This window comes from Schistocerca nitens, chromosome 5, assembly GCF_023898315.1.
Source record: "Schistocerca nitens isolate TAMUIC-IGC-003100 chromosome 5, iqSchNite1.1, whole genome shotgun sequence".
NCBI lineage: Eukaryota > Metazoa > Arthropoda > Insecta > Orthoptera > Acrididae > Schistocerca > Schistocerca nitens.
The window spans coordinates 466059825-466602065 of NC_064618.1; the positions used below are offsets into that span (position 1 = coordinate 466059825).

The 542241-nt window shown below is 41.1% G+C and overlaps 1 protein-coding gene across 4 annotated transcripts; it reads left to right on the forward strand.

Annotated features, from left to right (window-relative positions):
* Positions 1-60633: 60633 nt before the first annotated feature.
* LOC126259802 (CREB-regulated transcription coactivator 1-like) lies at positions 60634-442702 on the forward strand. 4 transcript variants are annotated; one of them, XM_049956826.1, is made up of 13 exons: positions 60634-60847; positions 65773-65883; positions 196996-197251; positions 208938-209064; positions 216363-216513; positions 218709-218921; positions 243209-243262; positions 264643-264903; positions 283375-283458; positions 300204-300389; positions 388152-388223; positions 410729-410945; positions 439863-442702. In XM_049956826.1, exons 1-13 carry the CDS (start codon positions 60734-60736, stop codon positions 440093-440095), a joined length of 2079 nt encoding a protein of 692 aa, XP_049812783.1. In that variant the 5' UTR covers positions 60634-60733; the 3' UTR covers positions 440096-442702. The 4 variants fall into 4 exon arrangements, with proteins under 4 accessions (XP_049812783.1, XP_049812786.1, XP_049812784.1 ...); XM_049956829.1 differs by lacking the exon at positions 283375-283458; XM_049956827.1 differs by lacking the exon at positions 243209-243262.
* The last annotated feature ends 99539 nt before the right edge of the window (positions 442703-542241 follow it).

Genomic DNA, 542241 nt, shown 5'->3' on the forward strand with positions numbered 1-542241 from the left:
TAGTCTTTGTTTTTTGTTCACGTACTTTTGCAAAGAAGTGAACTGTACATGTGTATTTTACTATTTAGACTAGTGCTTAGAAAATTAATCCTAGTTTTTGTTTTTGCGTAAGTCTTGTGAATATCTTTGTGTAGGGCGGCTTTATAGTGTAAATTTTCCCGTCGCCAGAAAATCCGTCACGCCCTAAGTTTTAATTTTGTGCAAGTAGACCACACAGTTTAGATCATTGCGTTCTAGTTGAATTTATCTCGTGCAGTAACTTTTCGGCAAACAGGATATATAATAACGGGTATCTGTAAATACGTCAACTTCAGTGCCACTCTGCCGCTGGAATCCCCCGATGACCCGGACGTCGCTGCTTCTTCTGATAAACAACATCTGACTGGTCCATTCTCACTCCAGGGTGGGTGGCAGACAGTGGTGGGTTCGCGTGTCACTGAGCGGAAGGCGAAAGAGGGAGCAGGCCGTGCGGTTTTGCAACGTGTACGAGGTGCTACCCAGTGTTGATAACTCTGGGCCAGCACGAAATACCTCTCCTGTTGGGGCCTGCGGTTGATTTTCCTGCCCAGTCCGGTGAAGTACAGAGGGTAGGTATGCTAGTCATTGGGAGCTCTAATGTTAGGCGGGTGATGGAGCCCCTCAGGGAGATACCAGCGGCGGGAAAGAATTCCAGTGTGCATTCAGTATGTTTGCCAGGAGGTCTCATTCGTGATGTGGAGGAGGCCCTGCCGGCGGCTATCGAGCGCACTGGGTGCAACCGGCTGGGACATGTCGGCACGAATGACGCCAGCTGCTTGGATTCTGAGGCCATCCTCGGCTCATGTCGGCGGCTGGCAAATAGTAACGCACGCGGGGTGCAGGCTAAGCTGTCTATTTTGTAGCATCGTACCCAGGGCTGATGGCGGTCCTCTGGTTTGGAACAGAGTGGAAGGTCTAAACCGGAGGCTCTGCGATGGTATCGGTTGCGAATTTCTCGATCTCCCCTATCAGGTGCAGAATTGTACGGCTCCCCTTCATAGGTCAGGTGTGCACTACACGCAGGAAGCGGCTACTAGGGTAGCGGAGTATGTGCGGCGTGCACATGGGGCTTTTTTAGGTTAGAGAACCCGTCCTTTGGGATCAAAGACGATTTGCCTGTTAAATCAGCTACAGTGACCTCAGGGAATCTTGGTCCTCGTAGATCAGAGATAGAAAAGATTAATATGACAATAGTAAACTGCAGGAGTATCCAACGAAAGGTTACAATGCACAGATAGTATTGTGAACAAAAAGCTGGTTGAAACCACATATCAATGACAAACGAAATCCTAAGTTCAGATTGGAATGTTTATCGTAAGGATAGTTGGCTATGTGGTGGCGGCGCGTTTATTGCAGAAAAAAATTCGATAAAATCTAGCGAGGTTATCGCGGATTCCGAAAGTGAATTAACCTGGGGGAAATTAAGTATCAAAGAAAGGTCAAAAATGATGATTGATTCTTTTATAGACCACCTGGATCAGGGTCTGTAGTTGTAGAGTGCCTCAGACAGAACTTGCAAAATATCATTAGTAATTTTCCTGATCATGTCGTTGTAATAGGAGGTAACTTCAACTTGCCAGGTATAGAGTGGGAGTGTTATACCATCAAAACTGGTGCTAGAGACAGGGAATCGTTTGGCATTGTTCTGGATATCTTGTCCGAAAATTACCTTGAGCAGATAGTTAGAGAACCAGTTCGTGACGGTAACGTCTTAGATCTCCTGGCAACAAACAGCCCTGAACTTATGGAATCAGTTAACGTAGAAGAAGGTATCAGTCATCACAAGGCTCTGACAGCATCTACACTATGTGATCAAAAGTATCTGGACACCTGGTTGAAAATGACTTACAAGTTCGTGGCGCTCTCCATCGGTAGTGCTGGAATTCAGTATGGCGTTGGCCCGCCCTTAGCCTTGATGACAGCTGCCACTCTCGCAGGAATAAGTTCAGTCAGGTGCTGGAAGGTTTCTTGGGGAATGGCAGCCCATTCTTCATGGAGTGCTGCACTGAGGAGAGGTATCGATGTCGGTTGGTCAGGTCCGGCACGAAGTCGACGTTCCAAAAACATCCCAAAGGTGTTCTATAGGATTCAGGTCAGGACTCTGTGCAGGTCAGTCCATTACAGGGATGTTATTGTCCTGTAACCACTCCGCCACAGGTCGTGCATTATGAACAGGTGCTCGATCGTGTTGAAAGATGCAATCACCATCCCCGAATTGCTCTTCAACAGTGGGAAGCAAGAAGGTGCTTAAGACATCAATGTAGGCTTGTGCTGTGATAGTGCCACGCAAAACAACAAGGGGTGCAAACCCCCTTCATGAAAAACACGACCACACCATAACACCACAGCCTCCGAATTTTACTGTTGGCACTACATAGCTGGCAGATGACGTTCAGCGGGCATTCGCCATGCCCGCACCCTGCCATCGGATCGCCATATTGTACACCGTGATTCGTCACGCCACACAACGTTTTTCCACTGTTCAGCCGTCCAATGTTTATGCTCCTTATACCAAGCGAGGCGTCGTTTGGCACTTACCGGCGTGATGTGTGGCTTATGAGCAGCCGTTCGATCATGAAATCCAAGTTTTCTCACCTCCCGCCTAACTATCATACTACTTGCAGTGAATCCTGATGGAGTTTGGAATCCTCTTCAAATGTCGGCAGTCTCTTTCAGTCAACAGACTAGGTCGGTCTGTACGCTTTTGTGCTGTACACGTCCCTTCACGTTTCCACTTCGCTACCACATCGAAAAAAGTGGACCTAGGGATGTTTAGGAGTATGGAAATCTCGCGTACAGACATATGACACAAGTAACACCCAATCACCTGACCACGTTCGAAGTCCGTGAGTTCCATGGAGCGCCCCATTCTGTTCTCTCACGATGTATAATGACTACTGAGGTTGCTGATATGGAGTACCTGGCAGTAGGTGGCAGCACAATACACCTAATATGAAAAACGTACGTTTTTGGTGGTGTCCGGATACTTTTGATCACGTAGTGTATGACGACAGGACCTACAAGGAATGTTAAGAAAGTTGGAAAGATATATTTTCTCAGCAAGGGTGACAGGCTACAAGTTTCAGAAAATCTCAGCAGTCAGCGTCAAATATTCGGTGATGAGGACGAAGATGTGGAGAACAAATGGAAAATATTCAAAGCCATCGTTCAATATCCCCTAGACAAGTATGTTCCGAGTAAGGTTTTAAGGGATGGGAAAGACCCACCATGGTTTAATAGCCGTGTTAGAAAAGCGCTACGTAAACAAAGAGCACTTAGTCTCAGATTCAAGAGATGTAAAACGTAGCTGACAAACAAATGCTAAACGAAGCGAAAACGAGCGTAATGAGAGCAATGAGAGAAACGCTCAATGATTCTGAAAGTAAGACGTTGTCAACCGACCTGAGTAAAAATCCTAAGAGCGACTACACCGGCTCCGAAACGGAAGATAACAGCGAAAAGGCCGAAATACTGAATTCGGTCTCCATAAGTTGTTTCACCACGGAGGATCGTAATACTTTCCCTCCTTTCAATCGTCGTACGGACCTCTAAATGGCAGATATTGAGATAACCTATCACGGAATTGAAAAGTAGCTACAATCGCTTAGTAGCGGAACGGTTTCAGGATCAGATGATATACTTATAAAATTGTATAAAGATTATGCGAAAGAACTTGCTCTCCTTATAGCAGTAATTTATCGTAGATCGCTTCAGCAACGAAAGGTACCTAACGACTGGAAAAAAAGCGCAGGTCATTCCCGTTTTTAAGAAAGGCCGTAAGACAGATCCACACAATTATAGATCTATATCGTTGACGTCAATCTGTTGTAGGATTATGGAACATGTTTTATGCTCAAGAATTATGAAGTTTTAGGAAACGAACATCTCCTCTATAAAAATCAACATGGATTCCGCAAACAGAGATCCTGCGAAACTCAGCTCGCTCTGTTCCACGATGAGACCCACAGCGCAGTGGACAACGGCGCTCAGGTTGATACCGTGTTCCTTGATATCAGTAAGGCATTTGAGATCGCCCCTCATTGTCATTTAATGAAAAAAATACGAGCTTATGGAGTATCGGAGCAGACCTGCGATTGGATTCAAGACTTTCTTGCAGGTAGAACTCAACACGTAGCTCGTAACGGAACTAAATCGGCAGCTGTAAAGCTAATATCCGGAGTACCGCAAGGAAGTGTCATGGGACCGTTGCTGTTTACAATATATATAAATGATCTAGTAGATAGCGTCGGATGCTCTTTAAGGCTATTCGCAGATGATGCAGTTGTCCATATCAAAGTAGCAACGCCAGAAGGTAGTAGGAATTTGCCGAACGACCTGCGGAGAATCGACGAATGGTGCAGGCTTTGTCAGTTGACCCTGAACGTAAATAAATGTGACATAATGCGCGTACATAGAAAAAGAAATCTACTACTGTACAGCTACACTATTGATGGCAAACAGCTGGAGTAGCGTCTGCCGTAAAATATCTAGGCGTGACTATCCAGAGCGACCTTAAGTGGAATGACCATATAAAACAGATAGTGGGAAAAAAAGACACCAGCCTCAGATTCATCAGAAGAATCTTAGGGATATGTAACTCATCCACGAAAGAAGTGGCTTATAAGGCGCTTGTTCGCCCGATTCTTGAGTATTGGACATCTATCTGGGATCCCTATCAGGTAGGACTGATAGAGGAGATAGAGAAGATCCAACGAAGAGCGGTGCGTTTCGTCACGTGGTCGTTTAGCTGGCGAGAGAGCGTTACGGAGATGCTACACAAACTCCACTGGCAGACGTTACAAGAGATGCGTTCTGCATCACGGAGAGATTTACTATCGAAATTTAGGGATAGCATTTTTCAGGGGGAGTCGGTCAACATATTACTTCCTCCCCCCTCCCCAAATAAATACATCTCGCGTATTGACCACGGGGAGAAAATTCGAGAAATTAGAGCCAATACAGAGGCTTACTGACAATCATTTTTCCCACGCACTATTCGCGAGGAGAAGAGGTTTAGAGGGATCAGATAGTGATACCGACAGTACCCTCCACCACGCGCCATTGGGTGGCTTGCGGAGTATGATGTACGTGTAGATGTAGATGAAGCTTGAACGTGGTAGGGAAGGTAGAAAATCTGAAAAGTGAAATGCAAAGGCTCAATCCAGATATAGTAGGGTCAGTGAAGTGAAATGGAAAGAGGACAAGGATTTCTGGTCAGATGAGTATAGGACAATATCAACAGTAGCGTAAATGGTAAAATGGGAGTAGGATTCGTTATGAATTGGAAGGTAGGACAGAGAATGTGATACTGTAGACAGTTCAGTGATAGGGTTGTTATTATCAGAATCGACAACAAACCAGAACCGACAACGATAGTTCAGGTATACATGCTGACGTCGCAACTGAAGAATAAGAGCTAGAGGAAGTATATGAGAATATAGATATGGTAATACTGTGCGTAAAGGGAGATGCAAATCTAGTAGTCATGGGGAACTGGACTAGTTGTAGGGAAAGGAGTAGAAGCAACGATTAGAGGACAATATGAGCTTGGAACAAGGAATGAGAGAGGAGGAAGAATAATTGAATTCTCTAATAAATTTCAGCTAGTAGTAGCGAATACCCTGTTCAAGAATCACGAGAGGAGGAGCTCCATTTGAAAAAGGCTAGGTGACATGGGAAGATTTCAGTTGGATTATATCATAGTCAGAGAGAGATTCCGAAATCACATGCAGGATTGTAAGGCGTACCCAGCAGCAAATATAGATTCAGATCACAATTTAGTAGTGATGAAGAGTAGGCTGAAATTTAAGAGATTAGTCAGGAAGAATCGATGCGCAAAGAAGTGGGATATAGAAGTACTAACGAATGACGAGATACGCTTGAAGTTCTCTAAGGCTATAGATACTGCAATAATGAATACCCCAGGAGGCAGTACAGTTGAAGAGAAATGGGAATCTCTAGAAAAGGGGAATGACAGAAGTTGGGAAGAAAAACATAGGTACATTGAAGGTAACTGCAAATCAATAATGAGGAACAGAGGAAATACTTCAGTTGATCGATGAAAGAAGGAAGTACAAAAATGTTCAGGGAAATTCAGGAATACAGAAATACAAGTCGCTGATAAATGAAATCAGTAGGAAATACAGGGAAGCTAAGACGAAATGGTTGCTTGAAAAATGTGAAGAAATCGAAAAAGAAATGTATGTCGGAAGCACTGACTCGCCATATAGGAAAATCATAACAACCTTTGGTAACATTAAGAGCGAACGAGAATTCCTCTGTTAAATGTAGAGGAGAGAGCGGATAGGTGGAAAGAGTACATTGAAGGACTGTATAAGGGGGGAGATTTGTCTGATGTGATAGAAGAAGAAACAGGAGTCGATTCAGAAGAGATAGGGGATCCAGTATTAGAATCGGAATTTAAGAGAGCTTTAGAGGACTTAAGATCAAATAAGGTAGAAGGGATCGATAACATTCCAACATTCGAAATTCATTGGCGAAGTTGGTGTATAGTATGTATGAGTCTGGCAAAAAGCCATCTGACTTACGGAAAATATCATTCAAACAATTCCGAAGACTGCAAGAGCTTACAAGTGCGAGAATTATCGCACAATCAGCTTAACAGCTCACGCATCCGCGATGCTTGCAAGAATAATTTACAGAAGAATGAAAAAGAAAATTGAGGACAAGTTAGATGACGATCAGTTTGGCTTTAGGTACCAGAGAGGCAGTTCTGACGTTGATGTTGATAATAGAAGCAAAACTAAAGAAAAATCAAGGACAATTAGATGACGAGCAGTTTGGCTTTAGGCACCAGAGAGGCAGTTCTGACGTTGAGGTTGATAATAGAAGCAAAACTTAAGAACAATCAAGAGATGTTCATAGGATTTGTCGACCTGGAAAAAGCGTTCGACAATTTAAAATGGTGCAAGACGTTCCAAATTCTGAGAAAAATAGGGGTAAGCTAGAGAGAGAGACGAGTAATATTAAATACACACAAGAGCCAAGACGGAATAATAAGAGTGGACTAGCAAGTACAAAGTGCTCGGACAAATAGAGATGTAAAACAGGGATGTGGTCTTTCGTTCCTACTGATCAGTCTGCACATCGGAGAAGCAATAATGGAAATAAAATAAAGGTCCAGAGGTGGAATTAAAATTGAAGGTGAAAGGATATCAATGACAGGATTCGCTGATGTCATTGAAAGTGAAGAAGAATTACTTAATCTCCTGAATGGAATGAAAAGTGTGATGATACAGAATATGGTCTGAAAGGAAATCGATGAAAGACGAAGTTAATGAGAAGTGGCAGAAATGAGAACAGCGAGAAACTTAACATCAGTATTGATGGTGAAGAAGTAGATGAAGTTAAGGAATTCTGCTACCTAGGCAGCAAAATAACCAATGAAGGACGGAGCAATGAGGACATCAAAAGTAGACTAGCACTGGCAGAAAGGGCATGCCTAGCCAAGAGCAGTCTACTGGTATCAAACATAGGCCTTCATTTGAGGAAGAAATTTCTGAGAATGTATGTATGGAGCACCGCATTGTATGGTTGTGAATCATGGACTGTGGGAAAACGGGAAAAGAAGACAATCGAAGCATTTGAGATGTGGTGCTACAGACGAATGTTGAAAATTATGTGGACTGATAAGGTAAGAAATGAGGAGGTGCTGCGCAGAATCGGAGAGGTAAGGAATGTATGGAAAACACTGACAAGGAGAAGAGTCATGATACAGATGACAGGTCATCTGCTAAGGCATCAATGAATAACTTCCATGGTACTAGAGGGAGCTGTAGAGGGCAAAAACTGTAGAGGAAGACAGAGATTGGAATGCATCCAGCAAATAATTGAGGAAATAGGCTGCAAGTGCTACTCTGAGATGAAGAGGAATTCGTGGCGGGCCGCATCAAATCAGTCAGAAGACTGATGACTCAAAAACAAAAAAAAAAAAAAAAGATAGCAGACTGTAATTGCCTAAGCAGCTATCTGCAGAATTAATGTATTTACTGCAAGAATTACTTCTTTGTCTGCTTTGTACTGATGAGATAAATATTTTGTATATTAGATTGAATAGATTGACGGGTGTTTCCCTACAAACGTTAAAGGGCTCCGGAAAGGCTCAAAATCATGAAAAGTTCAATTTTTACTTTTTTGCGTTTTCTGAATCTGCAGACTATTACCTTTTAATAGATATATAATTTATTCAATTCCGAAGACTACAACCATTTTTAATTTTTTTTGAAATGTGTTCTACATGGGCGTGACCCACTGTGGCGCTGTTAAACTGCTGTCAAATGGTGTTATTATTAACGTCCGTGTTCATCAGGTACATTTTAGTGATGTGAGATAAAGTATGTGTTGTGGCTAACCTGTGATGGTTCAATATATATCGCTGGTGTGATTGTCGATTGTTTCATGTTTATTTACTCCGTCGTTATCTCGAAAATATTCGTAATTAATTCTGTTTCTTGAGTCTCTGTTTTGATGAAGTATAATAATGAGTAAAAGTAAAGTTATTAGAAATCCTCTGAAGGCTTTTAAGAAAAGGAGAAATGTTGGAAAGCCAAAGGTATGTGTTATTACTGTAAACAATAAAGACGATGAAAATCCCCAACATAGCTTGTGTCCCAAAGAAGTAGACAGTTGGTGTAAATATAACAAAGGATTGCTAACTGGTGAAGTGTACACTCATAAGCATAGTCTGCCTCATGCAATAATGGAGGTGATAAAACCTATTTTCAGAGACTTAGCAGCACCTGAACTGTTGAAAAAGTGTACTCACGGAAAAACTCAAAACCCCAATGAAAGTGTAAATAGTGTTATATGGTCGAGAATCCCCAAGACTGTATTTGTTGGAATAGAAACACTTCACTTTGGTGTGTATGATGCTGTTGCGACTTTCAATGATGGCAACATTGTAAGGTGCAAGGTATTTAGAAATATGGGAATGAAGATAGGTTCTAACATGGTACGAGCGATGCTTGCTTTAGACAAGGAACGCCTTCGGGCTGCAGACAGGGCTGTAAAGAGTCTAGAAATACAAGCAAGAGTAAACAGGAGGAGGCACAAGAGGAAGCTGGAGGAGGAGTTTGCAGAGGATGAAGATAATCCATCCTATGGACCTGGAATGCACTAAAAAGTTAATCCAATCTTTGTCGCTCGATTCCCAAAACTTTTATTTTCTCATACTAATTACGTTTTCTAAGGATCTTCCAAACATATTTGTTTCAAACTTTCAGTAAATGTTACACAGTACCTTCTGCATAATTTAACACAGCCTTTTTCCAAAAAAACTGTATATTTTTGAATATATAAATAAAAAATTGCAAAAAAATGTGAATTTTCATTACAATTGAAAAAAAATCATCTTTAATAACTGAACTAAAATTTTGTAAAATCCCTGTGTTAAGTTGTAGCCCATATTCCAATAAATAATCTGTAAAAAGTTCAACTTCCTACCTCAAATACTTTGTGAGGAAAGATGTAATTTATAAGCGTTATTTTAACATTGCAAGTATAGGGCGTTCCGGAGCCCCTTAAGGGTTTTTGTTCCATTCTGTGCGTGTTTGACGGAAACTTGAGGTTGTATAGTAGAGATAGTGTTCGTAGTCACACAGCAATGCATAGCTTGTGGAGCAGGATGATACAGGCAGAGCCGGCCGAAGTGGCCGTGCGGTTAAAGGCGCTGCAGTCTGGAACCGCAAGACCGCTACGGTCGCAGGTTCGAATCCTGCCTCGGGCATGGATGTTTGTGATGTCCTTAGGTTAGTTAGGTTTAACTAGTTCTAAGTTCTAGGGGACTAATGACCTCAGCAGTTGAGTCCCATAGTGCTCAGAGCCATTTGAACCATACAGGCAGAGCCTCAAAAGAGCTGCTTCTTGTAAGAAGGAAGGATAATACCATACTATCTTTATTTAAGTAGTCTGTTCTAGGTTAAGTGTACCATCTCTAATGTCATACAAGGTCGGTGGACGGTATGATACCGCCTCATTCTCTAGCACCTGCACCGTTCTGATGGTACAGTCGTCACTATCATCTATTAGTGGTGGTTACAATATAACTGCTACTGATGCTTTGACAAGAAACGTGAAAATTGCAATATAGATGAGAATTTACATTTTCAGTATACCTCGATTCTTGAGTTTGATCTTAATAAATTCCCGATAGTTTCACACAGACGGGCCCTTTTGGCTATCAAATTATTCGTACGGGAATTATGTAAATGTTATGGCTGGGACACTCGACCACTATCAGTATTACTCCATTTTAGGATGAATATGACTCGGAAAACGAAGTTAATCTGATTTTCAGTCCCTGTACTGTCGACTTACTGAATGTTGTCTGAATGATCTGACAACTGTGTTGCCTCATGCGTGAATTCTGTAACTGTTGTGGCAACTGTGAGTCGGTGCTGAATGTACATATACACAGAGATGTTCACTGCAGTAAGGGGTTGGGGGGTACTTTACACCCATGTATGTTCCCATACCATAAGGAGTAAGGTAACTCAAGGTTCATTCACCAGAAAAAATCAATGTCCGCAGATCCACAAATCAGAATTTGTGAGCGGTAGTTATGCATAAAAGAAAATAGACTCCTTGATTTTATAATGTATCCGATCGGTACTACAATTACAATCTGGTATTGTATTCTGCTGCACAACCCCAAAAAGTGTCTCACGTCATACTGAGACAAGTTCTTTGAGAAGGAAATGAATTATATGCTTCTCAGACAATCTATTAACTTATGTACTATATCGAGTGCAGAAAAGCTCTTAAATTCCTTTTGTGTGAGTTGCTTAAATTTTGAAGTCACATCAACTTACTTTACGAGTAAGTTCTCTTCCTATTGGAGTAAGAAGAGAGTCGTCAATCACTGATTAATATTCTCCTGACTGATGAAATGATACTGGTACCACGTGCTTCATTGGATCTGGGAATAGTGTTTCACTTTGGCTACTCGAAGACTGTGCAGATAGTGATCTCGGCACACTGCGTTCAGAGCCAAGACGATGTCTTGCAGTTTGTATCTTAGCGTGTGCTGGAGTGTCAGTCGGGCAAACAACATGAACGCATTGCGCACTGTTTGTCACTGCCCTTGTCACGAGTCACTATGTCCATAGTCCGCCGTCGTTGCTGAATATACACACGGCAAAAAAAGTTTTGCATCACCCCAGTTCCCAGAACTCCTGAAGATAGACGTTGACTGTGGATATTGTTCAGAGATGTCACTAAACCCGCTCAAAGATGTTAACAACCATGCATGAGCAACGCCTATTAGACGGAGGGGTCTGACAGCCGATCAGTTCTAGTCATTCTATCAGGAAGGAGGTACGATCGCGTCCGCATTGTTACTTTGTGCCAGGTAGGGCTCTTAACAAGGGAAGTGTCCAGGCGTCTCGGAGTGAACCAAAGCGATGTTGTTCGGACATGGAGGATATACAGAGAGACAGGAACTGTCGATAACATGCCTCGCTCAGGCCACCCAAGGGCTACTACTGCAGTGGATGACCGCTACCTACAGATTAAGGGGCGAAGGAACCCTGACAGCAACGCCACCATCTTGAATAACGCTTTTCGTGCAGCCACAGGACGTCGTGTTAAGACTCAAACTGTGCGCAATAGGCTGCATGATGCGCAACTTCACTCCCGACGTTCATGGCGAGGTCCATCTTTGCAACCACGACACCATGCAGTGCAGTACAGATGGGCCCAACAACATGGCAAATGGACCTCTCAGGGCTTGAATCACGTTCTCTTCACCGATGAGTGTCGCATATGCCTTCAACCAGACAGTTGTATAGCTGGCCGCTGTGAACGAGCAGTTCTAGGCGCTTCAGTCCGGAATCACGCGCCTGCTACGGTCGCAGGTTCGTATCCTGCCTCGGGTATGGATGTGTGTGATGTCCTTAGGTTAGTTGGGATTAAATAGTTCTAAGTCTGGGGGACTGATGACCTCAGATATTGTCCCATAGTGCTTAGAGCCATCAATTAGACAATCGTCGGAGACGTGTTTGGAGGCAACCCGGTCAGGCTGAACGCCTTGGACACACTGTCCAGCTAGTGCAGCAAGGTGGAGGTTTCCTGATGTTTTGGAATGGCATTCTGTGGGGCCGACGTACGCCGCTGGTGGTCATGGAAGGCGCCCTAACGGCTGTACGATACGTGAATGCCATCCTCCGACCTATAGTGCAACCATATCGGCAGCATATTGGCGAGGCATTCGTCTGCATGGACGACAATTCACACCCCCATCGTGCACATCTTGGTAATGACTTCCATCAGGATAACGACATCGCTTGACTAGAGTGGTCAGCATGTTCTCGAGACAGGAACCCCATCAAACATGCCTGGGATAGATTGAAAAGGGATGTTTATGAACGACGTGACCAACCAACCGCTCTGAGGGATCTACGCCGAATCGCCGTTGAGGAGTGGGACAATCTGGACCAACAGTGCCTTGATGAACTTGTGGACTCGTTCGTCCTCTGTTAGAATATTGCTGCACGGTGTGGGATCCTTACCAGGTGGGACTGACGGAGGACATCGAAAGGGTGCAAAAAAGGGCAGCTCGTTTTGTATTATCACGTAATAGGGGAGAGAGTGTGGCAGATATGCTACTCGAGTTGGGATGGAAGTCATTAAAGCAAATACGTTTTTCGTCGCGGCTAGATCTATTTACGAAATTTCAGTCACCAACTTTCTCTTCCGAATGCGAAAATGTGAATTGCAGGGTAGTCATGTAGATGTAGATGTAGATGGACAACATGCCACGACGAATACAGACATGCGTCAATGCAAGAGGACTTGCTACTGGGTATTAGAGGTACCGGTGTGTACAGTGATCTGGACTACCACCTCTGTAGGTCTCGCTGTATGGTGGTACAACATGCAATGTGGGTTTTCATGAGCAATAAAAAGGGCGGAAATGTTTATGTTGATCTTTATTCCAATTTTCTGTACAGGTTTTTTGATGTGTGTATTACAGTCATAATGGCCCGCCTGGTTAGCCGAGCGGTCTGACGCACGGCTTTCCGAGTGGGAAGGAGCGCCTGGTCTCCGGCACGAATCCGCCCGGTGGTCTTGTGTCGAGGTCCCGTGAGCCGGCCAGTCTGTGGATGGTTTTAATGGTTTTAAGGCGATTTTCCATCTGCCTCGGCGAATGCGGGCTGGTTCCCCTTATACCGCCTCAGCTACATTATGACGGCGATTGCTGCGCAAACAAGTTCTCTACGTACGCGTACACCACCATCACTCTACCACGCAAACATAGGGGTTACACTCGTCTGGTATGAGACGTTCCCTGGGGGGGGGGGGGGGGGGGGGAGGCGGTCCACCGGGGCCGAACCGCACAATAACCCTGGGTTCGGTGTGGGGCGGCGTCGTTTCTAGGTCCCCGGTTAACATACAATACGATACAATACTGTCATAATATATTTCCTACGAATTGAACTAACGTAAGGTGCAGGACATGGGTTGGGTAAATATTAATTTTGTAACTTTCCGACGCTTTAAAACATTACACGATGATATTAAATGCGATTTTTATTGTTACTCGTCTTTTAATCACAGAGAGAGAGAGAGAGAGAGAGAGCCTTTGTGTACAGTGAGAGAGATGCCCAATGTCTGCTCGATAACATACTTGCCATTTTATCACTCAGTTGCCGTCAGATTTCTCAGTTTCCTGGCAGTGCATGAACTATATGAAGGAGGTTAAACGATAATGGACTTCTATGACGAAGAGCTGTGTGGCTTTTAGGGAACAGTGTACTTCTAGTAGCCAATTCACACAAAATCATTGCGTAGGATTTCTCCAAGGCATCTAGGAACTGATTCTACTAACTGCCTTGACAGTGTTTCGTTATGGTTTATTTCCCACCACGTGTTTTCTACGTTATCCCTAAGGTCGCTTCCATTTATAGACACAATTTGCAGTGACCTCAACTCCTCCGCCCACATACTCTCAATAGGTTTGAGGTCCAGTGACTGTGGAACAAACCCTACTAGTTTTGTTCTGTCTTGGGCGTGAAACCATTCCCCTGAACGACTCTGCTTTGGTAGATGGGGCTGTTGTCCTGGAAATAAATATTTACCTATTTATTTCTTCTGTTTATATTTGAAGAACATATTTGTAATTTACGCACTGTATTGATGTTTTTAGAGTGTCCAAGAATTCAGGTCCAGTCATAGCTGAGAGTCCTATTGTAGTTAAATTCCGATTACGAGCGTATTTTACAATGTCCATTATGTGGTGGGAATCTTAGCCTGAAAGCCAGATTGAGAAAGACTGGCTGTATCAGATCAAACGATGTGGTACCGGACTGACAAGGAGACCATCGGACCTGTTAATGAGAGTGGAGGAACATGTCCCGAATTTCTGGCTAGTGGCGTTTCATCTAACTACTTATAGTTGAAGTAGTTTGGGAACCGTCTACGCTAGTAACGTGATCTCTGTGTTGAGCAACACAGAGAAGGACAGCGGCTACAGTTCGAGGTTATCATGAGGACTGTACAGGTTCAAATCCTGCCCGTGTACTTTTCTTCCAATTTAATCGTACAGAATATCATTAAATAGCATATGTCATGCAAAATTATTCAAAAATAGTCATTTAAGACGTGGTAATGTCATTAATAAAACAATCATTAAAGGAAACTTTCTTCAGATGTGTAGTCCGTTTGTTATGGAACGGATTACGGGATCTTCTTCCTCATTGTTGCTTTCTGTACTAGAACAGAATTACTGATGGTATTTGTCATAGAGGCGGCAGAAACACAAATTCGTTGAGTACCACGAACATTTAATGAAAGATATTGCCTTCCAGCGACACGGCTTTTTCATAAGTGATACTGGGGAACATAGTTCATTTAAATTCCAAAAATTCTTATTTCTGCGATTAACTTCGATGTGAGCTATGTATATCTGATCACTGCTGTGAAAGCAGGCGCACTAAACTCATTCAGAATTGAAGGACGTATTCTTATGAGAGCTTCCCACGAAACAATTCCTCCGTTCGTCTTTAGCAAGTTGGTTGCATTTTGGATATTTTTCTTCGTGAATCTTTTAGTCTGCCTGCAAAAATAAATATCACATGTTTGGCAAAGTGGAGTACATGTTCGAGGGACAATTTTTAGAGTGCAAGCACCTGCTTTTGACTTGTCTCCAAAGATTTGATCGGAAAGTGCCTGTTAAGTCTGCGCTCTCCGGGAATCAATCGAACATTATCGAAATCTTTCGAATTGTAAATGCGGGCCACAAATAGAATAGACGTTTGAAAAACTTTTCCGGTACAGATATTTTTATTAATGAAATTACTACGGCGGGCGTGACATAATATTTAATGATATTCTGTACGAAGACACTGAAGAGAGAAGTACACAGACAGGCTTTGAAACCGTACAGTCTGTATCATAAACGTGAACTATAGCCACTGCACCTCTATTCTCACTACCTTGGAACAAAGCTAACGTTACTGGTATAGGAGGTACGCAAAAACTTCAAAGTCTTCGTATTTCCTCGGAAACTAGGATCCGTTAGAAGAAAAGCCGATAGCCACGCGTTCAGAACAGGTCCCTCTATAACATACCTGAGACTTATCGAAATTTCTAATTTACAGGTCTAATGGTCTCCTTGTGAGGTATAGAAACAATTGGATAGTCTGAACTTCTGCGTTTGCAACAATGTTGCGCAGATGAATCCTATCGATGAGTAACAGGCAGCAACTGCACAATGGAAGCTGAGGAAAATCACTAATGCCGGCAATCTCATACGTTATGTTTATGTGCTGCTAATACTAGAATGAACATTAAATACCTGTTTTAGTGGTCCAAATATACACCATAGCAGCTTTTGCGAATGACATAATCACAACAATAATAATCATAGTCATAACAGAGGGATTACTAGAAAAAGGTGAGTGCAATACAAATGACAGATGATTGGAACATGAGCGGTAATGAGGAGATCTACAAAAATATAGAGGCAATGTTTGACATAATGGCTAAGCGAGGACTAACCTCTGTTGGACGTATTTACCTAATGAATGACAACAGGCTAAAGAAACAAATACTCCTTTGCTTCTGTAAGAATAAATCAACACTAGCATGAGTTCAGAAGGATGCAGAGAACTAGAAAACAACAAATTAAAAGAATCGAAACTAACGGCAGTAAACCTTTTTAAGAATAAAATATTGTATTTCGAAGCATTTCATAGCAGAAGAAATAAGAAATTGGAAACAACGTGGACAGATGAAGAAAAAGAGAACATGAGAAAAACTGACAGGATTCTTGAAAAAAAAAAGAAGAAAAAAACAGGAAAGAACAACAAGGAAGGAAGAAGAATTGACGTTGTTATGTGATCCTAGTTGGTAAATACGATAATAATAATAATAAATCAGCATTTGAAAACTATGAAAACACTTTTAAGTTATTTGCTGTCCATACTTGCAGGAAACAGACGTCGCCTTGAGGATACAGCATCTCAACGCTTGGCTTCATTAAATTCTCCAGAATATTGAGGCAGACTTCTGCGTTGAGAACGCCCTCAATTTGTCAAGGGGCCCTGCTCCCCGAGCCGAGATATAACCCCAAACCGCAAAAGAATAGCGTCCCCTTCTTCCGCTGTCCACGAGATACCCCAGACGTGAAGCGCTCTCCTCGCGGATCGTAACCTTGTAATGTGAATATTTGATGTTCATATTTGTGGAGCTATTTGGGGAGCAAAATAACTGATGATGGTCGAATAGGATTGGGGAGAAGAGAAGTTTGTGGCACAACTTGACTAGAAGAAGGAATCGGTTGGTAGGACATGTTCTGAGGCATCAAGGGATCACCAATTTAGTGTTGGAGGGAAGCGTAGAGGGTAAAAGTCGTAGAGGGAGACCAAGAGATGAATACACTAAGCAGATTTAGAAGGATGTAGGTTGCAGTAAGTACTGGGAGATGAAGAAGCTTGCACAGGATAGTGTAGCGTGGAGAGCTGCATCAAATCAGTCTCAGGACTGAAGACAACAACAACACCCAATGGCGACATATTGTCTCCACCAACGCCTCGCTGTAACTTTTGGGAGGCCGCATCTCTCACCCTCCTCGGACGGGCGGCAACTCCCGCCCTCGATCAGTGCGACGACTCAAACACCTGTCTCGTGATTCAAGTGAGCTGACATGATAACGCGAAACCTGTGTGGTGTAATGCACTCATTATACAGTGTGCGTTTAGAGCGTTATCAGAACCCTTACTTAAACAAAAGACCTTTCACTGCTGATACGAGGAACACAAATTTATTCGATAAAAACTAAAGGTTTATAGGGTATTTAGTGAGAATGAAAACAAGTTTGGTACAATATTGCATAAATAAATATGATTGTGAGGTCAAATAAATGACAAAATACAAATCACAGTAAATATCAGTGTCAAGTACTTCACTGTGAAGGTAAGCTACAAAATTAACATTTACCCAACCAGTGCCTTGCACGTTATGTTAATTAAATTCGTGAGAAATGTATTATGACAGTGCACTCTCGACATCGTGACTCGCGTCACGTGCAGTGATAAACAATACCCAATGTGTTCATTTTGACAAATTGCAAGACATTGTCTTGGCTCTGAACGCAGTGTGCCGACATCACTATCTGCACAGTCTTCGTGTAGCCAAAATGAAACTCTGTTCCCAGATCAGATGAAGCATGTGGAACCCAGTATCACGTCATTAGTCAGCAGAATATTAACCAGTCATTGACCACTCTCTCCAGCCGCTGTGGCCGAGCGGTTCTAGGCGTTTCAGTCCGGAGCCGCGCGCCTGCTGCGGTCGCAGGTTCGAATCCTGCCTCGGGCATGGATGTGTGTGATGTCCTTAGGTTAGTTAGGTTTAAGTAGTTCTAAGTCTAGGGGACTGATGACCTCAGATGTTAAGTTCTATAGTGCATAGAGCCATTTGACCACTCTCTTCTTACCCCAATAGGAAGAGAACTTACTCGCAAAGTAAGACGAGGTGACATCAAAATTTATACAACACACACAAAAGGAACTAACGAGCTTTTCTGTTTTCGATAGTACAACACAAGTAAACAGCTTTTGTGAGGAGCATACAATCCATTTCCTTCTCTCGTATCACAGCACTTGCTTCAGTATAAAGTGAGAAAATAAACATTTTAGGGTTGTGGAGCATAATATGTTATCAGATTCTAATTGCAGTCCCGATTGGAAAAAGCAGTATATTGCTCCCTCCTACGTATATCTCGCGAAGAGACCATGAGGATAAAATCAGAGAGATTAGAGCCCACACAGAGGCATACCGACAATATTTCTTTCCACGAACAATATGAGACTGGAATAGAGGGGAGAACCGATAGAGGTACTCAAAGTACCCTCCGCCACACACTGTCAGGTGGCTTGCGGAGTATGGATGTAGATGTAGATGTAGATAATAAAACCGCTCAAGAATTCTTATCTGTGGATTTGCGGACATCGAGTTTTTCTTGTGAATGAATATTGTGTTACCTTACACATTATGGTATGGTAGCATGTAACGATGGCGAGTACCAATGCCCCCCTCCCCTTACTTCAGTGAACACCTCTGCGCATGTGGGCATTCAGCACTGACTCTCAGTTGCCACAACAGTTTACAGAATTCATGCATGATGCAACACAGTTGTCAGATCATTCAGACAGCATTCACTAAGTCGACAAGAGATGGATTGAAAATCAAATTAACTTTACTTTCCGAGTCATATTCGTACCAAAATGGAGTATCACTAAAAGCAGCCTTTACACTTAGGTAACTCCCATACGAATAATCTGACAGCCAAAAGGGTCCGTTAGTGTGAAACTATCGGGAATTTATTAAGATCAAACTCAAGAATCGAGGCAAACTGAAAATGTAAATTCTCATCTATTCTTGTCAAAGCATCAGTAGCAGTTGTATTGTAATGACCACTAATGGATGACAGTGACACCTGTATAATCACAGTGGTACAGATGTCCAGAGAATGAGACGGCGTCATTTTGTCCACCGGCTTTGCATGACATTAGTGTTGGTGCACTTCATCTAACGCTGACTACTTAAATAAAGGTAGCATGGTATTGTCTTCCCTTCTTATAACCAGCAGCTCTTATGAGGCTCTGCCTGTATCATCCCGCTCCACAAGCTATTCACTGCTGTGTGACTATGAACACTGTATAACCTTACGTATGCATCAAAAATAAGTAGAGAATGGAAGAAAACCCTTAATGTTTGCAGGGAAACACCCGTCAATCTGCTCAATCCAATATACGAAGCACCTACCATATTAGTACAAAACAGACACAGAATTAATTCTTATGGTAAACACATTAATCCTGCAGATAACTGCTTAGGTAAACTACAGTCTGCTACGCGAATGAACTAACAATAATTACGCAGGTTCTATTGTTACAGTTAGTTAAGTAATCACTTTTCTGCAGTATTGCTTCCACTGTTAGTTTTTGGAATCAATAGATGTTTCACTTCGAATCACAAGTTTCTGACATCAGCATCATAAGACAATGGGTAACGAAAGGATGTCGTTGAACTCCCATTACATGTATTGTCTGAAAAACAGTTCTATATAAAATGCAGTCTGAGAAGTGTTTGGCAAACCACTGACACTCGACGGACTTTCAAGACTGTAGCTGAATTACCGTAGTTCACTAGAAATTTGTTTAGAATTTTGATGATTGCGTGATTCGTGCAGAATAACCAACAGAGCCTTGGAAAATTAACGTTTCCACCTAGCCTACAAGGTTGTCATTTTACAAGTAAATAACAACGTCTCTCGTAACTTACTGAATAGAAAATCTCCTTTTGTCTCAATTCATTTTTGCCCTGTTAGCTAAGTTTAACGACCACGACAGTATGGAATAATTATGTTCAAATCAGTGTCAGATTAAGCAGTGCAGTAGTGTAACGTCACAAGCCATTCATCCAAAGTGCCATGGATGCAGATGAAGCGTGGGATGCCAAAAATGTAAGTGAGCAACTGACTTATAAAAAGTATATCAGACAATATCGCACCACAACAACTGAAGAAACATTATCTAAAAACCGTACAGGCCGTGATTTCAATCACGACAAACGATGAAACGATCAGACACAGCTCCATGCCAGCAGAAGTCATACCTGGCAATCGATTTCTGGCTACTCACTGGCACAGCTTCCCCTCAAATACTCCAATAGCCATTCCAGAGGCGAACAGTGAACAGAACAGTTCTATGCTAAGAATATTTAACCATAAGTAAGCATCTTCAGGACGAATAAACACCTGATGATGAGTAAAACATGCTTCAAATGAGTTGCAATATGTTAAATATAGAATAAACAATTATAACAACTAATTTCTGCCTTAGCCTGTACTAAAGCAACGAGAGAATGTTCACATTCTCGACGATATTTCACAAGCTGTGTACTGTCATACATTCAGGTCCAACTATAAACGTATGTTTGAAGCCAGATGTTTATTCTTTTCCTCTATTTTAATTGAAAACGACCGCAACGAAATAATAAAAGGAATGCTATGAAACACTTGAGCGTCAGAAGACTGATGGAAGTTCGCCACAATGCGCTTACTGTTATAATGTTGTTTATCAGTCATAATCGGATTTACGTGGCTCATTTTCACTTTATTTTCAATGGTGGAGCTCCAAGAATAGAGATACTGGATGATCACCACAGTAAAATATTAGTATTTGCTCCACGTATTCATCTTCAGAGTAACAGCAGAATTGTTGTTGTTGTTGTGGTCTTCAGTCCTGAGACTGGTTTGATGCAGCTCTCAGAATAGCCACTCAAAAAAGCTGACAACAAGAAGCCGATATGGTAGGCATGAAACTGTATCCAGTGTCATATTTTAGAAAACACCCATGGTTGTTGTTGTGGTTGAGCGGGGAGGCAGTGGGTATGAATTATGGTATGGTAGACTGTAAAAATTCTTTATCGCTTCCAAAACGAGGTGACAGTTTACCGCAAAAGATGAAAAAAGAAAAAAAGAAAAAGATGTTGCGAGAAAAACGCGAGCATATGGCATTTCACTGCAATTAACGGACATATCATGGGTCTGTGTGTGGTACCAGAGTGTGGGTGCTATTTACCCGCTGCTGAGAAACACTTTCACAAGCAGAAAATAAGTCTTAGCTACAATCCGACATAGTGGTAGATAAGCGTCATGAGTCGGCAGCATAAAGAGAGCCTCTGTAAAGATTAGAACTTTCTGCCCCCTGTGCCGTCGTATTACACCCTGCTGGTTCTCATCTGAGTACTGCGACAGGATAGAGACGTCGCTAATTAGCTGTAACACCGTGCACCGACTTTGAAGCACAGGATATAAAATTAACACAACACTCAGCATGGTCAATGCATTGCTATTTCGATATCTGTCTTATGCATAATGAGAGCTGCAAGATCATCAACAAAGTTGCCCTTCGCTTTTACCGACAAAACATCCACAGTAGTTACACTTTAATCACTATGAGTAGATACTTGACATTGTTTCAGTATTTACAGGCTTAATGACAGTTCTGCTTAAGGATGACTTATTCCAGACATTACTGTCTGGGTTTTTCGTTCCTTATTTCGTGTCCTGATGACATCTGTTTCTCCTTTCACGTTAGCAGCAGCTCGAATCGAACTAACACTGTGCGTATTCGCCGGTGTCAATTTTTACACAGTTTTTTGAGCACTCTTTTCAGCTAATTCTTGCTTTGGAACGTAACGTTATTCGGAGCTAACGAAGCCTCACCTTTGATGTTCACGTTCTGCAATGAAAGCTGAGCTGTCCTTTCATTTGTGTTCTTGTGTTTCGGGGACGGTGCCAATGACAGAATTCTTAAGAAAAATATTTTCAAAGTCTGTAACGATCAAAAGACGCGTTACTTTCCCATAATGAATGCAGTATAACCACTCGATACACTGCAGACATGTGGATCGCCTTCGGCGAATTAGCTTTACAGTTGTCAATGTGCATACGAGAGAGAAACAGAAATAATTGTAACAGTTACAGATTTATGACGTTTTATTTGTAGTTGCAGCATCTGAGTATTGTTAGTAACTACGCTGTAGTTCAGAACCACGAATAAAATCCATTGGCATATACTTCTGGTATTCAGGCCCTCTTTCACCGTGTCTTTCAGACACAAGAGGTGCTCTCTTCCGCTTCACATTGTCTGGTGAAACGAATTCTTCGTGCTTGTGGTGTAACTGAAAATTGGCAGCAACGTAGAATATGCGTCGCAACGGTGTGACAACCTAGTTACTTCGTGCATGACATATAAATATGATGACAAATCCCCTTGATATTCCCGTGTCAGTTTGATTGAAAAATCTGAGTTATTTTCTTTAAAGGTGTGACATTGGCGTATCACTTTATCCTTTTTTGTCTAGGGAGGTCATTTCACGTGGAAATTGCAACGAATTTTGTCTTTTACGCTGCAGTTTATCAGTTCTAGCCACCACTGGAACAATAAGGAAGAGACGCTCACAGCAGTGCTTCAGCGACACTGAGGTAATGTGTTTGGTTCTGAAGTCGTGGCTGCTTTGGGTCACGGTTCCTGTTTCGCTGAAGGCCAAATTTTTTAGCTGTTTCGTGACAGAGCTACAGGCAGTCAGATCCAAAATCAATAAATAAATTATAACTATGAAATGCCATATTTGCATACCGTTCTAGTTTGACTTACAACAGTAAATAAACACATACCGTTTCGAAGTCCAGAATGAGTAGTATCTTATTCACTCGTGCTGTTATACACATGCTCATGTCGCAGTACTTTGTTTAATTAAAATAGACTTTCGTCCTAAGATTACCATGTTAAGCTGAATTACAGTTCTTAGTTACTGGCAACAAACACCAGCTGCAATAGACAAGACCTTGGTGAGCGTTTCGTAGAGCACAGTACTTTATTGAGCCACCAATTGCAGCCGGCCGGTGTGGCCGTGCAGTTCTAGGCGCTTCAGTCTGGAACCGCGTGACCGCTACGGTCGCAGGTTCGAATCCTGCTTCGGGCATGGATGTGTGTTATGTCCTTAGGTTAGATAGGTTTAAGTAGTTCTAAGTTCTAGACTACAGATGTTAAGTTCCATAGTGCTTAGAGCCATTTGAACCATTTTTTTGAGCCACCACTTGCAAAATATTATGCTCACACTTACTTTCGCTCTAGTAGGTGCCTTGACCATCAGTTTCCTCTTAAGAAGTTAACATAAACACATATTAATGAGACACCAGTAGTAGTGCTGCATAGAAATTCTCAATGACCAAAGTGATGATGTTCAAACTAAAATGCAGTAGTAGTCAGCCCTTTGATTTTTGTTTTTGTTCTCCTTCAGCCGACTTCTGAAGCTTATCTATTGAATGTAAATGGCGTACTACGGTTAATTGGCGGCACTTCATCACATATATCAGTTATCGAGACTCCCTGAATGTAGAAAATGACTCGTGACAAAACGAAAGACTATTCTTGAAACAGTAATATCCTTTGGTAACGTGTTTTACCCAAACGCACTTGCCCCACACACAGTGCAAGCGTTCTTGGCTGCCTTCACACCTCTGTTAAAACCAGAGCAAGAAATATGTTGCAAATGATAGACTTTTTTTCACTTGCAACTCTGTTTTGCAACTCCTGAACAATGTTCATAAGTTTCGGGCATGCAAAATCCAATATGTAACTGCAAGGTAAAATAACTTCAGATTAGAAAATGACAGTCGATAAACACAATCGTGGCGCCACGTCCACCTGGTCGTACGACGACGCCTGGCGATGTCGAGTGGCGTGAGGCTGGTAGTCAGCTGCCAGGGGCCGCTGTAGGGCGAGGAAACGACCGAGCGTAAACTTGGACTTGACACAGCGGAACTGTTGTGCAGATTTCTGGTATTACATGTTGGTTATGAAGTGAAGGGAATTATTTATGAGCTCTGCCAGACTGACTACTTTAGCAAAAACCGAAATGCGATTAGAAAAAAAAAATGGAATGGAGTGGATTCAGTCTCGCGATTCATGGCTACATTACACGACGTTTATCACTGGACCACGAGCAGCGTGGCAGCCTCTCGAGGAAATGACAACACTCTCTCCAGACACTTAGAATTCTGAGGGGCAATCATCTTTATTGGCCACCTAAAGTGGACGACTCGGTCTTAGCCTCAGCTGCGGCCTGCCGATGATCAATTTTTTGTTTGTTTGTCTAAGGCTGTGCGCACTTATCTATACTCGCCTTTTTGGTCTTCGTTGAAAAATATGTGAACTGGCCAATAACCCAAGCATAGCTGTTGTTCTCTGTTTCAGGAAAAAATTGCCAGTGTGGGTGACATACATCTTTAAGTGATATCATTGTCTCTGCAGTCCTAGTAATTGCCATTAGATTTTTGCAGCATGAGTTCTATGTTTGGAATTGGCCTGTGCAGATTATGGCGCGTTCCAGTGTGTTGACAGTAGAGCAGTGACTGCCACCTATGCTCTGCTTTGATTTAATTTGGTGCAGGTTTTCTCCTTTGGGGACCTTTCAATTTACAGTGTCATACTATGTTGATAGTGTTTTTAATTGGAGTATGGGGTTGACAATAATTTTCTAATTTATCGTTCAGTGTTTCTACCCAACATTGCCTGGCCTGAGTCTCCTTGTGAGATGATTATAAATCGTGCTGATTTTAATTTCCTGTGAAATTTATGGACTATAATTTATTTCCATGATGTAAGTTAAAATGTGTTTGAGTTGAGTGGTATCGACTGGAGCCAGCTTGTCTGGGAAAGGAGGAGTGGGGGGTCGGAGAGTAAGCTGTTGAATAGATTTTTGTAACTGTCTTTTGTGGTGACTACAATATTTTATGATACAGTTCACTTATATTGTAGTGCATTAAAGCTGAACATCTTTGATACTCGGACCTCAACCAGGTGTGGTAGTACTATAATTACCAAGTTCACCTTAAATATATTTCCTGTCAACCATGAGCCAATACACTGTAATGATAATCATGTGCACTGTATCTCTGGTGACTGTTAGCACTGTTGTGATGCGATACACATGCATCAAAAAAAGTTTTGCATCACCCCAGTTCCCAGAACTCCTGAGGATAGACGTTGCCTGTGGATATTGTATCACAGACACAGTCTCTTTGACTGTTCAGAGATGTCACTAAACCGGCCCAAACATGTAAACAACCATGCATGACCAACTCCAGTTAGATGGAGTGGGTCCGACAGCCGATCAGTTCCAGGCATTGCACCAGGAAGGAGGTACACGGCTCGTGTTGACTGTAGGCCAACCTTGCCTAAACGGTCAGTACCGCAGTTCGATCGAGTCTGCATTGTTACTTTGTGCCTGGAAGGGCTCTCAACGAGGGAAGTGTTCAGGCGTCTCAGAGTGAACCTAAACGATGTTGTTCAGACATGGAGGATATACAGAGGGACAGGAACTGTCGATGACATACCTCGCTCAGGACGCCAAGGGCTACTACTGCAGTGGATGACCGCTACCTACGGACTATGGCGCGAAGGAACCCCGACAGTAACGCCACTATGTTGAATAATGCTTTTTGTGCAGCCACTGGACGTCGTGTTACGACTCAAACTGTGCGCAATAGGCTGCATGATGCGCAACTTCACGCCCGACGTCCATGACGAGGTCCATCTTTGCAACCACGACACTATGCAGCGCGGTACAGATGGGCCCAACAACATGCCGAACGGACCGCTCAGGATTGGCATCGCGTTCTCTTCACCGCGAGTGTCGCATATGCCTTCAACCAGACAATCGTCAGAGACACGTTTGATCTGATGATCGCCTTAGACACACTGTCCAGCGAGTGCAGCAAGGTGGAGGTTTCCTGATGTTTTGGGGTGGCATTATGTGGGGCAGACGTTCGCCGCTGGTGGTCATGGATGGCGCCGTAACGGCGTGAATGCCATCCTCCGACCGATAATGCAACCATATCGGCAACATATTGGCGAGGTATTCGTCTTCATGGACGACAATTCGCGCACTCATCGTGCACATCTTGTGAACGACCTCCTTCAGGATAACGACATCGCTCGACTAGAGTGGCCAGCATGTTCTCCAGAGACGAGCCCTATCGAACATGACTGGGATAGATTGAAAAGGGCTGTTCATGAACGACGTGACCCACCAACCGCTCTGAGGGATCTACGTCGAATAGCCGTTGAGGAGTGGGACAATCTGGACTAACAGTGCCTTAGTGAACTTGTGGATAGTATGCCAAGACGAATACAGGTACACATCAATGCAAGATGGCTTTCCACTGGGTATTACATGTACCGGTGTGTACAGAAATCTGAACCACCACCTCTGAAGTTCTCGCTGTATGGTGGTACGACATGCAATGTGTGGTTTTCATGCGCAATGAAAAGGGCGGAAATGATGTTTATGTTGATCTCTATTCGAATTTTCTGTACAGGCTCCGGAACTCTCGGAACCGAGGTGATGCAATACATTTTTTGATGTGTATATTTTGGTAAGTGCATAACTGTTAATCAATAGAGATCTCTGTAACCGGTTTAACGTTCTAATATTTTGCTCGTGGAGTGTACCTCTGAATATATTATGTTGTGATACCTCAGATTGTCTTGGCGGTGGTTTAACATTGCTTATTTCTGCTCACAGAGTTTAGCTCTGAATATATTAAGTTGTGATATCTCAGATTCTCTTGGCGTGACTGATTAATAGCATGCTTTCTGGTGTACTGCCAAGTTGTTGTTCCCATTGTATCCACAATATTTCGACAACCGATCGAAATATCTTCTTCAGGTGCAGCATGTTCTACTGTTACGGTATGTATACACACTGCATAGACTCCAACCATTCTGATAGTGATTAAAATTCTTCTGGGTATTATGCCGCGTCATTGCTAAAAAGCTACAACACACGTTTCGTGCCAACGACTATGATGACAACATAATAAGAAAGATAGCTAAAATCACAGGAAGCAGAACAGGAGAAGAAGGCAAAGAAGAGAAGCTCCCACTGGTACACTTACCATATGTAAAAGGCGTCAGTGAACGGCTAGGCAACGTCCTCCACCGACGAGGTTTCAAACAGATTTTTCGAAGTAGTCACAGGATCCACGAAATGATAGGTTCCACCAAGGATGTAGTCAACAATCTTAACGCTGCAGGTGTTTACGAACTACGGTGTGAGTACGGAGCTGCCTACATAGGAGAAACAGGGAGACCTATCAGCTTACGAGTAGCAGAACACGAACGCTATGTACGATTACAACAACATAATAAATCGGCGATAGCGAAACACCACCATGACTGTGGACAACCTATCAGGTTCCAGGAAGCCCGAGTACTGGCGAAAGAATCGTGGATGCGATAGCGCAAAATACGGGAGGCGATCGAAATTATTTAGCAACCTGACAACATCAACGGAGAAGATGGCTACAAACTCCCAGCGTCCTGGCTGCCGGCCATCCCAATACAAAGGGACACGGGCGTATCTGCACAAACAGCTGTAGAGCAACTGTCAGTCCACTTCCGCGCACACCAGGAGGAAAACTTGCCGACCAGAAGCCGAACGGTGATTAGCGGACAGCTACCAATCGTTGACGACGTGGACATCCACGAATAGCCACTTTCCTTCCATCTTCCCTTACGTCATGACTAGCCAATCGTATTAGAGGGCCAATTAAAAGTTTTACAACAGTGATCTCAGACATCGATAATATGTAATAAATAGAAGCACCCATCCCCATGCAAAACCATTCGTGCCCTGAGGAAGGCCGTTGCAAATCGGCCGAAACGTCGGTTTTAGTTTATTATTGTTGTCAGTTTTTAGCAATAACGCGGCATAATACCCAGAAGAATTTTAGTCACTATGACACCGGCCGCGGAAGCCTACGTTCTTATATCCAACCATTCTGTCAACTACTATTGCCAGTAGGGGGACAACCTATGTGTCACCCCACTCTCCACTGTTGTCAAATTTATTCAAGATGGCGCCGATGACGTCATCCTAGATGGCGGCATGTAGACTTGGCAACAGCGAATTACGTCATCCAAGATGGCGGATTTTGGCGGGAGAATAGTCCATTTGTGCTATGTCCACTAACCTAACCTCAAGAACAAATGGCGGGAAGTTTGAATTTTGGTGGGAAAATAGTCCAATTGTGCTACGTCCACTAACCTAAGCGTCCAGAAGAAAAAATGGCAGGAAGTTTGAATTCCAACAGGATAATGCATGCAAAGACTGTACTTGTCTTTATTATTATTACTGATTATCATTCACTAACATTCATTATCATTTATTATCATTTATTATTATTTATTATCATTTATTATTATTTATTATTATTGACCTGCCTCCACTAGAAATTCCCTCCAAATTCAAATTTCTACACGATAATGGCTGCAAAACCTTTGTTTATTCTTATTCATTATCATTTATTATCATTCATTGTCATTTATTATCATTCATTATCATTTATTATTATAGGTCTACCTCCACTAGAAAATTGCGCCAAATTGAAATTCCAACACGATGTCCTCTCGAAAACTGTACTTCTTTGTATTATTATCATCTATTATTTATTCAAGATGTCCGATTTTCTCGGTGAGAAAGCCATTCTCCTTATATCCATAACAAAAATCTATCACAAGTTCAAATCCCCAACACCATAATTGATCACATGTACGAGCTTTCTCCGTCACTTATCTTTTTTTTCACTGGTAGCCTATCATAATCATGTCAACTAATAAACTGCACTTATAGTATCGTAATTCACTTCCTTTGATTTTGCAGGGTGGAAGGGACTTTATTTCAAGCAGTACGGTCATACTTGTTCTCCAACACAGTCAGCACACACATCTTTGATATCGCAGTGCAGTCACCACGACGTCCGCGCTCCAACTGAATTAATTCAAATTCTCGCCATCCCCACGCCAGCGCGCGGAGACACTGCCTACGCCTGTCACGTGAGGCGGCCGGCCACTAGCGCGGGGGGCGAGCCCAGCGATCGCTCCCACGTCGTAAACATATTTTCGCTGGACACGCTGGAACTTGTCGAGTTTGACGTCACAGCGGCCCCTTGTCCGCTCACCATGTGCATTCGTCGCCTCCACACGTTTACCGCCAAAATTGTCTCCCTCGGAGCTAAATCACACATCGGTCCGCCGTTTCCCTGCAACATTTCCAGCACCACATTCAAACCTGTCGATGCCGACCTCACACAGCCGTTCGCCACGTGTCCCTGTGCGAGCGAGAATGTAGTGCTACACATTTGGCGGCAAAGTTTGCTCGACAGTGGAATCCACCATGACTATATAACAGCACCTTTGGACCGCACTAGATGGCCCGCTAATTGACTCGCTCTCACGCTCGCATAATAACTGTACAATCGCTGCGCCGCTGCCCCGCTTACGTCACACACCCTCCATACACGCGACAGACATAGCGTTCTGTAAATACCTGGAAAACGACTCTTTATTTCAGACATTACGGTCATGCAGGTGTGTCCCAACTGACTTCTCCATGCTCACACAGCGAAACTCCAGAGCACAGCTGACGTACACGCGGCCGGCTGAACCCTGTCCCTGGCCCGCTGACGTCAAGCACACCCCCACGGCCAGCGTGACAGGTAGGCAGCGGCGACTGAGGGTCCCGCTACAAACGGTCGGTCGCGCCTGCGAGCACTTAACACCGGACAAGATGTTTCCTGCCGACCGCGTGCTGTACAAAGGATACGTTTGGCGCCAGAGTTTGACCGACAGTGTAATCCACCATGACCATATAACAGCGCATTTGCTCGTCGCGAGAACGCTCGCTAAGTCACTCTCACCACCCCGCTATATTAAATAATTCCATTTACTATTTCATATACATATTCAAACGTGTTCAACTCCCTTATATCAACTACTTTTCGAGAACCAGAACGCCACCTCCTCCTCCTAGGAACCAGCGCCAAGTTTGAAATCTGCCAGTAAACAAAGCTCACATGCGCTTCCGCCACCAACCTAAGAAAATTGTTTCAAACTAAGCCACCAGCACTCAGCCTCTTCCTACACGTTTCTGGTAAACGGACTCACCCTGCACTACGTCCACGAATTTACTTTATTTAGGAATGGAGTACATGTATCACGCCGACATGTCCCACATCATACAGACTTGCAAAACACTCCTACATAACTCATTTATAATGTTCTACACACACGCTTGCTAATTGTAAACAGTTAAAAACAGCTCATAGCACAGCCTACAGACATGCGAACCGCTCGGAAGTAATGCAAAACATTTACCACCAAATAGCCAGACAACTGCTAATTTTCGCAAATAATTTCAGTGCATAGACCGATGGAAGGAAAATGAGTGTACTTTATTTATTTGCTACATATCTTTTTCAAACTTTTACTTCTCATAGCTTTCGATGTGTAAGGCTGACATAAGGCAGTTTCTGAACTCCAGTAGTGCACTACACTTGGCAACACAACCACACCCATCAAGATATTCCTTCCATTCCAGACCTATAACTCCTCTACAGATAAATTTGTCCAGTTATTTGTCTACTCACTCACATTCTGACCAGCTTACTGTTATTGCGCAAAAACACCTCAGACTGCGCTGTGCTGCTCGGGAAAGTAAGGAATTGCTGCACTCTATTTATTTGCAGCCCTTTTATTTAGTCGTGGAGTATATTTGTCACAAAACACCCGCACTGATCCGACTGTGGTCATCTGACTTTGATTTACGCCTCCCCCACCCTGTCGCATGCTTGGTGTGAAATCGAGACTTCAGCGTCATAACTAAGTTAGCTGTGGGTATTTGTGAGGATCTGTAATCATTGTGTACACACTTACCCGGCAGAAGGGTGTTTACAGAGTCAGTGACGGGATGACTTTTAATTTTCACATGTTGGACGCTGCTGTTATACATATCTGTTTGCTTGTAGGATGTACCGGCTGCTAATAACTATCTTTTTTTATATAGACCTGATGGGTTAATAGTATTATTTCTGACTCGTGATCTGGTGTGATCATTGGGCACTAGACATGTCCGCAGGGCTATATTGGGCTCGTATCATAGAGAGGAAAAGTTTTACGATTGGGGTAGAGATAGCTCAGCGTAAGGTGACCGGGGAGAAGGATGTATGTCTGACAGGACGGAAAAGTAAGCAATCTAAGGTTATTGCCCGTTTTTAAGTGCTGAAAGTTCTAGTCTTAGGAGTGTGTGTGTGTTTATGTTTTCTCTCTCTCTCTCTCTCTCTCTCTCTCTCTCTCTCCTGCCGGAACCTTCGCTGCACCGATCATGGACTCTAGAACAATACTTTACACATGATAGATTGGCTGATTTGCTTAAAAATCTATCGAACTATGTTGTGTATAAATATCGCTCCGTTCTTGTTCTTCTTAACTGTATGCTATTAAATTAAGGCACTTTGAGATCTGTTACTATAGATCGATATGGTGTGCTAAGCTCCAATACTTGGTTACATTTCGAGAAATATGGTGCACTTGGATGGATTAGGACTAGGAAAGCTCTATTCAGTCAAGAGAGATGGAGTGTAGCTGTATTCGTCTGCTCGGTTGAGGCATAATTGGGTAGCGATGTTGCGGGGTAGGTAGGTCAAAGCCGAAGTGAGGATGGTCTTTTAACGTAAGACGACTAGTTAGCTCTGTGACCACAATACGCAGAAAGATTGATAGAGTACTATGTGCGAGGTCTTAGAAATATGTATAGCATTGTCTGGTATAATTTGATCGTCTTTATGTGTTCGAGAATTAAGTGTGAATGGACGTGTTGAGCAGTCATCTATGAATGATCGCAATGATACTTGCAAAGTAGAGGATGTATGGTTTAGCTATGATACTGAAATTAAGAAAACAAGCTGTCACATAATTGGCCAGTGTTGGACTTACTGTAAAATTTTTCGCGATATCAGCTGTGATGGATAATATTACAGTAGATCGGTGGTGTCTTATCTATCGCATCTGTGCATTGGGTACGACATAATGATTGACTGACAGTGCTTGCTTGAGTTGGGGGAGAAATTTTGGTTGATGGACAGCAACTTCCAAGGTTGCTATCACTGAAAACAGTGATACTGTACTTGTGTGCAAAAATGACCAATCACTAGAAATTGAATGCAGAGTTATAAACCATTCGGTCACTGCGACATATGAGTTTAAATTTAGAGGTGGTCAATCGCTTCTGAGGGAAGTGGCTATAACGCCAGCAGACTCTTCTATTTTCCTTGTGTTGTGGGTGTCCTTTATTTATAATCATTCAATGTTATGCTATCGACTGTAAGAATATGATTTATAAGGTGTAAGGTATAGTTTCCTGTGAGAGGCCGTACATCAGTCCGTGTTAATGTCTGTTTAGAAGCAGACAATGACTTCGAAGTTGCGGCAGAAAGACGAAATGCTCGGCAGTGTGCAAAAGCGTGTTATAAAACACTGTTTGAGCAAGGGCCAGAGGCAGGTTCTCATTCGCTTAGAGTATGGGGGATAAAACTTTAAAAGGTTCTCTGCAGTGTGTGTGTATATTTAATATGATCTTGTTCATATAAGCATTTGTAGTGTGAGGTGTTGGATTTGGTGAGCTGGTAGGAATTCTTGGATGGTTGCACTCTGAGTTATTCGGGGGGAGTATTGTGAATTCCGTTTGTCCGCGCTGGAAGTGGATCACATTGGTGCCGTCGTGACTTTTTCACTGTTTGTTGGTAGAGGATAAAGATGATAGGGTGTTGAGGATCTGTTGTACTTGTACCTAGTTTGAGGCGTACAACATTGCGCGCATTTCCGGCGTATGGTCAAAACAAGGTCCTGTTGTAGTAACTGAGATCGTTCTGTTTATAGACAGGTTGCAGAAGGTAATAGATATGTCTTTCTCCGACTTAAATTGCAGAGATCAAGGACCAGGCTTTGAATATTGTCATATGTGCTTGATCTTTAATTGGGTTTGGTATTTCTGGGTGTGTGTAAAATTAATTTTACTGTTGAAAGTGCGAGAAAGATGAGTTGATTGGTGTTTAGATAGAGGCTACGTTTGTAATTCGAAAATAGGGGATGAGAATGGTAAATTGATTGATGGGCATGGTTTGTGGGGTGATATATGAGTGCCAAGATAGGGTTGAGGATGTTGATCGTGGGACGGGTGTGAGGTTAGGTGTGGAGGGAGGCGTAAATTAGATCCTACTTTTTTAAAAAAAAGTTGTAAATTAGGAATAATATTGAGAAGGTTTTTAGATGGCTGGTCACGCAACCAGGCGAGAGCAGGGATGTGTAGTTATGTTTAGTTAAAGGGCTGTGTAATGTCTTGTAATGGGCAATGTGCAGTGTGCTACAGTGTTATAGGAAGTAAAGACATGTGCTGCTATGATGTGTCTAGCGTATGGAGGCTGCACTTTGGAATTATGCTACATTGATATAAAGTTGACTTTCACCCGTGTTAGGTGGTCGCGGCTCGGGATCGCGGTCCTGGACGGACGTATGTGTGTGCTTTGACCGCTGACGAGCGCGTTGACCACGCCAACTCACGCTTGCGGAAGCTGAGCAGGGGCTGTGCGAGGTCTGAAATCAGACGGATGACTGACTTCATGATCCAGTGGGCAGGGTGCAGAGTGGGGGTACCTGTGCACGTCTGCTGAGTTATTTTGCGATCGGATCTGCAGGCTCTGCTATGCGTTATTAGGATAGTTTACGAGTACTGAGCGTATCTACACATTAGTGTGATGTATTATTTAGTAGCAGTTTGCTATAGTGTGTACTGAAATTATGATTGGGTGTGTGTCTGTGGGCTGTGCAACATGGTCCAGGGCACATCTGGGATTGGTGTTTTGTGATAGCGTGATAGATACACTGTATGGTTAAATAGGTTGTTCGAAAAAAATAAATAGTGTTCTCAATGATTACACGAGCCTGCAGCGCAGATCAGAGTGATTTGGTTTTTCCGTCACCATCTCGGTTGCATGCGAGTAGTAAATTTTTCGCGGCCGCGTTAATCGAGTGTGTCAACGAGCTATGAGCTATTCTGAGAATAGACGTGAAGGCAGGTCCAGACCTGAGACGATAGCAGTATACATGAGAAGAACAATGCAGCTTTCACATGTGTCGGCTGTCACGACCGCTCGGAGGATGAACTTGGCTGAAGATTCTGGAATCCCCTTCCCCACCGGCCTGCCTTGGAGCATACAATAAGGAGCATAGGCGATATCAATATCTCCGGTGATAGGTGCGAATGCGACTGTGTTGAGGACATGTTTGGGGGAGGCCGAGCAGAGACTTTTGGTCGGTTTGGCAGCTGGTGGTGTTTGGGCGCGTCTGTTTCACTATTTTGCGAGCATGTCTGTGCACTGTGCGGTGCTTTATTTGGAGAGTTTAAGAGTACAGAGGTCGTCTGCTGATATTGTGTACTGCATTATTTAAGAGCTGTTTGCTATTGTGTGGTGAAATTACGAGTTGTTTACGTGTTTGTGGCCTGTGTCAAATGACCACAGTCGGATCAGTGCGGGTGTTTTGTGACAAATATACTCCACGACTAAATAAAAGGGCTGCAAATAAATAGAGTGCAGCAATTCCTTACTTTCCCGAGCAGCACAGCGCAGTCTGAGGTGTTTTTGCGCAATAACAGCAAGCTGGTCAGAATGTGAGTGAGTAGACAAATAACTGGACAAATTTATCTGTAGAGGAGTTATAGGTCTGGAATGGAAGGAATATCTTGATGGGTGTGGTTGTGTTGCCAAGTGTAGTGCACTACTGGAGTTCAGAAACTGCCTTATGTCAGCCTTACACATCGAAAGCTATGAGAAGTAAAAGTTTGAAAAAGATATGTAGCAAATAAATAAAGTACACCCATTTTCCTTCCATCGGTCTATGCACTGAAATTATTTGCGAAAATTAGCAGTTGTCTGGCTATTTGGTGGTAAATGTTTTGCATTACTTCCGAGCGGTTCGCATGTCTGTAGGCTGTGCTATGAGCTGTTTTTAACTGTTTACAATTAGCAAGCTTGTGTGTAGAACATTATAAATGAGTTATGCAGGAGTGTTTTGCAGGTCTGTATGATGTGGGACATGTCGGCGTGATACATGTACTCAATTCCTAAATAAAGTAAATTCGTGGACGTAGTGCAGGGTGAGTCCGTTTACCAGAAACGTGTAGGAAGAGGCTGAGTACTGGTGGCTTAGTTTGAAACAATTTTCTTAGGTTGGTGGCGGAAGCGCATGTGAGCTTTGTTTACTGGCAGATTTCAAACTTGGCGCTGGTTCCTAGGAGGAGGAGGTGGCGTTCTGGTTCTCGAAAAGTAGTTGATATAAGGGAGTTGAACACGTTTGAATATGTATATGAAATAGTAAATGGAATTATTTAATATAGCGGGGTGGTGAGAGTGACTTAGCGAGCGTTCTCGCGACGAGCAAATGCGCTGTTATATGGTCATGGTGGATTACACTGTCGGTCAAACTCTGGCGCCAAACGTATCCTTTGTACAGCACGCGGTCGGCAGGAAACATCTTGTCCGGTGTTAAGTGCTCGCAGGCGCGACCGACCGTTTGTAGCGGGACCCTCAGTCGCCGCTGCCTACCTGTCACGCTGGCCGTGGGGGTGTGCTTGACGTCAGCGGGCCAGGGACAGGGTTCAGCCGGCCGCGTGTACGTCAGCTGTGCTCTGGAGTTTCGCTGTGTGAGCATGGAGAAGTCAGTTGGGACACACCTGCATGACCGTAATGTCTGAAATAAAGAGTCGTTTTCCAGGTATTTACAGAACGCTATGTCTGTCGCGTGTATGGAGGGTGTGTGACGTAAGCGGGGCAGCGGCGCAGCGATTGTACAGTTATTATGCGAGCGTGAGAGCGAGTCAATTAGCGGGCCATCTAGTGCGGTCCAAAGGTGCTGTTATATAGTCATGGCGGATTCCACTGTCGAGCAAACTTTGCCGCCAAATGTGTAGCACTACATTCTCGCTCGCAAAGGGACACGTGGCGAGCGGCTGTGTGAGGTCGGCATCGACAGGTTTGAACATGGTGCCAGAAGTGTTGCAGGGAAACGGAGGACCGTTGTGTGATTTAGCTCTGAGGGAGACAATTTTGGCAGGAGGCATCTGGAGGCGACGAATGCACGTGGTGAGCGGACAAGGGGCTGCTGTGACGTCAAACTCGACAAGTTCCAGCGTGTCCAGCGAAAATATGTTTACGACGTGGGAGGGATCGCTGGGCTCGCCCCCCGCGCTAGTGGCTGGCCGCCTCACGTGACAGGCGTAGGCAGTGTCTCCACACACTGGCCAGGGGGTGGTGAGGATTTGAACTAATTCAGTTGGAGCACGGACGTCGTGGTGACTGCACTGCGATATCAAAGATGTGTGTGCTGACAGTGTTGGAGAACAAGTGATGACCGTACTGCTTGAAATAAAGTCTTCAGTCTCTTCCACCCTGCAAAATCAAAGGACGTGAATTACGTTACTATAAGTGCAGTTTATTATTTGACACGATTATGATAGGCTACCAGTGAAAAAAAAAAAGATAAGTGATGGAGAAAGCTCGTACTTGTTATCAATTATGGTGTTGGCGATTTGAACTTGTGATAGATTTTTGTTATGGATGTAAGGAGAATGGCTTTCTCACCGAGAAAATCGGACATCTTGAATAAATAATAAATGATAATAATACATAGAGGTACAGTTTTCGAGAGAATATCGTGTTGGAATTTGAATTTGGCGCAATTTTCTAGTGGAGGCAGGTGTATAATAATAAATGATAATGAATGATAATAAATGATAATAAATGACATTGAATGATAATAAATGATAATGAATAATAATAAACAAAAGTTAGGTTTTGCACCATTATTGTGTAGGAATTTGAATTTGGAGGGAATTTCTAGTGGAGGCAGGTCAATAATAATAAATAATAATAAATAATAATAAATGATAATAAATAATAATAAATGATAATAAATAATAATAAATGATAATAAATGATAATGAATGTTAATGAATGATAATCAATAATAATAATAAAGACAAGTATGGTCTTTGCATGCATTATCCTGTTGGAATTCAAACTTCCCGCCATTTTTTCTCAAGATTAGGTTAGTGGACGTAGCACAATTGGACTATTTTACCGCCAAAATTAAAACTTCCCGCCATTTTTTCTTGAGGTTAGGTTAGTGGACGTAGCACAATTGGACTATTCTCCCGCCAATATCCGCCATCTTGGATGACGTCATGCGCTGTTGCCAAGTCTACATGTTGCCATCTTGGTTGACGTCATCGGCGCCATCTTGAATAAATTTGGCAACAATGGAGAGTGGGGTTACACATAGGTTGTCCCTCTACTATTTCCTTGTGCCGATATTTATAACTGTTTGCGATCCATGAGCCCACTATTCCGTTTGATGTTCTTTTGTTTTTCAGAGCCCATATTGATGTTCTGTGAAACACAAAATCTCTCAGCGTTTTCCAACTGTGGTGGTTGTGGTGACTGGCAAGATCTTATTAAATTGAGTGCCAGTCCCCAAATGTTTTTTAGTTGAAATTTCCATCGATGTTAATTAGGTTCTCTCCGGCACCCCTTCACGAGGCATGTCATATGATGCATTTTTTTATCTGTGTTTCTGTAAACTGTAGTCATCGTGTTACATGTGTTATGTATCTGGACGGTGACTGAAGGCATAGTTGCCACGTATGTTTGATCTCGTACTGCAACTCTTTATCCTACAAACGTGATATGTTTAATAGCTATACTCACCTTCACATGGATGTTCTTTGCTTAGCATGCTGCATGATTAAATAGTGATGAAATGCGTAGTGATCGAAGACGTTAATGGGCCACATTTCATTGTCAATTACTTTACATGTAAAGCCATTTGTTCCACATTTCCTGTTTAATCTGCTTGCTAAACTACTATATGTATATGTGTACCCTCGAGTGTCTGGGCAGATGTGGCACGAAGTATCTATTAAATGTAACCCATTAATTAACAAAAACAGCTTTTTGGAAAGGTTAAAATCGGAAACTCATCTTCTGAAGGTAATATGCAGTTAAAATCATCACCTAAAATTGTATTCAAACGAGCATCCAGCATTAACTTGACAATTTCATCACAGTATTGGTTGCTTTTCTGACATTTCCCACTACATCAGATAGGAATATAGACATTTACAAGAAGCAGGTCATATATTTCTGTTATTGTTCCTCACTTGGATTCAAGCATAGCATGTGCTTTGTATGGTATTCTTTCTCTGAAAAATATTGTCGTCCTGCATTCATTTTCTAAATTCAAGATTGCCTCATATCTGAACACATTTATTATTTTAGTCGTAACTGCCTGTTACATCATTGCTACACCAGCAGCATGCAAATAGTCCCTTAAACATTGTAACTTCTCGTCATAAACAGTGCTGTTTACACTCAGAATGGCAATTCTATATGCCTGCATGATTCCGTGGTACAACTAAACACACACAGCATATACAGATCGTGCAGTTCCCTTGTCAGGTGCTTGTGGGTCCACATTTTCCACTGGTTCGTCGACTGCAGAAGGTAGTTGTGTATCTACGTTCATGTGTACATATTCATTTTGGTTTTGAATGTCACTATGTACAATCTCTATCAAATCAGGGTTTTAATTTTGATCTTTTTTGGTGATCTTCTTGGTATGTGAGAGTTTCCTCTCTGTAGTCTGATTAAAATTACTTGATAGTTCACACTTCACAGGCTGGGGCTGGTTTTCTCCCATCAGGGCGCTCAACGTCACGCCGGAACTAATCACCGTGACAAACTACTGCAACAGCTGGTCAGATCACCTTGTCCAGCTTTCTTTGTGTGCTTGGAACCTGTATCCTGGAGCTGGCCATTTAATTTCGTATTTCACGACACATGATAACCATAAAGCAACTCACACACACACACACACACACACACACACACACACACACACACACAACACAGACACAACGATGTCAATGATATACTTGGATTTCATACACAGGACTAACCAAACACTACTAGATCCTTCTGCATGAGATGCGATTCAGTGTCATAATTCAATGGTAGGCAATGAAAACTTCGTAGCTGCATTTTCCATGTGAAGCAAAAATACTTTCTTAAAAAAGAATATAAAGTGATACAGAAAGTTGCTACATGTGTAACTTTTATTGGCGGGTTAGAGAAATCCATGCACTCTTAAATATGACTTTGATTATGGAGTTACTGGTTATTGGTATTACGAATTTTCACAGACAGTTGGATTTACAAGACTTTTACTGAATACCATCGATATACAGTTATTATTATCACAGAGATTGGCTTACATTAAAAAAGTTTCATGCGTTATTACGTGAGGCCAAATTTTTGACGGCTGCTATTCATCATTATGAGTAAAATATTAAACAAATTTAAGCATGGTAATATTGTAGCGCAGTACTTAGCGCAGTAACTTCTGTAGAAAGTAGTAGATTCGAAACTCGCGATGGGCAGCGAGATTTTTATTGCTAAATCTAATAAAAACACTTTCATTAGTATTTTTATTTTTATTCCGTTAATTACTTAAATGTAGTTTTTTTAATTTCATATACTTTATTGTGTCATTTTCATGATCGTACTGGCTATTTTTATTTGCTCTTACTTTTCCTTTTTATCATTATTTTTTCATTAAGAATCTGCCTGTATCGTCTATAATCTTCGACCAAATGCCAAACAGCATTGCTCATTGGTTGGTGAAGTGGCATTTCGTGTAGCCAGGGTAAGGCTAGTTTCAGCTAACCAGTAAATGAGAACGAGAAATTACAGTTAATTTTTCAGCGCTGAAACTGATATTTTTGTCTTGAATTTACTTGTAGAGCTTATTTTTAATCGCTGTGAACAAATCAATTTTGATGTTAGTTCTGCTGCAGATTGTTGACCGCCATTCTGTTGGATACATTACACATCAAGAGGTTATGTTAGGTTATGACTAGAGTTTAAATTCAGGGCTACAATACGCATCACCTGCCGCAGTTCAATCATTGGTCGCTTAAAATCACCTGTCGATAGAGCATCTCAAATTTCCATCATACCTCTCGGCGACTGCTTTCAACATTGCTCCATGTTACACATTAACAGCATTTGTGAAGTGACTAGCCATGTTTCTGTGTCACCCAAAACCTAGCGGTATCTGGCAGCCACCGTGCCAACGCCGTAGTGGCAAGTTACAGACAGCAGTTATCAAGTAATTTTAATCAGAGAATAGTTCTCGAATTTCTTCTGGAGTCTATGTGTTTGCCATTCAGGCTAATGCCTGAGGCTATCTTACTCAGTATTCTGCAGATCTCCTAATAGTTTGATACTCTCACCTGAATTTACATTTTTGCTTTCACTGGAGTTATCTTTCAGCAAAGGTGTCAGTTCCTTTATAGGTTAATCGTTTACTGTTGGTTATTACACACTGTCCATCTCATCATCAGATGAATGGATTTTTCCTTGTAATCTTTCAAGATGTGTTGTGCTGAAACAGTGATAGCTATCACTATTTCATTAGATTCAGATGGCCTCAGTTCTGTTGAATTGGATTTTTTTTGTCATCAGTCTTCTGATTGGTATGATGTGACCCACCATGAACTCCTCTCCTGTGTCAACCTCTTCACCTCAGAGCAGCTCTTGCAATCTACATCCTCAATTATTTGCTGCATGTATTCCAATCTCTGTCTTCCTCTACAATTTTTACCCTCTACAGCTGTCTCTAGTACCACGGAAGTGAATCATATCATTGACATGCTTTCACCTTGAATTTTAATTCCACTCCTGAACCTTTCTTTTATTTTCACCATTGCTTCTTCCATATATAGATTGAACAATAGGGGTGAAAGACTACATTCCTGTCTTATACTCTTTTTAATCTCAGCTCTTCGTTCTTGGTCTTCCACTCTTATTCCCTCTTGGCTCTTGTACTGTTGTATATTACTCATCTCTCCCTATAATTTACCCCTATTTTTCTCAGAATTTCGAACATCATGCACCATTTTACATTGTCAAACACTTTTTAAAGGTAAAAAAATCCTATGAACATGTCTTGATTTTTCGTTAGTGTTGCTTCCATTATCAACTGTAACATCAGAATTGCCTCTCTGGTGCCTTTACTTTTCCTAAAGCCAAACTGATCGTCATCTGAAACATCCTCATTTTTTTCCATTCTCCTTTGTGTTATTTTTGTCAGCAACTTGGATGCGTGAACTGCTTTGCTAATTGTGAGAGAGGTCTTGCACTTGTCAGTTCTTGCAGTCTTCGGAATTGTGTGGATAATATTTTTTCGAAAATCAGATGATATACACTCCTGGAAATGGAAAAAAGAACACATTGACACCGGTGTGTCAGACCCACCATACTTGCTCCGGACACTGCGAGAGGGCTGTACAAGCAATGATCACACGCACGGCACAGTGGACACACCAGGAACCGCGGTGTTGGCCGTCGAATGGCGCTAGCTGCGCAGCATTTGTGCACCGCCGCCGTCAGTGTCAGCCAGTTTGCCGTGGCATACGGAGCTCCATCGCAGTCTTTAACACTGGTAGCATGCCGCGACAGCGTGGACGTGAACCGTATGTGCAGTTGACGGACTTTGAGCGAGGGCGTATAGTGGGCATGCGGGAGGCCGGGTGGACGTACCGCCGAATTGCTCAACACGTGGGGCGTGAGGTCTCCACAGTACATCGATGTTGTCGCCAGTGGTCGGCGGAAGGTGCACGTGCCCGTCGACCTGGGACCGGACCGCAGCGACGCACGGATGCACGCCAAGACCGTAGGATCCTACGCAGTGCCGTAGGGGACCGCACCGCCACTTCCCAGCAAATTAGGGACACTGTTGCTCCTGGGGTATCGGCGAGGACCATTCGCAACCGTCTCCATGAAGCTGGGCTACGGTCTCGCACACCGTTAGGCCGTCTTCCGCTCACGCCCCAACATCGTGCAGCCCGCCTCCAGTGGTGTCGCGACAGGCGTGAATGGAGGGACGAATGGAGACGTGTCGTCTTCAGCGATGAGAGTCGCTTCTGCCTTGGTGCCAATGATGGTCGTATGCGTGTTTGGCGCCGTGCAGGTGAGCGCCACAATCAGGACTGCATACGACCGAGGCACACAGGGCCAACACCCGGCATCATGGTGTGGGGAGCGATCTCCTACACTGGCCGTACACCACTGGTGATCGTCGAGGGGACACTGAATAGTGCACGGTACATCCAAACCGTCATCGAACCCATCGTTCTACCATTCCTAGACCGGCAAGGGAACTTGCTGTTCCAACAGGACAATGCACGTCCACATGTATCCCGTGCCACCCAACGTGCTCTAGAAGGTGTAAGTCAACTACCCTGGCCAGCAAGATCTCCGGATCTGTCCCCCATTGAGCATGTTTGGGACTGGATGAAGCGTCGTCTCACGCGGTCTGCACGTCCAGCACGAACGCTGGTCCAACTGAGGCGCCAGGTGGAAATGGCATGGCAAGCCGTTCCACAGGACTACATCCAGCATCTCTACGATCGTCTCCATGGGAGAATAGCAGCCTACATTGCTGCGAAAGGTGGATATACACTGTACTAGTGCCGACATTGTGCATGCTCTGTTGCCTGTGTCTATGTGCCTGTGGTTCTGTCAGTGTGATCATGTGATGTATCTGACCCCAGGAATGTGTCAATAAAGTTTCCCCTTCCTGGGACAATGAATTCACGGTGTTCTTATTTCAATTTCCAGGAGTGTATGTTCAAATGTGTGTGAATTCCTAAGGGACCAAACTGCTGAGGTCATCAGTCCCTATAGTAACACACCACTTAAGCTAACTTACACTAAGAACAACACACACACCCATGCCCAAGGGAGGACTCGAACCTCCGGCAGGAGGGGCTAAGCAACCTGTGACACGGTACCAAACTGCGCAGCCAGTCCGCGCAGCTCAGATGGTATATCCCCAGGCTCATATATTAACTGCAATGTTAACATGATAGTCGTTTTGTTCCCATTTCCCCCCAATGATTTTAGAAATTCTGATGGAATTTTGTCTGTCTGTTCTGCCTTATTTGATCCTAAGTCTTCCGAAGCTCTTTTAAATTATGATTCTGATACTAGATACCCTTTCTCCTATAAATCGAGTCCTATTTCTTCTACCACATCAGACAAATCTCCCCCTCATAGAGCCCTTCAATGTACTCTTTTCACATACCTGCTCTCTCCTCTGCATTTAACAGTGGAATTCCCATTGCACTCTTAATGGTACCATCCTTGCTTTTAATTTCAACAAAGGTTGTGTTGATTTCCCTGTATTCTCAATCAGTTCTTCTGACAATCATTTCTTTTTAGATTTCATCACATTTTTCATGCAGCCATTTCGTCTTAGCTTTCCTGAATTTCGTACTTATGTGCTGAAATCTTTCTTCTCTTACCCATGGTTTCCTCGCAGTTGCCTTCTTTGTACTTATGTTTTTCTTTCCAACTTCTGTGGTTGCCCTTTTCAGAGCTGTCCCTTCCTCCTCAACTGTACTGCCTACTGAGCTATTCCTTATTGCAGTATATGTAGCTTTAGAGAACTTCAAGTGCATCTCTTCATTCTTTAGTTCTTCCATATCTCATTTCTTTGCATATTGAGTCTTCCTGACCAGTCTTTTAAGCTTCAGTCTATTCTTCATCACAATTAGATTGTGATCTGGGTCTGTATCTGCTCCTGGGTACACCTTGCGATCCAGTATCTGATTTCAGAATCCATCTGACCATAATGTAATCCAATTGAAATCTTCCCACATCTCCTGGCCTTTTCAAGTATACCTCCTCCTCTTGTGATTCTTGAACAGAGTATGAGCTATTACTAGCTGAAATTTATCACAGAACTCAATTAGACCTTCTACTCTCTCAGTCCTAATACCAAACCCATATACTCCTGTAACCCTGTCTTCTACTCATTTCCCTACAACCGCATTCCAGTCTCCAGTGTGCGAATGCAACATAAAGATCGATTCAAACTTGGAAATGGAAATGCCGTGTGGCTACGGCCTCCCGTTGGGTAGATTGTTCACCTGGTGCAAATCTTCAGCGACTTGCGTGTCGATGGGGATGAAACGATGATGATAAGGACAACGCAACACCCAGTCCCTGAGTGTAGAAAATATACGACCCAGCTGGGAATCGATCCAGGCCGCTATGTAGATTCACACTTGACAGAGTGGAATGGGGTGGAATGGAACATCAAAACATTCCATGACCAAAGCATTCCACTACTGCTGGATCATGTATTGGAGGTAGCCACATGGATTTGTTCATGGTTCATGTGGTTGTTGGTATTCTTGTTTGGGTTTTGGATTGAGACTTGTATCCAGTGTGCAAATGCTACATAAAGATCGATTTACATTTGATAGACTGGAATGGGGTGGAATAGAACATCAAAACATTCCATGATCAAAGCATTCCATGATGCAGTTCAAATTGCAGCATTCACACAGTTTGTCAATGAAATGGAATGGGATGAGGTGGGATGCCAAGGTCAGAGTTTTCTGATGAGAAAATTTTGACATTAGTGGCGTGAAAGATGTCATATGCCAAGATTGGAAGTTAATCTACTTTCGCCACACTAACTCATGTGATATTTGCTAATTTTGTGTTTTGGCGTCTTATTACTCTTTATTTTATGATTTTTCCTTGGTTTTAGAACTCATTACAAATATTCCAAGAGTAGTTGGAAGCTTTTACATTGAGTGTTGTTCATAACAGGTTCCAGATACCTTAAGCAGAAAATGATTTAGTTTTTACAGTAACTGAGCTGATTTGTAACCAGCATTGTGTAAAAATAGGAGTACTGATAACCTTCCATATGGTGCTATCATTGCATTTATCTGTTCTGCTGTTACTTTGATTGGCATTTAGAATATCCTGAACTTTCATATTCCAAATCTTGCATTAGCACAAACTGTAACTTCACCTACATTTCTTTCACAATGTTTAAAGTTCTTAACTCCCCTACAAAACTTTTACATAAGCCAGGAATCTTCAATCTGACAAAAAACAACACTTTTGACTATCGAAAGCTGAATTCCAATAATGTCCTTGAATTCATATTTTACTTCTTTATAGTGAGGTAACACAGTATTGTTTGGAGTTACATATCACTTTGAAAAATATTGTTTTTGCCAATGTGGACTTACCTGTGCTGCCAGTCGTAAAAGGCGATCAAAAGATCAAACCACTAATAGGGCTAACCCCCCTTTTAGTGTGATTAGTTGGTTCAGGACAGAACTAATGAAGCCTCAGACAAGAACTGTCATGGTCGGGGACGACGCTTGAACCCTATGCCCGTCCACAATGGTAACGACACTGTTAGCCACGCAGAAAATGATTTAAATCCAAATAGAGGTGTTTCACACGATATGCTTCCTGCAACCACTCTAGAAGGAAAACAAAGACAGAGGATGAGATGGTCAGATGAAGTTAACCTACACCTCATGTTCTGTTATTACCAAGCAACAAACTTAGGAACCAACAGAACTGGATATACATCACAAGTATACACAACATTTATTACCGGATACCCAGAATTAAAATTTTTAACAGAACAACGACTAGCTGATCAGATCCGTGTAATAATAAAAAATAGCAGGATACCCCAGTCAGAATTAGAAAACATCAAACAACAAGTACAACAAATACTGGAACAAAATAATGTGCAATCAGAAGAAGTAGAAAATACACTAATTGATTCAAACATCCCAGAGCAAACAAACAAAGAACAACATGCAACAATTATACAATCAGAGGAAAACGAAATCTTAACACAGCCACCAGAACAAGCACAAATAGTACATGAAGTGACACACATGTTAGATATGGAAGAAAAATTTCAGCTGACATATATAGAAATCAAAGACACAAATACAGACATTAGACCATTCTTGCATAGAGCCCCAAATAACCCACAAGTCGAAACAACAATAACAACTATCAACACAACCATACACAACAAAATAAATGAAAATACGACTATAGAAGAGTTACAGCTACTGGTTTATATAGGAGCACTCACTACACTAGATATACACACTAGGCAGAGATCAGAACCAACCAACACACAGAATAAACCCACAAAACCAGCGTGGCAACACAGGCTACAGATCAGAATAGAAAAACTGAGAAAAGACATCGGACAGCTAACACAATTTATAAGAAATGAAATATCAGACAAAAAACGAAAAAGTTTAGGTAAAATCTCACAACAAGAAGCGATAGAGCAATTAGATGAAAAGGCGCAGAAGTTACAAGCATTGGCCAAACGACTTAGAAGATACAAAAAAAGTGAAAATAGAGGGATACAAAACCAAACATTCAACACAAACCAAAAGAAATTTTATCAGACAATATATAACACACACATTAAAATAGACAATCCACCAAACATAACTGACATGGAACACTTCTGGAGCAACATATGGTCAAACCCGGTACAACATAACAGACATGCACAGTGGATACAAGCAGAAACAGGCCCATACAAGATGGTACCACAAATGCCTGAAGTGATAATTTTGCGACATGAAGTCACCCGAGCAATTAATGCTATGCACAATTGGAAAGCCCCTGGAAAAGATAAAATAGCAAATTGCTGGCTAAAGAAGTTCACCTCAACACATTCACATGTAATTAAATGATTTAACAGTTACATTGCAGACCCATACACACTCCATGATACACTTACACAAGGAATAACTTATCTGAAACCTAAAGATCAAGCAGACACAGCAAACACAGCTAAATATCGCCCCATAACATGCCTACCAACAATATACAAAATATTAACTTCAGTCATTGCAAGATGCAGAGGTGACATATCAAGCTAAAACTAAACAAAGGTCGCTGCACTACACACACAATGATTACCAAAAAGCTTTTGATACTGTACCCCACTCACGGTTGCTACAAATATTGGAAATATACCAAGTAGATCCTAAATTGATACAGTTCCTAAACATAGTAATGAAAATTTGGAAAACCACACTTAATACCCAAACAAATTCAAATAGTATCACATCACAGCCAATACAGATTAAGCATGGAATATACCACAGAGACTCATAAAGTCCTTTCTGGTTCTGCCTTGCTCTGAACCCACTATCCAACATGCTAAATAATACAAATTATTGATATAATATTACTGGCACATACCAACACAAAATCACACATTTGCTATACATGGATGATCTAAAATTACTGGCAGCAACAAATCAACAACTCAACCAATTACTAAAGATAACAGAAGTATTCAGCAATGATATAAATATGGCTTTTGGAACAGACAAATGTAAGAAAAATAACATAGTCAAGGGAAAACACACTAAACAAGAAGATTACGTATTGGATAACCACAGCGACTGCATAGAAGCGATGGAAAAAACAGATGCCTATAAATATCTAGGATACAGACAAAAAATAGGAATAGATAATACAAATATTAAAGAAGAACTAAAAGAGAAATATAGACAAAGACTAACAAAAACACTGAAAACAGAATTGACAGCAAGAAACGAGACAAAAGCTATAAATACTTATGCTATACCAATATTGACCTACTCATTTGGAGTAGTGAAATGGAGTAACACAGACCTAGAAGCACTCAGTCCACTTACACGATCACAATGCCACAAATATAGAATACATCACATACATTCAGCAACAGAAAGATTCACATTAAGCAGAAAGGAAGGAGGAAGGGGATTTATCGACATAAAAAACCTACATTATGGACAAGTAGACAATTTAAGAAAATTATTTATAGAACGAGCAGAAACTAGCAAAATACACAAAGCAATAACTCATATAAATACATCGGCTACACCATTGCAATTTCATAACCACTTCTACAACCCTTTAGGTCACATAACATCAACAGATACGAAGAAAGTAAATTGGAAAAAGAAAACACTACATGGCAAGCACCCGTATCATCCAACACAGCCACACATCGATCAAGACGCATCCGACACATGGCTAAGAAAAGGCAATATATACAGTGAGATGGAAGGATTTATGATTGCAATAGAGGATCAAACAATAAACACCAGATATTACAGCAAGTATATTATTAAAGATCCCAATACCACAACAGATAAATGCAGACTTTGGAAACAACAAACAGAAACAGTAGACCACATCACAAGCGGATGTACAATACAATAGTTCAATTCTTTTATCTTGGCGGTTCACGCGTGCCCGCCCAGACGCGGGAGATTGCTGCGTTGCCAGTTGTACGCGCCAAGAGAAGCAGTGCCATAGTATAGTTCGCAAACTTACGTTTAGGGGGGAGCGCGCAGCTCTCATATTAGCAGCCTGGATGTCTCCAAACAATTTCCACGAAATAGAGTTTTCTGTACCCAACATTTGTGGGTTTGCTTTTTCTTCATCAACGTCTGTATAAGCCCTTTGGCCAAAATCTGTACAACCATATTAACCATCATATGAATAAGGACACTTGTCACCATCTTAAAAGTCGCTTAAGTGTCGTTTCCAGCTTTGGAGTGTGGAAATGCCAACTTGGCTGTAAGTTAGTGGTCGGCAGATGCATGTGGAAACCTGGCTTAATGAACTGCGCCATCAATTCATCTGCTAGAATGCTACCGCACGTTAGGGTATCGAACAATCACAGAAGTCGATACAAGGCTGTTGCCTTCGACGCAGTATGAACATTTAATAAGTTACATTATGTTTGCCCCACTATGAAATGAGAACTGCACGTATAGAATCACAAAACCCTGATATTCCTGAACACTTATCGGTCCATACTTAACGACGAGGATGCCGTTCTTGAGACAAAATGGACGTTTGTAGATCAGCAGATCTGATGTTGGTCTATTTGGAAGAGCAGGCAAAGATGGATGCACCTTTGGAATGTGATCTATGATGCTTGCAACGCAGAATGCAGAAAGCAATGCCCAGCATCCACTAAAGGGACTTTGCCCACCTTAAGCTGGAGGGGGAGGGAGGGATTTATCCATAAACTCCATAATGTGTACTGCAATGTAGATACCAGTGCATGCTGTATGTTGTGGTTGGAGTCTAAGAGGCTGACTTGAAAACCAGAGACGTTCCCATGATGTCATCTTTTTAGTTGGATGTAAAGCTGCACACTTTATGTTGGAAGCAGAACTGTATAGAGAAGCGCTGTTTGTAGAAGAAGGTGGTGACTAATGAGAAAGCCTGCATTAGGGTTAAACATCTACATCTACATCTACACTCCGAAAGCCACCCAACGGTGTGTGGCGGAGGGCACTTTACGTGCCACTGTCATTACCTCTCTTTCCTGTTCCAGTCGCGTATGGTTCGCGGGAAGAACGACTGCCGGAAAGCCTCTGCGCGCTCTAAGCTCTCTAATTTTACATTCGTGATCTCCTCGGGAGGTATAAGTAGGGGGAAGCAATATATTCGATACCTCATCCAGAAACGCACCCTCTCGAAACCTGGCGAGCAAGCTACACCGCGATGCAGAGCGCCTCTCTTGCGGAGTCTGCCACTTGAGTTTATTAAACATCTCCGTAACGCTATCACGGTTACCAAATATCCCTGTGACGAAACGCGCCGCTCTTCTTTGGATCTTCTCTATCTCCTCCGTCAACCCGATCTGGTACGGATCCCACACTGATGAGCAATACTCAAGTATAGGTCGAACGAGTGTTTTGTAAGCCACCTCCTTTGTTGCTGGACTACATTTTCTAAGCACTCTCCCAATGAATCTCAACCTGGTACCCGCCTTACCAACAATTAATTTTATATGATCATTCCACTTCAAATCGTTCCGCACGCATACTCCCAGATATTTTACAGAAGTAACTGCTACCAGTGTTTGTTCCGCTATCATATAATCATACAATAAAGGATCCTTCTTTCTATGTATTCGCAATACATTACATTTGTCTATGTTAAGGGACAGTTGCCACTCCCTGCACCAAGTGCCTATCCGCTGCAGATCTTCCTGCATTTCGCTACAATTTTCTAATGCTGCAACTTCTCTGTATACTACAGCATCATCCGCGAAGAGCCGCATGGAACTTCCGACACTATCTACTAGGTCATTTATATATATTGTGAAAAGCAATGGTCCCATAACACTCCCCTGTGGCACGCCAGAGGTTACTTTAACGTCTGTAGACGTCTCTCCATTGATAACAACATGCTGTGTTCTGTTTGCTAAAAACTCTTCAATCCAGCCACACAGCTGGTCTGATATTCCGTAGGCTCTTACTTTGTTTATCAGGCGACAGTGCAGAACTGTATCGAACGCCTTCCGGAAGTCAAGAAAAATAGCATCTACCTGGGAGCCTGTATCTAATATTTTCTGGGTCTCATGAACAAATAAAGCGAGTTGGGTCTCACAGGATCGCTGTTTCCGGAATCCATGTTGATTCCTACATAGTAGATTCTGGGTTTACAAAAACGACATGATACTCGAGCAAAAAACATGTTCTAAAATTCTACAACAGATCGACGCCAGAGATATAGGTCTATAGTTTTGCGCATCTGCTCGACGACCCTTCTTGAAGACTGGGACTACCTGTGCTCTTTTCCAATCATTTGGAACCCTCCGTTCCTCTAGAGACTTGCGGTACACGGCTATTAGAAGGGGGGCAAGTTCTTTCGCGTACTCTGTGTAGAATCGAATTGGTATCCCGTCAGGTCCAGTGGACTTTCCTCTGTTGAGTGATTCCAGTTGCTTTTCTATTCCTTGGACACTTATTTCGATGTCAGCCATTTTTTCGTTTGTGTGAGGATTTAGAGAAGGAACTGCAGTGCGGTCTTCCTCTGTGAAACAGCTTTGGAAAAAGGTGTTTAGTATTTCAGCTTTACGCGTGTCATCCTCTGTTTCAATGCCATCATCATCCCGGAGTGTCTGGATATGCTGTTTCGAGCCACTTACTGATTTAACGTAAGACCAGAACTTCCTAGGATTTTCTGTCAAGTCTGTACATAGAATTTTACTTTCGAATTCACTGAACGCTTCTCGCATAGCCCTCCTTACGCTAACTTTGACATCGCTTAGCTTCTGTTTGTCTGAGAGGTTTTGGCTGCGTTTAAACTTGGAGTGAAGCTCTCTTTGCTTTCGCAGTAGTTTCCTAACTTTGTTGTTGTACCACGGTGGGTTTTTCCCGTCCCTCACAGTTTTACTCGGCACGTACCTGTCCAGAACGCATTTTACGATTGCCTTGAACTTTTTCCATAAACACTCAACATTGTCAGTGTCGGAACAGAAATTTTCGTTTTGATCTGTTAGGTAGTCTGAAATCTGCCTTCTATTACTCTTGCTAAACAGATAAACCTTCCTCCCTTTTTTTATATTCCTGTTAACTTCCATATTCAGGGATGCTGCAACGGCCTTATGATCACTGACTCCCTGTTCTGCACATACAGAGTCGAAAAGTTCGGGTCTGTTTGTTATCAGTAGGTCCAAGATGTTATCTCCACGAGTCAGTTCTCTGTTTAATTGCTCGAGGTAATTTTCGGATAGTGCACTCAGTATGGTGTCACTCGATGCTCTGTCCCTGCCACCCGTCCTAAACATCTGAGTGTCCCAGTCTATATCTGGTAAATTGAAATCTCCACCTAAGACTATAACATGCTGAGAAAATTTATATGAAATGTATTCCAAATTTTCTCTCAGTTGTTCTGCCACTAATGCTGCTGAGTCGGGAGGTCGGTAAAAGGAGCAAATTATTAACCTAGCTCGGTTGTTGAGTGTAACCTCCACCCATAATAATTCACAGGAACTATCCACTTCTACTTCACTACAGGATGAACTACTACTAACAGCGATGAACACTCCACCACCGGTTGCATGCAATGTATCCTTTCTAAACACCGTCTGTACCTTTGTAAAAACTTCGGCAGAATTTATCTCTGGTTTCAGCCAGCTTTCTGTACCTATAACGATTTCAGCTTCGGTGCTTTCTATCAGCGCTTGAAATTCCGGTACTTTACCAATGCAGCTTCGACAGTTGACAATTACAATACCGATTGCTGCTTGGTCCCCGCATGTCCTGACTTTGCCCCGCACCCGTTGAGGCTGTTGCCCTTTCCGTATTTGCCCAAGGCCATCTAACCTAAAAAACCGCCCAGCCCACGCCACACAACCCCTGCTACCCGTGTAGCCGCTTGTTGCGTGTAGTGGACTCCTGACCTATCCAGCGGAACCTGAAACCCCACCACCCTATGGCGCAAGTCGAGGAATCTGCAGCCCACATGGTCGCAGAACCGTCTTAGCCTCTGATTCAGACCCTCCACTCGGCTCTGTACCAAAGGTCCGCAGTCAGTCCTGTCGACGATGCTGCAGATGGTGAGCTCTGCTTTCATCCCGCTAGCGAGACTGGCAGTCTTCACCAAATCAGATAGCCGCCGGAAGCCAGAGAGGATTTCCTCCGATCCATAGCGACACACATCATTGGTGCCGACATGAGCGACCACCTGCAGATGGGTGCACCCTGTACCCTTCATGGCATCCGGAAGGACCCTTTACACATCTGGAATGACTCCCCCCGGTATGCACACGGAGTGCACATTGGTTTTCTTCCCCTCTCTTGCTGCCATTTCCCTAAGGGGCCCCATTACGTGCCTGACGTTGGAGCTCCCAACTACCAGTAAGCCCACCCTCTGCGACCGCCCGGATCTTGCAGACTGAGGGGCAACCTCTGGAACAGGACAAGCAGCCATGTCAGGCCGAAGATCAGTATCAGCCTGAGACAGAGCCTGAAACTGGTTCGTCAGACAAACTGGAGAGGCCTTCTGTTCAGCCCTCCAGAATGTCTTTCGCCCCCTGCCACACCTTGAGATGACTTCCCACTCTACCACAGGTGAGGGACCAGCCTCAATGCGGGCAGTATCCCGGGCAACCACAGTCGTAGTCCGATCGGGGGATGCGTGGGACGAGCTGGCCGTCCCCGACAAACCCCCATCCGGACCCCCACAGTGATGCCCCTTTGGCAACAGCCTCAAGCTGTGTGACCGAAGCCAACACTGGCTGAAGCTGGGAGAGAAGGGATGCCAACTCAGCCTGCATCCGAACACAGCAGTTGCAGTCCCTATCCATGCTAAAAACTGTTGTGCAAAGAACGTCTGAACTAATCTACAGAGAGAGCAAACAAATCGACAAAATTTAAACGGTTATTAAAATACAAGATTGCCTAGTAAATGCAGTAATGCTGCTACTTGCGCACTGCTGACACACTGCTCGGCGGCGGAAGGAGACTACGCGATTTTACACTATTGAGGTACTAAAACGCGATGCTACAACTCTCACATACTATAATACGCCCGAAATTTATGAATTAAACAATTCAAGTACCAAAAACACGCAAAGAAATTAAGAATTAAACTATGTAACAAATGAGTGAGCTAGGAGTATACGACATTGCTGCTGCAGCTGCTTATCCAACGGCGGCAGGGAGCACACTGACTGTGACCAACCGACACTGGCCGTTCAAAACAAAAACAGAAGACAAACGACTACGCGAATTTACACTATTCAGGTACTAAAACGCGATGCTACAACTCTCAAATACTATAATACGCCCGAAATTTATGAATTAAACAATACAAGTACCAAAAACACGCAAAGAAATTAAGAATTAAACTATGTAACAAATGAGTGAGCTAGGAGTATACGACTTGCTGCTGCAGCTGCTTATCCAACGACGGCAGGGGGATCGATATTGGCCATGCCCTTGAAAAGGAACTGTACCAATATTTGTCTTAAGCAATTTAAAGAAATTATAGAAAACCTAAATCTGGATGCCTGGAAGGCACTTGAACTGAATACAAGTTCTCTGCCTATCCTCTGAACCAACTCATTCAATTTAAGTTTTTAAATCAGAAGCTAGTGATCATCAGTGGTAGACAAAGTTTTTCTGCTAGTATAGAAAACTTAGAAGAATTCTAAAATGCTTTCCTGTGTGCAACTGTGGAATTGTGATAAATCGTTTTCGATATTTTGGCTAGAGTTGTGGCTTACTGATTGTGCATGTGATCAATAACCACCAGCCTCACACCAGATCTTGGGGCCATTAGCTAGTTGGATGTGATAATTAATGAAACATACTGACTTTACAAGATCTAACTGAATTCAAAAAGTGGATTTGTTTCTATCCAAACTCGAGGTGGTTAGATTGTTTTGTGGCTTTTGCCCTATGTAGCTACGAACTGCTGTTCTGTGTTTGCATTGTGAGCATTTGTGTAGAAGTTGCAAGGAATTATCTGAAGTAGGTTTACTGTTTGTTGGCACAGTATATTTTCCAATACAGTGGTTGGGTCTTAGAATATTTCTCGAGGCCATTAGATGCTTACATGGCATGGCATTTATATTTGCTTATGGAACAGTGACAGTCTTAGCACTGTCTCAAAGGCCAAAGTGAAACTGAGAACCTTCATTATGGCTATATTGTATAGGTATGATCCTTGTCTGCTGATAAACGTTTCCTTGTTAATCAGCTGAGTAATAGGTCTCATAATTTTCCTTGTGTGCTGTGTATCGCTAAGAGTGTGTGAATTCCACCCATGGGTGAGACTTCATGGGACTCCATGGCTTTGCCAAGGATGAGAAAAAGTAATATTACAGATTCAGAATCCAGATAAGTAATGAAAGAAATATAATGCTAAAAGCAAAATCTTTTGAAGTCATATTCGAGGAAGTTTTGGACGAGTAAACTTTGGCAATACAAAAGGTCTGTTTGCAGTAATGTCTATTTAAAATTCTAAATGAGCCTGGTGGTCTGTGAAAGAAACATACTGCTATGGAAATGTCTTTAATTAACTTATCATCGATGGAACGATATATCCTCTCCTTCCTTTTTCCTGCCATTGTTTTTATTTTTGCTTAATAAAACATGTAACAAATAATGGCTAGTTCATTACCACATAGAAAATGAGCTACCTCTATTAAAACATATTTAACCGGTGAAGGGTAACATCGTTAATCTATCATTTAGTCTCATCTTGTGAAAAATGTCACACTAACATTAGAACCGTTTATGGAACAAGCATGTACTTCATTATAGTATAGAATTAGCAAACAGTAGTACTATTGTGGCAAATTTGTGATTCCAATTCTGTTATTTGCATGAGGGTGTCAGGCATGAAGCAGTATGCATTAAAGGAATTCTGAAAACATAATCTGACTCGATTTATAAATTGAGTCATAAGATGTGGATCACGTACATTTTAATGTAAATTAGAAAATGCATAGGTACCAGCATTTAGTAAAGTCGAAACAAGAAATAAACAAATAGCCTCTTTAGGGTCTGGGACATATTTTATTAGATTCTCCAGATCAATAACAACAAAATAAATGGAAATCATTCTTTAATTTAACCTCGTACAGTTTTGCAATGGCTTCATATTAGCAAAGTTGCTATATTTCAGGTAAAACCTTTTGTTAGCCGTAACTCCATAATTAAACATTTGCAGACCTATGTTTATATGAACTTTTTTCTTTCGCTTTACTTGTAGAATAACAGATTAAAATATCTGCATATCTTTGTGAATTAACATGTATAAAAAAAATCATCTATTGAGTAGAAGGAGGTGTCATTCAGACATTATTTCAATTTGTTTTTAAGTGCTGGTTTGCTCTCTGTCAGACGTTTGTGGCAGCATAATTTACCCATTTCTGAGCCAAATTTAGATTTAAACGAGAATAATGAAGGTCAGCCTCTCTCCTAGTGTTGTACTGATGCACGTAGCTACTGCTTTTGAACTGAGATGGGTTATTAATAACAAATAAGCTACTTTACTGATGTATTTACCACTAATATTTGCAATAACTCTAATACCATAAGTAGCTGAACTCAAACATTTCAATAGTTCATCACTGTTTTTCTTCCAAATGTAAATAGGGTCGATTTGCAGAGAACAAATTAATAATTTTCTGGAAGACATTGTTTACAATTTCCTCACCTAATTCTTGTTTGTTGGGTGCAATTACTACATTCATATCACCACTAAAAGGAACTAGCTTTGCATCTTCATAAGTAAAGAGTGTCAAGTCATTAATATGTATTAAGAACAATAAGAGACTCAAGACTGAACTATATGTGATCCCATTCATGATACCTGCTCAGTTTGACGAATCTGCTGATTTTGCTACATTGTGTGAACTGTTTATTTCGAACTTCTAAATACGAATTAAACCATTTGTGCACCATTGCACTCATAGCATAGTACTTTAGTTAATCTTCAAGACTTTCATGATTTACCAATGAGCTTGTCATCAACTGGCTACTAGATCTTATGTAGATGGATGTTAAGGAAAATAATGTTTGATAGTTTCGTGTTTCATGAATAATTTGCACACCAAATTGTAATGATCTGTTATTTTATACTCACACCATAAGTTGTTTTGTTAAAATGCCTACGTACTAATCATTTGCAAGTGGTAGATATACAGATGTGGATTTGTCAAGAGGAACTTTTTTCAGTGTAATTTCAGATTTTGCCTTCCTATCAATAACTCATTTTATAACATTAGGTAAGTGATGAAGTATTTTGGTTGCAGCATTGTCCTAAAGACAACATTAATGTGGTGTAATTAACATCATTTTTTCTTCTGGTATTGCATTTCTCTACAACATTGTTCCTGTTGACCTGCAATGAATTATGTATGAGAAATGTCACAAGGGTATAAATATACTGTGAAGCAGGAAACGAAATACCTAACTCTTAATCAGCTTCCTAAAAGATCACCATGGTTGTGCACCACATATTGTTATTACAGCACGTTTTTGACCAATGAAGACTTTCTATCTTAAAGATGAGTCATCCAAGAACATTGTTTCATATGACATTATTGAATAAAAATATGCAAAATATGTCAACTTTTTGATTTGCAAGATTTGTAATAATTCTAAGTGCAAATATGGCTGAACTACGTTGTTTTAGGTGTTCTAAAATGTACTTTTTCCAGTTTCAATTCTCATAAGTATGGACAACTGAGAATTTTGAAATTTTCAAACCATTTATAATTTTCTCACCATGTTTTATGCTTATCATCGATTCAGTACGACTAGTTGTACAGAACTGAATATGTGGTCTTTTCAAAGTTGAGGGTGAGACCATACATAGAAAACCAATCAATGATACTTTTAAGAACTTTGTTTACCATTCCTCATGTTCATGAATTGATTACAGACAAGTGTCTTCACAAAAGAACTAATCCTGCTTTTTGTGTATTACTTGGAAGATCGTTTACAGATGTGAAGAACAAAAGTGGACCTAACATTGAGCCTTGGGAGACCCCATACATGACTTATCCCTGTTCAGCATAATTTCTCTAGGGTACATTGATTAAATTAGGAAGTACAACTTTGTGCATTCTTTTGGCTACATATGACATGATCCATTAGCTGGCTATACCATAAGTGCCAGAGAACCTAATTTTATCCAGGAGAATGTTGTCATTCATTCTATCAAATATCTCAGATAGGCCATAGAAAATACCAGCCAGTGCTGTTTTGTTATTTAACGCTTGTAAAATTTGGTGTGTTGGTATGTAAATATCATTTTCGGTAGGCCAACTCTCCTGAAATACAAACTGATTTGCTGAAGATATTGTAGTTGCTCAGATAAGATAATGTTCTATAGTACATAAAGTTCTCAAAAATTGTGGAAAATGATGTCAGTAGTTATTTAGATGTCTCCTGTCCCCTATCTTATAGGGTGGTTTGACAATGGCATACTTCAGTCTTTCTGGAAAACTGTCTTTAGTTAGTCATGCTTACATATTTGACATACGATAGGGCTTATTAGATGGGAACAAGTATTAATATTCTATTGAAAACAGCATCAAATCCAGATGAATTTTTGTTTTGAGAGACTGTATAGTTTCATTAATTTCAGAAAGAGATGTTGGTGATACATTCAAATGATTCAGTTTTATGAAGTTATTTTTTCAAGATACTGGTGTGTTTTTTGCCTAGAAGGCTCAAAAGAAAAAAATTAGAATAATTTAAAAAAAAAGACATTACACTGCCAGCAATGTTGTCATTAGTTGTAAGAAACATTTTTCTTATTAACTCAAAAATTTGCTGATCACCTTCTGCCTCCTTTTTTTTATATCCAGAGTTCCTGTTTTTCAAAATATTCTTCACAGTTTGGTCTTTGCGTAAGTTAGTGCTTCGTGTTCCAACTTGTGTCTAGGGACAGCAAATGGCTCTGAGCACTATGCGACTTAACGTCTGAGGTCAACAGTCGCCTAGGGACAGCAAATCTTGGTGCCGATCAGCTGAGCCGATCGCTTGCGCGCGGCTGGCCTATGGTCTGCAGCACGTAATGCGTCCGGGAGACAGGCAGAGAGAGCTTATACGTTCGCAAAGGACAAAGAGCTGCTCAATTCATTCTGCACAAATACAAAACTGTATGTTAACTGCGTAGATCGCTAATGAAGTTTTTAGGACCTAGTTTACGATAACAAAGGACTTTACAAAAAAGAGTCTTCAGAACTACATCTCATGACTAAAAACTACTCCCCAACCTACAAGTAACTTTTCACAAGAAAATGCTCCAGTTCTTATTATCTTAAAGGACTAATGCTATATGTTTCTGCTCACAGAGGGCTGTGTGGATAGATTGGTCCGAATCCCTTGTCTATCGCCGATGGCTGCCTATATGTCATTGACACTGGTTCCCTTCATTACACTGAAGCGGAATTTTATTCTTAAATAGCGGAACTTTATATAGTTCTCTCGAGAAGTCCATATTTGACGAAAGCAGTTTCCGAGTAGCTTTGTATTTTCATGTAACATTCCTTTCAGTGTATTGAATCTGCCAATAACATAAAGACTGTTGTGATTATGTTTCACAATCATGGAGGTGCAGAAGTATTTATTCATGTATTACTCTTAAGTGGAGAATCAGAAACAGTTGACTGGCACTGTGATGTAAACTAGCTAGCTTCATGATTCTATTATTAGATCAAGATGTATAATATACCAGTCTTTATGTATTTTTGTCTGTGTGTGAAATATTTTGAAAATTGGGCAAACTGTTTTATGGTGTGTAGTCTCAGTAGTAGTGACATAGAAAATTTTCTTGGTAAAGACGTTTTGAATGAAAAATTGCCAGTAAAGTGTGAACTGTGTTGCAGGAATTCAGGATTATTTTTTATTAACACTACTTTAGCACCGTACAACAGTGAGATTTTAGAATAAAAACTGTGTTTGCTATCTGATTGCCATTAGAGTTTTTACTGATAAGCAAATGAAAATTGTGACTGCTAATGACAGTTAATTAAAAATGTAAAGGAAATTGTCAAAGCACAATTTTTTATGGTGATAAGCATAGCAAAGTAAGAAGTAGTTTCTTTCTTTGATACGACATATAAACTTATATAGCGTATGTCTCTTAAAATAAGACATTAGATTGTTCAAAGAAATAAATTTAATATTTCATCAGTTTCGATTATGACGAAATTTGATATAAATTCCATATATGAGAAACCTAATATTTGGTATGTGAGTAGAAGAACGTTTTTCCCATAAATTTATGGGATAGAAAGGTTTGAGGCGTTCGAGATTAAAAGTCATGCAGAATGATGTTGAAATTAATCTGCAATAAGGATTTACATGTTAAATAGAAAGCTGTATTCCTTAGCTCCTCAGCTGATTTTCACTCTCCTGAAATAAAGTTTCTCATATACAACACGTAGCTAAAAGGAACTGTTTTTCCCCTTATAAATCAAATTCATCTGGTTTACATGCTTTACATAACACATATTATCACTGTTTCCTCTCCAAACAAATTCAAGCTGTGTGTGCCATTGTAGGAAGGTTAATTTTTACGGAAATTTTAATTATCATTGCTGTATCCTGGAAAATATGGCGATGTAACCTTTTGTTACTGCACATATTGGGAGCACAAATTGCAAGTCCATTTTTACATTTTTCAAATGAGAGCTCTATTAACATAAACAATCATATTATAACCAAAACACGCGGACAGCACATAGCAGAATGCCATAAGCTCGTGACTACAACCAGAAGGCGCTGCGATCTGGAGACCCGAGGCCAGCCCAGAGCACCCAATCGGCACCAAGATCTGCTGTCCTTAGATTCCATGTTCCATGGATCATTTTACACGATAAATCGTAATGTTAGGGAACAAGTCATTGGTAGCTGACGGATCACACGAGACACAAAATAGGATTTATTGTATGGCTTTGGTGATTGTGATTTTATTGTCTCCTGATTTAATGTATTTTGTAATAACTAAACGATACACTTTTTATCCTTGTTTTACAAAGTTTATTATTCTGTACGACCTAGGTTTCCGGTTATAAGTCCATTTTCTAGTACGTAACGTATAATATTCCACTATACTTCTATTAGTCAATTCGTAAATACGTTATTACTGTAATACGTTATTACGGTCTGCTATAATTCTTTCACGTCCTATGTGTAAGAACTTAATGTTTCACTGTAGTATGTGATGGGATTAGTGAACTGTGTTGTTTGTTGCTCTAGAGGCTGCTGTTCATCGTGCTGAATACTTCTTGATATCACTGATGTAACTGAATTACAATTATGATTCGATTATTGTGGTCCTGTTGACACTTGCCTACTTTTTTTCGAGATTCGTGTGTTTTGCGAGAGCAAACCATATACATGTAATGATATAGAAGGCGCTGTGATATCACAGATGCAATGCTTTTACCTACCAACAGATGCCACAATATTCACTGTCAATAGTTTTTCATTGGTTATTTTCCTTGTCTTGAAAGTCAAAACTAAAGTGGCCATCATGGCGAATCCAAGAAAGTTTAGTGAGAAGATCGCTTTACACAATCAAAAACAAGCAGAAGAAACGGCCGCTTTCGAGCAGATAATGAAAGAAGTTTCAGATGCGACCAGTAAGGTAGGTAGTACCAGTGGTTGTTGTTGCCTTTATGCATAGCGTCGTTCATAACACCGTCATAATATAAACAACCTGCTGTGTAGACGTACATTACAATTGAATTCTCGGCACTTGTCGTATGAACTCAGTAATAAAAGACGATCGTTGTTATATTATTAATAAATACAACACGAAAACCTTTCCGTGTAGCGAATATCTTATGTGACGTGCCTCAGCCAGAATTGAGACAGTCTTGGTATCACAGCAAGTGACACCTGTGTGATGTGCCTGCGTTAAGAAGCAGTTGATTGTTATAGAAATAAATCTTATTTATTTTTTAACAGAATATTGAAAATTACTGTTTGTTTATTGTTACACACGGGAACATAAATATTTTGCAAGACAGTCGTTAAGGTTCGTGTAAGTTCGTGACATTGAAGGCCCTGATTATGGATTTGAAAAAAGGAAACAGTTCGCGTACAGTTTCGAAATACTCCTATCCGTGACCGTCTGTACGATTTACAGCATGCTATGTCTAAAGTGAACAAAATGCCCGGGAAAATGATGTGGTGTACAAACAAATGATTCGCAGGTCAGATTTATATCTGTAATTTTCATCCATGTTATTAGAAACAACCGCAGTTTGTCAGTTTTGAGTCGTGGGTTGTGTAACTTCGCTGCAGAACGTTCTATTTTCCGCCAGTCATAAGAAATGTTTTCGAGCATTTAAATGTTTGTTTTGATTGTGGCAGGTTCTTATATAGCCAGACTTAGTTTGTAGACGTGCTATTTTGTAAGTTATATTGTTTCAATTGTACTTGCATTTATGAAAGTGATAAGAGATCTAGGTCTGATCTAGAAACGAATTCTCCTAACGTGAAACTATAGTTGACTAATGGTGTTGTAAACAGTTGTCGATTGCAACACAGCTGGGCCATATTTCACAGGTTTAACGCAATTTATTAAACATTAGAATGCATTTTCTTGATGGAAAATATTGGCATTGGAAATTAGAAATACACAGCATATTATGTTCATTGTCAGAAAAAGGCAGCATAGGCCTACATCAATAATCTTCAAATATATATTTTGTGTACACTATTTTGTAGACAGTTTGTGTTATTGGTGCATTCCACTGGTGATTGGGAAAGCATGGAATCGACAATACCTTGGTGCAATCCATATCGTCCTATTGTGTTCTTGGTACTTTGTAGTCTGAAACCAGCTGATGTCATAGTTGTTTGGGTGAAAAGTACTGGAGCACCCTCATCCCCCTCCCCCCTTGCATTTTTCTATATGGTGCAGATGTAAAGATTTGGCTGCGCTGCAAGGCAGTGTTACCACATCCTTTCTTTAGCTTTCACATTCATAGTCTTCACCAACCCACAAACAAACAGTCATGTTTCAACATAATCTAGACCTCTTGTTGTGCTACAGATCAGTCTGTCACCACAGACATCTCACATAATTATTATTCTTACTTACAAAAAATGGAGCATTGTTGCATTGGCTTGATAATTAATTCTTTTTCCAAGTTTACCTAGATTGGTAACTTGGTGTGATGGGCAGGCACAAATAAAGAAATTGTGTGGCATAAATTTTTTGACCTCTTAAGTATTTCTTAAGAAGCTTAAACATGTATGCTACTGTTAGTTTGGTTAATGTTGAATGTTACATTTTCTGATGCATTACAATGTTATGGCAAGAGTTAGAGCCCTCTTTCTTCATAAAACTCGGTAAGACATTGGTGCTAGAAAAATGAGCAGTGTGGTCCAACAGTGAGAACCATTGTGAGAGTACTAAGTTGCCAGTCCGTTTTCTGTTGCAATTTTGAATGGCTGCATGCAAATTATGGCTTTAATGAGATGTAGGCTCAGTTGTGTATCGGAATGTGTGTGGTCTTGGAAAGTCAAAGGCAGTGCAGCACACACAATTGATATGTTATGCAAGTAACCTACACATTTGGAGCCATGTACATACCACTAGTTTAAGTACTATTTAGTGTGTAATAGAGTTGAACATAATGTAATGATGAAACTAATGAAATAGTTTAAGATGTGCATTTGAGCATTTTGCTTAATGTTTGATGACACACCAGGTGTCAGGGTAAGAGCAACATAGTGGCTGCTTCAAATTTTTTCAGGCCTGTGAATTTATTAATTTATAATTGTGTAGATATTTTTGAGGAAATGTGCACTAAATATGGAATGAATGTGTGCTATGACTTGATTTGTGCTGATGTGGAGGAACCAATCAGGAGTCATATATGAAAAGGATGAATATTAAATATGAAGCGAATGTTGCCAAAGATTAATATAGACCTGTGGCTATTCAGCCTATTATTATACAACCTTTCCTTTATATTCACATTATTAGCCACCGCGCAATCAGAATGTCGTCTTCCAACCCATTAGAGACCTCAGGCAATGCTACAGATCGGTTCTGTTACTGCAACCAAGATTCGTGGGGAAAGTGATGGTGAAGAGTGGCACTGCCTTACTTTAATAAGATGTCAGTATTGAGGTCTTGTTGAGATTTTAAATTTTAAGTAAAATTGTGTTAAGTTCATTTTGGCTTTCAAAAATAAGTGCCGTGAGATGTGAGAAGCGTATGACTGAAACAATTAAGTTTAATATAGTGTGATACTTCGCAGATTTGTCTTCATGGTATGTTGTATTTCTTGTTGATGCAAAGAGGTTTCACTCCATAGATTTTCAGTTTCCTCATTAGTGATATAGTTTATTGATAAAGTGAAGAACAAACGCTAGAGTCCCCACTCTGTCTCCTCAACTATGTCACAAGGAGCTCCTACAGGTGGTTTTCCAATGTTACACTGTTCCTTTTGCACCGCATCTTTCAAATGAGAGGCAGTGCATTTCTCAGGGCACACCTGGGATTGTTTATTTTCCAGTAAATGAGTCAATATGGAATACAAAAGTAACTAATTAGTGCAAGGAACACACGTCAATAGAATCTGCGTAAAACACCACATGCTGCATTACACTGCTAGACGGGAAACTAATTCATGATTATTTGTATGACAGGAAAGCCCATTTCCCCAGCGCGCGCACACACACACACTGCTCACTATTCACTTTACCTACAGACCTAGCTGTAGAGTTGGATTTTAGGCCCTTTTCTGCCTGTTTTACTATTTTGTTGAGAGCTACTTAACGATTCAGTGTGGAATATATCTTATATGTAGCAGACATGTATGATGCCTGTGTTTGGCTAGTGTGTGGTACTGGAACGCCTTCCCTCCCGCCCCCCGCTTTCCTGAAATTTGGGCTGTGGTGGCAGACTGATCTGTTGTGTAGCTCAAGGCCTAGGTTAGGTTAAAAGTCAATTATGTGATTAAGAGTTGGCAAAGACAATGAATGAGAAAGCCAAATAAAGGTTATGGTTAGAGGGAGACCAGTAATGTACCCTAATGTTTATATTCATGTCATATTTAAAAGCGTTTTGACATATTTAAACACTGTTCATCATAAAAACTAAAACGGAGAGGTAAATTCAGAAAATGTGTATTAGATAATGGACAAGTCTCCGGTGAGTATGTTGATGCATATTATGTATACGTATCATTCATAAAGTATGAAAAATGCAAGGGGGTTCCAGTGACCATTATGAGAGTTGTTTAGGAACACTAGATTTCAGATGTTTTGAAGTAGGCTGCTGAAGATGTACAATATATTTTTGGTAACATTATCTGCTACTGAAGTTAGCTGATCATTTTTATGTTCTCATACTGACTAGACAAACTAGTGACAAATTGTCCAACTGCTCCCTGAATTTTCTTTAACGACAGTTATACTAGTTTGGTGAAGTTCTCAGATTGATGCAGTGGTCAAACAGAGGTTTAGTAGATGGATTTACTTAGATCACCAGTAGTTAGTAAATTGATTTTGGAGCTTTTCATCTGACGAGTCCTCTGTGCATTAAATTTATTTATATTGAATGTCATATTCTAGTACTTGACCAAATAATAATTTTCTGACAGTTTGACTTTGTTTAATACAAATGTGTCATTTACACATAACACAGATTACAGACTTAATCTAAAATGTCATCCACATAAATCATGAACAGTAATGGTCCTATTCCACTCTTTGAGATACACGGAGTTCTAATTTTGCTTCTGATCTTCCAGTTAAGAATGACAAACTGGATATTGTTTGCTAGGAGGTCTTCAATCCAGTTGTTATATTAACTTAAGTATGTTGTTAAATTAACCTAATTATGTCATGTATTGGAAAATTCGACTCGTTCCACATCATTACGAAATATCGTATTCATGATCCATGGAACTAGTATTAATCTAATCTAATCTAATCTAATCTAATCTACACATTTTCAGATATTCTCCAAGCATATACTTTGTTTACTATATGACGCCGCTATAGTATTCTTAATTGTTTTACAATAAAGATTAGAGATTCTGACATTCTAAATGGCTTTGGTACATGTCTTTGCCCTCCTCAGCAATTTATTCAGTAGGCCCTATATTTTCCCATCAAGTTTGGAGCGATCACCAAGCTCCAAATCTACAGATTTAAATACAATATCCACAAAAGAGATTTCTATTATTGAGATACTTAACTTACTGTGCAACTTGATCTGTGCATTCATAGGCAACATTTTGTTGTTGTCTCTTTCAGAAAACGCCTCTCATTTTAATACATGGATCCACTTCCTACGTAGTAATTGTAAAGGTCAGTGTACAAAATGCCATTGCCAGTGACATACTTTGTATTAAGTTCCTGCCTTCCATGGGACTTAAATACACAACAATGACCACAGTTTTTCATTTCCAGTAATTTAACAGTAATAAGCTATTTACATAAATTCTGTATCTGCAATATGTGTGTGGAGAGCATACTGTGCCAGATGGTTACCAGAGTTACAGTAATCATGACTGGTAGCTGTATCATATTCTTATGTTCTAGGTGAATGCTCTTCCTAAGCAGCATCTTCTCATTAATCAATCTCGAGAATGCTTCCTTGGGGGCTCTTTGCCCAATGTCAACCACATAGGAAGTGATTCAGTAGATTTGAAGGTAGGGGTTAGAAGTATGCTGTTGCTTCATTGTAGTTTTTGTGTTCTCCCATTTGGGAATAGTTCCTTTGCAACATTTTGTGGCTTCCACATTAACAGTTATTCTCCTGGCACTAATGTAAAATATAGCTGAATTCCTTATGCTTGCTTTATGTTAGTGTAGATGAGAATAAAAATAGTCTAAATCAATTTGAGTAGGAGTCCCTTCTTCCTGCAAGTTTTCTTTGCATTTCATCCTGACTTTAACAGCTGCTTTCTTTGGTCATTGAAAATAATGTTTGGAGTGCCTTAGTTAATTTCTTCAAATCAGTACTTATTGGTGCTGTGTGTGTAATGCTTATAGCAGCAGTAATGTTTCATTTTATACCACAGACACATTTTGACGTAAATAAAAATTGACAAAAGAATATAATTCTGTGCATGACTAAAGTGATTGGATTGTTTGACAGACCAGTTAATAACTCTGTTCAGCATATTTCAAGCCTTTGGAATGTAGCTAATTTTTGTTTCCTCTGATAGTCAAGAAAAAAAGGAGATTTAAATACAAATTTGACATCAACCGTGGAACTTCATGTACATTGATGAATGTGAGTAATAATATCACTAGGTTTGTCATTTATCATTAAATTGGAAAATGTGGTGAGGAGGCAGAGAACAGAGGCAACTACATCAGAGTCTAATGGTTATTACGGGGGGGGGGGGGGGGGGACAGAGAGAGACCAATCAGTATTGTAATAATGCAAGCAATCAAAGGAAACAGGAAGAGCAAGCTAAGCACAAAGAAACATTTGCAAAACTTTACACAATATTTTCTGACAAAATTATATACAAAGACAGAGGATTTAAAAGTCAGTAGAAAGATGAAGGAGATGGTTGACTGAAGATGGATAGAACAGGTGATAAAACATTTTTGGACATTCAACGCAGAATGCCAGTGCTGCATTTGAGAGAGGAAGAAAAGTGGTGCCAGAATGTAAAGAGGATAAATTAATACTCTGACTGTGTGAATCTTAAAGTACATTTGTTTTTCTAACTTCATAATTTTCTGGATTCAATGTGTTCATCTCTGTCTTCGTCTTTAGCAGTTATCTCTCTGCCGTGCCAGAAAAACAAACTGTAGAAAGTAAAATTCATTTGGAAACAAATTAAATTGAGACTTGTAATCATTTTTGACTGGCAGTAACAGACAATTTACTCCATGTTAATGCTAGTCTACTATATATCTCTAGTAATCGGATGGGTGTTCTTGTGCCAGATGCCGTAAATTTGTTATTGGGGGCTAGTTTGAGTGTTACTGTGAAAGTTTTTTTGAAAGTACTGCAGCTGCTCTTATCCAGTCTCTCAAATTACTTAGTGAGTGTTCCACAGTATGTTTTATTGAGAAGATTTCTCTACAATAACATTGTAGGAATAGAGCTTAAAGGCATGGAGCCTGCACTTCAGTGATTGTAACTAAAATATTTTAAGCGTCTGGAAATATTAGACCACTTTAAGAACTGCTTGTATTTGGGTAGCCATGTAGCAGGCATGATGTAATGATGGATCTAGATCCCAAGCACACGCACCATTTACTCCCGTTTGTTGAATTTTTTTTGTTTTAATGATATGTCCACTAACAGCAAATGAGTGCCTACTATTCTTTTGTGAAAGTTCCTGCTACCTTCCCTGCATAAGCACCTCTTGGAAAGATGCAGGTACAGTTCTTTGATTTTGTTGCTTAATGAAAGACGTACAGTCACGTTTAATCATAAACTGATTTTGAATTGCTGGAATTAAACATATTAAACAGCCTTTCACAGAAATAGAAATGCTGTAGTGCATAAGTGTTAGTGAAGTGGTGCAGTGGTTAAGAAGCTGGTTTATTTTTAGAAGGAATGGAATTCAAATCTCTTCCAAAATTATTCTTGCAACTGGCTACGGATGCTTCCTTCTGTTCTTCCTATCTCCATTCTCTTTCATCGGAAGAAGCACTCCATCTCCAACATTGGCACTGATGAGACACCACAATTAGACACTGGGATCATACGGAAGAGGCTTCAGTACAGGCTCCCATGAGATGTCTTGATTGTTTCTTGGTTTTCTTGGGTAATATTGAATGCTGGCATGATTCATAAATAAAGCGATATCTGAGAGAGATGCTTTCTTTGGCTACTTTGTGTTATGATCAACTTCTTTTCAGATATTTTTTGATTTCTTACTTCATCACTCCAGCATAAAAGTAGAACTGTGGAAGTGGAAGATTTCCCATACACAGTCGCATGAGATAACAAATCAAATGCATACACTTTGAAATCCTAAAACAGCACTTGAGGCCTTGTACTACCTGTAACCGCCACTATTACTGAAATGTGGTAGCTGTTGATTAAACTGTGTGGTGCTGTTAGGTTTCTGCCGTGGAGGTGTTTTTATTGACTAGGCCCAATAATTATTAAAACTTAGTGTGATCCTCACACATAGAGCAGCAGCACATAAAATACAAGAAATATCCTGAAGTGCCAAAGAAACTGGTATAGGCATACATATTCAAATACAGGGATATGTAAATAGGCAGAATACTGCATTGCAGTCGGCAACACCTATATAAGACAAGTGTCTGGCACAGTTGTTAGGATTGGTTACTGCTGCTGCAATGCCAGGTTATCAAGATCTGTGTGAGTTTGATTGTGGTGTTATAGTCGGCAATTCGGTGATAGGACACAGCCTCTTTGAGGTAGTGAGGAAGTGGAGATTTTCCCCTACGACCATTTCACAAGTGTCCCATGAATATCAGGAATCCGGTAAAACATCAAATCTCCGACATCGCTGCAGCCGAAAAAAGATCCTGCAAGAACGGGACCAACGATGACTGAAGAGAATCTTTCAGTGTGACAGAAGTGTGCAACCCTCCTGCAAACTGCTGCAGATTTTAATGCTGGGCCATCAACAAATGTCAGCATGTGAACCATTCAATGGAACATTGTTGATATGGGCTTTCGTGTACCCTTGATGACTACATTACACAAAGCTTTACACCTCGCCTGGGCCCATCAATATCTACATTGGTCTGTTGATGATTGGAACCATGTTGCCTGGTTGGATGGATCTCATTTCAAATTGTATTTAGTGGATGGACGTATACGGTTATGGAGACAACCTCATGAATCCATGGATCCTGCATGTCAGCAGGGGACTGTTCAAGCTGGTGGATGCTCTGTAATGGTATGCAGTGTGTAGAGTTTGTGAGATACGGGACCCCTGATATGATAAGACTCTGACAGGTGACGTAGACATAAGCATCCAGTCTGATCACCTGCATCCATTCATGTACATTGTGCATTCTGATGGACTTCAGCAATTCCAGCAGGACTGTGTGACACCCCACACGTCCAGAATTGCTACAGAGTGGCTCCAGGAACACTCTTCTGAGTTTAAACACTTCTGCTGGTCACCAAAATCCCCAGACATGAACATTGTTGATCATATCTGGGATGCCTTGCAATGTGCTGTTCAGAAGAGATCTCTACCCCCTTGTACTCTTACACAGCATGCAGAATGCATGGTGTCAGTTCCCTCTAGCATTACTGACATTAGTTGAGTCCATGCAACGTTGTGTTGCGGCACTTCCACTTGCTCGCGGGGCTCTACATGATATTAGGCAGGTGTACCAGTTTCTTTGGCTCTTCATTATATAAATACACACAATTTTCTTTTGTTAATAGCTCAGTAGCTGCAAAATGCCTCTGTCTTGTGGGTGTAATTGCCTTAACGGCTTTTTTTCACTTTGTTCCTTTCTTTCGAACTACACTACAGTTACTAAAGGACTTTCGTTTCCTAGATATTCATAGAGTATCACAAGGCCATTTAAAATTTTTCATTTGTTGTTTGTTATATCAATCAGATTAAATTCACCTTTGGTTTTAGGCATTGAAGAGAACATTATTTTTCTGAGAGTTTAGATCTGTGGCTTAGTGGCATACCTACCAGAGTGCCACCTGTGTCTACCATTTAGTAAGGAATGCTCACAGCCAGAAGCCTCAGTGTCGGGCACACATGTGAAGCAAGCAGGGAACCATGCCATGGAGAGGCACTCGTCCTTCCTACAGGCAACTGAATGAGTTTAAAAGGGGTGAAATTGTGGCCTTCTGAGTGGCGGGATAGTTGTTTCGGAGAAATGCCACGCGAGTTGGATGTGCTGTATCAGTTGAGCAACAGTGCTAGTATCAGTGGGCCATGTGAACATTTTCACCTGTAGATGATGATCTGGACATCCATGCAACACAGATGCCCGCCAGGATCACTGTATTGTAAGGGCAGGAGTGGCAGATCGTACAGTTACCAGGCATGTCAATACAGACTGATGTCAACAGTTCATAGGCACTGGGAATGTGGGCATGCACACATCTAACCCATCTTCTACTTGTGCCTCAGCATCGACATGCACGGCTTAACTGGTGCCGTCAGAGGACCACTTGGAATATGGAATGACACACAGTGTCCTTCAGCAATGAAAGCAGATTCTGCCTACATCGAAGTGATTGTTGTTTGTGTGTACAACATAGACGTGGTAGTGCTCTCTTGTATTCATCCAAGACACTGGCCCCATTCCTGGCCTTATGGCCTCGGGTGCATTGAGCTAAAACTGTCGTTCACCTTTGATGTTTCTGGAGGGAACACAAACCAGCATGCAGTACACGCAGAATGTTGTTAGACCCATCCCTTTAGTGTTCTTATGACAGGAAGATGATGTATTGTATCAACAGGATAGCGTTTGCCCACACACTGAGCATGCAACTCAATGTGTTGTGCAAGATATGCAACAACTTCCCTTGCCAGCATGATCTTTGGACTTGTCTCCACTTTAGCACGTGTGGGATACAAAGGGCTCGGATGTGACTCGTGAGACTAGTCAGGGAATTCCTCTTACAGAACTATGTGAATAGGTCAAGAAGGTGTGGCGTAATGTGTCCCAAGACATTATTTGCCATCTTAGTGATCAAGTGGATGCCGGAGTCAGCACCTTGATTACTGCCATAGAAGTTACACCACGTATTAATGTGGGCGTTTCAGAATGAGTGGGTTTTTGTGACAGTTGCAATGAAAAGGTATAGGCTCCGCACTAGGAAGAACCATGCGTTTCCGTTTATATGAAAGATAAAAGTTTTTGCAACAAACCGTAGCTTGTATTAGCTCTGTTTTGTGTATGGCTAGTTGCTTCTCCTAATCATTTGTGGCATGCAATTGAAATTAGTACAGTCTCTGTCATGTAGTCCATTTTATTTTGTTGCTGGTCAGGTAATCTATGTTACCTATGTTCTGACTGGGCTGTAGTAAATGCTCTCCCTCTTCTATATATACATACACAGAAAACACTATTTGCCATATGTGCTGTAGGGGTTGCGTGTTGTGTGATTCCAATTTTCAGTGTTCACATTGAAGGTGACATTTTTTACCATTTTTTTATACCTCAGTTGATTTTTTTGTCTTCTTCCTTTTTGTGATTTGTCAGCTTGTTAAACTTCATCTTCCCTGTATTAGATATCTATCTAATCATCAAGATTTTGGATCCTTTAGTTTTGCCACTGAAGATATGGTTCCTCTGAACAACCTGTGGGTGATTTCCTTCCCCATTCTGGTTCAGTCAGAGCTCCATTTGTAATGTCTTCAATACCAATGAGATATTAAACTCTAATGTTTCTTCCCATTCTGAACAGCAGCTAAGGAAATGTTCAGCTATTCTCTTAGCTGCTCCAATCTACTATGTACAACGTTCCCGTTACTGAGAGAACAGTTTTAAGCAGTTAAACATTAACACTTGACTTAATTAATTTTACTTTTTATCCAAATATCTTTTGCTGCTGGTGGAATTGTTGATCTAATCTTTTACGTTATAATTCCAGTATCAAGAGGAACTTTTTGCATGAAATGTATTGATTATGCAGTTATAGATGTTGTCAAGGTTGCTTGGTTACTACTATATATTTGCCTTAGGTTAAGACAACAGTACACTCAGGGGGCTCACGGTTCTTCCGTGAATTCGTGCGTGGCGCACGCAGGGTTCCGAGCTGTTGCAGCCCATTCTTCCTTTCTGGGCTGCATTTCCTTCCTTCACCTCTTCCTTCTCTGCCCTAGCCCCACTAGGTCACCAGCACATGTAGCCAGTCCTTATGGTGGGGCTGTCATGTACCCATGTGGCTGAGCCCCCTGACAACACAGGGATACCTGAACTGTTGCCTCCCTATGTATGACAAGGAGTGGTTGCTTTTCATCCTAGAGCATTGGAAATTCCAGGAAAAGCCGCCGTGTCAGATTGCTCTTGCTGTGGCTGGATGGTGCCCATGGTGATAGCCCCTGATTGGTGTGGGTGGTATCAGGGCTGGTGCTTGACGTGGGAAGCATATAAAGTTGCAAAAATTTGGCCGTTTTCACGCGGCCATCTCTCTGAATGGTACCGTACCATTGAATGATGCTTCGTATGACCCTGCAGCCTGCCCTTCGCTGGCTACATCATGGGAGGAGGGCCAGGCTCGTCGTCTTGGGGTGAAACACATTCCCCGCTAGCTGGTCTGTATTAGGACAAATGGGAACACATTCACTGCCACAAAGCCAATGTTTTTTTGTGGAGAATATCAAGGACAAGTTTGTCAAAGTGGAGTCCATCAGTAAGATACGGTTGGGCTCCCCATTGACCAAAGCTGCTTCTGCAGCTCTGTGTGCTTGTGATTTTCTTGGCAATGTTCCATTGTCTATTAACTCTCAAGAGTGTGTGAATATGGTCCAGGGAGTAATTTTTCATAGAGACATCATCCTTTGAACTGACGAGGAACTCTTGACGAATCTGGGGCCAAGCGGCATTCATTTTGTTAGACACATATAGAAGGGCCATAAAGACAACTGCTGCAATACTGGTGCCTTTATTGTGGCTTTCTAGGGTGATATCCTCCCAGAGAATGTGTAACCAAAGTGATGTGAAGCCATACCTCACGTTACCCATGAGGTGCTTTTGGTGCTTCTGTTTTGGGCATATGTCTCCTTGTTATAAGGTGGACATTCTGTATGGTGACTATGGGGACCCACTGTGTGAGGGAAACCCCTGTGTTCTGTCATCTTTGTGTGTAAATTGTTATGACCACCCTCTCCAGATTGTCCATCTTTCAAAAAGAAGAGACGACCCAAGAGTAGAAGTCTCTGGATCGCCTATCTAATATTGAGATTCATCAAAAATATGACTGACTCCACCCATTGTTGATGTCTTCTACTTTTGCCACTGCTATATCCTTTCCCCCCTCCACCTTTTCCTTACCCCGGTCCCATATCCCTTTCCTCTCGCCCTCCCCTGTGGTTCCTGCTTGCCTTTTTCCCAAACCGGCAGCTCCCATCCATTCCCTTCGAGGAACTCGTCGTCGACCTCCTACTCCTCCTCCTTGGGCAGAGAAGAAATCCTGTGTCCAATCTGGACATTGCTGCCACCTGTTTTCTTACTGATAACACCTCCTCCCTCCCTGTGAGGGAGAAGCAGGTCAATTCTAAAGAGAAGGCATCCCCGGGCTTCACCCCCTCCTTCTCACAACTCACCTCAACTTCTTTATACCTAACTTGGGCTCTTGCCACACAATAATCCAGTGAAATTGCAATGGATGTTACCGTTACATACCGGAAATTCAACAACTTATTCGGCATTCTGCCCCTTCAAGAAATGCCCTTCCTTGATTGACCCCTCTCAAAAGTTTTGTGGTAATTAGGCATTCTGTCGAAACCTTGCCTGCCCTGAAGTAGTATCTGGAGGGGTCTTTAATTCGAACCAATGTCATCAGTGACTGGATCCCACTTCATACCAACATGGAAGAAACAGCAGTACGATTGCAGACGACCCCAGCAATCACCATTTAGAATGTCTACCTCTCCCGGTAGGCCAATTCCTTATGTTGTACTGACCACCTTAACAGCAACTCCCACCCCCATATCTCCTCCTTGGGGACTTTAATGCATGCCACTTCAATGAGTAGGGGTCTTCTAATTGACCAACTTATTACAGACTGATGGGTGTCTCCTCATTGATGGTTCCCCTACCCTCTTCAGTGCTGCTCATGGCACCTTTTCTGCTGTTGATTTCATGATCTCCCCTGCTCTTGTTAGTTTCACTACACTGGTCACCTTTGTGACAGTGACAACTTTTTGGCGATTCTATTGTTCCTTTGCCGCCACCCGGCATATAGGCCCCTTATTAAGGATCATATTAAGCAGAGTAAAAAGAAATGCTGGGAGTGCTATGTTCCCTTCCTGGGGACTTATGCCTCTTCATCCCAGGTTTGGTCCAAGCTCTGTAGCCTTCTGGGGTGCCAGCAACAATTAGCTGTCGAGGGTCTTATTCTGCAGGGTGCTCTACCTACTGATCCACTCGTCCTTGCAGCACACCTCATGACACTTTGCAACAGCATTGTTATCCGCTCCCTACCCTGCTACCTTTATCTGGCAGAAATGATGATTTGAGGAAACCCCCCCCTCTGTTTCAACCCTTGCCAAGCTTAAGCCTATAATGAACACTGAATGGGAATTCTTTCAGTCTCTTACCTCTTCACATGACTTGACCCCAGGCATGGATTCCATCTACAACCAGATGATCCAACACTTGGACGTTACCTAGAGGCAACATGTACTCAGGGTCTTTAACTGCATTTGGCTCGCAATGGCGAGACAGAATAGTTATCCCTGTACTTAAGCCATGGAAGAACCCAGCGTCTCTCAAAAGCTACCACACAATTATCCCGATGAATATACTTCGTAAACTGCTTGGGAGGGTGGTTAGCTTCAGATTATGTTGGGTACTCGAATCTCGGGACCTTTTGTCCTGATGTCAGTGTAGCTGCTGGGAAGAACGATCTACAACTGACTATTTACTCAGGTGGGAAACAGCAATCAGACAGGATTTTACTAAACGCTGATACCTTGTTGTGGTCTTCTTTGAACTACGTAAGGCATATGACACAGTTTGGCACGGTAACAGTTACCCCATTGACTGGAGCTTTTGCGCACCCCCCCCCCCCCCTCCCGTCCTCTCCCCGCCCCCTTCAAATTTTTATCCGCCAGTTTTTATCACACCGGTGCTTCCAAGTTAGAGTTGGCATTTCACTCAGCATCCCTTGGATCCAGGAGAAAGGTATCTCATGGGGTTCTGTGTTAAGTGTCACACTGTTCCTCGTCGCCACCAGTGAGCTTGTACCCTCTGTTGGGCCTCTGGTTAACCTGTCATTTTATGTCGACAATTTTGCATCTGGTGCAGCTTTCACCCGGTAGCATATGCTGAATGCAGCTCAAATGTTCCATCTGACAGTCCACTGCCTGGGCCCTTACCCATGGCTTCCAGTTTTCTCCCTCCAAAATGCGAGTTATTCATTTTTGCTGTTGACCCACAGTACACCCCGGTTCATTTAGGCAACCAGCACGTAGAGGCTGTAGCACAGGCCCGTTTCTTGGGCCTTATTTTTGATAAAAAGCTGGCAATGCTACCCCATATTTGCTACATGAAGACTACCTGCATGCGGAAGCTTAATGCTCTCCGCCTCCTGACCCACACATCATGGGATTCAGACTGTGCTACTCTTGTCCATTTGTCCATCTTTACCATGTTCTGGTGTCAAGACTAGATTATGGTTGTCACTCTCACGACTCAGCGGCTCCTTCCACTCTGAAACTACTTAACTTATTTATCATTATGGAGTGCGTCTGGCTATCAGTGCCTTTCGCTCTAGTCTCATCGACAGTCTCCCCAAAGAACTGGGTATTCCCCCTCCACAAATATGACAGAGCCAACTCCTGGTTTCTTACACAGTTGCCATTCGGCAATTCCTTGACCATCCTGTATACCCCATCCTCTTCGCAAATGAGGGATGTCTTCCTCCTGGCACCCGCCCTTGGGTGGGATTGCTGGTTGGAAGGTCTCTCACTTCCCTTGTCAGGATCTTCATCTCCACTACTGGAATGTGCCCCTTGTATTTCCTCTGCATCCTCCGCAGATTGTGCCCACACCGTGGATTATAACTGACCTATTCCAGGGTCTTAAGGTCTCTGTTGCCCCTATGATATAACAGTGTCTTGTACATTCCACCCTTGAAGAGTTCCAGGGTGCTACCATCTTCTACACTGATGATGGTTCTAAAATAATAGATAAGACGGGATATCTGTTTACATCTCCTACTGGCATGGGGCACCATTTACTGCCAGAATCATGTTGTGTGTTCACAGCAGAGATGCTAGCCATTAACAGTGCCTTCCACTTTGTTACTCAGATGTCCTTCCACAGTTTTTTCATATGTATTGACTCAATGAGTAGTCTGCAGGCTATATACCAATGCTACTCTCGTCACCCTTTGGTCTCTTCTATCCCTGACCTCATCTCTGCCCTTGGCTGTGCAACGTGCTCTGTTGTCTTTCTCTGGGTCCGAAGTAGTGTTAGCATCCCAGGGATTGAACTGGCTGATTGTTTGGCTAGCGAAGCAGATACTTAACCCTATTCCCTTTCATGATTCCAGGTGCCGATATGTGGATACACATCAAATCGCTCTTTATCAAAAAGTGGAATGACATCAGGTGCACTACTGCTCTCAGTAATAGTCTCCTTACAATCAATGAGACTACCACAGTTTGGTGTTCTTCTTTCCTCTCCTCTCGGATGGAGTCCACTATTTTATGCCATCTGTGTATTGGTCATGCTAGGCTCACCCATTGTTTTCTCTTGTGTAATGAGCCATCCCTGCAATGTGGCTGTGGAGCCAGATTGACAGTATCCCATATATTGGTGGAATGTCCCCTTCTTTTGGTCCTTATACAAGGTATAGCTTTCTAGATCCCTTATCTTTAAGATTAGCAGACGATTCATGGGTGGTTGAACTGGTCCTCAGTTTCCTCTGTTAAAGTAGTTTTTATTTCCATTATAAGGTTTTACTTTACTCGTGGAGCAGAGATAGGGTGGTTGTGGTTTGGGCCTCAGTTCGCGTTTCCGTATAATGCATCAAGAACATCAAAATAGTCTTTGGATGTATGCAGACTGAAGCAATTAATGAAAATCTGTGCCAAGGCTGAGATTCGAACCCATATCGCATATACACTAGGCAGATGCGCTAACCACTGTGCCGAGCTGGCACAGTGGATTTGCACAACTGCATGGACTTTCCTAGCATGCCTCCCTCCTCAGTCCATGCAGTTGTGCAAAGCCTCTGTGACAGGGTGGCATAGTGGTTAGTGCATCTGCCATGTTAGCTGGAGACCGGTCTTCAAATCCCAAACTCGGTATAAATTTTTATTTGTCATTTCCGTCTGTGTGTATACATGATCGAAGTCTAAGACTTGAAAATATGTCTGGAATCATATATTTTCATTTCATTAAAATATTATTGATCCGAATGTCTCATTATGAAAGTGATGATAGATAAATGAACATTTAACTCTCTGACCTACAAGAGTGATGCCAGCCAATATTGCAGATATATTTGGTAACTTATAAAGCCTATGCATCACTCAGATTACGATTTTTCAATGTGGAGCTGTTGCTGTGCATTTTTAAACATTGTCATACACGAAGTATAGAAAATAATTCAAACTTTGCACACTTTTAGCAACAGCTATTGGTCAGCTAACATCAAGAGACATGGTGTTAAAAGAAAGGAAGAGGGATACAGCATTGCAATAAAAGTTTTTTCAGTACATGGCTCATCCAGTTTTTTGCTGTCAAAAATGTCCCACCTACTATGAATATAGATTAGAAACAAAAGATAATAAACTGTGTGTGCATATTGATGAAAACCTAACAAACCAAGCAGTATGGTGATACATGTCGGCAAACAGCAACCAATTGTAACTCAGTGTTGTAGAAGATGGCTTGTAACTTTGTATCTGTTCCTGCAACCAGAAAAGATTTGTTTTGACAGTCACATCTTCTTCAAATTTGCACAATAGGGTGGTTGAATATGAGGTACCTTACAGCATTCGTGAGTCTATTGGAGCTGGAAGTTAGGATTGAGCACCAGGTTTATTTTGGCATAATCTTTGCCTTTGTATTTGGTGGTATCTTGCTACCTGCATACCACTACTCTGAGTGTTGATTTAAAAATGTTTGAAAGATATGTAGCTGTTAATTCCAGGTGTCCCCTTACTCCATCATACACTGCTGGTTGTCTGCTGTTTCATTTTCAGGTATGCCACAGTGTTTTTACCCAGCATGGTAATTTCCTGATACTATTTGTGATCTGTCTCATCAGATTCATGATGTCATATGCTGTTGGATGGTTGGATCTTCTTCTGTGCAGATGTCTTAGTAGTTCCACCACTGATTTGGAATGAAAAAGGACAATAGAACTCAGAATCCAAGTGCTGCCCACTGTATTGAAGGGCTTGAAAAATAGCCTAAAGCTCAGTTGTCATAATTGTGAGTTCCCTAGGGAGCTTGAATTTCATTCCAGTGTGACAGCTGGTATCCCATTAAGCACAACCACATCCATCATTATTCTTTGAAACATTGGTGTAGATGAATCTGATATTGTTGTCTGGAGAGGCTCTCCATCAAAATGCAATTACGAGTGTTACCACAACTAATCCTCACTTTGTCAAAGAGTTTTCATTCCACAAATGAAAGTAATTAGAATTACATGTGGAGTTCACACATGAATACCTTCAAGGTGTCTATTTAAATTTTTAGGTATATTAATGACAGCCTTGCAGTGCATTTATTCTCATGAAATTAATTATTGACAATACATTCCTGTTTGAGAGTAATAGAGATATTCACCAACACAAGAATAGAGTAAAAACTGCACTTTCCTCTAATGAATCTAACTTTGACGTAGAAAAGAGGGCAATACTGTTGATAATCTGCATATTCAAATAAAATGCCTGACTATAGCCAAAAATGTTTTACTGACTGTGGAACTAAGTAAAATATTATGATGAAAGAGTGCTTCAAGGAGACATATCCTGCACTCCACCTGAATGAGATGAGCAGTGAGAGTCCACAGCTCGTGGTCTCGCAGTCACATTCTCACTTCCTGAGCATGGGGTCCTGGGTTCGATTCCCAGCGGGGTCAGGGATTTTCATCTGCCTCGAGATGACTAGGTGTTTGTGTGGCGAGATTGGACTGAGCAAAGGTTGGGAATTTGTGCGGGCGCTGGTAACCATGCAGTTGAGCACCCCACAAACCAATCATCAGCATCAGAGAAGTGGTAAGACATAGTACTGAAGGATGAGGGCTTAGATCCCCATAGAGTCTTCCTGAGTTATGTTTTTCTTGATTCTTTAAATTGCTTGAGGCAGTGGTTGGAATGGCTTAAAAAAAGGGGGGGGGGGTAATGGCAGTTTTCTACCCCAACCCCAGTTTGTGTTAAACCTCATTGCAGTTAGTGTTACACCCTAATCTACCTTACTACCATGAAATTTAAGGAAGGACAATTTAAATTTGGTGCCATAAAAGCAATAAAATTTGTTTAGAAAATTACTTTGTTGGGACTCCAGTCCAAATCCATATCCAAAACAATAGTACTTGAATGTAACAAAAGTTATTTTCGAGATATTTAAGATGGAATTATTCTCATCCCCAGTATCATATCCTTGATTTTTATTTTATTTATTTATATTTTTTAAGTTTGTTGTTCACAATTGAAATATTATTAAGTTGTGCTGAAGTATCACACTTGTAAGCACATGTATGTTGAAAATAGAAATTCTCATCGGCAAATTACCCATGCTTATGTGATACAGTGGTGCATAGCACTTGGTATCGATCACATAAAGGAGAGATATTGGTAGGCGGAATGTACCTAGAAATTTCAAGTGTTTGTGGAAGTGATAAGTCACTTATAAATATCATAAGATGTCAGGACACACAGTAATAAAATTAGGCTAAATCTTCTAGCATCCATGTTTTCTCTACTTTGCTACAATCAGTTATGGTAAATTCTGGAATTGTTGCTTTAAAGAGTACACAGTTGATATCCCTTCTTTCCCACACCAGAGCTTGTCTGTCTCTTATTGACCTTTTCATTGAAGGAACATGAAATCCTGATCTGCCTTCTGTCTGTCCAACCTTATTTCCGCTGTTGGAAATTTTTATTCCTGTGGTGACTTGTCTTCACTCTTTTATTTTGCTATCCCCATTTTATTGCTCTTTTTGCATGTCTAGGGCTACCACCTTTTTCCGGTGACTCAATTTTTCATTAAATTTGCCTGCTATGTAGTAGTTGGTGCACAATGATCAAAAAATGGTTCAAATGGCTCTGAGCACTATGGGACTTAACATCTATGGTCATCAGTCCCCTAGAACTTAGAACTACTTAAACCTAACTAACCTAAGGACATCACACAACACCCAGTCATCACGAGGTAGAGAAAATCCCTGACCCCGCCGGGAATCGAACCTGGGCGCGGGAAGCGAGAACGCTACCGCACGACCACGAGCTGCGGACAGTTATCAGGCTAGCCTTCAACAGTAAAAACATTTGGTCTTCTCATCTATACTTTATTTTTTACTCTTTTAATTCACTTTATGTGAACCCTTCACATACTATTGTACATCTTTTTCTGCCTTACGCTGTATAAATACAATCTCGTTAATGCTTACATCTAAGAGTGTGCATTAAATTATCCTGTGGCTGTCACTGCCATGGATGTCAACTTTCAATTCTCTAGTGTTTGCTAAACTTGTGTAGGTGTTTGTGATTCCTACGTATCATTATTAGTCTATCATTTGCCTATTGTGTGCAGAATTGATAAATGGTAATGTTATAGTGTGTATTGGTTGTGCATGCACCCAGACTTATTCGTACTGCCACTTGCCCAAGTATTTTATAGAAACAGAGGAATGGTTTCCCATTCTGCCATGAATACTGACTATTATAATTATTCAACAGTTCTTTGCATAAAGACTGTAATTGGCCCTTCCAAACTGGCCAAGAAACTTTCATGGAAATTTCTATAACTTTTTATTGATCAGACTTATAGGTTCCAACATCAGAGGCACCTTAAGGGAGTGGTAACTACCTAATCCAACAATTCTTCCCTTGGGGTCTTCTTAGAGATTTGAATGTTCACACCACCTCTTGTGGGGAAAAATACCTCTTTATCTGGTCGTGGCCTTCAGATTGATAAACTTCTTTCCGATCTTGATCTGTCTCTCCTCAGTGATGTCCCCCTCCCCCCCCCCCCTCCCCCAAGGGTTCTCAAATCCCTTTTTTTGAGTATATGCTTGGCCACCACAGGACTCCAACCCTTGCAGTGCTACTGCCCTTTTTGGTGCTGCAAGTCTATCCTTCTGCTATTCTTCTTTCCTCTCTCTCTTTCCATTGGATGGCTTTCTTAGTGCCAATTGTGCTTGGATCTGGTTTGTGATTGTGGGCATTTGTTGTTGTCCTTTCTAGCATTCTACAACTTTTCATTCTTAACTATATGGTTGACTTGTTGGGCTCGACTTGCTATTTCTTGTCCAAATTTTACAGAACTGCAGATCATGCGGGGAAGGTCGCCCAGTGCGGCATACATTCCACACTTTGTGCCTTTCTTGCAAATGTACTACACCCAGAACTCAGCACAGTAGCCATTCTGTGTGTGTGTGTGTGTGTGTGTGTGTGTGTGTGAGAGAGAGAGAGAGAGAGAGAGAGAGAGAGAGAGAGAGAGAGATTGGGGGGGGGGGGCTCTTAAAGTACCTGCATGGTGCTAGCTTCTATACCATGCAGAGATCACACTGTTGGCACCTGAGTTGGAAACTCCCCACGCAAGCCAAGGTGTATGTGCCTGTCATGGCTGAGGCATGGGGACTCCGGGCAATGGTTTAATGACTAGGTAACTATTGCCGTGGCTGGGTGGTGCCTGTGGGGAGAGGCTCCATTTGGAGTGGGTGGTGCCATGGCAGAAGTTTCGCTCATGAAGTGAATTATACTTTTTTTCTGCTGGTGGCCATAAGGCCCAAACAATCTTTTCAGATGGAAAGATTATTAGAATGCAGAGAGACACAACCCCATGACATTTCCTTCCCTGGCTACACCATGGGAAGAGAGATAAGTGAAACACTTCATCCATCACTTGGATATATACTTAGATTGATGGGATACTCTTACATTATTTTTTGTCGAAAACATTGAAGACAAATTTGGGGAAGTTGAGTCTCTGGGAAAAATGTGAAAATGTTTGTTATTGATTAAAACTTCCTCTGCTGCCCAATTTACAGCTCTTCGGGCATGTGACTGTCTAGATGACATACTTGTGACCATTGTCCCAAACAAAACTTGGAACATAGTCCAAGGAATTATCTTCCACAGAGATCTTACACTCCAAACAGATGAAGAGCTATGGACTACTCTCCAGTGGTGTTGCATACATTTTGTCAGATGTGTACAGAAAGGGTCCAAGGATAATTTTACTAACACTGACATCTTTATCTGAGCAGTTGAAGGAAATGGTCTCCTGTCCCTTCATGCCTAACCTTATTTCTCCACTGGTAAGTGCTTCATGGTTATTGAGCATTGTGTTGGAACTGTGCTGGCCTTGAGAGGGCATCTGGAGGGGGCTGTACTTTGGTTCGTATGGACATCATCAGTGAATGGATTCCCTTTTGTACCTCGTTGGAGGGAATAACAGTGCGGGTGGAAACAACCTCAGTGATTACCATATGCAGCATTTACCCACCTCCAGGCAGGCCACTTGCGTTGAGTTGACCACATTTGTCCAACATCATCTCCCCCCCCCCCCTTTTTCTCCTGCTTGGGGACTTCAGTGCACAACAGCACCCCCGGGGGGAAGTACCACTTCATCTTGTAGGGGCCTTCTAATTGCCCAGCTTCTCACAGACCATGATCTGTGCCTTCTCAGTGATGGTCTGCCCATGGCAGCTATCCCTCTCCCGCTCTCCCCCCAATCTTGTGGCTTTGCTACATTAGTCACTATACTACGACCTTCATGACAGTGACCACTTTGCGGTGATCTTGTTGTTTCATAGCCACCGCCAGACAGACCGACAACCCTGATGGGCACTTCGCAGGGCCAGCTGGCCTTTCTACACCTCTGCTGTGACATTTGCCATCTCTCTGTCAGATTGCATTGATGACGTTGTACAAGGTGTCTCAGATGTGATTGTCCATGTTGCTGTAACTGCTGTTACCCTTTCTATAGCCGCCCCCCCCCCCACCCCAACCACACCCCTAACCACCCACCACCACCATTTGCTGGTGCCATAATGGACCAAAGACATTGCAATAGTTATCCATTATCGATTACAAGCAGTGCAATGATTCAAAGGACGTCATTCACAAACCAACCATATCACTTGTAAATGACTTCGTGCTAAGGTTCATTGCCTAATTGAATGCAGTAAGAAGGAATCTGGAAGCACTACGCCTCCTCCTTGGGGGCGAAAGTCTTTCTCAGTCATGGTCTTATGGACTGCCAGCGTTCACCAAATTTTCCAAGTCATGTCCTTCAGAGCGGTTTCACAACAAGTCATTGCTTCTTACAGAATGCCGTGCGACCAACTTTGCGATGGTATCAGCATCTTCTTTCTGTTTGACTACCTTTCCATTCACAAGATGAAGACAACCTCTTAGGTTTTACTCCACTGCAGGCTGAATCCTATACTGAACCCTACTGTGACTGGGAACTAATTCAGGCTCTTTCCTCATGCCCCCCAGGGGGTCCACAACTCTTTTGTGGATACGTGCGTGGCGAGCACGGGGCCCCGAGCCATTGCAGCCTTCTTTCTCTCCCGGGCTGCATTTCCTTTCCCTTCCCCTCCTTTCCCCTCCATACTCCTTTCCCCTCGCCCTCTCCTCTCTCTCTATTGGTGTCCTTGCTTATGTTGGCCCCGCTATCCTCCTGGTTCTGTTGGTTTTACTCTCCGGCTTTGTTGCGTACTTATCTCCTCTTTTGGCATTCCTTGGTCCCCCTCTGGGGTTTGACCTCCATTCCAATATTTCTCTTCCGTAGTGTGAGCCATTTGGGGAAGAGCACCTTACCTAGTGTCTCCGACGTGCGCCCTCCTAGTACATTCCACCTTTTCTTTCACGTCGTGGTCTGATGCTAGGGTGCATAGCCAGCACGGTAGCCAGCCCGTGTGGTGGGGTCGCTATGTACCCTTTTGGTTGAGCCCCCTGAACACACAGGGATCACACTTCTGATACCTGAGCTGTGACCTCCTCATGCATGCCTTGGAGTGGTTGCTCGTCATCCTGGAGCATCGGAACTCCCGGCAATGGCCGCCGTGCCAGACGGCCCTTGCTGTGGCTGGGTGGCGCCCGTGAGGAGAGCCCCTGATCGGAGTGGGTGGTATCAGGGCGGACGCTATGCAGATGAAACGCATACGGGTCCAAAACTCTGGCCGTTCTGCGGCCGTCTCTCTGCGTGGTACTGATTCCTCAAGTGCTGCTTCTCTTGCCCCTTCGGCCTTCCCTTCCATGGCTACCCCCTGGGAAGAGGGTCAGGCCCGTCGTCTAGGGGCAAAACCTTTCCCCCGTTACCTAGTTTGCACCAGGACTGATGGAGATACTTTCACCAGTGTCAAGCCTTTATTCTTTGTGGAACACATTGAAGACAAGTTTGGCGAAGTGGACTCCCTGAGCAAGATGCGGTCGGGTTCGTTGCTGATTAAAACTACTTCAGCTGCCCAATCTGCGGCCCTTCGTGCCTGTACCCATCTTGGCACAATTCCTGTGTCTATTACCCCTCACCAGTCTCTAAATATGGTACAAGGTGTGATTTTCCACAGGGACCTCATCCTTCAAACTGATGAGGAACTTCGGGACAATCTCGCACGGCGGGGTGTTCACTTTGTTCGGCGTGTTCAGAAGGGTCCTAAAGATAACCGTATTGATACTGGTGCCTTTATCCTGGCCTTTGAAGGGGATACCCTTCCTGAGAAAGTTAAGATTATGGTCTATCGCTGTGATGTGAAGCCGTACATCCCACCTCCTATGCGGTGTTTTAAGTGCTTGCGTTTTGGCCACATGTCTTCTCGCTGTTCCCAGGACCCTCTCTGTGGTGACTGTGGACGTCCACTCCATGAGGGGAGTCCCTGTGTTCCCCCTCCTGTATGTGTAAATTGTCGTGGTAGTCATTCTCCACATTCACCAGATTGCCCAGTATATAAGAAAGAAAAAAAGATACAAGAGTATAAGTCCCTCGATCGTTTAAGCTACACAGAGGCCCGTAAGAAATATGCACGACTGCACCCTGTGTCCATGACATCAAGTTACGCCTTGGTTACATCTTCCCCCCTTCCCGCCCCTTCCTTACCCCCATCCCGGACCCCACTCCTCCCCCCCTCCCCTGCGGCTCCCACACCTTCTCCTCTGGGTGCTGCTCCCCCTCCCCAGCCGGAGAAGTGTCCCACTCCTTCGGCGTCTGCCGGTCAAGGGCGCCTCTCCCGGGATGCCCCTTCCCGGCACCTTCCAGGTCAAAGGTCTGCTGCCGCGCGGCGACCGCGAGAGCCGCGGTCTGTCGGCCCCCAGGTCGCCCGGTCTCTTTCTGTTCCTGATCTTGCTGTAGCTGGCTCCTTTATGCCACACAGCCCTCCTCGATCTCAGCCTGAAAAGAAGAAGAAACATAAGTCCCGGGACAAAGAGCCTCTGGTGTCACCGGAGGTCCCTTCCCCGACTTCACAACTGGATTCTGACCTGTCGTTTATGGATGTCGCCCCCTCCTTGTCTGTGACGGGTGGGGACCCGGCAGTATGACTGGATTTAGCGTGTTCAGCCCTCATTTAAACCATCGTTCTGTGGTTCTCCAATGGAATTGTAATGGCTACTATCGACACCTTCCGGAATTGAAATCCCTTCTTTCGTCCTACTCTGCAGCTTGTGTGGTTCTCCAGGAATCTCATTTTACTGATGCTCACTCACCGACCCTCCGTGGGTTCCGTGTTTTCTGTCGAAATCGGGTCGGACCCTTGCGGGCTTCTGGTGGCGTTTGTACGTTGGTCCGTACCGACATTGCTTGCACGTGGATTCCTCTCCAAACTACATTGGAAGCGGTTGCTGTTAGGGTCCACTTAGACTCTGCAGTCACCGTTTGCAATCTTTATCTCCCTCCTGACAGGGCTCTTACACCTGCTGCCTTAACCACCCTTCTTCAGCAACTTCCTCCTCCCTTCCTCCTCCTTGGGGATTTTAATGCTCATCATCCTTTGTGGGGCAGTGCCTTTCCATCTAGACGAGGTCTTCTTATAGACCAATTCATTGCAGACCACGACCTGTGCCTTCTTAATGATGGCTCCGCTACTCATTTCAGTGCCGGTCATGGTACCTTTTCTGCCATTGATCTTTCTCTTTCTTCTCCCTCTCTCCTCCCTTCATTACACTGGTCGCCACACGACGACCTTTGTGATAGTGACCATTTCCCGTTGATTATCACGCTCCCTTCGCGCTCCCCGATGGACAGGTTACCTCGTTGGTCTTTCCACCGCGCCGATTGGCCTCTATACACTGCACAGGTCGAGTTTTCTCCCTCTTTGTCGGGTTGTATTGATGACGTCCTACGTGACGTGTCTGACGCGATTGTTCGCGCTGCTAACGTTGCTGTCCCGCGCTCATCTGGACTATTTCGTCACCGGCAAGTCCCGTGGTTGAGTCCGGCCATTGCCATTGCCATCCGTGATCGCCGTCGAGCTTTGCAACACTTCAAGAGGCACCCATCCGTAGCCAGCCTTACTACTTTTAAACGCCTTCGCGCTAAAGCCCGTTATTTAATCAAACGGAGCAAGCGGATATGTTGGGAACGATTCGTTTCTTCCCTTGGTTCCACTGTCCCTCTGTCACGGGTATGGGCTACACTTCGTTCTCTCCAAGGTTGCCATCGGCAGTCCACCCTACCAGGCCTTCACCTCCCAGATGGCATTTGTACGGACCCATTAGTTATCGCCGAACATCTTGCGACCCATTTTGCAGTGGCATCGGCGTCAGCCTCCTATCCCGCTGCTTTCCTTCATCAAAAACAGCAGGCTGAAGCTCTCACCTTATGTTTCACCACTTGTGAGTCAGAATCTTATAACGAACCTTTTACTGAATGGGAATTTCTTTCTGCTCTATCTTCTTCTCATGATACGGCCCCTGGCCCAGATTCCATTCATAACCAACTGCTTCAACATCTCAGTGCTCCACAACGGCAACATCTTCTTCGGGTGTTTAACCGTATCTGGCTCCAGGGTGACTTCCCTTCTCAGTGGAGGGATAGCATTGTGGTTCCTGTCCTTAAGCCTGGTAAGAACCCCCTATCTGTTGACAGCTATCGGCCAATTAGTTTGACCAATGTTGTTTGTAAGTTACTTGAACGGATGGTAGCCCGTCGGCTCACTTGGGTCCTCGAATCTCGGGATCTATTGTCCCCTTACCAGTGTGGCTTTCGAGAGGGACGATCTCCAATCGATCATTTACTTCGCTTGGAATCCGCAGTTCGGCAGGCTTTTTCCCAGCGCCGCCATTTGGTTGCAGTGTTTTTTGACCTTCGCAAGGCCTATGACACGGCCTGGCGCTATCACATCTTACTAACCCTTCATCAGTGGGGTCTTCGGGGCCCACTCCCGACTTTTATCCGCCAGTTCCTGATCCATCGGTCATTCAGAGTTCGAGTTGGTACTGCTTTTAGTTCTCCACGGACCCAGGAGACGGGCATCCCACAGGGTTCTGTCTTGAGTGTCCTTCTTTTCCTCATTGCTATCAATGGACTTGTGGCCTCTGTCGGTCCCTTGGTCGCCCCTGCCCTGTATGTGGATGATTTCTGCATTTGGGTTAGTTCCTCCTCGATGGCATCTGCAGAACGGCAGCTCCAGGTGGCTATACGGCGTGCCTCTGCATGGACCCTCTCACACGGGTTTCAATTCTCTCCTTTAAAATCGCGGGTGGTCCACTTCTGTCGCCGTACTACGGTCCACCCTGATCCAGAGCTCTATCTCGCTGCACAACGATTGCCTGTGGTTTCACAGTTTCGTTTCCTGGGTCTTCTTTTCGACAACAAGCTCACTTGGTTGCCCCATATCAGACTCCTGAAGGTAGGATGTTTCCGTAAACTCAATGTCCTTCGCTTCCTTGCCCACTCCTCTTGGGGTGCGGACCGTTCCCTCCTCCTCCGTCTTTATCGTGCTCTAGTTCTGTCTCGTTTGGACTATGGTTGTCAAGTTTATGGTTCAGCTGCTCCTTCCACACTGCACGTGCTGGATCCAGTCCACCATCGTGGTATCCGTTTGGCCACCGGTGCCTTCCCTACTAGCCCTGTTGATAGTCTCCTGGTTGAAGCTGGGATCCCACCCCTTTCTGTTCGGCGGTCCCAGCTTCTGGTGTCTTATGCCCTCACTATCCGTTCTTCTCCCACTCACCCCTCCTATTCTATCCTGTTCCCAGACCATGGACGTCGCCCACCCGACTCCCGCCCTCGGGCGGGTTTATCGGTTGGGCTGCGCCTTGCGTCTCTTTACCGTGATTTTCAGCTTCCTTCTTTGTCCTGTCTTCCTCGCTCCCTCCCCTCCACCCCTCCTTGGTTAGTTCCTCGGCCTCGAATTCGGATGGATCTCCGCCGCGGTCCGAAAGATTCCATCCCCCCGGTGGTGTTCCGTTCCTTTTTCCGCCAAATTTTATGGGAGTTTCGGGATGCTGTTGTTTTTTACACTGATGGCTCTAAATCTGCTGATCGTGTTGGGTATGCCTTCACGTCCTCTGTTGGAACGGAAAATCATCTGCTGCCACCTACATGTGGGGTGTTTACTGCGGAATTGATGGCAATTTCCCGGGCCCTTATCTTTATTAAACAATCCCAACACAACCGCGTTTTGTTATGTACGGACTCGATGAGTGGCCTTATTGCTATTGACCGGTGTTTTTCGCGCCATCCCTTGGTCTCTGCCATCCATGACCATCTCGCTGATATTCACCGTGCTGCTTGTTCCATTGACTTCCTATGGGTCCCTGGCCATGTGGGTATCCCGGGAAATGAGCTCGCTGATCGTTTGGCTGGGGGAGCAGTTACTTACCCCCCGTTTTCTGTAACCCCTCCTGCAGCGGATTTACGGCTTCACATCAAATCCCACTTCGCACAGTCATGGGCCAATTCTTGGGAGGCTACTCCACTGTCTAATAAACTTCGTGCAATTAAGGTGACACCAGGCCCATGGCGTTCTTCCTTTCGCCTCTCCAGAAAGGACTCGACCACACTGTGTCGTCTCCGCATTGGCCATACCAGACTGACCCATGGTTTTCTTTTGCGTGATGAGCCACCCCCGCTATGTGGTTGTGGAGCCTTCCAGTCAGTGGCCCACATTTTGGTTGAATGCCCCCTTCTTTTGGCTCTGCGTGCTAAGTACAGTCTCCCCCACACTTTACCTTTGATGTTGGCTGACGATTCCCGGATGGTCTCTCTGGTTCTCGGTTTCCTCCGGGAGAGTGGTTTTTATTCTCAGTTTTAAGGTTTTTACTCTCTGGTAAATCGTTTCAGGCAAATGCCGGGATGGTTCCTTTGAAAGGGCACGGCCGATTTCCTTCCCAATCCTTCCCTAACCCGAGCTTGCGCTCCGTCTCTAATGACCTCGTTGTCGACGGGACGTTAAACACTAACCACCACCACTCTCTCTGGTGTTGGGGCAGGGCGGTGAGTGTTTGGGTGTCTCCCACTGTAGGCAGTGTTCAGAGATTCCCGATTCACCTCCCTGACCGGAATCCTCTTTTCTTCCCCTTTTACTATGTTATTACCCTTTTTTTAAGGCTTGGTTAGTCTTTCTATTCCCATACGTATTTTCTGCATTATAGCAGTTGTACCTTTTAAGTCACCGGTGGTCTTGCCTATGCTGCTTCAGCATAGTGTTGGGTTCGTTCTCTTGCCGACTTCCCTCATTTGTTTTTACCAATGACAACGTGACTGTCCTTTTACGTTTTTCCCTGTTTTCCGTTTTATTGTTCAGACTTTTCTGAGATGTCCCGTTAGCAGAATGGTGTATATTTGAAACAAGGGACTGATGACCTCGATGTTTGGTCCCTTAAACCTCAAACAACCAACCAACCATCTTTCCTCATGCCACAACACACCCCAGACCCTGAGTCAATTCGCAGTCGGACGATCCAACGCCTAAATGTTCCTCTAAGTCAACATCATCTCAGGGTCTCCAACTGTCTTTGGCTCCAAGGTGCCTTTCCCTCGCAGTATTGAGGTAGCATAATTGTCCCAAGCCTTAAACCAGACAAGAACGCAACGTTTCTAGACAGATACTAGCCAGTTAGCCTGATCAACATATCCTATAAGCTGCTTGTAAGAATGGTTACCCACAGATTACACTGGGTTCTCGAATCTTGGGGCCTGTTGTCTCCCTATCAGTGTGGTTTTTGGAAGGGATGATCCACAACAGACCATCTGCTTAGTTTGAAAACACAACCCAACAGGATTTTTCTAAATGGCAATATCTTGTTGCAGTCGTTTTTTGACCTGCATAAGTCGTACCATACCGCTTGGTGTCATTACACACTCCACAAGATGGGGCCTCTGAGGCCTCCTCTATTGATTTTTATTTGTTGTTATCGCACCAGTCGTTCTGGGTAGTCAGCACTTCTCAGCTCCCCTTAGGTCCAAGAGAATGACATCTCAAAGGGCTCTGTGTTGAGTGACACTGTCTTCCTCATTGACTTTAATGGGTTAGTGGCCTGTGCTGGGCTGCTGGTCACCCCTGTATTATATGGCCACGATTTTTGGCTCTCTGTAGCCTCTGCCGAATGCCAGCCCTAACGTGCCATCCAGTGGGCCCCTGCATGAGCACTTTCACATGGTTACCAGTTTTCTCCTACAAAAAGTGCCTCATGCATTTCCACCATATCATGGTCCATCGTATTCCGGAACTCTTCTTAGGTACCCAGCAGTGGTGCATAGTAGCACAACCTGTTGCTTAGGCCTCCATTTTAATGTAAAGCTGACTTGGCTGCCCCATATTCATCACCTGAACATTAGCTGCATGCGGAAAGTTAACGCTCTCTGCTTCCGTGCCCACAAATCTTAGGGTGTCGATTGTGCTACACTTATCTGTAGTTACTGGACCCTGGATTCTTCCCAAATTGATGATGGTTGTTGGGTTTGTGGTTTGGCGGCTTCTTCAGCTTTGAGACTGTTAGACCCAGTCCACCATTGTGGTGAGTGTCTGGCCACTGGTGGCTTTCTTGTAGACCTATATACAATCTCCTTGCCAAAGTGGGGATCTTCCCTCTTCAGATGTGATGTTACCAAGTTTTGATCTCCTATGCAATAGCCTGTTGACAATTCCCTGACCATTCCACGTATCCTATTCTCTTTACATACGAGAAGTGTGGTCATCCTGATTCTCACCCTTAAGTGGAATTACCAATTGGAATGCACCTTGCTTGCCTCTGCCAAGATCTCCGTCTCCCCTCCACGGACTATGCTCCCCATGTTTTCTCGCCCTCACCCCCTCTGATGATGCCCAGGCCATGGATTAGGACTCTGTTAGTCCAGGTAAAGAGTTCCAGGGGTGCTACCGTATTTTACACAAACGGCTCTAAAACTGTGGATCAGTCTGAATAAGCTTTTACGTCTCGTGTCAGTATGGAATACTATTGGATGCTGGGAATATGTAGTACGTTTACAGCAGAGTTGACAGCTGTTAGCAGAGCCCTCCAGTTTATTTGATGGGCCTTGCTTGACCGTGTTTGAGTATAGACGGACTTAGTGAGCAGTCCATAAGCTATTTATTGATGCTATTCTTGTCACGCTTTGGTCTGCACTGTTCGTGACCTTCATCATGTTGCCTGCTCAGTTGTCTTTCTCTGGGTCCCAAGTGATGTGGGTATCCTGGGAAATGAACTGGCCGACCGTTTGGTTAGTGGAGCATTTCCTTGTACCAAGTTCACTTTACCAACCCCAGGTGCGGAGTTTTGGCTGCACGGAAGACCTGTGCTCGCTCGGAAGGGGAATGACAGCTACTGGGCTACTGTCCATCTTATAAACGTCATACAATCAAGGAGACCACTGCAGCATGGTGGTCTTATGTCCGCTTCTCCTGGAAGGAATGCACAGTCCTGTGTCATCTCTGCATTGGTCATATCAGGTTAACCCATAGCTTTCTTTTGTGTAACAAGCACCCCCACATTGTGGTTTTGGAGCGTCAGACAGTAGCTCATATTTTGGTGGAATGCCCTTTCTTTAGGATGTCCTTGCTAAGTCTGTACTTGTGGACTCATTGCCTCTAATATTGGCGGACTATTCACGGATAGTTGAACAGGTTCGTCGTGAATGTGGTTTTTATTTTCAGTTATAAGATTTTAATGTACTTCTGGAAGAAGGGCAGGGTGGTCGAGGATGGGGCGAGACCTGCTGTGTGCTAGACTGGGGAATCTGTGACGCTATCTTCTTGAGCATGCTACTCTTTCGCCGAAAGTGGTAAGTTTAATAAAATTCTTAAGGTCCTAAATGTGGAATTTTTGTAAGAAAAGCGACCTCGTTCTCATAGACCCTCCCTAAGTAATTTAGAGCATGTATTCGAGGAAGTCTTTGCCACAGTTGTGCTGCCACCGTTTCATATTTTCCTGTGGATTTCGGAGAATAAATGTGTGTAAATTGAGTAGAATACGGAGAATTTTATTTTTGGAGTTATCTTTCGACTATACTCCAATATTCCTTTCGGCTTATAGTCCAGTATTCACGAACGGAACGACGGCGGTTCGCTTTGGTCGAGGCACCTTTCCGGCTTATGTTGCTGACGGTTCCAAGCGACAGTTTAGCTAGAGCACACACGTACTTTGCGCTTCATGTAAGCGCGTATCCTGCAAATTAAGATTCTCACTTGCTTGTGTAGAATTTTTCACTTACCGGCATCATCAGCCATGACAACTTGCAACAACTGGAATAAAAATTCACTAAATAACTCGTTACGATCAAGCTTAATGTTCGCATTGGGTACGAAATTTACAGCAGAGCGTTCAGAATGCTGTTGGAGAATGCGTGATGTAGGTGCGCAGAACGAACATAAACTCGACGCCATCGTTTGTGATTTCAACTATAGACTTTCACATATCACCGTATCAAGAGTGTGCCGTCAGCTCATAGATTCAGGAAAAAAAAAAAACAGCCGCCACCGCCAAAAACAACTGCCATGGGCAACAACGTATTGACGATTGAGGTAGTTATCAGCAATCGAAGATTGTGACAGCGGATAGACCAGCTACAGTAAAGTGAAACACATGCCATTTCCGTTCTGGACACCAACTGTTGAGCAGCCATCATTCTGATCCATCTCCAGGAACAGGCACTACTCGTTCCGTTCCCCTTGTTCCTGACATTGCAGGACACAGAGGTTAGCAGCAAGGGTGCAGTAACATGCCGTCGCACGCTCGAAGCATGAATGTCACCTGGAATCGAAGTACTGCTTATAGCACCCACCAGGCAAGGCGAAATATCATGTCATACACAAACGTGTCAGAATCGTTTGAGGAATACTGCACGGAAATGAGTGCTCGGGTGCCTTTCCAGGTCAGCTGGCAATCTGTTTGTGCTCAAACGAGACGCCATGAAGTGCGCGCTAGACCCAACTCCGAAAAAAGTCCGTGCGCTGCGGCAGCGATTCAGCGGTCGTGGATCGGTGTCTGGAGGTGTCTGTGACGAGAAACGTCGCCTGTGTCACCAGGGCGAACACGGGTGCCGACGGTAATGTGTCCCTGATTCAGCTGCTCCTGCAACTTTTTGAGGACGAGGGCAAGTATTGAACGAGTTAACCTTTCCATCGTTTCAGCGTGAACTTATAATAAGTATAACGACAGCAGTAATAGTGAATGAGTTGGTTACCCGATTAAATAGAACAAAACCTCTAACATTACTTCTTCGAATTTCTGTAGAGGTACTATGTGAACAACGATTTCACTGACAAACGATCATTTCTGGTATTAATCGCATTGCGTGTACGCGTTTTCTTTTTTTTCCGTCGTTAAAATGCTTATTTTTCTGCGAAACATAAAGCCGACATTGGAGTCGCATACAAAAAGCCCTGTTTCATTTGCGAATGGCTCACGGGAAGAATGTATGTTGGTAAGGCTCTCTACATCTAGGCACTAATTTCTCGGCTTGATGATTTTGCGAGACGTTTGGGTAGAAGTAATATGTTATAGATTCGTTTTGGAACGGACGCACTCGAAATTTCAGCAGTAAACATCTCCGTTACGCATACCTCATGTAGCGTCTGCCGCTGGAGTTTGTTGAGCATCTCCGTAACGCACTCGCGCTGGTAAAAGATCCCGTGACGAAAACTGCGGTGCTCTTCGTTGGATATTTTCTGTATCTTCTATTCATACTACTTTATAAGGATCCCAGACTGATGAACAATACTCAAAAAAGGTCGGACGAGTGTTTTGTAAGCCAGTTATGTTCGGGAATAAGCTTTATTACCGTAAGATTTTTCCCAATAAATCTCAGCCTGGCATCTGCTTTTCTTACTATTTGCATCTTTATTGTGAATTCGTGAGCGATATGAAGCTTTGTCATATCGTTTGATAAACACTCATGACTCATCCAAAGGTTTAGTTCAGTGCTTAATTGTCGTTACCAGTCTCCAACTGTCTCTACCACCTTTTCGATCTGGGAATCGCTGAAGTGGCGTTGCAACAATCAAGTTTCAAAACCACCCGTCGAGTGTTGTCGCATACAGCTGATTGAGTTCCAGCTGTTGTGATTTACAAAACAAAATTACAGTAAGAACAACTAACAACTCGCCATGTGAAGACAATTGTTAAAAGTCAGTCTAATTGGCCAGGAGGTACTCACATCCAAAAAAGTCCTTAGATCTTATTCTGTACTTCTGGGCTAGTTCTTAGCAAGCTCTCAACGCCAAAGTTCTGGACTCAGATTTGGGAAGAATTGGACCCATATCCTACCACTATCAACGTAGTACAGGTCTGCTCCGCTAAATTATATGCGCGTGATTGTGTAGTCTTGTTGTTAGTCAGAAAAAAAAATGGTTCCCGTTTTCCGACAAGTTCGGAGCTAATTGGGAATGACATGGTAGGAGTCGTCATGGACGTTACCGTTATCTTACACCTACGGCTACACCCTGCGAATCGCCCTGAAATGCATGCCAGATGGTAGAGCTTTTTTTTTTTTTTTTTTTTTTTTACCACACTTGTTACTTTTTGTTTCACTCACGGATGTAGTTTCAGAAGAATGACCGTATGCCTCGGGCTGGCTAACTATATAAGTGTATCCACACTATCTCTACAACATTTAGGTTTAGAACCTAGATGACTGAAGAACGTTCGTCGCCGAAAGAAGGTTCTCGAAGTTCCCTAAGCATATTATCGCAAAATACACACTCTTTGATTAATAATATCCGAACACCATATTAGTAGACATTATTATGGGATGGGTGGTCCCTGCCTTCTTCTTTGACAGCTTGAACTATGCTGGGAATGTATGGGTATCTGTGGAGGAATGAAAGCCCATTCTTCCTCAAGATAGGAAACCAGAGAACGTAGTGACGTCGGACGTTGGTGTCCAGAGCGAAATCAATGTCGTAACTCATCGGTGTACTGTAGACATACGAGGTGCATTCAAGTTCTAAGGCCTCCGATTTTTTTTCTCCAGACTGGAAAGAGATAGAAACATGCACATTGTTTTAAAATGAGGCCGCGTTCATTGTCAATACGTCCCAGAGATGGCAGCACCGTACGGCAGATGGAATTTTACCGCCAGCGGCGAGAATGAGAACTGTTTTAAATACTTAAAATGGCGACGTTTTCCTTACTTTAACAGCGTGCAATCATTCGTTTTCTGAATTTGCGTGGTGTGAAACCAATTGAAATTCATCGACAGTTGAAGGAGACATGTGGTGATGGAGTTATGGATGTGTCGAAAGTACGTTCGTGGGTGCGACAGTTTAATGAAGGCAGAACATCGTGTGACAACAAACCGAAACAACCTCGGGCTCGCACAAGCCGGTCTGATGACATGATCGAGAAAGTGGGGTGAATTGTTTTGGGGGATCGCCGATTGACTGTTGAACAGATCGCCTCCAGAGTTGACATTTCTGTGGGTTCTGTGCACACAATCCTGCATGACGACCTGAAAATGCGAAAAGTGTCATCCAGGTGGGTGCCACGAATGCTGACGGACGACCACATGGTTGCCCGTGTGGCATTTCGCCAAGCAATGTTGACGCGCAACGACAGCATGAATGGGACTTTCTTTTCGTCAGTTGTGACAATGGATGAGACGTGGATGCCATTTTTCAATCCAGAAATAAAGCACCAGTCAGCTCAATGGAAGCACACAGATTCACCTCCACCAAAAAAATTTCGGGTAACCGCCAGTGCTGAAAAAATGGTGTCCATGTTCTGGGACAGTGAGGGCGTAATCCTTACCCATTGCGTTCCAAAGGGCACTACGGTAACAGGTGCATCCTACGAAAATGTTTTGAAGAACAAATTCCTTCCTGCACTGCAACAAAAACGTCTGGGAAGGGCTGTGCATGTGCTGTTTCACCAAGACAATGCACCCGCACATCGAGCTAACGTTACACAACAGTTTCTCTGTGATACAACTTTGAAGTGATTCCTCATGCTCCCTACTCACCTGACCTGGCTCCTAGTGACTTTTGGCTTTTTCCAACAATGAAAGACACTCTCCGTGGCCGCACATTCACCAGCCGTGCTGCTATTGCCTCAGCGATTTTCCAGTGGTCAAAACAGACTCCTAAAGAAGCCTTCGCCGCTGCCATGGAATCATGGCGTCAGCATTGTGAAAAATGTGTACGTCTGCAGGGCGATTATGTCGAGAAGTAATGCCAGTTTCATCGATTTCGGGTGAGTAGTTAATTAAAAAAAATCGGAGGTCTTAGAACTTGAATGCACCTCGTAATGTCGGTTCTCTGGGCAGGCCGATTCTTTTGAGGAATGGTTTTTTCCACAAACCATCGCCTCACTTGATCGCAAGGTGTATAACCATGCTGATAGAATCAATCATCTCTGCACTTTTTCCGTTACTACACACAGAACACAATGCTGTAAAATGTGTTCATATCCATCCTCATTTGGAGTTTTTTTTTTAAAGCACTGTAAGACGACCACACTCTAACAACAAAAAGCACCTCCATGCCATAACACCATCTCCTCCGTACGTCGTTGTTGGCTCTGTACATGATGGCAGGTAACGTGTTCCAGGAATTCGCCTAAGCAACTGTTCCATCTGACTGCCACAGGGTATAGCGCGATTCATCTCTCCAAATCACTCGTTTCCAGTCATCCACTGTCGAGTGGCTCGCCCTTCACACCACTTAAAGCGTCGCTCATAGACTACAGAAATGTGTAGCTTATGAGTAGTTGCTCGACCATTGTATGCCATCCCTATTCAAAGTCAGTGTGCTAGGTAGACAGCTAGTAGCACTTTGGAACTCAAGAGTGATTCCTTTCGCTGACTCTGCGATTTTTTACAACCATCCTCCGCAGTGCTCGATGATCCCTCTCCGTCAGTACATGAGGTCTGCCTGGTCTTCTTAGGTTGAACGTCCCTGATGGATTTGTTAGTTAGATGGCATCCAATGACTAGCCCACGATCGAAGCCACTGATCCATACTTCCGTTTCTGCTTGACAACACAATACTCCCCGCCTCCTTTTATACTGGTGGGTCCACTGTTCGGGACATTTAGTGGGCTGTTCCGCATTGTATAGTGATGCCGGGATACACTTTATCAGGTAATATGTCCTTTTTTGGTTTCTTACAGTTAAGATTTTCCAACTTTCTTCTTACGTTCTCTTGTCAGTCCAATTTCCGACCGTTCCCACCGTCTTCGTTTGTACATTGAAGGCTCTAACTCGACTTGACATGGGCCCTATACACTGTAGCAGCAACAAAGACTAGGCCGGTAAGGCAGTTGGTATGCAGTCTCTTTTGTAGACAAATTGAAGTTTTCCATGTCTTAGAAATAATCATTAATGTATAAAATCAGCATCAGTCCTCTTATGGGGCGTACCAAATATTACTTCAGTGTCTGTTAACTGACTCCTCATGCAGGAGAACGTGCTGCTTCGTAATTCCTTTCGAATGCGGCGATGCCTTACTGAAAACCTGGTGCCGTGTCCATAGCATCGATCAAATTGTGTGAGGTGGGATTCACAGGATTGAGGTTTTCCGAAACTATGCTGATTTCCACGTAGAAAGTATTTTCTTCCACGTAGGTCCTATGTTTGAAATCAGAGTATATTCAAGGCTTTTGCTAGAGGTGGATGTGAGTACAGTAGTGCTGTCGATCAAAGTATTTACGAAATGCAAGATTTCCAGTTTATTACAACATTTCTGGCAACTGTCAACCTAATTCTGTGTTCTGTATCATAGTCTATTCTCATAAAGAGGATATCAGGTGGAGAAACACCATCGAAATTTATAGATGCCAAAGTTACCAGTCTTTTCTCCTTCGGCCAGCTTCTCTGACGGAAAAAAAACCAGAAACATCACGGAGTTTTGAGACATAAAAGAAAGATGGTAGGCGCATTTCTACATGTGAAAGATACCTGTTCCAATTTCGCGCCAGTGGCATGAGAGTGGCGCTATCGCCACTCTTTGGATGCAGATCAGATTTGCTTTAAATACACGCTGTTACCTTTGATATTGGACGTGGTGAGTTGATGTTAGTCAAGAATGCCTTTAACGCAACGAAGACCATTCTCAACACCTCACTTAATTTGAACGAGGTCGTGTAATAGAGCTACAAGGAGCTGTATGTTCCTTCTGAGATAATGCAGAGAGACTTACTAGGAACCACTGTACATGACTACTGGCAGCAGTGGCCTCGAGAATGTGCGGTCGCTAGAAGATCGGGCTCTTGAGAGGTGGCGCTACCGAGAGGAAAGACCATTGTGTTCGGCGTATGGGTCTGCCGCATCGTACTGCATCTGCAGCGGCAATTTGAACAGCAGTTGGCATCACAGTAACACAACGAACTGTTAAAAATAGGTTATTCCGAGGACAGCCCCGAGCTAGACGCCCTATAGCGTGCATTCCACCGAACCCAAATCACCGCCATTTGGGACTTCAGTGGTCTTCACCGAGAGCTCATTGGAGGGCAGGGTGGAGGTCTGTTGTGTTTTCTGATGAAAGTTGGTTCTGCCTCGGTGCCAGTGAACACTGTGTGTTGGTTAGGAGGAGGCAAACTGATGGCTTGCAACTAATCTGTCTGCGTATCAGACACGCTGGACCTACACCTGAAGTTATGGTCTGGGATGCGATATCGTATGACAGCAGGAGCACTCTCGTGGTTATCCCACGTACCGTGACTGCGAATCAATAGGTCAATCTGGTGATTATGTTGTGTCTAGCAAACCTGCTTCTCCGAACGCTGACAACAATTCGAGCGAGTCGCGTTAAAGAGTTTTATTACGAAATGAATTAATGACAATACTTCGAGAGACACGTAGATGGGTCGCAAGCAAAGGGCGACATGCAATATAATCAATGTCCTTCAGTACAACGATCCCCATACAAGTGAGGTAATACAGTGGATGCTTCTATAGGTCGCTGGTCTCTTCTCCTAGAGGCATCTGCTGACGCGTTGTCGTCCTAGAGGGGTCGGTCAGCGTGCTATTGGCTGACGTCTTCTTCACAGCCCTCTCCATTCTGTCGTTTCCGACTGGCATGCCGGTGCTTGACTTTACGCCGGAACAGATTCGACTTGTCATGCTGCCATTCATGAACAGCATTCAGGGGGTGTTTTCCAACAGAATAACGCTTGCCAACATGCTGCTGGTGTAACCCAACATGCTCTACAGTGTATAGACATGTTGTCTTGGCCTGCTCGATTACCAGATCTGTCTCCAATTGAGTTCATATCGGACATCACATCTGATAACAATTCTAGTGCCATTCACAACCAGCATTAACCATTCCTGTATTGACCAACCAAGTGCAACAGACATGGAACCCCATCCACAAACTGACGTGCGGCACCTATACAACACAATGCATACACGTTTGCATGCTTGCATTCAACATTTTGGCGACTACACTGGTTGTTAATGTACCAGCATTTTACAATGGCACTATATTAACCTGCGATCTTGCAATATTAATCACTTAAATATAGTTCCTAGACAAATGTATTCCCGAAATTTCATTACTCTGTATTATTTTTTGTTGTTGCGATTTTTTCCCGTCAGTAACCCTTTGTCATCTTTCTATGTGATAATCTTTTTCCATTAATGGCGTACTGTTCGTTCAGAGGGCATGTCTGCAGTTGTCGACGTTTGCAGGAATGTTGATAATTTGACTGATGATTCCACAGCCGGGCTCTCGCTATCTTCTAATCTACATTGTGGTAGCCGCAAGGAAATCATTAAAACATGTATGCTCTCTCTCTCTCTCTCTCTCTCTCTCTCTCTCTCTCTCTCTCTCTCTCTCTCACACACACACACACACCGCCGGCCGAAGTGGCCGTGCGGTTAAAGGCGCTGCAGTCTGGAACCGCAAGACCGCTACGGTCGCAGGTTCGAATCCTGCCTCGGGCATGGATGTTTGTGATGTCCTTAGGTTAGTTAGGTTTAACTAGTTCTAAGTTCTAGGGGACTAATGACCTCAGCAGTTGAGTCCCATAGTGCTCAGAGCCATTTTTTTCACACACACACACACACACACACACACACACACACACAGTCATTGTGAAGTACTTTTCAGCGCCTTCGTCTGAACGAAATTTTGCAGACACTGGAGCAATTGTGAGGGTAAATTCTTAATTTGGACTAGAATCTAACTTCATTTTACGTTCGAACTCCTAATATGCTACTCGCTTCACCAAATGTTGGATGGCGTTTGTGTTGCCCGCCATTATGCGCTCTTGACGCACTGGACTGAGCGATGTGGGTGGAACTGGTTTCTGGACGGCGGCGGTTCAAATCGCCCACCGGCTATGTTGATTTAGATTTAGGTTTTCCGTTCTTCCCCTAAAGGCAATGTTGTGACTTTTGCTTTGAAGACACGGCCGAGTTTCATCCCCATCTTTCCCCATTTCGAGTTTGTGCTCTATGATCTCGCCTCAAATGACTTTGTCGCAGACGGCGCATTAAACACCAATCTTCTTCTTCTTCCCCCCCCCCCCCCCCCCCCCCCCCCCCGCGACCGTAGCTGGTTGTGAGTAGTAGTACTACTGTCTTCATAAGCCGTCGTGGTAATTTTTAGATGTTTCAATTTTATTGGTACATTCTCCTTTTGAGTTTCTAATGTACATTGTTCTAGTGCTTTACTAGGCATGGCGTTTGAGGTGACTTGTGTTCTCCGACCAACGCTACAACTCGGCATTTTTCACATTGTTAAAAATTGCCAGAGGTGATAGAATTGAAAGATCACAGATAAAATCCTAGTACTAACGAGGGGTCGAATCACATTTGAATCCACAATCAGGCCCTTTCCCACTCATACAATGAGCTACGCATTTTTAAAGTGACAGTTCACTCTCGAAAATCTGTTAAGTCACTTGCTACGATTTTCCCGAAGTCTGGTGGCGAAAAAGTCTAATATTGAAGTCATTTAGACGGACCTTGACTCGATTTTTTTTGTTTGAAATTGCGCCTTACATTTACAAATCAGTATATGCCTTATTTTCATAAGTTGTAAGGTGTTAGAGGTGTAGCATATGCAATTTTACCTGTCAACGTCGATGCTTCTGTTAGAGCAGGCAGATCAAAATAGAATGTCTACGTTGGAATCAGTAGTCATTTTATTTGTTTGTCATGCACAGCGCGAACCTTTGGAAAACGGAATTAATGACTGTATCATTACACAGTTTCTATTGGTGATGCTGCGCCGTAGTCTGTTGCATGCTCTCATTGCAGCTTTCCGAATCATAGTTTAATACTAACACTTTTAAATCTTTTAACTATTACAAATAAAGTATCGATGCATTTTGATTTTACGTTAAATAAGATATATTCCTTACTTTGAATTAAAAACAGTGAAAAAGTTAACATAAGGTGTACTTCGCGCACGGTTCACCGTATTTATTTTGTGAAATACCCACTAAATGACCAGTCATGACCCCTTTATCACAGGCGGTAATTATTCGATTCAAATGTTATCTAGAACTTATAAGAAACTGGACAAGTGAGTTAGAAAGGTGCAGTTTGACATTCAGGGTTTCCTGTGGATTAGTTTAGGATATACAATCGGTAAGTTTTATTTGCGTCTCTGGCTACTTAACATAGGTAGACAAAACGTCAGTTAGTCATCTAAAGATGTGAATCTCGAACGTCATTTGGTCGTAGGATTTTTCTGGCACTCACCGCAACTTCCACCTCCGGCAAAGCGCCAACACACAGCCGTCTGTGTGTTTAACACACACAAGTAGTAGACTGTCAGGCGTAAAAGATTGTTTGGGCGTCCGCCATACGTAAACCAACCCGTTGTTGCAACTATGTTGGTGGATTACTCACGGCCCAAATTATGCTCTTCCAGTCATCGCATTTTCTGTTTATTGTTACTGATTGGAATGTTTTCACATTTCCTCCACCCTACTGCGGGTGTTAAGTTTCCACTGCTGGCGTCGAAGAAAAAAAAAAGCGTTAGAGATGTTGAAGTGCTGCCGTCTCTTGTATTGTCTTCTATATACCACGAAATTACAGTAATTCCATCCAGTAATCAGAATTACATCACGCCGTGAACTGATTTCCTATCGCTGTTAATGCGTAGATTAAATCCATGGCTCAGCTCACGGGGAGGGGGGTTAGCTAGCCTAAAACAATTACTGGGCGAAACTCCAAAACCACGCGATGCTTATCTGTTAGGCTCTTCGCAAAAGAGTACCGAGTCTCGGTCCGGCACACAGTTTTAATCTACCAGGAAGTTTCATATCAGCGCAAACTCCGCTGCAGAGTGAAAATTTCATTCTAGTATTCCACTACCTCCATCTCAACAAGGTCGGACGTGTCACAAACAAGTTACTCCATTATCCGCTCCAGTAGATAAGAATAGGTTAATACATATGCAGCGACTGATCTGCTTATCGTTTAGCTTGCCTAAGGAGTAAAGCACATCCACCAGCCAGGGAAGAGCGCTGACAGGAACCTGTCTAATGCTATTGTACATTAGGGGGACTGGGCTGGGGAGAGGGAGATGATTGTGTCAGGTAACTTAATCCTAAGAGTGTTGTACACTGTGGCCCTCGCTTCTCAAGCAAAAGTCACTGGTGGGATGTGGTGTGCGGATTAATGACAGCCTCAATCTATGGAACTATTTTAAAATTGTGTTGATTCTTTAATTAAAGATTGCTCTGTCATATTCATGTCATTAACTAGCCCTAGGTGATTTGAAAGGCTGTTTAAATTGTACCGGTAAGAGTATTTATATTCTACAGGTAAGAGTATTTTCTGAAGTTCGGGGATGCATGGGCCAAATAGCCGAAGTCACATGGAATCTTGTGCCTAGTTGCCAAAAGTTAACTTGAGCAGTTCCATGCATTGAAGAAATGCACGTTGTGTTGTAGAAACTGTTATAAAAATAAATGTAGCACTACTATAAAATTTTTCAGTGTCGTTTGAAGTAAGCTGAAATTTGGCGAGGTGCATCATGTTACATACTTAACATGTTGTTATTGATTGTAATCTAGACATGAATCTATGAAGAAATACTAAAAAGAAGAAAGGAAGGTTATGGTTTAACGTCCCGTCGACAATGAGAGAGAGACGTTTCACTAGTTGCACGCACAACTTCTGGTATTTGTAATTTGGGGAGCAGAGTTTCCCAAAAATAGTCGGGTTTGTACAAGATGAATTTATTAGTCATGTCATTGTAGGAAAATTTGAAGAACCTGCATCAAGCCAACCATGAAATTCCTTGACATGTGAACGGCTGCTTGGTCTACCTCTCTGTTTATAGGATATGCAGTATATACCAAATCGTCTGCAGTGCTTCAAGTGACAATAATTGGGCTTTGCGTGGTTCCTCTTTAAAAACCAACTGTTCAGAGATACACACACACACACACACACACACACACACACACACACACACATTAGAACAGGTACTGACCAGTTTGTAAAGAAGAAAGCAGATCGAAGAAATACTCATTAATTGCGTACGACGGGCAGAGGGTAAAAGATATGTCATTTACGTAACCACTGTTCCTTACTACCCCCTACGTCTGTGTAGATTTAGTTTCTCTATGGATAGTCACATTGCAGGCTCAGAGACAACAGTTGTATCGAATATTACCTGTTCATAAACATGCAAATGTCAAACGGCCCTTTCCAATAGTGTCTGTCAGTAACCTTGTATCCATTCTCAGACCATCACACACAATAAAAATACAAAGCCAAGTAATGACATGCGAATCTGAAACTACTGTGTTTAGTTCTCCATCAGCCACAATTAAACGACAACTCGTCAGGGAAAAGGTAGAAGGAAGCATAAACTAGAGAAATGACATAAAGCCATCAGACTGTAATGCTTTTAGTGTTGGCTGAAGAGTCTGATAAAGACTCAGCCTTAGAATATATGCAGTATGAAGAAGAATGGAGAGAATGTTCTAGCCTCGTAACAAAGCCTTAATCAGCTGTGATTTCCCAATCTCAGCGGAACGCGAATACTTTCGGGGCTCGTGTAAAGTTAGAAAGACTCGTGCTACAGGGGAGGCCTCTTTGCTTGTGTTTTGCGAGACTCATTATAAAGAGGCTGAGACCCAGTTCTAAAAGGTTTTTGTTTCCAGGGGAAAGACCATACCAGTGACAAAATTGAGTAGGCGTACTTGGCAGGGGGAATACCGCTATACTGCTCTCTACTATAATTGCACTTGTAATACAAGAGCCAAATTTTTCTTACTTCTACCTCATAACGAAGTGTCACATGAGAAGGTTCTTAAGATAGCCCATCTCCTCTGCCCAGTCTGCCCATCATTCCTTTGTCCAAACATGTAACGTACTATGGACCACCACCTCTTAAGAGGGAGGCATAGTTCACGCTGCAGCACTGCAGCAGGCACATTCTTCGTCACTGATATCTCTGTGTGCTCGCCTCTACTCCCAGACATTGCTCAACGGGAGATAGTCGAAGATTTGTATTCCAGTGTCCACTTCCGATCTGGATTCGTCGTATAGGTAAGGGAGCACGCGGAAACCGACCGCTGAAATGGAACCTTAGCGCCTACTCTAATTGTACAGCCAACTGGCTGTTTTTGAACACTGAGGCTACGTCCAGGACTTGGTCGACCACATTACAAACACGATCCACGAAACTCGGTATAGGACTATACCAAAGGATTCAGGATTCCCAAAAATGATGCTCTTTCTTTTCAAGAGTGCCCTGCAGCAATCAGCTGTAAGTGTGAAACTTTGCTACATATCATACACCGACCAATTGCACCGAATCTCAGTATCTTTCAGACGGCGATGGGTAGATACTACAAAGTTATAAAGAAGAATAAGAAGACAGAGAGGCGTGTATTGTCTAATGTTGTCAGTTGTTGTACGATGTCCACTTTAGTGTGAGATAACATAAGAATTTGTTGGAGAGGTGGGAAGTGCATACTTAAATGCGTAATAAGCGAGGCAAGTCTCCAGACCAGTATAGGCGATATAGCCCAGACAATGGCGAAACATTTAACAGAAGTGACAGACACTGTCAGCCATAGTGAAACAATCCCTTATGACAGAATTGGAGCGGAGGTGGGCTGTTATAACTTTGGTTCCAACAATGTCTGTGGCACCTTGTCGCCATAATATGCCTTAAGCTGTGTTACTGTATTTAGAAAAGAATTTAAAAAATTCTTCGTCCTGGTCAACCGCGTCTGGCCAAGGGAATCTCTTCCAGAATAATAATAATAATAATAATGGCGTGTAGATCAGTGGCCAGGTGCAAGTCTTCCAATTGGATGCCACTTGGGCAACTTGCGTGTTCGTAATGTACCCCAGTTGCCCTACAGGAGAAAGGGAATTTATGGTTTTACATGGAATGTGAACCACTTGTCATTACTGGTGAGTCCTCACATGTTCGAGAGGTCAAAGTTAGGCAGCTTCAAAATTTGTTTGATCTGACCGGGATTCGATCCCGCAACCTTTCGGTTTCCAGGCACGCGCTGTACTGCTAGACCACCAAGCGTGACTTTTCTTATGTAGAGAACTAGTTAATGTGAAGACACCAGCATTAAGCAATATGGTGGTAGTGTTAATACAAGCTAAAGTTTAAGTTTCTGTGACTTGTTTGTCTTTCGTTAATATATGCCCTCACTCGATACACATCCGTGAAGGTTTGTTTTGTTGATGTAATCTGCAGAACATGATGGAATTAATGATTGTCATCACGATAGGTACTAAGCCTGGTATGGATTTTAGAATCCAGACATCTTCTTTGTCTCTTTGTGCGGATTCAAGAGTTTTCATTGGACCAATACTCCCAGTTATTATGCACTGCAGCGCTGGTGTATGAGTATGCAGTGTGGACGGGCTTTAAATTTTCTTTGTATTAGTTTCCATAGTCCAACGCGCATTTACCTTCAGCAAAAACCTTTTATAGCTACCACGTGTGGCAACTGAAAACCATATGCACTTAGGCACTAAACATTTCAAAATATCTCGGTCACAGGTCATGATACTGTCAATTATCCTTTCATGTTATACTCAAAAATGGTTCAAATGGCTCTGAGCACTATGCGACTCAACTTTTGAGGTCATCACCTAACTAACCTAAGGACATCACACACATCCATGCCCGAGGCAGGATTCGAACCTGCGACCGTACCGGTCGCTCGGTTCCAGACTGTAGCGCCTAGAACCGCACGGCCACTCCGGCCGGCCCATGTTATACTCGCTGGTTTCTGATTGCCAAGTATACGAGCCACCATGGACAATACTTAGGAAGGTATTTAGCACAATCCACTGTGAGAGGATTTGGTTGACCACAGGTGCTTACAGAATCGGCACCCATGGCCAAATCTTGCCGATAATTGTGAGCTGCACTAACCAGTCCGGCAACCGTTCCGCGTGGTGCGACAGGCACATTTGTTCCACAGTTTAGCTTTATCAGTTATTTTCATTTAGTGGGAGTAAGCGACTAGGATTCAAATTGAAATTGATCTAATGTATCTATTTAAAGTTCACAAATTTTTAAAAACATCCGTGTGACAATTTCAGCTAGAGCACTGAACTGTTCAGCGCTCCAAATTTAGAACCGAGGGAATCCTATATAGACCATTGAAAGACAATCATGGACGTCATGTTGTCTAGTGCAGCGTGTCAGTTACCTACCTCAACTCTCGATGTCGCTGTTCACGGTCATAAAGTACACGTTGTCAGCTTGTAACATTCTCCCGACACAAGATAAATTAAAAACTAAATTTTTTGCATGTTTATTTTTTCTTTTGCTGTTTTATTAAATCTTTAATGTTTTTCACTTCCGGGTCATCGCAGCATTGAGCATTAGTGGCAGTGCCAATAGGACAAGTGTTTTAAAGGAAGACTTTGTATTACTTACCCATCAGCTTTCTTGTGTGCTTCAGAGCATATCACTACATTCCTGCTTAAGGCAGTCCACATTTCCAGCATAAGCATTCCAGGTTTTCACTGTAATCCGGAGGGTTCTGATCAAACATGGCATGCATCCTCTCCTGTAAGATTTTGGATATCAGATCTATTCAAATCGCTGAAATACGTTTTAAAGTCTAGTGTATTTTATGTATAATGCAATAACAAAGCTAGAAGTCATAGTTACACATTATTCGCAGTTGTTTATAGTAGATGGAGGCATTAATATATGAAGTTACCGATGTATATGACTATTTGGAATTAAACAGTTTTCTACTGTCAGCCTTACATCACACGCGCGCGCGCGCGCGCACACACACACACACACACACACACACACACACACACACACACACACACACACACACACACACACACAGAGGCTAGAATCATTGTAGTGCTGTCGTACCGTGTTAAGGAGGCTCAATCAGTATGTCTGTCTTATCACAAGTCAGTGTTTCGTCCCTCGTTGCGTCGCTCATGTCGGCAGAGACGAGCAGCAAGCAGTGCCCGCCTTGGTGTCGCACTGGTAGCGGCAAGGGTACCGTGGCCGATGGACATTGATCAGTTTTCGTCCAAAACGCTGGGCTAGTTCATTTGTTTGTTCGGAAGCGGAGGCCGAAACTGTCCGTCATCTTTCGACCGCTTGGCGACGACAGAATTGGGGCGCACGCCCTGCAATCCGCCGGCCGCTGTGGCCGAGTGGATCTAGACGCTTCAGTCCAGAACCGCGCTGCTGCTACGGTCGCAGGTTCGAATCCTGCTTCGGGCATGAATGTACGTGATATCCTTAGGTTCGGTAGGTTTAAGTAGTTCTAAGTCTAGGGGACTGATGGCCTCAGATGTTAAGTCTCATAGTGCTTAGAGCCAGCTCTAAGTACATTTGAACCAAGAGCCCTGCAATTTTTCTCAAACGATTTTACAGACACTGCTAGCAAAAACAAAAAAATTCATTTTTGCGTTACTTAAAGCTATACGTCAGGTTCATTATAATATGCCCATCATTTCTTTTATCGTCGTAGTTATTGTGGTACTTACGTGGAAGTAAGATACTGCGCGAAATTCAAAAAAGTTTGCAATGAAAAATAGGATCGCTATGATTTTGCGTTTGGTGCATATTACATAGTATGTTACTGTGCATGAAATTTAGTTAACATATCGAATTTTTCTTTAGACTTGGGCGAAGATCTCTGTCACCAATCTCGAGACAACTGACCTGATGTAGCACACTCATTTGCGATCATGCCGCGCCAGCGATAAAGCTACAGTGAAATGTCTACAACATTGCTCATATTTCGTAGAGTTAATGAAATTTGGGCAAATGATAGCACACAAAGAGGAGAGTATTTTGCCATATGGTTATTATGCACTTAATTATCTACCGTATTATTCCAACACAGACTTTTTCGATGGCAGAATGTAATTTTTAAGGGCTGTCGACAACTGGTGAAACGAGAAATGCTATGGGTTTTGGTACAGCGTAAGTGAAGACTTTACACATTTATTTGTACCGGGGATATGCTTCTTCACAGGATACCGGCATTTATTTTTCTCAGTTCCTCACTTAACAAACTTAATAAACTTATTCAGAATTCTCTCACAATTGCATCTGCACAACATGTTAGTCAGGTGACATTGTTTAAAGTCGGCTGTGTGTTGGCAAAAGAAGCAAATTTTATTATGGCAACAATAGAAATGTGTAGGTTGTACTCAAAAATCGCCACACTTGACACTCCTCCGGAAATCTACCTGCCACGGTATCCCGCGCGGACTCTTGTCTACAGATGGACGACGTGTGTGGCGTAACGGTAATACATTGTACACAAACTTTTCTCGCGGATCACTCTGCTTATTAGTGAAAACCATATGAATATGGCTACAGTAGTTCTGACAGTAGTCTTCACTTAAATAGAATGCAGCAAGTGACTTTAATCGATAATATGTGAAGAAAAGAAGAAGAAGAAGAAGAGTACATAAACAGGATGTCGCAGGAGGAATGTCCAATATCTAGGGATAAGACAGGAGTGCTCATTTGAAGAAAAGATGCTAGCTAGTAAATGTGGGTTGTAAAATGCACAGCTTAAGAGCTATGATGTGTTTAACAGTAGTGTAGGTGGAAAAAGGGCTCATAGCTCCAAAGATATGCGCATTAGAGGTCATGTTTACTGGACTTTTCTTCTTGCTTTAGTCCATACTATCACCTTGAAAAATATGGAAAACAAAGAGGGTACACGAAATCAGGAAGGTAAAAACACGCCACGTAACATCTGGTCATAGCAGTTTACATTCAATGAATCGATCACAAAATTCGCTTAAGTAAAATTATACTGTGAAAATACACCCATACTGCCAATACACCATCACAGTGTCTTAGCTGCAAGTTGAGCCCATGGCACCACTGGTGTTGAGCCACACGAGAAACCATATCAGCTCATACAACTAAAATCTGTATTTATTTAACCAAGTTATGTTTTACAAATAGCCTAGACTATAATAAATGCGCTAACATGCCCAAGAGAACAATTGCTGCGATGTTGAGCTCCTGAGATAATAAGAATCAGCTCGCAAGTATCTTGTGAGAGAAAATGTTTGGCATCTAATGTTGTACATATTTTGATTTGTGAACCTTTCTTTCCACGAAATTGTTCTAAATTGAAGTCTCCATCCAAACTACAGGTGTAACTAATCGTTTCACCAAAAGATTCTCAGCTAGTATGTGAATATTGTGATTCACTTCAGGTAAATGACCGTGGTTATTAACCTGTCATGTAGTTATTGCTTCGCATAGTGAGACAGCATAAAAGAAATGTAGCATGAGGAAAAAATGCTAGTACCTAACATTTCATAGTACTTGCAAAAAATAGTGATTTGGTTATTGAAGTAATTGAAATTGGAACAAACACGATTTAGAGTTCATTATAGCACATGTAGCATTTTGAATAGTAGCAATTCACTAGATCATGAATGGACTACGTCAACGTGACAAAGCTGGAAGCTCCAGAAACTGTTATTAATTTATAACAGCATGAAATTATGCGTCAGTATAACGCAAACAACTGATTTCACAGCTATACATGAAAACAACAAAGAAAAGGAGCTACTAGGAAAAGAATTGAAATATGTGAACAGAAAAGTAAATCAGTACATAGAAAAGATCATAATAAAAGAAAACTGATTAAAATACATAAGATTATAACAGAGATGAAGAAACAAAATGAGAAAAAGAATAAAACCACAGAATCCATAACACTCAAAAACCTCAGAAACAAGCTGCAAACACTTGTCCTTATGGTCGAACGACAGTACACTGACAAAATACAGAATTCATTTCACAAAGTATTATGGAAAAATTAAAATCAGATCCAACAAACAGATTTCACGCTAAAGTGAAAGAGTCTTTAAAATATTGACTACGCACAAGACGAGAGAAGAAGGATAATGAAATGAGACTAATCCTGTTGCATCCACCCTCCGATGCTATCCAAAAATTCATAAACCAAATATCCCAGTAAGACCCATTGTAAACTTCAAGAGAGCTCCCACTTACAAACTTGCAGGATACATGTTGAAATTATCGTCTGAAAATTATGAAATATGTCAGTACTGTAAGGAATACCTCACAATTACTAAACGCATAAGATTTATAAATCCCAGATAATAGCTACACACCTATCTTGATATACAAAATATATACTCTTAATACCAGTAGCAGAAACAATAAACGTCATGAACAAAACGTGAAGGGTAACAGCCAACAAGAAGATGGGCTGCAAATGGGATCCCCCAGTGTCATGCGAGATAGCAAACATTTTCGTAAACTATATAGAAAACCTAATTTTTAAAAATGTTTGCACAAAGAATTGCAACATACGAGGGTGGTTCCATAAGTACCCGAACCAACAAAGAAAACACAATTTTGGAAAAAAGTATTTATTTTTCAACACAATGCTTTCAGCACTATGCAGTTTTCCTAGCGGTGTTCAATAAGTTAGATACCCTTTTTATAATGAGAACTGTCTAGCTCCTCAAAATAGCCATTAACCGCCGACATCACGTCTTCATTTGTTGAAAATCTTCCACTGTGCCATTTTTTCAAGTTTGGAAACAGAAAATAATCCGAGGGGGCTAAATCTGGCGAATAGGGTGCATGAGGTATCAGTTCAAACTTTAATTCGTTAATATTGGCTGCGCTGAGGCGTCTTCAAACTTGAAACATATGCTTCATAGAGCGTATATTTTCTAACCCAGAGATATTTTTCAACGACTGCCATCTCTCGGTCAGGCTGGGTTCTCATGGTATCAGATACATGGAGAATATGCTTTGTTTAATTGATGAGCCGCCAGCAAAAATTGTCCAGTATACAGAAAGATTTACAATAGAAAAAGAACGTGCCAACCAAATAAATTTCTGAGAAAAAAAATCAGCATATCATTGAAATTTACCATATATCGAAAATTACTGACAGTCATACATCAGACTTCACGTCACCCATACTCATAAAAACAGACTCAACCCTGTACCATTCCACGTAGGAAACCACAAGAAGGAACTAGATGTCATCACTCAAATAGCAGCACGTCATCACTCAAATAGCAGCAAACAATGGATACGACAGTAATCAAATCATATAATTAAAAAACTAATACAGTCAATAAACACAGTACCTCCTAGCTGAAAACGCACCACAAAACCCTCACAAACAAGCACACAAGTGACAGAACAACACAAAGAATACCTGAAAACAAGGAAGAAGATTCAAGATGGTAGACAATCACATAAAAGCACAAACTCACACATAAAATAACAAACATTGTTAAAAGATAAAGCTTAAACCTAGCATTCAGTATTCACAGTTCACTCCAAAGAGACATTATAAAAGTAACAAAAGACAAAGCTATCTATCAGAAAGGAGGAATACACTAACTGCAATGAAACACATGTGATGGAAGGTACGTACTACAGGCCAGCGGAACATATCAGAGTATGGAAATATGGGACAAGCCACTCAACTTTTGCAGAGGGAATAATAACAAACCTACTACAAGAGAGAAAGACACGAAAATAGAATAAATAATGCGACACCTCCAAACCTTACAAGAAAATTATCACTGAATGAGGTCAGTCTTTTGCTACGGTTAATCTGTTTATTAATCAGAAAGGTGTTGATGCAGCTGCAGGCCGCATGATATCCTGCACTCATTTACGTAATGGGACATGGCTTTTGTAGACCAACTGTGATTTTAAAGCACAACTGCTTACAGCTTTGCTCCTATATGGTTACCCTGTTCGTGCCGAGGCCCATCGAACACTGAATTCTTCGCATGATGTTATTTACACTCTGCTGCTTGATGGTCTGACCGAGGGAAAAATCCAAACTTACCTCACTGATCAGCGCGTCCCTGCAGTCCATTGGGTAATGAAAAAGGTTGATGCAACGTTATTGCCTACACATATTCGTTTTATCATGTTTGATCGTGTGGTGCTTCCATCGAAGATTAAGACAGGCTAGGAAGTCGTCATGGTCAGATTGTACATTCCAAACCCAGATCATTGCTACCAGTGTCGACATTACAGCCACACTCACATGTCTTGTCAAAACACACCCAAATGTGTTACTTGAGGTAAGGATGCTTACAAGGCCGATTGCTCGCCACCTCCTCCCTCCTGTAGCAGTTGTAATGCCGACCATCAGCCTCATCCCAAGAATGTCTTGTGTATCTCGATGAGTGGACAGTCCAGGCGACCTGGATGAAGGAGAATGTACCTTACCCTGTCGCTCACAAGTTGTTGATTAGTCGAAAGCCCTGCATTTTGCCATCCAGCACTTACAGTACCATTTTTGTTATGCCTCGCTCAACAAAGGACATGACCAGGCAGACTTTCTACCTCCAATTCAGCAGCGCAGGTGTAAAATCGTCCACTATCACAGTAGCATCCCCGTCTCATTCTCCTCCAGCTGCACATCAAGCTATCAAGTCTTCGCTCCCCTGGCGGCGAAATCACCTGCTACACAACCGGCAGGCCGGAAAGGACAAATGTAATACACCCATGGAGACTTTCTCGTTCCCCATACATCGGAGTCTTCATCTGCCAACCGCAAAGGCTCTAAGAAATCAAAAGACAAATGGTCTTCTCCTTCCCGACTCGGAGATCCCCTTCAGCGGTGTCGCCACATAATACCCAAACCAGCCGACCTCCGTTCCGTTGGTGCGCTGCACCTACCATTTTTCCGCCCTGGAATCCGCAGGTTGGCGCCTGACTAGATCTCATGGGACAGAATCTTCCAGCGCCTGCGCCCTGAGAATCTGAGAGTCTTCAAAGGCTGGCACGCAGTACAGCCAGTGTGACTACCTTCATTTGTTCCCTCCTTCTCATACCCCATTATGACTCTTCTCCAGTGGAACTTTTGCAGCATTAGATCCAACAAGGAGGAATTTGGCTGCTTTTGGAATCGCAGCATCCGCTTTTTTTCTGCCTCCAAGAAACAAAATTGCATCCTTGTGACCACTTTGACCTCTCACATTTCCTCCCGGTCTGCTGTGACCTTCTCCCTTAGGACAGCATTCCATCTCGTGGGGGAGCCATGCTGCTCATCCATGATGACATTCTTATCCAAACCATTCAACTGAACACTCAGCTGCAAGCTGTTGCAGTCCGCATTATCCTTCCTCACTTCATCTTTTCTCTTTGCAACATCTGCATCCCTCTGTCATAAAGTGTAACCAGGGGAGACCTCCAGTTTATTGGCCAACCCCTTCACCCTTTTTGCAGCTCGGTGACATTAATGCAAACAGTCCCCTTCGGGGTTCTTCGAGAACCTGTCAGAGAGGTTCCTTCTTGAGTGACCTTCTCAGTCAAATCGATCTCATCTGTCTTAACAGTGGAGCACCCACGTTCCTTTCAGGCTCCAAGCATACTGACTTACATTTGGATCTCTCGTATCTCTCGTTCTGCACTACCCAGTTTGGCCATCATCTCGAGTGGTCCAATTTCTCTTACATGTACTCGAGTGACCATTTCCCATGTGCTAACCACTGCTGACCCCTCACCCACCTAAGGATAAACCCAATTGGCAACTTTCTTCTAGGGCTGACTGGAGGCTTTACTCCTCCCTGGTGACCTTCGACGAACGACATTTCCTTAGTTGTGAAGACCAGGTAGTGTACGAACGTTATCCATACTGCCGCAGAATGGTCCATACCTCGCACGTCAACTTCACCGAGCTGTGTTTTGGTTCCTTGATGGAATGAGATGTGCTACGACATGATTCGCGCCCAGAGACGTGCTTTGTGCGTTTTTAACCTTCATTCCAAGATGGTGAACTGTTGCGTGCATTCTTCGCGACAGCAAAAAAGATAGGTGGATTTAATTTACTCATTCTTTTAACAGTTTCACTTCCTCTTTCGACGTGTAGGACAATCTCTATCAGCTCTCTGGGACCAAGTTCCATTTCGCAATTTCCGGCGTGACTGTATCAGATGATTTCACAGTGGACCCTATTGTTATCTCTCAACACCTTATGCCGCTAGTTTGTGGAGATTCCGAGCTCCACCCATTATCACCCCACCTTCCTCCATCGGAAATGGGCGGAGGAGGCTTAGATGAACTCTTCTCCTCTCAGATTCGTGAATGCTACAATGCCGCCTTTAGTATGACGGAGCTAGATCGTGCTCTTACTTCATCCTGATCTTCTGCCACAGCGCCGTATGATGTTCACATTCAGATGTTGCAGCACCTTTCTCTTGTGGGCGAGCACTTTCTTCTTCATACGTACAATCGCATTTGGATGGATGGCACCCCAGACATTGGCGTGAAGCCACTATCATACGAAAACCTAAGTCCGGTACGATTCATGACCAGTTGGTATATTGGCTTGTATTTCACTATCCACTAACCACTGTACAGTGTGGATTTTGTCTGCAGCGTTCTGCAGTTGACCATCTCGTCACTTTGTCAACTACATAATGAACTGTTTTATGCGGAAATACCAGACTGGTCGGGTTTTTTGATTTGGAGAAAGCCTTTGATACCTGATGGAGGACTTTTATCCTCCATACACACGGGGCTTCTGAGGCAGCCTGCCCTATTTCCTTCCGGGATTTTTGAAAGGTAGAGTTGTCAAGGTACATGTGGGTGGGTTCGGCCTTATCAGGCACCTTTATCCAAGAAAACGGGATGTCTCAAAGCTCCGTCCTGAGTGTCATCCTCTTTGCTATAGCCATTTACTCTATTATGGCCTCTTTCCCGCCAGGCATCTCCGGCACCCTTTTCGTCGACGACTGTGCGATCTATTGCAGTTCTCCACGAATTTGTCTGCTCGAGCGGCGGCTTCAGCGGTGTCTCAATCGTCTTTCGCTTTTCCACTGACGAAACTGTTTGTATGAATTTATTCCGGTGCAATAGGTTTCTTCCACAGTCTTTACATCATGAGCCTGTTGCTCTTCCTTTTACTGAAACTACAAAATCTATGGGGGTTCTGACTTCATAGAAAACTTTTTTGGTCGTCCCGTCTTACCTGGCCGCACACTTTATCTGGTCCTTCAATGTCCTTACGTGTCCTAAGCGGCACTTCCTGGGGAGCTGATCAGACCACTCTCCTCCATTTGTATCTATCCCTTGTCCGTTAGAAACTGTGTGTGTTTCGTTTAATCATGTGCTCGTCTGTCCAACTTTCGCCATCTTAATACAATCCACCATCGTGGAATCCGTTTTGCCGCTGAAGCCTTTTACACTAGCCCTGTTGAGTGTCTCAATGCAGAAGCTGCCGAACTACTGCTGTCATACTGGCGTGATGTTCTCCTCAGTGGATGCACGTGCCGTTTGTGTGCCATGTCCGGCCACATATCCCTTTTCAATGACTCCCTGGACTGCCAGTATGGGGCAAATCCTTCTTCTCTGTTATCTCCTGGAGTTTACTTTCGGCTACTGCTGTGGCAGCTTAACTTTAAGCTCCCTGCCATATTCCCGATGCGTGTGAACCCCTCAGCACCTTGGCTTTGTGTGGTGGCCTATGTTCATCGTGGACTTCATTCGCTTCCTAAGGAAACTACTCCAGATTCGACCTATCACTGTAAGTTTCTCGACCTTCGCACACAATGTAGCGATAGCACCCTCGTGTACATTAATGGATGTAAGACTGACTGTTGTGTCGCATGTGCCTTCGTCATTGACACTGACCATTTTCGGTATCGGCTTCCAGAACACTTCTCAATATTTATAGCAGAGCTCTTCGCCTCTATTAGGCCACGCAGTATATCCAGGGACACATGCTTTTTAGTTGTGTCATATGCTCCTATTCTCTGCGCCCTTCAGAACCTCTTTGCGCTGTACACAGTCCATCCAATAGTACCACGGATCCAATAAAGCTTCCACTTGCTCGCTCTTGAGTGAGCCACTGTGGTGTTTATGTGGGTTTCTGGTCACGTCGGTCTGACGGGAAATAAGGCTGCTGACGTCGCTGCCAAGGTTGCAGTCGTCCTACCACGGTCTATTAGCTCTTGCAGCCCTTCGGATGATCTCCGTGTTGCCGGTTGTCAGCCGGTGGGGTCAATGGCATCATCACTACTCTTCTCCTCATGGGAACAAGCTCAGGGGAACTTAAAACTCTCCCAGCGGCTTGGCCGACCTCTTCTTGGCCCTGAGATCATTTTAGCTAGGTTGCGTTTGACCACTGTCCTCTTTGTTCGGTGGTTATCCCCCCCCCCCCCCTCTTTGTGCTCATTGTCGCCATTGCCTGACTTTTTTTTTTTTTTTTTTTTTTTTTTCTTAGCGAACGACACGCGGGCTGTCGAGCGCGTTTTTCTTTTTATCCGTCGTAGCAATATGGTGAAGAACATTTAACCTTCAGTTCGGTACCTCCGCTAATTTTACGGCAGTTCTTGTGGACCTTTCTCCAAGAGGAAGCCATTGTTCCTAGCTGTCTTTCCTTCCGTCGATTGGTTTTAATTTATAGTCGCTTTTAACTTCTTTTTCGTTCTTTACTGTTCTAAGGTTGTGACATGGGCGCTTATGAACTCAGATATTTCTGCGCTCTAAAACAAAAAAAAGTGTCCTCACTGATAATAAATCTGTAAAATCTTTGTTTATTTTTCTTGTCTTTGAACGCGCTGATCTCCAAAACTAGTAGACTAATTTTCATGGGGTTTACGCAAGTAACTTCAGCTTAGTTTGGGGCATCCTGTAGACTTTAGTTTATCAAAATTGGATCGCGAAAAAAAGATACCATGATTTAAAGTCTGTGAACACGCAAGTCTTCAGAACTACTTGACGGATTTTTATGAGGTTTTCACTGGTAATATGAGCGAGCTAAGGTCTCCGTATAAGTTATATTTCTTCAAAATCGGACCAGTGAAAAGAATATATTCATACACATTATAAAAATACGGTTGTATTTATGTTCATCATCTCCTCTGAAATCACTGGACCGGTTTCAAAAACGTTGGGTACACATATTACTTACAGTCTAGAGAGAACCACTGTGGGGATAGAACTACACTCCTGGAAATTGAAATAAGAACACCGTGAATTCATTGTCCCAGGAAGGGGAAACTTCATTGACAAATTCCTGGGGTCAGATACATCACATGATCACACTGACAGAACCACAGGCACATAGACACAGGCAACAGAGCATGCACAATGTCGGCACTAGTACAGTGTATATCCGCCTTTCGCAGCAATGCAGGCTGCTATTCTCGCATGGAGACGATCGTAGAGATGCTGGATGTAGTCCTGTGGAACGGCTTGCCATGCCATTTCCACCTGGCGCCTCAGTTGGACCAGCGTTCGTGCTGGACGTGCAGACCGCGTGAGACGACGCTTCATCCAGTCCCAAACATGCTCAATGGGGGACAGATCCGGAGATCTTGCTGGCCAGGGTAGTTGACTTACACCTTCTAGAGCACGTTGGGTGGCACGGGATACATGCGGACGTGCATTGTCCTGTTGGAACAGCAAGTTCCCTTGCCGGTCTAGGAATGGTAGAACGGTGGGTTCGATGACGGTTTGGCTGTACCGTGCACTATTCAGTGTCCCCTCGACGATCACCAGTGGTGTACGGCCAGTGTAGGAGATCGCTCCCCACACCATGATGCCGGGTGTTGGCCCTGTGTGCCTCGGTCGTATGCAGTCCTGATTGTGGCGCTCACCTGCACGGCGCCAGACACGCATACGACCATCATTGGCACCAAGGCAGAAGCGACTCTCATCGCTGAAGACGACACGTCTCCATTCGTCCCTCCATTCACGCCTGTCGCGACACCACTGGAGGCGGGCTGCACGATGTTGGGGCGTGAGCGGAAGACGGCCTAACGGTGTGCGGGACCGTAGCCCAGCTTCATGGAGACGGTTGCGAATGGTCCTCGCCGATACCCCAGGAGCAACAGTGTCCCTAATTTGCTGGGAAGTGGCGGTGCGGTCCCCTACGGCACTGCGTAGGATCCTACGGTCTTGGCGTGCATCCGTGCGTCGCTGCGGTCCGGTCCCAGGTCGACGGGCACGTGCACCTTCCGCCGACCACTGGCGACAACATCGATGTACTGTGGAGACCTCACGCCCCACGTGTTGAGCAATTCGGCGGTACGTCCACCCGGCCTCCCGCATGCCCACTATATGCCCTCGCTCAAAGTCCGTCAACTGCACATACGGTTCACGTCCACGCTGTCGCGGCATGCTACCAATGTTAAAGACTGCGATGGAGCTCCGTATGCCACGGCAAACTGGCTGACACTGACGGCGGCGGTGCACAAATGCTGCGCAGCTAGCGCCATTCGACGGCCAACACCGCGGTTCCTGGTGTGTCCGCTGTGCCGTGCGTGTGATCATTGCTTGTACAGCCCTCTCGCAGTGTCCGGAGCAAGTATGGTGGGTCTGACACACCGGTGTCAATGTGTTCTTTTTTCCATTTCCAGGAGTGTATTTACCTATCAAAGGGGTGGTGGTGGTGGGGGTGGAAAAGAGCTGTAGGACACAACTCGCAAATACCCAGACTATTCATCCAGTATTTGAGAACGAGAGCACTTAGTGACTTGTAACAGACTTTATACATAATTACAAACCTTTACGGAACTTTTTCTCACTGATAACCTCCCCCCCCCCCCACACACACACACACAATGACAAAAGGAAAAAAAAAATATCGCTTACTGCATTTTCGCTGTTCATGCAGTAAAACTGTCGCATTAGGCATGACATCAGGACATTTTAATTTATTTCTTTTTTGCTACTAACTCTATTCTCAACATATTTGACAGACAGTATTCACATACCCTCTGAATGTACCTGCAAAATTATACCATTGTAAGAAGCACAGGTCTGGCGATATGAGGGAAGAGATGGTCAGGGAAGAGAAGGAACTGGATGGAGAGGGGGGGGGGCGAGAAGAGGAGATGGACCTAGAAAAGAAAGAGGAGGCGTTGGAGAAGATACGGGGAAGAGAGTAGAAGATGGACAGAGAGAGGCAGGAGGGGATAGACAGTGTGTGGGGGAAGGACATGGATGATAAAAGTGAAACAAATAAGTACCAGGGAATCGCTAGTTTTTCAGCTAGTTTTAAAATAATTTTTATTCCTTTTTGGCGGTTCGATGTTGGGGTACATCCCTTGTTTAGGACCTTCGGACGTATATTTCTTTTTTGTTTTGGTGTAAAAAATTGCCGAACGTATGTAAAAATTTTTTGATACACCACGTAAAAAATTGAATTGTAATGCACTCCAAAACATGTTCATCAGTCATGCTAGGAAAGCACAGAAATCCGACACTTACCTCATTATTTAAAGTGCTGGTTAATGTCAGGCAGAAGACTTCCTTGAGAGGTGGGCGTTCATGACAACTTCCTTAAAAGAATTTCTCCATTAACGCTTTAATGTTGTTCTGCACTTCATGATAACTACTGTGGTGTGGACACACATTGTTGTATAAAAACAATTATCCCTCCAGAAGATACATCATGTTTATCTGTGCTTTATTGCTATCAGCAGATATCGTCGAGCCCCACATTTCCGTATTCTGTGAATTCATCGGCAGAATTACTCAGGGTGATGTACAGGTTGAAAAGTGCGCGTAACTCATGATTGTGTGTTCAGCAAACATTAATAACGTTTGTTCTTTGTAGAAAGTGTACTAGGGAAGTTTTGCAATACAGTTTTATTTACTTAATTTTTTCGAAGTAATTTCCGCCGCATTGAATATATCTCTCCATCCTCTAAAACCAATCCGTAAACTAGTTCAACGCTTCTGTATGGAGAGAGACACAGCCGTTGTCCGAAGCCCTCAGGAGGTCCTCATCTATTGAAAACTGCATTCCTTTCAGCTTCATTTTCACATGCAGTAACAGTGCAAAGTCACAAGGAGCAAGGGCTGGACTGTAAGGAGGGTTCTCAAGAAGTTTCAGTCCTGTACCCCGCAAGTATTTGGTACAAGCTTTGGCGCGGTGAGCTGGAGCGCTGTAGTGATGGAGAAACCGAGTGTCCATTCGTGACTTCGGTCGCAGGCTCTTGAAAGATTGGATGACTTTGAGCAAGCACTGCTCAAGGTATGAATGTCTTCTGACAGCTACGGGTGTGTCGTCAGTTTCAAGGACCCAAACTTCGTTTTGAATCTTAGTTGGCACGTCAGTACAGCCAAGTCTTGTCGTCTGTCACGATGTTATTCACATACAGAGATAGCCCCCCCCCCCCTCCTCCCCCGCCAAGAAAACTTCTGTAACATTTCCCAGCACCAAGTCATGCGTCGTGTCATCTGCTCCTCTGTCAGTATATGCGGCAGCCAGAGACAACAAAGATTCTTCGCTTGCAAATGATCATGCAGAATCGAACGAATTGCTAGTACATTTAGCCCTAAGGTATCCTTACACGTTTATAGGTCACTCGTCTGTCTTTGTGTAGCATTTTCCTCACAGCATCAATGTTTTCTTCCGTAGTAATGATTGTGGCCTCCCCATCATCTCAGCGTCCTCCAGAGTGAAATTTTTTCTTTGGAAGTCTCTGTACCACCTGAATATAGTTGTACGATGTGGACACACATCACCGAGTGCAAGACTCATTTCTTCAAAGCACTGGTCCATGTATAAACGAGGCGCGAAGTTGTACCGCAAAACTGCCCGAATCTCACTTCGTGACAAGGATGCCCTATTATCATTTTCGTAAATGAAATTTCGTAGACCTCGGATACGTCTGTACCAGTTTATGGTGCAGAGATTCCGTTCGATCTCGTTTGTGTCTGGGATCCGGTAGGCAGCTCGTACGAGACCCCGCGTCGATGTTTGGTTCATAGTGGTGGCATTGGTTTATTGGCGACAGCACTGAGTTAGAGAATCGAATTTCCTTCCTCGTTGCATTGCTGTCTCGTCGTTGCTGATGTCTAATTTACAGTGCCAGTACTTAACAAACACGTAATGCCAACTAGCAGTATATTCCGTCGAGGTTATTCATGGCGGTGTGCCGACCGCGGTGGCCAAGCGTTTCTAGGCGCTGTAGTCCGGAACCGCGAGACTGCTACGGTCGCAGGTTCGAATCCTGCCTCGGGCATGGATGTGTGTGATGTCCTTAGGTTAGTTAGGTTTAATTAGTTCTAAGTTCTAGGGGACTGATGACCTCAGATGTTAAGTCCCATAGTGCTCAGAGCCATTTGAACCATTTGAACCATTCATGGCGGTGTGCACATTATACAGTACTGGAAAATCAATTGTCTGAAATCAGCGCACAAGTGTTCACAACTATCTGCTACTGTGATTTAATCCGAGTTGTGGTCTGCCTGCAGCTGAGGTTTCACCTTAATGCATACAGTCGCTTTTACAGTGACAGACTACTTCCGAACGGCGAACAACATAGTACTCATATGATGGGATATATGAAATGACGATGAACGATGCTGTACCTCTTTTTGATTTTCATTGAGAGCGGACGGGTGTTTAACGAGTTTCAGCTCAACTCTACAAGCAACAGTGCATCGCCACAAGATAAACTAGCAGCATCACAGCATACCGGCGCTGTGTCGTACGACTGGACGAAATCATTATTAATATGTTGAGCTACTCCATTTTGTATTAACAGAAAAGTAATTGTGTTAGAAAACGGACGAATAACTATGTCATTCACTGTTTTGTAATGTTCCACCGTCTGTGTCGCATAAATAAATCACCGAGCAACATAAGACAAGACATTCTTCGATATACGTACACTTACACGGCATCCTTGTTTTCGGACCCCGTGTGACCTTCCCCTGCGCCTCTTAACTAACCTGGATACATTTGCTATACTTGAGCAGTGAAAGAGATTCGATAATGTGACTGTGCTAGTGGTTAAACATGCCTTCATGGAGCACACAGAAAATAAGTAAAAGAAATTAGATCGCTTTCTTGACTGTTTGCTTTCAGTTCCTCCGGTGTGTTAGATCAATCACAGCCGTCCTGTAGGGAAAATTCTCAGACGAAATGAGCGTCACTCGATGCCATTTAGTTCATTCTTCTGTTCCATGGAAATTAAAAGCCTCTGTTTTTTGAGCTGTGTCCGGAAGCATGCAGAAAAAGCACAAAAAGTAAAAATAGAATTCTACTAACATACGTGATTATTTGCTTTCATGGTGAATAGTAGCTTTGTCGGGGGCTTTGAAAGACTTTTGTATTCTGGTTTTGACGAAGAAATTTGGCAACTTTATTTTAATTTATGATGTTGACTGAATGAACGAGAGGAATGTTTGGATTGACATCGTTTGTTTGGAAAGAAGTAATATTTCTGCACAGCTGTACGGCATATTCTAGGCAGAATATCCGATCTGAGTATGAGTCAGTCTGACGAGCGTAGGAAACCGACATAAAAAACCACGGCAGTTCCGTATCCTGTCCCCACTTAGCTGCCGATTCGGATCTAGCAACTCATGCGCTGACGCGTAAGGCTAAGTGTTGTAAGTAGCCTTCGGGATCTCTGTGTCGGAGAAAGAGCAACAGGTGAACGTGTCGCCAAAGCCGCATTGAGTTTGTTTCGTGGCGACGCCAGTGTTTTACACGAGTAATAGGTTTGCGGTTATCAGGATGATGGATCCGGGAACGGGATACGTAGTGTTACTCTTGTCACGTGTGTTGCAACCTTGCCCGACGATGGCTGTGTGCATGCGATCTGTGGCACAGCTGAGTACCCTTTGGCCTGATAAGTAGTAGAAAAGTCTGAGAAGCGCTAAAGTTGAGAAAACAGCCTGAGATTGCAGTAATGCTCTACCGCAACGCTGTTCTATTCGAACTCCGGTTGTAATCAGTTTCGCAGACGATAGCTTGATTTTTATAGAAATGATATAATGCAAGGAACTCAAACGTGAGCATAGAACTGTCAATCATAAAACCAAATTCGCCTTTGCGCGAAGAAAATTAAACTGCTGCCAATGGACAAACGCAGAAAATACTCGTGTTCTTCCTTCTCTCCCAGATTTTCCATTCCTCCGTTAGTTTTCTACCCTTCCCCGCCAGAGCTGTGCTGAATAAGGGCAGTATAATTGATCGATGCAGTGTTCTGGCAACATCTAACACTAACCGTCATTCACTGAATAAGGAATTGTCAATGTAAAAAAAGACTAAACGTCCGTAGTTTGTGAAGCTGCAACAGAATTTCGTGAGCAAATGTCACCTGGCTATGGTGGACAAATTTGACCACAGTATATGATCTTAGACGTTAATTACACAACTAAAAATTAAATTAGAGGACTGTGTCTATGGGAAATTACAGAGCCTCTTTTTTCTTACGTAAACTGAGATTTTACTGATGTCGTACGTCACAAGTTCATCCTCACACTATAGCTGGCGTTTTACAAGCAGTTGAAGAAGAAAATATGAACTGCCTTGTTCGGATGACTGTAAACTGGCATCAGGGCTACGTTTCCAAAAAAATGAATAGACAGTTTTACGCCAAGGGGGAGAGGGAGGGCAGTACAAATACATTCAATGACTTTGTTTTTTATAGCCTCGCCTGGTATCACTGCACGGAGGAGAGAAAGAGTAGCACAGTGTATATTCCGCCCCTGATCTAGTTCTGGGGAGTCTTTTTCCCGTGCACTTCGCCCTTGACCGTACTCTATCTATAGTATACTCAAAAATTATTTATTGACACCTTCATACGAGAATAAGGGGACTAACAATGACGCTGTGGAATCGCTTGAAAATCCATGTCGTCATTACAAATAAAATTGTGGGTGATCTTGTTTTCATTTCAGTTAGAAAGTAGGCAACTGAGCAGTGCAGTAACTAATGATGACTAAAAGATATGAAATGCAAATTAGCTATAACAAGAAAACATTGTTAAAAGAAAAAAGTTAACATAGAATAGAAATTTAAGTGTTAGTTTACGAATCTTTTTCTGAAAGTATCTGTTTGTCTTGTATGGAAGTGAAACGTGGACGATAAACGGTAAAGACGAGAGGAGAAGAGAAGCTTTAGAAATACGGCGCTGCAAAAGAGTGCTTAATATTACGTGGACATATCGTATAAGTGATGAAGTATTGCATTGAGTTGGGGAGAAAAGGAATTTGTGGCACAACCTGCTAAAAGAAGAGATTGATAGGATGTATCGTGAGGCATCAATAGTCAGTTTAGCAACGGAGGGAACTGTTCGGGAAAAATTGTGGAACGAAACAAAGGCTTAGAGATGAAGAAACTCGTACAGGATCCACTCACGTGGAGGTGCCCCGAAGTCCGCTGACGCAGCTGTATTCGGTAGGCCGTTTCTCAGAATGACTCCCCGTTAGTCTCTCCCACCATACGAAATCTGTTCAGAAAATTCGAGAACATCGTAATTTCGCACCAGTAATGTGTTGGAGCGAAATGTGGTTGGCATCCGTGCACAAGCCTGTGTTTAATGTGTAACTGCCCGAAATTTCATTGTTGTATGCCTGTTAGTTATTGTTCAATGCTGTATTGTGTAGAACGTTGTGTCGCACAGTTGTGAATTTCGAGATGTCACAGTTAGAGGAGCAACGCGTCTGCATTAAATTTTTAGTGGAACTCAAGAAAACCTTTACAGGGACTTACCAGAAGATGCAGGAAACAACGATGATGAGTATTTTAGCCGTACTCTGTGTTCAGAATGGTTCATGCGGTTTAAAACTGGCCGGACGGAAGTTAAGAGGACCCTTGTTCAGGACGCCCATCGACGTTTACCGACGATGCTGGTGCCAGGAGCGTCAACCAAATTGTGCATGTCGATCCGTGAGATTGCAGAAAAATCTAACATTTCATTTGGGTCATGTCGAATCCATGGTGTTACCGCCAAGTTCGTCCCACGACTCACAAGTCAAGACCAGGAAGACATTCGCCACGCAATCTGTGAAGAGCTTTTGGATTGTGCGAATGAGAACGAGATGTTCCTCAAGGGAATAACTGCTTATGAGACTCGGGTCTACGGTTATGATTTTGAGACCCGGGGTCAATCTCCACAGTGGGTCGGGAAAGGTTCTCAAAGACCAGAAAAAGCACGTCAGGTCAGGTCGAATGTCAAAGCCATGCTGATAGTTTTCTTTGGCTTTGAAGGATTTGTTCGTCATGAATCGTGCCACAGAGACAAACTGTTAATCGACGTACTGTCTGGACGCGTTGCGACGCCTGCGAGAAAATGTAAGAAGGAAACGACCTGAAATGTGGTGAGACAATTCGTGGCTTTTGTATCATTATAACGCGCACGCACATTCATCCCTGTTGGTGCGGGACTGTTGCACAAAAAACGAAATAATGCCCCCCTGCGTACTTTTTTTTGTTTCCAAAGTAGAAAACCCACTTGAACGGACGAAGATTTGCAACGAGAGATGAGACAAAAGAAAATTCGCAGACGGCACTTCGCACGATCCAGCAAGAGGCGTACCAAAACTGTTTCCGGAAGAGGAAACTGCGTTGGGAACGGTGTATCAATTGTGGAGGAGAGTATTTCGAAGGATACCATGTACAGTAAGAAAAAGGTAAGCGTAGAAAAATTTTCTGGACAAAATTCCTGAATTTTTGGAACAGGCCTCGTATTGTAGGAGCACGATGATGCAAGGCAGTTTCATCAACGCAAAGCATTGTATCCACTTGCATATATGAAGCACATTTTATGATCGAATGAAATAGTTTCCATGTCCCAAAGTCAGACTCTGGTTTTTTGTATCTTCAACCAGATGCTACTATGCTACTATTTACGCTGTTGACTCTCCACAGTGGTGGAAAGTGCATTGGCTGTGAGTTAATTTGAAGTCACAGAGGCAAGTCTCCGTTAACACCAAAGGGCTGACAATACAGTTGTCAGTAAGACGGGACTAGACAGTTGTCAGTAAGACGGGACTGGAAATCATATCGCAGTGCAAGAACCATATTATGTATTTCGGTTAGACTTTTGATCGTAGCTTTATACAGAAGTGCAATATCAACACGCTGCGACGTATCTTTCGGCCAGTCTCTTGTTGGTTACGGTAATACTGGCATAATTATAAATATCCGTTGCCGTAGTTCTGTCGCGCCAAGGAATGCGTTGCGTAGTCCTGTATTTCGTTACTAGTGCTTTTATGACTGAATTAGTCTTGCGATTGAGGACTACTTCCAAAGTTAATTTGATACGACCTGGACGGTGCACAGGTCTATGGCGGAACAGCCGAGTAAATGAGACATGTTGTATTACAGTTAAACTGTGAAAACTTAGAGAACGTGACTGGAGCTAACGTCTGTTAGAGGCAATGTGCTCTGTGTGGTGTTATTAAGGTGAAAGGACTATGAATTAACAGATAACTCATTAGAAAGAACATTTTTTTCCTGACGCTCTAAAGAAGAGATGGACGACATTTTGAACAACAGAAAACCAAATAACCTTTACGACGGAAAAACTGGAGTGATAATATAGAACGAAATCGTCATTTTATTTAAAATAATTAAACTCCTTAATTGTTCCCGAATATTTGTTGCCGAAAACAATTTTAAAAAATGTGGACCAGTAGAAAATTAGCACATACGGAGTACATGTTCCTTATTTCGATTTCAACTTGAATTTGCACTGCTCTGTCGAGAAGCAGGAACAAGTACTTAGCAATTAAGCCGACCAACTCAGCTCTTGTAATAAAAGCTGGATGTCTGTATACAACGCATTGTCGTCTACATGTGAAGCCGTTGTGATTGTGAAAGCGTGTCGGTTCTGACTGGCTAATAATACCATCTCACGATGTCTCGACGACCAATCTGTGTTTGTATGCGCTCCGTAACAACATGCGTTTCTGTTTACAGTGTTAAATAGACCGGGCAGATGTGTTTACTAAGGAAAATAGCCAGAATATTGCATAAATGTGTAATGTAAATACACAGTGCTTTGAGAAATATCAAGGAATAATGTAGTTAGACACTGGAAGTTTCTATGCTTATTACATCTTGAATATTGTATCATCTCGTGCAGGTTCGTCGGTCGACGTATCACATAATGGTAATGTACACTGATTAGCCAGAACATTATGACAACCGACCTATTGGTATAAACCCGTCCTGGCGACGAATGACTGCTAGTCAGACACACACACACACACACACACACACACACACACACACACACACACACGGTGCATGTCATATCAGTGAGCGTGCGCTCTCTCTCTCTCTCTCTCTCTCTCTCTCTCTCTGTGTGTGTGTGTGTGTGTGTGTGTGTGTGTGTGTGTGTGTGTGGCATGGGGAAGGCGCGCGGTCTATCTTCGGAATTCGGCCGAAGGCAGATTATGATGGCTCGGGACGAGTGTTTCGGAAACTGCACGACTTGTCGGGTGTTCGAAGAGTGCTGTGGTGAGTGTCTTCAACACGTGGCAAAACCAAGGTGAAACCACGTTCAGGGGGCGTGCGATTGGGCGACCAGCCCTCATTACAGATGTCGGACGTCGTACGCTGGGCAGACTGGTAAAACATGACAGGCGGCGAACTGCGGGGTAACTAACATCAGACTTCAATGCTGGACTGAGTAAAAGTGTGTCAAAAATGGCTCTGAGCACTATGGGACTTAACATCTATGGTCATCAGTCCCCTAGAACTTAGAACTACTTAAACCTAACTAACCTAAGGACAGCACACAACACCCAGCCATCACGAGGCAGAGAAAATCCCTGACCCCGCCGGGAATCGAACCCGGGAACCCGGGCGTGGGAAGCGAGAACGCTACCGCACGACCACGAGATGCGGGCTAAAGTGTGTCCGAACACACAGTGCACCGAACATTCCTAACGACGGGCTTCCACAGCCGACGACCCATGCATGTGCCAGTATTAACACCACGACATCGGTAACTACGACTGAAATGGGCACGTGACCATCGACGTAGTGACAGAGCGTTGTGTGGTCTGATGAATCCCGATATCTACTCCAGTATCTCGATGGGAAGGCGCGAATTCGTCGTCGACGACAAGCTGGCGGGACATTCATGTTGGCATCCATGAGTCCAGTGGAGCTCGTACAAGGCACCATGACGGCCAAGGAGTACACTGGTTGCAGACAACGTACACCCCTTAATGACGATCATGTTTCCTGAAAGAAGTGGCATTTTTCATAAAGCCAATGCGCCATGTCACAAGGTTAGGAGTGGAATGGGGTGGTTCACGTAACACAGTGACGAGCTCCAGTTGATGCGCTTGTCTCCAAACTCGCCATATCTGAACGAGATGGAACACATGTGGGATGTGATTGAACATAGCGTCAAGGGCTCATCGCCCCCTCTCTGGAATTTACGGGAATTAAGTGACTTGTGTTTGCAGATGTTACGCCAACTCCCTCCAGCGGCATCCAGGGCCTCATTGCTTCCATGCCGCGACGCGTCCACACTGTCATCCATGACAAAGGTGGACGTACCGGCCAATAAGTAGGTGGTCATAATGTTCTAGCTGACAGTGTATATTTGTTGATTTCGAACCGGTTTTCGGCTATCATCAGGAAATAGCTGAAAATCGTCCACGAGAGACACTAGAGCATAGGAAACTAAACATTAGAAACAAAGATTCTAGTAAAACCATGGAGGTAGCAACACACACACACACACACACACACACACACACACACACACACACACACACACACAATCTTCGGTCGAGATGTTAGGTGAAAATTTCAAATTGAGCGCTCATCAATCATACTAAGCACCAAACATGTTACATTAATGGTTAAAAAATAGTACGTAACGAAAACACAGAATATTGAAGTGTAAAAGTTGTATAAATATAGGCTAGGACTGAAGGTTGTGAAGAACAACGAAGTAAGTGCGTTATATAAATGTGATCATTGGGATTCAGGTCTAAGAGTAGGTGGTTGATTGACTGCATGGTGTGAAGATTAAGAATGGGAATGCACTGAGCTGTTACTTGATGATTCGGAATCAGCGGCGGTTTTTGAGTTAATTGACTATGTTTCTCCCCATTAATGGCTAAATGTATCATTTCGGTATGTGTTCGGCAAAATCGGAGTCAGACATTTATAATCTCCAACTACTTTCATGCTCAATCAGTGCAGCTGCTAACACCCTGCCTGTTTGACCAATCTACAGTTTGTGACACTCGGTGAAAGTGATTTTGTGAACTCTTACTGTTACTTAATAGCCGGCCGGAGTGGCCGTGCGGTTCTAGGCGCTACAGTCTGGAGCCGAGCGACCGCTACGGTCGCAGGTTCGAATCCTGCCTCGGGCATGGATGTGTGTGTTGTCCTTAGGTTAGTTAGGTTTAATTAGTTCTACGTTCTAGGCGACTGATGACCTCAGAAGTTAAGTCGCATAGTGCTCAGAGCCATTTGAACCATTTGTTACTTAATAAATCTCTTTTTAACTCTGCTGTTGGATAAGCTATGAGATGTTATGTTTGTTTCACAAAACGAAATTTTGTAGTAGTAAGATTTGACAGTTGTGGATAAGTTGTTGCATGATTTTGCTAAATATGGGATAGTACACTAGTTGATTTTCGTTGGGATAGTTACCGCCACGGGGGCCGGGGGGGGGGGGGGCATAAAGATAGGAAAATATCTCTCTTGTTCTCGCCTTGTGCAGTGTGTTCTCAACTGAGTTGTTATTGTGGTCAGAAGACACGGTATGATGTGACATTACATGAACAGTCGTAGTTTCCCTTCAGCGTTTCCGTGAAATAAGACATATTAGATATCCTGACAGACGACCTTCAACTTCCTTTGTAGAAGACATGTGCAGCTAATCGGAGTTGAATGGAAGGCTATAAAATCACCTGTAGTTTTTATTGTGTAGCTCTTCAGTACATATGCTGTGGTTACCCCAGTCAAGCCACCTCGTGATTGTCTTAAGGGGAGTTCTTCAAAAGTTGGTGTGAATATAAAACGTCGATTTTTATTTTTTGTGGAAAATTGTTGTTTGGAGTTTACTCTTTAATTTGATGTATCTTTCGTCGATTTTGGATGAATCTACTACTACTACTACTACTACTACTACTGCAACAACAACGCACTTTTGCCTCCAGAACAGAGGTTAACTTGAATGTTACATTATTATTCTTTTTTCCTCCTTTTTCTTTCTCTTCTCAAAACCTCTTAATTCTTTGGCTGTGTTCCTGTTTCCTTTGCTCTGTCCATATTTTGTCTGTTTTCTTCCTTTCTTACCTTGCGAGTTTCGTGTTCATAATTTTGTCACTGTATTTCTCTTTCATTTATCATTTCAATTCTGATCCCTGTTTGTTTTAGGTCTTCTTCTGTTTCTTGAAGCCAAATAGTGTTTTAGATTGAACTGTTTACAACATCAAAAATCCTCTTTGTGAGTTCTCTTGTTGTCCATTCTATGTATGTGCCCGTAGAATGTTAGTCGGCGTTTTCTGATGATCATGTCTGTGAGCCTGTCGGTGAGTTCATATAATTCTTTGGTTGGTCGCTTCGTCCATATACCATCTGTGTGTACTGCTCCAAAAATTTTTCCTGCGGATTTTACGTTCTAATTTTTCGAAATATCTGTGATGCTTGATGCCGCGATTGTGACCGTTTCTGATGCGTATAGAGTGCTTCTGGTAATACAACTGTACTGTAGTGTCTGAGTTTAGCATGTCGTGAAATATGTCTTTAATTGTAGTGAGTCAATGTCAGTTTGTACGCTTTCTGAAGTTTTTCTGTTCTTTGTATGTTGGCTGCCTTGCTTGATCCTCCTGTTTGTATATATTCCCCAAGATATTTGAATTTTTCCACTCTGTTAACCTTTCTGTATTTTGTGTACATGGCTTGGTTGTTGTTAATTCTTTCCATGTATTGCGTCTTCTCATAGAATACCTGTAGACATGTTTTCGCATACACTTCATGTAAGTATAAGTATTCCAGTGCTTCTTGTCCATTGTTGCTGAGTATTGCCAGGTCCTCTGCAAATGCCAATTTTATGATTGTCTTGTTTGCAAACTTTCTCCCTAACTGAATTTCTTTTACTTTTTCTTCTCTTTATTTGATAATATGTCAAAGGCAAAATCCCTCTATGTATCTGGAATGGGTCCGAGATTTCTCCATAAATTTTATTTTGGATGTAGCGTCTGTTGTATGAGTGTCCTAGTTTTTATGTCTAGTCCATATTCTTCTAATGTGTCAAAGAGAATCTGCCTGTCTATGGGGTCGCAGGCCTTCTAGAAGTCCACGAATGTAAGTACAGTGTTGTTCGTTTGTCTGACTTTCAGGAGCGTGCGCAGGTGCCAAATTTGTTCAATACAAGACCTTCCTTTTCTGAAGTCTGTTTGGTGTTCACCGATCTTTGTATCAGTTTGTGGTTCTAATACGTTGAGTAACGCTTTGGAGAGAATTTTGTAGGTAACCGGTAATAATGAGATGGCTCTCTAGTTCTTAGGGCCTGTCTTTCTGTCCTTTTTGTGGAGTCATTTCCACTTATGTGGAACTTTCTCTGTATTCCATATTTCTGAAAAAAATTTCATGAATTTTTGTTTGCGATGGTTTGGTCTTGGAGTTTCCAGATCTCGGAGATCTCCTGGGGCTCTGTTTTTTTAGTTGTTTTATAATCTCTTTTACTTCTGTTATTGATGGCGATTTTGAATCTGGGTTTTGTACTGTTTTCGTGAAGTGAAATTTTTCATTGGGCTTCTCGCAGTTGAGAAGTTTGTCAAAACAATTTTTAAGTATTTTGTAGTTTTCTTTAGTATTTGTTTCTAAGAGTTCCCTCTGTTCTTCTGAGGCTAGTATTTGGAAGGTGATAACCCTTTACATTTTCGCTGAAAATTCTGTAGAAATTTATCGTGTTACTTCTCGTGAAGTCTTACATGATTTCGTTTAGTCCATTTTTGTCGTATGTCCTTTTCACTCTTTTAATGTCTTTCGAGGTTTGTTTCTGGACTTCGTGGAAATATTGCCATGTCTCTTTTGTTCTGGTAATTCTAAACTTCTTCCAGCCCTGGCTTCTACTTTCAGTGGTCTAATCACTATCTATGTTTTCGCTGCCTAGGAGGTTGACCCCAGCGCTTTGCGTTCTGAATTGTCTTCACAAGATCTGTCCAATTTTCCGTTGAATTTTAATTTCGTCTATAATTGTATTTGTCTAAAAGTATTCTGGGTCCAGCCTTATGACTTTTTTTCTGTGTTGTCTTACTGTTTCCTACGATTGGCCTAATTTTCATTTGTAACAAGTGATGGTCAGGCTTGAAGAATCCTTAACTTGTTCTCACATTCAAAATTTCGCTTTTATTTTTGCTTGTGATGGCTACGTGATCTATTTGAAATTCTCCCCGTACGTTTTTGGGCGTTTTCCATGTTGTGAGTTTGCGTTTTAGCTTTTGAAACTGCGTTGACATATTGGCTCTGAGCACTATGGGACTCAACTGCTGAGGTCATAAGTCCCCTAGAACTTAGAACTACTTAAACCTAACTAACCTAAGGACAACACACACATCCATGCCCGAGGCAGGATTCGAACCTGCGACCGTAGCGGTCGCGCGGTTCCAGACTGTAGCGCCAGAACCGCTCGGCCACCAGCGGCCGGCTGCGTTGACATAATTTTCAAACTAAAATTTTGTTAGTGGAGTTCCCCATTCTTGTTGGGGAGTTGTGTGTTATGTATGGGCCTGTAATTCACTTGTACTACTTCTCCTTGCCTAGTTGCGGATTGAGGTCTCCTAATACAATTTTAACATGTCTTTGTGCTATTTTATTTGGTATTTCATCCATGTCTTCCCAAAAGTTCTCGACTTCGTGTGGTTTCATTCTGTTGTGAGCGTTTGTCGATACATGTGCTTTGATGATTATCTTTTGTTTCCTGATTTGAAGGCTCTTGCAGAAATTCCGTATGGTACTGAATTGAAATCTAGGGTGTTGTCTATGACTGATTTGTGAACCGCAAATTTTGTGCCAAACATTGTCCTTGTTCCTCTTATGACAGCAGGTTTCCTTTGTATATCCTGTAGTTTCTCGTGTTGAAGTGGTTTTCGTCTGTGAAACGCGTATCTTTTATTGTCAGGATTTCGTTGTGAAATTTTTCCAGAACATCCGTAAGCTGACCAGCGTATTTGTGTTGTGCTTGCCAATATAGTCTTCGTGAAGAGGTTTCGAGAAGCTCCGATTCTTCTCCTCATGACCCTGGTCCCCCGGAATCCGATGAAAAGGAAAGTCCAGTATATTTACTGGGGCTTGGGCTGATGGATATTTTTCATGTTCTTCAGTCATGATTTTTTTAAAATCAGTTCACAAATCTTAAAGACTTTATTGTTGAGATCAAGCCAAATTTGTAGTAGCCTCACCAGCTTGGTGAGCAGACGCTGACCACTATCCGCTGGATTTCAGAACATACATTAATGGTTTTAGGCCCAAGTTAGTATTTGGTCCACCCTGGGTATTTCATTTCCCCAGCACCACACATACCTTGGAGGCTTTCCCCTATCCGCCACTTGGGGAGGCGCCCGATGTGAGATCTAACCACCTACACGGGTGTAAGTATTTTTAATTTATTTTGAAATAATTTACTGGACAAGTAATTTCTGCAGGTTCCATGAGCACTTGTTCAGCAACAACAAAGTATCTCGAGAACTGTTTACTCTAGAAGGCGGTAATTTATTCTGTTTTATAGTAAACATCATGTTGCATAGTTTGGCTACATTGGTAGCTGTGATGTCATTCACTGTTTGTGGTATAATGCATCGTTCATCCACGTTTTGTAAGGCGCATTACACATTTCGTTGTGTATATTTGGACATTTGCTCATTGAGTTGTGTTTCTCTCTTTAAGGTAATACGTAAGAAGACAAGAAGTAAGAGAAATAGATTCTACTAAACATGACTTGTTGGAAGTTTACATCCAGAGAATGAGGTTACAGGTAGCAACACTGAACATAGTTCTTCACTACTAAGTGGTTCCAGGAAGCAGCTTATGAACAGTAATGAAGTGTATAGTGAAACCAGTGCCACTGATACCTGTTTAATGTTACGTATAAGTGTATTACAAACAATGTTTAGTCACACTGCATGCTGCAAATTGTTTGGTGGAGAGAGAAAAATTTCTGAAAGTGTCTTCAAAAGAAACGGTTTAGTACTTAATTTGGAAGTCTCTTGTTCGAGTTATGAAAATAAGAAAGAGTTTTGAACATTTGAAAAATGTAAAAACAGTAATCTTTTTGAGACCAATGTCAGATATTTTTGTAGGCTGAGATGCGTTGTTAAAGGAAACACTTTGTGTGCTCTTATGAATCTGTCGCGCCCCCTACTAATGTTTCAAGATACACAGATGATTTAGGGGAAACAGTAAAAGTAATTGCATAAGAATCAATGAAATCTGAAGCAGTTGAAGAAAATAATGGTAAAGACATTTGCATAGCATTTGACGGATCATAGCAGAAAAGGGGCCATCAATCTAAAAATTCTTATGCAGCTGCCATAAATATTTATAACGGGAAGGTGCTTGATATTAAAGTATCATCAAAACATTGCCATGGATGCTCAAAAGTGGGTACTAATAATGAAAAAAACATCAGCTGTCAGGAAACATATGAGGGATAAAGTGGAGGAGTGGAAACTTCCTCAGCTGTGAAGATCTTTCAGCACTCTAAAGAACAACATGGAGTTCGCTATGCTAAAGTCATTGGTGATGGTGATCTCAGTTCATTAAAAAAAAAAATGTTTGTGAAATCTTATGGGACTTAACTGCTAAGGCCATCAGACCCTAAGCTTACACACTACTTAACCTAAACTATCCTAAGGACAAACACACACCCCCATGCCCGAGGGAGGACTCGTACCTCCGCCGGGACCAGCCGCACAGTCCATGACTGCAGCGCCTTAGACCGTCAGTTCATTCGAATGAGTTATTGACAGCAGGCCCTATGATGACCTAACAGCGCAAAGTTATGATGTGTCTGTTATGTGGAGAAACGAATGGATATTCGACTGCGTAAAATCAAGCAGAACTTCGCTAACAAAAAGTTTGAAGGTGACAAGACCATTAGAGGATGCCTGACTCGCTAAACAATCAGCTAAGTGAATGCTATGACAAAGCCATCAGTAAGAATACAAACAACCTGGAAGGAATGACGAAAATTGTATGGGAAACAAGAACTGGATAGACTGCAAGTCTCAAAGGCAGAAATTGTGATAAAAAATACGACGGAAGGAGCAAGATCCTTAGGACAGAGAAAGAGTTTGCATCTGGTTGATCCTCAAGAGGATAAGGATTACAAAGCTGGAGAGTTTTCCTTTACTTCAGGTGTGATTCCTGAAAAACTACCTTTTGCAAATGTTTCCCATTATCTCAGAAACTACATAAGCTAAAGCACTGAAGTTTTCACCTCTTATTGACAGCGGTATCAAGTTTATGTTGCTCTCCAGTGGTGTAGATAGCACTTACAGTTTGATTATAAAAATACATTTAAAAAATTACATCAATTTGAAGACCTGATTAAAAAATTCATATCTTGATTACAGACAAAGTTAAATACTTGATAGTAGTTCTGTGAATGTATGAAATACGACTCTAGATCCTGGCAAAGCTTTTGTTTTTTTACCTTGTGTAGTTCCTGAGAAAACGGGATATAAGTATGTTGTAGGCGTGAGCGTTAACCAGTAAGAGTCCAGTCACAAATTCACAACGAACATACAAGTATCTGAAACCTTTTGTGGCGGTGTAGTTTTTATGTTGTCGAACGCGGAGAGCCTTAATAGTTCGCTAATGCCATGCGCATTGTCACAGAAGCATATAATTCGTACGGAAACAATAACGCGAAGGATCGCGTTGCGCTGCACGTCTCTGTTTGTGATACCCTTTGCTCTTACGGTGTTTCCTCTGATGGGTGTGAGGGTAGTTCAACACACTGAACAAGCACTTCCTATGTCTTAGAAATGCCCAAGTTTGAACAGCAGTGTTGATTTTCGGGCAGGACTGGTGTGCAAATTCCCAGAGATATAGTGGATGTGACTGACGTTGTGTCGCTATTTTTTCCAGTTCACTTCCAGTTTGACATTCCCTTCCTCAAGGGTATTTGTCGTATCCAGAAATACCGATATAACAGGGTGGCAGTGCCGTGGTATCTACTTGTATGGTTCAAATGGCTCTGAGCACTATGGGACTTAACATCTATGGTCATCAGTCCCCTAGAACTTAGAACTACTTAAACCTAACTAACCTAAGGACAGCACACAACACCCAGTCATCACGAGGCAGAGAAATATCTGCTTGTAAGCAGCATTGTTTGGAGACCTGGTAAAGTTTTTCGTTTGTGTGTACACTTTGCTGTTTTAATCGAACATCCCCCTGCGGGTTCGGGGGTTAGAATAGGCCCGCGGTATTCCTGCCTGTCGTAAGAGGCGACTAAAAGGAGTCTCAAATGTTTCGGCCTTATGTGATGGTCCCCTCTCGGGTTTGACCTCCATCTTTCTAAATTATTCCGAAGAGCGAGCCAATTGGGGAAGGGCGCCTTACATGGTGCACTGTATCCGTCGTGCAATTAGACCTTTAGCCGGCCTTCTCGTCGTTGCAATGGTGTCCCGCTCGTTTTCGATCTCTTGGGCGATTACCACGCTGCACTCTGCAGTGTTTCTTTTATCTGCGACGACGACCTTGGTCAGTTTTGCACCTAAGATCCAGCACGGTAGCCAGTCCGTTGTGGTGGGGCCGCCATGTACCCTCTTGGTTGTAGCCCCCTGACAACACAGGGATCGCTCTACTGATGCCTGCGCCGTTAACTCCCCACGTATGCCAAGGAGTAGATGCCCATCTCCTTGGGGCATCAGGACTCCCGGCAATGGCCGTCCTGCCAGGTGGCTATTGCTGCGGCTGGGTGGCGCCCGTGGGGAGGGCCCTTGGTCGGAGTAGGTGGCATCAGGGCGGATGACCCGCAATGAAGCGTGGTACATCATCTCTCGCTGGCGGCCAGCCGTCAGCAGTCTCTAAGCGTTCGAGGGCGCATTTTAAGGGTAATGTTTATGACCCCAAATCGTTCCCATCCCTGGCCACACCATGGGAGGAACGAAAGGCGTTGAATGAAAGTGAAACGTATTCGCCCAGATATCTTGTCTGTACCAGAGCTGATGGGGAATCTTTTATATCCGTGAAGCCTCAGTTCTTTGTCGAGCATTTAGAGGAAAAGTTTGGGGAGGTGGAGGGCTTGTCAAAGATGCGGTCCGGATCGGTGTTGATAAAAACGGCATCCTCCGCCCAGTCGCGGGTCTTGCTCGCTTGTACTAAGCTGGGGGATGTCTCCGTCACTATCACGCCCCATAAAAGTCTGAACATGGTCCAGGGCATTATCTTCCACAGGGATCTCCTTTTACAGTCCGATGACGAGCTGCGCGCCAACTTAGAGCGACGAGGTGTACATTTCGTCCGGCGTGTTCATCGGGGTCCGAGGGACAATCAGGTAGCTACCGGTGCCTTCATCTTGGCCTTCGAAGGTGATATCTTACCAGAGAAGGTCAAGGTGATAGTCTACCGGTGTGACGTCAGACCCTATATCCCTCCCCCGATGCGGTGCTTTAAGTGCTGGAAGTTCGGTCACATGTCCTCTCGCTGTACTTCTAGCCTCACATGTCGCGATTGTGGACGCCCATCTCATCCCGATACTCCATGTGCTCCGCCTCCCGTCTGTGTCAACTGTGGAGAGCCTCATTCCCCTTGCTCGCCGGACTGTAGTGTCTTACAGAAGGAACGCAAAATCATGGAATATAAGACCCTGGACCGACTGACTTACACTGAGGCTAAGCGGAAATTTGAACGGCTACATCCCGTGCGCATGATGTCATCTTATGCCTCCACTGTCACTCCTGCTCCAGCTCCTTCAGCTGCAAGATATACAGTCAGCTCTCAGAATCAGAGGACCTCACCTGCCCCCTTGACAATGGGGGCCCCTTCTCTTGCTGTTGCTCCCACACCATCTGCCTCGGGAGCAGCACCCACTAAACCATCGAGGACACCAGTCCCCCCTTCTCAGCCGGAGAAGCGTAAGTCTTCTTCGGCTTCTCTCGCTCGGAAGGGATCCCTTGGGTCACTCCCTTCCCAGGTTCCTACCAGCGGCACAGCAGACACCAGCCAGTGGCTGAAGCAGCCACAGGTCGCTGGTCGACGGGCTTCGCGTTCAACTTCGGTCCCAGAGACTGACTCCAATAAGCCCTCTCACCAACGGCAACCAAAGGAACAGCGAGAGAAAACGATTTTGAAGACCCGTAAGTCCAAGACACCTGCGGTGGCACCTGCTCCACCGCTACATAAAAGCTCTGCATCTGAGGCTGAGGTGGAGATCCTTGCGTCTGCTGAGGACCTCGATCTCGCCGATCCCTCAGACGCAATGGATAGCACTTGCACGGGTGTTCCATCGGATGCGGCAGGTGACCCAGCGGCGTAATCTGCCTTCCCAGTCCCGTCACGCATTTCCCAGCCATGGACAACACCATCCTCCAGTGGAACTGCAGCGGTTTCTTCCACCATCTAGCTGAGCTCCGCCAACTTATTAGCCTTCACCCTTTCTTTTGCATTGCTCTCCAGGAAACTTGGTTTCCAGCAATGCGAACCCCCGCCCTCCGTGGCTATCGGGGTTATTATAAGAACCGAGCAGCTTATGAAAGGGTGTCTGGTGGCGTCTGCATATATGTCCTTCACACTCTACACAGCGAGCCTGTCCCTCTCCAGACGCCTTTAGAGGCTGTCGCTGTACGCGTGTGGACGCCACAGGCTGTTACCGTCTGCAGTCTTTACATTCCACCGGATGGTGATGTCTCGCAGCATGTCCTGGCTGCACTGGTCGCCCAATTGCCGCCACCTTTCTTGCTATTGGGCGACTTCAACGCCCATAACCCTCTGTGGGGTGGGTCAGTGGCAACAGGTCGAGGCGCCATCGTTGAGCATTTATTGTCGCAGCTCGATCTCTCGCTGTTAAACGATGGTGCCTTCACACACTTCAGTGTGGCGCATGGCACCTACTCCGCCATTGACCTTTCCATCTGTAGCCATAGCCTCTTACCGTCTGTCCAATGGAGTGTGCATGACGACCTGTGTGGTAGTGACCACTTTCCGATCTTTTTGTCACTACCACAGCGCCACTCTTCTGGGCGTCCTAGCAGATGGGCTATGAATAAGGCTGACTGGGACTTGTTCTCCTCCACTGCCGCTTTTGAGCCTCTCTCTACTGATGACATTGATGCGGTGGTTCAATCGGTCACCACCGGCATCGTTACTGCCGCCGAATCTGCCATTCCCCGTTCTTCTGGGTCCCCTCGGCGGAAGGCTGTGCCTTGGTGGTCGCCTGAGATCGCTGAAGCGATTAAAGATCGCCGGCGGGCGCTCCAGCGTCACAAGCGACATCCCTCCATAGACCACCTTATCGCCTTCAAACGGCTGCGTGCGCGGGCCCGCCTCCTTATCCGCCAAGGCAAGAAGGAGTGCTGGGAGCGGTATGTGTCCACCATTGGCCTCCATGTCACTCCATCGCAGGTCTGGGCCAAGATTCGACGCGTCTACGGCTATCGGCCACCTGTCAGCGTCCCTGCGCTCTCACTGAATGGAGCGGTTTGTACTGACTCCGACGTCATTGCAAATCGCTTAGCAGAGCATTTTGCTATGAGTTCCGCTTCTGCGAATTACCCCCAGGCCTTCCGCTCCATTAAAGAGCGGATGGAACGTCGGAGCCTTTCGTTTCGCACCAACCACCTAGAATCTTACAATGCTCCATTTAGTGAGTGGGAATTTCGCAGTGCCCTAGCTGCTTGCCCTGATACCGCTCCTGGGCCAGATGGCATCCACTGTCAGATGCTGAAACACCTTTCAGTGGACTGCCAGCGGCGCCTTCTCGATCTTTACAACCGTCTTTGGGTCGAGGGGGAGTTTCCGTCGCAATGGCGGGAAGGCATTGTCCTCCCCGTTTTGAAGCCTGGAAAGAACCCTCTGGAGGTGGACAGCTACCGACCCATTAGCCTCACCAACGTTCTTTGCAAGTTGCTTGAACGGATGGTGAGCCGGCGCTTGAATTGGGTACTGGAGTCTCGGGGCCTTCTGGCTCCGTCTCAGGGTGGGTTCCGTAAAGGCCGCTCCGCCACCGACAATCTGGTGAGCCTGGAGTCGGCCATCCGTACTGCCTTTGCCCCCGTCAGCACCTGGTCGCTGTCTTTTTCGACATGCGGAAGGCGTACGATACGACATGGCGTCATCACATCCTTTCTACGCTTCATGGATGGGGTCTTCGTGGTCCTCTGCCGATTTTTATCCGCAATTTTCTGTCGTGTCGTACCTTCCGCGTGCAAGTCGCGGCCTCGTATAGTTCCTCCCACGTCCAGGAGAACGGTGTGCCACAGGGTTCTGTTTTAAGTGTCTGTCTGTTTTTAATAGCCATTAACGGGCTTGCTGCGGCTGTGGGAACTTCTGTCTCCGCTTCCCTGTATGCTGACGACTTCTGCCTTTACTACAGCTCTACTGGCATTGCAGCTGTTGAACGTCAGCTACAGGGCGCTATCCGTAAGGCGCAGTCTTGGGCTGTAGCGCATGGGTTTCAGTTTTCGGCAGCCAAGACCTGCGTTATGCATTTCTGCCGGCGACGTACTGTCCACCCGGAGCCGCAGCTTTCTCTTAACGGCGAACTTCTTTCGGTGGTGGAATCACACAGGTTTTTGGGGGTGGTTTTCGATGCCCGGTTGACTTGGCTGCCTCATATTCGGCAGCTCAAACGGGCGTGTTGGCGGCATCTCAATGCACTGCGATGTTTGAGCCACACCCGCTGGGGCGCCGACCGCTCTACCCTGTTACGGCTCTACCAGGCGTTAATCCAGTCCCGTCTGGATTATGGGTGCCTGGCATATGGCTCAGCATCCCCGTCTGCGTTGCGGGTGCTGGACCCAATTCTCCACGGCGGGATACGCCTTGCCACTGGTGCTTTCCGCACCAGCCCTGTGGACAGCTTACTAGTGGAGGCAGGTGTCCCTCCACTGCGGTTCCGACGCCAACAATTACTGGCTGCTTATGCTGCCCATGTTTTTAGCTTGCCCGGGCATCCAAATTACCGTGTGCTGTTCCCACAGTCGGTCGTCCATCTGCCAGAGCGTCGGCCCCGGTCGGGTTGTCCGATCGCCGTACGCGTTAAGGAGCTTCTCTCCGGGCTTGGATTTTTCCCTGTTTCACCTCCTTTCCGGGCCACTTTGCGTACACCCCCATGGTGTTGTCCTCGCCCTTGCCTTCGGCTCGACTTGGCACAGGGCTCGAAGGACTCGGTCCCTCCAGAGGCCTACCGCCGCCGCTTTTCTTCCATCCTGGCCACGTATGAGGGCTCTGGAATTGTTTACACCGACGGTTCGATGGTTGCTGGTCGTGTCGGGTATGCGCTAACTCTAGGGGACCATTCCGAACAACGTTCCTTGCCGGATGGCTGCAGCGTTTACACTGCTGAGCTGGTCGCCATCTTTCGTGCCCTAGAGTATATCCGCTCCTGCTCAGGTGAGTCCTTCGTTATCTGTAGCGATTCCCTGAGCAGTTTCCGAGCTCTCGACCAGTGTTTTCCTCGTTCCCGTCTGGTGGTGGCTATCCAGGAGTCCCTGTCTACTCTTGACCGTTGCGGCCGCTCTGTGGTCTTTGTTTGGACCCCAGGCCATGTTGGGATCCCTGGGAATGAGAATGTTGACCGTCTGGCGAAAGAGGCCACAAATACATCATCTCTTGATGTTGGCCTCCCAGAGACTGATTTGCGGGCAGTCTTCCGCCGCAAAATGTTGGCGCTATGGGCCGATGAATGGCGCGACCTGACGACGCGCAACAAACTTCGGGCCATCAAAGGGACTACCGGTGTGTGGCGCTCCTCCTTGCGGGTCTCTCGCAAGGAGTCTGTTGTCCTCTGCCGGCTGCGCATTGGGCACACGTGGCTGACGCACGGCCACTTATTGCGCCGTGAGGACGCACCTCTCTGTCGCTGCGGCTCCGTTTTGTCTGTGGTCCATATTTTATTGGAGTGTCCGCTTTTAGCTGTGCTCAGGCAGTCGTTCGCACTGCCTGACACGCTCCCTGCCCTTTTATCTGATGACTCTGTTATGGCTGGCTTAGTTTTACGTTTTATTCGGGCAGGGGGTTTTTATCATTTAATCTAAGTCTTTGTGTTTTATCTTGTTGTTTTGTGTTGATTCTGGCCTTTGGCCTCCGGTTTCAAACTGATTTTTTTAATGTGTTTTAAGTGGTTGGCTCTTCCTTTTTTATTTCTATGGTCGGCCAACCACCGTCACACTCTGTGTGATTTTAGTTTGTTTTGTCTGGTCTTTGTCTCAGTTTCTCTTGTTCTGTGTTGTCTTTGCTCTATTCTGTTTCTCGTTTTTATTCTCTGTGGGTGTTTTTAGTACTTGGAAAAAGGGACCGATGACCGTCGCTGTCTGGTCCCTTTAATCCCACAAACCAACCAACCTTTAATCGAACATAGTGCGTTAAGCGTGTGGTAATGTTACTGTACAGGTCAGATTCCAGCTGACGGCAAGACGTTTAGAAACTAGTTTCCCGTATAGAAATGTAAAGTGGGTGGTGCTTTACAGTTACATTGTTCGTAGAATAACTTTATAGTGAACACTATTTAAATTATTATAGCGTGCCTTTTCAGTTTGCGTGATACTGAAGACGTACTAAAAGTATTTGAATAAATTTCACTGATTAGAAGGAAGGGTTTTGGAGACTGAGCCGGTGAAGATGACACGACATTGAAAAGATACCCCTAAAAGAATATTCAGAATTGTTGCACTCCAATGTAAGAAATATGTCATGACTAATGAACTTTTATTAATTTCATCGCCATTGCCTCCGTTTATTTCGAATCTGTGAAATTGATTTGTTTGGTTTATATCCTCCGTGGCAAGTTATGCCACAGTCCTCCATTATAACGTTTTCTTTTCTTTTTTTTCGGGTGGGCACCTTCCCGAATGGAGAATCAACTTTGTATGTTTGTTCAAAAGTTAACAGTACGAGAGCCAGTGACAGTGAAAATTTGAGCCAGTATGGAGGCGTGCTCAGATAGCTTCATGGTTAAGAGGAGACTGCTTCTTGAAAGGAGAAGGTCCTGGTTAAAGTCCTGTTCTGGCCTAAAATCACCGTACATTAGCAAGACTTGAAGTTTACTGGGAATTTACTGCCAGGGAACGTTAGTGGAAAGACGTCAGTGCCTCTCTTTGCTGATGATGGATTTTACTTCGAATGGACGAATTATTAATCTGCTGGATTAATGGAGTAATTGTGTGCTTTAAATGCAGGTAGCATGGTTTTGTCAATAGAACACTTCGGTTCCCGCAGTCTGATAGATCTTTTTCTTTGGCCATTAAACCTCTTTGGGTGGTTGAATGATAATCCTGTCGCTCATTAACTTCGAAGAGGTGCTTGAATATTCATGACATGCTAAAATCCGAACTGAGCCATCCGGACACGCCTCACGAACCGACTCAAATCTTCATCTTGGCAGTAGTTCTATCTCAGTCCTTCGTGAGACATAAACTATCTGATCAAAAGGATCCGGACATCTGTTATTAGATTTTAATGTGTTGTGTGTCCATCATTCGCTTTTTATGACGGCCTTAACTCTGCTGTGATAGACTTTCAGCTAGATGTCTGAATGGCAGTGGAGGAATAGCAGGCCATTATTCCTCAAGAGCCGAGACCAGAGAAGGTTGCGATGATGGACGCTGGAGTCTGAAGTGAAGTCCACGTTCTGACTCATTCTAAATTGTGTTCCATTGGGTTCCGGTCGGATCACTGGGCAGGCCAATCCATTTCAAGAATGTTGTTGTCCACAAACCATTGCCTCAGACATGCTGCTGTATGACAGGGTGCATGTCATTCTGATGACAATCGATCTTTGTCTCCGAACTATTTTTGTACTGAATGCAGTATACAATGATGTCAGATGTGTTCATGTCCCTTCGCATTTTGCCATTTTTAAGCACGATAAAGGGATCAATCCTAACCATGAATAACACCCCTTACCATAACACCACCACTTTGGTACTTGACTGTTGCCACTACATACGATGGTAGGTAATGTTCTCTAGGCATTCGCCAAACCCAGACCCATGTATCACATCGCCACCGGCTTGATTCATCGCTCCATATCTTTTGTTCTGAGTCATACACTGTCCAATGTGTTGTTCTTGACACCACCTCAAGCGTGGCTTATGTGTGGCTTGTGGGGAGCTGCTTGACCATTGTATTCCATTCCTTTTAACTCTCTAAGCCTAGTCATTTTGCTTACTGGAGTGCTGGTAGCACTTCGGAACTCCAGTGTGATTCATTCCTCTTATTTTTGCGATGTTTTATAAGTACCCTCTGCAATGATTGACCGTCCTTCGCTGTCAGTACATGATGATGTCTCCTGGTATTGGCTTAGCTATGGCTGTTCTTTGACGTTACCACTTCACACTCACATCACCAACAACCCATTTGGGGCTTTAGAATGGGTTACAATGGTCCCGATTGATTTGTTACTCGAGTGACATAAGGACTATTCCACGTTCGAACTCAGTGAGCTCTTCTGACTAACTCATTGTGCTATTAATGCTTTTCTACTGACAACAAAAATGGTTCAAATGGCACTGTGCACTATGGGACTTAACTTCTGAGGTCATCAGTCCCCTAGAACATAGAACTACTTAAACCAAACTAACCTGAGCACATCACACATATCCATGCCCGAGGCAGGATTCGAACCTGCGACCGCAGCGGTCGCGCGGTTCCAGACTGTAGCGCCTAGAACCGCTCGGCCACACCGGCCGGCTACTGACAACACAAGCAATACTCTCTGCCTCTTTTTGTCCTGCTCTAGGGACATTGGGTGGTCAGTTCCGAATCAAATAGGGATGCCCGGATACTTTTTGTCAAATAGCGTAGTTCTATCTTGTCATACTTTGTGAACTAGGCAAACACTGCGCTAAATACACTCCTGGAAATTGAAATAAGAACACCGTGAATTCATTGTCCCAGGAAGGGGAAACTTTATTGACACATTCCTGGGGTCAGATACATCACATGATCACACTGACAGAACCACAGGCACATAGACACAGGCAACAGAGCATGCACAATGTCGGCACTAGTACAGTGTATATCCACCTTTCGCAGCAATGCAGGCTGCTATTCTCCCATGGAGACGATCGTAGAGATGCTAGATGTAGTCCTGTGGAACGGCTTGCCATGCCATTTCCACCTGGCGCCTCAGTTGGACCAGCGTTCGTGCTGGACGTGCAGACCGCGTGAGACGACGCTTCATCCAGTCCCAAACATGCTCAATGGGGGACAGATCCGGAGATCTTGCTGGCCAGGATAGTTGACTTACACCTTCTAGAGCACGTTGGGTGGCACGGGATACATGCGGACGTGCATTGTCCTGTTGGAACAGCAAGTTCCCTTGCCGGTCTAGGAATGGTAGAACGATGGGTTCGATGACGGTTTGGATGTACCGTGCACTATTCAGTGTCCCCTCGACGATCACCAGTGGTGTACGGCCAGTGTCGGAGATCGCTCCCCACACCATGATGCCGGGTGTTGGCCCTGTGTGCCTCGGTCGTATGCAGTCCTGATTGTGGCGCTCACCTGCACGGCGCCAAACACGCATACGACCATCATTGGCACCAAGGCAGAAGCGACTCTCATCGCTGAAGACGACACGTCTCCATTCGTCCCTCCATTCACGCCTGTCGCGACACCACTGGAGGCGGGCTGCACGATGTTGGGGCGTGAGTGGAAGACGGCCTAACGGTGTGCGGGACCGTAGCCCAGCTTCATGGAGACGGTTGCGAATGGTCCTCGCCGATACCCCAGGAGCAACAGTGTCCCTAATTTGCTGGGAAGTGGCGGTGCGGTCCCCTACGGCACTGCGTAGGATCCTACGGTCTTGGCGTGCATCCGTGCGTCGCTGCGGTCCGGTCCCAGGTCGACGGGCACGTGCACCTTCCGCCGACCACTGCGACAACATCGATGTACTGTGGAGACCTCACGCCCCACGTGTTGAGCAATTCGGCGGTACGTCCACCCGGCCTCCCGCATGCCCACTATACGCCCTCGCTCCAAGTCCGTCAACTGCACATACGGTTCACGTCCACGCTGTCGCGGCATGCTACCAGTGTTAAAGACTGCGATGGAGCTCCGTATGCCACGGCAAACTGGCTGACACTGACGGCGGCGGTGCACAAATGCTGCGCAGCTAGCGCCATTCGACGGCCAACACCGCGGTTCCTGGTGTGTCCGCTGTGCCGTGCGTGTGATCATTGCTTGTACAGCCCTCTCGCAGTGTCCGGAGCAAGTATGGTGGGTCTGACACACCGGTGTCAATGTGTTCTTTTTTCCATTTCCAGGAGTGTAGTAAAAAATTTGGTCTCAGCGAAGATACAATGTTCCTGCTTTTGTTTAATACCTCAGTGGAGCCGATGGGAAATCATCACTCAACCGTAATGCTGAACCGAGAATGCGCCGAAAGCTAATGTCGCTGATAACTTTTCAACAAATATGGCAGGATTCCGTTCAGTGCGGTATAGTCCCAAGTCGAGTGGACAGGGATCCCCAAAAACTAAATATGCAAGGTAGTAATTCCCAGTCAGTGCAGCGCAGTGAGTTTTGATGGCGACATCCCGCGCCAACTGCTCGTACAAAGTTCGTACGCAGCGACGCAGTCTGGGTTATTCTCATCTGCGGTTCCGTTAGGCGCCTAACTGACCACTGCCTCTTTCGTCAACTCTAGCCCACAGTTGGGACTTGGAAGGTTCAGTCTCTGCTACTGGGAGGACATGACACCATTCACGTTTTTTTTTCCAATTTAACATGTCTTTTCTTCCCTGACCAATGCCCAGGTGGTAGAAAATCCTGAGTGTGGTGACACAAGATGGAAATCGTAATTCCTGGTCCTTGGAACGCCGATTGGAATTCTGTTCCAGAGATTTTTAAGTAGATTATCCGTATCTTCCTGCATGCACAAGCGACTGACTGCTTAAAGAATGTCATTCAATCATTCACCTTGAATCTGAAAAACCGAGCGAGATGGCGCAGTCGTTAAGTCATCTGGCTGGACGCCCGGTTCTAAAACTTGAGACACCTGTTGGTGTTTTTACTACTTTGCATTAAGAACTTATCTTTGTAAACGAAGTCGTTGTCCGGCTTTCAATTATAACTTGCTATGGACGTCAGTCTCCGCTGGAACCTGCTCGGTTGTACTTCACACTTACCTTTGTACACTGCTGCTGGCTTTATGGTGTTCGTCATTTAGCGTTCTTGTTTTACATTAAGATCTTATTTTTGTACATCGAACTCTTTTTATATTTCTACTGTGAAAATAGCAATTTAATACGATATTTTTGTAGCTACTGTTGGCTGCGTAGCCTGTAATGCCAAAAAAAAAAAGCCACCCACATTTAACTTCTCTGTTTTCCCCTAAATCGCTTAAGGGAAACGGAAGGACGTTCGTGCGAGAACACCACAGTCAGTTGATTTTCCCACCCTTTCCCAGTCTGAGCTTGTTATCTCTCTAATAATGGCGTGTTCTACGGGTCGTTAAAGCCAGCACCTCTCTTCCTTCGATTCTGAAATTGTATTCCAATCGAACGGTCTGGATGGCGGCGATCCGCTGAAACGGACAAAAGCAATGGAAAATATTCACGCGCATTGAAGAGGTATGTATTTTTTCGCTCTGTCTCTGGAAATATTTGCCGATTACATCACCTATTTTTGAGAAATCTCCCACCATCTCGCAAACATAAATCGTTGCTGATATGTTTCAAGGGCAATATTTTGAGACAGTTAAAAATTTGCCTCTTCCATCTGTGATTTACAAACATTACTGCCAAAAGTTCTTTCACGGGGTAAGTAGGAAGTGCGCCAATAGGGGAACGGATCACGTGGAAGACTGTGGCTTCCCCTACCACAACAAGTATTTACACTATGTGATCAAAAGTATCCGGACACCTGGCTGAAAATGACTTTCAAGTTTCTTAGCCATGATGACAGCTTCCACTCTCGCAGGCATACGTTCTGTCAGGTGCTGGAAGGTGTCTTGGGGAATGGCAGCCCATTCTTCACGGAATGCTGCCCTGAGGAGAGGTATCGATGTCGGTCGGTGAGGTCTGGCACGAAGTAGTCATTCCAAAACATCCCAAAGGTGTTCTATAGGATTCAAGTCAGGACTCTGTGCAAGCCAGTCCATCACAGGGATGTTATTGTCGTGCATTATGAACAGGTGCTCGATCGTGCTGAAGATGCTGTCGCCACCCCCGAATTTATCTTAAACAGTGGGAAGCAGGAAGGTGCTTAAAACATCAATGTAGGCTTGTGCTGTGATAGTGTCACGCAAATCAACAAAGGGTGCAAGCCCCCTCCACGAAAAACACGACCACACCATACTATCACCAATTCCGAATTTTACTGTTTGCACTACACACGCTGGCAGATGACGTTTACAGGGCATTCGCCATACCCACACACCCTGCCATAGGATCGCCACATTGTGTACCGTGATGCGTCACTCCACACAACGTTTTTCCATTGTTCAGTTGTTTAACGTTTACGCTCATTACACCAAGAAGCGAGGCGTCGTTTGGCATTTACAGACGTTATGTGTGGCTTATGAGCAGCCGCTCGACCATGAAATCCAAGTTTTGTCACCTCCCGTCTAACTGTCATAGTACTTGCAGTGGATCCTGATGCAGATTGGAATTCCTATGTGATGGACTGGATAGATGTCTGCCTATTACACATTAGGACCCGATTCAACTGTCGGCGGTATCTGTCAGTCAACAGACCAGGTCGGCCTGTAAGCTTTTGTGCTGTATGTGTCCCTTCAGGTTTCCATTTCACTATCACATCGGAACAGTGGACCTATCGGATGTTAGGAGTGTGAAGTCTCGCGTACAGACGTATGACACAAGTGACACCCAATCACCTGACCTCGTTCGAAGTCCGTGAGTTCCGCGGAGCGCCTTATTCTGCTCTCTCTCACGTCGTCATATCATTATTGAGTTCGGCGGAGCGCTCTATTCTGCTCTCTCTCACGTCGTCACATCATTATTGACTCGCAAGTTGCCGAAGTGGCGTCTACTAAAAAGGACTTGCAATATGGCGGCCGAACTCCCCCGAATGGGGCCTCCCGGCCAACAATGCCATATGATCTTTCAATGACTACTAAGGTCGCTGATATGGAGTACCTGGCAGTAGGTGGCAGTTACAAATTTTTCGGATAGGAATAACCTCCCGTTTAGTAAATATTGTTTACGGTTAACGTTTCCTTATTTTCGCTTGTTTGTATCAAAATCTTTCCTTTTTCGTGTACAACTTCCCTATATCGAGTCTTCCCGTAATGTTTTTCCAAATCTCTACATCCTTCAACATTAATCATTGACTTGATGGTGAAACATTGCGTTCATTAGGAGCGGCTATCTTTGCTTTACAGAATAGCTTGCAGCATGATTCAGCATTTTTTAAATAAAATATTTCAACATCAATCGGAGCTATGCGAGTGAGTCAATAAAAGCTGAGTGCAATCCTGAGGACATTTTTAACGTCCAAGTTGCATCAAGACCGCACATGCATTTGGGGCTCTTTTGAACGGACATTTAGTAATTTGATTCATATTTATAAAACTAATAAACATATGGGTCGCTTGGGTGAGCATTTTCTTGACGTAAATGACAAATACAGGCTAATCGCCCTCTATGCCGCCCCACTAAAAGAACCAAAGTTATTGGTAATAAGTATCACAAATGCGTCCTTTAGTAATAGAATTGGAAAATACAGATTTGAAAGATGGCGCACCCAGATTTGTCGGAAAGTCTTGTTTTTTGAAATCCCCCCAACTATTTTATTTTTCACTTGACATATGACTATAGCAAACGTGTAGCATCGTTAATACCAGATTCAATTATATATGATGAAGTGGTGTTCCAAAGACAAATTTGTGAGAAATAAGTTGGAAATATATCTATATCGCTGTTTGCGCGCTCGACGTGTGCCCGCTTTAATGCCAGTTGCCAAGATGGATTGTTCCAGAACTCTTACCCAAAGAAATATATTCTACACACACACACACACACACACACACACACACACACTATTGTACATCTGCACAATAATGGGGAAGTTCAGAATACACCCCCTGAACGGCCGTATTGGCACGTACAGCATGAAAAGTGTTTACCTGTTTTTTGCTCTGCATCACAACATATGGAAAACCCAACAAAATCGAAGCGTGTCCTGTGGGTCGGTTTACTTGTTCGTATAGTACCAAATTTCAAGGGTGCTTCTTGTTACGAGGGGCGTTTGAAGTGCAAGTCCGAGAGATGGCACTACCGGCGCGTATCGAGGTCACGTTTAGTTAGTAGCATCTTTGGAAAGAACGCACGCCAAGTTTCAGCCATATTGGTCTATCTATTTGTGCTTGGCATTCGTATGAATCAAGGATTGTCAAAAAATGGATGAAAAAGAATTTCGCGTGGTGATTAAACATTACTTTATGAAAGGCAAAACGCCTCAGGAGACTAAAGAGAAGCTTGATAAACATAACGGTGATTCTGCCTTCGATTAGAACAGTTTATAGTGGTTTCAAAATTTTCAGAGTGGCCATATGGGCACAAATGATGCTGAACGTTCTGGACGCCCTGTGGAGGTTACGACTCCAGAAATCATTGATAAAATCCATGGTATGGTGATGGATGACAGAAGAGTTAAGGTGCGTGAGATTGCTAGTGCTGAAGGCATCTCGAATGAACGGGTGCATAATATTTTGCATAAACATTTGGACATCAGAAAGTTGTCCGCAAGATGTTTCACGATTGCTCACGCTTGAACAAAAGCGGAATCGTGTGAAGTGTTACAAGGATGGTTTGCAGCTGTTCAGGAAGAATCCGCAGGTCTTTAAGCGCCGTTTCGTCACTGTGGATGGAACATGGATACCTTAATATACTCCTGAGACCAAACAACAATCTAAACAATGGGTTACCAAGGGAGAATCTACACCAAAAAAAAGGCAAAGACCATTCCTTCGTCCGGAAAGGTTATGGCGACTGTCTTTTGGGATTTGCAAGGGATAATCCTCATAGACTATCTGGAAAAGGGTAAAACAATTACAGGTGAATATTATTCATCGTTACTGGACCGTTTGAAAACAGAGCTGCAAGAAAAACGCCGGCGATTGAACCGCAAAAATGTTCTTTCGTATCACGACAATGCACCGGGACACACCACAGCAGTTGTGGTCGCAAAATTAATGGAAATAGGATTCCAACTCGTTTCATATCCTCCCTATTCTTTAGACTTGGCTCCCTCGGACTTCTATTTGTTCCCCAATTTGAAGAAATGACTGGCGGGACAAAGATATATTTAAACAATGAGGTGATTGCAGCAACTAATAGCTATTTTGCAGACTTGGGACAATTCCTATTATTCGGAAGGGATCAACAAATTAGAACAGCATTGGACGAAGTGTATATCTAAAAGGAGACTATGTCGAAAAATAAAAAAGTGTTTACCCCAAGCTCGTTAGTAATTTTTATTTTCGCACGGACTTCTCAAACGCCCCACGTACAACCGTGTATGCAGTGCAGTAAGGATGACTGGTTCATTCTCTCTGTGCGTTCTGTAATTAATCTAATCTTCTCTTCACGCTCCCTGCGAGGGCTGTAGTAAGGGACTGAAGAACATCTATAAGTTCTTCTCTTAATACTGGTCCTTGAAACTGTAAGTAGGCTTTCGGGGAGTAATTGATGTCAAGTTTGCCAATTCATGTATTTCAATATTTCCCTTTCACCCTCGTGTGAATCAAGCAAACCTGTCATTGTTATTCGTGCTGCCCCTCTTTGTGGACTTTCAGTATCCCTCGTTAGTCTTCTTTTGTGTGGACCCCAAACTCTAGTGCCTGATCATGATGGGGCGAAATAATAGAATACAAATACATAATCAAATAGTGGAAATTTCTTTCAAAAAGTTCGATTTAAGCGGTCTCACCTGAAGTGAATAGTTTTCAGCAAATAATTGGAAGAATTCCATTGCTCCTTATCGTCTATATTGCGGAGATTTTTTATGTTATAATAAATGCGTAAATTGATTTGATGATCGCCCAATATATTTCAGTTAAAATACCACCAGTCGAGACCAGTACTAATGCTATTATGAATAAAATCTTCTCTGATTTCAAGCCATGTCATTTCGAATAAAAAACTCCAGCTTTTGATAGCTATGTCCTCCATTGTCGTCAGAAACCAGTGACAACTGGGGCTGGCAAGGTGTTCGCTTATATATACACACGATTGCTGCCTGTGGCACCAATCAGAGGGGATGGAAGCGATGCGTGCGCAGAATGAAACTGCCGCTCACACCTCCCTACAAGCGACATGCATCCGTCTTTGCTTTCTTTCGATATCCAGAAGCTTATGTCGGCCGTTTCCTTTTTCCTTTATAGCGGATTGTTTGACCTATATGTAGATGTTGCCGCATTAGGAAGGACCACCATACACCAGGCACACTAGAGCTACGACAATCTCTGCAGTCAGTGGTGTTTACTCTTGACTACGATGGTGGAGATGGCCGTAGAAAGTTCGACTGTATTGGGAATAACGTGGCTTGAAAACCGAGAACATATCGTTCAGGCATGCCGCCATGAAGACTCGGAGGACTAATATTGTTACTTTAAGCGACTAGGAGGCATTAGGCTAAATAAATGCAAGATCATTGTACTTTCTTTAGATAGAAGGTAATGAATCAAACATGTGATGAACATTGTAAGGTGGAGCCATATTCGTATGCATCTTCGAGCAGTCTTAATGGGACCCATCGCGTGAAGTTCACTTTTGTGATTGCTACAGTTGAATAATACTTGTACGCTACTCATAGTTACGCGTAGTGTCCGTAGTGGCTTTGAAGATGTCACTGTTCGTAATGTCACTTCTGGCTCGATCACGAAATTGGGTCAATATTAAACGTGAAGTTTTCGCACCTTCCCACCTGCCCCTCTTCGTCCTTTTCGTTCACATTTAATTCAGAGTGTCACCGGCTGTCTCCTGTTTCCCTAAATCACTTTGCATTAATACTGACATGGTGCCTTAAAGGTCGCTGCACATTTTCTTCCCCATCCTTGCCTTGTCCAAACGTGTGCTTGGTCGCTAACGATGATGATGTCGATGGGACTTAAACTCTTTCGTCCTTCTGGTTCGCAAGTAGATGACAATGGCATAAACCTCCCCCATTCGCCCCCACCCCCATACCTCCAGGGGCTGATATCTCTGTGTGTTTGGGCACCATGGGGCCCCAGACCCTACAGCGCTATTTCCCTTTCTGTGCTTCAAATCTATTCTTCTGCTACGCTTTTTTTCCTCTCTGCCTTTCCATTGGATGGTCTTTTTGGCACTGATCATGCTTGGAATTGTTTTTTGATTTTGGCCACGCAGTTTCTTCTCTTCTGTCACTTAATCCAACTTTCTGTCCTTCACTGCACGGACTCTAATGTTGGTTTTGACCTACTATTTCTCTTCCAAATGTTACAGAAGTGCAAGTCGTGTGGTGAAGGTCGCTCTTTGCAGTGTACATTCCACTTCTGTGCCTTTCTGTCCTTGCACTCTTCCTTTCTGGCAAAAGCAATGTATCAAAACAATACAGTAACCATCCTGTTGGGAGGCATAAATTATCTGCATGGTGACAGCTCCTGACCCTGCAGGAATAACATTATTGGTACCTTAGCTGGAAACTCCCCAGATATGCCAATGAGTATCAGTCCAATGTGGCTGCAGCAAAGGGACTCCCAACAATGCTTTATTGGCTAGGTAGCCATTGCTGTGGCCGTGTGGTACAATGACGCATAACTGCAAATGAAGCAAATCAAACTTTCTTCCACTGGTGGCTGCGTGGCCCCAGCATTCTCTTCTAAAGGAAAGACTTCTTATAATGCAAAGAGACATGACCCCAAAATGTATCCCTCCTTGTCTGTGCATTGAGAGAAACATAGGGCTAAGAGACGAGGGCAGAAATACTCTCCTCCCAATACATATTTTGTCGTAGGACTTATGGGTATTCCTTTTTAACTGCTGCCTTAATGTGATACAGGGTATCATCTTCCACTGCAATCTCCTTTTACAGATGAATGAATTAAATGCCAATTTGGAGTGACTGAATTTGTGTTTCACCTATCACGTCTAGCAAGGACCACGACAATAGGGTTGGCCTTTGAAGCCGGCTCGTTGCCTGAAGAGGGAAAGCTGATGGTGTATTGATGTGATGTGAAACCCTATGTCCCCTCTCCCATGTGGTGCTTCACATGTGTGAGATTTGGTTACATATCTTCATTGTAATTTCAGCCCTGTCTATAGGGACTATGAATCCCATTATGCATAAGCACTCATCGGGTTGCCCTCACACCCCACCCCCTCAAACTGTGTCAGCTGGGGGTAGCGCCATTCCCCCTGTTCACTGGGTTGCACTGTCTTTCAAAGAGAAAAAAGGAAAATCCAAGAATACAAGTTTCTTGACTGACTCATATATCAGGAGGCCAAGAAGAAATAGGTTCGTTTGCATCCAGTACATATCACGATAATGTTTGCTTTGGCTACAACTTTATAGTCTCTAACAGCGGTACTCCCAGCCATCGTGCCTTCTACATTATGCTGTTGGATCCACTCAACTGTACCCACACTCTGGTGGTTGGGGACCTACCTCCTCCTGTTTCTCCCACATTAATTTTAGGAGCACTGACTCCTCACCCACTGGGGATGTCATCAACAACCACCAGCTGGAGAAGACACATCCTTCTCCAGTGTCTCCATCAGGAAGATGTTTCTTGGGTGCTCCCCTCCCAGGATTCTGGTGATCAGCAACTGGGTACAAGCCAGTGGCTGAAAGAGCCACACGTTGCTGGTCAAAAATCTTTGCATTCCTCCAATGTCTCTGAAACTAGGGCAGACAAGCCCTCACAGACATCAAAATAGTCAGTGTGCCTTGTGAATCTTACTCAGATGTTGCTCTTTCCATTTCCAGACATGATGTTCACCTCTTAATCGATCGAATAGTCCGTGATGAACTGCATGACAATGATAATTTTGCAATTTTTCTGTCCTCTCAGCATCACTCGCCTGGGCGTCCACCCTGATTGGGTTTCAACAATGCTGACTGGCACATCTCTGCCCCTGCTGTCCCCATTAGCACCCTGCACATGGAGGCATTGTCCAAAGGACAACTGCAGCCATTGTATCATCAGCAGACGTGGCGATCCCTAATTCCTCGATATCTGTCCATGAGAAGTCAGTAGCTTGGTGACCGTTAGAAATCTCAGGTGGTCTCTCCATTGCCATAAGTGACATTTGATGTGAATCTCATTGCCTGGGACTGCTGCATTAAAATGGCAGAAACAAGAATGCTGGGAACGGTATGTTACTGCCATTGGCCCGTGTACCCCTTCTTTGCAGTTTTGGACAAAGGTTCGACACCTGTATGGACAGCACTTCCCCAAAGGTGTATCTGGTGTCTCCCTGAATGGTGTTGACTCCACTGACTCAGATACTGTCACTGAACATTCTGTTCTGCATCATGCTCGAGACTCTGTGTCTTAAGAATTATCAGCCTGCATGTCATGTCCTGAAACAGTGGGTGGAACAAATTCACTTACCACTCACTACAAGTCACCTAGAGCCATGTAATATTCTGTTCGTTGGTTGGGAATCCCTTAGCGCCATAGCTCTTTTCCCCAATGCAGCTCCAAGATCAGCGTGTATCCACAGCCAAATGATCAAACACTATCAGCCGATTGCCAGTGTCGTGCCCTTCCCATTTTCAGCTGTTTCTGAAGCGATTGCGAGTTCACATTTCGTTGGCGAGAAAGCATGCTCATCCCAGTACTGAAACCGGACAAACATTCCCTTGAGATAGACAGCTGTCGCCCAATTAGTCACGTTAATGTTCTCAGCAAGTTACTCGAACATTTGGTAAGCCGGTGGCTGTGTTTGTTCATGGAGTCTGGGGGTCTTTTGCCTCTGTCTCTGGGTGGTTTTCGCCAAGACTGTTCTACTGCTGACAATTTGGTCTGCCTAGAGCTTGCTATCTGTCCAGTTTTTGCCTGACGCAAATACCTTATTGCTATCTTCTTTGAATTTCAAAAGGCGTATGACACTGTATGATGTGATCACATCCTCGTTACACTACACTAGTTGGGTCCCCAGGGCCTGCCCCCCATTTTTGTACTGAACTTCTAGGCAACGATTCTTTTAGGGTTAAAGTTTGTGTTTCCCACAGTATCCCCCTATACATGAGAATTGGGTCCCTCAGGCTCTATATGGGGTGTGCCCATTTTTCTTGTGGTTGTCCATGGTCTAGCCACAGCTGTGGGGTCTACTGTCACCCTCACTATATGCTGACAGTTGGTGCGTTTTCTATTGCTTCTCCACTGTGGCATGTTGCTGAATGGTGACTGCAGGGCACTGAGATCTCACCCATGGCTTCCATTTTTAGCTGCCATGACATGCATCATGCAATTCAGTCTCATTGTATGGTCCATCCACAACTGGGAACTCTTATATTGATGAACAATTGCTCAATATAGTAGAGTCTTACTGCTCTTTGGAACTGGTCTTTGATGCCTAATTAACAAGGCTTCCCCATCTGTTCCAACTTAATTGAATGTTCTGATCCACCTTAATACTCTTCTCTGCCTCAGTAACATCTGATAGGATGCAGACAACTCTACACTGTTGCAGCTTCACAAAGTTCTGGTCCTGCCTGTTGTTGATTATAAGTGTCTAGCATGTCGCTTGGCTTCGCCTTCAGCATTGTAGAAGCTGGACTGATTCACCATTGTGGGATCCAACTTGCGACAGGTTCCTTTTGGATCAGTCCTGTCAACATCCTACTCACAGTGGCTGGACTCCCTCTGCTACAAATGAAGCACTCACTGCTCCCCTGAGCATCCAAACTATCCTTTCTCCTGGTAGGGACATCATCCTCCCACAACAGTGGCCCAGGACTGGAGTCACGATTGCAGTACAGTGTGTCTGCTCTGAACTTTGCTCAGTCATCTGTTGTTAGGGAGCTATAGCATGGTGTAGACACTATCCTTGTATCTGCCTCAACGTATACTTTGGACTGAAAGACTGTTGAACACCATGGTTTTTCGGTGCCTGTTCCAGCTGCCCTTGATGGATTTCTGGGTTTGGAAGTCATACGCACTGATGGCTCTATGGATGGTGGGTGAATCTGGTTTCTGTGCACATATGCAAGGGGCAGTGAATACACTCACTGCCAAGTGGGTGCAATGTATTCACAGCAGAACTGGTGGCCATCTCTCATGTCCTAAGTCGCTTTCATTCTTGTACTGGTGAGACAGTCTTAATCGGCAGTGGCTCCTTGAGCAGTCTTCATGCTATTGATCATTGTCACCCTCAACACCCGTTGTCTCTGACTAACCAGAATCTCCTTGCTGATCTTCACCAAGCTGGACAGTCGGTCGTCTTTGTCTGGACACCAGTTCACATTGGGATCCCAGGGGATAAACATGGTGACTGGTTAACCAAATTGGCTACCAGGCTGTCGACTTTGGAGAGAGGCGCACTGGAACAGAATCTTTGGTCGATTCTGCGATCAATTTTTGGAGGCTTGGGACACGGATTGATGTGCCCTGTTTGTTTATAAACTGTGACAACAAAGGAGACCATAAGCATGCTGCAGTCTTCCCCTCATGCTTGACAGAATGAATCTATTGTTTTGCTAGCTTCGTGTTGGTCAGACGTGGCTGAACCATGGCAACATACAACAACTTGAGGATCTACCCTACTGTTGGTGTGCTGCCTGTCGGACGGTGGCCCATATCCTACTGGAGTGACCCAATTTGGCCACCTCACAGTGAAACCTTAAAGTTGCTCACACGCTGTTTTTGGTGCTAGTGGATGACGCCAAAGCGGTTGATCTGGTTTTACGTTATACCAGTGAAGGTAACCTGTACTTCTATGAGGTAGGCCGCATTGGCCTCGTCGCCTGCTCCAACCCAGAGGATCCACCTCTGGCCGTGCTCGATGGTCTGGCTTAGATCCTGCCCTTCCAACCTTTTTAATTCTTCTTATTCTTTTACGTGTGTTGTTGGCGTACTGTCTCGTTCGTTGTTCTCTTTCCTGAGGTTTTATCATCCTGTGCCCATTGCTAGTTTTTTTGTGGTAATGGAGAATAAGGAAAAACCAGTCGGCTACAGAGTGTGTCTCTCCCATCACATAACGACATGTTCAGCGGCCTCTAGCTGCTTTCTGGGCGGAGAAATTCACCCCCATTTATCCTCTTAGCCCCCCTCTCACTTTCACTTACTTCTGTCTTTTGGTTTTGTAAATTCAACTAAATACCTAGGTATTACAATTACGAACAACTTAAATTGGAAAGAACACGTAGACAATGTTGTGGGGAAGGCTAACCAAAGACTGCGTTTTATTGGCAGGACACTTAGAAAATGTGTCCGCAGCTCGTGGTTGTGCGGTAGCGTTCTCGCTTCCCACGCCCAGGTTCCCGGGTTCGATTCCCGTCGGGGTCAGGGATTTTATCTGCCTCGTGATGACTGGATGTTGTGTGATATCCTTAGGTTAGTTAGGTTTAAGTAGTTCTAAGTTCTAGGGGACTGATGACCATAGATGTTAAGTCCTATAGTGCTCAGAGCCATTTGAACCATTTTTGAACACTTAGAAAATGTAACAGACCTACTACGCTTGTCCGTCCTCTTTTAGAATACTGCTGCGCGGTGTGGGATCCATGCCAGGTAGGACTGACGGAGTACATCGAAAAAGTTCAAAGAAAGGCAACACGTTTTGTATTATCGCGAAATATGGGAGAGAGTGCGTTTTTCGTTGCGACGGAATCTTCTCGCGAAATTCCAATCACCAACTTTCTCCTCCGAATGCGAAAATATTTTGTTGACACCGACCTACATAGGGTGGAAGGATCACCACGCTAAAATAAGGGAAATCAGAGATCGTACGGAAAGATGTAGGTGTTAATTCTTTTCGCGCGCTATACGAGATTGGAATAATAGATAATTGTGAAGGTGGTTCGAAGAACCCTTTGCCAGGCACTTAAATGTGATTTGCAGAGTATCGATGTAGATGTGTGGATTCTGGGTTACAACCGGGTTCGTAAGGATTTGGCTTCGGTGTCGTTCCCCGTGAGAACTTTTTCCAGCTTGACACATATAGGATGGAGGGACCGATAGCTTTGTAGTTTGGTGTGGTTAATTTTTACATGTTACACGTGAGACACTTAATGATTAAGATGTGTGTCACATGTGAAGAAAACGCACCAGTACGTTGTAAAATGTAAACCTACTGAAGTAATATTTTATTCCGATTTAAGCTAGGGTTTGGGTGAAATTTGCTCCCAGTTGGACGAGAACGCAGTGGAAAAGTTTATATTTCAGATACATTTATACTAACTAGAATAATATTTAATTCTGAAGTGGCTAGCGTTTCGTGACCCTACATTCGCATATTTACTGGAACGTCTTTACTAGTATTATCGTATTATTTCTTCACCCATGTCAGTTTTCGCAGCTAATTATGAAGATATTGTACTTGAGCGTCTCGGGCGACCTCAGCTTGGCGCCCCAAGCGCCCGCTTGTTTCGCTTGCGCTAATCGGTCCTGAACATACTTTTTGTTAGAAACAAGCCAGTCAAGTCAGTATCACGAGAAATTTTAAGAACCTACGATTATCGAACCCGCTTCAGTGTGACGCACTTGCATAAAAAAACCAGCTATCCTAGTCGTAGACAACACCACTTTCAACGACACAGTTTCTCAATCACATCTACGCAAAAAATTCCTTTTTTGTATCATTATGATGGAATTGGTTTTCTCCGTCTTTATTTAAATAAATTTATGTGATTATGTCAGAGATTAAAACTGAGGGACTCTTTCGAGTAGCTAGATGCTGCTGCTGTACCTCTGGGAGACTTAGGTGGTGTCTTGCACAATGACCGGGTCATTAGTAGAGTTGCTTTGTCACGATCGCGGCTTGTACGTTAACGCGATTCATTTTATCGCCCAATCTAGCGCGTTAGAATTGGTCTGCGTAAAACTGGAAATACTTCATTTCTCCAATCCCAATAAAAAGAAAGAAAAGAGTGGTCGACATCTTCATTTATAGTTGTTACCAGATCGAACTTTCAGGAGTTAGCAGCTAAGCTATATAGATATTAGAGCTAGACTATGTCATTTATTTGGGGTGCTTCATATTAACTATTCATGGTTTGAGTTACTAGCCCGCCAAACGAAACCGTACGGTTAAGTGTTGCGTCAAGTTATTTTGTTAGTTCCGAAAATACGAGAGCACTGACTTTAGTTGCTTTTTAATTGTAAATTTGTCATATCAAAAAGTTTGAAGGCATTGTTCTTAGGGCGTTTTTGTTTGTAACATTTCCCCTCGCTGTGTGTGTGTGTGTGTGTGTGTGTGTGTGTGTGTGTGTGTGTGTGTGTAGTATTTTAATCTTGATAAAGGAGGGTGTAGAGGAGCTCACATGAATTACACTGATATTTACAGTGTGGACTTTAGAATAGCACCAAAGACTTCCCGAAAATGGAAACACACAAATACTATCGCATGCAAGCATTCCATAGGCAATAGCGCGAGATAGTATCGCTGCAGAGAGTTCTTACGCTTAACGCGGGCCATTGTTGCACAGTCTAGTGATCGAAACTTGTATGCCATCACCTCATCGGCTAAACACGTACTTTGCTGTGTCTTTTCCAAATTGAATTTACATAGACAATCAGACCCTGCAAACCACTCTGTAGGGCATTGCAGCGGGTGCTTCCTGTTGTACGACGAATCAGGGTTTCTTTCAGTTCCGTTCGCGTATGGAGTGTATGAGAATGGTTGTTTAATTTAAGCTGTAATTAGGCTGATTTTGTCTTCGCCTTCCCTAGGAAGCGATACTTAGGCGGCTGTGTATACTCGCTGATGCCTTATTTAATACTAGTTTTTTAAACTTTGTAAGTAGAATTTCGCGCAGCATTTACCTTCAGGTGTCTGCCAGTTCAGATTTGTGTGCTTTTCGTGACGCTCTGTCTAGAGTCAAACAAACCTGTCACCATTTGTGCTGCTCATCGTTGTATACGTTCAGCACCCTCTGACAGTTGTAATATTAGTATCTGTTTCGATAGCTGAAATAAACTTACATTCGATAATCTAACCATGCAGGCTCATAAAAGCCATACAATTTGTGTAAAAATTTCTTAGATCGTCGCTGAGCAGCGACCACCTGATATTTCAAAGATTATCTTAGGCACCACGGCGCAGAATACGAATTGTTCATCAATTGTATTGATAGCGATATTTTGTGTTGCTTATTTTTTGACAGCTAAAGAATTGTAATCTTCTTCTGTTACCACAGTCCTGACATATTGTTTAAAGACGGCGGACGTGTATGTGGCGCGGTCCGCAATCACTAATTAGTTATTATAAAATATTACTATTGTTCAGTGCTATGTAAGAATTTGTGTGTGTGTCTAACATGAAATATCGAAGATAGAACATTAAAACTGTACGGAGCCTGTTGTTAGCAATACTGACTAAGGTAATGATATTGGTTATTGTGCGCGCAAATGCTATAGTACCTGCTTATTACTTAAAGTATTTTTGTGCTATCCATCTCCTATTAATGGCAACAGAAACAACGGTGTTTTTATAGTTTTCATACAGCTACCAGGGACCGACTGCATGTCGGCAAACGTCGTAGTTAAGGCAGAAGGCGCATTGCCATTTACCTTGATGTGATTTAAATCCAATTTCTTTTAACGTGTGATGTAGTACAGCAAAGAAAATTTCCAGTTCTGTCTGGTCCCTTAGGTTTCTCTGTTCGTAGTTGCTATGTCTCATATCCGGTCGTGACCGAACATGATCATGACACAAATAAATTAAGTGGCAATGCGAACTCTGTTCTTGATCTTGAGAACGCTACACCTTCTGCAAACGATTTCAGGTGACATATAATCATACAGTACTTACGTTGTTTTTTTTTTTTTGAAAAGTTTTTGTACTTCCCGCCAAGAAGTGGTGCAAAACTCACAACATATTTCTGAATCTTCACAAGAGAATAGTAATTTAATATATATATATATATATATATATATATATATATATATATATATATATATATATATATATATATATATATATTGGTGTGGTCTTCAGTCCTGCGACTGGTTTGACGCAGCTCTCCATGCTACTCTATCCCGTGCAAGCTTCTTCATCTCCCAGTACCTACTGCAGCCTACATCCTTCTGAATCTGCTTAGTATAGTCATCTCTTGGTCTCCCTCTACGATTTTTACCCTCCACACTGCCCTCCAGTACTAAATTGGTGATCCCTTGATGCCTCAGAACATGTCCTACCAACCGATCCCTTCTTCTGGTCAAGTTGTGCCACAAACTCCTCTTCTCCCCAATTCTATTCTATACCGCCTCATTAGTTATATTATCTACCCATCTAATCTTCAGCATTCTTCTGTAACACCACATTTCGAAAGCGTCTATTCTCTTCTTATTTAAACTATTTATCGTCCATGTTTCACTTCCATACATGGCTACACTCCATACAAATACTTTCAGAAAAGACTTCCTGACACTTAAACCTGTACTCGATGTTAACAAATTTCTCTTCTTCAGAAACGCTTTCCTTGCCATTGCCAGTCTACATTTTATATCCTCTCTACCGAGCGAGGTGGCGCAGTGGTTAGACACTGGACTCGCATTCGGGAGGACGACGGTTCAATCCCGCGTCTGGCCATCCTGATTTAGGTTTTCCGTGATTTCCCTAAATCACTCCAGGCAAATGCCGGGATGGTTCCTCTGAAAGGGCACGGCCGACTTCCTTCCCCATCCTTCCCTAATCCGATGAGACCGATGACCACGCTGTCTGGTCTCCTTCCCCAAACAACCAAACCAAACCATATCCTCTCTACTTCGACCATCATCAGTTATTTTGCTCCCCAAATAGCAAAACTCCTTTACTACTTTAAGTGTCTCATTTCCTAATCTAATTCTTTCAGCATCACCCGAATTAATTCGACTACATTCCATTATCCTTGTTTTGTTTTTGTTGATGTTCATCTTATACCCTCCTTTCAAGACACTGTCCATTCCGTTCACTTGCTCTTCCAGATCCTTTGCTGTCTCTGACAGAATTACAATGTCATCGGCGAACGTCAAAGTTTTTATTTCTTCTCCATGGATTTTAATACCTACTCCGAACTTTTCTTTTGTTTCCTTTACTGCTTACTCAATACACAGATTGAATAACATCGGGGAGAGGCTACAACCCTGTCTCACTCCCTTCCCAACCACTGCTTCCCCTTCATGTACCTCGACTCTTATAACTGCCATCTGCTTCCTGTACAAATTGTAAATAGCCTTTCGCTCCCTGTATTTTCCCCTGCCACCTTCAGAATTTGAAAGAGAGTATTCCAGTCAATATTGTTAAAAGCTTTCTGTAAGTCTACAAATGCTAGAAACGTAGGTTTGCCTTTCCTTAGTCTAGCTTCTAAGATAAGTCGTAGGGTCAGTATTGCCTCACATGTTCCGATATTTCTACGGAATCCAAACTGATCTTCCCCGAGGTCGGCTTCTACTAGTTTTTCCATTCGTCTGTAAAGAATTCGCGTTAGTATTTTGCAGCCGTGACTTATTAAACTGATAGTTCGGTAATTTTCGCATCTGTCAACACCTGCTTTCTTTGGGATTGGAATTATTATATTCTTCTTGAAGTCTGAGTGAATTTCGCTTGTCTCATACATCTTGCTCACCAGATGGTAGAGTTTTGTCATTACTGGCTCTCCCAAGACTGTCAGTAGTTCTAATGAAATGTTGTCTACTCCCGGGGCCTTGTTTGACTTAGGTCTTTCAGTGCTCTGTCAAACTCTTCGCGCAGTATCATATCTCCCATTTCATCTTCATCTACCTCCTCTTCCATTTCCATTTAAATACCACACAGTCGTGTTTGGGATGCGTCTCGCGACGTGAGCAGTATTCGATGATGGGTCGCATTGGTGTTACGTAAGCAATTTACGTTGTAGTCTCATTGCATTATCTCAGTATATTGCCAATGAAGGGAAGCATTCCACTTGCTTCATATACGACTGTTGATAAAAGTGCAGGTTTCTAGTGTCTGTAAATGATTATCTTTGCTAGTATTTACTTTTGTTTCGCTAAGCAGTTTGTTAACGTGTTACTGTATGTTTGATGTCGAATTGCTACATATATTTGTGAAAGTAATATCCTTTAGTGTGCAATAAATACGAACTATGCCACGCAGCAAGAAATTCAATAAAAGGAAATTCCGTGGTAACGAGTTCACAAACAAAGTAAGCTACTCAGTTGAAAGTAACCTATGTATCAGTTCTTCGGGGAAGAAACTCCCACATGGCACGCCTCCTGGTGATTCAAATTTTTGTGTTAACAATGACGCTGTTTGTAGTGGATTTGTTGTTGATGTGGGCATCTTATCTTCTTTGATAAAGGAAGTGGCGAAATGTAAACAATGTGATGGTGTAAGCAGTCTGGAAATAACTGAACAACAAAGTAGTAGGAAGGGTTTAGCGTCAAAATGAGTTGTTCTGTGTGGATCCTGCAATAAATCTACCTCGAAAATGACTTGGAACATTGGGCATAATTCATATGATGTGAATTTGAAATTAGTGTATGCAATGCGTGCAATAGGAAAAGGAAAAACGCTGCTTAAACGTTTTGTGGTTTGATGGACCTCCCTCCCTCCTCCCAGTAGGTTCAGCAAGTACATAAAAATACTTTTAGGCGCCTAGACGATTGTGTCTAAATCATCTATGAAACGTGCTGTTGAGGAAACTGTAAATATTAGTGGAACTAGGGACATTGCTGTTGCACTTGATGGGACATGGCAACGTCGAGGACATCGTTCCTTGAATGGTGTTGTAAGTGCTACTTCTCTGGAGAATGGAATGAGTGCTTATCTAAGTACTGCCACACCTGCCATGGTAATAGTAAAGAACATATTGAACACCAGTGTTCCAAGAATTATGATGGCTACAGTGGAGGCATGGAGTATGATGGAGCTCTACAACTATTTCAGAGGTCGGTGCCCTTTTATAACGTTAGATATACGGGTTACGTAGGCGATGGGGACTCTAAAGCTTTCAATAAAATTAAATAGTTCAATGTTCATGGTGATACCTTGGTAAAAAAACTGGAGTGTTGTGGACATGTGCAAAAGAGGAGGGATGCTAGATTGAGGAAGCTACGAAGAGAAATGAAAGGAAAGTTGCAATCTGATGGAAAATCTCTGTCTGGCCGAGGCAGATTGACAGAAACTGATATAGACCTTCTTCAGATATTACGGACTGGCCATTAGACGATCTGCACCTCTGAATGATGTTATAGCAATGTGAAAAGCTGTATGGACAACCTACTTGTTCACCAAAAAGCAAAAGAAAGTGGTCAAATATACCATCATAAGCATTCTCTTCCTGAGCCTGTTATGAAATAAAACCAATTTTTAGAGACCTTAGTGACTCGTGTTTTTTTTCCAAAGAATGTTTTTGTAGGACTAAATACATTAAAAGTAGGTTCGCTAGATGCGGTGATATGTTTCAATGATGGAGTGATAGGAAGGTTGGAAGTCCTGAGAAATTTAGGCATAAAATATGGCTCTAATATGGAAGATCAGTTGTTCGCGCGCGACAGACAACGGGTGCATGAAACTGAAAGATTCGCTCTTCAAGTTACCAAAGAAGCAAGAAGTGCTAAAAGGAATGCCAAGAGGAAGCTTTAAGATGATGAAATGCTGCAGGATGAAGACTTTGCCTCAGGAATGTTCTGAGGCACAGTTTAATTGGATTCATATCTTACTTCGCAATTTCCCGCAAGTTGTATTTTTCAGAATTCAGGTACAAATATTTCCCAGAGTTTGTAAAACATTGCTCCAATTTTTTTTCTGTAACATACTTATGTAATAGACCTAAGCTTTATTGCAGAATCAACTAAATAATAGAGAAAGAACATTTTTACTAGGAAAAAATTATAAAAATTAAAATGTAAGATGTGTGATTTATATCCTTGAAATATACATAGTAGGTGGAAGTAAATAGATCTAGTACCTCAGCCATCATGTCATCCATACCTGGTAAAAATTTGGTCTCCTTCAAATGTATTAGGTCTACAACTATGCATCCGCAGTTTTGCAATAGACAGCAGTGGCGGCAATTGGGTTTCAGGTGGTTGGTCATAGGTGTAATACAATAAGCATAGGCATTTGTAAACATGATGCCATAAAAATATTAGTTGATTTGTGATTGCATCATAAGGTTATTCTCGATTAAGTACGTCAACTTTCGTACCCATTTCTCGCCATTTGCGGGAAGTTTTAATTTTCTCCTTCAACATGAAGAAATCTGTGGCTGTGGCTCGTAAAATGCCGGGTAAGACCAATGGTGAGGGAACTATTAGTGGAAGAACGTTCAGATAATGTTTTCAACGCCTTAAGAACGGTGATTTTTATGTCGAAGACCGTCTTGGCGGTGGAAGACAGAACGTTTTCGTAGCTACTGAAACAGACGAAGACAGTCACAGGACATCATTATCGACTGCAATTGATGCGTTCGAGCCCAGCACTGAAACACAAACGGCCACAACACAGCGACAGACACGTAAAGGTAATTGTGCAGCGACCCCATGTCGCAAAACCTGTCAAAATATACGTGGAAACGTTGAAATGATAAGTCCTATCCCTCCAGACGTATTCTCCATACGTTGCTCTCTCGTGACTACCATCTTCTTCGATCACTGGCATACAGTCTGGCTGACCAGCACTTCCGATCATATGAACAAGTGCAAAATTGAATCGATTCATGGATCCCCACAAAAGACGCCCAGTTCTTCCGCCACGGGATTCCTATGCTATCCGAAAGATGGGATAATGTAGTGGCCAGCGATGGGCAATACTATGAATCGTATTTTTTTTGTAAGTTTTTCACAATAAAGCTCTGAACTTCGAGAAAAAACGGCAGAAGCAAAGTTGTAGACCTAGTATAACATCGGATTAAATGGTACCTCAATTTGAGGAAGCATTTTGGGAAAAAATGCATCAATTTCTTTGTAATTTTTTAATATCCCTAAGCAGGTTCAAAAATATTCAAAATACTTCTAATTTGTTTAGAAAGTGTGCTGCATTATCTGATACCAACGAAAATTCTGTAAAACATATACATTATATAAACAGTGCCTGAACGAAATAGGTGTTGATTTTTACATAATATTGAGCCAGAAAAGTACCCTGTATCCTTAAGTGAGTGTGAACATGGTGTTATAGTTGGCGCACGAGCGATGGGACACATCATCTCCGAGATAGCGATGAGGTGGGGATTTTCCCGCCCGACCATTTCACGAGTGCACCGTGAATATCAAGAATGCGGTAAAACATCACATCTCCGACATCGCTGCGGCCGGAAAAAGATCATGCAAGAACGGGAAAAATTTGGAAATTTGTAGTAAGGGATCTTATGGGATCAAACTGCTGAGGTCATCGGTCCCTAAGTCCACACGCTACGTAATGTAACTTAAACTAACTTACGCTATGGACAACACACACATACACCCACGCCCGAGGGAGGACTCGAACCTCTGACGGGGGGAGCCGCACCGACCGTGACAAGGCACCTGAGACCATGCCGCTAACCCGCACGGCCAAGAACGAGACCAACGACGACTGAAGACAATCGTTCAACGTGACGGAAGTACAACCCTTCGGCAAATTGCTGCAGATTTCAATGTTGGGCCATCAAGAAGTGTCAGCTTGCGAATCATTCAACGAAACAACATGGATATGGGCATTCGGAGCCGTAGGCCCACTCGTGCACCCATGATGACTGCATGACACAAAGCTTCAGGCCTCGCCTGGGCGCGTCAACACCGACATTGGACTGTTGATGAGTGGAAACATATTGCCTGAACGGACAAGTCTCGTTTCAAATTGTACGTGTACGGGAATGGAGACAACCTTACGAACCAATGGACCCTGCATGTCAGCAGGGGACTGTTCAAGTGGTGGAGGTTCTGTAATGGTGTGGGCCGTGTGCAGTTGTAGTGTCCTGTCTGATCATCTGCATCCATTCACGTCCATTGTGTTTTCCAACGGGCTTGGGCAATTCCAGCAAGACAGTGCGACGCCCCACACGTCCCGAATTGCTACAGAGTGGCTCCATTAACACTCTTCTGAGTTTCCGCACTTACGTTGGCCACCAAACTCCCCAGATATGAACATAATTGAGCATATCTGGGACGCTTTGCAACGTGCTGTTCAGAAGAGATCTCCACCCCCTCGTACTCTCACGGATTTATGGACAGCCCTGCAAGATTCATGGTGTCAGTTCCTCCAGCACTACACTAGTCAATGCCACGTCGTGTTGCGGCACTTCTGCAATATTAGGCAGGTGTACCAGTTTCTTGGGCTCTTCGTTGTATATGAAGTTACAGCAAATGGAAATCTTGAACATAAATGGAGTTCTTTTAGAACGTGACGCTAGACTAAATGTATTTTTATACGCAGATGACTGATCTCTGATTAAAGAGAATGAAGATGACCCTCAAATGGGAGTCTGTAAGTTGCAGTAGATAGCATCGAATTACAACCTAACATTGTCAGTAGATAAAACGAAAGTGATGGCATTTCAGGGTAGCAACCAGTAAGATCTGAAATGGATTTGACTAACAAAACTTTGGAGCAAGTAAGACATTTTAAATATCTAGGATGCGATAATCATGACGTGGAGCAAAAATTAAACACCCTTCCATATGTGGAACCATTGTAAAATATTTACAGAATAAAGCCGGGAGTGAAACCCAGCTGAAGTTTTATAAAACAATAGCAGTACCAACCCTTGCTTATGAAGTGAAGCATAGGCAACAGCAAGACACCAAGAACTTAGAGAAAGGGCTCAAGAAATGAGATTTCTGAGAAGAGTGCAGGGATGTACAAGGGAAGATCGAAAAGGAAACGAAGATACAAGGAAGGATTTTACATATAACCTAAACGAGAAAATAAAGGAAAATAGGAAAAATGGAAGGAACGTGTAGACCATGTGGGTGGACAAAGGTTACCGGCAAAGGCTCTGTGTTGAAAATTGTCTCCATGTTTTAGTCTCAAACTGGCCACCTCCAGACCGAGCGTCACCACGCTAGGGCGCGATAGCGTCTTTAGCCGCGAAGGATGGGTCTATGATAGTCGTATTAACAAACAAAAGACATGTAGTTTCCTCTTAGACGTTTATTTCCTGCCTGTAGATAACTCTTTTGCGGATAATGTGACCGTGCTAGCGGTACTATCACTCTAGACGGACTCACTGCTTGCACAGCGTTAGGTAATCGCCTGTCCGTCTGGTAGACACGTAGAAAGTGGGCCAGTGTGAATACCTATGCTTTCGAGAAACGTTATCCGTGAGGGATCTGCCGTTATTGTAGTAAGAAACGGGAGTGAGAGTATGTGACAGTGATGGTATTTAATGGTACTAAAAGTTGTTATTGCCCGTCGGTATTCATTTTGCAGTTACTTCGGACCCGTCACAGCATCGTAATCTTCTTCCATTTATTCAGTAGTTCGATAAATATTCGCGGGATGTGGAGTATGCAGTAATTTTTCTCGTCTACTATTCATTATACGAAGTTGTAGGTCACCACTGGATACTTCAGGTTTTCTGCAATTCCTTGGAATGGCACATCATCTGAAACGGAACAAGAGACTACCTCAGTTTACGTATACTATATTATCGTTTAAACTGCTGAGTGCTGTAAGTGGAAACACCATGGAGGGACGTCTTTATGAGAGCTTTCCTAGAAGTATCCGACCTTACGTATAGATAGCGATTGTTATTTCAAAGTAAGTGGCTTTGGTAGAAAGTACCAGCCTTCTATTTAGTTTGAAATTTGACAGTGCTACGTTGTTTTTTTTTTTTTTGGCAGCCGTCGATAGTGAACGCTCTCAGCGAATTTGTAAACATGGATGAAACTGGTCATCATTATTTGATGGATAAAACTGGTCATCTTTATGTGATACAATACTTTAATTTGAAAGGTGGTAGTCCAACTAACATTAAAGATGATATAGATTCTACTAAGGGGGAGTCTGCTCCTTCGCATACAACGTTAAAATATTTCTTCGTTTACGTCATTAAAATATTGTCTGGCCGAGCTTAAGCAAGGCTGTGCGAACTACCAAGCCGAACATCGCAGTGGTCGACCAAAAGAAGCGACCGTGCCTGAAATTGCGAACAAAATCCACAAAATCGTGTTGGATGATCGTCGACTGTAAGTGCGCGAGATAGCAGACGTCGTAAACATTTCAAAAATGGTGTACATAGCATGTTGTTGTTGTTGTGGTCTTCAGTCCTGAGACTGGTTTGATGCAGCTCTCCATGCTGCTCTATCGTGTGCAAGCTTCTTCATCTCCCAGTACCTACTGCAACCTACATCCTTCTGAATCTGCTTCGTGTATTCATCTCTTGGTCTCCCTCTACGATTTTTACCCTCCACGCTGCCCTCCAATGCTAAATTTGTGATCCCTTGATGCCTCAAAACATGTCCTAGCAACCGATCCCTTCTTCTAGTCAAGTTGTGCCACAAACTTCTCTTCTCCCCAATCCTATTCAATACCTCCTCATTAGTTACGTGATCTACCCACCTTATCTTCAGCATACTTCTGTAGCACCACATTTCGAAAGCTTCTATTCTCTTATTGTCCAAACTAGTTATCGTCCATGTTTCACTTCCATACATGGCCACACTCCATACAAATACCTTCAGAAACGACTTCCTGACACTTAAATCTATACTCGACGTTAACAAATTTCTCTTCTTCAGAAACGATTTCCTTGCCATTGCCAGTCTACTTTTTATATCCTCTCTACTTCGACCATCGTCAGTTATTTTACTCCATAAATAGCAAAACTCCTTTACTACTTTAAGTGTCTCATTTCCTAATCTAATTCCCTCAGCATCACCCGATTTAATTTAACTGAAGAATTTGAACACGAGAAAGCTGTGGGGAAAATGAGTGCTGCGTTTTTTTCACCGTGGAACAGAAACAGCTTCTTGAGGATGTTTCAGTCGAGTGTTTGACGACGTTTCGTTGCAATAAATATGAGTTTTTACGTCGATTCATAACTATGGATGAAACTAGGATCCACCACTTCCCTGCTGTGGCGAAGGAAAAGTCAAAACAGTGGACTAAAATGGGGGAATCGGTCCCAGAGAAGGCGAAGACAGACAGTTCCATCTGCAGGCAAGGTCATGACATCAGTCTTTTGTCTGTGATAATTTTCATTGATTGTCTACAAAAAGAAAAAGCAGTCCGTAGCCAGTGTTATGCGAAGCTATTTTAGCGTTTGAGGGGTGAAATCAAGCAAAAGCAGTCGCATTTAGCGAAAAATTAAGTTTTGTTTTTTTTAGTGACCATGCACCAGTTCACACACATTATCGCCATGGCCGAAATCATTGAGTTGAAGTTCAAATTGCTGGTTCATGTACCCTATTCACCAGATTTAGTCCACTCTGATTATTTTCTATTTTCAGTCTTGAAGAAATAGTTTGGTGGTAAGATTTGCCAAAAATGAAGAGGCGGAATCTGCTATTGATGGCTATTTTGCGGTGCTCGACGGTTCTCACTAGAAACGAGGTATCGACGTTATTGAACACCGCTGGGAGAAGTGTTTCTATCTCAAAGAATGCTTCGCAGAGAAATAAAGAGGTTTTTCGCAAAATTTTTGTGTTTTCTTTATTAGGTTTGGTACTTCTGGAGCCGTCCTCGTATCTTTGTCATAGTGCAGAGGCTGTTCGTCTTATCATATATCAAACAGCCACTGGCGGTGTGTAGTCTTTCCTTTCAGAGTAACTTAAAGATAAAATCATAGAACAGGTAATTAATTTACTCCATACCAAAATATTTTGAACTCCCCGTTTATTGAGCAAGTCTGTTAGAAAAAACGTGAGTGCGACTCACTTTGCGTCCGTCCGGTCCTACATCCACAAGAGAAGACAAATTACTTCTTTGTCTCCATTTCTCATTTATTTTAAGATAATTGAAAACGAGACGGCACCAGGCGTGCAATACTCATGTGGGGCTAATCGATAGTGAAGGACACCTGACGAGAAAAATTAAAATAAAAACGCTACATAAAACCATGAAACTAAACGAAAGGAGTGTTGCCGCAGTCTGTGGATGTACGACATACTAAAGTGTCTTATTAGCATTAATATCTACCGCCCGTACAAATGTGTGAAACTGGTCTTCGATCTGATGAACTGGTTTACACGCAAAGTTATATGTCCGTAACTCATTTAGACTAAGTTTCTTTTACATTCGCTCACTTTATCCTTACAAAATGTAAGTCAGGGTACTGAGTCGGTTCAAGCAATAATGTAATCAAGACATCTTGCGATTTATCAAATTATTGTGACGTTTATTAAGATATTGATGTAACTAAATGACATTAATGTAACTAAATTAAGCGAACGCAAAACATGTGTTGAAATGGTACTGTTATTGCTAAAAGTTTACAATCTGATTCCAGAGCGCTGTGAAAACATGCTGCACTCATTTGAGACTTTGCTTGTGAGAGAACTGTAAGATTCAGCCTGAAAATTTTGAGCAAGAAAAAGCTTAAAACCCGCCTTGTCTCAGACCTAACGTCGCACATCTGTAACTGCTCTCCATTGTTGTATACACTAGGTTATTCTCTCAAAGCGTAAGCGCACGTATTTCCTCTTGAGGGATTCAAAACTATGTACGCGTATAGTTTCCTTCCTTTCGGGAAGATTGTCAGATGTTAGTTGTGATGTGTGTCGAGCAGCTCTTGAATTGAAAATTCCTGAAGAAGCGCTTGTTATTGGCTTTGCTATGAGCTGCTGCATTTTCTTGTATTACAATCACGTGCAAGTTTACCTTTAATGACTTACACATGATTGTTTCTGAAACTTTGGAAATCTGTACTCATCATGCTGTTTAGTGTTTACATGAGATTGGGGTGGCGTATAGAATTGTAGCGGAGACACAGCAAACTCTTTTTGCAAGTAGCGTCCCAGTCGTGTTTCATGGGATTCAGAGAAGTCGAATTTGATGGCCAAGACATCAGCGTGGGTTCGCTATCATGCTCCTCAAAACCATTGCAGCACGATCCTGGTCTTGTGACACGGACAGTTTTTTATCGTCTCATCTGAGTGTTTGATATGTCCTTTTGTGTTGATTCTGGCCTTTGGCCTACGATTTTAGTCTGCGTTTTTAATGTGTTCCCCGGTGATTGGCTTTTCCTTTTTTGTTTCTATGGTCGGCCAACCACCGACACCCTCTGTGTGATTTTACTTTGTTTTGTCTGATCTCTGTCGGAGTATTTCTTGTCCTGTGTCGTTTGACGTCTTTCCTGTTCGTTTTTATTCTCTTTGGGTGGTTTTAATTTTTTTTTTTTGGAAAAAGGGACCGATGACCGTCGCAGTCTGGTCCCTTTAATACCACAAACCAACCAACCAACCAACACGGACAGTTATCCTGCTGGAAGATGACTTCGCTGTTGGGGAAGCCATCTACATCCATACTCCGCAAGCCACCTGACGGTGTGTGGCGGAGGGTACCTTGAGTACCTCTATCGGTTCTCCCTTCTATTCCATTCTCGTATTGTTCGTGGAAAGAAGGATTGTCGGTATGCCTCTGTGTGGGCTCTAATCTCTCTGATTTTATCCTCGTGGTCTCTTCGCGAGATATTCGTAGGAGGGAGCAATATACTGCTTGACTTCTCGGTGATGGTATGTTCTCGAAACTTCAACAGAAGCCCGTACCGAGTACTGAGCGTCTCTCCTGCAGAGTCTTCCACTGGAGTTTATCTATCATCTCCGTAACGCTTTCGCGATTACTAAATGATCCTGTAAGGACGCGCGCTGCTATCCGTTGGATCTTCTCTATCTCTTCTATCAACCCTATCTGGTACGGATCCCACACCGCTGAGCAGTATTCTAGCAGTGGGCGAACAAGCGTACTGTCACCTACTTCGTTTGTTTTCGGATTGCATTTCCTTAGGATTCTTCCAATGAATCTGTCTGGTATCTGCTTTACCGACGATCAACTTTATATGATCATTCCATTTTAAATCACTCCTAATGCCTACTCCCAGATAATTTATGGAATTAACTGCTTCCAGTTGCGGACCGGCTATTTTGTAGCTAAATGATAAGGGATCTTTCTTTCTATGTATTCGCAGCACATTACGCTTGTCTACATTGAGATTCAATTGCCTTTCCCTGCACCATGCGTCAATTCGCTGCAGATCCTCCTGCATTTCAGTACAATTTTCCATTGTTACAACCTCTCTATACACCAAAGCATCATCAGCAAAAAGCCTCAGTGAACTTCCGATGTCATCCACGAGGTCATTTATGTATATTGTGAATAGCAACGGTCCTACGAGACTGCCCTGCGGCACACCTGAAATCACTCTTACTTCGGAAGACTTCTCTCCATTGAGAATGACATGCTGCGTTCTGTTATCTAGGAACTCTTCAATCCAATTACACAATTGGTCTGATAGTCCATATGCTCTTACTTTGTTCATTATACGACTGGGGAACTATATCGAACGCCTTGCGGAAGTCAAGAAAGACGGCATCTACCTGGGAACCCGTGTCTATGGCCCTCTGAGTCTCGTGGACGAATAGCGCGAGCTGGGTTTCACACGATCGTCTTTTTCGAAAACCATGCTGATTTCTACAGAGTAGATTTCTAGTCTCCAGAAAGTCATTATACTCGAACATAATACGTGTTCCAAAATTCTAAAACTGATCGACGTTAGAGATATAGGTCTATAGTTCTGCACATCTGTTCGACGTCCCTTCTTGAAAACGGGGATGACCTGTGCCCTTTTCCAATCCTTTGGAACGCTACGCTCTTCTAGAGACCTACGGTACACCGCTGCAAGAAGGGGGGCAAGTTCCTTCGCGTACTCTGTGTAAAATCGAACTGGTATCCCATCAGGTCAGAGGCCTTTCCTCTTTTGAGCGATTTTAATTGTTTCTCTATCCCTCTGTCGTCTATTTCGATATCTACCATTTTGTCATTTGTGCGAAAATCTAGAGAAGGAACTACAGTGCAGTATTCCTCTGTGAAACAGCTTTGGAAAAAGACATTTAGCATTTCGGCCTTTAGTCTATCATCCTCTGTTTCAGTACCATTTTGGTCACAGAGTGTCTGGACATTTTGTTTTGATCCACCTACCGCTTTGACATAAGTCCGCAGGTCCCGTAGAAGCCCAGGTGAATGGCCCCCATAGCATAATAGTGCTCTCCCACTGTTCTGCGTGTGTGGCATGCTGCATGTTTTGAGCAGCCGTTGGCGGGATGACGCCGTATCTGAACACGACCATCGACCTGGTTTAACAATAAATGCGATTCATGCGACCAGGCGACACGATTACATTTATTCGCGGTCCAGTCTCGAGGATCCTCTGTCCATTGTAATCATAACTGATGATGTTGGATCAACGTGGGAGCACGTAGGGGTTCTCTGCTGCGGAACACCATGTTCGTTGTGCTGTGAACGGTGTGCCTGCGTCCGAACTGTACTCTGTTGTCAGATTTGCCACAGATCGCCACCTATCCTGGTTTAGAGAGTGGGTAAGCCTCCGATCCCCATGTTCTGTGTTGAGGTGTGGACGTCCAACTACTTCTTTTCACCTACCCGTGGTTTCAGCGTTCTTCAACTACTTTCCGTAGATAGGACAGTAGCACGCGAACAGAGACCAGCTTCGCCGTTTCCGAGATGCTCGCTCCGAGGCACTGGGCTACAACAATCTCGCTGTTTTCAAAATCACTTAAGTCGGCGGATTTCCGCATTTGCGCCACTTATCGTCGGTAGAATGATACCGCATTCGTCTCTGCTCTGCTCGTATACTTCTTTTACAGCATGACGTGCACTTCTCTTACCGCGTCACGTGCCCTCAACGCCACCAGCCAGTTTACAACCTCGTGGTGGGCAGTGGTCATTGTGTTTTGGCTTATCAGTGCATGTGTTGACGTAACTCCAGACATTTTAGCTGTCCAATGATTGGCTATGCAGCACGATATTCAGCGATTGCAAGTCTGTGCGTAGAAGACTTTCGAGTAAGGGCAGTCTTACAGTTTGACATATACTGCAACTGTTGGAAATTTGGTGATTATATTTGTCATTGTTCTATGTAATATAGTTGATTACCAGTTTCGAACGTTAGCGGGCATCTTTAGATTTTTTTTTTTTTTCAGCCTGATTACAGAGTAATCATGAACTTCGTATTTTGGTGTCGAGAAAGCCATCCCCGGTAATGATGCTTATTTCACTATAACAAAGAATAACAGATCTAATCCACTGTATTACATCGCAACTGTGATTACCACTGCATTTTAAGGCTGTTGCGCATCATCTGGGAGACAAACTGACAACGATAATTTTATTTCGACAACTTAAACAGTATCTTCAAGTGTTAAGAGTTTACCTGAAGCGTTAGGTAACACACATTGAAATCAGTTTATCACAGAGAGTATGTTTTAATACCAGTGTGAAGTACCTGACTCATACCGTGTTAAGTGATGTTACATTCTGTTTGGACGTTTGCGAGCAAATGTTACGCTGCGTGCTTCTCGTGTACAGCCGATGTAAATCTGCACAGGATCTTTATCTGTCTTCCATATCGCCGCCAATTACAGTTTCATTGGACGCTCTTAGTAGCAGCAAGCCTTATCATACTGAGTACGAAGATAGCAAAGTAATCACGGTACTTCTGTAGTTGACGGTGCTGTATTGTAAAGTAACTGAATACAGATTTCTGACCGTGCGCCTCTGTTGATCTGAAAGTGGTACCATTTACTCCTATGAGTATGCTTTGTATAACATAATACAATTTATCGATTATCTTTCGAGATGTTTCATTTTTATTTCCAATTGTGTGACTTGCTGATAGTTCAGATCAACCAAGCAGACACCGGGGAATTTATCAATCAGGTGTTTGCCTTGTTACATGGCACTTTTTTATTATTATAAGTAACCAGTCGAAATAAAATTCCGTGACACCTATATGAAAACGAGCAATTAATTGACCCAATCTTTCATCGATGGAAAAACTGAAGCTATTATATCATTAAAGTCTATTTGATCTGTGCAGTCATTCAGGGATCGAATGCTACGTCTTGTAACTGGCTAGGAGAGTGCTTCGCAGCTTCAGTGAAGATCAGCATAAGAAAGGTACTCCATTCGATGTAAATGACTTTCGGTTTAATATGGAATCATCAACTTCATGCTCTGTGCATATACTGCTTGACAGTAGCTAAGGTACAGAGACATTGTTGGACGAGTACAACCACAGGCAACGATGGACGATATGAAACTCAGTACATGCGGAAGAGTGGAGTGGTGTATTTCTAACGAAATATATTACAGATGTCACCACATACGAAAACATAAGAGATAAATAACATTTTTGTTGGAAACAGGTTAGACTCTCAGCATAAAGCTCGATATCGGACTCTTGACAGTGAGTACGGAATATGCCCTCTTCGGGCACTACGGTTGGTGTGACGAACGATGGCCGTCGCGTTCAGGCTTGTTCTGCGCCCCAACGTCACGCTTTCACCGACAGCCAAGTCAGCGTTCAGTAGCGTTCTGAGCTCTATAGTATGAATGCCGTGAGCATTAAACGTAACTGTAGCGAGTTATTGAGTGAATTTTTATTCCATTTGTTGCGAGTTGTCTCACAGATAGTCGTGGTAAACAACAAATTCTACACAAGCACGACACAGCTATGCAGGGTGCACGCATTTGTGAAGCGAAAACAAGTGTGCGCGTACTGTAACTGTCGCTTGGAGCTGGCAACAATGCAATACCATCTGTGGCTCGACCTGCGCGAACCGCCATCATTCGTAGATCGGACTATAAAGCACATATTGTTCATGGTGGCTACCAAATTGTTGAGGAGCCCCTGGGAGATATTGTCTCACTCATCTCCCAATGCGGTTTTCAGTTCTTGCACAGTTCAGGGACGGGGCGTTAGTTGAGAAATATGTCTGCCGAGAGCATCCCAGGAATGCAATATAGGGTTTAGATCCGGCGAGTACGCAGGCTGTTCCACATGTTCAATTTCCAGTGTGTCCGATACCTCAGCGGCCCCGTGAGGGGAGGTATCGTCGTCCGTAAACAGAATGTCTGAACCTACCGCACTCCTGAACAGGCTGACTTGATAGAGAATAATACCACTTTACTATAACGGTACTATGCCCAGCGATAAACAGCGGTGTTAGGCCATTGCACTGATGCCTGCTCACACCATATCGCTTAGCCCATACCGATGACTTACATGAACATTCTATGGTGTGTAACGAGTTCCCCTTCTATCTCCACACGAACCGGCGGCCGGAATTACTGACCGCAGTGAAGCAGGACATAACGGACAACAGTACTCCGAACTGCTGTTGCTTACCCTAACCAGCATACTCCTTACACCAGCGAGCTGTCTCCCGACAATGGCGTGGTTGAAGCGGGACGCATTTAACAGGTTTTCGACCAGACAAACCAGCCTGACTTAATCGCTGCGAAATGGTTCTGCCAGACACACGTGCACTGGTAGCGGTTGCAAGGTCTGGAGCTGTGTATCTGGGAGTGAGATGCCTGTACCTTTTCACCACTAGGGCTTCATATCGATCCTATTGCGGTTTGGTGGTGCGTCCATGACCACCCACATGTTTTCGTATAGCATTTAAATCTTCAGCGGCCATTTTGGACACATCAATTACTGTGGCTCAGTAGTGACACTTTGACCGGCTTCGAGCCGCCCAGTTGTTCGTCCATGATCGTAAGCACTCAAATGTCTTGCAAACATGATGCCGTGCCACAATAATCGGTTCCGCTCCTTCGTCGAACACCGTACTGCAAGAACTGTGGGATGCATACAGAGTGTTCGCGCACTGGTTTCTCTGCAGTTAACACCTTCCGCCTCTGCCCATTTACTACCATTGGTCGGATGTTCTGTAGCAATTGATGGTTGTTCCGGTGCAGTTGGCAGTTGTTCTGTAACAGTTGTCAACCCCTGATCGCATCTTATTGTAAAGACAGGTTATAATCAAAAGTGCACCACCTCGTAGAGGATTATGTAAATGTGAGAAGTCTGATTTCGAAAATACATCAACGAAACTACATGACGACAGGGAGCTAAATATTTACACACAAACATCACATCATTGTTTCATCTTTAACGACAATTAAATAAGGAAAATAATGTGAAGGAAAATAATGGAAGATTGCATCATTGTCGGTTGGAAACATTACGAAACAAATTTCAACATGTTTCTGTTTTGTCTCATAATCTGCGAACAACGTTGCTCTTCTCTCTCTCTTCCGACTGGAGTGATTAGCCTTCATTGTGATGTTTGTGCGACTGCTGTATCAAGTTACACAGCTTCCTATCAGAAGTAGTACATTCACAGTTTTGAATTCTCTGACAGTGATTACCTGACTCAAGGAAGAAACTTACGAGTCGTAAATAGAGGGCGCTGATGTCATCGAAACAGTGATTGGCCGAAGCGAGATAGCGCCTATCTTTTCCGATGGCTCTCTCGGCAAAAGGGGCGCGTCACTTTTCCGTCTGGTGCAAAACGACGCTGTCTCTGTTTGCCGAGATCGCACGGAGAAGTGGCGGCGGGACTGCGCAGCGGCGATTATGCGCGCCGCGCGTGTGTAGTCGGCCTTCACTCGAGTCGCGTGGCAGGCTTCGGACGCGGTCGGTAGTTGCCGCCCATTGTCGGCCGTGGCACGTTAGTAAACATTGGCCAGGCATCCTGTCACATTCCTGCGACGCAAAGTTGGGCAGGCTTGCCGTGTTGTCGACGCGTAAACGCAACCGATAGGAACAACGGCACCATTTACAGCTGTCCTGCGAGTCGGAATCACGTGTATGCCCGTACGATGCTGAACAATGTTACGGTAATTCGCCGCTGAGCGACCAGAGAGAGTATAGGCACCTCCAAGGTCATGCGCTTTTTGGCTGGCTCTCAGCAGCAACGCTGCAGAATGCTGCGTCACGTTCTGTATACGCTTGCCAGAGGATGAGCGTAACCGATCGGGTGGCCTTGACAAGTATGCGATATATGTCGAAAACATAGTTTCTTCGTTTCCTGCTTTCTATTCAAAATTGCAGCGACGCAATTGTTTCACATGAGTCCTTGCGGCTTCTTTGAAAAATTTGTTCATGTATCTAAATCATCAATAATTTTTAATTTTTGTGTAAAACAGCTGGGTTGATAGCTTAACATTTTTTGACGGTGTCATCAATGGACGTGGTGCTGCCCACGCTGTCATTATTAGGGTTTCTTCCAGTTCAATTTCCGTAGGAAGCGCGGGAAAAATGATGACTTAAATGTCTCTGTGCGCACCGTAGTTAGCCTAATCCTTCATTCGCCGTTTCTGCAAGAACGATACATTGGTGTGTGTGTGTGTGTGTGTGTGTGTGTGTGTGTGTGTGTAGAGGGGGGGGGGGAGGAAGTAGTATATTCGCTAATACTAGTTGCAGAAACTTTGTAAGTAGGCTATCGAGGGATAACTAAAAACTGTTCCCAAAACCTGAACTGGCAGACACTTGCAACATCTCAGTGACGTTCTCCTACCCATGAGTCAAGCAACCCTGTGACCATTTGTGCTGCCCTCCTTTTTATGCATTCAGCATATCTTAACGAAGGCCTTCCTAGGGAATGTAGGGACAAAACTTGGCAGATAAACAGAACTTCAGGACGCCATTCCTTAGACTATCGACATCGACGTTCCTACTAATATTTGAGCGACGTCCTTAGCAGCAAAACCTGATAAAATTTTTTTCGGTAAAATCTTACTAACTATATTTTAATTCATGCGCGACCCAGATTTTTACTTCGATATTATACCAGAAAATCACGGTGACGGCGGTGTCGTTTTCTGCTGTTTTTCCGACAAGGCACTGCATTCATGAAAAATACAAAGTGACACTATGCTAAAGATAGACCCCTCCCATGCTTCTTCTCTTCCCCTCCTTCCCCACTTAACATCCGAGTAAATTAACAGATCGAGAGAAGGCAAGGTCATTAATCTCAAATATTGCAATCACACCCGTAGTGTTGTAACCCTCTTTCCACCTTTTTTTTATACCAATATAAAAATTTCAGTATTTTGCATGAATATGTAATAGTCATTCATGAGTCAGGAATCGTGCTGCATCATGTTCCTAGGTAGACCTTTCTTGTTGAAATGTTCATTGACTTCCGACCTTGCAGTCCGTTGGAGACATAGTAAAACAGGCTATTTACTACGAATCTATTTTTGTGATAAAAATTGTCACTAGAACGTTAGCACAAGTTCCTGTGCTTCGTATTTTTTTTTACTGTATCCCTCTTCTATAAAATTATTTTGGTTTTCCTCATTGTCAAGCTTCACACGCATAACTTCATTGTTATTACATTCAACGTAATCAAACAAATTGACGTATAATTTAGGATGATTCCGAATTTTCCCTTACGTATTTTTGTAAGTATGTGTGCTTTCGGTGTTCAGTTGACACGTTCCACATCATAACGTTCATCGTGAATATAATCCAACTAACTTACGTACGTAACTACTTACTGATTAAAAGAGTTTTTGAGTAAAACATGAGTCATCGCTTGGGAAAGTAATAAAACAAGGGTGGTGACTCATAAATGTGCTATTTCTCTCGTGTTTATCTGTGTTACGAAAGTAACATAGTAAGGTCACGTAAAAAAAAGAAATGAATGTAATGTCTGTACGCCACGCGCTTCGTGTTTGACCGGTTGTCCTTGAAGAAAATGTGATGCTATAGGCAGCAAGGCCTAAACTCTTTCGGGTACGGAAATCAAAATGCCACGGCACAAGTTCACAGTTTACTGTAGGGTAAATTAAAGTATTGTAAAGTTTATTGAATGCATGCTACTTAATTTAAAATACAAGTTGCAGATAACGCGAACTGATGCAGCCTGTGAACCGAAGCCGACGACTGATACTTGTCACGTAATGCGCGAGAATTACATTGCGGGTACGAGAATTACAATGCGGGTATTATGGCAATGTGTAGGAGAGAACTGTAGGCTACAGTCTCTGGATATGGAGCCATCAAGAGCGTCAAAATGAGTAGGTTCTTTTGTTTTAAGTTATGGAATAGTATATGCCCCAATGCTAATTCCATCTTAACCCTTTCCTTGCCACAGACAGCTCTACATTTCGCACTGAGCCCGGCTTTGTTGTGGCTATACTGCTTGCCAAATATTGATACCTGTGCTGAGGAACGGTGTTCGCGTCGCTGTGTAATACTGTACGGTTTTAAGGAAACTTCGCTGAAAAAAGTTGATGTTTGCACATCTTCAGTCTTACATCTTCGCTAGATAAAGAACTGAATTACTTTTCGTTAGATGTCACAGTTACTGCGCTGGATCAGATGAAGTAAAACATTTCACGAATTTTTAAAAAGTTTGCAGAGGTAAAAACGCACTGCGTGAACCTTGCGTATGCTTGATTTTAGCTCGTACATTTCAGTATACGAAATGTAGATAATATATCGAAAGTTTATTTAAAATTGTTAGCAGGATGATATTTAGTTTCGTTGTCGAGTTTTTGATGTTGTGAGGTCTTCAGCATCACTCACCCCCCTTACGGTCGGAGGAAGGCAACGGCAAACCACCTCTATTAGGACCTCGCCTAGTATGGCGGTTCGGGTCTCCCGCATCATTCCTCTACGCTCTGTCAAGAAGCATGGGACTTCATTTCCATTCCATAATCGTCGGAAGGTCACACGTGACGCGCCCGTATCCGTCTCTGCAAATCGTGAATTATGTGCTCATCATAACGACGGTCATACTTTATGAACAGTTCAGGATATCGAAACTAGGTTTTTTTGCAAAAGATAGCACAGAAAGAGGCGCGCATGTTGTATGATAAATACTCGACATTTTTTATTCGTCGAGATATGGAAGTAAGTAAGTAGACCGTAGTAGTGAGAGGTCGGCATCTCAGGACGTATACAAGACGTCGATAGCACTGAAGGAAAATCCTAGTGGCGTACGTATATACGTCCACAGCACCTGCGAAACGACAGAAAATGACGTGTACAAGAAAATGAAATCTATGCTCGTGGTGGCCATATTTTGGTCATCAGTTTTCTAACTGGTTTGATGGCACCCCACCACGACTTCTCCTTTGCCAACCTCATCATCTCGGCGGAGCACTGACATCTACTTCTGTGACATAACAGCTCAGACAGTTTGATCATTTTTTTTCCAGTTTTCGCACAGTCCATGATCACTTCCTTCTAATGTTATCCTCCATATATGTTTTCAGGAATTCTTCATCAAATCAAGGCCGTATTTGATACTGTAGAGTCCTTTTTAGGTAAGAAAATTCTCTTTACCTGTGTTAAATCTTGTTCTTATACCCTCCTCCTTTCGTCCGTTATGTGTTATTTTGCTTAAGTGGAAGTAAAATTCATTCACTTTGGTAAGTTTATAGCTTGTCTCATTTCTGCTGCTCATTACATTCGTGTTTCTGTATTTACTCTTAGTCCATATTCTGTAAACTTTGGCTTTGATCTACTAAACAAGTCCTGCAGTTCTTTCAAGACAGTTGACATTTGCTATCTACACCTCAACTCACTGAATCCTTTTAGATTAAAGGATGCATTGACGTTGTGGATAGAGTTCATATGTAATGAATCCGAGCTGTGACATAACTGGGATTCCCCTCAACGTTGTTCAAACCATTGTTTCTTGATCCAAATCTTATGACATAGGGCTTGCCGAGATGGAGCGAGACGTGAGTTTTGAAGGGACGAAAGTGATCAACTGTAATATTGACGTAGCCTACAGATTTCCTCGTGTTTTCTGTAACAACTCCAACTCGCATAAAGGCTCCGCTGAATATCCCCATCGGCGTAGTGACACTCACCATTGGTCTGTTCACGTCGCACAGTTCGTTTTTTCAAGCAGACTACGTATCCCATCATTGCTCCGCGATGTAGTCTAAATGGCGATGTTGTAGGATCAACCATTACGTGGGTACCTGTTGTCAGCTTCGAAAGACCATTTGCCACTATATGAGATAAATTTTACTCAGAAACACTTGTTGTAACTCTCCCAAGCATATCCTTCGTCGCATATTCTATTTTCAAGACTCTTCGGAGCCCACATTCTTAGATGAGACATGGGACCAAAGACTTCCAAAGTCATTTATGCCAAGGTTTTCAATCATTTGTTCACCTTACATAGGTATTTTCGACTACATGAACTCGTATCCTGGCCATTTTCATGACAAATGTTCCATGTTGTTGGACAGTCACAGTCCGTCTTCATGAAAATTTGTTACATCAGCAGATTTTTCTCCTTCTCGACGCACGAAATCGGCTTAATGACGTCTTCGTATTCTTGTCATTTGTAACGTTTTGCAATACATGATGTGTTCTCGCTTCCCACGCCCGGGTTCCCGGGTTCGATTCCCGGCGGGGTCAGGGATTTTCTCTGCCTCGTGATGGCTGGGTGTTGTGTGCTGTCCTTAGGTTAGTTAGGTTTAAGTAGTTCTAAGTTCTAGGGGACTGATGACCATAGATGTTAAGTCCCATAGTGCTCAGAGCCATTTTGAACATGATGTGTTGTCCAGATTGCGGAGGTATGCTCATTCAAAAACTTCGTACTATCTGATTGTATTACCCAAAATTCCGCGAAAGAAAAAAATGAAAGGAAGGATAGTTAAGTCATTGGACAACTGTTGTTTAACTTCAGCCACGCAATTCTACACGTATTTCTATCCATACATTAAACCTATTGAAGTGGCTTTACCAAAAGCGAAATTTCGTTTTTCAGTTGCTGGTGGATTGTAACTTTTCTTGAATAAATAATCTTCACCACCTCCCCCTGTGCCGGCCGGTGTGGCCGTGTGGTTCTAGGCGCATCAGTCTGGAACCGCGTGACCGCTACGGTCGCAGGTTCGAATCCTGCCTCGGGCATGGATGTGTGTGATGTCCTTAGGTTAGTTAGGTTTAATTAGTTCTCAGTTCTAGGCGACTGATTACCTCAGAAGTTAAGTCCCGTAGTGCTCAGAGCCATTTGAACCTCCCCATGTAGTTACGAAGATTAGGCGGCGGAACTGTGTAGTTGAATATCCTTAATTGTGTATTGATCAGTGAAGTGAACGGTTTCTTGTGACACATCAGAACTCCAAGAATGTAGTCAAAGACATTTGTATCGCATGTTAAAATGTTACAAGAAGTTTTGAAATTAATTACTCATGTAGTAATTACCACAATACGACGCTTAATTTTATAGAACTAAACCTTTTTTATGATGGGACTGCCGAATTACTTAGCGTGCACAAGAAACCAGAAATTCAATCCCATCTTTAAAATTGTTCTCCTAGAGGTGCAAATAGCAGAACAGGAGACACACCATCAATGAAACTGAAGCACAACGAGCAAAGTTCCGTTAAATTTCAGTGGACAGTTGTAGCTCCATAATTCTTACCGCCTTAGTTGTGTTAATTCAAAGCTTCACATTGGAAGGAAGTTTATCGTTATCAAGCCCCTTGTTAAAGAACTTGCTTGTTTTCTAAGCATAGTGTTACGTTATGTCGTGTCTCATACGTTTCATGCCCGTTTAAGCAATTTGTTGCCTGCGAGTTCGGCGTTAAAGAAAACATATGCAGGCGCTAAGGTCAAGTACTTTCTAAGCAGAAAATTTTGGGTACATTAGAACACAGTTTAGTTACGACATATAGAATTCAGTGCGTAACACACCAAGTATTCAGCTTTTGTGTAAGAGGTATGTGCTTGCGACCTCTGATGCATCCTCTCCAAATTCTTAGATCGGTTTACCCATGCTATCCTCGTCGTGCGATGGCACCAAATAGTTGTGCCTTTAGTAATGGCCTACACATTTTGTGTCCTCTGGCTACTTGTCTTTGCTCTGACGAAATACTATGCATAGCAAGTGTTAAATGCTTGATTCTGCCATTAGCACTAGACGTAGAGTCCAAGAAAACGGAGGCCCCATTTGTCGAGGCAGTCTGATCACCATAGCTATTTGTTTCCGCTACGCTGCTCGGCATGGCGGATGCCTGCGTTACGCTGGCAAGGACGCTTATGGTTTGCCACACTTCCGGGCATTATACCCAGTCGAGACAGCGTGCATTCAGAACAGAGGAGCTGTAGCCTGTGGACGAGTTCTGTTGCGTACACTTTACAGCGAAGCGAAAGTGTTGTTCAGTAAGAAACTTACGAGTGTTATTCCGTTACTCGCGTTTTCCATACTTAGTGCAGCTGCTTCTCATAACTTTAAAGTATTTCTCCTCTTTTGACTTCAGCAATGGCAGTTTTCATCCATTGTACACACAAAGTTAATTCATACCATATTATGTGGGCGTTGAAGTGAAGCATTGATCGTGTCATATCGGTTACGTACATCACTAGAAAACGATATTGTGCTCCGTAGCAGAACCTGTTCTTCAAAGCAGACCCATAGTCTCGAATCAGTTCTAGCAAATGAAGATGATGTAAATATCAGGCTACGATACACCGAAAGCAGTTTCGGTAAAAATGAATTATTCATAAGCAACGAATACTAAGACTTCCGAAGCACCTGGTGATCAGTAAAGCTGTCAAAGACAACAGAAGGAAACATTAAAACGTACTTTGTACTATGTCATTTACACAGTAAGAATTCAGTTAACTACCACACCATAACCACCGTAGACTCATCGATGATTTAGGAGTAAGCTCCCCTAGATTCGAAAACCAATGGAAAAATACCGTTCGGTATTGACCTTCTTCCTACGTTGATGAAAGTCTGATGTTACACACTTTGAGAACTATTGGACAAAGCTCATACACTAATGAACGTTAGTGCTGTATAACATTTTCCGCGAAGATTGAAATAGAGAACAATCTTCTTATTCCTGGGATGAATTCCGTTTGAAACACTGGATTGTGTTATTGGTGAACGAGTTTTAAGTGGATAAATTAGCGTATTATGAATGTCTGAGGTTGGGTTAATCAGACGGTCGTATTATTTACCATTATTCAATTTTTGTAACCTGCAAACGCAGTATTCCCATTTGGACGTCCTCTGTCTGGATGCTGAATTCTATTTTGTAGCCTGGTGAAATGAATTTTTATCGGATGTTTTACAGCAATATAAAATTATTCATTTGTGTAGCTATGGTAACCATCACTTCTTTTGGTACCGGTTTTTCTCACAGTTTTGTCATTGCAGTGCAAATATTTGCAGTAGTGTGGCCTATCCATAAAATATAAATATAAAAAGTAGCTTAACGCGGTGAGGTTTTTGGAAACGGCAGTGCTGCAAACACAAAACGATGAGGAAAATCTCTTCCGAAAGGTGAAACTTATTTTGAAATGTTTGTATGTCCCAAACAGAAAAAAACGGAATCTATGAAAATTGAATCTCTTCACAGGTGACATAATTGTCAAAATGAAGGACCCGTTATAGCAAAAAAGTGGTTTATTGATATATTTGTAATGGACTTTTTTTCTGAAATTACCAGGACTTGTTTTGGAAAACTGGATTGCAACACATTTAACGTCACCCAAAATAATCCTGATTTTTTTTTTATTTTTTTTTATTTTTTTATTTTGTGGTAGTTGACCACCTCAGGCCGCACTTCGTTGAAGTTGATTATTCATAAAACGTACATGATCGATTTCGGAATACACATTCGATCATCCGATGTATTTGGGAAACCAATTACATCTGCATCGATTCGGTGAAATGCATCCATACGTGGATAGCTGATAACCTATCATGCCATGCCACTTAACCATGTAGGTAAGATCACCCAAAGCTATGCGAAAAATTTTCTTTCATGCACATACGAAACCTAGTTTGAATCAGTTCTGGTCGGTTCGCTTCATGATTCATTTGGGTTTCGATTGTGATGCTAAAAAGAAAGAAGTTTTCCACATAACATGACGTGACTTCACTTAGGTTGCAAAGTGGTGTGGCAGGAATCTGTTGTGTCTCAATTATCCATGTATGGACGCGTTTCATTCTATATTCGTTCATAATAGGTTTAATTTGTTTCCCAGATAAATTTTATGCCGGAATGTTTGTTCCGAAATCGACCACACATTCAGTACGAGTAATCAGTATCAATAAAGTCAGCCTGAGGAAGTCTGCAATGTTTCGCATAATCAAATGCATTCCGGCTGTGTGCCTCAGAGATATCATCGCCAACACCGATGGAGAGATTAAAAACTGACCTTGACGTTTACTTCTCAACCTTGATTCAAATCTGGCGGCTTCCATGTTACTTTCGCAAGATTATTTACATTGCCTTACCAAAAAAGTGAAGCACCCAGAAGACGTGATCTGTTATCATTATAAATTTGTACTCGTACACAACATGGGCCGATACGTAAATTATTAGACCTGTAATTCTCTCTGACAGATAGAAAATTCACCAGAGTACATTAGCGTTGTACGTGTTTAGCCGTATTACAAGATCTACTAGTGTGTATGAGCGTCGTGAACAGCGTCAGATGTGGAGTGATCACTGCGAAGGACAAGATGATACCGTGTACTCGTATGAGACAGCATTATCAGCACGTGACAGTTTTAAAGGAGCCACATTGTAGGTCTTCATTTGGCTGATTGGTCGAATCGTGCAATATCCAGATTTGTGAGGCATTTAGATATGGCAGTGGCCCGATGTTAGACTGCATGGGAACGTCAGGACAGGCACACCCATCCCAAGGTTCTGGTCGACCACGTTTGACCGCGCCAAGGGAGAATCGCCGTATTGTGCACCAAGCACGTCATAGCCCCTTCGCGCCTGCCCCTGCCATTCGAGAACAAGGAGTGGACTTTTTTTTACTGGTTTACTGTCTGGAAACAAATAACAGGCCGTCTACTGTCCGAAACAACACTACTTTTATTAACAACTTTTAATCAATTATTATTGCAGTTTTACAGTCTCTCTCTACATGACCTGGTTCTTGGCAAGTCCCTGAAGGGGGCCATACCCATCTCTAACTTCGCGGAAGTGGGCGGGGTTCTGTGGTATCGAGCACAAACCACTGCCTTATTGGATAAGTATTAATAATAGCAAGAAAAAGTAACTCCTGAACTGTAGGTACCCACTGCAATTAGATCCCATTCGCAAGAGCACCTTCACAGTTATTACTTCTTCAGTTTTTGGAAGATGATGTATAGAGAAACCATCTATTTGATCCCTGATCTTCAGACCTCGTCGTATCCCTAGATTACGCTAGGTGGGGAGGTCTACCAGCACTAACCCTTCTTACCTCTGTAACCTTCCTAGTAACAATCTGTTTGATATCCACTCCAGAGGGGAACAGTCCGAGCCATAGGGCGGCCGAGTCCCCTCTGGCGGAAATTTTAATCAGGATTAAGTCTCATCTGGTTGCTGCCTTTGTGTGCATCTCAGCACACACGATTCTTCTCCCCTCTCGTTCGCCATGCTGCAGCATTTCCCTTCGGTACATTTGCTGAGCATAGGTTGGTACTTTCTCTGTGAAATCACCAGTATCTTACAGTTACTGTGACAGTGAAACTCGGACTGCTGGTGAATGGCGCATTGTTCAGCGAACAATCGCGGTACTGTAATACTCCGGATGACAATCATAGGCGAATATGGCGGCGATCTGGGCAGATGTCCCATTCTTCCCATGCATTGGAGATGCACAGCGATGTCATTCCTGGCGTCTTGGTGTGGGACTCGACCTGTTATGAATTCGGATCACAGTTGGTAGCGAATGAGGAACTCGGACGGCACGACGACAGGCCGCGGGCATCCTGTATCCTCATGTGTTATCTCTTGTGCGAAAATACCGTGATGATTATTTTTTTTTTAAGAAGGAGGAGGTCATCCGCGCATGTTACGTATCTTCGTGAGCTATCTGCATGGTGTTGAGGTACTCCTGTGGCCACCGAGATCCCCAGATATCTTCGTGAGAAAACGTGTGACCGACTCTGGTGTCAACTCTGTGCCAGTGCCAGTATCGTGGATATCAAGGACCAGTTGCAACAGTTGTGGATTAGCTTGTCTCAGGATTTATGACATCTTTCCTTACCAAATCAGTGCATGCATCCAGGTCAGAGGGGGTGCAACGTCATACTAGTAAGTGGGGGATTAGTGCCTCGTTCGTTGTGAATTTGATTCGGTTTTGTTATTACTGTACAAACGTTACACACCTTTTCAACCGTGAAGTTTCGTTTCGTCGTCCCCTTTTGGTTGCTTCACCTTCTTTAAAAAAAAAAAAAATATTTTATTTTTTTAATTTTTGTCGCCGCTTGGTTGCAGGCGCCATGTCACGAATTGCGCGGCAACTCCCACCGGATGTTCGAATCCTCCCTCGGGCGTGTGTGTGTGTGTGTGTGTGTGTGTGTGTGTGTGTGTGTGTGTGTGTGTGTGTGCGTGCATGTTGTTCTTAGCATAAGTTAGTTTAAATAGTGAGTAAGTAAGTCTAGGGACCGATGACCTCAGCAGTTTGGTCCTTTAGGAATATTTTTGAACTTTTTTGTCAGCCTTTACATTAGGCAGCTTTTTATTTGGCCTCACGAGGCTGAGTGGACCCTGATTCAGCCCTTTCCACCACAGAAAACTCTGAGAGTTTGTAATCGGCAACAGGACCCAGTACACTGTCATCAGTAGCCAACAACACTTACGACTAGATTTGGTGCAACCACTACTTGAAGTACCACACAAAGCTGAGTGCACTCCTTCTCAATACGCAAAAACTTGGCTGTATAAAGAAAAGAAAATATGAAAAATATTAAAACACAGTGTGGTTCTGTTACGAGGTATATTCATAAAGATTTAATTACATCTCAAAACATCAAGCTACGACCATAAGCTTGGCGACGGTTTCAGCTCCTCCTAGATATTCCCCAATCAGTGAATTACGTTTCCCAATGATAGATGACGAGGCGGAGACTTGGTTATGAAAATCTGCATTTTGGATTTTCAGGAACGTGTTGCTTCGAAATTCTCGTCATAATTATTGTAATGCCTGCAACGCAATGGGTTCTTTGTTCAAGGAGAGAAGTAGCTTACCTGAAGAAAATCGGGAGTGTGACAAAATTCGACAGCTCATAGAAGAAGCGTGTTTGACAGTCCACTGAGCAGAATGAACTAGTGCGTTTTCGTGGAGCAAAAACATCCAATTTGGACCGCTTTACGCTACACTTAGTGTAGACAGCCTTCTGTAACATTGTCAGGAGATTCTGGTAGTATGTTCCCATGATGGTTTGCCTCTTGCGGGCATAGTCGGTTGACGTCATACCATTGCAGTCCGAAAAGATACTATATTCCCTTGCCTGGAAAGGTTGGGGCAGTCGTGGAACCCATGTTCAAAATGTCGTGCAGTGTTGAAAATTGATCCGTGACTGATTTTCACTTTTTCGACCATCGACTTGATCATGAAACGCCACTTATCCTGCGATTCCCCGTTCTTGACAGAGAGGCGTTCTGCCACCTCGTTCTTCGTCGTCAAGACTTGTTTGACCACACTGGAACCGTCACTAACCACTATTATGTGCTCGTGCGTTATTGCCGTGTACATCCACTAATTCGTTCATAGACCGTTGGAGCTTCGTCCCTCTGAAAATGCAGAAAACGAATTATCGTGCGATCCTCCACTCTAATTATGTCCTTCGCCGTTTAGTTTTGGCTTCTTTTCTGGCGTGCTTCTGTGTGACCCGGGGATGTAAATGTGTACCACGGCTGCAGACGTTTACGTGCAAACAGAAAAAAAAGAATGAATCTCGCAACTCTGTTTTTGCGAGGCGATAATCAAAACTTTTACTCCTTTTCGTATACGAGAAACTGGTATTCTAGTTTTTTCTCTTCGAGGGGGTGATAACGCTTCGAAGGGAACATTTCCTGGTGTCTTTTAACCATTTCAGATTCTCTTGTGGAACTGGGCGGCTTGTACACTGAAAAACGGTAGAGATAAGCGCCTCCTGGGCTCTTCAGCTGCACAGGCTAGCAGTACACGGAACGCCCGAGGCGCAATGGGCGGAAAAACGCAAAGAAAAAACAGCAGCCTGCCTATGCCTCGCCTCGCGCCGCACTCAATGATTGCAGGTCTGCGCGCTTGCCGGCGAGACGTTCGCCTTGCTAGCTAGCGTTCCTGGGCAGCCGTGAACCTAGCCACGATCACTCCGCCGTTGTCCCAGAGACTTTTGGACAGCTTCTTCACTCTCTTCTCTTCTGTCCACGACGTTAGACGATTTCAGTTTTCGTACATTTTTTGTTTCCCTACAAGATTAAGATTCCACATTACAAAAAATGCAATCAATAATATAATTGCTTGAAAGGGGTTCGTACAGTGTGTTAACTGTGACTTGGAAGATCGGCTAAGGTGAACTGAATCTGTAGAAGTTGGAAGATTTTGGCTGATGGTTATTTGTTTTTGATTGCAGCCACCATCAAATTGCTGACAGTAGTGTGTGAGGTAGCCATTGTTGTCTTCTGTGTTACTGTTTTGTACTTCACTCTGTTTCGTATGGTTTCCTTTCCTTGTGATAAGTACATGTAGTCGTTATTGCTGTTGGGATTCTGTTAAACATATCAGTATATATACACTGCGGTGACGAAAGTCATGGGATGGACTCAAAAAGTCATTGAAAGTTCCTTGCAGGAATATTTAGCCATGCTATCTCTATAACTGTCGATAATTTCGAAAGTGTTGCCAGTACGTGATTTTTGTGTATGAACAGATCTCATAAATGTTCGATGGGATTCACGTCAGGCCATCTGGCAGGCTAAACCATTCACTCAAATTGCCCAGAATGTTCTCCAAACCAGTTGTAAGCAATTGTCGACCAGTGATATGGTACATTGCCATCCATAAAAATTCCGCTGTTGTTTGGGAATATGAAGCCCATGAATTGCTGCACATGGTCTCTAAGTAGTCAAACATAACCACTTCCTGTCAGTGATCGGTTTAGTTGGACCAGAGGACCCTGTCCAATCCATGCAAACGTGGTCCACACCATTATGGAGTCACCACCATCTTGCACAGTGCCTTGTTGACAACTTGGGACCATCACTTTGTGGAGTCTGTACCACACTCAAACCTGACCATCAGCTCTTACCAGCTGAAATCGAGACTCACCTGACAGTCACTGTTTTCCAGTAGTCTAGGTTACAATCGAAATGGCCACGAGCTCAGAAGAGGCACTGCAGGCAATGTTGTGCTGTCAGCACCGGCAATCACGTTGGTGGTCTGTTGCTATAGCCCGTTAACACCAAATTTCGCGACACTGTCCTAAAGTATATGTTGATCGTATATCCCACATTGATTTCTGTGGTTATTTTGTGCATTGTTACTTGTATGTTAGCACTGATAACTACACAAGTGCCGCTGCTCTCACTTGTTAAGTGAAGGCCACCGGCCACGTAATTGCCCGTGGTGAGAGGTAATGCCTGAAATTTGGTATTCTCGGCATATTCTTGACACTGTTGATCTCAGAATATTGAATTCGCTAATGATTTCCGAAATGGAATGCCCCATGCATCTAGCTCCAACTATCATTCCACATTCAAAGTCTGTTAATTGCCATTTCACCTGAGTACAAATGACTGCTTCGCCAATGAACCGCCCTTTTATGCTTTGCGTACACAACACTACCGCCATCTAAATGTGCACATATCACTATCCCCTGATTTTTGTCACCTCAGTGTATAAGACAATTTCAGTTTCAATTGTGAACATCATTTAAGCAATTTTTACCTCTCTGCGTGACTTCTGCTTTCCCAGAATTATGAAGCGTAGGGTAATGTGTCTGATATATGAATAATTGGCCTGAAAGAATTGGGAAGCAAGTGACTTCCAGCTGCACAGGACATTGTGGCAATGCAACGCCGAGAGTTGGAAATTTGTGCCAGACCAGGACTCGAACCCAGATGCTGTGTTTCTCTAGAACAGTTGCCCTAACCACCTCGGAAAGTCGGATGTTCTTTCTGTCAGATCCAAATTCCCACTCACCACACCACAGTGACCCTGGCCCATTAACCCCCTCCTCCCCACTCATAGATTTCTGATTCCTTGGTTGTCCGTTCACACTGATGCTTTTTCAAAAACCAGACAGAAAATTATAGATACGAGTGGTATCTGAACTACTAGAGGCAGGTGGGGCTAGCTGCCCCTGCATGGCTCCCCGAGCTGTGGCATTCCATGTGGAGGGTGTGCGAACTTCATCTCCCTGCAACCAGAGCAGGCGCCTGGTTTTTTGGGCTCCAAGTAAGCGTTCTAGGTCCCTTCTCCCAGATTAGTTTAAAACTTTGTTTTTTTGGATAAAATAGGAAAATTGTAATGCAAAAAATCTTACTATGCCTTGGTTACGAGGATGATGTGATACTTCGTAAAATTGTATTTTCGTTCTAGCTTTAGTGTATGGAAACTCTTATAATCCTTATATAATCTAATGAGTTACAATCACAGGTAATCAGACAAGCTGCTGTTGCCCCATTGTAGTTCTCAAAGTATTTTTAACTCTTCCAAGGACACTGGATCACTGCTATGCTTGGGCAACAGCAACAGGCAAAGTGCAGAAAATTTATAAGGCTACCATTATACAGTATTTGGAACAGCAACAGGCAAAGTGCTAAAAATTTGTAAGGCTACCACTATTTTGTTATTAAAATTGCGCTAATGAAGAGTATTGAGGGGGCACAAAGGGGGGAAGTGTCTCAGACACAAAAATTAGCTCCATGAATCTTTTTAACAGCAAAATTTCAAATCTTACTTAATTAAAGTCTACCCTGTACTGAGATACTGTGCTTTCTGTGTGCTCTGATACTGTGGAATCATCTAGGCCTGTATAATTCCATAAGAAACCAAATGTGAGCATCAGGTTGCAGGGGTTCTGGTGTTTCATCTAAAAAGCATTTTGTTTTGCCATTCTGTTTCTGTACTGCAAATCATTACATTCAAACCAGGTGATAATCCAATAGTTTTCATTGTCTTGCAATTTTCTGTGTAAATAGTATCACAGCTATTTAGTCAGTATATGGAATTCTTCCACTAGACTCTTATTATTGGCACTTTCAGCACCTACTGTTTCTTATTTTGGTTGATGCACAGTGTTACATAGGTTTGTTGGAGCTAATATTTTCTACATTGAAGACATCAAGACACATTGAAATAATCTGAAATACTTCTGAATGCCCTTTAGTTCAGTATGTGTCTCCACATTCAGATTAAAGCTGAAAGCAAGTTTAACTATCCTTTTTAATCCTGGAAAATGATGAGCAAATGGTTGCACAACATCTATTTGCACAGACCACCTTGTACATGAATGTACAATCCTACACTTTCTTTTAAAACTTTCCATTTTTGGGGGCTAGAATGAAAAACGTTGTTTTCGAAACAGTTCCAAAAATAGGTGCCACATCTGTGCAAATCTCCACAGCATGCACACCTGAAAGATTTAATGAGTGGGCACAGTGAAGTGAAAACAAATTGCTAATGGATTTTCTTTTGATATATGCACTTGAGCTTCCTGATAGAGCCCACTCGTATAGTGACCGTTCTCACGACCCTGCCCACAACAGTCTGGAAATGTTCGTCCTAATGTTTCAGCTCATTGCAAAATACATTTGCTTGGACACATGTATTAAATATCTTAAATGGTAGTACAGAACTACTACTCTGGACTAAGTCACACTATTAATTATAGAAGGTAATAAATGAACAGTCTGAGAGTTCATAAAAGCTTACCATCAGACTACATCCTTCAGTTTCTGAGTGAGTGAAGCTTGAAACTTTACAAAAAATATAATTTTAAATTTGTTTAATCCACTATTGTTAGATACTAAGACTTTTTTTGCTTTATTTTATTTTTATATAAAATATTGTGGTACTTGTTACTTGAATTCTCAAAAAATGAAACAGCCTTTAATAGTTAGAAGATATCTATTTCCAGCTAATTAGTTTTCACTGGTAATGGAACTCTTGTTAAGATTACTTGGTCAGATCTTATTTTACAGTACTTTCAATTGACTTATAAAGCTTCCAAATGTGTGTGGTTTGTGGATCTGAATACTAAGAAATGAGATTCGGACATTTAGGTCCAGTAAGTTGATAGCTTTGTGTTCTGTCTCACATGCGTGTTATATCTTACTTAGGCGAACCTTGGGTTTAACTTTTTACTAAAAATTAAACTATCAAGAATTTTGACATTTCAGTTACTTTAAGTGCAGTTTTTTTTGCATTCCAGAGTGCTCTTAGCAGCCTAGAGGAAATGAAGGCAGGTCGAGGTGACGGGACATATCAGGAACGAGGTCGGAGAATGGGCGTGGGACCAATGCGGTCCCGTCCTGCAGAGAAACGCATTGACACGTCTCCATATAGCAGCTCAACGTACCTATCACCTCCACCCGACACTAGCTGGAGACGCACAAATTCGGATTCTGCCCTGCATCAGAGCGCTATGGCCACTACTACGGAAGCTGGTTTATCCTCGCAGAGGAGAGGTAATAAACACATTGAGATGGAAATGGCTGTAAAATAGTCTCTTGTCTTGAAGTTTCTTTTCCTGAAACAAGGTGCATTACATTTTCACTTGTAAAAAGACGACGAGTGTTTACGCACCACATTATTTTCTCTTTGAGGCAGTGTTTTAGTTTGAACTTTGTGCTTGTCTTGCTTATAGAACTATACAGGATGTTACAAAAAGGTATGGCCAAACTTTCAGGAAACTTTCCTCACACACAAAGAAAGAAAATATGTTATGTGGACATGTGTCCGGAAATGCTTACTTTCCATGTTAGAGCTCATTTTATTACTTCTCGTCAAATCACATTAATCATGGAATGGAAACACACAGCAACAGAACATACCAGCGTAACTTCAAACACTTTGTTACAGGAAATGTACAAAATGTCCTCCGTTAGTGAGGATACATGTATCCACCCTCCGTCGCATAGAATCCCTGATGTGCTGATGCAGCCCTGGAGAATGGCGTATTGTATCACAGCCGTCCACAATACGAGCACGAAGAGTCTCTACATTTGGTACCGGGTTTGTGTAGACAAGAGCTTTCAAATGCCCCCATAAATGAAAGTCAAGAGGGTTGAAGTCAGGAGAGCGTGGAGGCCATGGAATTGGTCCGCCTCTACCAATCCATCGGCCACCGAATCTGTTGTTGAGAAGCGTACGAACACTTCCACTGAAATGTGCAGGAGCTCCATCGTGCATGAACCCCGTGTTCTAGCAGCACAGGTAGAGTATCCCGTATGAAAGCATGATAACATGCTCCATTGAGCATAGGTGGAAGAACATGGGGCCCAATCAAGACATCACCAACAATGCCTGCCAAACCGTTCACAGAAAATTGATGACGTGATTGCACAATTGCATGCAGATTCTCGTCAGCCCACACATGTTGATTGTGAAAATTTACAATTTGATCATGTTGGAATGAAGCCTCATGCGTAAAGAGAACATTTGCACTGAAATGAGGATTGACACATTGTGGGATGAACCATTCGCAGAAGTGTACCCGTGGAAGCCAATGAGCTGCTGATAACTGCTGATAATGCCTGCACACTCTGTACACGGTACGGAAACAACTGGTTCTCCCGTAGCACTCTCCATACAGTGACGTGGTCAACGTTACCTTGTACAGCAGCAACTTCTCTGACGCTGACATTAGGATTATCGTCAACTGCACGAAGAATTTCCTCGTCCATTGCAGGTGTTCTCGTCGTTCTAGGTCTTCCCCAGTCGCGAGTTATAGGCTGGAATGTTCCGTGCTCCCTAAGACGCCGATCAATTGCTTCGAATGTCTTCCTGTCGGGACACCTTCGTTCCGGAAATCTGTCTCGATACAAACGTACCGCACCACGGCTATGGCCCTCTGCTAATCCATGCATCAAATGGGCATCTGCCAACTCCGCATTTGTAAACATTGCACTGACTGCAAAACCACGTTCGTGATGAACACTAACCTGTTGATTCTACGTACTGATGTGCTTGATGCTAGTACTGTAGAACAAGGAGTCGCATGTCAACCCAAGGACCGAAGTCAACATTACCTTCCTTCAATTGGCCCAACTGGCGGTGAATCGAGGAAGTACAGTACATACTGACGAAACTAAAATGAGCTCTAACATGGAAATTAAGCGTTTCCGGACGCATGTCCACATAACATATTTTCTTTATTTGTGTCTGAGGAATGTTTCCTGAAAGTTTGGCTGTACCTTTTTGTAACACCCTGAATACTTAACTGAGTGTTCTTTAGAAATGTGTGTTTTTTAAAGCAAGCTCTTATTGAAGAAGTTTTAGATTACGATCTAGGAATATCCGAAATGTTTTAAGACAGTTATAATGTAAACTACCTTTTGGCGCACAATCTGTAAACATGAAGTTTAGTTGGAAAAGCCATTGTAATGTATTAGATATATGTGATAAACGAAAAGCACCAGTTTGCTTTTTTCCTATTATTTTCGTGGAACAAAAGCAAACTGGTGCTTTTCATTTATTATAATGTTGTTCTACCAAGAACCGACAGAAGATTCTGTTAACATATTAGATATATCCCTCCAGCGATTGTACATTCTTGACTTGTAGCCATGGTTGAAGATATGTTGCAGCCAATATTGAGCAGTTATGGTTCAACATGAAGTTCAAACCATAGAGAAAATTGACATTTTTCAGACATGTGATTTACAAACAGTCATTGCTAATGGCTGCAATATTTTAGATGCAGAACTGTATGTGCAAAGGAAAGCAGTAATGGATATTTGCATATCTGATTTTATGATCTTACGAGAAGGAACAGCATTTGTATTCGGGTGGATAATGAACCGTTTATTGCCCTTCTGCCAGAAGGAAGGACAGAATTGTCTAAAATTGTTACGTATGTGACTTCTGCAGTTGAGTAAACAAGCTGCATTACTTAGAGCTGAGAAACATTAAAGTACATACTAACAATTAAACTGGGCATATCACTCACTCAGTGCACATGCTATACCTAAGGCTACGTCAAGCAGGCTTCATCTTACTTAAAATTACCAATGATAACTATTACTAGGCCATTATACGAGGGTTGGAGCTTAAATAGTGGCAACTATTTATTCACAAGCAATACAAAAGAGTTACATGTTTGTCCTTCAAAGTAGTCACCAGCGTTGTGTAGAACCCGTTGCAGGCAATGTGGAAGGCGTAGTATACCATTAGCAGGCCTGTACTGTTGATGGTGTGAATGGAGCGGTCTACTGCCTGTCGAATCTCTAGAACAGTTCTGAAGCGGATGCCACAAAGTGGTTCCTTCATCTTCGGAATCAAATCAAAGTCACAAGGACTTAAGCCGTATTACTGTTCGTTTTTGGAGCATCACCTGCGACCAGCTTTGCGAAAGAAGTGGCGACACTTTCTGCACAACCCACTCGTTAATTTGGAGGACAATGCACGGGAGTATATAGCGCAAGCTGTGGCTGCTCTGTTCGGTCAATGGGACTGGGGAGTACTGTACCATCCACCATACTCCCCGGACTTAAGTCCTTGTGACTTTGATTTGATTCTGAATATGAAGGAACTACTTCGTGGCATTAGCTTCAGAACTGTTCCAGAGATTCGACAGGCAGTAGACCACTCCATTCGCATCATCAACAGATCAGGCTCTGCTAATGGTATACTACGCCTTCCACATTGCTGGCAACAGGTTCTACACAATGCTGGTGACTACTTTGAAGGACAGTAACAGGTGCAAACATGTAACTCTTTTGTATTGGATGTGAATAAATAGTTGCCACTATGTAAGTTCCAATCCTTGTAGATTAAAGAAATACCCACAGCAGGCTGTGTTTTGTGGCCCTGTTCTCTCTTGGCTCGATGGTGATGGGTGCCCAGTCGAGATAACATGGAATGGCATCCGTCGATTATGACAACACCAATCTGTAATTATTAAGAAAAACTCCTCGTGTGGTTTGGTTACTTTCAGGTATTGTATCTCGAAAATGATATCACTGTCTCGATGGAGCAGCACGCCGGAATGTGTGCGGTGCCCTTGCTTGTCTTGAAAGCAATTGTGTTCATTGTCTGTTGATCTCCTTCACTTATAAATGTAGCGACTGTACCACTCGATAGTGATATGCCTCCATTGATCTGAAATAACCTAAAATCCCTTGCGTGTTCGCAACAGACCCTTCAGTTTACTCGAACTTGCTGACTATAGTTCTTATGCCCAGTTTGAGAATGGTTATTCAAACGTTAACAAATAGTGTCTTGAATCATCATTCCATCACCCAAGCTGAGGCCACATAGTGAATTTTGCAAGGATATTAAGTTGTTAATTACTATTCCGTCGTCAAGGTGTCGCTACGTCGCGTATTCAACAACTGCACAACATAACTCCAGAGATAACATTCCCTCGAGCAATGTTAAGAATGTGTCATAAATTTGGTTTAAGGTTATTGCTGTTCACATTTAAATTATTACTAATTCACTTTGCACTTTTATGTTATCAGAATTATCAGTTAATTTCACGAATACACTTTAAATGTCCATGAAATGATGTAGGCAACACAGATAATTAAAGTTGAATTAAGGTTTATTGTTCTTCGTAATTATTGTCTGTCCCTACTCTGAACATACACACAGATATGTCATTTAGGGCATTATGTCCATCAACATTAGTAATCCTGACTTTGACGATAACTTCTGACAATACGGCGAAATTGTAATCTCTTCGTGATTGCGTTGAGTTTTGACCTACTCAAATCTAATAATAGAGTTTATGTCAGCCATCAGTCTCTTTCTGTGTCCTTTGATGTTCGTGACTATTAATTATGTTGAAGGCTAAGTACCATCACAAATTGGTAATCACATGATCCACTTTTCTGTCACATACATCAAAATCCCGTTATTTGTCTAACGGTAAAGATGATCCTACTTTAGTTCGACTTCTGACTAATATTTCCAGTCTATATCGTAAAACTTCAAGTCAGTTTTAAAACAATCTAGCTGTGCTTAACATGCGTACTACTGTTGCAGAATACAAGAGAGAAGTTAATTACTCCATTGCTGAGTTACATTGTAGTCACAGCGAACTTACAGCCCAATGCGGCTACAACTCTCTTCTAGGATAAATGTTATCTTCGGTCGATTTATGGTATGGGCTTTTACCTTCATAAATAATAACTTTTCAATTCTTTCTTTAAAGTTTCTGTTTTGTATCACATGGTATTCTTTCATTCAGTCCTTTCTTTATGATAATTATTAGTATTTATATATCATCCCTGTTAATCAAACTGACAAGAGTGTAAATGTTGTTGTCAGTAGCTGCCATCACTGTCAGGATGACTAATTTTACTATTTCTTTTGCAACAAAGGGGTGGTCATTATGGGTTCTATATTTGGGGTGTTACACTTTGTCACACATCATTTTGTACAGACATGTCTGTAGCAGAGTTGCAATCATTGAAAGTGTGTAATGAACTCAAAAGCCAGGAAATTAGAATGCAAAAGAACTACAGCTGAAAATATGTGTAAAAAAACATGTGCCTTGCTTATGTCAGTTAATTACTGAAAGCTTGTCTATGTAAGTTACACATTAGATACGAAAATAGAGGTACGAGCATTCTGCCAACCCATGTAATGTGGTAAACGATCGCTGTTATAAGGTTATGTAGGTTGTTGTTGTGCAAAGGTCATGGTAGTAGACAAAGTTATTCTTCCTTCTTAGAATTGCATGCAACAAGATTTTATGTTTATAGAACAAAAATCTGCTTCAGTTGCTGGTAATTTTCTTAATTTATTTCATGACCAGTTTCAAAGCTGAAAGCTATATTTTAGAGTGCCACCAGCTGCGAACAAGAAGGCTGCTAATGTACAAGTATTATGTGGTTGACATCCAAAATGAAAACCACTGTTGTGGAAAGTGGTGTACTCACAAAATTAGGGTAACATAAATGTGTCATGGTTGGGTCAGTCAATCAGGGGGATCACACCAGCATCAAACAAATGCATAGGCAAGGAACAAAAATGCTAACCTTGTGGAAGGTTCTGTACAGAAATGAACTTCAGTAAATAAACAAATGAACTGATGCTTAGGACCAGCAACCACAACACCCCCCCCCCCCCCCCACCGCTCCCCGGACAGCACAACACAGAAGGGATAAGTGCAGATGGCCCAAAAGTCAGCTGACCACAGTGGTGGACATGACTGACAAAGGAGCCACTGAGATAGAGAAACGAAATAAATAGCTACAGAAGGGCAGAAAATTGGGTTGACTAGGCCGTCTGCTTACGTAAGTGTGGTTCACAAGCTCAGTACAAAATAGAACTACAAATATAAGAATAAATATAATAAAATAAAATAATAACCTTAAAATACCACTAAAACAATGTGGTTACAGATAACGTATAAAAATATGTGTAAAAAATGAGCAATAAGAAAGCAAAAGGTGATGTTTGGTAGAAGAATGAAGCCAACAGTTAGGATTGGTACCCATGCAAGGACTTGTATTACATATTAGTATAAAAAGTTTCAATTAGGATGAAAATGATAATGCGAAAGGAATAAAACATGTACATATAAGACAGCACTTTGCATCAACACAGTACCCAGGCATAATACAAATAAACGAGGAGTAAAGGTATTATAATCTATATCCATGGAAAGCACGTAAAGAAATTATGCCTATGTGTGGTGGGGATTGAAATGAAATAACAAACTAACTTCGATACATGGGAGCATCACCTTTAAGACACTAAATATGATAGTACATAAACATAAGTGTATGGGGAAATGCCTAAAAGTCAGTGTGACAGAATGCATAACAATAAAAAGATAAAGGATAAAAATGCAACAAGAACAGGTGGTGCTGATAGTGTACATGAAATATATCCAAAAACTGAGCAATAAAATGACAACAGCTGAAGGGTGGCAAGAAAAAGGTAGCAACCACTAAGCTTGGTAATCATGTATGGCCTCATCTTTAGGAGCCAAAACAAGGTCTTAATATAAAAAGCTCAGGAGGGATAGAATTGATATACCTAACCGAAAAATCATTGTAGACATATAAAACAGAATGGTACATCACAAGGCATCAACTCTTATAAAAATAAACGAGACACAAAAGGGGCTCCCAACTACGAGGCGTGTTTTTTAAGTAAGTGCCATTTTGAAATTAAAAAAAGACATGCTAAGATATCTCAATAATTGTATTTTTACATGAAAGCCTGTACCTTAATCTACTTTTCTACATAATTTCCGTCAATATTGAGGCACTTGTCATAACGTTGTACCAGTTTTTGAATACCCTCCTCATAGAAGTCTGCCGCCTGACTTGTTAACCACTGCATCACCACTGTTTTGACTTCATCATCGTCTTGAAGATGCTGACCGCCCAGGTGTTTCTTCAAGATGAAATATGGGTGGCCTATGTCACACCAGAATCAAAGCAACAGTCCATGGAATGGCAGCATTCAGATCCACCCAGAAAAGTGAAGTTTAAGCAAACAATTTCTGCCCAGAAAATCATGTGCCCAGTTTTTTGGGACAGAAAAGGAGTATTGCTTGTGGAATTTCTGCCTCGTAATGAGACAATCAATGCATCAGCTTACTGTAAGACATTGCACAATCTGTGCCGTTCAATTCAGAACAAAAGATGTGGCAAGTTGAGCAAGGCATCGTTTTGCTGCAAGACAATGCCCATCCGCATGTGGCGAATCAGACCAAAGATCTCATCACATCTTTTTGATGGGAAACTCTAGATCATCCTCCGTACAGCCCCGATCTTGCGCCCAGAGACTACCATCTGTTCCTGCACTTGAAGAAACACCTGGGCAGTCAGCGTCTTCATGACGAAGTCAAAACAGTGGTGATGCAGTGGTGATCAAGTCAGGCGGCAGACTTCTATGAGGAGGGTATTCAAAAACTGGTACAACGTTATGACAAGTGCCTCAATATTGACGGAAATTATGTAGAAAAGTAGATTAAGGTACAGGCTTTCATGTAAAAATAAAATTATTGAGAAATCTTAGCATGTCTTTTTTAAATTTCAAAACGGTACTTACTTAAAAAACACCCCTCTTAGAACTAAGGCAGGCAAGTAACTAAACTGTCTACATGTAGTGGACAAGAAGAGTATAATTGAGGTACAGTAGAATCTATTTACGAGGGTAATCCCAAAAGTAACAGAACTCTGTTTGTGTGGCAGTTCGTCTCACTGCTACGAAAAGTGCTTCACGTGCTGTGTGTAAACATGCGCACGCTGTGCTGAGGCACTCAAGTCTTGGCTTGGCAGCCGTTGAGAATGGAGCTCCCATTCCATGTTACCGCCAAGTGCGAATTGCGCGCAGTTATTTGATTTTTGAATGCAAAGGGCACTGCGCCAATTGAAATCCATCGCCAATTGATGGAAGTGTATGGTGAGTTGTGCATGGATGTCAAAAATGTTCGTAAGTGGTGTAGAGAGTTTTCAGCTGGTGGGACCGAAATTCACGATGAATGAAGGAGCAGGAGACCGCCAACTTCTGATGAGTCAGTGTTGAAGGTTGAGCCACGCATGCATGAAGATAGGTGGATCACCTTGGATGATCTCTGCGCGTTGGTTCCTAAGGTTTCCCGAAGCAACTCTCACAAAATTTTAACGAAATGAACTACTGGAAGGTGTGCGCAAGATGGGTGCCACGCATGCTGACTAAGGACTACATGTGGCAACGAGTTGATGCTTCCCGCGCATTTCTTCACTGCCTTGCAGACGAACAGGACAACTTTCTGGACTCAATTGTCACGGGTGATGAAACCTCGGCATACCACTTTACACCTGAGACCAAGCAACAATCATGCCAGTGGCAGCATCCTTCTTCGCAGTATGGCGGCGAGCTGGTATATCATGGGCGTACAAAAACTGCCACAGCGTCTAAAAAGAATGCATCTACAGAAATGGTGATTATGTCGAAAAATAGCTAAATGTTCAAGCTGTAAACTGATGTAAACTATTGTAGGAATAAACAGGTCTATGTACTTATAAAAAAATAGGAGTCCTTACTTTTGGGATTACCCTCGTAACAACAGAGTCATTACAATATCAGAAACTAATGTTAAATATATGAGAATGTCAATGATAAAACAATTTATCTGTTATTAAAGAATGGAAGCTTGGAAGACTTAGAACAATTTGCATCATTTAGTGCTTAAGGAATTCACAGTTATTTAGAATAAACTTATGTTTATACGTAGTTCATCAATTTAGCGTAAACTTGGGGTTCTGGTTCAAATTTTGCAAAATTTCAGTTTCTTAAAGGCTGTTGGGTATATGTCCTTTTGGGTGGTGGTGGTGGAAGGTTCTGAGGTTTGTGTTGATGCCTGGGATTGAGTGTTTACAGGCCTTAAGGTGCCTGCTTAAAGCTGATTTCGAATTGCTTGGTTCCTGATGTTCCTTAAATGTGACAGCAAACATCTACCGTGTTTGGTGGTATGTATTGGCAATAACAGTCCCCAAACTTAATTTTATATATAATGGACTGTATATGTGGTTTTTTGTTGTGGGTTTCCTGCCATCTAAATTGAAGACCTATTTGATTTGCTATATCGAAAGCTGGTGCATCGTCCAATTTTCCTTAGCCATTTACACACTTTCACAGATACAGTCCATAGATATGGAACTTTGTAGTACTTCATACTGTTCACGTCTTGATTAACTGGTGCAAGGTAATCTCCTGGTTGATACTAGTGCACTTCTTTTGCATAACTGCTGCTCGAGAGAATCAACAATTTGTGTTGATTAAGTGTGGATAGTGCATGTAATCATTTGGAAGTTTTAGTTATGATTTTGTACACTCAGGGGTACATCATGTAAATAATGTACTATGGCGCACAATGTGGCTACCTTGTACTTCTGTGGAAGATTAGATGACTTGTGAATAATGCTGTTGGTGGTCGACTCCTTTCTGTAGATGTCATACATGATATTACTGCCCAGTAAAACAGAAAATGTTGGGGATGCATACCATTCAAATCTTGTTGGAATTGGATAACTTGTTCCTTTGAGCTGTTACAAAGAAAAAAATCATCATCTACAGAACACCAGTGATTCATTATTTTGTTTATGGGTGGTATTTGTTTGAAAAAAATTTAGGATGCAATGTGGGTGATTAAAGTATTAGCAACTATGTTTGAAAGGTTGTGTTGTCCATAGACAGCATCCCCAAATCGAAAGTAGTTGCATCAAGGACCAGCCGGAGGAATATAATGAGCTCATTAATGACTTCTATACCAAAATTAGTGTATTGTTTCAAATTATTCTCGATGATGAGGGTCATTTCCTTTCTAGGGATGTTAGTGTATATGTTGGTGACATTCAAGCTGGCCGTACATGTTGTTGGGAACACAAATATCCTTTAAGCAGGCAACGAGCTCATGTTGATTTTTAAATACATAGGTGACTGGCTAATGGTAATACTTGTAAAGAAAAGAGTAATCAGTTGTGTCTGTGGCGATAACAGTCGCTCTAAGGGGAGCATTAAGCTTATGTATTTTCGATGTACCTCTTAATGTGGCTGTTACAGGATTCATTGGTAATAACACACTTCTTTGAAAGGGGTCAGATATTTTCATAAGTTTTTAAATGTAATTTTGATTTGATATTAATTAAAATTTTTGAAGTTAAATTTGAAATAATAAGCTTCAGTGTCATTACTGCTAATGAAATTGCGATATCGATAAACATGCTGGTGGTTAACTTAAGCAATTTGTTGCACGTTTTGAAGAGATGGTAATATGTTCTGACTGCCCATACAGCACTTCAGTACAAAATATTTGTATAGGTGAACATCCATAAACTAGGAACATATTTATAGAAAAAAAAAATCTACTTCAGTTGCCAGGAATTTTCTTAATTTATTCCATGACTGGTTTTGAAGGTTAAAGCTCAATCTTCAGCAACTGCAAACAAGAAAAGGGCTACTAATGTACAATTACTGTGGGAATGACATACAAGAATGAAAGCTACAGTTGTGGAAAGTGGTGTACTCACATAATTATGGGAACGTAAATGTGTGGCGATTGGGCCAGTCAGTTTTGGGGGATCACATCCACGTCAAACAAATGCAAGGCACCGGAACAAAAACACTAACTTTGGGGGGGGGGGGGGGTTTCCCGACAGAAATGAACTCAATAATAATGTAAACAAATAAGAAACATCACTCGCACATAGGAGTAGCAACCACAGTGACCGTCTGGACAGCACAACGTGGAAATGACTAGTGCAGATGGCCCAGAAGTCTGCTGACTGCGGTAGCAGAAGTGGCTCACGTAGGAATCAATCAGGTGGGGAATGGAAGTTAATGTCTGTGTGTTATACAGTAGTTTGTATAGCAAGCATTGTTTGATGATTCTACATTGAGTTTGACAAATAATATTTATCGCTGTCTCACCACTGAAAGTAACATTCCACATCACTCCAACAGATTGGACGCTATAGGCAGCCGTACTGAGTGTCCTGGACTGAAGCTGTGACTGCAGCTGCCTTCTGGAGTGTGCGCAGTGGCTTAAGTACTCTGTGGCAGAGGAACATCTGTGGGCTCTTGAGCATCATGTGATCCGTGGATATGAGATAGTCCATAATAGCATCACCACCTTTGTTGCTCTGCGCACTGCTTGTGTGCTACAGAAGTACGTCAGCTGCAGTGTGTTTGTACGTTAGTAGCCTTTCTCTTGCTTGCAGTTGGTGGCACCTGAAGATGAAGCTGTAAGCTTCAAAATTGGTCATGGAATAAATTAAGAAAATCCCTGGCAATTGAAGTGTGTTTCTTTTCTATAAAAATGTTCCTCAGTTGCAGATGTTCATCTGATCAAATGGTTTTGCATGCAGCAAGGCTTGCAGTGGGTGAGGGGTTATCACACAGAATGACAGTCCTGTACAAATTCACAGATGTTCTTAAATCATCTCATCTAAATTCACAGCTTACATGTCAGGTCTAGTGAAGGAAGCATATCACAGCTGCGCGCTCTGCAACTTCAAAACCTATATGCAAGTGGGCACTGCTGAGTGTGTGCACACAGTTTATCAGTAACATATTATCAACTCTCTTGCCGTCCTAAGTAACAAATCGTACGACTCAGTTAGTAGTTCCCCATTGAGTTCTGTGTTTAAGTGCAGTAACGATTTCTGAAAAACTAGATCCTCATATTGTTAACATTTCTTTTAGTTGCTGATGGTTCATTGTTGGGCTTAGTGGTTGTTGACCCAGCTGATTCTAACCGAAAACCTATTTCGACAACAGTTGATGGCCGACCACGTTCAAGCTGTGAAGTTCCGAGAGTACCTGGAATAAAGTAAGTGTTTAATTATGTGCATAATATTCCCCTTTAATACTTCCGTAGCTGGGAATATGATGTCTGTTCAAAAAATTCTGGAACATTCGTAATTTTGTGCCAACGGTGCATGGGAGTGAAATGCAATTGACATTCCTGCAGATGCGCGTGTTTAATGTGTAACTGCTGGAGGTTTCATTGTTGTATGTAGGTTAGTTATTGTTCAGTGCTGTACTGAATAGAACGTTTTGTCACACAATTTGAAAATTTCAAGATGGAATAGTTAGAGGAGCAACGCTTCTGCATTAAATTTTGTGTGAAACTCAATAAAACCATTACGGAGACAGACCAAATTATACAGGAAGTCTATGGGGATGAGTGCTTAAACCATGCTTGGTGTTACAAATAGTTCACACAGTTCAAAAATGGCCGGACGGAAGTTAAAGATAACCCTCGTTCAGAATGCCCGTTGACGTCTACCGACGACACTCGTGTCATGAGTGTCAATGAAATGGTGTGTGCCCATCGATGACTGACTGTCAGAGAGATTTCAGAAGAATGTAACATTTCAGTTGGATCATGTCATGAAATCCTGACACAGCATCTTGGAATGCATCATATTGCTACCAAGTTTGTCCCATAGCTCATCAGTCAAGACCAGAAGACCTTCACCTCGCAATTTGTGAAGAGCTTTTGGATTTTACAAATGAGAACAAGATGTTCCTTAAGAGAATAATAGCTGGTGATGACAAATGTGTCTATAGTAATGATGTTGAAACTAAGGTTCAATCTTCACAGTGGGTTAGGAAAGGTTCTCCAAAACCAGAAAAAGCTTGCCGGGTCAAATTTCACAGCCAGGCTGATAGTTCTTTGACTTTTAAGGATTAGTTCATCATGAATTAGTGCCAAAGAGCAGACTGTTAATCGATGGTACTATCGGGATGTATTGCAACACATGCGAGAAAATATGAGAAGGAAACGGCCTGAAATGTGTGAGACAATTCCTGACTCTTGCATCACGATACCCCCCCCCCCCCTCCCCCGCCATTCATCCCCAGTGGTGATTCTCGCACAAAAAATGTGCTGCCTCATCCTCTGTCCTCTGCACACCTGCTCGCTGTGAATATGTGAAGTAAAAGGTAAGCATAGAAAAATTCTGTGAGCAGAGTTCCTCAATTTTTTGAACAGACCTTGTATGTTACTTGTTGTGCTGTCTGTTGAATTAGTTGGAGTAATAAAAGGTATAGTTTAAACAGGTAAATTTATATATTACCTTTTACATGAAGCAGATATTTGCTTTTGGCTTGGTTATTTTCACTTTGAAAGAAATGCTCTTGAAATTCTTGAAATTAACTGCTATACTTAAGAATTTAAGGAAAAAGACACAGTTTATACTTATATGAATGAAAACATGAACTGTGAATGTTCTGCTGTGTTTATTCATAGTTATAAAAAGGCTTTAATCTTAAAAGGTCGCCATATTGTAATACCTGCTTAAACTAAATAAGCAATACTATCCATTGAGAGCTGTTTTCCATTTGTAAGTATGTAATTTCTTTGTTAAGCAGTTAGAGAAGAATCCAGTAATTTGAAAACAACTTTGTGCAATGGCTAACAAATCGGGTATTCCTGCAGAGAATCACGTGGAACAGCAGATCGTGCCTTCAGATTCCGATTGTGTGTATTGTGTTAGAATAATGTGATTAGTGGTTAGTGCAGTCAGTAAATTTATAATTTTTTCTATTGAGCCAGTTTGCACAGTGGTCAAGGAATGGGATTTGCAATCAGGAAAAAACAGGACGGGAATCCCACAATGACTGTATTGATTTTTGTTTTCTATGGTTTAATTGCACAGGCTTCTGGCCAGACTCAATTAACATAAAAGTTTTCTGGGATGGCACAGAGTCATATTGTAAATAGTTGTTTACAGTATGATGTGGTGGCATACCAAGAAAAAACTTTCAAGTTTCTGTGGTTTCCGTCTACCCTCTTCTGCATTTGGGCAGCTTGGATTGACATTGCCTCCCCATGCTTGACAGGTGTGGAGAGCACAAAAATTTGAAATAAGCAAATCTGCTGAAGTTTGTGATCAGTTTCATCAGGTTTGGTTGTGTTCAGTTTGCATTTTTATTGCTCATTAGTTTTAACTACTATAATTTGCGTAAATTCAGTACCACACTTCAGATTCCTAATTGAAAATGGACACGAAGAATGAGATTGCCTTTAGAACCTCCATTACATTATTTAATGGCAGCAGTGTTCCTTCTTACTGTTTGCAGTAAAAGTATAGATGTTGTGAAGTAATACAGGGCGAGTGAAAAGTCCTTGGACACCTTCTTGGAAGATTAAAGGGAAAATTGAAATGTGATGATGGGAACATAGCTTTGATGTGGGGTGGCAACTTTTGGAGTGAATGTCATTCATGGTCGCCATCTTGAAATCCGCCATTTTGAATTCAAGTAATTTTTTTTTTTATGGGAAGGGGGGTGTATGACACATCAAATAACACTCGCTTGAGCTCTGGAATTGGGTAGTGGAATTTGTTTTTGTCTGTCTTGTACAGTTTAGAGGTTATTAATGTTCAAAGTTGGGAAATTACCTCCATACCGACTGCTACAAGACATGTTCTACGTGTTGTCCATCCCATGCAATGCACAACTTTAGTCACTGTAACCACTCTGACTGCACACGGAGGAGAGTGTCTCCTGCAATTTGGTCACAGGCGTGTTGTATGTGTTCCTCCAGGTGTCTCAAATCACAGATGCTCTCAACATACACTATCTGCTTAAGATTTCCCATAGATAAAAATCAAGGAGCGTTAACTCAGTGGATCTGCGTGGCCACTTCACGGGACCGCGGCGACCAATCCACTTCCCTGGCCGTTGTTCCTCCAACCATTCACGGACACCAATGCCATAGTGTGGAGGGGCTCCATCGTGCTGAAAATAAGATGGGAAAATGCTGTCATTGTTCAGTGTGGAAGGGAACGCAAGGTCCTGCAGCAGCATCGGATACTGTGGTGTAGTTAAGGTGTTGTAAATGAAAAATAGCCCAATGATGCGGGTGTCCCATATGCCACACCACACCATCACCTTCACTGGACTATGTTCTCGAATTGGGGCAACCCAGTTCGGATGTGCGTCACTCCAGTATTGACAATTATGTCAATGATCCTCCCCGTTCAAAGTGAAATATGCCTCGACACTGAACAGTATTCCCTTGGCAAACAAAGGATCCAGTTCATGTTGTTCAGTAGCCCACAGGCAGAACTCCAACCACCAATCAGGGTCATCCTCGTTAAGTCGATGTTGCATCTGCAGCTTGTAATGATGCCACTTGTTGGTGTGCAATATCCGGAAAACGGAGGTTTGGCTTATTCCACATGCTAGGGCCACATGACAGGTACTTTGTTTAGGTCTTTTCACAAATGACGCAACAACCACAGTTGCAGTTTCCTCATTGGTGGCAGTCCTTGGTCGCCCACTATGTGCCCTATTGTGAACAGAGCCCATCTGCCAGAATTTGGTGATCACGTGAGCCACCGTGCTGTGTGATACCGGTTCTCTGTCTGGGTGCCGTCTGTTGTAGTCAGCTGCTATTGTTCGGTAGCTGCGTTCCCCTGATATAAGGGTGATTTCGATCTTCTGTTCACGTGTCAGACTCATTTTAAATCACCTGGAACAAAGAGTGACACGAGTCGGTATCAAGGTTAACTTTGAACATTAATAACTTCTAAGCTGTACAAGATCGTCAAAAACAAATTACACCACTCAATTCCAGAGCTCAAGCAAGCGTTATTTGATGTGTCATACACCCCCCTTTCCCCCCCAAAAAAACAAAAAAAATTGACTTTAATCCAAAATGGCGGATTTCAAGATGGCGGCCATGAATGACATTCACTCCAAAAGTTGCAGCCCCACGTCAATCCTAAGTTCCCATCAGCACATTTCAATTTTCCCTTTAATCTTTCAACTTACGAAGGTGTCAAAGGACTTTTGACTCGCTCTGTGTTTCATGACCATTTTTGCATATTCAATAATGACTCAAAATGTTGTGTACCACGTCATGACAGTGTATCATTGGAACGATGCAAATGATGTCATGCATCTAGCTTGTGGAGAAACTTGTGCCACAATATAAAGAGCACTATTTGGCAATATCTGCAATGCTATTTGGCATAACATGATAATTTGTTATGACAAAAATTCTCAAATTTTCAGGTTAGTCCGAACGACTCAAAGAATGAGACTGAAATGTGTAGCATGGAATTTTATTGTGTGGTTAATTGCCAGTAATTTAAAATCAATCCTGAAGGCACTAAGGCTCTCAAAAGTTTTAATTGCAGTAATATAAATGGAACATAGCCATATGAAATTGGACACCCCACAGATCAATAGCAATTGTTGTAGAATCAGTTGTGTAGAACTCGTGTAGCTCATCAGGTGGCATTGGATAAAACAGATAGTAACCACTGATGATAAGTGTTTCCATGAATATAGAGGTTTTCTTCTTAGAACTATTCTTTTGTACTAGTGCCAGTTGGGTCATCATGATAAATTATTCACAAATAGAAATAGTTTGGCTGTTTGGTAATTACTGTTTTTATACTTTGAGGGAACAAATGGTCTTATCATCTATGGATGCAAGCTCACAACCCTCTGACGCTGAATGATTGTACTTATGGTTTTTCTCTCAGTGATCCAACAAGACACCATCATTTGCTGTTGATTTATGAAGAGAACTTCACCTATGTGGAATAAATGTAGAATGTAGTATCTGCTAATAGAAAAGAACTTTACATATTCAGCAATACAACGGTTGCATGAAACAGTGCAGTGATTCATGTATTTGGATCTCATTTGATTTTATCAATAAAGTTAAACGCGTATAAGCAGTGTAATATTATAATTTTTGTATTTTAATGGAAGCAAAACTTTCATACATCACCAAGGACAGAAACTGATAAACAGGAGGCAGTATCATTCGGAAGCAATCTGGTATGGAGAAGCAATAAGTTTTCCATAAATAAGTGAAGAATCCCAATTTCTATGGATCCCCATAGACAGATATGAGAAGCAAAGTAATTGGAAGTGTTAGGAGATACAACTGCTAAAACTGGGTACCAACAAGACACTGCTACAGTGATCCATTACACATATTATTCTTTAAACTAAGCCTCAAAAGAATAAAAAAAAAAAAAGCTTCTTGTCAGATGCGGAAATCATGATGTTAAGGACATGGATGTTGAATATTTAAGGTTGCTACGCGAGTAATGAACATCAGTTTATATTAGCCATGTGAATTTAATAGACAGGGAACTTAAATGAAAATCATTTTTTAACAAAACAACATGAAACTGAATAGTGTGTGCCATACTACGAGTAACTTGTCTGTCTAATATTCTATACGAACTTGTAACTACTTTTAACATCTGTATTATTTTCGTAAGCAATAGTGATTTTACACGAATGCAAGATAGATAGAAACTCACTAAATTTCTGTTAGCACACAGCCTGGATAGCCAGCACTATTAGACTAAAAATAGTACATGTTTTAGTAATGATTACTAACTTTGCTGGTGTGCTGCTGTTCTTTAATATTATATTTACGCAACAAGTCAGTAAATAAATACTATTGTCAGCTTGGCACGCTTACAACTCGCCACTTATGAAAGACAAGTAAACTGATTTAAATGCATACTGAGGTAGTAGTTTGATGCAATATGTAATGGTCTTGACAAATATGATTTATGCACAACAAATATTTGAAATCCTTGACAGTAAAGGTAGCAGTGATATTTTGTAGAAAATTGTAGGATATTTAATGATTAAAGTATCAGTTTGTGTTTCATCCCAGAACATAGAGTTGAAAGAAGGAAAATGGAAGAATCTTCTTATGTTAAGTTTATCGCTCTACTTTGTTTCACAAATGAAGTGAACAGCAACTTCACTCAAGCTCCTAAATTAATGGTTCTTTGGAAGCCACAAAATGTGATCAATAGTGATAGTGTGTGACATAAAAGGTACTCCGGCAACACTTTGACACTGTCACAATAATAGGATTCAAGGCATCCCATAAACCAGGCATGAGCACACCTATTGGGAACAGTGTACTCCACTTTTGGTGTGCAGAATGAGAAATAGGATGGGATATCTTAATGTGGCAATACTTCATGCACAATGGCACTCCATGCTGTTTATCAGGTCGCCTGTTGTGGCTATTGCCGCCAAATGCTGAACAACTCCACTCGGAAAAACAGCAAAGGTCTGTGGCTGCAATGTTGGTTCTGGAACACTTTGATCTAGGACTTTCCATCTTCTTACAAGTTTGTGCCCAATAAGCAAAATAGACATTCTAAACATGGTATCCTCATGTTGCAGCACCAGCTGTGCTGTGACAAATGACCACAGCCAAGTGCAAGGGTGTCGCCATATGGAGCCCTTTCCAAATCATTGATAGCTTTGTAACTTGTCCAATGGTCGTACTAGATAAACAAGTTATTAAATTCTCTAAGCTAACCCACCCATGATCAGGACACTACCCTGTTGTTACTGAGTCCACTACCATGGCAGCAAGATGCTACATGCACCAAGCTGTGTGGGCCTTCCATTACGATAAATTCGTGTAGTGGATCCCAGAGCATACAACTTGACATCTAAAAGTTGATAATACACAAAATAAAACGTGTCATATAGAGGCCTCCAACCACGGCAGATGCTGTGCTGATAGGATATTATCAGATGCATAAAGTTACATATCAGTTCTGTTGTTGCCTCCACTGTTTTTTACTGTTTCTGTCTCCCTGGAATCTTGTCAGCATTTATAAAATAGCATTACAGATAACATTTAACTGGAATCTTGTCAGCATTTATAAAATAGCATTACAGATAACATTTAACTCCCAGCTCACCTTATGCTCACTGAAGTTGTTCTCCATCTAAAAGTGATCTGGCCACATGTTCCAGATGTGTACAGGCTGCCGACTTGCTTCCCTGTGACACAAAAGCTGTATATCCAACACACAGTCTGAACCACTAGATCCTGAACCTCTCTCAAAAACCTGGTAGGTTGTGGGAACACAAAGTGGTCTTGTTTGGGTGTGCCATGTATATAACATATCCCCATTCTCCTCCAACATTGTTTGGTCTACAATGTGTCACCATGACTCTTGTTTTAATGGATCTTCAGGTGTGTTAACTTATGGTCCTGACATTTTTTGTGGTTGACTTAGTAATCTAAGTAATATGATTCCTGTACACTCTGAAGTAATTTTGAAAATTTGTTTGTTTTTTTATGAGGTATTTGTCTTTGACTTTCAGCATCTACCCCTCACAGCATGAACCTGGGACAGTACAAATCCCTATTGGCAACAATACAGGATCATTGCCAGACCTCACGAGTTTCCATTTCCCACCGCCTCTCCCTACGCCTCTTGACCAAGAAGACCATAGCAGCTCTCCGTATAGCACAGTAAGTAAGCTGTTTGAAATTTTACTTCATAAATAGCTAACATTGAATTTAAACATATAATTAGTATTCTGATACTTTTGCTACCTGCGATAAAAAGCCAAGAGGGGATACCAGCCTCTAGAATGGTTCAAATGGCTCTGAGCACTATGTGACTTAACATCTGAGGTCATCAGTCCCCTAGAACTTAGAACTACTTAAACCTAACTAACCGAAGGACATCAGACACATCCATGCCCGAGGCAGGATTCAAACCTGCGACCGTAGCAGTCGCGCGGTTCCAGACAAGCACATAGAACTGCTCGGCCACAACGGCCGGCCAGCCTCTAGACTTTCACCTCTCAGCACTGGCAATACCCACCATCCATCAATTGCAGTTCACATCAGTGGCCAACAAAATTGCTCAAGGTTACACAGAAAAATAAATTATGCATACTACAAAAATTTTCACTGCTTTCTCCCAAAGGTGGAAACCACACCAGATTTAAGGTGGTTTATCATGCCTCTCATATTTGTTGTAGATTGCACTTACTTCACTGCTTACAGATGATAGTATCAAGGACCTTAAGGAAAGTAAAACATTATTTTCCGTTTTTAAAATTTTAACTATGGGCTAATATGTTGTGATTATCATAGATCTAAATAGGGTAACTACTTCAACCGTACTCTGTTACCGTGATATAGAGCTACATGTGAGTTGTCAAGATTTCAGAATAATTGTTGAAAGTCTTGTGGAATGCACATAATATACACATGAACAAGAGTGAAAGTGCTGCTGCGAAGATACTACACATTGTCTTTCTTCAGAACTATCCTGTTCAGCTCTCTCTCTGTCTCTCTCTCTCTCTCTCTCTCTCTCTCTCTATGTTGATTACATTGTTCTGGTGTGGCAGCTGGACTGGAGGGAGGGGCTGTGTTGGGTGAAGTGGACTTGAGGAGAAACAAAGTAAGTAGGGGAGAGATGGGTGGCTAAGGGGTGGGAAAGAGAGACTACAAAGGAAAAGAACAGAAATGTGTTATGTTGTGGTTGCTTTGACACAGATGTGGTGAGTTGTGTGTGCTACAGAATGAAGTGGAAGATTGTATTGGCAGATGTAGATAGATTAGAGGAAGATACTGAAAGCGGAGTGTGTGAGGACAGCCAGTGAAGTCAAGCACACTGTGCTTAGCAGTGTGTTCCAGCATTTCATTGTCAGCACTGGTGTTGGGCCACATTTTGATGGTGGCCTTTCATTTGTTTGGACAGATGGGTGCTGATCATGCTGACATGAGGACTGTGCATAAGTTGCAGCAGAGATGGTATATGATGTAGCTGCTTTAACGTGTAGCCCTGCCTCTGATAGAGAAGGTTGTGCCTGTAACAGGGCTGAAATTGCATATTCTGATGGCGCATAGGTCAAGTCTTGCACCTGGGTCTTACTTAAGAATATGACCCATGTGATTAGGGGTTGTGTGTAGGTGTGGCTTAAGGATGGAGCAGTACATAGGGGTGTGTGGCAGAATTCAAATTTGAAAGAGCACTGGAGGATTTTGGATCAGATGTTTCTCATTTATAGCCTCAGTGATAACAAGTTAGAACCTTGTCATACGGTACGGTAAGTTGTTCCAGTCCAGGGCTACAATGGCTACCGAGGAGGGAGCTCCTTCGCATCTGGTTCATGGATGTGATTTGTGGGTAAGGAGAATGTGTAGATATGGTCAAGAATATTTGTTTGTGGATTGGTTTTGAATGGTAGTGCCTGTCTGTCTTATAAGGAAACCTCACCAACTTTACCTCATATTTTAAGGATAAAACAGCTCACTAGCAGGATATCAACGCCCACGCGCGCGCGCGCACACGCGCACACACACACACACACACACACACACACACACACACACACACACACACACACACACAGAGAGAGAGAGAGAGAGAGAGAGAGAGAGAGAGAGAGAGCTACTGAACAAACTTTCCACAAATCTGAAAAGGAAAATGGACCACTTGTAAGAGGGCTCCACATATTTATTCTTAACACAAGCATTCTAGTAAAAGATAATCTTTGCTTCCATTACATGCTAATTTGTTAACTGTTGAAACCTGTCAGTGTTTCGTGATGTATACTACAATGAAGATCTGTTTATACAAAATAAGTTGCCCATGAACAGTTATGATGTGGGGAGGACATGCAGTAATCACTTGTGACATACTTTTACAGAGTCCACAGGGGGCCAGCCCTTCAACTCTTTCCCCAACAAGTCTCGCATCGAGGCCCACGGGTCGGTTTTCATTCACTGGTTCGCCTCACGACTCCCAAGGTCCTAGTCCGGGCCATTCACCCAGTGCAAGACGAAGGCATTATCACCAGCCTCACCTGCAGAACCTTGTCATGGGTGGCCCACAGAGTCCTGGTTCACTAGCGCAGGCTACGGTAAGTGATTAAACTTTACGTATTGAACAATGTATTCAAAGGTTTGGAATGCTATTTCAAATGGATGTAGTTATTATTTGTATATATGAAATGAGGGTGTTGACTTGTAGAACATTTCCACTTATGATACAGTTGACAGTGTACACATCAGTTACCGCAGCAGTGGAGTTTTAGGAAGTGTTTCGAAAACAGTTCATAACTACAGGTCAACGATTCTAAGCAATACTGGAGACAGAAAGACAAGGGAATCATGGGAAGTGGAGTGATTCATTTGGTCTAAAATTGAGGGGGAAGGTGGTGGTGGTGGTGGTAAAGATACAAGGGGAAATGAATGTTTATGAAGTATCTGAGAAGAAATTAATTATCATTGTGGAGTTGTCATTTGTTACTTTTCCAATTTGTACCATGATAAAGTGTGCATGTTTCTTAAATTTAGGGCTAATGTCTGATGTGAAAAGACTCCATTAATATGATTGATGACTATTCTGGCACCCACTTAAGTGTGTGAATAGGCAGATGCCAATGTACTGAGAGTTGGTGTGTGAGAAAGTTGGGCACAGAGATACGTGCGAGGCTTGGTCAGATTAAATGTTAGTGCTACAGAAGTGCTGTTGTTGTTATGGTCTTCAGTCCTGAGACTGGTTTGATGCAGCTCTCCATGTTACTCTATCCTGTGCAAGCTTCTTCATCTCCCAGTACCTACTGCAACCTACACCCTTCTGAATCTGCTTAGTGTATTCATCTCTTGGTCTCCCTCTACGATTTTTACCCTCCATGCTGCCCTCCAATACTAAACTGGTGATCCCTTGATGCCTCAGAACATGTCCTACCAACCGATCCCTTCTTCTAGTCAAGTTGTGCCACAAACTTCTCTTCTCCCCAATCCTATTCAATACTTCCTCATTAGTTATGTGATCTACCCATCTAATCTTCAGCATTCTTCTGTAGCACCACATTTCGAAAACTTCTATTCTCTTCTTGTCCAAACTATTTATCGTACATGTTTCACTTCCATACATGGCTACACTCCATACAAATACTTTCAGAAAAGACTTCCTGACACTTAAACCTATACTCGATGTTAACAAATTTCTCTTCTTCAGAAACGCTTTCCTTCCCATTGTCAGTCTACATTTTATATCCTCTCTACTTCGACCATCATCAGTTATTTTGCTCCCCAAATAGCAAAACTCCTTTACTACTTTAAGTGTCTCATTTCCTAATCTAATTCCCTCAGCATTACCCGACTTAATTCGACTACATTCCATGATCCTTGTTTTGCTTTTGTTGATGTTCATCTTATATCCTCCTTTCAAGACACTATCCATTCTGTTCAACTGCTCTTCCAAGTCCTTTGCTGTCTCTGACAGAATTACAATTTCATTGGCGAACCTCAAAGTTTTTATTTCTTTTCCATGGATTTTAATACCTACTCCAAATTTTTCTTTTGTTCCCTTTACTGGTTGATCAATATACAGATTGAATAACATCGGGGAGAGGCTACAACCCTGTCTCACTCCTTTCCCAACCACTGCTTCCCTTTCATGTCCTTCGACTCTTATAACTGGCATCTGGTTTCTGTACAAATTGTAAATAGCTTTTCGCTCCCTGTATTTTACCCCTGCCACCCTCAATATTTGAAGGAGAGTATTCCAGTCAACATTGTCAAAAGCTTTTTCTAAGTCTACAAATGCTAGGAACGTAGGTTTGCCTTTCCTTAGTCTAGCTTCTAAGATAAGTCGTAGGGTCAGTATTGCCTCACATGTTCCGATATTTCTACGGAATCCAAACTGATCTTCCCCGAGGTCGGCTTCTACTAGTTTTTCCATTCATCTGTAAAGAATTCGCGTTAGTATTTTGCAGCTGTGACTTATTAAACTGATAGTTCGGTAATTTTCACATCTGTCAACACCTGCTTTCTTTGGGATTGGAATAATTATATTCTTCTTGAAGTCTGAGGGTATTTCGCCTGTCTCATACATCTTGCTCACCCCCCCCCCCCCCCCCCCAGGGGGTCCACAACTCTTTTGTGGACACTTGCGTAGCGAGCACGGGACCCTTGATTTCTACGCTTGCAAGTCCTTGTCCTTCCTCTCTCCTTCTCTTTTCCTTCCCTTTTCTCTTTGCCCTTTTCTCCGCTGCGGCTTTTGAGACCCCCTCTTCTTTCCTTTCCTTTCCCTTTCTCTTTTTTCCTCCCTGTGCGTGTCTGAAGGCCGACCCACGCACTTCCATGCGTAGCCGGTGACGGGGTAACGCGTAATTCCCCGCCCCGGGTAGACAGGTAGGACACGTACGTACCCCCTGGTAACGGCCAGGCCCAGGGAGGGGTGATTACCTGAGCTGATACCTTCCGAAAGTGCCGATTGGTCCCTCCGTCCGTTTGTCGGGAGGTGTGACCTGAGGTGTGAACAATCACCTAAGGCGGGTGTGCCCTCAGTGAGGGCCCCCACAAGGGAGGAGCGCACCATCGGAGACGCCGGTAATCATGGGGGATTCTTCCGCAATGGTTTCCTCACCTTCCACTATGTCTGCTCACAAACGTAAGTTCACTGAGTCTCAGCCACAGACGGTTCTTCCATCGTTGCCACAGTTCCTTGTTGTTTCTCGGTCTGACGAAGGTCACGACTTCTCCATGGTCAACCCTTTCATTATTCAGAAAGGTGTCGACGCAATTGCAGGTCCTGTAAAGTCTTGTTCCAGATTACGGAATGGCACCCTGTTGTTAGAAACACACAGTGCCCTCCAGGCACAAAAATTGCTGCGTACTTCTCTTCTCCACACCTTCCCTGTCCGGGTGGAACCGCACCGTACCTTAAATTCCTCGCGTGGAGTCGTTTATACACGCTCCCTCGATGGATTGTCTGACGAAGAAATTCAGCACTACCTGTCTGACCAGGGCGTAACGGCTGTTCATAGAGTTACGAAAAGGGTTGACACGAAGATCATTCCAACCCGCACTGTCTTCTTGACATTTGACAAAGTTCAACTCCCATCGAAAATCAAAGCAGGCTATGAGATAATTTCCGTTCGCCCTTACGTCCCAAACCCTACGCGTTGCTATCGATGTCAGCGGTTCAATCACACCAGCCAGTCCTGTTCCAATCCGGCCAAATGTGTTACGTGTGGCAAGGATGCCCATGAGGGTGTTTGTCCACCTCCATCCCCTCGCTGCATCAACTGTATGGGTGACCACGCTGCTTCCTCTAGAGATTGCCCAGTTTTTAAGGACGAAAAGCTCATCCAGGAAATAAGAGTGAAGGAAAAGGTGTCGACCTTTGCTGCTCGAAAATTATTCGCCAGTCGACAGCCCACCGTGCCTCAGACAGGCAAATACAGCACTGTCCTTGCTTCCCCTCGGCCAACAAAGGAGGCGGCCACGCAGACTTGCGACCTCACCTTTAGTGCCACGGTCGTCCGATCGGCCAGCACAAAGATCGCCCGTTCAACTTCACCACTTTCGCCTGCCCACTCTATGGCTCACCCTTCGTCGGGTTCTGCTAAATCTCGAGCCCAAAAGTGAGACACCAAGTCTTCGAAGAAAGAGCATACTCGTGAAGAGTTTTTACGTACGGCAGCTTCACCACCATCGGTTCCTCCTTCATCTAAACCTCATACTTCCAAGAAGGCTACAAAGAAACCCAGTTCCTCTCTTTCTCCGCCAAGGCGTGTCCCATCCACAGCGCCACCTGGCGGACATCGCCCTCGGCCGTCTTCTGTGTCGCCGAGGCGCACTGCTGGTGGCCGGTCAACCGGCCGATCGCTGGTGGCAGGAGCTGCTCCTGACCAACCTATGGATCAGGATCTTCTGCCTTCGGCTGAATGCCATTCCCTGCTGTCGGTCGCAAGCTCTGAGCAGTCGTTGAGTTGACAGCACCCTTGGTCACAATCCTCCATTTTCTGTTCACCCTATGTCCATTATCCACTGGAATATCCGCGGCATTCGAGCCAATCGGGATGAATTGTCGATCCTCTTACGATCCTACTCGCCGGTCATCTTCTGTCTTCAGGAAACAAAGCTGCGTCCTAATGACCGCTTTGTTTTCCCTCATTTTCAGTCCGTCCGATATGACCTCCCCTCTGTGGAAGGCACTCCAGCCCATGGAGGACTCATGATTCTTCTCCATGATACTCTCCATTATCATCCAATCCCCTTAAACAGTTCCTTCCAAGCTGTCGCCGTCCGTCTTTCCCTTTCTGGATACACGTTCTCTCTTTGTACTGTATACATTCCATCGTCCACACCAATGGCACGAGCTGATCTCCTTCATCTTCTTGGTCAGCTTCCACCCCCCTATTTGCTGGTTGGGGACTTCAATGCCCACCACCCGCTTTGGGGATCTCCACATCCTTGTCCACGTGGCTCCCTATTGCTAGACGTCTTCCACCAAGCGGATCTAGTTTGCCTCAACACTGGGGTCCCCACGTTTTTGTCTGCCTCCACGACAAATTTATCTCATTTGGACCTTGCGATCGGTACTGTTCCGCTAGCTCGGCGCTTCGAATGGTTTGCCCTTGATGATACACACTTGAGTGACCACTTTCCATGTGTCCTTAGGCTGCAGCCTCAACTGCCATACATGCGCCCGCGACGCTGGAAGTTTGCCCAAGCCGATTGGACACTTTTTTCGTCTCTAGCGACATTCGATGACCATCGCTTTCCCAGCGTCGACGATGAGGTCACACATATTACCGACGTTATCCTTACAGCTGCGGAACGTTCAATATCACGCACCTCCGAATTGCCCCGGCGCCCCCCAGTTCCTTGGTGGAACGAGGCATGCCGTGACGCAATACGTGAGCGGCGACGTGCTCTTCGCATTTTCCGTCACCATCCTACTTGGGCAAACTGTATCCGCTATAAGCATCTCCGTGCGCGATGCCGTCGCGTCATCCGCGATAGCAAGACGGCAAGCTGGAAATTCTTTATTAGCTCCTTTAACAACTTCACTCCCTCCTCAGAAGTTTGGAGTCGGCTTCGACGGTTCTCAGGCGCGCCTAGTTTCTCCCCGGTCTCTGGGCTCACTGTCGCGCATGATACCTTAGTGGACCCCGTCGCAATTTCTAACTCATTGGGTCAGCACTTTGCTGAGATTTCGAGCTCTTCAAATTACCCGCCAGCGTTTCTCCCGAAGAAATGTGCAGCGGAAGTGCGACATCTTGCTTTCTCCTCTCAAAATCACGAAAGCTACAATACTGTTTTCTCCATGCGGGAACTCCAACATGCCCTCTCTTCTTCTCGCTCCTCCGCCCCAGGATCGGATGGTATCCATGTCCAAATGTTGCTGCATTTATCAACCCATAGTCTGCGTTACCTCCTTCGCCTTTATAATCGAATTTGGACCGACAGTACTTTTCCCAGACGATGGCGGGAAGCTATCGTTGTTCCCATTCCGAAACCTGGAAAGGACAAACATCTCCCCTCTAGCTATCGCCCCATTTCTCTCACGAGTAGTGTCTGTAAGATTTTGGAGCGTATGGTGAATTACCGTTTAGCTTGGTGGCTGGAATCGCGCAGTCTTTTAACACCTGCCCAATGCGGATTCCGAAAGCATCGCTCTGCAGTCGACCATCTTGTTGCTCTCTCCACTTATATCATGAACAATTTTCTCCGGAAACGCCAAACGGTAGCAATATTTTTTGATCTGGAGAGAGCATACGATACCTGTTGGAGGACAGGCATCCTCCGCACACTGTTCTCTTGGGGCTTTCGAGGCCGGCTGCCCCTTTTTCTTCGCGAATTTATGGCAGAGCGAACATTTAGGGTGCGGGTGAACACTACTCTCTCCCGTACTTTCTCTCAAGAAAACGGGGTACCCCAGGGCTCCGTGCTGAGTGTTGTACTGTTTGCCATCGCTATAAATCCAATTATGGATTGTCTCCTTCCTGATGTCTCGGGCTCCCTCTTTGTGGACGATTTTGCGATCTACTACAGCTCTCAACGGACCAGCCTTCTTGAACGACGTCTTCAAGGATGTCTCGATCGCCTCCACTCTTGGAGCCTCGAAACCGGCTTCCGTTTTTCTCCCAGTAAGACCGTTTGTATTAATTTTTGGCGACGTAAGGAGTTTCTTCCGCCCTCCTTACATCTAGGTCCTGTCAACCTTCCGTTTTCAGACGTCACTAAATTCTTGGGTCTTATGTTTGACAGAAAACTGTGCTGGTCCTCCCACGTTTCCTATCTTTCGGCTCGCTGTCTGCGAACGCTCAACACCCTCCGTGTCCTGAATGGTACCTCCTGGGGAGCGGACCGAGTGGTCCTTCTCCGCCTCTATCGCGCCTTAGTGCGCTCGAAATTGGACTATGGAAGCATAGTCTACTCCTCTGCTCGGCCGTCTATTCTTCGGCGTCTCGACTCTATCCACCACCGTGGATTACGTTTAGCGTCTGGAGCTTTTTACACTAGCCCTGTGGAAAGCCTTTATGCTGAGACTGCTGAACCTCCGCTGTCCAATCGGCGAGCGGTCCTTCTGAGCCGTTATGCTAGCCATCTGTCTTCCATGCCTGCTAATCCAGCCCATGACCCTTTTTTCGACGCCTCCTTTGCTGTAGGGTATGCAGGCCGCTCCTCCTCCCTACTACCCCCGGGAGTCCGCTTCCGTCAACTGCTCCATTCTCTTTCCTTCCGCTTTCCTAAAACCTTCTTGACAACTTGGGGTACAGCACCGCCTTGGCTCCGTCCCCGGATCTGTCTGCTCCGTGATCTTTGTCAATTTCCCAAGGATGGTACACCTTCACTTGTTTATCGTCGGGCATTTGCTGCTCTATGTGCACAAATGACGGACGCCACCTTTATTTACACCGACGGCTCGAAAACATCGTTGGGTGTAGGGAGTGCCTATATTGTTGGCGACGCCCCAAATCACTTTCAGCTTCCCGACCAGTGTTCGGTTTATACTGCGGAGCTTTTTGCTGTTCTCCAGGCTGTCCACTACATCCGCCGCCATCAGCGGATACAGTACGTAATCTGCTCAGATTCTCTCAGCTCTCTCCTCAGTCTCCAAGCTCTTTACCCTGTGCACCCTCTGGTCCACCGGATTCAGGACTGTCTGCGCTTGCTCCACCTGGGGGGCGTCTCGGTGGCGTTCCTCTGGCTCCCGGGACACGCTGGTATCTGTGGGAATGAGGCGGCTGATATAGCAGCCAAGGCTGCAGTTTCTCTTCCTCGGCCAGCTATTCAGTCGCTTCCCTTCACCGATCTACGGAGCGGTTTATGTCGCAAAGTTGCTCATTTATGGCATGTGCATTGGTCAACACTTCCCCGAAATAAATTGCGGGAAGTGAAAGCCCTTCCTTGCGCTTGGACCTCTTCCTCCCGAACGCGTCGTCGGGAGGAGGTAATTTTAGCTAGACTCCGGATAGGGCACTGTCTTTTTAGCCATCGACATCTTTTAAGCGGCGATCCTCCCCCACTCTGTCCCCACTGCTCTCAGCTGTGGACGGTAAGACACCTTTTAATTGAATGCCCCTATTTTAATCCGTTACGCTCCCGTCTACAGCTATCGCCTGATCTATCGTCGATTTTAGCAGATGACACGCGCTCAGCCGACCGCGTTCTCCAGTTTATTAGTGACAGTGAAATGACGTCAGTCATTTGAAGTTTTATCGGGGACCATTAACCCCTCTCTGTAGTGGACTTTTAAGCCTTGTTTCTGCTTTTAGTGTCTCCAATTATTTGAGTTTCGTTCCCATTTTTGCTGTTTTCCATTTTCAGTTTTTATTATTCCCTCAGTCACGGACCGGGCGCTAATGACCATAGCAGTTTTGCGCCCTAAAACCACAAAAAAAAAAAAAAAAAAATCTTGCTCACCAGATGGTAGCGTTTTGTCATTACTGGCTCTCCCTAGACTGTCAGTAGTTCTAATGAAATGTTGTCTACTCCCGGGGCCTTGTTTGACTTAGGTCTTTCAGTGCTCTGTCAAACTCTTCACGCTGTATCATATCTCCCATTTCGTCTTCATCTACATCCTCTTCCATTTCCATAATATTGTCCTCAAGTACATCACCCTTGTATAGACCCTCTATATACTCCTTCCACCTTTCTGCTTTCCCTTCTTTGCTTAGAACTGGGTTTCCATCTGAGCTCTTGATATTCATACAAGTGGTTCTCTTGTCTCCAAAGGTCTCTTTAATTTTCCTATAGGCAGTATCTATCTTAGCCCTAGTGAGATAAGCCTCTACATCCTTTCATTTGTCCTCTAGCCATCCCTGCTTAGCCATTTTGCACTTCCTGTCTATCTCATTTTTGAGACGTTTGTATTCCTTTTTGCCTGCTTCATTTACTTCATTTTTATATTTTCTCCTTTCATCAATTAAATTAAATATTTCTTCTGTTATCCAAGGATTTCTACTAGCCCTCGTATTTTTAGCTACTTGATCCTCTGCTGCCTTCACTACTTCATCCCTCAAAGCTACCCATTCTTCTTCTACTGTATTTCTTTCCCCCATTCTTGTCAATTGTTCCCTTATGCTCTCCGTGAAACTCTGTGCAACCTCTGGTTCAGTCAGTTTATCCAGGTCCCATCTCCTTAAATTCCCACCTTTTTGCAGTTTCTTCAGTTTTAATCTACAGTTCATAACCAATAGATTGTGGTCAGAGTCCTCATCTGCCCCTGGAAATGTCTTACAATTTAGAACATGGTTCCTAAATCTCTGTCTTACCATTATATAATCTATCTGAAACCTGTCAGTATCTCCAGGCTTCTTCCATGTATACAATCTTCTTTTATGATTCTTGAACCAAGTGTTAGCTATGATTAGGTTGTGCTCTGTGCAAAATTCTACCAGGCGGCTTCCTCTTTCGTTTCTTACCCCCAATCCATATTCACCTACTATGTTTCCTTCTCTCCCTTTTCCTACTGACGAATTCCAGTCACCCATGACTATTAAATTTTCGTTTCCCTTCACTACCTGAATAATTTCTTTTATTTCATCATACATTTCTTCAATTTCTTCGTCATCTGCAGAGCTAATAGGCATATAAACTTGTACTACTGCGGTAGGCGTGGGTTTCGTATCTATCTTGGCCACAATAATGCGTTCACTATGCTGTTTGTAGTAGCGTACCTGCATTCCTATTTTCCTATTCATTATTAAACCTACTTCTGCATTACCCCTATTTGATTTTGTATTTATTACCCTGTAGTCACCTGACTCGAAGTCTTGTTCCTCCTGCCACCAAACTTCACTAATTCCCACTATATCTAACTTTAACCTATCCATTTCCCTTTTTAAATTTTCTAACCTACCTGCCCAATTAAGGGATCTGACATTCCGCGCTCCGATCCATAGAACGCCAGTTTTCTTTCTCCTGATAACGACATCCTCTTGAGTAGTCCCCGCCCGGAGATCTGAATGGGGGACTATTTTACCTCCGGAATGTTTTACCCAAGAGGACGCCATCATCATTTAACCATACAGTAAAGCTGCATGCCCTCGGGAAAAATTACGGCCGTAGTTTCCCCTTGCTTACAGATGTTCGCATTACCAGCACAGCAAGGCCGTTTTGGTTAGTGTTACAAGGCCATATCAGTCAATCATCCAGACTGTTGCCCCTGCACCTACTGAAAAGGCTGCTGCCCCTCTTCAGGAACCACACGTTTGTCTGGCCTCTCAACAGTTACCCCTCCATTATGGTTGCACCTACGGTACGGCTATCTGTATCGCTGAGGCACGCAAGCCTCCCCACCAACGGCAAGGTCCATAGTTCATGGGGGGGAGGCACAGAAGTGCTATGTGTGTGTAATATATGCTGCTCAGTAAAACTTGAGAAGGACAAGATATATAAAGTAACAAAACATATTAACAACTCAGTGGAAATGAGTGAAAGTGCAGGGGCATGTTTCCAGAGGTCTCCCAGCTGGGCACAGCAAACTGGACATCACATTGCATGTGGTCAGTTTGACTGTAGGGCGTAATGAGGCCAGCTTCTCAACATGAGTCAGTTCTAGGAACAGGAAAGGACAGTGGGTATTAGTGAGCAATTATGGTACACCGTGCTGGTGGTCTTCATTACAACTTGGCCCAGAGACAATATTTGGATGAGATGTCTGGGGGAAGAATATCGAGGAAACTGGAAGGAGGATGAAGCTTGACGAGTGTAGCTGACGAATTAGGTATTGCCCACAGCATTGTTTCACGTACATGGGGAGCAGTGCAGCGAGAAGGAGAGGAGGTTGGTCAGCCATAGTCAACTACAGCTGCAGATGACCACTACATTGTGTATTAGACAAGAAGGGACTTGATTCAAATAGCAGGTGCTGTTACAATCATGTTTAACAGGACTACAAGGATACAATTCATGCTCCATGGTGGTATGACTGCATGAATGTGATCTCTCAGCCTGATGACCAGTATGTTGTGTTCCGTTGACACCTACACATTGACAGAACCGTTTGCAATGGTATCAAGAGCATAGGGACTGAACCAATGAAGAATGCAGTTGCGTGTTGTTCTGAGATAAGAGCATATTTAATATGCGTAGTGATACTGGACGTACCTTTGTATGGTGAGAGATGGGAGCACATAACACACGCTGGAACACTGTCAAACATAATCATTTTGGTGGTCCAGGTGTTATGGTGTGGGGAGGCATAATGTTGGATGGGCACACTGACCTCTAAATCTTTGAACACTGTGCAATCAGCGGACAATTTTATTGTGAGACTGTACATATTCCCCATGTGTGTCTTTTCAGGGGTGCTTTGAGCCCTGGCTTAATTTTTTTTTTATGACAATTGGCGGACCACTTTGAACAGCACAGGTATAGGAGTTCTTGGAATGAGAGGATATTTGGCAAATGGACTGACCTGCCCATTCCCACAACTTACAGAGCACCAAGCACACGTGACATGTGTTGGAGAGATGTATTGCAGCATATTCATGTGCCCCAATGACTGTCTAGCATTTGTCAACCATCTGGTGGAGTAATGGAACACCTTAACCCAATATTTCTGTACCAACTTTCTCGACAACATGGGAGCATGTTGCAGAGCATGCATTGCATATCACTTTCTGTTACATTCTCTATTGTACTGCAGCAGTTCTTTTTATGTATGGAGAAAGTTTTATTGATCTATGTTACTTGGCAGCAGTGCATCGTCTGTAAGTTACTTTTGCACTTAAGTTTTGCGCACCAGTGATGATGGGATGTAATCAGGGTGCTGGCTCAGAGAAATTTATGACTTTACTGAGGTATCTATAAATATCTGTTTCACATTTAAAGAAGATGCATGTTCATCAATAAATATGATTATTGGTTGACTGCATTTGATTTATTTAAAAGCATGACACATTTTTAAAAATGTGTTAGTTGTCACAGTTATTCGAGACTTCAAGCAACTTTCCAAACACATGAGTAATGAACAAGAAGTTAAACAAATTTCATGGCACTGAAAGACTTATTAACTCTTCAAAAAGTATCCAGCAGCCGATAGAAGATGTACTTCGATGACAGGTACATGAAAAAGCAAAATTCTAAATTCCAGCTTGCTATGTATACAAGTGCTGGCACATCTGATTCTTCAGTGTACCAACATGTGTAAGACAGGGTTGTGTCCTCTATCTCCAACTGCACAATATCTATCCCGAACATATCATTAAGGAAGGGAAGATCTTGATGGTTGGACTAATGGCGTTGGACTAATACATCCGCTATTCAGCAGCTCGATATTTACAGGCATCCTTCTTCTTGTGTCAGGCAAAAAATTCTCCAGTTCTTGGCCATATTGTTAAAAGAGGTGGGGAAATTCAGATAAAAAAATTATGGAAGGAAAGACAGAGAGCATGAAACCGAGGGGCAGAGCCGTGAGCAGGTTTATAGATCAGATAAAGATCTCCAGTTTACCTCTTCAGCATGCTGTAAAGAAGCTGGTAATCATTCAGGATAAAGACACTTGGTTCATAAGGTTGCAGCACTCACAATGCATGTGATAACTTGTAGTGGTCATGGTGAAGAAGAAGAAGAAAATAGAAATCACTTGTGATACAAATGCAGCTTAAGAATGGAATATAACATTGTTTTCAGAGAATTTTCGTCATTCTATGACTGTCTCTCTCTTTAGTGACAGTTTAATAATCTGATATTATTAACTAGCATTAAGTGTAGAATCTGTTTGGCTTAATAGCTTAACACTGCTGTGGATAGCCTTAGAAATGCATCACTTTTAAAGAAAGGTGCCATAGTGGTGATGAATATGAGTAACAATAAATATAATCTTCTGTATTCCATTGGATACAAACACAAATTGCTCATTATGCAACAGTAGTGAAGTCCCACTACATGCTGCTTGGAGTAAACTTCAGACTGATCTGAGAGATAGTGATACATTTCTTCACACTGAAAGTTGCAAGCCAATAAATTCCAGAGTGGATGCCAAGTCTGCTGTAAGCAATATACAAATAGTCCCAGTTTTATAAAATGGAAAATACAAGTCCAAAGTGGAGTAATCAACACACTACCGTTCCGGCAAATAAAGAAATGCTTCATGTAAGTACACAAAGGGCTTGTCCATGTGAGGCATATCTTTTGGCAGCCATGTGGCTCAGTGACTTTGCCCTGCCCCTTATTGTGGCGACTAACAGAGTCCACCTCCTTCTCTACTGCAACTCCATCATCTCTGCTTTGCAGAGGTACAATATATCCCAGGTTGAGAGACAAAATAAATGAGACATGAGGTACCAGTTAATTGACAGGTAGGAGTTGTCATTACTGGTTTATCTATTGAAATTAAAATAAAACTGCCAAATGTCCTTCCTTCACTGCCTAGAATAAGCCGGTGCCATTCATGCAATTTCATTAATGTATTGTTATGCTTGAGGCACAAATAAATGTCTTTCCTTTATTCAAGAGTTTTACTGGTATGAGGGGTGACATTGCAAAACCTGTCCTACATACCCTGTTATTGTCTACACTCATGTCTATGCATATATAACCAGCAACCTTTTTGCAATATGAGCTGTAATATGCCCAGTAACTTTGTTACACATTTTATATAGGCTTAGCCACTGTACAATTACTACTTAGAATGAATTCCTATGCAAAAACACTCTACCAGTAATGCAGTACCCTCTTTCAGAACAGACTGCAGAATATAGCAGTATTTACCTTGGTTCTTATTTTATCATTCTCATCACCTGAAGTCCCTCTTCCAATACCTTTACATTGGAATCTTGATTTGGTTTGATTTCATTTACATGGGGGACAAAACAAGAGTGAAAATGAGTTATTGCATGGTTTCTCTCCGTGTCATTCTAGTAAAACCAGACAATGGCCTTAAAGAATAGTGGGAGACCCTTTACAAAGACTTTATTAGACACAATTTCTTCAGGAATGAATGAACCATATATTCTGTATATTTTGGCCTCCTATGCTTCACATTTGCAGATTAAATGTGGTCCAGTTCCATTCCCCTCACCACATAGTCTACACCTAGAGGCTTCTTTCTCTATGTCCATTGTGTGGGGGTGTTTCCTGAAGTTCCCACGGCCAGTCCTTAGTCCTACCATGACTGACGACTGTTCAAGCCCAGGGTTGCAGAACTTCACTTGAAACACGGTTTTGGCATCATTAGCTTTCCATGTTTTTGTTTTTGAATCTTAGTCCAACATTCTGTTTGTTGCTCATGATGCTGGTATGTAGCTTTGATTTTACCGTTGCCTTTGTGAAGATTAGGACGGGTTCCAGTCCAACAAATGGAGTTGTTGCACTCTGGCCAGCCTATCAGCTTGTTCATTGCCACTAATTCCTGAATGACCAGGGACCCACTGCAGTTTTGCCATGTTTCCTTCCGCTATTCTTCCAAGTAGTGATCTTGTTGCAGGGGCTGATAGAGATCTCAAAATGGCTTGGCTCTTTGAATGAATGTAGATGCCAGGCTCCTTGTAGCACCCATGTAAATTTTCCTCCGGCGACACTCTGATAGCAAATGTCTCTGCCTGGACTACTGTGACCAGTTTCCTTATAGAGACTGTACTCTCTAGTGTAGTATCTCTAGTATCCCAGCCACAGCACCTTCCCCAGTTTTTGATCTTTCAGTAAACCAGACTGTCTCCCAAACGGTATTGTGGTTCATGCTTCCACTATTCCCGTATTCCAGTTGTTGCATTGAAAGGTTCGTTGAATCAACTGGAAGCCAGCATTTTCTCAGCCATTAATGTGCTTACCACATTCATTGTATTAGTGTGGTAAAGGTTTCCAGTTTCATGCCCCTGCCACTGCCTCCTTTGTAAACCAGAGGTGTAATGGGAGGAGTGTCCGACATGTTCTCCTTCCCAGCAGTACATGTGCTGCTAATTTGGCCGGTTATTGCTAGGGAGGCCAATCTCTTCACTTTCCCAAGCGTCTTACTGCTATCTTCTATACCACTTTATTCCACTATACTGTATCCCCACAAATTATCATAGTGCTTAGAGTTCAGTTTTTACCGCAGGCCCTTCTAATGGGCACGAGAGGACCTTTTGCCATGGAACATATGTTATTATGTGAGGAGTTCAAATTATTTTTGCTTTCAGGGTTACCCACAAACACTTCTCTTCCCTCCCAGTACTGGTAGAATCTTGTCGAAGAGCTTAAGATTGCAGTACGTGTAAGGATATGCTTCCTAGTGAAAAGTGCTGTAACAGTTTTCCTTGGACTGATCCTTTCATTCTGTTTTGTGCACAAGTTTTGCACACTGTTAATGGTACTTGCAGATTTGGCAAGTATTAGTGTGACTAAATCATCTGTGTAGTGTCTAGTATTTAACTCTTCAATGAGTTCATGTACCATGTTGCACAGTAGTGGGAACAAAACCCCACCTTGTGGACACCCAATGGTGGTGTTCACAATTTTTTCATTCATTGTGATGGCTTCTACTATTTGTTTACTCACCATGCTCTTAATCCACCTGTGTATGGTGATCTCAATGTCATGGTCTTTTACAGCTACAGAAGATGCAGAGAGCAATTTCCTAGAAGTGTACAACTTTTACCATTTTCCCGACAAGTTGATGAGGTTCTATTTCACTCGATTCACATAGCAAATATACATGTTGGTTTTCATGTAGAGGAACATCAGTTACTTTCCCTAATATGCACATAACCAGTTTTTCTAACGTCATCGTAAGAATGGAGGACAGACTGATAGGTCTCAGGTCCTTAGCCTTGGCATGACCACTTCTCCCTGGCTTCTGAATGAAAATACCTTCTCTGGCCGCCAAGTGTTAGGAATGACTCCTGCTGCAAGACTGACTCTGAACAGTCTGCATATGAGACTAATTAATCCCCCTCCTGCTTGTTGGAATAGAGCTGGAAAGATTACATCTAGACCTGGTGATTTGAAGGCTGAAATGTTCCCACCGCCCACTGGATTTTTTTGAAGTCAACACAGTCCCGCTTGGTCTGCGTTATGTGCCAGAGTGCATTGAGGGAATGAGTCGTGAGGAACACATTCAGTGCGTCTTGTGCACTGTCCTTATCTTCAGACCCTACCCCTTCTTTGAGTGCCTCCTGGATTTATTGGTATTCTTTGGAGGATTTTTTGAAGTCTGGCCGTGATATCTGTCCCTTCCAGCTCCTCAAAGATTGTTTTTGGCTAGGGCCTCCTGATGTTTTGTACATTGGCCTTTCCTTCTTGTGAAGTTGGACAGTCTTCTTACTTGCTTCCTTTACAATTGCAGATTATTGGTTGACCAAGGTATAGTCCTGTTTGTGAACGTCTTGGTGATCGGACAGTACTCTAAGTATGAGGTTATAATGGCAGTTTTAATTTCAGATAAGTGTGAGGTAAGGTCTTTCCGATATGAGTCCCAGCCTGTCTTTCTAAAATTCCTGTAGCACATGATGTGTTTAACATCCATTTCAAACTCAAATTTAATATACATGTGGTCAGTTAATGATGGTTCAATTACCGCATGCCATTATTAGATACATTAAGATGGACTCAATAGATATGCCAGTTATTTCTTTGCCTCTTCTGCTCCTGATGATAGGTTCCTACTCTTATTAAAGATATCTGAATTATTCTTCAATAGGTATCCCAGTAGGTACTCATGTGTGCTGTTTGTGTTGCTGCTTCCCCACACTAAGTTGTAGGCATTTGCATCACAACTAATGAACAGTTATTCATTTAGTTGCATTCATTATTCTACAGTCTCCTCACTTCCTCAGTGGGAGTACATTGTCCTTGTAAGGAAGGTAATCTGAGGCCAATGAAAATTCCCTCGTGCTTCCTTCCTCATGCTGTTACCTTTACTAAGTCCTTGCAAGAGAAGTTCATCATTTATATGAATGAAATTCTATTATTGACATAAATGCGTGGTTTATTATTATTTTTTGCATAAATCAGCTTATCTCCATTTCCTTAGAGGCCTGCCTCAGCTTTGTCTGGATACAGTTATCCTAAGAAGTGGCTGTAACAGACTCCTCCCTTATTTTTTTGCTCCCTGTCATGGAAGTGGAATAAGTCTGTTTACCCCCTTCATTCTGAGACAATTTTTTTTTCAGATGTCTTAGGTTAAAGACATTTTAATTCCCTGCATTTATATGTAGGAAGTCATTCTTTGCCATTCATTTCTCTTTGTTCTGTGAGAAGTTTTGTCCTCTGAGCCGCAGACAAAGGTTTGATTCTCAATGACATTTTCCACATCTTGGTCTGGTCTGTCAGCTGATCCAGTTGCAGAAAGGGCTTTTGCCAGTTCCAACCACAATGCTTGGGTATTTCAGATGTCAACAAGTCCATCATTTTTTTAAATTGTTTTCTGTGTTCTCTTTTTTTGTCCCATGAGAATGGGGCTATATCAGGTAGACACTAGTGGTTTCCCACTCTGACATAAGGCTAATAACTGAGGGCAGTTGTCCAGTACATCTGTTCACGACACATCTTCCCATGTGCCACACACGCTTTAGTGTGGATAACATCACATCTTGGGTTGAGGACGTAGGGAGTTTGGGAATGACTATGGAAATGGGTGTGGGAAGAGATGGGGCATTGTGGGAAATGCTTGGTCAGGTTCATCTGCTGAGACTTGCCTGGTTTGAGAGACCTGCCAGAAGCTGTGCTATTGCTGGTATAGCCCTCAGCTTTGCGCACACACACAGGCCTCTCCCCCCGCACATAGCCAGTGCTATGATAAGATGGTGTCTCCTGGAGAGGTCTGAAGTCTTACTAATGACTGCATTGTCCTTTTCCTCAATAACAAAGCAAACAAGATTAGACACACCTGAGCTGGCTCTCACCATCCATCCAGTCTTACTTCTCACTAGTCTCTTCCAATTTTATCCATTGTTCTCTTGCTTAGCTTTACCCTCACTGCAAAGATTTTTTTTCTATGATTTGTCATTTTGTATCTTTTTGTATATGAACAGTTTTGAACACTCCTCAGGCATTCAGCTAGGCACATAAGATGTGATAGACACATGCTGTATGAAATGCATTCGACTGTCGAGAGCAATGCATGATGCTTTCAATGATTGCTGCAGCAGGATATCATCAAGTGATCTTTCACAGAACCCTAAAAACTTCTGGTCCAGTCCCTCATGAATGGGACAGGGACTGAAACTGAGGGTAGCAAAGCAAAAGCTGAAATGCTTAACTCTATTTTCAATGTTTCTTTACAAAGGAAAACCCAGAAGAATTGCCCAAATTTAATCCTGGTACTACTGAAAAGATGAATGAAGTGAGTGTTAGTGCCAGTGGTGTTGAAAAAACTGAAATCGTTAAAATTGAACAAAGCTCCAGGCCCCTTTTACTAATTTTAAACTATTGTAAATTGCTTGAACATAAAACAGAGCCCAGTTCTTGGAAAAAGGAACAGGTCACACCCGTGCACAAGAAGCGTAGTTGAAGTGACCCACAAAACTACTGTCCAATATCCTTGACATAGATTTGTTGTAGAATTGTAGAACGTATTCTGAGCTCAAACATAATGGAAGATTTTGAACAGAATGACCTTCTGAATGCCAACCAACATAGATTCAAAAACATCGATCATGTGAAACCCAACTCGCACTTTCCTCACACAACATATTGAAAGCTTTGGATCAAGGCAAGCAGGTAGGTGCAGTTTTTCTTGATTTCTGAAAAGAATTTGATTCAGTACCACACCTATGCTTATTGTCAAAAGTATGATATTATTAGGGGTATCAAGTGAAATTTGTGACTGGGTTGAGGACTTCTAGGTAGGGAGGGCACAGCATGTTATCTCAGATGGGGAGTCATCCTCAGATGTGGAAGTAACTTGGGATGTACCCCAAGGGAAGTGTGCTGGGATCCTTGCTGTTTGTGTTATGTATTAATGACCTTGCAGATAATATTAATAGTAAAATCAGGTTTTTGCAGATGATGCAGTTATCTATAATGAAGTACTATCTGAAAGAAGCTGCATAAATATTCAGTCAGATCTTGATAAGATTTCAAAGTGATGGAGAGATTGGCAACTTGCTTCAAATGTTCAGAAACGTAAAATTGTGCACTTCACAAAACGAAAAAAACCTGGTATTCTATGACTATAATATCAGTGAGTCACTGTTGGAATCAGCCAGCTGTTACAAATATCTGGGTGTAACACTTCTTGGAGATATGAAATGGAATGATCACATAGGCTCAGTTGTGGTTAAAGTAGGTGGAAGACTTATTGGTACAATACTGGGGAAGTGCAATCAGTCTTCAAAGGAGATTGCTTACAAGTCACTTGTGCGACCCATCCTAGAATATTGTTCAAGTGTGTCGGAACATATGAAATAGGACTAACAGGGAATATTGAACATATACTGAGAAGGACATTATGAATGGTCACAGATTTGTTTGATCCTTGGGAGAGTTTCATCAGAGGGACTGAAGGAACTGAATTGGAAGACTCTTGGAGTTAGATGTAAAATATCCAAAGCAAGTCTATGAATGAAGTTTCAGGAACCGTCTTTAAATGATGTCTCTGGGAATGTACTACAGTCACCTACATATCGCTCACATAGAGATTGTGAGGATAAGATTAGAGTAATTACTGCACACACAGAGCCATTCAAACAATCATTCTTCCCACACTCCATATGTGAATGGAACAGGAAGAAACCCTAATAACTGGTACAGTGGGATTTACCCTCTGCCATGCACTTCATGGTAGTTTGCAGAGAAGAGATGTAGATATTTCAGTGAGCTGACTTGTTGCTTGCTGTGCTCAGGCAATCTGGGTGACATTGACTTCTGCAGGACATTGTCTCTGTCAGACATTGCTCAGCAGAAGAACGTGTAACCATAATCATCTGAGGATAGCTAATAACCATCTAGACAAAGGCAGAGGTCTGAATGGATGAGAAGAGTTTAAAGTTTTCTCCCTACACCTGCTCTGTCCCTCCTCCATCCTGGTTCCCCCCCACCCCCCCCACCCCCCATGTTCCCAATATTAATTTCATTGTGTTTGTACCGTACCCATTCTTTCCAACACAACATTTGTTTTTAATGTTGTTGTTGTTGTTGTTGTTGTTGTTGGTGTGTGTGTGTGTGTGTGTGTGTGTGTGTGTGTGTGTGTGTGTTTGTAAAATTAATATTTTTTAAATTTATCTGTGTAATAGGTGCTTGAATGGAGTTGCAGAATGAGCTAATTTCATGCCTGACAGTTGCGACAGATATCAGTAGAAAAACAAGTAGATGATGCGGAGAACTTTGTAACACTGACAAAAGCAGTCCATTGCCATTTGATTTTGCATTTGAGAGCTGAAACGTGTAGTAGATAACATTGAAAATCATGTTACTGCTTTACATAAAGCAGAGAAAAATATATGGATCTCGTGGAAGGAATAGATTTTTTTTTCATATGATGCTAAAAATCCAAATTCCATTTTTCATTGAACATCTGGAACTAAAAGAAAGAAAAAAATTTTAAGAAATAGAAATTTTTTGTGAATCATTGTTAAAAAAATAATACTAGTAATGAAGGCCAGTTGATTAGAGTGAAAGTACAGCATTTACAAATTAGCAATATTTTACACCAGCACCTGGTCATGATACTCTGCCATTCTATTTTGTGTATTCCTTGGATAGTTGTCTGTAACTGACGGTCCATGCAGCTGCCTCTACATGACTAACCAGTTATTATAAAACTATATTTTTGACAACGTGTTTTTTATTTATGTGTGTGTTTCTTTTTCGTGACAAGAGTGAGTGAGTACTGCTTGTATTGTTTTTCCTGAAATTTTCTTGTATACATGGTCTGCTTACAACAGATCGTGGGATAATGATCTTCGACTGAAATCAGATGTCAATAAAGAATAAATTGAACGTTAGCTTAAGGTGCTACATGATGTCATTTATACATTTGTCTAGATATTTCATTTTCTTTTGTTCTCTGTTTCCATAGGATTATATAACTACATTAAGGTCTGTATAACATATGTTAATATAGTGAACTATTTAGATCTTAAAACTTGCACCAGAGTCTTATTATTAAAGAGGTAAGGAATTTTAAATTCAAGTGTATCTTGTGAGAAACAATTGATCCTTTAAGTTTTTGTATATACTTTCCTATGTATGATATTTTGTTAAACATTCGCATTGTGTAAGAACCAATTGACAGTCAACGTTTCTGATTTCTTTCTACTGTATGGTTCCAGAATTTTAATTGTCATTATTTCTATCTTGCTTAACACTTCTGTTCTAGGAAAGAAGAATGATTAATGTTTAACATTCTATCCATCTTTTATTTGTCTGTGTTGAGAACATAAATCTGTGGCACCCTTTCCAAAGGTACCATATGAGCATTAATTCAAGTATGTGTTAGTGGCAGGTATTTGATCCTTGTTCCTCTGTAACCAAAAGTCCGTTTTAATCACTAAGCCATCTCACTTGGTTCTATTGTAACATCTGCCATTGTGGTTGGATAATTATCATTGTTACACTCCTACACTTACTGCTTCCTTATGATTTCTATTATATCTTCTGTTAATCCTTCTTGGTATTAATCCCAAACTTAATATCAGTACTCAATAATAAATCAAATGAGGTTCCTGTAAGCTACCACCAGGAGTGAATTATATTTTCTTAAAATTCTTTTGGTGAATATACCTGGCCTTCGTGTTTCCTTCAGTTAGCCTTGTGTGTTGGTTCCATTTGAAAACACTACAGATGTGTTTTTATATGTATTTAGTGGTTGTGGCTGTTGCCCTGGATTGGTTGCCTATAATTCAATCAAACAATAAAGGATCATTCCGTCTATGTGACTGCCCCAAAATGGAGGATAATGAACCACATAAAACCTCACGGAGCTCTCAACATTATCCACCTGGCCACCTATGGCAAACAGTAATGGCCTTATACAAGTTTCTTGGGTTATCCCTGAATATACTTTTACATCTGCCAGTTTTTTCCATTTATGAATGGTGTGCCAGGTTATGTTGCCTAAGAAGTATTCAGTCCAAATTCAAAGCCATTTGATATTCTATAACGTTGTATTTCATTTACTGGATGACAATGTGGAACTTAATTGAACTATTTCCTCAAACATAGGAACACTGTGTCAACTGCTTCCAAGTTCAAACAGTGCTAGCAGAGTTTTATGATATCACTATTTTCTGAATCCACTTTGATTACTTTAAAGGAGATCTTCAGCTACCAAGCGATAGTGTGCAAGCATACAATTACCATCACAGATCCATTTGCCTTTCCTTTTTTAAGCAGTTTTCTATTTCATGGTCACTTATCTCAATATTTTCCAGTATTTATATCATTATTATGTAAGTTCAGTGACAAAAACCTGCCTCCATGAGGACTAGCATATGCAGAGGTCAGTCAGTGGGGCCCATAGGACGGTGGTTAATCTTTCTAGCAAAGAATTGGATAACATCTCTCTTTTGGCAAAAGCCTTTATTTTTTTCCAACCCTGTCACAAGTGACAATATTAAATATATTTGGCGAAAGAGAGCAGTACATTGGACATGTCTCACAATATTCAGCAAAGGACCTTAACCTGACTACTTGCAGGAGGATGTTCATCGACTAATTGCTGAATGTAACACAAAACTAAGCCATGGAAATTGAATATTCATCAGTAAGAAAAATAAGGATTGTACTTGTTACTAAATATTGAGGAGTTGATTGTCTGTTGTGCGAAAAGAGAAACGCTGTGTTGGTTATCACTGGAGACTAACATCAGAGCTTGTTAACATATTGGATGATGATGATGATGATGATGATGATGATGATGACGATAAGTGAAAGTTGTCATGATCAGACTTGATCTGTTATCAGAAAAACTGAGTACTACTTAAGAATTTCTGGCATGCCAAACAAAGCTGCTTGAGCTCTTGGCTGTAGTGATATTCTAAGATAAAGAAGGAAACAGTCACATTTAGATCCATTCTTAATGTCATCGGTTCACTTACTATGGACTTACGAAACATCAGGCAGGATTAACAACACCCAAGCACATGAGTACAACATTGTTAATTTGTGGATATTTGAGAAGAGACTTAAGCAGTGTTGAAGACAGGCCAAAATTATACTATGTTTAGTCGACATGTGGTATTGGTTTTTGCAAGGGTGCCTGTGGAAGGCACATTGGATCTTTTGGTAAAACAGTTTGCACTTATATATAATTACTGAAACATGGTATTGCCTAGATCAACCATCTAAATGTATTAAACATTTAACCACATGGGCAGATTAGTACAGAAATCATCACGCTAAGTTGTAAGAAAGGGAAACAACAATTTAAAAATATTCTTTATGAGACTCGTTTATTTTAAAAAATTGTCTACACATTTTGAACACAGCTGCTTTTTTTGGAGAAAATATTATTGTATATTTAAATAGGATACCAAAACTTCTGGACTGGAACACTTCAAAGGCCCATTCTACCTACTACTAGTAGGTACAAAAAAATTTGTAATCCTCTCCCTGTCCCGCAGAGCAACCTCTGATGAGTTTAATGTATTTCTGCGATCCAGTAGATGTCCGTGAGGGCAGTTTTGTCTCATGTTCTTCTGCAGTTGTTGGTTTCATAATATGCATTATTCAACAAACTAATTGATGCTGTGGCAGTTCCATTAACCTGTTTTGGAGGTTCCCCATGTCATTGTCAGCATCCTTAAATTAGAGCAGTGAAACATTTTATATGTAGCAGAATATTTTAAAGAATCATTTGCATTGAATTTAAGTCAGTTTGTTTCATGAAAACAAAACATTGTTTACTTATCTGTTACTTATAAAATGTGGCCATTGAAATTTGCTATAGGTAGTAAGTTTTTGTTTTATCCTATTTCACTATGTGAATCTTGGAAATTATTCTTCAACTATTGGTGTAGTCTGAATGCATTGATGACTACAACTGCATCCAAATTTATCATGTTCCTGCTTCATTTGCCCAAAGTTTCTTCAGAGATGAGTAAAGGTAAACAAAGAGACTACTAAATGTGCATGCTGAAAAATTTCAGCAACTTGTAGGCATGTCAGCTAGTGCTGATACCATGTCCAGAAATATCAAAATAGGTTCACTTTCCAGATTAACAATCAGATGATTTATGCTTTCTGCTAGTACTTCACTTCTCACATTACACATGTGCACAATACAGTTTTTTCTTGTCATGCTCCTCACCTCTTCAGCAATGGACAACACATGGTACAACAATAGCACTAATGGAGATTTTGATCAGACTGACAGTGGCGCATGTAAAGTATGTTCCAGCACTAAACTTAAGAACTGCAAGGTCGTTGTAGAAAATGAAGACAAGAAGACCAGGAAAGATTATAGCAAGCAGGGTAAGTTAATTAAGAGAAATATGTGGACCACACATGAGATATCCAAGTGAGTGAGCCTTGCTGTCGTATTCTTGGTGTAATTATCTTACACAGTTTTTATTTATTTGCACGTTAAATTGCATTTGCTTGTAAAATATTTGTTCTGTAGAATTAAAGTACAAAATCTGCTTCAAGCTACGTTGTCAGTTCAAACATAACTTCCATTTTTTTAATGATTGTCTTCTTACACGTCTACAGTCTTATTAGCAGCTGTCAACTTAATGTTATTAATTGACCTTCATTCTTTTACGTTATCTGTTAACTTTTATCTCTCCATGTAGTTTTGTGATATTTACTCTAACTCAGTTTTGCCAGTTCAGTACACAAAAGTTTTGTTGTAGAAACTTTGTCTACTTCACAAATAGTGAAAATTTCTCATTCTTTTTGTTTTTTGTGTTCTCTTGTCTGTAGTGCACACTAATTTGCAAGACATTTTTGTAGAAATAAATATTGCATGCTTTTCACCACTTCTGTAGTAGTAGTTATTTTTGTTACACAAGTTTTTTTGTTTTTAAATGTGTTTCAGAATCACCTTTCTGTGCCATCACATGTGAATTCAAGGTACCTTCACACATGTAAGGTTAGTAGAAACAGATGAAAGAACTTTCTTTGAATTCTATTATGCAGTTGGATTATTGTATATTCTTACTTGGAGTTGGAGTGAGTGAAAGTGTTTTCCAGTAGTTAAGGTTTTTCATTTTCATATCTGACATTCTCTTGTGACTTGAGTGGGTAAGTTGAACAAGTATTCTAAGAACTTTTTGCTGGAGGAGTGTTTCAGTAAATGTAATCAACTCTTCAATATTCATAATCACTAATGAGCTTAACCAACCGAAACGTAATTGACTGTGTACGTTAAGTAATTTGATTATTGTGAGGAAACTCTATTGTCGACTAAAAATATCTACTGACTGAACTTGGAAATCAATCCATTCTCTTTTAATTTGGAAGTTGTTTCATAATCCAGTCCCGTATGCCATGTATCACTTTCCAAGCTGCTGCATTATAATTAGCCAAGAGTGGCTAAGTTCAGTGTAAAGTTGACTTTTAGATGAAAATTTACAATCTCTCAATGGTAAAATGTTTTACAAAAAAGGAAACATGATTGCTTGCATTAGTAAGCATTTATTTGTTTTGGCTTATTAATGTGCAAATATTATCCAACCGCTGACCTGACCTGTATCTTTACCTCTACCTTCGTGCATTGAAAAGCTTCATTAAAATAGATATACTCTCTGACAGTGGATATCCATTTATGTATTGTGGATGTGTTAGTTTACTCTGTTTGTAACTGTTAAGTACGAGGTGAGGCACAAATTTAAGGACTTAAGAGTTATGTATGACTAACAATGGTCACCACTTGAGTCTGCACGAATTTGCCTTTTATCCTTCGATTGCTGAAAACATTTCTGCGCTAGTTTCCAAAGGGTCTGCACAGTATCCCTTTCATTTCACCTTCTGGCAGAGCCAAAGAACAAATCTGTGCTAAACTCGTAGACATTGATAATTAAAGGTGTGTGAAACAGTTGATGCCATAGGTACACTATGTGATCAAAAGTATCTTAACACCCTCAAAAACATACGTTTTTCATATTGGGTGCATTGTGCTACCACCTACTACCAGGTACTCCATATCAGCGACCTCATCGTGAGAGAGCAGACTGAGGCACTCCGCAGAACTCAAGGACTTTGAATGTGGTCAGGTGATAGGGTGTCACTTGTCATATGTCTGTACATCCCTAGGTCCACTGTTTCTGATGTTATAGTGAAGTGGAAACGTGAAGGGATATGTACAGCACAGAAGCGTACAGGCCAACCTCGTCTGTTGACTGACAGACTGCTGACAGGTGAAGAGGGTCATAATGTGTAATAGGCAGACATCTATCTAGACCATCATACAGGAATTCCAAACTGCATCAGGATCCACTGCAAGTACAATGACAGTTAGGCGGGAGGTGAGAAAACTTGGATTTCATGGTCAAGCGGAAATGCCAAACCACGCCTTGCTTGGTGTAAGGAGCATAAACGTTGGATGACTGAACAGTGGAAAAACGTTGTGTGGAGTGACGCATAACGGTACACAGTGTGGCGATCCTATGGCAGTGTGTGGGTATGGCGAATGCCCGGTTAACGCCATCTGCCAGCTTGTGTAGTGCCAACAGTAAAATTTGGAGGTGGTGGTGTTACGGTGTGGTCGCATCTTTCATGGAGGTGGCTTACATCCCTTGTTTTTTGCATGTCACTATCACAGCACAGGCCTGCTTTGATGTTTTAAGCACCTTCTTGCTTCCCACTGTTGAAGAGCAATTCGAGGATGGCGATTGTATCTTTCAACATGATCGAGCACCTGCTCATAATGCACGGCCTGTGGCGGAGTGGTTACATGACAATAATATCCCTGTAATGGACTGGCCTGCACAGAGTCCTGACCTTAATTCCTACAGAACATCTTCGGGATGTTTTGGAACGCCTGCTTCATGCCAAGCCTCACCAATCGACATTGATACCTCTCCTCAGTGCAGCACTCTGCGAAGAATGGGCTGTCATTCCCCAAGAAACTTTCCAGTACCTGATTGAACTTAGGCCTGCAAGAGTGGAAGTTGTCTTCAAGGCTAAGGGTGGGACAACACGATATGGAATTCCAACATTACCGATGGAGGGCACCACAAACTTGTAAGTAATTTTCAGCCAGGTGCCTGGATACTTTTGGTCACATGGTGTATATAAGAAGAAAGTGTACAGTTAGTTAACTGTGTGCAGCACGAATAGCACATTATTTTGGTGAGTGCTGACCAAAAAAAGGACTTCTTAGTGCTGATACATTGCAAGGTAATATTTGACAAATATCACCCATGTGATCTCAACCATGTGGAAGAAAAAAACTTAGTCTAAATTGAAAGAGAAAGCAAATCCTATTTCATCAGGACAATGCAGCTGCCAACATAATTTATTCGATAATGGGGAGACTGATGTACGAGGGCAGTTCAATAAGTAATGCAACACATTTTTTTTCTGAAACAGGGGTTGTTTTATTCAGCATTGAAATACACCAGGTTATTCCCCAATCTTTTAGCTACACAACACTATTTTTCAACGTAATCTCCATTCAATGCTACGACCTTACGCCACCTTGAAATGAGGGCCTGTATGCCTGCACGGTACCATTCCACTGGTCGATGTCGGAGCCAACGTTGTACTGCATCAATAACTTCTTCATCATCCGCGTAGTGCGTCCCACGGATTGCGTCCTTCATTATGCCAAACATATGGAAGTCCGACGGTGCGAGATCGGGGCTGTAGGGTGCATGAGGAAGAACAGTCCACTGAAGTTTTGTGAGCTCCTCTCAGGTGCGAAGACTTGTGTGAGGTCTTGCGTTGTCATGAAGAAGGAGAAGTTCGTTCTGATTTTTGTGCCTACGAACACGCTGAAGTCGTTTCTTCAATTTCTGAAGAGTAGCACAATACACTTCAGAGTTGATCGTTTGACCATGGGGAAGGACATCGAACAGAATAACCCCTTCAGCGTCCCAGAAGACTGTAACCATGACTTTACCGGCTGAGGGTATGGCTTTAAACTTTTTCTTGGTAGGGGAGTGGGTGTGGTGCCACTCCATTGATTGCCGTTTTGTTTCATGTTCGAAGTGATGAACCCATGTTTCATCGCCTGTAACAATCTTTGACAAGAAATTGTCACCCTCAGCCACATGACGAGCAAGCAATTCCGCACAGATGGTTCTCCTTTGCTCTTTATGGTGTTCGGTTAGACAACGAGGGACCCAGCGGGAACAAACCTTTGAATATCCCAACTGGTGAACAATTGTGACAGCACTACCAACAGAGATGTCAAGTTGAGCACTCAGTTGTTTGATGGTGATCCGTCGATCATCTCGAACGAGTGTGTTCGCACGCTCCGCCATTGCAGGAGTCACAGCTGTGCATGGCCGGCCCGCACGCGGGAGATCAGACAGTCTTGCTTGACCTTGCGGCGATGATGACACACACTTTGCCCAACGACTCACCGTGCTTTTGTCCACTGCCAGATCACCGTAGACATTCTGCAAGCGCCTATGAATATCTGAGATGGCCTGGTTTTCCGCCAAAAGAAACTCGATCACTGCCCGTTGTTTGCAACGCACATCCGTTACAGACGCCATTTTAACAGCTCCGTACAGGGCTGCCACCTGTCGGAAGTCAATGAAACTATACGAGACGAAGCGGGAATGTTTGAAAATATTCCACAAGAAATTTCCGGTTTTTTCAACCAAAATTGGCCGAGAAAAAAAATGTGTTGCATTACTTATTGAACTGCCCTCGTATTTGCCCAGTACAGATTGTTGGTCCACCATCCATGTTTATATTACTTGGCTCCCGATGTCCATTTGTATGAACCCCTCTGACAACACAGGGATCACACTTCTGATACATGAGCTGTTACTTCCTATGTATGCCTAAGAGTGGGTTGCTTGTCATTCTGGAGCATCGGAACTCCCAGCAACGACCGCTGTCCCAGATAGGCCTTACTGTGACTGGTTGGTGCCCATGGGGAGAGAGAGTGGGTGGTATCAGGGCGGATGCTTTACATATGAAATGTATCAAGCTCCAAAAATCTGTCCATTTTTTCTATGGCCATCTCGTCGGTTGACGGCAGATCATTGAATGCTGCTTCTTATGACACATCATTGAATGCTGCTTCTTATGACCCTGCGGCCTTCCCTTCCCTGGCTACATCTTGAGAGGAGGCACAGGCTCGCCGGCTTGGGGTGAAACACATTCCCTGCTGCCTGGTCTGTGCTAGAACAGACAGGGACACATTCACCTCGACAATGCCATTATTTTTTGTGGAAAATATTGAAGACAAGTTTGGCGAAGTGGAGTCTCTCAATAAGATGTGGTGAGGTTCCCTGTTGGTCAGAACTTCTTCTGCCGTCCATTCTGCAGCCCTTTTATGGTTTAGGGAGTCATTTATCATAGGGACGCCATCCTTCAAACTGTGAGAACTCTGGGCCAGTCTGGAATGACAGGGCATTCATTTTGTTCAGGGTGTGCAGAAAGGTTGTAAGGACAGTTGCACATATATCAGCACTTTTATTCTGGCTTTTGAGGGAGATACCTTCCCGAAGAAGGTCAAGGTTATGTGTAATAGGTATGACATTAAGCCATACATCCCTTCTTCCAATGTACCGCGAACTGTCTGTGTGGCTAATGTGGACACTCTCTCCATGATGGGAGCGCCAGTGTTCTGCCACACGTGTGTGTTAATTGTGACTACCATAACTCCCCATACTCATAAGATTGCCCAGCTTATAAAAAAGAAAAGAAGATCCTGGAGTACAAGTCCCTTGATCATTTATCTTACATTGAGGCTTATCAGAAGTACAACTGACCTCACCTTCTGTCCATGACTTACACTTTTGCCTTTGTTACGTACTTACGTATCAAGAGCTCAGATGGAAACCCAGTTCTAAGCAAAGAAGGGAAAGCAGAAAGATGGAAGGAGTATATAGAGGGTCTATACAAGGCGATGTACTTGAGGACAGTATTATGGAAATGGAAGAGGATGTAGATGAAGATGAAATGGGAGGTATGATACTGCGTGAAGAGTTTGACAGAGCACTGAAAGACCTGAGTCAAAACAAGGCCCCGGGAGTAGACAACATTCCATTAGAACTACTGACGGCCTTGGGAGAGCCAGTCATGACAAAACTCTACTATCTGGTGAGCAAGATGTATGAGACAGGCGAAATACCCTCAGACTTGAAGAAGAATATAATTATTCCAATCCCAAAGAAAGCAGGTGTTGACAGATGTGAAAATTACCGAACTATCAGTTTAATAAGTCACGGCTGCAAAATATTAATGCCAATTCTTTACAGACGAATGGAGAAACTAGTAGAATCCGACCTCGGGGAAGATCAGTTTGGATTCCGTAGAAATGTTGGAACACGTGAGGCAATACTGACCCTACGACTTACCTTAGAAGAAAGATTAAGAAAAGGCAAACCTACATTTCTCGCATTTGTAGACTTAGAGAAAGCTTTTGACAATGTTGACTGAAATACTCTCTTTCAAATTCTGAAGGTGGCGGGGGTAAAATATAGGGAGCGAAAGGCTATTTACAATTTGTATAGAAAGCAAATGGCAGTTATAAGAGTTGAGGGGCATGAAAGGGAAGCAGTGGTTGGGAAGGGAGTGAGACAGGGTTGTAGCCTCTCCCCGATGTTATTCAATCTGTATATTGAGCAAGCAGTGAAGGAAACAAAAGAAAAATTCGCAGTAGGTATTAAAATCCATGGAGAAGAAATAAAAACTTTGAGGTTCGCTGATGACATTGTAATTCTGTCAGAGACAGCAAAGGACTTGGAAGAGCAGTTGAACGGAATGGATGGTGTCTTGAAGGGAGGATATAAGATGAACATCAACAAAAGCAAAACGAGGATTATGGAATGTAGTCAAATTAAGTCAGGGTGATGTTGAGGGTATTAGATTAGGAAATGAGACACTTAAAGTAGTAAAGGAGTTTTGCTATTTGGGGAGCAAAATAACTGATGATGGTCGAAGTAGAGAGGATATAAAATGTAGACTGGCAATGGGAAGGAAAGCGTTTCTGAAGAAGAGAAATTTGTTAACATCTTGTATTGATTTAAGTGTTAGGAAGTCGTTTCTGAAAGTATTTGTATGGAGTGTAGCCATGTATGGAAGTGAAACATGTATGATAAATAGTTTAGACAAGAAGAGAATAGAAGCTTTCCAAATGTGGTGCTACAGAAGAATGCTGAAGATTAGATGGGTAGATCACATAACTAATGAGGAGGTGTTGAATAGGATTGTGGAGAAGTGAAGTTTGTGGCACAACTTGACTAGAAGAAGGGATCGGTTGGTAGGACATGTTCTGAGGCATCAAGGGATCACCAATTTAAGTATTGGATGGCAGCGTGGAGGGTAAAAATCGTAGAGGGAGACCAAGAGATGAATACGCCAAGCAGGTTCAGAAGGGTGTAGGTTGCAGTAGGTACTGGGAGATGAAGAAGCTTGCACAGGATAGAGTCGCATGGAGAGCTGCATCAAACCAGTTTCAGGACTGAAGACCACAACAACAAACAACACGTACTTACTCCTCCTCCCTCTTCCTTACCTCATCCCATCCTCCTCTCCTTATTCCCTCCTCAGCGGTTCCCATGCTCTCTCGCCCGAATGCCAGTCTCATCCCCGGACAAAGACACGTCCGCCTTCTGCGGTGCCTGCAGGTGATGGGGCTCTCTCCCAGGACCCCTCCCTCCAGTATGTCTCAGACCAGAGGCCTGCTACCACAACTTGGCCCGGGACACCTGCTACCACAACTTGGCCCCGGGACACCTGCTACCACAACTTGGCCCCGGGACACCTGCTACCACAACTTGGCCCCGGGACACCTGCTACCACAACTTGGCCCCGGGACACCTGCTACCACAACTTGGCCCCGGGACACCTGCTACCACAACTTGGCCCCGGGACACACGTTCTGGGCAATCTAAGGTTGCCCGCTCTTTTGGTACCGGATCTTGCAGAAGCCTTCTCTCCCTTGGGGCTCTTGCCTCCTCAACCTATGAAGATGAAGTAGTCTCAGGACAACCCTCACCATCACCCCCCCTCCTGCCCCTTCACAGGTTTCTGGAGGTGCCATCTCCTTCCTCACAATTGGATACCTGCTCTTGCTTATTCAGTGGAAATGTAATGGATACTACCGTTACCTCCCAGAGTTGCAATCCCTTATTGCCTTTTACTTGGCAGCTTGTGTCATTCTCCAGGAATCTCATTTTACTGATGCACACTCACCGATCCTTTGTGGATTCTGTGCTTTCTGATGGCTCTTTGAGGGCTTCTGATGGCGTTTGTTCATTGGTGTTTATGTATATTGTTGGTACTTGATACTACTATGTACCAAATTGGGAGCAGTTGCCATCTGGGTCCACTTGGACTCTGCAGTCAGTTTGCAGACTTTACCTCCCTCATGATAGGCCTTCTACATCTGCTGCCCTCACTGCCCTCCTTCAACAACTCCCCTCTCCCTTTCTCCTTCCTGGGGATTCTAATGTTCGTCACCTTTTGTGGGGCAGCACTTTTTTGTGTAGTCAGAGGCTTCTCATTAAACCAGTGTCTTGCAAACCATGACCTATGCCTTCTTAATGATGGTTCCCCTCCTCATTTTAGCACTGCGTATGGCACTTTCTCATCCATTGATTTTTCGCTCTCTTCCCCTGTCCTTCCTTCCTTCCATCCTTCCTTCCACTGGTCGGCACATGATGACCTCTGTCGTAGTGGCCACTTCCCGTTGATTCTCTCATACCCTTCCTGCACCCGATGACCAGGTTACCCTGCAGGGCTTTACATCATGGTGACTAGCCTCTATATACCTCCCAGGTCATGTTTACATCTTCATTGTCACATGCTATTGATGAAGTCATCAGTGGTCTGTCCAATGAGATAATCCGTGCTGCTGTCGTTTCTGTTGCCCAATTGACAGGGTCCGTTCGCCGTCCGACAGTTCCGTGGTGGAGCATGGCTGTCTCCATCGCTATCCATGATTGCCATTGCTTCTTGCAGCATCTTAAGTGGCAGCCGTCCTCCGCCAGTCTTACTACCTTTAAAGGTTTTCACACCAAAGCCTGTTACTTAATCAAACAGATCAAGGATGTGTGTTGGCAACATTTTGTCTCCTCTTTAGAAGGGTCTTCTCCCCTTGGTCATGAGTGTAGACTACACTCGGTGGCATTCTTTCATTCCAGGCCTTTCCATTCAAGGTGGCCTTCATACAGATCCATCAGTTTTCGCGGAACATTTCATGACCTGTTTTGTTATGGCATTGTCATCAGCCTTCTATTCAGTCATCTTCCTCCTCTGGAAACAGTGGGCCGAAGCTTCCAGCTTATGTTTTACCCCTTCTCAGGCAGAAGCCAGCAATAAACCTTTTACTGAATGGGATCTTCTTCTGGCCCTCTCTTCTTCCCAACATTCAGCTCCTGGCCCTGATTACATCTATAACCAATTGCTTCAACACCTCAGTCTTCCACAATGACACACTCTCCTCGAGCAGTTTGTCCGTATTTGGCTCCATGGTATCTTCCCATCTCAGTGAAGAGACAGTATTGGTGTTCCCGTCCTCAAGCCTGGCAAGGATGTGTCATCCCTCGATAGTTGCCAGCCAGTCAGCCTAACCAATGCCCCTTGCAAGTTACTAGAACAGATGGTGGCTCGTCGGCTGAATTGGGTCATTGATCTCGGAGCCTTTTATCTCATTAAGAGTGTGACTTTCAGGAGGAACGGTTTCTGATCAACCATCTGCTTCAATTGGAAACCGCAATTCAGCAGGCCTTTTTTTTTTCCTGCACTGCTATCTTGTTGCTGTTTTCTTCAATCTTTGCAAGGCCTACGACACAGCTTGGCTCCATCCCGTCCTCCTTAGACTCCATAATTGTTGTATTCGAGCACCCTCCCAATTTTTATTTGCCAGTTCCTGTCCCATTAGACATCAAAGTGTATGTTGGCACTATTCTCAGCTCTCAGTGGATCCAGGAGAATGACATCCCACAGGGCTTGGTCTTAAGAGTTCTCCTTTTTGTCATCAGTGTTAATGAACTTTGGACTTCTGGCAGACTGTTGGACACCACTGCTCTGTATGTGTATGATTTCTGTAATTGGGCTAGCTCCCACTGGGTGGCCTCTGTGGAACGACAGCTCTTTGGTGCCATCTGGTGTGCTTCTACATGGACACTCTTGCATGGGTTTTAAATTCTCTCTCTTTAAGTCCAGGGTGGTGCATTTTTGTCGCTGTACTACAATATATTCTGATCCAGAGCTCTACCTCGATACTGAACATCTGACTGTGGTCCCCTCAGTTCCATTTCTTGGGACTTCTTTTTGACATCAAGCTTACTTAGTTGCCCCATATTTGTCATCCGACAGTTGACTGTTTACGTAAAGTTACAGTGCTTCACTTTCCTACCCACACCTCTTGGGGTATAGTACATTCAACCCTTCTCCCCCTCTATTGGGCATTAGTTCTGTCTCCTCTGAACTGTCGTCATCAAGTTCTTAGATTAGCTGTCTCTTCCACACTGGTCCTCATGGATTCCGTTCACCATCATTTGCCTAGCCCAGTCAATAGTCTTCTGGTTGATGCTGGGATGTCTCCCTTTTTGATTCGACAGTCCCAGCTCCTGGTTTCCTGCGTCGCCATTATATACCGGATGTCTCTCTTCTGTGGTCTGAAAGCCTCCACTGCTCCAACGGTGTTCCATTGTTTCTTCTGAATGCTCTTAAGGGAGTTTCAGAATTCCATTGTTTTCTACCTCCTTGGAGAAATCTGCAGATCATGTAGGATATGCCTTCAGATTTCTGTTGTCACAGAATGTAGTACTGTCCTTTTAAGTTTTACACGTGGAACAGGAAAAACTGTTACTGTTGTTTGGTGATGCTACTTTTTCGGTTTCCTGGCTACACGGGGATACAGGGTGACAAATTTGCTTATTGTCTGGCTTGGGCCCCATCTTCGTCTCACCTCTTCACCACCACCCACTGTGCCCGGTCTTTCTCTCACCTCTTCACCACCAACTGCTGTGCCCTGCCTTTGTCTCACCTCTTCACTGCCGTCCACTGTGTCATCTTTGTCTCACCTCTTCATCACCGACCATTGTGCCCCGTCCTTATCCCACATGTTCACCAACTCCCACCATGTCCTGCCTTTGACCCGCCTCTTCGCCAGTGCACACCTTGCCCTGTCATTGACCCGCCTCTCCACCACTGTCCATCTTGCCCTGTTATCGTCCTGCCTCGTCGCCCCCACCCACCGTGCCCCATCTTTGTCCCTCCTTGTCGCCCCTACCCACTATGCCTTGTCTTTGTCCCTCCACGTCACCCTCGCCCAGAGTGCCCCGTCCGTCCTTGTCGCCCCCGCCCAGAGTGCCCAGTCCATCCGTCCTTGTCGCCCCCGCCCAGAGTGCCCCGTCTGTCCACCCTCGTCGCCCCCGCCCAGAGTGCCCCGCCCGTACCTCCTCGTCGCCACGGACACTGAATGCCCCGCCCGTCCCTCCTCGTAACCCCGGCCCCTGAGTGCCCCGTCCGTCCCTCCACGTCGCCCTGCCCCCTGAGTGACCCGCCCTTCCCACCACGCCGCCCTACCCCCTGAGTGACCCGCCCGTCCCACCACGTCGCCCTGCCCCCTGAGTGACCCGCCCGTCCCACCTCGTCGCCCCGCCCCCTGAGTGCCCCGCCCGTCCCTCCTCGTCGCCCCGGCCCCTGAGTGCCCCGCCCGTCCCTCCTCGTAACCCCGGCCCCTGAGTGCCCCGCCCATCCCTCCTCGTCGCCACGGACACTGAGTGCCCCGCCCGTCCCTCCTGAGTGCATCGCCCGTCCCACCTCGTCGCCCCGGCCCCTGAGTGCCCTGCCCGTCCCTCCACGTCGCCCTGGCCCCTGAGTGCCCCGCCCGTCCCTCCACATTGCCCCGGCCCCTGAGTGCCCCGCCCGTCCCTCCACGTTGCCCCGGCCCCTGAGTGCCCCGCCCGTCCCTCCACGTTGCCCCGGCCCCTGAGTGCCCCGCCCGTCCCTCCACGTTGCCCCGGCCCCTGAGTGCCCCGCCCGTCCCTCCACGTTGACCCGGCCCCTGAGTGCCCCGCCCGTCCCTCCACGTTGACCCGGCCCCTGAGTGCCCCGCCCGTCCCTCCTCGTCGCCCCCGGCCAAGAGTGCCCCGCCCGTCCCTCCCCGTCGCCCCCGGCCAAGAGTGCCCCGCCCGTCCCTCCTCGTCGCCCCCGGCCAAGAGTGCCCCGCCCGTCCCTCCTCGTCGCCCCCGGCCAAGAGTGCCCCGCCCGTCCCTCCTCGTCGCCCCCGGCCAAGAGTGCCCCGCCCGTCCCTCCTCGTCGCCCCCGGCCAAGAGTGCCCCGCCCGTCCCTCCTCGTCGCCCCCGGCCAAGAGTGACCCGCCCGTCCCTCCTCCTCGTCGCCCCCGGCCAAGAGTGCCCCGCCCGTCCCTCCTCCTCGTCGCCCCCGGCCAAGAGTGCCCCGCCCGTCCCTCCTCCTCGTCGCCCCCGTCCCAGAGTGCCCCGCCCGTCCCTCCTCCTCGTCGTGCCCGTCCCAGAGTGCCCCGCCCGTCCCTCCTCCTCGTCGTGCCCGGCCCAGAGTGTCCCGCCCGTCCCTCCTCCTCGTCGCGCCCGGCCCAGAGTGCCCCGCCCGTCCCTCCTCCTCGTCGTGCCCGGCCCAGAGTGTCCCGCCCGTTCATCCTCCTCGTCGCCCCCGGCCCACAGTGCCCCGCCCGTCCCTGCTCCTCGTCGCCCCCGGCCCAGAGTGCCCCGCCCGTCCCTCCTCCTCGTCGCCCCCGGCCCAGAGTGCCCCGCCCGTCCCTCCTCCTCGTCGCCCCCGGCCCAGAGTGCCCCGCCCGTCCCTCCTCCTCGTCGCCCCCGGCCCAGAGTGCCCCGCCCGTCCCTCCTCCTCGTCGCCCCCGGCCAAGAGTGCCCCGCCCGTCCCTCCTCCTCGTCGCCTCCGGCCAAGAGTGCCCCGCCCGTCCCTCCTCCTCGCCGCACCCGCCCAGAGTCTCCCGCCCGTCCCTCCTCCTCGTCGCCGCCGCCCAGAGTGCTCCACCCGTCCCTCCTCGTAGCCCCGCCCATCGTGCCCCGTCTTTGTCCCACCTCGTCGCCCTTACCCACCGTTCCCCTGTAAATTGAGAATCATATTTAATGGTCTTCAAAGGGTTAACTGTTTTTCCTGTTCCACGTGTAAGACTTAAAAGGACAGTACTACATCAGTGTGTTGTTTCCAACAGTTCCAACCAACGTGTGATATGACTAATGTAGGTTTACACTGATGTGGAGATTATAAAAAATCTGTCCCACTGGTTCACGTTGTAACTACTGTGTTACTTCAGTTACCGCTGCTGTCCAAGGAACTCCAAAAGTTAAAAGCCCCTAACAGTGAGGAGACTGTCCTTTTACTTGTTACCCATTGATACGACGGTATATACTTCATGTCGTCATGATGAATGCATTGTCTTTATAGTCAACGTTATGAGGAGTTGATCATCTCGCTGCATTTTGGAACTGGACTACCTTTATGTAAGATAAGTGTTCATATTCTTCTTATATGATACATTTAATAATGCATTCCTGGAAAATTTTGTATAGAAAAAGTATATTACTTTGGATGATGGCACTTGAAATAATCTGTATACGTAAAGACAGAATACTACATCACCGCCGAGCCCAAAGTGCTAAGGATAGAAACTTGGAAGTTGGAGAGGGTAGTTGACCTTATAGTTTATGCATCATTTAAGTAGAAATTTTTTGAAATTTCCCTCCTAAGGAGGTGAAGTGGGGAATGAAAGGTATTGAAAAATGCTGCTATTGAGGTAATTTTGAATCGAGACCTACGAAAATAGGTATTTGGGTTCTTGCTCAGAAATAAAGAAATAAAAGTTTCAGCATTTTTGAAAATTTATCAATTGTGGTGATGAAATCATGGGTGAAAGTTTTTTTGAAAATAAATCATTACTAAAGAACTACTAAAGTATTTTTAAAGCTAGACCTATTAAAATATGTATTTGATTTTTTTTTTTTTTGTTACAAGTAAGAAACGTTTTTCATTATTTTTGGAATTTCAATCTCTAAGGGGGTGAAATAGGCGCTAAAATATTTAGTGAAATTGTTTCATTATGGAAGCATTTTTAAAGCTAAATCTGTGAAATTGTGTGTTTGACTTTTCGGTCACAAATAAAAAATACTTGTTGCAGCGTCTTTGGAAGTTCAACATCCTAAGAGGTGACAAGGATAATTTTATGAAATTATTTCGTTATGAAAGTGTTTCCAAAGCTAAATCTATGAAAATTCACACTTCTTGGTTAGAGATAATGAAATATGTACAAGGGGATGATATTTTCTGTGACAATATCACCAAAAGAACACAAAATGCATGTTTGACAAAAATCTTTGACTCCAGCTATCAAAATCGCATTTTGGGCAGACATAAATTCAGAAAAGACAATGATTCTAGGGCCTTAATTAGTGTGAAAAGTTAAATAGATTTTGCAACTTGTGAACAACATCAAAATTTCAGTAGAGAAAAAGAAAAAAAGGTCTGTGCAGACCATACGATCTCCATGAGCAAAGCAGTGGGAGCTTACCTGGTAAGTAAGTAAATGCATATTAAAAGTATTTTTTCTAAATATAGTTAAGTCTTCCTGTTTAAGTGGAATTGTTTTGATCTACCAATTCAGTCATTGCTGTCAACAGAATGTATGGAGAGAGCTGTCCTTTTGAAGTTGATACAGTCTTAAGTATTGTTATTGGTCACCAGAGAGCCATGCTCAGTGGAATCTAATGTAGCACTTGTGTGTGTCAGAAGAGGTTTTGTTATAGTGTGCTCACTGTGTGGCTCAAGCACTTCTGATCTTGAATGTAGAAGTTTGTGTCATGTTAGTAGAGGAAGCTCTGGATTTATGAATTCATCAATCACCATCAACATACAGCAAATCAGCAGTCCATGCAATTCCTAATGTTCCAGTAATTAATGTGGTTTAGGTTACAGGCTCTAATGTCAGTGGTTCATGCAAAAAAATCTTTGTCAGTGGGGATACAAAAGCCACCTTGTAAGTTTTCACAGAAACAATGAAAGTAAATAAAATGTACAAAGCTGTATACATTTTTGCATGCTTTCAGTTCAGGTAATTATTTTTTCCTGTTTTGATGTTGATACCCCAAAAATATGGGTTTAGGATGATTCAGCAGCTTCTTAAGGCAATGAAAATATCTGTCCATTCTTCTTCTTCTTCCATTTATTATGTACAGTGTAACAAAAAGAAGATGTTGGCAGGTAAATCAGGAGAAAATGGAACAGTGAGGTATTGACTTAATTTTTTGTGTGTCAGAAATCAATTGCTTGTTGTGCTGTTGTGATTGGTCGCACTGATATGATGAAGGGCAATGCTGCATTTTCGGTTATTTTTTTCCAGATGTTATTGACAGTTGGTTGCAGCAAATTGCCATACATCATTCAGCATTTAACTGCTCCTAGATTTCCCAAAGCAATGGTCACTGCATGCCCAGTGTATCCAACAAAACAAGCTATAATTTTATTGGAAGTTGTAATGTGATATGAATAACGTGACTCTGAAGTGTCACTTCTCCTTGAACATTATTTTAATTAATGAATTGCCTATGTTCTGTCATACCTCCACTGAAACTTCATTTTACATTTATATTTCACATGTGAAATTTGGAACACACGCATTCTTGGAGCGCTCAAGGAAAATAGGAATCTTGCACAGTTTATACAGGAAGGCCATATTCCTGCTCTTCTTTGGATCACAAAGTTTACACATCTCTTTCTTGTTAAGATGGACATCTGTTGCATCCACTGATACAGTTTCTGTACCAACTCCCAGTACTCTCCTGATATAAGCCTTCAGTTCATGTGCAAGATGGATTTTTTTTTAAATTCTTGTTCCTATGTGAGAAGTACAAACTGCTTCACAAGTTTGTTCAAAAAGTTTGTTCAAAAAGTTCAGCTAGCTCATTAATCCATTATCTGGGTAGTTGTTGTCAATACACATGCATTGACACAACTAATATCTATGATTGTGTAAAATACAAAGCCATCAATGAGTTCTCTTTCCTGAACTGTAAACAAAATATTTTTCATTGATGCTGCCTACTCCCCCTTCATTTTCACTTTTTAGCTGAATAATCTCAGACTTGAGTGTTTACTTATTTGTGTCGGGCTCATGATGCATATTGGAATGCAGGACAGTAGCTGTGTTTTTCTGTGGAACATACAAAACAGGAGGTTTTCCTCATTGTACTAACCAGAATCAAACCAGTTTTTTGCATCACTTGGGCAAGTTCTACAGAAGAATACCAACTGTCAATTGTCGCATTTTTGAGTCATTGTTTTGAATGGTGGAAGATGTCAGATGCATGCGTGAGAGAGGAGTGAACAGCTTTTATCCTCAGCTGTGAGATTTCTTTCATCTCATCCTTGCCCATGTAAATATAGCCACTCAGAAAATAATGGATTTTGGAGTTACTCTGTAACTGCAAGTTTATTGGACAGTTTGCAAATTTCTCAAAAATGTCAGATATACCTGCCGTTGGTTCAGCCGCCGCCTATTCATCTCTATTGTGATGTTCATCGAAACAGAGATGTGAAAGTGCAATGTTAAATATGTTTTGGTTCATGACACTACAAAAAATGCCTCATCTGTTGCTCAAATAGCAGAAGTGTCCTCACGGTTCAGTTTAAAAACAAAGGTATTGATGAGGTGGTCACAGAATGTTTACAGTTCAGTCATATCAACATCTCTCAAGTCTGTGGCATTTGCACTTTTCCATGGGACTCGTTCAGGTTTGAGATTTGTGAATCTTAGTATTGCCTCCAACATTGTAACGTTGATTCGTAAACTCCAGATTTCTTCAGGCCCCACATGATGCCTGAGAACTCACACCGCAGGACGAAGACCAGGAAGCTGCAAGACAATACTGGGCCTTGATGTCCTTGAAAATTGACTTTGGAAAGGATCCCTTGACCACCCAAACCATTCTTGCTGTAATAATGCTATTTCTGTGCAACTAATCCTGTGTGATTAAAGTTAGCGAAACAGAAAGATCCCCCATCACCACTGTCCTGAAGTCCAAAATCATCATCTGTTTCTTGATCTGTATCACTGACATCTTCCTCCATCTACTGACTAACAATGTCATCAAACTAAGAATCGTTAAAATTGACACTTTCCTGCAAACATATGTTGTGTTATACAGAAGAAGACAGTTACTCAGTTCACAAAGTGCTGTCTGGGAAACTCTAACATATGTCAGCAACAAAGAAAAAAGATGATAATGCAACTAACAATAAACGTTGTTGGGTTTGCAGTTTAAGGAGGGAAAGAGGGTGTAGAAGCATTCTGCCAGAATTGATCACATTTCCTGAGCGAAGGGTTAAACATAACAAAGTATCATATATTACACGTTGCCGTATATCATGTGGACAGCAAAGTAATCAGTGATACCGCACCAAACTCTGAGTCACTACAAAGTGCTTCCCAAAAGAACCAGTTTTGTTGGTTTTAGTTCATCGTAGAAAACCCAAGCAGGGCTAAAGTGCACTTGTGGTGTTGGAGGCTCGCCCGCATCTCGTGGTCGTGCGGTAGCGTTCTCGCGTCCCACGCCCGGGTTCTCGAGTTCGATTCCCGGCGGGCTCAGGGATTTTCTCTGCCTCGTGATGGCTGGGTGTTTGCTGTCCATAGGTTAGTTAGGTTTAAGTAGTTCTAAGTTCTAGGGGACTTATGACCATAGCAGTTGAGTCCCATAGTGCTCAGAGCCATTTGAACCATTTTTGTTGGAGGCTCTTCTGTTTTGTGCTGCTATTGGCAGTTCACTATCATTCGTGTCAGCCAGTCAGATGATAATAAATAAACGGCATGCAATGAAAGCACTTACCTTGGTTGTCACAGATATTTTGTGTAGACTGGGAGTTAGTTTGAACAGCTTAAATTTCTGCGAATGTAACAAAATACCAGCTAATTTCACTTGAAAATCATAGGAAATCATGAATGAGCAATGGGTTTTGCTAACCACATCCTACTCATGATTCATCATGTTCACTTTCCATCATTCATCATGCAAACCATTACCAAGAGCAGTGTGAAACATGAAAGCCAGAGACACCATAAGTGCTCTTATGAACCCCCCTCCCCCCTCCCCCTCCAAACAATAGATTGCTGTTTAGTTTCTATTTTGTTCAAGTATTTCCAAGTTTCATCTCTTGTGATGATGATGTATCCCAGTTTTGAATTTCCTCAGCCGAATGTTCCAAGCCTATCGTTACAATAATTGATACATGCATGACTTTGAGCTTCAGTAAAATTTTGTGGAACCATTGGAATAGACACTTTTCACAGCATGAATTTTCATGCAAAATAGAACACATTAAAATATGTAGTGTACCTAAGGATGCTCCTCATGGTGTATCACATGCCAATTGGATTCATTCATCTTGCACACAGCATTGATGTTTTTTTGGAACAAATTATTTTGATTGATCTTCGGGAAACCCGAACAAAATTCTGCAAACCAACTGTAGAGAGTGTTTTTGAAGGATGATTGGTTACCAAAAGTTGAACTAAGCAGTTAAGACATTGTTATTGAGTAAAGTTGTAGTGAACATCATAAAAAATGTGTCCAACGATAATATTCATGTCAAATTTCTGCCCTTAAGAGGGTAAAATGAGATGCAAGTGACACTTTCAAGGAGGGGGGCGGAGAGGGGGGGGGGAGAGAGAGAGAGAGAGAGAGAGAGAGAGAGAGAGAGAGAGAGAGAGTGTGTACTACTCCTTGACCTTGCGAGTCCAATGTTTACTTGTGCATGCTTTTCCTGAAATTTTAAAAAGTGTCGCTACATAACGAGGCAAAGATGGACAGTTTTGATGGTGAAATAGTGTGGTGCTAGAAAAATAAAATCTGTTGGTAAGCTTGGGAACTGTATTTAAGTTTATTACATTGGGGAAGGGCAATTTTGGTGTAGACTAATACGTGTTGTTTTTACAGCATCTTTTTTTTTCCACACTCGCAGTTATACAAAAAATATGGATAAATAATAATTGTAATGGGAGTCTTATTAAAACCAAACACATTCTGCTTTACTTCAGAGCATTTTTCTTACAGTTTTGTATGCTAGTATCATGAAAGGTTCTCATGCTTTAGCTTACTACTACAAACAGCATACAGTTACTATGATTACCCATAGTGTTTTCATTTATTTCGTCATTCTTCACATTCTTCTACATATATAGGGTGGGACAAAAACCATTACCCATTGTAACCTAATTGAATACAAAGCAAACAGTTAGAATTGTGAAATAACCGGAAACTTTATTGATGCTTCAGGATTATTTATAACAATTTTCTCAACATTTCGTCAGATGACCTGAGATGCTTCATCATACATGTTTACAGTGTCATTTGTTGGAATCAGTATCTTCAGAAGTGTTATAAATAGCTTCTTTCAAGTCCTCAATTGTTTATCGTCCCATGCCATACAGTTTATCATTTTAGTGTTCTGGATAACTTATTGTAAAGCTTTAAACTTTCTTTCATCATTTATTGATGGCCTACCTGACCTGTGGAAATCCACTGGAGATTCACTTTTCTCTAAATGTTTCCCTAAATTATAGGTTGCCTTCTTTGTTGGTGGAATGGTGTTGAAATAATTATTCCACTCATTTATTATTGAATTATAACTGCCTTTGCAACATGTTTTTATTGCATTTCCTTCATTATGAAACATCTTTATAACAGGTTTGAATCAACAGTGAGCAATCTGAGTTCTGTTTACTCATCTTGAGTGGTGAGGGGGGATCTGTAATAATAACTTGAGAGAAGATGAACTTCTTAGCCGAGATCACTTGTAAACAATGTTTATTGTCGATTACCGATTTGAGTACCCGTGGTTACCATCTTCAGATTTTGATGAAAGGTTATTGCACATCTCCTGTACCAGCTGTAGAAGTACTCTTTCTGAAACATTGCCAGGTTTGTGAGGGACAAGACGAACAATGCAGCAGCAAGTCGAGGTTAAAACCACAGTATACGGAGTAATTCGCCAGATGCTTGTACAACTGGTATAGGAGACAAGCAATAACCTTTTATCGAGATCTGAAGATAGTAACCATGCTTGCTGAAAGTGGTAATTGACAATAAACGTTGTTTACAAGCAATTTTGGCTAAGTAGTTCATCTTCTCTCAAGAAATGTCAAGAGATGCTTGACTTAATAGCAGTGCATTCTGAAGTTCGTGTCAATAAAAGTAACAGTGCACTATGATGTTTGTATCTATAGTTTTCAAAAACCAAAAATATTGCCAGTGGCTGGTTGCTGTTTTCTTCTTTGTAAGAATTAACCTACATTAATTGTACACAGCCACAGTCTCACCATGTCAGTGTTAGACAAAATAGCATATTGCCTTAATGTTTTTACTGGGTTACAAGAGGTTGTGACTTTTGGCCCATCCCATAAGTGGTAGGTTTTTGTGTCCGTTTATGTGCTGTCCCCATAAATCTACCACACTTGTAGAAAAATGTTAAGAATGACATAAGAAATGAAAGGATTTTGAGCAATAATAGTAATTGTCTGTTGTTTATAGTAGTAAGTTAAAGCATGAGAACTGTTCATCATCCTAGCACAGAATATTGTAAGGAAAACCATATTCTTCCTGTGCACATTGAAGATGCTTTAAAATAAACTGAAATGTGTTCTGTCTTAATAAAATTCTTATTACAGTCGCAAAAGATTGTATGAACCTATACAATTACATTACATCACAAGTGGAATGGTATGTTGCAGAATATCTGTCTTCGACAAAACTATGGGCACTGAACAAGTCACCTCTACCATACACAGTTTTGTAAATTTCTGGCGTTGTGCCTTCTCATAAATGAAGGTAAAGATTGGTGTTCTGACAATCTTAATGCAAAATCTTGATGCAACCAGTGTGTGTAACAGTGCACACTTGTATATTACATAACTTGACATAAATATTGTTAGGGCTATTATTATTAGTGGCACAGGTTGAGCAGAAAATGTTTTAATTCCACAAATCCCAATTATACTGATGGATTTTCCTTTCAGTGTGCCACTAAAAATTGCATTTGGAAATGCCATAAATAAAGGCCAAGGGCAAATACTCAAAAGTTGCCAATGTGCATTTAGAAAAACTGTTTTCCTCTCTCATGCGGCATGCTCAAGTGTATCCAATCCACAAAGCATTTATGTAATTGCAAAAGAAGGCAAGACCAAAATTATTGTACTAGAACTGTATTGATAAGATAGTGCAATAAATGATTGAACAAAAATGGTTGTAGTTTTTATATTTTTTTGTAAAGATTTGACATACGGAAAAATATTAGAATCTCATAAATTATGTATCAATATACCGGCACTGTGTACAAGCGCGCGCACACACACACACACACACACACACACACACTCACACATCTACACCATTATATAGCCAAATATTTGTAAACTGCTAGTGTGCTTATTCACAATCACCCGTCATAAGAGAACTACTAGTATCAATGCAGCTATGGGTAAAGCTAGTATTTACATAAATAAACCTGGATCATTATGGTTTTTGATAAAAAGAAATCAGATAGTCGGAAACATTTACCTTTTATTGTAGATATCTCTCAGTACTAAAGCAATCTGTGAAGCAAGGAGACAATTTTTAGTTGCCATTCGTTGAATACTTGTGAGTAATTAAAAAAAATCATGTCATGTTGATTGTTCAAAACACATTGTGGCTTCTCTGAGAACATGGAACTTTGCTGCCCATTCAGCTAAGATGGGATGAAGTAACTGTACAAGTGATAAGACTAGCAGGAGAGCCTCTTTAGAGATGGAATAGTAAGAGATAAATACTGACAGGTATAAGTTTTTAGCCAGGCCATGGGCCTATTAAGACAGCTAAACTGGTTAGTGTGTTACTGTGAAAGCTTTTAACTTAGTAATGAAAATTTTATAAATTTTCAGTGAGTCTCTTGATTTAACGATTATTTACATACTACGGCAAGAGAAAATCCATATATTTATGGATATTTGGGTGACTGCTATTCAAGTTTCCTGTTTTTCCAATTTTACATTTCTTTTCTCCAAGTGAAACACATTCTGGATGTTAATTTATGGCTGTACTATCTTAACCGAGAATATAGAAGGCTGTATAAACTTCTAGCTCGATATCCATCCTCTCAGAATGTTGTTTCAGTAGCATGAAGATGACTGTATTTTTTATGTACTGTATCTCACTAAATTGGTGTCACGTTCTTCACCAGAAATTCTTTCATATTTGCAGATCCGAGAAGTTCCTTTGTCGCCTTATTCACATTAGTCATATGGTGATTGGTTGGAAATGAACTGTATTTTTTTCACATGCTCTGTTTAAATTTTTGTTTTAGGGTGTGACAGTTGATAGCACAACAGTACCACTGGACAACTTTTCCCAGCAGCAGGGCCAGTATATTTACCAGCAACCCCAGCAAGTACAACAGGCACAAGCACAAGCACAGCCACCATCACCTCAGCAGCAGCAGCAGCAGCAGCAGCAGCAGCAGATGCAGCAGCAGACGCAACAACAGTCACCTCAACAACAGGCATCTCCACTTGGCAGTCCGAATCTTGTTTCAAATTCGAAGCCTATGCCATCTGTGAACCATGCAGTATGTATTTTCCATACAGTTTATGTAATACTTCTCATTGTGGCAACTATTGTGGGATTTGGTGTATTATTGTAGCAAGCTATTTGCTGAAGTGTCACCTTGCTTGTTGGATGGGTAAATTGCATATAAGCAGATTTTTAAAAGTTATTATCTTCTGTAATATCTTTCAGTAAGAAACACAGTAACAGTCGGCTATTTGTGCTATCTTGCATCCCATTCATACTTGTTTGAGGTTTATGTGCAGTGAATTTCACAATTAAAAATAGAAAAATTTCTACCATTTCCACAAAATTTCTGAACCACATGCTGTCTGTACATGATTTGTTCTGCTTCAAGAAGCAATCAGCTGGTTTTACAACCTCCAGATGGAAACAGTGATTATGAGTTAGCAGCCCATCCATGACAAGGCCATTAATTGTGAAGATTAAGTTTGGATTGGGTAAGGAAACTGGCTTTGTCCATTTCAAAGAAACGATCCTGGCATTTGCTTTAAGCAGTTCGGAGAAACTATGGAAACCCTAAATCAGGATGGCTGGGCTGTTGTTTAAATTACTGCCCTTCTGAATAAAAGTCCAGCTACTTGACCACTACACCATCTCGCTCTGTAGATACAGTTTGATTGAACCTGAAATTGTTTTGTTGTAGAATTGCACATTTTGCAACTTCTTTACGTAGACATAGTTGTAGTGAACCCTCTTACTCCTTCTTCTTATTTTTTAAATTATAAATCCAGCTTCTTCCCTTGATCAACATATTTTCAGAAAATAGTAAATATGCAATCATGAAACTAGATCAGTTTGAAAAAAGTAATTTTGTGAAAAGTCACTAAGAGGTACAGTTTAGAAACTAAGGTTTTTAACAGTGAAAACTGTACTTTTGAAAGCAATTATATCATATTTTCCAGACTCGACAATTGCCTAAGAAAAAGTAGTGGAAACACTATGAATTTTTTGTTATATATTTCAGTCTCAGATCACTAAGGTGATATATCATTATGGGTTTTGACTTACTACCAGTTCATCATCAGAGGATCTGGTTAAAAAGTAAGGAAAAAGAGGAGAGCAAAATTGTAGAAAACTAAAATGACAACCAGATTAACCTGCATTTATCAAGTGAGGCTGCAGAAAAAGGAACCTCAACAAAGGAAAAAAAGCCTAAATACAGAAAGAAGAGACATCATAAAATGTAAAAAATAATGCATTTACCTGGATTACTGCTCATCAATCCATGGTGGGGATAATATGCAACCACTTGGAAACAACTGGGCCATTTGGAGTACCAACAACAGAGTATTTCCCGAGTATTCTTGTTCTCCTTAGGATACTGCAACTCTGTGGAAGAGGATGAGGTGTTTTTGTATTTTCTTGTAGGTCGTCTGTCGTATCAGTTCCTCTTTTTAGTACCTCTTGCAGAACTTGACTCAAGGAACACATCCAAGCTAGACATAGCTTCATTCAGTCTTGGAATGCCAGCTCCTTGTGTAAAGCACTTTAGCTTGATGGCTGTACTGGTTCTCTTGGAACCATTGCTATTTTGAACTATCACATTGACACTGCATGGAATACTGTTTTAAAATATTCTATACTGCTGTTCATCAGTACTCAATAATGTCAATGTTTCACATCTGTCAGTTAAAACTTGCATGATTATGGTCATGATACTTTTAATATAAGCTTTTTGTTTAACACCAGGGAGTCCAGTGACATCTTATATGTAAGGAAACAGCTGTTTCCACTTACACTGTGCAGTTTTATTTCAGTTGTCATGAAATTTCTCATTTAACCCCTTAAGCACTCGCATTGGGTCAGAATGACCCAAGAGATTTTTAATTTTTTGCTTAATTTCTCTGGCATGTGATCTTCTGATATTTGCCGGGGGCATGTACGAGGGTCACTCCAAAAGAAATGCACACTATTTTTGTAAAAATACAGTTTTTATTCTGCATGTGTGAAAGTTTTACAGTGTATAGATACATCCTTCCTGCTTGTTTTCAAACTTAGTTTAACCTGTTCCCGTGAGTGGCGCTGTCACAGCATGTCTTAAAGATGGCTGCTACACTTGACGTTCGTGTGTGAAAACGAGACAGTGGGAAACATCCACAAGAGGTTGAAAAAGGTGTATGGAGATGCTGCTGTCGGTCGCAGAACAGTTAGTCGGTGGGGAAGCAGGTTACGTGATGAAAGCGGGCATAGCAATATTGAGGATTGTCCTCGCAGCGGCAGGCCTTGTACTGCACACACTCCAGACAATGTGCAGAGAGTTAATGAATTGGTGACTGCTGACCAGTACATCACAGTGAACGAACGAATTTCCACACTACGTTGGGGTAGGGGAAGGAAGTGTTTGCAGAATACTGAAAGTGTTGGCGTTAAAAAAGGTTTGTGCCAGGTGGGTTCCCAGGATGTTGACAGTGGCTCACAAAGAAACAAGAAAAACAGTATGCAGCGAACTTTTGGAACAGTACGAGAATGGTGGAGATGAATTTCTTTGGAAGAATTGTGACAGGTGATGAAACATGGCTCCATCATTTTTCCCCAGAGACTAAGAGGCAATCAATGGAGTGGCATCATGCAAATTCACCCAAGGAAAAAAAATTCGAAACCACACCTTCTGCTGGAAAAGTTATTGCTACGTTGTTTTTAGATTCCGAAGGACTCTTGCTTGTGGACATATTGCCTAGTGGAACCACCATAAATTCTGATGCATATGTGACGACACTGAAGAAACTTCAAGCTTGACTGAGTCATGTTCAACCACATCGGCAAAAGCAGGATGTTTTGCTGTTGCACGACAATGCACGGCCACATGTAAGTCAAAAAACCATGGAAGCGATCACAAAACTCGGATGGACAACACTGAAACACCCGCCTTACAGTGCTGACCTGGCTCCATGTGACTATCATCTCTTTGGGAAACTGAAAGACTCTCTTTGTGGAACAAGGTTTGAAGATGATGACTCCCTTGTGCACACTGCCAAACAGTGGCTCCAACAGGTTGCTCCAGAATTTTACCATATGGGTATACAGGCGCTGGTTCCAAAATGGCGTAAGGCAGTTGAGAGGGATGGAAATTATGTGGAGAAATGAAAATATTGTTCCTAAAGGATGTGTCTACACACTGTAAAACTTTCAAACATAGAGAATAAAAGATGAATTCAAAAGAAATGCACACTATTTTTTTTTTTGAGTGATCCTCGTATTTTCTTTTATTGTTGAGCTGTTTCAGATAACATATATGGAGACATTCTTGGCTTCATTGGTTTACGTATTGTGCGTCTGACCTGACACGACTATTGGTGTTCTGACCTGACATGAGTGTTCGCTTTCCACTATTTTTGCACCTCTAACTCGATACGTGTGTGTGTTCATAAAATACTGAGGCTAGAAAGGGTTCGAATAAGTGTATTGATTTTTTTCTGTGTGAGTAAATCAAATTACCAACCAATTTTATTTTTGTATTATATTTTCTTCTCTTAGTCAAAAGGAAAATGATAGGACTGTTCTTATTTGCTGACACTGTCCTCCTTGTGGCTTCACAACCCTGTGTGGATCTTTGCCTTCTTAACAATTTCCTTCCATTTTTCTCTCTCATTTACTTTCCTTCTCCATCCACTGATGCTTTTTTTCTTTTTCATGTCATCCAGCGATCACTTACGTGATCATCCTTTCAATTTTCTTCCTGTAGATTTCCACTGGAAGATCTTTGTAGTTATTGTGTCCTATATCATTAGGACATGTCCCAGACAGGCTATTGTTTTACTTCATAGTAGCCTTACAATATCAACTCTCGGTAATAGATGATCCAAATTGTAATTGGTCCTTGCTCTCCAGGAACCATAATTATTTCAGGTCCTCCCTCCATAAATTTTCCGTAGTATTCTTCATTCAAATGCTCAGAGTCATTTTTCATCAGTGCTGGTTAGTGTCCATACTTCACATCCATTTTTGACCTCTGGCCTAATCATGACCTTATATATATTGTCATTTTGAACTGTCTGTTCACCACCCCCAAGGTCATGTGCTTTTTTAATGTATGATAATACCTGTTACTACCTAATATGCGGGCTTTTAGAAAATCAAAATCTACTGCTGACAATCTACCCAGGTTATTGTCCCCTGTTCTACGGAATTTTGCACATTTAGTTTTGGATTTGTTAATTGCTAGTTCCCTATACTGTGTGGCTTCTTTCATTTCTGTCACTACTCTCTCCAATGACATCCTTTGTCTACTAATAACTGCAATGTGATTAGCATATGCAGCCAACTGTGTGGTTCTTATAGTATGTGTCCAGATATTTGCAGTTTTCATATAATTGCTTCAAAGCTCAAATTGGAAAGCATTGTGGGAATAGCATCATCTTGTCTAACTCCTTCATTGATAGTGAACAGTCAGTTAATTCCCCATCTACTCTCACCATTGCCTTTGAACCTGCCTGTGTTGCCTTAATAACCGAAATATACTTGGATGGTATGCCAAGCAATTTTATATCTTCTAACATCTCTTCCCTATTTAGACTATCAAAGGCCTGCTTGAAGTCCACGTAGGTATTGCTGAGTTTTTGCTGACACAGAATGCTTAAAATATTGATTGATGAAGAAATTATTACCTTGACAACAATGACAAGGATCTGTGTGACAATTATCTGACTTTGAAGAGGACAGTGTTGAAGAAAGTGTGCACAATACTGATTCAGACATTTCTGCCGCTTGTAGTGATAAATCAGTGATTGAAACACTACTCTTTTTTTTCTGAACAGATATGGTAAAACCAAGTGGAACAGCCAGCCATTTAGTTGAAACGGCTGTGCTAAAAAGCCTGGAGGTCAAGGCACAGCAAATGGAACAAAGACACCAGAGGAAGCCTTTCTTCCTTCATTTCAACAAGCATATAATTGGCAAATTGGTTATGTACACTATAAAAATTGGCGCAAATTTTGAGAGGAGGCATGATTGATTTGAAATAGAAGCATTCCTTGACACTGCTGTTTGCTGGAACCTAGAGAGCTTCACTTTATTCAGTTTGATAATGCCTGTGACTGAGATGAGAGTAAGAAGTCTGACAAGTTGGGTGCGGATCATGAATTACTGGTACTAATATGGAAAAACTTTATGAAAGTTTATAATGCAGCAGAATATTTGATGATTGATGAGCAATTCATTCCATTTTGGGGTCATTGCTCATTTACACAGTATTTGAAGGGAAAAAAAGAATGCTAAAAGTATTTTCCATAGTAGATTACAGATGCTGTAGTAGATTCTAGAACATTCTACTTGGACACAGTTGAGGAATATGCAGGAATGCAGCCTGATGGTCCATTCCAGCAGTGTAATAGTCCTGTAGATGTTGTTCAACGTCTTTTTGCTCATGTTAGAGACTCAGTAAGGAACATAAATGTTAATAACTGGTATACAAGTGTACAACTTGTGAGAACATTGCTGCACATGAAGCTGACTTTAACGGAAACATCACAAAAAAATAAGCATGACACAGCTGCTAAGTTCCCGTCCAGTAAAGAGAAGAAGATAAGTTCAAGTTATCTGATAAAAATTAGAAATTGTGACTTTCTACACTTGCACTAAGGGAGGAGTGGGCACTTGTAACCAGCTATGCAGCAACTATAGTGTTGGTTGAAAAACAAGGGCTTCCATTTTATAAATGTCTGTGCACTAAACTCATATGTCATTTACAAGATGAATGCTAGTCAGAAGGTACAATGAAGAATATTTCTGAAGAAGATAACAGACGAACTTATCATGAATAGTGTTGTCAGGAAAATTGGTAATAGCCATATGTCCTGCAATGTTAGGTAGAGAAAAGAATTGTTTCTGATGATCAGAGGTATGGAAGTACCACAGCAGCAGGATCAGCAACATCAAATATGCAATGAAACAGGATCTGGACTAGCACTGCATGAATGGAATAGATGATACAGCTGCCCAAGCACAAACAAAAATGAGCATTCAACAGTGTGTGCTACGTGGGACAGGCATTCAAAGTGCATACCAAAGTTATCTGCACAAAATGCTTAGTTCACTGAAATATTTTGACAGTAAAAAAGCTTTGTATTATGGTAACTGAACTTCCGTCGGTTCTTGGCAGAACAACATTATGATAAATGAAAAGCACTAGTGACAATACTCAGTTAATGTCTGAAGATGGCCTTGTAAGCCAAAAACTGGTTAATGCAATAAAAGTATTACTGTAGAACAAAAGCAAACTAGTGCTTTTCATTTATTAAGCTTTGTATTAATAGTGTATAGCATTTTTTAATATTAGGTTATTTTTTCCTTTGTTCAGCAAATCATAAATCACAGTGTCATTAAATGGTGTTAAATACCGGCTGTTTTTATTCATTTATGTTCAAAGATTGGCCATAAATAATAACATTTCTTTTTTTATAAGGCTAGACTTACATATTCAGCTCATTTGTGACTGGATCAGCTACACCCAATGTGGGCACTTCAATTACTTCTTGTCACACAAGTACTTAAGGGTTACTGTTAGATCCCAGATAGTAAAGATACTGTATAAGTTCTAAATGAAAACCTGCTTCTGACAATTTATTTTATTTATTATTTCCTTTCCTAATGAAGATGCTGTACATAATTTTCAGTTGTTAGCAAGATTTCTGGGATATATAGCTGCTTCACCTCACTTACTGTTCTCTCTGAAGAGACATTCTTTGTACTAATGATTGACATGCATTAGCATAAGTACTTACACATTTGAATTGTGCCTATATAACAAAATACTTTCATTGTAAAGCATTGTCTGAATTCATTACTGTACTGAACAGAGTATTTAAATCTCCATCATTTTCCACTGCAGCATTGGAGTCAGCCAAGGTTGCTTGAATGAGTGAAATTTATTTTAGGGTATGTTAAATTGTAATATAGCTGCCATCTTAAGTCAGTTGAATGCCTGATTGAAGTTCACATAGAGGTCATGAAGTTCAGTATTGTATTAAAATGCTTTTCCATGTATTTGCCTCAGGAAAAATATCTGATCTCTTTGTTGACTTACTAGGCACTTTTTGAATCATCAGTCATGTAACTAGTTTGATGTCGCCCACCACGAATTCTTCTCCTGTGCCATTGTCCTCATCTCAGAGTATCACTTGAATCCTATGTTCTCTATTATTTGTGAACATTTCCAGTCTCTGTCTTCCCCTACAGAGTTTACCTATCCAACTTGCCTCTTAATACCATGGAAGTTTTTCCCTGATGTAACGCATGTTCTGTCAACCTGTCCCTTCTTATCAGTGCTTTCCATATATTCCCCTCTCCACTGTTTCCGCGATGAATATTCTCGATCCTTATCATATCAGTCCACCTGTTTTTCAGATTCCTTCTTTAGCCCCACATCTCAAATGCTTGCATTCTCCAGTTTTCCTACTGTATCATACAATGCTGCTCTCCAAATGTACATTCTCAGAAATTTTTTTTCTCAAGTTATGGCTGTGTTGATACTAACAGACTTCTTTCGACCATGAACGCCCTCTTTACCTGTGCTAGTCTAATTTTTATGTCCTCCTTGCTTCGCCTGTCATGAGTTATTTTCCTTCCAAGGTAGAAGTAGTGCTTAACTTTGTCTACTTCTTGATTTCCAATTTTGATTGTAAGCTGCTCAGTATTCTCATTTCCCCTATTTCTCATTAGTTTTGTCTTTCTCCAATTTACTCTCAATCCATATTCCGTACTCATTAAACTGCTCATTCCATTAAACAGATCCTATAATTATTCTTCATCCTCACTGAGGATAGCAATGTCATAAGTGAACCTTATTATTTATATTCTTTCACCCTGAATTTCCCACTCTTGAACCTTTCTTTCATTTCCATCATTACTTCTTTGACATATACATTCAACAACAGGGGCAAAAGACTGCACCCCATTGTAAACCCTTATTTAATCCAAGCACTTTTTTCTTGGTCTTCCCGCTCTTAATGTTGCCTCTTGGTTCTTGTACATATTGCATATTACTCATCTTTCCCAATGGGTTACTCCTACTTCTCTCAGAATTTTGAACATCTTGTACCATTTTACATTGTCAAACACTTTTTTCAGGTCAACAAAACCTATGAACGGATCTAGATTTTTCTGCAGCCTTGCTTCCATTATCAAGCACAATGTCAAGACTGACTCTCTGGTGCCTTTACCTTTCCTAAAGCCAAACTGATCTTTATCTAACAGATCCTCAGTTTTCTTTTCCATTCGTCCATATATTATTCTTGTCTGCAACTTAAATGCATGAGCTGTCATCTGAGTGTGTGTTAGTTCTCACATTTATCAGCTGTAGGGAATGTTTTTCAAAAGTCTGATGGTGTGTCGCCACTCTCATAGATTCTACACACAAACATGAATAGTCATTTTGTTAATGCTTCTGCCACTGATTTTAGAAATTCCTCCCCCTCATAGATTCATTCAATGTACTCTTTCCACCTGTCCACTCTCTTCTCTGTGTTAACAATGGAATTTCCATTGTGTTCTTAATGTTGCTGCACTGCTTTTGATTTCACTGTAAGCTGTTTTGACTCTTCTATATGCTGAGTCAGTCCTTCCAGTTATTATTTCTTTTTTGATTTCGTCACATTTTTCGTGTAGCCATTTTGCCTTGGCTTCCATGCATTTGCTATTTATTACATTCCTAAGTGATTGATTTATATTCCTGTCTTTCCCTGAAAATTTATCTGCTTCCTTCTTTCGTTGATCAATTGAAGTGGCTTAAAATCTTGCTAATATTCTTCCAAAACAAATTTCCATTGTGTAACTAACCTATTATGGAAAATACTAGATAAAATAGTGTAGGTTGCATTCTGTCAGGTAGTGCCTTGGCAATTGGAGCAGCAAGGCTATCCCCTTTCTTACATACTGATTCAACCCACACCTAACTCCACTCTTCTGGAATACTTTAATGATTCCATATAAACTTAAAAAGTTTATTTATTTGTTTGTGGAGAGCAGTTCCACACATTGTTCAACCAGTTACTCCATTATTTGTTGGTGCTTTATAATTTTGTGCAAGTGAATGTACTGTAGAAAAAAAATTATAAAGTGGCCTCCTCTGTCTTTAGTCTTTCATGGAATAGACTAGCTGCTCATTCCTTTAAAGGTATGTTTTCATATATCCAGAATGGCTTGTTTGTCTGCAAGATATATTATCCTTACTCATTTACATCTCAGGTTTCTGTTCTTTAGTTGGCTCTTTTATTTTGTTGTAAACATTTCACTCTTGCTTCCTGTCTACAGTCATCATACCACCATCATTTCTAAGTCTCCATGTTCCCCGCAGTATTTCATTTTTTTCCAATGGAATTTACATTTTAATAGATTGATTCTTTGCCCATATGATCCCCAGCATTGCCTTTAACTTGTGTCTCCATCTGTTCCATTATTCTGTCTCTATGGACCTGTCTAAGTTATATTTTTTAAATTGCATTATTGTTTCCATTGATGACCAGTGAAAGTTTTTGCTTCTTTGTGCTCCAATACAGTAATGATCATAATAAGGATCAGCATCACTGAAAATATCCTCATGTTCTATATAAGATGCCCACCTATTAGGTAGTAATAAATGATATGTTGCATTTGTTTAATTTTTTCCTGTAATTTTTCTGGTCCCTTTATAGATATTTTTTGTTCGTAAACAGATGGTTACTGTCGTTTATTTGTTTGTGGCAGCAAAATGAGCAATCCTGACTTCTGTTGATACATATTGAAAGCTTCTTCATTGCTCAGTTGGAAGTTATAGTTCCCAAGAACTATATCACAGTTGTATGTAGGTATTTGGTCACACATCTTCTGTAACTAATATAAATAGCCTATAACATTTCAGTTGAGTCTTCTGTTGGGCATATGTGTTCATAGAGGTCATTTTATGAAGTTCTGTGTGATAAGCCAAAGTACATATTTTATTTTATAGTAGCAACAATAGTAGGAAAAGGATATATTGTACTCACCATAAGGAAGAGTTGCAAACAGGCACAATGAAAAGACTGTTACACATTATGCACACACACACACACACACACACACACACACACACACACACACACACACACACGCGCACACACACATACGACCACTATCACTAGCAGCTCCAACCGGTATGCAACTGCCATGTGAATAGTAACCTGGAGTGGGGCAGGGAAGGGGGAGGGATAACTGTATGGTTGGGGGTGGGGGGGGGGAGATAAGTTGTTCTGGCTGGCAGGACATGCAGGGCCTAGAGAGTACCAGGCACAGCTTGTGGTGGTGGGGTGTGGGAGGAGTAGGAAATTGTAGGGGAAAGGGAAAAAACGGGAAGAACAAAAGGAAAGGAGCAGGGAAGGAGAAAGGACAGGTGGGTGGGTACATTGGTAGAGGGTACCACACAAAGAGGGTGAGGGAATGTGAAATGGAGGAGATGATAGGACAAGGGGGTGGATACAGTTGGGTGGAGGGGTTGGGGTATAGTAGGTTACCATAGGTTGAGGCTGGGATAATTTCAGGAGCATAGAATATGTTGTCAGGATAACTCCTATCTGTGCAGTATAACTCTCATCTGCACAGTTCAGGAAAGCTGGAGGAGAGGATCCAGATGACCCAAGTTGGGAAGCAGCCATTGAAATCAAGCCTGTTATGTTCAGCTGCATATTGTGCAACGGGGTGGTCTACTCTGCTCTTGGCCACAGTTTGCTGGTGGCTGTTCATCCTGATGGACAGGTGATTAGTCATGCCAATATAAAAAGCTGTGCAAAAGTTTCAGCAGAGCTGGTATACAACGTGGCAGCTTTCACAGATGGCCCAGCAAAGATAAGCCTGTGACAGGACTGGAATAGGAAGTGCTGGGTAGGTGGATTATGCAGGTCTTGAACTAGTGTCTTCCACAGAGATATTATCCCTGTGGTAAGGGATTAGGGTTACAAGTGGCCTAGGGATGGAGTAGGATGTGAAGGTTGGGTGGGCAGCAGAACACCTTGTTAGGAGGGTTGGGGAAGATCTTGGTTAGGATGTCCCTCATTCCAGGGCATAATGATAAATGATCAAACTAAGGTTGTAAATCAATGAGGATAGGGTGTCTTTGTCCTAATTCCAGATCATGCCACCAATGAACCCGAATGAGACCAGGGGATTTGGGGTTTTGGGAGGCCAGGGAGGTTCCCTCTAGATCACCCATAAGCAGGTTAGCATAGGAGGATGCCATGTGGGTGTTCATGGCTGTGCCGTGGATTTATTTGTATACCTTCCCTCAAAGGCAGAAGTGAATATGTGTTAGGATAAAATTAGGTGAATGAGGAAGGAGGTAGTGCGTTTGGAGTCTTGAGGGATGTTGGGAGATGTAAACAGCAGCAAGACCATGGACATGAGGGATTTTGGTGTATAGAGAAGTGGTGTCAGCAGTGACCAGTAGGGAAACAGGAGGTAAAGGGGTGGGGATGGTGGAGAGGCGGTGAAAGAATTGGTGGTATCTTTGACATGAGGAGCTAGATTACAGATAATTCATTGGAGATGTTCATGTGTGGGGACCAAAATCCTCCCAGTGCGGGCACAACAACCAGCTACAGTGGGGTGTACATGAGTTTTGGTTTTGTTAATTTTGGGAAGCATGTAGAGAGTGGGTGTCTGGGATGTCATAGGGATGAGGAGGAAAATGGATTCAGGGGAGAGATTCTGGGAAAGTCAGTCTTAAGCAGAGATTGGAGGTTGTATTGGACTTCTGGGATTTGATAACTTTAGCAGAGTTTATAAGTGGAGTAGTCACAGTTGTAGAGGCCGTTCTGCCAGGTTGTCATTGCGACTCACCACAATGTCTGCAGTGAGGATGGTTAGTTTAGAATCTGTTTAGAGACACTGTATGGCTGTCCTTTCTTCTGCTAACCATTTGCCACAGGAATCATATCTCTGTGGATGATCGGGTGCAAGACCTTCCCAGCCCAGCCAACCAACATTTCCTATTCCAGTCCTGTCAAAGGCTTGTCCTACCCTGCCAATGGCTGGTATTGTTAGGAAGGGACCTGGGGATGGTTAGTGAGGTCAAGCTGGAGGTGGGGAATTCCTGGAAGGTGACCTGGGGGTGATTGCGTGTGAGCGATGCAGGATAACAGTTGGATGGTGTGAATTGGGAGAGGCAGGGTTCAATGTTGGAATTAGGTTTGCCTTGGTTTGTAGGCCTTTATGGCAAAGAAGTGTTTCCATTGCTGGGATCGTAACAAGGAGAGTAGGTCTTTGAAAAGTCCAACATTGTAGAACTAATGATTTTGGTGTAAAGATTAAAAACAGTGTTCCATTATTGCTTAGGGGGTCTGGATTTGGAGTGTTGATAGGGAGTTTTGTTGATGTGGCAAGTTGAAAGGGTCTGCTAGGTAGGGTCTGGGTGCTGTGAAGGGTTAAAAAGGAGGAACACTGTGGGTGGGATAGGGGTTGGATAGTGGTGTCCCAAGATGGCAGTAGGATATCAGCAGGTTGGATAATTTATGGAGGTGGTCTCTGGAGTACTCTTCTAGATGCTGGAGAGTAAGGGATTCAGTTTCAGACTTGTGATTCATGTTGTAGGGATTGCACAGTAGTATTATCTTGTGGGGATAGTACAGGTGGTTTTAAGATATCTCTGCCATGGAAATGTATTTTTGTAGTCCAGGTTCATCAGGAGCAGGGACCGACAGAGTCTGAAAAGTTGAAGGTTATTGTGAAAGGAGGGGTGGGATCCAGAGAAAGGAATTGTTATGTTTAGGCCATTGGGAGATATTTCATGGTTTAGGCAGCATTTAAGGAACAGGATGTGGGACTGGGTTTTAGCCTGGGAATCTGATACTTTCATGATCTTGTGCACAAAGGTGGAGTCCATGGTGGTAGGGATGGCATTAGGAAATGACGTAGGAAATGGGAAAGTGGGGTTGGTTGGTGAGGGGGGGGGCTGTATAACAGAAAGGCATGTAAAAGTACATACAGGCTTTCAAAAACACGCATAAATAATTAAAAATATTGTGTATGAAAATATGGACAGATATCCATAGATATGTCAAAAAAAAGGGGGGTGGTGGTGGTGGGAAAAGGGGATGGATGAGGTATGGGAGTTAGTGTGGCACAGGTAGATGAGGAAAATAAAACACAAAAATACGCAAAGATGAGGGAGGAAATATGATCAATAGGAGTAATTATAATCATCGACAGGAAGAATTTGGGGCATAAGGTGCTGCACCAACAATCCATGTGGACAAGGAACCGTATGTTGTGTGTGGACGACATTGTTGATACAGTGGAGCTCGGAAGTCAGAGATTGTGCAGTTTGGAAGTTGATGAAAAAGCACATGAAGGAAGCGAAAGAATGGACACTGAGAAGAGTAATGTTTTAGAGATAGGAAAATAGCACAAGGTTGTGGGATGGAGGAAAAGCCATTAGACAAAATCAAACAATGGAAACTCCAGGTTGGAATATCAGCATCTTAGGAAAGAATAAATTGCTACTCATTGTAAAGATGACACATTGAGTTGCACACAGGCACAATGAAAAGACTGTTACACATTACGGCTTTTGCCCAGAGCCTTCTTCAGCACACATGACTGCTACCACTACCAGCTGGGACTGGAATGTGAGTGTCACGTGAATAGCAATCTGGAGTGGAGTGTGAAAGGGGTAGGAATAACAGGCTACGGGTGGGGGGGGGGGGGGGGAGGGGGGGGGGGGGGACAAGTGCTGTGTTGTTGAGTCACAATCAATATCTGGCAGAAGGCCTCTGCCAGTTGTCTGACTTGTCCACCTATAAACTCTGGCAGAGTCTAATGTAATCTCCATCCCCTGTTTAAAGCCTTAGGCCCTTCTGAGAATCTCTCCCCAGAACCCATTTCCCTCCTCCCCCCTGTGACGCACACTCGCCTTCTACACGCTTTCCAAAATTCACTAACCCAACAATCCTCGAAGCTCCATTGTAGCTGGTTATTGTGATCCCACTCAAACTATTTTGGCCCTGATTGACTGACACCTTAAACCAATTGCCCATAATCTAGCCTCTTATATCAGAGATACCAATCATTTCTTTCACCAACTCTTCACGATCTCCACCCCTTTACCACCTGATTCCCTAATGGTAACTTTGATGCCACATTCCTATACACCGACATGCCTCATGCCCAAGGTCCGCTGCAGTTTTTGAACTCTACCTTTTCCACTGTCTGTCAGATTCCATATCAAGCACCTCATTCACCTAACTAACCTTATTCTAACACATAATTACTTCTCCCTTTGAAGGGAAAGTGCACAAACAAATCCATGTCACAGCCTTGGCCACCCGCGTGGCAACTTCCTATGCCAACCTGTTGATGGACCATCAAGAGGAAGCCTTCCTAGCCTCCCAAAACCTAACTCCTATTCTGGTTCAGGTTTATTGTTGATATCTTCATGATCTGGACACCATGTCCTCATTTTTTCACATAATCAACACATTTTCTCTCTCCTGCTTCACCCGGTTTTTCTCATCCAGTGGGCCACCTTCCTAGATATTGACCTCTTCCTCTCTGATCGCTCCATCCACACCACTGTCCACATTATACCCACCAACCACAAACAGCACCTGCATTTTGACAGCTACTATCCCTTGCACACCAAAAAATTGCTCCCATACAGCACTGCCAACTGGGGACGGCATAATATCTGCAGTGACAAGAACTCCCTTTCCCAGTATGCTGAAGGTCTCACCAAGCCCTTCACATACACACATCCCCCAGATCTAGGTGGCAAACAAATCTCTCATGCCATTTGTCCACAATCTCCCAATCCTCGCACCACCATCAACAGCCAGCTACAAAAGAATGCCGCCTCCATCACCAAATACCACCCATACCAAGGCCTGGAATAACTGAACCACATCATTCGTGAGGACTTTGGTTATCTATCATCATGCACTGGAATGAGGGACATTCTACCAAAGATCCTTCCCATCCCTCCTAAAGTGCTGTTCCATTGCCCATCCCACCTCCACAACATTCTAGTCCATCCCTATACCACTCAAAACCCTAACCCTTTGCCACAGGGATCAAATATCTGCGGAAGATCCAGGTTCATGACCTGCACAATCCACCCATCTAGCACTTCCTATTCCAGTCCTGTCACAGGCTTATGTTGCCCATCAAAAGTCACGCCACCTTTGAAAGCAACTGTGTTGTATACCACCTGAGCTGCATCTACCGCACAGCTATTTATGTTGGTGTGACTACCAACACCTGTCCACAAGGATGGATGGGCACTACCAGACTGTAGCCAAGAGCAAAGTAAGTCGCCCTGTGGCACATGATGCAGCTAAGTGTAACATGCTTCACAACACAGGCCATTTGGATCTTCTTCTCCATCACCAGCTTTTGTGAATTGTGCAGGTAGGGTTATCCTTACATCACATTCTCCACTCCCCAAATTACTCCGGCCTCGTCCTACAATAACCTACTGTCCCGACACCTTGTACCCAACAGTTTCCACCCCTCATCCTGTCACCACCTCCTTTTAGATTCTCTCACCCTCATTTTGGTTCACCCTCTGCCACCGTATCTGACTATCCTTTCCCCTTCACCACTGGACTCCTTTCCACTGTGCTTCCTGTCTGCTGTGCTTCCTTTCCATTACACTCCTACCCCAAACAGATTGCTATTCGCGTGACAGTTGCATCCCGGTCGGAGCTCCTAGTGGTAGCCCTTGCGCGTGTGCGTGTGTGTGTATGTGTGTTTTCTTTGCTGAAGAAGGCTTCGACTGAAAGCTATCATTTCATTGTGCCTATATATATATATTCTTATTCACAGGAGCAGCTGATGTTTATTAGGAGGCTCAAGCATTCCTTATTACATTAGTAGTGGTAAGCTTTTTCAAAATAACAAATGGCAGTGGAATCAATAATTCAAGTCCTCACTTGGAGGACAAGAATTTGGTTTTTGGTTAGCTATCTTAGTTGGGTTGACAGTTAAGCCTTGACACCTGCTCCCCTCTCTCTTTGTCCATCACACAGTCATGAATTTGTGCGCAAGTATTATGTGTATTGTATATTTTATTTTACCATTTCACCACACATCTACTCCAATTGGGACTAGTATTGATCCTAATAGTGCCACTTTACAGCACACACAAAACAATTATCATTGTGATTCACCACTCATCTGAGTCAAAAGAAAGTGGTTTCATTGCTTTGACAGTACTGCTGTTATGTCATTTTTTCCTTTTCTTTTTTTTTTTCGTGTTTCAAAGATAATAGATGTTTCCATTATTTTAACTTTGTATTTGTTTTTGTAGTGCATCCACAAACCTACTACTCATCACTAATCGTCAATGTTCAGAAAGTTAGAACTAGTGTTTGTCAATTTTCAGACTGAATTACTTCTGCTTCACTTCTCTATATGGCTACTACTAAGTATTGAACTAAATAGTATGATGTAGCACTCCAGTGAACAACAGTCTAACAAGATTTTCACTTTCCAAGTCACGGATGAATTTCAATTTAATGACACTTCATGTAGGTGTGAGAAATTAATTGCATGTACCTGAATGTGTCCCACATATATTAATTGAAGACTGCCTGATACATTCAGAAATAATTTAAATTCTGTATTTTTTGAATGAATTGGATATGTTGTTTCTCACTGGTGAAGTGTTTGTAGTATACCGTTTACCTTTGTGTGTGACTGGTGGAGTGACCATTATGAAAATGTGACTGAGAAAGTAATGCCAGAATGTAAATAATTGAAGACTTAATGAGATCACTCACTGAATAGTGGAAGTGTTGAGTCATTGACGGGTACACAAAAAGAGTGAAAACTGGGCTAGCTTTTGGACATATCCTTTAAATAGATATAGAGTAAACACATGTCCCCCAACCCCTATCCTCCCACACACATATATGTTTATGTATATATGTGGAGATACATTTCACTGGCTAAAAAATACATTGCTGGTGCACTGGCTTGAGGGGTTGTGTCAGCTGGGGAGGGTAAAAGGAGAAACGTATGGGAAGTGGTAGAAAAGGGTTGTGGAGAGGTAGCTAATGGTTCAGAGGAAGGCAGCAGGTGTGTGGGATATAAATACAATGACACAAAACACCAGAGCTGGTAAGTTTGACTGACACATGATAATATGGAGATGTTGATTGGGAGGGGGTGACAGGTCGGAAAGGGGAGGCAGTTGGGTAGAGGGTGTGGGTGCAGTGGGTTACTGTTTCAGTTTGCTGTGCAAACTAACCGGCTTTGGTGCCCACGTGCATTGCATTCCTATCCCACACACCTGCTGTCTCCTTCAGATCTGCCAACTAATCCTCGCCGTGATTTCCCTAAATCGCTCCAGGCAAATGCTGGGATGGTTCCTTTCAAAGGGCACGGCCGACTTCCTTCCCCATCCTTCCCTAATCCGATGAGACCGATGACCTTGCTGTCTGGCCTCCTTCCCCAAACCAACCAACCAACCAACCAACCAACTAATCCTCGCCAACCCCCTCCTTCTTCTAACCTCTTTCTCCATCTATCCATGCCACCTGACACATTTCCGTTCTCTCATGTACATGCTGTACTGCAGCCCCAGCATGCTATGTTCAGCCTCTCTCTCTCTCTCTCTCTCTCTCTCTCTCTCTCTCTCTCTCTCTCTCTGTGTGTGTGTGTGTGTGTGTGTGTGTGTGTAAGCTTAGCTTGACATTTTTCACAGTTACAAATCATTTTTGGAAGTGAAAGAAGCAATAACTGACAAAAAAACTTAGGACCAACTATGGATTGAACTCCAGACCTACGGATTGGAAGCCTGACACTGAGTCATTGAGCCACAGACATGAAGTCTTATTGTTCCACAAAGAACATGGTCCCTACTATCCGCTGACACTATATTAATTTTAATATCTTATTTCTATATTTATCTATAACAATTGTAATGTAGCATCCTGCTCATTTTCTGTCTTTCATTGAAACTCTCTGTAAATGTATAAGCTGTAGCTTGTTATTGTGTGGTCATGTCTTGTTGGCTGCTTTTTTTGTAGAGTCATTAGTAAGTTACTTAGTAGCTCCGCTTTCCATTTGTGAGCTCTTCAGTAGACCTATAGTTGGCTTTATCCATGTTAGTTACTTTTTAAAACTGTAAATGTTTTGTACTATACTGGGACAAAATTGTTGCAAAAATTGATGCAATATGACATTATACTGAATTGCCATACAACGTATGTAGAACAGCATTTAAGGCATGGTGCAGAAGTTTTTTTTATAATACAGTAAAACCTGAATATTTCATACCCATTTTATTCATTTCTTCCTGTAATATTCTGCTCCACACAATTCTATTTTTGTTGTAAAGTTTTTCTTTGACCTGTTCCTCTCTTTTGTTCCTATAGCTTAACAAAAAATTTTATTGTATTAGGTACTGTAGCTTATTGTCAGTTCTGGTTGGCTTGCATGAGTTAGTGTGGACTCCAGCTACCAGAACTGCCAGTGATGAATTGTTGTTGTGCACCTTTTGCATGATTAGTAATGTTTGGTGTTTCAGCATTTGAATTCCTTGAACACGTATCGAAGCCCGCAGCCTCTCACTAGGCCCAGTCCCCAGACATCCCCTGGTCTTCTGGTACAGGTAAGTGCTAAGCCACTTGTAAAATTGTTTGTGCCAGAGGACAGTATTTCGTCTTCAGACCTGTAAAGGGGATTCTCAGTTGTAAGATTCGAGTTTGTTACTTTGCTGTATATGTGAGTAAGCAGGACTCCAAGGTAAATACAGTAAAAAGGCATCCACTTAGTGTAGCATATGTTGCATTGTGTTTGCTATTTTTAGTGCATGCTAAGCTCTGTGCTTTAAAAGGTGTGCAATTTTGAGAATAATTTTGCTCTGTCTTACTAACAATGAATCTGTTGAATATTCCAGTATATTTATAAATTAGTCACTGGACTAATTAAAAGTAAATGTAGAAAAAAATTAATACCAAATATTTAAAATAAGGGAAAGGCAACCACTCATCTATAGCAGATTGATGCATGGCACACAGTGACACGCGACGAAAAGCAGCATTTGCACTAGCTTTCAAACACTAGCTCTTCTGGCAAGACTAATTAGTCTTGCCATGACCATGGAAGTGTTCATTCAGGTGCTGGAGAAAGAGCTAGTGTTTGAAAGATAGTGTGAATTCTGTTTTCTGTTACGTGTTACTGTGCATCAATCTGCTATAGGTGAGTGGTTGCCTTTTCTGTACTTTGTGTATTCCTCCATCCAAGAATTTCCATTACTGTTAAAATCAATATATTTAATACGTGTGTTGACGGGATGGGGTGGGAGTTCAAGATGAGTACAGTATGAGAGAACAGTCCCAAAGGGAAAATCTATGTCATATTATGTTTCTCTTGGTAAGCAGTAAAAAAAATAAATTTTAAACATTGCTGGTTATATGACTGAAAACAAATCAGTACACTGTGTTTACACAGCATTTTCAGTATTGAAAGATTTGTAAATTTTCAGTATTTGATGTTGATAAATAATTTCCTAAACATCTTGTAAGGCAATGACTCTGTGTTTTATTACCTCCTTCTTCATTCTTTCACATTTACCTGTAGATCAGTGGTTTGTGAGAAATATTCACATACTGCAGTGAAAGAATTTTGTTGTCCATCACTATGATGCCAGAGGGTCAGTGATCAGATATCACTATAATTTGTCGTTAAAATTCAATTTTATGACTTCTCCAGTGTCATAATAGCATGCTCACAAATGTATTTTTCAAACTTTCAAAATAAGTAGTATTTAAAGCTTAAGAACTAATTGTCTCCCTTCCTCCCTCTCCCTACCACCTTCCCCCTTTATCAGTGACATCTGTTCCATTGACTGTTTATTCAAATATATTTGTCAGTTTGCTTTTCTTTATGGATGTGTAATGCTGGGCAGTGTCTGTCTCATCCATAAAGACGCCAAGTGTCAAAATGAGTTTCAGCTTGCCACTCATTGACACACTCTCATTCCACTGAAGAATCTCAAATGCAAAATCAAACAAAGAATTTAAAAAAATGCAAAAACGTTATTTGCAGTGTCTTAAGCTGCCTTAAATTAACATTTTTTTATGCCCCTGGCAGGCAGCACTTTTTGTACCGCTAATACTGGATACAAAGTACTTTCAAAGCTCTGGATTGTTATTTTTTCTCATAATGGAATTTGGTAAATATTTCTGTATTACCGGCCTTCCTTGACAATGTTTAACCCATTTGTTACCAGGTGAGAATGACATGTAAGTAATGTTCTGGCAGTGTGTAGTTTATATGTTAATGATTTCTTTGTTCTGTTAACAAAGCAGAAATAAAAAGCAGTTACTCAAATTGCAAACAAACTGAATATTGCATTCTGGTTGATCTGTAAATTACACCAGTCAATGATGATAAAGTGCACAAATTGCTAAAGTCTTGCTCTAATCCGTGTGGCTAGAAATGAGTGTATATTGAAATATTCTGTATGATTGGTTAAAACAGATCTGTATCTTTTATATTTTAAACAGCTCATTCTCCCACCGGTTAAAAAAATATCATCATGAAAACTCAACACTTCACCACTCCATCCTTATTCTTCATAAAGCTGTTTCCAGAATAAAACCCACTCTGTTACTGTATAATACAATGCATCATAACATAGTTTCATGGCAGGTTAAAACTGTTCATCAAATAACATTTCAACCCACATGTTTGTGTCTTTAACAGGCAATGATGTGACACTATTTTCTTGGGTAATTTTACCTCCCCATATGAAATAAAACAGTGTGTCATATGATATACGCAGTGATTTGCCATGTAAGCCCTTCTTTGATTTTTAAGAGCAGTTAGTCCTTTGTACAGTAGTTAGTTTCTAAAGCTGTTGTACTTACTCTCTTACCAACATGTCTTGCTAAGACACGAATGTCATGTTTGCTCATTTTATGTACGTCACTGACAAAATTGGTGGAAATATGTCGTTACTGCTAAAAGTAGGCTTTGAGTGAGTTTGTACACACATTAACTTGCATTAGACAAGAATAAGGAAACAAAATTATCAAGTAATTCCGACTTCACCATAAGCATCTCATTTCCCCTGCAAAATGTTTCATACACAGTAAATTAATAAGGATCATATGAAATTGAATCAGGCAGCTGTGTCAAACTCTTAACAGGGTTCTGATCTTACAAGGGAATGGTCTAATAAGACATGTAGAAAACTACCCAGAAATTTTTTACACAGGAAGAAGACGACGTAAGAAATGCACTGTCAAATTTTAGCTGCTAAGAGGCACTGCAAGTATTTTGCAAAAAATGTTGAAGTTACACATTTTTGCTACACAAAGAACAGTGGTTTGTACAGCTCTGCCTGCCTAGCACACAACTCATCGAATCCCTCACACAGTACTGCATTTCGGAATTGTCCAGAGTTCACAGACACCAGTTCTAAGCACCTAAAGCCTGGTTTACAATCGAGCAAATGGAAGTGAACATATGCGAATAAGCATTTGAAGAAAATTCACTACCATTCACTCGTGTATGTGGGTAGAATCATTTATACTAGACGGGGTGGAAGAGGACACAAGGTAGCGAATATTGCCTATGGATGCTGTTTTATTAGTTTTTAGTTTTGGGAGCTAATATTTGGTGTACAGGATACAACTCTGTCTTGTTTGAGCCACAATGCAAAACTTTGCTATTCAGTGAGGATTATTTTGCATGGCGAGCGCACTGTTCTTGACAGAGTATGCAAAATGGCGCAGGGAAGGGAGAATTTAAGTGTCTCAGTTTGTATGGAAACGTGACATGCGTGGAGATCGTGCAGTTTACATGGAATTGCATCTCCATCTCATGTTAGCACTGGTCCAAAATTTTCCTTGTATGTTGGATGCCATTTTTCCTTGGCTTCTCATTACCATTGAGGAGAAATTTGTAAACAGAACACTAATTACCAACATTGAGCATCTCAAGAGGTGATACAGCTAGTGTTTCCACTATGCATGTAAGGTCTAAATGTATGTTTTTTTTTTTAAGAAAAATGGCCTAGTGGCAGAGTGTGTGCTTTGTGATCCAGAGAGCATGGTATCAAATCCCGTTCAGACCACAACTTTCTCATTATGAGTTTTAACCAAGCATTCACTTCTCACAGATGTTGGAGTGGCCACAAAGGGCATGTGGTTCGGATTCGACGTTAAACTGCAGGTCTCCATTTTCCAGTTAGGTAACTGGTGGAGGTGAGGGACACATAAGTAGTTGCAGTAGTATCCAGTTGATGGTGAAGGTGAGGCACACACAAGTAGTTGCAGTAGCATCCAGTTGAAAGACCGTTTTTGAATAACTTCACATCGACAGTTCCATTCTTGCACATGTAATTCTGATAAAGTGGCTAGCAGAGAAAATAAAATCATGGCAGTGTTTGATGTCACAGACGACTTCCATCAATGTGGAGTTGTAATTTGTTGAAATGAAATGTATATTGCAGTACTACATTTTATAAGAATTCCTGTAGGTCATTCCTTACAATTATGTTTGAATGTCTATCAGTGAAACAGTTCTTTGTTTATTCTCTGTAGTCATCACAAGAATGCGTAGCATCTATTGAATGACAAAAAAAAAAACATTTTTCTTGCACCAGGCACACAGGACAAAGGAAAAATTGATGCAGTCAGGCACTTCACAGTAATCACTAGTGTTATTTAGACAGAATTGGGATGGAGTCAGAAATGGTCCTGGCTGTTTGTTCTGCTGATAAACCTGGAATGAGAGAAAAGTATCAGAAATTATGTCATCTGATAATTTCCTGTAAAATGCTTTCCACTGTTGAAAAAATTCTTTATCGAGAGGTTGAATCGCACTAGTAGTTCCAGGCGGAATCCGCGTTTTGTCGTCCTCCACAAAAACGGAGGCGTCGTTATGTCCAGACCATGAATCCAACAAAAGTAATGAATTAATTTCTGCAGCTGGTAGGAATAAGGTTCGAATGAAATGTTGAAAATTGTTCTTTCCCATTTTTCCAGATTTTGATACATTGATTACAAGATTTTTGCAACTAAACAGTCCATTTTTAGGCACTAGCCACTCGACATGTCTTTTCATTTATTTTTGGTACTAATTTGCCATGCGGTTCTTGAAGACAGATATACAGCTGTGGAAATGGTAAACAACTCATACTTATCACTGGAATTATCATTTATGAATGTGTCATTGCATTCATTGATTGGGCAACAGACTCCATCCTTCTCCCCCCCCCTCCTCCCCGCCCCACCCCCCCACCCCCAAATGAGAAAGTGCTTGTGTGCATGCAGTTCTTTCACAAAATCTTACTGATCAGTGTTATAAACAGCTGTTGTGAGGATAACAGCAAGTTTTGTCTCTACGTCAGCTATGAATTTCTGTATAGCATTGTCTATCACTGGCAACTGCTCTATACGTTTACATGATGTAAACTTGGTAATTTTGTGACGTCCTTTTCTGTACATTTTCATGAACCTGCGTAGCCATACCAATGAAGCCTGGAAATTAGCAATGTTCATGTCAGATGTAATTCGGGGGGCCTAGTCTCGTAGATCTCCATCAGTAACGGTGAATAGCCTCTCACGAACAGTTATAAATGTTTCGAACAGTTCTTCATTCATTTGGTTTCAGGTTTCTGTTTGGTGCATATTTCTTACTTCATGTAATTAATTATTCCATTTGTACAGTTCACACTCAGATTTCACTAAATGAAAACGCCTTTACACACTTCGTAACTTCAAGCATTTTTTCCCTCCTTCGTTTAACCAATATTTCACTGCCTTTTCTTTGTTGCTGAAAGCTCTTGCAGTATGTGTTTTTCTTAGGCTTGGTCAGTATCCTTCTTCACAACTGTTACTTGCACAACTGACGTCGCCTGAACCAGAGCCCATGGAATCATCACAGTTATTTCCTATTTCTTCTAACATATCCACAATCTCAAACAAAATGTCAATATCATTCGAATGAATGTCAAGGAAATCAACAAACAAAAGACATATATGTACGTCCTCAGGAGAAGAAAGTGATTTCGGCTGGAAACCACATTCTTCATATTTCATCATCGTTAGATTCAGAATGTTAATTGGGTTCCACATTACTGTGAAACTGAAAGAAAACAAGGTACTATCAGCAGGCATGCCTTACAAAAGCACAATAAATATTAATTCAGCTTTATCTGTATTGTCAGTACTTACAAATACTGCAAAAAGCAACAGATAATTTGTATTAAATGTCACTTGAGTGGCTAATGCGAGAGAATAGTAATGTACTGTAGTGTTAGAGAAACTATCAACGAACGGTAGCCTGAAACACCCTTTATAAATTACAATTGGGTTGTGTCGCGTTTCCTATTTACAAATATACTGCCGACCTCGGCTGTGTGTGTACCTAGTTGCGCACGCACAGCTGCTATAGCGCCAGCTGGGGGTGTACATTTCTACCGCCGCCTGGTGTGCTACAAATTTGGCAATTTCCAGCTATTTTTTTTAATACTTGCAGTGCCTCTTACCATCTAAAATTTTGACAGTGCATTTCTTTCGTTGTCTTTTTCCTGTGTAAAAAATTTCAGGGTAGGTTTAGACAAGTCTTATTGGACCATTCCCTTGTTATCTTCAATCCTAATGTTTCCAGTTCCTTTTTCTTAGATATTTGCTAATTATATTCCATTGTTCACTTATTAGTACCATTTACTTGGAAAATAGAAACCATGCTTTGCACCCTTTGCCTTCCAGCAAAGTTTGCATACTGTGTGTTGTGAAATGAAAATCAGAATACATATAGTTAAATTTCACAGCAGCATTCGGTCTCTGTTGTCGTATGTGGATGTGGAATATTTATAAGGCAATCGGGGTTAAATCAAATTTAGATGTATATATTCTACAGTCCATCTGAGATAAAGATTCCATTTCTCTGCGCAGTTGGGGTGAAATCGAATTTAAAAGATGTATATATTCTACAGTGTACGTGAGTTAACAGTTCTATTTCTCTGCATAAATATTTTTTGTCAATGGAAATATTGTGTAGAAAATAGAATTGTTGGCAGTAATTCCAGCTCCAGGTGGAAAAATTGTTGTTAGAGAGAGAGAGAGAGAGAGAGAGAGAGAGAGAGAGAGAGAGAGAGAGAGATGTTCCCTGATTATACTTACACCTAATGTAACATAAAAATGACTTGTATGAATCCAGTTCTGCTCCTGTTTTTAAATAAAAACTAGTGATCGATAACATCTGCTGCAGTTGTACAAATTTTATCTACCGATAAAAAGATAGCACAGCCAGGTTTCAAGGACAAGAGTCCCGTCATCAGTTGGTGCACCTGAAAAATTACAAATAAAATATCAAAACTATACATCCTGTCAAACTGGAAAAAAAAAACAAAAAAAACCTTAGAATACTACCAAAATGGATATCACATATATGTACAGAATGTCTATACGCATCACCTAACAGGAGTTAATATAGTGATTGTCCGGTGCATGGCAACTGAGTTGAAAATCCGCCTTGTACATTCCTACACTGCACGGAAAACTTCTTGAAGAAAAGGCTTACATAAAATACATTAGATCCCCATATATAAAAGAGCACAACCACTCCAAATAAAATAAAAATAATGATTAATGACCTCATATCCACAGACAAGTTTACAATGGTCCAAGCCGAAGGACTTCAATACTATGATTCCACATAAAGTAGGATTACCAGACATTCACACTGTGGAACCAGAAAAAGATATGATACGTGGTCACTGCACCTACAGATTTCAGTGTTTACGTAGTATGTTCCCTTATGTAAAGAGTCTAAGTTTCCAGTACTTCATACACACCCATATAGTATTGACCGAACGCACACAGTTGTTTAAATTCCAGGTGATGGGCTATGTTGCCACCATATAAGGGAATGCACATAGTGCAACACCTCATTGTTAAGCTCCAAACTACTATTCCTGGATTCATTGTATCTAAAACCTCTAGCAATAGCACCATTACCATCATGCTGACACATAACACCACCTGTTGTAAACCAATTACACCACCCAATGTGTGTAATCAAAATTAAATAAGTAAACAAAACTCTTATAATACCACTCATAAAGTCTCTGTCAGCATACACAAGAATTCTGACCAGGTTGTACCCATTCTGAGAATTCTGTAAACTAATACATAATGGACCAAAAACTATTGAGACCTTGTTAAAACCACCATCCTACATAGATCACAGAAGCAATAGCATTATCAATAAAAACCATGTATTAGGAATCAAAGTTAAAATAAAAGAATTAAATTGCAGGTGAACCTTCAGCAGGGTAGTCTGTAATTAACACAAAGCCAATGAGTGCACGGACATAAGAACCAGTGAATCCTGCTGTGATCCACCAGGCTACAGTGCTCCTGTACGGTCTGCATTACTGATTATGTTCCCCATTAAGGAAATGCAATCTAAACACGTCATATAAATAGTATAAAAAGACAGTGGCTTCCCCTTGTGCATATAGTATCAATATGCACCTAAGTAGTAGGAAGGAGTAGCTCCAAAAATATGGGACAAAATGAAAGAAATGATCAGTTCATCTCTCCCCAAACAGGTTAGTTAGACCGCTCAAGCAAAGAATCCCTGGATTTCGAACAATACTCTACTACTCATCGAAGAAAGGAGCACACTAAAGAAATGTGGCATGCAAACCGCTCAAGATGAAGAAGCATCCAAAGAACTTTGCCGCAAACAGCGCAGCTGCTGAAGTGACAAGACCCAGTGCCTCATCAGTATTTGTGATGACATAGAGTAATGTCAAAAACTAAATGAAATGCATGACCTATTCAAGAAGATGAACAGCATCACCTGATAGTTCAAACTACGCACGTGGATGTTAGAAGATACAGATGGCACTATTATTAGTGACAAGCAATTAGCCATAGCTAGGTGCAAACAACACTGAAGCACTGTATTGCAAAGGAAACAACATCGACGAAGAGAACATTTGTATGGAAGCAAATAAGAACCTGATATTCTGTACAGTGAAATCGAAAATTGATTGGCGACTCCGTGGAGTGCTGTGTGCACAACGACCATATATGTTAAATTAAAAGGAAGGTCAACTTTGGCCGTAATATTGATGTTTTATTGATAGCAGAATCGATTTTCGATTACATAGTGATCATCTTCAGTGCTGTACAAATAACAAGGAGTTATTGTGATTGCTTCTCAGTTTTGGTTATTGATAACTTGATACCAGTGTCTTGAGTTTAATTTGTACAGCACTGAAGATGATCACTACGTGATCGAAAATCGATTCTGCTATCAATAAAACATCAAGAAATTGAAAATGGCATCGAGCATCTGAAAAACAACAAATCGCCAGGTATAGATGGTATTACCAGAGAAATGCAGACTGCGATGGGAGAGGAAGTCATGCATGCCCTACATTTTATATGTAATAAGGTGTGTAAACCGGGTGAAAGGCCTAAAGACTGTACTATATCTGTCCTAATTCCTCTGCACAGAAAAGGATCAGTTAGGGACTGCTGCAACTATAGGACCAAAGCATTAATATCACATGCTAGTAAAGTCCTCCTGCATATAATAAATCAATGCCTAAAAAATTTTCTGCAGTCTCAGATTTCCACAAAACAAGCGGGTTTCGCGTCAGGTAAAGGTACTCGAGAGGTAGTCTTGAATTTAAGGCAGATAATTGAAAAATGTTGTGTGTTCTGTGTCCCTGCCTACATCTGAGATTACCAGCCCGCCTCTTCACATCATATTAGGAAAGGCCGAAGATCACTGTGGATGGAAACATCTCTCTGAAGTCTCAACTACATAAGAATTAATGAGGAAATGAGGTCACGACTCTCAGCTATGAGTAACGACTAATGAATGAAAGTAGGAGCCCTAACACAAGACCCAAAGGGAAGAGGCATGACAGAAGCAAGTGGAGAAAAACACCACAATGCATGTCTGAACACGAGAGATAGAAAATATTGATAGATCAACTGGAATGCAATACTCTGGAAAGATTGTAAGTAATTATTAAGTATGCTCTAATGCTTTGATTTTGTTTGTTCATTATGGACATTGTTAGGATAGTTAATTTTGCATTTCATGATTTCAGTTTCCTCCAAAGTGTTCAATATCAAGCCTTTAGGTAGTAAGTACAAAGTACCTAAATCTTCCCTAATATACTGTCTATTAAGCACTGTATGAAGAGAGGGGGGTTCCATACATCCACCTGCTCCAGTCCAGTCACAAGCATTACTTATCCCATCATAGGCAGGGCTACTGGTGAAAGCTGTCATGTGATCTACAACCACTGCATGACAACCAATGAGCTGCCTGTCCGCATGAATGGCCACCATCAAATTGTGGCCGAGAAACAGCTGGACCATCCACTTGCTGAGCACCCTGTCCAACACACCATTCTCACTTCAATGACTGCTTCATAACCTGCACCATTTGGATCCTTCCTACCAACACCAGCTTTTCTGAATTACGCAGGGGGGAACTCGCACTGCAGTAAGTCGCATGTTCCCCAAACCCCCTTGGCCTCAACCTTTTTTAGTCACTGTCCTTCACTCACCTATCCCCACCCCTATTCCCATTCCAGCCCTACACAGCCTTTTATTCCACCAATGTGCCCACAGTCTTTCCTGTCTCCACTTTCCCCCCTACCCTCCATCTAACCTCCTATCTACACCTAGCACCTTTCCCCATCTCATTCCTGTATACTTCCACAAATAGAACTTTGGCCCCCATCACTACCCTGGTATCCCTCCCCTTCCACGTCCCAGCCTCCTCCCAACCCCCCACCCAGATTGCTTCTTCCATCGTGTGCCATTGATTGCAGTCTGTCCTCAGTGGCAGACATGATGGTCATGTGTACGTACGTGTTTGTGTGTGTGTTGTGTGTGATTCAGCATCTCAGCTATATGAGTTACAATCTATCTTTCCATAATATTGTCATTATTTCATCCTGCGTCTTCCATTGTTAAATTTATATTGGGTCATTTTTCTTCACTTGCTTCTGCCATGCCTCTTCTAGTTCGCTCTTTTGTTAGGGAGGTCTACCATGCTGCTGTGTATTTATGTGCATGAGGGGAAGCCGCTGTCTTTTTGTACTATGTGTGTGATATATGTTTAGTGTATGTTTCCCAAATAGGGAATATACTAAGTAAAGTAGCTTGTACAGGGACATTGTGGCCTGATGGTACAGCACAGTTAACTGGTTCTTGTATTCATACTCTCGCTATCTTTGTTTTCATTACGGGCTTCCTTGTTGGAGGTTCAATTGTAATTTAATGCTTTTGTTTTAATTAACATAGCTATTGTTGCATCTTTGATCTATTTAGGATAGTCTTTGTAATAAGATTTTTATAGTTTTGGGTCCATTAAGTATTAGTTTACCAAAAGCTCAGAATGGGTACAACTTGTTGAGAATTCTTGCGTATGCTGTTACAGAATGGTACATAACTTCATGAATGCAATTATAGGAGCTGCGGCCATTTATTTAATTTTGGTTACACCTATTGATCTTTTAATGGTTTATGGCAGGTGTTATGTGTAATAGTAGTTCTGTAATCTTCAATGTGATAGGGTCTGCAGCTGTGATGAATTTTTTAAATGATTTTATGAAACCTGCATCTGATATTCTCATTATTTGATGTACAAGTGTACAATTTCGTCCTGAGGCTGTTTTCAGATATCCAGAATGGAAACTTTATACATTGGGTTCATTAGTATCACTTATAAATTACGTCATATCCCAAGATATGCTAAGAGGATTATTTATTATTTTATGCACAATATTTTAATGGTATTTTATGCCATGTATGTCTTTGCTCCTGTAACCACATGTAATTGTCATAAAATAAATTTGAAATAGTTTTTTTGTTATTTTAAGATTATAATTATTCTTCAGAAAATAATAAATGAAGATATATGTGTCCATGTTCTCAATTACATTATCATTGGTGGAAATATGATTGTATGTAATCCCCTCAAAAACTTGTAAATATTTGTTCTAATTTTGCAGGAGTATGTCATTTGTAAACAGTTGTTAAAATATCTTATAAATATATAACAGTCGATGACAGTACTCTATTGAAACAGCACTGAAAACCATGAAAATTGAGAAGAACCTTTCATGATCTGCTATCTGGTTGTGTGATTTTATGCATTACAGTCATATTTATTACTCAGTATAGCAGTAATTAAACATTATATGGTACTGTAATACTTTGTTGTTTGTAGAACTGGTAAAAAGTTGTCTAGGAATTTTCTATTCCATACGTCATTTTGATCATGTAAAACTCTTGTCTGATTGGTTTCTTAGGTGGATGTAAGGAAGGAATTGATTCCATTCTTACATCAATGACTTAACCTTTCTGTAACTTAAGTAATATTTGTAGCAACTTAACAGTATAAGGTATTTAGTGGTTGGTGTTTTTTAAGTGTACATGCAGCGAAGGTGGATGGGTGCTGTTGCTTATTGTCGTGTGTTCTTTAAATTGTGTGCAAACATCCCTGCCTGTTTGTCCAATATAAAGTTTTGAGCACTTCCACAGTTAACTTTGCAGATTCCTGAATGCAAAAAATGTTCAGATTTCCTTGGGTATGTCTTGATAATTGTTTTAGATTGTCAGGGTTCCTGTCACTATTGTATAATTTTGTATTCTTGAAACAGTGAGTAATTTTGTCAGAAACAATACTCTTATAAGTTATTTCATCTTTGGAATTGGCATGTGTTTATTTGGGCTTATTTTTGAGAAACATGTCCACTAGGTTTTTAGGATTGCCGTTATTTATAACCATGTTTTGAAGATGATGTAGCTCTTTTTCAGTCCTCTGGTTTTCCATTGGTAAGTTGATCAGTCTGTGTATTATAGAACGAAAATATGTGAGCTTGTGCACTCTTGGGTCACATGATTAATAGTGGATAATTATGTCTGTTGTCGTTTACAAAAAATATCAAATGTTTGCTCAGATTTCTCGTTTCAAATTTTTAAATCCAAAAAGTTGATCGTCTTCTTTTTCTTTATTTCCACAGAGCTTGTAATTTTTCTATGTAAGCTGTTTAATTGTGAATGCGTGGTGTTGTTCTCTTTGTGCTATCAAATAGGTTTAAAATGTCATCAACAAATGTATAGTAATAAAGTATTTTTTCAGATGTCTGAGTGAACCGGTCAAAAAAATTTCATCTGAAGTATATCACCTGATGTGCCTGCTAGGCGTGAGCCCATTGCTACCCCCATCTTCCAGGAGATAAATTTTGTCCTGGAGTGAGAAGTAGTTGTTGGCAGTGATCAATTGTAGGAGTTATACCAACTTCTGCTTGAGTGATTTTCTTATATTTGAGAAATTTGATATTTTTAAAAATGATTCCTGTAGTCTCTGTTATTGGATTGTTTGTATACATGTTGGATCAACTGTTTTTAGTATATTTTTTCTCATAAGTGTTATATTCCTTTGGGGCATATTGAGTTTTTTACTAACACCATGCTAACAGTTGGATGAATCTGGATTTGTTGTTTATGTATCTTGGTTTGGGCACACAATGTTGGTGTTGTTGGCTTCATTATCATGGAATATTGTATGTCTTTTTCTATGAATACAAAGTTACATCTTTCAGTGCTTTCTTTAATTGTGTATTACATTTGGTGCTTGGGTACTGATCGATGCTTTTAATATTACTTTGTTCAAAAAATTCTAGTACTTCTCTATTATAATCTCCTTTTGACATAATCATCAGCGTACTTCTTGTATCTGATTTTCCACTGATGTCATTACGTTCTTCAAGATTGTTATTAATTTGACATATGATACTACTATCCTTTGTCCTTATATTGATCCTGCTTTCTCGTTTTACTTCAGTTCATATTATTTGTACAAGTTTAAGGTTATGTTGTTCAGCTGATGAGTTGGCAACTGGGCAATATCGAGCACTACTTTAGTGTTTGCAATATTATTTTAAATTATTCTGTACATTAGTGTGGTTTTATGTTGAAAAAGAATTTATAATCACCCCTATACCTTTTAATAAATAAGACTGTAATGTGTGAAGATCACACAATCATAATGCAGGTCATGAAAGCGTCTGCTCGATTTTCATAGTTTTAAATACTGCTCCATTAGAGTACTGTGATCAAGTGTTCGGGATCTTTGTAACAGCTGCTAAAAACGACGTGCTCCCTCAAAGATAGAACAGATATTTACAAGTTATTTTAAGGAAATTACATACTGTCATATTTACACCTATTATGAATGATAACTAAATATAATTCAGAACAAGGACATACATAGTTTAATTAACAAATTTCTGTAAAATAATTATAATCTTCCTAGTGTAAGAACATTCAAAACATCAACCTTACATATAAGAGCTTAGCAGCAACTGCTCAAAAGTAACATGCTCCTAAAATAACAAAAAAAAATTTGTAATAAATTTTACGACACTTTCACGCAGTCACAGGAGCAAAGACGTACATGGCAAAATATATTATTAAAAAATCATCCCTAAAGTAAGTTCAAATCCGCCTAGGATAACTTGGGAAATGACTTGTTCGTATGTAAATTCATAAGTGATACTAATGAATCTAATGTGTGATGCCTCTGTTTTACATACTTGGAAATGACCTAAGGCCAAAATGGTACAATTGGACATCAAATAAATAGAATATCAGATGAAGGCATCATGAAATGATTTAAAAAATGATAGTTGTGTGTATCTCATACATGAGCAAAGTCAACTTGATGGCAGTGGTGCTGTTGTTAGAGGTTTTGGATATGACAAAAACAGAAATAGTAGGCTGGAGCTTAACGGTGATATGCTGCACGCTGTACACTCACTTGCATGGTTGCATCACAGCCCCTCACCTGAAATTTTAATGTCTGGGTGTGGTTCTTACAGTATCAGATGAACATGTATGAAGTACTGGAAAGCCAGAATCTGTACGTAAAGGAACATAATATGTAACACTGAAGCCTGTAGGTGCAGTGACTATGTATTGTAGTTTTTTCTGGTTCCATTGTATGAATGGCTAGTTACCTCGCTTTACGTGGAAGCATTTTATTGACATCCTTCAGCTGTGTGACGCAGGAGTATATAAGACGGATTTTCTGCTTACATGCCATGTACCAGAGAATTTCTATATTAACCCCTTTTGGTTGATTTGTAGAGACATTCTGTACATATATATGCTATCCTCATTTGTAATGTTCTAAAGTTCTTTTAGTTTCTTTAGAGTTTGACACCATGTATTGTCGTCACATTTTAGTTACACTTTTTCATATGCAACTGAATGTGTAGGACTGTTGTCATGAGACCTTTTGTCAGAAAATGAAACAATAGTTGTGTATGTCCTAACAAGAGAAACATGTGTTAACCAAAATTCTTACTACTGGAACTGCTGTTATTGGCACTGATTATTTGTAGTTGTTGAACTTTCCACCCTCCTCATAAAAAGTCATTCATTAAAGAATGAATTACCAAACTGATTACGAACCCAAAAACATATGACCTCACAAAACCAAAGTAAATAAAGTTCATATTGGCATTATACTTATCTTTGAATTCATTTTGCAGAACCAGGGAAGAAATAGTCACATTTTCGTATGTAAAGTTGCAATGTTTCATCTTAGAATTATTGTAAAGTTCAGTGTTTACAGTAAGGAGTTTCATGAGTAATAAAGTCATTGTTCCACAATCTTTGTCTTTTAATTTGCATTTGGTCAATAAGAAGTACAACAGTGGATGTACTTAATATGCTAAAACTGTTATAATTCATAAAGGAATGGTAACTAGATGCCAAACAGTTCTTATACTGAATTCTGACCAGAAATGCCACAAAGACTTATGGCAAGTCATAATTACAGTCAGAAAATGCCATACATAACTTGCTGTGTTTAACAGTACTGGATCACAGTTTCCTTACAACGCCACTCTTTAACAACCACTGTCAACTCTTAACAACTCCACCAATACTGAAAACATTATTTAAATAGGTCTGTTGTTTATAATTAAAGCTAATTTAATTGTCATTAGTAACATAATAAAATTAACACACATTTCCTTGTGCCTAATGAAAATTTGAACGACTTTTTGATATTAATTAATCAGGTCCTACGCTTTTTACTGGAATTTAAGCAGTATATGTTTTTTAATACAAACAAAGAAATATTTAAATAAAATAGCTTACAAATTATTGCTTTGGTGTATATCAAAGTTCCAACAAAAGTGCAGTAGCTGTCCCAAAATTTTGGAATGTGTTGTGCTGTGAAATTGTAAATATCAAGCATTTTTGTAAATTAAAATTTCATTAGGAAAACTAATTACATCAAAGAAAGCATTATACCACAATTTAATGTCTACATAATAAGAATTTGGAAAATACAGCCCATATATTTATTTGCTAATTGTTGTCCAAAAGCAGATTCCGAAAGAGGGGAAGGGATGGGGGGGGGGGGTTTTCAACTCTTAGTTTGACCCAGGTTATAAATGCTCATGGCATAATTTTTGATAAAGTATAACTTTTTATGAGGTATGTTTCAATCTTCCAAACTCTGCACCAAATATGACTCAATTCTAAGTTTGTGTCTGCTATGAACTTGTGCCAAACTGCTAGTCAGTGCAGTTGCTGATACCTATCCAGTAAATCCCTGTCCCATCTATTGGAGTTAGTTAAATGTGGGATGAATCTGGGAAACAAATGCAACTCGCCCCCAACTATACAGTGAAGTAATGTTACATGCATGTAGATGGAAAAAGAGCACAATGATTTCTCACTTACGAGCAAAAGTAATCAGTACAAAGAGATTCACTATGAATGTATTCAGTAAATACCTGTTTCTAATCACAGAAATCATTGTGTAATATAGTATAAGTTAGGGCTGGTTTTTGATTATTAGATTATCTGGGTTTGTAGTTAGAATAGTATATTTGACTGTGACAGTGACCAGGTAGAAAGGGGCATTTCTTCAGGTACAAAGGTTATAGGGGTAACAAACTGAATAAACTGTAACGAGGAGCCAGAGAATGTGGGTCCTTTATAATAAAATACTTGGAAGGTGTCCCTGAACAGCCTCTGAAAGTTTGTCAGTGGAGTTCTGGTTCACACTGTACGAAAGTAAAAGTGACACACTAACTTTTGATACTGACAGTTCCTTGTCAGGGAGCGCTGAGCGATAAGGTGGGGAAGGTTACGAGGGAAAGGCTGGCCACTTGGTACCCAGGAGGATAGCGAGGACAAATGTAGACAAAGAAATATGATAAATAGGTGTGATATTAGTTTTAGAAGCTTTTGATAAAGATTAAAATATTTCTTCCATTATGAGCTCCACAGCACTAAATAGTAAGACAACGCTTGTTGCTTGTTAATACAGGGTGCAAATGTTTACCGAAGTGCAAGCCCGGGAGACACTAGCCATAGTGGGCCTCAGAGTCCAGTATCGCCTGCCAGCTCACCAGGAATTGGGCCCAGCACCAGCCCTTTCCTTGACCACAACAGCTATGGCTTCACGCAAGCTCAGGCAAATGCATTGCAGCAGCACTTTGAGCAATTCAGTATGGTGAGTAAGCATTCATTGCAAATTTGTTACTTTTTATTGACATTCTGCAGGTGGATGGAAATTTACACAGATAAAACTTAATATAAATCTCTTATCACTGTTGGTTGGTAATTGTTCTCTCTTAAAAATTTCCTGTGATATGCACAGTCATTCAGAAAGTAAGTAGAGTGGTTGAGATAAATCAACAGTGTATGCCCTACCACCCAAATTTATCTTTCTTTTATATTACATTAACTGACAAAAAAGGTGGAACACCCAGAAAGGGAGGGAGAAACAAAATGTACCTTTACAGATTGAGAGGTTGTGTGATGTTACTTCAATGATATCAAAGTGAGACAAATTTATAGATAACTTGGCAGTTTGAGCATGTTTATCAGTACGATGATGCCCTTCTGGCCTGGATACACGCACTGATTGGAAAGGGTGTCATAAAGACTTCATATCATCTTCCGAAGCAAGCTGCTCCACAACTTTTGTAATTGGTTATTGATGTCCTGGATACTAGCACTGGGACAGAGTGTACTTCCAAGCTGCTCCTGCACGTTATATCGGGGATAGATCAGGGGATCTTGGAGGCACGTGATTACCTCAACATCACGTTGACTGTTCATAGAGAAATGTGCAATATATAAACGAACACTGCCCTTTTGTAGTGGGGCACAACGATATTGTCGCATGAGAGGGAACCGATGGGGATGCAAGGTGTCTGTGACATATCTTTGTGCTGTCAGAGTGCCCCCAGTCACTACCAGCAGTGATTGGAAGTCATACCTGATGGCTTCCCACACCTTGGTACTAGGAGTAGCACCACTGTCTCTCCCCAAGACATTGGAAGAATGGGACCTCTCCCCAGGTTTCCATCACACTCACTGATGATGGTCATCCAAGGTAGTAAAGAATTGCATTTCATCGGAGAATGCAGTGGGATGCCATTCATCGGCAACCCATTCTTCCTAGTTATGGCACCATTCCAAACATGGCCGTTTGTAGTGTATTGTTAGCAGGAGCACGCCTGGGACAGTAGTTTGCTAGACTGGCAGCTGTAGCCTCAGACCGGTGGTGCGGGATGACACATACAGTTTCAGGGAACTGACTATTTGTTCCCAGATAGCAGGTGAAACATGAATCTGCCACAGTATGCATGATGTCCAAAACAATGACTGCCCCTTATGGTAGTCATGGTCGACCTGAATCTTGATGACGAATATGTCTGCTCCCATGTTTCCATGCAGTTCAATATGGGTCCTATATTACACTCGAATGCCTTAAAAACCTGGGTATGGCATGATTCAACTAACCAGCCAAATGGAGACCCACAATACGGTCCCTTTCAAACACTTGTCAGGGGCTGATAAAGCTGTCTCATATGAGTATGTGGCATCTCAGTGTCCTTCACAGTATTTGCATAACATCTGACACTATTGAAGCCCCTTACGTACCATACCGGGCATAGTAACAACACTAAACACAAACAGCATTAATGCATTCTCGTGATCATTCTGCTTGTGACAGAGAAATTGCAACTATAATCATTTAGTTCATAGCTGCTGATGGTGTGTACGTGTATGGAGATAAATTGACATGTGGCCATGTCTTCTGGGTGTTTCACTTTTTTGTCAGGCAGTGTATTTTACAACATTTGTTGACAAAAATTAGCTTTTATCAGAAATTATTTATGAGGAAATAAGCTTGAATATGTATTCATATAATGCTGTGGTGTGATAATCCAAAGTGGTATGAAAAAACAAAGAGTTATTTAAGCAGGAGGGACAAATTATTAGCTAAGCTTTTCGTAACATTTGAATACTCCTTTCACTGGTTCCAATATATATCAAACAAGAGTGACCAGTTCCAACTAGTGGCGTGAATACATAGTGATAGGTTTTAGATTGTAACACATATAATGTCAGCTATATTGTGTGTAATGCATGTCCACCTGCCATTATTGCTGAACAGAGGAACCACATTGGCAGTACAGTTCTCAAGTTGATGAGTTTCGCCTTATAAACTTTTGATTGAAAATCTATAAATTATACTAAAAATAGTTTTTTACCTGTGCATACAGAAGTGAATATTAATCATATCATCAAACTGTTGTTGAATTTGAAGTAAAAATGCTTGAGTATGTCGTCAGATGCAAATGTGAACAGTGTTAACCCTTTGACTGTGGCTGACTGCTACAGCAGTTCAGTGGTGCCATTTCCCAGGTGCTGCCAACTGCTGTAGACGTTCTGAGACGTTCCCTTGCTTATTGTTTAGCTGTGCTTGAATATACCCGCTTAAGATGTCTGTTTGTTTGCAGCGCTACTGGCGGACTCTCGCCACATCTTTTTGTTTGTTCTAATTGCAACAGTTGCTTCAATATGAGGAACATGACTGCATTTGAAGTCGATGTCATCACTTTTGGCGGATCCTCACAGCACTTGAACAAATAATTTGCTTTACACACAACAGATGACGCTACTGTGATTTCTGCCGAACTGTAGCTTTGCCCCTTTCGGCAAGTCACTGTTCTTGGTTCAGACATCAGTCGGCTATTATTCGCTTGTGTTCGCATAGTGAATTTACTTGTTGTGATTGCATGTAAAAAGCTCCTCACTTCCGAAGAGATATACAGATGTTGATGGAGAGTGACTCTGAAGAATCACTGAGCTTATCACTAGACAGCAATTCATATGAAGAAGATTCTCTTATGAATAGTTTACAATCTACCGACATTTTTGATTCTCATCTCATCTCCATCTGTAATTACTAGTGCTATCAACGTACCACAAAGCTGAAATGCCCGGGACTTCAAGAAGAGATAGGAAGAGTGGTGATCCGAAAATGAAACCGAGTGTGGTAATAGATTACAATAAATTAATGGGACTAGTTGTCCGAAGTGGCATGCAAATAAAAACAGTGGAAAGTACACGGAAGTCATCTAAGTGGTACAGGAAATTGTTTTCCATATTTTGGACATTGCAATTTTCAATGCCTTTTGCTTATACTGGAAATATGGGACGAAATGAAGTGGGAAAAGTTTCATCTCAGTGTAATTAGAGAAACTTTTGCATCTTTTTACATTGATTGCAGATGGTGCTAAACGTCAAGAGTATCCTACAAGACTAAATGTGTTGACACATTTACCAGATCAGAGGGAAAGTACAAGACATGTGTAGTCTGTGCTCAAAATGGTGTTAGGAAACAAACTAAGTTGTGCTGTAAGGAATGCAATATAACTCTTTGTGCTTATCCTACTTCAAAACTTATCACAAATAATTTCAGCAATAAAAAACTGTTAAACCTTATTTTGAGAGAATGTAGACATATATCACTATTGTAAACGACTTTAAATGCACCTCACTCAAAAATGAAGTTTAAATTTGTAAATAAATACCCCCCAGTTCTTCCAAAGTCAGTCCAAAGATCAGAACAAAATAGAAAGCCAAAAAACAGCGAGCATGTTGGAATCATTGTGCAAGGTGAGCGCGCCAGAAGCATTCAGCACCCAGCACACGGCGAGTGGCACAACAATGCAGCACACGAGACATGACCACAAGTGTTGCACAAAGCAGTCAAAGGGTTAAACCAAGGCACTGTCAACAGATGATCTAATTTGCTTTATCCAGTTGTATACTCTGTTACCCCCACTTGCAGGCTGCCACCACCACCACAACCACAACCACCAGTATGTGCCTGCAAGTGTTATGCAGTGGCTAGCTATGGAAGCACACTGGTGCAAAATATGCAATAATTTACGCACATGGTCCTCCGATTTTTGAGGTCGTACCTGTTGCTGTGGTTCATAAGGCTTCACTAGATGCAAAATTTCTCCAGCCTCTGTGACAATGCTCTGTCAATAGAAGGTAGCTGACAGCATGATCTGTTTCCATTTGATACACAGCTTGTGTACACATTAGTACATGTTGCAATGATGCTACTGTGGGAAGAAATACTTCAGTAGACAATAAGAGCTGTCAAAGAGAGACTTGAGGAACACATGTGCCCAACAAGACTGCTCCAGCCCAACAAACCAGCCGTTGTAGATCATGTACTCACATGTAAAAATGTTACACAGTATGCTGAAACAAAAATGACAGCATTGTCAAGGAGGCTCTGAGAGACAATCCTTCAGAACTGTCAATAACTGGGCCAATGTGTACATTATTACCAAGGTGTGAGAGCCAACTGTGCTGGTGTATTTCACACCTTAGGGTATAAAATTTATTTCTCCTACTGCTTTCCAGTAGTTTACAAATAGAGGATATTTCATACCAGCCCAGTTCTTACTACCAGGTGCAGGGATCACGTGGTACAGAATTGGGGGGGGGGGGGGTGGTAACAGTTATATGCGTGTGGACCTAAGTCCCTTAGATCCCCTGATGATGGCATCTCATTTTGCCATTTAAATGTCATGCGACTTTGAAATGCACGTATTGGGTGATAGCTGAGAATTTTTTCTGCCTAGTCATCTGCACAGAAAGACTTGTCTGCTGTAGAATTTTTGAAAACTGTAGTGCCTACTGCTGCCTGTGGAGAGATAGACTAAAAACCCCATGAAATTTTTAAGTTCAGCTTATATTGGCAAGTTAGATGGTACACTCACAGTATAATCTAATTACTTGTTCACTTATACAATGTGTACTGAATGCATTTTATTGTCTTTAATATGCCACAGTTGGTTTTCAAGCCCAGTTCATCTTCTAATAACCATTCGGAGTAATTTTAATATTTTTAGTGTATTCTGAGTAGTACCATGACCATGGGGTTAGGTTCGAAATGCATTGTGACATATTATAAATAAGAATAAAATACATGCAGCTTTAAATTTGAGACACACACAGGCTGACATCAGTATAATCAACCAAATTTTGTAAACTGAATGCTAAAAGTTGTTTTTGACCCAAATCTAAAATATCGCCAAAATTATCCTATTTTAATAAGTACTGTGGTGCAGGTCTGAAGAAACACTATTCGAAGAAAACACATAATAACTCTCACGTGCACAAAGAACAAAGAAAAAACAATGTGCGTGATTTTTAAATCGATTAGTGTGTAATACTAGTTGGGTCATCTCATGCCCACAGTTTCCCATGTGCCCATAATGGATTTTGATAAAATTTCGTAACTTTCTTTCTCTCTCTAAAGTGAAAAAGAAAAAAATCCTGAGGAATTTGAAGCAAAGTCGGCCAAAAAAATACACACTCAAAAAATGTTAAGTTTAGCTTTTTATATCTCCAGAAGTAATTGCAGGGTACTCCTGAAACTTTGCACATAATAACTGACCAACACAAGGGCTTAGGTATAAAATTTATTTCTCCTACTGCTTTCCAATAGTTTACAAATGGGCCCATATTCTGCTGGTACTCAAATCTGACATCTTTTATTACGTTATATAGTTGTGTAGTAGTCTCAGAGGAACACAAGATCAAAAGTCGTGATGGACTAGAAAGTGAGATCAAGTCTGAATAACTCAAAAAACTTAAAAAAAGGGGGTGTCTTCTGTCATGACTCATCGCAATATACTGCTATAACTACAGAATCAAACTTGTTATAAACTTCACAGTTTAACTCTGTATTACCAAGGCAGTGGTGCTCATGGTATTAAATTGTTGCATAAAAGCTGCAGCACACATCACATAAACATCCTGCAGGTTTCACACCACTGTCACTTTGTGTAAATTTTGATGGAGTTTAACCACTTCTGGTTCCTTTAAAAGTGAGAGAACCAGCTATCCCATCACCATAGGGGTCACTTCTTATAGCTGTGCCAACAGCAGCCACGGGGGATTTTCTTTACCACTGGTTCCCAAACCTGATAGGGTTTCTTTACACAGGATTCCGAGCTAATGATACATTTGTGGAAGAGTTTGAGGCCAGAGCTAGAAGAGGTTTCTCTTAGGATCCTAAGCTTGTATTTACTTCAGGATACTTGAATTTTTATATGTTCATTAATTAACTGTAGAATGTCATGAGGAGAATGATACTGCTGGCCAGATGATATCACTGATGGGTTTGTTTGGGAAGAAATTTTGATAAGACAGAACCCAAAAATTGCACTTTTCAAATGTGATTACGTCAAATTATTTGATTTACAAAAAGAGGAAACTAGTCTTTTTATTGGATCCCATATTCTGCTTCATTTTTTATAAAAATAATTTTGTAGAGCTGAATGCTGTAGATAGCTAAAAAAAATTTAAAAACTACTTTCTTGCAATTTTCTGATGCAAGCTCATTTCCTAATTATCAGGCCTTTTGATATTATTTTCCACAGAGAGCAATGAACAACTGTAAAACATAGCAAAATATGTCAGATTTTTAATTTGAGTACCAGCTGAATATGGGCCCATTTTCAATGAACCTCCACCTTCTCATTCTTTTTTAGGGCCTTAAATGCTCTCGCTGCAAAACTAATTACAATTTCTAGATGGTTTAGGACATGGTCTTTCTAATGAAAATGATTTAAAAGAGTTGCAGAAGACAACTTTTATAAAAAAAAGTTGGTCAAAATAGCCATTTTTGGCATTTTTAGAAAACTTTGCCCTTAATTTGTAAACTATTGGAAAGCTATAGGAGAATGAAATTTTGTATTATAAGCCCTTGTATTGATATGTTAGTAGGTGCAAAGTTTCAGGCGTATCTTGCAATTATTTCTGGAGATAGAAAAAGCTAGCTTCACTTTTTTTTTTAGTGTCTATTTTTTAGTCGGACTTTGCTTCAAATATTACATATGTCAATTGCTTATTGAATCATTTTTTTACTATTTCATTTAAGAAAACATTGAAAGTCATACAAGATGATACAATTTTGTTTCTTTCAAGAAAATATTGCCATAAATATTATGTCTCCAACTTAGCGAAAACACACACGCGTGCGCCCACACACACACACACACACACACACACACACACACACACACACACACACACAGTTGTTTACTGCTCAAAAGAACAATTTAATGTTTTCAAGCTGATAATATTAAATGCAACAGACTGTATTATGAACATTACTGAACTCCACATTAACATTACAAATCGCTTGTGAATGTCAAAATACACAAATTATTCAATATGGTGTCTAACAATGACTGTTTCACTGCACACACTTCCTACATGTCCTCTCATTATCCTGTCTTGTAACAAAGTCCCCTCACATTCAGATTTTCCTACTTTTCTTTGCTTGCCATGGAGCAACTCTTTTTCAGTCACAGAATAAATGTTTGGCTCACACAGGCGAAACACACCACCTCGTGATATATCTTCACTTTAAACCAATAACAATAGAAAGACAGTTGAACCGATCACTCTCTTCCAGCAGCTAGTACGGGCCAACAGATGTTACACTGTTTGCGCATGGGGTCAAAAAAAATGACTTTATCTCTGCAAGTATTAAACTGGTGAAAGTAAAACTTGACCAGTGTTCATTGGGAACATATGCATAATGTTCACACAAAATTTCAGCAAAATCTGTGATGGTCATGTGGGAACTTTTTCTGAAATTAGATGACTTAAGGGTGAAATGGCCCAGTCATGAAAATAGACAGACCATCAGTAAGGTTACATTAGCAGCTTCTCTTGAGATATTATTATTACTATATTATGACTTCTAATTTGCTGCTGCTGTGGCTACTAGGTATAAAATTAACATTTGTTATTTTTAGAGAATAATGCGTAATTTTCCTTCTTTAATGCTTCCAGGGAGTGGTAAGTACCAAAATGAGTCTATTTTCATTCCCGTGTGGTGTCACACTGTAAATAGCCAGTTAATTGCAGAACTGTTCTGGTTGTAAAGAAACTTAATAACAGATTTGCCAAAAATTCTTTTGAGAAAAGCTGTCAGTGTGTCTCTGTGTTGGTTCGAGATCAGAGGAAAATATCTCCAGTTGTTGTAAGCAATATTGTTGTGAAGATGTATGCTTACATTTACAAATATTTTTATTAGTTTCTGCAGACTGAGAAGAACAACAGACTAATCTGAAAGGATGTTTAGATAGCAGTGATTGCATTCAGTTTTACACTGTGTTTTGTTTTACTTTAAATCAAATGATGTACAATCTTTCTTAATTTCATGTGGCTGTTATTTTATACTTGGCATGTCTTTTAAGCAATTAATTGAGTAATATTGGAGTTAAACAAATAAAAACATCCTGCATTGAGTGTGTCAGATATAGCCGTATTCTTCACTATAATAAGGGAATGAAGTTATAATTAATTATGGTATGCTGTAAATAGTAGTCCCTAAATGCATTCTTTCAAACACATTTCTAAAATTTTCCTATTGCACACTCAACATTTCTGGGGGGAGGAGAAAAATAAACTTTCCGAATTTTACAAAGATTATTTGTTTAAAATATTTAAATCTGTGTAAAACATTTCAAAATTGATACCCATAATTCCCTTTTGGCAACCTGCAAGGATTGGTGCCAGCTTGTTCACAGCTTAGTGGAGTCTAGTAGCAGCTGGAGTGCAGAACTGCAGGTGATTCTTTCTCCATCACCAAGCTATTGCATGAGTTATTCCTCTCTCTTTCTTTTAGCCAGATTTGTATTGTTGTGTACAGAGTAGTGAAAATTTGCAGTCAAATGAAGACCTTTTTTCTCATAATTATTTCTTTTAAAAATTTTTCTTGTGTTTTGTGTAATGCAGATGATCTGTCTTTTTGACATAAAGCCAGAAATGTATCCAAACACAAAGCCAGAAATATTTGTTAACTGTTTCGAGGAATAAGATAGTGATAAGACATATCAGTAATTGTCAGATTGGTGAGATCACTAAAGAAATACTACTAAACCTCATGTACCCAGGCTCTACAGTTCATTCACTTTCTATAGGATTACTTGCTCAAAATCCTCATTAGAGTGAAGCAGAGAGAACTGAAAATAATATGCCAGCAGAGCATTTTTTAAATTGGAAATCAGAACTAAATGTGCTCTCAGCCATCCTGTCTAGTAATCTTTTTTTATGTCCATAGCGAATATATTTTTTGAAACATTATACGAAGTTTGTGCATTTGTTTACACATTTGTATACCCTGGGCCTGTCTTTTTTCTTCAGTGAGGTCTAGCAAATAAGTAGATTCAATAACAAATTATGTTTGTAAACCATTAAAAAATCAAAACTCTATTTCTCTTTGTTATAGTTTGCTACATGTTACTTCATCCATCTAAATTGAGTAACTTTAACTCCTGCTTTCACTCATATTTGCACTCTTTGTCACCAAGGGGTTGTCATGGCTTTCTTAAAGCTGTTGAGAAAGGCATAAACTGAATATCTGTTTGCATAAGTATCTCTCATGAATTTTTTCCGGGGTTTGCAAATTATGTACTTCAGTAAAAAGTTGTAAATTGGTTTCTCTTCCGTGATTCAGCATTCTTTCACTCCTGCCATTTCACGTACATCTACAAATTCATTCTACATAATTGCAATGAAAGTGTTTAAAGTATTATTAGTATAGATGTAGACTGAGTTGGCAGCTTGCAAAATAGATCGTGACTACATATTAGTGACTGATTTTGTTAAGTTATAGTTTTACCAACACTGAATATGATTACATCGCTTTGCCTGCCTCTGAAAGAAGGGAATTAGAACAACTGATGTTCACATTTGCTTATATATGCCACCTAACTGAAAAAATGTATTTTATCATTGTTGCACATGAGACATTAAACATGATGTCATAACTGATTTATGCTTCAGTTTGTATGGAAACAACAATGTGTTTGCTGTTCTGTCAGCATTTAATTGCTAATTCACTCATCTTTCTTAACCAGCATTAATCTGAAGGTGATATGAACTATATTTTAACATAGGATTTATATGCCACTCATAAATAGGAAATACTGAGAGACCATGTGTTACATGAAGATAAATCTAGTGAAGTAGATGACAGTTTCCTAGAAAAACAAAAGAAATGAATGTAGAAAGTCAGTTGGCAGTTATCATCGGCAACATCAACAGTGATGAAGAGTCTACTGAACAGTTTGCAGTGGATCCAATACAAACTTAAAGTAACTAGCATACTATCTGTAAAGATAGGATTATGTGACCATCATCACATAAGGAGAGGCATGGGTACATTTTATATACCTGCAAATGTGTGTAAACACAGTTTGGATATGTAGATCTGGGGAACCACATTGTCATTAAAATTGAATGTAACAGTCCATAAATTAATGTGTACTTTGTGGTGATTTCTAGGATCTAGTTGGAGCCTAGACATTGGATATGTCTTAAGACCATAGGTCACAGCACCTGGTGAAGACTATTTTGGCTGTGGCAATATTGTACAGAAAAATAGAATAGTCAGCTGAATGTGCTGTAGTCAACTCGAAAACGGATTAGAAACAATTTTCATGCTAGGCTATCCTGGGCAAATCTCTCCATCTGTGGGTAAATGTAACCAAAATATACTTTAACCTGTATACTGTACAGAAGCCTTGGTTTTCATCTATGATTTTTATTTTTCCACACTTGCCTTTGTTACCAAATTAACTGTTCCTGAATGCCCCAAGATGCGCCCTACAACCCACCAACCCCCTTTCTTTAAAAAGAAAAGTAATTGAGTAATCCCACAAAATTTCTTTTTCCCCAGTCTTATTCAGCACATCATTAGCTACCCGTATACCCATCTCACTTTCGACATTTCGAAAGTTTCCATTTTGTACTTGTTTGTATTATTCACCATTTGCTTTGCAGTCTCATATGAGGCTGTACTTGAGAGAAATATTTTCACAAATTTTCTAACAAACAATTCATCCTGCACTTTCCATTGTTACATTTACATATTCACAGAAGTCATCATTTTTGCCAAGTTCCTGTCTGAGGTAGGGTAATAGTCCACTATCAGTTTAGACCAAGGAAACTGCTTTCAAAACATTTTGAAGCAGCTTAGGGCATGTCACAGTTTAAATGCAACAGCTGATGGATCAAAGGTTTGACATTGAGAGTAGTCATAGCCCTGTAAAGGAACATCAGTTAGACAGTCTCATGAATCGTCTCTCATGGTGCTATGCGTACTGAAATTACGGAAACAAGAAAAACCACACATTGCTCTCATAATACCGGTATGCATAAAGTCATGAGAGAAGATACACTAAGCTCTTAAACTGATTTTCGATTGTATAGTCATTCTGTTGGTAATGTAAAATATTTGACACATGGATTATTCTGTTGTAACTGTAATGTGTGCTAAGGCACTTCATAACTGCTAGAACATCATTGTCTCAGTCAAAATAAATTGGTTCTTCCATTGCCATGTAATAGATCACATTCCTAATTGCAAATGAAAAGCACACAATTGTGGGTGACCTACAGTATTAGTTTATGTAGCTTATTGATTTTTGGCTTAAAAGGTCATTATCAGACTATAACTAACTGCTATGATCAAAGTGGATACTGTGCTGTTCAGCATCATTAAAGAAATATTTCCAATGGAGAGTGAGATGCAAAAACATAAAAATTACTATCTTTGACAGTGAAGTAAACATATAATTGAAAACATTAATGATAAGCAGTAAGTAAAGGAAACACATCAGAAAACATTGAAGACTAAACATTGAAATATTATGTATTGTGTACAGTTGATGGTACAAAAGGTGGCACTGGCTGAAATTTGTATTGCTTACCACGTTACACAAGAGCCAGTCACGTTTTAGTGTATACAGTACATCCCATAAAAGTAAAGGACATGTGTAATTGTGAATGTAATTGATAAATAAATCGTATTGACACAGAGCATGAAGCACACAACCTGGATTTGGGACTTCAAGTTGTGAGGTGGAGTAATGTTGGGGACAACAGTAAAGAATTTCTAAATATTGCAACACATGGAGCCACTGTATAAAGCATTTGAGCTTAGATTAACACAGAAAATCACCTCATATCAAGTGTAACTCAGAAATCTGTATTATATAAACATTAATCCCACATTATATTGCCATCAAGTGGAATCTACTTTAACTGTTAAAAATTCACCAATCAAAGTCACCTCCAAATGTAATCTTTAGTCTGTGATTTAGTGATGTGACAGAACAATGCTTTATTTTTGTGCAAATATGAAATGAAATAATAAAGAAGTCATTACTAATATGTAAATATGTGGTTATGCCATTCCCACACTGCTGTAACCATTCTTCCTAAACATGCATCCCAAATGCTGAAATGGAGGTTGTAGATGGTTGTTGTTAGAAATAATCTCTGCCTTGTATACTAATGTTCATATGTACTCCACAAGCCACCATATAGTGTATTGCATAGGGTACCTAGTGCCACTATTAGTCATATCCTTTCCTCATCTACTTGCAAAAAGAGCGAGGTAAAAATGACTATTTATACACCTCCGCACGAGTGCTAATTTCTCACATCTGTCTTTGCAGACCTTATGCAAAGTACACAGTAGAATCATTCTGCAGTCAACTGCAAATGCCCATTCTCTAATTTTCTCGATAGTATTTCACAGAAAGAAGGTAGTTTCCCACCCAGAGATTTCTGTTTGAGTCCCTGCAGCTTCTCTGCAATACTAGTGCGTTGATCAAACCTTTCTTTAACAAATATAGCAGCCTGCCTCTGAATTGCTTTGATGTCTTCTTTTAATCCAACCTGATTAGGATCCCAAACCCTTGACCAATACTCAAGATTACCCCCTAGATATTTAATCAACGTGACCACGCCAAGCAGCATATCACTAATAGTGCATTCAAAGGTTACAGGAGTGTTCTTGCTATGCATCTATATTAACTTACTTTTTCTACATTTAGAGCAAGCTGCCATTCATAACAACAAATAGAAACTGTCTTAGTCATCCTGTAGGCTCTCAGTCACACGGTGAGGACACTTTCTCATACACTTGAACATCATCCGCAGACTTCTGTTGTATCACACTTCCATGGGGCACTCCTGACAATATCCTTGTCTCTCATGAATACTTGATGTCCAGGACAGTATTCTGGTTTCTATTACTTGAGAGGTCTTGCAGCCACTGACATATGTGGGAACATATTTTGTATGCTTGGACCGTCGTTAGCTGTCTGCTGTGGGTTACTGGGTCAAACGCTTTCCAAAAATCTAGGAGTATGGAATCTGCCTTTTACTCTTCATCCATGCTTTTCAGGATATCAACTGAGAAAAAGACAAGTAGTGTTTCACACGCGTGTTGCTTTCCAAATCCATGCTGACTTATGTACAATATATTTTCTGTCTCAATGAAATATATTACATTCGAACCTAGAATATGTTCAAGTATTCTCCAACATACTGATGTTGCAGATATGGGTCTGCAATTTTGCAGCCCCAATCTTGTACTTTTTTCAACCCGAGAGTACAATAATCCCTGCTTCCTAAGCGTTTTCCAAAATTTTGTTATGAAACCACAGTGGATCTTTTCCAACCTTAATCCACTTGCTTGGCACATACTTCTCTGTACCACAATTCACAATAAATTTAAACTGTGCACATAATTCTTATGCATCCATCATACTGGAACTAAATGATGGTTCATTTATTTTTTAAATAGAATGCCAAAAATTGCATATCCACTCTTTCAGTCATAAATACTCTTGTAGCCTTCTCGACACAAAATTTTTTCTTTTTTTTTTTCTTTAATTTTTATTTTTTCTTTTTTTTTAAAGAAAAAAAGAACTGTGGTGTCATAATGATCACTAATCCTTGTCTCTATACTTCCACTACTGAGAAGGTCGGGTCTGTTTCTTCTACATCTGTACTCTGAAAACCACCGTGAAGTGCATGGCAAAGGGGATGTCCCATTGCACCGGTTATTACAGTTCCTTTGCATTCCATTCATGTCTGGAGTGCGGGGAGAATGATTGTTTGAGTACCTGTGTTTGTGTTGTAATTATTTTAATCATTTCTTCACAATCCTTACATGGGTGATATGTAGATATGTAGGTAGTAGGTAGTAGGTAGTAGTATATTCGTAGTCCTAATTTAAAGCCAGTTCTTGAAACTTTGTTGGTATACTTTCTCGAGATAGTTTATGTTTATCTGTAAGTGTCTGCAAGTTTATTTTCTTCAGTATCTCTGTATATGTTCAGTATCCTGTGTTAGTCCTATTTGGTGTGGGTCCCACACTCTTGAGCAGTGTTCTAGAACTGGTCACAGGAGTGATTTATAAGGAATCTCCTTTGTAGGCCAATTGTACTTCCGTAGTATTCTACCAGTTAAACTGAAGTCTATCACCTGCTTTACCCATGACTGAACCTATGTGAGCATTCCATTCCATTTCATATTCCTCCAGGTATTTGTATGAATTGGCCGATTCCAGCAATGACTCTTTGATATTATATTCATAGGATACTAGGTTTCTTTCATTTTGTAAAGTGCAACATTTTGTATTTTTGAACATTTAAAGCAAGTTGCATGTCTTTGAAGCACTTTCAAATCTTACCATGATTTGACTGGATGTATATGCAGTTTCTTTCAGACAGAAGTTCATTATATATAACTGCATCTATAAAAAGTCTGAGGCTACTATTAAAATTGTCTGCAAGGTCATTAATATAACTAACTTCTACATTAATATAACTAACTTCTACATCTGAAGAAGATTCTATTCCGGGATAACATACTGCGCCTTGCCTACTGAAAAGTCCTCAGTCTGGTCACATAATTCACATGATACCAAATACAATCATACTTTCGACAATAAGAATAGGTGTGGTACTGGGTCAAATGCTTTTCGTAAATCAAGAAATGCTGTATTTACCTGCCTGCCTTGATCCAATACTTTCTTTATATCAGGTGCCAAAAGTGCAAATTGGGTTTCACATGATCAATGTTTTTGGAATCCGTGGAGATACTTCATTATTTCTTAGCTCAGAATACATTCTAAGTTTCTACAACAAATCAATGTCAAGAATATTGGACGGTAGTTTTGGGGATCACTTCTACCACCTTCTTGTAGGTGGGTATGACCTATGCTTTTTTTTTTCTCAAGAACTGGGCACTGTCTTTGGTTCAAGGGATTTATGATAGATTATAGTTAGTTGAGGGGTTAACTCAACTGTAAATTCAGTATAGAACCTGATAGTGATTCCATTGGGCCCTAGAGCTTTGTTCAGTTTTAACGATTTCAGTTGTTTCGCAACACCACTGATACTAGTACTTATTTGACTCATCTTTTTGGTGGTAGGAGGATTAAATTTGGCCAATTCTCCTAGGTTTCCCTTGGTAAAGGAACATTTGAAAATGAAGTTAAGAGTTTAAGCTTTTTCTACACTACCCTCAATTTCAGTTCGTGTCTCATTCACTAGGGACTGGACACTAACTTTGGTGCTACTAACAGTTATAATATATGATCAGAATTTCTATGGGTTTTGTGAAAGATCATTTGACAAGACTCTGCAGTGGTAGTCATCAAGGCTTCATGCCTTACTCTCTTGTCAGACAAACGTGTGTTATTTAACTTTGTCCCACGCTTTGTTTTACATGTATTAGGGAGTAGTTTTGATGGTTTAGAAATTTCTTTACAGTGACTGTATACCATGGAGGGTCCCTCCAATATGAACTGTTCTACTTCATACATATCTATCCAGTGCATGGTAACTATTCTTTTAAGCTTGAGCCAGAGTAACTCTGCATGTTCCTGACCTGTGCTGAAGGTTGAGGTATGACACTACTGAGTTTTTATCTAATTTACTGAACATAAATATCTTTCCGCTTGTTTTAGTTGTCCTTTGTACTTCAGTAATCATTGTTACCACACTCACGTCATGGTCACTGATACCAGTTTTGATATGGACATCCTCAAAGATATAAGGTCTATTTGTTGCCATTAGATCCAATGTGTTCCCATCATGGTGGCATTCCAACTATCTGTTCTAGGTGGTTTCAAGAGAAGGCATTTTTTAAAGTTTCACAGCATGTCTTTTCACTTCCACCAATAACAAACTGTAATTTTCCCAATTAATTGTTGGATGTTTAAAGTCTCCACCAGTGGTCACAGTATGATTGGGGAACTTATGTATGAGTGAACTGAGGTTTTCTCTAAAGTCTGGTGGGCGATAGGAACCAGTTATTATTTTCTGCCCACCCCTTATACTGAGTATTGCCCAAATAATTTCACATGCAGCTTCAATTTCTATCTTGGTGGATTCGAGTTTCTTGTCTACTGTGACGGATATATCTCACCTATTTCCCATTTGCCTATGCTTTCGATATATATTTAAGGGGAGTTCCAACGGGAATTTTTTTTTTTTTACACTTTCGGGTTTTAATCTCATTATAAAATTTAAAATTTTCTGATAAAAATGACATACATATTGCTTATAAATTCGTATTGAAAGTATTTTATTTCATATTTTTAATCTACATGTTTAAAATGTTAAAATTTTTACGTGCATTACTTCAAGATCTAATACAATTGGTAATTTTTTCTATATAATGCTGTGTTATAAAGATTAAATTACGTTTTTTATTGGTAGCACTGTCAAAAACAGTATTGTATCGTTTCATAGTATAAATATGTGTCATATGTCGAAGTGCTAACATTTTTCTGAGGAAAAGTTACGAATAATTGGTAAATCTCGCAAAAGGTAAAGTATAATGTCAAAAGAAGTGTTTTTAAGAAACATGTGTTTTATGGTAATAGATTTTCGAATAAAGGGAAACATTGTGTTCAACATGTGGTGTGTGAAGTTACAGACAATGATGTACAGGCAAACTCATCAGTATCTAGAGAAACACCCATTAGTGCTTCGAAGATTAAAATAAAACGTTGCGATACACAGTTTTCTTAAAACAAAAGTAATGTAAATGGTAGGTTAGGTTATATTCTGATAGATTTACACATCCTAACAAGGATGTTAGGTGAATGTGTGTGTTGTATTATATGTGGAGGGCCAGTTAGTATACTTGAAGACAGTGAGGTATCAAATGGACTAGCCAGGAAACTTATCATTAATTGTACCAGTTGTAAATACACTCATTCATTTTGGAATTCTGATGAGTATAAAGATAATTATATTGAAGTAAATGTTAGGTGGTTTATTAATTGAGAGCTATTGGCAAAGAACACACTGCAGCAGAAACAATGTGTGCCATGATGAATATGCCACGCCCACCTTGTAAAATCGACAAGTATGCAGGATTTATTGGAGCTGCTGTGGAATCTGTTGCATGTGAGTCAATGAACGATGCTGCAAACGAAGCTGTTGAAATAAATGATGGTATGACTGATATACCAATAGCTTTTGATGGCACTTGGCAGAAGTGCGGCTACAGTTGTAAGAATTCTGCTTCTATGATGATCATTGTGGATACTGGAAAGGTAATAGATTCCCAGATTTTAACCAAACACTGTTAGAAGTGTAAATCAGGGAATGAAGAAGGGCATATCTGTGACAGAAATTATGAAGGAACAGGTGGTGGTATGGAGGCCTCTGCAGCTATTGAAAGTTTTAGTCGATCTGTGAACGAAAGGGGAGTGTGTTAGTTCTTAGGTGATTGAAGCTCGAACGCATATAACAGTGTAGTAGATGCTCAGCTTTATGCTGAGAAGATTATCACAAAACTGGAATGTTTTGGTCATGTCCAGAAGAGGAGGGGCATCAGGTTGAGGTAGTTGAAACAAAGCTTGAGAGACAAGAAACTTTCTGATGGTAAAACCATAAGAGGCAGGCTGACAGACAAAATGATTGGTGAACTACAGCAGTATTATGGGATGGCCATTAGAAATAATACTGAGGATTTGTTGAAAATTAAGCAGGCAGTATGGGTTACCTTCTTCCACAGACTGTCAACTGATGAAAAACAAGTACACCATCTTTGCCCTCCTGGGCCTGATTCATGGTGCAATTACCGCAATGCCCGGTACTGAAACTGTTCATACAGCCATAAACGTCCCATCCCAGCAGCAGTCATGGATATCATAAAACCTATTTACAGAGACCTGGCAAATCCTGAATTACTGAAGAAGTGTCTGTATGGCCAGACTCAAAATCCTAATGAGTGGTTCAGTAAACTTATATGGACTCTATTACCACAAAATGTTTTTGTTGGAATGAAGACACTAAAGTGGGGGCGGGGGAGGGGGGGGGGGGTTGTCAGTGATGCTGTTACTGCTTTAAATGATGGCAACATTGGTCGGATAAAGTGCTACAGCATATGAGAAACAATCCTGGAGCAAACTCCATCAGAGAACTTGAACAGATGGACAAGGTTCGCATTGATAAAGCAGAGTATGCAGCACAGAAAGAAGAAAAAACTTGGAAAAAGATAAAGAGGATGATATACAATATGACTCAGGGTGCTTCTGAGTGACTAAAAATAAAAAAAATTAAGCATATATTGAGTTACAGTCTTCTGAAACTTTATAAGCTGTTCCTGAAAATTTACATTTTCTGTTGCATTTTTCTCAAAATCTCAAAAACTACTTTGACTAGAGTATTCAAATTTTCATGGAGTAATAACATGCATATCCTGAGTCTACTGAACTAAAAGAAGAACATAATGTTATGTATAATTAAAATTATTTAGGATAACTTACAAAAAAGTAATCATTTTTATTTATGCACCCAGACACATTCACCTTTTTTTACAAGGAATCTTCAGTGGGTGCCCTGAAATATTACATGATTTGCCTATTTTTACACATGGGTTATGGTTTCACATGTAGGCTATAGATTTAAAAACAGTTCCTTAACGGTTTTTTTATATATATATGGAAAAGTACTTAAAGGTAACTTCTAATTCATTGTGTCTAAGCAAACTGCTTTTTCTCATCTGGCAACCAGGTGGACATCTTACAGTTCACTGTTTACGTAACACATTACTGTAACTGCCATCTTTTTATACCAACATTCTCAGTTTTCTGCATTCAACTGTTTTGTGAATATATCTCTGTGTGTGTGAAAATTATTTGTTTTATTTTTATTACTATTTTTATTCATTTATTTATTCTTGAAAATAATACTAATTATTACTATTATTATTATTATTATTATTATTATATTTTCCTGTATATACTTATGAGAGGAATCAGATGTGTAATCATTTGTTGGGATTTCTGTGTATTACATGATCAATCAGTGTAAACAGTGATTTGTTAGTCATATTTATTTAGTCATTTAGTGGTTGTTTCTTTTCAGCCTTTGTTTTGTATGTATGATAATTTTCCTGTAATCTTAGGAGATGTCTTTCATTATTTATTCGAATTATTTTCATATCATTTTCTCTTATAGTTGGTTTGTGGTTATTTTCTCTCAAATGTTCTGCAAAAGTTGAGGCTCGTTCCATATTTCCATGTATGACAGCTGCCACCCATTCCACATCAAACGGTCCCTTCCCTACAGCCTAGGTCTTCATGGCAAACGAATCTGCTCCAGTCCGGAATCCCTGAACCATTACACCAACAACCTCACAACAGCTTTCGCATCCCGCAACTACCCTCCCGACCTGGTACAGAAGCAAATAACCAAAGCCACTTCCTCATCCCCTCAAACCCAGAACCTCCCACAGAAGAACCACAAAAGTGCCCCACTTGTGACAGGATACTTTCCGGGACTGGACCAGACACTGAATGTGGCTCTCCAGCAGGGATACGATTTCCTCAAATCCTGCCCTGAAATTAGATTCATCCTTCATGAAATCCTCCCCACTCCACCAAGAGTGTCTTTCCGCCGTCCACCTAACCTTCGTAACCTCTTAGTTCATCCCTATGAAATCCCCAAATCACCTTCCCTACCCTCTGGCTCCTACCCTTGTAACCGCCCCCGGTGTAAAACCTGTCCCATGCACCCTCCCACCACCACCTACTCCAGTCCTGTAACCCGGAAGGTGTACACGATCAAAGGCAGAGCCACGTGTGAAAGCACCCACGTGATTTACCAACTGACCTGCCTACACTGTGATGCATTCTATGTGGGAATGACCAGCAACAAACTGTCCATTCACATGAATGGACACAGGCAGATATGCTGGCCGTGCACCAAGGCATGTTTAGCCACAGGGTGATCCTCATTACCAACAAACATTTGTTGGTAATGAGGATCACCCTGTGGCTAAACATGCCTTGGTGCACGGCCAGCATATCTTGGCACAGTGTTACACCATCTGGGTTATCTGGATACTTCCCACTAACACCAACCTGTCAGAACTCCGGAGATGGGAACTTGCCCTTCAGTATATCCTCTCTTCTCGTTATCCGCCAGGCCTCAATCTCCGCTAATTTCAATTTGCCGCCGCTCATACCTCACCTGTCTTTCAACAACATCTTTGCCTCTGTACTTCCGCCTCGACTGACATCTCTGCCCAAACTCTTTGCATTTACAAATGTCTGCTTGTGTCTGTGTATGTGTGGATGGATATATATATATATATATGTGTGTGTGTGTGTGTGTGTGTGTGTGTGTGTGTGTGTGTGTGTGTGTGTGCGTGTGTGTGCGCGAGTGTATACCTATCCTTTTTTCCCCCTAAGGTAAGTCTTTCCACTCCCGGGATTGGAATGACTCCTTACCCTCTCCCTTAAAACCCACATCCTTTCGTGTTTCCCTCTCCTTCACTCTTTCCTGATGAAGCAACAGTTTTTTGCGGAAGCTTGAATTTTGTGTGTATGGTTGTGTTTGTTTGTGTGTCTATCGACCTGCCAGCACTTTCGTTCGGTAAGTCACATCATCTTTGTTTTTAGATGTGTTTTTCCCACGTGGAATATTTCCCTCTATTATATTCGTATCATTAATTTGAACCCAACAATTACGTTTGTTATTGTCACTGTAGGATTTCATAATCTTTCATGTTATCTTATTTTCTCTTTCTGTTTTTGCAAGTAGTTTCATTTTGTATTTACCTTCTCCTCTTTACCGAATCTACCATACAATTTTATCCTGCCTATATATACTCAATAATACGTAACCCACTTCCAAACCACTAGCAAAAAATTTTTTTCCGCTTTCAACACTACTGCTGCTATAAAGTCCACCGTTTCCAGTTCACAAACAGTTCCTTTCAGCTATTGAACAGCCATTTCGGCTAGTTCTAATAACCTTCGTTTTTTTTCCATTTCCGTTTTTCCCACATCACTGATCTTTTTTAGCCACTTCCCACAGGTTTTAACGTGATTATTTCTTTGTCAGACAATTGTTAGCCTCATTTGCACAATCTGCCACCACAAAACTATTCCTTTTAATACATTTACACGCAGTTTTTTTGAAATTTTCACGAATTGCCCCACCCTTTAACGTGTTTTGGCAGCAACACAACCACCTAACCTTTGTGCACATCGTTGTCTACCAACCCAAGTTCACCACAGGACCAACATAGCCCAGCTATAACCAACACTTTTTCGCCTTTTTTCACACCAGTTCTCCAGTTGCTTTCTAGTTCACCTTTATCTCTCCCCATATATTTTTATTTTCATTTTCATTTCAGCCTCATGTTACACTTTCCACCTTCTAACACCATGTCACCCTCACATCATCCCCACAATGACCCCATTAAATTTTATTTACATTCCCTCCGCAAACATGCGTTCGCCCTAGCCAGATTACACTCCCATATTTTATTTTCTCAGGCTTGTCTGACATTTGGCATTACCCCCAAAAGCCTCACACTTAAAGTTCCCATCTCTGGCTGTAACCCTTCTTTCCATCAGTCCCTATACCAGTTCCAAAGTGAACAATCCATTGCCCTCACACACCTACTCCACCCGCCAACTCCTATCCTTAATAAAAGTCCTCAATTTTTCCTCTCCCACATCCACACCGGCTGTTCAGAGCATCCTCCTACAGGCCAACCGCAAATTAGAACAGCATGCCACCCTCCACCTCAAAAAAACTATCCAATCTCCTGGTTTCCCATCTCCGGAAATGCAACTCTCTCACCCGCCACAACCTTTCCAGCAAACCTCAACCTCCTCTCATTGCACACAGACCCAGTCTCTCCCATCTACTCAATCTCCCACTTCCAGCTCCACTCCCCCCAAAACCTCAAAATTCTAATCAACACAATCTGGAACCACAACACCCTAATTCAGTAGTTAACCTTTTCTCCAAACCTCTCTCCCAATCCGCCTCTGTCCTATCCAAAGGCCTCACCTTCAGCCCTACTCCCAGATTCAGCCAAACAGCCCTCGTCAAAAGATTTACTATCCTACACTCGTACTATCTGCTGGAAATACCACTTTTCAATGAAGAAAAATAATCCTAATCCTACTCCTAATGATTCAACTCCCCAAGACACTATCCAAATTGAACCCTGCCTGGAACAGTTCCGTCCTCTGTCACAGCGGGACCCACCTCCTCTTTCTCAAAATCACCCTCTCCAAACCTTCCAGGAATTTCTCACTTCCAGCCTTGCCTCTCATCCTTCTTAAGAAACCTTAATCCTACTCCCAACATCACCACTGCTGAACCCCAGGCTATCCGTGATCTGAAGGCTGACTGATCCATCGTCATTCTTCCGGCGGACAAGGGTTCCACGACCGTGGTACTTGATCATCGGGAGTATGTGGCTGAGGGACTGCGTCAGCTTTCAGACAACACTACATACAAAGTTTGCCAAGGTAATCCCATTCCTGATGTCCAGGCAGAGCTTCAAGGAATCCTCAGAACCTTAGGCCCCCTAAAAAACCTTTCACCTGACTCCATCAACCTCCTGACCCCACCAACACCCCGCACTCCTACCTTCTACCTACTTCCTAAAATTCACAAACCCAATCATCCCGCCCGCCCCATTGTAGCTGGTTACCAAGCCCTCACAGAAGGTATCTCTGCCTACGTAGATCAACACCTTCAACCCATTACGTGCAGTCTCCCATCCTTCATCAAAGACACCAACCACTTTCTCGAACACCTGGAATCCTTACCCAATCTGTTACCCCTGGAAACCATCCTTGTAACCTATGATGCCACTTCGTTATACACAAATATTCCGCACGTCCAGGGCCTCGCTGCGATGGAGCACTTCCTTTCACGCTGATCACCTGCCACCCTACCTCTAACCTCTTTCCTCATTACCTTAGCCAGCTTGATCCTGACTCACAACTTCTTCACTTTCGAAGGCCAGACATAACAACAATTAAAGGGAACAGCCATGGGTACCAGGATGGCCCCCTCGCATGCCAACCTATTTATGGGTCGCTTAGAGGAAGCCTTCTTGGTTACCCAGGCATGCCAACCCAAAGTTTGGTACAGATTTATTGATGACATCTTCATGCTCTGGACTCACAGTGAAGAACAACTCCAGAATTTCCTCTCCAACCTCAACTCCTTTGGGTCCATCAGATTCACCTGGTCCTACTCCAAATCCCGTGCCACTTTCCTTGACATTGACCTCCATCTGTCCAATGGCCAGTTTCACACATCCGTCCACATCAAACCCACCAACAAGCAACAGTACCTCCATTATGACAGTTGCCACCCATTCCATATCAAACGGTCGCTTCCCTACAGCCTAGGTCTTCGTGGCAAACGAATCTGCTCCAGTCTGGAATCCCTGAACCATTACACCAACAACCTGAAAACAGCTTTCGTATCCCGCAACTACCCTTCCGACCTGGTACAGAAGCAAATAACCAGAGCCACTTCCTCATCCCCTCAAACCCAGAACCTCCCACAGAAGAACCACAAAAGTGCCCCACTTGTGACAGGATACTTTCCGGGACTGGATCAGACTCTGAAATTGGCTCTCCAGCAGGGATACGATTTCCTCAAATCCTGCCCTGAAATTAGATCCATCCTTCATGAAATCCTCCCCACTCCACCAAGAGTGTCTTTCCGCCGTCCACCTAACCTTCGTAACTTCTTGGTTCATCCCTATGAAATCCCCAAACCACCTTCCCTACCCTCTGGCTCCTACCCTTGTAACTGCCCCCGGTGTAAAACCTGTTCCATGCACCCTCCCACCACCACCTACTCCAGTCCTGTAACCCGGAAGGTGTACACGATCAAAGGCAGAGCCACGTGTGAAAGCACCCACGTGATTTACAAACTGACCTGCCTACACTGTGATGCATTCTATGTGGGAATGACCAGCAACAAACTGTCCATTCGCATGAATGGACACAGGCAGACAGTGTTTGTTGGTAATGAGGATCACCCTGTGGCTAAACATGCCTTGGTGCACAGCCAGCACATCTTGGCACAGTGTTACACCGTCCGGGTTATCTGGATACTTCCCACCAACACCAACCTATCCAAACTCCGGAGATGGGAACTTGCTCTTCAATATATCCTCTCTTCCCGTTACCCACCAGGCCTCAATCGCCGCTAATTTCAAGTTGCCGCCACTCATACCTCACCTGTCATTCAACAACATCTTTGCCTCTGCACTTCCGTCTCGACTGACATCTCTGCCCAAACTCTTTGTCTTTAAATGTGTCTGTATATGTGTGAATGGATATGTGTGTGTGTGCGCGCGAGTGTATACCCGTCCTTTTTTCCCCCTAAGGTAAGTCTTTCCGCTCCCGGGATTGGAATGACTCCTTACCCTCTCCCTTAAAACCCACATCCTTTCGTCTTTCCCTCTCCTTCCCTCTTTCCTGATGAGGCAACAGTTTGTTGCAAAAGCTTGAATTTTGTGTGTATGTTTGTGTTTGTTTGTGTGTCTGTCGACCTGCCAGCACTTTCATTTGTTAAGTCTCATCATCTTTATATATATATATATATATATATATATATATATATATATATATATATATATATATATATATATACAAAGATGATGTGACTTACCAAATGAAAGTGCTGGCAGGTCGACAGACACACAAACAAACACAAACATACACACAAAATTCAAGCTTTCGCAACAAACTGTTGCCTCATCAGGAAAGAGGGAAGGAGAGGGAAAGACGAAAGGATATGGGTTTTAAGGGAGAAGGTAAGGAGTCATTCCCATCCCGGGAGCGGAAAGACTTACCTTAGGGGGAAAAAAGGACGGGTATACACTCGCGCACACACACACATATCCATCCACACATATACAGACACAAGCAGACACACAATGCAGAAAACTGAGAATGTTGGTAACACTTAGAAAAACAAATGAAACTCTATTAAAAAGATGGCAGTTACAGTGATGTGTAACGTAAACAGTGAACTGTAAGATGTCTAGTTGCCAGATGAGAAAAAGCAGTTTGTTTGGATGCAATGAATTAGAGGTTATCTGTAAGTACCTTTCCATTGTATTAAAAAAAAATGTTAAGGAACTGTTTTTGAATCTATAACATAGATGTGAAATCATAACCTATGTGTGAAAATGGACAAATCGTGTAATATTTCAGGACACCCACTGAAGATGCCTTGTAAAAAAGGCGAAACGTGCCTGGGTGCATAAATAAAAATAAAAATTTTGATGTGCAGGATGGAAAAAAGGCATTTTCTTGGAAACAACTGCAATTATTGTAGTGCAGCAGACTCAGAACATACAGTTTAGTATCCTGTAAAAGTTTCATGTCAATGGCTTCAGTGGTTCGTGAAATACGGGGAAGCCGAGTCACTAAATTTAACGTTGTCAGGATTGGGTGTTCCAACTCCCCTTTAATTTTTCCTGAAAATCTCACTGCAATGAATTTCATGTTCCAATCAGCTTTCTGTACCTAGTATTATGTGAGCTTCACTGCTTTTCATGAGCACTTCAAACTCTGGCACTTGGCAGTTAACCATTAGGATTTTAGTATCACATATGTGGGAGGCATTTCTTTTGATCTTACACTGATATTTCTGGGTTTCGTGCAGCTATTGTTATCTGGATTTGATGGAGAGTCACCTAATTTAAAAAACACTTGTGTGCACCCCACACACAGTCAGCTACCTGAGTAGCAGCCTCTGACGTTATGTTCACATCTGATCCATTTAGGGGGACCCTACAGTTCACAACCCTATGGCGCAAGTCCAGAATGTCGCAGTCTAGCTTGTCACAGAACCTTAGAATTCTCTGGTGCGGTTATGCCACTCGACTCAGATCCAAAGGGCCACAATCAGTTCTGGAGACAATACTGCAAATTGTGAGCTTTGTTGAAACTCGATTCACAATGCTAGTCTTCTCAACCTTCTCTGCCAGTCACTGGAATTACACAAGTATGATCTCAGAGCCCAGGCAACAGGCATTTATTCCAACATGCACCACAATCTGCAGTTGGTTGCACTCTGTTCCCTCAGTGGCTGTTGTAGTAGCCTCTTCAACATGTTGGATGCCCCCCCCCTCCCCCCCCCCCCCAACTATACACACCTTGTGTCTTTTGCTGCCATTTCCCTAAGGGGTACCATCATTCACTGTATGTTGGAACTGCCAACAGTTAATAGACACTACCCTTTTGTGTATGCCTCCTCTTGACAATGGACAAAACAGTTTTCCTCAAAACAAATGAAGTTAGTCCCACTGACTCAGTTACAGTTTCAGTGAAGGGGAAGACTTCAGACTTGGATATAGGGATCAATACAACATCCTGAGACCTCCCTCGTCTCCATCTGCCCTGTACAGGGCACATGGCTATACCACTGAAATGCCATTTGGAGGCAAGTGGATGAGTAATGAGAGAGCAAGTACTCCCTGCAGAGGAGACAAAATCCACAGGGTGGGTAGTACTTACAATATCTTTGGTACCAGTACTACATGTACATGACTCTTGAGAGCTCTTCTAACAAGAAGACTTACGGCAGCTGCCAATCATTTGACGGTAGTCAGGGTGAATTTCAACTGCTTATGAATGTCAACCAGCCCATTCTGTGTTCGAGAACAGCATTCACAATGAGGCTCCATTTTGGCTGGTGCTGTATATTACTGGACAGTGAACAAATAACTTTAAATTAAGCCCATTGATTAGCTTTTAATCTGTTGAGCTAAAACTTGGCTAATTTCCTACAAGAATTGAAGCAAATACACAAAATGAGAATTCGAGTAAGGCTATAGAAAAAGTGTGATAAAAATTACTAATTTCCTAAAACTTTTTGACATTAATTATTGTTATTAGCAAACTCAAAATAGAGTTAATTTACTATAAATGTGGATCAGATATATTCTTCTTCAAGAAAACAACTAGATGTAACACAATGTCTGCTACAGTAACTAAATCACAAATGCCAATTTTCTACAGATTAGCTTTTAAAAATTCTGAAAAATGCATGTTTATTTGCACTGATACACAATGAAATTAGAGATGATCTATTCTTTGGCACTAACTGTGAATCACAAACACTAATTTGCTATGAAATTAGGTATCCAAAAGACTTGTACCAGCGACTTATAAAAATGTAGTTTTGTAAGTCTCAGAGAATTCTCAAAAATAACCTCTTTCTCACACAATTATATAATGAAATTAGAGAAAGATTGGTTTGAATGAGGATAATCCTACTGTTCTCAAAGTTTAAAAGAGCACAAATAAGTTTAAGCCTATAATTGATGATAATGGCACAAATTTATCGGGGCAGTCACGAATGTTCGAAATTTCACAATATATCACAATACAAATGAGTGTTAGTACCGTCAGTGAAAGATTATGCAGAAGTGACACAAACAGTAAAATATCCGAATCTAGAATTTGAAATCTGCACATGAATATTGTACATGCAGTCTAACACAAATGAAAATTCCGAATTTGGCTTTTACATTTATAAAGAAATGTACAGATTGAATGGATTTTTTCCCACTTAGCTGTTTCTGTGCCAACTTCTGCACTGGCGTGCCCAAGAACATCACTGGAGCCTGAGTTTATCTCGGTCAAAATCACAGCACCAACAAACCATGTCTTATGCCTGTTACAGCTAACAGCTACAAGGTCTAAAATATTTCTGTTGTGTGTTGGTTTTCAAACTAGTTGCTCAATACAGTTTGCTGAAAGTGTATTCGGAACTAATACACAAGTCTGTCTGTCCTTATCACCTATAATGATTCCATAGACATCCCAATCTACACTCAGTTGATAAGTTTCCTCCAGCTAATATTGCATAATCGGAGTTCTTTCACACTACTGAGTGTAGACCTTCTTTAAATGATTTTGTGACTGTTACAGTGGAATCATGTAGCTGGTAAAAACATCTGATGATTAACTTGAGATCACCTAGACCAGTTTCAATTTGATTTCAACTTCAATAGAGACAATATTTTTGCTGACTGCAATAAACACTCCCTGTCCTGTGGTGTCTGATTTGGCTTTTTGATGTATTTTCCACACTTTGTTAAATATTTTTTTAGCTCTTCTTTGGGTTTCATCCATCTTTCACTTGTGAAAATAATTTGAGCGTTACAACTTTTTTGGAGTGCGGTAAATTCAGGTACTTTGTTACAAATGCTTTAAGCAGTTTACCATTAAAATTTTGACAAAGTGCCTCTACTTTGTATGCAGTCTGATTTTTCTCTCTGAGTATTGACTGGCAAGCATTATTGGAGAACCTCAAACTATTGTCTATCGTAAAAAATCACTGTGTGTGCTCCACAAGTACTGTAGTATCCTAGTAGCTGCTTTCTGTGTGTAATGCACACATAACCTATCGAGAGGAATCCTACAATTCTCTACTACTTAATCAGGTCCAGAAATCTGCAGCCAAGACAATCACAGAATCGACAGAGCCTCTGGTTGAGACCCCCCACTTAACTCCAAACCAAAGGTCCCCAATCAATTTTGGGTGCGATACTGCAGATTGTGAGCTCTGCTTGCACCACACGAGTGAAGCTAGTAGCCTCCACTACCGCCACCAGCCACATGTACAAACTGAGGATGGCCTCAGAACCCATGCGACAGGCGTCGTCGGTGTTGTGAGCCACAACGTGCAGATGAATGCACCCTCACCCTTGATCGCCACAGGCAGGGCCTCTTCCACATCTCAGTTGAGATCTGCCACAAACATACTGAGCACACATTGCATTTCTTTACAGCCCTGGGTACCATGTTCCTTAAGGGCTTTGTAACACTTCCCACATTGAAGATCCTAATGAGTAGTAGGCCATTTCCCCAATGTGCCTGCTCAGACACAGCAGAAGGATTGACCACCTGTCCACTCACAGATTGAACAGGTGAGGCCAGACAGCCAGTCCCCGCATTGACTTTCCGCCTCAAGTATTGCAAACACATTGCAACCCATCACTCACCCTGCAGTGAGGGCATATACCCCATCTTGGGTATGCTATAAGGTGCTTTGGTAGCAGAACTCCTGGGAAAAATCAGTGACACTTGAACTGTTCCATGCGATGTGCCAGATTCTCCTTCACCACTACACCCCAAGGCAGAGGCCTGCAGTTGGCTGAGGGTGGCCAGTGCCATCTTCACCTGTTCATGAATCATAGCCAGCTCCTCCTGTGTCCACACAAAGCATACACAAACAGTATACATCCTACTGCTATTAATTTGAGAAGTAAACACTAAAAGCAAACAGAAGAAATAACTGTGTAACTTATAATATAATTGAAAATATAATTTAATCAGATGGATAAACAATCTATTCACCAAGTGGCAGTAGGAGAACACACATATAAAGGTATTTAAGTTTGTGAGTTTTCGGAGCCACTGAGAAACTGGTGTCTGGGGGGAAGAAGCTAGATGGCACATATGGTGAAACAGGCACTGAGGTCATGACTGTCATGTTGCATGCAACAGGATACTGTGTGTTGCCAGTATACACCCTCTATCTATGTCCATTCATCCTAACTGATAACTTGATGGTAGTCATACAGATATAATAGGCCGAACAGTGTTTACATACCAGCTGGTATACAAAGTGCTATTTTACAGGTGGGTCTCTCTTTCAAGGTACATGTTTGCCAGTTACTGGGCTGGTGTAGGTGGTGGTGGTAGGGTACATTGGGCAAGTCTTACAGTGGGGACAGTCACAGGGGTAGGAGCCATAGGGTAGGGAAATGGGAACAGAAGGACCATAGGTTCTGACAAGGATATTGCGGAGATTGGGAGGGTGACGAAAAGGTATTCTAGGTGTAGTGGGCAAAATGTTGGACAGAGTTGACATTTTAGGCAATGATGTTAGCAAGTCATAGCTTTGTCGAAGTACCAGATTAATATGTTGAAGATCAGGATAATACTCTGTGACAAGTGGTGTACTCCTATGTTGTTTTTTGGAGCGATCAGAACTACTAGGTTTGGATGTGATGGCCTGGGAAATGTGCTTTTGAACTAGGCTGTTGGTGTAATTATATTTAATAAAGTCTGACATGAGAGTGGTGGTATATTGCTGTAAAGAGTCTGCATCTGAACAAATACATTTTCCTCGAATGGCAAGGCTGTATGGGAGGGATGTTTGACATGGAAATGATTGCAGCTGCCAGAATGTAAGCACTGTTCTTTGTTAGTAGGTTTAATGTCAACAGAAGTGTGTAGCTGGCCGTTGACGAGGATGAGGTCAACATCAAGGTATGTGCCATGGAATTTGGACTAGGACAATGGGGAATTTAATTGTGAGAATGTATTTAAGAGATTCCAAGAATTTTAACATGTCAGCTTCACCATGTGTCCAAAGCTGTCATCAATGTATCTAAACCAAACTAAGGGCTGAAGGCTTATGCAGCCCAGGTAGGACCCATCCAAGTGACCCATAAAAGGTTGGCATAGGAAGGAACCATCCTGGTTCCCAAGTCTGTGCCATTGATCTGTTTGTATGTCTGCCACTTGAAGCTAAAGTAGTTGTTGGTAAGTGAGCAGGAAGGATGTCATCCCTCACGTACATGATCTGTCTGCTGCTGAACATTTCCTCAGTCAGTGCGAGTCGCGCCATTGCCAAATGCCAGGAGCAGACAGCTGAAGCCTGTGGTATTGGTTAAGACGTCTGTCCAAGCACACGGCTCAGCTGTTTTCAAATCACTAGGGAAGCAACACAACCACAAAAAAGAAGTGGGTGAGCTAGATGATATTGCGAAAAATATTTTGTGGCGCATAGTGTTCAGCATGTATGCTGAAGACGAATATACAACAGCAGAGAAACTAGTTTCGCGTTTGAAAGAAGCTGAAAATTTTAATGGAAGCAAATGGACCATGGAGAGGATACTGAAAGACATGGGGTTCAGGTATCAGAAAATGAACGATGATAGGAAATTATTAATGGAACGAAGTGATATTGTAGCTGGAAGGACTGTGTTTTAGAGAACAATGCAGGAGATCAGAGAAGCTGGCACATCTTGAATTTATTACTTAGATGAAACTTTCATTAATCAGAACCATGCAAGGGTTATGTGCCGGATGGGTACAGTGGATTAAAAGTTCCTGTTGGTAAGGGTAACAGAACCATAGTGCTTCATGTTGGAACATCAAGATACTAGCTTTATTCCCCAGGGTAAGCAGATTTTTAAGCAGTCTAAAGCTAAGAATTCTGAAGATTTCCATTCTGAAATGACGTACAGCATCTTCAAAAGGTGGTTTACACAACAATTATCGCCACATATTCCTGCGTCTTCAGCTATAATCATGGACAATGCGAGCACCCACTCAGTGCAAGTGAACAAAGCTCGAAATACAAACTCCAAAAAGGCAGACTTTATTGCATGGCTGTCATCTAACGGAATACCTCAACTTGTCACATACCAGAGCAGAATTGCTAATTCTTGTCAGTCAACACAAGCCTGCATACAGAGTTTATGAGATAAACGAAATTGCAAAGCAGTATGGACACCTTATCGTCAGATTACCCCCATACCATACCCATTACAACCCAGTCGAGCTGGTATGGGCTCAGATGAAAGCATATATTGCGGAAAAGAACAATACATTCAAAATAACAGCACATTAAAAATTGCAGATGTTGAGAGACTTACACATGAGGCAATAGACAGCATTTCATCATTTGCATGGGCAGCTTGCATAAGACATGCAAAAAAAACTGCAAGATGAGGATTACAACAGAGAAATTGGCAGGGACACAGTTATGGAACCATTCGTCATAAATCTTGCTGAGTCTGATTCATCTACATCAGACAGCGAAGATGATGCAGTGGATTTCTTGCTGTGAAGTATGTAAATCCCAATTACTGCTACTTATGACTTCGTGTGACTGTGCCTGCAGCAGCATAAAAAATTATTAGTTTCATCTTTGGCCTCTTAACGATGCCATTTTCTTCATAAATCATATTTCATTCAATTAAGTACACAACTATAATGCCATAGTAGGTTCTACATCTACAGCGACATTTACATTTATACTCCACAAGCCACCCAACAGTGTTTGGCGGAGGGCACTTTACGTGCCACTGTCATTACCTCCCTTTCTTGTTCCAGTCACGTATGGTTCGCGGGAAGAACGACTGCTGGAAAGCCTCCGTGCACACTTGAATCTCTCTAATTTTACATTTGTGATCTCCTCGGGAGGTATAAGTAGGGGGAAGCAATATATTCGATACCTCATCTAGAAACGAACCGTCTCGAAACCTGGACAGCAAGCTACACCACGATGCAGAGAGCTTCTCTTGCAGAGTCTGCCGCTTGAGTTTGCTAAACATCTCCGTAACGCTTACCAAATAACCCTGTGACGAAACGCGCCGCTCTTCTTTGGATCTTCTCTATCTCCTCTGTCAACCTGACCTGGTACGGATCCCACACTGATGAGCAATAATCAAGTATAGGTTGAACGAGTGTTTTGTAAGCCACCTCCTTTGTTGATGGACTACATTTTCTAAGGACTTTCCCAATGAGTCTCAACCTGGCACCCACCTTACCAACAATTAATTTTATGTGATCATTCCAATTCAAATCATTCCATACACATACTCCCAGATATTTTACAGAAGTAACTGCTACCAGTGTTTGTTTCGCTATCATATAATCATACAATAAAGGATCCTTCTTTCTATGTATTTGCAATACATTACATTTATTTATGTTAAGGGTCAGTTGCCACTCTATGCACCAAGTGCCTATCCGCTGCAGATCTTCCTGCATTTCACTGCAATTTTCTAATGCTGCAACTTCTCTGTATACTACAGTATCATCTGCAAAAAGCCGCATGGAACTTCCGACACTATCTACTAGGTCATTTATATATATTGTGAAAAGCAATGGTCCCATAACACTCCCCTGTGGCACGCCAGAAGTTACTTTAATGTCTGTAGACGTCTCTCCATTGAGAACAACATGCTGTGTTCTGTTTGCTAAAAACTCTTCAATCCAGCCACACAGCTGGTCTGATATTCCATAGGCTCTTACTTTGTTTATCAGGAGACAGTGCGGAACTGTACCGAACGCCTTCCGGAAGCCAAGGAAAATGGTGTCTACCTGGGAGCCTGTATCTAATATTTTCTGGGTCTCATGAACAAATAAAGCGAGTTGGGTCTCACACGATCGCTGTTTCTGGAAGTCATGTTGATTCCTGCAGAGTAGATTCTGGGTTTCCAGAAATGACATGATACGCGAGCAAAAAACATGTTCTAAAATTCTACAACAGATCGATGTCAGAGATATAGGCCTATAGTTTTGCGCATCTGCTGGACGACCCTTCTTGAAAACTGGAACTACCTGTGCTCTTTTCCAATCATTTGGAACCTTCTGTTCCTTTAGAGACTTGGCGGTACACCGCTGTTAGATGGGGGGGGGGGGGGGGGGGCGCAAGTTCTTTTGCGTACAATGTGTAGAATCGAATAGGTATCCCGTCAGGTCCAGTGGACTTTCCTCTGTTGAGTGATTTCAGTTGCTTTTCTATTCCTTGGACACTTATTTCGATGTCAGCCATTTTTTCGTTCATGTGAGGATTTAGAGAAGGAACTGTAGTGCGGTCTTCCTCTGTGAAACAGCTTGCCCTCCCAATTTCCACAATATCTTTGTGAGACCCTAGGCTCCTTCTGAGCGTGTCTCCCTCCCCTACAGCTCCTACCCCTGTGACCGTCATTGTGGTAAGACTTGCCCTGTGCTCTCTCTTACCACCACCACCTATACCTTCCCTGTAATTGGCAAAACATATACCATTAAAGGAAGAGCCACATGTGAAGTGACACGTCTTATACCAGGTATTACGTAAATAATGTTCAGTATTGTACATCGCCATGACTACCACCAAGTTATCAGTTAGGATGGATGGGCATAGACAGAGGGTATATATTGGCAACACACAATTTCCAATTGCACAGCATGCTCTAAAACATGACAGTCATGACTTTGGTGCCTGTTTCACCATATGTGCCATGTGGATTCTTCCCTCAGACACCAGTTTCTCATAACTCTTCAGATGGAAGCTGTCGCTACACGTGTCCTTCGTTCTCACCACCCACCTGGCCTTAATTTACATTAATTTCTTCGGTCTCGGCATTTCTTTACAGTAACTATTCCCTTCTTCACTCCCTTTTTAGTTCTCTATATCTTTCATTTTCTGACCCTTTTATTTTCTGCCACCCCCCTACAACTTCTGTCACATACAGCGCAATTAGCTCTCCACTCCTATCAATTCGTGCACAACATTTTGTCTCTAATCTGCCATACACATGCCTAAGTTATGCTTAATCTCGTTTGGTACAGTCGTCAACAATCGGTCTTTCCGTCTCATCACGTCTGGTAAGTCTGCTCTGATCCGTGGCTCTGGGCAACTTTCCTTTCACCCATCTTCCTTCCCCTTCAACCCTTCTGCCAGAAGAAGGAGCTACTGGTTTTGAAAGCTGGCAAGCTTTAATACCTTTAAATGTGTGTTCTCCTGTTACCTCTTGGTGACTAGATTTTTTATCTGTCCAATTGCAGTATATTTTCAAAAATTGATTATTTTGTTGTTATAATTGGATAGATAAAAAATCTACTCCCGAAGCGGTACCAGGAGAAAACATACGAAATTCCTGAAACTTTTATATTATTTTCTCCTTCTGCTGGTTGGTGAGTCTTTTATCTATCCAATTATATTTTCGATAATTGATTATTTTCATTAATATAAATATAATGTTGCTGCTCTCCTGAGGTGTTAAAAGTGGCAGCTTGTTCCTGAGCACTTTGTTTATCCAAAACACATCACTACCACCATTTTCTTATTTTAACCAACAATCTTACACTTCTTATCTTATTCCTTAACTAACATGCTGATTGGTTGAAATGATGCATTTCATGGTACTGTCAGATGCTCTGTTAATTTTCTCTTTGCAAAACATTTAAGATGATGAAAGCTCATTTGACTGTGACATTGACATGAAGTTAAGAATCATATATGGGTAAGTTCAGGTGAAAATATGTATTTGGCGTGATAATTATAATTTATTAAGAAATAACTTGTGTGTTTTTTTCTTTTCTCAACCACATTAAATTTTTGAATGCCTTGTTAGATGAAAAATTGAGAAGATAGACACAAGAATGCAATCCAAAGTCATTGTAGCCAGTATTTCTCAGACTGTCTAAAAACAAACAAGTTGTTTCTTAGACACAGTAGTGATTCTGATGCAGGCTACACCAATTTCAGTGTCTGAATATTGAGTTTAATTTTGCATTGCTTCATCACACAAATAGAGGGCTACAGGATTAGATAGTTCCCCATTAAAAATAATTGAAAAATTTAGAACGGTTTGTAGTAATTGAGTTCAGGGGAGACACAAGTGCTTAGAGCGTTGAAGAATATTGAAGTTTATTGCAAAGCTTATAGTATGGACAACATTATAACTACACTAACCCAGCATGTTCTGAAAATGCCTAATATTGAGACACTTGCTGTCTTTGTAATTCTTCAACTCAAATTATTGTTTTTCATTTTAAATACATGTTTATGTCCTGTAGACCAAGTAACTATATTTGGTGTAATTGTAAGCATTTAAGATGTGGTAGAAATAGTAGTTGTGTCAAGTAACTCATAAACTTTAATCTGGTCTTCTTTCAACTGCATAATGTAAAGTTTAAACTGGTGTTTTATAGTTTTATTGGCATTCTTCTAAAATTTAGCTGGATTCTGTATATGAAAATAAGCAATGTATAAAATACAAATCTCCATGTTCCACCCCACACGATATTCTCGGAACTGACCAGAAGCGAAGTCATTTTGTGCCACGGGCATAATTCAGATGTGGTATGGAGGGATGTGGGGTTGGCAAACCATTCTTCCAGCCGTTGCCAGCTTTCTTGACCTTGAAGCCGTTATTGTTACTCAAGTAGCTCCTCATTTGCCATCACAAAACTTGAGTGCATCCTGTTCCAGTCGTCTCACCAAGGAAAAATCCCTGGCAGTATCAAGACTTGAAAACAGATCCTCTTTGTAGCAGCCAGACACAGTGTTCACTGGGGTACAGAGGTACAGAGGTCGGTATATGGAAAAAAAGGAACTCATTTATTTCTTCTGTATGTCTAATAATCTGTTGCTTGTGGGTAAGGGATGCAATAAAGGGAACAGAGGCAACTACAAGGAGTCATTGAATCTGATCACTAACTCTTTTTAATTAAAGTTACTTTCCAGCCAGATAGAACCAAACAGAGAATAAACATAAATTCAGGAATTGATCCAGAATTTCTGAAACAAAATTTGCACACCTTCTATGCAGACATCTTCAGCCAAAAATCTCGCGGCTGGTCAAAACTTGGACACTCCTACAAGCTCTCCAAGGTAATGATTCACCACCTAGGAAACATAAACATAAGTGGTGGATTAATATCTGTGACAAGGCCATAGAGCAAAGAATTAAAGACTGGAATTCCCATAAAACGACATAAGAGAGGTGCGAATTCAGCGCGTTCCAGAAACAGACTACAAAGATCATCCAATTCATAACACAATTTTGATAAAACCAGAATAGAATAAATAGAGCAAGACTTCAATAAAAACAACACGTGGAATTTCTGTAGAATTTTCAGAGAAGAAATGTCAACATATCAGGCTCACAGTCACTGTTTTAGATGACCAGATGGGACTCTGGAAACAAATAATAAAGAGAATTGTAAACTTCTAGCAACCTACTTTACATACCTATTAAACTGTGAGTATCTGACATTTGAATTCATATTTGGAAAAGGTGAGCCAAAGACAGACTCAGAACCCCCAACAGTAGAAGAAAATAACAAAGCAATATATGAACTTAGAAACAATAAAGTTTCAGAGGCAGCTTGTACAGTAGCAGAAATGTGGAAAATGGGTAGGTAAAATCCTCAACTAAAAATTCATCCAGTTTTTGTAGATATTTGGCTGGAGGAAACAATCCATAAAGAATGGCAATGTGCCACAATTAGAGAAAAAGGGGGATAAAGCAGATATAACTATGTATGGAGGGATTTCTTTGTTGGCATTTACTTACAAAATTCTGTAAAAATAATGCTCAAAAAGCTTGAAGCACAAGCAAACCATTTAACTAGTGAATATAAAGCAGATTGTACAAGAGGTTGATCCTAGGTGGAACAAATTCTCCATTACAAATCTGCAAGGGCAGAAAAATTGTGATCACATTTGTAGATTCCGAAACAGTGTGCAGTCAGTAGATAAGTATACACTGTTTAATATGAAAGTGAATCAAATGCAAACAATAATTTTCATTTTACATGCCTTTTTGTAAATGGAGAGCACTGCAATCGCTGCTCATTGTTGCTTTTGTTTTCAGTGATTGTTCTGCGCAGCTACAATGCTGTCATTGCTTGTTTAGTCAGAATCGCAGTCAGAGCAAGAGGTATTGTCATTTGTTGCGCAACCCATTATATGAAGTTTCTCACAACAGGGGGTGTAAAACCATCCAAAATTTGGAAAATACTTGCAGCTCTGTCAGAGACAACACTCATAGAAAGACTCAAATGTGCACATGGCACAAATAGTTTTTACGAGGATGATAAATAATTGAGAATGTAGTTCGCAGACATCACCCGAGGACGACCATGAGTGAGAACAGCATTTGCATTGTTAGCCAGCTTAATGAAGAAGGTCACTGAATAAAATTTGCTACTGAGGTTGGCATAAGCTACAGTAGTGCTCAGGTGATCATTATTGACAACCTGGGATTTCGGAAAGTGTCCGTAAGGTGTGTGCCTTCTCTTTTCACTACAGAACAAAAATTTCATCATCTTGAGGTGTGTAAATTGCTAGTGACATGCTACCAAACTGAAGAGGAACATTTTTTGCACTGGATTGTGACCTGTGATGAATCGTGTGTGCTCCAGAATGAAAAAAATTGGCACGGAATGGCACAAAAAGGATGAATCTGCACCCGTCAAAGCCAAAAACTATCTTTCCATGGCGAAGTTACAGCAGTCTTTTTTTTTTTAGTTTAGAGGAGTTTTTCCCATAATTTTTCTCCGTGAATGTCGTACTGTGAATGCTGCATATTATTGCCAACTTTTGAATCAAACAAAATGTGCATATCGTCAGAAAAGGCACACATTTCTTATCTGGGATATTGTATACTAGAAGAGTTTAAAGTGAAGAGAAAAACAAGACAATTGATTAAACAAACATCAACTGATACCAGCTCAAAAGTTAAATTCCAAGGCGAAATGCCTGAACTTTTTGATATAAAAACAGGGGTCTGACAAGGAGCTGGACTATCCTCCTTGCCCTTAAGTCTTGTACTAGAAAAAGTAATTAGGTCTTAGGAAAAAGCAGACTACATGACACTAAAATTCATTTACAGTACTTAGCTTACACAGGCAGTATAGTGATCTTTTCAAACAACAGAGAAGAGGTGATTAATTCCCTAGAAAAACTTCATGTAGCAGCAACTAAAAGTGGATTGAAAATATCTTAAGAACATACCCAAGACAAAGAAAATTCTTCTTGATACCTAGATGGACATCTTACGCCCACACAGTGCAGCAAAATATTTAAAGTATCCAAATTTAAATACATAGGAGAAATCATCCAACCCACTGGATTAAATCGTGATGCAAACAAAGGAAGAATCATTAAATTACATGGAGTAGGTACAATAGCAGTTCAATGCCTTCCAATAAAAAATTGAAACATTACGTAATAATAATCAAACCTGAAGTGTTATATGTATCAGACTGTAATTGTTGGTGGTAAGTCATAGAAAGAGAGAGAAGAAAGTAAAATACTGAGGAAAATTTTTGATCTGGTTTGTGTTGAGGGAATGCGAATGAGATGGTAGTCTTATGAGCTATATCAAAATTGGGAGAAAATATTACACTTTCAGGAACAGAAAATTGAAATTTTATGGCCACAATAGATTGACGAAAACAATTCTCTGCCTTGCCCCTCAGTGAAAATTAAAAACAATTGATTACTTGAAATTGAAAAAGATATTCAAGGAATAGGCATTAAAAACAAAATTCTACAGGACAGAGCTGCATTCAGAACTTTGATTGACAAGTAGAAGTTTTAAGTTAAACAAAGTGTTATGCCTAAGAGAACGAGGACTGGAGAATGACCTGGGCAGAGAACCACAATGAGATGATAATGAGAGTTGGAGTAGTGGAAAGCAAGCACACCAGTGAAAGAAGTTCAATCATGCTTTGTAGCAGAGTATGCCAAAAAAAAAAAAAAAAAAAAAAAAAAAAAAAAAAAAAAAAAAAAAAAATTTGTGTAGACATGCAGTTGAAAACAGAAGAAATATGAAGTACTAGACATGAGTTGATGTGACAAAATGAGTATGATTCAAGGAGATCAGGAAGAAGAGAAAAAGATGAAGTACATAATCCAGATTCTGAAAAAGGCATAATACAATAACTGGGCCAGTAAAGCAAGGAAGTTAAGTAGATCAATTTAAAAACCACCTCAGGGTACATGAATAAAAAATAATCTTATTGTAGATGAAACGGTGGCATGTTAATAAGTAACTGCAAAATACTAAAAAGGTGGACAGAGTAGTTGAATTTTGTAATGAATATCTATTGGAATCAGTAGTGTGGTGTTGAGAGTGGAAGAAGAAGAAGAAGAAGAAGAAGAAGAAGAAGAAGAAGAAGAAGAAATATGAGCAACCACTACTGAGAGTTAATGAAGTGTATTGGCCACTTGAAGAACGATAGTGGATCTGAAGAGAATGAAATTGTGGCTTCCTGTTAAAAAGAGGTGCTCTCTCTTTCACCATTAGGGGGAGTGCTTTATGTTAGAGAGTTGACAGAAATGTTTTTTGAGGAGCAGATGTAAAGTTTCAATTATTATATTGAAAAACTGGAGCTGCAACCATGAAACGTGGTAATGGTGTTGGTCTTTCTCCTAATAGTCATCCTTCAATGTGACACATTTTTCTCACTAGTGGATGACTTCGCAGAGATCTTGATTGTAGAAGTCTTTAAATTTGTTGTTCAGGAAACAAGTCAACTTGAAAATGACCTTATCATCATTCTGGAATTCTCACTACATAATTATTTGATCATCTGAAGGGAAAAAAAGGGAAGTAGTCACTGGATGTCCTGTCAGGAGAATTTGGGGATGAGGCAAAATTTATTAGCACAAAGAAGCAGCATGTTTGACATTGTCTTGTGCAGAATGAGTTGCAGAGCTGTCATGGAGCAAAAATACACCCTTATAAACCTTCCTGTGATGCTTTGTCGGGACAGCTACCAGTAATCTCGTCAGGAGATTTTAGTTGTACGGTCCTCTGTTGGTTTGTGCCTTATGAACATAATCTGCTAGCGGCACACCACAACAGACCTAAAACACATGCAACTTCTCTTTGCCTAACAATTAATGTTTCTGCACCTTCCATTGCTTACCATCCTCCTTTCTCTCAGAGTCACAGTGATAAACACCCAGCTCTTATCTGTGACAATAAGATTGTTAAAAAAGTCATTTGGATCGGCCTGAGAAAGTTGCAGCATGTATGCTGGTTCCTTGGTTCTGTGAACTTCTTGAATTGGTGTGACCAGCAGTGGACCCCAGTTGGTGGGATGGCCTTTTTCGTGCTCAAAATGCTGTGTAAGATGTTGAAAAGGTGATTAATAACTGATTTTCCCTTTTTTCACCAATGTGTTGAGTGTGATATCGCGGTCTTCAAGCTCTGAGGGCATCAAGTTCTGTAGCGAGTCACTGTTCTTAACACAGAAGTGGTTTGCCACTTTGTTCGCCAGCATCCAAACAATGCTGAAAGTATCTGCGACACCTGAAATGTGGATTGTTGCAATTTTGTTTTCCATCAAAACTTCTGTATTTACACTTTCTCTTAACAGAACATCATGTCTCAATTTTCATGGCATTCATTGTAGTCATGGCCTTTCATTTTTCTTCTTGTCATCTAAACACCTCCAAACCATGCTGCCAAGGAACAACCGACCCCACACTGCAGATGGAGATGCTCACTTAACATTCTGTCTTGTAGGTATGATGGGTTCAAGACATTCTTCAATCTACACATATCGTAACAATATCTTCCACAGCAGGATGTCGCAACACTTACTTACTAAGGAATGTCACGAATGTCTTTCATTGTTGTGAAAGCCTGGGTAATGTCACACTTCATACCGGGCCTGCAGATATGTTACTGCAAACAAGTAAAAATTTAGTTATGTAACTACTCCTTGTTGTAGATGATAATTAAAACTTTGACTACCCCCTCATAAGCAAAATGTAAGATGAGAGATGGTTCACTTTCCTCTCTCCTATTCAGTTCAGTGCTGGGAAGCTAACCAGAAACCCAGACTAGTGACAGAGGGGTTTTACAGAATTTAACAGACTTCCTAAACAGTGACCAGATGACTTTGTTTTGATGATAAAAATTGAAAAGTACCGTATTTTATGGCCTATAAGATGCACCTTAATTTTTAAGCAATTTTTTTTTTATAATTAACATTTTACCATTTTTGTTATTAGATTGCAATGCTGGACTAAAAAAAATTCTTAGTTAATGAAACTGAATTAGCCTTTAAAATCCCTGAAAAATCATCATCTCAACTTTCTTTGTCCTCCTCCTCCTCCTCCTCCTCCTCCTCATCGTCATCATCATTATTGTTGTCCTCTTGCTATATAAGATGGTCTTCATTGCCATTGAGAGCATTACCTATGCCGCAATTCTTGAAAGATTTAACAGTAATGACTTCTCTCATTCTAGACAATGACTGTTTTATCCACTGACAAACTTGTTTGATTGCAGGTCATTTTAAAGCCCTCTTTGGTGTGAATTCAAGTTGGGTTTCATCCACCATCCATTTCTTCCAGTTATTTATCAAGGTATCAAGAGGTTTCAGTTCTGAAATAAGTCCTCTTGGGATAACAGCAAGCTCTGTATTTCCCTGTCTCAATTTCTCTACCACAGAATTATTTAAGTGACTGCTAAACTGATTTAGCACAAGAAGAGAACTGTTCTTCAATAAAGCACCTTTCCTTCTTACACACACTTTAATTCATAATTTTATATCAACCTCATCCATCCAACCCTTGTCATGTATGTGAACAACAACACCAGGTTGTATTTCAGAACATTTTGGCATTGTTGTGCACTTGAAAATGACCATTGGATTAAGTTTAGTAAAGTCAGCACTACATCCCAAAGAACAACACTGAGTACATTAGTTACAGTTTTAGCTCCTTTCATGGCAACAGTTCTATCAAATGCCAGAGGGGTTAAGTTCATATTTACTATTTGGGTTAGTTCCACAATGATTTTCTTTCATTGTTGAGTAGATGGAAAGAATATGTTTTATCTTCTTGCTCTTGTGGCATTTTGTGTGATATTTTGGCTTTGGTTTGTATGACGCTTCATAAATCTGTAGCACCAACTAACTCCACGCTTAAAGTCTGTTAAATTCCACTGTAGTGCTAGCTTGTGGGTGTGTGTATTTGAATCATATTTGCATTAATTCCAGTGCCATTTTCACAGTGTCCTTGAATCCATCTCAATATGTCATCTTCTAGTTTTGGCCATTTTGCATTCACTCCTCTATTTGCACATTTAGCATTCCTCACTATTCCCGTTCTTCTTTACTAGTCCACTAATTGCGAATGCTTTTTCTGTTGGTGAAGGACCGAAATATGGCTCAGCTGCTCTATTTCCATGTTCTTCTGCATATGCTATTACTTTCAATATAGAGCCCACATCTTATGAATACCTTTTATTTTTTCCATTACAAAATTAGCTACTAAACAAAATATTATACTGTTACTGATGAGACACATCACTTTCAGTTCAAGTTCACTGGCATCATAGGCTAGAGAGTGTTCTGGGTTTGTGATGGTGGGGTGTCCAGGAGACAGTGTTAGCAAGCTTGTAAATCCCCGCAACTCATGTTTGTCACATTGGTGCACTGCTGCTGCCAGTTGAATCCAGTGTTCCCAGTAGAGATAGGTTTCCTATGGCATCAAATACATGGCCATTTTTAATACTGGTGAGAATTTTAAATCAAACATTGGTCATTTTTGTATTAATTTAGAGTATAAGACACACCTGAATTCTGGAGGCAATTTTTTGAAGAAAAAAGTTCATCTTATAGCCCTTAAAATACAGTAATGTGGGAGGTATCATAAAATCAGATGCTAAAATGAGACTGTAAATCACTGAAAGTACACTAGACTCTTGCTAATCCGGCCCTCAGTAGTCCGGCCGCTCAGTAATCCGGCGCACACCAAGAAACATGTGCACAATGAATTAATGTGTGCAACAATGCTTAATTGAACAATGCTTTATATACTGTACTTGAAATTGTAACTTTCTTTAGATTTCTTCTCAAAGGAAACACATTACGCTAGACCTTAAGCAGAAACTCAAAATTTTAGATAAGTTAAATCAAGGTTCTTCACAAAAAGTCATTGCTGCTGAGTTCAGTGTGGGATGAGCAACTATTTATGACAACAGAAAGAAAGATGATACTTGACAGTACTCAACACAAATGGATAGTGAATTGGGAAAACGGAAGGTTATGCGTAAGAGTGAGAATGAAGATCTGGACATGGCTGTTTATAGATGGTTCATACAACAATGCAGTAAAGATATTCCAGTTAGTGGCCCAATTATAAAGGAAAAAGCAGCTGCATTCAACCAACAACTTGAAGATAGTAACTTGTTTGCAGCGAGTGAAGGTTGGCTATCAAACGGGTAAAAACTACATGGCATTTGGCAGCTGACTGTCACCAGGGAAAGTCACTCAGCTAACGATAAAGATGCTAAAATGCTTTTTTATTCCAGTCTATGATCACAAATGAATTCTTTAGACGACGACCGGTTTCAGTCTGTAATGATCATCCTCAGATCTTTTTACACCATGTCCTAAAGTGATACGTCCATAATGGCATCGTCAAAATGTTGAAGAACAAGATGCTTTCTTCAAAAACATTAGCTGCCAAGAACGTGAAGGAAGCTCGTGGTTACAAACAACAGAAACAGCATGTAACATTAATAGCATGTTGTAATGCAAATGGGAGTCATAAACTACTGCTTATGGTGATTGGAAAATTCCAACATCCATGTTGTTTTCAACACATTGACATAAATACTTTACCAGTGCAGTATTGTGCTCAGAAGAAAGTGTGGATGGACAGACAAATATTCTCTCAATGGTTCCATGAAACATTTGTACCAGCAGTGAGAAAAGAGCTAAAGAAGAAAAAGCTTCCACTGAAAGCTATCCTTATAATTGACAATGCTCCCAGTCATCCTTCAGACGTTTCTCTATAAAGTCAAATGGTATACAAGCACCCTTTCTCCCACCTATTGTGACAGCCCTAATTCAGCCCATGGACCAGCGAATTTTGGAATCAATTAAGCTTCATTATTGACATCCACTTCCGAAAGTGAAAATGACTCTATCAAGACTATGCTGAAGGCATGGAAAGCAATTAATAAATATGATGATGTTTTCCAAGCAGCCAAAGCATGAGATAAAGCTGAGAGCGCTACCATAATGAAGAGCTGAAGAAAATTGTGGCCATCCATTGATGATGAGTTGAATCCAGTAGTGAGCGACAGCGATGAGTCAGTCAATTCAGAATTATTAATTACTTTGTACACTGACATGTTCCACAATCTTCCAGGAGGAGGAGAAATTGATGGTGAAGATGTTACTAAGTGGCTGAGTGAGGAAAACTGTGATATGGACCAAACTTTAACAGATGAAGAAATAATCAAAAGCATGCAAGAAAGTAATGATGAAAGTGATGAAGAAGAGAACACAGGAGGAGAGAGCATGAAGATTTCACACACTGCGGGTGCTGAAGCTGCCAAGGTCTTCCTGGAGTATGTTACACAGCAACCAGATACATGCAGTACTGACGTAATTCTTGTAAAGCGGTTGCATGATAAAGCATGCCACTGTCGCCTATCATCATTGCGACAGTTAAAAATTAGGAACATGTTTCACGACTATATAATTATGTAAGTGTACACTCAAGGAATAAGTTATCTTTGAAAATTAATGTATTTTTGGATTTAATAAAGTACATCCTCTATGTTTTAAAATTGTATCCTTCAGTTTAATAAAGTACAGTACACTATATCCCCTATGTTTTCAAAATAAATACAAAACAAAATAAATGAATAAAATAAATTTCAGACACTCAGTAATCCGGCACTTCCGTTAATCCGGCACCCATATGTGCCAGGAATGGCCAGATTAGCGAAAGTGTTTGTAATTTAATGTAATTGGATAGATAAAAATATCTACTGTATTTACTCGAATCTAAGCCGCACCTGAAAAATGAGACTCAAAATCAAGGAAAAAAAAATTTCCCGAATCTAAGCCACACTTGAAATTTGAAACTCGAAATTCAAGGGGAGAGAAAAGTTTTAGGCCGCATCTCCAAATCGAAACAAAGTTGGTCCATTGTAATATGAGACACAATTTTGGTCGAATGAATGACGATACAGTTACAGTAGTTTAGTTCGAGTTGTAACCCTAGCAGTTAAGCTTTACCAGGTAGCCATTGCTATGCATCAGGCGCTCCGTCCGTATTTATACGGGTACCCTTCCTTTTTCACGTGCTTTGTCTGGTTTGAATTGATTACTTATTTTTCTTTGATCTGATAAGTGCCGTTTTCTTTGTTATAGGTGTTTACGTCACTCTAAGCTGAAAATGAATTACTGTACTGTGTCATGCATTGTTTGTTGTATTCTGATTGTGCGTGTTTACCGCCTGTCACCGCCCGTGGCATGGCTTTCTTTTGTGCGCACTACCGTGACTTACAATTAAAAACAAAAAGAAAAGAAAAAAAGAGGAATCGTCTCATTAGCGAAACAATGGCAAGAGACTGCTATTTGTTGTTACTTACATTGCTGCTTTCTTTGATAATGATCAACAAGAACCAAATAATACACTGCGTATGATAGATGATGTTCTGAATGAGAGTTTAGCGGAAATTTTTCTCCGTTTGAAAATCTTTGCAGGTGCCTCTTTAGTACATTCTGCACAGAAATTAGTCATCTTAGATTTAAAAATCTAGTCAATTGCTCTGCTTCATTTATGACTGTATCACTATTAGGCATAAGAATAATACGAATATAAACATGACATGATATGTATATTCTTCCGCGTTTGCTGTTGTCTCACTCTAGTTTCGTAGTTTATTAGGCAGACACGATTTAACTGAGATAGCAGCAAACACGAAACAATACATGGCAAAATGTTTATTATCGTATTATTCTTATGGTGAAGAGAATACTGCATGTGATTCACAATTCATAGAAGTTCCTATTTATTTATTTTATTTCAGAACGTAGAGTTGGCCATATTGACAAACTTCCCAAACAGTCTTGCCAGTCGGATTTTCATAGTACATTGAAATACTGCTACATTCGAAGATGAACAATATGGAATTTGTATTTACTTCGTTGGATAATGTATGAAAATGCAGTGGTCGAAACTCAGGGCGGAGAACAAAAGCTCGTCTTCCACCTTTTTTTTTTTAAATTTATTTGCTGATGCAGAGGATTTGGTGCCAGTATTTATCTTTGTGCCTACAAAGCATGCCTGTGTAGCGCTACATATATTCAACAGCAGAAGTTAGTTGTGGCGGCACCCACCAACATTTTTCAGAACTTCCGCTTTCTTTGCACTCGATTCTAAGCCAAGTTAGTTGTGGCGGCACCCACCAACATTTTTCAGAACTTCCGCTTTCTTTGCACTTGATTCTAAGCCGCAGGCAGTTTTTTGGATTACAAAAACCAGAAAAAAAGTGCGGCTTAGATTCGAGTAAATATGGTACTCACCAAGCAGTGGTAGGAGAACACACATGCAAAGGTATTAAAGTTTGCAAGCTTTCAGAACCGGTAGCTCCTTATTCTGGTAGAGGGGTTGAAGGGGAAGGAAGAGGGGTGAAGGAAAAGGACTGGTGAGCTTTAGAAAAAAGGGTTGAGTTCAGAAAAATCACCCAGAACCTCAGGTCTGGGGAGACTTACTAGACAGGATGAGAAGGAAATACTGATTGTTGGGGGCTGCATCAGACAAGATATGAAAACTTGAGAGCTTAAAGGTGGAAGATAGGGTAATACCCAAAACACAGATTACTGCCAAAACATTGTGCACAAGTTAATAAGAACAGAAAACTTAAGTGCATTGTATGTGATAGATGTAGAAGGGGCAGCGAAAAATAGGTTAGAAAATGCAAGATATAGAAAACTATAAGTTAGTGAAGAAAGGAATAGTTATGTTGGAAAAATGCCAAGACCAAAGAAATTTACGTATATTAAGGCGAGTTGGGTGGCAAGAACCATGTAGTGCAAGTTTCCACCTATGGAGTTCTGAGAAACTGTTGTCTGAGGGGTGGGGAACCCAAATGGCATATGTGGTGAAACAGGCACCAAGGTCATGACTGTCATGTTGTAGAGCTTGCTCTGCAACAGGATACACCCTCTGTCTATGCCCATTTGTCCTAACTGATAACTTGATGGTAGTCATGAAGATGTAAAAGGCCGAACAGTGTTTATGTGTAACAGCTGGTATATGACGTGTTATTTTACAGGTGTGTCTCACTTGGAAGGTATATGTTTGCCAGTTACAGGGCTGGTAAAATTGGTGGTAGGAGGGTACGTAGGAAAAGTCTTACTGTGGGGATGGTAACAGGGGAGGGAGCCGTAGGGTAGGGAGACGGGTACAGAAGGAACAAAGGCTGACAGGGATGTTGCAGAGATTGGGAGGGCAGTGATAAGCTATTCTAGGCATGGTGGGCAAAATATCGGGCACAATGGACCTCATTTCAGGCCAAGATTTTAGGAAGTCATAGCATTTGTTATAGTTGTGTCACAGGGAGTATTACAGAAGCACACCTACTGAGCAGAAAAGAGTACAGTGAAGATGTGGGCTGGGAACCAGACAATGAATCAGGGGACTCGGGAGAAGCAGCTCCAGATCAGTAAGTGCAGAGGTCATTTGTTAGGGAAGTGCATAGCCATCAAGGCATTGATGAAGCAGCAATGTATTTTGAATTCTACTTGATTTAACTCTCATTATTTACAAAAAAATTTGTGGAGCAGTTTTCTCCATGCAACTACTCAGATTCTTCTTTGTGGTATGTCAGAGGTGCTTCCAAGTGAATTTCCACATTTAGATGTGTGTTGGACACAGTCAAATAATGGTTTTTCTGCCCCTTGCATATTTGAAGTGCATATTAATATTTGGGTCACTTGCACCAAGCATCTCACATTCAGACTGTGATAATGCATTGCTGTTGTTATACTTGATTATATATAAACTCTGATGATATTCCTTGTTGCTATTTGGGCTGATTTTGCCGAGTAACGAGACACAAGTGTGGCATTGCGTGTTTGTGCTCATGTTACACCTTTATCCTTTTTGTATAACAGTGTGCTCTTAGTCCTTGCAACTAAGCTAAAGATGTTGTATTGTCCAGTGGTATGGTACATACTTTAGGGTGTGTAACAATGATGTGGTCAATTTTCAAATATATTAAAAATAAAGTTGAGGGCAGAGGTAACGAAGCTCATCATTATCTAGGTGCATGACATTTTTCAGGAGTTTGGGAAAGATGTGAATTGAAATAATGAACTTAGTTTGATTCTGTAACTGGCTCAGTTTAATTAGTTTATTTAAAACTGAATATGCTTTAATAATAATAATAGTAATAATAGTAGTAGTTATTATTATTATTATTATTATTATTATTATTATTATCATCGTCATAATTTCAGCAGTTTGTTAATTTTTCATCTGTTATATTCTTGTTTTATTTTCTACATCATGTTTAAATAACTGGAATAGTGCATTATGCCGTTTTAGTCTAATGTGATATACAGTCTTTGTATAAAGTAATGCAGAACTATGCCTTTGCTGTAGTATCTTTTTTTGTGTCTGTGTTAGACATTTATCCATGGGGAATGTTTTTTAAAACACAAAATACTGGTAACTAGTGAATATTTTATAAATCATCTTTTGAGTGAATATGTTTTTGGTTTATGTCCCTGAACACTCCTGTTCCTTATTGTTTCTGTTGCTCACTTAAAGAGAATATGTGCTATGTTACTTTTTATCTATATACTTAATGCTTTTAAATTCAAGTTTTATTACTGTAATCGAACTGAAGATACAAATTAAAAATTGCTGTAATAATATGCTTCTCATCAGATCCAACATTGGATATAACTATTTGAATGTTACACTGTTTGAAGGAGACTGTAATAAGTGAATTGTTCAGTTCAGTATGTAAGTTTGTGATATTGTGTATTAATTATGACTCTGCATGAATATCAGTAAATAATATGTACAATTCCTGAGACCAGAAAAAAGGTCTTACTACATAAGTAGTTATCCTCTTTGTGAACATACAAAAATTACAAACCTGCATGTCTTTTTTTCCCCCATTTGTCTTTGAATTGCCATATTTTCTTAAGTCACAGAAGTCGCATTGATCTTTCATTTTCTCCAGTTACACCACTTACTAACAGCAAGAACTTGATGTTTCAACTTGTAATTTGTTTAATATGACATTGATCTTGCATGTTTTATGTAGTTTTGATATTGCAAGTTAAAAAATTTTGATCTATTGAAAGTTCAGTGCACGGCCTTAACTAGAACGGATCTTGTATTTAACTTTCTTTTGCTGTTATTTCTACATGCAATTTTAAACAACAGTGATTAACTGTAGCATACTGTGATACAAATTTGTGATACAAATTTGTCTACAGATGGAAATTATTGAAGAAGTTTCTAGATATGTATTGATGATCCCAAGAAATAAAGTCTGTTATATAAAACAATGAGAAGTAGACTACTAAAAGTATCAAATAATTTAAACAAACAGAAATGAAAACAGGAAATTTGTTGTTAAATCAAATTAATAATATGAGCCATTAACTATAAGAAACAAATTCATGTCATTTGCTATCAAGTACAGGAACTTACTTAATACTGCCAATTCTGTGACCAGTTTTCAGGAATGTGGAAATTTGTGGTTATTTAGATATAAATTACCATTACTTGACTGTGTGTTCAATCTTGTGTGATGTGCTTTCTCACTAGCAAAACTCTTGCACATGGGAGTGAGAGCACTATCATTACTTGAGAAACTGTAAGTGAATTAAATTGAAAAAGTCTATTCTAGTTTTACTATCCATCCTATCCATACAAGGCTTATCATTTTTTGCCCTGAAGTTTTGACTTCTCATCTTTGGTGATGGGTCCTGTGTCATGCCACTAGAAGTTAAATCACATTTCTTGATTCTGTGTTGGTGGTACTAACCTGTAGAAGTAATTTACATCTTGAAGCAGCACAGCAAAGATAGTTATCAAACAGTAAAGTCTGATGCACCCAAGTTACATTAAGGCTAATTTACAGTTACAGTATTACTCCAAATTAAAAAATAGTTAACTCCTATTTACAACAATTATGTGGAGCTCATTTGATTCCAGCTGTTGACACAATTGTGTGTGTAGCATATGTATAACTTACAGGATGTCATTGAAATTGAGGACCATTGCAGGCATTTAAGGAAAACACACACACACACACACACACACACACACACACACACACTTTTGATACCACAGTGAACATTTGTAAGTTTCCCCTTTAACAAGCCTTTGTTTTAAAAAATCATGGTTGTAATGAGAATGACTATGGTTCTACCTTTATCAATGTAGTTTAATGTTGTTAGTACACTTTCGATATTGGCACATAAGTCTAAGGACACTACCAAAGAAAAAAAAAAGAGTCTGTATTAAAATTATAGCTTGCTGGTTCAGTAATCAGTTGAGGAGTTTAAGATTACATTGAAAATGAGTGTGTTTTAAGTGTCCTGTATGTTATGTGATATTTTCTTCAGAGGGCTTTGAACAGGCAGTGATAAAACTAGAAAATGTCTGAGTTCATTCATCAGTCTAAGCCAGCTGACAGATTTCGGTCTTTTGTTGCAAATTGAGGCCATCCAAGATACACTCAAACATCGCATACTGAATGGAGATATCTTAAAACTTATTTTGATAATCCTAGCAGCAGCACAGGCAGCATGTGAAACATTTTAGCAAAATAACAGCATTCCGGTTTTGTTTCTTCAGTATATTGTGATAAAATAATCCATGGGTCTACTGCTCACAGTTGGTGGTTAGCAGTTCACGCATGGATATTTTTATCTTTACTGACTGTCAATTACTTCCATTTCCCATGTGGTGCTCAGTAGCTTATACATTCCTTTATGCAACATTGCAGGATCTATCCAGTAACATGTAATCTACAGAGGATGCCGACTTCAATTCTGGTGAAATAATAAATTTTCGTTTTGGCACATGTTTTTAGAGGAGACTGCACAGGGATATTGGGAAGGTTACTAACACCAGTTGGTACCTAACAGTTTAAGCAAATAAGCACTTACTTGGATAAAAAATGTTGTTACATATTTTAACAGGATGCAGCTGTTATCACTGCCACCCATCATCCTACTCTCTTGCTTTTCTCTGTATGTCTTTGTCTCCTCTCTAACAACCTTCCCCCCTCCCCTGCCCTTCCACCTCTACACCATCTATTTCTCGTTTCCCCACCTCTCTGGCTTTTGGAGGCTGTTGTTGTTGTTGTTGTGGTCTTCAGTCCTGAGATTGGTTTGATGCAGCTCTCCATGCTACTCTATCCTGTGCAAGCTTCTTCATCTCCCAGTACCTACTGCAACCTACATCCTTCTGAATCTGCTTAGTGTATTGATCTCTTGGTCTCCCTCTACGATTTTTACCCTCCACGCTGCCCTCCAATGCTAAATTTGTGATCCCTTGATGCCTCAAAACATGTCCTACCAACCGATCCCTTCTTCTAGTCAAGTTGTGCCACAAACTTCTCTTCTCCCCAATCCTATTCAATACCTCCTCATTAGTTACGTGATCTACCCACCTTATCTTCAGCATTCTTCTGTAGCACACATTTCGAAAGCTTCTATTCTCTTCTTGTCCAAACTATTTATCGTCCATGTTTCACTTCCATACATGGCTACACTCCATACAAATACTTTCAGAAACGACTTCCTGACACTTAAATCTATACTCAATGTTAACAAATTTCTCTTCTTCAGAAACGATTTCCTTGCCATTGCCAGTCTACATTTTATATCCTCTCTACTTCGACCATCATCAGTTATTTTACTCCCTAAATAGCAAAACTCCTTTACTACTTTAAGTGTCTCATTTCCTAATCTAATCCCCTCAGCATCACCCGATTTAATTTGACTACATTCCATTATCCTCGTTTTGCTTTTGTTGATGTCCATCTTATATCCTCCTTTCAAGACACTGTCCATTCCGTTCACCTGCTCTTCCAAGTCCTTTGCTGTCTCTGACAGAATTACAATGTCATCGGCGAACCTCAAAGTTTTTACTTCTTCTCCATGAATTTTAATACCTACTCCGAATTTTTCTTTTGTTTCCTTTACTGCTTGCTCGATATACAGATTGAATAACATCGGGGAGAGGCTACAACCCTGTCTCACTCCCTTCCCAACTGCTGCTTCCCTTTCATGTCCCTCAACTCTTATAACTGCCATCTGGTTTCTGTACAAATTGTAAATAGCCTTTCGCTCCCTGTATTTTACCCCTGCCACCTTCAGAATTTGAAAGAGAGTATTCCAGTTAACGTTGTCAAAAGCTTTCTCTAAGTCTACAAGTGCTAGAAACGTAGGTTTGCCTTTTCTTAATATTTCTTCTAAGATAAGTCGTAAGGTTAGTATTGCCTCACGTGTTCCAACATTTCTACGGAATCCAAACTGATCTTCCCCGAGGTCCGCTTCTACCAGTTTTTCCATTCGTCTGTAAAGAATTCGCGTTAGTATTTTGCAGCTGTGACTTATTAAACAGATAGTTCGGTAATTTTCACATCTGTCAACACCTGCTTTCTTTGGGATTGGAATTATTATATTCTTCTTGAAGTCTGTGGGTATTTCGCCTGTCTCATACATGTTGCTCAGCAGATGGTAGAGTTTTGTCATGACTGGCTCTCCCAAGGCCATCAGTAGTTCTAATGGAATGTTGTCTACTCCCGGGGCCTTGTTTCGACTCAGGTGTTCCAGTGCTCTGTCAAACTCTTCGCGCAGTATCTTATCTCCCATATCATCTTCATCTACATCCTCTTCCATTTCCATAATATTGCCCTCAAGTACATCGCCCTTGTATAAACCCTCTATATACTCCTTCCACCTTTCTGCCTTCCCTTCTTTGCTTAGAACTGGGTTGCCATCTGAGCTCTTGATATTCATACAAGTGGTTCTCTTCTCTCCAAAGGTCTCTTTAATTTTCCTGTAGGCAGTATCTATCTTACCCCTAGTGAGACAAGCCTCTACATCCTTACATTTGTCCTCTAGCCATCGCTGCTTAGCCATTTTGCACTTTCTGTCGATCTCATTTTTTAGACGTTTGTATTCCTTTTTGCCTGCTTCATTTACTGCATTTTTATATTTCCTCCTTTCATCAATTAAATTCAATATTTCTTCTGTTACCCAAGGATTTCTATTATCCCTCGTCTTTTTACCTACTTGATTGTCTGCTGCCTTCACTACTTCATCCCTCAGAGCTACCCATTATTCTTCTACTGTATTTCTTTCCCCCATTCCTGTCAATTGTTCCCTTATGCTCTCCCTGAAACTCTCTACAACCTCTGGTTCTTTCAGTTTATCCAGGTCCCATCTCCTTAAATTCCCACCTTTTTGCAGTTTCTTCAGTTTCAATCTGCAGTTCATAACCAATAGACTGTGGTCAGAATCCACATCTGCCCCTGGAAATGTCTTACAATTTAAAACCTGGTTCCTAAATCTCTGTCTTACCGTTATATAATCTATCTGAAACCTGTCAGTATCTCCAGGATTCTTCCAGGTATACAACCTTCTTTTATGATTCTTGAACCAAGTGTTAGCTATGATTAAGTTATGCTCTGTGCAAAATTCTACAAGGCGGCTTCCTCTTTCATTTCTTCCCCCCAATCCATATTCACCTACTATGTTTCCTTCTCTCCCTTTTCCTACTGACGAATTCCAGTCACCCATGACTATTAAATTTTCGTCTCCCTTCACTACCTGAATAATTTCTTTTATCTCGTCATACATTTCATCAATTTCTTCATCATCTGCAGAGCTAGTTGGCATATAAACTTGTACTACTGTAGTAGGCATGGGCTTTGTGTCTATCTTGGCCACAATAATGCGTTCCCTATGCTGTTTGTAGTAGCTAACCCGCACTCCTATTTTTTTATTCATTATTAAACCTACTCCTGCATTACCGCTATTTGATTTTGTATTTATAAATCTGTAATCACCTGACCAAAAGTCTTGTTCCTCCTGCCACCGAACTTCACTAATTCCCACTATATCTAACTTTAACCTATCCATTTCCCTTTTTAAATTTTCTAACCTACCTGCCCGATTAAGGGATCTGACATTCCACGCTCCGATCCGTAGAATGCCAGTTTTCTTTCTCCTGATAACGACGTCCTCCTGAGTAGTCCCCGCCCGGAGATCCGAATGGGGGACTATTTTACCTCCGGAATATTTTACCCAAGAGGACGCTATCATCATTTAATCATACAGTATAGCTGCATGTACTCGGGAAAAATTACGGCTGTAGTTTCCCCTTGCTTTCAGCCGTTCGCAGTACCAGCATAGCAAGGCCGTTTTGGTTAATGTTACAAGGCCAGATCAGTCAATCATCCAGACTGTTGCCCCTGCAACTACTGAAAAGGCTGCTGCCCCTCTTCAGGAACCACATGTTTGTCTGGCCTCTCAACAGATACCCCTCCGTTGTGGTTGCACCTACGGTACGGCCATCTGTATCGCTGAGGCACGCAAGCCTCCCCACCAACGGCAAGGTCCATGGTTCATGGGGGAAGTTTTGGAGGCTATTCATCAGTAATTTAAGTCTTGGTTTTTAACTTCTCTCTGTCCACACACATCAGGCAAGTTCACTTTGAAATTTAAGATTCTAATTTATTTACTTATTTATCGTGTGGCACATATCGCAAAATATGTCTTATAAATTATTGCTACAACTTTCGAAGTTGCAGAACATTAAAATAAAAGTGTAAAAAAAATAAAAGGTAACATAAATCCATTTGAACAATTGAAATCCGTGTTTTTGTCAGAAAAATATGTGGCTATCCCACAGGTGTCATTAACACTGTGGGGCAGATATTATGTTACACTTACAGAATGTATTAGCAAACCTGCCATGATTGGTCCTTATTTGGTCAAGGAAGCACTGTTTTAAGTGGTAGCACAAAGCCGGCTGGGTTAGTTGTTGCATTTGGCGTGTTGAGAAGTTCTGGTTAGGCAGTGTGGGCCCATGTGTGCCTCATTTATTGTGTTCAAATTGGTGGCTTCTAGGTTTTCAACTCTTGTTACAGAAGACATTATTGAGAGCAGGCTATTCCTCCATAATTGAGATTAGATTCTGATATTTTGTATACAAACTGAACATTTTGTTTGTGTTATTTCCCCATTATATGACATTGATTGTGTTAGGGCTCGTGTTCATCATGAAAGACTGTATTTTTCAACAGCTGCAAGTGCAGCACAGTATTCATACAATATCATCAGCTGTATGCTTTCTACGTATTTTGCCAGTAGTATCCTTATTCTGACAACCATTCTCACCACCCCAGTTTCAGTGAATATCTTCGTGGTGAAAGGTATATTGTTGAAAATATTTGGAAGTGTAAGAGTGCTGTGTGTAATGCGTTGCATACAAAATCAATGGTTATCAGCCACAAATGTGAATTTTAAAAGTTGTGGCAGCAGTACCATCTTTGGAAAATAGTTTCCTTTTAATTTTACTGTAGGTACTTGCATGATTAATGCAATAGTTCCACTGTTATCTGTTCATTGCTGCGTTTGTTCTAAGTAACTGTTCAGGAGTTAATGATTGTGATACAAACATAGCTTTTTATGAAGTCGACAGATGTGGCATAATATTGTGTTCTGCATAACAGTGGAAATATTGCATTAATCATGCAAGTACCTACAGTAAAATTAAAAGGAAACTATTTTCCAAAGAAGATACTGCTGCCACGTCAGGTTCCAGTTAAGTTTTCCTTTCAGCAACAGTGTATATCATAAGCACTTGTTATAAATCACACATATTTTCTAGTTTATTACGAGAGTCTGTTAGTGAGCACAATCTTGACGAAACATAAGTTCGAGACACAGAGTTAGCTTCAGGGAATCAGTAAATTTTATCCCGAGTCTCTCGCTTGTTGTAGTACAAACCACGTTCTTGAACACTTCGGCTTTAGTTCTTAATGGGAACTTAAAATCATTGTAGCATAACAGATCCTGAAATTAAAGGAGAATCAGCAAAGTTAATTTGTAGTGACTTGTTTACTGTTCAGGAAATATTGCACTAACCACAATGCACCCCCACTATGACTGCTGTTCTTGGACGACACAGTTTTAAGTAGTTGATTTTTTAAAACAGCGGGGAATGACCCTAACTGCTATCAGGAAATTCAAATCTACTACATATGATGGGTATATTGATGAGTTGGGGGACTACAGAGTGTCACATACCATAGATATCAAAGGTACCTAACGTACTGTCCTGTAATGTGGATACTGCCTTCTCTTTAGGAAGTACGTAAGATGTTACTTGTAGCCTGTTGTCTTGACTGTGGATGGCAAATCAGTGGTAGGTCTGGGGTCCTTGTAAATGGAAGGTGGAAACCAGGGAGAAAGGGAGAACTTGGGATACTGCACTGATTAGGGTATTAGTGCAGTACCCCGAGCCTGAGTTGCTGTCTCCATCTGGAACTGAAACAGTGTAGCATACTTGACTTGTTGGGAATTCTGCTATGTCCTGTGTCAGGAAGAATATGTGCAACAGAGTAGAGGTCTATTAACATTCTGCAGTTGGTATGTACAGCAGATACTGGTACTCTTTAGGAGAGTGGCAACAAGGAATCTAAAGGATCACTTTATGCCCTCAGTGTGCATATCTAGTCACTTCATTCAGCATGTTGAAATGGCTGTTTTCTGTCACTGATGAAACAGGGTGCAACGAACTGCAGACTATGGTGCACACAGGAATGAATTATGCTTGTCATATGGGCTTAAAGGTGATATTTGAATCATTCCAGTGACTGGCAGAAGAGGTTGAGAAGACCAGCCTAACTCGTGGAATTTCAGTGAAGCTCACATTCCCACAATTGATTGTAGCCCTCTTATTCTGTTGCTTGAAAGATGCGAACCAGTGGCTGCAAGTTTCTGTGAGAAGCTAGCTTGAGACTTCTCAGACTTAGGCCTTAGATTTGCAAACTGTAGAGTAGCCCTAAATAGGTCATGTATGCACTGCACATTAAAGGCTGCTACCCAGGTAGCAGACTGTGTGTGAGGTGCCCACCAGCATTTCTTTGGTTAAGCAAAGATCCAACCAGTCCAGGAGATGATAGCCACATGAGATTCTAAAGTATTAGTGGTATATTCAAAGAAATGGTCCTCACAGACAAGACATATTAAAATATGTCATGAAATGCAAAAGCATTTTCAATGCAGTCTCAGCAGCGGAGTGTAATTCTAGATACATGAAGTTGGCTTTCGGGTAACTCTAGATGTATGTTGAAAGGATAGGTTAATGGCGGTGTTTCCATCACAGTATACAAGAAACTCAAATCCAAAGAAATAGAAATAGAAACAGCATGTGACCTTATTTGTACAACACTCAGTGTCAAGGGTGGGCATAAACTTATAATTGGTTGCCGCTGTTTGAGAAGTCTTGAATCATCCAACAATGAGTTGGGATAATAATGACTGTGTAAGAGTTGGGGGTGACAAGACATTCTGTGAAACAGTACTGAGGTAATTTGGAAGTCCACTCATAAGGAGAATACATAAAGAGCTCTCATATGTGTGTGGTTTTCTTTTGTCTGACTGCACACTTCCCCACTACTACACCATAATGTTTGGGGGGGGGGGATGTGGGAAAACTGGTAACGCACTGCATTAGGTGGCAATAATGCCACACAGGGAACACCGAACTGTTTGCATGCAGCTTGGTTTCATATTTTTCTATATTAAGAAATTTGAAAATCTGAAGTTGTGTACAACTCATAATGAAAAACAATATTATATCGTTATTTAACTTTGGCACAATGTAATACACTGTACAAAATAATAATAATAATAATAATAATAATAATAATAATAATAAATGTTTCTTTCACATGTACTTGCAATTGAATTCTAGTACCTAGAACTACTTGCTGACATTGCAGTGGCTACAGTTTTTCAGCAACATAAACACAAACAAAACACATTTTTCCTGTTATTTGATATTTTTTGTTTGTCAAAGATAACAGAACTTGCGTAGGGCATATGGGCAATGGAAGACAGTTTCACAAATTTTCATCACAAGTTTCTCGTGTAATCATAACTTATTGAGATTTATAAGTGCAAAATGTCCTTCACACACATTTTGATTGAAACACTGATGTTGCACTTACAGCCTCATTATAGGACAAAACTCTCTGGGAGGAAAATTTCTTAGAACTCCTGGATGGTTTTAATCTGTCTTTTTAAGCAGCAGTTCTCGTACACATCAATCAGTTCCACCTACAAATCCACAGAGGCACTTTAAAATGAAATGGCGAAGGGTCTCAAAAACAGATGTGTGATTACCAATGCTCTGAAAACTCTTGGAAAACTGTTCCTGTAATTCTTCCAAAGCCACAATGAGTTTTTCAAAATTTGCATTTTCTTTAACACTAGCGAGCTTTGGGAAATGAGCGGTGTTCTTTGCCAGAAGTTAGCCCTTTCACAGTGTGATTTTCATTTCAAACATTTCCACTTTACTCACCAAATAAGAAATAAGTTGTGTCTTGCATTTTAAAGCCTTACTGAGTGCGTTTAGGTATGTAATCAAGTCCAGTGAAAGTGCATGTTTAACCTCACAATGTAATGACCTCTACAGCTTAAGAAAATTCTCTATTTGTTCTACACATTTTTTTGTGTCCTTTATGCTTGAAGATTCAGTAAAATGTGCTTCCTGGTGTGCAAAATTATGAATCTCGTTCAAATTCTACGTTGATTGTTGTAATTTTTTGCTCTTTCATCGCCAATTAAACTTTTTAATTCTTTTTGCATGGTATATAAAGCTGTTCTGTAGCAAATTTATGGCGCCTGAGAATTATGTAAAGTCTTATGACGACGGCTCAGTAGACTGCCTCTCTTTTATTGTATCCTTTGCAAAAGATACTAGACCTTCGAACTTCTTTCATACCAAGAGGAAATAGCGAGGAGATAAACAATGTTGCCAGGGTGGTTTCGCCGAACTATAGAAAGTAATACCAACCGAAAAAGACAGAAGAAACAATATCACACTGCATTGTATTGCTAAATGAAATATCACGCTGTACATTGTAGTTCTGACGTGAGAAGGATCAAGCGTAGCTGAGACGGACATAATGAAGTCAGGATGGGCTGAGTAATGACAGGAGAGACAGAGTAGTAATGAGATGGACCGAGTAGTTACCAGATGCTGTAGTTTATTATGCTGGCTACCTAGTGAACAATGATGACAAAAGTCAAATACATCACATTACCTATTTTGGCCATGCATAGTTTGAAAATAGTGGTATCTGGTACACCATGTGAGACCATTATAATCATTGGCCGGTAAACGTCATGGTTTCGATTAACCATCAACCTTAATTTGCCTTACGATACTATGAAACACCACTGAAACTTTTTCCTAGATTTTTGCATTTCATTCAGCAAAATTTTTACACTAGCTGGCAAATTGTCGAGTCAAAAAAGAATATGATAATCCTACTACATCTCTAAAATTTCTAATGTACACTGCCAGCTTAACAGAAAGCATATCTTCTACATGGCTCCATTGATTTGAAGTATACTAAACAAAGACAGACTTGAGTATTAATAAACTGTATTTAGTCCTTTATTATTGGATCACTACTGGTTTCGTGGCACTAAAAGCCACATAATCAGGTGAACATCTGTATGACAATAAATCCAGAAGAGATAACAACCCTGAGATATACACTATGGTATAATAAATCTTTTTAAGATTAAAAATTTTTTTAAAAACTGTTAAAAACTTTTACACGAGAATATTAAAATTTAGTACTCAAGTATCTAAAACATTAGAGCTGTAACCCCAGAACTTTGTACCCAACATTTGTTGTCCATCAGAACAAAACACCACCAAAAGGCGGTATGTCATAGAATAAAACAGCTGGATTCCTATATAGAGGACAGGTCCGAAACAAGTCATACCATAGCGATCCATTGGTAAGGTGAAAATAAATGAAAAACTATTAGGACCTAATTTTGGGCCAGAATGAAAAACAAGAAGTGGCTGCCACAAAATGGAGGGATGTTCTACCGGTACCAAGCCAGTCACGTAATAGATGTAGCTTTTAGTGCTATGCAGACTTGGTCTCTCTTCAGGTATTGCCTTATACTCTGCATTAGACTCTCATTTTATTCCTTTACATGTTATTTTTCAAATTACATTCAAACACCCATGTCAAAGTTGAAAACCATTAATCAGCATGAAAATCCAGAATATTATACATCACCATATGTGATGTGCTAACATAGGCATAACTCTCTCAATAAACTTACATAGACCATTCTAAAACAGAGAAAGGACCACTGCTTTGACATTTAACAAGAATTCTAATAATCGTTGCTTTAGGATTTTGTGGCTCTGAGTGACAGCGTCGGCACCTGCGTTTGTGGTCTGGGTGTTCATTCGTAGGTGGCCATGCTGTCGCCACATATCTCTCAAGCAGCATGTGATACATGCAGCTTAACAATTACCCACTGTTAATACACATTTAAGATCTGGCTTAACATTCTGAGAGTTGGAAATGTGCAAAAAGCACCCACTGAGATCAGCAGAAAAAGTGGCGGCTCGCATTGTCACAGGACATATTGAGCCTCGGGCTGCATGTGTGTAGCAAATTGTGCAGGACGCAGATGTAGAGGAATTGTCACCCAAGTTGAGATGTATAATTCACCAAGCATAGGGTAGATATGTAGCTGTAGGATAGATCGTAATTGGAGGAACCTTCCAAGGTACTGAGTCTCAGTAAAGATACTTCTAAAGGAACAGTGACTACTGCTCAGTAGGTTTAAAAGAGAGCATAAGGGTGTATATATAGAAAGATGCTAAATGAAATGTATGTTTCGCTGACAAAAGGCTGATGTGTGAAGCCTTCATTGAGAAAATTAGCAGAATATTATTGGAAAATCTTTCACAAAATATAAAAAGAATTTCTGGTCATACATTGAAGCTGTTAGTGGGCCCAAAGTTAGTGTCCAGACACTCATGGGTGACACAGGAATAAGAAATTGATGCTGGTAAAGAAAATACTGAAATTCTGAACTCAGATTGTCAAATGGTCCTTCACAAATGAGAATCCTGGAATATGAGGGCTGAGCCAAGTGTTTTTAGCAACTCTAAAATGCGAAATCGAATGACAGTGAGATTATTCCAGTTTGAAAGAATGTTGTTTCTTGATTTTTGAGCATGCATGTGGTTGTTTCCCGAGCTACTCAATATCAAACAAGAATGCTAATGGTGATTGAAGACACAGGCACCGACCAGTCTGACTCGAGCAAGGATAGATCTGTCATACCGCAGTTTTTATACAATGGTTTATTATGACTGTAAAAAGAAGTCAAATGCAGAAGAGTTCCATTCTTCTCTGGTACATGTTTTTGGATAGTGTGCTCTTCTAGGAATACCAGTGGGAATTGCTTTCGTGACTTTTCAAGTGGTCGAGAGTCTCTTGAAGATGAGCCTTCTTCCGGTCGCCCAGCAATGGCAATAATCCAAGAAAACATTGATACTGTTAGAAAAATGATTAAAGATGATCTTATCTCACATTTTGTGACATTAAAGGGATCATAAATGTTGGACTGACTGTGGTGCAGACCATCATTCACAACCATTTAGGCCTAACCTAGATGTGCACCTGTTGGGCATGACGTTCCCTGACAGAAGCCCAAAAACACACAAGAATGGATTGGTGCCATTTTATGCATGAAATATTTGACAAATGGTGGTCCAAAGACACTTAAAATATCATCACAGGCGATGAAAAATATTGTCACAGGTGATGAAACATGGGTGTACCATAATGACACTGAAACAAAGTTGTTGTCTTCCAGATGAGGAACCGTCCATGAAAGTATGTGATGATGGCCAGCCAGTTTCATCACCAATTTGGTCATCTCTTTTCTGTGGCCTTGGACACACATCACACAGCCATTACTGAGAGTAAAGTGACTGAATGTCTGGTGAAAGTAATCACCACATGGAGGTCACAGTACCCAAAGTTGATGAGTGGGCAGCTTCTTCTGTGTGACAACAGTGCCTTGGCACACATGGCTACCAGAACAATGGACTTCTTGGAGAAAAACTGCACATACTCTTTTCACCTGACATGTCTCTGTGTGACTTCTTCCTGTTCCCAAAGGCAGAGGAAAAAATTTGTGGACAGTGTTTTTCATCTGATGAATATGCTGTCACATCATACAATAATGCAGTTAGTGGACATCGTGGAATATTCCCCCTTTGGCCTCTACAGAACAGAGATGCATTCCAACCAGAGAGTTGCCATTGAGTTTTTTTTTTTTCAGGAATCAAGGGCATTGCTGATAGTCATAGAAACTTGCAGAATATCTATGGGGACCGGGCTGTAAATAAAAGCATGGACTTCTCCTCCAAACAGAGAATTCAAAGGCTAAGCCAGTAAAGTCATGGTGACGGTCTTTGGGACTCTGTTTGATGTTCTCCCTCATGGTGCAATAATCAACTGTGAAGTGTACTGTGCTACCCTCAGGAAACTGAAGAGATGACTGTGTAGGTCACTACAAAAATGCGAATGAACTTCTCCTTCTCCATGACAATGCCAGGCCACACAAAGGTCTGTGCACTCAAGAGGAGCTCACAAAACTTCATTGCACTGTTCTTCCTCATCCACCCTAAGCCTGGTTCTTGCACCTTTCAAATTCCTTCCATTTGCCCCAATGAAGGATGCACTCTGCAGGAAGTAGTACATGGATGATGGGGAGGTGTTGATGCAGCTAGATGTTGGCTCCAACGATAACCAGTGGAGAGATACAATGTAGGCATACATTTCAGTAAGGTAGCATAAGACCATCACATTGAAGGGAGATTATGTTGAAAAATAGGATTTTGTAACCAAAAGAGTGTTGAGTAATATGGTGTACTGGAATCTTGAATAAAACCAACCTGCTTTCAGGCAAAAAATATTGCGTTACTTATTGAACAACCCTCATATAAATGCTCATGTAGAGTATTTTGAAAAATTTTAAAAGCTACATTGTAAATAAATTTCTTCCAGAGTTTCTGCTAAAAACTTCTGGCAAATACTGCCGCACTTTAATTGTTGTACCACTGCAAAGGTTAGTGATATCTATATTAGTGGCATTGAGAAGCAGCTGAATTTACTAAAATAGAACAAGGCTCCAGGCCCTGATGCCATCTGTGTCAGATTCTGTATTGAATTTATGTTTATGTTAGCCTTTTCTTTCATATGTAATATACCAGGGATACCTGTAACAAAAATTGCACAGGTTACATTCATCCACATGAAAGGTTGCAAAAGCAAACCAAAAACCTACTACCCAGTATCATTGACATCCACCTGCTGTAGAATCGTAGAACAATTGTGGGCTGAACCATAATAAGGTATATTGAACAGAATGAATGTTGAATGGAAAGTCAACAACAGATGTAGAAGTCAATTTAGATGTTCCCCAGAGGGTATTTCACAATGGGGAACATCCTTTGCCATGCACTTCACAGTGGTATGCAGAGGTTGGATTTAGAGGCAGGACTGTGACTGTGACTGTCATTTGTCTCTGTATTGAAGAAAGTGTCGTTACTGTATTATAGACAATATATTGCGAATTTGACTGCGCAGTTGACTAGTAATTAGCTAACCAAAACAGAAAAACAGCTCTTCAAAGTTAAGTGAATATAAATTTTAGAGTATTGTCTGTTGTGGCAAATCTTCTAAATACTGCCCTTTGATTGAGGATTTTAAATCAACTGTATCCATAATAACAAGTGTATGCTCTTGAAGGTAAGATGTAATTAGAGAACAGTAGTGGTATTTGAAAATAGACATTTAGTCACCTGTGTTGTGGAAGATTATGCAGGCTCATAATAATAATAATAATAATAATAATAATAATAATGCAACCAATCAACAACTCAACCAATTACTAAAGATAACAGAAGTATTCAGCAATGATATAAATATGGCTTTTGGAACAGACAAATGTAAGAAAAACAGCATAGTCAAGGGAAAACACACTAAACAAGAAGATTACATATTGAATAACCACAGTGACTCCATAGAAGCGATGGAAAAAACAGATGCCTATAAATATCTAGGATACAGACAAAAAATAGGAATAGATAATACAAATATTAAAGAAGAACTAAAAGAAAAATATAGACAAAGACTAACAAAAATACTGAAAACAGAATTGACAGCAAGAAACAAGACAAAAGCTATAAATACTTACGCTATACCAGTATTGACCTACTCATTTGGAGTAGTGAAATGGAGTAACACAGACCTAGAAGCACTCAATACACTTACACGTTCACAATGCCACAAATATAGAATACATCACATACATTCAGCAACTGAAAGATTCACATTAAGCAGAAAGGAAGGAGGAAGGGGATTCATCGACATAAAAGACCTACATTATGGACAGGTAGACAATTTAAGAAAATTCTTTCTAGAACGAGCAGAAACTAGCAAAATACACAAAGCAATCACTCATATAAATACATCGGCTACACCACTGCAATTTCATAACCACTTCTACAACCCTTTAGATCACATAACATCAACAGATACGAAGAAAGTAAATTGGAAAAAGAAAACACTACATGGCAAGCACCCGTATCATCTAACACAACCACACATCGATCATGACGCATCCAACACATGGCTAAGAAAAGGCAATATATACAGTGAGACAGAAGGATTCATGATTGCAATACAGGATCAAACAATAAACACCAGGTATTACAGCAAGCATATTATTAAAGATCCCAATACCACAACAGATAAATGCAGACTTTGTAAACAACAAATAGAAACAGTAGATCACATCACAAGCGGATGTACAATACTAGCAAATACAGAATACCCCAGAAGACATGACAATGTCGCAAAAATAATACATCAACAGCTTGCCTTACAACATAAACTTATAAAACAACACGTTCCTACATACAAGTATGCACCACAAAGTGTACTGGAGAATGATGAATACAAATTATACTGGAACAGAACCATTATAACAGATAAAACAACGCCACATAACAAACCTGACATCATACTCACCAATAAAAAGAAGAAATTAACACAATTAATCGAAATATCCATACCCAATACAACAAATATACAAAAGAAAACAGGAGAAAAAATTGAAAAATACATCCAACTGGCTGAGGAAGTCAAAGACATGTGGCATCAGGATAAAGTTGACATCATACCAATTATACTATCAACTACAGGAGTCATACCACACAATATCCACCAATACATCAATGCAATACAGCTACATCCAAACATATATATACAATTACAGAAATCCGTAATTATTGATACATGTTCAATTACCCGAAAGTTCCTAAATGCAATATAACATGTACCGTACAGCAAAAAGGAAGTGACGCTTGATAAAGGTCCGCGTCACTCCATTCTTAACCAGACTTCTAAAAAGTCTGAGAAAGTAATCAAATAATAATGAAAAGGGTATAAATGTTATGACACTGCCAGCAGCGCGTTGGGAAACTAATGCAAACTTCAGAAATTGCACATCTGTAGCTAAGTAGTATCGGCAAACATCTGATCACCGTCAGGAATAAGTAGACAAGAGGCACTTGATATAGAGTCCATGCTGCATGGTTCAGTGAGTTATCCTTCAGCCTTTTTCTTATTTTCATCCTTCCTTTGTTTTTGTCATCAGCCGTACAGTCAGCCCCAGAACCATAAAAAACAAAAATTGTCCCTTACATCCACTTAAACTGAAATTAGATCAATGATCTTAGAAAAGTAACATATTTACTATATTATAATGTAAAAAATAGAAAAAATTAAATATCATTTGTGGCTCTGGTATAAAATTGTATAAGAGTTTATACACTTCCACTTTTGTCACTCAACTTGTTCCAAACAACAGATTATAATTATATATAGCGGACACCGTAAGTAGCTTATGCATGGGACTGCGTAGTTCTTAACGTTAGAACTTCAAAGTGGTTGTGAGAGGTCACAAGGTTCAGTTTATAGACATCTATTAGTTCTGTTATCACTATTTTAGGTAACAAATGTGGGGTACAATAAAACAATGGAAAATCCAGGATGGCATGTAACAGTATTATGAAAAGGATAGTTTCTACTCACCGTGTATCGGAAATGCTGAGTCACAGATAGGCAACAAAAACACTGTCACAAAATAAGCTTTCCGCAACAAAGCCTTTGTCAACAGAATCCCCCCCGCACACACACAAACACAAACACACACACACACACACACACACACACACACACACACACACACACACACCCCTCACATGTTGTGACAGATGTGTGGTACAGAGGTTTCAACAATATTTTCTAAGGTGTGTGTGAATTTAGTTCTGTACCATACTGTTGTTGTTGTTGTTGTTGTTGTGGTCTTCAGTCCTGTGACTGGTTTGATGCAGCTCTCCATGCTACTCTATCCTGTGCAAGCTTCTTCGTCTCCCAGTACTTACTGCAACCTACATCCCTCTGAATCTGCTTAATGTATGCATCTCTTGGTCTCCCTCTACGATTTTTACCCTCCAAGCTGCCCTCCAATGCTAAATTTGTGATCCCTTGATGCCTCAGAACATGTCCTACCAACCGGTCCCTTCTTCTTGTCAAGTTGTGCCACAAACTCCTCTTCTCCCCAATTCTATTCAATACCTTCTCATTAGTTATGTGATCTACCCATCTAATCGTCAGCATTCTTCTGTAGCACCACATTTCAAAAGCTTCTATTCTCTTCTTGCCCAAACTATTTATCCATACATGACTACACTCCATACAAATACTTTCAGAAATGACTTCCTGACACTTAAATCAGTACTCGATGTTAACAAATTTCACTTCTTCAGAACCGCTTTCTAAGCAAAGAAGGGAAAGCAGAAAGGTGGAAGGAGTATATAGAGGGTCTATACAAGGGCGATGTACTTGAGGGCAATATTATAGAAATGGAAGAGGATGTAGACGAAGATGAAATTGGAAATATGATACAGCGTGAAGAGTTTGATAGAGCACTTTCAGATCTAAGTCGAAACAAGGCCCCGGGAGTAGATAACATTCCATTAGAACTACTGACAGCCTTGGGAGAGCCAGTCCTGACAGAACTCTACCATCTGGTGAGCAAAATGTATGAGACATGCGAAATACCCTCAGACTTCAAGAAGAATATAACAATTCCAATCCCAAAGTAAGCAGGCGTTGACAGATGTGAAAATTACCGAACTATCAGTTTAATAAGTCACGGCTGCAAAATACTAACGCGAATTCTTTACAGACGAATGGAAAATCTGGTAGAAGCCGACCTCGGGGAAGATCAATTTGGATTCCGTAGAAATATGGGAACACGTGAGGCAATACTGACCCTACGACTTATTTTAGAAGCTAGATTAAGAAAACGCAAACCTACGTTTCTAGCATTTGTAGACTTAGAGAAAGCTTTTGACAATGTTGACTGGAATACTCTCTTTCAAATTCTAAAGGTGGCAGGGGTAAAATACAGGGAGCGAAAGGCTATTTACAATTTGTACAGAAAGCAGATGGCAGTTATAAGAGTTGAGGGACATGAAAGGGAAGCAGCAGTTGGGAAGGGAGTGAGACAGGGTTGTAGCCTCTCCCCGATGTTATTCAATCTGTATATCGAGCAAGCAGTAAAGGAAACAAAAGAAAAATTCGGAGTTTGTATTAAAATCCATGGAGAAGAAATAAAAACTTTGAGGTTCGCCGATGAAATTGTAATTCTGTCAGAGACAGCAAAGGACTTGGAAGAGCAGTTGAACGGAATGGACAGTGTCTTGAAAGGAGGATATAAGATGAACATCAACAAAAGCAAAACGAGGATTATGGAATGTAGTCAAATTAAATTGGGTGATGCTGAGGGAATTAGAGTAGGAAATGAGACACTTAAAGTAGTAAAGGAGTTTTGCTATTTAGGGAGCAAAATAACTGATGATGGTCAAAGTAGAGAGGATATAAAATGTAGACTGGCAATGGCAAGGAAAGCGTTTACGAAGAAGAGGAATTTGTTAACATCGAGTATAGATTTTTTTAAGTGCCAGGAAGTCGTTTCTGAAAGTATTTGTATGGATTGTAGCCATGTATGGAAGTGAAACATGGATGATAAATAGTTTGGACAAGAAGAGAATAGAAGCTTTCGAAATGTGGTGCTACAGAAGAATGCTGAAGATTAGATGGGTAGATTACATAACTAATGTGGAGGTATTGAATAGAATTGGGGAGAAGAGGAGTTTGTGGCCCAACTTGATAAGAAGAAGGGACTGGTTGGTAGGACATGTTCTGAGGCATCAAGGGATCACCAATTTAGCATTGGAGGGCAGCGTGGAGGGTAAAAATCATAGAGGGAGACCAAGAGATGAAAACACTAAGCAGATTCAGAAGGATGCAGGCTGCAGTACGCAATGAAAGATGAAGAAGCTTGCTCAGGATAGAGTAGCATGGAGAGCTGCATCAGACCAGTCTGAGGACTGAAGACCACAACAACATCTGGAGTATAATGAGCTCATTTGAGCATTTATTCAAAATTGGAAATCCATGCTTCTGCATTGCTTTGCCGGCCCCCCTCATTATCACGAAATTTCTGTAAGTCATAATCAGGATAGCAGAGTTTGCTGTAATCTTAGTGTCTGTTTCAGAAGAGATGGAAAAACATCCTTGGAAATGGTCTCATGAGTGTACTTCAGTTAATATGCCTGGCATGCCGCTTTCATTGGTCTGCAGAGGTTTACATCAGAGGTTGGAGGGGGAGGGTGCTATTAGGGTGAAGGAGAATGAATGAAATATTGTTCTGCTCACACTCTTTGATAACATGTAACTGGGAAAGTTTTCCCCCAATTATCATGAATTTGAAGTTGCTGTCCATGCATCAGCACGGCTTTAGAAAGCATCGCTCCTGCGAAACACAACTCACCCTTTTTTCACATGATATCTTGCAAACCATGGATGAAGGGTCATCGTTGACTGACTGTAGGAGGATACAAGATGACTTGGACAGGATTTGTGATTGGTGTAAAGAATGGCAGCTAACTCTACATATAGATAAATGTAAATTAATGCAGATGAATAGGAAAAAGAATACCGTAATGTTTGAATACCCCAATTAGTAGTGTAGCGCTTGACACAGTCACATCGATTAAATATTTGGGCGTAACATTGCAGAGCGATATGAAGTGGGACAAGCAGGTAATGACAGTTGTGGGGAAGGCGGATAGTTGTCTTTGGTTCATTGGTAGAATTTTGGGAAGATGTGGTTCATCTGTAAAGGAGACCGCTTATAAAACACTAATACGACCTATTCTTGAGTACTGCTCGAGCGTTTGGGATCACTATCAGGTCGGTTTGAGGGAGGACATAGAAGCAATTCAGAGGCGGGCTGCTAGATTTGTTACTGGTAGGTTTGATCATCATGTGAGTATTACGGAAATGCTTCAGGAACTTGGGTGGGAGTCTCTAGAGCAAAGGAGGCATTCTTTTCGTGAATCGCTGCTGAGGAAATTTAGAGAACCAGCATTTGAGGCTAACTGCACTACAATTTTACTGCCGCCAACTTACATTTTGTGGAAAGACCACAAAGATAAGATAAGAGAGATTAGGGCTCGTACAGAGGCATATAGGCAGTCATTTTTCCCTCGTTCTGTTTGGGAGTGGAACAGGGAGAGAAGATGCTAGTTATGGTAGGAGGTACCCTCCGCCACGCACCGTATACGGTTCCGCACTTACGTTTAGTGAAAAAAATACGTGCTTACGGAATATCGGACCAGGTTTGTGATTGGATTCAGGATTTCCTAGAAGAAAGAACACAACATGTCATTCTTAACGGTTCAAAATCTGCAGATGTAGAGGTAATTTCGGGAGTACCGCAAGGAAGCGTGATAGGACCTTTATTGTTTACAATATACATAAATGACTTAGTTGACAACATCGGTAGCTCCGTGAGGCTATTTGCAGATGACACGGTTGTCTACAAGAAAGTAGCAACATCAGAAGACTCGTACGTACTCCAGGAAGACCTGCAGAGGATTAATGAATGGTGCGACAGCTGGCAGCTTTCCCTAAATGTAGATAAATGTAATATAATGCGCATACATAGGGGCAGAAATCCATTCCAGTACGATTATGCCATAGGTGGTAAATCATTGGAAGCGGTAACGACCGTAAAATACTTAGGAGTTACTATCCGGAGCGATCTGAAGTGGAATGATCACATAAAACAAATAGTGGGAAAAGCAGGCGCCAGGTTGAGATTCATAGGAAGAATTCTAAGAAAATGTGACTCATCGACGAAAGAAGTAGCTTACAAAACGCTTGTTCGTCCGATTCTTGAGTATTGCTCATCAGTATGGGACCCTTACCAGGTTGGATTAATAGAAGAGATAGACATGATCCAGCGAAAAGCAGCGCGATTCGTCATGGGGACATTTAGTCAGCGCGAGAGCGTTACGGAGATGCTGAACAAGCTCCAGTGGCAGACACTTCAAGAAAGGCGTTACGCAATACGGAGAGGTTTATTATCGAAATTACGAGAGAGCACATTCCGGGAAGAGATGGGCAACATATTACTACCGCCCACATATATCTCGCGTAATGATCACAACGAAAAGATCCGAGAAATTAGAGCAAATACGGAGACTTACAAGCAGTCGTTCTTCCCACGCACAATTCGTGAATGGAACAGGGAAGGGGGGATCAGATAGTGGTACAATAAGTACCCTCCGCCACACACCGTAAGGTGGCTCGCGGAGTATAGATGTAGATGTAGATGTAGATGTATGGTGGATTGCGGAGTATGTATGTAGATGTATATGTAGGTGTTATAAGCACATGTGTTTATAATAATCATGCATTTTGTTGTTTGCTAGCTGTAAATGTACTAGGAGACATCACTTGGAGGCCACTGTGATGGAGATACAAAGTTAAACCTGTCCCTGTCAAATGTATCTAAACTGGCACATCAGAACAGATAGTGGTGTAATTTTTGACAGTTTCTTTTTTTTAATGAAACCTGATTTAATTTGTAGACTGTGTTGACCAGTTATTAAAGAGGTGCAGTAAAATGAACACCATCTCCCAGAGAATGTAAAGTCGCCTAAGGTGAGATGAACACGCAGCATCATGGTCTGTGATTTGATTGACCATCAGTGATTCTTGTTTCTCCAAATTGGGAGTGCTCTCGTCAGTCATTACCACTTTAGGTAGGGCCTGAAATGAAACCATACCCTTAGCACATTTTAGAGCAATTTTTCAGCAGGACACAACAAGCTCTGACATTTCAGCCAGTGGTCAAGAATACGTGTCTGCACCACTTCTTCCTTGGCATCTCCCATTCACATGGATTGCTGCTCACTGAGGACATCTTGGACTTTCTCATTCAATAACTCAGTTGTACTCATCCATTAGTCAATACTGCTGAACTTCAGACAGAAGCCATCGTATATGCGGAATTTAAAGCCTATTTTATTTTATGTCTTTGCACCAACAACTGATATTGAGCATTTAATACAGTTTTATTGCTCCCTGTAACTGATTTCTGTGTAGCCCTTTAATATCATACATTGACTAAAGTTGATTCATTTTTATGACTCCTTTGCGGTGAGTCATGAATAGCAGTTCTTTGGTCAGGATCTAAATTTTGCTGTTATGTTAGGAGGAGTGGGATTGATCTGGAGAGGATGTAGGAAGTCATTGGCCATAACCTGCTGAAGTATTCATCCTGCTTTTCTGGAAGTAATGTAGAGAAGCAGTGGAAAACAAAATGCAAGAGAATGGACGAGAATCTGAACTTCAAAGCAAGCCCAAAATAGACTTGAATGATATTAAAATAATATTTGATCAACTCACTGGAAAGAAAACTGCACTAATTAATTGGAATCAGTCAATGAACTTTTGTATTTTGAGTCTTTGAAGAGAATGGCTGCATGAACTGCAAAAGAGAGAGAGAGAATACTAAAAATAGCCTGAAGTATTTTTGGTAATCTAAGTTTCTATTCTGTCTGAAGTGAAAACCTTACATTGTTGTGTATTAGTTTTGACTTATGGTTTGTTTTAAGGTATGAGCTTTTAATGGGAATACAGTTCAAATCTGCTGGTTGCTCAGTTACATAATTGTATATTAGTTTTGACTTATGGTTTTAAGATATGGGCTTTTAGTGGGAATGTATTCAAGTCTGCTGGTTGCTAAACGAGCAATGGATTTATTTGAACTACTTGAAGAGACAGAAAACAAACAAATTGACCAGGAAAGTAAGTGGAGTGGAAGAAGTATTTATTTGTGACTATGATGAAAGTGAAATGGAGGTAGACAGGAATTGTAGTCAGATTTAATGGCAGGTGGAAAAAGGAAGTTTTTAGTTAGATTTCCAATTAAAAGAAAAGAAAAGACAGAAAACACAACCTAATGGGAGATGTAAAGATGATGATAGAAAAAATGTGACTACTGTGCCTTTCATTGCTCTTCAGGTGACATAAATTTGGTGAAACTACTCTTAGGTGAAAAGATCACACAGTTTTTGTTGTTGTCTTCAGTCTGAAGACTGGTTTGATGCAGCTCTCTAAATTAGTCTATACTGTGCAAGTCTCCTCATCTTTTGCATAACTACAGTAACTTAGGTCCCGCTTGCTGTATTGTAGCCTCAGTGTCCTAAAACTTTCATGTCCACGCATCCTTCTGTTACCAAATTAAGATGTGTCCTTACAACATACCCCTTCTTTTAGTCTAGTTGTACCATCAAGCTCTTTTCTCCCCCATTCAGTTCAGTATCTATTCAGTGGTTATCTCGATTATCCATATAATCAATAGCATTCTTCTGGGTCACGTTTCCAAAACTTCTGTTCTTTTATTACCTGTTTTACGTGTTTCAGTTTCATTTCCATGTAACATTACAATCCAGACATATCTGTTCAGAAAATAATTCGTAACACTTAAATTTATATTGAATGTTGTTATAAAAGATCTTGCTATATGTGGACCAAACAACTTATGACTCAGGCGTAGTATCTACATTCTACACTCACACCCACATCCACACCCATACCCAATCATCATTACCTGCTTTGCAGAGAATACTCTTCACCACATATTATGATTTCTTACTGCAGTTAATCTAGTGTTGTGATTGCAGCCTGTATGGAGGCAATACATAGGTGGCTGGAATATGTTCATAGATTCTTCACGTAATGCTGGTTCTTGAAATTTTGTATGTAGGGTTATGTGGTGTAGTTGAAGCCTATCTTCAAGTGTCTGCCAGTTCAGGTGTTTTAGCATTTCCTTGACAGTCTCCAATGGATCATACAGACTTGTGATCTTTCATGCAGCTCTTCTTTGTATATGTTCAACATCCCAGCTAGTCCTTTGTCAATATTTTAGGATGGGTTGCACGGATGTTTTGTAAGCAATCTTCTTGGTACACTGCTGCATTCACCCCATCATCCTAATCTCATTTGGTAAGTATTCAGGTAAATATTTAGTTCAGAACAGTATTCAGTACTGAAGAAAAATTTCAGGAAATGAAAGTTATAAAACATGTGCCATAGATTGCAGTCTTTCTTTGTTTAATTTTTGCGTAATTTAAATTATTGAATTTAGGCAGTATGTTTCCTGCAGACTTGATCATGTTCTCATGAAGTCCTATTTGTTGGTTGTAACTAATATGCAGTTCTAGTTGTAATTTGTTTACTGCAAATATGTGTATTAAAAATATGTTCATATAGGCTTGCTTCTGTAAGATACATTTTTTGCTACTTTTAGTTTGTGTTCAAATCATGTTTGGATACAGTCGTATCATCTTCCGTGGATGCTCTTTATTTACTAATCTCAGAATTTCTTATGATGATTGTTCATATGATGAAAGCTAATGTATGTTGGCTTAAAACTACAATCATACAATGAAGGCTTTCACGACCGGATGTTTCAGATGCCGAGAATTCTTCCAGGTTGTTTGGCTGGGGTCCATGGAAATCTTCTATCTCTGACATTTTGTCCAAAGCTACATTGGACATTTTCAGAGGTGCTCCTGTTTGTGCTGAGTCTTGTCGGCAAGACTCAGCACAAACAGGATCACCTCCGAAGATGTCCAGTGTAGCTTTGGACGAAATGTCTGGCATAGAAGAGTTCCATGGACCACGGCCATACAACCCGGAAGAATTCTCGGCATTAAAACTACAATATCATTATGAAAAAGCTTTTCACATTGAACAGGTTGTTTAAATATTTCAGTATTTTATCTGCAACCACATTAGATTTGATAGAGAATCTTAACACTTAAGAGCTATTGATGGCTCTGTTTACTGGAAAGTGACTAACCAAGTGCGCAGTATTTTTCTTGTGTGGTTATGTTTTATTGTCTGTTTAAATACTAAATGTGAACAGTTCTGTAAATGTCGTTACTATTGTTTATGGGTTTTTATGAAGGTACAAAGTCATGTCGCACACTGTCTGTGCTATCAAAACAGTCTATGCAATTGCAGATGGAGTGCTGTATTACCAAAAGAAATCAAGATAACCACTGTGCAGTGTCTCACAAACATTATAACCATCAATAAAAGATGAAAAACAGTATTTTGTTTTCAACTAAAACTAAACAATGGAAAATCCCGGGAGGAATAATGACAGTATTGTGAAAGTAAATATTTTCATAATATTGCCAATTTAAACTAAGGCTTTTTACTATCTCACAGACAATACTGAAACTTTTTTTTAGGTCAGTAGTTAAAGAGCACCCATAGAAGATGTGAAAAACACTGAAACACATTTTGACCTTAAAAAAAAAAAAAGTAAATACAGTTGTGTTGTGTAAAGGTACACATCTAGCAATAAATTTTAGCCATCTAAACGGAAATTGGTTTTACTTTCAAAGACTTTTGTGGGTGTTTGGTAAAGGGTTTCTATACAAACAATGTTTAAAATAGGCCAATTACACTGAAGAATATTCTGGTATTCCTTCTCTTTGCTGTGCTCTCTGTCAGTGCTGTTATCAGCAGCACATTTGCTTAATTGTTCTTAATAGCAATTTTATTGTGTCTGTTTTTCTCTGTCAGTATTATCCGTACTCTCCTGTAGTGGTCTTTGGCAAAAAGGGAAAGAAAGATAAAGATTCATCCTTTACATAGTGACAGACTGGTAATAAATTTTATGTGAAAGTTGTTACGAAACATATTTGAAGTTGCTTTCTTTTATCAGTTTTCGGTCACTGGTTCACTCTTTTGTTTTCTTGCTCTATTTCAAACACATAATTATTGGTAGCAATATCCAGATCGGCTCAGCTATGTTGAAGTTAGACCATTTCTCCACATTTGATGGTAGTGGCCAACTTTCTATGTGTCCATGAGGTGCTGTTTCTCCTCTTTGATGTGTCAGTTGTAGTGTATTGACTGTATTGAAACAAAATATATAGTTGCATGTGAATGGGTAGCTTTGCAAGGCATGCACATTTTAAAAAAGCATAGCTCTGTCTCTCTAGCTGAGCTTCTTTCATAAATCTAGAAACAGTTGATATTTGTTAAGAGTAACACTATGTGGTAGAAATCTTTTGGTTGGTTTCTGTGTGTGTGTGTGTGCGTGTGTGTGTGTGTGTGAGAGAGAGAGAGAGAGAGAGAGAGAGAGAGAGAGAGAGAACCAGCTTTTTCATCAAAACATACCGTCTAACTGTGGCGGAGCAAGATGAAAAAGTGTGAATGTGTGGTGTGATGTTAGAAGATCTTATAAAAAACATTGTGAAGAATTTGTTTCTATGATGCTGCTGTTTGAAATAAGTGGTTTTTGTAGAACTTTATTTCTACTGTGAAATGTCTGGAAACTAAGAACTTGATGTATGCTGAAGAGATTGGGAGTGGGAGACAGATTTTCATTAGTAGTATAATAGAGGCTACATATAAAGCAAGAAAAAGATGGTGTGAACTGTAAGCTTTATATCATATTTGCAGGAAGACAGATATTTTTTTATGGTGTGAATGGCAAAGCAACAAAAAGATACATAGGAAAATAGAGAGAACAGGTTGGACGTACTAAAACACAAAACAATGAAAGAAAAGTCAACAAGTGATGTTGAAATAATGGAATAAATCGCTTTCTTTATGTAGCTCAAGTTCTGAACGACTTAGGAAAATTCTGAAAATGCCTTTTCTGTATATCCTTACATTGAAAAGAGGAAATGGTTTGTTACCATCATGATATGCTATGTTGCCTTTCTTTTTATTGCTGTTGTATTGGTAAGTTTCCACTGCCAATGAAAACAGTCTTCTGTATTTCAACACTTTTTTTTTATATTTTTTTTATTTTTAGGTTTTAGTCTTGTGTTTCACTTTCAAATTTGCATATGAAATATTCTGTTTCTCTTGTTATGATAGATGCTGTTCATCAAATACAGAATTGTGATGATATAATATCATTATTGTTGTTGTTGTAGTCTTCAGTCCTGAGACTGGTTTGATGCAGCTCTCCATGCTACTCTATCCTGTGCAAGCTTCTTCATCTCCCAGTACTAACTTCAACCTACATCCTTCTGAATCTGCTTAGTGTATTCATCTCTTGGTCTCCCTCCACGATTTTTACCCTCCACGCTGCCCTCCAATGCTAAATTTGTGATCCCTTGATGCCTCAGAACATATCCTACCAACCGGTCCCTTCTTCTTGTCAAGTTGTGCCACAAACTGCTCTTCTTCCCAATTCTATTCAGTACCTTCTCATTAGTTATGTGATCTACCCATCTAATCTTCAGCATTCTTCTGTAGCACCACATTTGGAAAGCTTCTATTCTCTTCTTGTCCAAACTATTTATCGTCCATGTTTCACTTCCATACATGACTACACTCCACACAAATACTTTCAGAAACGTCTTCCTGACACTTAAATCTATATCAGTGTTAACAAATTTCTCTTCTTCAGAAATGCTTTCCTTGCCATTGCCAGTCTGCATTTTATATCCTCCCTACTTCGAGCGTCATCAGTTATTTTGCTCCCCAAATAGCAAAACTCCATTACTACTTTAAGTGTCTCATTTCCTAATCTAATTCCCTCAGCATCACCCGACTTAATTTGACTACATTCCATTATCCTCATTTTGCTTTTGTTGATGTTCATCTTATATCCTCCTTTCAAGACACTGTCCATTCCGTTGAACTGCTCTTCCAAGTCCTTTGTTGTCTCTGACAGAATTACAATGTCATCGGCAAACCTCAAAGTTTTTATTTCTTCTCCATGGATCATTATACAGAAGTAGAATATGACACTGACTTTGGGGGGGGGGGGGGGGGGAAGAGTACTCAGTGAAGCTGATTTCCCTAAGTATTTGTCCTCCCCTGCCCCCTCCCCCCCCCCTGCTTTTGCACCTAATTTATGGCTTTCGGAACAGAATTTCATAAGTATTGCAAAGTGATGCTTTTTCCAATTATGATCTTTCCTGAGTTTTCCAGTAGTCAAATCTGGAAAACAGAAGTTGACGTGCTAATGGTGTCTGGCACAGTTGTTCATATTTGTCCATGGCACTTGTGTAGACATGTAAGTGTATTGTCTCAGTAAAAGAGAAACATCTCCTTTGACAAGTTGAACAGCTTAATTTTTTATCAATTTCAAGTTCTTCATTCAGCGATCATCCAGCTATGTGTAAATTTGTTAGCATTTTCTGGAGTTGTGTCCTTAAATGCACCTTAGATGCTTGTTATCAATCATACGTGGGTAACTGTAATGGAATGTGATGAGCAACTTGTGGGCCATTCTTCTGTTTCCTTTATAGTTTTTTAATGCAAGTGTTTGTTCTTAATCGGTTCATTTTTGTTTTGACTTTGATAAGTAAGCACGCACTCTTTCCTGATTTATATTTACAGACCAAACTAATATTTTCTCTCTGTCTTCCCTCCCTTTCACCACTCTCATATCATTGTAAAAAGCCAGTACAGATCTGCAAATGAACCAACATCAAAAAACATAAAATTGTATGTTCAGTGCATTATTCAATAAAGTGTAGATACTCCACAAACCCTCAGGCTGTGTTGAATGAGATGGAGCAGGCTCGCTATCAACCCATTGCAGGCCTCTTGAGACATATTGTCCCACTCCTCAGTGGCAGCATTCCTGAGAGCTTCAATCGGTAATGGAGGATGTTAGTAACTAGAAATCGCTCTTTCGAGCAAGCTCCGTACATGTTCTATGCAGTTCATATGTGGTGAGTATACTGGCCAATCCATCCTTCAGATCCCACATCTTGTCCGATTCCAACACACACTGCATGCACGCTGAGGTTGAGTGTTATCAACCTGTAGAGTGAACCCGTCCACTACAGTCTCTGCAAAACCATTGACTATGGGTCAGAGAATGTTGTCTTCATACACTGCAGCAGTCATATTGCTTCAATTGGAATGAGTGGTGTGCAGTGTGCATATGTGATGCCTGCCCAGATTGTTGATGACGTTCCACAGTCATTGAGGAACAATTGTATTCCCATGTTTGTCTCCAAATATGAACAGCGTTGTTTTCAGGATGCAAGCCTATTAGTACTTCATCTGTGAAGAGCATTTTGGTCCATTGGTGTCCATTGGAGCTCTAGCCCAACATACACGAGCACACCTATGATATGGATGGAGTGGTATAGTCTTGAGATGTCTTTGGCTGTACAGTCACCCATCGTGAAGTCTGTTGCATACAGTTCGGGTGCTTAATGGTAATCCCAGTGGCTTCACGAAGGTCGTGGAGCAGAGTAGTCACTGCCTTTGTAGGGTGTCACCCTGCGTGTATCGTTAAATACCGGTCCTGAGCTGCTGTAGTTTTGTGTGGATGGCCGTCACAATGTCGATCCACTATTGAATGCATTTCCTGGAACTTTTTCCAGTCTGGAGACAACACTTTCATTAATGTGACCAACATTTGCAACATCAGCTTGTCTCATGTTTTGTCCCATCAATGTGATGATTTTGATACAGTCTGCCACAGAGAGCCTGCTCTGAAGGCATTGTGGTGCACTACGAGACACACAGACAACTGCGCATTCAAAAGAATTAAACTCTGGTGCACTGCATTTGATTACAAGCTGTGACTGCACGGTCCCAGATGAGACAGAGTGGCAACTACAAACAAGTTCACATGATGTACACAACCAACTTCCTACATAAACATAAAAGGAACAACCTTAGTGACTATTGGTGGGTAATTTGGAAGTATGCTTAACGTTTTTTGATGACTGTGTTTGGTTTTCCATAGCAGTTTGCTACAGCTGTTCATCCAAACTTTATAGTCAGTATAATGTTCTTCATTTGTTGTGCCTTGTGGTTTGCTAATTATAGTCTTTTGAAAGTCACACATGTCATACAAATATGTAATATCTGAAATGGTGCTGTTTCCCCAGTACTCAATTATGTGGACAATAAGAAAAAAATTGCAGTAGTCATGATGTTAATTTAATTTGTGGAACATTAGTAATCTACACTACAAATAAGGAAAGTAGAATAAATTTGTATGTATATCATTTCATTATCCACACACACCTTGTGGAGTTGGTAGCTCTAGTGGTGGCACTCCAGCACTGCTTTAATTTATCAATTAGTTTCACTCGTCTAATTCAGCTTCCAAAACAATGCGCTTTTTTCTGAGTAGAGATAATTGATTTTCTTAGTGTTCTGTCTAATGGGTACATATTAGTGATAATGACAGTTGCGGGTGCACATTACTGTTTGCAAAAATTTCAACACCGGTGAGAAACCATCAGATATATGAAATTGAGAGTGTATGTGGTGTGTAAAGATACAAAGAAGCAATAAAAATACACATCAAAGTCACAGTGCACCACAATAAGGATCTGAGACGTCTCTGAAAATCATGGAACAAGAAAGTAAAGTCTTTGAAGACAAGCATAATAAATGACCTTACATTCTGTCTAAACCCATGGTTCTGCTGAATGGGAGTTGTTGCCGGGTTGCCAACCAACAAAATTGGTTATGTTCATTGCGTCATTTTAAGTTAATGATGTGTGGACATCAGTTTAGTCCAGACTGGAACAAACTGCATTGGAAAAAAATGTATATATTTGTTGCCAGGATCTAGGTGTACTCTGTTGGAATAGATAAGTAGTGTTTTGCTGACACCAGAAACATGATATGCAGACAGATCACACCAGTAAGTATTTGGCCTTCAACACTCAGTCTGAAGCTCTGTGAAGTGTATTGAGTGAGGTTGTGCAGCTTTTAGCATACTGGACTTGCTTATGGGAGGATGGTAGTTGAAATCACTATCTACATCTCAGATTTAGGCTTTCCTTAGTTTCACCAAATAGTTTAAAGCAAATACTTGGGATGGCTCATTGGAAAAGGGTTTTCTTTCTTTCTTTCCCATCTTCCTTTCAGTCCAAGCTTGTGCTCCATTTCTAGTGACTTAATTATCAATGGAACGTTAAACCCTAATCGTCTTTTTTTGCATAATCGATTGCTACCTCATGTTTGAAATGTCAGCAGTTATATACAGGTGCCCCTAATGACATTCACTGATAAATTTATTAAAAAAAAAAAATAAAAAAATAAAACATCCAACACCGGAGGTCACTTGTTTGATTCTTGCCCCAGTCAAGGGATTTTTCATTTGGTGTCTATGTTCTTCTTTGTGCATTTTAGATTATGACGATTATAGAAAAGAAAATTTGCAAATGACACTAATAAAGTAAAATTTGTATTGCATACATTAAAAATTGGTTCATGAAAATTTGGAATTTCAGTAAGGAAATCTCAATCTTTTGATGGAATAAAATTGCATTTCTGTCTGCATTTATGATCATAGACACTTAAGCAAGTGTTTGTAAGTGTGAAAGGAGCAAGCTGATAAAGCATTGACTCTTCAGATTTACAACTCGTGGATATCATATTTGATGGTTTTGTAGGTGTCCAATATGTATTTCCAAATACTTTACTAATTTATCAGACATGTTTGAAAATTTGATAAGAGGTATCATTAATTACAGATTAGAGGCATTATAAACTAGTTATGGTTAGATGGCATGTAACAGCTCTAAATTCAAAACAGTTTATTTGATATTTTCATGTTCTGCAGTTCTGGGATTGATTTACATATTTAGAACTCAACTTTTTTTGCTTTGGAGTACTCAGGATCATTTATTCTGTGCATAGAAAGGATATGTCATGAAACAGGTGTTTATTAGTTATGTTGTTCATGAGATCTTCAACAGTGCTAAGTCGTTAGACAGACCACTTGTCACATTTTTTTTCATGGGTTTGAGTGAGATGATGGTGTATGTCTAAGTAATACTGAGTAGCAAATCAGATCATTTATACTTGTATAACTGAAATGTTTAATGTCATTTACTAGCCAAGTTAGCTGTGCTCATTGAGACAAGTTGCCAGAAACTGAAAGCTCACAGGATAAAGAACTGCCAGCAATGCTCTGAAATATTAATTGGTTTTTAGCTACCTGTAAATATATGATAATTTTACTCTCATGGATACCAAAGGTTTTAATGAAAAATGGTTGGTGATTGTGACGAGGAGTAAATGACAGGATAAGCTAAGTTTACATCTTCAGTATAGAAGAAAGAACATGGATTATTCAATTTCTGTGATCAAGATATTGAAATATTACCTGTGGACAATATTGATATCATCTTTTTTCAAAAACGACTCTGTGGGCAGAAAAAAAAAGTATTTGTGTAGCTGTATGTGCATAGGATTTTTTGATGATGTTAATGTGGTTGAATCTATAAAGTTTCATGTTGTTACAATATAGAATGTAAAGAAAGAGAAATAAATATGGGAATGGTAACAGGGGAAACATGAAAATTATATTACAGCATTGAGAGATATCGACTAGCAGATGGAATTGTGCAGCTGTGAAAGGAATGAAGACATTGTTGCAACAAGATAGAAAAAGTGGGCAAAATGGAGTGGAAGAATCAGGAGGCTGGAATCATTGTGTGCAAATGTGCCTTTGTTTGTACTCTGAGGAAGAATATGAGCTTAAAGCTGAGCCACTGTGTAAAATTCTTGCTTATGTGCCTTTTCACTGTCCAGTGTCTCTACTACACAGTGAAAGGTTATTCTTGTATTATGTTTCATCCGCTGTTTCCATGTGTCCTATGAAACTCGCCATTATATGGGAAAGGTGTAAATTATAAGAAATACAGTGATTATTGAATGTACAATAGCAATTACAACCAACAAATGGAGGGGACAGTCAGGCTTCTCAGTATCTCAGGAGTTAACAGTGCTCACTGTAGAACATTGACAAGAAGGATGAATATCTGAAGATTTTTAAAAAAGGGGGCAAAAATCAATGAAATCAACAAATAAACAGTTTCATGCAGCGAAATTATTTGAAAGAAGTCGCAGATAATAACTAAAAGTAATTGATGTACGTGCATAATTTAAGGAAAAAGTAACATTCTCATAAAGTATCACTACCAAGAAACATAACTTGATGAAACTTGGACTGTACATAGAAAGAACTGTTACAGTATAGTACAAAAGGCAACTGAAAGAAATACACAATGAGAACAGAAATGGCACTTCCATTCAAAGACAATAATGACACTGAAGTTACTGTGATTCATGATGGTCCCTTGGACATTACAAAAGGCCATGGTTCTTAATAGAACGTGTGATTACTATGGACGGCAATGAATATTCTGCAATGTGCTTCCATGCTGGCCATAAGATTGGTAAAGAGTTCTTGGATAGGGCATTCCATTCCTCCACCACTGTGGTTGACAGTTGCTGGAGAGCTGCTGGCACAGGTGGACATGCTGCAGTACGTCTCCTGAATGTATCCCACACATGCTCATTTTGACCTAAGTAAGTGGAACAGGCAGGTCAGTCCATCCCTCTCATTCCAAGAGCTGCTCCACTTGTGCAATTTGATGTGGTCACACAGTGTCATCCATAAAAATAAAGTTAGGGCTGAATGTGTTACTGAAAAGATGCAAATGGGGAAGTAGTGCAGTGTCACACCAACAGGCACACATTGTTCAGAGATATGGAGGTCAGTACACCCATTCAATATTACGCCTCCCCACGCCATAATACCTAGACCACTAAAATAATCATTTTGACAGTGTTCCTGGGCGCATTACGGTTCTCACCTCTCACCATGTGAGGGTACTTAAGTGCTTCCAGGAACATTGTTGAACATGATCATAATGCCGTGGGGAGGCTAACATTGTGTGCACATACTGATCTCCATATCTTTGAACACAGTACACCCACCGGCGCACATAATGTTGTTATGACGCTGTATTCTGTATCCTTTGCATCTTTTCAGGGGTGCATTCAGCCCTGACTTCATTTTTAGGGGTGATAGTGTGTGACCACATCACACAACACAGGTGGAGGAGCTGTCCTACCTGTTCCACCATCTTCAATCCCATAGAGAATGTGTGGAATGGCATGGACAGACATGCTGCAGTACATGGCCAAATGCACCAACTACTATCCAGCATTGTCAACCATGCTGGAGGAGAAATAGAATGCCCTACCACAAGAACTCCTTACCAACATTGTGGCCAGCGTGGTAGCATGTTGCAGGGTGTGTTTTGTCCTTCCATTAAGAGCAATGTCCCACCTTTCATGAAGTCCAGGAGACCACCATAAATTGCAATGACTTCCGTGTAATCGTTGTCTTTGAATCAAAATGTCATTTCTGTTTGTCTTATTGTGTATTTCCCTCTCTAATGAATTTGACTTTTTCCACTTAGAAAAGATGAGGCAGGTCATTTGCACAATTTTATATAACAGTATTTTGGAATTAGAAAAGATGAGGGAGGTCATTTGCAGAATTTTATATAACAGCATTCTGGAATTTGAATAGTCTCATTCACTTTTATATTGTTTCCTGCATCTTATTGTTGGTTCATGTATATCTTATACTTAATTTTCCAAATGATCTGTATCCTTGGAAATTTTTTTAAATATATCAAATGCTGCAAATTTGACCCCTTACCCTTTTTAAAGAAAAATAGTGTAGCCATCTGAGGCCGGCTTTGGTTATTGGTTTGGCAGCTAGTATTTAGCTGATCGTCTTCTGTGTGAAAAAGAAGGGGGGGAAAAAAAGAAAATTGCTCCTTTACTGAGCTAGCTTTTACTTAGACCTGAAATTTTTTTATAAGTTTTTCTTTTTCTTTTGCATTGAAAAATATTTTTGTCACAGCATAATGAAATTCCTTTAGTGAAAGGGAAAAGCTCAATAGTGATTGAAACTGGATTAGATCCAGTTCATTTTGATGTCTCTTTATCCTTCCAAATGGTAAGCTTTTGGGTTTGGATGGAAGAAAATTATTATTTTCAAGGGCAAACGCCTGTGATAGCAAGGAACTATGAAATGTAATGGCATGGTTGAAGATATTTACTGAAATAGTCTTTCTTTGAAAATTAAAACAGCATTTGGTGTGACATCTATTTGAGATTTTTATGGAAAATAAATATTAAGAACCTCAGTACATGTAAGATGTGGTGGTTAAAAGCTGACTGACTCATGCTATTACTTGAAGTATTTTCAAGTGTAATGGTTATTGTTTCAGTGACAAGTTATTCCTGTCACTCACTGCTGTTTTTGATAGTACAAATAAGACTGTGAAAGGTTAACTGGCTCCAATTGCTGAATTTGCAGCAGTGACTGTTAAAGCAATGGGCAGTCTTTGGAGATTGACAGAACTCGGTGTGCATCAACTACTGGAAAATGTAAAAATAACATTTTATAATATTGTGTAACCGTAATAAAATTGTGGAATGTGCAAACAAAGTTAGAAGGCATGTTCATTGAATAAAAGATCCCTTTTTCCCAGAGAAACACACCAGCACAGGAATCAGAGATAACTTAGTGAGAAGTGCATGAGCTCAAGAATGGGCCAGTTTATCACTTGTGTGCACTCTTTAAGTTTATAAATGTGTGACTTATCTCCCTTAAAAGCTGGGGAAAAGCTTGCATTGAATGAAATGATAAGTACAGTTATTGTGTATATTTTTATGATTTTTGACAGAAATAGCTCTTTTGCAGCTCAGAAGCAGATTCAGAAATGCTGAAGAATATGAAGTAAAATGAAACATTGTGGGAAAATACATTTTATTTGGCTGGAAAATTCTCTCTCTCAAAGTGAAGAGCTAAACTTGGCAGTGCCTCCCACTTCTTATGTTATGGTAATTTGGTGGATGTCCAAAGTAGAGGATAGTAAAATCTAGGGAGTTAATATGAATTTCGTGACAAGCGTGGTAGCAAGGAGAGGCCACTCATCATGGAATAGAAATCAGTATAAATAGAAAGAGTCATTCAAGAATGAAGATTTGGTTTAAAACTTGAAAAACTGAACAGTGGCTCAGGCATGTTTGTAGACTGAAACTTATCAGAACACCAGAACTGACCTGAAATTTAAAAGCTGAAGGTTGAGGACCAAAATTAAAATTTAGCAATGCGTGATTGGAACAGATTGGAGTAAAAGTATGACTCACACATGGAAATAAAGTTGGTCATAAAGTATGACCATTATCCTTCTGTGAAGAGAGAACTTGAGTGTTATTTAATTGTACTGGCTGATGAAGTAAGGTGAACAATGGTAACAAATTGTCTAGAAACTACAGAATGATGATAAATGAACAAGTGTGAGTAGTAATGGTAGATGAAATAACTGTTCTCAAGAAATAGGACATTAGTAAAATGAAATGAGAAACTATAAATTAGTCGTCTTCTGTTTATATTACTCAAACTTTGTGTCTGTTATTTTTGGGGTAATTTGTGACAGCATAGCTGTCCACATTTTGTGAAAGTAAATTTCTATTTGAATAACAATAAATACTTATTTATTATCATACTATCAAATATTGATCAAAAACTGTAATGAAATAGTAAAAATATATTTTTATGTTAATTGAAATAGACTTAGATAACCATGAAATACAATGTGCTCTAAGAAGTTTCATTGGTTAATGGAAATCTGTCATAATACAGCAGTTGTCTGCTGAGAAAGAGCGTCACTTGTGGTTGTTACTCTCTGAGGATTAATCAAAAAGAAACATTCAAAATGTTTGAGTGTGTGCACTGATGAGAAATTAAATTGAGAGAAACACATTGATGATATGCTGAAATGGTTTGGTTCAGTTACTTATGCTATTAGGGTTATTGCAAATTTTGATGATAAACATATCAGTAAATTAGCCTACTATGCCTGTTCTCATACACTGCTTTCATATGACATCATATTTTGTGGTAATTCATCATTAAGAGAAGAAGTATTTATTGCACAAAAGTGTGTAATCAGAATAGCTGGAGCCCACCCAAGATCACCTTGCAGACATTTAGTTAAGGAACTTGGGATATTCACAGCACCTTTACAATACATATATTCACTTATGAAATTTGTTATTAGTAACCCATCCCAATTCAAAAAAATAGCGAAATGCATAACTACAAAATTAGAAGAAAGGATGATCTTCACTATTCTGTGTTAAATCTGACTTTGGCGCAGAAAGGGGTGAATTATGCTGTGACAAAAATCTTTGGTCAGTTGCCAAATAGCATTAAAAGTCTGACAGATAGCCAACCAACATTTAAAAACAAATTACATGAATTTTTAGATATGACGTAGTAACTGAAAAAAATTAGTTATATTGTGTAAAGAAAACTTATGTTAAAGTGAGATGTTCCACATCATTACGAAATGTCGTATTCATGGTCTGTGGAAGAAGTAGTAATGTAATGTATATGTCCACCAGCAAGTAAGTTAAGTACTGTGCAGGCTTGCTGAGCGTCATCTTAGGAGCAGTGTTATGAGGGAGGTACACTTCTGGAACAACCGTCTATGAGACTCATAAAATGTTAAGTTTCAGGATTGTTCATATAAATGGGCTTGTGGTCAAACGTGCATTTACAGAAGGAGTGATACAAAGGATTTATGTAACATAGAAACTTCATATACAGTTCCTAATCATTGATGATAACATGTGAGTTTATTTAAACAAATTTACAATTACCTTAAAAATTATCATTGTTTGGATTTTAGCATTTTTTCTTAATTTGGTAGAGGTTTTATATAGTTTCCCATCAAATAATTTGCATGATGGAATGCTGGTGTAAAGCAATATTTCTTGTGCCCTGATGTTTACAATCATTATCTTAGTTAATGAATGCCACATTTTGAAGCTTATTATGATTGGCTGACAGTAGGGGGAAAACATTACTATCAGCAGCTGTGTTGAAACTATAGATTTTCTTTAATTTGATATTTTAGAAATAAATACTTTTGACAGAAATATATTCAGCTTGACTTTATCCAGATAAATTGTTTCTGGTATGTGTATTATAACAGGTGTGATTTCTCTTTCTTTTCAGGTGGACAATCCTGTACCTACAAGCATCAGTTACATAAATTCACAACAGAATAACACAACTAACTACTCACAGGTTAGTGAATCATTGATAATGTATTCTGCTTGTTCATTTGTTTCTACGTAACAGTAGTTTCAGTAAGTGTTGAGACATTTGGTGTAAATCAGGAAAATGTGTTTGAGTAATCACTGATTTTAGATAAATAAATTACTTCAGGGTATGATGTTGTTAATGCAAAGACTTAACCAATTGTTTTGTTCGTCATGGAAAAATTTTGCCTCAGTAGGTGCTACAATTAAATCCCAAAAGCTCTATAGTGTATTAACATTTGTGATAATAATTTACAACTAGCTCAAAACCAAGGTATGTTTAATATAATGAGGAGTAGAACCTGAAACTAATAAAGGAAAGTATGTATACTTTCAGCAAAGACATTATAGATAACTTTTATAACTATGGCATAGTCTGTGTGGAACAGATGAAAATTCTGCATTCTGTAAAAACCACTTTACTGATCAGAACTCTGGATTCGTGAAATATTTCTGTTGGCAGCAACTTTTCTCTAAAAGAAGTTAATTGATGATTGTCTGTATAGAATTCAGCATTTTAGACCTTCATACCTACATTGTATGTACACATTTTTTTCCAATAGTCATCTATACACAGGGCATGCCTTACAACTTGTTGCTCATTGAAGGGACTGAGTGCAATATCTGCCTCACACTTACAAACTACAATAGTACAGGTATGTGCCCCTCCTCTTTCTCTCTCTTGCACTGCAAATAAGATTAAAGAACGGACATTTATCTGCAGTGGCAATCTGCATGAAATATCAAGACTGACCTCATCATACCATCTTCAAATAAAATGATACTGTGGTGTCACCGCCAGACACCACACTTGCGTCCGCAGCTCGTGGTCATGTGGTAGCGTTCTTGCTTCCCGCGCCCGGGTTCCCGGGTTCGATTCCCAGCGGGGTCAGGGATTTTCTCTGCCTCGTGATTACTGGGTGTTGTGTGGTGTCCTTAGGTTAGTTAGGTTTAAGTTGTTCTAAGTTCTAGGGGACTGATGGCCATAGATGTTAAGTCCCATAGTGCTCAGAGCCATTTGAACGACACTTGCTAGGTGGTAGCCTTTAAATCGGCCGCGGCCCGTTAGTATACGTCGGACCCGTGTGTCGCCACTATCAGTGATTGCAGACCGAGCGCCGCCACACGGTAGGTCTAGTCTAGAGAGACTCGGTAGCACTCGCCCCAGTTGTACAGCCGACTTTCCTAGCAATGGTTCACTGATTACATGCGCTCTCATTTGCCGAGACGACAGTTTAGCATAGCCTTCAGCTACGTCATTTGCTACGAGCTAGCAAGGCGCCATATTCTTCGAGAATGTATTCTGAACAGATAAAATTGTGAATCATGTACCGTCAAGAGCGATGTTCATCATTAATGGATTAAAGTTAAGTATGAAACTAATTACGTCCGCTTTCTGAATTCTCATTCCTTGTCATGTTCCAGACCTCGCGTCAGTATAGTTCTTCCTTCCTCACGCCAGCCTGCATGAGCTAAAACGCGTGCATTTCGGCCTCCTCTAGTAACATGGTGTTGGCTCTTCTGCCAAACCAACAGATACTGTCAATAATGAGGATGGTATTGACAACAGATTAAAGTCATTTAGAGAACATTGTGAATATCAAGCATATTCCCTAAACAGGAAACTGATGATTCCTTCCTTAAACTATTTTTCAGTTTCATTAACCACAAGAAATGTTCCCTGTAACTTAGTTGGTTTTCAGAAAATGAAAATATCTTCTTTCACCATTTCAAAAGATGCACAGGGTGTTGTTGGTTCTCATCCTTTGTTTCTGTTGGTATTCATTTTGGCAGTGCAGTAGCCTGATCTTTGGATTATTATAGAGTACAAAACCAACTCATTTTCCCACATTACAGGAGGTTTAATAAAAACTGTGTTTGTAACTGAAATTTTTGTAGCATTAGGTAAATGCAGAATTTATCTTTGGTAAAACCTTCCTGCACAAAGTTCACATTGCTGATATATCCTAGCTACATTCCAATTTTGTTGATAATCCAGACTGGATCTGTACACTGTCTGTAGTACTAGTACTGTCATCAAGGCGTTGTCAAATATAGCAGCATTTTTTGGATCCGTCATCCACAAAGTAGTCTAAACCTTTCTTCAAAATATTCTTAATGTGACAATATGTTAATCAGATTTTTTAAATACTGATTTTAAAGAGTATACAGTAAATTAAAGAAACAAAGCACACTTGTGTTACTTACAACATGCTAGTTTCTGTTTGTCTGCTCACAAGTGTTTTGTACAGACATACATATAGGCTGGTAATGAAGTGATATTGATTTGCAGCTTCTGTATTTTATGTAGTGCAATACTTACAAAAAGTTTAGGGCTTCTATAAGGGAAGGTTTAACATTATGATGTAATATCTTTCTTGAATTTTAGGATAAGCTTGTAACTGTTACAAATCAAGCTGAAAAAAACATTCTGCATACATTCACTACTGATGAACAGTTAGTTTGAGAACATTACTTGTCACCTTTAAGCGAAGGGTCTCTTTACTTACTGAAATATGGGTGGCATTGATTTTAGGGTATTCCTGCATAGTGTTTGACACCGTACAAATATTACTGTACTGTTCGTAATTAATGACATTATATATTAAGTAAACTAGTATTGGTTGTTATTTACATTACATAGAAAATCTTGTATGGATCATTATAGGGCCATAAATCAATTTCAGTTACTAAAAATGTTGAAACAAACAAAGCAATTCCTTATTGGATATATTGTAAAAATTAGTCAATGTGTAGATTATCCCTGGTGAAAACTAATCTGCTCGGTGATGTTTTGTAAGTGCAAATGGTCATTGTTCACTACTCCGTACAATATTTCATCTAGGTATGTGCCAAACATCTTCAGGTAAACTGTTGGTGACTGGCATGGGTTACTCTTGCCACACAATTTGTTAGTGCACTGTACACATTTTGCACTGACTATCTGCTGGGTTGTTGCTCGCCATGGCCCTTGGCATATTCTGTTGCCTTTGCTGAGAGCAAATTCTGAAAATAGTGGAATTCCGTATGTTATGCAATTGGCAGTTGCTGTCAGTAATAAGGATTTCTGCCATTTGTATCTCCATGGAATCTTTAATAATGCTACCCCACAATAAATTAGTGGTAGTCAAAATTGTTGTTTTGTTGTATTCTGTTGTATGCCCAGTTGATATACAATGTGCAGCAATAATAGATATGGGTTGCGATACACAATGACAGCATTGATGTTCTACACAACATTCTCCATCGGTGCATGTGTTGGTTGACCTATATGAGGTTGACAGAAACTTGGTTGCACATTCACTCTTGGTAATTAATTCCTTGAAAGTCCAACCAAGTTTTATTCGACCACACATTCTCTGGGTATGCTCAAGATAACTGTCATATCGGCCGCCGCACAGCAGCCGTCAACTCGGCATGACGTGCTACAACACGCGCGACACACAGCGAGTACCGCTGGCGCCGCACACTATGTCAGCAACTGGCGGAAGTGAATGCGTCGTCGCAGGGTTAGCGGCAGCGTACACACCACTATCGATGCAGATTACCCTGGCAACACTGCCCATGCCACCAGAGTGAGCAACCGTAAAAGGGCGCCATCTACCAACACTCTTATTGGCCGGACCTGCATATTTAACCAGTTCAATCTTCGCCGATGACTGTGTTACTGCCCGGGTGCTGGATTCATGACGACCGAACCGTACTGTGTCCTCCCTGGCTGGAAACTTAAGACACGTCGATATCGACTGGTTGGCAGTGGTTTGGACTTGTGTTCTCTACTAGTGACTCTGATTTCTCCTTGGCGCTACAGCCAGCGAGGTGTTGTGTAGTCGAACTTAAGTTTTGTTTTGAGTGTCAGAAGTTCAAATAAATTTGGTTATCACAGAATATTTGTTGTGTTATAGTGTGGACATAACACAACAATAACGTATGTTTTAAAGACGATTTCAGCAAATTCAGTTGAATTTTCTTTTTGAACTGGAAAATGAAGTGTATTATCTGCTTAAACAGTTTTTAAATTAAGTTCAAACCAGTGGCCATGTCGTTTAACAATTTAGAAGTGATGAGGGAAAGAATTTAATAACCAGGAAGTAAAGGAATTACTTGTAGATAAGGGAACAGAATTATTGATTCCTCCACTCTCTCCTCCTGAACATAATAGTGTGGCCAAACATGAAAATAGAATAATTATAGAACTGCGTGTTTAATGCTGAACAAAAATTGTCAAAAGTATTGTGAGCAGACACTGCAGTATAGAAGTCCATGTCTCGAATCATACTGGTAGGTCTTCAGTTCCCACCAAAAGCCTTTACAACCTGTGGTATGTTTGAGTAGTTAAAGTGCACTTACGTTGTTGACTGTTTTTATGTGACATGCAGCTTTTGGTAATGGCGCAGTGAAGCATAGGGAATCGAGACAATCAATCATGAGTGAGATGTTGATAACGAATCATAATGTTGTTCTTCATTTCTTCCCGTTCCTAAATAAAGGTAGCTAACTGTTGTTTTCTTCATTCATAGGAATTTAAGTTTGCATCATATGCATTGTAAATTATGGCATATTTGAAAATTGCAGCTAAATTTTATAACAGTGAATGTTTACAGTCATGCTTGTCAAAACTACTTTGCTTTTTTTTTGTGAATACTTCGCGATTTCTGAATGTGTTGTTAGGCAGTAACCTAAAAGCATAGCTTAATTCTCTGTGAGTGAAATGAGCAGCAATATTTACCTAAAAGTGCACTTCCAAAGTCGCATTATTATGCCACCAAAAAAACCGCTCATACAGGAAGTGTACTTTCATGACTACCAAAAATGAATCTCGAGTCCTAGTACTAGTTGGTCGGTTCTCAAAATATGATGTAATTGGATAGGTGAAAAATCTACTCACCATTCAGTGTAAGGAGAACACACACACAAAAGGTATTAAAGTTTGCAAGCTTTTGGAACAAGTGGCTCCTTCTTTTGGCAGAAGGGATGAAGGGGAAGGAGGAGGGTTGAAGGAAAATGACTGATAAGGTTTAGGAAAAGGGGAAGAATTCAGAAAAGTCACCCAAAACACTGGGTCAGGGGAGACTTACGGATGGAATGAGAAGGGAAGACTGATTGTTGAGGACTGCATTGGACGAGATTCGAAAACCTGAGTATACTGTCAAACCACTGGGTTCTACATTAAAAAAGTTGCAGCTGATGGAAGTCATGACTGTTATTGCTTTTCTGAATATTTTACAATGTGAATTTGATATATTAACACCTACACTTGATAGTTTCCTTGGCATGAAAACAAAGAAAAGTGAGAATGCAGCGTAATGGTAAGTGAAGAAAAATACATTGAACAGATATTGGAAAGATTTCAACTGGTTGAGTCCATTATGATCTCAGTTCCCATTGAACATCAAGAGAACAATCAAAATGATGCAGTTTCATCCTCTTTCTCCTGTCATGAGGCAATTGAATGTCTTGTGTATTTTTCAATAGAAGTCATCCAGATATATAACTTGTGTGATGATTAACACTGTTCACACTATAGTTTTAATCAGCTACTGAGGACGGGCATTGAGTTGCACTTTAAATTATCATATTATTTATTACAGAGAGGAATATTTGAGAATTTACAGTGATGCCGATTTTACTGTTGACAAGCGTATAAGTGGAACTCTGGCAAAGTACTATGTTGTGACAAATGCATCAAAAGAACCAGTTGGCTGATATTCTGATGAAATTTCTTGAACGGATTTTGATTTAATTTGCTATGTGCAGAAAGCAAATCAGTATTTCTTTGTTTATTTATGTGCTTAACTTTTCCACTGGAGGAAGTGTTACAGTAAAAAGAAAAATCTTTAAGGGTTCAATGTAAACTGTTATTCCATAGCAAAATTTGAAATATCCTTGAGTTTTATAAAAACTCTTGGTAATACATTTTCCTACTGAAGAGTTCATATCCTCTAAGTAAATATTTGTTAGTGAAACTGCCTTGGTCAAACTTAATAATCTTACAACAGAACTGCCATTGAAAATTCCCTGTGATAGTGATGTGTTAGATATATCACCAAATTTATGATTTATTGAGTTGGAAAATCTCTCTAGAATACCTCACCACCTTGTGAGATTATTGTATTGAGAACTTTTATATTTCTACTAATTTCAATTAAGAAAGTGATTTTTTTTAGTGATTTTTTCATTGAATGTGTACGATAGAAAAGGGGGAGGGGTGGGGCCAAATGATAAGCCACTTGTATGGATAAATGTCCTCAAATCAGCACTTACTCTACCACATGACTGATGCTTGGCACATTGACTGAGAAATAGTTAACCACAGTAAAAAGATGGGAGGAGAGGTTTGAAAATAGATATTTGTATTCTTGGTCCTTCTTGCACTTGGTAATAGTTGCAGATATAAAGTATAGAAGTTCTTCATAGAGATAGCACCCATATCACACTTGTACAATCAAAGATCTGTCTGAATTCCATTCTATTTTTCCAAACAGACTGTTTGATTTTAGCAGACTGCTATAATCTGCTTCTGCCACAGAAATTAGCCAAAAAAGAAATTAAAATCTCAGATGTATCTAAAATGATACTGACATCCTACACAGCAACCAAAGTATTTCAATATAGCATAGGAAGCAAAAGGTAGGTGACCAAATAAAAAAAATGTAATGATGTTAAGGTATTCGTTTTATATTATCTTATTTTTATAGCAGAATGTGGTGATTGCCAACTCCCAGAATGTGTTATGTGAAAAAATAAAATATGATCCAGACATTCTTTCATTGTGTGTAATTGCATCACATGTTTGGAAAATGACCAAGCAATTCATCAGTCTTTGAGGGCTTGTGTTTAATTATAGAGAGCATTGTCTTGCAATATGTAAATTGATTGATACCGTTATTTATTTTGTGCGACCAATGTAACATTCTCACAAGATAATTGAATATCTCACCTCATTAAGTGAACAATAATTTGTTGTTGTTGTTGTTGTTGTGGTCTTCAGTCCTGAGACTGGTTTGATGCAGCTCTCCATGCTACTCTATCCTGAGCAAGCTTATTCATCTCCCAGTACCTACTGCAACCTACATCATTCTGAATCTGCTTAGTGTATTGATCTCTTGGTCTCCCTCTACGATTTTTACCCTCCACGCTGCCCTCCAATGCTAAATTTGTGATCCCTTGATGCCTCAAAACATGTCCTACCAACCGATCCCTTCTTCTAGTCAAGTTGTGCCACAAACTTCTCTTCTCCCCAATCCTATTCAATACCTCCTCATTAGTTACGTGATCTACCCACCTTATCTTCAGCATTCTTCTGTAGCACACATTTCGAAAGCTTCTATTCTCTTCTTGTCCAAACTATTTATCGTCCATGTTTCACTTCCATACATGGCTACACTCCATACAAATACTTTCAGAAACAACTTCCTGACACTTAAATCTATACTCAATGTTAACAAATTTCTCTTCTTCAGAAACGATTTCCTTGCCATTGCCAGTCTACATTTTGTATCCTCTCTACTTCGACCATCATCAGTTATTTTACTCCCTAAATAGCAAAACTCCTTTACTACTTTAAGTGTATCATTTCCTAATCTAATCCCCTCAGCATCACCCGATTTAATTTGACTACATTCCATTATCCTCATTTTGCCTTTGTTGATGTTCATCTTATATCCTCCTTTCAAGACACTGTCCATTCCGTTCAACTGCTCTTCCAAGTCCTTTGCTGTCTCTGACAGAATTACAATGTCATCAGCGAACCTCAAAGTTTTTACTTCTTCTCCATGAATTTTAATACCTACTCCGAATTTTTCTTTTGTTTCCTTTACTGCTTGCTCAATATACAGATTGAATAGCATCGGGGAGAGGCTACAACCCTGTCTCACTCCTTTCCCAACCACTGCTTCCCTTTCATGCCCCTCGACTCTTATAACTGCCATCTGGTTTCTGTACAAATTGTAAATAGCCTTTCGCTCCTTGTATTTTACCCCTGCCACCTTCAGAATTTGAAAGAGAGTATTCCAGTTAACGTTGTCAAAAGCTTTCTCTAAGTCTACAAGTGCTAGAAACGTAGGTTTGCCTTTTCTTAATCTTTCTTCTAAGATAAGTCGTAGGGTTAGTATTGCCTCACGTGTTCCAACATTTCTACGGAATCCAAACTGATCTTCCCCGAGGTCCGCTTCTACCAGTTTTTCCATTCGTCTGTAAAGAATTCGCGTTAGTATTTTGCAGCTGTGACTTATTAAACTGATAGTTCAGTAATTTTCACATCTGTCAACACCTGCTTTCTTTAGGATTGGAATTATTATATTCTTCTTGAAGTCCGTGGGTATTTCGCCTGTCTCATACATCTTGCTCACCAGATGGTAGAGTTTTGTCAGGACTGGCTCTCCCAAGGCCATCAGTAGTTCTAATGGAATGTTGTCTACTCCCGGGGCCTTGTTTCGACTCAGGTCTTTCAGTGCTCTGTCAAACTCTTCACGCAGTATCTTATCTCCCATTTCATCTTCATCTACATCCTCTTCCATTTCCATAATATTGTCCTCAAGTACATCGCCCTTGTATAAACCCTCTATATACTCCTTCCACCTTTCTGCCTTCCCTTCTTTGCTTAGAACTGGGTTTCCATCTGAGCTCTTGATATTCATACAAATGGTTCTCTTCTCTCCAAAGGTCTCTTTAATTTTCCTGTAGGCAGTATCTATCTTACCCCTAGTGAGACAAGCTTAGCCATTTTGCACTTCCTGTCGATCTCATTTTTGAGACGTTTGTATTCCTTTTTGCCTGCTTCATTTACTGCATTTTTATATTTTCTCCTTTCATCAATTAAATTCAATATTTCTTCTGTTACCAAAGGATTTCTATTATCCCTCGTCTTTTTACCTACTTGATCGTCTGCTGCCTTCACTACTTCATCCCTCAGAGCTACCCATTCTTCTTCTACTGTATTTCTTTCCCCCATTCCTGTCAATTGTTCCCTTATGCTCTCCCTGAAACTCTCTACAACCTCTGGTTCTTTCAGTTTATCCAAGTCCCATCTCCTTAAATTCCCACCTTTTTGCAGTTTCTTCAGTTTCAATCTGCAGTTCATAACCAATAGATTGTGGTCAGAATCCACATCTGCCCCTGGAAATGTCTTACAATTTAAAACCTGGTTCCTAAATCTCTGTCTTACCATTATATAATCTATCTGATACCTTTTAGTATCTCCAGGATTCTTCCAGGTATACAACCTTCTTTTATGATTCTTGAACCAAGTGTTAGCTATGATTAAGTTATGCCCTGTGCAAAATTCTACAAGGCGGCTTCCTCTTTCATTTCTTCCCCCCAATCCATATTCACCTACTATGTTTCCTTCTCTCCCTTTTCCTACTGACGAATTCCAGTCACCCATGACTATTAAATTTTCGTCTCCCTTCACTACCTGAATAATTTCTTTTATCTCGTCATACATTTCATCAATTTCTTCATCATCTGCAGAGCTAGTTGGCATATAAACTTGTACTACTGTAGTAGGCATGGGCTTTTTGTCTATCTTGGCCACAATAATGCGTTCACTATGCTGTTTGTAGTAGCTAACCTGCACTTCTATTTTTTTATTCATTATTAAACCTACTCCTGCATTACCCCTATTTGATTTTGTATTTATAAATCTGTAATCACCTGACCAAAAGTCTTGTTCCTCCTGCCACCGAACTTCACTAATTCCCACTATATCTAACTTTAACCTATCCATTTCCCTTTTTAAATTTTCTAACCTACCTGCCCGATTAAGGGATCTGACATTCCACGCTCCGATCCGTAGAATGCCAGTTTTCTTTCTCCTGATAACGACGTCCTCCTGAGTAGTCCCCGACCGGAGATCCGAATGGGGGACTATTTTACCTCCGGAATATTTTACCCAAGAGGACGCCATCATCATTTAATCATACAGTAAAGCTGCATGTCCTCGGGAAAAATTACGGCTGTAGTTTCCCCTTGCTTTCAGCCGTTCACAGTACCAGCACAGCAAGGCCGTTTTGGTTAATGTTACAAGGCCAGATCAGTCAATCATCCAGACTGTTGCCCCTGCAACTACTGAAAAGCCTGCTGCCCCTCTTCAGGAACCACATGTTTGTCTGGCCTCTCAACAGATACCCCTTCGTTGTGGTTGCACCTATGGTACGGCCATCTGTATCGCTGAGGCACGCAAGCCTCCCCACCAACGGCAAGGTCCATGGTTCATGGGGGAAGAATAATTTAGTAGTTGTAATAATAGCTGTTCTTGTTGTTATGAAATACTAATTTTGTATAGGTGATGGGAGCAGGAGCTATTGTTAGGAATCTTCCCAAAAATTGCCTGAAATCATGTGGGAAGACAACAGACCAAGAATAACATAAGACTCTGTTGTTATTGAACTTACTAAAGTGAATTGAATTATAGAAATATTATCACAATTAAATGGGTGTTTCTGCAGAGGGTAATGTGAAATGTAAATGGTTCATTTCATTCCATACAGTTTTAAAATTGATTTGTTGTACAGAATACATTTCTAGATTCACGATGAAGTATTAAAATACAAAAGTTACTGTATTTTACATCCATTACTATAACACATATACACAACACTCGCAACAGTTCTCGCTAAAAAAAAAAAAAAAAAAAAAAAAGAAAAATCCCATGTTCAAAATTGAAAATTATCATTTATCAGTTCTTCAGTAGAGAAATATTATTTTTGTGCTAGAAGAGTGAAGACCAATTTTAGTTTGTTGTAAATTTTTAACCACATATACTGTGGTGTTTGAGCATAGAATTTTAAACAGTGTGCAGGAAGTTTTAAATTATCTCTGCTCCGAGTGCTGTAATATTGTGCTGGAAATAGAAAGTTTCGAGTGTATGTTGTTTTTTGTATATGAAAATCAAGACTTCATACATATACAGGAAAGAAATAAATAGTAGTTTTTAATTATGAATGTCATACCCATTGGTCGGTGATACACATGTTTTTACGGTGCCCTTCTGGAATTAAAATACTGTTAGTGACTCAGCTGAGTTGCCCTAAAATATTATCTCAAGTGATATCAAGAAATGATTGTACACAAAGTAAACCCGCTTGTACAAATCATTGTTTCTGTTGGTAAACTATTATTGTTCTAGAAGTAGCTGCAGTCATCTTCAGCAGTAGGTTACCACTATATGTCTTCCATAATAGATCGAGCGAGGTGGCGCAACAGTTAGCACACTGGACTCGCATTTGGGAGGACGATGGTTCAATCCCATATCCGGCCATTCTGATTTAGGTTTTCCATGATTTTCCTAAATTGCTTCTGGCAAATGCCAAGATGGTTACTTTTACAGGGCACTGCCGACTTCCTTCCCCATCCTTCCCTAATCCGATGAGACCGATGACCTCGCTGTTTGGTCTCTTCCCCCAAATCAACCCAACCCAACTCTTCCATAATAGCTTTATGTTTTCCCCTCAGTCCCATAGCACATTGTAATGGGGTGAAATGTGACCTCTAATAAAATTGTGTACGAAAAACGGAATATATTGTGTTTTAGTAAAATGAGTGTCAGCTTAATATTAAAAAAATAATCTCCTGAATATGTTGTTTGCTTTGTTGCTCAGTTCTTGGCCCATATATATATATATATATATATATATATATATATATATATATATATATATATATATATATATATATATATATATATATATATTATGCTTGTATCCACCATATAGCGAAGATACTGAGTCGTAGATAAGCACAACAAAAAGGCTGTCACAAATAAAGCTTTCGGCCATTAAGGCCGCTCGACGTTCTAATATTGTTACATTCCATCCTGGATTTTACATTATGATGTTTGTATGATTGCCAAATAAAACAACTTTGGAGCTGTCTATGGAGCTGTCTATTACCACATTGACAAGTAATTGCCATGTTCAGAAATAATTGATTTAAGTGTGGAACCCTGAAGTTCATCCTAAATTGTAGCAGCCAAATCAAATTCATGTACCTCTTGTGCTTGAAGGATGTGCTTTCTTTCACATAAATGAGATTGAAACCAGCTGCATGACCTTTTCCTCTTTCATTAATACAGCAGTATAGTTACTTTTAACAATGAAAACAATCTATTTTTGACAAAATAATTTAATTAGATGGATAAAAAATCTGCTCACCAAGCAGTGGCAGAACAAGCTCAAAAAAGAGGGTTGTAATAAGGCAAGCTTTTGGAGCCACTAGCTCCTTCTTCAGGCAGAAGGGTTGAAGGGAAAGGAAGAGGGGTGAAGGAAAAGGACTGGAGAGATCTAGGAAGAGGGGTAGATTTTGGGAAAGTCACCCAGAACCGTAGGTCAGGAGAGTACCATAGGAGATGAGAAGGAAAGACAGACTGTGGGGGACTGCATCGGATGAGATTTGAAAACCTGAGAGCTTAAAGGTGGAATACAGGGTAATATCCAAGACAGAAATTACTGCTTAAACATTGTGTACGAGTTAATAAGAGTGAAAAGCTAAGTGCTTTGTATGTAACAGAGGTGGGAGGGGTGTGCTGACAAACAGGTGAGTATGACAATGAAGGATGTAGAAAACTAAAACGGCATGAAGAAAAGAGTAGCACTATGAAGAAATGCCGAGATGGAAGAAAGTTAACATAAGTTAAGGCCAGGAGGGTGGCGAAAGACAAGGACGTGTTGTAGCACAGGTTCCCACCCGAGGAGTTCTGAGAAACTGGTGTCTGGGGGAAGAATCCAGATGGCACATGTGTTGAGTCTCCAAGGTCATGATTGTCATGTTGTACAGCATGCTCTGCAACAGAATATTGGGTGTCGCCAGTCTACACCCTCTCTATGCCCATTCATCCTAATTGATAATTTGTTGGTGGTGATGTCGTTCTAAGAGACTGAACAGTTATGGAAACTGTTATGTAAACACTGTTCGGCCTTTTACATTGGCACGACTACCATCAAGTTATCAATTAGAATGAATGGGCATAGGCAGAAGGTGTATAATGGCAACACACAATATCCTGTTGCAGAGCATGCTCTACAGCATGATAATAATGTCCTTGGTGCCTGTTTCACCACATGCACCGTTGGGTTCTTCCCCCAGACACCAATTCTCAGAACTCTGCAGGTGGGAACTAGCACTACAACATGTCCTTGGTTCTTGTCACCCATCTGGCTGTAATTTATGTTAATTTCTTCCGTCTCAGCATTTCTTCACAGTGCTACTTTTTTCTTCACCCTGTTTTAGTTTACTGTATCTGTCATAGTCTTACCCATCTAGTTTTCACCTTTTCATAAAATTATTGAGAACACTGGCAATTATATTATAATGTTGGCCTTCAGTTCTCAAATCTACCTTCTTCTGAAGACATTTCACCACTAGCAAGGGTCCATCCCCATACATAATCACAAAATTTGTTCAAATTTATGATATTCCTGTATGCAGGCCAGAAATAAAAGCAGCAGAAGTAGAGCTCCAGATAACCAAGCAGGTCAGCCAAGGGATGAAGCATTTATGTTAGCATGTTTTCTGGGCAGCAGTTGATGCAGCGAAAAGAGTACAGAACAGTAATTAAAATATGGTCGAGTGCCTACCCAGAAACTATTTTGTAATTTTTTTCAATTTTTACATTACACTACAAATAAACCAAAATAATACTCAGTATATAGTATTTATAAGTATTTCCATAAGAGGCATGAAAAGGAAAGGCAAAGGAAAATTTGGGATAGCAAGTAAATATTTTGAAAGGGATTGTGAGGCGCACACAAGAACTTCGTATATAATATTAATTACTTTTATTGTTTTTCAGGTTATAATTTACATGTTCTTGGGTGATATTCATCATAAAAGGTTGAAACAGCTATTTTCTTGGGAACTTGCACACATCATAATTGCTATATTTTTACAATTACATAGCTGTTTCAGAGTTTCTATAGAAAAACAAACTTTGTATAAATTCACAGAAGGTTCTCTCTCATAGCACAATTTTTGAGCAAACCTTGCATAACACATCATTTCGCCAAATATTGATGAGGGTAACTAGTGATGTGCAGTGGATTATATTTTGGTGCAATCTTCTGTGGATGCAATTTGTTATTTTCTCTCTCAATGAGACGAGAGTGGTTTTGAAGCTTTTTGATCAGATTATTTAACTGATGATGCAGGATTGCACTAGCAGAGTGCATTTTGTGAGAATCACTTTAATACTGCATAGCGGCAGTCTGTCTTCATCATGAAAAATCCTATCCTATAAGTGTGGATTTGTTTCTTCTCTCTTTGGAGTAGGTAAACACATTGTTGCACACTAACTTGTAGTCAATAAAACTTTCATTACTTTCTTGTGTTTTTCGGTTATTATCAGCGAATTTTCAGCTGTGATCAGATTGTTTTCGGTCAAAAGGAGGAAATTATAATCCAGTAACATTTTGAAATGTTGCTTCGATGTTTTAGTGTGGATTCTATCTTCGTAAGGCTCCTGTTTGTCTTCTACTGATGTTCCAGGGACATCAATATTTTCTCTTGTAGTATGAGATGGTTTTGGTCAACTCAATATTTTTCACAGTATTCTGACTGTGTTCTGACAATATTCTCAAAAAATTAATGTTACTCAGTCAGGAGCAAAGCACATGAGCTCCATAGCTGTAGCTGGCATTTGCCACAATGGCTAATGGGTCGATTTCAGCTGCACCAGGAACCTGTTGTTCTTGTGCAGCTGACAAAATAAAACGAACAGAATACGAAGTCCTGTAAGCTTTAATTACAATCCCTTCTTGAGAAGTTGTTGGCACCGGTTCCTGTGGTGCTGTAAGTACAGCCACTTCTTGGAAATTCGTTTCCATCCCCAGATTTTCCGTTTCACATCTGTTATGAAAATAGTAACAAACACAATATATTGAACATTATTTCACTTCATTTTTAGTGCAAGTAAAGAAAAAACTCAAAAGTTTCCACATAAGAACTCAACCTTACATCCCTCGGATTACCATTCTGTGCTCTTTCTTCCGTATCAGCTGCTGCTTGGAAATTACGCTAACATAAATAGCTCATGCCCCACCTGAACTGAGCCAAAAATGCTATTTTCTTTAAATGATTAGTATCTTCAGCTCGCATTTCGGCCACTTTCATTTCTGGCCAAGTCCTGAATGTATTGTAAATTTGTGATGATACAAAGCTACAGTCCCCTTATAAGTTCACTATACTAATATTTGTGAAAGTTGTAATACCAAGGATACATATGAATAAAATTAACTTTATGCAGCAGGTTAAGTAATTGGGACTACAGAACTGATCAAGACTACAGAATGTCACATGTTCTCTTGCTTTGAAAATTCAGTTTGGTGTAAAATTTTCTATCAAATTCTAACACTGCTGTTCATTGTCTTTTGGTGCCTCTTCACTACAGTATTTTGAAGTGTCAAGCATTGTAAAAGGCCACTGATGCAGTACATAAAAATCCTCTCATGCGCAAGTGATATCTGGGAGGGAGAAAAACTTGCTGGTGTGTATTGCAACAGAAGAAGTTGCTCACTTTATCAATTTTATCTACAAGCATCTAAAAAAAAATGGTGTATGCTTAGAGTTCTGTAATACACACTCCTGATTTTTTAAAAAAAGAAGCGTTCTGAAGGGGATGAAGAAACAAAATGAAGGTTCACAGGATGAGTGGGATTAGGTGTGACTTCAGTGATCACTATATTGAATCAAATTTACAGAGAACTTGGCAGCATCAGCCCACCTATCACTATGAAGCTGCATCCCCTCTGAAATGGATGCATGCACTAATTTGGTTGGGAAAGGTGTATCCTCTCCTGAGGCAAGCTATCCCACAGTTGTTGTAACATATCCTTGATATGCTGGGCAGACTTGAAATCTGAATTGGTTCCACATGTTCTGTGGGATCTTGCTGTCCACAAGGCTACCTCATCATCACTCAGGCAGTTCATGGTGACAGGTGCCGTGTGTGGACCATCATTGTCCTGTTTAAAAATGGTACCATGGCACTGTCACATGAGGGTAACACATTAAGGAAGCAAGATCTGCCATCGGAGTTCCCTCAGTCACTGTTTGAAGTCATACCTGATGGTCCCCACACCATGACACAAGAACACTACTGTGCCTTTCCAAAATATTGGGAGAATGGGACCTCTCCACTGGTCGCCACCATACTCACCAGCGATAGTTATCAGGGGGTAATACAGAACCACAGTTTATCACTGAACACAATACAATGTGATGCAATTTCCCAGTCACAGCACCATTCCAAACATACCCATTTGTGTTTAATTGTGTGCAACATTAATTCCCTAGTCTGGCTACTGCTTGTCTCAAGGCCAATGATGGGGTGACACGAGTGTCCATTACTTGCTCTTGTATGGCAGGTGCAGATATGAAAGGGTTTCAATGTGCTTGGTGTCTCACAGCATCTCTGTGTCCTGCACAGTGATCACTCAACATCTGATTCCCTGTATACTCCATACTAGGTGTGGGAACAACACTAAATATTAATAAAACTAGTGTATTCTGGTGGCTGTTGTAACTGTCATAGAGGAGAATTGTGATTGTAATCAGTAACATAACCACAGCGTATGTTTATGACGGTACATTGACGTCCAAATATGTCTTCTGGGTACTACTTTTTTTTTTTGGTCAGGCGGTGTATTTAAAGCCCCAAAACTTACATTGGATACCAAGAAGCAAGTGTTTAGGTTTCTTGTTACAAGTTGTGTAACATTTATCTTGTATACACGTCATTTTCCGTGCACAGCTGCTGCTTGGTAATCCATTTTTTCCCCACAGCCCTCATGGACCATAAATGTTGCCATGGTAGGATGGCATACATGCCTCAATGATGCAGATAACCATACTGTAGGTCAACCACATGGGAGATGTATCTGTAGAGAGGCCAGTTCCTGAAGAGGATAGCAGCTTTTGTAGTAGTTGCAGGGGTAAGACTCAATGATCGATTGATGTGACCTTTTAACATGGTCTTCCTGCAGTGATACGGCAAATGCCAGAAGGATCATATTTATTGGTGACATACAACTCTATTGTATGGTTTAATAATGCTGCCATCCTCTTGGGTAAAATACTCCGGAGGTTAAACAGCCATACTTTCAGACTACAGGTGGGGCTACTCAGAATGATGATGTCTTCAAGAAAAACAAAACTGCTGTTCTGTGGACTGGAGCATTGAATGAATATTTCAACCTTCAATCGGGTAGAAAGGTTGAAAAATTTAAAAAGATAAATGGATAAGTTGGAGAAATATGTAGTTGTAATTAATGTAATAAGATGGCAGGAAGACCAAAAAATTAAATAGGACAATGCAGGAGCAGGTCTGATAATAAATAAGAAAATAGCTATGTAAGTTACTGTGAACAATATAGTGAACACACTATTATAGCCAAGATAGATACAAAACCAACATCCACTACAGCAATAAGAATTCATATGCATACAAGCTCCACAGGTGATGAAGAGATTGAAAGAATGTAGGATGAACTAGTAGAAATTTTTCAGATTGTTAAAGAAAAATTTAATTGTAATGATGAACAGCAGTTCTGTAGTAGGAAAATGAAGAGAATGAACAATAGCTGTAGAACATGGGCTGTGGCATTACAGCAAAAGGGAAAGTCACCTGATAGAAATTCACAGTGACCCCAATTTTTTTGCAGTAAACACTTGGTTTAAGATACATGAAAGAAAGTTATGTACACTGAGGTGACAGAAGTTATGGGATACCTCTTAATATCATGCCAGACCACCTTTTGCCTGGTGTAGTGCAGCAGTCTGGCATGGGATTGACTCAACAAGACGTTGGACGTCCCCTGCAGAAATACTGAGCCATGTTGCATCTATAGCTGTCCATAGTTATGAAATTGTTATCAGTGCAGGATTTTGTGCACAAACAGACCTCTTGATTATGTTCCTTAAATGTTTAATGGGATTCTTGTCAGGTAATCGGGGTGGCCAGTTGAATTGTCTAAAATGTTCTTCAAACCAGTCCCCAATAATTGTGGCCTGGTGACATGGTGCATTGTCGTTCATAGAAATTCCATCATTGTTTGGGAACATGAAGTCCATAAATGGCTGCAAAAGGTTTCCATATAGTCAAACATAACCATTTTCAGTCAATAATCAGTTCAGTTGTAGCAGAGGACCCAGTCATTCCATGTAAACACAGCTCCCAGCGTTACAGAGTCACCACCAGGTTGCACAGTACCTTGTTGACAACTTGGGTTCATGGCTTTGTGGGCTGTGCACCACACTTGAGCCCTACCATTAGCTCTTACCAACAGAAATTGGGACTCATCTGATCAGGCCACAGCTTTCCAGTCATCCAGCGTCCAACCATTATGGTCATGAGCTCAGGAGAGGCATTACAGGCAATGTCATGCTGCTAGCAAAGGCACTAGAGTCGGTTGGCTGCTGCCAGAGCCCATGAATGTCAGATTTTGCTACACTGTCCTAATGGATAATTTCACCATATGTTCCACACTGTTTTCATGGGTTATTTCATGCAGTGTTGCTTGTCTGTTAGTACTGACAACTCTGCTCAAACACCATTTCTCTTGGACATTAAGTGAAGGCCTTCGGCCACTGTATTGTCTGCGGTGAGAGATACTGCCTGAAATTTGGTATTGTCGGCACACACATCTCTGTGGATCTCGGAATATTGAATTCCCTGACAATTTCTGAAATGGACTGTCCCATGTGTCTGTCTCCAACTACCATTCCATGTCTGTTAATTCCCATCGTGCAGCCATAATCACATTGGAAACCTTTTCACATGAATCACCTGAGTACAAATGACAGCTACTCCAATGCACTGCCCTTTTATACCTTGTGTTTGCAATACTACCGCCACTTGTATATGTGCATAACACTATCCCATGACTTTTGTCGCCTCAGTGAGACAGTGGAAGGTTTCATATAGATTGCATAATGGTAAGACAGATTTTGAAACCATATTTTAAGCTTCAAAACATTTTTAGGGGCACATGTGGTCACTGACCATAATGTAGTGGTTATTAACTTCAGATGAAAACTGAAGAAATTGCAGACAGGTAGGAATTTAAAGTGAGAGAACCATTATGATTTGAAAGAATCAGAGATTGTTGAGTTTCAGTGGGTGCCATAGGCAGTAACTGACTGGATCAGTGGAAAGAAATAAAAAGAAAACAAATCAATAGACTTGAGAGGTGTGCAATAGTGAAGGCAGCAGAAGATTAAATGGGCAAAAAAGATAAAGCGGGATAGAAGACATTGAATAACACAGGAGACTTTGTATTTAATTGGTGAAAGGGGGAAATATAAAGATGCACCAAATGAAGCAGGTGAAACCGAATACAGGTGTGAAAAAATTAGCTTGACAGAAAGTGCAAAATGCCGAGGCAGGAATGTTTAGAGAACAAACACAAAGTTGTATAAACATGGTTGACTGTGGGAAAGATAAATGTTGCCTACAGAAAAATTAGAGAGACCATTGCAGAAAAGAGCAGCACTTGTATGAATATTAAAAGTGCAATTTGCAAATCAGTACTAAGTGAAGAAAGGAAGACCTGAAATTAATATATTATAAAAGGCGGAACACTGAAAGACCCAATTTGATACAAGGCTCCTGAAGTATGTGATAGTCCCTCAAAATTATTGAAACCCTTGGGACAGCCAGTCACAGCAAAACTATTCCACCTGGTGAGGAAAACACTGCCCTCAAAATTATTGAAATCCTTGGGACAGCCAGCCACAACAAAACTACTCCACCTGGTGAGCAAAATACTGTTAGTGAGACAGGGTTACACGAAATATATACAGAAGAATATAGAAGTCAACCTCAGGGAAGATCATTTTAGTTTTTGAAGAAATGTAGAAAGATGTGAGGCAATAATAGTCTAGAACCTATCTTAAAAGATAGACTGAAAAGAGGTAAACCTGCATTCATAGCATTTGCAGATTGAGAGAAAAATTTTGACTGTGTTGATTGCAATACAATTTTTTGGAGGTAGCAGGGATAAAGTATAGGGAGTGAAAGTTTATCTAGGGTTTGCACAGAAACCGGACTGTTGTTGTAAGAGTTAAGAGTTGTAGGACACATAAGGGAGGCAGTAGTTGAGAATGTAGTGAGATAGGGTGTAATCTGTCCTCCATGTTATTCAAGCTGTACATTGAACAAACTTTGAAGGAAACCAAGGACAAATTTGGAAAGGGAATTAAAGTTCATTTGGGGGGGGGGGGGGGGGCAAAAAATTTTGTGTTTAACAGTAATTCAGTCAGAGACTGCAAAGGACTTGGGAGAGTAGTTGCATGGAATGAGCAGTGTCTTGAAAAGAGTTTATAAGAAGAACAGCAACTGAATTAAAACAAAGGTAATGGAATTTAGTCAAATTAAATCAGGGGATGCTTAGGAAATTAGATTAGGAGTGAGGTAGTAAAGGTAGTTATGTTATGTTATGTTATTTGATCAGCAAAATAAGTGAAAATGGCCAAAATAGAGAGGATATAACATGCAGAATGGCAGTAAAAAAAGAAGAATTGTTAACATTTAATATAAATTCAAATGTTAGGAAACCTCCTCTGGAGGTAATTGTCTCAAGTACAGCCTTGTACAGAAGGTAAATGTGGACAATAAATGGTACAGGCAAGAAGAGAATGGAAGCTTTTGAAATTCTGCACTGCAGGAGAGTGCTGAAGATTAGATGAGTAAATTGGAGAATTAATGAGGAGATACTGCGCTTAATTGGGGAGAAAAGGATATCTGGAACAACTTGGCTAAGAGAAGGGACTGGCAGACAACACATCCTGAGGCATCAAGGAGAATTGGTAAGGAGATACTGTGTTAAATTGTGAAGAAAAGAAATTTATGTGACAACTTGACTAAGAGAAGTTGGTTGACGAAACATCCTGAGGCATTGAGGAGTAATCAGTGTGGTATGAAGGGAATTGTGGGGACTTATAATTGTAGAGGGAGACCATGGCTGGACTACAGTACGCAGATTCAAATAGGTGTACATTACAGTGAGAGTGAGGCTTGCACAGGATACACTAGTGTGGAGTGCTATATCAAACCGGTCTTCATATTGAAGACCGCAACAACAACCATCATATCTTCTACTGTTCATTGTAATCATCCCGACAAAGTGATGGGCTGAGTGCCCACAAACTATCACTGAATCAAAGAATATGCTATTCAGACACATACAATTACCAATATCCATTTCAGAGAACATGTTTGCAGGATAAACATTCTGTATTTGAATTACTAAAGTGTTTCATGCTACTGAAAAGGTGCAATATACAGTCAACTTACAGTAGTTTTGTTCGTCATTGAGAAATGCTGTTACTTAGGTTAGACTCACATTAAACTAGTTTATTTTTTGATTACTGACTGTGCCCATTGTATTTGCAGTGAAATAAGGAAGACAATTTGAATCAAAATACCAGGTACCTAGGTTTGATAATGAAAAGCTCCAGCCGGCCGGAGTGGCCGAGCGGTTCTAGGCGCTTGAGTCTGAGCCGAGCGACTGCTACGGTTGCAGGTTCGAATCCTGCCTTGGGCATGGATGTTTGTGACATCCTTAGGTTAATTAGGTTTAAGTAGTTCTAAGTTCTAGGGGACTGATGACCTCTGCAGTTAAGTCCCATAGTGCTCAGAGCCATTTGAACCATTTTGAAAAGATCAGATGGAATATAAATAATGGAAGTAGTAAAGGTAACAACTGTTTAATTGAGGTGCTGAGCAATCAGTAGCCACATCAACAAATTTTGAAAATGTTGCTAAGCTTATGAAGCTAGCTAGTAAAGAATACACGAACACATCTCATGCTTCAGTGCTGGTAAAATTTATTGGCCAGGCCAGTGTAGCTGAGAAGTGATGCTTGTGCGTATGTGTATTACGCACAAGTTAGTTCTGAAGAAGGATGTTGCCCATAAGGTTAGTAACATTTCAGTTCTGTTTATATGCCTATCGACACTCTAGTACCGCAGCTATATTGTGGGTTGTTATCTTTACTCTGTCCCTTATAAATATCTATATTTTTTCCTTCACTGCTGTCACCAGTAACTCTCATAATTACTACTCTGAAAGAAGTCAACATCTTAACTAATTCATTTCCCAAACATTAGAGATTTGTGTATCAATTCTCTGTGACAGTGTTGTCGTACCACTGACGGCAAAATTTTTGCATGTAAAAGGACGAAAGTGTAAAGTTTTCATTTGTTGATGCTTTTGTGGGATTTGTTCACCATGCTTAGAGTAATGTAAAATTGCACAGTTGCTGATATTATTTTGTAATGCTAAAATTGACTGGAAATTATCATTTTTAAATTATTATTTGATTATCAGGTTATACTAACCCGTGGAATGTATGAAATGTGTAAATCATGTAACCAACTATATTGAATAAATGCTACAAATATACATTTCCATTTGGATACTCTTTCATTGTGTTCTGATCACTATTTAGTAACTAGTGATGTTACTGGCTGTTTCACATTTAAGTTTAAACTACACAGGCAATCAACCACGGAAGCCCAGTAGAAGAGAGTTCTGGTCTGACACAGATCAGCAGCCAAGAACTGAATGCAGCTGACCATGGTTACTACAGCCAGTCCCCATCACAACTTCATTACAACCGTCCAGTGGCAGTCAACCCCAGTGGTGGTAGTACGCAGCAGACAACACCACAGACACCAAATACACCCTCCAGTATTCCTGATATTATTCTAACAGGTATGCAGTGCTCATTTTAATGACTAAGTAGGTTTCATTTATGAAAATCACATTATCAATAACTGTAAGGGAATACTGAAAATTAGTAAAGACTTGGACTGGAAACTACAGTTTTTGAAAACACTTGTATTTACAGGAAGATATAAAATAAATTAGGATAAAAATTGAAATCGTTATAGCTTTGTAGGGCTGAAACTTAATTTTAGGCATAGTTAATTAGGAGTATGAAAATACCATAAGTCTCTCTCTCTCTCTCTCTCTCTGTGTGTGTGTGTGTGTGTGTGTGTGTGTGTGTGTGTGTGTGTGTGTGTGTGTGTGTGTCTCCAGTAAACACAAGAGCAAAAATTTCTGTACTACCAGGGTTATTCAATAAGTAATGCCCCACATTTTTTATAAAAGGCCATTAATATACATAGACAAATGTACTTGTTGGTGCTTCACATTTGATATTTTTTCTATGTGCTGGTGAAATTTCAAACCATTCTGGCAGATGACAGAGCCATAGTACAGCGTCAAAATGGCATCTACATATGACTCATGTTACAAGCAGATGCCCTTATTGAATTCTTGTCTGCAGAAAAAGAAACCTTGGTGAACATCCATAAACATTTGTGTGCAGTGTATGGCGATGCTGCTGTTGATAGGAGTACAGTTGAACAATGGGTCAAGAAATTTACAGCCTCCGGAAATGCAGAAACAGAGCTCTGTGATCAGCCACACTCGGAACTTCCTGTCACAGCCACTACTCCATACATGCTGAATCGTGCAGATGTCATGATTCGTGCCGACTGGTGCATCACAACTCAACAGTTGGCTCTACAGTTGTCGGTCAGCATTGGAAGTGCATCTGTGATGATCGAGACTCTCGGCTATTCAGAGAGATGCTCACAATGAGTTCCACGAATGCTCACAGCCAAGTTTGGTTGGACATCATTGCCTCATCCACCCTACAGTCCAGACTTGACACAGACTTCCATCTCTTTGGGCCACTTAAAGATTCTCTACAGGGAACACACTTTGAAGATGACAGGAGTTCCAGTCATGCAGTGAAAACATGGCTATGCCAACATGACAAGAGCTTTTACCAGCAGGAAATGCATGCTCTGTCAGAACATTGGCATACGGCCATAGAACGTGATGGAGACTACGTAGAAAAATAGGACATGGATGAGACATGTTGATGTATATTGTCACAAAATTCTAACTCTTAACAATAAATATATTCTGAGAAAAAAAGATGCAGCATTACTTATTGAAAGACCCTCGTAAATATATTTGATTGATATTACACATTTAAATGTTACAATATTTTGATAACTGTCAGAGACTACTGTGTAATTTGTTGAAATATTGTGCACAGAATGAATTTGTCAACTTGGTTATAAATTTGAAAACATATTGTATTTTGTCCTATTTACATACTTCAGCTACTACATTATGATGAGGCACATGCTAAATGATTTTCAAAAGTAATACTTTTCTTCATAAAAAGCTATAAGAGAATTATCTGTCTATAACTTTGTCCACTGAGTTAGATTTGCAAAGCAAAAATGATATAAATGTCCTAGTACTTTCTACTTGTCTAAATGGCTCCTGTTTGCGCTGCTCTGCCCTAGTATTGAATTCCTTTTTTTCTGATGGTGATGGGTGCAAGGAGATTGTGTTAAGCTGTTCATTGTAATCTTCATGAGGAAGCTATTTCCAATTATAACTGCATAATAGGCGTAAAGCAAAGTGTATGGCTATAGATAGAGAGATGCTGAATCAAACGCATTTGGCTGTCAAGTGATCAATATGTGATGCCTTCAATGACTATTGTAGCAGAACATTGTCAAGTGATCTTCCGCAGAACCCAAAAGAATTCTGGTCGTATGTAACGGCTGCTTGTGGCACCAAAGTTAGTGTCCAGTCCCTAGCAAATGAGACAGGAACTGAAATTGAGGATAGCAAAGCAAAAGCTTAAATGCTAGACTTGTTTTTAAATGTTGCTTTACAAAGGAAAATCCAGGAGAATTACCCCAATTTAATCCTTGTACCACAGAAAAGATGAATGAAATATGTCAGTGATGCTGAGAAACAGCTGAAATCATTAAAACTGAACAAAGCTCCAGGCCCCTATGGAATCCCTAAGAGAGTCTATACTGAATTTGCGGCCGAGTTAGCCCTTCTTCCAACTATAATCTATTGTAGATACCTTAAAAAATAAAAAATAAATGAAAATAAAAATAAAAAACCACCGTGCCCAGTTCTTGGAAATAGGCATAGGTCACACCCGTCTACAAGAAGGATAGTAGAAGTGATCCACAAAACTACCGCCCAATGTCCTTGACATTATTTGTAGCAGAATCTTAGAACATATTCTGAGTTCAAACATAATGAGGTATCCTGAACAGAATGACCTCCTCAGTGCCAACCACAATGGATTTTGGAAACATCGAGCATTTGAAACACAACTCGCACTTTTTATACACGACATACTGAAAGCTTTGGATCAAGGCAACCAGATAGATACAGTGTTCCTTGATTTGACTCAATACCACACCTATGATTATTGTCAAAGTTATGACCTTATAGGGTGACATTTGTGACTGGATTGAGGACTTTTATGTAGAGAGGGCACAGCAAGTTATCTTGGAAGGGGAGTTATCATCAGATGTGGAAATAAGATGTACTGGGACCTTTGCTGTTTGCATTGCATATTAATGACCTTGCAGACAATATTAACAGTAAAATCAGGCTTTTTGCAGATGATGCAGTTATTTATAATGAAGTGCTATCCCAAAGAAGCTCCATAAATATTCACTCAGATCTCGATAATATTTAAATGTGGAGCAGAGATTGGCAACTTGCTCTGAATGTTCAGAAATGTAAAATTGTGCACATCAACAAATGAAAACATGTAGTATTCTAGAACTATAATATCAACAAGTCACTGTTGGAATTTGCCAACTTGTACAAATACATGCGTGTAACACTTTGAAGGGATATGAAACAGAATGACCACACAGGTTCAGTCAGAGGTAAAGCAGGTGGTGGACTTCATTCACTGGGGAAGTGCAATCAGTGTGCAATCAATGTACAATTCACTCATGCAACAAGTTTTAGAATATTGCTAAAGTGTGTGGGACACGTACTGGATTCAACTACTGGGGATATTGAATGCATACAGAGAAAGGCAGCACAAATGGTCACAGGTGTGTTTAATCTGAACAAGAGTCTCATGGAGATACTGAAGGAACTGAACTCATAGGCTCTGGAAGATAAATGTAAACTATCAAGAGAAAGTATTCACATAGTTTCAAGAACTGGCTTTGAATGATGACTCTAGGAATATACTAGTGTGAATGGAACAGGAAGAAGCCCCAGGTTTGCAGAGTATAGATGTAGATGTGTAATTCCTAATAGTGTGCACCACCAGATATTTTTATCTTTCTGCCTTATGGATTTAAGTATACCTTATCTTCCATGCTCCCTGTTACTGACAAAGTTACTTTCCATCTTGCATATAACTGTATGAATAACATTTTTTTGAAGTTAGGTTTTTTTGTGAACACTTCATTACCTCTTTATCTGTAAACCTCTCAGTTTGAAATTGTGGAAGTTTCAGAATAAAAGCCTTCAGTTCATATTTATGCAAGTCTTACAGAAGTATCAAGCTGTCAGATAATTTTGTTACTTAGGACAGATTTTTTTCCTTTTATTGTATAAGTATTAAGAATATAACATGCTTTTACAAAAAAATTATCAAGCACTCTAGGTTTGAGGGAACACTAGAAGCATGTGTGATAAACAGATACTTTTCTGAAATTGACAACCAACCATCAAGTTCTGCTAGTGGTCATAACCTTTTGGTTTTCTGATATTTAAGGAATGAATAATATGCATTCAGTAGCTGTAGCTGTAAGTGTAGGAAACATGCAGCAGTCCTCAGCAGTTAGGAGGCGTAAGTCAGTTGCAAAGTCCAACAGAAAGAAGAAGGTTGTGCTGCTAGGTAGTTCAGATGGTAGAGATGTGGGCCAACAGGTGCAGGATGTGTTGGGGAGTGAGTACCAGGTCACCAGCATTTTGAAGCCTAGTGCAGCGTTGGCTCAGGTGACTGACTGCATAGAGGAATTATGAGGAATTTTACGAAGGAGGATCAGGTGGTGATAGTGGGTGGAGCACGTAATAGTCTTGATAGGGATGGGGAATATGATGTAGGTGGTGACCTGGTGAAGATAGCTACTCAAACTGGTGGCACTAATGTGCATTTAATGCAATTAATTCAGCATCATGATCGGCATCATCTTAATGCGGCTGTTAGGTGCGTTAACATGGGGCAGGAGAGGGCACTGATGGCAGAGGGCATGGATCACATTGTAGTGGATCCAGTTTAGTCTATCAGTAGATGAGGTTTCACTAGGCACAGTCTGCACCTCAATAGGTGTGGGAGGGGGAGGCTGGCAAAGCTTATAGGTGACAATGTAGTGGGGGGCGGTGGGATCACACATGGAAAAATTCCTGTAGACATGGAAAAATTCCTGTAGTAATTGGTGTTAGAGCTGCACCTTTTTTAGATTGAAGTCACTGATAGGTATACCTGCTTAAAGGAAGTCCCTCTAACCAAGGAATCACCTTCAGAGAATGTCATGTTTCCAAGTAGAGAAGGAATTAGCATATTTCATCAAAATATAAAAGGTTAGAGATAAGGTTAGTGAACTTGCTTATAGATGTTGACTCTCAAATTACTGGTGTATTGGAGCACCACTTAAATAATTTGACATTTCAGAGGCTTCCTTTATCAGGATACAGACTAGCTGGCTGTTTTTCAATCAATTCCTTGCGAGGTGGCGCAGTGGCCATGCATGTAAAATAACAATATTCCATTTGAGTCCATAGATGTATCACGGCACTGCACTGAACAGATATTAGAATAGTCCATTAAATTTTGGGCATGTATCCGCGCAAATAAAAAATTTCCTCCACTGATATTTCAGCCGTGTATCATCTGGCCATCCTCAGAGTGACTCACAAGACTGACGACAAGATGCCAAGCACGCCCTTATATGCTCCACAGTGGCGGTACAACGCATGCGGGTCACAGATGGTGGTTGGCAGCAAAAAAATACAGACATTCGATTCGCTTATCGATGTATGATTGGCGACAGTGACACCATAATGACTTCTCTGCAGTTTAATCACCCCAAGAGCCGGATTTGGACAAAGCATGGAATCTGGCTCTTGGGGAGGGGGTGTAATTAAACTGCAGAGAAGTCATTATGGTGTCCCTGTCGCCAGTCATACATCGATAAGCGAATCGAATGTCTGTATAAGCGGATTTCTTTGCCGACGACCAGCATCTGTGGCCCACATGTGCAGTACTGCCGCGGTGAAGCATATAAAGCCGCGCTTGGCATCTTGTCATCAGTCTTGTGACTCAGTTTGAGGATGGCTGAACGATATGCAGCCAAAATATCAGTGGAGGAAATTTTACTTGCATGGATGCATGACCGAAATTTAATGGACTGTTCATTACGCCGCAAGAAGTTGAAAAGATATTTGAATGTTGTCCAGGGGCAGTTGAATTTAATGAAACTAATTTTCTAATTTTTATTGTTTGAAGGTCCCCTAACTCTGACTTCAGAGCATTTCCGCTCAAGCTAGGAGAGGGTTCTCGATTCACTTTATGGGAAGTACCAGAAACTAGTTATGTGTGGTGACTTCAGTATTAATTTTTTATATGATTGTGTAAGAAAAAGGATGTTGGTAGATCCCCTAAATTAATTTGATCTGATGCAGACTGTGTTTTTTCCAACTATGGTGCAGGAGAACAGTAGTAAAGCCATAGACAATATTTGTAGTCACTCTTCATTATTAGATGGGCATTCTGTTAATAAAAGGGTGAATGGCATTTCAGACGACCATGATGCACAAATTTTAACACTAAAAGGCTTTTTTACTCAAACAGATGTCGCATATGATTACAAACTATGTAGGAAAGTTAATCCTATGGCAAAAGAGATTTTTTTAAAACTTCTCAAGGAACAAGAGTGACAGTATGTTTATAGTGCCAACAACATAGATGACGAATATAATGCTTTTCTTAACACATTTCTCTGCTCTTTGAGAGTTGCTTTCCATTAGAATGTTCTAAAAGGGGTACTAGCAGTAAAAGGCAGCCGAGGGGGTGGGGGGCTAACAAGCGGAAGAAGGATATCATGTAGAACATAGCGGGAATTAGATCAAAATGTTAGAAGTAGTCACAATCAAGTTACAGTTCTCCATTACAGACAGTATTGTAAGGTGCTTAAAAATGTTATCAGGATGGCAAAGAGTATGTGGTGCACAGATAGAATAGCTTATTCACAGGATAAAATTAAAACCATATGGCCAGTTGTGAAGGAAGTGTCTGGTCAGCAGCACAAGGTAGATGATGCAGTTTGTAGTAAAAATATTTCTGTTAGTGATAAGTCAGTACAGTATTTAACAATCATTTTCTGAGTCTTTAAATAAAAATTTAGTTTCTACAGGGAATCATGTAACTCTCTTGGAAAACGCCTTTCCGAGACTGATGTCTGAAATACTCCTCTGTGATACTGACAAGAGGGGAGATTGAGTCAATAATTAAATCACTGAAGTCTAAAGACTCTCATGGATATGATAGAGTGCCTAGCAGATTATTAAAGTACTGTGCTGCACATGTTAGCCCTGTACTTAGCCATATTTGTAATTTTTCCTTTAGGAATGGTCAGTATCCTGAACAATTAAAGTACTCAGTAGTAAAGCCACTTTATAAAAAGGGCAAAAGGAATAATGTAGACAATTTTATACCTATTTCTGTGCCATCAGTTTTTGCTAAAGTTATTGAAAAGGCTCTGTATCGAAGGATAATTGATCATTTTATATCACTTAATCTTCTATCAACTGCACAGTTGGGCTTCAGAAGTCATTTAACAACTGAAAATGCTATATTCTCTTTTCTCTGTGAGGTACTGGATGAGTTAAACAAAAGGTTTCAAATGCTAGGAATATTTTTTTGATTTAACTACTGCGTTAGATTGTGTTGATCATGAAATATTGCTCCAGAAGTTGGACCATTACAGAATACGGGGAGTAGCTCACTATTGGTTCACCTCTTACTTTAACAGGGAGTGCCCTAGGAATCAGTGTTGGAGCCACTGGTGTTCCTTATTTATATAAATGATATGTCCTCTAGTATTACGGATAACTCGAAAATATTTCTGTTTGCTGATGACACTAGTTGGTAGTAAAGTATGTTGTGTGCCACATTGGCTCGGTTTCAAACAGTGCAGTTCATGACATAAGTCCATGGCTTGTAGAAAATAAACTAATGCTAAATCACAGTTAGACTAATTTTTTACAGTTTCTAACACATAATTTGACAAAACCCGACATTTTAATTTCACAAAATGGGCATATGATTAGTGAAACTGAACAGTTAAAATTTCTAAGTGTTACGGTAGATAGTAAGCTGCCGTGGAAAGCCCACATCCAGGATCTTGTTCAAAGACTTACCATATTTTACTATTCGAATGGTATCTGAAGTAAGTGATCATTTGACACTAAAATTAGTCTACTTTGCATATTATCATTCGCTTATGTTGTATGGTATTATATTTTGGTGTAACTCTTCCCATTCTAAAAGGATGTTTTCGGCTCAAAAATGGGCGGTCTAAGTTCGTGAATCTCTTGTCAACCCCTGTTCACTAGTCTGGGTATTTTGACATTGGCCTCTCAATATGTATATTCTTTACTGTTGTTTGTTGTTAACAATAGCAGCTTGTTCCCAAGAATAAGCAGCTTTCACTCAGTTAATACTCAGCAGAAATCCAACCTGCATTTGGATCAGACTTCCTTAACTCTTGTGCAGAAAGTTGTGCAGTATACTGCTTTATCCATTTTCAATAAGCTACCACAAGAATTCAAAAATCTTAGCAGTAACCCATGCACATTCACTCCTTCTATTCTGTTGAGGAGTTCATTGAAAACTTAAGCGGATTCTTATGTTATATTGTCGACTGCATTTACTGAAACTTACTGCTTGACTTTTTTTGTTTCAACAAACATTTTATTTTTAGCTTTTATTACTTTTATGTTGTAATTTCATGTACTGACACGTTCCATGACCTTGGAGATTTGCTTGTCAATTTGGTCCTATCAAACTTGATGTGTAAATAAATACAGAAATGAAATACTGCTAGGCCAAAGTTCACATGAGGAAATGGACCACAAGGGTTCCACGACCGTGGCACTTGATCGTCGGGAGTATGTGGCTGAGGGACTGCGTCAGCTTTCAGACAACACTACATACAAAGTTTGCCAAAGTAATCCCATTCCTGATGTCCAGGCAGAACTTCAAGGAATCCTCAGAACTTTAGGCCCCCTACAAAACCTTTCACCTGACTCCATCAACCTCGTGACCCCACCGACACCCCGCACCCCTACCTTCTACCTACTTCCTAAAATTCACAAACCCAATCATCCCGGCCGCCCCATTGTAGTTGGTTACCAAGCCCCCACAGAACGTATCTCTGCCTACGTAGATCAACACATTCAACCCATTACATGCAGTCTCCCATCCTTCATCAAAGACACCAACCACTTTCTCGAACGCCTGGAATCCTTACCCAATCTGTTACCCCTGGAAACCATCCTTGTAACCATTGATGCCACTTCCTTATACACAAATATTCCGCATGTCCAGGGCCTCGCTGCGATGGAGCACTTCCTTTCACGCCGATCACCTGCCACTCTACCTAAAACCTCTTTCCTCATTACCTTAGCCAGCTTCAACCTGACTCACAACTTCTTCACTTTCGAAGGCCAGACATACCAAGAATTAAAGGGAACAGCCATGGGTACCAGGATAGCCCCCTCATACGACAACCTATTTATGGGTTGCTTAGAGGAAGCCTTCTTGGTTACCCAGGCATGCCAACCCAAAGTTTGGTACAGATTTATTGATGACATCTTCATAATCTGGACTCACAGTGAAGAAGAACTCCAGAATTTCCTCTCCAACCTCAACTCCTTTGGGTCCATCAGATTCACCTGGTCCTACTACAAATCCCATTCCACTTTCCTTGACGTTGACCTCCATCTGTCCAATGGCCAGTTTCACACATCCGTCCACATCAAACCCACCAACAAGCAACAGTACCTCCATTATGACAGCTGCCACCCATTCCATATCAAACGGTCCCTTCCCTACAGACTAGGTCTTCATGGCAAACAAATCTGCTCCAGTCCTGAATCCCTGAACCATTACACCAACAACCTGAAAACAGCTTTCGCATCCCGCAACTACCCTTCCGACCTGGTACAGAAGCAAATAACCAGAGCCACTTCCTCATCCCCTCAAACCCAGAACCTCCCCCAGAAGAACCCCAAAAGTGCCCCACTTGTGACACGATACTTTCCGGGACTGGATCAGACTCTGAATGTGGCTCTCCAGCAGGGATACAACTTCCTGCCCTGCCCTGAAATGAGATCCATCCTTCATGAAATCCTCCCCACTCCACCAAGAGTGTCTTTCCGCCGTCCGCCTAACCTTTGTAACGTCTTGGTTCATCCCTATGAAATCTCCAAACCACCTTCCCTACCCTCTGGCTCCTACCCTTGTAACCGCCCCCGGTGTAAAACCTGTTCCATGCACCCTCCCACCACCACCTACTCCATTCCTGTAACCCGGAAGATGTACACGATCAAAGGCAGAGCCACATGTGAAAGCACCCATGTGATTTACCAACTGACGTGCCTACACTGTGAATCTTTCTATGTGGGAATGACCAGCAACAAACTGTCCATTCGCATGAATGTACACATGCAGACAGTGTTTGTTGGTAATGAGGATCACCCTGTGGCTAAACATGCCTTGGTGCACAGCCAGCACATCTTGGCATAGTGTTACACCGTCCGGGTTATCTGGATACTTCCCACTAACACCAACCTATCAGAACTCCGGAGATGGGCACTTGCCCTTCAGTAGATCCTCTCTTCCCGTTACCCACCAGGCCTCAACCTCCGCTAATTTCAATTTGCCGCCGCTCATACCTCACCTGTCATTCAACAACATCTTTGCCTCTGTACTTCCGCCTCGACTGACATCTCTGTCCAAACTCTGTGCCTTTACATAGGTCTGCTTGTGTCGGTATATGTGCAGATGGATATGTGTGTGTTTGCGAGTGTATACCTGTCCCTTTTTCCCCCTAAGGTAAGTCTTTACGCTCCCGGGATTGGAATGACTCCTTACTCTCTCCCTTAAAACCCACATCCTTTCGTATTTCCCCCTCCTTCCGTATTTCCTGATGAAGCAACCATGGCTTGCGAAAGCTTGAATTTTGTGTGTGTGTTTGTGTTTGTTAGTGTCTCTATCAACATACCAATGCTTTCTTTTGGTAAGTTACATCATCTTTGTTTGTAGACATAAAACTACTTTTTTGTCATTTGTTATCTGACTTTCTCTGTTAAGACACCCCCCCCCCCCCCCCAGGAATGGGTGAATGCAATCAGTAGGTACAGTCATTTATGTAACATATTTTTATAATCGTGAACTCATCAGATTACAATAGCAAATGTGGGGGGGGGGGGGGGGAATTTACTTGAAGCTTAAAATTAAAAGATTCTCAGAAATCTTGAAATTCCTGGCTCTGGTATATTGCCAGTATCAATATCGATAAAAGGCAAAAATCATCAACTTTATCTATTCTTGGGATGGATGAACTGTCTATATACATAATAAAGTTTGTACGGAACTTTCAGAGCAAGAGTTCTACACATACGTGGCCTTTTTTGTGATATCAGGACATATTGTAATATACTTTTTTTTTGCACTTTCGCTTATTGACTTGACTTCCGCTGCTTAATCAAAGGTGTAATTGTGATCTTGTTAGAATTTATCGTTGAATAATTTGAAAAACTAAATTAAAAGGAATAAAGTTACTTACAGAGAAATTATTAGTCATTTATCTATATCTACATACATATGCTGCAAGCCACAATATGCTGCACGGGGGAGGTACCCTATACCACTGTTAGCTATTCGCTTTTGTGTTCCGCTCACAGACGGAATGAGGGAAAAACAACTGTTTATGTGCTTCCATACAAATACGAACCTTAATTTCTCTTGTCTTCATAGTCCATGTGCGAGATGTAAGGTTGGTAGTAGTAGGATTGTTCCTTATTCAGTCACAAATGCCTGTTCTCTCAACTTTTTCAGTAGTATTTCATGAAGAGAGTGTTTTCATTCCTCTAGGCATGCCAGTTTGAGTTCACAGAGCATTTCTGTAATACTCTTGTGTTGATCAAACAATCAATAACAGATCTAGCAGCACGTCTCTGAATTACTTCGATGTCTTCCTTTAATCTGATCTCGTTGGGTTACCAATCACTCGAGCAGTACTCAAGAATGGATCACACAGATGATCTGTACCTGATGTCCATTATGATGAGCTACTATTTCCCAGAATTCTCCCAATAAAACAAAGTTGACTATTCGGCTGCCTTATATGCTTGTTCCATTTCATGTCACTTTGCAACATTATGCCTAGATATTGATGTATGTGACTGCGTCAAGCAGCACACCACTAATACTGTATTCGAACTTTACAGGAATCTTTCTCTTACTTGTCTTTATTAACTTCCATTTCCTCACATTAAGAGCAAGCTACCATTCATAACTTGAAATAGAAATTGTTTCAAAGTCATCCTTATACTTCTGCAGACATTCGAAGACAACCCTTTTCCATACATTACAGCATCATCAACAAACCATCGCAGATTGCTGCTCATTGTATCCATCAGAGTGATTGTGTATATTGAGAACAAGTGCACACCTAACATTACCTTTTTCTCTAATGAACACGCCATCCAGAACAATGTACTGGGTTCTATTACTTAAAAAGTCATCAAGTCACTCACATATAAAAACCTTATTCCATATGTTTAGATCTTCATTATTAATAGTCTGCAGTGTGATGCTGTGTCAAACTCTTTGTAGTTTTCTGCAAGCGAATCAGGATGGCAGCTGACACTATTTCAGCTGGTTCATCCAACTCGTAGGTCTGGTGCCTGAGAATACACCTTGGAAATATTTTGAGAAGAGGATACTCAGAGGGAAAAGGATGAGGAACTCGAATAAATAACGGGAACTCAAGGAGTATGTATGATAGGAAACTACTATAAAACCCTATGAGGCATTAACACACTGACTGTGTTATGCAGTCTTGCAGTACCTTGCACAGTTAAGTAGCACAATAATCTATGTCCTGTACTGAGTGCAGAGTAATGCAAGTCTAGCGTCTGAGGTGGACCGAGTTTAGAATCCTCAGCAGTGCCGGTGGCGCCGCTTATAAAGGCTATCATGATGGATCCTCCACGTGATCACATGCTGTCCTCCTGACCTCTCTTCCTTTCAGAAGCTTCTCTACAGCTGGCCCTGCAGTCTGTCTTTACGACAGCTCCCCCCTCCCCCTCTGAGGGAAAGTTTTGCAATCTGTGTTCTTAGAACTGCAAACTTTTTCTGGCAGCTGCATTAGTATGTGCATCATGAATTCATTACTTTATTTACACTTTCCCCGTACATTATTCTTTTATGAGAAATATCTTTCTCCATTTACACAAATACGAGGTGTAATCAAATGAGAATGGTTTTTTTTTTTTTTAAAGAATCTTTATTTGTTCATCGACATAAACTTTGTCCCTTTCGGAGTAATCCTCCTCAGATATAATACACTCGTGCCAGCACTTTTTCTAATCTTGGAAGCACTTCTGGAACCGCTCCTTCAGCAGTACTGTTTTCATCTCGTCAGTGGTGGCAAAACAATGTAATTTCCTGGTTCTCTTCAGCCTCAGGAATAGAAAGAAATCACAGGAGGCCTTGTTTGGTGAATGTGGTGGCTGAGGCAACACAACAGTCTTGTTTTTTTGCCCAAAAAAAAGCACACAAACATTGAGGTTTAAATGGGAGCATTACCATGATGTGATTTCCACGAATGGTTTTGGCACAGTTCTGATCGTTATCTTCGGATTGCTTTACGAAAATGATGCATAACTTCCAGGTAGTATTCCTTATTGACCATGCAGCCATAAGGCAGGAACTCATGATGCACTATCCTATTGTAATCAAAGAAGATACGGGAAGGACCTTCACATGTGCTCAAACTTGTTGAATTTTTTTCGGTCTTGGCTCTTCAGGCAGTTTCCATTGAGATGATAGGGCCTCGGTTATCGACTTCATACCTGTATACCCATGTTTCGTCACCTGCTATAACCTTTTTCTTTTTTTTTGAAGTTCTGGATCATTATCGACTTCTTTCGGCCATTCTTGAGTCATGTCTACATGACATTATTTTTGGCAAAAATTCAACAATTTGTGAAGGAACTTCGCTGCCACATGTTTCATGCACAAAACATTAAAAAAAATTTCTTGACATGAGCCCAAATTATATGCCAACATCATCACCCACCCCTCTGATAGTGATTCAGTGATTTTTCAGAACCATTTTCTTTACTTCTTCCCCAATGTCGTCAGTAACTGATATGTTAGGGCATCCATGGCGGTCTTCGTCTTCAACATGTTTTTGACCCCCTTTGAAGTGTTTATACAAATTCTTGTCTTATTTATTGTAGATTCATCAACATTTTGAATATGGTGCTGCACTACATTCAATTTTTCAAGAAAAATTTATTGCCAATTCTTTGATCCATCTTTTTGTTTTACATTAAATTCACCAAGCACTCGAAAACCTGTGTAACAAATTTCAACTTTCGACAATAAACTTAATATTCAAAACAGCTGCTCCATATAATATCCTCATTTTGTAAACTGTAAGTATCCTCCCAACCTTGTACAAAAACAAATCTACCCTGCTTTATCTTTCCAGTCTCCCACCATCTCACAAAGTCCCACCGTCCGGCCACAGAGGAGCATTCCCCTCATAACAACCTCTCGTTATGCCCTGCCATGAGAAATGTCCTGCCCACTACCCTTCCCACCCCTCCCACAGTGGTATTCCGCTGCCCACCAAACCTACAAAATATACTTGTCCATCCCTACATAACCCCTGCTCCCATTCCAACACTACACAGCCCTCATTCCTCCATCGCACCCTTTTTACTTCACTCCTTTTCCGCTGCCCCCTCCAACGTTCTGCTCCCACCGTCCCGTCTAACTTCCCGACTGCACATAGCTACCCTACCCTCTTTCCACTTGTCCCTGCGCGCTCCCCAACAACAGGTCACTGTCCGCCACCCCTACCCTACTATCCCTCCTCCTCCCCACCCAAGTCTCCAACTTACCCTCACCTAGTCACCACTCCCATCATGCATCGATGCTGCTGCTCGCAGTGTGGCCTCACTTGGCTGAGACTGCAGTCGTGTATGTGAACTGTGTTTGCGTGAGTTTGTTTATGTGTGTGTTGGCCATCTGATTCTGATGAAGGCCTTACTGGCTGAAAGCTACATTTGCGACAGTCTTTGTTGTGCCTCTCTGCGTCTCAGCGTCTCCGCTATATGGTGAGTAGCAACTTTCCTTTTCGCCATATTGTTACGTTCTATCCCCATTTTGAATTAGACATATTCATTTATGGTACTTGTATCTGCATACAGCAATAATAACTCTTTGTCTTAAATTATACATTTCCTTTACACTGCATACATTTGCACAGATTAACTCATTTACCATAAAGACATGATAATCTTCTACTTATCAAAGGCAACCTACATTATTTTCATCATAAACACATTGTAAATACACAATTCATAGTGTATATGTTTGCATAAAGCAACTCATAAACTCATTATGATCACTATTCCTTTCAAGCCATACGTTTGCACGAAGCAATACTTATCAGAAACACACTATGATCTTCTTTCTTTTAATTTATACTTTTGCACAAAGCAGTTCCTATCATAAACTCGTTGTGATCTCTTTTGTAGTCAAGAATTCACAGCAATGTCATTTTGGGCCATTTTCATCTTATTATCACTTCAGCTCTGGTTTATCTTTTTGACATTAGCATTAAGGTCTGTCTTCTCTCTACGTCTTTAACATCTTGTTGATATAATGCTTCTCTTATATGTTACATTACCACTATCCTTAGCTGCATATCTAATGAGCAGTCTCGTAAATATATATATTTTTCATTTTCTTGTAAATCTCCTCAAACAGGCTGGTATCTGACCAGTTCCCTATCAGAATACCAATTTACTATCTTATTTCTCACATATACTCTTACGACAGTCATCACCTATGGTTATATACTTGAACTGAAAACAGTCTTTACAACAATGACATTTCCGACAAATACACAGAATCACAATCATAATTGCTATACTTGTCTCCATGTAACTCAAAATGGGTATGTAATTGCTATACTTGTCCCCATATAACTCCAAATGGGTATATTACTTAATAAAATCCCACTAAAAGGAGTAGTTTGCTGATACAAAGTTTCATTCTCCAACTCGCCAAGTTTATGACCTGCTGCACTTAAATCATGCAACTGTCTTAGCATGTTCTCAACAGGCAAATTCAAATTAAATTGTGTTATTTGTCTCTCTCTCTCTCTCTCTCTCTCTCTCTCTTTTAGTTGACAGTACAGCACTCTGTATCCATATTCAAGTTTGGATCTGTATCATTTTTTGATATGTTTGTTCTTGTAATACATTATTATTGCATCAGTATTTGAGCACCATATCCTCTACATTTGCCCAAAAATTTCAATTTGCTTGTACTACAAATAACTACATCAGTGAGTTCACTGTCACTGCATAATACTGTAAGACCTCCATCTTTTGGTGCTACAAATAACACTCATTACCCATTATTTATGTCCAAACACTTTCATTCAATACTATATATACTTCTGAGTGCAGTATTTGGGTATCTTCAAGGCAGTGTAACATTCTTGCTTTGGATATCTCATGATCTTAAATTAACAAAAGAACAAACTTCTGCTTATACACTCTCTGACTTTGATCTCCCATTTTATGTAATAATTGACCATTACTCAGATTTACATTTGGTGTTTTAGCATCATCTGTTAACAGTATTTTCTTCTCTAGGGTTATAGTCATAAATAACTGTTTCCTTACATCTACATCAACAGGAGGTGGCCAAATTTTGTACACATCACAATTCTGTCTACGAGGGGAATATTTATTATGTAACTTAAAATATTTCCAGCAGTGAATATGTCAAGATCAATTACTTTAAGCAGTTGATAATCATTGTCAGTAACTTGTAAGTGCTTATCTTTAATGTCATATTTTATCAACTGTCATCTCTTATCAACTCAAGATATTTGACTACCTGCACAGGATTAATTAGGTGCAGTTCCAAAATACTGTTCTCCGCATTTAAGGTTGCTGTAGTTACCAAATAATATTTGTGTTCAAACTCATTAAAGATAGATATCAACTGAATTAGCTGCTCATTATATTTATCTATACAACAACTCTCTGTAGCCGTCAGTCAGCACTTTTTTGAAACTGTATTAGAGTCAAACCTCGACAAAACGAATTTCATGGAACCATGAAAATGAAATTGTTGTTCCAGCATTATTGTTATAATGAGGTTTTGTTATCATAACTTGGAGCAAGGAGCCATGTTTTCATGGCTGAGAAGTACATTACTGTAGTACTTTTCTGATGAAAAAAGACAAATAATGAAACACATTTTGTTCACTTCATTTATTAATACTGTACCTGTAGAGTATCTTACTTTTGTGTACAGAAAAATTCACTTATTTCCCTTTCTTTCTTTTTTCTTAAAGATTCTCTTGTGGATATTGTATTTATCTCCTCAAAGCAATCAATTGCTGCACTGAAACACTGGGGATTGAAGATGCTACTTGCTGAATAGTTTCCAACTGACCTCCATCAGAGGAGGGGGATTCACACTTATCACATCACCCTTTAACTCCCCAATGATAGATTCGTTGGTATATACTTCAAACACCAATGGCCTCATCTTCCACTGACAAGTATAGAGCTAGTGAAGCATCTATGGTTTTACCAGTAACTGCTGAATAAATCTCCAGATCAATTTGAATATCATCCTGAATTATTTCATCCACCACACCACTCTCACCAACATCTTCAATTTTTGAAATTCTTGCACTTTTCCAGCTGTTCACAATCACATTTGGCTGTACATTATTCCAGGAACTAACAATCGTGTCACAAGCCTGCTTCACATTGAAACTGTAGGGATTGCTCACCTTTCTTTCAATGTTTGCGATCACATGTTGAACTAAATGTGAATGGTATTTTGTCTTAAAGTTCTTAATTATCCCCATATCTAGTGGCTGAAGAATAGAAGTACAATTCGGGAGGAAGTAGCATAGTTCAGTGTTCTTCAGTGCTGGCATGTTGTTTCGCTCACTACAGTTATCCACCAACAATACAATTTTCTTATTCCTTATTGACATCTCTGTATCAAGCGAAAGGAGCTGCTCACCAAAAAGAGTTGACGTCATCCATGCTTTTCGATTTGCCTTGTAATTGACTGCAATAAAAGAAATCACATTTACAACACAACTGTAGCAAAACATTACAGCTGAAGCTATACTGTACTGAATTAACTTATAAATTGAAGGAAGGTAAAGTAAAATATAAGTACCCTCTTACCCTTCTTACATTTTTTGAAGCACCATGGTTTTGCTGATCATCTGATCACCAGTGATGTCAATTTATATGTCCTTGATGCTTTGCTGCAGAGAAGAATAGTGAGATGTACTTTTGACTGTTTTCCTCCTTTTCTTTTCTTTTCTTTTCTTTTCTTTTCTAAAGGCAATTGTCTCCTCTGTCATAAGTTGATACAACAATCTTATCACATATGCGTTGTACAGCTTTTCAGGACTGTATTTTGCTAACAGTTTACACATGGTGTTTTTCCTCCAAAATTGTGCGTCACCTAAAGGTGCTGATTTTTCTTCTTCAGAAATCACTTTACAAATGATCCCAGGCCTAGCTTTAAATCTTTGCAACCATCCGTTACTTGCATTAAAATTAGAATCGCCACGCAACTTACCAAAATCTAAGGCCTTTTTGACATATCAACGGACCATTAATTGGTACATTCTGCACACGCATCTCATTAAACCACTGCAGTGTAGCACTGTCCACATCGTCAGCAGCAGCCATCTTCATTCTTTTTCTAGGGTTAAATTTGCCACCTACAAAACTTTATTCAATTACGTTTTGTTTTTTTAAAGAACATAGCTAACGTTGATTGTGCAAGTCCATACTTCCTCACTGTGTCTACTTCTTTCATTCTGTTGTCAATGTGTTTGAAAGCTTCCATTTTTGTGTCTAGCCTTATTTGTTTCTGACTTCCAGCCATTGTCCAAATCTTAGCATGTCATCTCATCTCATTTCCAAGAAGCTCACTATAGCGATAGTACTAGACTTTCAGCACTTTATTTCCAGATGCTTTGCTATATACTATAGTATTGTATTTATTCCAGCGGTAAGGAGAATAGTGTACAGCTGTAGGCGAGCTGTGCTGAGTGGCAAACGTCAAAGAACTCCTTTGTTTGAATGTTTAGTTTGCCCATTGTTGAACTTCAGTAGCACACAGAAATGTTTTGTTGGGCTCATACACAGCTTATCTACATGATTTTTGCAATCTGTGAATATTTTTAGCTGATGTAAATGCTTTGGACTTCACTAAGATTTGGACAATGGCTGGAAGTCAGAAACAAATAAGGCTGGACATAAAAATGGAGGCTTTCAAACACATTGACAACAGAATGAACAAGTAGACACGGTGAGGAAGTATGGACTTGCAGAATCAAAGTTAGCTATGTTCTTTAAAAAACAAAAAGTAATTGAAGAAAGTTTTGTAGGTGGCAAATTTAACCCTTTAAGAAAAAGAATGAAGATGGCTGCTGCTGACGATGTGGACAGTGCTACACTGCAGTGGTTTAATGAGATACGTGTGCAGAATGTCAAAAAGGCCTTAGAGTTTGGTAAGTTGCATGGCGATTCTAATTTTAATGCAAGTAACGGATGGTTGCAAAGATTTAAAGCTAGGCCTGGGATCATTTGTAAAGTGATTTCTGAAGAAGAAAAATCAGCACCTTTAGGTGACACACAATTTTGGAGGAAAAACACCATGTGTAAACTGTTAACAAAATACAGTCCTGAAAAGTTGTACAACACAGATGTGACAAGATTGTTGTATCAACTGATGACAGAGGAGACAACTGCCTTTAGAAAAGAAAAGTGTAAAGGAGGAAAACAGTCAAAAGTACATCTAACTATTCTTCTCTGCAGCAAAGCATCAAGGACATATAAATTGAAACCACTGATGATCAAATGATCAGCAAAACCATGGTGCTTCAAAAATGTAAGAAGGGTAAGAGGGTACATACATTATCGCTATAGTGAGCTTCTCAGAAGTAGGAATAGTAAATTTGTCAAACTTTTGTCTTCATTATAACAGGGTGTTGCTTCATCATTGTAATTAGGGGTAATTAACATAGTATGTATGAAATTATTGCTGTACCCAGGTTTACCGTTATATTGATAATCGTCATATGGAGGTTTGACTGTATATGTTTACTGAGCCATTTCATTCATTGTTAGTGATCTGTTCGTTCCTCACTATGGAACCTGACTGATTAAAACTTGTTAACATGGCTTTCACTATTGTGGCTAGCACTCTAGTTATTATTGACAGCTGCTTCTGTTCTCCTTCTAATACATCAGTTTTTGCCTTAAAAGCAAAAATAAAAATCAAATGTGTCATCTTTATCTTGAGTTCCAAAGAATATCTTACTGATTCCCCAGCAAAATTTAGTAGACAACATTTTGTTATTTTCTTTCATGGCAAGCTAATTGTGCAATTAGATGTAAAGATTCCTCTATTTTACCTATGTGCCATTGTAATACCTGTTTTGTACTTGCACGCTCTACAGCACTCATATTAATCCGAGTGAGCCTTCTCTGGCAGAATTCTACAGAGCTGGTAGCAAGTATTGTGTTTTCAGATTTATTCTTTAATATTACTAAATTAGAGTAACTTATGATTCTCCATGCTACACTGTAAAGACTGACTTTCCCCACTTTTTTGTAATATAATCCTGGATATGACAAGAATTTCGTTAAGTTGTGGGTGCAGGTGATGTGCCACTGTTTGGACTGGATGTGTTGCTGCCAACCTATAATTAAAAGAACTAATTCAGGTGTTTGGCATGCACTGTCAGATATTATTCCCTCTTAAACATATGACCACATTTGGTCCTTTAATTTGTTTTACTATATATAGGCCACTGACTGCCTAATTCTTTTGATTTGCCCCTGCATACACTTTTGTCAAATACGAGGGTAATCCCAAAAGTAAGTACATAGACCTGTTTATTTCTACAATGGTTTACATCAGTTTACAGCTTGAACATTTAGCTGTTTTTCGACATAATCACCATTTCTGTCGATGCATTTTTGTAGACTCTGTGGTAGTTTTTGTATGCCCATGTTATACCAGCTCGCCGCCATGCTGTTCAGAAATTTATGAACCTCTTCTTTCACCTCGTCGTCGGAGCTGCATCGCTTTCTGGCCAAATGTTCTTTTAACCTAGGGAACAGGTGATAAGTCACTGTGCGCCAAGTCTGGACTATAGGGTGTGTGGGTGATTATGTTCTACTGAAACTGTTCCAGGAAAGCAACGGTTGGCCAAGCGATGTGTGGGCGAGCGTTGTCATGGAGAATGTGTATGCCCTTGCTCAGCATTCCTCTTCTCCGGTTTTGAATTGCCCGTGTGAGTTTTTTCAGGGTCTCACAGTACCTGTCAGCGTTAATTGTGGTCCCAGTGGGCATAAAGTCGACCAACGATATTCCTTTCCAATCCCAAAAAACAATTATCATGACTGTAACAGCAGACTGTGTTTGTTTGAATTTCCGTGGCTTTGCCAAAGAAGGATGCCGCCACTGGCGTGATTGTTGCTTGGTCTCATGTGTAAAGTGTTATGGCTAGGTTTCATCACCTGTGACAATTGAGTTTAGAAAGTTGTCCTGTTTGGCTGCAAGGCAGTGAAGAAATGTGCAGGAAGCATCAACTCATTGCTGCATGTGGTCGTCAGTCAGCATGCGTGGCACCCATCTTGCACACACATTCCGGTAGTTCAATGTTTCCGTTAAAACTCTGTGAGTGGTGCTTTGGTAAACCTCAGGAACCAACATGCAGAGATCATCGAGGGTGATCTGTTGATCTTCATGCATGCTTTTCTCAACCTTCAACACTGTCTCCTCAGAAATTGACGGTCTCCTGCTCAACGGCTGCCAAGCCAAGACTGAGCACCTGAGCGTGGCATACGCATGTTTACACACAGCACGTGAAGCACTCTTCATAACAGTGTGACCAACTGCCATACAAGCAGAGTTCTGTACTTATAAAAAAATAGGAGACCGTACTTTTGGGATTACCCTCGTAACAGAACTTTAACTGCTTGTTGGAACTGCTGTGGATGTGTGGATGTTGAGTTCTATCATAATATTTTTATTGTTCCATTTAGTCTGAGCATTAGAAGCTCATGTACACTGGTGCATAGCTCTCATTCACTCTTTTAACGTGAGCACATAATCATCATAATTGTAGATTACTTCTGCTGGGTTCTTTTGTAAAATTTCTGGTGTACTATACTATAATTGTGTAATCAAATATACATGACAGGAAAATGGCCAAAGGACTTTACAGAAAGTATCTTAATACCCAAAAAAAAAGAAAAATAACAACAAAAGGTGTGAGGAACATAGAACAGTGAGCCTGATATCACATGCAGCCAAAGTTTTGCTGGAGGGTGCTCAACAGAAGGCTATGTGGAAAGCTGAATTGCATAATAGGAGATGAACAATTTGGTTTCAGGCGAGGAGTGGGAACTAGAGATGCCATTGGGCTACTGAGAGTGATAGGAGAGAGGTACATGGAGAAGAAAAAGAAGGTGTGTGTTGGGTTCATTGATCTTGAGGAGGCTTTTGACTGTCAGATGGGACAAACTGCTGGAAATCCTAAGGAGGGATAGACGGCTAAATAGAAATTTATATTTGAACTAGAGAGCAAGAGTAAGAATAGGAGGTGTGATGAGTGGAGAAATTGAACGCGGAAGAGGTGTAAGACAAGGTTGTTGTTAATCACCAACACTGTTCAATATCTATCTGGAGGAAATTATTAATGAAAGTTTTGATGGAAGGAGAGGAGTTTGTATTGGGGGTCAGAGAGTGGAGTGTATAAGATTTGCAGACGACATGGTTGTGATGGCAGAGTGTGCAAGAGAGATGGAACAAATGTTAGATGATCTAAACACAAAATTAGAAGAATATGGAATGAAGATTAACCAATTGTAATGGTAATTGGAGGAAAGGGGAGAAAATGCCATATGAAAATAGGGGGAGAGGAAATAGAGCAAGTGAATAACTTCAGTTACTTGGGAAGTGTAATGATGGATATGTATTGCTCAACCGAAGTTAGGAAAAGAATGGCAATGGCAAAAGACAGATTCAAGAGGAAACAGAAATTACTTTGTGGACCACTAAACAAAAATCTGAGGAAAAGACTTGCCAAATGTTACATCTGGAGTGTTGCACTGTATGGTGCAGAGACCTAGACATTGAGGAAGGAAGATGAAAGGAGACTGGAAGCACTAGAGTTGTCGATATGGAGAAGAATGGAAAAAGTGAAATGGGAAAACCGAGTAAGGAATGAAGAAGTATTAAGAAGAGTTGGGGAAGAAAGAAACATGCTGAAAGTCACCAGAAAGAGAAAACAGAACTGGATTGGACATTGTTTCAGGAGAGACTGTTTATTGAAGGAAGGAATAGAAGAAATGGTGGATGGAAAAAGGGGGAGAGCAAAAGGAAGGTATCAAATGCTGGACTGTATCAAAGCAGACAAATATTCTGAAATGAAAAGACTGGCTATGGACAGACAAAAGTGGAAGAGGCTTAACCCATGACAAGACCTGCCATAAGGCAGAATACCATACTACTACAAAATACACTTTCCCGAACAAAAACTCAGGAGATATGTACTCAGTTGCACTAAGCAGCATTGTGTTGAATACAAAAACCGTATATGGGATCCATGTATCCCAGTTAGTCTGTAATCAGTCTGTATAATGCCTGAGCATTTCAGCTAAAGCTCTGTGTGTTCTTTCTAATGCTCCGTGACTCTGTGGGTGGTAGCTCATGGTCCTGATTTTTTCTGTACACATTCTCTTTGCATTGTTTCACTGGTAAAGTTACTATTATGTCACTCAGTAGTATTGATGGTATGCCTAACTTAAAAATAATGTTTTCCACTAGCACTCTTGCTACCATTTACGCATCTTGTTTTTGATACATTCTGCAACTAGAAATTTCATCAGTGCATCCTGAAGTGTAAGTATATACTTGTTGTCAAAGTGGGACCATGATCTTTTAAAGCGGTGCTCAGAGGTTGTTGTCATTTCCACTGGCATAAATATGTTGTCCTATATTGGCTTTCATGCCTTCTCACATACAATATTTCCTTGTTCTGTTAGGAGTTCTCCCAATTCCTTGATGACTACCAATTGGTAAATCATGTAACTGCTTCAGGATCACTTTCTTTTCTTCTAGATTGAAACTAGCAGCTAGTTCTCTCTCAGCTGTGTTCTGGGTGTTAGGGCCTGTGTGTCACCCTTGCCCAAATGGCCTGGGTTATTGGCCTGGCTCATCTCTTCTTCTCCAAAGGTCCCAGTAGTGTCGCCACTTGCGACGTTGGGGATGGCTTTTAAACATTTGCTCCCTATAGCTGTTTTGGCTGTTTCAGTTCTCTTTCTCAGTCTTTATTGTCTTCAGTTTCAGTACTATAGTCCAATTAAAATTATGTGATAGTTGACATTTCACATGTGGAGCTTGTTTTCTCCAGTGAGATGCTCAACATCACACACAAACTGTTCACTGTTGCCAAATTGCCACAACAGAAACCCAGTCTGGAACAGATTTTGAACATTCCCCATTGGTTTAAATCAGTGCCCACTTGCAGCCAGTGTGTGTAGTTCCTTTGTGTCTTATTTAGTCAATTTACTTCCAATTATTTGTCTGGCTTTCTTTCTTGATGTGTTTATACCTCGATTGCTGGGTGTGCCCTTTTATTTCATATGACACACACACACACACACACACACACACACACACACACACACACTGATGGTAACGAAGTGCACACGTTACATTCACAGCACTAATCAAACACTACTGGATATTATGGTTCCAAGTAATAATGCATGGAATTACCCCTAATTATAATTAAAAACGGGGGAGGGGGGATGCTAGTGGGAAAGTGGCAGACTGTAGCACACTATAGGTGCCTAAATTTGATATCTATTAACAATGCATATCCCCTTCTGAGAATTGGATGGGCTACGGAAAGCCAAGTCTTGCAACGTTTTATCGGTTTCGTATTTGAGGACCTCTTTTGTGCATGTTGTACTCGATACAGCCATGAACATACTGCCCGACCTGCTTGTGGAATGATCTAGATTTCATGTCTTGCAACATGAGTATGCTTCAACTGGTCACCTGGCAAGTGAAATATGTCATTGTATGCCATACAAATTTCCATAATGGCATTTCTTTCTTCACAGTTCAAATGTTTGACAATGGGATTTTCTTTTAATTTACTCACCCTGGCCTTTTTTCTTTCTTTACTCTTGTCACTCGGCCTCCTCAAGTGGCACTTCCTCAACCACCAGTAATAGACACTTCATTGATGTATTTTCTTCTGTCACATTTAGCACATTTGTGCCATCTCTTACCAATACCAGTGCTTCTGGTGCATAGACCCCTGATCATATTCGTTCTTATATCTACCTGCACTCTGAAAATTCCTTCTTGTATCAGACCCATGATCAATCTTTGACCCATTCTAATGTCTTCTCTTGCAGGTTCTCTCTTTCATTGATTCTTAGTTTTGTGGCTCCATCTGCAACTGAATTAGCATTCTTTTTTTGCAGCTTCTACTGTCATCCAACAGCCTCTGACTACAACTGAACCTACACTTTGCTGTCTCTCAGCTCCTGCCAGCATCAAACTGGCACCTACTGTGTTCGATACAACTCTTCTCTGTTTTGCAGCTCCAACCACACCGAACAAACACATTGTTTCCTCACAGCTCCTACCACTTCCACATTAACATCTCACTTTTTTGTGGCTACTGCTGCCACCAAACCAGCTCTTCCCATGTTCAACATAACTTGCCATTGTTTCGCAGCTCCTACCGCTACTGAACTAACACATTGCTGTCTCATAGCTCCTACCAGACTTGCACTAATGTAGCTATTTCCCAGTGCCTCTGCCATTCTCTCGTTAACATCTTTTCCATAAAACTTTCTCTCTGAAAGCTGATGTTCTCATGCTGTTTACAACTTGATTTACTTCTCACAAATCCATATACTTTTTGCATCATAATTTATCACAGGATTATGACTAGTTAGGAAACTGTTTTGTAAGAGATCCTCAAATGGTAGATCTACCTCTGCTCCAGTACCTCTTGCAACCTGCAATTCAATATCTGTAACACCTTATATCTGAGCAACGCTATTAGCAATCCATCTGCTCCCAATACTTTCACCTGGATCACACATTCAAGCATTCCAAAAACTTCCTTTTAACAACACATGTTTGAGCACCACTATTGATCAGCATCCTCATCAGATTCGCTTTTCCCTTTTTACATCATAATACTATAAAATCATTTCTATTCATACATGCAGCAGTAAATATTTTGCATGACAAAGGGCAATATGACTGCCTCATTGTTTCTAGTTTTCCTGCCTCTTAATCTTTCTTTTCACCAGCCATGCACATTCATTACATTGCCTTATTGCCTTGCAAAGTGGCCCCTTCGATTACACTTAAAATGTATTTTATGTCTCTTGACTCTGCCGATGGCGCAGTGTGCCCTAATATTTTACTGGAAATTTTCGCTGGCTTTAATCAGTCCATTTCTGTAAAGTGCCCTTTAAATTCTAGGTTTATTTCCACTAGCTTTTCTGCATTTTCCTGTGGCAATTTTGCTAACTTATCTTCTTTTTCTTTTTCATCCTTGAGCTTTGCTTCCAGTTCTGTCTCAAATAGATAACATTTTGTATGGTATTGCAGTGCTTGTGTTGTTCCAAGTTATGATGCAATGTTCCTTTGGATATGTATGCAATTTCGTATATATCCACCACACTGGGCAAGCAACTTTCAAGTAAAATGTGTCGCCTGTATGTGAATATACGTAGTGGATGTACGAGTACAGGTTGTGGACATGTGGTTGACGACATGGGGAAGTTTAAGTCTGGCTGTAGGTCATGCTCAAATAACTGGGCAACCCAGCTTCGAGTCCCGGTCTGGCTCAAATTTTCTTTGTCATCGTTCCATTATACAGCTGATAGTTGTCCATATTCGCAACTGCGAATACATTTCATGGATAATCTTTTAGGTTTTCAGGTCTGTCATTCCTTGGCATTCTAACTATGTTTCTTCCTATCTGCTTTTCTTTCACCGATGCTATAGCACTCTCCTCCGTAGAGTCAGTATCAGGAGCTTCAGAGTGTGTTACTGTCTCTCTCCTATAGCCCTCAATATTATTTCAAGGCAGTCACCATAAAGACCGTGTATGAAAACTGCTTTGTCCTAATTTCAGAACCACAGAAATAATTCCAGTTAACTCAGCTTCCATTATGACAACCCCAATGGCTTCCCTAAAATGATACAGCAAGGCATCGATATGCAAACCCCACAGTGCAATGTTTTTACCATGATCTTGTCTACTTCCAAACAACTTACAGGAATAATAGCCTAATGTGCATTTACAAGCAAAATTTTCCATGAAAACAGCTCATACAACAGACCATGTGGTTGTCAAATCCCTGAATAACAGTTTACACCTGGCAGCTCCTACTATTTGTGTCTTGACTTAAGCAAAATATTATGCTCACCTGGGTCCAGCAACTTAAATGCACTATCAAAATTCTCCAAAAACTCATTACCTGTGGTTTGTTGCGATGAAAAGCTTGTGATAATAATTTTAATGCATCACTTAAACTAATGTGCTGCCTGATTTGTAATGACTGTGCAACATTACTGTTGGTTGCTTTACCTGCTCATTTTGTGGCATACTGTACCAGTAAGCCTTGTCACCTTATTTGAGTGTGTCAGCAGTCTGTGCTGCCTCTCTATCTTTCTGTCACCTCCCAGCTACATGGCCCTCGCTGCCAGCCAGCCCTGGCTGTCACATGCCTCCTGTTACATTATCTGCTTCCATGCAGCTGGTGGGGCCCCTCTGGCCCATCCAGTCCGTTGACTGATGTTGCTGCCTCCCTCTGGAACATCAGGCTCCCATATCTCATTGTCAACCTGCCTCCCACAAAGTCAAACTCATGCTGTGGCAGACCTTCCTCGCCCATCAGATCTCGCGCTGCCTCTCAGTGGATCGGCGTGCAGTCACGCCGCATTGGCAACACATCTCTCATGTAGACAAACCCATGCCGTAACAATCCTTTCTGGGCCTTCACTATACTCTTCTCTTTTCTTTTTTCTTCATCTCAGTCATAGCTCTCAAAGCTGTCGGTCCTTTCCTCACTTTGAAGTGTGTACCATCAGAAGTCAACAACATATTTTACCTATTTCTCAATCCACGGCTTGTTCAATCACCATCCTGTGTAGAGACATATTAAAGCTTTGGCTTCCTGGTAGCCAACACTTGACAGTAGGGATGCCTAATTTGTGCCAACTCCACAGAATAGGAGTGCAGATTTTTAGCCAAACTCACACATGGCACAAAAAATTTTGCATCTGTAGCATCCTGCAAGTGGATCAGGATGGGAGCTGATACTATTTTCTGTTGTGAAGTGACTCGTCCAGCTAATAGCTCTGGTGCCTGAGAATACAAGTTGGAAATATTTTCAGATAAAGAAAATTGGTGGGAAAAGGACAAGGAACTCTGATAAATAACTAGAAGTGAGGAATATTTAGGATGGGAAACCACTGTCAAATCCTACAAGGCATTAACACATTGACTTTGTTGTGGAGTGCTGCATGTACCATGTGCAGCTAAGTACTGCTAGAAACTATATCCCATCCTGGGGGCAGAGTAATGAGGCAGACTGAGTTCTGGCTCCCCAGCACCGCAGGTGGCAGTATTTATAAAGTCTTGCAAAACACACTTCCCACTTGATCATGTGCTGTCCTCCTGACCTCTATTCCTTCTAGGAGCTTGTCTCCAGCCGGTCATGTAATCTCCTGCTTCCTGGTATCACTGCTGATGTTGGGTTACCCTTCTACTTGCACACACTGTGCAATATTACAACTCAGGCTACCCACTCTTCATATCTTACACAATTCATTCACGAAATTTCTGGAAATCAAGGACGGTGGAATTTCTTTGTTTCCCATCATCCATGGTTCACAGGATATTGTGTGAGAAAAGGGCAAGTTGATTTTCACATGAGTGATACCTTCTAAATCTGTGTTGATCTATGGATATAAGCTTTTCTCCCTTAAGGAAATTTATTGTATTTTAATTTAGAATATGTTAAAAAATTCTGCAGCAAATCAACAAGTCATGAAAAATGAAAGCTAAGTATGGGACCAATACTGAGGAGTACTCATTGTAAAACCAAACCAGGATTCCACCTGGATCTAGAAACATTTGTTTTCCACTCTTTCAGCTTCTTTTCAATTCAGAGATGGGTATTTCTTTGTCCTGCATTATTTGTAGTTCTTGATATGAAATCTGAGAAGGGTTCAGTAGTTTAGTCGTTGTATTGTCGTTAATTGTTCATGATTTTAGTGAGCTGTACTCATCAAAGATGAAAGTGCTGCAATTGAAACTTGTATGAGATTTACTATCTACAAGTGTGTTATCAGTACGTACACTGACCATTCTGTTTGTCTTAATATTACAGATTTTTCATCAAGTACGGGTGATGACCTCTCGAGGCAAGAATTTGTTAAGGATTTGGGTTCTGCCATGTCGGGCTCTTTTGATGACTCTGAGCTCTTCCCCTCAGATGAGACCCTCCGTGAAGGACTAGATCCAATTGACTTTGATGGTCTTCAGATGTTAACAGATCCCGATATGAATGTGATAACAGATCCATCAACAGAAGACAATTTCCGGATAGACAGGTTGCAGTAGTGATACAGTTATCTTCAACCAACATATTTGTTCTTACCAAAGTGTTGTTTGTGTGCATGTCAGGTGAGTGACCATTTCCATTGTGTGCCATTTACAGTGTTTAGCTCCAGGTTGAAACAGACAGATCAGCACATGATGCACAACATTACAGACAACATTGAAGTAGTCCCTTGAATCCAAAGATTTGCTTGTTTTGTACTTTCTTACATATACTTAGATGTAGAAAACTGTACCAGTCATTGAGATTAACCAACATTCCAGAGAAATAACTGTTGGTTTATGTTCTGTTATTTTGTAGTTTTTACAATTGGATTGAAATACAGTTGACTTTTATAATTGGATTGAAATACATCCTACAAGGAAAATACAAGATTGTGAATGTATATTGAAAAACCTCTGGGATTTGTTTAATGTTTTCTGTGAATGTCTACTGTCATGCAGCATTATCTCCAATCCACATGTCACATCTTGTAATATGTGATTAGGGAGAGGGCTGTTAGTGGTTCTCTGACCTTTATTGAGGTAATACTTGAGTGAATTTAACATACTGTAAACGTGAAGTGCGTGTGCTAATGTATCATTGGAAACTATCTGCGGAACGTAGAAAACAACTCTCTGCAATATGTGTTTAGTATGTACAATTTAACGCGATTTTGAAAAAGACATTCTGCAGGATTTTTTATATCTTACATAAAAATGATATTGTGTACCTATCAGATGTGCTGCCGAGACATGAATTTTCATGTCGAAATGCCAGCAAGTCTCATGAATTTTAAATTGCTGTGTGTTTGAATGTGACTGATATGTTAAGTGTATTTGATCTGATTTTATTTGAGAGCTATTGTGTAACATTAACATGACCGCAACTGTTTTTATTACGTTAGATTGCATCTGGCCTATATTGTTCTATAAATAGTTGTAGGTAATGACTTCCACATGTTGTGTACCATTGTATAATTGTAAGACATTGACAAAATGCTGCACTGCCATCCAATAGCATGCTTTTCTTAGTATCTCTAAGCAAGCACATTTACTTCAAGTTGCTATTTCATGGTTTACTATAATTTACACAGTTTGAATTTTCATTCAGAATAGTAACTGTTACATAACTTTTATCATGCCATGATATTTTTTTAAAAATGTACATGCACATCTTTTGTCCTTTTTACATGGTTTTATTCATAAACTTTCACATATAAGGAAATTTGTGTTTTCATTTGTGTGAAACCAGTGTTCAGCATAAAACACAAAAGAGAGATAATTGTTAATATGTGTAGATTGTAAGCATTGTATAAAATGTATTTCCACTGTAAATATGGCTGATTTTCTTCGAAATTCATTGTGGCTTACATTTTCTATAATAATTATCATGTTAATGTTTACATTACCTGATACTATACACAGATTTATGTGATAAATGGAAGCTTACAAGTAAAATCAGATTCAAGATATTTCATCAGCATATGCTACTGTTTTTAAAATTTTTGATATAAACTTGTAAATTGTTAGTATATTTATTGTTACACAGTTAAGATTTATTCTCTTCTTTGACTGTTTTTCCTTTTGCACCTAGAGCGGGAAGTCTGTCTCTGTGTGTGTGTGTGTGTGTGTGTGTGTGTGTGTGTGTGTGTGATGAACTGCATATGTAGAAGTTGCCAAAATTATTTCTTTATTGCCTCACTTGAACAATTGTTGATTCAGAGTTAATGGGAAATACATTATGAGACACATCAGTCTATAATGGTAAATTTGAAGTGTTACATGTTTAACTGTCTCTCTCTCTCTCTCTCTCTCTCTCTCTCAGCAGACATTTATTAAATTTGTTGAAATATTCTGTATTATTTAAAACTAACAGTTAGCGAAGAACTATATTGTTACTTATTTGCAAAATTATAAACAATTTGGTAGGAGTACCTACTAAATAAATAGATTTATGGAAATATTCGCACAGAAGAATCATTCTTCTGAGTTGAGCTACTGTGATTTTATTCTTGTTAAATGAGTTCATATTGTTCTACTATGTTTAAATGAAGTTTATCTGTAAATTTGCACTGTTACAGAAACTGTGAGTGAGACATGTTACTTAATGTAATGCATTGTTGCCAAACTGAAGTGAATCTGTAAATTGAATTTTATTTTTGTAAGTAACCACATTTGTGTACTGAATTTGTTTAATTTTATACTTGTTGATTTCTGTGAAATTTTATATATATACATAATGTTGAACATTCGTGCCAATCTTTATAATGTGGGTTTGTCTTTATTAAAATTATAATCATTCATAAGCTTGAATTTCAGGACAAACTTTGTTGTATATGACACATTTCTACTATGCAGTAGTGTTTCACTGTCATCATTGTAATAAATATGGTTGAAAGTTTATCCAAATAGGAATTTCCTGTCTTGTTCATACTTCTAAAGGGGATAGGGGTAAGATAAAGGATTTTTCCTAATCATATTTTGGGTAAACTTTAAACACACAATATATCACTGTCATCTTGTACACTTTCTTTTGTGTGTCCTGTGCAATTTTCCCTCCTGAATTATTCATTCACTTGTATTTTGTGTGTTCTCTTGACTCATATAATTTTTATGTGTAACTTTTATCCATGTAGTAATGACTTTTTCCCTCTCAGCATGGAATTTATCTAATCAATTCATTTTCTTATCTCTGGTGTTTTTCGTGATGCTTAATTCACTGAATGCTTTAGAAATTTCATTACTGATATTCCTCTTCACATGTCATACTGTGTGACTCTCAGGACTTTGTGTCATATAAAATCATAAATTTCATAATGTTTCATGTTCTGCATCTTCTTGAATATCCCTCGAGTGCATGTGTTCTTGAAGAAATTCTTCCATGTATTCAAATATGATGTGCAATAGTGTATAGTCACATTTTTTAAAGAAACGCACAAATTTTGATCTACATGTGTTACAACTGTAACACTCATTGTAAGTCTTGAAATATTTATTCTAACTAAAAGGTCAAAAGTACACAAATGTCAGTATGAATGATGTTGTACTCAGAGCTTTTTTTATTTTTTCTGTCTTTTTTTAGATATAAGAAAAAAACTGTTAAAAAGAAATTGTGTTTTGTTCACCTAAGTTTTTAGACCTTTGAAAGAAAAAAAGAGTTGGAAGTTTTGTGGACTGTGCAGCAAAGACAGCAACAAGTACAGCCTTTGGAATATAGGTAAATGATACTTCATGCACAGAATAAAGTTCAGTGTCACTATGAAATGTGAAAATTGTAATGAAAACAGTTCAAGTGTTTTAAATATTGACACTGCAACTACAGGTACTGAAGCATTATGTGGCAGTACAGCAAACAACATAATCATCATATTCACACATTGCTGAGCTTCGTGACAACATATCTGTTCCTCTGGAACTAAATGGGTAAATAATGAAAAAAGTAGTGGAAAGTTAATACAAGAAAATTTGTTTGCTCTGAACACTGGCAGGAGAGTGGTGCGAATGACCCATACTGCTGTAAGTGTTCCATTTCATAACTGCACCCTGTGTTCCACTTCCTGCACTTAATACAATTCAACATATTTCACCAATGGAACTTTAATAATAGGTAATGGAAGGAGGCACAACAAAAAAGAAAAACATTAGTTGGAAATCTGTCAAAATATCAGAAAAATCACCAGACTGACTGATTCCAGGAGGAACAACTCCCATTTCAGAGAATAGCTACACATACAATGAAATCCAGATTCCTTGCTTTTGGAACCACAAATTCCTTCTTCAGGAAAAGGACATAGGAAAATTTTGTAGGGAGAGTGGATGAGGGGTCTGAAAGACACCTCTGAAGCAGGAAGAGGAAGGAAGGAAGGAAGGAAAACGACAGATAGTACTTGCTCCTTATACCTCATAATTGTGCCATCTTTCAAAGCTGTTATTTTATTTATTTTTTTTTTTTTTGTGAAATACTTGCTATCTTTTACCTCTACCACATTATCCTGTTAAAGATCACAAATTGCCACATGGTAATTTTTGTAACCTTTTCCATTGTGTTGAATATTTCACCCTAACAGCATTACTTAAGTAATTTTCTTTAAGAAAATTCTTGTCCACTAGCATTGTCACAAAAGGTTCAAAGTAATTTGTAAGGTACAGGATGGAATAACAACAATGTAATTTGTATGTTTTTCCCTTGTCCAATTCTGTTCATTTATATGATGATCCACATCTCTTATAAGTTTGTCTCTGAACTTAACATTCTGAACTTGTTTGTTTCCTGTATTGGTCCCCTCAAGTCACTGGGTTATGTTATGCTATCTCTTGTACTTTGTGCTCTGCTGCCACATTTTATTTTGGTATGAAGTCATTTTGCCAGTTTTTAATGTAAAGTTACTTAAAAGTTTATGTACTCATTGCTCACAAGAGGGTGCAGTAACAGTATTTCGCATGTTTTCACAGAATCCTTTGAAGTTCAATCACAAGCTAAATTGATATGCTGTGGGCCTTGGTGTCAACATTTAAAATGCATTGAGCCCGTTCACAAAGATGCTTCAGGTACACACATGAAATCTTATTCTGTATACAACTGAGTACTATTTCTGATGGAACTCTACTTATACAGTCTTGTTTATGTGGGTAACTGTTATATCATCGCATGAAGGTGAAGAATCAATTGTTTGTTGTTCTGACGTGTAAAACAACCATTAGTGTAGCAGATGCCAAGACAGCAGCTTCTGGTAGACTTTTTGATTATAATGGAATACATTACAATTTTTTTTGTACTAATTTGATTTTTTTGCTTCAGTTTCAAGGTGTGGTTAGCAGTACTCCTGTTTCACACCAATTTCTTGTGTTTTAAAAATTATTACTGTTTTGTGTAGTATTATGATTGGTGTTGGTTTCCTCATCACCTGTCAACCACAAAGTAGATTTAGCTGAGATCTGGTGTTAAAATGTAAGTAAGCTGTTAGCATTCAACACATTGTGGTAAATGTTCAGTGATCCTGTCCTTTCTCCTTTGATCATATATTTTTGATAACAGTTGTATGTTGTAATCTGAAGACAGATAAACCAGATGCTACAGGAACACCAATATTGCACCTGTCACCCTACTAATTTTATCATCTTTCCAAGACAGTTCAGTGGAAGAAATTTTCATCAGTTGTGTTAGGTCAGCTCGGGAAGAAGTGCTCTTGGTATACAGTTCCTGATCAACAACTCTTACAGTATAATATGTTAAAATTGCAAACCTTCTGCACAGAGTGAGATGGAATGTGCCACTATTGTTGTTGATCCATTCCACAGATAAGGATGTTAAATGTGTTGGCCACCAACCCTTGTCTGATGGTTTGTATTTATTAAGATAGCAGCCAGGGTACACACATAAACAGGTGCAAATATATTAAGAAAATAGCTGCTTAGTAATTGGAAAATGGTTGTCAAATCAACAGTTGTAAAGTTAGTTGGTGAAGTGGTCATTTAGAAACTGCAGTTTTCTTCACATCTATAGGAACTATACAGCGTAGTAAATTCCAGAACAGTGTAATGAGATACATCAGCACTTTACTTAAATGTGCTTCTGTGCTGTACCAGTCTCAGTTTTATATCTTACTGTACGTGAAATATATACAGAAACTTGTATGCCTTACGACAAAATAGTGCTCATTTTAAGAACACTGATTAGTCATGAACTAGTTAAGCTCTATCAAATGTCTATGCTATGCCCTATGAAAGAAACAACATTGAAACATTTAGATGAACTGAAGCCTCACACTTATTGTATGAAGAGAGAAGTGAAGTTGGTGAGGGAAGGGGGGAAGTGGTGGTGGAGGAGAGGTACTGAAAGTAATTATTAATATGGTATGGAAATGCCACACAAATTTTTGGTTTGTGTTTTCATATAAACATATTGCACTTTGTATGTAAGTTTTATTTCTACACCTAGACTGTGTAAATCATTATACAGAGCATAAAAAAGTGGATTTGTATCAATTTTTAGTTTATGCCTTAAATTTCATTTTCAGATTGAGCAAGGGAAGGTAGTTGATCATTTTGCACTCAAAACTGGCTACTGATTATCTAAATTCATCCAACAGTTTTGTAAAATTTCATCTTAGTAAATACTGATAACATGTCCATAATATTTCACACTGACTAATCCACCAGGATATGACCCTTGTGACATACCTCTGAATCCATTCAAACTCTTAATTTGTGCCAATCTGATGAAAAACCCCAAGAGTCACTCTGCTCATTTTCTCCCCCCCCCCCCCTCCCCTTCCCTCCCTCCCTCCCCACTGTAAGGATCTAAGGATTCTCACAATAAATGAGTATCCTCAATCTGCAATACACGTAACAAAATTCGTGTCCATTAATATTTACCTGTGTGTAAAGAATTCAATATCAGCTTTATGCATCAAATATAAATCATAGTTGTATAATAAACATTTACAAATCAACAACAGCAAATAAGAGTAAACACATCACTGCATAATACAGTAACATCATTGCAGGCAGATTGTAGTCTGCTTCCTTTACTGTATGATGAGCTGGCCTTCTTCATTTTGTATATCATACACTAAAAAACTTGGTGGAGAGAAGTCCTTGATGGAATGTGAATCATAAGGAGGGAAAGTAACAACTCACTGTATAGATGTGGCATTGAGATTTTGATTGGCATACAAACAAGACTGAGAACATTACGCAGCAACTTTTTCAGTCTTGTTTATGTACCAGTCGACATCTTAATGCCTCAACTATACAGTGAGCTGTTATCTTTACTCCACTCATTATTCATTAACATTTAAAAACTTAGAGGCAGAACTGACAATGTTTAAGGTTTTACTAAGCTAAAAGTCTCTCTCTCTCTCTCTCTCTGTCTCTCTCTCTCTCTCTCTCTCTCTCTCTCTCTCTCTCTCTCTCTCTCTCTCTCTCTCTCCCCCTCCCCCCCTCTCTCCCCACCCCTCCCTTTTCTCCCTCCCTCTCCTCTCTCCCTAGTTTTAGTATTGAATTATGAATTTATTTTTCATTGCTAAAATGAACCAATACTTTAGAGGCAAAAAGAAAAGGAAAAAAAAAATTGGCAAGGAACTACAAAATGAGAAGGAAGAAAATGATTTGTGGGGCTTATAACCATGTTATGGGAAAATCGTCTTGGGAACAGTTTTTGCAGCTTTATTAATGAGTATAGTCTAATGGTTTTTATTTTGTATTTCCCTCTTTGTGTCTTTCTTACACTTTCCAAATATTTCTTCTCTTTTTGTACTTGTAAGTTCTTATTCCATTCCCATTTCTTCTTTGTTGATTTTTATCTTATTGAAAATCTTCACTATTTTGATCTGCTCTTGGCTCATATTTATTTTCAGCATCTCTTTCACCATTCTTTGTGTTTTATCAGTGCATTCTTTATTTTTTTATTTGAAAAAAAATTGACTTTGAACCATGTCTAGTCATCAGATTCAGGTTATTTGTGGTTTCCCTAAATTGCGCCAGGCAAATACTGAGGCTGTTCTATTAAAAAGGACACAGTCTGTTTCCTTCCTCATACTTTCCAATTTTATTTTGTACTCTCTCTCAAATGAACTTGTTGACAACAGGATTTTCACCCTAAGTTTTTAGAGCAAATCATTAAGTAACGGTAGAACTTAAGTGTAATGGTGCTTATGACCATTATATTTGAGGTATTTTAAAATGCATGCAGTAAGAAGTTATTGTTCCTATAATTGCTGTGTTAACTTTTAACAAAACTGCAGGAACAAGGAATAGCCCTTGACCTTTCTTCATTTTCATTTGCAATTTTTCCCAGATATTTTTCTGCGACATATTTAGGTTTTTCATAAATTACTTGATGAGAATGTTGTAAAGAGAGAGCAAGCCATCTTTCATGTAAAAATTGTAGAAGTTTAGTGTGGCTAGCTATTACAGAAGTAAAGCAGAAACATAACTTATACTTCACTGATGCCTTTGATTTGATATTACTGTTTATATACTTAAGATATTCCTGTTATCAAAATAAACCTGGTATAAAGGTCCATTGCCTTCATTTAGAGTTTGTAGAGATGGTAACTTCGTTTTAATTAACAGCAAAGAATTGCACATGTGCAGTTTCTTACGTATCTGACTAATGTCAGAGTTATAATTATTACATATTTGTAGTTATTAAATTGAATCAGCACGTGGGCTGCATCTCATGGCACATGTCTACTCTCAATGCAGTCTCCATTCAGTCTGCACCATAGTGTTCTTTAAATTGTTTTCAGATTAAGGTATGTCATCTTCAGATTTTTCTTTAACATTTATGAATGTCTCTCCAATCTTGAAATTTGTTATTTTTTTGTACCTATAGTTATTAGGTGACAAAATCACAGATTGGATACAAAAGTTTATTGTATGTACAATTTGTTGCCAAATTCCCTTTAAAATCACAGAAAGAAACAAAACTTGTTTAAGGGTTGGCTGTTGTCATTGGACAATTTACAAAAAAGAAAATTGTTGATTCTTTGCAAACACATGCTTATAGTGGCTAGAGAGAGTGAAGCACAGTATGACTTTAGGAAGTTCAGGACAAGAGGATTTATGTGTGGAACAAAGGGGAAAAATGAGTAGACTGAAACTTTGGATGCGTCTGTTAAAATAGTGGAAAATTTATGAAATGAGAATGTATGTTGTATGATCAGTCAACAAAGAGATGCAAATATTGAAATAACAACCAACTATGACACAGCATTATATAACAGAAAGGAGCATTACTAGTAGCAGTTATTACCATAAGAAATAGGTGTTTATTGAATGAAATAATTATTGAAAGAGCAAACCAGGAATCACCTCAAAACAACTCACTTTAAAGTTGAAATGATGAATAGTACTAACAGATGTGTACGTCTCTAAATTTTTTCATTGCTTAGAAGCAGAACAAATGTTGAGTAACTCAGTAATAATAATTTCCTTATAAGGCAGGTGGCTGTTGTTCATGCCACCTTTCAGGTAAGTGATACAGTTGTCTTCCAACCATGATCTTTATTTGCATTCTGGCTGCACATTTTCAGTAATTATGAGAAAAGAAATACGCCTGCCGCCAGAAAGCTCCTTTGTAAATAAGCATGGATGTGAGTTAGCACACAATATATATTAAGCAATTAAAAGCAAGTAGGTACTGAATATGAACTCACACAATTCCGTGTACGGGGTGGTTAACTGGATGAGCTTGAACACCACTTTTTTTGAAGGTGGGGGGGGGGGGGTAATGACAATGCCTTGCAGCCTTTTAAAATGAGAGACTAGTATCTCCTGAAGTACACCTTTTGACTTTTTGTTCAGAACCTACATAAAACTTTCATCAGTTTCCCCTCTGATCTGTAAACACAAATATTTTATTACTTTGGAGGCAAAAGTAAATATCACCTGGTTGAGTTTCTCAGCTCATCACCCCATTTATCAGTCCAATTTATCCTTTATCACTTTTTATTACTTATTTTCTTCTTGCAGCAGATAGAGGTATACATAGTAACTTCCAGAAAAGAAGATGCCAACACTTTTGTTGATATAAATTCAAGGTGTGAATAGTGATGCCAGCTGCTCACATGCCCAATTACTAGGGTAAAAACACCTCACTCTATGATCAGGCCCAGAGGACTTTCACACTGTCATCCTCTGCCATATGGCCTCATATGTATGCTATGTGGAGAGGCGTAGGGTTAGCACACTGCTTTCTTTGCCAGTTTTGGCTTCCCAGACCCTAGAGCTGTAGCTTCTCATTCAAGTAGCTCGTCAGCTGGCATCACAGGACTGAGTTAAATCCATACCAGTCCTCCCAACAAGTAACAAACCCTAGCAGTTCCAGGGATTGAATCTGGGTTCCCCGCACGTCTGTTAGCCATACTGACTACTTTGCTACAGAATGGGTCCTAATTCCCAAATACAGCTTTTAATTATATTGTTCACAAGTACATTTCTTAGTATTCTTTGAGACTGAACTATTTTCTTAACTGGCAAACAAGGGAGGTTGTCACCCAACTATACTGTACATATCTGCACATACTGAACATCTGACTTGCAGTTTCCAAAATATAGATGCTTCTTATAATGACTAAACAAGTTGGCTGTGTGCACTGGAGAAGTAGTGAGTGCACTGACGTCACACACAATTTGTACATTGATGTAATTTGTCCAATCTGATTTTTCAATATTTCTAAGAGTGTGTGTGTTTGCTGCTGTGTGCAGTAAAGGGAGTTACAATATTTTAAAGAATCCATTAATTAACTTTATTGTGTATTGCCCAGGACTGCTTTGGATAGACATTGGCGTGACGGGTGTGTCCACAAACAGCAGTATTTCATTTTCTTTTATTCTTAAAATACACTACGTAAGCAATCATTTAAGTGTCTGGAACCAGCTGCTTTACATCTGCTACCTATACAGCAAAAATTGTTATAAATCACAATTGTCTTGTACATTGTTACTAATGCCTGAAGCATTGTGACAATACTGAGAAAAAAACCACGCCAGTATGTCATAAAAACTGTTACTGCCCCTGCATGTGGAATTCCTGTCAATTAAATTAAAAAAATGTAGGTTTATGAGAAGTATGTAATGTAGCTGTATATTTTGTTCTGGTCAAAGAATGTATGTCTTGTAGCCCCTTCAATTATAACTTTATTACTGGAATGTTTTGTTTTACTGTACATGTTTGTTTATCTTATTCCATATTCTGTCCTGTGGCAGTGTCTAAAAGTTGCTGCACAGTCTGCTAGAGATATCACCACAGATGAAATTATTTAAATTAATTTAGCACTTACATGTCTTGGAAACCAATGTAATTCAGCATTTGATCTCACTTTTAGTTCATTATTGCTTTTAAAATAAATAAACTTTAGCATCCTGTGTTTGAATTTATATATACATATAATATATGTATGTGGTTGTGTGTGCCTGTGTGATAGATAATTACGTCTTTTAACATTTTAATATGAACAGCTAATATTCACCACAAACATCAAACACAACAATAATAGTTGCATATTTGTTTGAAATTCTATAAACATATTTGTTTAATATCCTGGCCTCTGACTGCTTGTTTATATGTGGCCATTGTTTTGAGTGACAGTAGTTATGTGTATGAGAGACATTTCAATAGTTGTTGTTACTGGAAATGGAAAAAGACAGTTGTTTTATCATGTTGTATGCGCCATTTGTGTGAATACTTCAGTTGTACAGATTTTTATATGCATATTTGTATGTACACTAATATATAAGCTTGAAGTGTTTTATTGTTTTCATCAAAATATTAACCAGATGTTATGTGGAAGCAGCAGTTGTTCCTTCAATATTTAACTAATTGTTTTTTTTTAAATTCTTTTTTAATTTTATCTAAGGGCATGTGCAACCATTTAAGGGTCCATTGTAAAAACAGCTTAAGCAGAAATGCAGTGTAGGCTTTTTCCCTCAGTGTTTGTTTATGTCTGATTTTCGTATATTGAGCCAGTACAAAGTATATGACAAATTTGGAAACATTGCATATACCAGTAATATTGTGATGCCAGTGTTTTTAAGAAGAGTTGGTGTATTGTGTTGTAGGTATTTGGGTCCTATTGTAAAAATGAACTAATAATGGATAGTTATTGATTTATCACTGCACGTCATGCATAGCTGATTTTATATTCTGTTCAGTTTTTACTTTATATATACATATAAAATAAACAGTTTTGTTACTCAGTGAAGACTCCCTAATATTCATATTTTTTCAATACTGCAGTTCTTTTGCTACTATCTTTGTTATTCAAATCATTAAATAAGTACTCATGATAGTAGAAATGAAGTATGTGGTGGAAATGAAACTTGAATATCTGACACAATGATTTGCCTACAACTTACAAATAGTGCAACTATTTAGCCATTTTCTTCTTTTGGCCTAATGTTGGAGAGGATTGGTACAGATGTATATTCAGTGCTAATTTTTTCATAACACACACAGTTGCTCAAGGGTCTTTACAGTAAAATTTTGAAAATTAAGGAAAGTTTCCACAGTCAGTTTTCCAGTGCATGTACTGTGATAAGAAATAATACTTGCATACTTAATAAGAAATAATACTATCATACATAGCATGACTGAGCATAAAAATAAGTATGGATATAGAAGTAAACAGCAGTATTTAAAATTTGTACATCCTTACCCTAACTATTACATAACGTGAATCCTAAGTTCCCTTATGTAACCTATCTTATAGTGATATATGATGGACTGACTTAAAAGAACATTGACAGTTACGCTCAGAAAGCTTCAGGTAACTCTATCTCTAAGCTAATCTGGATTCATTTTTTTTATATTGAAGATATTTAACAAATCTTATATTAAAAGTTAACCCTGTTTTTGATAAGTGATATCTAAGTAAACTTGCCTGTAAAAATGTTTCAGCTCTAGGCTATATTCAGTATATTGACATAATGCACTTACAGTGCTTTTTATGCTATGCTTTGACAGGGTTCAGTTACTCATCTTCCTCCACAGGAGATGAAAAATGCTTCCATCTAGCTGAATTCTGCTAGGAGCTGCTCTTTCTAACAATTTCAAAATTGCATGTAACAGAGTGGACAAAAAATTAAATGAAATACAAGAGCAATGAGCATTAAGATTAAAGCAGGGATTGGTCTTGTCGAAAATACATATTAATTGTCTGTAACATTTGATGTGTGTTCAGGATGGACTACAATTGGCTAAACTACCACTGTCATACTTTAGCGATACATCTTGCGGAGAACCTGAGAAAATTCTGGTCCTGTGTTAAATCACTAAGTGAGTCTAAGGCTTCTATTCAGTCACTTTTTGACCGGTCTGATGTGGCAATAAAAAATAGCAAAAGTAAAGCCAAAGTTTTAAATTTCGCATTTAAAACATTGTTCATACAGGAGAATCATACAAATATACCATCATTTGATCATCGCACAGAATCCCCTATGGAGGACACAGTAGTAAGCATCTCTGGTGTAGAGAAAAAACTGAAAGAGTTGAAAGCAAATAAGTCGTCTGGTCCTGATGGAATCCCAGTTTGGTTTTACGAAGAGTACTCTGTAGCATTGGCATATTACTTAGTTTACATTTATCGTGAATGTCTCACTCAGCGCAAAGCACCAAGTGACAGGAAGAAAGTGCAGGTGACTCCTGTATATAAGAAGGGTTAAAAATCAGACCCGGAAAATTATAGACCAACATTTTCAACATTTGTTTGCTGCAGAATCCTTGAACATTTTTTAAGTTTGAATATTTTCCTTGAGAGAGAAAAACTGATGCCCACAATCAGAACAATTTTAAAAAGCATTGCTTGTATGAAACTGACCTTGCCCATTTCTCACATGAGATCCTGTGAACCATGGATGAAGGGCAAAAGACTGATTCCATATTCCTAGAGTTCCGTAAAGCATTTGACATGGTGGCACCCTGTCGACTATTAACAAAGGTGCAAGCATAAGGAATAGGTTCCCAGGTATGTGAGTGGCTTGAAGACTTCTAAGTAAAAGAACAGAATATGTTTTCCTCAATGGCGAGTATTCATCAGAGACGAGGATATCACCAGGAGTGCCATAGGTAAGTGTGATAAGACTGGTATTATTCTCTGAGTACATCAATGTGGTGTTTGCTGATGATGGTCTGGTGTATGGGGAGGAGGAGTCGTTAAGTTACTGTTGGAGGATACAAGATGACTTGGGTAAAAATTTCTAACTGAATAATGGAAAATCCAGGATGGAATGTGACAATACAGGATGTCACAAAAAGAATGACCCAATTTTAAATAGAATTATTTATTAGGAAGAAGGGCTTAACACCAAAAAATTGCATACTAAATTACTCAGAAAAGACATAAGTTTATAAAAATCCATCATAAATGTTCAATATGTCCTCCATTGGCTGCACGGATGACATCTAGTCAATAGCCAAATTCATCTCAAACTCAGCGTGAGGTATCTTCTGTCACTGAAGCTACAGCAGCTGATATTCTGGTTTTTAGTTCATCAATGTCACAAGGTAAGGGAGGAAAGTAAACACATTGTTTAACATATTCCCACAGGAAGAAATCACATGGTGTTAAGTCAGGGGACCCAGGAGGCCAAGAGTGTAATGCCTGGTCTCGCGGTCCTGTATGTCCTATCCAACATCGAGGCACTTTGGCATTGAGAAAACTGCGCACGTTGTTGTGCCACTGGGCACATTTTTGTGCCAGTTTGGTGGTGCTCCATCTTGCTGATAGATGAAATTGTCAGAGTCAAGTTGTGGGAATAACCAGTTCCATAGCATTGCAAGATATGATTGTCCTGTCACGGTTTCTTCCTCAAAAATTTAGGGTCCATAAACCTTGCTTTGCGAAACATCTCAAAAAACATTCACTTTTGGTGAATCACGTTCATGTTCAATTGTTCATTAGGGTTTTTGAGCCCCCATATACGCACATCATGATGGTGAACCTTACTGCTAATATGGAAAGTTGCCTCATCGCTGAGTATCAACCGTAACATAAAAGTTCATCTCCCATGTCCACGCTCCAGGTCAGTGCTTGTAGTGACATCTAGTGGATTTTTTCTGAAACTCTAGACCATGCCGATTACATCGAGTGCTGTTTCAGTTACCTAGTAACATTTGTCTCAATATTATTACAAGTTAAAATCAGGTCATTCTTTTTGGGACACCCTGTATTATGAAAGGGATGGTTGCTGCTCACCATATAGTAGAGATGCTGAGTCGTAGATAGGCACAATAAAGAGAGTGTCAGAAAGTAAGCTTTCAGGCAACAAGGCCCTCATCAGAAGGATTCTGAGCATTGCATTTGCATGAATTTGTGTGTGTGTGTGTGTGTGTGTGTGTGTGTGTGTGTGTTTTTCCTAGATGGCCAAAAGCTCACTTTCTGTCTGTCTTTTTGTTGTGCCTATCTGCGACTCAACATCTCCGCTATGTGGCGAGTAGCAGCTATCCTTTTCATAATATTGTCAAAATTCCTAGTTGATGTGATGAATGGCGGCAAGCTCTAAGTATAGAAAAATTTAAGTTAATACAGGTGAGTAGGAAAACCAAATGCATAATGTTCGAATACACTATTAGTAGTGTGCTGCTTGACACAGTCATGTTGATTAAATATCTGGGCAAAACGTTACAAAGCAGTATGAAACGGAATGAGTAAGTGAGAACTGTAGTAGGGAAGGCAAATGGTCGACTTCAGTTTTATTGGGAGAATTTCAGGAAAGTGTGGACCCCAGTCTTCCTGAAAGGAGACTGCATAGAGGGCACTAGTGCGACGTATTGTTCAGTACTATTAGAGTGTTTGGTATCCGCAGCAGGTCAGATTACAGGAAGACGTTGAAGCAATTCAGTGGCAGGCTGCTAGATTTGTACCAGCAGGCTCAAACAACACGCAAGTATTATGGAATGCTTCAGGAACTGAAATGGGAATCACTGGAGGGAAAGCAACATTCTTCTTGAGGATCACTGTTGAGAAAATTTAGAGAACTGGCATTTGAAGCTGGCTACAGAATGATTCTGCTGCTGTCAACATGCATTTTGTGTAAAGACCATGAAGATAAGATTGGATACATTAGGGCTCATTTGGCGGCATACAGACAGTCATTTATCCCTCTCTCTATTTGTGAATGAAACAGAAAAGTAAATGACTAGTAGTGGTACAGAGTACTCTCTACCATGCAGAGTATGGTGGCTTGTGGAGTATGTCTGTAGATGTAGATATGGAGACAGCTGGGCAGCTTGTGGCCAAATAAATACAATTAAAAAAAGATGCACTACAAATGAATGTGCATAATATTATGTCTGCATTCTGCATTACTCTTGGGGACTGATGACATCAGATGTTAAGTCCCATAGTGCTCAGAGCCACTTGCATTACTCTTGATGTTGAATTAAGCCGTGACAAAACACACTGCTCTTCTTTGGAAATTCTGTGTCCTCTTTTGGTCCTACATGATGAGGTTTCAAGACTAATGAACAATCTTCAAAAATAAGTTGAGCAAACAATTTGTGGATGAATTACATTTTCACAGGAATCTTCTAATGACTCTTATTCTGACAATTTTTCTGCATCTAGCTTTGTGGGTCAGTTCATTTGAAATTGCTCAGGACATATGGTTGTGATTTAAAGTGATTGATTGCCAATTGTGTCACTGAAAACTAATGTGTCTTTCCACATATTTATGTACAATGCATTGTATTTATTTATGTTGACGTTCCATTTGCCAATCCTAGCACCAAACGTTGGTCCTGTGCAGGCTTTTCAGCATTTTCCTTCAGTGGTGTGTGTGTTGTGACTTCCATTCATGTAATAGCATTATTGTCAAAGCAACACATGAATCTCCAGTCATTATCCTCTAAATCATTATTTTTCCTCTTTCATGACAAAACAATAGCCTTTTTTCATCAGTAAATTCTAGTGTAAAAAGAGGATCTGTGTTGTAGTTGAAGATCTTGTACAATACAGTTGTGGAGTTTTTATTTTTCAGTTAATGACATTTTGTGCATAAATCCCACTTCTATTTGTAATGCATTTGAAACTTAGTTGACAATGACAAAGCTGGTTTCCCATCAGTCTTAATCCTCTCACCCCCACCCCCCACCCCTCGTCCAATTGGTTTTTAATCTATAATGACTTTAATGTCAACAAAAATGTTTCTGAATGATAAGTTGTGCTTGTTTCACTAAGAACATTGTGTGACAAAAGTTTTCTGAAGCATTATGTTTTCTGAACAGTCATCTGTGAACACAGGATAGACTGAAGTTGCGTTATATCAAAAGCACATACTCAGACTGATTGAGGCAACACAAAGATTAATACTTTGGGTTAGTGTTATAGAGGAACAGTACTCAAATTCTCAGACTGTCATACAGACTTAGGTTTTCTGTTATTTCCTTAAATCATTGAGATGAATGTCAGGATGGTCATCACATATTCATGTGGAACTCATACAGTTTGGGTGAACTGTTCAAATTGGTATGGTCTGCTCCAAATAGATTATCAGATTGATGTGTAATGAAATTTTGCATAGCATGAACTCACACATGCATAATTAGGTCCATGCCAAATGTTGACATTTGGCTATTGTAATTAGCTGACCATTATAATTACCAAATGTATAGTCAAAACAGAACTTAAGTGTCCATAGGTCTGTGTTTGATAGATATGGGCTTAGAAAAATAATATGAATTTTGTGATATTTTTTAGGCAATGTTATTAACAAATCATGAATGCCTGTGTCATATCCAGATTCATGTTCTTCAGTATTAACGTAAATGTACAACATGGCCCCTGATGGCTTATAAGTGTTTATTTGTTTGAAACTAATACTTGTTCTTCAAATGTGTTGTTCCATTGTTTTCACAAATAAAGGTAGGTCTCAGGTATCACGCTGTTTCTGTCTGTTTGAATATTTTGGTACAGGTTGTATTTATATCCCGTGTTGGCTATGATAAAAAGACTCTCCTTATACATTAACCTGTATGAATTAAGTGCCACACTATAACATATCTTTAAATGGCCTGTCTTTGGTATTCTTTCCTAGAATAAATAGCCACAAAAATTGGTGTATTTACCAAGGAGTAGCAGAGATAATTATTCCCAAATCATTATACACAGACAGACACACAAAGAATGCAGACTTCTGGGACCAAAGATTTCTTCATACGATAAAACAGAAGATAGGATTGGAGGACACTATTAAACAGTGAATAAGAGGAAAAGTGAGCTGACTCAAAAGATAAATTAAAAGTGAAATAATAGCAATACATGATATTTGAAACACAGTGGGGAGTTAGAAGTGGCAGATAAGTAGTTGGTGAATCACAGATATGAATGTGACAAGCAAGAACAGATGCTATATGAAACAAAAGTAAACATCATAACATAAGAGTAAAATAAGAAATAAATAATGGAGAAGTAATAGTTTAGGAAAGAACAGGATAAAAAATATGAAAAAAATGAACTGTGCTGACAGGAAACTAATATAGTGTTTGACCAAGTGTCGGTATGATATAGTCTGAGGAGTGTTGTTTGGATGAATGCAAAGTGCACATGTAGTCAAGTATGTATCAGGATTGTGCTTTATTGAGTTGTAGAGCATATTCTGGAACAAGGTGGTATGCGTTACCAGTGTAGGCTCGGTATCCATCACTCTCACTGACAGTTCAGCAACCCTTGTGCTTACTTAAAAAGATGAATAGTGATTGAATACAATCTGACTGTAAAAAATTTTCTTATAGTTGGCAGTCAGCTTCATGTAGGTCCAATGCCATGGTCAGGCAAGTTGTGGTTAAATGAGCTTGGTGTTGCTCATTTGCTAAAGCAGGTGCTTCACTATTGACGAGCTGCATCAGAAATTTCCACAAGTTTCAAGATCAGTAGTTTATCACATCATTACTGGCAAACTTCGCTACAAAACCATGGGTGCTGAAAATGTTAACAGAAGGAACAAAACTAAGTGAATGGCACATTCTTTGTCTGGTTTGTAGCGCTATCACAAGGATGGTGATGAGTTCGTGATTCACATTGCGTGACTGATGATGAAATGTGGATTGCGCATTATAATCCATATAATAAATGCCAGTCCAATGAGTGGTATCATTCGAACGCCCGGTGAAATCACAAATGTTCAAGCAAGAACCTTCAACATGGAAAATCATGGCCAGCAGTTTTTTGGGACTGGAAAGGCATTCTTCTGTCAGAATTTTTGCCAAGAGAAATGACAATAAATGCTGAGAGGTACTGTGAAACATTATTAAAGCTTAGGCGCGCTAATCAAAATCGTCTAGGGGGGACTGCTCTCTAGTGGTGTTATTCTGCTTCAAGACAATGCTCAGCAAGAAGAAAGATGCAACTGGACAATTTTTCTTGAGAATTACTGGATCACTCACCATAGAATCCTGACTTACCACCATCAGACTTTCATCTGTTTCCAAAACTGAAGAAATTACTTGGTGGAAAGCACTTAGAAAATGATGACATTGTGGCGTAGAGCGCCATAAATATCGATTTGTTCTGTGCATAAGTGTGCTATCTTTGAGGAGAGGGCTTTGGGCAGGATGTTGGACGCTAACGGCAGTTAGCCTCCGGACTTGTATCTGTGTAGAAGCTAAGTGTGAATAAATCTGTATCTGAGTGAATTCTAGTTGTTTACCTACAACTACTCATATTCCCTCACTGGTGACCCCGTTTTTGTGTAATACGCGTCCGAGTTACCGCCCGAAGGTTATTTACGCGCCTACCGCGTCGGGTTTCTCCGCGATCGCGAGGGCCTTTGTTCAGCTCCAGACAATGGCCTTTCAGCATTCACCGCCGCCCGGATTCCAGCAACATCTCTCCAGCACTCCTGCCGTCGTAGTGGACATGCCGCAAGAATCTTCGGAATCCTTCAGCCAGAACATGCAGTGGAATTCATCGAGTGCCGCCAGTTTCTTCCTACCGCCAACGGCCGTGGACTCTGGCTTTGTTAGCCTGGACCTTCCCACGTGTTCTCCACAGAGTGTTGGTCGGAACATTTCTACTCCTGTGTCGAACACACAATTCAATACAGTTCGTGGCGTTGAGCGAGGTTTTGCTACTTTGGAAAATCCAGTTGTAAATTCAAACTCGAATCAGTTCCCGCCATGTGTGTATCCTTCCACGCCGGCTAGTCAACAGGTGTTCAATGCTCGCCAAACAGCAAATATCACACTGAGTGTGCATCCTAGTGGACGTGTGTGGGATACTTGTGTTGCTTCTAATCAAGTCAACAATTCTGTGCTGGACAGTAATTACTCCGACATCTACAACCAGCCCCACCACTTACGGTCGAGTGAATACTGTGTGCATAACGGACATTCACCGGCGTACTTAAGCACTTGTGGCTTCTCTCCGAGCTACCACGTCAATGAGAATGCACATTTTGACTACGATCCTCACACCGTTCGAGCGTCCGTCGCTTCTCAGCCGCCCCCCCCCCCCCCCCCCCCCGGCGTCAAGTCAATTTCGTGATTCCCGCATTACGGGACGCCAATAATTCGGACTCGCATTCTTCTGCATGCTCTACTTCCATCCGAAGTAATAGGCACACCTCCGCAGTGACTGCAGTGCCGAATCTGCTGAAATTACCAGACTTCAAACCCGCTCACCCGGAGTTCTGGCTTAACCTTGTTGAGCAAACATTCAATGTCTGTGCTTTGGACGACGACGCACGCTTCGCCTGCCTCATGAACCATCTTCACGACCGCGTCGATTTAATTTACGATCTGGTCAAAGCACCCCCCCTAGCAGGGAAGTATGCTGTGGCGAAACAGACGATACTGGAGCGCGTCTCTAAAACCAGGACAGAAGATGTGTGACAGCTCATCTACGAAGAGCGTTTCGGCGACAGGTCTCCGTCCCAGCTGTGGCGGTGCCTCCGTCTTCTCGTCGATGAGCAAGTTATGCCTGATGACACGCTCGCAGAAATCTGGACTGAAAAGCTGCCTTTGTCTGTCCAGACTGCAATCTCTGCGTATCAAGATAGGCCAGTAAATGAACGTTTACGCGCCGCCGACAGAGCATACTCCGCCAGGCAATGTGAGCTCCGTGCACTGCATTCTGGACGTGACCGCACTAAGACGCTTTCTGACACCACGCCTTTGTCTGGTGCTGCTAATAACAAGTTTGTTAAACTAGCTGCCCTGCCTGCACCTTCAACTCCCCGCAACGACAGTGCATCGGCCTCTGTGGAAGACCCTGGGGCACATACTCCGTCACCTAGCAACTACCCACAGGAGCACAGGCCCGCCCAACCTTACTGTTTCTTCCACGCGAGATTGGGGGAGCAAGCTCGCAAATGCCAGTCACCGTGTTCTTACCCAAACTCCAACCGCAGGTAGGCTACGGTGCCACCTCCTGCGATGTAAACGACGGGCACCATCCCACGTTGCACTCCGTTTCGGACAATAACAGTAAGTGTGGTCGAGTCTATGTTCTCGATTTACGATCAGGTGTATGTTTTCTGGTAGACACTGGCGCAGACGTCTCTTTGCTGCCGGTTCGCTTAGCAACCAATAAAGTGCAACCACACAAAACAGTACTTCGTGCAGTGAACTTGTCTACCCTACAGTGTTCGGGTTCCACTTTGTATACAGTGAAACTTTCGCCCGAGTGCAAGCTGGAGTGGACGTTTCTAGTGTCAACAATTGAAGAACCTATTCTTGGAATTGATTTCCTCAAGCACTATCAGTTGTCACTAGATTTTGTGCAAAATACTGTGTTTTACCCCCCCCCCCCCCTTAACAAGCATATTCCTTTCACTTTGCCGAGTGACAGTTCGGCTTACACAAAACGTGTGCTGTGCTAAGAAGTGTGTAAACCTATCCTTGGAGCTGCAATCTTGGACAAACAAGTGGCTAGTGGAGTGCGCCAAGTCTTTGAAGTTGCGGATGGAACGTACGGAAATGCTGCTGACACCACGAGTTGGCCTCCACACAACAACGCCTCACGGCACTACAAGCAGACGACTTGTCGGCTACAGACAAGGTCAGTCCATGCCAATCTGGTGTTACCGTGCCCGCGCACGTTAACGACAATGTTGTGAACTCTGTAAACTGTGTCAGCACCCCCTTTTGTAATGATAGGGTATGCCCGAGTGCTCATGCTCCTTGCGTTCCGAATAGACAATTAACTTGCCAAGCCGGTAGCAATGAACTACGGCCATCTGCTGTTCGGCCACGCCCACTTGTGCCTACAGCGCTCGTAGCGGCACGGCCTGCTAAAGAACCAGTGTACAACCTCGCCCATGTTAACACGTGTGCGGCCTTTACGCAGCCTACGAGCGGGTGGCACACCTGTACTTCCGTGCCCTCAGTGCCACAGCTTGGCCCGTCCGCCACTGCCTGCTCCGCTTCACGGACATCTGACTGTCGTGCCGCGCCACGTATTGCAGTAGTCGCTAATGGCACAGTTCATTGGTTACGTCTAACTGATGGGCCGCCCATATCGCAACGCCCACACCGCCTCAAGCCGGAATTTATGAAAATTGCAAAAGAACAATTGGACGATCTGTTACAAAAGGGAATAATTGAACCTTCATCTGGTTGCTGGGCTAGTCCTATCCTGCTTGACCAAAAGAAAGACGGTACTTGGCGTATGGTCGGAGACTATAGGTGTTTAAATGCCCGCACCATCATTGATAAATATCCGGTCCCACACATCGCAGACTTCAATCATGCGCTCACAGGTGCAAAGTACTTCTTTGTTTTGGACTGTAAGCACGCATTTCATCAGATTCCTATGGCTCCGGAGGATATTGAAAAGACTGCCATAACCACTCCCTTCGGGCTGTTCCAATACAAATTTATGCCGTTTGGGTTGAAAAACGCCCCCCAAACATGGCAGCGTTTCATCAATCAAACTTTATCCCATCTAGACTTTTGTTTCGTGTACATGGACGACATATTGGTTTTTGCTTCTACTGTGGAACAGAGTGAGGAGTGTGTTCAAGTCGTGACAGATATTTTAGCAGCCGCTGGTATTGAACTGAACAATAAAAAGACTCAATTGCACCAGTCATCCATCACATTCCTAAGTTATGTTGTGTCATCGGATGGTCTGACACCACCACAGGACAAGATCAAGCCTGTTCTCGAGATGCTACGCCCTCAGACCTATAGGGAATTACGCAGGTTCATCGGAACAGTTAATTATTACCGGAAACATTTGCCAGCCGCTTCTGCGGTGCAGGCTCCTCTCACAGATGCTCTCGCTGGCCCACAAACTTCTGGCACCCGCCAGGTACCATGGACACCAGACATGGACAAGGCATTTAATGAACTCAAACAGCTGTTGGCCTCCGCTGTCACTATTGCTCACCCACGGGCGGACGCCACAATGTTTATCGCTACTGACGCTAGTGACAATGCTATCGGCGCAGTACTGAGTCAGACATACAATGATGTTACGACCCCCCCCTGCAGTTTTTCTCAAAAAATACTCAGCATTCGACAGAGAATTACTTGCAGTTTACGAGGCCATAAGACACTTCAGAACTGATGTTGAGGGATGAGACTTCTATGTGCTCACTGATCACAAGCCGTTGGTTCCTGCCATAAAAAATCCTGCGGCTGATCCGCCCCCACGACGCTTTCGTCACATCGATTACATCTTGCAATTTACAAATGACATTCGCTACATCCGAGGAGCGGAAAATGCGGTCACTGATTTTCTCTCGCGTGTTGGTGCTGTCACAACCTTAATTGACTTAACGGACCTACCTCGGTTGCAATCGGCAGACCCCGATACCATGCAGTTAATTTCAGACCACAGCTCCTCTCTCCAACCGGTACGCTCTACTTTCCCTGGCATATCTGACTTAGTGTGGTGTGATGAATCGACTGGTACGTTGCGGCCATTCATTCCTAAGCCCCTTCAACGCCGGGTCTTTGACAAACTACACACATTAGCACACCCCGGTGTCAAAGCTTCCACCCGTCTGGTAGCTGAACGGTTTGTCTGGAGAGACATGCACCGTGACTGTCAGTCTTGGGCAAGGGCATGCATGGTGTGTCAACAGAAGTTTCCAGGCACACTTCTCCACCCCTTGGCTGTTGTGCCCAACCGCCAGGCCGGTTTCACCATGTTCATGTCGACCTCATAGGCCCTTGCCCCCCTCCGATGGTTTCCGTTACTTGTTTACAGCTATTGACAAGATGACTCGGTGGGCTGAGGCTGTGCCTATTCCGAACATTACCTCCGAGACAGTAAGTCAAGCATTCTTAGATTCGTGGATCTCTAGATTTGGCTCACCTGTTTACCTCACCACTGACCAGGGGTGACAATTCGAGTCTTCAGTTTTCTCTTGACTTATGTAAAATGTGTGGTATTGTCAAAATTCATACTTCTGCATACCACCGCCAAAGCAATGGGCTTGTCGAGCGATGGCATCACACCTTAAAGTCTGCCCTGCGTTGCCATGACGCACTATGGACAGAGGCACTGCCCTTCATGCTTCTTGGCCTTCGTGCGACTTTCAAGGAAGACCTCAAGGGTTCCGTAGCAGAGTTTGTGTATGGCCAACCTCTGGTTTTGCCTGGAGAATTAGTCACTCCGACCCCACTTCCACGGCCCTCTGAGCCTTCACTTCCCGAGCGGGTGCGCTTGCACTGCAGCAAAATTCAGCCGCCACCTCCGGCTACTCATACACCTCCGAGTGTGTACGTACCGCGCACGCTAGACTCTTGTGAGTACGTGTTCCTCAGAGACGACTCAGTCAAAGCCCCGCTTCAGTCGCCCTACACAGGTCCTTACAAGGTCGTCAAACGCTCTGAGAATAACATAGATCTCCTCTTAAAAGACTCTGTAACCATGGTCTCACTCAACCGAGTGAAACCAGCTTTCATTGAGTCTCAGGTGAACCTCCCTGATTCTGCCCCTATTTCTCCCACTCCTGCTTCGAGCGGCCATCCATCTTCCCACACCATGCATTCGGGTATTGATTCTCCACAGCGTGCTTCTCTGCCGAGCACTGCTCCTTCTCCGCGTTCATCTAATTCGAGTGGCCAATCTTTTCGGGGCTTCACGCCTCACAGCCCTCGCAGTCGAACTGCCAACCACTCTGATTCTACCATTGTGTTACCATCTTCGTGTGACAGCTCTTTGTCACGCCGTTCAATCCTCGCTGGCTCCTCGTTGCCTTCGGTCACGCTCCCTCGTCTGTCAGCTGATCGCCCGAGGTTGTCTCCTGCGCAGTCCAGTGCACCTGCCACCCCCCTCTTAGCGGATGCTTCCCCCTGCCATGGCTTTCCCACACCTCCCTGCCTCCCTACCATTGCTCGTACAGGTGCCATCCAAGAATTCACAACACATGTGCACCCTGATGACATACATAAATTATCTGTTGTCGTAGATGGCGATACGGTGTGTGTGGTACTCGCGTGTGACAATATTGAGGGAGGAAGTGCAGAATCTTGTGTGGTGCGCCGCTTTAAATTGAGCAGAAGTGCTGCGTGTGGCAATTTGCGTGCCTTTGTTAGGCCTTCTGGCAAGGTGATTCTCCGCCTGCCGGCTGACGAAGTGCTACACCTCCACTCCAGGACGGGACGTCGTCTTCAGCCGCCGGCGTCGCTTGCTGACTTCACCGTCGACGTACCAGGTTTCACCCCCCGGTCTCCTACCAGTCGACCGCTTCCGCCTGATGCAGAAGAACTGTGCGTTACCTTCCTAACTTCTCACCCCCCCCCCCCCATTCACAGGGACGTACTCCATATTGTGCGGGGGGGGGGGGGGGGGGGGCTATGTGGCCTAGAGCGCAATAAATATCGATTTGTTCTGTGCATAAGTGTGCTATCTTTGAGGAGAGGGCTTTGGGCAGGATGTTGGACGCTAACGGCAGTTAGCCTCCGGACTTGTATCTGTGTAGAAGCTAAGTGTGAATAAATCTGTATCTGAGTGAATTCTAGTTGTTTACCTACAACTACTCATATTCCCTCAACATATTGAGAGAAACTGTTGTTAAATGATTCGAGAGTCAGGAAGCAGAGTTCTTTGATGCTGGGATCTAAAAGCTGGTGCCACAACTTGACAAATGTTTAAATGCTCATGGTGAATACGTTGTAAAGTGAAAAAATATGCATATTGTAGTTTGTGATATAATTTACAATCAAAAGTAAAGTTTTTCTTACTCCATCACAAATAACTCTCATACAAACAATGACTTTGGATCACTAATTGTCATGAGCAACCACAACTCAACCATAAATTTATGTGCGTAGGAACAAACAAACCAGTCCAGGAAAGGCAGCTTAGTGCCATCGATGAAGAATCATACTCTGCTACCACTATAGACAACTCAGTGGAGGGAGCTACTCTCGAACTTCCAATAGAGTCTAGTCTAGTCGAGGAACAATGTCAGTGAATGTTAGCCATTCTGCTCCAGTTTTTGGATACTTTCAACCCGGAGAGGAGAAAAGACAGACCAAACAGCCAATGGTAAAAAGCCACATCAACACTGGGTGTCATCCATCAATCAGCTAGTGCTTGTATAGGGTGTTGGCAGCTAACAACCCATAATTCATGATGAAGTGCAGCAGATGCTGCGCTATGACATTGATGAATTTTCAGAGCGTCCTTGATTTTCTCCTGTGATCATTGTGAAACAGGAGACTGACGTGGAATTTATGGTTCGTTTACCATGACTGAGCAAAATCATGAAAAAAGATGTCTGCTCTTGTCACACAATGATGATTTCCTAGAATGCTTGAAAGGACCAAATTATCTCTCAACTATGGACATGCAAACAAACTACTGGCGTTTCAAAATTGATGACGAGGCTGACTGGAAAGAGACTGCCTTCATAACTGCTGATAGCCTCTAAGTCGTTTGGAGTATATAACTCTCTGGCCACCTTTGAACATATGATGGACAACCTGCTTTGTACCTTAAATAGACAACATGTATCTGGGTGAGATTGTAGTTTTTTCTAAGATATTTGAAGAACATCTAAGCTGCCTGACAACTGTGTTGAAGTGTGTTCAGACTGCAAGCATCCACCTGAATCCAAAAAGCGTGTCTTCATTGTCGAAGAAATAAAAATCTTGGGGCATCTACTTAATAGTGATGGAGTCATCCTGCTCCAGAGAAAATAAGAGCAGTCACAGACTTTCCAACTCTTCAGCACATTCATGATGTGAGAAGTTTTCTTAGAATACACTCATGCTACCTATGATTCACAAAGGTCTTCTGTGCCACAGCAAAACCCTTGCAAGAACTACTGCAGGGAAACACCAATTTTTCCTGGAAAATGGTGCAGGAAAGATCTTTCCTTGTCTTTAAGAAGGTGCCAACACTTTCTCCATTCTAGCAATGTACAATGAGAATGCCACGACGGAACTTCACATTGACACTAGCAGTTATAGAATACGTGCAGTTCTAATACTCATTCAGGAGAGTGCTGAAATTGTACAAGCTTATGCTTTCAGAGGACTCCCCAAGCCTGAGATGAATTACTGTACACTACAGTAGTCCACCAAATTTGATTCGAACCTTTGAGGAGGTTCCTGAAGTCAACAAATGGGAATTCATGGATAATTGTCAGTATTGATTAGTTATTCGCTATACTCTCCAAACCTGTGTTGGCTGCCAAAGCTCTGGAAACTGCAAGGTTCCTTGTAGACAACATCATTTTGACACACAGCACGTCCTGTGTGAGGATCTCGGATGGTGGAAAAGTTCTGCAGTCACCACTAGCACAACAGGTAATTTCACATAGCGACATCATCAACACGATGAAAACTGTCTACCACTCACATGCAAATAGCCTCACATAATGCTTTAACAAGGTATGGGTATATATGCTCTCGATGTTTGCTGATGTTGAACACAGAGAATGGGATACAATACTGCCTGCCATCACATTCACATATAATACAGCGAAGCAAGGTAGTACAGACTTTACACAGTTCTTTCTGCTACACAATCGCAAGGCCGAAATGAAGGAGGATACACTGTTTCTTTTTCAACCAGATGATATTCAGGGTAACTATGTGAAGTACCCCGTCACTAGGGCCAAAGAAACAAGACAGGTGGCTCACATACAAACTTTGAATGCCCTGGAGAAGTCAAAAATTATGACCTCACATCAAGAACACCAAAGCACATGGGTGTCATCCATCTCTTCCTTATGAAATGCTACTGTAGCCCTAAGGCATAGATCGACAATGGGGGCATTTCATTCAAGGACGAAACCGAAGACCCACTTGATGACCGCAAAACTTTGACAGGATGATGTTCATCATAGTGAAGAGGATGTAACAACACAACCAGAATGCGAGGATCTGCCAACAGTGCTATACAGAGGACCTCTGACAAGATCTAAGTTCCAGGTGCTGTAGTCAGCTCCAGTGAGAACTTCTGAAACAGCAGGTCACAGTTTCTTCAGGAGAGGGAGCAATGCCACGACCTGTGTAGCATGCATTGTGGTGCAGAAGTTAGTGATGCTGGCTGGCATCCTGCACATTGCTATTTCAAACCTGACCAACAGCAGATATTTACTATTTATTATTTCTCGAAGGTTCTCAAAATTTCTTACATTTCTACTTGTTTTCATATTCTAGGTAATATCTGTATAAATAGCCGCATAGAAGTTCATTCTGTTCTCTCTGTATGTTGGTGCTTGTAATAAAAGTGCATTCAGTGCTACATATTGTATTTCACTAGGAACCCTGCTTTCAGATTCAGACTTGATTGAGCTCATGACACCTGATGCAAAGAGTAAGGGGTTAACACAAACATCAAAATAAGTTTTGCATCACCCCGGTTCCCAGAACTCCTGAAGATAGCGGTTGACTGTGGATATTGTATCACAGACACAGTCCCTTTGATTGTTCAGAGATTTCACTAAACCACCCAAAGATGTAAACAACCATGCATGAGCAGCCCCCGTTAGACAGGGGGGGTCCGACAGCCGATTAGTTCCAGTCATTCCACCAGGAAGGAGGTACACGGCTCGTGTTGTCTGTAGTTCAACCATGCCTAGATGGTCAGTACCGCAGTTGGATTATGTCTGCATTGTTACTTTGTGCCAGGAAGGGCTCTCAACAAGGGAAGTGTCCAGGTGTCTTGGAGTGAACCAAAAGCGATGTTGTTCAGACATGGAGGAGATACAGAGAGACAGGAAATGTCAATGACTGCCTGGCTCAGGCCGCCCAAGGGCTACTACTGCAGTGGATGACCGCTACCTATGGATTATGGCTCGGAGGAACCCTGACAGCAATGCCACCATGTTGAATAATGTTTTTCGTGCAGCCACAGGATGTTGTGTTACGACTCAAATTGTGCGTAATAGGCTGCATGATGCGCAACTTCACTCCCGACATCCATTTCGAGGTCCGTCTTTGCAACCACGATAGCATGCAGTGCGGTACAGAGGGGCCCAACAACATGCCAAATGGACTGCTCAGGATTGGCATCATGTTCTCTTCACTGATGAGTGTCACATACGCCTTCAACCAGACAATTGTCGGAGATGTGTTTGGAGGCAGCCCTGTCAGGCTGAATTCCTTAGTCACATTGTCCAGCGAGTGCAGCAAGGTGGAGGTTCCCTGCTGTTTTGGGGTGGCATTATGTGGGGCCGACGTATACCACTGGTGGTCATGGAAGGTGCTGTAACAGCTGTACAATACATGAATGCCATCCTCCGACTGATAGTACAACCATATCGGCAGCATATTGATGAAACATTTGTCTTCATGGATGATAGTTCGCACCCCCATCGCGCACATCTTGTGAATGACTTCCTTCAGGATAACGACATCACTCAACTAGAGTGGCCAGTGTGTTCTCCAGACATGAACCCTATCAAACATGCCTGGGATAGACTGAAAAGGGTTATTTGTGGATGACGTGACCCACCAACCAATCTGAGGGATCTACGACAAATCGCCATTGAGGAGTGGGACAATTTGGACCAACAGTGCCTTGATGAACTTGTGGATAGTATGCCATGACGAATACAGGCATGCATCGATGCAAGAGAACATGCTACTGGGTATTAGAGGTACCAGTGTGTACAGCAATCTGAACCACTGCATCTGAAGGTATGCTGTATGGTGGTTTTCATGAACAATAAAAAGACAGAAATGATGTTTATGTTGATCTCTATTCCAATTTTCTGTATGCGTTCCGGAACTCTCAGGACCGAGGTGATGCAAAACTCTTTTTGATGTGTGTATTTCCCCAGAACCGAGTGTGTCACTCATAGCTCATGTGGGTTCACTGGATATGACTAATTCAGCATTATGAGTAAAGCATCCACAGTGTAAAAAACAGCAACATTTGGATGGTGTGAGTTATATTCATATGCTAAAACATTTAATTTTTTTGTTCCAATACAGGAACACCCTAATGTTTTAAAAATGGTGCTCAACAGATTAAGGTACTTAGCCATACTGCCTCAAATAAATATCTGTATGAAAATAACCTCCAGAATGTTATGGTTGATTAAGGCTTCTAAAAAACTAAGCTTAGTGAGTGCCTCTCATTATGTATATTACCTTATTCCCAAGAATAAGCAGCTTTCACTCAGTTAATACTCGGCAGAAATCAAATCTGCATTTGGATTGGACTTCCATAACTCTTGTGCAGAAAGGTGTGCAGTATACTGCCGCATACATTTTCAATAAACTACCACTTGAATTCAAAAATCTTAGCAATAATTCACGCGCTTTCAAATCGAAACTGAAGAGTTTCCTCGTGGGTCACTCCTTCTATTCTGTCAAGGAGTTCCTTGAAAAAGTAAGCTGATTCTTGTTGTATTGTTGATTGCGTTTACTTAAACTTGTGGACTGACTTTTTTCGGGTTCATAAAAATTTTATTTTTATCTGTTATTACTTTTATGTTGTAATTTCATGTACTGACACATTCCATGACCTTGGAGATTTGTTCCTTAAAATCACAAAATAAAGACATCAAAAGTAAAACATGAATGGGAAATTATAGTGGAGTAGTAAAGTGGGATTAACCGACAAGAGACATGACATTGTTTAGTGAAGAAGCCAGGTACATCAAAACATCTACATCAATATGGCTCCAATTACACATAGGAGACAAGTGGCAATGGTCAGCATCAAGTCCACTTAGAGGAAGAACGATTGAACAGGGCCCTATATAATGGGGAAACGATACAGTCTTATGTGTTGGTCCTATGGTACAATGTGAATCTGAATACAACAGAAACTGACTAAATATCACACTCAATGAAATGAGTTATAGAAGACATATACCAAGCTCTTTTGATAAAGGATGTCAAAACAACTGAGTAATTCAACTGGTGCCAGCACATTGAGAAAATGTAGCTGTAAAAAGTTGGATGAAAGAAGTATGACCAACTTCCAACTGTGGGTCCCTATGGCAGGTTGTGGAAGACCACCACGGCTTTGTCTCTCTCATAAACCAGATAGTAAGTTAAGAGATACTGCAGTTTATACTAGCATGAACTGTTGGATTGACTAAGCAAGGTACAGCAGCAATGAATGTTGACCCCATATGTTAGGAGGTAACAGAGAATTTTGAGGAAGAGTTATATGATGTTTAGCACTCCCACCATTTGAATGTAACAGGAGGAATGAACTCAGCCACCACGGACTTATGCTGAAGATATCAATTGACAGCCCAGCATCACACCAATACTTGTGCAGCCAACTCCTACAGGAAGTATAGTGTCCCAGAGAACAACACACAATACAAAGATATGTTTTCCCCATGAAAGTTCTGGAAACATCATACCCTACTGCGGAGAAGGAAGATGAATATTTAACAACAACTAAGCCAACAAGACATCAACTGTCTCAACACTTCTGTTCATGCCGGTCAACTACAGAAGATTATAGTCGACCTGTGGGACAAAGCTCTTCGTCATAACCTGGACGAGGTTTCTTGGTTGCTGCCACAACTGTTCCATGTCACCATATAGATATACTAGCTGCTTCCCTAGCAGCCAAATTCAGAAATGACCATCTATAGAGGTGAGGCCGCCACACATGAAAAATCCTCCATTCACAAAAGTCGCCAAGATGTCAGAATATCTCATTGCCATCATCACTGACAGCCAATCTGTATTTGCACAAGTAGAGGCAAGGACTTCTTTTTCTACAATGTGGAACACTGAACATCATTAGCTAAAGAAAACTATGTTCTGAGATATGAAAGTGATAGTCCTGAAAGTCACAAGTGAGAAATACATCCAACTAATTGGAACATGTATTGCAACAATAACTACCAATAACAGAACACAGCCCTTCAAATCTGTCATTTTAACAGAATAGTCATGCTGTTATTGGTGGCTGGAACTTCTTGCATGCATATAAGCAGTCATAGACTGTGGAAGATCAGAGCTATAGATTTGTGAAGCTATTCCAACAGGCATGCATAACAAAGGTTGTTCTGGACAGTTGTTTGATGTTAGTCATCCTGCTGTTGTCCACAAGATGTGTACCAGTCATCAAAGTAGATGTTCAGTTAAACTGTGCAGCTTTTGTCAGTTACAAAAAGCTACTCAGGATCACAGACAAAATCTTCATGTGAACGATGAATGAGGGTCATTTTTAAAGTAATGGCTCATAGTGCATCATGTCTTTGTATTGCATTGTCTCTGCCCATGGTGTCTGACCACACTTGGCCAGTCTCTCACTGTGCCTCCAATATGTTTCATGTCTCTGCTCATGTTTGTTCTACAGTTATACTGCTTCGTCTGTCGCCATGTCAATCTCCAATCCCACTGATTGTGAAGTGCACTTGGTTATTCAGTTCTTAAATGCAAAACACGTTTGTCCTACTGAAATTCACGGCAGCTTGTTGAAGTTTATGATGCAGGTGTGAAGAATGATGGTAATGTGCGCAACAAATGGTGTAGAATGTTTAATGAAGGAAGAATAAATGTTCATGAAGAATAATGATCTGGCCGTTTGCTGAAGCAGGTGCTTCACTGTTGATGAGCTGCATCAGAAATTTCCCCAAGTTTCGAGGTCAGTAGTTTAAAACTTTGTGACTGACAAACTTCACTACAAAAAAAAATGGTTGCCAAAAATGTAGAGAGCAACACAAAACTAAGTGAATGGCACTTTCTGTGTCTGTTTTGTAGCGCTATCACAAGGATGGTGATGAGTTCTTGATTCACATTGCGACCGATGATGAAATGTGGATTGCGCACAACACTCCAGAGAATAAATGTCAATCCAACGGGTGGCATCATTCAAACACCCGGTGAAACCACAAAAATTCAAACAAAAACCTCCAACCTGGAAAATTGTGGCCAATGTTTCTTGGGGCTGGAAAGGCATTCTTTTGTTAGACTTTTGCCAAGAGAAATCACAACAAATGCTGAGAGGTACTGTGAAACATTATTAAAGCTTAGATGCGCTATTCAAAATTGCCGGTGGGCACTGCTCTCTAGTGGTGTCGTTCTGCTTCACGATAATGCTCGGCCTCACTATGTGGCAAGAACAAACATGCAACTGGACAAGTTTCCTTGTGAACTGCTGGATCTTCCACCATGGAGTCCTGACTTACCATCATCAGACTTGTATCTGTTTCCAAAACTGAAGGAACTGCTTGGTGGAATGCGCTTGGAAAATTATGACATGTTGTAAGAAACTGTTAGTAACTGGTTTGATGGTCAGGCAGCAGTGTTCTTTGATACTGGGATGCAAAAGTTGATGCCACTAATTTCATAAATAAGGTTTTTCTTACCCCATTACAATCCAAAAAAAATGGTTCAAATGGCTCTGAGCACTATGGGACTCAACTGCTGTCCCCTAGAACTTAGAACTACTTAAACCTAACTAACCTAAGGACATCACACACATCCATGCCCGAGGCAGGATTCGAACCTGCGACCGTAGCGGTCGTGCGGTTCCAGACTGTAGCGCCTTTAACCGCTCGGCCACTCCGCTGGCTATTACAATCCAGTTCTTAATTAAAAAATGATTGTCGTGCATAGGCATTGTATGCCATCTGTTTCCGACGAAAGCCTTTTCGCCAAAAGCTCACTTTCTGATGGACTGAACATTTTTTCTTTTTATCTTGATGATACATTGATGGATGACATTATAGGTAGACTAATATCCATGTGATATTTGTGTACAGTTTGACAAGTCTCGTAATGCATAAGATACAGACCATGTGGAGATGGATGCCTTTCTGTGTCTTCTGCTATACGCAGGAAGTTATACAATTTCCGGTCACCATTTCAAAGTCCCATGGGATATAGACAGACATGATGTACTTGCAGATTCCTATTTTTACTTAGCTGTTTCGCTTCAATGATGAAATTGCTAGAGATGAGAGGGAAAAGATTGTCAAGGTAGATGCTGTGCATGAACTTACCATACCATTGCAGGATTTTAGATTATAAAAACAAATAGTTTAGTAATGATTACATGGTAAATAGGTGTATTAGTGTGCCTTTTAAGCGTACCATTAAAGGTTTCATTTTTCTTCATGTAATATAGCAGAAAACACGAAAAGATCGTACAGTCGTATTTTCTGTTTACGTTTTGCTGCAGCAAATCTATAAAATTTCGTTTAGTTGTTCTTTGCTCTCTCTAGCAATTTAACTGTAGCATATCTCTTCATTATTTAACTCACATTTCCAGAAAGTAGCGTAAACTTTAAGTTGTTGTTTCAGAAACTTTGCACTGTTGTTTTTGTTTACACACAGTCGCGTGTAGGCCAAATTTGTGGAACAATATTTTCATGTTTATTTGTAAATTAACTGACTTATTCTTAATAAACTATTACGTTTATCATGAGTGTTACGGGTGCTTTAGTTTCTTCCATGTGGGTGACTGTAGTGGCATGGGAATAGGGGAAGTAAATGAGACTCATCAGTAGTTTTGTAGGATATGTAGTAGAGATAGGAAGATACTAGAACAAGAGGGGTAAATTGCCATCCTTCAGGCTGAGTTAGACAAGGCCAAGTGAGATCTTGACAGGTTAAGGAGAGAGAAGGGTAAAGAGAGGTGGGAAGTGGCAACAGGCAACAGGAGGAACAGGCCTAGAACTTTGTCTGATTGCTCTGTGGTGAATGTAGAAAATAGATTTGACCTGTTGCTTCAGTGAGAAGCTGGTGAGCCTCAAACAGTTGCAGGTGTACACAGGGCACAACAAACTTTCAGCAGCAAATGGAAAAGTAAGAACTTAGGGAAATCAGTAAAGAGAAAAAAAAGTGTTGTTGTTAGGTAGTTCCCATGGAAGAGGTGTTGGCCAACTTTTGCAGGATGAACTAGGATCAGAATAACAGGTCACCAATTTTTTTAAACCTAGTGCTGGTCTGGAGCATGCGACAGAGGATTTAGGATCACTTTGCAAAGATTTCACTAAGGAAGACACCTTGGTTATAGTGGGTGGGGCAGGTAATAGCATTGACAGAGATCCTGGGTACAGCATAGAGTGTGACCTGGCAAAGATTTGCATCAGCATCGAAGCATACTAGTGTTGAGTTTTTATCTGTTCTTGGGCGCCATAACCGAACTCTTTTGAACTCTTCTGTCAAGAGAATTAATTTGGAGTTGGAATGGCTGCTTATGTTGGGTACAGGGTGACACATTGGTGTGGTTCCTGTTGATTCTCTCAGTAGGTGGGATTATACTAAGCATGGCCTTCATCTCAACAGGAAAGGGAAGGGTAAACTGGCTGGGAAAATAGCAGGAAAGTTAAAGAGGGGAGGCACTGTCATGAGTGATAAAATACCAGTGGTTATAGGGTTCAGAAAAGACCCCTTTGTAGATAGGGAGAACAGAAAGAAACCAAATTTTAAGAGAGGTTAGGAATGAGACAAACCTTCAGTTTGAGAAAGAAACCAAAAAACATAATTCTAGCTTATTACATCAGCATAAACAGCTATTGGTTAAGAATTTTCAACAGTCAGCAGATATTTCAACTCTACCCAATTTAAACTCAGTCAAAGTGAAATGTCAGCTATCTTTATTGCATCAAAATATTCGAGGACTGAGATTAATTATTGCATAGATGAATTAGAGTCTTCAAACCCAGCTGACATAATCCTCCTCTCTGAACATCATGTGACCACTGGTATAGAACTTTTAAGTATCACAGGGTTTGGGTTAGCATCTTACATTTGTAGAGCAGAAATGGAGAAAAGAGGAGTTGCCACATTCATCAGGAACTGTCATAAATTTAAGAACATAGATATTCATAAATTTTGCCTAGAACAGCATATGGAAGCATGTGCAACAGAAGTAGAATTTCACAAAAAGTCCTTTATAATATTAAGTGTATATCGAGCACCTGCAGGTGACTTTAATCTGTTCATAAACCACCTGGCCCATTTAACAACCAAAAACAAAAAAATAGTGGTTGCTGTTGATTTCAGTGTAGATTTCCTTAAAGACCCTCCCAGTAAGAACTTATTTGAGTCAGTAACACTATCATTCAACTTAATTCCCGCTGTAAAGTTCCCCATTAGGGTAACCAATTGCTCACAAACAGCAGAAAAGTCCAATGAACAAAATTATATTACAAAACCAATAGTCAATGGCCTCTCAGACCATGATATGCAGTTCCTTTTGTTAAATGTTAATACTGAACAGGATATAAAATCTGTCAAATCTGAGCTCAAAAGGGTAATCAATAAGCCAAAAATTGATTATTTTAGGACACTCCTCAGAGACATTCACTGGAACGATGTTTACAGTGTTCATGGCATGAATGAAAAATATAACACTTTTGCTAATACAGTGCTTACCTTATTTGAACATTGTTTCCCCCCAAAAACTAACCAAGGCTAGAGCAAAGTCTACAAAGAAGCCATGGATTACTCAAGGAATAGGGGTATCTTGTAAAACAAAAAGAAAACTGTATCTGTCAATCCGAAACAGTTCTGATGTGGATGCTATAGCACATTACAAGAAATACTGCAAAATATTAAAGACTGTAATATGGACATCAAAGCAAATATATTACAAGGAAAAGATAGTCATATCAGATAACAAAATAAAGACAATATGGAATATAGTGAAGGAGGAGACTGGTAGAACCAGATGTGAAGAGGAACAAATCGCATTAAGAGTAAATGATACATTTGTGACAGATGTGTATAGTGTTGCAGGACTTTTAAACAAACATTTTATAACTGTTACTGAAAAGATGGGGTTGTCAGGTTCTGTAGATGTTACTATGGAATACCTCAGACCAGACATTTCAAGTAACTTACATTATATGAATTTGACCCTCACTACCCCAGCAGAAACAATGTCCATCATAAAATCTTTAAAATCAAAAACATCTAGTGGATATGATGAAATATCAACAAAGTTAATTAAAGAATGTGATTCTGAGTTAAGTAACATATTAAGCTATCTGTGTAACCAGTCATTTATCAGTGGAACATTTCCTGAATGGTTGAAATATGCTGAAGTTCAGCCACTGTTTAAGAAGGGAGATAAAGAAATAGCATCAAATTTCCGTCGAATTTCACTTTTGCCAGCATTCTTAAAATTTTTGGAAGAAGTAATGTACAATCGGCTTTATAAACATCTTATCTCAAATAACATACTGTCAAAGTCACAGTTCGGATTTCTAAAGGGTTCTTATATTTAGAAGGCTATCTACACTTACAGTGAAAATGTGCTTAATTCATTAGACAAAAAATTGCAGGCAACTGGTATATTTTGTGATCTGTCAAAGGCATTTGACTGTAAATCGCACTATCCTTTTAAGTAAATTAGAACATTATGGTGTAACAGGAAATGCTGCAAAATTGTTCAAATCTTATATCTCTGGCAGGAAACAAAGGGTGTTATTAGGAAAAAGACATGTATTATGCTATTAGGCATCATCCAACTGAGAACTAATTACATGTGGGGGTCCCACAAGGTTCCATTTTAGGGCCCTTACTTTTTCTTGTGTATATCAGTGACCTTTCATCAGTAACATTACCAGATGCCAAGTTCGTTTTGTTTGCCGATGATACAAATATTGCAATAAATAGCAAATCAAGTGTAGTCTTAGAAAGATCGGCTGATAAAATATTTGTGGACATTAATCACTGGTTCCTAGCCAATTCTTTGTCACTAAACTTTGAAAAACACACTACATGCAGTTCAGAACTTGTAAGGGGTGTCCCACGAGTATATGCCTAACATACAATGACAAGCAGATAGAAGAAGTGGACATTGTTTAATTCTTGGGATTACAGTTTTATAATAAATTCAACTGGGAGGAGCACACCACAGAACTGCTGATGCGTCTTAACAAATTTCTATTTGCAAAGCGAATTGTGTCAGACATAGGGGATATAAAAATGAAAAAGCTGGCATACTATGCTTACTTTCATTCCATAATGTCATATGGGATTATTTTTTGAGGTAATTCATCAAGCCAAGCTAAAGTTTTCCAGGCACAAAAACGTGCAGTAAGAGTTATATGTGGTGTGAACTCAATATCCTGCAGAAGCCTGTTTAGGGAACTAGGGATACCAACTACTGCTTCCCAATATATTTATTCCTTAATGAAATTTGTCATTAAAAATATATCACTTTTTCAAACCAACAGCTCAATTCATGGAATCAATACTAGAAATAAGAACAATCTTCACAAGGATTTTAAGTCACTTACTCTTGTACAAAAAGGTGTGCATTATTCAGGAACACACATTTCCAATAACTTGCCAGCAGCCATAAAAAGCTTAACAACCAATGAAATTCACTTTAAGAGAAGCCTAAAGGATTTATTGGTGACTGTCCCATTGTAGCAGGCTTCAAAGCCCCAACAAAACATATCTCAGCTCTGGTAGACCAACACCTCCAACCTATCACCTGCAGACTCCCATCCTACATCAAAGACACAAACCACTTCCTAGAACACCTCAAATCCATTCCCACTCCTCTCCCACCTGAAACCTTTCTTGTCACCATAGATGCTACATCCCTTTACACGAACATCCCACATAGCTATGGTCTCTCTGCCCTTGAACACTACCTCTCCCAACACCCACCCAAAGATCTTCCAAAAACCTCGTTCCTTATTACACTTACCAACTTCATCCTCACCCATAATTACTTCACTTTTGAAGGCCAGACCTACAAACAAATCAGGGGAACGGCCATGGGAACCAGGATGGCTCCGTCCTATGCCAACCTCTCCATGGGCTACATGGAGGAGGCTTTCCTGAAGACCCAACAGCTGTTTCCCCTGGCCTGGTATAGGTTTATAGATGACATCTTTGTGGTGTGGACCCATGGTGAAGAAACACTCCTTAATTTCCTCCATAACCTCAACTCCTTTTCGAATCTGAATTTCACCTGGTCCTTCTCCAAAACCCAAGCCACCTTCCTGGATGTTGACCTTCATCTTGTTGAAGCTCACATCCACACCTCTGTCCATATCAAACCCACAAACAAACAACAGTACCTTCACTTTGATAGCTGCCATCCATTCCACATCAAACGCTCCCTTCCCTACAGCCTAGGCATTCGTGGCAAACCTATCTGCTCCAGTGACGAATCCCTCAACAATTACACCAATAACCTGACCAGTGCTTTCCTCTCCTGCAACTATCCTGCAGACCTTGTCCACAAACATATCTCCCAGGCAATACATTCCTCCCTGTCCAACAACAATGTTCCTACCCCCAGACCTCACAGAAGCATCCCCCTTGTCACACAATATTATCCTGGCCTCGAATACATCAACAAATTACTCCGCCAGGGATATGACTTTCTTAAGTCAAGCCCTGAAATGAGATCATCTCTTGACAAAATTCTCCCCACACCACCCAGAGTTGCCTTTTGTCGCCCCCCTAACCTCCGTAACATCCTTGTCAAACCCTACAATATTCCAGACTACCTTCTCTACCCAACGGTTTCTACCCCTGTAACCGACCCCGCTGCAAAACCTGCCCCTTGCATCCCCCCACAACCACCTACTCCAGCCCCGCTACTGGTAAAACATACACAATTCAAGGCAGGGCCAAATGTGAAACAACACATGTCATTTATCAGCTGACATGCCTGCACTGCACAGCCTTTTACATCGGTATGACAACAACTAAACTGGCTGAATGCATGAATGGACACATACGAACTGTCCATCTAGGAGATGTCCAATACCCAGTAGCAGAGCATGCCCTCGAGCATAATTCTAGGGACCTAGGAACCTGCTACACCGTATGTGCCATTTGGCTTCTCCCACCCAACACCAGTCCCTCTGAACTGCGGAGATGGGAACTTGCACTCCAACACATCCTTTCATCCCGCCATCCCCCTGGACTGAACCTACGTTAAACAACCTCACTCCCATTTACTCTTAAGTCTTCTCCTCTTTCCCTTTCCTCTTTAGCCATTCACGCATCTTTTCGTCCTACATAGTTGTGATTATCTTTATACTATATACCTCTTGACTCCTGTATGCATCCTCTTTGGTTTGAAGCTGGCACAGTACTTACAGTAGAATATCTTTGGCTTCCCTCTGACAACCATGCCTCCATCCTTGCTACCCTCCCTGTTTACCTTTCCCTCTTGCTTCATAACCTGGGTTGTGAGTAACTGAATCCACTTTCCCCTCTTCCCTTTCTTTCCCCTCTCTCCTCCCTGACGAAGGAACAAAGTTCCGAAAGCTAGGAACGTAAATTTTCTGTTCTGTTTTGTGTATCTATCAGCTGTACTGAGCTGAGGTAAGTACTGGCCAGCCCCTCTATCTCTTTGTTAGTATTTGTTACTCAATATTTTGTGTTGTGTAATAATGAAAACCGCCAGCTGATACAGAAAAATCAGAGCTTCTCTCTGATACCACCACCCTCTTATTACACATAAAGGGAAAAATAGTTTTGTTAGTTTGGATTAAACCTTTTTTCTGAAATGTCAACAGTGCAGCCAAGGTGTGTATATATGATGCAACATGGGATAACAGCACAGGAATAAATCACACAGTGAGTTGCATATTTAGTTAAGGCAGTAACCAACACACTGGCCTCTGCATTACATATTGCAGAATTTGATATGCTGACAGCACCACCATTTCTGATTTTGAAGTACAGAAGAGGAAAACAAGCCTTTGACACCCTGTTGACACAGAGGTCTTGGGGATGAACTCAAGACAGGTAACGTTGGGCAGGAAATCGGCTGCAACCTTATTGAAGGGACCATACTGCTGATTCAAGGTAACTCCAGATAATTCAAACGAGGGTGGCCAAACAGGAATTTGAACTTGACTTCTCCTGAATGGAAATATAATGTCCTTAAATCTTTGGGAAGCCCATAGGGCAAATTGGCATAGCTGCTCAAACTTACAGATTTGGTCAAATCTGTGAGTGAAGATGTCTTAGTTTCAGCTCAGTTGTTGGGGTCACAGCCACATTTTATAGGGGTAGACCATGAAACACATTCTCTGTGCTGGATACCAAATAGTGATGAGAAAAAAATTTTAAAAAGTGTGCACAATTATATAATCAATCTCTTCCTCCACAAATCGTCTGAATCCTATGATCACAAATCTGCTAACATTGTCAAGAATACTTTATATAATCAATGTGTGCTTTCTCAGATTACATAATTAACTGTTTCCTAACACCGTATTTACACAAATGTGAAATACATATTTATTCTTCAGTTGTGATTTGATACACCTGGAAAGCAGAAACTTTTTATCAAAGTATCAACTTTTCTCCTGATTTATGTTCATTTAGAGCCATATTAAATATAAATAAGGCAGGATTACATGGTGTACGAATTATGTAAGGAGTCAAACAAAATAGATACGTTGTTTTTAATATATGAATGTATTTCATACTAGCTACTATTCCACTGCTGGTATGCACTTCATGAACCATTCTTTTATCCATGAATGTTCTCACTTAGGCTGAGACCCACACAAAATATTGTTGTTGTTGTTGTTGTTGTTGTGGTCTTCAGTCCTGAGACTGGTTTGATGCAGCTCTCCATGCTATTCTATCTGGTGAAAGCTTCTTTATCTCCCAGTACCTACTGCAACCTACATCCTTCTGAATCTGCTTAGTGTATTCATCTCTTGGTCTCCCTCTATGATTTTTACCCTCCACGCTGCCCTCCAATGCTAAATTTGTGATCCCTTGATGCCTCAAAACATGTCCTACCAACCGATCCCTTCTTCTAGTCAAATTCTGCAATATGTAATGCAGAGGCCAGTGTGTTGGTTACTGCCTAAATATGCAACTCACTGTGTGATTTATTTCTGTGCTGTTATCCCATGTTGCATCATATATACGCACCTTTGCTGCACCGTTGACATTTCAGAAAAAAGGTTTAATCCAAACTAACAAAACTATTTTTCCCTTTATGTGTAATAAGAGGGTGGTGGTATCAGAGAGAAGCTCTGATTTTTCTGTATCAGCTGGCGGTTTTCATTATTACACAACACAATTACATTATTTATTTTTAAAACAGATAAGAGACATCACAGGCAGAGTTAAAATGGCCTTTCAAGTTGAAGAAAATGTGGATGGATGTGACTTGCCACAAAGATTGTAGTCTCAACAAAAAAAACTGCCGTAATGTTTTAGACGTTACTATTCTTTACTTGAAAAGACCATTTCTGACAATGTGCTTATTTACACAGTCGTTTAAATATTAAAGAAATGTTACTATGAAAATCATAAATGGTGTGGAGAAGACAGATTATCTACAGAGCAGCCACTATGACTGTTGGCAACATTTTTAGCCAGGTGTTACAGCTGGCTGTATAATTGTAGTTTCACTTAATTAGATAAAGTTTTGGCACTTTTCTGTTCAGTGGGTGATTATACTCTCTGTTAGGTTTTGATCAACTACAGTATTATTTTTAGTAAATTTTAATGGAGGACGAAACATTCACAGTAATCCAAACACTATCTCATGTTTTAAAACATTCTTACTTCAATGCAGTTATACAAAGTTGAAATTTAGTGTCATGTTCAAAATTTTGTGATGCTGTTGTATTTATTTTACATCATTTATTAGCAGGTCTTCGTCGTTCACGAGCCATTGCTGGACAGACTGTGTCGAAGTTACAATCAAGTGATTTACAATATAATGAATTACAGAATAACATCTAAACTTTATACAGGTAATGTATATAGACTAAGTCATGTTCACTGTGTCCATTTGCTTTCCTCACAGTCAAATAATTCTTGGACCAAGTATAGTGGGCATTGTTTTAGGCCTTCAGCAATTTGTTTCTTGAAGTTGTCCAGTGGCAGGGTCTGCAATACAGCACGTAGTTTGTTGAACATCCTCATAGCGATCACTCGAAAACTGTCTCTTGTTTTGGACAGTCAGCAGGTTGGTAGATTTATTCTTCTTTGCTGTGGGTATTATGTTTATGGATGTTATGCCTCGTGCTGTAGGTGTCTAGGTTTTCCCTTCTGTGGATGAGGCAAAATAATACATAGTGGCTATAAACAGTCATTATTCCCAATGTTCTGAATAACAGTTTGCAGTGTTCCTGGCCACTGCTTGATGTAATAATTCTTATTGCCTTCTTTTGCAGTAGCAGCACATCCTTGCAGCCTGCCGAATGACCCCATAGCTGTAACCCATACAAAATGTGGCTATGGAACAAAGCATAGTAGACAGTTATCAGAAACTGGCCTGTAATCACTTTTTTCACTCTTCGTAGGAGATATATTACACGAGAGAGTTTCTTGCATACATGCACAGTGTGTCCATTCCATGAGAGTTTGTGGTCTATTGTGAAGCCTAACAGTTTCACAGATTCTATATGGTTAGAGTATGTATTTTTTCTAAGGCTGCATGCCATACGCTGGATTTTTTCTTTGTTTACTTTCATCTTGTTGGCGATGAACCATTTTTTAGTGTTTTCGAACTATATGTCAGACTTCATAACTGCTTGGGCAGAATTTTCCCCTTTGGCAATAAGAGTGGTGTCTCCGCAAACTGTAGTGGCCCACCAGCTTCATTTAGATCATTTACAAAAATGAGGAAGAGGAGTGGGGCTATGACCAAACCTTGTGGCACACCATGTTCTACCTTCTGTTCCTGGGATGTTGCTCCTTGGATTGAAACAATTCGCCTTCTGTTTTCCAAGCTAGGGCTGTACCTCCCACACCATAGCATTTTAGTTTTTTGAGCAAGATCTTGTGAGGGTGCAGTTGAAAGTTTTGCTTAGATCACACAGTGTGAGTGTCACTAACTCTCTCTCCTCGAATGCCTGCATTACTTTTATTAATAAGTCTAATGCTGCAGTTGTATAAGACTTTCCCTTCCAGAACCCATGTTGCGCATCTTTGAAGAGATTGTTTTCTTCAAAATAAGTTAGGATCTGATCTTCCATGATGGATTAAATCACTTTCGCTAGTATAGGAATGATTACATTGGCCTAAAACTTGACACATTATCTGGGTTTCCTTTTTTGTAAACTGGTACTGTCCTTGCAAGTTCCAAGAAATCTTGGAAAACTCCTGCAGATAGGCAGTTGTTTATAGCTGTTGCTAATGGGTGTGCTATTTCTCCAATAATTTTCTTTAGGACAGTACAGGACATCCCGTAGATATCTTGACTCTCCGAAGTTTTGTAAGATTTTACTATTTTCACTATGTCATTTGCATGCACTTTTTTTCATGTTTCAGATTTACTGTGAGTTTTATTTGGTAAGTGAACAGGGATCTATAACCGAGTCTGGGATTTCAGCAACAGTGTTTTCATCTGTAATGGCTTTTGTACAATTTTAAAATTAGTAATTGTTCTGAGATAATATTGTGTGTAATAGGTATAAGGACTGTCAATGGCTTCTATCTTATAAATGCCAGATGTTGTTGATCACTAGATTCATGTGCAGGTTGTAGCTTGAACAGATGCATAAGTTATTCTCATCCCTGTAAGTTATTGATAAGTAAGTAATAGAACAAATAGGGATACTCACTCACCATACAGTGAAGATCTGCGTATGCTTGTCCTATGAAGAATAATAACACAAGGAAATAAGCTGAGCTACATAGTTAATTACTTGTCTATGGACCTGTTCACTTCCCAATACTTTGATTACATGAGAGATGGTTATCATTACCCCTCACATTGTTTGTATTTTCTCCAAGGTTTTCTGATATATTAGTGAGAAATAGGTTGGTTTTTATAAAATTTCTTTGGTTTTAAAATCGTCCCCTAACAAGAAAACCTCATATTTGAAGGAGAAAATCACACTTGCAAGTCACTAGCCCCAGAAATTGACCCCATGCAAAAATTTGGGCCATTATTTGATAGTGTGCAATTAAGACTTCCTGAAAGTGTAGCTTTTAAAAATGTGCATGCACTGGTTGTGCGTCACTTGCTCCAGCCCACTGCAGCTACTTAAAGCCCGAGTGTGAAATATTGTACAACAGAGAGACAATCAGAGCCCTCTTGCATTCAAGACGTTGAAGTTGAGGGGAAAGAAAGGGTAGGGGTGTTCTCTGCCCAACATATTTTGAAATCTTATTTGAAACACGTTGTTTTGTGTGAAAGAAGGTAAGTAAAATGAGTACTCAATTCCAAATCAAAATGAATAAACTGAAACAACTGAAAAAATATTATGAAATGAAGTTAATAATATTCAATTTACAATTTAATCATTCCGGTCATGTTGAAGAATATTGAAAATAGTGCCAGTTCTGCAAATGTGCTTCATCCTAATAGTTTCATTTTTACATTCCAAAGAAAATAATGCACAACAGTGATAGCTACTACATAGCACCATGCTACGTCTTTAATGACACACTCATTCATTTACATTCCATTTGTGAATCACAACATAAAAATGATCACAGTAAATAGATCCATGCCATCAGCCACAGGTTAGAAACCACACACTTTGACACATTGAATAAAGTGCATTTGCAATGTCAAAACAGAATTTCATTGGATGTTCAAAGTGTTCTGCCTGTTACTGTGTAGCAGGTTTGACACCAAGCATACTGGAAGACTGGTCAAAATACTGGAGTACACAATTGCTTGTAAAGAACAGACTTCGTCAGAAGGATGTTACACTGGCCAAAGTTCACATTGACGTCCAGAAGTTGTACTGAACTGGTAAACCTGCTCACAGAATCCTTGAATCTGCAGAAGCTAAATACACCCAGTGGTTGACATGACATTGTTCGACCTAGGGACATTGGCAATACAGAAACTGCAGTGTCTTTTGCACCATGCTTTTCATACACTGACAAGATTTTGTGGTCAGAAAATGAGGCCAGAATTAAAACTATTCTGCTGTCATCTCATACAATTTAAGGGAACACCTCTTGTTGCCATATCTGTAAATGTTCCTTGTTGACTTTCCTGGAAGATGAGGCTACTGCAGTAATATTGTCTGCATAAGACAGACTTTGTTTAGTTCATGATCTGAATGTCCCATCAGTTCTTTTAAAATTACAAACAGAGGTTTTAGTAAATGTCTATCTGCTCATACTGTTGGCGTTATTGTGTAGCTATGTGTTGTCCCTGTCTTGGCAAGAGATCAACCTGATATGATTTCTAAATTAAACCCACTCTGATCCTTATTGCACACATTCTGTCTACTGATGATTCCCATAATAGCTCTGGTTTTAGTGACAAACTCTTCACATGCAGTAAGTAAAGCTGTCTCAGTACCCAGCGGTCCTCTGGTTTGGAGCAAATTTCTCGACCTGCGCTATCGGGTGGAAAAATGTAGGGTCCCCTTGAATAGGTCAGGCATGCACTACACACACGAAGTGGCTACAAGGGTAGTGGAGTACGTGTGGAGTGCACATACGGGTTTTTTAGGTTAGAGAATTCCCTCCCTAGGCCCGACAAGATGCGTCCTGAGACGTGGAAAGGTAGGAGTAGGCAAAATGCAACAGGGAATAACAATATTAATCTGCTTATAGGAAACTGCAGGAGCGTCTATAGAAAGGTCCTAGAACTGCTCTCATTAATAAACGGTCACAATGCCCACATAATACTAGGGACAGAAAGTTGGCTGAAACCAGATGTAAACAGTAATGAAATTCTAAACTCGGATTGGAATGTATACCGCAGAGACAGGCTGGACAGTGAAGGGGGTGGCATGTTTATAGCGATAAAAAGTGCAATAGTATCGAAGGAAATTGACGGAGATCCGAAATGTGAAATAATTTCATGGTTAAAGCAGGCTCAGACATGGTAATTGGATGTCTCTATAGGCCCCCTGGCTCAGCAGCTGTTGTGGCTGAGCACCTGAAGGATAATTTAGAAAATATTTCGAGTAGACTTCCCCACCATGTTATAGTTCTGGGTGGAGATTTTAATTTGCCGGATATAGACTGGGAGACTCAAATGTTCATAACGGGTGGCAGGGACAAAGAATCCAGTGAAATTTTTTTAAGTGCTTTATCTGAAAACTACCTTGAGCAGTTAAACAGAGAACCGACTCGTGGCGATAACATATTAGACCTTCTGGTGACAAACAGACCTGAACTATTTGAAACAGTAAATGCAGAACAGGGAATCAGTGATCATAAAGCGGTTACTGCATTGATGATTTCAGCCGTATATAGAAATATTAAAAAAGGTAGGAAGATTTTTCTGTTTAGAAAAAGTGACAAAAAGCAGATTTCAGAGTACCTGATGGCTCAACACGAAAGTTTGGTCTCAAGTACAGATAGTGTTGAGGATCAGTGGACAAAGTTCAAAACCATCGTACAATATGTGTTAGATGAGTATGTGCCAAGCAAGATCGTAAGAGATGGAAAAGAGCCACCGTGGTACAACAACCGAGTTAGAAAACTGCTGCGGAAGCTAAGGGAACTTCACAGCAAACATAAACATAGCCAAAGCCTTGCAGACAAACAAAAATTACGCGAAGCGAAATGTAGTGTGAGGAGGGCTATGCGAGAGGCGTTCAATGAATTCAAAAGTAAAGTTCTATGTACTAACTTGGCAGAAAATTCTAAGAAATTTTGGTCTTATGTCAAAGCGGTAGGTGGATCAAAACAAAATGTCCAGACACTCTGTGACCAAAATGGTACTGAAACAGAGGATGACAGACTAAAGGCCGAAATACTAAATGTCTTTTTCCAAAGCTGTTTCACAGAGGAAGACTGCACTGTAGTTCCTTCTCTAGATTGTCGCACAGATGACAAAATGGTAGATATCGAAATAGACGACAGAGGGATAGAGAAACAATTAAAATCGCTCAAAAGAGGAAAGGCCGCTGGACCTGATGGGATACCAGTTCGATTTTACACAGAGTACGCTAAGGAACTTGCCCCCCTTCTTGCAGCAGTGTACCGTAGGTCTCTAGAAGAGCGTAGCATTCCAAAGGAGTGGAGAAGGGACGTCGAACAGATGTGCAGAGCTATAGACCTATATCTCGTAACGTCTATCAGTTGTAGAATTTTGGAACACATATTATGTTCGAGTGTAATGACTTTTCTGGAGACTAGAGATCTACTCTGTAGGAATCAGCATGGGTTTCGAAAAAGACGATCGTGTGAAACCCAGCTCGCGCTATTCATCCACGAGACTCAGAGGGCCATAGACACGGGTTCCCAGGTAGATGCTGTGTTTCTTGACTTCCGCGAGGCGTTCGATACAGTTCCCCACAGTCGTTTAATGAACAAAGTAAGAGCGTATGGACTATCAGAGCAATTGTGTGATTGGATCGAAGAGTTCCTAGATAACAGAACGCAGCATGTCATTCTCAATGGAGAGAAGTCTTCCGAAGTAAGAGTGATTTCGGGTGTGCCACAGGGGAGTCTCGTGGGACCGTTGCTGTTCGCAATATACATAAATGGCCTTGTGGATGACATTGGAAGTTCACTGAGGCTTTTTGCGGATGATGCTGTGGTATATCGAGAGGTTGTAACAATGGAAAATTGTACTGAAATGCAGGAGGATCTGCAGCGAATTGAAGCATGGTGCAGGGAATGGCAATTGAATCTCAATGTAGACAACTGTAATGTGCTGCGAATACATAGAAAGAAAGATCCCTTATCATTTAGCTACAATATAGCAGGTCAGCAACTGGAAGCAGTTAATTCCATAAATTATCTGGGAGTATGCTTTAGGAGTGATTTAAAATGGAATGATCATATAAAGTTGATCGTCAGTAAAGCAGATGCCAGACTGAGATTCATTGGAAGAATCCTAAGGAAATGCAATCCAAAAACAAAGGAAGTAGGTTACAGTACGCTTGTTCGCCCACTGCTTGAGTACTGCTCAGCAGTGTGGGATCCATACTAGATAGGGTTGATAGAAAAGATAGAGAAGATCCAACGGAGAGCAGCGCGCTTCGTTACAGGATCATTTAGTAATCGAAAAAGCATTACAGAGATGATAGATAAACTGCAGTGGAAGACTCTGCAGGGGAGACACTCAGTAGCTCAGTACGGGCTTTTGTTGAAGTTTCGAGAACATATCTTCACTGAGGAGTCAAGCAGTATATTGCTCCCTCCTACGTATATCTCGCGAAGAGACCATGAGGATAAAATCAGAGAGATTAGAGCCCACACAGAGGCATACTGACAATCCTTCTTTCCATGAACAATACGAGACTGGAATAGAAGGGAGAACCGATAGAGGTACTCAAGGTACCCTCCGCCACACACTGTCAGGTGGCTTGCGGAGTATGGATGTAGATGTATTTATTTATTTTTTTTTTTTTTTTTGAGACAATGCCACTTTTTTTTCTTGTAAGTGTACACCCAAGTAGAAGAAACTTTAAACCTTTTAGCCCCACCTTCATTGCACATTGCAGCTTGAATGCCCCATTGCTGTACATTAACATCACGGATCATCATCTTTTTCCTGAATGTGTTGTTAAATTTATCTAGAGAGATTGTGTTGACCTTGGAGAACTTTTGTTGATGTGTACCCCAATTTGCAATGTATTCATTCCAGATGTACAGATCTCTTTTTTTTGTTTTAATAATTTAATGCTCGTCTTGGCAATCCTGAAAGACAAGTTTCCTTTCTTTCCACTTTTCCAAACGATGACAGCTCGTTTCATACACTCCTCTCTTATGGACTGAAGTAAAGTGGTATCCAGTGATATTACATCTTTAAAGCAGGCTTTATAATCATTTAGCTCCTCATTTTTACATCCTTGCCCCATTGTACCAATGTAGCTGTTTTATCAATATGAATGTGGTGAAAGAGCAGTATCATTGCCGTCACCTTCATGCTCTCCTAAGTAAGCAGTGAACATCAGTTCACTATTTTGCTCTATATCTAGTACATCTTTATTCATGAAGTTTTCTATGATTTCTGTAAGGAAACTGAAAAGTATAAATAAGAGCATAAAGAAATCCCCATATGCTTTCCTTCATCTTGCATAAAAATTAATCAAATAACTACAAGTAATGGTACTTATCAGTTACAACTTTCAGGAGCTCTCGTTCTTCGAGATTTAAAAGCTGCATTTTGCCTATTGTTCTGTACCTGTCCTGGATGTGCTGCACTATTGTTTGTTGGTTCACAGACATAAGAACACGAACCTCTTACTCACTCCACTGTACAGTACTTATCACTTGGGCATTAGATAGCTGCAGTGGGGTGGAGTAAGTGACATACAACTGCTGCGTGCAAATGTTGAAAAGCTGTACTTTCAGAAGATTGTGACTGTGTACTGTCAGAATTATGGCCAATTTTTTTTTTTTTTTTCTTCCCCCTCCTTAAATTATAGGGTCGGGTTATTGATGTTTCCCTGAAAGAACATTAGAAAGAAACTCTTTCAGAAAGAACTGCATGAAACTTCAGAAGCCAGGCCTATTCTGACAAACTTCCAGTATGACATTACAACACACACACACACACATACACACACACAAAGTCTAGAACATTGGGCACATCTTAACAACTTGAATGGTGTATAGAAAATTCTTTGAACACACCACCCTGCTTGTCAAGGACAAATGAGTAAATCATTGCATGCATTTGGTTAACTTCAATAAATTAAGAATACTGGCATAGAGACACATTCCATGAACAGTGTCATTAAAAATGCCATTCATGCAGCTATGTGTTACAGGTATGACAGTTTACACATGAGAAATGGAACATTGTGCTTTGGTTTGCAAGATCAGCTCATCTAGTATAGTTTGTGCATTATAAAAATTGCATTTATCATTTTACCATGTAGAATCAGAATTTTGTATACCTATGGTACACCGGATCTTAAGAGTGTAGACACTGTTGTTGTGAAGTTTTATGTTCTGCATCAATTGTTAAAAAGACATGTAACCATTTACAAACTACACAAAACTGTGGGTTATGTAAATACTTTATCAGGCAAGCTATCATTAAGTTTGAGGCCAAATAATTCCAATTTAACTTCTGTTTACAGCAGGTATGTGGATCCATCTAAAATGCCAGAAAACAGAATAGCTTTCATTTTTGAAAAATAGAAATGTTAAAATAATACGTATTGTTGAGTCATTGAGGGTAAAGCATTTACAATTACCTGACTTTTCAGTGGTGATCTTTTAAGTATAATGTAGTAGTCATCTTTTGGAAATTTCTTTATTTCCCAAGATCACAACGAAGATACGATTACTAGTTTCGACCTGTTAAATGGCCATCTTCAGATCTGAAAGTACACAGAGGGTTACAGGCCAATATTCATAATATAAATAGTAGATGAAATTAATGGCTCCATAATAGCTGTAACAGTACAAACCACATGATAGAAAGAAGTGTCTGCATCGGTTATTAAAGTGAGATGCTTTGTTGTCACAATCATTATACAATTCCAAACTGTAAGATAAAACCCAATAAAGCTTATGAAAATAATACACAGATGCCAATATAAAGTTATGTACAGAGGATTTTACCTTAGAAATTGTAGTACTTGAGGCAACATAAGGAGCAATCTTGTCTGTTGACAGTATTGGAAGAAGCTATCTGGCTGGTAGCAATAGGCAGACTGACTGGTACTGTGCATACTAACTTTTGATTTATTGAAGCTGTCACCAGATGGTATTTCAGTAAACATACAGTACTTTATATATGGAGACAGTAACTGTTCTCGAAAGAACCGTGCAGCTTTTCCCTGGAATAAATGATGACTAACTGAAACCCTCAGCTGCCGACAGGTGCTGTTGATTTACCTCGATGTGGACAGCTGAAAATGTGTGCCCCGACTGGGACTCAAACCCGGGATCTCCTACTTACATGGCAGATGCTCTATCCATCTGAGCCACCGAGGAGACAGATGAATAGCGCGACTGCAGGGACTTATCCCTTGCACACTTCCTGTGAGACTCACATTCCCAACTGTCGACAATTCTACATATGTATTGTACCTTATAGACATTTGCCCATTCACTCATTACTCGCACACGTTTTGGCGATTCCTGTAAGAGTTTGGGCAACCTGTGCGCATTCGCACAGACGAAGGTCAATGGCTGGGTAGCCTTTAACTATATATATGAAGACAGTAACTGTTCTCCAAAGAACAGAATACTGTTGATGACTGTGCAGCTTTTCCCTGGAATAAATGATGACTAACTGAAACCCTCAGCTGCGAATGCGCACAGGTTGCCCAAACTCTTATGGGAATCGCCAAAACGTGTGCGAGTAATGAGTGAATGGGCAAATGTCTATAAGGTACATTGCATATGTAGAATTGTGGACAGTTGGGAATGTGAGTCTCACGGGATGCGTGCAAGGGATAAATCCCTGCAGTCGCGCTATTCATCTGTGTCCTCGGTGGCTCAGATGGATAGAGCGTCTGCCATGTGAGCAGGAGATCCCGGGTTCGAGTCCTGGTTGGGGCACACATTTTCAGCTGTCCACATCGAGGTACATCAACAGCACCTGTCGGCAGCTGAGGGTTTCAGTTAGTCATCATTTATACAGTACTTTTATAGAGTAAAACAATAAAAATATGCAGTAGTTTAAAAAGAGAGGTAGAATATATTACAATGTTTGGTATGCAAATATGTGAAAGCTGCACAGATAGGCAGAGTAGTGGTTGACTGAGGCGATAAAGACCTGGCATTCTGATAGTGCAATACATCTGACTATATGTAAACAATTTAACATAAAATCTGAGACAATACGTCATACAGTAATATTGCTAACTTAGGTACGACGCTGAAGTCTCGATTTTGCACCCAAGATGCAACAGTGGGGATCGCATAAAGCAAAGTTTGTTTAGAGGACTGTGTCAAGTTTCATCACACATGAGATGGAAGTCTTCTGATGACCGACAAGTTTAAAGTTAACAATCGCAAGTAGACAATGCTTTAAATCACATGCAGAACATGTGGCTCTATACGAGTGGAACGCGGACTTTGTCACGTAACAGATGCATCCGGGCAGAACACTGGAAAAAAAAATTGACCTCCAGCAACTTCTCCTTCTCTAGAATTAATTAGTCAACCATTAAATCGTACCTCGTTGCACCTGTATCTCAATCGATCAACCCATCCACTCTCGGTTATCCTTTAACGTGGATGCAAGTAAGTGTGGAGATGAATAGTTCTCTGTCCTCCTGAAAAGCACCAAATACAGTATTCAACTCGCGTGTATCACTGGTACATCAATAGACATACAGTAGAATACTACCTGAACAGAAAAAATTGACTGCCTCCCTGATTCCCTTCCTTTCGAAGCCACCATTTTCCCGGATTCCTCGTGTTGCCACATACATGATCCCATGTACACATTGTTCGGCGCAAACCAGAAGATACGCAAGTACTTCCTCAATTTCCCCACATGTCGGTGTATATTCGGTCAATTTATACCTATTCCCTCGTCATTTTTCGCAATTCTCTCGATTTTAGGTCAGATCTATCCATGTGATCATGACATAACATCTCGTTCTGTGTTCTAAAATTGATTATAAATGTTTCACAGCTGCCAATAACTAGCCCAAATGCACTGATCGGGAGGTGTAATATAGCACTGTACTCGACTGTATCCCACCACTTCCACGTTTGGAGCGCGTTTGCTGTGTTTTCTGTGTGTCTGTGTATACGCACGCCTCGTGGATGGTTCCTAGGACCTAGCCCCCTCCGCTGGTGGACCAAACTTCAAACTGATTCATTCTAGAGAAGGAGAATTTGATGGAGGTCAATTTTTTTTTCCAGTGTTCTGTACGGATGCATCAGTCCTGTGATATAGCCCGCGTTCTACTCATATACAACCACGTGTTCCGTATGTGGTTTAAAGCATTGTCTACTTGCTTGGTCATCAGAGGACTTCCATCTCATGTGTGATGAAACTTGACACAGTCCTCTAAACGAACTTTGCTTTATGTTATCCCCTCTGTCGCATCTTGGGTGTAAAATCGATACTTCAGCATCATAACTAAGTTAGCAACAGGAGCTCGTGAGGCGCTGCAATCGCCGTGTACACAATTGCCCGACAGATGTAGTGCTTAATGGAGTTAGTGACGGAATGACTTGCAATTTTTACATGTAGGATGCTGCTGCTAAGCATTTACCTGTTTCCATGTAGGATGTATCCCCTGCTGCAAACGATCATTTAATATAGACCTTATGGAGGGATGGTATAATTTCTGAACCGTGATCAGATGTGAACAGTGGACGCTACACGTCTCCGCAAAGCTATATTGAGCTCGTATCACGCAGAGCGAGCGTTTAACAGAAGTAGTTTATTTTTCGTTTTACGGTTCTATAAGACAGTTCATCGAAGAGAAACCGGGAAGAAGAACGTATGTCATGCGCTTGAAATATATTTCTCACAATGCAATATTAACAATGCTCTAATCCATAAAACTAATAGGTCGGAAACGTAGGCGATCTAACATTATAGACCCGTTTTAATTGCGTAACGTTGTAGCCTCAGGAGTGTGTGTATTGATGTTCTCTCTCTTACCAATACCTTCCAGGTAACGATCCTGGACTCTAGAACAATAGAGTTGATAGCTTGGATGATTTACGTAAAAATGTGTCGAAATCAATCAGTCTGGAACTACACTCCGTATAAAAATGAATACTTTCTTGTTCTTCTTAACTACTGAAGTGAAAACCTTCGGGCGCCCCTGCCTCTTCAGTCATTTCCCGAAAAGGAAATGCATTTCCTTCGGCATCGGCTGTTGCTGGTCGCCCAGAGGTACCTTCATCTTCCTAAGGATTTTTTTCGATTCTGAATTCGTTGCAAACTTGAAAGACAATGCCCAATGAAACAGAAGAATCCTCAGATGCCAAATATAACTGCAGAAATGTTCTGTTTTGGCGACATAGCTAAAAGTGACAATGTCGTACGGTGCATGGCGTGGTAGACATATTGTTCAAACTTATGAAAGTATCTTAATCAGATGCTGCTGTTACTCGTAATATATACGGACTTAATCATCCTTGATATTTTCGAAGTGACACTTGTAATCGGAGATGCTGTATTATGTTGTCGGTGAAAGTAAACAATTTGATCGAATAATTTCATTTGTTTTTCACATGTGTTATACATCTGCTGCTTCACATTTCGTAATGTACGGAGAAGTAACGGAAATACGGCACAAAAAACCAAATAATTTAACAGTATAATCAAAGGGTAGAGTGAACCATGGGTGCTCGCAGAAATTGTTCTAAGAAAGGACAAGTTCAGAAATTGTTATACTTGAAAACGATAACTAATTCGGCGAGTCTGAAAACGTGTCATGCCCCAAGGACTAAATTTGACAAGAAGTTCTTCTTAACTGTCTGCTGTTACATTACGGCACTTTGTAATCTGTTACTATACATCTATAAGGAGTGCTAAGCTCGTCGACATGGCCTATCTCGAGAAAACTGGTGCACTTGGACGGGTTAGGACTCGGAAAGCTCTATTAATCACGAGACGTGGAGTGTAGTGATATATTTCTGATCGGTTGCAGATTAATTCGGTAACGGTGCTGCATGGCAGGATGGTTGATGACATTTTACCCTAAGACAGGAAGAATGCTACGTGACTCCCATACACAAGAGAGATGGATCGTACATTAAGTACTATGCTCAAGGTCTTAGAAATATGTAGTGCGCTGTCTGGTATACTTTGATGATTTATGTGTTTGAGAATTAACAGTGAGTGGGCGTACTGAGCAGTGATCTATCCATGTTCGCAATGATACTCGCAAAGTAGAGAAGGGATGATTTAGATATGATACTCCCATGAACCATGGACCTTGCCGTTGGTGGGGAGGCTTGCGTGCCTCAGCGATAAAGATGGCCGTACCGTAGGTGCAACCACAACGGAGGGGTATCTGTTGAGAGGCCAGACAAACATGTGGTTCCTGAAGAGGGGCAGCAGCCTTTTCAGTAGTTGCAGGGGCAACAGTCTGGATGATTGACTGATCTGGCCTTGTAACATTAACCAAAACGGCCTTGCTGTGCTGGTACTGCGAACGGCTGAAAGCAAGGGGAAACTACAGCCGTAATTTTTCCCGAGGACATGCAGCTTTACTGTATGATTAAATGATGATGGCGTCCTCTTGGGTAAAATATTCCGGAGGTAAAATAGTCCCCCATTCGGATCTCCGGGCGGGGGCTACTCAAGAGGACGTCGTTATCAGGAGAAAGAAAACTGGCATTCTACGGATCGGAGCGTGGAATGTCAGATCCCTTAATCGGGCAGGTAGGTTAGAAAATTTTAAAAGGGAAATGGATAGGTTAAAGTTAGATATAGTGGGAATTAGTGAAGTTCGGTGGCAGGAGGAACAAGACTTTTGGTCAGGTGATTACAGGGTTATAAATACAAAATCAAATAGGGGTAATGCAGGTGTAGGTTTAATAATGAATAAAAAATAGGAGTGCGGGTTAGCTACTACAAACAGCATAGTGAACGCATTATTGTGGGCAAGATAGACACAAAGCCCACGCCTACTACAGTAGTACAAGTTTATATGCCAACTAGCTCTGCAGATGATGAAGAAATTGATGAAATGTATGACGAGATAAAAGAAATTATTCAGGTAGTGAAGGGAGACGAAAATTTAATAGTCATGGGTGACTGGAATTCGTCAGTAGGAAAAGGGAGAGAAGGAAACATAGTAGGTGAATATGGATTGGGGGGAAGAAATGAAAGAGGAAGCCGCCTTGTAGAATTTTGCACGGAGCATAACTTAATCATAGCTAACACTTGGTTCAAGAATCATAAAAGAAGGTTGTATACCTGGAAGAATCCTGGAGATACTAAAAGGTATCAGATAGATTATATAATGGTAAGACAGAGATTTAGGAACCAGGTTTTAAATTGTAAGACATTTCCAGGTGCAGATGTGGATTCTGACCACAATCTATTGGTTATGAACTGCAGGTTGAAACTGAAGAAACCGCAAAAGGGTGGGAATTTAAGGAGATGGGACCTGGATAAACTGAAAGAACGAGAGGTTGTAGAGAGTTTCAGGAAGAGCATAAGGGAACAATTGACAGGAATGGGGGAAAGAAATACAGTAGAAGAAGAATGGGTAGCTCTGAGGGATGAAGTAGTGAAGGCAGCAGAGGATCAAGTAGGTAAAAAGACGAGGGCTAATAGAAATCCTTGGGTAACAGAAGAAATATTGAATTTAATTGATGAAAGGAGAAAATATAAAAATGCAGTAAATGAAGCAGGCAAAAAGGAATACAAACGTCTGAAAAATGAGATCGACAGGACGTGCAAAATGGCTAAGCAGGGATGGCTAGAGGACAAATGTAAGGATGTAGAGGCTTGTCTCACTAGGGGTAAGATAGATACTGCCTACAGGAAAATTAAAGAGACCTTTGGGGAGAAGAGAACCACTTGTATGAATATCAAGAGCTCAGATGGCAACCCAGTTCTAAGCAAAGAAGGGAAGGCAGAAAGGTGGAAGGAGTATATAGAGGGTTTATACAAGGGCGGTGTACTTGAGGACAATATTATGGAAATGGAAGAGGATGTAGATGAAGATGAAATGGGAGATAAGATACTGCGTGAAGAGTTTGACAGAGCACTGAAAGACTTGAGTCGAAACAAGGCCCCGGGAGTAGACAACATTCCATCAGAACTACTGATGGCCTTGGGAGAGCCAGTCATGACAAAACTCTACCATCTGGTGAGCAAGATGTATGAGACAGGCGAAATACCCACAGACTTCAAGAAGAATATAATAATTCCAATCCCAAAGAAAGCAGGTGTTGACAGATGTGAAAATTACCGAACTATCTGTTTAATAAGTCACAGCTGCAAAATACTAACGCGAATTCTTTACAGACGAATGGAAAAACTGGTAGAAGCGGACCTCGGGGAAGACCAGTTTGGATTCCGTAGAAATGTTGGAACACGTGAGGCAATACTAACCCTACGACTTATCTTAGAAGAAAGATTAAGAAAAGGCAAACCTACGTTTCTAGCATTTGTAGACTTAGAGAAAGCTTTTGACAACGTTAACTGGAATACTCTCTTTCAAATTCTGAAGGTGGCAGGGGTACAATACAGGGAGCGAAAGGCTATTTACAATTTGTACAGCAACCAGATGGCAGTTATAAGAGTCGAGGGGCATGAAAGGGAAGCAGTGGTTGGGAAAGGAGTGAGACATTGTTGTAGCCTCTCCCCGATGTTATTCAATCTGTATATTGAGCAAGCAGTAAAGGAAACAAAAGAAAAATTCGGAGTAGGTATTAAAATTCATGGAGAAGAAGTAAAAACTTTGAGGTTCGCCGATGACATTGTAATTCTGTCAGAGACAGCAAAGGACTTGGAAGAGCAGTTGAACGGAATGGACAGTGTCTTGAAAGGAGGATATAGGATATAAGATGAACATCAACAAAAGCAAAACGAGGATAATGGAATGTAGTTAAATTAAATCGGGTGATGCTGAGGGGATTAGATTAGGAAATGAGACACTTAAAGTAGTAAAGGAGTTTTGCTATTTAGGGAGTAAAATAAATGATGATGGTCGAAGTAGAGAGGATATAAAATGTAGACTGGCAATGGCAAGGAAATCGTTTCTGAAGAAGAGAAATTTGTTAACATCGAGTATAGATTTAAGTGTCAGGTAGTCGTTTCTGAAAGTATTTGTATGGAGTGTAGCCATGTATGGAAGTGAAACATGGACGATAACCAGTTTGCACAAGAAGAGAATAGAAGCTTTCGAAATGTGGTGCTACAGAAGAATGCTGAAGTTAAGGTGGGTAGATCACGTAACTAATGAGGAGGTATTGGTTCAAATGGTTCAAATGGCTCTGAGCACTATGGGACTCAACTGCTGTGGTCATCAGTCCCCTAGAACTTAGAACTACTTAAACCTAACTAACCTAAGGACATCAGACACATCCATGCCCGAGGCAGGATTCGAACCTGCGACCGTAGCAGTCGCACGGTTCCGGACTGCGCGCCTAGAACCGCGAGACCACCGCGGCCGGCGAAGAGGTATTGAATAGGATTGGGGAGAAGAGAAGTTTGTGGCACAACTTGACTAGAAGAAGGGATCGGTTGGTAGGACATGTTTTGTGGCATCAAGGGATCACAAATTTAGCATTGGAGGGCAGCGTGGAGGGTAAAAATCGTAGAGGGAGACCAAGAGATGAATACACTAAGCAGATTCAGAAGGATGTAGGTTGCAGTAGGTACTGGGAGATGAAGAAGCTTGCACAGGATAGAGTAGCATGGAGAGCTGCATCAAACCAGTCTCAGGACTGAAGACCACAACAACAACAACAACTGAAATTGGGGAAACATGCTGTCACATGATTGGCCGGTGTTGGAGTTACTGTAAAATTGGTAAAATTGTTCGCACTATCAACTGGTTGCTTAATATTACAGTACATGGGTGGTGTCTTTTCCATTCCATCCGTGCATTGGTGCACTGTTGGTTACGACATAATGAATGACTGACAAGTCTTGTTTGAGCTGTGGAATGAGTTTTGTGGATGGGTGACAGCTTCTGGGGGTTGCTAGCAACGAAACAGCGATCGCGTAAATGAGTGCAAAATGAGGAATCAGAGCCATCATCTATTTCGTCATTGTGACAGATTAGTTTAAATGTAGAGGTCGTCAATAGCTTTCGGACATCAATTTGGAAATTCCCCACAACGCAGCCAAAGTTCTCTAGTTTCCTTATGTTGTAAGTGTCTTTTATTTAAAATCATCCACCGTGTGTCGCGTATTATCGCAGTTACAGTAAGAAAATGATTTACACCGTGCAATGTCTAGTCTTCTGTGAGAGGCCGTCGATCAGATCGTCTTTAATGTCAGTTTAGAACGTGACACAGGCATCGAAGTCGTGGCAGAAAAAATGAAATGTTTGGAGTTGTACAAAAGCGTGCTAGAAAACAGTGATGAAACAACTAAACGGGACCAGAGGGAGCATCTCATGCGATCATTGATCTAGAGTATAAGTGAACAAACTTTAAAGTGGTGTCTGCGTTGCCTGTATATTTAATAGAATCTTGTCATAGAGGCAACAGCAGTAGCAGTAGCAGTTTGATGCGAGGGTCTGGGTATACCGTTAGGAATGTTTGGATGGCTGCACGCTACGCAGTTATGGGGAAGTATTGTGAAATGTCTTTCTCCGCATTGGAGGACCACCGCAGCTATACGTCATTGCACACTCATTGGTCCATAGGTGACTTGTAAATAGGATTAGCATTTATAGTTCGTAATATTTCTATGTTGGGGGGGTAGAGAATAATGATGATATGATGTTTGGCTGATTAATTTGAATGGACGCGGATCTGTAGTACCTGTATCTAGTCTGGGGACGTAGGACATTGCGCACATTTCCTTCGAATGGTCAAAACACGCTCCTGTTGCAGTAAATGTGGTCGTTTTATTTCTACGTGGAGTGCTGAATGTGTTTTTATGTCTTTCTCCGTCTTCTACTCAGTTCCGACTTAAATTGGAGCGATTACATGCGCGAAGCTGTAGAAATTGGTGCGGCTGCAAGATGTGTAGGGTGTGACTAAAAACATGTTTTAATTTTACTGTAGCAGATAGGTTCGAGGAAAGGTGACTCGTTTAGAGATATGAGAGTGTCTGAAATTTTATTCACTAGTGGCTGTGAGCCTATGCAAGTATGTGCTTGAATGCAAAGATATGATTCCAAATGATGGACATAATTTCTAACATATAGCGTAACACTAGAGATCTGAGAAGCTAGTGTGATTTTTCTTCTTACGACCTCAATCAGCACATCATCTATTACTACTGTTTGTGCTGCTTCTCAACGAGTCATGGCCTATAACTCAGCAGATATATTGTGGAACCTCTGATATGATCTTGGGACAGAATGTGCTCCAAATAATAAAGAATTATCTAGTTGGGGTCGGTGTGAGGGAGTCGCAAATACTGCTTACCTGCCACGTTCCTTAGCCGAATCACTTTCAAAGTTCACTGTTTTTATCGTGAGGTTGCATCGTGGGCTTACATATTCCTACGATCATGGTCACGGTATTTGTCTCGAAAAAAGAAAACTACCTCATTCAGAGGTAATGTCGTACCACCATTTGTAAAGCGGGTATAGCTTTTAACATGGATACTTGTGTGCACCTGCAGAACAAAGAGCTCTTGTGAGAATAACATGCAGTAGTTAATTGGGATGGAGTTTTTTTCTTTAACATCTGGTCGATTACGTCTCTCTTGTATGACACTGTGGTAGGACTCGCAAGAAGAACCTAAAGGACAAGCACACCTATCGTTGAGTTTGGGTCAGTATTATTTCGTATGGTAGGCAATGATTTATTGACGAACTTTTAAACTAAGTAGTAGCAGTGGGTGCGTGATAAGTACGTATTTGAGAATTAGGTTTATAAAGTATGTGTTTGCAGAAAGGAGATGACTATGTCCTGTTGTAGGGAAGGTATGGACTTGACTTGTACTGTGATAGCAAAGGGAAGAATGTGTCCAGTCGTAAGGTAGGTACAGATATTTCGATTTCCAGAGCCACCGCCTTCGGTAGGGTATATTTACAATACTTCGCTCATTGTCGAATGACGTTCAATTGAGATTGCGATCGTAAGATGGGCGGCTTTCGTGATCAAGTGGAAATTTGAGAAGATTTTCTATGGAGGTGCGTTTGCGCTGGACCATTATTCCCTCCCATGTAAATTGTTCGGTTGACTGCTTCTGTACATTTCGCATCTTTATTTAGTTGAGAGAAGATCGATTGTGGTGTGTGCATCTGGCATGTGGAAGATACGTTTGCCTGTTCTCTAGACGTGGGAAAGACCTTAGTTGGCTTGTAAATTATATGGATGATTTGGAGTATGTTAGATCAGTGAGATCAGTATTCACGGGTGGAAATATGATTTTTGATGTGTTTGTTTCTAGTTAGTCAGTGGTCTAGAGCACGCTCCATGTAGCTAAAGTTCCGTGTTTGTAGAGAAATGATTTCGAGTCTATATGTTGGGAAGTATGTTGCGTTAGCGATCGGTAGGACGCCGCGTAGTGCTTGATATGGAGAACTATAGCGAAAATGGTATAATATTATGGCGAAAATACGTTTGTTCTTGTAATCGTCGAGTCTGGAGATGTGCATAGAAAAGCGAGCAGGCAAGGAAGCACAGGCAGTAACGCGTTTGTGTCGAAACTATCGCGAATTTGTAGAACAGTCCTGAGAGTGACTTCAGCCCGCTGACGTAAAAGGGGTGACTTTGTATGGGGGGGGATATGAACTGTATGTTTACTAGATCGACACGATACTCGGTGATATATTGCTGGGATGGTGATCGGTTTCACGCTCCAATATTCTTGCGAGTCTGGTACGTATTTGATGATCTGTGGACAGTTTTGCGAGGTTTAGTTGTTGGTGCGAAATGGTGATCAGTGTAAAGTAGTTTATAACCGCTGAATGTCCAATCAGTAGGAAGAAAGAAAAGGCTGACGGTGCTTCCCTAGGACTGGGAAGCATCGTAACATATAGCCGGTGTGAGTGTAGGCATACAATAATGTTTTTGGGTGCTGTACAGATATAAAAGATAACTGCACTGCTTGTCTAAAATGTGTGTATATTGTATTGTAAAGTTAGTTAGTTAAAGAATATAATAATTCCAATCCCAAAGAAAGCAGGTGTTGACAGCTATGAAAATCGCCGAACTATCCGTTTAGTAAGTCACAGCTGCAAAATACTAACGCGAATTCTTTACAGACGAATGGAAAAACTGGTAGACGCCGACCTCGGGGAAGATCAGTTTGGATTCCATAGAAATGTTGGAACACGTGAGGCAATACTGACCTTACGATTTATCTTAGAAGCTAGATTAAGGAAAGGCAAACCTACGTTTCTAGCATTTGTTGACTTAGAGAGCGCTTTTGACAATGTTGACTGGAATACTCTCTTTTAAATTCTAAAGGTGGCAGGGGTAAAATACAGGGAGCGAAAGGCTATTTATAATTTGTACAGAAAGCAGATGGCAGTTATAAGAGTCGAGGGGCATGAAAGGGAAGCAGTGGTTGGGAAGGGAGTAAGACAGGGTTGTAGCCTCTCCCCGATGCTATTCAATCTGTATATTGAGCAAACAGTAAAGGAAACAAAAGAAAAATTTGGTGTAGGTATTAAAATCCATGGAGAAGAAATAAAAACTTTGAGGTTTGCCGATGACATTGTAATTCTGTCAGAGACAGCAAAGGACTTAGAAGAGCAGTTGAACGGAATGGACAGTGTCTTAAAAGGAGGGTATAAGATGAACATCAACAGAAGCAAAACGAGGATAATGGAATGTAGTCGAATTAAATCGGGTGATGCTGAGGGAATTAGGTTAGGAAATGAGACACTTAAAGTAGTAATGGAGTTTTGCTATTTGGGGAGCAAAATAACTGATGATGGTCGAAGTAGAGAAGATATAAAATGTAGACTGGCAATGGGAAGGAAAGCGTTTCTGAAGAAGAAAAATTTGTTAACATCGAGTATAGATTTAAGTGTCAGGAAGTCGTTTCTGAAAGTATTTGTGTGGAGTGTAACCATGTATGGAAGTGAAACGTGGACGATAAATAGTTTAGACAAGAAGAGAATAGAAGCTTTCGAAATGTGGTGCTACAGAAGAATGCTGAAGATTAGATGGGCAGATAACATAACTAATGAGACGGTATTGAATAGAATTGGGGAGAAGAGGAGTTTGATGCACAACTTGACTAGAAGAAGGGATCGGTTGGTAGGACATGTTCTGAGACATCGAGGGATCACCAATTTAGTATTGGAGGGTAGCGTGGAGGGTAAAAATCGTAGAGGGAGACCAAGATATGAATACACTAAGCAGATTCAGAAGGGTGTAAGTTGCAGCAGGTACTGGGAGATGAAGAAGCTTGCACAGGATAGAGTAGCATGGATAGCTGCATCAAACCAGTCTCAGGACTGAAGACCACAACAACAACAACAAAGTTAGTGTGTCTTACATTGTATAAAATGTGTATATATTGCACTGTAAAGATAATATGGTTTATATTATGGCACGACTGGAGGGGATGACTGTGGGTCCTATCGTGAGGGATGTATAGATTGAGCAGATTGATAATGACGAGGGTATGAGATAGAGTTTTTAAGTGGAAAATTATATGCGCTATAGATATTTAATTACAGTCGTTAAGAGGAGAGATTACTGTACATTGATTGGTGTCACACTGTAGCAGCAATTGTGATATTTAATAGTAGATACAGTGGCAATATTCTTGTCAGTCTGGTGTGTATTTGATAATGTGGAGAGAATTTTGCGCGTTTAACTGTCAATGCAATTTAGCGGTCTGTGTAAAATAACTGCTGGAAGTCGGAGAAAGAATAGGTGGATGGTGCTTTGATACCGGTGTCATAAGTTATTGGCCGTGTAAATTCGATAAGGGCGAATCAGAATGCTCGATTCATTCACATTGTTTGTGCTGGGCTATAGGAGTCTCTACATAGTGGAGGAAACATTTGCGTATGTTGAAATTTGGAAGGGTAAGACGTTAGGAGCGCTGGTGAGACGGCATTCGGTGTTATTTTTGTAAACAGGTTCTGTTAGGGTAAGAATTTCCGTGCATACAAGCTGAGGCATGAAGAAAGTGAGCATTAACTATTTCTCGGACAGTATACAATTCCCGAGAGGTCGACTTGGCTCTTATTTTTTTACAAAGCGATGTGACATAAGAATAACATTGTGAACGTTGTTAGGTGAGTTTTTAATTATGGACGTGCACTTGGCGGTGTTGCTCCAGTCACGCTGGGTAGTTAAATATGGTTAAATGCATGTGTCATGTCGCGCTAGGAGCAATGAGCGCTGTGCTGTTCTGTCATCCACGGTAAAGACAAGTGGTACATGGAGATCTCTCGCATATGAGACTGGCGTGAGCGCGCCTTCTGTGACGTCGGTATAACGGAGACTGTATAGAATCAACTTTCACATGCGTTCGGTGGCGGCGGCTCACAGGTGCGACGTAGCTGTGTCTAGGTGAACACGTATTTGGAGAGGAATTTCTCAGATATGAAGTATGAAAGGGAAGTGGTCGCCTCATGCTCTCGGGAACCAAGTGGGGGTCTGTGCGTGGTTTGACAGCTGACGGCCACGTCACTTTGCGCTCCTGTGGACAGGGTGTGGCAGAGGGTGCTTGTGTGCGTTGATTGCATTATTTTGCGATCAGGTCTCTAGGCTTTGATATATGCTATTTGGACAGTTAACAAGTACTTAACGTGTCTACACATCACTGTGCTGTATTATTTAGGAGCGGTTTGCAGGTCTGTACTGAAATTATTTCGGAAAATTAGGAGTTGTTTGCCTGTCTGCAGACTGTGTATTGTGACGCCAAGCTCATTGGGACGAGTCTTTTGCATGAGTGTGATAAATACACTCAATGGCTAAATAAAATGTTCGAAAATAAATAGAGTGCACTCCTTCCTTACTCTATCCAGCAGCCAAGCGCAGCCTGAGTCATTTTCACGGCATTTTCCCCTCCAGACGACGATCTTGCATTACGTCACATGAGGGATGACAGCACCATTTGGTGGCAGTAGTGTGTACTAGGTCAGTTGGAGTCTAGATCTTGTGGTGGAGAAACTGGATGCAAAATAAAGACTTGTATTCAGATCTGTTTTCCCGCCATTTCGCCCCACCATCTCGGATGACGTGATGCGCTGTGCACGTTAGTGCACATTAGTACACGTTAGCCCGCCAACATGGGTCGATAAGGGGATGTGGTGCTGGGTTGAGGATCGTTGTGGAGGCTTTAACTATTTGATTCCAAGTCCAGGTGGGTGTGGCATTGGCGAAAATTGATTCCAAGTCCTAGGTTCTATGAAGTCAACTCACATGGCTAATGCAGTAGCCAACAGGGGTGGGGAGTACTAGGTTATGAATGAACACTGCATTCATTGTGGGAAAATATGGAATTTCTCATTTGACCATTGAATATTGAAATTGTAAATTCACTTATTGAATATGATGAAAATTAAAATAGAATGAGGTACTGAGCTAATTAATATGTTAGATGCAGGATGTTGGTGTTACTTTAGTTAGATTATTTAGAGAAGACTATGTCCGGTGTGAGTATAAAGGTCTAGGCTGGAGGCTGTGGCGTCAGTGGCTGCTTCCTCACAGGCCGCTGATGTGGCACATGTTCGGTTATAATGCGTGAGAGAGAGAGAGAGAGAGAGAGAGAGCAGAAGATCTTGTGTCATCACCCAACATCACGGTAGCACTCTCTGGTGGCCATGATAGAACTAAGTCAGTTGGGCTCTAGAGCTCGTGGTGAATACACTGGGTGCCACCATCTTGAATAACGGTACTTGTATCATGATCTGACGTCAGGAGAGCGCCCTCTGGTGGCGCCAGTATAATCTAAACCAGTTGGAGTCCAGACCTAGTGGCGAACACATTTGCTTGAAATTGGTTAAATAATAAAGGCAAGTACTTTTTTCCCGTCATTTTCTTTACTTAGTAGAGATAAGTGTGGTGTGATGCATTATCCTGCTGGAATGTGAACTTCGCGCCATTTTTCTGGGGGAGGGGGCGTGGCACTTTCCCACCAAAATTCAAACTTACCGCCAAAATCCACCATCTTGATTGACATCACAGCCACCATCTTGGATGACGTCATCACTGCCATCTTGGATAACGGTACTTTGGACTGAAGCAGGCTTTGTTCCAATACTGGTGTACGTGTCTCTTCATGTTTCCACTTCAGTATCACATCAGAAACAGTGGGCTAGGGATGTTTAGGAGTGTGGAAATCTCATGTACAGACATATGACACAAATGACACACAATCACCTGACCACATTCAAAGTCCATGAGTTCCGCGGAGTGCCCCATTCTGTTCTCACACGATGCCTAATGACTACTGAGGTTGCTGTTATGGAGTACCTGGCAGTAGGTGGAGCACAATGGACCTAATTTGAAAAAGTATTTTTTTAGGGATGTCCGGATACTTTTGATCACGTAGTGTAACTATATTTCCTCACCTTCCCTATTGCACTTTCACAAAAATGTATTAGGCCTACATGAAGCAAGAAGGGGCCAAACATTGTTTTGTATCCCAGGCCTCCACATGGGTTAACCCAGCCCTGGCGGCTGCAGTGGGGAGGAGTGAGCAGCAAATGATTGGTGTGTGCTAAGTTTAAGAGCTGTGTTTCCAAATGGTCATAACTGCACGCTGTCAGAATTATGTCCCTTTTTCGCACGGGATCGTTTGCTGGGGCTTATATCTTGCAGGTGTTCTTTTTTCTCCTTAAAATGTGAGGTCGTGTTAGTGATGTTTCCTTGTGAGAAACAATAGAAAAAATTTCACTTTACAAATTTAGAAATCTGATTAATCGCGTACCTCAGTACCAGTATGTAATGTAAAGTTTCTTGCTAGTTGTGGCGTTAGGCCAATGATTGTAGCCATACATGGGTACATATCTCAAGTGTGTGATTTTATGTGAATGACACCTGAAAAGGATTCCTCAGTAAGACTTTTGATTAAAATATTATAAAAGAGAGAAAACAATTGTAACATGGATAAATATCTAAATTGTTTATGCCCTTTCGAGTACCGATATAAGAAATAGTTAATTATTTATTATTTTTCACAAAGAACTAGAATAGCTGTCTTTAAGTTGTAATAAAGTTTTCTGTTTTAATATTAGTATTCATTACATTTGCCTCTAAGACTCCAACAAGGTTGAAGTACAGGGAATCCATAATTAAACTTACAGTTTCAAAACCACTGTGCAGAATGACTTCAGATTTGAGCAGCATATTATTGACGCAAGGGAAAACGTCATGGAATAAAAAATATAATAATAATAATAGTAATAATAAGAATAATTATCAACAGGTGGCGCTGTAAGCTACTTAACGTAAATGGGGTCGGTTACAAATGATAGATGAATCGACATACGACAGCTACAGTTCGAGTTGCACATTACAGCACCCGTACTGTTGAATGTGCATGACTGTACAAGTTCAACAATCAACAGTTGTGGCACTGTTAGTTAGGTAAGCCCGTCCACCATGTGCAAGCTCGTACCACGTCAGATGGTCCTGAGACCAAAAACCGCATAAAAAGCAAAATAACATAGGTTTCCAATTGTCGTGAAAATGGTGCACGATATAATCAGTAAGCTGTCCACAATTTTCTGCCAGAAGTTAAACTCGAGAAACAACATGTTCCACAACAGGTCGGACTGCCTTGGGGGTACGTTCAGTATGTGTTGCACAGCCCGTGCTTTTAATTCAGCTACGTTCGTAATTGGGCAGTCAACACAACATCTTTCAGATGACTTCACAGCCGGAAGTTACACGAAATAAGATAAGGTGATTTGGATGGCTACGCTGTAGGGCAATGAGGGCTGATAATTCTAGCAGTTCTGAAACGCCTCTGTAGCAGCTGCTTCACTGGCTGTGTAATTTGTGGAGGGGCGCCATCTTGCACCCACGCTATTGAAGGGTTGGTCTACGTTGGTATGCAAAAGACTCTCATATCTTTTACCAGTGATGATGATGTCGTGTGACTAGGGCCCCCCGTCTGGTAGACCGTTCGCCTGGTGCAAGTCTTTCAAGTTGACGCCACTTCGGCGACTTGCGCGGCGACGACGATGAAATGATGATGATTAGGACAACACAACACCCAGTCCCCGTGCGGAGAAAATCTCCGACCCAGCCGGGAATCGAACCCGGGCCCTTAGGAACGACAGTCTGTTGCGCTGACCACTCAGCTACCGGAGGCGGACTCTTTTACCAGTGACTATACAGGTAACTGGACTCATCTCGAAAAAAATCCGGCTGTATCCATATACTACTGAACGCTCATTGGTTCCCGGCGAATGCGTGATTTCCATGCGTAGAACAAGCCTAAACTCGACTGCCATCGATCGTGACTCGAACAATATTAGTGGTTACTGAATATTGTCATGTATCCACGCTTGCCCTAGCAGTTTGGAATTTTAAATTTTAGTACGAAACGTATAGTTTGTATCTTGTTATTGATTTGCAACATTACATAGTTTTTAAGTACCAAAGAACGTAGTAAGTGACTGAAAATTGCAGAAAATATATCCAGACTATTACAATAAAAAGTATATATATCATTTTTTTTATTTATGAAAAAATTCCAATTCATAAAAATGAAGATACATGCTTACTATGGGGTTTTCAGCTGCTGCATCGTTACAGACCTACTGTCGATTTCAAAATATCACGATAACTGACAAGAAAAAAAAATGGCTCTGAGCACTATGGGACTTAACATCTGAGGTCATCAGTCCCCTAGAACTTAGAACTACTTAAACCTAACTATCCTAAGGACATTAAACACATCCATGCCCGAGGCAGGATTCGAACCTGCGACCGTAGCGGTCGCTCGGTTCCAGACTGTAGCGCCTAGAACCGCACGGCCACTCCGGCCGGCAACTGACAAGAAAGCTAAGCGTAAGTGTAGTAATGAAGTTAGGTATAAAGTGCAGTGTGCCAGGTTTTTCTCTTTGCAGTGTCATCAGCATATCTAGTATTGACCAAAACAACGAAAAAAAGTCCAGTAAATACGGGCTCTAAACGCATTCCTTAAGGGCTATGAGCACTTGTTTAGTAGAAGAGATGTGTTTCATTGTAGCGAATATGAAAAATTGGTCATAACTCTTAAGGTATGCGTTTTAGAGCCCATGTTTTACAATGTTTTCCTTATTTTGGTCCATACCATCACCTCTGAAAGGTGTGTAGCCTTTAGTCTTAGCAACAACAGCAACGGTACTTGTATTCAACTGTCTGATGTTTCAGAACGGTTTTCACTTATAAATTTCGAATCGGCCTATTCCCGACGAGGGTCCCTTGCCTCAAATTGATACATTTAGCCTTCTCCAACATCCCTTTAAGTTAGTAACATCAACATGGAATCACCCCGCACATGACGAAAAACGCAAAATTAATTTTACGAGGGTTGTTCGTTCAATAAGTAATGCCCCACAGTTATTTAAAAGGCCATTAATATACGAGGTGCATTCAAGTTCTAAGGCCTCCGATTTTTTTTTCTCCAGACTGGAAAGAGATAGAAACATGCACATTGTTTTAAAATGAGGCCGCGTTCATTGTCAATACGTCCCAGAGATGGCAGCACCGTACGGCAGATGGAATTTTACTGCCCACGGCGAGAATGAGAACTGTTTTAAATACTTAAAATGGCGACGTTTTCCTTACTTGAACAGCATGCAATCATTCGTTTTCTGAATTTGTGTGGTGTGAAACCAATTGAAATTCATCGACAGTTGAAGGAGACATGTGGTGATGGAGTTATGGATGTGTCTAAAGTGCGTTCGTGGGTGCGACAGTCTAATGAAGGCAGAACATCGTGTGACAACAAACCGAAACAACCTCGGGCTCGCACAAGCCGGTCTGACGACATGATCGAGAAAGTGGAGAGAATTGTTTTGGGGGATCGCCGAATGACTGTTGAACAGATCGCCTCCAGAGTTGGCATTTCTGTGGGTTCTGTGCACACAATCCTGCATGACGACCTGAAAATGCGAAAAGTGTCATCCAGGTGGGTGCCACTTTCTTTTCATCGGTAGTGACAATGGATGAGAAGTGGATGCCATTTTTCAATCCAGAAACAAAGCGCCAGTCAGCTCAATGGAAGCACACAGATTCACCGCCACCAAAAAAATTTCGGGTAACCGCCAGTGCTGAAAAAAATGATGGTGTCCATGTTCTGGGACAGCGAGGGCGTAATCCTTACCCATTGCGTTCCAAAGGGCACTATGGTAACAGGTGCATCCTACGAAAATGTTTTGAAGAACAAATTCCTTCCTGCACTGCAACAAAAACGTCCAGGAAGGGCTGCGCGTGTGCTGTTTCAGCAAGACAACGCACCCACAGATCGAGCTAACGTTACGCAACAGTTTCTTCGTGATAACAACTTTGAAGTGATTCCTCATGCTCCCTACTCACCTGACCTGGCTCCTAGTGACTTTTGGCTTTTTCCAACAATGAAAGACACTCTCTGTGGCCGCACATTCACCAGCTGTGCTGCTATTGCCTCAGCGATTTTCCAGTGGTCAAAACAGACTCCTAAAGAAGCCTTCGTCGCTGCCATGGAATCATGGCGTCAGCGTTGTGAAAAATGTGTACGTGTGCAGGGCGATTACGTCGAGAAGTAACGCCAGTTTCATCGATTTCGGGTGAGTAGTCAATTAGAAAAAAAATCGAAGGCCTTAGAACTTGAATGCGCCTCGTACATAGACAAATGTCCTTGTTGGTGCTTCATATTTGATGTTTGTTCTGTGCGCCGCTGAAGTTTCGAACTGTTCTGGCAGATGGCAGCCGTAGTACAGCGTCAAAATGGCGTCTACATACGACTCACGTTTCAAGCAGCGTGCTGTTATTGAATTCTAGTGTGCAGAAAAAAAAAAAGAAACTGTGGTCAACATCCATAAACGTTTGTTTGCAATGTATGGCGATGTTGCGGTTGATAGGAGTACAGTTGACCGATGGGTAAAGGAAGTTACAGCCTTAGGAAATGCAGAAACAGAGCACCTTGATCAGCCATGCACAGGGCTTCTTGTCACGACCCCAGACAAGCTGAATCGTGTGGATGTCACCGGTGCATCACAGCTCGACAATTGGATCTACATTTGTCGGTCAGCATTCGAAGTGCGCCTGGCAATGATCGATATTCAAAGAGGGGCTCACGATAGGTTCCACGAATGCTCACAGCGGACCACTAGATTCAAAGAAAGGCCATTTCATCTGAATTGGAGTGTTTTGAGACCGACAGAAAGGCTGTTCTGTCACGGATCGTGTCAGTCATGCAGTGAAAACATGGTTACACCTACCGGACAAGAGCTTTTACCAGCAGGGAATACATTCTCCTCCACAACGTTGGTTACGGCCATAGAACGCGATGGAGACTACGTAGAAAAATAGGACATGGACAAGATATGTTGATGTATATTGTCACCAAATTCTGACTCATCAATAAATATGTTCTGTGAAAAAAAAGTGGGACATTACTTATTGAACGACCCTCGTACATCTCTATAACCTGAATATTCGGGATTCTACTACTTGTGAACAATGTGCAGCTCAAACAACTCCAGACATTTCTAATGAGCTATATTAAAGTGAAATGAAACTGCCGGTCGACAGAGTCTTGATGCTATTACATGTGTACCCTGGCCCATGAAGAATGATACCCATGACGAGAGTTTCGTCTCGAAAATCTTTCATTACAGGAGAAGGAAGTCACCCAGTTTCCAAGTCGCAAGGTTCGCATATCTCCATAAATCTCAAATGGCTATTGCCAGATGACATATACTTCAGTACTGCATGTCAAGCTATGGCGTTGAGTATACAGAATTGATCGACGTGGAAAGACGGTAATTGATTAGTGAATGATGCTTGGCTGTCATGAACTGAAGTAATAAGGACATGGAAATGAGTTGTCTCAAGCCATTAGCAGCCACAATGACACGTGAGCTTCCAGCCTTCGGTCGTGTCATACATCCTAAAGTTGCAGATGTACCGGTTTCGAGACGCACCACAGGAAAGATGAAAATTGGGTTCGAGTGTCTTATATCCGGGGAGGGAGGGTGGCAGGAAAGCTTCGTGGACAACCTAATAGACGCAAGGAAGTTCGGCGAGTGTAACTCACGCCACAAAGCTACGTTCTGTAGCAGCTGCAACGTCTCTGCATTGTGTGAAACATGTAAGCTCATTAGGGATCCAATACTGCAAAGTTGGGCAATATCGCTGGAAACAATCATTCACAGTTACTACACAACGTAATAAATTATACAACAATATTGTTAGGTGCGTTCAGCGAAGCTTTCACTGCAACGAAAGTAAATTTGACATACTTTACAGAGTTGAATGTAATGTCTTGCTTTTTCTTCCTCAGCTGTTAATTTAAATCCAATTGCGTTCACTGCATGAACGGTGAATGTTATCCAAAATAAACATTAAAATTTGTTTGTTGTGCTCAAACAATTTTTAATGGTAGGAAAACAATATCCTGAAGAAATAACGCTTGTGATGGGATCTACAGAAAATAACGTACATGACGGGAAAACGTTGAATCTGCGAAAGTAAAAATATGTTTTTCTATTCAGAGCGTTTGTTTTAACTTGAGACACTAATTATCTCGAAAACGACACATCTTACGAAAAACGTTCTAGGTGAAATGTTAGACTAATATTAGCAAAGGAGACATCCGTCTGTACTATAGCTGCCCACCTCCTAACCACCCCTCCTGCGTGGGCCGGGTCAACCTTATCTTTTCAAATGGGAACCCTACGTCCTCCATTTTTATTGCATGTTTGTATTCTATGTCAAAAAAAAAAAAAGTACGGGTTACTAAAACCTTTGTTTTTCATTCGTGTCGGTGGTTCTGCAATCGAAAAATTTTAGGTGTGTGTGCTTTTGAAATCAAGAACCGATGCATTTAATTCTACACGTCATTTACGATGTAAATGTAAAACTTTGTGGTCTAACGGTTGATATTTATGCTCGAAATTTTCTTGAGAGTTGCAGATTTCGTTGTACAGTACAATATGGTTAACCGTTTCAATGTGTGGTTAGAAACTACGTTTAGCGTGATCCAGGAACAACGACGTGCAGGTAGTAGTTTTCTGTTCCCATCGGATTGCTTCATATTGGTGAGTTCCCTTGCCTCTCATCACTGGGTGCTTGATTTCGGTGAATATCCGTAGCAGGTGCGCCTGTCGCTATCACTTCACGGTCGCTTTACCTTATTACAGTGGCTGTTGTTTGTATTCCACCGAAATTCAGTCACCATGATGACTTGGTTCGATGGCGGCCACCAATATCAAGAATTCCGATGGTTTCGGGACTCACCACAATCAACCCCGAAGGGAACAGAAAACTCGTTACCATTCAAGTAGCTTATTTGCCACAAATGTCAGTATCTGTCCATATTATTTATACTATACAATCACTTTTGCAACGCGCAGGGAACGTTTGAACATCAGTATCAGCCGTCAGTACACAGAGGTTTACATTTACATCGTAAATGAAAAGAAAAATCAAAGGAGTCGGTTCTCAATTGTAAAAACAGGCATACTTGATCTTTGCCGATCACAGCACCATCTAACGCGAATGAGAAATAACGCTTTGAGTAAACCGTATCTAGTTTTTGGTGCAAAATCCGAAAATGAAGAACTTCTTGATTCCTTTTTGAAAATACAAAGGTGACCCTTTCAACGCAGGAGGGTTTGTTAGGATGCGTCGTTTTCGAGATATTTAACTGCCTCAGGTTAAAACTAACGCCCTATATTTAACGATGAGCAAATTGCAATGACCTCAAAATTTCTAAATCACGTGTACATATTTTGCCCCTTCTGAAGTGAAAACCTTCGGGCGCCCCTGCCTCTTCAGTCATTTCCCGAAAAGGAAATGCATTTCCTTCGGCATCGGCTGTTGCTGGTCGCCCAGAGGTACCTTCATCTTCCTAAGGATTTTTTTCGGTTCTGAATTCGATGAAAACTTGAAAGACAATGCCAAATATAACTGCAGAAATGTTCTGTTTTAGCGATACAAATAAAAAGTGACAATGTCGTACTGTGCGTGGCGTGGAAGACATATTGTTCAAACTTGTGGAAGTATCTTAATCAGAAGCTGCTGTTACTCATACATATATACGGACTTTAACTCAATCATCCTTGATATTTTCAAATTGACACTTGTAATCGGAGATGCTGTATTACGTTGTCGGTGAAAGTAAACAATTTGATCGAATAATTTCATTTGTTTTTCACATGTGTTATACATCTGCTGCTTCACATTTCGTAATGTACGGAGAAGTAACGGAAATATGGCACAAAAAAAACCAAATAATTTAACAGTATAATCAAAGGGTAGAGAGAACCATGTGCGCTCGCAGAAATTGTTCCAAGAAAGGACAAGTTCACAATTTGTCGTGCTTGAAAAAGATAACTAATTCGGCGAGTCTGAAAACGTGTCATGCCCCAAGAACTAAATTTGACAATAAGTGCACAAAACTTATTGTATCTCAAAAGATTGATAGTTATTACTTACAATTAGTAAAAAGGGCGTTCAAAAAGTGTTGCACAGTCGTCTGTAAATTTTTTATTTTTTGCAGGACCAGAATGAAACTTTTTGTGAACATACTTGGAACGTTTAACTATAATTTGGTGTGGAAAAGTATTTTATTTGCAGGTGAGCCATAATGAACTGTGAAGTAGATGTCAGGTCGCGACAACGGTCAGTGATGGAATTCCTCTTCAAGATCGGCGATGACTCTGCCACATCGATCACAGGAAGTTGCTCCCTGTTTATGGGGAGGGACACCAGGATTGCAGCAGTATCAAACGGTGGTTGCAGGGGTTTAAAGAAGGTGATTTCTCTCTACTGGACAATCCACGATGTGGCAGGACATCAACGGCAGTTGAGTGATGTGAATAAGGAGATCATTGATCAAATCATGCAAAATGACAGATGTGTGACGACACGACAGCTTGCTGAAATGACTCGTTTGTCATTGGGTAGTGTGGTATCATTGGTACAGTCACTAGGGTACAGAAAAATCTGTGCACGTTGGGAGCCTAGATTATCGACAAGAGAAATGAAAACGACGAGGAAGAATGTGTGCGAGGGTCTCATGAAGAATTTTACTGAACAGTGGAAACGTGTTTTGACGGCGTCATTACCAAGGATGAAATATGGTTGTTTTTGTCCTAACCTGATAGCAAAACCCAATCAATGGAGTGGCGTCATCCGTGCTCCCCTCGGAAGAAGAAACCAAGACTTTCACGAAAAGCAGGCCGAAAAGTGATGGCCGCCTCCTACAGGGATCAGTGTGGTGTCATTTTCATTGACTTTTTGGAACCTGGTTCCACAATTAAACGGGGACCGTTACTGTTTGTCATTGGACAAGCTGCGACATGTCATCAAGACCCATAGACCACAGCTCCAGGGTCAGCTCATCAGACTACACCATGACAATGCCAAACCCCATACAGCCCTTATGACGCGCAGGAGAAAATCAGGAAAATGGGTTGGAAAATTCTTCCTTATCCTCCCTACACTCCGGACTTGGCTCTGTTTGATATTTACCTCTTTGGTCGTGTGAAGGCCCACCTGCGCGGTAAAACATTTGATAGTGTGAAAGATCTTATTTTCTGTGTCAAGCGACGGTGTAAAAGTCAATCCCCAGAATTTTACCAAAGTGCAGTTACATCATGGAAAGAACGTTGGGCCAGATGCGTCACAGCTGATGGAGGCTACATTGAGTAGGCTCAATGTATAGCTAAATGTTCCAAGTATGTTCATAAAAAATTCCATTCTCCTCGTGCAAAAAATTAAAAAAAAATTAGAGACGACTGTGCAAAACTTTTTGAACGCCCTTTTTACTTTCAAGGTAGGTTACTTTGCTATCTGAACGGTAAGCATATTTCAATAGTACAGGCGAAGTACAACTTTTTATGCTATTAAAACTTGTCGTACCTCTTTTTTATTCAACGATCTAAAAATCATCCCCATATGATTAAACCGGTTTATCCAATTAGTTATGAAATGAAGCTAGAAAAATCCACAAAAATAATTTATTCATACACTCATAATCTTAGGTTGAAATTGGATATAAAAATCTGACATAAGAAATAAGTCAGAATTAATACCTATTATAAAAATGTATGTATGTATTTTTTTGCCTGTGTATGTTCCACATCTCCTCCTAAACCACTGCACCAATTTCAGCCAAACTTGGTACACATAGTTCAGGAGATATAACATCATAAATAATTAGATGCGTGAAGAACTGCCGCATCGTGCATAACGTTTAAATGTATTTTTTGTGTTACTGACTGCATTCACCATAAATTGTGGAGGCAGTATCCATATACGCCGCTAAATGGACCTACAAAAGTATATTATGGTAAGGTGACCATATTTTTGGAAGCCGAAGCTGGGACCAATATGGGTGCCCATACAGCCATACAGGAGGGCAAGGGATGCCTTGCGACCCCCCCCCCCCCCTTCCAGGTTTCAGGGAAATGAAAAAATATGCTGCAGTTACATAATATAGTTCAAGAAATTTATTAAAAAGTTGGTATATATGTAAGAGAGAAGCCCCTCCCTCAAACTATGATAATATTTGTGTGAAATTTTGTGTGCGCTTTTCTCTTACTTTATTCCAAGTGGGAAAATCACGTCCAGATGACTTACTATACCTGTTCTTGACGCCCAAAACCTGTAAATCACACGTATTTGTGACGAATGTTTTCGTATCTGGCTTTACGCAGAAACTCGTTTCCTTCGAGTTAACTCGCATTTGGCACCAGTGGCCAGTTCATTCGTACGAGATAACTCGTAGTTGGCAGCCAGCGTGTTAAGCTCTACAATCTGGCACTACGTAACTTGATGAAGCTCTTATGAATCGTATTGTATAGCGTATTATCAGGTGAGCTAGCGTAAAACTTTTTACTTAAAATTTACCTGGTGAAATTTGAAGTGCTGTACAAACTTTCATGGAATATAGCTAAGAACCACTCTGATTAAATCTACTGTCAAATAAAAAAAACTGCATTAAAATCGGACCTTTCGTTTGGAAGTTATGATTCCACTGACATACACACACAAACACACTTTAAACTTGTAACACCTCTGTTTGCAACGAAAAACAGCAACAAGCATGCTTTTAAATCTTTGAAGTTACTTCACGTATGTCACAGATACAATCATTAAATTGCAACCTCGACACCGGTTCTTAGTTTAAAGATTTAATATTTAACATTAACAAAAATTAAGATAAACCTAGCAACCTCCTCAAAGCGACGAATTCAGGAGCTGCTAAGCCTTTGCTGTAGATGTATCCACTATTGTCCTCCGAACGTACATGCTCGGCGTAGATGATTTTGTGGTGATGAAGTTGACGCACAAAACTATATTTTATGTTGGTGTGCCTCAACAGACCGACGTTCCCATTTCTTCAGTAACCGTATTCAGGACTCGAATATACGAATTGGTAGCTGTACTGTAATTCCAATATCGTCCAGCAAGATTTCAGCCACAGTAACTCAACAGTAACTGTTGAAATAGCTACATACACTGTAGCGCCAAAGAAACTAGTATAGGCATGCTTATTCAAATACAGAGAAGTAAACAGGCAAAAGACGGCACTGCGGTCGGCAAGTCCTATATAAGACAACATGAGTCTGGAGCAGTAGCGATGAATTGGAACTTTCCCGTACGACAATTTCACGAGTGCAACCTGAATATCAGGAACCGGGTAAAACTTCAAATCTCTGATATCGCTGCGGCGGGGAAAAGATCGGGCAAGAATGGGATCAACGACTGCCTACACTACGCTTGTCCGTCCTCTTTTAGAATACTGCTGCGCGGTGTGGGATCCTTACCAGGTTGGACTGACGGAGTACATCGAAAAAGTTCAAAGAAAGGCAGCACGTTTTGTATCATCGCGAAATATGGACGATAGTGTCACAAAAATGATACAGGATTTGGGCTGGAAATCATTAAAAGAAAGGCGTTTTTCGTTGCGACGGAATCTTCTCACGAAATTCCAATCACCAACTTTCTCCTCCAGATGCGAAAATATATTGTTTACACAGACCTACATGGGGCGGAACGATCACCACGATAAAATAAGGGAAATCAGAGCTCGTACGGAAAGATATAGGTGTTCATTCTTTCCGCGCGCTATACGAGATTGGAATAATAGAGAATTGTGAAGGTGGTTCGATGAACCCTCTGCCAAGCACTTAAATGTGATTTGCAGAGTATCCATGTAGATGTAGATTTAGACGACCAAAGAGAAGCGTTCAACGTGACAGAACTGCAACCCCTCCGCAAACGAATGCAGATTTCAGTGCTGGGCCATCAAGCGTCAGCGTACGAATCATTCAAATTAACGTCATCAATATGGGCTTTCGAAGCCGAAGGCCCGCTCATGTACTCTTGATGACTGCACGACACAAAGCTTTATGCCTCGCCTGGGCCCGTCAACACCGACATTGGACTGTTGACGACTGGAAACATGTTGCCTGGTCGGACGAGTCTCGTTTCAAATTATATCGAGCGAATGGACGTGTACGGGTATGGAGACAACCTGATGAATCCATGGACTCCGCATGTCAGCATGGGACTGTTCAAGCTGGCGGAGGCTTTGTAATGGTGTGGGGTGTGTACAGTTGGAGTGATATGGGACCCCTGATGTGTCTAGATACGACTCTCACAGGTGACACTACGTAAGCACCCTGTCTGATCACCTGTATTCATTCGTGTCCATTGTGCATTCCGACGGACTTGGGCAATTCCAGCAGGACAATGCGACACTCTACACGTCCAGAATTGCTACAGATTGGCTCCAGGAATACTCTTCTGAGTTTAAACACTTCCGCTGGCCACCAAACTCCCCAAACATGAACATTATTGAGCATATCTAGGATGCCTTGCAACGTGCTGTTCAGAAGAGTTCTCAACCCCCTCGTTCTCTTACGGATTTATGGACAGCCCTGCAGGATTTGCAGTTCCCTCTAGCACTACTTCAAACATTAGTCGTGTCCATGCCACGTCATGTGTGCGGACTTCTGCGTGCTCACGGGGGCCCTACACGATATTAGGCAGGTGTACTAGTTTCTTTGGCTCTTCAGTGTATTTTGCGTGTGTAGAAGACAAAGCAACACTAGGCTGTTTCTTTGTTGCGCAACAGAAGGTGTTCCCAAAAAACTTTAACAGAAAACCAGAGGTATATCTTGCATCTTCCTCTTTGTTCCAGGTTGCATCAGCAAATGCCAGGAGAACTTCTTGATTCCATTTTGTAAATACAAATCTGACCCCGCCAACGCAAGAGGGTTGTTAGGGAATGGCCAGTTGTAGTACAGATCGGTGTCTCTTTTAATAATATTAATATTCACCTAGAACATTTTATTCGCACGATATATCGTTTTCGAGATATTTAACTATCTCAAGTTAAAACAAACATCCTATATGTAACAATGAGCTGATTACAACGACTTCAAAATTTCTAAATCACATGTACAGGGCTATTACAAATGATTGAAGCGATTTCATAAATTCACTGTAGCTCCATTCATTGACATATGGTCACGACACACGACAGATACGTAGAAAAACTCATAAAGTTTTGTTCGGCTGAAGCCGCACTTCAGGTTTCTGCCACCAGAGCGCTCGAGAGCGCAGTGAGACAAAATGGCGACAGGAGCCGAGAAAGCGTATGTCGTGCTTGAAATGCACTCACATCAGTCAGTCATAACAGTGCAACGACACTCCAGAACGAAGTTCAACAAAGATCCACCAACTGCTAACTCCATTCGGCGATGGTATGCGCAGTTAAAAGCTTCTGGATGCCTCTGTAAGGGGAAATCAACGGGTCGGCCTGCAGTGAGCGAAGAAACGGTTGAACGCGTGCGGGCAAGTTTCACGCGTAGCCCGCGGAAGTCGACGAATAAAGCAAGCAGGGAGCTAAACGTACCACAGCCGATAGTTTGGAAAATCTTACGGAAAAGGCTAAAGCAGAAGCCTTACCGTTTACAATTGCTGCAAGCCCTGACACCCGATGACAAACGCTTTGAATTTTCGGCGCGGTTGCAACAGATGGAAGAGGATGCGTTCAGTGCGAAACTTGTTTTCAGTGATGAAGCAACATTTTTTCTTAATGGTGAAGTGAACAGACACAATGTGCGAATCTGGGCGGTAGAGAATCCTCACGCATTCGTGCAGCAAATTCGCAATTCACCAAAAGTTAACGTGTTTTGTGCAATCTCACGGTTTAAAGTTTACGGCCCCTTTTTCTTCTGCAAAAAAACGTTACAGGACACGTGTATCTGGACATGCTGGAAAATTGGCTCATGCCACAACCAGAGACCGACAGCGCCGACTTCATCTTTCAACAGGATGGTGCTCCACCGCACTTCCATCATGAAGTTCGGCATTTCTTAAACAGGAGATTGGAAAACCGATGGATTGGTCGTGGTGGAGATCATGATCAGCTATGCATGTCATGGCCTCCATGCTCTCCCGACTTAACCCCATGCGATTTCTTTCTGTGGGGTTATGTGAAAGATTCAGTGTTTAAACCTACTCTACCAAGAAACGTGCCAGAACTGCGAGCTCGCATCAACGATGCTTTCGAACTCATTGATGGGGACATGCTGCGTCGAGTGTGGGAGGAACTTGATTATCAAATGGTTCAAATAGCTCTGAGCACTATGGGACTTAACATCTGAGGTCATCAGTCCCCTAGAACTTAGAACTACTTAAACCTAACTAACCTAAGGACATCACACACATCCATGCCCGAGGCAGGATTCGAACCTGCGACCGTAGCAGTCGCGCGGTTCCGGACTGCAGCGCCTAGAACCGCGTGGCCACCTCGGTCGGCAACTTGATTATCGGCTTGATGTCTGCCGAATCACTAAAGGGGCACATATCGAACATTTGTGAATGCCTAAAAAAACTTTTTGAGTTTTTGTATGTGTGTGCAAAGCATTGTGAAAATATCTCAAATAATAAAGTTATTGTAGAGCTGTGAAATCGCTTCAATCATTTGTAATAACCCTGTATATATTTTGCATCTTCTGACATGGAAACCTTCGGGCGCCCCTAGCTCTTTGTCATTTTTCGAAATAGAAATGCATTTCCTTCGGGAGTTTTGTATCTCTGTAACCTGCAAACCAAACCAGTTGTGTCTTTCAGCTCTTCAGGAATAGCCACGCCTGCAGGAATAACCATGTATATTTCCTCCTAGAGTAATCCGTGAAGAAAAGCGTTGGTGACATCAAATTGTTCCAGAACAAGTACTTGTGGGATTGCAATGAGTAGCATTGTTCTGACAGTAGCAAGTCAAGCCACAGGTGCGTACATTACCTCATAGTCAAATCCTTTTTTCTGTGGGCATCCTCTAGCCACAAGTCTTAGCCTTGCGTTTTATGATATTCCTATCCATATCCATCTGTTTAAACAACCGCCTACTGCCGATGGCCTTCCTTCCAGGGAGTAATTTAACAAAGATACAAGTCTTGTTTTCCTTTATAGAGCAAGTTTCAACCAGTATAGCATTATACTAGTATTCCTTATCTTCACGAGTTGTGATTTCCTTATACATTTTCAGTATGTCATCGACAATTGAATCAGTATTCAGTACAAGATCAGCAAAGTCAGGTATTTAGGAGGGTTCTTCTTTTCTTCTTCCTGGTAGAAAGTCGAACAGCATCCGTACACATTTCTTCTTGACCACTGGTCAGTTCGGGAATGGGACTTCTTTCATGACCCCCATCATTTGATTAAACATATTCTTCAGTGAATTCTCCTTCGCTTCATCTTCGCGTTCCTTCTCTGATGATTTTTGTTCACATTCCGGAATCCGCCCCTCAGTCGGTGTACTTTCAAAGTCAAATCTTTCTTAGCAGAAAACAATGTAACTTCTTGTGACTATTTTTCCGTTCTCTGGAAACCAAAGTTTGTAGCCATTACGACAATAGCCAGTGAAGTAGCAATTCAGGGACTCTGCTGTCAAACTTCCCTGTTCTCAGTTCCTTTGGTAAGCAATACATTCAAATACTCTCAGCCTGCTCGACTTCGGTTTCTCGTTGTTTCACAAAGCTGCAGGAATCGTTCCTTCCAAAGCCAAAGTAGGACATCTTTTAAACAGTACTTAAGGACGAACGGGTTCTGACCAGAACACCTTCCTTAATTTACATGGGAGTATCAAACAGTAAGCTCTCTCAATAAGAGTTCTGGTCACTCGCTCCGAGACATCATTCTGCTGAAGAGTATAGCAGATTGTAAGCTCAAACTGTACCCCTTCTTCTTCAGAAAACTGCTTCAACTCGCTCGGTATGTATTCATGACCATTGTCACTCCACAGTCTTCTGATCTTCAAGTTGAATTGAGCTGTATCCATGGCGTGAAACATCTTTAGATAATGAGTTACCTCCGACTTTGACTCCAGTGCGTAGGCCACTGTGAAATGCGTAAAGTCGTTAACCGATTCTGGTGTGACTGGCTCACACAGGTCCTGTGGATCAACTCAAGAGGTCTGGTGGCACGTTTCGTAGTGTGATTGTATGACAGCTGTGGTTGTTTTCCTTCGACCGTTCTATGGGGATTGTTGAAGTGTCCAGTTGCAACTCGTGACTGCAGGCGTTTAATGCAATCATAACGGAAATGGCCCGATCTACTGTGCCACAGTTTCTCATTAGTTTCAGTTTAGGGAGCTGACAAGACTTCCGTTACAAAAAATTTAAAACATGTAGCTGAGATTCATTTCTAGCTTCTTTTCCTTTTTTAATTTAATCCTGAGCTTTATCAAACGTGATACTAAAACCAATCATTTCCAGTTTTCTAACTGACAGCAAATTATAATTAAGATCAGGCGTAGATAAAACATCTTTAATCGTTATCTAAATTTCCTTTTCTTTTACATCAGTAATGACATTAATTTCTCCTTTTACTTTAGTCTCAAGAAAAATGCTTGACTTAGCTATTTTAACTTTAGTTGGTTGTTGCAATTTCTTTAAATTAGTGAGAGATATCTTATTCTTAATGAAGTGTTCCGTTGCTCCAGAGTCCAAGAAACAATTTATGTTGTTCTCTGTTTTTTTCTTCACTTGATGCTTGAAAACAAGAACCATCTCCCTCTTTGATGTTAGCCACGATCACTGAACTGCTATTTCCTGGGTTCTTGTTAGGTAACTTAACACTACCGTTAACTCTTCTGTCAGTATCTCCAGTTGAACGTAAATCTCAAATCACTTCATCAAAATTTAGAAAGTGATTAACTAGCGTATCATTTGTTGCACTAAATTTCATAGTGTAACAGTTGTTTTCTCAACAAAAGATAACTAGCAATTCTTTTTCTCTCAGACGTGTTGCTTAGAGATGGTTATAAATCAAAAGAGGTTATCTTATCTTTCACATATTCCAAGTGACTGTCGCCAGTGCTTTAAATAAGATGAGACTTACATTTCCGATCATGTTTAGCGATTTCAGCCAGTCATGTTTCTTTTGCGACACGCTGCGTGACCTCCTCTTTGTCCACAAATCCCACGTTTCTGAGATAATTCCCTTGCGCAGATGGTAAAAGTTCCAGTTCCTCGAGAAGAATTTCCATCCTGAATTTACAATGTTGAAATTTGTTCCATCGAATAAAGGAATACAATATTTTTCCATTTTTCTTCTCGAAATAGTTGTAGGTGAGAATCCACTAGTGGCCGGGTATTTCATTACAAATTCCATTTTAAAACAAACCTGGGTCCATAAACCGATAATTTTTCTTTTTATCGCACTTAAATAACACCCACAAAATGTTAAAACTATTGGATTTATTTTATTAAATAAAAAATAACTAAAACAACTAAGCAACGAAAAACGGCAACAATCTTGCTTTTAATTCTTTGAAGTTACTTATCATAAGTCACAGATATAATTATAAAATGTAATCTTAACAGATATCAACAAAAATGCCACATTCATATGCCACTAAGTTGGGAAACGGGAAATAAACTTATAAAAATGCTTATTCAACTTTGAAGCCCCTTATAACAGTTTGTTTGCTCATAAAACTTCATATCTCTTCATGTTTATAGATTTATTGCATTACTTTCTTGATTTCTAGCTTTTAGTGATGGCTGACATAACTGAATTTGAACAAAATGTGTTTTGAAAGCTACATTTCTTTTTGGGGTGGGTAGATAATGTGCAGCCTGGGTCAGTATATGAATGTGGGTAACCTCTCAAATGCATCCAAAAATTTGCCGGTAGAATTAACTTCTAGCAGCCTAGGACTGCCCCAAGGTAATTCACGTCCCTGCAGAAGTTCCTGACATTCGTAAATGTCTTTCCCACTAATTTTAGGCATGGACAAAAAATTATCTTTGCTGATGACAGCAATATTATAGTCACTGAGAAAACAAGAGGACTCCTTGCAGAGAAAGCAAATGAAACACCCGCTGAAGTTTACAACTCGGCAATAAGCAGTAAAGTGACACTGAACATAAAGAAAACAAATGCAGAGGGGAAATGTTACTATTAAATTAAATGTAGATGGCACCTCTGTATACAGTGCAACAAATACGGAATTTATAGGAATGAATATTGATTCTCAGCTGAAGGGGTGTAAACATACAATGATATTTGCGAACAGAATATGACCCGCTTGTTATGCCCTTAGTGTCTTGTCGCCTGTGTGGAAGAGCCAGTGTCTTTTTGTTATGTACTGTTCGTATGTACACTGAATTCATGGTTGTGGCACTCTTGACTGGGGAACAAATGCACAAAATAGAAACACAGTTTTGAAACTGCAGAAAAGGGCCATAAGAATAAAAACCAAAAATAGTTGTCGAGCTCATTGTAAAAATCTGTTAAAAGCACTGGTTATTCTATTAGCTGGCCACAATATCATTGCACGTGGGAGCGATGGCACTTCGATCGGCTTTCCGTAAGTTTTTCCCGTGATTATTTCACGAGAACACGCTGAAGCACTTGACAGTATACAGGCGCTACCGTCTTGAAATCATTCACAATGCGTTGCATTTCCCTTAGTCACCATTGTACTTGTTTACTGTAACGTCACCGCGTGGTTCCGATAACAGCCACGGGAGGTCAAGTGCAATAATATAGTGGTCGGGTAATACACAATGTGAATACATTTACCAAACAGTCGCACATGTCAAAAATAACGCTGGTAATTACCGCACAAACAGCTCTGTCCATGAGCGTGGAACAGCAACTATGCAATAAATTACCAAAGGATATTAAGGAAATTCCTAAAACAATGTTATTTAAAAGGCAAATAAAAGTTGCCTGTTAACGCAAAAATTCTACACATTGATGGATTACTTAGTATCACAGAGCAGGAGTTTGGTGAAAAATGTAACACAAATAATAATAACGATAATAAAACATCAAACATTCCACATAACGCCTTCATACTACATTGTTTCTTCTTCTTTTACTTTTGTGGAAAAACCTACTTCCAAAGCTATGCAATCTATAATACTAACACCTTATCCTCTTTCTGAGCTCAGATCTTCACGCTGATTCTGTTTTTCCGGCTGGCAAACGGGAAGCTGAAGTGTATAAAATGCGTCTGACATGAGCCGATAGTGTGTGTGATGCTCTTAAACAGTGTGTTTATAGTGTGTGTGGTGTGTGCAGTGGCTGAGAGTTACAAATAAACGAACTAGCCTTTTATCATTATTAAATAAATTATTTGTGAAATAGTACTGAACACTAGTGGTGAACCGAACAAGATAAAAGATAGCTAAAAAAAAAAAAAAAAAAAAAGATTCAAATGGCTCTGAGCACTATGGGACTTAACATCTGAGGTCATCAGTCCCCTAGATTTAGAATTACTTAAACCTAACTAACCTAAGGACATCACACACATCCATGCCCGAGGCAGGATTCGAACCTGCGACCGTAGCAGCAGCGCGGTTCCGGACTAAAGCGCCTGGAACCGCTCGGCCACAACGGCCGGCTAAGATAGCTCAGATTTAAACAGAGTTGCCTTGTATTTGTGAAGGTGGTGGCTCCTATCTTCATCCAGCCATTCTGATTTAGGTTTTCTGTGCTTTCCCTAAATTATTTCGGCAAATGCCGCGATTGTTACTACTACGGCTTAAGTCAAGTGGCCTACTACCTGTCCCACCCTTGTCATTCTAGACTTGTAAGTCTGTAAATGTCTGTATATGTGAATTACTTTGTTTTTGTTGTACTTAAATTGTAGTACTAAGACGTGTCCAATATCCTTGTAAAAGTAATTTACGGATAAATAAACTATTACTACTACTACTACTACTACTAGTGTAAATTCGAACGTTAAGTTCTTACCATATATGGACACAGTGAAATGAAGTAAAACTACACGATTAATACTCGTATCTAAACAAACTTGTCGCACCCAGGCAGTCATAATGTCACATGTTATTCATAAGATTAGATGGGAATCCCACGCGATCAGTTACTGACCACAGCAATCTGCAATTTGCCCACATATGTGCGATCTGTGGAGTGATCGCGCGAACTGGCAAAAGATTGCTATGATCCGTCGGGGGGCCTTTAGTGCAAAATATTACCGAACTGTGGTATGCATAAATCACCAACAATTTCGGTTTGACGTTGGTGGCATGCGCAGATCGCTATGCTCACTGCACAGATATTCGTGCTCTATGAGCACAAAGAACGATCTTCCTGTTCATCTCATTACTGCTAGAAGTATTTAGCTTATACACTAAATATTTCAGTGGCTTGTAACATTGTTTTATTTCGTTGTACAGTTTTGCGGATTCTGATCCAAATCATTTCAAGCAACATGTGATCTACATCTACATCTACATACATACTCCGCAAGCCACCTGACGGTGTGTGGCGGAGGGTACCTTGAGTACCTCTATCGGTTCTCCCTTCTATTCCAGTCTCGTACTGTTCGTGGAAAGAAGGATTGTCGGTATGCTTCTGTGTGGGCTCTAATCTCTCTGATTGTATCCTCACGGCTTCTTCGCGAGATATACGTAGGAGGGAGCAATATACTGCTTTACTCTTCGGTGAAGGTATGTTCTCGAAACTTTAACAAAAGCCCGTACCGAGCTACTGAGCGTCTCTCCTGCAGGTCTTCCACTGGAGTTTATCTATCATTATTTCTGGGAGACTTTTAGTCAAAGAGACTCTGTGAACGTTGCGGCTTTATCTATGGATCGTCCAGACTATAGGTCATCTGTTTTTGCTTCGAAAGCATTTCGCTGATAATTACGTTTAACGTAGATGCAACATCGGCGTGTGCCACAGCAATAATGAGATCCAGATCTCAGAAACGTGAACGCCAAACTTCCTATGAAAAGGTAAGTCTCGTTTTGTGCTTCTTGAATTTAGTGGCTGTTGGCTCAGAAATATTTATTTTATGCGTAAGTTAGTGGCATTTTTCCGAAGTTTAATAAATACAACACATACACGTAACAGAGACTTAATTAATCAATAACGTATTACAATCTGCCAACGATGAGGTGACTTCTCGATTCCGCGACTGTAGAGGTAATGTGGTTTTGAGGCGAAGTTCTCATGTTTGATGCACATTTTCATACAGGAAAGAAGTTCATTGAAAGTTTTTTGAAAGAGAGAGGAAAGGTGAAAATGTGAGGGCACAAGATCAGATAAATAAGGTGGATCCGGAATGGCTTCCCAATCCAACTACCGTAAGCGATTTTTTTCAGCCCAGCAGAATGCGAGCGGACGCTATCGTGAAGCAGCATCACTTCACGCAGTCTTCTTGGTCGTTGTTCTTGGACTGCGAATGCAAGACGTCTCAGTTGGTTACGATAACTGGCACCAGTGAGGGTTACACCGCGGGGAAGCAGTTCGTAGTGCACTACACCGTCGCTGTTCCATCAGATACATAACAGTATATTTTATGGAAGTGCGCAGATCTTTTTACAGGGAGCTGCTGATTTGCTTGGAATCAATCATTCTTTTCTTTTCCTCGTGTCCGCATAAAGACGCCATTTTTCGTCAATAGTGACGATACAGGATAAGAACGGTCGGGTGTTGTTCATGAGCCAGCTGATGAAGAGCAGTAAGAGATGCACATATGGCCACCTGCTGATTTTTGTGGTTTTGGCTAAGAGCATGCTTTACCCATACAACCGATTTTTGAGCTTTTTCCATTATATGCAAATGTCGCACGATGGTGGAATTATCACAGTTCATGACGTGGATCATTGTGGATTAATGCGTTTAAACGATCTTCCTCAAACCCCGAAGGTCTTTCTGAGTGTGGAGACTCACAAATGTCTATCCTCCGCAAAGCGAGAAAATCATTTTCTTCCCGTGCTCTGTCCATTGACATTACCCCCATATACGGCACAAATGTTTCTAGCTGCCTTCGCTGCTGTCACCCGTCTGCTGAACTCAAACAGAAGAATGTGCCTGAAATACTACCACTTCCCCATTTGACATACCATTTTATACCGTCCACAACTCCATTTACTACCTCCAAATGACAAAATGATAACTCAGACAGCAACAGCGATCAACAAATGAAAATGACAGTCGATAAATAAACCAACAGCAACCGGAATACCAATATGCAAAACAAAAAAGCTACGAACTTACGCACCAATCTAATAGTTTGCTTTATTTATGTTGTATGATTACAAAATTTCATAAGGCTACATTTCGACCATCACTGAATGTTTCTTTAACTTATCAGTGGCACCATCTCAAAGAAGGAAAGATTAAACTTTTGACGTTCGCATTTGAGTGCACATACCATTTAAAGGTACACATGTACTTTGCTGCTACTAGTTGCGAAAATTATGACGTTACAGGCCGATGAAAAGTCGTTTTCCGGTGAACGGCGGGTCATATCCCAGCCCTTCTATCCACATTTAGATTTTCTGTGATTTCCCCAAATCATTTAAAACAAATTGAAACTTTCTTTGCAAAGGTACAGTTGATTGCCTTCGCTAGTCCGAGATTGAGCACCATGTCTAATTATCTCTTCCTTCCTTACTCGCAATCGCAATTTGATCATACCTGAGTATCCACGGAGAGAGAATGTTGTTACAGCTCAGCAGACATGTAGAAACAGTGACAGTCTGAAAGTGGTACGAACAATTTTACACTAAAGGCTGCATTTGCTATAAAGGGATGAACTGCCCATTCAAGTGTAATGGAAGACAGCATACATTGCTGGAACGTGTGGAAGTTTCTGGTAGAGCCTGAAACCTAATGAAGTATTTTGCTTTTCATCACTGCAAAAATGTTAGACTGTTTGTATAGCTCTGTATTGTTGAGTCTGTTCCATTAGTTGGATCCGCGACTGGTGCATATATTTTCCTGAGGACCTTTCTCTCGAATGTAAGCTGTCGGTTATGGTCTTGTTTTCAACTGCTGCTAGTTTCAGAACCATATAGTACCACTGGTACTATTAGTGTTTTATAAACCCTTATTTTTAGTTTGTGAGATATGCTTCTAAATTTTAATGCCGGGGTCGGCAAGTAATTTTAGATGGGTTCCAGATACTATTGAAAATTTTTGATAAGGCCAAGAAGTAGGACCTCCAATTCCTTATTAATTTTTTGTTTTAATTTTTACTCACAAAAGAATATGAAATACAGTAGGCAGATACATCTGTATCGAAAAATCCAGAAAAAACGAATATTCAGTACCATTTTTTTATTTTAATTTTCCCTTACGAAATATGAAATACAATAGATAGACATATTTGTATTACAAATCAATGTGAGAAATTACGTTTTTGCTGTCTTGAGCCAGTTTCTTAAAGTTAGGTTCTCGTGGGAAGCAGCAAATGCGAATAGTGTCTTCAAGGTGGGCTGCCGTTACTCTTGAGCGATACTTTTTATTCTAAAAATTAATTTTTGATAATGAAATTTCACAAGTATATGTGTAACCAATCACAGTAGTCAGGTATACAGCTAATTTCTACAATTTTCGTATTTTTTTGGGACATATTTACTTCAAAATTCTTGAGCGGATGCAGTTTTAGACGTTTGCAAGGAAATGTCCTCCTGCAAGTCTATTATCTCCATTTGGAGTAAAGGCTTTGAAATGTAAAACAACTTCACAGCCACATCCGTCCACTCTGAGCCTGGAGAAACATCAAAGGGCGATTTTAAGAATCGCCACAGCTTCTCTATCTCTGAAAAGTCTAGGAATATTGCTGCAAATTCCTTCTTAAAATCTGACATAATTTTGAGAATACTGAGATGTCTATTTCAAAGTTATTCTTATATTCAGTATTGTTAGAAAGTGAAAAAAATTCTTGATTTGCAATGTGTTTTTCAAAGACATACGGCTTCCCACGTAAATAAGACATACTTCGTATCAGATCGCACATTAATTTGCTTTTCTTTGTATCTTGGTACTGAGGGCATTTAAATTTTTAAGAATGTCTTTCGAGAAAGCCACAGCTAGCGTACTGCATTCGTTTGCTAGGAGCTCCAAATGGTTTCTTGCTACTTGTCAGTCCAAGTTTTCTAACAAGAAGATTACTTCTTCTTTTGTTTGCCACAAACGTTTAATCACTTGACCTTTTATTAGCCAACGAACATTGTTGTACGGCAGCATGTCAGAATGCGCTGAATCACATACAGAAATAAACTCTTTGAACTGTCTGCGCCGAAGAGCAGAACCATACGTCATAAAATTAATCAACTTGATCAACCTGTTCACTACTTCATTCAGAGTCGCGCTAAGTTTTGCACAAATGGTTGCCTGGCGAATTGTTCGTTGATAAGTTAGCAGCCCAGCATTCTTACCTTTGATTCTCAAAAAATGGTTCAAATGGCTCTGAGCTTTACTGTATGATTAAATGGTAATGGCGTCCTCTTGGGTAAAATATTCCGGAGGTAAAATGGTCCCCCATTCGGAGCTCCGGGCGGGGACTACTCAAGAGGATATCAGGAGAAAGAAAACTGGGGTTCTACGGGTCGAAGCGTGGAATGTCATATCCCTTAATCGGGAAGGTAGGTTAGAAAATTTAAAAAGGTAAATGGATAGGTTAAAGTTAGATATAGTGGGAATTAGTGAAGTTCGGTGGCAGGAGGAACAAGACTTTTGGTCAGGTGATTACAGATTTATAAATACAAAATCAAATAGGGGTAATGCAGGAGTAGGTTTAATAATGAATAAAAAAATAGGAGTGCGGGTAAGCTACTACAAACAGCATAGTGAACCCATTATTGTGGGCAAGATAGACACGAAGCCCAAACCTACTACGGTAGTACAAGTTTATATGCCAACTAGCTCTGCAGATGATGAAGAAATTGATGAAATGTATGACGAGATAAAAGAAATTATTCAGGTAGTGAAGGGAGACGAAAATTTAATAGTCATGGGTGACTGGAATTCGACAGTAGGAAAAGGAAGAGAAGGAAACGTAGTAGGTGAATATGGATTGGGGCTAAGAAATGTAAGAGGAAGCCGTGTGGTAGAATTTTGCTCATAGCATAACTTAACCATAGCTAACACTTGGTTCAAGAATCATAAAAGAAGGTTGTATACATGGAAGAACCCTGGAGATACTAAAAGGTATCAGATAGATTATATAATGGTAAGACAGAGATTTAGGAACCAGGTTTTAAATTGTAGGACATTTCCAGGTGCAGATGTGGATTCTGACCACACTCTATTGGTTATGAACTGCAGATTGAAACTGAAGAAACTGCAAAAAGGTGGGAATTTAAGGAGATGGGACCTGGATAAACTGAAAGAACCAGAGGTTGTAGAGAGTTTCAGGGAGAGCATAAGGGAACAATTGACAGGAATGGGGGAAAGAAATACAGTAGCGGAAGAATGGGTAGCTCTGAGGGATGAAGTAGTGAAGGCAGCAGACGATCAAGTAGGTAAAAAGACGAGGGCTAATAGAAATCCTTGGGTAACAGAAGAAATATTGAATTTAATTGATGAAAGGAGAAAATATAAAAATGCAGTAAATGAAGCAGGCAAAAAGGAATACAAACGTCTCAAAAATGAGATCGACAGGAAGTGCAAAATGGCTAAGCAGGGATGGCTAGAGGACAAATGTAAGGATGTAGAGGCTTATCTCACTAGGGGTAAGATAGATACTGCCTACAGGAAAATTAAAGAGACCTTTGGAGAGAAGAGAACCACTTGTATGAATATCAAGAGCTCAGATGGCAACCCAGTTCTAAGCAAAGAAGGGAAGGCAGAAAGGTGGAAGGAGTATATAGAGGGTCTATACAAGGGCGATGTACTTGAGGACAATATTATGGAAATGGAAGAGGATGTAGATGAAGATGAAATGGGAGATATGATACTGCGTGAAGAGTTTGACAGAGCACTGAAAGACCTGAGTCGAAACAAGGCCCCGGGAGTAGACAACATTCCATTAGAACTACTGATGGCCTTGGGAGAGCCAGTCATGACAAAACTCTACCATCTGGTGAGCAAGATGTATGAGACAGGCGAAATACCCACAGACTTCAAGAAGAATATAATAATTCCAATCCCAAAGAAAGCAGGTGTTGACAGATGTGAAAATTACCGAACTATCAGTTTAATAAGTCACAGCTGCAAAAAACTAACGCGAATTATTTACAGACGAATGGAAAAACTGGTAGAAGCCGACCTCGGCGAAGATCAGTTTGGATTCCGTAGAAATGTTGGAACACGTAAGGCAATACTGACCCTACGACTTATCTTAGAAGAAAGATTAAAGAAAGGCAAACCTACGTTTCTAGCATTTGAAGACTTAGAGAAAGCTTTTGACAATGTTGATTGGAATACTCTCTTTCAAATTCTGTAGGTGGCAGGGGTAAAATACAGGGAGCGAAAGGCTATTGACAATTTGTACAGAAATCAGATGGCAGTAATGAGAGTCGAGGGGCATGAAAGGGAAGCAGTGGTTGGGAAAGGAGTGAGACATTGTTGTAGCCTCTCCCCGATGCTATTCAATCTGTATATTGAGCAAACAGTAAAGGAAACAAAAGAAAAATTCGGAGTAGGTATTAAAATCCAGGGAGAAGAAATAAAAACTTTGAGGTTCGCGGATGACATTGTAATTCTGTCAGAGACAGCAAAGGACTTGGAAGAGCAGTTGAACGGAATGGACAGTGTCTTGAAAGGAGGGTATAAGATGAACATCAACAAAAGCAAAACGAGGATAATTGGAATGTAGTCGAATTAAGTTGGTTGATGCTGAGGAAATTAGATTAGGAAATGAGACACTTAAAGTAGTAAAGGAGTTTTGCTATTTGGGGAGCAAAATAACTGATGATGGTCGAAGTAGAGAGGATATAAAATGTAGACTGGCAATGGCAAGGAAAGCGTTTCTGAAGAAGAGAATAGAATGTGGTGCTACAGAAGAATGCTGAAGATTAGATGGGTAGATGACATAACTAATGATGAAGTATTGAATAGAATGGGGGAGAAGAGAAGTTTGTGGCACAAGTTGACTAGAAGAAGGGATCGGTTGGTAGGACATGTTCTGAGGCATCAAGGGATCACCAATTTAGTACTGGAGGGCAGAGTGGAGGGTATAAATTGTAGAGAGAGACCAAGAGATGAATACACTAAGCAGATTCAGAAGGATGTAGGCTGCAGCAGGTACTGGGAGATGAAGAAGCTTGCACAGGATAGAGTAGCATGGAGAGCTGCATCAAACCAGTCTCAGGACTGAAGACCATAACAACAACATGGCTCTGAGCACTATGGGACTTGACACCTGAGGTCATCAGTCCCCTAGACTTAGAACTATTTAAACCTAACTAGCCTAAGGACACCACACACATCCATGCCCGAGGCAGGATTCGAACCTGCGACCGTAGCAGCAGCGCGGTTCCGGACTGAAGCGCCTAGAACCGCTCGGCCGCAGCGGCCGGCCTTTGATTCTTTTAATAGTCCTTTTTCTTTGCCGATCATCGCCAGGGCCCCGTCAGTTGAAAGAGACACCATTTTATCATAAATAATGTTTGATTTTGTCGTGAAGTCATCAAAAGTCTTATAAATCTTCTCCGCGAATCTTACCTTAGAACGGCAATATTGCTAGCAGTTCTTCCCTAAATTCTTTACTGTCAATATCCAAACATTGCACGAAAATGGACATTTGTTCGTCATGATCAACGTTCTGTGATTCATTTAGTACGATGACGTAGCTTCGCGCACACTCTGCAAAAGTTCGAGCAAACTACTTTTATTGCCAGCAGACAAATTGTTGATCCTTCTTCTATTACTTCTTACCGACAATGGAATCCTTGAATCGCGGAAACAAATTACTTTTTCTCTTCAAAAGAGCCACGACACTTCCAACATTCACCTATTTACTACTTATAGGTCTGAAAATGGCTTCTGGTATTTAGCAAGCGCCCAAAACACAAGCATCGCTGTTTCTGCAGATTTTTCTTGCTCACTCGTAGAGCTAGTTAGCAAAGTTGTGCTTTTTTTGTAAGAAGCTAGATATGCCAGTAATTTCTCTTGATGAGCTACCCGGAGGAAAATTTGTATGGAACTGCTGATGAGTTGATTCATAGTGTCGCTTTAAATTGGCAATTTCAGCAAGAGCGACAGTTCTTTAGCATAGGAAGCGAACTGGAACGGTTCCAGGCCTATCAGGCAGCGTATTACGATATTGTTCAGTGTGCTCAGTCAAAAACTTCCTATTTTCACTATCAACTTTACGCTTTTTAGGATCATGTCGATGAAAAAGAAACATTATAAGCCTCGATAATAACCGAAGCGCTCCGTACGAGGTCGCAACAACTACAGATGAAGTGGCGGTAAAATTTGTGTACTTTATTTTGATTGTTTTTTTTTTTAAATAAAAATACCAGTAGCCGACACCCAACACTTGCCAACGCACCTCACAGGAGCTGCTTTCGTGTCAAAATGTATGCTGCCGCAGATCAAAGGAGCTGTACCGCAAAGGAGCCGCTTCGATGCCAAAGATCGCCTCCAATGAGTGAATTCGCCCGAAGTTTAATGAAGTAGCTTAAGCTATCATTCAAGTTAAGAGCACAGAAAATGGCGTTTAAATGAATAGATCTTCTCCGATTTAATACCGGTTTCGGAGGTTGCCAGAGTCTGAAGTCGATTTATAAAGTTTCCTTGTTCATTAAATAAAATCCTTGTGTTGCAATTCGTACGTGCAGAGCTTTTATGTGGATCGACATAATATGGTGCGCCGGCCGGCCAGCTTGCTCCCTTCCGCTCCCGCTCCTCAAAGCACTCACCTGCGCTGCTCAGTATAGCAGTTGTGTATTCAATCTGCCTATGACTAACCATTTAGAATTCTAATTTTCGGCAGTTAATTGTACACTACTAGAAAAAATTAAAAGGGTGGTGCTCAAACGAATTGTTATCTGCACAAATTACTATTTTAAATAATTTGAGTACGTAATTTATACTTTAAAAATATTTTTAGCGGGCCAGTTTTTGAGCTTCCGCTTTACGGACCTGAACCGTGGTCCGCCAGTTGCCGACCAGTGGTTTAGAGAGCAATTGCATCTGTTTCCCGCCTGCAGTCTTGTTTTTATCTCTGCTTCAGTTGATGTTACTTCAATAAAAATTGATCTGTGATATAGTTCACCGTCAGAGCTTGGGAGTTATGGACGTTTCTTCCTGTGATCATGTACACGGTATTTTCAGTACTAATTTGTAGCCCGAACCTAGATACCGCTAATTCCAAAATCTGAATACTTAGTTTCAATTCTTCTTGTGTATATGCTATTAGTACGCCAGATAGGTTATATTTTCAAAAATGTGGTCCGTTGTTGATCGTGCTGTTCTGAAACCTCTTTGGTACTCTCCTGTTATTTCTGTTGCAAAGGATTTGATTCGTTCTAGTAGGATATTTGAGAAGATCCTGCAGGATATGCTGGGCCCCTATAATTGTCACATACTAATTTACCTTCATTTTTGTATGCGGGACATATCACAGCTACCTCCCATTCCTGTGGTACTGTCTGTTTTTCCCAGATTAACTCTATCAGCTTGTGGATTTTGTAGCAGAGGAGCTCTGAGAAGTTCAGCGGGAATTCCGTCATCTCCTGGCCTCTTGTCCTTCTTAATGTTTTTTTATCTTCTCAATCTGTTACTGAGTCATTAGTCTCGAGTAATTCTATTGATTTTTAACTTTTTAGTAGGTGTCTGAAGTATTCCATCTATTTCTCCCAATTCTTTGATCTTCTAGTAGCACTCTTCCATTGGCACCTTTTCTGAAATTGTGTTGGAGGGTTGATCCTCCTTTAAACCTCTTTACTTTCCTTTACAGTTCCTTACATCTGTTTCAACGGAAGTCTTACCGAGCTTCCTCAATGACTTTTCTTGGATATCTTCTCTTTGCTTTCCTTAAATTGGCCTATGTTCGCGCTCGTATTTTTTCGAAATTTAGTTTTTCTTCTCTCTACATTTTACTTTGTACCCACAGTAATTTCGCCTGCTGTCTCATTCGGATATCTTCCTGACATTCATCACCAAACCATCCTCGTTTTCCCTTAATTCGCTTTGGAATCTCTTCTTTAGCTGTTTCTTTAATTGCATATGCAATTACCTTCGAATTCTGATCGATCTTGATATCTCCTTCCTCTCTGCAGTTACAAAATCAGAAGGGAGAAAGAGACTACAATAGAAGTAGCAGTGGATCTCATATAAGCAACTTATTTGTCGTTTACGGAACTGGGTGCGGGGAGCACTGATAGGAAGGTTCGTACAGCACATTGACTACCATGGGGAGAAGAATGCTGTGTTTGTGGGGGAGGGGAACATAAACTCCACATACATCACACAATGATGGTACCACATGCTTATTGTGTGCTTCGTACTATCAGCATTAAAGGGGAAATGTCATGTGGAATTGGTTACACTGAATTTTTTCGTGGAAATTCGTTATTGACGTGTCCTTAGGTTAGTTAGGTTTTTCGTATTTCTAAGTTCTACGGGACTGATGACCTCAGATGTTAAGTCGCATAGTGCTTAGAGCCATTTTTTTGTTGTTGGTATTTCTGAATAATTTAGCGTCCAAAGTATTTAACTGCTTTAAGCTACACATGGGAGTACGGTTCTTTAAAGTATAGCGGGTGAATGCGGGTTTACTGGTACAAACTAATCGCCATAAAAAGAAAGGAATTTAAAAGCGGAAGCGCCAAACAAAAATTCTTTTCATTTTCTCAAATCTCGTTAGTTCATTAAATAATAAATTTTATAGAATTAAATAATAAACCTCGAATGCTGCGTTATACGTATCCCGTTCGAAAATTCCTGTAAAGTGCTCTTTTAGCCACAAAATTTCCCCTAGCTAGGACTGCACCACATGTTCAGCCTAGAGGTCTGGAGATATGTGCAACAGAACATTCGATACCTACCGTATTGATCACTACTGTCCTACAGTTCTAATGCTGTTAGTGTCAGATCTGTAACGTCGCCAATGACTGCACGAAACACTAGTGGCTCGAAGTCTTCCGCCTTCTGTCGATTCAGTTTGGCAGTTAGTGAAACTGGTACACTAGCTGTTATAATTGTACACTAGCTGTTATAATTGTATGGTCAGTGCAAAACTGTCCCAGGCCGTTCTATCTCAGCAAAACCTGATATGTCTGAAATAAAAATAGAACCCTGGACCTCCACGTCAGCAGGCAGCAGTGCTGACCACTACAGCACATAGGCATATATCACCCCAGGTAGAATACAAAAAATGAGGCGTGCTCGACCTTACATCGATTCGTACAAATACTTACTCTAGCTCTAATGAGTATTGTATGTATTACCTGACTCACTTACACTGCAGAGTGATGAATCGTTTAATTTGGATAATCAGATCATTTGTCACGTATTTGCAGGTATGCACCAACTAATCTTTCCTCAAAATGCTCTGTAGTATCCTGGGAGATGACTCGAAGTGAACGGGTATAATAATGTCGATTTACAGTTAGATATATTTGTATTAGTTTCGTGTGTGTTCTGTAGTTTTAGACGTTAGAGAGCCCACCGCATTTTTTTTGTCTTTTCTGTGTTTCGGTACATGTTGTAAAAAAATTGTCACTGCAAGTAATTATGTTGACATTTTTCAATAGCTGTGCCAGGCTGTGTTCTCTATGGCAGAGAACTGTACTGCCTGTGAGGCATAGATTGATTTTCCAACGAGAGGACCCACCAGCGTGCGCTGCTTGAATGACACATGTCCAAGGAAATCATCCAATATGCTCACGAGACCCAAGTTCATCGTTTGGCACGTGGCTCAATATCTACTTTGAGTGACGGAACGTTAAGTGTCAACGCCTTTTAAATTTTCATCTGTCTTCCCAGTTATTACCCACTGTACTACTAAGAAGCATTTACACCGAAGTGACAAAAGTCATGGGATACCTCCTAATATCGTGTCGGATCTTCTTTTGCCCGGCGTAATGCAGCAACTCGACGTGGCATAGACTCAACAACTCGTTCGATGTCCCGTGCAGAAATATTGAGCCATGCTGCATCTATAGCCGTCCATAACTGAGAAAGTGTTGCCGGTGCACAATTTAGTGCACAAACTCACCTCTCCATTATGTTACATAAATGCCCGATGTGATTCGTGTCGGGCGATCTGGATGGCCAAATCATTCTCTCCAATTGTCAAAAATCTTCCTGAAACTAACAGCGCACAATTGTGGCCTGGTGACATGGCGCATATATATCTACATCTACATGATTGCTCCGCAATTCATAACTGAGTGCTTGGCAGAGGGATCATCGAGCCATCTTCAGGCTATTTTTCTATCGTTCCACTCTCGAACAGCGCGCGAAGAAAACTATCACTTAAATCTTTCTGTGCGAGCTCTGATTTCTCTTATTTTGTTATGATGATCATTCCTGTCTATGAAGGTGGGAGCCAACAAAATATTTTCTCACTCTGGGGAAAATGTTGGTAATTGAAACTTCATGAGGAGATACTGCGGTAGCGAAAACATCTTTGTTTTAATAACTGCCATTTCAATACACGTATCATAGCCGTAGCTCTCTCTCCCCTATTTGGCGATAGTACAAAACGAGATGACCTTCTTTGAACTTTTTCTGCGTCCTCCGTCAATCCTATCTGATGCGGATACCACACCGCACATCACTACTGCAGAAGAGAACGTACAAGCGTATTGTCGGCAGTCTCTTTACTACACCTGTTGCGAGTTGTGACAATAAATCGTAGTCATTGGTTTGCTTTACCCACAACATTAACTATGTGATCGTTCCAACTTAAGTTATCAATAACTGTAACTCCCAAGTATTTAGTTGAATTTACAGCTTTTAGATTTGTGTGATTTATCGTCTAACCGAAATTTAGCCGATTTCTCTTGGTACTCATGTTAATGAATTCACACTTTTCATTATTTAGAGCCAATTGTCGCTTTTCGCAGGATACATATATCTTGTCTAAATCTTCTTGCAAGTTCTGATCGTCTAGTAACTTTATAACATAGTAAGTGACAGCATCATTGTAATCCATAAAAATTTCATCGTTCACCATGAATGGCTGAAAATGGCCTGCAAGTAGCCGAACATAACCATTTCCAGCCAATGATCGGTTCAACTGGATGAGAGGACCCAGTCCATTCGATGTAAACCTAGCCCACACCAGTATGGAGCAACCACCAGCTTGTACAGTGCCTTGTTGACAACTTGGGTTTATAGTTTCGTGGGGTCTGTGCCACACTCGAACCCTACCATCAGCTCTCACCAACTGAAATCGGGACTTATCTGACCAGGTCACGGTTTTCCAGTAGTCTAGGGTCCAACCGATATGGTCAAGAGCCCAGGAGAGGCGCTGCAGGCGATGTCGTCGGCCGTCTAAAGCCACAGCCCATTAATGACAAGTATCGCCGCACTCTCGTAACGGATAGGTTTGTCCTGTGTCCCACATTGATTTCTGCGGTTATTTCACGAAGTGTTGCTTGTCTGTTAGCACTGACAACTGTAAGCAAACGCCACCGCTCTCGGTCGTTAAGTGAAACCGTCGGTGAGAAGTAACCACTGAAATTTGGTGTAGGATCTTTTCACATGAGTAACCTGAGTATAAACGACAGTTCCTCCTATGCACTGCCCTTCTAGATCTTGTGTACGCGATACTACCGCCGTCTGTTTATGTGCATATCGCTATCCCTTGGTTTTTGTTACCTCAGTGTAATGTGTACATAAGATTAATATTTAAGAAGCAAGTCGTTCAGAAATTCACTTTAAATCTACCTTCATATTATGGAAATTATTTTTTTTTACGTATTTGGTGTTTTCAATGTTATCCTTCGTTACTTATTATTTCGAGTTGTGTTTCTAATGGATAATTTACTTGATATGAGCTGCTGTTTATTCTACTTGGACGGTAATGGTCGTGCCTTCGTCCGAGAACATTTCTATCATCATTATCATCATCATCATATCGTCATCATCATCATCATCATCATCATCATCATCATCATCATCATCATCGCCGTCGTGAATAGCAATAAGGAGAAGGTAGAAGTACTGTGTGTGTGTGAAGTCATTGCTAATAAAGGAAATGAATCTACTAAATTTCTGTTGAGTGGAATGTTATCTGTGTTGTCGCTGCATGTCTTCCTATTAAACAAATTGTTCTCTTAAAAGAAACGTTATAACCTATTTGGAATAAGTTTTCTTCTATTTCTAATCGTGTTTGCGTATCTTTGTCCGCATGGTGTCCGTTCTCTTGACATGATCTATTCTTCGTCTGTCCGTGATTCTCCACTGGTAGGCTGGACTTTATCTTCAGATACTTACCAATTCTTGACTTTCTGATTAAAAATTATTTTATCTTTTTCGTATTATTTTCTAATATTCCTCTTAATCTTTAATCTTCAATAACTTTTCAGCACTAGATTTTCCTTTGAGCTCCCAGTTTTGTCTAAGGCGCAATTTTTTTCTCTCCCTGCTGTCAGTTGTGTTACTACGTGGCTGAACAATGTCATTTGCCCTAATGATAACAATTATCTTTCTTATCTTGTTACGTACCTCATCATTATTCCTGAGCTTCTTGCTTTATGAATTCTGAGAAGACCCTCTAAATCTTTTGCGAGAGTTTCTCCAGTCTCTCCCTAAGTGTTCAAAGTTTTCGATTGCTTGATTCCTTCTTAACTCAATCTGAATGCCCTCAATGTTGACGTGTATTTTGTTTTCAATTGAAACTTTTGAGACACATTTTAACTGTTTGTTAGTTCCAGTTTCCCGTTCATTTGCTTTAAATGGAGTTGCAACAAATATCTGTAAGTGCTAGGTAGTCTGTCTCCAATTTAATTTTGAATACTCTTAAATAGAGAAATAGAGTCAGTTTTGACTACTTTACCTTTGACGAATTTTATACACTCCTGGAAATTGAAATAAGAACACCGTGAATTCATTGTCCCAGGAAGGGGAAACTTTATTGACACATTCCTGGGGTCAGATACATCACATGATCACACTGACAGAACCACAGGCACATAGACACAGGCAACAGAGCATGCACAATGTCGGCACTAGTACAGTGTATATCCACCTTTCGCAGCAATGCAGGCTGCTATTCTCCCATGGAGACGATCGTAGAGATGCTGGATGTAGTCCTGTGGAACGGCTTGCCATGCCATTTCCACCTGGCGCCTCAGTTGGACCAGCGTTCGTGCTGGACGTGCAGACCGCGTGAGACGACGCTTCATCCAGTCCCAAACATGCTCAATGGGGGACAGATCCGGAGATCTTGCTGGCCAGGGTAGTTGACTTACACCTTCTAGAGCACGTTGGGTGGCACGGGATACATGCGGACGTGCATTGTCCTGTTGGAACAGCAAGTTCCCTTGCCGGTCTAGGAATGGTAGAACGATGGGTTCGATGACGGTTTGGATGTACCGTGCACTATCCAGTGTCCCCTCGACGATCACCAGTGGTGTACGGCCAGTGTAGGAGATCGCTC

Bases quoted from the DNA above. Each gene is read 5' to 3' on its own strand.
- LOC126259802 (XM_049956826.1), top strand. From the start codon at position 60,734: ATGGCGAATCCAAGAAAGTTTAGTGAGAAGATCGCTTTACACAATCAA. The intron at 65,884-196,995 runs GTAGGGGTTAGA...TTTGCATTCCAG, and splicing joins GTGATTCAGTAGATTTGAAG to AGTGCTCTTAGCAGCCTAGA. The intron at 410,946-439,862 runs GTATGCAGTGCT...TTAATATTACAG, and splicing joins TCCTGATATTATTCTAACAG to ATTTTTCATCAAGTACGGGT.